Source organism: Lichenostomus cassidix, chromosome 1Aa, assembly GCF_008360975.1.
Source record: "Lichenostomus cassidix isolate B80296 chromosome 1Aa, HeHo_3.0, whole genome shotgun sequence".
Classification (NCBI taxonomy): Eukaryota; Metazoa; Chordata; class Aves; order Passeriformes; family Meliphagidae; genus Lichenostomus; species Lichenostomus cassidix.
This window is the reverse complement of record NC_139480.1, coordinates 2,271,144-2,847,859: the sequence shown is the minus strand read 5'-3', so window position 1 is coordinate 2,847,859 and position 576,716 is coordinate 2,271,144. Positions and strand designations below refer to the sequence as shown.

The 576,716-nt window shown below is 46.8% G+C and overlaps 1 protein-coding gene, 1 long non-coding RNA gene and 1 other non-coding gene across 4 annotated transcripts; 1 reads left to right on the top strand and 2 right to left on the bottom strand.

Moving 5' to 3' along the window:
- Positions 1-49,686: 49,686 nt before the first annotated feature.
- On the bottom strand, positions 49,687-49,800 carry LOC146443064 (U5 spliceosomal RNA). The gene has a single exon (XR_014849396.1). It is a non-coding gene; the product is annotated as a U5 spliceosomal RNA (small nuclear RNA).
- A 55,667-nt stretch (positions 49,801-105,467) lies between these two features.
- PLXNA4 (plexin A4) lies at positions 105,468-520,494 on the bottom strand. 2 transcript variants are annotated; one of them, XM_085082004.1, is made up of 32 exons: positions 520,349-520,494; positions 492,739-494,002; positions 474,725-474,907; positions 310,214-310,345; positions 244,847-244,947; positions 209,424-209,547; positions 206,087-206,240; positions 203,454-203,553; positions 200,209-200,323; positions 184,917-185,117; positions 176,658-176,754; positions 173,783-173,973; positions 169,083-169,234; positions 168,298-168,415; positions 162,570-162,706; positions 160,795-160,962; positions 154,867-154,960; positions 153,925-154,164; positions 152,827-152,973; positions 148,750-148,984; positions 148,234-148,376; positions 144,938-145,206; positions 142,552-142,618; positions 140,479-140,625; positions 135,408-135,567; positions 129,565-129,668; positions 127,053-127,152; positions 125,047-125,237; positions 122,264-122,433; positions 118,888-119,100; positions 108,548-108,698; positions 105,468-107,455 (listed from the first exon to the last, which is right to left on the bottom strand). In XM_085082004.1, exons 2-32 carry the CDS (start codon positions 493,915-493,917, stop codon positions 107,360-107,362), a joined length of 5,679 nt encoding a protein of 1,892 aa, XP_084938130.1. In that variant the 5' UTR covers positions 493,918-494,002; positions 520,349-520,494; the 3' UTR covers positions 105,468-107,359. The 2 variants fall into 2 exon arrangements, with proteins under 2 accessions (XP_084938130.1, XP_084938138.1); XM_085082012.1 differs by lacking the exon at positions 520,349-520,494 and adding an exon at positions 518,995-519,129.
- LOC146443063 (uncharacterized) lies at positions 418,704-424,637 on the top strand. Its single transcript, XR_014856432.1, has 2 exons — positions 418,704-424,020; positions 424,492-424,637. It is a non-coding gene; the product is annotated as an uncharacterized LOC146443063 (long non-coding RNA).
- Positions 520,495-576,716: the final 56,222 nt, after the last annotated feature.

Genomic DNA, 576,716 nt, shown 5'->3' with positions numbered 1-576,716 from the left:
TGACCAAGAGACATTTCTGGTTTTCAGTGCCTTTCCTGGGGATCCTGGGATCATCAGGATCGTGGCCTCCACGTCAAAGAAACACATCAGTGGGAGGAATCATGCCCTGTGTATGCAGAGAGGCAGCTTAGTGCAACTCTTAACCACCTGCCTGGAACACTGATAACCCAGCACTGTAAGCCTGGGACCTGCTGTGCCAGAACAGGAACAAAAGGAGGAAACAGGATAAAAATGAAAAATAAGGAGCAGCAGCATCATTCAGTGTGCATAGACCTGAATTGTCTTGTCATGGGCAGTTTGTTGGGTGTAAAAAAAACAATAATTACTATTGGAGTAAATTATATAAACTCTTGCCCATTTTATTAGTGTTTAATGAGCTGGTTTTTAGCTGTATATAGAGTTACTCAGGCTGCCTTCCTGCTGCTGTCCAGTCACGACAGCAGAAACATTTAAATCTGTTTATTTCCCTCTCCCTCCATCCTGCCTCCCTCCTCTGACGACACATGAACAATACACAAGATCCCAAGTTAATCCCACCCTGTCACTCTGCTTTTCCAGTCTGCAGAAGCAGAGCTGGACTTGTTTCCTTTGAGTTGCTTTTTTTTTTTTTCCACCCAGTGTGGCTCAGCAGGAGAAAAAAAGCATCCTCCAGTTACAGAGTGATTTGAAGGTTAACACAACGACCTTCATCGGGCTCCTAAGAGGGATAATGATCTCTCACTCTAATCAACAATGCAGACTCCTTTTGATACCAAAATAGCAACTGTTAAGCAAAGCCGCTTTTTCCCCTCTGTGTTTTTTTTTCTTCCTTCTTCTTCTTTTCTTTTTTTTTTTTTTTTTTTGATTCTTTGCCTTTCCCCTAAATCTGAGCAGAAGCTCGGAAAGCAAATTGGGAAATCCTGTGAACTTGAAATGGATGCTAGGCAGTCTTCAATTAGACTGTTGATCATGCTCCAATTCAATTAGTTAGGAGCTGATGCTAAGTTCGTTACGAGGTCCTGGGGAGGAAAGGTGCTGACCCTGTTAAGATGATCACTTGTTGGAGAGGTTCCTAAGTGGTGTTGGATATGGATATGCACACAGTGCAGGATGGAGATAATGGCAAAGCTTTCCTTTCTGGAAGGGAGCCGGCCAGCTCTGGGATCTGAAGATATTGGTGCTTAATTGCCATTTATCTGTGCATATCACACACGATCTGCAATGTCAACCACCAATGGCAAACGCAGATTAACTGCCTGTGAGTGATGTGTTTGCTGGCATGGTGCACCTGGATGGTTCAGTGCTGTTTATCTTTATTCTGTGAGGGTACCTGATGTGTGACAGCCAATAAAGCAGCAAACAGAAATGCACAGGGTGATTCCGTGGTGCTGTGGTGTCTTTCCATATAATTATGGGGTGTTTTTCTTTGCATGATCCGCGTGGAGCTGTTGTTTCTCAAAACCTTGCATTTGGAGGCTCTGCCTATGTGAGCATTATCCTCAGCGGGTGTGGATATTCCAGCTGACCTCTGTCACACCATGGAAGTGTCCAAGGTCAGGTTGGATGGGGCTCTGAGGAGCCTGGAAGATGTCCCTGTGCATGGCAGGGCTGGCACAAGATGATCTTTGAGGTCCATTCCCACCCAAACCATTCTGGGATTCTTTATCACTTCCAAATGATCTTTATCACTTCATTTTGCTACACAGAGTAATGTGAATTCATAGAATATCCTGGGTTAGAAGGAACCCACAGGGATCATCGAGTCCAACTCCTTAACTGACAGCTCAGCTGTGAGAGTCTTGTTCTTTGTCTTTTATTTCCACTTCCATAATTTGCCAAAAAATGCAGGAAAAGTAAAATTCAGCACCGCCAGGGCCAGACTGCATCCTGTAAGGATCCAAAATTCTGGTGCAGGCAGGGCATGACCCCAATGCCTCATCAGCTTGAGGTGAAATCTTCTGCTCAGTCTGCTGACCGTTCAGATTTTCCTGACTCCCTGAGATCCCTCAGAGCCTTTTCCCCAAAGTGTCTCTGCTCCTGGGTCACTGCTCTGTCTGATCAGAGGGGCAGTGCTGGGAGCACTGATGTCTGTCTGATGTGCTTTGTCCCTCAGAAAATGTATGGAAAAATGTGTCAGAATTACTTGGGGGGAAATGTCACAGAATCCACAGGGTTTGTTTTCTGCCTGGGCAATTCCTGGTCTGGACTGCTGGGGTGAAGGACAGCTGGAGTGAGGGTTTTGGCAGCCTTGCTCCCCACGGGTCACCACAGAATATCCAAAACTCTAGCAAGAATATAGGATGTTCTCAGTCAGAGCTGCAATTCACAGAGTTGTGTCCAAAAATCAGTTGTCTCCAAAAATAACTGATGGACAGTGGAAGAAAAATAAGGCTGGTATGTGGTGGCATTTTTACATCTTGTTGCCTTCTGGGAGTAAGAGGCCTCCTCACTGAGCCAGAAATTATGTTTTCATGTTTAATGCACCTTCCATATCTCTGTTTCATCAGTTTTCCTAAGTTTTGAACCATTTATACGTTCAGCAACCACAGTATCCTAAGACAAGGAATTTCACAGCTGAACTTCCATTTGTGAAGTTTCTCCATCCAGTTATGCTGCATCCACCACCTGATGATTCTTCCTTCTTTTGGGAGCAATCAGGCCCTGATTCCCTTTCCTTGCACCTCACACTGTTCAGCAACCAGTGTCAAGGTGAACAGGTCTGTAAATCTCATCCACTTCACTCAGGAAATTATATTTGCTGGGATGATGTGAACCCAACACACCATAGTTTGCATTACAGGAGGTTATATAGGAGAAATGTGGAGAGCAGCACTGTGGATCCTCTGCAGGGATGAATTTGTGAAGCTCCAGGGGAATCTGAGTTGCAAACACAGCTTTACACCCCTGGAGTTGTCCAGTGTGGAAATCTGGCTGGAGGATGCTGGTGCCCTGAGCCAGGGGATGACCTGGGAGAAAAGGCAGAGCTCCCTGTGCAGTGTGTGAGGAATGTGTGGTCACCATCAGAGCAGAGCCTGAATGATAGACGGTGATTTGAAATGTTTAATATTCCTTCCCTGTTGAAGGATGTTTTACATTCGGATAAAAGGAGCCATAAATCTTTTCTGGCAATTGAAGCTCTGCTCTACCACTCCTCCTTCTTTTTTTTTTTTTTTCCTTTTTTCTTTCTTTTTATTGAGAACTCACCTGGAAAAGGAAAAAAAAACAGATGAAGAAATGATGATGAATCATAGCAGCCATGGAGCAGCCCAGATAAGGCACGATTTGCATTTTCATGTGATAATTTCCCTCTCTTGACACTTTCAAATTGCCTTTAGAACCACATTAATTCTGTCACCACAAACTCCAGCATGGGGAGAAACCAACCATGAGAATGGCAACTCAAGGGGCTCTGGCTTTTCTGGGCCCTGAATGACATCTGGCACACAGCACCTTGGATCTGGGAGGACACTTGGGTGGCTTTGTCACACAGCCCTTGTCCCTTCCAAGGGATAAAACCATTGGTCTGAATGGGCTGATTTGCTCAGCCTGGTCCAGATTAAATTCTGGAATAACATCTTTCTTGTGATGCTCCAGCTGTGACATGTGCCAGGAGAGAACTGTTGTCCCATAAGAGCAGAGTCACCACAGTCAATCAGTGTGAAGGAAAATCAGTATCCCTGGCTCTTATACTCCATCCCTGGAGGATCCAAGGGCAGGTTGGACAGGGCTTGGAGCAACCTGGGACAGTGGAAGGTGTCCCTGCCCATGGCAGGGGGTGGAATGACATGATCTTTAAGATCCTTTCCAACCTAAACCATTCCATGATTCCACAATTCCATGATCCCATTATTCTTACTACAACCACTGGAATGATTACATACTTTAATTTTTTTAAACAATGACATGGATGTGCTACAGGAGGGAGCTGGTTAAACAGCCCTGCACTGTTTAATCCTCTCTGCCTGGAATGAGCATCCCTCTGAGGGGTCTGAAGGGAGCCCTGCCTCTGCCATGCTCTCAGCTGGAGGTTGTCATCACCTCATCCATATCCTGGCTGCACCCAGCTGTCTGTGATCCTCCTCCCCAGCCTGTCACAGCCAAAGGGAGCCAGGTTGCTTTTAAAACACTTCCAAAAGTACATTTCTGCTCCTCCAGTTCATATCAAATGCAGAGTTGGGAAGGAGCAGCAGCAGCGCTTGGGCTGATCAGCTGGAGGAAGGTGATAAAGAGCTGCAGGTGTTTTTGGGAGCTGAAATCACTTCAGGAAGCACAGCTGGAAGTGTATGCTGAGCATTCCTCTCCATCCAGCATTGCACAGCTGTGACGAGGCCACAGTCAGGCAGGTTTTAACTTGAAAAGGAGCTGCTGGGGTTGGTGGATGAAGAAAAAGTTTTTGAGAGTAGGTTATGGATTTCAGCATGTTTGATGCCAGTTCTACAACAATATTGCTCCAGTGCAAAAGTGTTTGTTATGGGAGAAAAAAATTAATAATAAAAAAGTTCTTATTGCATTAGCATTAAGCTGTTTATGCTGTGGACAGGAGATTTGGGTAGTCAAAACAATGTCTTTCTGACCTTTCCTGTGTTCTGGACAGGTGATTTTGGAAGTAAAAATAACCTTTTTTCTGTCTCCTCCTATGCTCTGGACAGGAGATTCTGGAAGTCAAAACATGCTGTTTCTGTTCTCTCCAGGCCACAGGAAAAAAATATTCATTCTCTATTTCCCTCCTCATCTTAATAAAGTGCTGTGAATGCTCCAGGTAAGAGGCTTCATGAGATAACTGAGTGCTCCTTAAGCAGTCTTGACCCTCATAAAAACCATCCCCACCATGGTCATCTTTCTTCCTGAATAATACATTAGCCATCTGGACTTGCTGATGATTACACAGGCTGGCCAAGCTCATCTTTTTTATGTGCTTATCACTCACAGGGCTATTGATTAAGTGCCTTCTCCTTTTCCCTTCAAAGCTGAAGGCACATCTCGACATGCTCTGAAACAAGGTAGGATCAAACTCCAGCGTAATTCTTTCTAAAATCCCTTGTCCATGAAATGCAATTCCGTGTGCTGGGGGAATAGGAGGCTTCCCATCAACGCTGGTGACAGATAAGTGGAGCTAACTCTGGATTCTGACCTCTCTTTTGTGCCAGGAGATAAATGCTCACGGCGCCTGAAACCTCTCCTTGTAACAGCCGCTGAGTGGAAAGGCTTGAGAAACAACTTTAGAAATGGAACAGATATTTCTTATTTCAACATCAGGAGCGAGCAGGGGTTTTCAACAAAAATGCTTCTCTTACAGAGTGACTTCATCTAACTCTGATAGGAGAACTTTCTCTGTTGACCCTGATGGGGTTGGAGCAAAGGTTGCCGTGGGTGGCTTGAAACCTGATTTATTGCATGACTCTGTGAAAAAAAAAAAGGAGAAAAAAATGTCTGAGGCACCTTTTAGGCTGGAGATGCTGTGGAGAGAATGGAACAGTGGCCATGAACAAGGAGAGGTCAGTGATTAATGCCACTGGGAATAACACTGGATACACATCCAGGGTAAACAGGACACCAGAGGTGGGAAATGGATACTGGGAATGCAGGAATGTCTCTGTACAGCAGTTTTAACAGCATCATTGCATCATTAATGAAACTTTATTGTCCTAATCAGATAACTTGAACTGTTAAGACTGCTAAAACACTTATTGGTTTATGAATAAATTTTTAGCTCGGATAGATGGTGTTCCCTTTGTCCCATAACAGGATTTTGACAGCATTGCTAAGCCCTTTGATCACTCTGGGAGAGAAACGTGTCCTGCTGGTGTTCAGTGCATCTCATGTCGAGACAGAGCTGTCGAAAGCAGGGCAGACAAATCTCATTCTGGAAGTGCCCATCTCTCCCCTGATTATAAAGAGCATCCAGACAGCTGGCTCAGAGGGTGATGTTTGCACTGAAATAGGAGAGGGTAGGTGAGATAAATCCCTGGCTGGGTGAATACATTTTCAATCTGACTTCAGGAGAGATGTGAGGAACGCTCAGGGGAAGCTTCCCTGATGGAAGTGTCATTAAATCCAGCACGTTGGAGTGCAGATAGTCCCTGCACCACATTGTTCCCCTGACCTCAAACACCACAGAAAATATCTCTGTTCACCTTGGGGGACTCTGATGATGGCAGCTTAAAAATGGCCACCCATGTTTTTAGGAAAGAGAAACAAGCTGGAGAGAGATTTTAAGATTAGGTTTCCTCTAGTGAAGAAATAAATCCAGATCCATCTGCCACACCCCTGATGGAACAATTTAATAACACGATTTTCCTGCTTTTTGGGGGATCCCTCACCTGAGAGTCTTTTGAGTGAGAAAGGTCTAAAACCTGGTTTTCTTTTTCCTTTTCATTTTCCTGGAGATTCCTGTGGAATGAGTATATCATTTGTGAAAAGGAGCCATCCCTCCTCAAAAGATACACCCTGTCCTCATGCTCACAACCAGACAGAGACCCTGGAAACCATCAGCAAAGGTGTTTCAGAGAGTAAAAATGGTATCTAAACTAACAGATGATAAAGTGAATCATAGATCTTATTCTGAGTATTACAGAGAAGGTGAAGCCCCTTCCCAACTCAGCAAAGCAATGGTAAAGTGAAGAACTAAACGCTGAGTTTGGTTTCTCCATAACTAAAAATGTGGGAGATGCTGTTCCAGGATGTCCAAAATACAACGAATTTAGGTCTCAGAGGAGAACTAAATGGTGAAGGAGAAAAAGAGTGGGAATTTCTGCAGGTTGGATAGGCATTAGGGGCAGAACACATCACTGCTCCAACTGGGTTGAGGGAAAAACCTTTTGGTTGGGAAATTCTTCCTCCTTGAGACTTCTCGTGCTGCCTTTGAAAGCAGCTGGAGGGTGTAGCTATTGGATGTAGATATAATTCCAAAATCAACCACCCTGAGAAGCCCCCTGGCCTGGCAAATTTCACATCCCTCCAATATTCCCAATAGCTGTTATTTTAAAGGGTGAGCAAGAAAAGGAGGCACGTTCACAAATCGATTCCGTGGAAAGAAATCCTGCAGAATTAGCAGAAAAAGGGAGTTTCCATGACAACCACCTTCACCCACCACCACCAGCACCACCAGAGAGTGTGAAAATACAGGGAAATGGGGTAGTTTGGGGTGCAACTCCCTGGGTGTGTTTGGGGGAGTTTGGGGGAGTTTCCCTAGGGAAAGGACCAGGAGAGCTCCCAGAGGATAAAATAGTCTGACAAGGGAAGGGCTGAGCAACTCCTGGGAGCTGAGGAGAGGTAGAGAAGGTGGATTTGTGTCTGGTGAGGTGTGGGGTGGCTGTCCATGGGCTCAGCATGGGGCTGTGGTGGTTTGGTCCAAAGATATGGAGAAATCCATGGGCAAAGCTCTAAATTCTGCACCATGTTGGGTGATCCAGTGCTCATCTCCACATTTACCACCCCAGGGAACACATCCCAGCACTCATCCTGCACCCAGCACAGGGATCCCAGCTAGATTCAGCACTAAAAATGCCCAAACTGCTTCCAAGTGGCCACTCAGTGACCACCCCAAGAGGGGCTGATGTTGAACTCCTGCCTTTTCTCTGGGAAGTGCACAGCCTCAGCCTCTTGATGAGCATCATCCAAAGGGACTTCCATCAAAATAATTCCCAGGGGTTAATAAATAGACAGCGATACCTGCAGGGTTGGAGTAAATAATTTTCAGTGTGTTGTTCCAATGTCATTGTTTTACTGCCACATAAACACATATATTAGAAGGGGGGGAGAATAGGCAGCTGTAAGTAATACAGAAAGGTTTGTATAAAAATGAATTATGCAAATATGATCTCCCTTTCCTTGTGAGCGCAATAATAAAAATGTAAAATAAATCTTAATAGCATGTCTCGGACTTAAAATGCTAAGGGGTAAAAGGGGACGGGGGGAGGGTCAACGCTTGTTGTTTATTATTGAATTCAGTGCTGAATCCAACATGCCTAATGTTCTTGGAGAAATTGAAACATCTAATGTCAAATAAGATCTCCATGGTCTAATTCTTCATTCAGAGCCCTGGGGATAATGTATCCGACGTGACAATCCAATAAGCTTTCACATCTTCATCCATTTGTTTTCAGGGAGCCCTCACACCTCTGCATAAAAAGTAAAAAATATCTTTAAAAAGTCATTATTTCTTACATTGTAATAAATTTCACCGGAGCAATAGGCGTAATTTAAGGAAGGGGAGGGATAAAAAAGGGAAGAGAGCCTGGGTGACAGATTGTCCACAATTTTAATATACAGGATTCAGGCTATCATTTATCTATCTGTCTATCTCCATATCTGTCCGTCTGTCTATCCACCTATCCATCTTTATTATCCTGGTGACTTCCATTCCATCTCGAGTGAAGGTTGCAGAGCTGCATCTTTGCTGGCGAAATTTCCCCTGATCAATCACTGCCTCTCCTCAGCTCTGAGGTTTTGCAGGGAGGGCCTGAGCCAAAATGAAAAGACAGATGAGCAAAGGCAGCAATTCCTGCTGTGGGCAGTGCAATCCCACCACGGAGTCAGCAGGAGAGGATTGTCCAGGTATCACTCAGTTTTCCAGAGGGAATTATTCATGGAGGGAGCAATCCCAGAGCGGCAGGAGAGCAACAGCCTGGGGTAAAAGGGAGGCAGCAGGGAAATTGGGAGGGTCTGGGCTGAATATCCAGCAGTTGGTGAATATCCACCAGTTTGGTGTTAAATGGTCCAGATGGAGCAAGGATTCGATGGGAGGGACTGGGAACAGGATGCTGGTGTGGAGTGGGATGCAGGATGTCGGTGCAGAGACATCTGCTGACCCTGATCTGGGATCTGCCCCAAGCATTAGACTCCTTTCAACTCTCCCAGCCACACACAGGATGCAGAGCACGAAGGCAGAAATAGTTTTGAGAGACTTGCAAAAACTCCTTTATTCTCTGATGAGGTATTGTGTCACATTTGGTGACAGCAGCATCGCAGGGCTCCGGTGGCAGCCTGCAATCCCAGATGGGAATGAATGTTAATGACTGGAGAAAGCAGCAGAGATCTGAGCACAACCTGAGCCTCCCTTGGGGGTGGCATTTGGTGCTGTCCCACCGAGCCCAGATCAGCCCCATTCATCTGCTTTCCTGCCACGCATTTTTTTGCCATTTTTGTTGCCGTAATTTGCATTATTATCTGCCAGGTAGGAGTCGGGACTGCAGAGTTGTGCTGCTGGCTTTATCTGCATTCCCTGCTAATGGAGAGGACGGGAAATTAGAGGAGGACCTCTCATCTGTCATTGTGCTTTAAAGCTGAGAATGAGCTCTGCTATCAGAGCTGCTCCACAGAAGCTCAGGCACATCAAGGTAAACAGCAGTGGCTCTGTTGCCTTTGGCCAGCGAGCAGATCAGTCTGCTCCTTGGCACATTAACAAAGTGTTGATTGTTCTTTTCAGATGTGTTTTCCCTGCCAAACGCAGGAGTAATCCTGACACCGCCTTGCATCCCAGGCTTTGGGGTTTAGGTCAGGCTGGAGCAGGGGCTGTGGAACAATGAACCAGCGTTAGGCTTTCATTTGGCAACCCAAAGCTGTGCAAAGCCCCAGGGATGCTGTAGGGATGCTGTAGACAGCTTTGAAACAGAGGTGAGGCTTACTGGGAAGTTTATTAAAAAATGAAGAAGTTGAGAATGAACCCGTGGCCTCTGGTCTGGAGTGGATCTGGCCAGGGATTTCAAATGGAGGCTTTGGATAAATTGAAAAGAAAAGATAGCTTGTATAAAATGAGGTAGAATAGGATTGTGTTTTCAGTCAACTCCACTTGCAGCAGCAACTAGGGCAAATTCCAGACTGTCTGAGGAGTCCTGGGGCTCAGTCCAGGACAAATCTGTGGCCAAAGTCCAGGAAGGCATCATGGGCTAAAGGTCAACTTTCTCAAGGAAGCCAAGATTGCTTTCTCAGGCCTTAAATTGGGTTTCAAACATGTACAGAACATCATGTGCTCCATGCAGCACCCCGAGTTAGTGGTTATTCACATTTAGAGACGAGTTCTGTAGGTTGCAGACAACTAAATAGAGAATTATTACTGTGGAATGTTATCACTGTGTGATTTTCCCAAACAAAGCTGTGTATCTCTCCTGCTGAGCCATGGATTGTATGGGCTGAAGGTGTTCCTTCAGCTCCTGGGGGTAAATGCAGGGCTCACCTCTGATGTGGGGCTGCTCTGTTCTGCTGTCAGCAAAGGATGTGTGTTCCACATTCCCTGTCCTCCAAAACCACATGGAAACCACAGCAGGAAAAGGTAACCAAAGCCCACAAACCAGATGAAAGGGAGATCTAGTGAAGAGGGAAACATTTCCTTGTCCCAACAGAATAAACCAAAGTGATTTCCCTGAGAAAGACTTTGCCATGAGATTTTCTGGGTTTGACTTGGTTTTGTTTTGCTTTTCCTGGGAGAAGGGGAAATCCCAGCTTGGACTCTTCTATTTTATCTCTCCACAATGCCTTGTGTTTTTGAGCAGCTCCACAGATACTCATGTTTTTACAGAAACAACCACAGACATCACTGAGGTGTCTGTCTCAGCAGTTCTCCTTTAGATCAGGTGCTGTCAGAGTGTTTTTCTGAAGCAGGAAAGGTGGGAATTACCTTTGGCTTTGGCTGCCCACTCTCAGAAGATTTTGCCAGGTCCCTGATGTGATGTGCACAAGCTGAGCCCATCCATAAAACCAGAATAACTCCCCCTAAGGCTCTTCATCAAGAGTCCAAAACAACTTACAATTTTCTCTTTACACCTGTTGTTTTTGCTGCTTCACTGTGTATTTTGCAGGTGAGCGAGAACCTGGAGGACAACAGGAAAATATAGACTGAAAACAAACCAAAGCTTTTCTAGACCAGAATGACAACCCCATGATTCAGAAAAGAACAACTGATAGAGTTCAAGTGAGTGATGTTGCTATTTTCCAATCTCAATAAAAAACCCAATGCAATGAGACCTGGACTTTTGGGATTATTCTTCTGTAGTCCAGGAATTTCTGCTGATGTCCCTCCAGACAGGCCACTGAGTCATGAAATTAATTCTTTGTCCCAGTTAACCAAGACCAGAACTTGGAAGAAAGAGGAATTTCCCCTTATCTGCACTGCATGGACAGAAAGGGAACAGGAGAAAGATCCAAGATAGAGAGCAACTGAAAAAGGAAATAATTTCCAGGCAAAGAAAACATTTCAACTTTGCAAGGCACATTCATATGTATATATGGACTTCCATCATTTGCACATAATTCAGCAAAACCAGGAGTGAAATACAGTGGAAAGTTTCAAACATGTAACAGAGCCATAATTTTCCTCTGAATTATGACTGAGTAGTTATTATTTGCTCAGGAAGACTTTCTTTTTTTCTTCCTTTTTTTCTTTTTTTCCCTTCTCCTTTAACATCTCATTAATGTTAATGCAAGCCCCAGCTCGATAAAAATGGAAATATAGGACAATAGCAGTTTAGCAAATTTATTTTGTGAGAGAAGTATCTTTGGTTTGTGTAAATGATTTTACTCCTCAGCTGTGGAAAACGAGCATCTCTGGGTCCCATTAACCCAAAGTGAAAGGAGCTGGGCAGGGATAATCAATGGAAATTCAAACAGGTTTTTCACTTTGTTTCTTGCTTCCACATGGAAGACTGAAGGCAAATTCCAACCTGGTGGAACCATCAGAGGGGAAATGGATCTGGAAACAGGAGGGCAATGCTGCTGTGGGGGATACAGGGTAAAAGTGACTCTAGGGCTTCATGGGAAGAGCTCTGCTTTTTGCCTCTATGTTTAAACATAATTTTTGTGCCATGTCTGTGGTTGGTCCACTCTGTCCTAGAGCCAGGTGAGGCCTGGCTGCTCCCATGGTCACAGAACAAATTCCATGCCCTCTCAGGAGACTGAATTGTTGAGTCTTGGTCCTCATGGGATGAGAATCAGTGCAAAGAGCTTCATGGCCCCTGTTTGAATCACTTTCTTCTGCTGCTTTCCATGGAAATCCGAAGTGGGGTGAAGAAGATCAGGATGTGGAGTGGGACAAGACATGGATGCAACTAAGCCTGAGCAGTCAGACTTGTTCCCAGTGTGCTAAACAGGAATTGGATGGTCCCCTGGAGGAATTTTTATCCTTCAAACAAAATCCTTCAAACTCATCATGACAAAATTCTCTAGAGTTACAAAGATGGTGGATGGATTATGTATTAGTTTGATAACAAACCAGTGGGAGAGCACAAGTCAGGATTAAAATTTAATAATAAAATTAAAAATAAGAGCAATAATACAAGGTAAAACACTGACAGAGCCAGATACAACCTGACACCCCGTTAGGATGGTAGTAGCAGTCCAGGTGAAGTATTTAGGTTGAAGCAGTGATCCTGTGGAAGGTCTGGTCTCCAGCTGAAGGTCCAGTGGTAGCTCATGTCCTCTGGGAACCCAGCAGACAGAGCTACCTTGGGCAGTTCAAAGCCAGGTTATATCCAGGTGGGAATGCTTGGCTCCTCCCTCCTGGGTGGAACATCTCACAATAGGATGAGATAAATCCATGAGTCATGCAGTTGGTTCTTGATTGCTCATTAACAGTTATCAGGGGTGAGTCACAGCAGGTGATAACAACTAATGCCCCACAGCTGGTGGTAATAGAATACTAAATACATCTATATTGCAACCTAGGACAGATTATTTTCCTTCCTTTTCTCCATGCAAAAATAGGAGTTTATTCCATCTATCCAAACTCTACCCACACTGGATGGAAAAAGACCTCCCGAGGGTGATTCAACCATCACTGGCAGCAAGCCCTGCTCTCCTCTCTCCCAGTTACAAACCTGCCTTGATGTTCAGCTGTAAAAAGGCATTCAGACTTGGTTGCATGATAATTAACCACTTCACACGTCTCTGGCAGATCCCTCTGTCTGAATCAGCCTCTCCCTGCACAGCCAACAGGAAGGGATGGATACCCAGAGGTCCTATTTGTCTTCCCAAGCTAAGAATTACAGAATAATTAAAGATGTAAAAGACCTTAAGAGGTCTGTAGTCCACCACTGTCCATTCTCCAAAACTCAGTGCCAGTTAGATTTTGTACCCTAAAGGTCTCACCCAGCCAAGCTCAGAAACATCCATGGATGCAGAGCCCATAGAATTTTTGGGCACCTGCCCTGACTTTTATCTGTCTGCCTGAGGAACAAAGGAACTGTTGCTTGTTCCCCCCATCCTGTTTTTCTCATTTCTTTCCATTCTTAGTGTTTTCCATCAGGGCTGCACCATCATCTCTTGTGTCAGTAGCACATCCAGCTTTTCCTTTCTACCTCTCAAGGAAACCTCTCTTTGATAAAAATTTTTAAAACATTTTTTAAAAAAAGGAATGAAAGGCAGAAAGGTAACAATTATCTTTTTCAATCAACATTCATATGAAAGGTCTCTAATAATAATAGCACTTAACACTCTTGAGCTCCAAAGTGCTTTTCAGACATTAAGTAATAAATCAAGGAATCAGGGAGGAAAGGCAAGCAGCTCATCCATCTTGAGCTTTCCAGCTGTCGTGGGACTCAGACTGGGCTACTGCAACTGCAGGGGCAAGAGAAGCTGGAGATTTCTATAGCTGAAGGCAGAGGAGAGCCTTGAAGAGCCCTGGGATCTTTGAACACTGGATTTTGAGTCCAGATTGGGGATCAGGAGATCTCCATTTTCCTCTAAGGGAAAAGACAGGTGGACTCCAGGAGGCACAGCTGTCAAATGTCCATCCCAGGGCACATCTGGCCATGCTGACAGAACTGTTTGTCAGGGTCTCCTGCAGCTATCTGGAACTGGAACTGGGTCTGGGTGATCCTGAGACACTCCTGAGCTGAGGCTCAGCCTCCTTGAGAGGATTTACAATCAACACAGACAAGGTTTAATAGAGGGAGACTTAACCCAGCAAGGGACTTCCTCAGTCATTGGAAATTAGGGCTGTAAAGAGGTTGAAAGACAGCAAGGCAGGGTCATTTCCACCTAATTAGTTCCTGACAAATGCATTTCTTCAGCCTCACGAGGATGGCAGTCCTGCCACTGCCATCACCTCCTCACCAACCTCTCTAAACACACCAATGCCACCCAGACAGTTTCTCCTCCTGAACCATCTTTGCTGTTCTTGAAAAAAACAGTTTCTTGCTTTAACCACTGATGAGATTCTTTCCCTTCAAGTATGAATTATCCTCCTCTAGAGCAGCACACTTTTACCAAATCCCACCCTCACCCCATCTCCCTTCTTAAGGAGCACTTTTCCTCGATATATTTCCCAAAGCTGTGTTTTTAATAAAAATCTGTGGCAGAAACAGGAAAAAAATAATTCTCCTGCCTTTAAGTTCTCTGTCCTGATGAGGCTTTAGTCCTTCTGTTTTAAAGTCGTGGAAAGAGAGGAGTTTGACATACCATAAACACAGAATTTCCATACTTAGGGAGTTACATTATTTATTGTTAAGAGAGAAGGAAATAGAAAAGGGAAAGGGAAAGGAAAAAGGAAGTAAGAAAGGAAAGGAAAGGAAAGGAAAGGAAAGGAAAGGAAAGGAAAGGAAAGGAAAGGAAAGGAAAGGAAAGGAAAGGAAAGGAAAGGAAAGGAAAAAGGAAAGGAAAGGAAAGGAAAGGAAAGGAAAGGAAAGGAAAGGAAAGGAAAGGAAAGGAAAGGAAAGGAAAGGAAAGGAAAGGAAAGGAAAGGAAAGACCACATTTTTTAATGATTGCTTCAGGAAAGTATTTCCCCATGGATGGATATTTCGCAGGGACTGGATCCAAAGTTTAGCCACAAAGTCTGTTCAAGAGGATGAAACAGGCAGAAAGCCCCAGTTTCAACACTCCCATGGTTTTGTATTTCATGTTCAGTGGAAAACAATTAAACCAGATCAGGGCTTATAGGTTTGCCTTGATTTTTGGGGGGAAATATTGAAGGTGAGAGGCAAAATCCCAAGCAAAGTTCAGCTGTTAACTCTGCCATAGAGAAGGGAAATTTGGCACTCAGGGAAGATGGAAATGGGAAAAGAAGGGACAAAGCCCTTTTAAAAGTGAAGGAAAGAAGGGAAGAAAACCCACTTTCTCAGCTGATGAGGATAAAGCTGAGAAATTATAAACCCTTTAAAACAGCCTTTGGTTCACAGCATAATTGGATTTCATGTTTTGGCAGCAAGATGTGATTATTCCTTCCCAAATAAAACATTCTTCCTGTGAATGATGACCGTGCAGAATTACCATGGCTAAGGAGTTTAGTGAGGGAGATGCTTCGCTCATCTTCCATTTCTTTCACACCAGGATCTCAAAGGAACTTTGCACGTGGTGAGAGCAAATATTTCTGCTCAGTCTCTGCTCCCACTTTGCCGATGAAAGAGGGAGCATCATTTAAGGATATCCTGAAGTTTGCATGACATTTCAGAGAGCCACAATCACAGGTGTCCCTGCCTCCAAAAGAACTTCAATATTCTCTAACTGACGAGAAATCCAACTGTACTGGAACAATTTGTTTCATTAAGTTTCTTTTACTGAGCTCATTTCTGGTGCTCTGTGTTTGGGAAGAGGACACAGCAGGACAAAGAGATTTCCCATTATGTACCAGTGCAGACAGGCCATTTTTGTGTGATTTAGGTTCTTTCTGGACCCCATAATTCAGTGTGGCTAGCACAGGTCTTTCTCGTGAGAACATTCCATTGTGTTTTATAAACAAAGATAAAGTTTGGATGTTTTTTAAACAGCGTCTCGAGATTTGGACAGTTCAGGCCTGGCCAATTAGGCCTAGGGGGAGGTTTCTGGCTGACCCATCTGGGTGACCTCTGAAAAGTCTATATATATTGAAATCAAAATAATAAATGCCCCTTTTCTTGCCACACTGAGAACTGGGGTCTTTTCTCTGCTAGCGGCTCAACAGCAACAATTCAGAGCTTCCAATGCCTGGGATTTATCAAACGTGGTGCATCTGTAGAAGAAATTTCACATTCTCGCCATCGCCATCACATTTTCCCTTTTCATATTCTCTTGCTGGCTTGTCTCTGACAAATCATCCTGGGATTCTGCTGGATTGACTCCAAAAACTGGCATTCATAGACATGTGGAAAGATAAGGAAATGCACAACTCACTGAACTCAGTCATAAACATTATCTCAAACAACAATAACTCCAGGCAAGGGGCCAAGATGTGCTATGGTCAGAGTTCTGCTCCAAAACAGAGCAGAGATTGTTAAGCACCACAATAATTAGAACAAATTGATTTCTGGGCAAAAATAATGGTGGCTTGGTTTTGGTTTTGTTTTAATTTTCAAAATCCGCGTGGAAACCATGCAAAAATGGGTGTGGAGAGCCCTGATGGCAGAAGCTCTGTAAAATGCTAAAAGGCCCAAGGAAGAGAAAGCAACACTTAGGTACCAATCAGGCTGGGCTTGGACATGGAATTATAGCATATTCCGAGCTGGAAGGGACCAACAAGGTTTATCAAATCCAGCTGTAGAGTGAATGGTCCATACAGGGATCTGACCCACAATCTTGGTATTATCAGCACCAAGCTCCAGCCAGCTGAGCTGATCTCAGGGTCCACATCAGGCATGTTAAATTCCTGATTTTACAGCTGATTTGACTGAGATGACTGTTAAGCTTGCTCAGCCAGGAGAAGGATGTTGTTTTACAAGCTGGGAAACTGATAAAAGGATTAATCTGTTTCCCATGGATTCTGCACCAGTCCTAGTGAACAGGAAGAGATTTGCCAACATTTTCCTGTTGGGATTTGGGTCTGCATCAGCCCTTTGCTCTGTCAGCCTCTGCAGCTAAGTCCCCACAGTGTAACCAAGCCATTCCTCCAGTAGTGCACACCAAACTTGAACTTCCATGTCAGTGTTCTCCCTTAAAATACTCTTTTCCAGCCCTGACTACATTTCCCAGCCGGGGTGGAATGTGGGAGTTCAGGTCAGAAAGTGATGCATCGTGGAGGGGAAAGAGCTGCAACCTTTCATGAAGCTCACAGTTCCACTCCTGAACCCAAATAACCTGACCTAGAGCTGCAGCAGCAACTTCATCAAGAGCAAGATGCTATAAAATAGCTCAAGGCAGAAAATGGGAATACAGAGAGAGAAATACACCCAGGCAGAGCATAAAGCACCCAGGCAAAATGAGGGTCATATAAAACCTTTAAGACACACAGGAACAAACTTGAACTGTGGTGCTCATTGTCTAAATGAGAAAAACATACAGGAAAGCGAGAAATAAAAGAATCGTTTCAGTAATTGAAATTTCAGGAGAACACAAAGAAGCAGGCTGTGATTTACCATAGGTAAACATCCTCTCTCATACAAATCACCCCTGTGACAAACATCTTGTAAACTTTACTGGTAGAAGCCCAGCAGTGAGAAAATATGGCTGTGAGAGAGGGAGAAATTGCAATATTTGTTTTTCCCTCCCAGTCCTAACAGTTTTTATAGGGTGGATGGGGAGGAGGGGTGGAGCTGCCCTTTGGATTTCAGCTCCCTGGAGTGCTGAGCAGCAGAGGAGAGGTGAGGGGTTTTCCTGGGGGTCAGTAGGTGAGTGGGATGCTCAGGAAGGGAGGATTTTCTGCCCACTTGTAGCACAACTTTTGTCAGTCTTGGCGCTGATTTATGTGGCTGTTTGATGTGTGCCAGGTAAGAGATAGAGGAGAAAGGAGAACAGAGTCCCTTTCCATGGAATAGAATCATGGAATGTTTTAGTTTGGAAGGGACCCTAAAGACCTGCTTGTTCCAACCCCTCTGCCATGGGCAGGGATTTTAACCAAGCTGCTCAGAGCCCCATCCAGCTCAGCCTTGAACATTTAACATTTAACTCACTTTTCCAGTAAGTCTGAACAGGTGAACCTCAGAAAAAGAACTTCAAGGGAAGGTGATCCAGGCCAACTAGATTCTGAGCTTTGCAGGACACTCAGCTCCTCCCTGCTCCGCTCTCAGCACAGGGAATGCAAGGAGTTCTCCTCTTTTCCAAGGTCATCTCCACACAGAGTCATGCAGTTTTCTTCCCAGGGACTCGAAGACTGCCAGTGACTCCTATTTTTCTGCGGCAAACACAGAAAAATATTTTTCTGCAGCCATCACAACTGGACCTGGAGAACCCCAACCAGCTGAGCAATTTCACCACAGGCTGTGAGTTTTCGGGGTGTTTTGGTTCCACCCATTTCTAAAGAAATTTTCTTTATATGGTTTTTAGAACTCTGGGAAAAGGAATTTTTAGGAGAGCTGAAATGATGAGGTGAACTTCTTTGGGTGAACTTTCTTCCTGTGCCCTGAGAGATGTTGTACAGAAGGCACAGTGTGAGAGTTGGGTATGGGATGGGAACCCACTGGATGTTTACATGCCAAGTGCTTTGGTGAGAATTCCTAGAGATGGGAGCTGAAATGACCAGGAGTGTTGTGTGTGGCTGGGGAAAAAGCTTTCCCTGCAGCTTCTTCAGGGAGGAAGGCTGTCTGGAGAATTGGGTGCTGAGTAGAATCAAGAGCTTGAAAAATCAAAGAAAAATATCAAAATCAAGAGTTTGAGACAGACCAATCTGGAAAGTAAATCTTGCTTTTTCCTTTTCACAGTCAAACCTGTCTTTGACCTGGATAAAACTCAGTTTTCAAGGGTCAGGAGTGCCACAGGTTTAACTCACTTTTTGGGTTTGGTCCCAGAACTCAACATTTCCCAGAGAATTCCCAGTCTCGTGCACCATCTGATGTTCCTGTTTGTTTTTCCAAGAGGTGCATAACACCAAGCTCTGGAGTGGCCCTGAGTCTCCTCACTGCTGCTGTGCACCTCCCTCACATTTCCTCACAGCACGGAAAAATCTTTGCCTCTTCTCTCTCCTCTGTCCAGCAAGGTCGTGCAGAGACACTGCAGATTTCCCCCTCTGCAGATTTCCCACATCACCAGCTCTTTATCCTCTGCTCCGAGAGGACAGATGATTTGATCAGGAAAGCTATTTTCCCGCAATGTAGATTATAATGGAAATCTGGAGAACAGCCCTGACTCCGAGTCGCCGCAGCTTTATCCTTTTAAAAGCACAAGCCAATTAACCTCAGCCTGCAGGGAAAGAGCCCCCCTGTTAGCGGCTGGCTCGTGGAAAATGAGACGCAGGGGATTTAAAATCACGAGGCTCTGGAACTCCAGACCAACACAGAGCACTCCCCAGGCTTGCACAAACCTCCCCAGTGATGCCACACACGTGGACATGAGGCTTTACACTCTTCATGGACATGGTGTTGTCACTGAAACTGCAGGAAAAACAAAAACCCTCCAACAACATTTTTAGTGTTAGAGAGTGAAGGCATTACTTTATTATCTGGCCAGGATGTTGTTCTGGCCAGGATGTACCATAGAAATCATCTCATCTACACATTGCCTGAGTGTGCAGAGAGAAACATTCCATGACACATAGCTTTTACTCAATTCCTCAGATATTTTACGCAGTAAAGATACATAGAAATGTATTGGGTCAGTGTTCATTGGGCCAGAGTTGAACAAACCCCCAGTATTCAGTTTCCCATTGGATCTGAATCTCCTCACCTCTGATGTTAACTAGATTTTTCACTCTTCAATTTTCCTATCAGTCCTTTCCTGACCAGATGTCTTCACCCCTGCTGGAGGTGCTCTGGGGTAGATGTTTGTAGATAAACACTGATGTCTGCTGATGTTCTGCTGATAGCTCTTGATCTTTGGGTTAATTTATCTTTATCTTTGGGTTACTCTTAGTCTGTTGATATGTTGAGTTCATCAGACCTCACCTGGTAGAACAATGTCCTGGAAAGAAACCTAAAATTCCTTTTCCTGGGGTTAAAGCCAAAGAAAACCTTTTGACTAAAGTTATACAAAATTTTTAAACTATTATAATTTCCAACAGTGGGGTCCATGCCAGGCTCTCTGAAGCTCCCCAGGATGTTGCTTCACTTCCCTCAATCTGCTGTGGGGCTTGAAGGGTCAGGGTTAAGGACTGGAATTCCTGGGGACAGGGATATAATTTGTGTCCAGGTACTTTGTGAAGGATGGTGCTGAGAGCTGTGTCACCTGGAGATGTTCGTGGAGGAGAAAACACAGCCCGAGGCTCAGGCTTGATAAAAAAATCACAAGAGTGGTGTTCTCACCATGGGAACTGAAGGGCACAAAGACTAATTAGCTCCTAAGGGTTACACCACGAGGAAAGAGCTCAGCTCATCCTGAAATAGCGAAGATGCTGGCTCCTGGAAACATCTGTTTCTCCCCCATTTCAGGAGCTGTGATCGGCACCTGAACGCTGACTGGGTGAGCCAAACCTGAGTGTCACTGATGCTTTGCAGGATCACAGAATCATTGGCTGGCAAAGCCCTCTAAGATCACTGAGTCTCACCATTATCCAGCACTGCCAAGGCCACCACTAATCCACGTCCTCAAGGGCCACATCCACATGTTTTCTGAACACTTCCAGGCCTGGTGGTTTCACCACCTCCCTGGGCAGCCTGTTCCAGTGCCTGACCACCCTTTCAGCAATGAAATATTCCCCAATATCAATCTCAACCTTACCTGGTGCAACTTGAGGCTTTTTCCTCTCATCCTGTTGCAAGTTACCTGGGAGAAGAGACTTATCCCATCTGCCTACAGCCTCCTGTCAAGTCCTTTTTTTCATTAAAGAAAATGAATGACAGATACAGGGAATTTTCCACATCTCTGCTGGTCTTCCACATCTGAATGTTCTCTGCTTATCCCACAAAACTCCTCTGCCATCTGATGTGCTACCCTGGCACCAACTGTTTCCCCAGGAGCTGGAGGGAAATCAGGCACACACAAAACACCCTCTCACCAGACACCTCTCCCCAAAATCATGCTAACTACCTGTCTTTGTGCTCCTTTCATGACAACAGCTCTTGTTTGAGATGTTCACATCTCCAGACATTTGACAGGCAGCTGAGCAAATGTCAACACCCTTCCAGAGGAAGTGTGGGATTTAAGGGAAATTAGCACTGACTGGGAAATTGCAGTTGGTTCTGGGGTGAGACTTTGTGGTTCCTGCAGCTGAGGCAATGCCAGCATTTGAGGGCAGGCAGCAAACACTGCTGAACCCAAGGAGATGAGGGATGGACACAGAAATATCCCTGCTCCTTCTAAGTCACAGCCAATGAAGGTTTTTAACAATGGGGGAAATAATTTAAGGTTAGTGCACTATTTCAGAACACTGGAGAAATACAGGAAATACTCCCTGAACAGCCTTGGATGTTCTTCTAGTGTGTGGCACCCCTGTCCATTGTGGAACTAGGTGGTCTTTAAGATCCTTTCTGACCCAAGTTCAGTAATTTTTTAATTCTACGATTTAGTGGCTGTTGGCCTTAGACCCCCCCCACCCAAAAACTCCTTGCCAAGGTTTCCTGGACCTGTTCTCCCCAGGAACACATTGCTCTGGCACTGAGAGTAGTCCCCCAAAGAGAACAACAAAAAATTGTTCCAGCACAGCCACAGTGGAAACAAATCCTCCCTGTTGATTGTAGCATTTCCCAAAATACAGCATTTTCCATTGGCTCCAAGTACTTTTTCAGGCCTTGTGATCTCCTGCAGCTTCCAGGCCCACAGTGCTGTGGTCACTTCCCCAGTTGGGATACACAGACTGGTACTGGTTTTCCTAAAGTTTTTTTGGAAATCAACACTGCAGGCACCTTTCTCCTTCTTCATCACTTTCTAGGGAGGAAAAAGCACTGTTATGGAGCAATCCATCTCACCTGGGAATAGATACATGGAAAGGAGGTGAACAGCTCCTGGACAATGCCTGTTTCTCTCCTTCAATAGGTCCTACAAGGAAATAGCTCTGGCAAATCTCAGCAGTGGCATCCATACAGGAAAGATGTCCATGATCACAGGGCGTTGGGCAAGGTTCACCAAACCACAGAGCTCTGTTCCTGCTTATTAGAGATATTTAGGATGAGATGGACTTGAGTGATGATTTCTCCATGAAAGTTTCAGGGGTTGAGCAGACAAGGAGAATCCCTTCCCTCTTGGCCTGTTGGATTCTCCATTAAGAGCCATTATTAATTTTAATTCAGAGCTCAGCAGGCTGGTGGAACCCAGTGCTGCAGGGTGTTAGAGTTTGCTGTGCCTTTAAATGGTGGCTGCATTGAAGATTTGTGTTATTAAGCAGTGAGTTCAAGCCAGTGGGTTTAAAGTTTGCCAAAGCTCATTTAGACAAGATTAACTTTGGGAAACATTTTCTAACAGCACAGATAGGAACAGACTGTCTGTGGGGGATGTGGAGTCTCCCTCCCTGCAAGAAAAGCCCCAATACAGAGGTGACAGGACAGTTTTGGATGTCCCTACACCAGTCAGGAGCAGGGGGAGGCTTCAGTGATTCCTCAGGACTCTTCTAATTTCTAATTTCTGGCAGAATTGAAGTCAGTCTTCAACATCTTTAATTTAAAAAAAAGAGACAGTGGATGGCATTGTGGAATAGCACAGGTTGAAAGGGACCTCTAGAGGTGTCTGGTTCAACCTCCACCTCAAAGCAGGGCCACCTTCAAAGCTGGGCCACACCTCACCCACAGGAGTTGCAAAGATTTCTCAGGCAGACTTTGCATCACCTGTGTGGCCCCAGTGCTGGGGCTGGGCCAGAATGTGAAGATTTTGTCCTTATTTCCAGCTGGAACTGGAATTTTCAGCCTGTGGCTGCCAACTTGTGCCATTTCCCTGCTCCTCTGGGGACAGTCCAGCTCTGCCTTTTCCATCACCTGCTGCAGGTGGTGGTGACAAAAAAACAGCTCCCCTTGCAAGCTGCCAGCCTTCTCCAGGCTGAGCAAACCCAGGATCCCCAATGTTCCCCTGACAAGTCACACCCCCATCTCACTAATGGGTCATTTCTTTTGTCATCCCAGGGGCAAGAACTGTCCCAAAATCCAGATCCTTCACTGCTGTGTTTGCTGAGGCCTCCATCCCTCTCTGCCTCCAGTTGCTAAGCGATATCTCTGCTCTCCAAAGTCACTGACACAGACCCTTGGCTGCTGCATTTCACTATTCAATTTGCAATTTAAATTCCCTGACAGGCAGAAGCAACCAAGCTGTTCACTTAAGATTGCAAGAAGTTATATTGAAATCCAGGAAATCGCCAATGCCTCGAGCTCTTCATAAATTTCACTTTGATAATAATAAAGACAGAGGTTGGAAGAGGGGAGGAGAGAGAGATAGGTGCTCGTGTAGGGGAGAAAAGATGGAGCAGAGACAGAGGGGAGCAACCTCAGGGGTGGAGTTTCCCCTTTATTTGTGTTGGTTATTCCATGTTCTGACCTCTGAGGCCTGGTGCTTCTGCTTGGGCTGGTTAAATACCTTTCAGTAAAATTAAAACTCTCAATTTATCTCTTTTTCACTCCTTTATTAGCATTCCCTGGAGATGGAGCTGGGTTCCCTTTGCATCATCTTTTCCTTTCCCAAAACACCCACACAGGGATTTTGGCATGAAGGACAGGAGGGAAATGTCCCTCATCCCAGGCAGGATGCTCAGGTCCCCAATATCCACTGCCTGTGGCCCTCCTGGCCATCATGTTGGGTCCCCAGCTGCCTCCAGGGATGTCCAGACCTGAATTTTGGCCACACACAGAGGGTGTTGTGTTTTGTTTCTGGTCACTTGTGTCCTCCTTGCACCAGTGGGGTTTGTGCTGCGTGAGGATGAGAGTGGCACTGCTAAATCAGAGAGAAACAGGCAGGAATTGTTTGGAATGTGCAGCTCAGGAGAGCCATGGGAAAGGGGACAGGAGCTTCATTGCTGGGGGAATGGGAAGCTGCCCCGGGCAGGAGAGGGATCCTGGCACAGAGGGAAGGTCAGGGACCCTCTGCAGCCAAGCCTCCCCTTAAATTCTCCTAAACAGACATTTCCCTGCGCTGAAATCCTCGGTAGGCTCGGAGCCGTGGGGTTTTCAGGCCAGCAGAGGGAACCCTCCACCGCAGTTATCCCAAATCCCACAGCTGCAGGGAATGGGGAGCAGCAGGGCTGGGAGGCGTTGGGGATTTACAGCTCCCTGCTTGCGGGACAGCAGAGGAAAACGGGCTGATCCTCCTCTTTCTGTCCAGGCTGAAAGCGCCAGATTGAAGGAATTCCACTTTTTAACCGGGAGCAGCTCCACAGTTCCCTTAAAATTCCTGATGGACATCAGCTATCCTTGGGTAATGCAGGAGAGTGGCAGGACAGGGCTCAACCTGTGCCTCATCCACAGGATGACTGCCAACCCCCCTGCCCTGCTACGGGGCACAGAGGGGTAGAGACCTTCCCTAAAATCCACCAGCAGCAGAAACCAGGCAGCCAAATCCCTTTCCTCAGCTGGGAGTGAGGAAGGATTTGTTCGGTGCAAGGATTCTCCCTGCAGGGACAGGAGTGTGGCACAGGTGACATCCAGCATGACCAGGGCAGGTATTGTCCAGGAGGCTGGGGGGGGCAGTGGAAAATATTTTCTAACAGCACAGATAGGAATAGACTGTCCATGGGGGTGTGGAGTCTCCCTCCCTGCAAGAAAAGCCCCAAAAAAAAGGTGACAGCACAATTTTGGATGTCCCTCAACCAGTCAGGAGCAGAGAGATGCTTGAGTGATTCCTCAGGACTCTTCTAATTTCCGGCAGAATTGAAGTTAGTTTTTAACATCTTTAATTTACAAAAAATTAAAGGCATCCCCTTTTCCTCTTTCACTTTGTGTTTTCCCAGCCCCATGCCCTTTGTCTGAAGCACAGGACAGAGTTTGCCCAACCAGGTCACTACAAGAAGGTCTCAGAAGTCTCTCATTTCTCATTGTCCCCTTGGCAAAGACCACCAGGTGCCCTCAGGGGAAGGAGAAAGCTCTGAAAGAGCTTGGTAAAGCTTTATTTTTTACCTTCAGCTTCCCGAAGTTCACCATTCTGGGAAGCTTTTCCCCACAGTTTCCACCTAAAATCCCAGAGGATCTGCTCTCTGTGACAAAAAGGGACAACCCTGGAGTGCAGGTTGCTTTATACCCACAGATCCTGCACCAGAGAATGTTTGTAAAGCATTTCAGGAGACAAATTACCTTTTTTTTTCTTGGGACTGGGTGATATCAAGCTACAGACTGAATCTGATGGGCAACCAACAGCTCACCCTCTTGCATCCTTGTTTTTTTAAGAATATCTCTGGATTTTTCCATCCTGAACATCCTGTGCCAGCGAGTTGCTCCAGTGCCCTCAGGCTATGTTAAACACACAGCAAGATTAAACTGAAAGCAGCAGGATGGTCAACAATCTGCCCCTGCAAAGCTGAAGATTCCATTCTTAACTGCAATGTTTGAATACTGAGGGCTCCAAAATCATAAGAAAAGGTGTTTGGTCAAAGGAAGTTCATTTCTGCTTCCTCTTCTAGGACTTTTCTGGGATTAAAACTGATTTTGTTTTCAAAAGCACGCTCAGAATGAAGATTTTGTGTTGCAGGTAGGCAGGTGGGATTCTGGGCCAAGATCCTCAGGGATCCTCCTTCCCACAGTTCAGAGATTTTGACTTTCTGCTGAATCCCCACCTGTACCTGAAGGACCCACTTTCTTTTTCTTTTTCTTTTTCTTTTTCTTTTTCTTTTTCTTTTTCTTTTTCTTTTTCTTTTTCTTTTTCTTTTTCTTTTTCTTTTTCTTATTCTTTTTCTTTTTCTTATTCTTTTTCTTTTTCTTTTTCTTTTTCTTTTCCTTTTCCTTTTCCTTTTCCTTTTCCTTTTCCTTTTCCTTTTCCTTTTCCTTTTTCTTTCCTTTCTCTTTTTCTTTTCCTTTTTTTATTCTTTCTTTTTCTTTTTCTTTTTCTTTTTGCCTTAATCCCCTGTGCTGCTCCTTCTCCACAGACCAGCAATGCTGGATAACTCCAGGCCTTGGACAAGTCCAAGCTCTTCCCAGGATGGCAGCTCTGCCCCCAGAGCCCTGCAGCCCTGAGCAGTTTAGGAGTTCTTCACATACCTAGGGTTGTCTCCCAGTGCCAGGAATGCCACCAGTTTCACATGGAAATTCCTTAGGAATGTTTTGGGTAGCTTTTGAGAGCTAATGGAGTTTGGGTGCAATTCTGGGTTGGTGGCCAGGTCTGGTCACACACGAGAAAGACATCAAGTGCTCACCTAACTCTTGGAAGGACAGGGACAACCCACCCTCTGCCCCACATTTCCCCCCCATTTTTCTCTCTCTCTGCTCTGTTGTACATTTCTGGATCAACTTTGAGCCTGGATTCAGTAATTTTTCTCAGGTGCCTGAAGCAAACAGAGTGCCACATCCCTTCAGCTCAGCCACCAGCATTACCATTCAGCTTCTCCCTCATCCAGGCCATCAAAAAGGCTGTTTCAGGTGGCCAGGATCCCCAAGAGGCTGTTGCTCCCTTTTCAGCCAGAGAAAACCTTGATGAAATCATATTTTTTCCCCGTTTTTTCCCAGTTTTTTTCCCAGATGCAGACCAGCTGCCGTATTCCCCCTTCCTTAACCCCACCTGACCTGTGTGCAGGACGCACCAGGCTGGATTTGAGCCAACACCTCAGCAAATGCTGGCCTGGCATCCTCCTGCCTTTGGGATCAGGCAGCAGGCTCATCACACCACCCTTGTTGGGCTCATTCCTCTGTTCCTGCAAAAACAAACAGGCCCTGAGCTGCAGCGAATTGATTCTCTGTGCTGTAACTGAATTACAAGCCTGAAATGCTCCCTCTCTCTCCCCCTTTCATCTTCTCCCTTCTGTTCCTGCCTTGCTGAGACAAGGAGCTTTCCTTCCCGTGAATCCAGGGATGGACAGAAGAGCTGGGCTGTGACCAGGATAGCTCAGGATAACTGAGGATAGCTCAGCATCACTCCGTTTCTTCCTTCTGGATTGCATCTGGAAGGAAATTCAACATGTGTTGATGGGGAAATGTCGCTGTTGAGCCGCTAGCAGAGAAAAGACCCCGATTCTCAGTGTGGCAAGAAAAGAGAGCTGTATTATTTTGATTCCAACCTATATAGACTTTTCAGAGGTCACTCGGATTGGTCAGTCAGAAACCTCCCCCTAGGCCTGATTGGCCAGGCCTGAACTGTCCAAAGCTCGAGACACTGTTTTCAATAACATCCAAACTTTATCTTTGTTTATAAAACACAGGAGAAAGTTCTCATGGGAAAGACCTGTGCTAGCCACAGGGAAAGGTCAGGAGAAGAGGCAGTGCAAGGACGTGGATGTGGAAGGAGATCCTTCAGCCTGCAGGTTGTCTCAGGAGGAAGTCACCAAACCCTTTGCTCTGCCCCTGAGAGATGCAGCAATTCACCTAGGCTTCCATGAAGGAATATCTCTGGGGAAAAGGTGGTTTAGGGGATAAAACTCAGATTTTTCTGTCTTGGAGATGGAGATAAGGACCTGCTTTCCCAGAGCTTTCCTTTCTGTCTTGTGTATCTCAGAGCTGTGACCACGTGGAGAGGCAGAAATCACCCCTGGCACAGACATGGGAGGAACAACACTCAAAACCCCTGGGATGTGGGATCTGCACCTCCTCTGGCAACATGCACTGGCCATGGTGCAGGATGCTCCTTTTCCTGTTGCTCTGTGCCCTGTCCAAGTCTTGGCAAGTTGATTAACTCCTGGAAATTGTCAATGCAAGGTTGGCCTTGCTGAGGATCCAAGAGAAAGGTGTTTTTCCCTCCTGCACACTCATGGCATTTGGAAAGCCACCGGTTTCCTACTCAGGGAGTAAGAGAAAAAGAAAATCTGAGTGTTCTCCCATGGAAAAATGTCCTGAGTTCAGAGCAAGTTTACCTCGTGCCTTGGGGGAACACAGGGAACTGGCAATCAAACTTTCAGAAATCAATTTATGGCTCCCAGAGAAAAGGTAGGAAAAATCCTGAGTGCCCAGCGTGGGGGCAGAGGAGCTGTGGCTGCAGCTTGGATTCAGAACTGCTCTGCAGCTCTTGTCTGCTCTAAGGCTGTCATCAAATTCCCTCCGTAATCAGCGGAGAGAAATCAGAGCTGCTTTAGGGTGATTCACATCCACTTATCTCAGACACCTCTCTCAGGAGGCCTGAAATTTCCCTATCTCCTTCCACAGTGTGGAGATGGGGGCGAGGCCAAGGGCTTGGGAAAGAAGCTGAACTTGCAGGCAGGAAGAGTTCCCAGGAATAGGAAGAGTTCCCAGGAATAGGAAGAGTTCCCAGGAATAGGAAGAGTTCCCAGGAATGCATCCAAGGCTGGGAGCTCTGCTCCAGACTTCTGCAGCCTCCAGAGAAGTTTCAGGGGTTTTGTCACACACTGTGGGCAAGCCCAGCCCTTCAAGAGCAGAGACAGTCCCCACTTTGCTGCCACAGTTCACCTCTGCCTGCTTCCAGAAGGTTCCATGCTCCCAGGGACCCTCAGCATCCACAACACCACCCTTGTTGTGGAATACAGAGCTCCCTCTGCCTTCTTTTCCACCTGATTTTTCCAGACTCTCCCCTTCTCACACAATCACTCGTATCCACAGCCAGAAACCCCCATTTTTCTTTCCCCACATGTCACCGAAACTGCGGGAAAAACAAAAACCCTCCAACAACATTTTTAATGTCAGAGAGTCAAGGCATTACTTTATTATCTGGCCAGGATGTTGTTCTGGCCAGGATGTTCCACAGAAATCATCTCATCCACACAAAGCCTGGCTGTGCAGGGAGAATCATTCCATGACACATGACTTTTACAAAATTTTTTAGATATTTTATACAGTAAAAATACATAGAAATGTATTGGGTCAGTGTTCATTGGTCCAGAGTTGAGCAAACCCCCAGTATTCAGTTTCCCATTGGATCTGAATCTCCTCACCTCTGATATTAATTAGATTTTTCATTCTCCAGTTTTGCTATCAGTCCTTTCCTGACCAGGTGTCTTCAGCCCTGCTGGAGGTGCTCTGGGGTAGATGTTTGTAGATAAACACTGATGTCTGCTGATGTTCTGCTGAGAGCTCTTTATCTTTGGGTTCCTCTTAGTCTGTTGATACGTTGAGTCTACCAGACCTCACCTGGTAGAACAATGCCCTGGAAAGAAACCTAAAATTCCTTTTCCCAGTGTAAAGACAAACAAAACCCTTTGGCTAAAGTTATACAAAATTTTTAAACTGGTATATTTTCCAACACACACACAACTTCCAACCTCCCAGCCCTGCTTCTCAGCCACAGCGAGGTTTCACCTTCAGTGGGTGAGACAAAGCTGTCCAGAGGAAATGAGAAGCAGCCTTGTCCTGCTCTCCACGCCCAAGGGGATGCCAGAGCTCAGAACTCAGCTCCTGCACACTGGTGATAAATGGGATCCACCCAAAATAAATAAATAAACCCGGAGGCACCAGCAAAGGGGAGCAAAATCCCCAGGTTATTCCTGCATTACTCAGTCATCTCAAGGAGAGAGCAGCTATCTGCTGGCAGCTGGCTGAATCATCAGCTACCTAATGCTGCCTGGAATGAATACAGATGCTTCGGAATTGCCTCGTGCGAGCGAAAGCCACAATAAAGGCGGTGAAAGCAGCTTTGCCATCTCCAGAATGGTGGCTGACAAATTCAATCAGCAAAGCGGCTCTGAAAGCACTCCTGGCAAAATATGAAAGGGGAATTGCAGGCACTGCAAGGCCCTGTGCCTGTTGTCTTCGTGGCTTTGCTGGGGGAAGAGGGCTGGCAGTGCCCTGTCTGCTCTGCGCATTTAACACCTCCTAATTCATCACAGCCACTTGCTCTTTGGGTGATTTATTTCATTTATTTCATTGCTTTCATTGTTCCCAGAGTCTCCTCGGCACGGGAGTGTGCCTGTGTAGGGGCAGGAGCCCTCTCCATCATATTCAATGGCAAGAGCCTGTCACTAGGGGCCTGGAGGGATGGAAACAATGGGAAAGGCACGTTGGGATGGATGGACCACCAGGAGCATTCATCTCAGCTGTGTGCAGGAGTCAGCGAACCTGGCTTGCAAGATTGACATTTAAAGATGGGATTGTTAAGGGTGTTGGAAAATATACCAGTTAAAAAATTTTGTATAACTTTAGTCAAAGGGTTCTGTTTGTCTTTACCCCCAGGAAAATGAAATTTTAGGTTTCTTTCCAGGGCAATTGTTCTACCAGGTGAGGTCTGGTAGACTCAGCATATCAACAGACTGGAGTAACCCAAAAGATCAAGAGCTCTCAGCAGAACATCAGCAGACATCAGTGTTTATCTACAAACATCTACCCCAGAGCACCTCCAGCAGGGGTGAAGACATCTGGGTAGGAAAGGACTGAGAGGAAAATTGGAGAATGAAAAATCTAATTAACATCAGAGGTGAGGAGATTCAGATCCAATGGGAAACTGAATACTGAGGGTTTGCTCAACTCTGGACCAATGAACACTGACCCAATACATTTCTATGTGTTTTGACTGTATAAAATACCTGAAAAATCCAGTAAAATCATGTATCATGGAATGATTCTCTCTGCACAGCCAGGCTGTGTGTGGATGAGATGATTTCCGTGGTACATCCTGGCCAGAACAACATCCTGGCCAGATAATAAAGTAATGCCTTGACTCTCTGACATTAAAAATGTTGTTGGAGGGTTTTTGTTTTCCCGCAGTTTCGGTGGCAAGGGGCTCACCCAGAACCTCACATCCATGGCCCGTTTTGCCCCAGAAGAGACTGGGTGTCTCCAGCTGTGCCGTGGGAGCTGAGCAGGGCTTTGCCCTCAGGGCTGGGCAGTGCCACTGTAGCCCCTGGCATGTAGAAGTTTCCAGACCATCTATTTTCTCTTCTCTGTGCCCAGGCAAACAGGACCTGGCTGGTGCTCAGCCTGCAGTGGCTGAGGTTTTATTGATGGATGGCACCAGATTGAACCACAAATTAATGACCACAATACATCCTCATGGTCTCCTTGTGCTTATGTTTAACAATTTCCAGCCCAGAGGAGTCCATGTGCAAGGAAAATCAGCAACCTGCAAGGAAAACATTCACAATTGACTTCTCCCCTACCTCTTCCCACAGTATCTGCTCTCTTGTTCACCCTTTTTTGACACTCTTTGTTCATCCCAGACCCACATTTCACCATGCTCTGTCCTCCTTTAGCTCCTCAGGGTGGTGAAACCTTGCTTTGCCACCCTCTGGGTGAGATCCTCTCTGAGCAGGGCTGTGAAGTGGAAAGAAGCCTCCAACTCCATGAATTGCAAAACTGGCAGCCACCAGAGATGTCCTGGCTGGCCAGAGATTTGTTTGAAGCTGGAACTGAAGTGTGTTTGTCCCCAGCATGAGAACAAGCAGGACCTGGGCTCTGGAGCAGCTTTGGGTGTGTTGCCTTTTGCAACTTAGAAATGGAACTCGACATAATTTTAGTATAGGAGGTAATATAAAAGTGGATCTTTCCTGGAGCTCCAGGGGCACTCATGGAAGAATATCCATAAAAGCCCAGGCCCAGAGGGTTTAATACAGTTTTGCAGGTTTTAGGAAATTCTTATAGTTGATAAAAAGCACCAACTACGAGGACAAGTAGTGATGCAATTTCCTGCAGGTCAAGCTTTTTTTTTGTAGCCTCCTACCCTTGGTACTAGCTGTACTTCTTTATGAAAATGTGTCTTGAAGATTCTGTTCTCAACCTTGGTTGCCAGGAAGAATCAAGACAGGAGAGAAGCCTTTTGCCCCCCAGAGCTTGGAGCTCTGCAATGTGTTTGGTTTTCCTAGCTGGGGAAAAGGGTAGGGAAAAGTACTGGGAAGGCTACAAATATATAAATGGAAAAAAAGGCAAAAATCATCCGGTGTCAGGTGGGAGGGAGCCCAGGACTTTGGCACAGAGCAAGAGAGTTTTGGGTGCTTGTCTTCAGCTGCAGGAGGAGGAGGAGGAGGTTTGAGAGGGGAAGGTCTGGCAGCAGGAGGGAGGGAGAGATTCCTCCTCTTGAAGACTGGGAAAGAGGCCTCAAGCATCAGGTTGCCTGGCAATGGGTTTGGAGGGTTCATAAATTGCTCTGAGCTGCTCACATCGGGAGCTGGCTCCCAATAAAATCCTTTCTCTGGTCCTTTAGAGGTGGGGAGGAGAGGCAGGGGGGATGCAGCAATGGGATGCTGCCTTTCCTCTGCCTCTAAATAAAGCTGCTCTGGGGATGCTCCAGCCAAACACTGGGATTCAGTCTGGGGGATGTGAGGGTCAGGAAAAGCCAGAAGGAGGGGAGTTGGAGAGGAGGGAGGTGATGCCTAAACCGGGGTTTACGTGACACAGAGGCCAGACAAAGTTAGGAGAATAAAAAGCAGATTAATTTATTAAAGGCCTTTAGGTAGATTTAGGGCAGACAGAGCCTACTTGAGAGGCTACACCCAAAATGGAAAATGAGTCACAAGTTCTTCACATTTTATAAGCTCTGTCTTAGACTGACAGGAAAATTGAAGAATAAAAAATCTAATTAACATCAGAGACAAGGAGATTCAGATCCAATGGGAAGCTGAATACTGGGGGTTTGCTCAACTCTGGACCAATGACCACTGACCCAATACTTTTCTATGTATTTTGACTGTATAAAATACCTGAAAAATCTAGTAAAATCATGTGTCATGGAATGATTCTCCCTGCACACCCAGGACGTTGTTCCTCTAGGTGAGGCCTGACGAGTTTAACATTTCAACAGACTGGGAGTAGCCCAGAAGTTACCAAAAAGATAACAACCATGGCAGAATATTAATGGCCTTTAGCAAATCTACCCAGACAGGTAGGGCTGGAGACACCTGGTCTGAAAAAGGCTGATAAAGAAATCAAGGAGTGAAGACTAATTAGCATCAGAGGTGAAGAAATCGGAATCCAATAATAAACTAAATATTAAAGACTACACAACTTTGGACCAATGAACATTGAACCAATGAAGTTCTGTGGGTTTTGACTGTATAAAGTGTGGGAAAATCTTGTAAAATTCATGTGCCATGGAATGATCTCTGCACACCTGGGCTATGTGTGGATGAGATGATTTCTGTGGTACATCCTGGCCAGAAATCAAGTAATGCCTCAACTGTCTAACATTAAAAACGCTGTTGGAGGGTTTTTGTTTTTCCTGCAGTTTTGGTGACAATTTCCCCCTTCATCCCTTCCAGGACGAGTCAAACACCTTGGAAAAGCACTCTGGAGGTGGGCTGGCAGGTGCTGGGGCTGCTGCTCCTCCCGGGGAGCGGTGATGGGAAGCGATGCAAAAACGATGAGCTGATTTTCGCGGCGCGGAGGCCCCGAGGAGGTGTTAATCCGCACCTGGGAAATGTCAGCTCCACTCAGCGAAGCCCTAATGGATTGTTTGATTTTCTGAGTGGGAAACGCGTGGCTGGATGAGTCAGGAAAGGGACGGCTATTCCCTCGTGCCAGCTGGGACTGGCAGGATTTGGTGGCTGCGCGGAGACCGAGGGACACGTCCAGACACTTGATATTTGGGACGCTCTGCCTCGTCTCTCCAGGGAGCCGAAGTCTGGCAGCAGGATGTCTGAAATGCCTTCTCCTTGCTCGAGCTTGGATGTCCTTGGAGCTGCAAGGAAATAAGTTCCACCCGATCCTGAACAGACAATTCCTTCTGTCTCTGTCTCCCTCTGAATCTTTCTCCGCAGCTCGAAATTGAATCACGTTTCACACATAGATATTTATACACACTCACATATATATAAACAGAGCGTAGTAAATACCCTTAAAAAATAAAACTGAGCAGTTTGCAAATGAGTCTGAATTCGCATCGAATTTAATGAGTCATTTAAAACAAGGAGATGAAAGGGAAATTGCAGGAAAATTAAAAAAAAAACCAAACCAAACCCCTTGTGCTTGGACAATTTCAAGAAGAGTGTTTCAGGTGTTTCAAAGTAGGATTTTAATTCAAAGAAATGACCCAATTTTCTAAGAGGACAAGGACCAAAATTGTAAACATGAATATGGAGGAAAATTATTTTTCCCATGCTGGCTGAAATGTTTTGTTTTTAAAACCCAAAATGCAAACAAAACTGCCTGGTTTCAGGTCAGTGAGTCACAAACATGCCTTCAGACTTTATATGTTTGTTTCCCTTTTAAATAATTATTCTGGGTCGAAAGCAATAAACTTGCCCTTCTCACTTGTGGGTTCTTTTTCAGCTTTGATGTACAGAAAATCCATTTCTGGCCATTTTTAAAGTCAACAATAGAGCTCCTTTCCTCTTATGCTTAATTTTTTCTTATTTCCAGCACTGGGGGTATCCCACATCATCCCAGCATTTTGGTCTGGAGCTTTTGAGCTTCTCAGCTTGCACCTGTGGGTTTGAATAAGCAAAGAGGAATTTTCTTTTGGAAGTTGAGATCCAACATGAAACATTTCCCCCTAAAGCTGCAACAAACCCAGATTCCCTCTCCAATCTCTCTGCTGATGTAAACTGGCCATTCTTAGCAAAGATGTCATTTACTGGTGCTTGAAGGATTAAAAGCTTACAGAGCTGCCTGAATAGGGGAATTTGAAAGGAGAACTTTTTTGTTAATGAGAATGTTTTTTTGCGATTATGATGCTTTTGGTTAAGTGACATTTTTAATCACAACACCATTGTTTAAAGGACTTAGGGAGCAGTCAGCAAAGCAAGTTCAGCAGAGCAGGAATATCTGTCAAATTCCTTGCTTAGAGAAATGTCCACCACAAATCCTTTCTGACTCCATGGTGTTTCAGACTCCTGGCAAGGAAAATGATGTCAGGGAGTTCACTCCAAACATTATCCTTTTCCACAGCTCAGGTAGACCCATTTATCAGCCTGGTGACTTTTCCCTGGCAAATGTTGGGTGTGCATCTTCTTTTACTGGAATCCCCTGATTTACAGTGGATACTCTAGCTTGGACACCCTGTGTAAAGCAAGTGATGCAAAACTGAAGGTAAAAAGTGGGAAAAAAAGCAGTTTTGTGAAATTTTCCTCTTCTTTGTGAGCTGATTCTGGTGTCTCATCACCCAGTGAAAAAAAATTAGGCATTGTTTTTCCTTTCTCTTATGCAATGTCAGTGGTGCTTCTCTGAATTAAGGTCCTCCAGGGCTGCTGAGAATTTGCCTCTTGCCTATCGAATTCTTCTGACTCCTTATTTCTGAGCTTCTCTAATTATTTGCTGAAAATTTCTGGAGAGCTTCGACAGCATCTGTCAACAGTTCTTGTTTAATTACAGAGAAGGTGGAGAGGGGAGGTCCTGGGAGACTTTGGGGGACACAAGCTCACCAAAATCTGTATGACAGGGGAAAAATAAGAAAAACAGGACTTAGTGAGCTTGGCACAAAGCTGGGCAGCAGTTATCCTGGCAGAGAGGTGCCCAAACAGAGCAAAGAAGAGCTGTTAGACTGTCAGCATGCATTTCTGGGATCCAGGGGGATAGGAAACATTTCCTTGCAGCCTGGGATGGGAGAGAAAGGAACATTTACAGCGCTGATCCTTAGAAAGATAAGATTTGCCACCCATTGTGTTGGCTGAAGTCACTGCCATTGTCCCTCCTGAAGAAGAGACCTCACCAAGAGGAACCTGAGTGTCTTTCATTCTGGACTCTGCCTGGATCCAGGATCTGGGAAATCACATCCCTGCCTTCTCACCCTGCCACTCCCCAGGATCTCTCCTGCTGATTGTTAAGCTGCTCTTTTCCCTCAGCAGGACCCAGACTGTTCCTGTCACCTCCTCCAGCCTTGCTCCATCCCCAAATGCTATCCCAGCACAGAACTCACCTCTCCTGGGGTGTCTCCTGGGGTGACCTAGAGCTCTCCAGAGTCCTGAAGGTGGCCTGGGAGCTCCTTCATGGGCAGAATTTTGTTGTTCCAACACCTTTTCCATCTCTGCTGGCTTCTCTGATCCCTGAGGATCTCCCTTGGAGTGAGGGAGAACATCCCACTTGGCTTTCCCGTGAAGCCTGGATGGGCTTACCTAAACCAGAGGTTAGAAAAAGTTAGGAGAATAAAAAGCAGTTAGGTTTATTGAAGGCCTTCAAGGTGCATTTAGGGCAGACAGAGCCCACCCAAGGGGCTACACCCAAAATGGACAGCAGGTCATGAGTTTTTCATACTTTATAAGTTCTATCCATTTGCATATTGAGCTTTAATCCTCCAATTACAGTTTCATGTAATGATGTCAATTACTCCAAGTTTGCTCCCCAATTCACTGTTGTTTACATATTTTGGGGCTCTGAGACAACAAAGTGTTCTTGGATTTAGAGGAATTGTTTTGTCTAAAAATGCTGGGAACAGGAGCTTTAGTACCCTGTATGGAGTCCGAGGTTATACACTAAAATTAGAGATAGAGGAAAAATATAGAAGCTAAAATCCTAGGGCATCACCCACATCTCTGAAAGGGGGAAAAACATAACTGCCAAGGGGAAATTGGAGGAAAGAACCTTCCCAGGGAGATCCTGGCAGCTCAGAGAGCCTGAGCCCCAAAGCAGAGAATTCCCATGTCACACCCCCTGCTACCAGGAACACATCCCAGGCACAAGAGGGATTTTTCTCTGTGGTGTGATCTGTCCCCAGGCCCCTCTGCTGTCCCCTGACCACGGGGAGCATTCCCAGCATAAAAAAATGTAGAAAATGAGGCATCTCTGGAAAATGTGGGAGCTTAGGCTGCCTTGTCTCTCCAGGCCACGAGTTCTCTTGGACCCACACCTCACTCTGTGCTTGCACAGCACCTTCCACAGGCTCTGTGTTTGGCAGGGAGTGATCCCATACCGCTAAAAAATAATAATTAATAATAATAATAATATGGGGCTGAGCACATCATCCCACCAGAGCATTGACTGCAGAGCCAGCCACGCAGCCAAGAATGAAGATTAAAAGTGGGGAAGAAATGTGGCAGAGAATTACTTAATTTAGTTACATTTGAAACTCAATAATTATTTCTTTAAAAATAGAATTTGCTGAAGCAACTTCTAGCTTTTAATTCTTTTCTTTTAGTTTTTTTTTTAATCACTGCATAATAAAGTAATTAGTAATTTGTGTCACTTCTGTGATTTTTTTCCCCCCCCTTAGTATAATCACAAGGGGTGACACATTTTCGCAGAACTTTTTAAAAAAAGTGTAATGGAGAGAGGCAAAAATCAGAGCTGGTGTTTGAACCCCATCAAAGTCTGTAAAACACTTTACATCTCCTCAAAATGATGATTACATCACTGAAGATAACTTATTAATTAGAAAAACCCGTGGTGGAGGAGCAGAGCAAATATTCTGGGGCAGATTCTGGTCTTAATTGACCCCGAGGAATCTGCAGGATTCCGAGCAATAGGCAGAAAGTGATTCACAGAAAGTTCCACCTGAATATGAGGCTTGGAAAGATGCTGTGAATGTCTCAGAGGGATTTTGTAGAAGTTCAGGAAGAACTTCTCTCTTTGGTTGTTCAGGGAACTCGTGGCTGTCCCATCCCTGGAAGTGTTCCAGCAGTGCCTGGAGCAAGGGGGAGACGTCTGGATTTATCCTTTGCCCCAAAAAATGGATGTGAGAGAAACTTCTGAGCACTTTGGAGCCAAAATAATGCCAAAATAATCCTCTCTCTGAGCATCACTTGACCAAGGCTAGACCAGCACTGCCAGACTGAGCCAGAAAACAACAATTGCATTAATCTGGCTCCCTCCTTCCAGCAAAGCCCCACCACACACACCTTTAGCTGTGGTTTCCTCAGGTTTTGGACTGCTTTTTTTCCAGTTTAGAGCTCCCTGAGCCCTCTTAGCCCTGACAGCTCAAGGGCTGGGCTGAGAACCCCTTGCTGCCAACCAGTTATTCCCAGTTTCTCTCCACAAAGGTCAATGTCTTCCCTTTCCTCCTGCCCTGACATGATCTCATAAGTCAGGGCAATGATCCCAATAAGCAGACAAACCCTGAGAGGCAGGTTTTTCTCTTCAGCAACCCAAATTTTCTAAAAATATCGGAGTTGGGAGATCACTGAGGAGCAGCACACTGCTGCATACATATTAATGCTGCCTTTAATCCCCCTCCATGAATTTTAGGAGCTAAATGGGAACTTTGATATCCTCAGGCTGAAGGGTTGTTCACTTCTGTCCCTGCCTGCTGACACTCTGTGTTCCTGCTGTTGCCTGCAGTTTCTTCCTGCTGCCAGACATCTTCAGATCACCTTCTTGTCCCTCCCCTGGCCTGATTTCCTCCCTAACATCTCACAGAAGCCACATTTCCCTTTGATCAGGATCTCACAAGTCAGAGACATCATTTACAAACACAAGTTAAGCCCCATCTTCATTTTTAGGGAAAAAAAAGAAAAAGAAGTCCATTGTGAAGCCTCTTTCCCCCAACCTTCTGCATTTCTGGTGTTTCCAGAGGTTGGTTCTGAAGTCCTTAGGGTCAATAAAATCTCCATCTTCAGTATTTGTGTCTTATCTAATTCAGATCCATGCAAATTAGGTAAAAACAGACAAACAAAGTGCAATTCTTTGGATTGATGGTGATATTGCTGCCTGAGGTGGCTGCCCATGTCCACAGCCAAGCCCCAAATCATGCCTGAGAATTGCATCAGGGCATGCAAGCTGAAACTAAAACTATTTCAGAACCTCTCCTAACACCAAAGCACTGCAAGGACTTCTGTTCCTATTCCCAGGAACATTCCTGCACTGCTGATTTCCCACCAAAAGCACCTCCAGGGTGACATATCAGTGACATATCCCAGTCAGGCTGGGTTTGGTGGATAGAGATTCAAGTCTGGATCTACTCAGTTTTCCTGGCTGGAATTAATTGAGTTTATTTGCCTGTCAGAGCTGGGCATGTGCAGCTCTAATTCATGGCAAAGGAAGAGATGGCTACTCCCAGATTCTGATTAATCTGGCCTGTCCTGAGAGCAGCTCTCCCCCACAGAGGTGATTTTTCAGGAATATACAGGGTGCACAGTGTAGAAGTAGCTGCAGGCACCAGGCTTTAATGAAATGTGTGAATCTTCCTTTTTCTTGGTTTCCCTGGACAAGTCACTACGTTTCCCAGCAGAGAAGTGAAACATTTTTCTTTTCCCACCTCCTCAGAGCAGAGAAGGATGTGGCACAGAGGCAGGCTGGATGGGTGACCCTCTGATCCTGCGAAGCAAATATCAAATCAAATTTAGTTTCATTCCCGGTGGCTTTCACACACAGGCACAGGGATCTAGTCATGCTCCTTGGCAGGAGAACTGATGGCCTCCCTCTCTCCAGGCACTTTGCACCCTGCAGATGCCGTGGGTGGACTGGGGGTGGCTGAGTTCTCCAAAAAGATCTTGATCTTCCTTTCCCTGGTGGATGTGCCTGGTGGGTTTAGGAGAGATGTGACTTCTCTTCATCCCCACCACCCTCCTCCCCCTGACCACACTGGGGACACACAGCTGGGACAGATGTGACAACCACATGTCCTTGACCCTACGTGTTGTGGAGAGCAAGAGAAGAATTATTCTCACCCTCCCTTCTGCCGGAGTTGAGCACTTAAGGGGTTGTTTTTTTGGGTTGGGGTGGGTGCTGCCATTCCTAACTGAATAATTTAATAATCCAATGTAGGAATGCTTGTTCTGAGTGTCACGGATTATTTCTGCCTTGTGGGAAAAGGTATCAAAGGCGGATGGAAGTGGATTGGAGAGGGAGTGAGACATTGGAATGAGGAACTACAGAAAAGTAATTTTGTCTTTTTTTCCCATCAAAATTGTTGGAGGCAACTGGCTTTGTCCCAAGCCATGAGTTGCCATCACCAGAATATCCCTGTTCTTTAGGAGAGCTTGGGTAGATCTGCACAGAGGCAGGTGAATCTCTAGGTTGGAGTTTCAAGTTTCTTCTGAGGATAAACACCATTCACTCCAACTGGAAGGAAATCCCACAGCCAAACCCTTTTGGTGTTATCCCTGCAGTGTTTCCTGAGAACATTTTTTCTGTGTGAGTGATCTCAGAATCCTTTGCATTGCAATGGCCTGGATTTCTTTCTCACTCAGCTGAATCAACATTCCAACAACTCCTTGTGCCCTGGAAGGAGCTGTGAGAGGCAAAGGCACAGATCATCCATCCCCACCACTGGGCAATACTTCAGCGGCTCTGTCACTGAAAATCGGGAAGAAAATAAAAACCCTCTGACACTATATTTGAAATTATAGAAAATCCAGCATTATTTATTTTCTGGCCAGGATGTGCCCAGGAAAATATTCCAAGAACACATGCCTTTTACTAGATTCTTTAGATATTTTACACAGTAAAAATACATAGAAATGTGTTGGGTCAGTGGTCATTGGTCCAGAGTTGAGCAAACCCCCAGTATTCAGTTTCCCATTGGATCTGAATCTCCTCGCCTCTGATGTTAATTAGATTTTTCATTCTTCAATTTTCCTATCAGTCCTTTCCTGAGCAGATGTCTTCACCCCTGCTGGAGGTGCTCTGGGGTAGATGTTTGTAGATAAACACTGCTGTCTGCTGATGTTCTGCTGAGAGCTCTTGATCTTCGGGTTACTCTCAGTCTGTTGATATGCTGAGTTCATCAGACCTCACCTGGTAGAACAATACCCTGGAAAGAAACCTAAAATTCCTTTTCCTGGGGTAAAGACAAACAGAACCCTTTGACTAAAGTTATACAAAATTTTTTAACTGGTATATTTTCCAACAGCTGGACATGTCACTAATGACTGGATGTTGCACTCAGTGCTCTGGTTTAGCTGACATGGTGTTGTTTGGTCAAAGGTTAGGCTCGATGACATTGTAAGTCTTTTCCAGCCTGAATGATTCTGTGATTCTGTATAAATCCAAGGCAGTTCTGGAATCCAGATGTGTGCAGGCACAGGCTCCCCAGCCTGACCAACCTGGCTGTGGTCAGGGCTGTCTGTGCCACATCCAAATTCCATCAGGAAATCCTGATGGAGCTCCTGCTCCATCCTCAGGTGGGAACTAAGTGCCAACAGCAACAAGCACTGAACAGGATCTGCAGACAGACAGCTCGACTGAAAGCATCCAACATCTGGAATCCCTTCCCTAAAACCTCTGTGTGAATTTCAGACCCCAAAGGCAGACCACAAATGGATAATTCAGTCTGGGGAGCTGCTGAGGGGGATGGGGGACACTTTGTGCAGCTAACGAAGGAATCTGATGAATGTTCCCGTGCTGTGTGAACTTTGTGGCAGGAATCTGAACCATTTCAAACGGAATATTTACTTTCTTCCTACAAGCTCCAGCGCCGACAGTTGCCATGGGAACTCAGCCCACTCACCAGCCAATCACGTGAACAGATTTGTTTTGTTAGGAGTAGTAATATTCACATTATTTTTGGTGCGAGGGACTGATCATTGCCACCGCTTATGTTCCAATAACCCTTTACTGTAATATCTTTTATAGGATTGTGCCCAGTGCTGTCCCAATAAAGAACTGCTGGCAAATTTGCCAGAGTGGCTCAGAGGAACCTTCCCTTCGTTAGGAGATGATCTATTTGCCTGTTGCTGTTGGGTCCTGAGAGGGAGGGGAGTGAGCCATGAATCTCAGATTGTCATCAGAGCAAATCAGAGCCACAGGGAAGGGAAAAACGAGAGTGGTGGGGAGGTGAGAGTGGGAGTGAGCATTGGAACAGCCACAGAGCTGATGGGGACAGTCAGGGGACTGAGGAGAAGAAGATTAATACTGGAGGGAAGGAGCCTGCCCTGAAGTGCAGTTTGTCAGGCCTTTTGTAGATCTGGCCATGCAATTTGCAGATCTGCTGGTTGGCTGTAATAAATGGAGCATGGAATACTTCATATCTGCAGGAGCAGATCCCTTGGCAAGTGACAGCCACAGAGACCCCTGGGTGGCACAGGAAGGCTGGAATAAAAAGGCAAGTTGAGGCAAAGGGTGATAAATATTGTCTGAGCAGCAGATGAAGGTTTGTGCCGTGTTGGATTGGTGCTTCCTGCAGAGACAGAGAACAGGGGGTGATGGACAAGAGCAGAGAGTGACAGGACACGAGGGAATGGTTTCAACTGACAGAGGACAGGGTTGGATTAGATATTAGGGAGAAATTCCTGGCTGTGAGGGTGGGGAGACCCTGGCACAGGGTGCCCAGAGAAGCTGAGGTTGCCCCTGGATCCCTGGAAGTGTCCAAGGCCAGGCTGGACAGGGCTTGGAGCAACCTGGGATAGTGGAAGGTGTCCCTGCCCATGGCAGGGAGTTGGAACTAAATGATATTTAAAGTACCTTCCAGCTCAAATTATTCCTTGATTCTATGATTCCATGATCTTAGCACTCTCTAACTACACTGATTTGTTGTCAGGGAGGTCACTTCTGTGCATAAAAACAGGGGTAGAGTCAACACTTACAGGAATATTAGAGAAAGAGCAGCATTCAGGATGAATTCAGCTCACACAGAAGTGCAAATTATTCCACTTTCGCAAGTTGTGCCACTTCCAAAACGTTCAGAGGTCTTGAGCAACACAGCAGGGAAGAAGGTTCGGGGATGAGAATTCTGAAATTTAGGGGTCTTCTGCATTTTGCAGCCATCAGGATCTGATGTGACAGACTTGTCATCCATCCTGTGCCTCCCAGGTGGCTTTGGAACACTTCCTATTCTCATGAGGGAAAATCCTCTCCAGCTGTGAGGATCATCTCTGTGTGTGGATGTGAGTGAATGGTATATCAGCATGTATGGGATGAGATGGAGGGAGAGCAGCGGAGAATTGGCACAGAATTCCCCATCCCTCCTGCCACTTAAAAAGTGGGAGACTTATCATTTTACTCCAAAGACCCAAAACTTTGGTAACAACACAGCTGAGAAAAGCTGTCCTTAGTCCTTGCCAGTCATTCCTGAGCTCAGGCACAACAGCAGCGTTGTTGGGACATGGGATGTGTTTTCAGGCTTCATCAAACCAGTGATGAGCCTCTTACCCTGCAACAAGTGTTCCTGTTGTTTGCAAACCGTTCCTGGTGTCGTCAGCAGCATCGCCATGAAAATAGCTCCACTCACGAAATGTGCCTTCCTGCTTTGCCAAAGTTTTCCCAAGGAGAAATCCAGGATTTCTTGAGAAGTTTGTCAGGGGATTAAACCCTGAAAAGGCCACAGGTAGATCCCAAATGTGCTCTGCTTTTGTAGGGAGATAGTCTGTGGTAGTGAAGCGTTGATTCAAAAATTCTGGTGCCATCAGTTTTATGGGCTACACGGGCTGGTGATTTACCTCCTTTGGATATTTCCCCGCATTTGTCAGCCATCACAGCATCCTGTTTGCTGTTCCCATGCTTGGTAGAGTTCCCAGTGTTGTCAGCTTTCCCAGCTGGGATGGAAGCAGTGCTGTGCACATTCTGCCATCCAGAACGACGTGAAGAGCCTCCAGAAGAGCTTCCATTCCAGAAAGACCAGCTGAACCTCTGCACTCTCTGGGGGAACCAGCTGTGAATCCAGAGTTACCAGCTGCACTCGGGCCTGGGAAGGAGTTCTTGCCAGTGGATGTTTACCAGGAGAGCAGAAGGGATCAAAGACTTGACCATCAGCAGCTCAAATCCTGTTCTGGATCATGAATCCTGCAATGAGATCATCTGGTTATTCCGTGTATTAAACTCCTATTAGAGCTTCTCAGGGTTTTGCCATAGTTACTGATCAATAGCAGCACTAACAAACATCTCCTCTGTCTGACTACAGAATAGACTGGCTTTGTTTTCCTTTTTTTTAACCCACAAATCAGATTATTATTTTTTTTCCTGCAACAAGAGAGCTTTTATCCGTAATTATACCCCCCATTCAATTTGTGTCAAGTGATATTCCCGGGTATAAATCTCCCTGTAACTGTTCCTGCAAAATAAAAAAAGGAAACCTCAGCAGGATCAATGCGGTGGGGAGCTGTAAAATTCAAAATGCTTTGGTTTCCTGGAGGAGCCACTTGCCAAGTTTGATGCTGTTGTATTGCTGCTCTCTTCCCAACAGTGTTCTTTGGTGCAGATTTTACCTTTAGTAGGAATTCACAAATAGGGAAATGCAGGGAACTGGGTTAGCAGAGACCTTTTGCAGTGCACTGGTGAGCAGAGATGTTTTTAACCAGGTTCCCAAAGCCACAGGCTGTGTGATCAGCCTGAGTGGAAGGATGGAGCTCATCCCAGCAGCAGAATGAGTCTACAGGTGGACATCACCATCTGAAATTCTCATCCAACCTTCTCCTCCCAAAGGGGAAAATCTGCTTCAAGGGAATCAATAGTCTGAGTTATTCCAGCCAAGATCATGCCTGAAGCACCTCTTTCTTTTTTCCATAAAGCAATCTAGATGGCTCAGGAGGAAAGGTCTACTCTGCAGGCACAGAACAGCAGGTGGAGTAGCTATTCCAAGAGCTCAGGGGATCATTAAGGATCTCACTTACTAATAACTATCTCACTAACAACTGTCTCACTTGATCACAGTTTCATCCAATTTGACCTTGATCATCTCTGCTGCAAGTCTCAACATTTCATCAGATGCTGGCTGCAGTCACACTGGATAAACTTGGACGTGGTGTGGTCATGTTCTTGGGTAGAAGTTATTTGAAAATGCTTACAGGAAGAAAATTTTAACTGAAAAAAAAAAAAGGGAAAAAAAAAAGAGCATTGTTTAAGAATGACTGCTGCCTGCATGGCTCTTCCAAGTGTTCCTGTAGCCAAGTGATGTGGATAATTATTGGCACATGTCAGCCTATGGAATGATGAACAGCTGGAAGTGTTACCCATGGACATGGCCCTGAAGAAACCATAACTCTTCAACGGGCTGAAAGACAAATAATTACCATTCAGTAAGTCTGACTGGAACCTTCCTTAGGGCAAGGGTGGAGGAGGTTATAGAAACTCACTCAATTAATCAGTTGGCCCACGTTATAATTAAACCCAAAGCAGGAAAACAATTATCTGGGTAAGTGCTGGTTAGAGGACATTTATTTCAATGACTTTGCTCCCTGCCTTTTTTAGTTGTGATGCACTCGATGAGATGAGGTAGAAATGAGGCTTTTCTGTGTAATTCCAAGCTAAAGAGAGTTGGATTCTCTCCCCTTCGTGGTGAGAATTCCTGAGATGTGTGTGCAACGCTCTGTTCTCACATCCACACCCTTTTCTTTCCCCATGCCCCACATGCACCGCTAAAACAAAGCGCTCTGAGTGTGGAACAGTGGAGCATTAAAAAGCCATTAATCATGGCTTTGTACTCCTTGCTGCTGGATGTTAATTTTAATTTACAGTCACTTAGTTCCCCTTCAGCGGAGTGGCTGGCTCTGCTCCTCAGGGCCAGGACAATGAGGGAAGGGGACAAAGTCACCTCAGGCAGGGACTGGGGGGATGCAGAGGGTCTCCGTGGGGACACCACTCTCCTGGTCCCTCCTTTCCCTGTATTTACATCGGGAATTTGATTGTCCAGATGGAGGAGCGTTCAAACTATTGAAGCAGAGAATGATGTTTCCCAGCTGCTCTTAAAAAAGGAAAGAAAAAAAAAGGAAGGAAGAAGAAAATTGCTGATTAATCATGTCTGGCTCAGGGGATAACGATTATCATGTTAATTGGGGAAGAGTCAATGGTGAGGAGAGCAGGACAAGATCACCTGGTCTCCTGCCAGCCAGTTTCCACCTTCTGTGGAGATATCTCCTGCCAGTTTTGGGGACACAGGCATGTGCCACCTCTGTAAGGAGGGTCAGGACCCCATTAGAACTGCAGGTAAGGGAATGGGGAGCTTTGGTGGGTTGTGCTTTCTGTTGGGGTCCACATGGTCCTTATTGGGCTACTGGGAAAGCTGGAAGGGACAATGTTCCTGGTGGGAATATCTCCCTGCAGTGCTTGGAAGGAGCTGAGAGGGTGGATCAGCCTGAGGCGATAAATGAGGTGAGGAGTTAACAGATATTTCAGCCTGGTTGTTCCCAATATTTGGCATCACGGATATTAAGTCATGGAGAAAGGGTTTGTAATCATAGAATCATGGAATGGTTTGGGTTGGAAGGGGTTTTAAAGATCATCTCATTCCAACCCCCAGCCATGGGCAGGGACACCTTCCACCGTCCCAGGCTGCTCCAAGCCCTGTCCAGCCTGGCCTTGGACACTTCCAGGGATCCAGGGGCAGTCACAGCTTCTCTGGACATGAATGGAGCTGTGACGTTGGGCTGCAACAGGAAGAAGAAAACACCACCAGGTTGTATTTCTTTAATACCAAAGCCCAGTTTTGGTTATTCTTAGGGCATCTACAAGTTCCATTGGCTGTCCCTACTGTCTCTCATTCCCTTGGGGATGCTCTTTCCAGAGGATTCACTGCTCCTTGGAGGGTCCTGTGATGGGGTTCAGGGTTACCCCAGTTTTCCCTAAACAAGCAGCCTGGTTTTCCTCACACAGCAGGATGAACTCCATGGTTACAAGCCTGCAGGAAAACATGGAATCCTATCAGAGCTCCTCTTCACACTGCTGGTCTGGGATCCTTAAATACACAGGATCCCATATTTTTTTAGATATATAAACCTACCCAGCACAAAGGAGTGAGGAGGGGAGCAGCAGTGAGAGGCGTTGAGTGTCCTGAGCCTCTTCAGCTTCAGCTGGATTGTTTGGCCTCATTTCACAAGTGACAGTGACAGGCAGACCGAGGAGGACAAGATCTGTTTGTTAAGGTAATATGAACAAAATTCTGAGGGCACATTCCTTCCAGAGGAAAACAACTTCCCTGTCATCCATCTCTGGCTTCTGCTGGACTCCATGTGGGAGTAGCCAGTGAAGTGGTCAAAATATTGAGTCCTGGTAAGGTTGAGTCCTGTGCTGGTTGGCAGTAAGGAATGCCATGCCCCTGCAATGTGTTATTTTCCATGCTTGATGCCAGGAAATGAGTTTTAGGACCTGGTAAGTGACAAAAGCTTGTCAGAGTGAGCGTTGTCCCTGTTGGGACAGCACTGGGATCAATTAGTGCAGCAGATTCCTGCCTGCAGAGAGCCACTGGATTTATGCCCAGGAGCCCAGGAAGAAAGAGCTGAAGCAAGTCCCCATCTCCTGTAGCTCCTCCTGTGAGCAGCCCTTCAGATGCAGCAGATGGGTCCAGCATGGCACAAACACAATCAGAAACAGCTCTGGCTCAGCTCCCCGAGTGATTTCAGACTCTCTCTTCCCTGGCCATGTGGCCAAGCTGGAAGAACTGCTGGAAAAAGTCAACTCCGAGCTTGCAGAGCCAGGATCTCATTAGGCATGGCAGGGAGGAGCATGGGAAACAAACACCTGGCACCACGATTTCCCTTTAGCAGGAAGGATTGTGGTCTAAGAGGCAAAGATTGCTGGTCTAAGAGGAAAACAAAGCTTTTAAAACACATCCTCCCACCTGCCATGGCCTGGTGCTGACTGAAGTCATCATTACAGTCATCAGCTGTGGGGATTGTTGTCTTTCTGCTGGTAGAAATATGAGGCAGACACAGCAGTAAAGGGGGAAAAAGGTATTTATCTCAGTGTTTAATAGGATCCTAAGCTATTCACAGCTCTTCAAAGGTGGAGCATGCCAAGATGCCTGCCTTGTACAACATATACACAATTTTATGGACATTGCAAATTAGTATATCTACCTAAAATTCCCCAATAAGAAAGGTAATAAATGAATTCTCCCCCTATTCTAATTACACCCCTCCCCAAATGAGACTACAGCCCAGTTTACAAAACATGTTCCAGAGAAAAAGCTCCATCCAAAGTTGGAGCCTCTAATTCTGAGAAAGTATAGAGCTCTTGCCTCCTGCTGTGAATGTTTGGTCTTCTTGCCTTGCAAAACCCCCAAACTAAGCTAAATATCAGACTACAAAAATTACAAATATGTGGGGCTAAGGGACAAAGAGTGTATAAAGGGTACAAAAAGTGTTTAAAAGGGTATATAAAAGGCAAAAATCATCAGGCATCAGGATGAGTCTATTTGTGCTCCTGGCTTGGGCTCTGCATTGGTTTCAGGGTCTCTGAGACAGGCAGGGATGCTGCAGTGTGCATGAGAAATAAGAAGGGTCTCCTATTAGCACCGACCTTTGAGCATGTGAAAGTGAAAAGAGCAGAGAAGAAATGAAAAAAAAAAAATTAAAAAATCAAGTCCAAGCCGGTGGAATGTCTCTGGTTTATTCATGGCTGCCTGCTTTGTTATTTACTATTTATTTATTTACTTGAAGGCGAGGTGACCTTCAAAGCTGCTGCTTGTCACTGGCAGCCTCTTGGCTGCAGGTTGCATGTTAATTTTGGCTGGGGTGCTGGCACTGAGCATCCCAGGCATCCTGGGGGGGAATCTGTGCCGCTGAATTTTCGTGTTTAAAAGCAGGGGTCTGCTTTGGGGAGCCAGGCTGGGTTTGGAAGCCTAAATCATAAAAAGCTGTTGGGAAAATGTGAGCCTGATGATGTAAATTGCCCTCATTTTTCATTCCATCCACCTCATCCCGCTTGTAGGAGGGCTGAGTGGCTCTGACTCTGTGCCATGGAGGGACTGTTTGCAGGTCCTACAGCAGATGTGGGAATATTCTCTCCCTCCAAACTCTAGAGAACAATCATCCACCTCCCACAGATTCCATGCAACAGTTTATTTCCCTTTTCAACAGCCTGTAAACCCAAGCATCTTTCCCTCCAGCCTTTTCCACCCACCAGGGATGGCCAGAGAGACCTTCAAGGTGATTTCACAGCCTCCAGACCATCAGGGTCGCCACAACCACAGCCACAAATGCATCCAAATCGTCTCTGTGGAGAATGATCAAGAGATGATGACAGGAGGGACTTGCAGGGCAGGAGCCAAAGGAAAAGATCAGATGTCTGTGGTATTTGCAGCACTGCCAAGATGCCAGCAATGATTTGTTGGCAGCCAAACCCTTCAAGCCAGGCATCTTGTGGCAGGGGCTGTGCTGTGCTCTGGACACTTCCCACTCGGGACACTTCCCTTTATTACTCCAAATAAATTCAGGGCTCTGCTTAGTGTCCCAGTTAATGCAGCAGGACCTGACTCTGGGCTGCTCTGAACAAATAAAAACATTTCCCTGTGCTCTCAGAGAAGAGACAGAGGGGTTTTCTGGGAGGGGAAACTTGTCACCCTGCGGCTCGCTTGTGCAAACAGAAAATTTTGCTCCTTTGAAAAGCAGGGGAAATGAAGGCAGGAAATAAAAACAGGCAGAAAATAAAGGCAGGAAACTCGTTTATTGAAGGAGAGGGGTGGGAATGGTCTGAAGTCTTCCTTTTCTAACCTTAAAAATTAATTGTGGTGAAAATGGTCCCAAGGAGTGGATATACCGAATTCAAGATAAAGGTGCCACTTGAGTGAACACAGCGCCTTAACTTGGCAAATCTTACCCATAATTTTGGATGTACATCCCTTCAGGAGGAGCTGTTTCTTTCCCTCAGCAGCAAGAGGCTGCTTCAGAGATAACAGAGCCATAGAATGGTTGGGGTTTGAAAGGACCTTAAACCCCATTCAGTGCCACCCTCTGCCATGGGCAGGGACATCTCCCACTGTCCCAGGGTGTTCCAAGCTCTGTCCAGCCTGGTCTTGGACACTTCCAGGGATGCAGGGGCAGCCACAGCTTCTCTGGGCAACTTGTGTCACGGCCTCAGCACTCCCTGAGCAAAGAATTTCTTCTTAATATCTAATCTAAGCCTCCTCCGCTAGCTTAAAACCATTACCCCTTGTCCTCGCAGTACCTGTGAGGGTAAAAATTCACACACCTTTTCTATCAGCCCCCTTTGGGCCCTGGAAGGAGCTCTAAGTTCTCTATAGGAGTTTTTCTACTCCAGGTGAACTCCCCCAGCTCTCCCAGCCTGAGAGCAGAGAGGCTCCTGCTCTGGGAGCTCCTTGGTGGTCACCTCTGGAACCACTCCTGCAGCTTCAGTGGGGAGAACCCCAGAGCTGGACACACACATTTGTATATTTTTTTCTGAGGAAGAGCACAAACTTAGTGCTTTTAATGCCTCAAGCAACTTCTTTCCTGTTGTACACTTTTCTCTGTTTTTTAACCAGCATAGGAGCAGCCCCACCTAAGTAGAGCCACAAAAAATTACTGATATCCCATAAATGTTCCTCTCCACGGAAATCTTTAGTAAAAGGCGAAAGATTTATGCGTGATGAAGAGAAACCTGAGAATGCCAAACTCCTGTCCCACACACATACCCATTCTCAAGGCTGTTCACTGCAGGACATGGCGACCTCTTTCGCATTTCAGTGTGACCCTGTGGTGGCCCAGCCCGGTCCCTCAGCAGGGACACAGCCCAGCCCCATGTCCTCACCCAAGTGTTCCCACGGGAGAGGTGGGAATTTTGACCAGGATTGTGCCACCGGCCCGTGGTGCATCCTGGGTATGCAAATTAACCTGAATACTAATGAGACATCGGAAACGAGCTCTCCAGGAACATCAGGAAAACGCCTTTCATCAGCTGGACAGCGACACAGGCACGGCAGGCTCAGCCCGTTCCTGACCAACACAGAATCCCAGGATGGCTTGGGCTGGAAGGGATCTTAAACCCCATCCACTGCCACCCCTGACTGGGCAGGGACACCTTCCACTGCCCCAGGCTGCTCCAAGCCTCATCCATCCTGGCCTTGGACACTTCCAGGGATCTCAATGTCTTGAGACCCTGCTGCTGATGCAGAAAATCAGATTATTTTGGGTGTCTGTGCTGCCTACAGGGCAATTTTTGTGACTGGGCTCCTGACAGAAGCACATCAGCTCCGTGCCTTGAGTTAGATGATCCCAAGGCATGGACTCTCTGCAAAGGTTTGCTTTGATAAACAAAAAGTATCTTGGAGCTTGGGCAGGAAGAAGAGAGCCTGTGCTGGAAGGCAGGAACTCCAAGGCAGCCAGAACAATTCAATGATTTGAAAAGAAAGTCTTAGAGCAATGCCCTAAATTCCTCAGAAGGGCTGACTCAGCCTGGATGCAGAAGCAGAGAGATGTTGAATGAGATGAGGAAAGTCACTTCTCATCTGGGCATGGAAGAAGTGGGGGAACCCAGCTCTGATGTCTGTGCCTGCAAGGGAGCATCCAGTGCTTGGAGAGACATGAGAAGAGAGCAGCAAAAATGACTCAGAAGTCTGGAGGACAAACTGTGGGGAGATGTGTCAAATTAACCCTGTTCAGCTCCTGGGAATGGCACTGGAGAGGCATCTCCTTGTGGAGATGTTTGGCTGGCTCCATAGGAGAGCCTCAGAGAGGAAATTAAATCAATGATAACTCAAGTCAGGATGGAAGAAATGGACTAAGATGAATCAGGGAGAAGATTTACCATGTTGGAACATCCCAGGAATCTGGTGGATTTTCAGTCTCTTCAGAACAATGTGTGGAAATCAGGCTTTAGCTCAACACAAAGCACTGAACCCCTAACCAGAGCAGGTGGGAAAAACAAGTGGGTTATGATATAAAGATGTGTAATGTTTATTATGCTATACAATATTTTATTTATTACATTTTTAAAAAATTACATTTCTTATATAATGAATGTAAAGTCCATAGTTAATTATAAGCATAAAAATCTGTGAAATCAAGCCAAAGTCCAAGCTAACAGAAAGATGGTGTAGCTCAGTCAACCTTCCAGGTCTGGAGAAAGATGCAAACCCTCTGAGCACATTTAAGGCTCCATCACTCTGCAGAGTTTAATTTTGCAGCCCTGCTCTGATCCAACAGGGGATAAATGTCTCCATTTACACAAAGGGAATAGGATGGAGCAGCAGCAGATGCAGAAGTGCAGGACAGTCCTGAGATCACAATGTGCTGCTACTGCTGTTGGGAAGAAGCACAACAGTTGTTTTTTTGTTTTCCCAGGAATATTTACACTGATTCCATGAGTTACTGATGCCCAAAACTGGATGAAGATTTGGGCAGGGGTCTGCTTTTCTCTGCTATATCCATTCCTAGGGATGGTCCTGGCAGTCCAATGAGCTTTATTTTCACCCCCTGCCTTTCCCAGATTTCAACTCAGGGCTTTTAAATTCCAACCTGGGCTTCTCTATATATTTCTGTCCCACATCACCATCTCCTCTCCCTTTCTCACAGATGCACATTCTCCTCCCACTCCCACCGGCCTGCAAAGATCTTGTCCTGCCAGGCTTATCTAGGTCCTCATGATCTGCTGTCAGAAATTATAAAGACGTTCCCAATTCCCAGGCTGAGCAGCCAGGATCACATTTGCAATCAGTTTTAATCACAAGTGTAACTGAGTGGATTGCAAGTGATAAGCCCTGTCTGCAGGCAGCTGTGATGTAATGAAGATGACAGTTCAGAATTGGGTCTGAGGGTTATTTTTGGGGGAGGCAGAGAACCACAAAATTAGACTCGGTGCAGGGGAAAAAGAGAAAGATATAAAGAGAGTGAATGCTTCAAGCTCACATGACTAAGAGTTCCCTCCCTGCCAGGCAAGACAATAATCAAAATTAATTTGTGGAGGAAGGCAGCCACTTAAAGAGAAATCAAACAGGTGACCACAGCTGGCAGGAAATTTCTCAGGATGGGAAAGGAAGAGGGCTGGAAGGAAACAACTACCAGCTGTCCCTGCCTTCCTGAGCCTGGAGGAACAGAGAAACCTTTTCTCTAAAAAAATATTTGGATGCTGAATGCATGAGAAACAGCCCTTTGGAGAAAAGGCCAAGAAAAATCACCTGAGAGCAAACCTGGTGTCTTTAACTGCATGTTCTACCAAAACCAAGTCACAGGTTAGTCAAGCAGCACTTGTCAAGTGATGGATGTCACAGGCTGCTGCTGCTGCCTCTCTTTTCCATGGCCACAGCTCTGCAGAGCAGAGTCCCTGCTGCTACTTCTCCCCTGCTCTGATGGATCCACATTGTGGATCCAACCTGGACTGCTGTGCTCTCTATCTTAAGAGACAGAATTAATGGCTTTATACTGAAATAGGCAGGTTTAGATGGGATGTCAGGAAGAAATGTCCTCCTGTGAGGGTGGGGAGGCCCTGGTGGAGCTTGCCCAGAGAAGCTGTGGCTGCCCCTGGATCCCTGGAAGTGTCCAAGGCCAGGTTGGACAGGGTTTGGACCAACCTGGGATAGTGGAAGGTGTCCCTGCCATGGCAGGGGGGGTGGGATGAGATGATCTTTAAGGGAAGAACCTGGTTCATGATGTCACAGAATCTCACACAATAAATCTGTGTGAGATCCCATCATCACCTAAGGAAGATCACCTTGGCTTTGTCCTGTTGAATTGGAAATGGACACAAACCAAAGGTTTTTTTGCCTCTCTCCATCCTGCCCTTGCTGGGTCACTTCAGGCCGCTGGACCATCCATCCTCAGCTCTCCCCTTGTCACAATGGATCACTGCATGGCCCATTCCTGCATCCTGTGTCCTGCTGTGCTGCTGGTGTGCTCCCTCCTGCCCTGTCACATCAAATCACCGCCCTCAGCCGCCTCCAGCCATCCCTGATATTCAATGAGTCAGAAAGGAGCTGAGGCCAACCTGACCTTCATCAACAGGATGATGTCACCTGCTGGAAGGAAGACTTGATAAAGGTAAGAGCAGGAAACCTGATATCCTTCCTGATTTCTGTGTCCAGGATGGTAAACCACGATAAAAGGATCTGTTCCTAATGAAAATTCAGCTACCTGTGCTGACCTCAGCCTGCTGTGTGCCTGGAGACAGGGATGTGCCCAGGGAAGAGCAACCTGCTGCATATTCACTCCCCAAATAAATTCTTCTCTACAGCCGAACTGGGTGAAGGTCAGTCTGAGTGGAGGAGAGGAGAAGGGTGGCCAGCAGATTTCACTTTAATCATCTTTTGTTAAAAATGTACCTGGTGCATTTTTGCCCTAAAATCCCATGAGTTTGTGCTCTTGTTGTCACGGGAAAGTAAATCCGAGTGAACTGCTAATGTGGATTAGTTGAACTGCAGGAAAGCAGAGGCATTTTTATTCAATTGCAGCATCCTTAGCCTGACTCATCCCAATCCCTTTGGGCAGAGTTATTTTCCCCACAGATGATAACTCTGTGTGACTGCTCCACCTGTCCACTGTGTTCACCACAGCTTGTCACTTCCAAATTCCTGTGTCCAGCTCGTGCTGCTCTCCAGCCAGGGGCTGCCAGCAGCAAAGACAAGTTTAGGGGTTGAATCTCCACTGGGTGCATGACCTTGAAGTTCTTGACTCCTCCTGCACCTCCCTGTCTCATGTGTTTAAACACAGCCCTGACAACCGTCTGTTCTGCCTTCACACCCAGCCCACGTGTTCCCAGGATGATTTTGGCTCCAGCCTGGCTCTCAAGAGTGTGTGTGGCCCCTCATCACTTCCCCAGGGCTGAAGATTTCCAGCACTTTGGCTTGCAAATGGACAACGAGAATCCATCACAAAAACCAACCTCTGCCTCAGCTAAGCCTTCATGTGAGATGGAGAGAGAGGGAACAAGCCAGGGGACTTGTAGGGCTGTAATACAGATCTGTCCACAGTCATTCCATGACCTCAGAACTTGAGCTCTGGCATTTCTCCTCTTTCAGAAGGGCTCTGCCTTCTTCAAACTCTTTTCTTCCTCACCAGTGGAAATGTCCAGCTCTGTCCATAGCAGACAAGATTCCCACTGATTGTTTTTGCTGCTGGAGGACAGTGAAATATTGCTGAATCATCTGCCTGCCTACATTTCTTTAGATAAGCTCACTAATATCCCCAAACAGAGTGGGGTTTTTTCCCTAGATGAAAAGGGAGAGGGGAGGGGAGGGAGGGAGGGGAGGGAGGGGAGGGGAGGGGGAGGGAGGGGAGGGAGGGAGGGGAGGGAGGGGAGGAGGGGAGGGGAGGGGAGGGGGAGGGGAGGGGAGGGGGAGGGGAGGGAGGGGAGGGGGAGGGGAGGGGAGGGAGGGGAGGGGAGGGGGAGGGGAGGGGAGGGGAGGGGAGGGAGGGGAGGGGGAGGGAGGGGGAGGGAGGGGAGGAGGGAGGAGGGAGGGAGGGGAGGGAGGGAGGGAGGGAGGGGAGGGGAGGGAGGGGAGGGAGGGGAGGGAGGGAGGGAGGGAGGGAGGGGAGGGGAGGGAGGAGGGGAGGGAGGGGAGGGGAGGGGAGGAGAGGAGAGGGGAGAGAGAGGAGAGGAGAGGAGAGGAGAGGAGAGGAGAGGAGAGGAGAGGAGAGGAGAGGAGAGGAGAGGAGAGGAGAGGAGAGGAGAGGAGAGGAGAGGAGAGGAGAGGAGAGGAGAGGAGAGGAGAGGAGAGATAAAGGAGGTGCTGTGCCATGGATGAGGTCATACAGGAAGGGCAGCAGTGCAGATCTCATTCCCTTTGCACTGTGACTGCTTCTGGGGCCTTACATGGTCCTGTAGAATTAAATTCTGGCAGAGAAAATACTCTTTTGTAGAGTTAAATCCTTTTCCTCTCCTGATCTGCCCCTAATTCTGAGAGGCAATATCATCTTCATAGCACAACTACAGAGCAGTGAGGTTTGATTTGTCCTCAAACCTCTAAGAACTTGGAAAAAAAAATTCTAGGACTTCAAATCCTGTATAACATAATTCAAGAAATGTGAAGAATTAGTGTGCAAAAATTTCAGGAGCCTTGAAGCTGATGCAGAGAAGATTCTAGAGAGCTTCCCTCCTGAAAGGCCTCCACAAAGTGCCAAGTCCTTCACCATTTATTCATAGAATAATTGGTATTGTAAATTACTCCCAAGATCACTAAGTCCAACTATTAACCCACTATTACCAATTCCATCACTAAACCAGGTCCCTAAACACATTTTCTGAACATTTCCCAGAATGGTGATTCCCCCAGTGCCCTCTCCATCCTTTGGAGGAGATAGGAAATCAAGCACTGATAAAATCACCCTCACTCTGCATCTACCTAAGCCAGTGCAGGGGAAAGTATAAGACCAAGCACAGAGTAGTGCAGGTATTTTTATACATCCTCTAGAGAATATATTCATATTTGTTCCTGAAGTATCCTTGCATTTACTAGTAATTCCATGAGTATTTTCCCATTCAGTTGTTTAACATTTTTCCATCGAGTAAACTTCCAGCATTTGCAGTATCCCTTGGCAAGGGGGGAATTATCTCTTGATTAACTGCACCTCGTGTGAAGCAAGTCCTTTGTTCTGACCTGCTATCATCTCAAGCACCCTCCTTTGTCTTTTCAAAGACAAAAAAAAAAAAAAAATAATAGTTGCTCTCTTTCATCCTTTTCATGCCACTCATAATCTGATAGACTATTATCATACTCTGCTTCTGTCATCTCTTATTCAGCTGAAATATTCCTGGAGTACTTCATTGTTCTGTACCTTTGATCACTCTATTGCCCTTCCACACATCTTTCCCTGTTCTGCTGCATCCTTTCTGTGGGGGGAACACCAGAGCTGCTCAAAACATTCCAGAGGCAGACATGCACTGAATTTAGGTAGGGATGTAATAATGGCTCCTATTTTGATCTCCGTTCCTTCGCTATTAATTCTTAACATTCAATTTGCTTTTTGTCACCGCCGTTGAGCACGGAGGTGACATTTTCATGGAGCTGCTCATTATAAACACCAACTCGTTCCTGAGTAAGTAATGGTCCACTCAAAGCTCATCACTGCAGGTAAAGTTGGGGTTGCTTTCTTTTTTCCCCTTGTGTATCGCCCTGCACTTATTTCCTCTGAATTTCAGCTGCTCTTTAGTCACAGAATCACTCGGCAGTGTGACGTCCCTCTGCAAGCTGCCACATCATCCCTCATCGCTCCTGCATCAGCAGAGGATTTCTGTCACCTCATTACATCACTCAGCACCAGCACACCTGACTTATGTCCCCCCTGGAGCTCTTGCTCGCCTTCCCACTGATGCCTGGTGATTTTTGTCCTTTTTTTTTATAGCCTTTTTATAAATTTTTATTCCCATTTTATACATTTTTATACCCTTTCCCTCACCTTGTGCCCTTCACAAACACTCCTTGTACCTCAGCCCCACATGTTTATAACTCTTGTAGCCTGATATTTAGCTTAGTTTGGATGTTCTGCAGAGTGGGAAGACTAATTATTCACACAATCTCAGAACTAGAGGCTCCAACCTTGGATGAGCCTCCTCTCTGGAACTATTTTTGTAAACTGGGCTGTAGTCTCATTTGGGGAGGGTTGTAATTAGAATAGGGGGACAATTACTTCATTTATTAAGCTTCTCATTGGGGGATTTTAAGTAAATAGACTAATTTGTGAGGTCCATAAATTTCTATATGTGTTGTGCTTCTCGGTGTGTTTCCACCTTTGACAAGTTGAGCACCTAGGATCCTGTTAAACCAAGCTAACACCCTTTTTGCCTTCACTGCTGTGCCTGTTCATATTTTTAGGCATCACCACACTGGCCAGGCTCTGCTGAGAGCCGCAGGACAGCAAACCCCTGCAGACAGAACTCTCCTGTGCTGTTTTTCTCCAAGCCCTTGGGCACAGGCAGGTAGCCCTGGCATGAGTGATGGCTCTGCCTTTATCTGGGAGTGGGGAGAGCATGTGCTGCATTCAGAGCAAGCTGTGGAACAGAAACCTCTGAGTGCCTTGGCCTCTGGAGCTTCTCATCTGCTGCTTTTTGCGCGTGACTCCGCGCGCGGCCTCCCTCGGAATTTATTCCCTTGTCTTTTTGATCACAATACTAATCCCACTGCTAAAAAGGAGCCTTCCCCTTTAAATTCCCCAGCGCTGAGAAGTGAACTTTGAAATGTGAAGGTTAGCAAAGACTTTGGGAACAACTTTGAAAGCAGCTAAGCTGTGAGCGATCTCCTCGCGCTTTAATCAGATGCTTGGCTTTGCAGCTCCAGCCATCTTCACGGATTAACTCCCATGAACTTTCTGAACTGCTTCTATGGAAAAGCACATCAAACAGATGACTCTGCTGAGAAGGAATTAATCAATTAAGCAGAAGCAGGGAGGCCTAGTCTTTGCTGAGAAACTGGTCCGTGGACACCTTCCCCTTGCCCACCTCCTTCCTTCTTTCCACCTTGCCCCAAAACTGGTTTTATTTATATTCGGTGGAGATTGAATTGTAGATGTGGATTCACACACAGAGCTTCCCCTCCTGCTGTATTTTTGTGACATAAATATGTTTTTTCTAGTCTGCAGTGGTGAGATCTGTAGGGTCCAGCAGCCTCCAGCTGTGGCAATATTCCTGGTGTGCATTTCCCAGTGAGCCAGGCTGAACCATCTTGCACCACCCTAGATGATGAGAATTGTGATGGAGGGGCTCAAGTTTTTCCTCTGCATCTCCAAGAGGAGATATTTGTGATCTGGCATTTCCAGAGCTATTCCAGAGGCAGGCTGAGTTCTCCTGTAAATCAGTTCTCCTCTTCTGCCTGGTCTTGGGTGAGTTGTGCAGGCTTGGATTCAGCGTAAAGCTTTAGCCACATGACAGACTCCAAGCTGCTTTTCCAAGGGTTTTCCAAGGGCTTTCTAGTGTCCATGGAGAGAGAAAGAGGAGTTTCCAAGGAGAAAACTAGCCTTTCCTAAAATAGGTGTGAATCAGGTGGAATGGAGTGGTCACTGGAGGAGTGAAGGAAGGAACCCAAAGGTCTTGGGGCCATCATGATCCTTCAGGTCATCATAAATATCTGTACCTGTTCAGGGCACCCTGAAATTGGAAATCTCCTAAAATTGGATTCATGGTGTTTGCCTCCTCTTTGTGTGCCATCACAGGGAAACAAGGCATGCAGGCTCAGATTTCCCTTCTTCTCCTCCAGATCAGGCTTCTTTTGACATAAAAAGGGATCTTTCTTGACAGTGAGAGTTCTGAAATTGTGGTGGTGCTGCAGATGGCATTTAAGGGTGGTTCCTCCCATCTGCTCGCTCCTGAGAGTGGAAATTTCCTGGTGTTATAGATTTTTGCAAAGGGCAAAGAATCTGAATTTTTGTTTCTAAGAACATGAATTCTGAGCTGCCATATCAGCCTTTGCAGCCACGTGGACAACAAGCATGGAGATGGTCTGAAGAAACTTGGGTTTGTGGCCCCTGTGAAAGCAATTCTGCATTTCTCCTGCTGTTTGCAGTGACTCTCTCCCAGGAAATATCCATCCCCAGCTTCAGGAATCCTTGGAGCCCAAGTCACAGCTTTTATTAACAGGAGAGCTGGAGTTTCTCTTGCAGAAGTGAGATAATTTCTACATTTCCTCTCAGAGACAATCCTTGTAACCACGTCTAGGATAGGCTGTGGTAAAAGGTCATCCTCTCCCCTGTCACATTCATTCCATCACATCAGGTGAGTAGGAGGCAAATTAACACTTCTGTTTCTGGTCCTGAAGGGAGGCTGATCTACAGGAGAGGGTGAGTTTTAATTCTAATTCCCACCCTAAACCAATTTCTGGTCTATTTATCCTCATTTTCACTGATGTTAAGCACTGTCATTTTTATGAAGTGCCTCTTCATCCTCCCTGGTGCTTACCCCAGGTTTATTTAGGAAAGTGCTTTAATACATGAAAATATCTACTATTTTTCAGTTTATTTCCAGCTGGGAAGGTGTTTGAAGTGTGGCTGTGCAGGGCTCAGGTGGCAGGGAGACAGAAATGTGTCAAAGCACCAGTGAACATCAAAACAACTCCCTCACACTGAGATCTCTCCTTTCCAGCTTCTGTGGGATTCCTCTTATTTCTGGATACCACAAGAACACCAATGGTCTAATAATTCCTGCACAGCTCCTTTCCTGCTGTCACCCATCTGGCTCCAGGGATGATTCATGCTTTTGGTTACAGTTTGGGATAAAACTCCAGTTTTTCACAGAAACATCAAATCATACATTGGTTTGAGTTGGAAGGGACCTTCAAGATCATTCAGTTCCAACTCCCTGCCCTGGGCAGGGAATTTTCCACTATCCCAGGGTGCTCCAAGCCCTGTCCAACCTGGCCTTGGACACAACCTCTCAGTATTCAACCATCTTCACAAAAAAAAAAAAAAAAAATTATGACTTTAAACAGATTTTCCTTATATATATTTATATTTCCAGTATGCCCATGCCTCTCTTGTGCTGGGAAGCACCCAGATGTGGCCTCAGCAGAGGGGAAGGATCATCCCCCTCAACAAGCTGTCAATCCTCTTCCTTAAAAAAAAAAAAGTCCTTCTGCTTTCAAAAACCCAAAACCTGAAAGCAAATCTGTGCTGTCTGTTTGAGAGCTGCAGCACACAGCTGAGCACTTTCAGTGCCCAGCACACTCAGTCCTCAGCAAAGATATTTTTGTAACAGGGAATTCCAATAAAGTCAGAGGATCTGCAGCATTTCTAAAGTTTATCAAGATCACTTTTGCTGCAGTAAGCAGGGTTGAAATGGCTTGGGAAGAAATAAAAGGGAGAGGAAAAGGCGTTTTTATTTTTGGACTGAGAGTTAAGACCTTTCAGATTGTGCCATTTCCTGACTTTAATGAGCAAGGTATCTTGATCCAATCTTTTTTCACTGCATTTTTGTCCCCCAGTCGCAGGATTTTTTTATTTTAAAGGACAGAAACCTGCAAACGTTTTACCCAGCTCTGCTTGAGCCTTCCGGAAAATGATAAGCCAGTTTTGGAGAGGATTACAATGAGCAAATGGCAAAAAGACTGGGCCTGTGGTTTGTATTTGCATGTTCATTTAGATAAAAAAAGAGAAAGTGGCTGATCACAGAGAGGCAGCTCTGCAGGTTCAGTGCCCCTTCATTTCCTGACCCTCAAAATCTTGTTAACAGAACACACTCTGTCTGTGGGAAAAAAACCCTCTAATTTTAGCTTAATTACAGTATTAACAGTGGGATCAAAATATAATACTTATTATTAGCCCAGTTATACTAACACTCAGCCCACAGCAGCACGGAAAAGCAGCATTATTAATGAAAGCAAAACCATTATGTGAAATACCTGTCAGGGCAGATTTCACCACCCTGTTCCCACAGGTGCTGGTGGTGCCCAAAACTGATCCCATCACTGCCAGCAAAACACAGGAGACCACCCTGCAATTAAGTGTCTGTGCTGGACCAGCCGTGGCACTGAAATTGAGCAGGGAAGTGTCTCAAAAGCAGTGTTTTCCTGGCAAAATCCTCTCCCCCCTCTGAGCAGTGCATCATCACCATTCCTTCCATGCTCCGCTGTGTTTGAGAGAAGCTCAGCTCTCCCATCAGTGGGACTGCAGGAAGCAGATAGCAGAGGAAGGTGATGAAGGTTTCCATGAGACCACCAGCTGCACTTTGTCGTGGCTGGAATGCCCTGAGTGGGATCCAGCTGCCTGCAGAGCCATCAAATGCCACCTGAGATGCCCCAGGGTGTCCTACCTGGCCTCCACTTCCAGCTCTCCAGCTGGTCCTGTGCCATGTCCTCCGTCCTCTGACACCTCAGGTCCTCTCAGGTGGCACTTGGTGACACATTTAGAAAAGTGCTTCGCCACTCCTCTGACCTCCAGGCCAGGTGAGCTGTCTGACATCCACTGTTTTGCTAAAAATAAGCAGGAAACAGAGGAGATGTCTGGGGCTGTTGTCTCCAAGCTGTTCCAAAGTCAGAAACAATAAAAAAAAAGAATATTTCTTGATAACTACAGGGCTCGGGGACCTGTTTGTCTGGGTTTCATGAGAACACAACTGAAAGCCAGGCTGTTTTCCTCTTCATTCTGTGTTTGGGTTAACCCCTCAGCCATAACTTCCCACAGCCCCTTGTCACAATGAGCACAAAAGTCTGTTTTCAAGGAACAACTTTTCCTGTGGTTTTGGTCCTGATCCTAAAGAGAGAAGGCTTGGAGTGGTGCAAAACAAGCACATCATGTTTTGCCACGTGGGAACAGCCTCCTCCTGATCCCTTCCTTACTTTAACAATTTCTCAAGCCTCTTTTCACTCCCAGAGGTTTCATGGAAGAGCAGAGCTCGGGGTCAGCGCTTCTTCCCTGCTCTAGAACCCAGAGGATGCCCTGTGGAGCTCCATAACCAACGAGATGTCTCACCAGAATGTGTGGTGGAGGTCTTCTGCTAAAGCACAACCTGCAGATATTTATCTGTGGGGATTTTAGCTCTTAGTGATACCTTCCAGCACTCATTCTGGGCTGGTGGATGCTATAAGGCTCTCCACAGCATCCCTTCCCTGATCCAGGGGATTGCTACCAGTTTTATTTTGGTGTTTTCAAACAGTTTGACTCCTTCAGATAGCTGTACGGCAGTTCTCATTTTCAGATGTTGGTTTTTTTGGTCCTGATTTTACCCCTGACAGAGTCACAGCTTCCCTCCAGCCAGGAAAACAGGAAAGTCCACCTTGTTCCAAGTGTTTGGGAAAAACTTGGTGTCAAAAATAAAACTACACCAAGAGCACAGTCACAGGCTCTCTGTGTCTGTCCCTAGAGTGAAATACAGTTTTTGTGACTCCACAAATGCCTTGCAAATAAATCTGAGAGTGAGGCTTCCTTCATGTCTCAAATCTGATGGCAGCTGCTGGGCTGGCTGCTGCTGAAACAGTCACCTGCTTTCTCTACCACAGCCTGTTTCAAGCTGAGATGATGAATCCTTCCTACATTTGCAAGGTTTAGGTTTTATTTGGATGAGAGAAGTCTGATTTTAGCACATTTTCCTCCTCAAAGCCTGCAGAAGGGGTTGGTGATGGTGTTACTGCTCAGAGCACTTGCAAGCATAGTGGAGGAGAAGTTGAGAAGAGGGGAGAAGTGGAGATAAAATCCCACCAACTCTTCTCTGCAGATGGATCCTCTGCCCTGCTGGTTTCTCCAGTCCAGGTGTGGAGGTGTTGGGACATTTGGTCTCCATCAGGAAGGAAAGGGTGTGAAAGAAAGAGAGAAAGAGCCTGCAGTGCAAAAAATTAGGAACAAAGTGGTGCTGAGGATGAGGGTTGTGGGACCTCAGCTCCCTCCCTAGCCTGAGGAGATGGGATGTGACTGCAGCTTGGTGAGGCATCATTTTAGGAACAAAAAGCACCACTTTTAACACTTTTTTGTTTTTGGTCTCATTTTGAAACTTAGAGAAAACATTCTGGTTTTCACCTGCAGGATATTGCTCCAGGTCTGGTCTCATGTACCTCTTCCTGCCTAACCTTCCTGCTGATTCAGAGGTCTCCTCCAGACCCAAATCCCTTTCCTGCCTCTTTAGATCCCAAATTTCACCTCAGCAGTGGTGGGGTCTGCTGGGGAGATTTGATGTGGATGGGTTAGGGACTGATGGATTTTATTCCATGATAGATGAACATCTTTATACCCTTAATTATCAGAGAAAATAAGACCCACAGACAGCCCTGGAGAAAGGACTGGTGGATTTGGTTAATTTTTGCTTTCTCCCTTGCTTGTTCCTTATTCTGACAAGAAAAAAGAAGGGAACAGCAGAAGGGTTGCTCGATTCCTCATCTGACAGCACCCCTGGAAGGTCAAAGGAACTTCAGATGGTGATGAGACTGGCACATTTTTAATTCTCTCTCATTACAGCCTCTGTTAAACTACATTACAATAATTGCTTTAGTTCTGCTATGGTATTTTCAGGTCTCTTAATGTAGCTGTCAGCTCAGTGTGCCGGGAACTAACACCAGCAAAAAAAAAAAAAGAAGAAGAAAGAAAAAAAACCCCAAAAAAACAGAATTAAAAAAAGATTAAAAAAAAAAAAAAGGGAAAGGAGAGAAAACACACAAATGAAAGCCTGGTAGACTGGCAGAGGGGGGCCAGGGACAAATCTGGGATGAGAGAAGGAGATGGTGAAGTCCAAGTTTGCTCAGATACTGCTGCTGAGGGACCTCTGTGAGCTGGAGACGAGGTTTGGATTCTCACATCTCACCCCAGAGTTTGCACAAACCCATCTCTGGTCACAGAAATGGTGGAGTTCTGCACTCTGCAGGGTCTGGCATGATGGGAAGAGGATGCTGAGGAGGCATTTTGTGTTTTGGATCTGTTTGAGAAGTTTTGAAGCACCCCTCTGTGTGGGGCTCTCATTCTAGCAGCTGCTCCTTGGGGCACCAGTCTGTGACTAACTCAGCTCTGTGGATTGATTGTGGGATTGACATTTACCCACAACACATGGACCATGGAAAAGGAGGGTTCATCATTCCCACTGAGGTGTTTGCTCAGCTCAGGAGCTCTCCCAGGAGCTGTGCTCTCCGTGAGTTCAGCTTTCATGGAATTACAGAATCACAGGTTTTGAAAGTGACCCACAAGGACGTTGAGTCCACCTCCTGGCCCTGCACAGGACAACCCCAAAAATCCCACCATGAGCCTGGGAGCATTGTGCAAACTCTTGATCTCTGTCAGGCTTGGGGAGCCTGTTGGAGGGGAAGAACCTTTTCCTGATCTCCAATTTAAATGCTCCCTGGCACAGCTCCATTCCATGGTCCTTTCTCCAGCCACTCCTGGCTGGTTTGTTGTCATTCTCAGCCAAGTGAACCAGCTCTGGCTGAGCTCTCCAGGCTGCACTTTCTTGGCCACCCCAAAGTTCCTCTCCTTGCCACCACCCCAAATCCTCATGTTCTAGACATCCCAGCCCTACAGCTCAGCAGCTCCTCGTGCAAACCCTCCTTCCCACCACAATGGAAACCTCCCCACCCTCAAAAACGCTGCCCTGAACCCCTGCCTGCTTCAGAAAGCCATAAACACACATCAATCCACCCTTTAAAGAGCAGATACTCCTTCCCTCCTTTCTCATCCCCCTTTGTTCCTAAATCTGCTTCCCTCCCCACATGTGCTGTGCACTCCAAAACAATCCCACGACGAAAACATCCCCTTTCTCAACCCCACACCACACTTTCTCCATTCCCACAGCCATCCCACGTTCATTAATATCTCCATAGGAGTTTTCAGCCGCGTGAAGAATTGTTCGTAATTAGTTAACAAGAAAGAAAAATAAAGTCTCCTAAGCTGTCAGCAATCCTCCAGAAAACCAGCAACAGATCTGAGCACCATTTGGTCTAATTAGTCTTGATATTTCACACAACATATTTCTCAATTTTTGGTGGAGAAGAGGATAAAAAAAATCCCTCAGAGGAGAACAACAGGAGTATTTTTGTAGAGGGATTCAGTGGCAAAGCCAAAGGCAACTCTTGATCAACAAATGTGCATTTCTATTCCTTTGCTGAATCTTTCACAACAGTTGCTTCATCTCCTGCTTCTCTGGGCATGTGCAGGCCTGGGGTGGGGCCAATCTGCAGCTGACATGGATCAAAATAGTTCTTTTGTCAGTATATCCTTAATTTTCTCTGCTGTGGTGAGGCTGAAAGCCATTGGTACTGCAGGAAGGTGGGGTCTGTGGGTAGAAGGATGGTGAGATTTGCAGGACAAGATCCAACAGCATCATTCCCACCTCAACACCTTCATGGACATCTACAGACTACAGCAAGAGCTGGGCTCTGCTCTCCCGTCCCTGGAAGTGTCCATGGCCAAGCTGGACAGAGCTTGGAGTAAAACCTGGTCTGGTGTCCCTGCATGGGTTTGGAACAAGATGGTCTTTAAGGTCCTTTCCACCTCAAGCCTTTCTATGATTCCATGATTTTATGTCTCTGAACAAAATCACCCAGAGCCAGTGAAATCTACCTCCACGGTCAGGAGCTTTTCAACCCACATGTGGTGTCTCCAGGGTTCCTCCCATTCTTGCAGGAGTCATGGGTTGACAACCAGATTCTGTGGGTGAAGCCCTCAAACTGACCATGGTGCTGCTGTCCCGTGGCTGGGAGCAAATTACTGATTGTGTGTGAGGTGTGAAGGAATGGAGTCTCCATGTTAGGAGCAAATTATGGATTTTGTGTGTGAGGTATGCAGGAGTGGAGTCTCCATTTCCAGGCACAAATTACAGATTTTGTGTATGAGAAGTGCAGGAGTGGAGTCTCCATTTTCAGCAGGAAGTTAGAGATTTTGTTTATGAGAAGTGCAGGAGTGGAGTCTCCATGTTAGGGGCAAATTACAGATTTTGTGTATGAGATGTGCAGTAATGGAGTCTCCATCTCCAGGAGTAAATTAAGGATTGTGTATGAGAAGTGCAGGAGTGGAGTCTCCATTTCCAGCAGGAAATTACAGATTTTGTATGTGAGGTGTGCAGGAGTGGAGTCTCCATGTTAGGAGCAAATTATGGATTGTGTGTGAGATGTCCAAATTACAGATTTTCTGTGAGATGTGCAGTAATGGAGTCTCCATCTCCAGGAGTAAATTAAGGATTGTGTATGAGATGTGCAGGAATGGAATCTCCATTTCCAGGAGCAAATTATCAATTGTGTGTGAGATGTGCAGGAATGGAGTCTCCATGTTAGGAGCAAATTACAGATTTTGTGTGTGAGGTGTGCAGGAGTGGAGTCTCCATTTCCAGGAGCAAATTAAGGATTTTGTGTGTGAGGTATGCAGGAGTGGAGTCTCCATTTCCAGGAGCAAATTACGGATTTTGTGTGTGAGGTGTGCAGGAGTTGAGTCTCCATTTCCAGGAGCAAATTATGGATTTTGTGTGTGAGGTGTGCAGGAATGGAGTCTCCACGTCCCCTGTGCAGTCAGGAGGAAGAAGATGGATGCTGTCACCCTGTGAGGCATCCAAGAGAAAGGCAGCAGTGTAGGTGCCAATCTCAGCAGTGACTATGGAAAGAGTCTGGACAATTATCCATGGATACGACAGAGAATCAGTCTCTGAGCATGTCACCCTCAGTGATCTTTATCAGGAGAGACAGTTGGTGTGGGCAGTGAAATTTCGTGTGATTCATCTCTCCCAGAGACAGCATCCACTTCTCACGGGATGAACGGCAGCTTGAGCTGCTCTGATGATCTCAGCTCAATCTCAGCTGCCTGGGGAGCCAGGACACTCAGCTCAGGTGCAGATCTGTAGATTAAAAATACCCCAGAGGGGAGGGGAGTTTAGCTGTGTAAACAAAGCTGTTTGATGGCATTTGGAGTTAAGGATGGATTTACAAAAAGGCCAACATGTGAGTTTGTGAAGATCTCATCATCAATGTCAGCGATCAATCCAGGGCTCACAAAACCTACTACTTCAGGGTGAGATAAAGCACTCTTTAGTGGGTTTGAGTTTTTGTTGCATTTGGCAGGAGGATGGACACCCAAATCATATTTGCTCCTCACAGACCCCAAAGCACAGGGGTTTTTATAGCCAGGTTGACAAGATGGTCTTAGGTCATAGGTTGAACTTGATGATCTCAAAGGTCTTTTCCAACCTGGTTGGTTCTGTGTTTCTCTGATAGGAAACACTACATTTTAGGTGGACATATTAATCTGAGATGATCCCAGGACTCTCTGCAAGACACAGCACAGGGGAAGGCGAGAGCCCAGTGAGCTGCAGATCCCAGTTTGTATAAACCTTGGCCATAGGAATGTGAGGAATGGCATGGGAAATTAATTCCCAGGGGTATGTGGGCATCCCAGGTGTCCTGCTGATAAATTTCCTTGGATAAATGACAATTCTGATGAACTTGAAGCCAAAAAGCTGAATAAATATACCCCCCCTCCCAAAAAAACCCCCCAAACAAACAAACAAAAAAAAACCCTGCAGGAAGCCAAACAGCTCCCACTCTAAGGACTTGAAAGTATTTCTATTATATTCCCAAAATGTTTTAATTGATTTTGCATCATTTTTGTTGTTGTTGTTCAGAAAAAAAAATCAAACTGTGTTGTTAATTGATCTCTCTGCAGCTCCAGAAAAATGGTGGCATTGTTTATTCAGAACGTTGTCAACCTTGGGAGAAAATCAAGGGATTTTGAAATGAGCTGCAACTTTTACCTCTGCATTGTTAGGACTGAAAGAAGCAATAGTCACTGAGTAAAGGATGGACTTCTTTGACATAAATATTGAAAAATAAAGCTTTTCCACCCTAGAGGGATGGGAGGGCACAAAGGACTTTGGAAACAGAGCAAACATGAATTTCTTTCTCCAGACAGCCCAACTGAAGCCCAGCTGCTCATTTCCCAGCAGTGAAGGGCAATGCTGAGGTGTTGTCCTGGGACATCTCCTGTGTTCAGGATTTAGAATGATTGCTGGTGGAAGCAGTCTGCTCCCCAGCCTGGGAATATTCATTTTCCAAAGTGCTTTTGATCCTATTATTGAGCTTATTTCAATAGTTAGGAGTAAAGGTGATCACTTAAAAGTATTTTCGAGGTGTTCAGTTTTAAAAATCTCAGCCTTAAGCTCTTAAGACTTATTATAACCTTAGGAATTCAGTCTCCTGGTAGACTAATAATCATTAGTTCAAGAAGCAGGGTCACAGAGCATGTGATGGGGGCAAATTTAAATATTTCCCCATTCAGCCATAAATACAAGAGAGCAAAAGCTGGTTTTATTCATTTATTTAACTTGGAACTGAGGAAGGAGGAGAGGGGTTTTGTGGAACAAAACAGGGGAAGATATTCAGCATCTGGATTGGAACCTGTCTCTAAGTTTAACAGCTGCTTTTACCAAATGGGAGCAAACCTCCCCCAGAACAAATGAGCCTTGGTGTGCACAATGCTAAATCATTAAGGAAAAAAGGAAAAGAAGACAGGGGAGATCTAAAACTGGCCTGCTCTCTCCATCAGTGATCCTGCAGGGAATTTTGCAGTTGGTGAGAGGTTAATGTGGGTCCTGACTGGCCACCTGACTGAGCCTCCCTGCTCCTCCGTGCTGGATATGGAAATCTTTTCCATTTGCTGTCCTCAACTAGGGTACAGCTCAGCCAGGGAGTGGTAATGGAGCTCAGCAGGGAGCAGCTGTGTTCATCTGTTGCTTTGTGGATGAAAAATGTTGCCTGAAATACACGGAAGAAACCAAATCCCTGCTCACTGCAAACCTTTTGTGAACCCCAGTGTTTGGTAACTGTGAGGAAACTTTTCATTCTCCAGAGGGGAAGAGCCTGAGGCTGTAAGAGGAGAGATGGAGCAGGAGAAAATAAACAATTCTTATCCCTGGCTGGAGGTCACACCCAGAAATCCAACACCATGGGTCTCCTCACTCCCTCCTCTGCCACAAAAGCCAAAGGATGTCCCTAAACATGATCTGATGTTTAACACCAGAGCTGTAAATGACACCAGGAGGGGCAATGATGTTTGGGATGCTCTAGGGATAGGTTTTGGCTTTGCTGCATTTGGTCCTGAATGGTTTAGGGACATGAAAGGATTGATGGAATAAAGGCAGATAGTGGTGCCCCATTTTGCACAGATTTTTGGAACAGTCCTCTCCTCATAAAGCCCAAACTGCTTCCCAGGGCTCCACGAAACTTTAGAGCATCTTCCTTCATCATCAGCTCTGAATCCTGATTTTCAGCACATGCTCCCCCATGAAATGGAGTTGGGCAGTCAGTAGCTGGGCTGCACCACCTTGGAATTCCTCCTTTGCAGCCTGACAAGCAACAGGTGTTTGGGAAAACCCTCAGGGGTTTTGATCTGTTTGTTTGGGATCTTATGTGGAGAACTCTGGGTGTGAGAGAGAGTGTGACCAGACACAGAAAAGTTCTTCACTTGGTTTGCACACCTGATCTAGGATCCCTTCCCTTCCCTTCCCTTCCCTTCCCTTCCCTTCCCTTCCCTTCCCTTCCCTTCCCTTCCCTTCCCTTCCCTTCCCTTTCTGAATTTCTTAATTTTCCTTCCTTCCCCTTTATCCCCAATCACAGAAGATTCCAAGTTGGAAGGAACCCACTGGGGATCATAGAGTCCAACTCCTGGCCATCCCAACAGTCCCACCTCATGACTGAGGATTTTGTGTTTTATTTACCCTTTTCCAATCACCAATCCCCTCTTTTCCCTTTTCCCCTGCCATGTTCCACATGTGAACACTCAGGACACACCAGCCTTGTTCTCACCCAAGGATTTATCTGCTGCCAGAGCTCCCTGCCTCCAGCACAGCTTCCCACATTCCTGCCAGGACCTGTGCTTTATGTGTCCTTGTCAGCAGCAGATTAATGCAGGCTGGAAGGACTGAGGGGTCACAGCACTTGAACCATGACCAGATCCCACCAGCAGCCACCCCTCAGCACAGCCATGATTTCTGGCTCAATCTCCCACCCTGACAAGGTACAGGACAAACGGTGACAAAAGGGACTCTGTTCATTAAACACAGGGCTGGGGTGAGATGGATTATGTCCCTGGGACGTTCCCTGGGATGATGCTGGAGTTCTGAGAGGGCTGGATATGATTTTGGGCTTTCCACACCTCGTTGTTTAGTCTAGCACAGCCTGGCTTTGTTTTGCAGCTCTCTTTGACATAATCTCAGAAAATACATCTGAATTTCTTTCTTAGACAAGTATCATACATTTCCTTTCGCTGTGCCATAATCTTAGCAAATACATCTGAGTTTCCTTCCTAGACAAGTATCATACATTTCCTTTCCCTGTGCCATCTGAGATGCTCCAGGCTAGCAGATGTGACACAGACTGAGACTCCCAAACCCTTTGGAAGTTGTGCTGGGGCCAGGTAGGGGATGGGATGTCTAAAATGACACCTATTTGCAGACAACCCAAGGGCCTGGCTTCTCCCAGGCTCAGCAGCAGCCAAGCAAATTCTTCCTCGTGCTGGAAACTTTCCCACCATTTGATTTGCACAATATTCCTTCAAATTTCACAGTTCCTGGCAGGAGGGAGGACTGAAGTCACCCCCAAAGTCATGACAGGTTTATTCAATGAAAAAGTGCCACCACCATGGGTTTCTTCAAGATTTTCTGGCGGTAAGCAAATAAAAATGTCAGGGAGGAAGAAATTATTTTAAATATCTGAGGTCCTTAGCGAGATGAAAATCGATATTATTAATATGGGATGAAGTCACATTTTTCCAGGATCCCAATCCTCATTGCGTGCACCCTGTCATGACATTTTTAGACTTAACCAAAATTTACCCCCGCCAATAAAAATTAAAAAACAAAAAAATCAGTCTGTGCTGTGACTTAGTGGAAAAGTGGAGAAAAAGTAGGAAAAAGTTTAACATTTGGGGATTTGTTTTGGTCAAATTATGCGTGTTTGCCTTTCCCTCAGAAATGTGCAATTTATTATCTCTGTCCCAGCTGTTGGCTGTCTGGAAAGCCGAGGAGGAATTTGGATGTCTCGCACCTGGGGAGCAGGTGGATTTTGGAGAGGACATTGATTTGCCTGAGGTGCTCCTGAGCTGCAGCCCAGTCTCCCAGGAGCAGCTGATCACACACTCCAGGACTGAATTTTCACCAGAGATGGGAGCAGGAGAGGGAATGAAGAATGAGGAATTGCAGGAGAGATAAGAGGAGGAGGAGGGTAAAAAAAACAATCCCCAAAGACGTCTCCAAAAGGAACATCTGTTAGGAGAGAGTGTGGAAAATAAAATAATAATAATAACAACAACAGCAGCAGCATAAACAACTCAACTCTCCTACCTGCCTCTGAATCCTTTCCTCCCTTTTTCAGGAATAACTTGGCTGATCTGCTCCCTGCCACATCCCGAGCTTTCTGTCAGGAAGGGAAGGAATCCTGGCGGCTCAGATGTTTGCAGAGCACATCCAAGGTGTCAGACGCAGGAGAAAAATTAAAAGAGAGAAACAAATTTGTTCAGCAGAGCATCAAAAGCAAATATTCCTTTGCCACCGTCATTGATTCCACACCTTCGCCAGAAGTTCCTCACCGTTATTTAAATCACTTTATCCCGTTAATCCACAAAAGGCAGGTGAGATTAGGCTGGGTTAGCACAGAATTGCAAATATATTACTGGGATACTTTCTGTGGAGACAAATAGGCCTTAAAGCGCCCTAATGCCTGATGGCAGAATGCTGGGCTTAATTAAGCAGCTACAGGGGCCATTTACAAATGTGATTTCTGCATTGATTACCTATAACTCTCTCTGCAGCCCCTATTAACAGCCTCCTATGGAGAGGATTGTTTCCCATAAGTGGCTCATCCAGGAAGATGGGGTGGCTGCCTTTGCCACGAGTCTTCTTCCAAACGATCAACCTGAAAATATTGACTAATCAGCAGCAAATGTTGATGGGGCAGAGGAGGAGGGATAAATCTCCTCGGGGGCTGGTGGGGGGAGGACAACAGTGATGAATCTGCAGATTAAAAGGCTGTTGCATTACCATTAAGAAAGGATATAATGGGTAAATGTGAGTGTTTTAGGCCAGATTGCAAAGCTTGTGCTGTGTGTTTGTGTAGAAGGATGAATAAAAATCTTTCACAGAATAGGAGAGAGGTTTTTGGGTGTCCTGTTGAAGTGGTCACTCATTAAAGTGTCCAGAGGGAACTGTCAGAGGCAGGACAGGCTGGTTGTAAAACACTTCCTGGGAGGATCTCAGAACAATATGCAACATTTTCTACCGTAACTCCCCATTGATTTCTGTGGAGATGTTCTGCTGTAAATCACCTGTTTTCTGCCCTTAAATAACCAAGTTTTACAGCCTCCCTGCGAAGAGGGATAGGCAGGAGCAGAGCTTGTTCTTTGTCTTCCCATCAGGAGCTGCTGGCTGCCTTATGCGCAATTTGAAAAACAAGATTTGGACAAAACTGGGAAAAAGCACAAGAGAATCCCACCAAATGGAGAATCCAGCAGGAAGGGCACTCAAACACCTGTCCAAAGGACACTCCCAGGGATGAGGCATCCAAAACTCCTCTTGGCAGGAGAGAGGGATGGCCAGCATCTCTTGCAATGAAAATAACATGACTCAGTGCAGAGAAAAGCCTCCAGATTTCCAAAGGCAGGGTTTTTTGGGGGGAACAAAGGGACATATTCTGGTCTGAAAGGATCAGCCTTGTGCCCACTTGGGTCAGTGAAGCAAAGGCTTCATCCCTCAGCTGAAGGATGGAGCCAGGCCTGTCTCTGGGATTTTTCCTGAGTGAAATCTGCCTCTTCCCAAGCTCCTGCAAGCCCTGGGAGAAGGGGAGAAAGCAGCACACACAGAAGAAGAAAGAAAAGGGGGGGAAAAAAGAAAAAAAAAGAGGAAAAATATGTCAATAATTTAAGAGACAAAGCTCCTGCCACGGAACCCAATCTCCTCCAGGCGCCCGCAGCAGCTTTTGGACACCTTGATTAATCATAACTGGCTACACATTATTTCCCTATAAGCAAACTACAATGTTACTCATACAAACAGCTTAATCTTGACAGCTGCAAAATGCCAGGATTTAATGTGGGATGGAGGGATTTTTGCCATATGGTGCCACTCCGGGCCTGAGACGTTCTAATCCGCAGCATATTGCCTTCCGGAAACAGCCATTTCAGGGAATGCCTCCCTTCCCTTTTAATTGCATTTGTTGTCTCCAGTTCACGTCGTCTCCTCTTCTTCCTGCCAGCACAGAATAAATCAGCCTCTCAGGGGAAGCTCGGGTTGGGTTGTTTTCTTTTCATCCGTTTCTGGTTTTGGGAAAAGAGGGTTGGAAAGGCGCTGAGGGTCCTTGTAGGGTTTGGGGTTGGACATCCATCCTGGCTGATCCCACTGCCAGCCTGTGATCCTACAGGCTGTGGGGTCAGGAAAGGCTTCCTGATTGTGTCTACGTTGCCTGGGATTGCCAGATGGCTCGTGCAGGGGAGACTTTTCATCTCCTGCCTGCTAATCCCCTTTTTCTTTGATAAAATGACCTGGCCTGGCAGTGTGAACTTTGTTTTTTTCCTGCTTTCTGTCTGAAATTTGAGGAGGTGATCAAGGTCTTCACTCCTGTTTGGGTTTTTTCTGTAAGGAGATGTGAGCAGAAGGCAATGCTTGGGTGAAAGAGGAATGATTTGGGTTCAGGAGAGAAGAAATTGGATGTTTTATGTGTGTCCCCACCTTGTTAAAGGATGTTAAAACTTGTGCCTTGGCTTTTCCAGACTTGTTCTCTCTCAAGACCTATCCCTGTTTATGGAATGTGTGGAAAATGCATCAGAGCTGCTTGGTCTTGGGCAGGAATCAGGAGATTTGGGCACTTTCTGGTGGGATGGTGAACAACAAATAAGGGAAATTCTCTGTATCCTTGATTTTCCAGCACCAGGTAAGACAAGTTTGGGATTTTACACCAACTTTAATTGAAACAGAATGCAGGAAACACAAAATTATGCTAAAATGACCCAGAATAAGTGGAAATCAGCCAGGTCACCACCTTCCATACAAGATTTCTGCTTTGTCTCTGACCCAGAACAAGTTAGGTTGGAAAAGACATCTAACATCATCAATCCCAACAGTTAACCCAGCACTGCCAAACCCATCACTGGTCCAAATCCTAAACACTGTACATCTATACATCTGTGTTTGCCATCCCTTGGTTTTCTGCAGGTCCTTTCTGACCGAGGAGGGGAGTTTTTTGTACTTTTCCTTTTTTTTTTTCACAAAGGTTTGGTTTGTTTGGATCTGTGATTGTCATTTGCAGCTGCTGAAAAAGGAGAAAGTGTTGGCAACTAAGCTATTACAGCTCCTCTAGGCTCTCTGAAGGCTTGGATGCAGTTTCCAGCTCTGTTGCAGAATTCCTGTGTGACCCAGCTCATGCAAGTTTTATAAGTTTCATTTTTTCCCCCCTCTTGTGAAAAAGGAAAATAAACAAGATGCCTGCTTCCCTCTCTGTTCTTCCTGCTGGTTCCTCTGAGTTTCTCTGGCAACAGCACTGTTTCATCCCTATGGGGTGGATAAACCCCACATTTAAGTCCCTTTCTCTGACAGTGGTGTCCATCCTTTTTATACCATACAGGATTCCCCATGGACATGGCAGGCAGGACAGGAAAGCCATGGGGTCAAACTGCAGCAGAATAAACTTGATATTAAAAACCAGTGAAAAGGATGGGAAAATGGAGAAGATTGTTCTGATCTTTGGGGTGATGCTGATCATTCCCTTGTCAGGGGGCAAAACCATTGTCCAGTTGCTTCTTGCCTTTCCCTGTTCCAGCATCCTGATGCTCTTGTCCTGAAGTTCTTTCCTCATGGGCTAAACCTCCCCTGTCACAGTAAAGCCCCAGACTTTGCTCTCTCGTGCCCAATCTCCATGGAAAGAGCCCCCATTTCTCCCAGGAAGGTGCCTGAGGGCAGACTGATGCATGATGCATTTTGTTAATCAGATCTGTGCCATGACTCAAATGATGGAAAGGCACATGGTAATTCTTTGGGCTAAATAATTCACGTTAAAGCACTTCTTTGTTGCCCCTTTTACCACATAAATCCATAACTCAGCGTGGAAAGGGGAGAGAAAGGTTAATTGCCCACTTGCCCAAGTGGAATCATCAGGGATAAGATTCATCTTTCCCTGTTTCAGATGTCCAATGACAGCACCCACAACTCAAATTCATGTCCTTTATGCAAAGCAATCACTGCACAGCTCAGTTTAGGAGCACAATATCAACAGAAAGAGCTGGAAAATCACTGGAACAATTTTTCTGGCTAAGAGGCCGTGACATCTTGTGATCCTCCTGCCTCTGGATGTGGTGCAAGGGCTTTATCTGTGCCCAGTGTGGAGCTGCTGGGGTGGGAGCAGGGATAAATCATGGCTGCTCATAATGAACTGTCTAATCATGGAATCATGGCATGGTTTGGGTTGGAAGGGAACTTACAGATCATGTTGTTGCAATTCCTGCCATGCAGGGACACCTTCCACCATCCCAAGCTGCTCCAAGCCCTGTCCAGCCTGGCCTTGGCCATCCCAGGGATCCAGGGGCAGCCACAGCTTCTCTGGGAATTCCATCCCAGCCAGGAATTCCTTCCCAAGATCCCATCCATCCCTGCCCTCTGGCACTGGGAAGCCATTCCCTGTGTCCTGTCCCTCCATGCCTTGTCCAAAGTCATTTTCCAGCTCTCCTATAGCTCCTTTCAGTTCTGGAAGGTTCTGCAGGTTCTCCCTGGAGCTTCTTCTTCTCCAGGTTGCTGATCTGCTTGGGGAGTTTCCATTGTTGCCTTTTGGCTGCTCTTAGAATTGTGAGGCAGACATGGTTAAAGGGATAAAAGGGTTTTACTTTGGTGTTTAATAGGCTCCGAGGTGCACAGCTCTTCAAAGGTGGAACACACCGAGATGCACACACACTGTAAAGTGTATACAATTTTTATAGACTTGGCAAATTAGCATATCTATATAGAATTCCCAATCAGAAACTTAATAAATGAAGTAATTGTTCCCTTATTCTGAAGAGCCTCCCTCCAAATGAGGCTAGAGCTCAGTTTACAAAATATGTTATCTAGAGAAAATTTCAACCAAGGTTGAAACCTTGAGTATTTTGATAGCACAGAGCTCTCTGGCCTCTTACTGTGAATGTTTGGTTTTTCTGCCTTGCAGAACCCCAAAACTGAGCTAGAATATCAGACTACAAAAATTACAAGCATGTAGGCTAAGGGTATAGAGGACACAGAAGATATATAAAAGGTATAAAAAATGTATAAAAGAGTACATAAAATATAAAATAGTACATAAAAAGAAGAGGCAAAAAATCACCAGGCATCACCATCAGTCCTGGTTTGAGGGGGTTTTTTTTGGTTTGTTTTTTTTTTTGCCAACTCTTCCCAGTCACTTGGACAAACCCAGCAAGCAGTAGGAGAAAGGAGAACTTCCAGACACCTCATCCTGCAGCCACAGCCTCCAGGGGAAAATGATGGATTGTGCCTTGGGTACTGGGATGGTTTGGGGGTGTCTGGTCCAGAGACAAACTCTGCTCTGTGGCCAGGTGATGTCTGAGGCTAAACCAAAGGAATTCCAGCTGGAATTCCACCCTGGGCTCCATCCAGCCTCGGCTGCACTCAGCTCTGGAGATGCTGCCCAGCCCTCCCAAACAGGTCATGGATAATTGTCCAGACTCTTCCTGACAATTTTTCTGCAATTTCCTCTCTTCCTGGCAGTAGATAAAGTTTTTATCTTGACCATAACACATCTGCACACCAGCAGGGTCCATGATATGAGCAACAAATAATTTCTGGGCTTAATGAGAGTGAATATCCACACACCTTGTACCTGCTGTCCCTGGGGCACCCCAAACCCACAGCTGCCAGCTCTGCAAAAGGGTCTGCATTGGAGCACACTCGGGGAAAATTCTGCCTGTGACCCTCATGAGGCAATTTTTGTTCAAAAGCATCAAAAAATGTTAAATAAAGTTCACTCTCCCCTCTTTTCAAGCAATATATTTCACCATTACCGAGAATATTAAGAACTACACAAGCACACAACCTGTTAAGCCTTAATTAAAATTGAAAAAAAAAAAAAAATTCGTTTTTAGATCTGTAAACTGTGATTGCAGAATCCACAGAAGCCATAAATTACACAAAGTATTCTGCATCTCCCTATGTATATTTAATGGAATCATTATTATCCCCAATTACATCACAAATCTCTTAAAATTTCATGAAACAGGTAAACTATTTATACTTTTTATGCATAATACAACAGTAACTCAGCCCCAGCTCAGCCCTGCACACACGCCTTCGGATTTGCTCTCATTTGCATATTGCTGAATTTACACAGTAAGTTTTGCTAATTAATTTTTATCTGGAAGCCTCTAAAGCGGCGCCGTTATTTTCCCTCCTCCAAGGATGACTTGTGTGGTTGTCTCTTGCCAGGGGATGATTTAATAAGAGAGAGAGGGACTTTTCCTGGGGAAGTTAATGGGGTTCATAAATTCAGAGTTAAGAGTCTTCTTTATGGCTCGGGTGGTTTAAACAACACAAAAGATGTTCTCTGGCCTTGACTTAAAATATCCCCGTGAAGAGCTCCTTGTGAAGAGCAGGAACTCACCTGATTTCAGAACCACCAGCACAAAGCCTGAATTTTTTATTTTGGGGGTGTTTGGACACAATAGCAGCCCAGCCAGAACCATCTGGAAACTCTTTATGTGACCACAGACTCTCAGCCTCTCAAGGCTGAGCTGATTGTGTGTTAACTTGTAGAGGTCAATGTTGTAATCCTGTGGCTTTCAGCTTCCAAATCATCACAAAGTGGGCAGGAAAAAATTGCTTTAGCCACCAGAAGAGTTCCCATTATTCTTTCCATAAGCAGTTATAACACAGTTATGCAAGCACCTTGCACTTTAATGGGAGTTTTTTGATAGTAATTTCACCCCTTAAAACTTAGACTCGTTTAGGTTGGAAATGACCTTTCAGATGGAGTCCAAAATCGGCTTCAGCAAAAATCAGCTGAAATCCTTGTAAATCAGAGGAGCTCAGCTTTTGGAGAAGCTTTTTCCTCCCTTTATGATTGCAGCTAATTAACATAATGCTCTTTCTGCCTTCCAAAACGTTCACTTCATCCACCCCCCTGACTTTTGCAACAATTCAGCGAAGATTAATCACTAAAAGTGGCATTTCCCTGTAAAACTAAATTAGTCAGTGTTATTAAAATTCCCCAACTGGACTGGTAATAGTGTGAACTGGTGGGTCCTGAGCTGGGTCCAGCATGGGGCTGAATTTAGAGGTGAATTTAGAGGTGCTTATGTGGGATTAACTTGAGCCAAACCCTATTGCCACAGCCTCAGCTGGGCTGAGCTCTCCTCTGACAGGCACTGGAGTGAAATCAGCACCTGCCTTAATCCTGACTCTGCATTTGGGTGAGGTGAATAATTCCCTGGAGGTGTCAGGATCTCTCAAAAATCTACAGAGAGACACCCATGCGAGCAGCTATTGCACAGATTTTACATTCAGCCAAAGGAATCCCACCCAGGTCTTCAAAGGGCCATTTGTCCTCATTTTTCTCACTCTGAAATCATGGTGGGATTCCACCAACCTTGCCAGGTTTTGTCTGAAGATGATGGGACACCCTGGGTGACAACATTGGAGCACCACAGTAATGCCCTGGTGATGATAGATGCACAACCTCCAGGCTGTCAGAGCGGCACTGAACAACTCAGAATAAAAAGGGAAACCTAAAGCTGACCTGTCTCAACCCCTGATCCACACAGAGCAACGTCAGGTTGTGAAACATCAGGGCTTTTGTTAAAAGCAACCTCTGTAGTTGTCAAGCAGCATGAGATAGACACCCTGATGCCTCCTCCTCCTCTTTCCCATGCTCCTGCTTCCCAACTTTATTATTTTCCATGCTTTCTGACAGGAATTTCTCCCAGGTGGGAATTCTGGATTGGAGCTTTTCTAACTATGGAGCACAGCAGCAAGTGACCCATTTGGGGAAACTGTGGAGAGATGAAACTGGAATTGAACCTGGGCCAGGAACTGGGAAGTGAAGGTTATTTCTTTAGATGTCAGCAAGGAGAATGAATCAGTCACAACTACTTAAGGAACCTCAGGGAACAGTTCAAGCATATGTGATGCATGGAGGCAGATCTAATTGGGGTGATTTTTTGGGGAAGAGGTTCATAAAAAAAAAAAGCAAATGTGCCTGTCTCCATGGCAACTGAACATCTAGGAGTGCACTTGGTCTGGCTGATCACCAGAGTCCTCAGTTTGTGACTGCCCAGCTCTTAAATAAAGCCTAATTCATTGTTTCCCATCTCTTTTCTTAGGCAGGAGCCTGACTCTCTTCTCCCAGTGAGGGTTTTTTTCCCTCAAAACCCAAAAATCTGTGCCTTCCTGAACAGATCCACTCTGCTGGAAATGCAGGAGGGTAGCCCTGGACATCCCACCCCTGGGTCTCCAAAGAAAACTTTCTCTCACACGTGTTTATTGTGTGCTAAATCTGGCCCAGATGGGGCACATTTTCGAAAAATCACTGGGCCAGGGGGTGAATCAAGCAAAGCAATCATGACCTCATGTCAAATCTGAGGACTCTGTCCACGGTTTTTGCTAGTTAATTGAATTATATCCCCATCTGGATCAGTCCTTCTCAATCAGGAGGTCCAAACACAGCCAGAATCCTCTGCTCCTTCCCAAAAAATGGGAATGGCTCAATAGGGAGAGCAAAAGACCTTGTCCAGCAGAAATATTGTTTCCAAGTTGCTTGACGTGGACTGGCAAATACAGGAAAGCATGGATTCCCATAAAAGATGATAAAAATAGATGATAGATGATAAAAATAGATGATAAAAATACTGCACCTCCTAAAAACAAAACTCTTGAATGTTTTTTGTTCTGAGGTGTATTGCAGAGTTATTATTGTAGCTCTCTTTGTGCAGATCACTGGATTGGGGCAGTTAATTATTTTTCAGGATTAGCCCATGGATAAAATCATGCAGGTTTGGAGGACAATGCTTTGTGTATTGCCAGCAATATATTAGATCCTCTTTCAATTGATAAAATAATTAAGGGTTTGGTTGAAAGGGTATATTTCTCTCTGTGGCCATCGGTGCCTGAAAGCATGAAATTTCAGAATGTTTCCAGTAGTTGTTCATTGAAAGAGGAATAATCCATTTTCTGCCTAATTATTTTCAAGAGAGCAATAAAACCTGAATTAGGAATATTTAAAAATGTAAAAAGTGCTCTACATCCAAATGGCTTGAACTTTGGTGATGTACCATCGTTTGCAGATGATAATGAAAATGTTAACCTTGGGAGAAACCATTTTGTCCACAAATTAATGACAAATAAGAGGAATATTAGCTCCAGATTAATTGCTAAGTTCGCATACTGCAGAGTGTGCTATATTTAAGTTGTCATTTGGTTCTGCAGGTTATATAACTAACTTTTAATTCACTTTTCCTCATCTAGCGAAAGGTTTCAGAATGACAGAAGAGACTTAATAGCTTTCACTGCAGAATATATGAAAACACTAAGGAATGGCACCAATAAATGGATGGCTGAATAACCTGAGTGAGTCTTAAGACATTTCCCAGTTATTAGAAATTAACTATTATGGCAGAAGAAAATTGATCAGCTACAATTTTCATGTTCCTGAAGGGTGATGAAAATGGAGATGATACTTTTAGGAACTCTAACTGATTTAATTTTTTTTTTCCACAGAAAGTTAAAAGCTGATCTAGGCTGTGGGGTTTCTTGATTTTCTTTTTTTTTTTTTTTTCCCCTTTAATGGCACAGTCATAAAAGTAAAACACTCTGATGTTGCATGAGAAGGAATTTATGATATAATGAGTTCACTCAAGAGCGAAGTTAAAACAAAAAAAATGATAAATCCTTTGGTCACACTGGTAACTCCTATCAGAAAACAAACCGTGACAAAATAGAAAATACAGAAAAGGATTTTAGTCCTCTAATGCTTGACTTCACAATTTGATTTCGGCGAGGAAAATCCCATTCATCAAGAACCTATCTCTGAAACACATTTACTCTGGAGCTATTTTCAATCCTCCGTTCTCTCATTTCCTTAAAAACTCACGGAAATGATGCTGATCAGTTTTATCCTAACGCAGCACAGAAGGAGTATTTTCTGGGGGGGGAAAAAAAACCCCACTTTGGGCTTGCTGTGCCCTGGGCTAGGTGTGCCTGGGGTCACAAATGTCCTGAGGACAAGGGCACTGCCCAGCAGGCACAAGGGACAGGGAAATCAGTGTTTGGTTGTCTTTTATTTATGAGCATGGATTTAAAAAGGGTCTGGATAAATTCCTGGGTGCAGTGGGGTCTACACTTTTGTCCTCCTGCAGCATTTCTCCTTTACTCAGGTCTAATCCATGGTGAAGACCTGCCTGGCCAGGGAAATAATCTCCTCTTGCCTTATGGGGTAAACAAGTGGATTCCAAGCACAGACTGCAGCAAAGGAATACCCAAAACTACTGGAATTATTCTGCAGTGAATGATTGACCCAGGTACTGCAAGAAAAGCCACCAGATGTTGAAACGGGCCCTGCTGGGATGTGAACTCAACTCCATTTGGGAAACCAGAACAGTTTTACTCCTCTGCATTGCCCATGGCAGCTCGAGAACCATCCAGGAGTGGATTCTCTGGTGTTCTGGTTGGGCCACCACTTGCTCCATCCTTCATGTGGATTATTCTTGGAGATCTCACCCAGACCCAGTGGATATTGCTGTCACAAGGTCTCTCCTGCCTGTGCAACGTTCCCACAAAGGTATAATTGATTCAAGGTATACATTGAATTCCATTCGAGTTATAATTCCAGCAGAGCCTGAATGTTTGACACCAGGATCCCCAGAGAGACACAATGGTGAGAAGATTCATTGCTTCAGCTGATGGATAAAAGTTGGAATTTTGATCACAGAATCCTAAATGGGTTTGGGATGGAATGGTTTGGTTCAAGATCATCCAGTGCCATGGGCAGGGACACCTTCCACTAGCCCAGGCTGCTCCAAGCCCTGTCCAGCCTGGCCTTGGACATTCCAGGGATCCAGGGGCAGCCACAGCTTCTCTGGGCAACCTCTGCCAGGATCTCATCACCCTCACCGCAAGAATTTTTTCACAATATCCCATCTAACCCTGCCCTCTATCAGTTTCAAGCCATTACTTTCTATCACTTCATTCCCTGGTAAATAGTTGCTCTCCATAACATCCCCAAAAATGGATATGGGCTCCTCCAAGGAGTAAGAATTGTGTGGGAAGCCAGGGAAATGTCTGTGCTCTTGCTAGCTGAACCATTCAGAGAAAACGACGGTTTTTCACATCATTTAAATTCTAGGTATATTTGTAGTTGGTTTGTTTCTTTGTTGTTTTGGGTTTTTTTTTTCCCTATTCATTTCTCCCCAGCTGTATCATCTCATTCAGATTTCATAAATAAATATTTTTATCGGCCTCCTTCTGATTGTTGGGATGATTTCCAGATAACACCCCATTACTTTCCCCTTAGAGGTAGTGTGATCCTAAAATTGGGTACAAACTCTGAAGGGCCCAAAGCTTTAACATAAGCTATAAAACACTTCAAGGGATAATAGGATATGCATCCACTTTCTCTGCATGGATGAGCCAGCACTGCAGAGGTCAGGAGAAGGAGAACTGTCTTTAATACCCAGCAATAAGCAGGAAAACTCATGTTGCAGGGGAGACAGGAACACTCCTGAAGTGCTGTGGTGCTGAGGAAAGGCTTGACAAGGAGGTGTGGAAGCTCTGGAAGCAGGAAAGGGCAGTGGGATGGGGCTGTGGGCTGGGCTGGACCGTGAATCCAACAGCACAGCCAGAGAGGAGATGACTCATAAAGTTAATTGATGGCCACTCTGGAGCTCACATTTTTCAGCCAGAACCCCTCGTGGAGAAAGAAGGATTCGTCCTCTCCTGTGTGTTAAACGATGGTGAGATTGGTGGCTGTGGAGTTATGAAGTCCTCCCTTTGACTCCCTCTGGCTCCCAGCATTAATCAGGTAATTGTCTGGGATGTGAGGCACTTCCAGCTGCTCCTTCCTCCCAAGCCATGGTGCTAAATCTCAGCCCTGCTCTGGGCTGACTTCACCAAAGTCTGCTGAGGAGTTTCTGGCTCCTTTTTTGTGCATTTCTGCATGGAAACAGAAGATGGAGGGAGGAAAGGTTTTAGAGACACAAGACCAGGTGAGATGCCTTGGTCGGTCCTCTGCTGTTATGATATCTATGTTATAAAATCCTTTAAATAAAGGCATTAAGAGCCATTTGAGTAGCTTGGTTTCTTACCCTATCTCCTCTGATGGCTCCTCTAAACCTTCTGGTTCTGATGATTTAACTAATTTTTCTCAATTATCAGCCCACATTTATTCAGAGAGATTTCTGCTCTCTCTCTTTATGTGTTCCTGGTGGCAGTCCTGCCCTTCCTGTCACTTCTCTGAAGAGGTTTTACCACCTTCCTTTGTTTTTATGCAGCCCAGTGGAATTTTTCTGCATGATAACTTGCTTCAGGGAATGAAATGTGGTGAGTCTCTTCTCCTCAAACAAGCTCCCTCCATCACCTGGCCAGCCCTTCCCCATGCTTGTTCCAGGATAAACTAATTTATAGAACATGGATGATCCCAAATTGCACGCTGCATTTACCTCCTGAACAACACAAGCTGAGATTGTGCTGGCCTGCGAAGAAACTCAATTTCACACCAGTTACAGAGGCACTTATCAGGGAATATATGGCAGTGGGAGACAGATGGGAGAGGCTGGATATTATCCCCAAGATCATGCACGAGACAGGATCCATCACATCTCGTACCACAAGGAAGCAATGCCAGCACAACTTTGGCTCTCAGGGGTTCCTTTCATGCATTTTTTAATCAGCATCAAAGCAACTGGCAATCATGACTTGTATCAGAGCTTGGAGATAACAACCCCCTGAGAGGAGTGGAGACAGCTGTGCCTCGGAGATGTGGGATCCTGCCCTCTGCAGATGCTGCTGGCTCTGTTTTCATCTGCTGCACCACCGAGGGATTTCTCTGCAAAGACAGAACCTGCCTGGAATTTCTCTGGCTGGAATCATGGAATCAGAGAATTTTGGAATCAGAAAATCATGGAATCAGAGAATCACAGGATGGTTTGGATTGGAAGGGACCTTAAAGATCACCTGATTACAACTCCCCTGCCATGGCAGGGACACCTTCCACTATCCCAGGTTGCTCCAAGCCTCATCCAACCTGGCTTTGGACATTTCCAGGGATGTGGCAGTCACAGCTTCTCTGGGCAGCCTGTGCCAGGGCCTCACCACCCTCACAGTGAGCAATTTCTTCCTAAAACCCAATCTAAACCCTTTTCTTCTTTCAATTTAAAACATAGGATGAGCACCTCTCTTTGGGCTAATCACCCTCAACTGCCTTTACAGCCTGGGGAGTGAATGAAGCTTCTTGATTTAAAACCCAAAATTGTGACCTTAAAGAGTGCCAAGGATGATGCAGCCACATTTCCTGAACTGGCTAAAGACAATTTGGATGAGCCCTGTGGATATTTCCCCCTTTGAGAGCTCAGAGGGAGCTGAAAGGCAGCAACATCCACAGAAAAGGACTGTCCTGCAGAGCCTCAGGACCTGCTGGCATCCTTGTGCTTCACAGCTGCCTCTCTCCACATCAGGATTTTACCCACAGAGTCCAGAAATATTTTATATGCACATGACATTTAGCACATTTCAGGCTTGCATGGCCAGGACAGTGTGGGGAGTAATTTTTCTCATGGTTGCTGCTAAGATTTCATCTCTGACAGTGGGATACACCTTGCTGGATATAATACGAGGAGCAGGAAGAATTTTGAGTGACTTTTTGTCTGCCGAGCAGGGGTTGCAGCTCTGTAATGCTACACAAATAAGTTCATTGCTGATTTGTAAACAGGGTGTACTTGGGGAGGAGGAGCTGAAGGGTTTTTCCTTTGAAGGCTCTTGTCAGCACTGTCTGAACACAGCTGGCAGGCAAATGCAAAACGAGATTTGATGGCATGAAGGGGAAGGTGGAAAATGAATGAAGGTGGAAAATTTAAAATGAATACGTGAAACAAACTTGTCATGTTGGTTTTTTTTTGATTGTTGTTTTTCTGTGGGGTTTTTTTGGGTTGTTTTTTTTTTTGTGAGATGGATCATCAGCAAAAATGATATATCTTGGGTGAGGAGGGAGGTAAGTTCTGCCCTTGAGATCTTTAAAGGATGAGCTAAAACCTTTGCCTGCCTCATGTACCAGGCTGAGACAGAGCAGCCAGATTTCCCTGGAGGTCGGAGAAGATCATGATCCTTCTGGTTTTAGTACCAAGGAATCTCACCTTGCAGGGCAGGATATGTGTTTGTAAGCAGCAAAAGCAAACCTGAGGGCAGTCAGGGGCATCCTGAGAACTTACTGGGCAGTAAGGGGCAGAAGTTCCAGGCTGGGATGATCAGAAAAGAGGATATTTTCCCCAGATATCTGATCTAACTGTGGGAAAGAGCAGACATGTGATTCAAACCCATCACAACTCATAAAGAAACTTCCCAGAAAATACGCAGAACTTTCCAGACGGGGGGAAAAAACCCATAAAATCCAGCTGACACAGCCCTGGGAATCTGTGGCTGTTGTCATTACTTGCCTGGTAAGGAGTCAGGACCACGCAGGGATCTGTCACTGCCAGGAGGCTCTTGAACATCTGTGGCAACTGCAGCAGCATCCGAATGAGGAGGGAGAGATTAATCATGCTCTGGACGTTCCTGGCTAATGCATCTTCCCTGGCAGTGACAGGGATGTCCTGAACTGATTTGCAGTGGGCTCAGCAGGGACACCCAGACAGCTGGGAGGATCTGGCCTTAAATGGCTTCATTTAAAAGTTGCTCGCTGGTTAAATTGCTTTCAATTGTTGCTAAGTTCTGCCTTGTTTTTTCCCCTTAATGCCAGCTTTGAGAGCAGTGAATGAGGCTGGGAGTGGAAGCAAACAGAATTTGGAGCTGGAATAAATGTTGGTTTCATTTGAGCAAAGCAATCGGCACAGCCAGCGGAGTTCTGTTGAGTTTTGGGATCAGAGAATGGGGATGCAGGTAGGGCTGTGACACATGGAAAAGGTGAAAAGAGAGAGCAGTTTGAGGCCCTGAAAACCCTGCCATGGCTGGGTCAATCAGTGAGGGTCTGCCTTCCCCACACATCCCAGCTTTTGTCCCAATATCAGCGAAGGAAAAGGGAGGGGAATGAAAAAAAATTGGGTCCATCAATGTTCTGTACAGAATCATAAAATCATTCAGGTTGGAGAAGACCTCCAAGGTCACCAAGTCCAACCTTTGACTGAACACCACCCTGCCCACTAAACCATATCACAAAATGCCATGTCTGCTCATTTTTTGAGCACTTCCATGGCAGAGACCTGTATGAAATCTCTTCACAGAAAAATATTTACAGATTTTACAGGTTTTAATCTCAGCTGAAGGTACTGGGGAGCCTTCTGTGCCTCATGGAGGGTGAAATAAGGGGTGGTTTTCGGGAGCCTTCTGTTGACTGTCTGCTGGACACTGGCAGTGGTGGTTCCATCTCCATCACACCTACTCACATACAGATAATTTTTATACTGGATCACAACAATTTGGCTTCAGTAGAGATGTTCATCCTGGAAGATCGAGGTGATCTCTGTGGTTTCACCTCACACAAATCAGATTCTCCCAATTCTTGGCATCCCTTAAAGTCTTCTCCTTTGGGAACCCTCTGAAAAGGATGGAACTGCAAGGGATTCATCCCAGCCCCAGATGAGGAACAACCAATCTGTCCATGCAAGTGAGGAGCAGCAAATCCATCTGTGAGCACATCAGGGGAAGTGCCAGCAATGATGATCAGATAAACTCCCAGGGGCTGAGATGATGGAAAGCAGAGTCCTTGAGCTGAGTGCAGGAAGAGGCTGTGGAAGAAGCACTTTTTGGTACTGTGGCATTTCCCAGTTCCCTGACATTTTCTTACCTCACAGATTCATGGAGAAAGTGGGGTTTTATTCACTTTTGACGAGATCATCTCTCCCTCTGCAAGACAGGCAATTTAAGGAGTAAAGGTTGTATAATGGTATTTATCTGAAGGCTGTGGAAGAGGGAAATAAAATAGGGAACAAAAGAAACTGTTTCTTCATCTCTGGGAAGGCAATGCCACAGGAGAAAAAAACAAACCCAGATTCAGACAGTCTCCTCTTGGTTCCATTGGTGTTTCCTGCTGCCTTCAGAGGGAACAGACATCCAGGACCAGACAGAAATACTGTGGGATAATCAGTGGAAGAACACATGGGAAATACCATGGGATAATCAGTGGAAGAACAGTGACACACGACCTCAGGGAGAAGAGATATTCCCAGATCTAGAACACCATTTCTAGGTAGTTTTACTCCAAACCTTTATGCCATGGTTTTGCCATCTCCTCTGATGAAGCAGAGCAGAGCTGTGGCCATTCCATGCTGGAGGAGCAGTGGTCACCCATGAGAAGAGCTGGGCTGTGGCTCTGGCATGACCACAAACCACAGCTCTGCTGGGCTCACAGGAAGGGTTTAAAGTCACTGAGTCTTGGTTCTGGTGCGACCAAAGAGCTGCTGGCAGGTTTTATTCCCAACTTCCACCTTTACAAGTCTCCCCCTGCCTTGAACAACCTCATCCTTCCTTCAGGGGGGCACAAGGAGCTGGAATTGGCCCCTGGGAGTGCTCTGTGAGGCAGCTGGGAGGGAAGGCGAGCAGTGTCTCGGGCCATTAGCCCTGGCTCTGTGCCACCAAGCCCTTCCACAGGTCTGTCACCGTGATGGATGATGGCACAGCTCAGCTTGTCCCCAGCCAGGGACTCACAGAAACCTTCTCTGGGGGTTGAGGGCAGAGGAGGAATAAGTAGGGCATGAAACATCCGTGGGGGAAGGAGGGAACATCCATCCCTGACCACCCATGGACATCATCTACAGCATCTTGTGGAGCTGGGGCAAGGATAGCTGGGGGTGGTGACCAGAGGAAGGGTCATTCTCTGGAGAATGGACATCCAGGGGGCTGCTGGAGGGGCAGGGGATGGGGCTGGCAGGGGGAAAAACTGCTGGAGGTGCTGGGATGAGCTGGAGCAGGGGAGGTGCTGCAGGCAGGGATGCCACAAGGAATGAAAGGAGGTACCAACATCACTCATTAAATCAGGAAATGATGGGTCTGACCCTATCCCAGCCTCAGGATATCACAGATAAAAGCCAATTGCTGCAAGTTGCCAACACCTTGCTGAGCCAGAATCCCAAATAAATCCAGCTGTGTTTGCTATGCTGAAGGTACCACAGTGCACAAAGGTCATGTCCACTCATTTTGGGGAAGCTCTTTCCCTAACAGAGCACTTGGCTACGTCACTTCATGGCCTTGAGGTAAAATTATTATTTTTACCATGCTTTTTGCAGTTCAAAATACCTGGCACACCCCTGAAAGTGTGTGTGAGGCTTTTGTGGGATCAAGAGCTGTGGGGAGAGTTTAGGACCATGTGGTGAAGGGAGAAACACCTCGGGAAATTCTGGGGTAAGGTAAGGAGTTTCCCAAGAACAGCCCTTGGACTGATCATTTATAAAAGCAGTGGGACTGACCTGACACATACAGACTGCAGAGGGTTTGGAGAACCAGGAGCTGGAGATGATCTTAGCAAGCACAAAACCACAAAAATTTGGAAGTTCCTGATGTCACAGTAGTTTGCTTAAATCTGGTTGGGAAAATCCAGTGTTTCCCCAATTTCTTAAACAGAGGATAGCAAAGTCCTTGCGGTGAGATGAGTTTGCATCATTTGTGAAGCATTTTTCATTGAATCTCAGAACAGCTTGGGTTTAAAGGGACCTCAAAGATCACCCAGTGCCACCCCTGAAAAAAGCAGAAAGTTGCTTCTTGGTATTTTCCCCAGTCTTACTCTCCCAATTTTTTCCTTTCCCGAACAATATTTAAAATTCACCCTTTATTTTCTGTATTTTTTCTGACCACCAAAATGCTGCTCCTCCTTTGAACTACTACTAATATTGCCCTGAAAGGAGAAATCTTGGTTTTGTCGACTTTCATAAATCACTACCCAAATATCTCAGCACCTGTTTGATTTGTGTAATCCTATTAATTTCATTCAGGTTTAAGCCCTGTCAGTCATCCAAGCCAGGCCTGTGATGTGCTGTACATTTGAAAGCACATGAAACACTCGTGCCCAATTTAAGAGCACGATAAAAAATCAGAACACTTTGCTGTGCTGGAAAACCTTGAAAGCTGTGCAAAAACCACTCAGTTAAGGAAATAGTAGATGGAGAAATTCCATGTATGTTGTAAATCTGAATAAATGTGGGGAGGCATCGTTCAGAGGTAAAGAAAGCACCTTGTAAAATTGTCAGTGGCAGCAAAAGGAAAACACTCTGGAGTGCATTGAATATCAAACACCTTGCAGTGAGTTGTGTTCTGATCCTGACACCCAAAAAACCCAGGCTGGGGCACCCAAAAAATTATGTTTGCCCAGCTGGTGCCAACCAAGTGTCACCCCATGACCTGAGCTGTGATTTCACCTCCTTCCCACCCAGCAGGTCTCACTCTGCTGGCTTGGAGGACTCCAAGGCCACGAGCTCTGCTGCTGCCAGCTGCTGTCCCCAAGAGAAAATGAACATATTTCAGGCAATCAGTCATTAGGAGCCTGTTTTCTTCCACTTGTGCCACAGCTGAGTCTGGGGTCCTTTGGGAAACCCTCTTGCTTGATTGCTCAGGTCTTAGGTGACCTTGCAAATATTGTGGATCTCCCTAAAAAGTATAAAATCATTCTGCAGGCAAACTTCATAGGCAATTTATTAGCAAACCCTGCATAGGTGTTGATCCAAATCGCTTCACCCCCTTTTCCTCTCTGGGAAATAAACAGATTTTTCTGTTTACCAAGGTAAAGCAGACTCGGGGCTGAAGTGGGAAGCCAAACATCTTCTCTTCAATATTGCTGCTGTCATCTTCGTTGTCCCCACGGGGTTTCTCTCAGCCATCACCCATCCCAGGCAATTTTCCTGGGCTGTGAGCACTGAGCTAGGAGAGATCCCCTGGTGTGAGTGCAGGAGGAGTTTCCAATATACAAAGCACTGCAGAGGGAGGGAGGGAGGGAGGGAGGGAGGGAGGGAAGGAGGGAAGGAGGGAGGGAGGGAAGGAAGGAAGGAAGGAAGGAAGGAAGGAAGGAAGGAAGGAAGGAAGGAAGGAAGGAAGGAAGGAAGGAAGGAAGGAAGGAAGGAAGGAAGGAAGGAAGGAAGGAAGGAAGGAAGGAAGGAAGGAAGGAAGGAAGGAAGGAAGAACTCTGCTGCTCTGCTCCTTCCCTGGGCAGAGGGAAGCTGGTGGGCAGCTAAAGAGAGAACCTGGCCAAGTCTGAAGCAGAACTTTTTATTACAAAATATAATGCTCCATAGCCCTCTGGGCCCGATATTATTTTGGGTTTTGTCCTGCTTCCAAAAGGTATTGCTCCTCCCTATCACTTTCTCCATGCTGGATATTGTGAACTGTATTTGCCTTCTCCTTTTCCTTGTTATTTCTCATTGTGAAGCCATCCGTGGCAGAGGAAGAGAGGGGGAGGGATAATTTTTGGGTTTCACTTCTTAAACCATTTCTAACACCCTGAATTATCTGCCCAAATTCCAGAACCACAGCTTTCTGCATCATGTGTATCCCACATGACCTCGTGTTCCCCCTGTCTCCTCCACCAGCATTTCTATCCCTCTAGAATCCAGCTGATGGATGAGCCTTGTTGGTGAACTAAGCTGTGCAGGTTCCTCTGAGCCCAATGCAGGATGAAAACACAGTGAATAAACAAGACGTGCAACGAGGAGTAAGAATTTCCTTTTTCTCTCTTGCTGACACAAATCTGGTGTGGCTCAGGTGCACCTGGGAACCAGGAGAAGGCAGGTGATCTGTCCTACCTGGCTCTGGGACTAGCCCAGCCCAGCCAAGGAGGGATATTTTCAATTATTTCCCACCACCTCAGGTAAAGGGAGAGAAAAGGGATCAGTTTACAAGCCAAGCAAGTGAAGAAAACCTGCATTCCCCAGCTTGCCCTGGACTTGAAAGCTTTAGCACAAGACTATTCTCCATTCTTCTGTCTTTTCCTAATTTTCTCCCCTTTTGATCTTGCCTTGCTGCCTCTGAGACTTGCATAATTTCACCCTTGGGCAAGAGGAACAGCTGCAAACCTTCCCTTTCCTTCCTTGGACTCAACCTGCAGGCAGTTTCCTGGTTTGGGTGCCTGTGGGTTAGATCTGCCTTCCTTCACCAGGTCACCTTGATTTGGGTCTTTCCAGGGTGAACCAGGGACATTTTTGGCTTCAGAGGGATTCTTCTCCAGAACCAACTTCACATGGAATATTTCTGATGCTGATGGTTGGCAAGTTTGGAGTTTGGCCAAACTGGAGGAGATTTGGCACCTGAGGATGGCTCAGCTCCTTTCCCACATCCCCAAAACTATTTGCTGGTGTCTTAGAGCACATTAATCCATGCAGGTTACTTGTGCTTGAAATAAATTGAGTTTGAGAGGTGCTTCCATGCATTGCTGAGCTCACAGCAGCAAGAAGAGGAGATGAGCTGAGATATTTCAGTCCTGCAAGGCTCAAACTGCAGATGACACATAGAGATGCCCATTGGGCATTCCTGGGAAGCATTAGTACAGGTGGATAAAGGAAGAAACAGGAATTCTTTCCCAGGATCGTGCTGTGACTAGAAAAGGAATTGTTGCTTCATTAACACTTATTGGCCTCACGGTTTTAGAAAGATTTTTGGGGTTTTGCATCTCTTCTTGTCACTGAGAAAGGGAAAAATGGGAGATTTTTCTCAGCACAGGGAGGTCAGAAGCAGATTCAGGGAGCAATGATGGTTAAGCTGGGCTCTGCTTTCAGTGCTTGAAGGGTTAATATGGGCTTAAGCCAACCCAGAGATCCCAAAAATCTGCTCAGCAGTTCTGTGGGTAACTCCAAATCCTCCTTGTCTTCAATCTTCTGCCAACAGCATTTCTCCAGATGAGAACTTTCTGCTTGCAGACAGTGGTTTCCTCCCCTTTGATGCCACTATTTTTAGTTACACTTTGTCCTCACTCCTCTGAGATGAAGATGTAGAGGGATTCCCACCCCATCACAAGGAAATTCCTGCTGTTCCTAAAGAAGCCAAAAATTTCACTCTGAGAAAAGTCTCAGGGAAGAGTTCATCCTCCAAAAACTGCTGCTGGCCCCATGCAGGTTCGAACTGTGTGCCTGGGCAGATTATTCTGGAGGTTTAACTCATCCCCCAGACTGAGAATTTGCCATTCTGCCTGTGAATTATGTCACATTCCTAATCAAATCTGTGTTAGTCACATTTTCCAGCATTTCTGGAAAAATAAAATCCAAACCAGGATTTTTAGGGTCCGAATCGCTGCAAAAAGCAGTGATGGTTTAATTTGCATGTTATGTTTTAATTATGATTTTTGTTTCTGCTTCCCAACTGGACAGACTGGGGTTTTTTTTTTCCTCTTTTCTCTTTGCTGGTTTTGAATACTCAACGACACTGGCCAGGTGCCTGGAGCTGTGCACACTTGTGTGTTGTGGGTATTTATCCTGAAAATATTGAAAGCAGATATTGGCAATAGTACAAACACTCACCTTAATGCAGAAATCCCACTCTCAAGCAAGTTGACTAATTTGAAAAAGAGAGCGGGAGTTGAAAGGCAATGTTTTCAATGTCAGAATGCCCATGTATTGTAACAGTGGCTAAAGAAATACGATTTTCAAGTCCAGGTCTGTCATCAACTGGTCATGTAAAATATCTAAGGATCAGCCTGTACTTCAAAAACAAATATTTTATTTTCTCCATCCCTTTTGTCTAGATTCAGATTGCTGAAAGGAATTGCTGGTGGAGAACAGACAGAGCATGATGTCCTGCAGAGCTGGAGTGCAGACCTCAAGTTCTACCCTCTGATGACTTCTGAGGTCACAGAACATGACCATAAATAGAACGTGTCCATAAATATGGGGTTGTGTGTTGGTTGTGGGTGGTGGTTGTGTGGGTGAGAAGCTTTTATTATTTAATCCCAACTTATATAGACTTTTTAAAGGTCACCCAGATTGGTCAGTTCAAAGCCTCCCCCTAGGCCTGATTGGCCAGGCCTGAACTGTCCATATTTTGAGAAATTGTTTCAACAAACATCCAAACTTTATCTTTGTTTATAAAACACGGGAAGAAGAGAGAAAAGAATTCTCACGGGAAAAGTCTGTGCTAGCCACAAAGGTCTGCAGTGGTTCCATGGGTGATATCAGAATATTTGCTTCCTGCTTCCAGCTGTCCCTGCCCATGGCAGGGGGTGGAACTGGATGATCTTTAAAGTCCCTTCCAACCCAAACCATTCAGTGACCCTGTGGCCATTTGGGCTGGGTGATGACATCTTTTACTTTTCACAGCCCCAGCTGATCTAAAATCATCACCAAGGAGCATCCATGACTCTGGAATAGATCAGATGTGCCTTTCTCAGCATGTCTCTGACCCCAGCTCTGCTCAGCCACTCCTCAGCTGTGCTGAAGTAAACTGATTGCACTGCAGATAACCAGATGTGAGCAGATAAAGGGGCTCAGTGCAATTTGGGCCATGTGTGTCTCATCTCTGAGAGCCTTCAAGAGCTCCTCCAGCCCCCAGTTCAGGCAGGAAGTGTCTCAGGGCATTGCTGGTGGTTTGAGGCAGGTGAGTGGGAAAGGTGGTGGGGAAAGGTCAGCAGTGGGGAGGAGAAGGCAGAGATGAGTCAGATCATCCTGGTCACAGGATCATAAAAACACCAGAAGAATGGTTTGGGGTGGAAGGGATCTTAAAGGTCATCTCATTCCAACCCCCTGCCATGGCAAGGACACCTTCCACTATCCCAGGTTGCTCCAAGCCCTGTCTAGCCTGACCTTGGACACTTCCAGGGATCCATGGGCAGCCACAGCTTCTCTGGGTAACCTGTGCCAGAGCCTCCCCACCCTCACAGGGAAGAGTTTCTGCTTAATATCTAATCCAAACCTGCCCTTGGTCATTTTAAAGACATTCCTCATGGTCCTGTCACTCCATCTCCTTATAAAGTTTCCTTTTTGTAGCTTCTTCAGGCACTGGAAGGTTTTATGGATCCCTCTGGAGTTTTATCTTCTCCAGGCTGAACAATCCCACATCTCCCAGAGGAAAGGTTTCCTTACCTTGGAACTCTTATTTTTTAAGGATAAGGAAACACCAAATGAACACTCTGATGTGCTCAGGGGTGCTCTAGAACTGCCCCAGTGTCCTCCACTCCACGTGGGCTCCTGCAGCTTTCAAGGGTCTCTTTCAACTCTCTCACAAGGGAAGATTCAGCAATAAACTTTCAGCTGTCTGATAATCCACCAGGCTTAAAGGTGGTTATAGGATGTGCTTAGAAGTTTATTTGGACGTTTTCTCAGTCAGATGCAGCAGTTTGGGTGTCCCTAATATACTCTTTTTTTTTCCTTTTTCATCCTCTTTTGTTGAATGTAGCAATTCAAAAAAAAAAACCTCCTTCCCACCCCTTTCATTCCCTCTCTTCAAGGCCAACTGAATGTTTTGGGGTTTTTAAAATGTTATTTTTAAGAGTAATCTAAGCTTTACAGGACTTCTCCTGTCAGGCTGCTTCAGATATTGCATTGACAACTCCCAGCTAGATTTATCTCCAAGGATATTCAGTGCCTCCTGATAGCATTATCCTTCTGCTAATTGAAATTCTGTCCTAAGGAAGAAAAATGAAAGATTTTCAAAGGGGGGGCAAGAAATAGCAAGGCAAAAAAAAAATAAACTAAAGCAAGCCTCTGAGACAATTCCCCAGGCTAGAAATCTGGAACTGTGTTTTGTTCCTTTCCCTCACAGTCAACTCCCCAAAGGGGCTGAATTATCAAATATTACATGGGGTAATCTTGGTAATTAAAAAATTTATACATACATATGAAACCCCACGATGTGATCACAGGGCACAATCCAGTTTACAAAGCACTTTTCTGCTGGGATTCACCAAGGCTCTTGCTGGTTTCTTATCAGTTGGCTTTTAAAAAGAGTTTGGAGTGGTTTTAATCCATTTTTTTCCCCCAGATGTTTTGCCCTGTAACATTTCAAGGTTTGTTATATGGCTTAAAGACCTCACCTGAATTTTTGACTGGTGAAAAACCTTCTCAGTGTGCTGCTTTCAGAGCCAGGAGGACAAGAAACCCTCAAAATTTGCATCATTTGTCAGGAAAAACCATTCCAAGATGCTGCCCAAATCAGAGCACCACAAACCCTTTGGCCTTTCAGCTTTGAACTCACAAGAGCATTTCAGCTCAAACAAACATGACAAATTCACTGCTGGTTCGTGGTTTGACATGAGTACAATTCCCTCCTGTCTTCAAGGGAGTTTGTGATCATTTATATCATAAAATATAGAAAGGGTCACAAAAATGGCAGGGAAGGCATGGAAATCTCTGAGCCACTGGGAAATGATGCTCTGTCATTTCTCACAGGGGGATGTCCAGCACTTCCAGGTGGTGCTTCTTGACTTATGACACCAAATTCCTAAATTCAGGAAGTTCTGGTGGAAGGAGAAAAGGGGATATTGATATTATGTAAAGGGCTCAAACCCAGTTTTATATCATTTATGCAGACTGACCAGGTGGTTTGGTAGAAGAGATGGTGTGACCAGCATCTTCTAGTCCCAGCTTTGTACCTGACCCTAGAAAATCCTTCCTTTCTGGATTTCTCTTTCCCTTCACTGAGCTGGTGCTGAGGGGATTTTATGATGTCTGCCAGCTTCAGCTTCCAAGAGATTCACAGTCTGATTTGTCAACTATCAAAGGGAATCTTTGGGAAACATGGATCACCTCTGAAGTCCAGGGTGCCCAAAACATCCCACAAACAGAACAAAGTTGGAATTACTTAGTTTTATCTAACTTGCAATGCTGAAACATTCCAGACTGGCTTTCTGCTTGTAAATACCTCCATGTAAATGCCAGCAAAAATATAAAGGGGTGTCCCCAGCCCTCTCCTTATCCCCTAAACCATTGAAAAAATGTAATTAAGGAACAATACCTAGTTTGGCCCAACTTGAAAAGAACCAGGGGATGTTTTAGATGTTTGCATTCTGGCTCAGGCCAGGAATGGGTTGTGGATAAAAAGGATTGAGGAGCAGAGTGAATGTTGCTCTCAGTCTCTGGGGTGAAGGGAAGGGGATTGGGTGTGAGTGTTGAGCTGTGGTCTCTGTGAGACACTCACTGCTTTTACGTCCCTGTTGAGCAGGGAAGGAAGGAGAAAAGAGATGAAAGAAAGAAGATTGGATGGGTGGGGAAAGTGAAGAGCCCTGGATGAAGCCTGGAATCACCATCCTGTAAAGATGGAAGAATGGCAGGAAAAAGGATGAATTTACAGCCTGATACCCCCCAAACGGCTCCTTGAGTTTGTCCTCCTGCAGACAAACAGACCCCCTCTGAATTATGGGGCTGTAATTCTGTTTGGGGACGGTGGGCAGGGAGATGGGGGGGAGGCTGTGAGAGCTGTTGGGTGGTTTATGATTTCCCCAGAAGCCCTTGATGGAATTCCAGCCCCATAACTCACAGCTGCCTCTTCTGGATCCAATTCACCACAGGTCTCTGATGTGGAAGCTGAGATGGAGTTGGGAGCTGTGCTCTGCCCCTGCTGGGGAGTTAACCAGATTGCCTCTGCTAATGCAAAGCAGGGCAGCTTTTTGAGCCAGATTCCCTGGATTCTGGCTCAGCTGGGGGACTGGGAAAGCACAGAGCAAACCTGGGTGCTGTTGATGGAATCGGATCAGTGTCTGCACTTCTTTCTTTCATGCTCATCCATACAAAGGAAGAGCACAGGACCAGAGCTGTGGCATGGCCTCTGAGGGGACCCTGATGAGTCCTGGAGATTTTCCATGTGGTTCTTCCCGAGGGTTGAAAGCTGCCTGCAGGTTCGTCCCAAACTGCAGATGAGTGAGATCAACTCAGGGCCAGCAGACCTAACCCAGCAGGTGAGATCTGGCTCAACTCCATGCCCCATAACATTCCAGAGAAGAACAGGTCCTGATGCCACCTCAGGCTCTGTATTTTGGCACCCCAGTGCTCCTCCAGAAAAGGTTCATCCAACTTGACAGAACAGCATGTACAGGACAAACACCAGTCAGTGGTGTCTGAGACAAAGCTGGGATATCCTGGGATATATCATTTTTTCCAGTGGATAGATTTCCCTCTGGCATCCTCACTCTGCCCCCAAATCCTGCGTTTCAAAACTTAAATCCAACTTCAGACCATTTCAGGCTCATTCTCTTCCCCCCACCAGCCCTGGACAGGTAAACATCACACTCTCAGTCATAATACTGAACTTTTATAGCAGCTCCTTTTCCAATATTTTATTACAAACACCTCCTGACCCAGCAGAACCTTTTCCCCGTATTTTTTCAGTCTAGCTCTGTATATCTGTCCCTGTGAAGCCACTGTGCCTTAGAGTTTACAGGGCAGAGAGAGCCAGACTGGTTGCATTTTTATCCATGCAAGTTAAAAAATCCATGGTAGATGCTCATCCCAAGCTGTGCCTGACCATTCTCTGGGAGAAAATTACCCAAAATTGTGCTGAGGGGCTGCTAGCAGCTAAACACCACAGACAATTCAACACAGAGCCTCCGCCTTGGCCTTCTTTTATTTACTAGCACAGATGTAGCCAGGAAAAACACGATGCCTGCTGGTGTTATCTGCTTGTCATGCTCCTGCCCACACCATGTTTTGGTGTCATGAGCTGTGACTCAGTGCTGACCTGCCTGCCTGTGCTGTAGGAATGAGGGCTGCATCCCATATGGCAAACTGAAGGAAAGCTGGCCTGTGGAGAAGTCTTGGCATTGTGTTTGGTTTTGGGAGTTATGGGGTCAGGGAGTGCATTTCCCATTAGGCTTTATGAGAAGGCAGGAAATTCAAAGGGGTAAACAATAATAATAAAAATAAAACAGTTGTTCTCTCTTTTTTTTTCCTTGAATGTCTTAGCTGAAGGCAAAAGACCAAAGTGATTCCTGCTTTCCTCCCAAATGCTGGCTGGATTGTGGGAATGCACAGCACATGGCAGAGAAGTTCAGGGCTCTGCTGTGTGTATAACAGGAGACTTTTCCTAAAACAATTACAGCAAAAAAGGTCAGAGAAGAGCCATGCTGGGATTCATCCCACCTGGCTTTGGAAAGGCACAGTGCAATCCTCTGCAGCTGGGTGAGCTCTCCCTGGGGCCAGCCTGAGGAAACAGCATTTCCCTCTGTCAGTCACTGATCTATCTGAGCCAGCAGGGCTGTAATGAGGTAAATTGGATCCTGAATAATCCAAATTTTCACTGGTGGCTGCACAGAGAAACAGGACAACCCCCACAGGAGAAAAACTCCTCATCAGAAGAGGTGATTTTGCAGAGATCCTGCTCTGAGCAACCTGGTCTAGTGGAAGGTGTCCCTGCCCAAGGCAGGGTTTGGAACTGGGTGGTCTTTAAGGTTCTTTCCAACCCAAACCACTCTGTGATCCTATGAATAAAACCTCATTGATCCCAGGATGATTTTCTTGCCATTCAACAAGCTGGAACACCTTGATACTGGGGCTGGCAGGGCTTTGCAGGGCAAGGGACTCAGAGTTATTGTCACTGTCACTGTCACCACCTGGGGCTGAACTGAGGGAAGGGATCCCTGATAAGTGACATCCAGTGGCCATGAGAGAGCTGATGCTGGAGTTATTCTCTGCTGAACCAGAAAAAACCCAGGATGGGGACTGGTGAGGAGAACATCTTAATCCAATCCAGGCAGCTGAACCTGGGAAGTGTCAGAAAGAGGGAAACAGGAAATAATAAAGGCAAATTGGATCCTCCCCAGGGAGCTGGAAATGGTCCTGCTCAGCTGACATCTGGGATTGCTTTGGGCAGCTGAGCTGCAGGAGAATTCCCAGCTTTTACCTGGGAGATAAGGATCATCTCTGAGCTTTGCAATGCCTTTTCCCCTCCCAGGTTTCCATGGGACACTGGGGGGATATTATTTTACACCAGGGATCTTCCAGACCTAAAGCAAATGGTCACCATTTCCTCAGTGGAGGAGCTCAGAAAAAGGAAGGATTTAGGGGCAGGAAATGGCCAGCATTTCTCATGGACCATAAAAGCAGGAAAACTTTGAAAATACCTCTTTTCTGGCATGTGGGAGGGAGAATCCAGCACGGACCAAGGAACACCAGTGACTTTAGGCAAAGAATGTGGCACTTGGGGACATGGCTAAGTGGTGGCAGTGCTGGGTTAACGATTGGCTTTGGTGATTTTAGAGGGGTTTTCCAACCTTAATGATGGGAAGGTGGCTCCTGCCTGCTTTGTAAATTCCCACTTGGCCTTGAACATCATTTGAATCTCATTTGGGAGCTGGACAGAGGCAATTTAGAGGCTGGAGATGGGAGAAGTGGCTGCTGCATCCAGCAGCTTGGTGCTGTCTCTGTCCCACACAGGTGACCACAGCCAAGAGGACCTGAGCCAAGGTCTCAGGCTGTCCAGAGTGTCCCAGTGACCATCAGAGTGACGTCCTGTCCTGCTGCAGACACATCCATGCCAGAGGTTTTCCTCCTCACTCCTACTCCTGCAGGTTTCATTAAATCCACAGGGAAATTCTCTGCTGAGCAGCAGCAAAACCACACATGTAATCCCCCCGAAAACAAACATTTTACAGCTGACAACAGGGAGTTACCACAAGCCTGGAGTCTGTTTGTTTGGCTGTGCTCAGTAACTGCAGCTCCATTTAATATTTGGAAGAGTGTTCTGCTACTCTTTTGCAAGTGTTAAATACAACCACTTTGTCTGGAAGGAAGTTTTTAGGGAGATATTTAAATTTTGGTTTAAAAAATGCCCTGAAAAAACAAAACCCTTCATAACTCTTTATTTAGAGGTGGTTTTGGGTTTTACCCTAAATTTTTGCTGCTCCACTCTCACCAGAGTGACTTTCCTTTCAATATCCACAGACTGTGGTTCCTTTAGCAGCATCCCTGAATTCATGAGCTTGTCAGCCTTTTTTTTTTTTTCCTGAGCTGCTGAGATCCCAAAAGTAGATGGAAAGGAATGAACTGTCTGGATCCCACCTCTCCAAAAATAAATTCAGTCCAATGTGTTTTTGTGTTATAGGGAGAGGTAGGGAGAGAGGGAGGGAGGGAGGGAGGGAGGGAGGGAGGAAGGAAGGAAGGAAGGAAGGAAGGAAGGAAGGAAGGAAGGAAGGAAGGAAGGAAGGAAGGAAGGAAGGAAGGAAGGAAGGAAATCATGGCATTGCTGTTCAACAGTTGGACTCTATGATCTTTAAGGTCTTTTCCAGCCTTTCCTTCACTTGAATTCCCTCCCTCTTTTGGCTCCATTTGACACAGGAAGCAGCAATCACAGCCTGGCACATTTTTAGTTCTTTATTTTTTTTTTTAATAAACTTTATTCTATATTACAAATAGGTTTTTTTTTCTTTTTTTTTTGTTCTGGACTGCAAAATAGGAATGCCTTATATTTACATACACAGGTATACAATTAATTATAACAAAGGTACAGAAGCTTTGCCTTTACCAAGTAACAACGGGATTCCAATTTAAATAGTATAGACTTTATTTATTTCCTTTTTAACTAGGATCAATTCAAAAGAAAATCAAACCAACAACAACAACAACCTAAGAAAAAGGATCCCAACCTCCTTTCTAATGCTGTCTTGACATCTCTTTGAGGCTGTGAGTAACACTGTGGTGAAAAGAAACGTGGTTTTGATTTTAAGGTGGAAGCTTTAGCAAAACAGAGAATGAGACTTCTGGGCTCATGTGTATGTCCAAGACACGGGGTCAGACACAAGGAAGGGCCTGTCTTGTGACCTTAAATATTCCAGTTGCCTCTCGATTCCTTGGGGAAAACATTGGGAGCATTTAGTTAGCACCTAATCTCTCTGCTTCCTTACCCCAGCCTGGGCTGGAAAGTGGAATTTCTCCAGGGAATGGAGAAAGAGCAGCATAGAAATTTTAAATAACACCAAGTTTCTCTTAAGATACTTCAGAAAGGACTTCAAGCTTGGACATGTGCCTTGATTTCTCCACCTGGCTCTGAAAGTGAACAGCAGCCTCTCCACTGGGGAATGCCAGACCACACCAGCAAGAGAGGGGAATGCTGAAAAGAGCCTGAATGTCCTGGTTTTCCCTCTGTTTTCCACACCCAGGTTTGCTTTACTGAGCTTCCCTGCACGCTGCTCTCTGCTGCGAGCATCTTTGAGGTGATCTGTTTCCAAGCAGAAAGAATTTCTTGAGGTAAACTCTCCATTTTTAGAACAGATTTAAAAAAAAAAAAAAAAAAAAAAACCAAGAAACAAACCAAAACCACCCAAACAATGAACAAACAACGACAACAGAAATCACACACGTGACAGGTTGATTAGACTAAGCAGCTTTATAACTTCAGTGGGGTTTTTGGCGGGTTTATTTTTCCAAGTGTAAATCCTGTTTGGTTCTTTTTTTTATTAATTTTTTTGACATCTTTCCTACAATTTTTTTTTTTTGCTGTAAGCCTGTGTCCCTTTGGGTGCTTCTCCAAGTGTAGAGAACTGAGCCATCCCAAACGAAGCACGGTTAACAAGCTCCATTTTCCAAACATTCTCCACAAAATCATTATTTCCAGTAAGACAACATGATTTTTTTTTTTGTTTGTTTTTTTTGGAGAAAGGGGCATTGCACAGTCACAGAGGTGAAGGAAAACTGCAGGATTCCATGGACCAAACAGTGCTCTGAAATGGGAGCTGCACCAGGTGCAAAGCAGGAAAATTCAGGCTGGGAATGGGCAGGAGGCTGAGTTTCACCCCATGACATTGAGGTTCACATGTTTCACCAGTTTCCTGTTCCACAGCACACAAGATTTGGATGGCAAGAGTTAGGACATCCCAAAACCTCCACCTGCCCTGGAGGACAACTCTGACTGCTCATCAAATGTGCAGAGCAAATTGTCCTGGAATCACCCAGGCTGTGGTGACACCCTGGCAGTGTCCAAGGCCAGGTTGGACAGGGCTTGGAGCAACCTGGGATAGTGGAAGGTGTCCCTGCCCATGGCAGGGGATAGAACTGGATGATTTTTAAGGTCCCTTCCAACCCAAACCATTTTGGGATTCTGATTCTACACCAGTATTTCTTCACCCAACAGCTGCCCTGGTGAGTCACCTGCCAATATAAAAACACACAATTCACTGTGATCCTATAAATGATCATAACTCCCTAGTTTGGGGAAAGAGACCCATTCCTGGGGTCCCTTGGTCATCCCAAGGGGGGATGTATCAGAATCTCAGAGGTTACAAAATACTGATTTGTGAGTTGGATTTTTATATCAAATTCCTCATTCAAGGGTTGGGAATAAGCAAACTGGGTTCCTGGGTGCAATTTTTGGTGAGCTACCCAAAGCCAACACAAACCTGGTCAAACCACAACCACATTTCCATGCAGTGCTCTCTGTCTGGCTTCCACAGCTAAGTGCTGAAGCAGGGAGAAGAAAGAGACTAAAGCCACCTCGTTGGGACTGGTGGGGTTCCAGTAAAGTGCTTATCTGGTCACATCACATCAGCCACCACAGAAAGCAACAGATGCCTGTGGAGGAGCAAAGCTCTCCCACACTAGAGACTACCTCAGGAACTGGGGAAGGAGAATCAGAATTCTTCCTGTCTCTCATTCCTTCTACAGCACCAAGAAATGTCCACACTGTCAGCTGGAGCTGCTTTCGGAGTAATACAATCAGGCTGCTGGGAAGGGGTAGCAGGACTTGTTTGACTGAAGCCTTGGTGATGTGAGAGAATAGTCATGGTCATCTCCAGCAGCCCAGCCATTTGTTTGGGTTTTTTATTTTTTTTTGGTGTGAGGTGATCCTTGGACTTAAGGACTTCCATCCCTGGAAGTGTTCAAGGCCAGGTTGGACAGGGCTTGGAGCAACCTGGGATGGTGGGAGGTGTCTCTGCCTGTGACAGGGGTGTTGGAATGAAATGATCTTTAAGGTCTCTTCCAACCCAAACCATTTTTGGGATTCCTTGGTTCTGAGTGTCCTTTGTGCAGACAAAAATGTGTGTCTCACTTAGCAGAGCTCTGGGACTAAGTCCTTCCAGGTTTCCAATCTTCCTTTGGAAGAGTCTTCCACACAGCAGTGTCTCTTCCCAAAGCACTTCATTAAAACCTTGGGGAAGGACAGATCTACATTTCATGTTTTGACTTAGTTCTAGACAATTCTCTTGGCATTGGCTGTTAAGGGCTTGGGGTTTTTACCTCACAGGCATCTCAGACTCCAGGAAATTCAAAGGGAACTCAACAGTGAGATTGACCACTAGACTCTTCAAATTTGATCTATCAGTTTTCAACAGCATTATTTAAAATAATGACAATTATCTGATTTGCTTGGTCTTTTTCCCTTCATGGCAAACAGTTCCATGTGGGTGAATGCACAAGATCTGGAAACTTTGGTAATCTCTTTTCAACCCAACCAATTACCAAACAAAATTCTGCAGGTAAATCTGCTTCATGACCCAATAATTCCTATGATCTTCAGTGTCAAAGAGGCAAGAGAAGATGACTGCTGTGGTAAAACTGCAGGGGAGAAGATTGGCATAGTCCTCTTACCTAATGGAGCAAGGCTGGCGTGTGCTGGGTTGGATCAAACCTTTGGATATGGTGAGGACAGGATGAAGAGTGGGAAAAGAAGGACTGGGGCATGTTTTAACAGCTGGACTCTGTGATCTCAGAGGTCTTTTCCAACCTAAATGATTCTCTGATTTTGAGTTGGGAGAGGAAGGTGACCTTGGGTAGCCGAATTTCTCCTCCATCGTTCTCCTGTGCTGTCTGTGGAGAGCAAACAATCTCCAACACCTCATTCCAAACACACAATTTTCCCCACACTGCTGTTCCCTGGAAGGCTCAGTCATCACAGGCACATGATGTGATGGATTAGGTCTCAGATCACCATCACTGGCAGGTGAGTCCAACTCACAGGGAGGACACGAGGTGTTTGCAGAGGGGTTGTTCACCCTCTGTTCCTCCAAAGCCCCAAAGCAGACCCTGCAGTGAAGAAATCATCTTGACTCTCTCCATAGAACCTCAGAGAGTCCTCATAAATTCCCTTTCCCTGTTTCTGATGGTGATGAAAATGTCAGCATTAATTATTTGATTGCAGTGTTGTTTGAGAAATGCCCATAAATATCAGCCTATCATCTGGCATATTTTGGATATTAGGAACCTGTCCATGGACTTTGTGGAACTTTGGCTCCAGTTCTCTCCTTGTGGCTCGAAAAACAGTGTGGGACACTACTTATTTATCATGAATTTTTGGTCAAGTGTGGAAAGGGAGGTGGGGGAAAAAAAATCTAAGGGAAAAAAAAGCATCCGTGTTGTAGTAGGGCTCATTTTTCTGCTCGCGTCTTTGTTTTTAGTTGTATTTTACATGCACTTAAAAAATAGTTAGCTCAACAGGTGAGGCTGGGAAGAAAGATGCCAAGACTTCTCATAGACTGGGGGATTCTGGGACAGTGGTTGGAAATGGGAAGGGCACTGAAGGGGACAGGGGAGGAAGCCCACGCATTTACAGCACGATTCTGGCACATTTTCCAAGCGAAAAAGCAAAACCAGATCAAACACCAAAAAAAAAAAAAAAGAGAGAGAGAGGAACAGAAAGACAAAACAAATAAAGAGGAGATGAAAGAGAAGCAAAGCACAGATTTTCTTTCAAATCCTGGGCATGGGGGAAAGAAGAGGGTGGAGAGAAAGCAGAAATGCCTAAATGGGAAGTTGGAAAGGTTTAAGACACCAATCTCCTGGTGCTTCCCATTTCCCCTAAGTGTTTCATTCTCAGTGTCTCTGAGGTGTTCAAGTTTTTTCTCGAAAAATATATATATATATAATATACAGATGAAAAACTCCGTACCAGCAAGAAGAAATAAAATAACAACCATGGAAAACAACCATAACAAACCAAAAACACAGCCCTGAAAACATCGAAAAGAAACAGGGTGAGTCTCAGATTTCCCCTGTGGTGTTCCTCTGACTTCAGTAACAGTGCAGGATCACACCAGTTCATTTTGATACTTTTTTTTTTTTTTTGTTAAACAGCTTCTTCTTCATCTCATGTGCGCATGTCCAGGCAGGATCGCCCATCACTCATAACCACTTCCCTCCAAGCCAGCTCTTTGTCCTTAGACTCCTACCATCCAGCTGTGAGTACAAGGCATGACAATAGGGTCCATATTTATCTTTTGTGGCACTTTGTTTGTCAAAACCTTTGGTTTCTTCCTTTTTTTTTTTTTTTAATTTTTTTCCCCTTTTTTTTTAATTTTTTTTTTTTTTTAATTTACGTACTTATAAAAAATACTGCGTTTGTGTTGTTTGTTGTCGTTTTCTTACCACTGGCTCTGGTGGGACTTCCCACTTTCACAGCCATAATCAATGGATCTGGAACATGCGCCGACATTACTTAAAATGGATCAACAAAACCATGGCAGAACCAACCGAACCCAAACCATCCCCAATGCGCAGGCCTCTTAAAACTGCTGAGATGTCCATAAGGTGCATGATGAGTCCATCAGCTCAGCAATCCAACAGAAAGCAAGCAGAACCAAAAAAAAAAGAAGGGAGGAACGCACACGCGCACACAGATACACACGCACACGCACAAAATAATCAGAACTGTAATCAACAGAGAAATGTCTGGGGGTTTCAAACCAAGACGTGTCCCTAAGTTTGTTGTTTCAACGAGAATCTGGTGATTTTCTCCCCACAGACACGCCCAGTTTGGGACTGCTGTTCTTTGAGTGGTTTTGGATTTGCCTACGTGTGTATCTGCTTGGCTGAAGGAAACCCTCCTGCTGACTGAATCCTGCTTCACAATCCCCCCTCACACACACTCAGGATCTGTCACTCCTGAGAGGTTCTGGTTTGATAGCAAGAGACAGGAATAAACCCAAATGAGCTCGCTCTGGAATCAATTTACACACACAATTTACACACCCTGCCTTCACCCCTTCCTCCCTCCAGGTGCAAAGCAGATCCAGGCTGTGGCTCTGAGGATGGGGTGAGGTGGGTGTGGGTTGATTCTCCAGCCACTCCTCCATCTGCCAGGGAGCTCTGCTCATTGCTGAGGAGATGAATGACCCAGCTCTTGCCTCCATGGTGTACAAGGAAGGTTCTCCCCACCCCGAGGGTCTCTAAGCATGGCGTTATCCAGGCTGGCAGCCATGTGAATGGAACAGCTGAAGGCAGAAGAGATGCAGGAGCTCACTCCCCTTTGGTTAGCCATGAAACAAGTTGAGATGTTGTCCTGGAGAAGCTGAGCAGAGGATGGGACAGGGACAGGGTGATCCCTCACAATCGTCCCACGGTGACAGTGATCTCTGAAGGGATAAGAAGTGCAAAGAGAGATAAAATCCTTCCCAGGCAGCAGCTGTGCCTTCAGCAAGGCCTGTTGGCTCCAGAAATGGAGAAGGGGAAAGAAAGGCCAGGAGTTGGCACCAAAAGGCAGATGGGCTCACAGCAGTTCAGAGACCTCCAGGAGACAGGCAGTTCAGCTGGGGAGATCTAGGCAGAAGAATTTTTTTGCAGTGTTTCATTTGGATTTCCTCCAAGGTTTCCTTCCAAAATGTGGTGATATTTCCTCTTAGGAGTGGCTTGGAAGGAAGGCTTTACCATCAGCCTCATGCATCACCTCACTTCACAGCAAGCCCTTCAGAATCCCCCTGATATTCCATTGTGGCAAAACAACAGCTGTGTTCCAGTTGAGGAAACAAAATGGAAAGAACAAAGAACTTTTTTTTTAAAAAAAGGTCCCTCTGGTTCTTCTTTCAAGGCTGAGCTCCTTGCCTGGAACTAAATGAGGCCTGTGGCTCCTGCTTTCCAAGCCGAGGTGGGAACAAGGGGGATGCTGTGCTGTCCATTGCCAGAAGGAGCAGAACCACCACCACCACCACTGACGGGATGCCACCGAGCAGAGAGAGCATTTTTCTGCAGTGCTACGACCAACAGGACACGACAGGAACGAAGGAGGGGAACACGCGGCTCTTGGAAAAATAAGAAGAACCATATGAAACACATGGGCAGGGGAGTGTCGGTCTCCTCGTCCCCTCTTGACCCTTTCCCTGCCCAAGGAGAGCAGCTGTTTGCCCAGGCAGGATAAGCCACAGAGGTCCAGCTCTGGACGGGGCTGTGGCATTTTTCAGGGAGGCTTGGGGTTCCTCTCCCAGTGGGTCGCTATCAAGAGACAGAGTTGCAATGGCTCTTCAGGAGAGGAGCTGGATTGGCTCTGCCCTCCAGGAGCCCTGCAGGCAGGCTGCCTTCCCCTTCCCCTTGGGGACACTTGAGTAATACTGAGTTCATTTCCATGTCCACTCCAGAGGCTACAGCCCTTGGAGGGCAGTTAAAGCAGCATGACAGAAGTTACCTCCCAATTTCACCTCTGCAGAGTGAGGATGTGATGTTGGGGGAGGGTTGGTGGGGTTTTTGTGAATGTGTTCAATAGTTTTTCTCTAGGGCAAAAGGCAGAGGGCAAGCTGTGAAAAGGAGAGCTCCACCCGAATGTCTTCACAGCCCCAGAGTCAAGATTCCTCTGCAGTCTTTTCTTTTAACCCCTGGGGCTCTGTCGCTTTGTCCGTAGATTTGGAAAGAGAAGGGAAAGAGAGAAAGAGAGAGGGAGAGAGAGAGAGAGAGAGAGAGAAAGAGAGAGAGAGAAAGAGAGGAGCATTTTTCGGGTGACTCTGCTTACAGCCCATCAAAACTTGCACTTGGTAAAGATGATGATCTTGAGTGAGGCACGACTTGGTTTATCCCTCCCAGGGTGTCCCTGGCAGGACAGTTCTCAGCTGTCTATGCTCATGAGGGTTATGACTTGTTCAAGTTTGTAGGCAAGTTTCTGTTTCCCAGCCTGGTCGTCTTGATCAAGGGCTCCGAGAATCTGGAAAAGGAGAGAGGAAGAAGTTATAGGGATTTTTTTTTTCCTAAAATGACTGAGTCCAGCATCTTACAGCAACAGAGGAGGGTTAGGTTTCTCTAAGGTAGGTCCCAATCTTGGATAATGCGAAACAGGTCAGTCAGCCAGGAGGGAACCAGGCAGGCAGTTTGGGATTGATCTGACTCAATGTAGACCTCTGGATTGCAACCAATCAAATTGAATCTTATCTTGGAGATCAGTTATTTATCAGCTTTATCCATCACCTGGCCATGCCACTTGAGATGCCCTAAGGGATCTCACATGGCCTGCAATACATAGAACCATGCTGGACACCTTAAATTCTGTGTTGGATCATTGTTGGGTGTTTTAGAGTATCTGGAATAACACTGGGCACAGTCCTTGAACAACTTTTAGCCACATTGGATGTAGAGCTCATGTAGGGCTCCTCTGCAGTGATTTCACATCTGGCCATCAACTACTGCAAAGCAGCTGAACCTGACTGAACAACAGTGGGTGAAAGGAATAAGGGGGTGTTTTTACAAACAAATGACTGGTAAGAGTCTGCTGGTAAGATAACATTGATAATGAGAGACAGAAGAAACAATGGGTAGGATTTCCATAGGAATTTCCCTGATTTGACTTAACCAAAACGGTGTTAATGAACTACAAGAACAGAGATGCAACAAGAAGAAAATATATTGGGGTGTCTGTATTAGGGGGGGATGTATACTAATTAGGTGTTCTGGGAAGTCTGTACCTCTCGATTATCTCAGCCAATGGGGAAAGAGAGAACCTATGGAAAATACCCATGACCTCTCCCTTTATTCATTAATAAAGTTACAGGAGTGCCCTGTCTCCTTTTTGGACATAAACCTCTGGCGTTTGTGGATTAATTTTCCTGACAGTGGGAGACAAAAATAACAGGGATCCAGATAAAGGAGTACTAGGGAGACCCAAAATCCCAGACCTTCCCTTTCCAGACCCTAATTCATTCCTTAGACCTATTTCCCCTCCAGCCAGGATGCAGACAGGATGACACACCCTGGCAATGTGTGGGTTGCCCCAGGGCCCCCAGAGCTGCCCCCAGGCTCTCACCTCCTCGCTGTACTTGCCCACGTAGGAGTAGATCTCGGAGAGCGCGCTCATGGTGTTGAACTCGTTCATGTGCATGCGGGATTGCTCGGCCAGGTAAGCGTTCATGTCCTGATCACTGATGGCTGGCATCTTGGCGATGTCTGAGTAGTACCTGAGGGGCAGAAACACGGGGGTTTCTTGAGGGGAGAGAGCAGGAGCTCAAGAGATGGAATTCACAAACAATAAGGAGAAAAAAAACGCAGTGTTGGGCTCTTCTGGCGCATCAGTGAAATACCTGCTCATGCTCTTCTTTTTTACAGCAAGAGAGGTGGAAATGCCTGAAGCACTAATCCTGAGCACCAGATGTGTGTTTTGTTCACCCTAATCTGAGACTGAAGCCCCAAAGGGCATCCTGTAAACTTTCCCTGTGCCATCAGAAAAGCAGGAGCTGGCTTGAAGCTGGATGCCTTTGTCAGGCCTTCTGCCTCTATTCCCAGAGAGATCTTGCTGCCTGCTAAGAGCTCAGGATTTCACTTCCTTGCACAGAAAAACCCCAAATATTTGTATTCTTGCTCGCACCATTGTCACCAGCACATCTGCCCCCATTGCTAACATCATCCACCTTCCCCACTCAATCCATTCTATCCCAACAACTCTCCTGCTCAGCGTCTCCTTTTTGCCCCATATTTTAATCTGGCCTGATATTTGTGGCAACAGCCTTCAACTCCAGCCTGACTGGGAAAAATCTGCTTTTCCTAGGAGTCAACACCATTCCCCTGGAGCTCAGGAGGACTAGGGGTTTATCCATGGATCCCCCAGAACTATTGCCCAGCAGGCTTCAGCTGCAGAGTGATGTCTCTTTAAGGAAGTTGCTATTTTTGATGTCCTTCGTCCCCTGGGTAAGGCAGGTCTTGGAGGACAAGGTTTGCAGAAGGTAATCAGTCACTGTCATTCGCAGCTGTGCTCTGCTGTCAACTGGTTAATTAGACGCCATCATTTACATTTTTAATTTCTGCAATTTGACATTTTGTGCACGAGGAGAGAAAAAAAAAAAAAAGAAGAAGAAGAAGGGAAAAAAAAAAGCCCATAGCTGCAGCAATCCACAATTTTATAATTAGGAGGCAGAGGGGACGGGGAGCCAAAAGAGCTGACAGGTGTCCTGTAAACAGCGTGGAGACACCTGCTGAGATGGAGGCTGTTTGCCACTGCAGAGAAATTGGACATTGAAGTGCTGTGTGATGAGGATGCTTGAGGTGGATGAGTGGGAAAACCCTCCCTGTGACAGAGCGGGATGAGCAGCTGCTGGAGGCTCCTGTGGAAGACAGAGCAGTGCAAGAGCACAGGGAAAATCCTTCCACATCAGGAGGCTCCATTTGTGCTCAGGCTGGTTCTGTGCCCTTCGCTCCCACCCTGGTTTCCTGCAATGGGTCAGTCTCTGTTGATATCCTGGATTTGAGGCTGGGATGTTGATGTAATCCTTGGGAGAGGGAGGCATATGAGGCAGAGGTCCTTCTTGCCTGGCTTTTTCCAGAGCTGAACTCTGTTTCACCAGAAAAACTCAAGCAAACCTCATTAATTTTACTGCAACTTCCAGCAGGCACAAAAACATCACTCTCCCTGGAGTCCTGGCATTTTGTCTTTTGGGTTTAGGACAAGTCAAAAATCCTAAGTCTAACTCAGTCCCATGGTGTAAACATTTCTCATTCCCAGTGCACCAGTGAAGAGTGGTGTGGGTTTGTTTGTCTTCACACTCTGCCTAACCCTCTGTCCCCAGGTGGACCTGGACCACTGTGAGAAAAGTGAGCATCTAGAAATCCCACGAGGACCTGTCCTGCAGAACTACCTCCAGAAGAAAATTCTGAGCAGGATGAATAAATATTTCGGAAAAACTTAAACAGGTCTAGGCATCACCTGCTGGAGGAAATCAGATCTGTGCTACATGAACAAGAGAAAGTGTCAGGAGCTGGTGGCATTCATGACATTGCTGAGAAAACAAGGAATGTTAAGGTCAGAAAGAAAGGAATCTTAGGGTCAAAAAGCAAAGTGTGCCTTGGCACCAGAAAAAAACCCTTAAATCCGTGTGCAACCAGGACAGTTCAGAGATTTGTGGGGAAAACAGGTTGCAAAGCAGTGAAATGCTTTGATTTATGGTGCATGAGAAGAGCCCAGCTCTTCATAAATGTTGGATAGGCACCCTCCCGATGGGTGAAACGAGAAGGGGATTCATCACAGCAAAAATAAATGGGGTTGGTGGAGGAAATCAGAGGTGCCAGTCTGGCTCTGACAAGCAGTTAAAATGCTCCTCTTCCCCTCTGGTTCAGCTGTCACCAAGTGGTGGTAGGATAGTGGGTGTAGGGACTGGGTGCTCCCAAAAAATGGGACATAGACACACTTGTCAACTCCTGCTCCGAGTTTGTCCTCTTTCCTTTCCACCTGGTAGCAACAAACGCTTGAGTCTGTGACTCACAAGGGTTTGAAGCTCTCCATCCCCTTCCAGCCCTGCAGAGATCATTTCCCAGCAGCACAACACTCCCATGACTCATCCAAACAAGGAAAAGCAGCATGAAATGCTCCCTGGAGCCAAGGATGGGATGCACAGATCTGAGTTTCAAGAGTCAGAGTTTCGGGGCTCAGAGGTTTCTCTGGCCATGACAAACCCCAGGCTGTGATCTCAGTGTTCTGGGGTCACCAAAATATCCTGGCCTCCTCCAGGCTCAATTCCCTGGCACCACACATCTGAGCAGCCATTAAACCAAGGTATTGCAGGAGTGTGTTTTGTGGTAAAAAAAGAGAAAAATAAGGGAAAAAACCATGTACCAATAGCCCAACCTAGATGAGCGAGAAGACATAATATCCCTCCATCCAAATTCTGCCATGGCCCAGTGACTTATTTATGCAGAAGAGTTTCTAATGAAGCCATCACTGTGCTCTCTAAAGAAATGATGAATGTGTGTATTAAAGCATCCTAGCAGGGAGATGACAACATCCCTGCTGAGTCTCTATTTACCTTCGATTGCAGCTCAGATCCTCAGAGGCACTTAGGGCCTCTCTGCCATTTGCATACCCCTAATGCAAAAACCACTGAGATGCTGTCACCAAACCCCAGAGGCCCTTACATTTCCACTGCTGGAATTTGCAAGGCTGCCTGAGTGCTGCTCCCATCACTCCTGCAGCTGGCAGCTCCCACACCAGAGCTGGGCTGGCAGGCAGTGCCAGGGGCAGCAAGGTGCTCTGTCACCTGTGCAGGGTCACCAGATCTCACCTGGGACAGGGACAGGTCTTTGACTCTCACTGCTACAGCCAGCAGGAGGTTGGGAGCACAAGACTGAGCCAGATTGCCTCTGAATGAGACACTAAGGTAGCAGTGTAAAGCAGAAAATTTAGCTTAATCTGCCTCCAAAGGGTCAAGAGTGAGAGTGTTGAGCAGATTTGATGCTACTTCTGTATTTATCTCCAGTGGATCCTTCCCCAGCTGTTTCCAGAAGGTCCTTAGATGAACACCAAAAGATCCAGCCTTATGTGTCTGAGTTTCTCCTGAATCACAGCAGCAGCCTCCATTCTTACCTCGAGGCTCTTCGTCCTCCGATGTGATGGGAAATTGGTTCATTAGACTTCATAAGCAATTAAAATTATAAGAAGTTGGGGTAAACCCATCATTGCAGCACTTCAGCTCAGATGGAGGATGTGAGGATGACTGAGCCATGGGATGTGTCCTCACAGGCACCACGAGCACAGCAATTCACCCCAGCCTGCCCTGAAATGGACAGGAGACCACTCATTGCCATTGATGGATGGTGAAGGATTTGGGATGTACCAGGATATAATGGTCCCTCTCATCCTGAAAAAATAATTACTCTTGTTCTTTTCACAACCTCATCTTTCCCTGGGTTGCCTTGGTTTTGTTTTGTTTCATTTTGATTTGTTTTGTTTCATTTCGTTTTGTTTTGTTTCATTTCGTTTTGTTTTCCCAAGGAAACCAACACAACAGCGACCTGGGAATACATCACAGTGACCTGGGAATACATTTTGCCCTCTGTTTATCCACGGATAAATGTTCTTTCCCTCGGTGCCCTCCTTAGTGGAGCTGTTTCACCAGAATGACTGTGCCTGCTGCCACTCAGTAACTCATTAACTCATCAAAAGAGAACAGAAAAGCCACGTTGCCAGTGCTTCCTCCCCAGCCTGAAATTTCCCAGCACAGCCCATGGTTTAGGCAGCTTAGCATGGAGCTAATTGCCTTCCAAAAGATCTTTTTGTCATGGCTGTTGTTTGTCGCTGGGATGGGACTGCACTCATTAATAATCATTTTAGCATATGAAAAGCTTGTAACGAATCCATGTGCTGCAGACGGCAGACGCAATTACAGCAATAACATAATTAGGGTTATGCAATAGCCGGCTGTATCCACACCACTGAAGGAGGGAGAGGTGCGTGAAAGGGATATGGGGGGATTGTTCCAGCAGGGAAGGGCTGATGGAAAGCTTGGGAATGACCAGCTCGCTGATGGGATGCAGTGAAGCAGGGCAAGGACATGCTGTTGGTTCTTGCACTGCCACAGAATGGCAGTTTGGGTTTCCTGGGAAGCATCTGAGGTGCTGGTGAGGCACTGGAATAGATTGCCCAGGGAAATTGTGGATGTCTCATCCCTGGAGTTGTTAAAGGACAGGTTGGATGGACCTTGGAGCAACCTGGGATAGTGGAAGGTGTCCCTGCCCATGGCAGGGGATGGAATGGGATGACCTTTAAGGTCCTTTCCAACCCAAACTGTCTGAGGGAAATATTCTGTCTGTGTGTGCAAGCGCTAAAAAGGCCAATGCTTTCATTTTACCTGCTCATGGCTTTTCCCTGCTGCTTCTCCTCTCAGAATAAACTGGAGGATTGATGGACAGCACTGATTCAATGGCTGAGGAGTGAATTGGGGCACAGGTACTTTCTGTGGGGGAGGAAATCACCCAGCATCACCTCAGTGCAGAGGATGTGTGGGGCTGTACCCTCCACATTTGGACACATTTTCATCCTGCCTGCTGAAAGCTGCTCTGTGTAGGAACAGCTCATTACCGTGATGAGAAAACATTGAGATTTTTTTGGAGATGAAAAGTGAAGAAAGACAAGTGAGCAGTCCTCAGTTACACCAAAAGCTGCCCCAGAAAGGCAGGGAATGAGCTGTAACCCCTGCCCTGGGGATGCCTGAGCTTTAATTACAGCCAGGGAGCTTTTGGCTGCCCAGCAGGGAAAACACTCTGATGGGAAGGACAGGGAAGCACGGGAATGGATTGCCTGAGGACAGCAGAGGCTCTGTTGTTGGAGGCCTTTAAGAAAAGGATAGACAAGCATCTGTCAGGAAGGCTTTAGACAGAGCTGATCCTGCCCTGAGGCAGGAGATGGTCGGGTTGACCTCCCGAGGCTCCTTCCAGCACTGTTTTTTATTATCTCTACTGACAACACCCTCTGCCTTGACCCTTGGTATGCTACTTCTTGAGCCTTTTTTCTGGCAGAGACAGAGAGGACACAGAAAACTCATTTTTTAAAGTAGAGCCAGGATTTGCACCTGCCATGTGCCGCTCTTTTTTAAAGCCCCCAGAGTTTCTCCTTAAAACCTGAGTAACTTGCAATGTTAGGGGACGTGCAGCTTTTTATTGTATTAAACTGGTCCAGTTTGTCTTTCTTTCTAAAGTTAGCTGTGAAGTGGTCGATACACACCACAAGCACTGCACAGGCAGAGATTTCTGAGTGACTTCAGAGCCCTGGAAGCCCAAGCTGACACCCTGGGTAGGTGAAATCCCAAATGGGTACAGACTGTCTGTTTTGTGCACTCCAAACACTCTCTAAGCTCTTCCTAACAGGCTTAACCTCCATATCTAAAGGCTAATGGGATGTAAATTATAGTTCCTTCATGAATCATCAAATCAGAATGGTTTGGGTTGGAAAGGAGCTTAAACTCATCCTGTTCCACCCCATGTCATGGGCAGGGACACCTTCCATTATCCCAGGCTGCTCCAAGACCTGTCCAGCCTGGCCTTGGACACTTCCAGGGATCCAGGGACAGCCACAGCTTCTCTGGGAATTCCATCCCATCCCCTCCCCACCCTCTGAATAAAGAATGTCTTCCCGGCTTCTCACCTAAATCTCTTCCTTTTAGTTTAAATTTGTTCCCCCTCATCCTATAACTTTCTGACCGTGTATGGAAAGGAAAGTAGGTGAGATCACAGGCCGAGGATTTGGGTAGCACCAGCTGTGTTTGCACCCAGGTTAACCCAATAAAATGCAGATGTTATAACTCCATATCCCACGTATCAGATTCCTTTTAATCCTGAACCTGGCAAGCCTATTTTGAATGGTCTTCATTGGATGACTCTTAAGTTAAGAACACTTGTGATGTCTCCTTTGGCTTTAAGTTTTCCTCACAGGGCTATTTTCAACGCACAATAAGCAGCCAAAAGGAGACTGAGTCCCTGCAGGGATGAGAAAAAAAAATCCCACCAGATCCTCTCCTTGCAGCCCTGCAGGTATTTTGGGCACCAGTGTGAAATGGAAAAACTCTTTGGCTTCTGCTTTTTGTGCTCTGCCCCTTTTCAGTCTCCCACATCCCTGCCTCTGTGCCAGGCTTCGGCAGGGAAACATCATATTGATTGTGATGCAGGCAATTAAATGGTGTTAATGAAGTTCAAACAAGTGTTATCATAAGCTTGGCAGCATGGAGAGAAATGAAAGGTCAGCCACAGCCCTTTGTCATCTTTTCAGTGTGGCGTTGAATGCTAATGAGACAGTCCCAATTAGAACAGGCTCCCCTTTGTATTGCTTAGGGATTGCATCAAATGCTCCCAAGTTCTCCAGATTTCCAGGCTCAAAGGGGACATTTGAAGTAAACTTGAAAAGATGCAGATCTGAAGCTGCTCTAATGTAAATTCAGCAGAGCCTATGGAGTTTTACCAACTGAAGTCAGATGAGATTCTGCTCTACCGTTCCCATTCTTTCCTTCTTTCCTTTTTTTTTTTTTCCCTCAATAGACTCATATAATCATAATTGAAAAGCCTCCACTTTGTTTTAGAACTACAGCCTGACTCTTCGTGGCTTCAACAAAAGCCAAATAGCTCGTCCCAATTTCCTGGGTTAATTCTTCTGCCTCATCAGGCCTCGAGTTCTGCAGCAGGAAATCCAAGACGTGGCTGCACCAGGACACTTTTTAACCACGTGTTTCCAGCTCTGGGGGTATTATTTGAACAGTGAACCTGATTTTCCCCAAAAGACAGAATTTCTCAGCTGGATTGTTTCAGCAGGCAGAGTCCACATCTGCTCCCAATAATGTCATAAAAGGACTATCATAAAATCACAGAATAGTTTGGGTTGGAAGGGACATTTAAAGGTCATCTAGTCTGGCCCCCCTGCAATGAGCAGAGAACATCTTCAACTAAATTTAAGTGATGCAAAATAACTTTTTGTTGCTGTTGTCAGCAAATCCATTATCTTGAGTAATTATAGAAATGGGCACTAAAACAACCAGCCTCTCAAAACGTCAAGGAAGATCTCCATTTCTTATCTAGTTTTCCATTAAGTCGACAGGAAATTGCAAAAATTGGTAAATTGGTAAATTTTAACATTTTTTCATTAGTCACTGTCATGCATCCTAATTCTGAAGGCACCACTTGACTCATCACACACAAGTAACTGAAAACATGAGAAAATACTGCTCGAAAATATGAGCCAAACAAATAAATAAAACCAGTGAATATTCCTGACAGTCTTGCTGTTGGAATCTTTTGGAATCAAATTTCCAATTGACCCCTCTCTGGAGGTAGACCACTGGTCAGGCCAGAAGATGGAACTATTTCCTTCCCAATGCACATTCCCAGGTGGAAAACAAATGTCTGAAGGATTGGAGGGAAGTCCTTCCCTCCCTGCCTGCTCCTCATGCCAAGGTCATTCCCTGCTCTGTGTTTTTTGAGTCCTAAAAGCCACACACACCAAGAAACCAAAGGTTTCCAAGGGATGGATTGGAGTAAAACCCAGCTCAGCTCCTTTTCCAGACCTATCAAAAGCCAGGCATGTGTTAATCCAGAGTGCCTCAAGTTGGGAACAATCCACCACTGCCTAATTACCCTCTCAGAGTTTCCTCTTCGTCAAAGAAGTTCGTTTGATTTCAGGTTCTTCTGATTTACTCAACCACTTCTTAAACTCCCCGACTTTTTTATCTCCTGATTCACTCTTTGAAGAAGTCCAGTGGTCTTGAAGGATGCCATCTCCAGCTGATGCTGACTACTGAAACTGCTCCAGCCAGTCCTGGAAGCCTTTGGATTTGGAATAACTCCCTCAAAGCACAATTGCAGAACGGAGAGAAGGAATTCATTAGCTCGGGGTAGAACTCAAATTATATTTTATTCATCCCTGATAGGTTTTTTTCTTTCATCTCCCACAGCATCCAGGTGCCACTGCCTTGAGTCAGTGGAACTGACACATAAAAACAGAAGCAGGGAAGAAGCTCTAACCATATTCCAAAACCTGCAGCTTCCCCTTGGGCTTCAGTTCAAGTTGTCAGACATCAGTGGAGATAACAACCCAGCACATGCTGGGGACAGGAATCCAGGGCTGTTTACAAGCAGCAGGAGGTGTTATGTACCTCGTTTGCAAACCCAGTTGTTTGGGAAAACTTCCAAGGAAATGCAGCACCTATTGCTGAAGATCACTGGGCACCAGGATTTAACTCCAAAAAGTTGTAAAGTGAAATCAATACTGCAAAAAACCCAAAATGGAATCTGCAGCCTTTTGTTTATCCAGAGATTAAAAAAAAAAGGTGTTGCATTAGGAAATATTCCATTCTTCACTAGAGTACCTCAGTTTTTCACTCAAATGTAGCATCTCCCAGGACAAAATCAACCAGGCTGAGATGTAAAACAAATTATTTGTCCACAGAAACCACCCACCCACACAGAGTGCTGCTAAAGCATCACCAGAGAATGACATCTTTGGGTCACTGTTGGAAGAAACTTGATTTCTAAATGAACCTCAAGCACTTCCTTCCCATTATCCAGGTCAATCCAGCAATCAGCCTCAATACATACTAAGAAACTTGGACACGGTACCAAAAGTAGGTCATAATTAAGCAAGGTAGCTGGTAAGAGCCTTGCAGGTTGCCTAGAAACGACATTTGCTGAAGTGTTTAACCACATCTAAAAATAATTGTCCAGACAAATCACAGACCAATGGGAGAATTGTTGGAAAAAATGTTGCTTCGTGCCGAGTAGGGGACGGAGCTCTTTGATCAGCCACACTCCTTTCACGAAATGAGAGAAAATCATCCTCAGCAAAGGCAGTACAGGGATTGATAGAGCAGTGTGAGGTGTCTGCAGCAGCAGAGGCCTTGTACAACCTGCAGGACATGGTATCAATTTTGGGCCATGCCTGGGAAGCCATCCAGAGAAATCATTGCTGAAAACTGGATGCAGTGCCCAGGAATGATCCGCAGGATAAACCCGCCTTTGTATTTACAGAGCAGCAACAGTTCCCCATCTGTGCAGCTCCCAAACCTGTCAATAGCGCCAGGCAAGTGCAGCATATCGGAAAACAAAGCACAGCTCCTGCTGGATGAAGTGCAGGATGTGCTGTTTGCTTCTCCTGGGGGAATCCTACAGCAACTGAAGCCCCAACATGCTGCTGGAATGGTTGTTTTGGTTGTATTCCCTGTGGAGCAGCTTTGCCAGGCACTGACCTGTGGTGCAGTAGATTGAAGTATAGCCACAGGTCTTGGAGGTGTGGACAAAACGCTTGGAAAGAATTCTGAGCTGACAGAAAATACCTGCAGAGCTTCAGTCAGCAGCCTGTCAGTCATCTGGAATCTCATTTAAAGCACAGAAGAGCTTCCAAGAGAAGGTACTGGGATTTAATTGTAGATCCCTTGTGACTTAGGCAGTGTGGGGCTGTCATTGCTGAGAGCAGCAAACCACTGACCTTTTCTCAGTGTGGAAAGACTGAGAAACCCCTGTGCTTCCCAGGGCTCAAACACATCATCTCCTCTCCTCTCCTCTCTTCTCCTCTCCTCTCCTCTCCTCTCCTCTCCTCTCCTCTCCTCTCCTCTCCTCTCCTCTCCTCTCCTCTCCTCTCCTCTCCTCTCCTTCCTTCCTCTGCTGCTTCTCAACAGCTTCTCCCAAAGGCAAGCAATGATGGCAAACACCTTCACTTCCCACCATTAATTAAATTTCCACCTCTCCTTGAAGGCACAAGGGAATAAAAGGTTAACATGGAGATTTCCACTTTGCAAAAGCCACAGAGGCCCCAAGGGCAGTTTCCAAAAGCATCAGTGATGCTGCCTCCTACCTCCACCCACACCTCCTTGTGTCACTTTATGCCACCCCACGGCTAAAACTCACCTTTCCACCCAGTTCTTGTAGCTGGGGATGTCCTTGGCGTAGAGCAGCTTGTTGGAAGGGGAATCTTTGCCCAGCCGGTGCTCTGAGGTGGAGCAGGAGTCCATGAAGGTCTGAGCCACCACAGACAGACAGGCGTCTGTGATGCTGTTTTTGTGGATGTCAAACACAAACTGCGGGTTCTTGATCATGTTCACCCAGAACCGCAAGGGGAGGCTGCAGGAGGGGTGGGAGAGAGGACACAGTCAGTGCACAGCTCACAGGTTTGCTGTGGGACATGAGAAAGGAGTAGTCAAATAGAAAATCCAAATCTATTTGGACTTTAACCATCCTTCAACCATCCAGGCACCCGTCAGTTCTGGTCTTGTGGACTCCCTTAATCTTATCAAGATAAAAGGGGGCAAAAGGAATCCTTTTGCCATTGAGCACAAGAAATCGCTAGTAATATTAATGACTTATGAGGAGTAATTTGTAGAACCACTCCTATCCTGGGGAATGTAATGAATATTCATGAATTTTACCTATAACACTGTGTTTTGGAGGTACTGGTGTGTGTGTTTGGTGGAAACAATTCCCACACATCTGGTGCACCGAATAAAGCAAATACCCACTGCTCTGACTTTGTCTCTGAAGCATCTCTGAGCTCGACTGGGGTGAATCAGACATCACAGCAGCAAATGGTGGGTGAAAATCAAAGATCACACTGTGGGTATGAAGATTCTGGGATAAACTTTGGTGTGCAATGAATTCCTCCCCAACAAAATCAAGTGAGGTCACCTTTTGTCCCTGTTACTCTTTACGAGGCAGACTTTGTGAGTCTTAAAGTCAACACAACCTCGTTGAAGGTGCACATAAATTAATGGGAGTATAATTTAGGTGATGACAAAGACTCTGAATTTCTCTGTGTTAAGCTGCAATGAAAAGTCGAGCTTGCTGGTTCATCCATCAGATGAGAACAGGCATTGAACCCACAAAAATTAAGGTAAGGGTAATAAGGCCCTGGCACAGGTTGTCCAGAGAAGCTGTGGCTGTCCCTGGAAGTGTCCAAGGCCAGGTTGGACAGGGCTTGGAGCAACCTGGGATAGTGGAAGGTGTCCCTGCCCTGGCAGAGGGTGGAACTGGATGAGTTTAAGGCCCCTTCCCACCCAAACTATTTCGTGTTTCTAAAATTCGTCGTTGAGGGATTGGCTTTGAGCCCTCACAGCAATCCCATGGGAAGAGAAGTAGGTAAAGCTCCCAGGTGGACACTGGGAATGCTCATGGCACACCCTGGGTGTTTGGACACCATGTCCTGTCAGTCTCCATTGCTCCAAGCCTGCACATGATCCCAATACCCCGGGCAGGAAGCAGTTTGTACATGACAGGGAAAGCCCTGTTGCCTCAAGGAAAAAAAATGGAACTGGGAAAAAAAAGTATCACAGCCTTTGATATGAAAATATATCTGCCCTAACCAAGGAAATGTTATTCCAGTTGCAATCCAAAGCCCTTTTCCCCCTTTTTCTCCACAGAGCAGCTCATTTGTATGAGATGCCCTGAGGTACCTTGTGTGAGATACCTCCAGCCTTTGCCTCAAGCCTTTTTGTCAGGGCAAATGCATTCCAGTGATCATGGCCCAGGAGCTGGGATGTGTCACTGAGCACAGAGCCCAGCTCTTGTCTCTCTCTCAGGCAGGTTGTTAAGTCTACCTTCACCCTCTGCACCTTTCAGCTTAGCAAATTCTCCTGATATTCAGGATAAGCTCCCCAGTTCCTCCCATGTGCTCATTGTGTTCATAACACTGTAAAAAATTCATCTGCAGCTGTGATAGATTTTGGGTAACAACCTTCCTGACAGAGCATGTGTTTCTCTTTCTTTGTGCTCTCCTGAGCCAGCAAAATCACAGAAGAAATGTAAGGAAGAAATCCTGTCAGCCACATTCAGGAGATGCTGGAAATCATAGAATTATAGAGTGGTTTGGGTGGGAAGAGACCCTGAAGATCATCCAGTTCCAACACCTTTGGTGTATGGACACCTTCCACTATCCCAGGTTGCTCCAAGCCCTGTCCAACCTGGACTTGAACAGTCCAGGGATGGGACAGCCACAGCTTATCTGGACAGCCTGTGCAAAATATGGCAATGAGACATGATGGAGTTGTGGGATTTTAGGCTGGGAATGGAGAATCATCACTTGGGGGATGAGGTGGATGAGTGAAGCTTGCAGAAGTCCTTGTGCAGGTGTTTGGATGAGACACACAGCCACGGTGAGGAGAGCAGAGTGTGTTTGTGTGCCTGGCTGTGGGGAGGGGACAGGGGACGATGTCCCTGGCTGGGAATAACGAAGCCCCGTGATGTGACTTGGAGTTAATTTGATCTGATTGAACAGATTTCTTCACACTGCCCCTTTTCCCACATCCACACACACCCTGCCTTCCCCCCTCCCCCCTTAAATAAACCTCCTGCTCATTTAGGCTGAGCGGCTGCAATCAGCCTTAGATTAGCGCCGCAGATAATGTTAATAATATGCTAATGTTTCATTAGTTGAAAGCCTCTTTGGTGCATGGGGTTTCTTTTTTTATGTCACCGGCGCTGTGACGATCTGCCATCAGCATGGCTGGGAAAAGGAAAAAATGCATGAGCTGGGAGCCCCATGGCTCTCCTCTGCTGTTCCTTTCATAGTCCCTGTGTTTGCACAGGAGAAGGGGAGGGAGACATTCCCCAGGGAGCTTTTTCCAGGGGGGAGACTCAGCAGAGAGGAGCTTTTTCTCCACTGATCCTGGATTTTCCCACTGTCCCACTGCAGGTATGAAGAGAGGCTGCTGCTTGGCAGCTGGAGTCACACTGATGTCACACTCTGTCACTCCAAAGGAGACTCACACCCAGCTCCAGACTCTTTAAACACCTCATACCATTGGAGATGCTCTCCTGGCTTGCAGCTACCACTCAGGAGGGTACAAGTCTCCTGTGGGTGCTGAACATCCTCTGAGGATGTCTGGGACACCTTAAAATATCTCAGCTGGCATCAGGTACCTCTGTGGGGGCAAACAATCCCACTCTAGCTATCCTGGGAATTCAAACACCCAGTGGTGTTGAATCGTCTCCCATGCCTCCCTAGATATTCCTATGTGATCCTGGGCACTTCAGCAATTAAAACCTTCATTTTTCCTCATCAGATCCCTCAAAAATCCTGCTACTCCCATGCAATACAGGGGAAACTGGGACCTGTTTAGCCAAAGTGCTCTGTCCCTGAAAAAATCCTTTATTTTGGGATCTTCTGACTTCCCCATCAGCTTGGAAAGACTGAGCCTCATCCTCTGAGCCCCACACCAAGATCCTCAGCTTCCCCAGCAGCCAGAGCCCAAAATACACATCCCTCTGCTCTCCTTCCAGCCCAGCAACTCACCAGTTGCTCTTCCAGGTGTGTCGCACGTGGGGGTCGTGGATGTTGTGCTTGTCTGCCTGCTCATCCAGGAAATCAAACATGTACTTGATGGCCAGGGGGAGGGCACTGCCACGGTGAGCAGTGCTGAAGATGGTCTCAAACAGGTCATCCACGAATTTCTGGAGGGTGCCCTGGTGGGAGAAGGAAGGAAGGAAAGAAAGAACGTGAGGTAACCGGTGGGGAGAGGACATTGATTTTTGGTATTTCACTGAAAACAGGGCATATGTGTGGATCAGAATTTGAAGGGGTGATCAAAAAGTGGGAGCAATCTGATTTTGGTTAAATGTCACATAAGCTGGGAATTTCAGCACAGGTATCTTTAAGGAGGAATGTGCATTGTGACAGGGATCACTACTCCTCATTTTTGCACAGAATCTTCTCTCTGCATCCCATCCTCAAGGCCTTAGTGCATCCATGAGACAAAACACAGTCATTTTCTAGGCTGGCTTTTACCCAGGGGTGTTTTTTAAGCTGGGAAGAGGAGTTAGCTTGCTGTAGAGCACAGCAAAAGGTGTCGTGGAGACAAATAGGACAAGAGAACCTAGAGAGGGGCAGCTGCTTTAAATGTGTGACCAGAATCATAAATATCACAAACTTCATTCCCAAGAGGCCTCCTCATTTTTTATTCCCGCTGGCCTGGGACTGAGGCAAATCCTACAAGAATCCATGGATGTGTTGTGCATTGCTCTGCTGGAATGTCCACTGCAGAGCTCTCCTCATGCTCCTCTGGGAGGAGAATCCCAAATCCTGGACTTGGAGAACCACCCTTGTGGGGACAGTTGACTTTGAGCTGGAATATCTGAGGGTCACCAGGCTTGGAGAAGGGGGCAGCTGAGGAGTTCCAGGCTGGGTTTGGGGTGCAACCAGGCAGACCACATTTTCTCTGTCACCAGAGCTTCACAGGCATTTATGAGTGAACAAACCATACAGCTGTTAAAATAACCAAAAATCAACTGAATCTCCAACAAACATTCCCTGATATGAAAAGTTTCCCTTTCTGAAAGACAAAACTCCCCCATTTCTCTGAAGATCTAGGGAGGAAATGTCTCCTTTCTAGAAACAAAGCCCCAGGTTCCACCAGAGTGGCTCAAGTTTACCTGGAGCTAACAAACATTTAATTATAAAGCTGTGTCTCTGGCTGATTCACCACTTGATTTATTCTTTGGGAAACAAACAGAGGCACCTTTTGCTTGTGTTCACCCCTGCAGGTGAACACAGCCCTGCAGCACAGGTCTGACTCAGAAAGGGCTCCGGAGGGGAAATCCTCTTGGTCTGACATGGAAGAGCTGCCCTCAGGTTCAGTTTCTGGAGGGAATTTATTCTCTATATGTTTGCCCTCAACAACGCAAAGAAAAACCTCTGAGGCTTTTAGGCAAGAGGCTCTTAGGTATCAGAGGTCAGGGATTTAACAGAATAAAAATCACTGTCAATTTAACGAAGTATTCCTGGGGATTGTATTACCAGCAACTGCTCTCTATCTTTCCCTCCCTCAAATGGTCACAGTGAGAAAAGAAAATTGCTCAGCCCAAGAAGGAAAACAATAAAACCCCAACCTTTCTACTCTCTCTGTTGCTGTGCAGGTTTTGCAGCTGCTTTCCTGTCATCTCCACAATAAAATAAAAAAAAAAAACCAACAAACCAACAAAAAAACCAACCCAAGTGTTGGGTTTGTGACCCAGAACACAAAGCAAAAGCAGTTCAGTGGTGAGGTAGGGGCCATATCCCCAGACAACATAAATCAGCACCAGTCCAATGCTTGCTGGTCTACACCAGCTGTGCCCTGAGCCCTGGGGAGCAACATTTCCTTTGCACATTGTGTGATCCATAAAAGCATCCTGATGCCAGGGAATGGGGCATGGAGCAGGGGCTAAACACAAAGCCACTTTACCTCCAAATCCCTCTGCACCTCAGACAGCCTGAATGAGGCTGCAGGGAGAGGCAGACATCAGAGGCAACATGAGCTGAGGAATAAATGTGCAGGCGAATCTGGAAGGTAGGACTTAAACAAGTGATGGAAATGTGTCTGATGGGCAAAATCTGCCTGCATTTGCATGAACACATCGAATTGTGTTTGTGCCTATTAACAATCTGACAAAAAGTGGTAACAGTCAGAACTCTGGATGTGTCTGGAGAGTCAGGTCAGGATGTCCCTGCTCTGCCCCCACCTGATTTAATCTGTATTTTCTCTTTGGAGTTTTCATGTCTCAGTGGGGATGGGCATCTAACTCCTTCCTTAGAGATGGCCATCCCTTTCCTACCTCCCAGTCAATGTAACCTCCTCCAAATCATCACCACAAGAGCCTTTACTGGCCCAGGGGAAAGGTGGAGAAGGATTTGTACCACAAAGCTCAGGATTTTGTGGCATAGGAGCCCATTTCAGACTGTGAGGCCCAACATATCCTTGGAACCTGCTCTGAACACCTGCCCTGGCTCTTCATTTACTCAACATTCGCACAAACCAAAAACCAGCACAATCTACAACCCCAGGATCTCCCCCTGCGCTGACTTTCTCCACCAACCTCATGGATTGTTCCTCCCCATTGCTTTCCCAGTGTCCCTTTTCTGACTGCTTTCAAAGCTCAAGCTCATTCCCCCCATGCTTGGCGCTTTCCTCTTGCTCTGTTTTTCCTTCTCCTCTTCTCTCTTTACCCACCTTTGGCATCCTTTGAGCAGCCTCTCATTTACCGCCAGCAAGAAATCCCACCGCAGCCCCGAACCACCCTCTTCCCCACCCCACCACGTACCTTGGTGGCCAATAACCTGGTCAGGTAGATCTCAGACACCATCTTGCTGCCCCGGTCACCCTCTTTCTGGTCACCATGCTCGTGGTTCTTCACCAGGTGCCACATCTTGACGCCGCTCTCCAGGTCGGGGGTGATCATGGGCGTGCGCGAGCGGAGGCTGTCGGGGCTGCCCGTGTAGCGGATCATGTTTTCTGCAGAGACAGACATCCAGGGCTCTCCACGTGTCTCAGGAGGTCTTGGGTTTGGGGTTTTCAGGAAATGTGCTGGTGACGTGCCACCCAAATGCGTTTTTCAAAGTTTTGTGTGAGTGATTGGCTCAGCAAAGGCAAACGGTGTCACCAAGGTAGGTGTGATGTCAGTGTCTATGTTGTTAAATTAAATGAGGTTCAAATATTGGTTTTTGGTTGTCCATACTCTTTAGCTCTTATCATGTTCCCTGGCAAGTGGCACTGTCAGTGTCAGACACTTCCCAGGACTGGTTCAGGGGATAGCACCAGTTCCTTATGGTAACCAGTTCCTTATGTGACTGGTTTTCCCCATATTTTTATCCATCCTCTGCCATGCTCTTTGACATAAAAATACTGATGTCTCTAATGTGATTTCTCATCTAGCTCCCCATCCCCAGATTTAGAAGTAGCTGCCTCCCCTCCCTCCCTTGGCATCGAAGCAAACAAACAATTCCTGCTCAGCCATCCTCCTCACTCCCTGCTCCAAAATCTTGTTTTGACAGAAATAAGCCAGAACACCAGGAGGACCCCCACAAATTTCCTCTCCAAGAATGCTTTCAGCCTCCAAATGTTACCTTTCTTTGCCTCTGAGTGATGACACAAGGCATTCCCCTCTCCCTGACCTTCCAGCAATGTTGCCTTTTCCAACCATAATTATCAGAAGTGTTGCACCTTTCTGTAGCAAGATCTGAATCAGCCTCATTAATGCATTACCAATCTCTACATATTAATTATCAGATGGAATATCCTTTTTCTCTCTGGATGCTGTTTTCTTAATTGCAATTAACAATCACTTTTGACCCACCACATCTTCTCCTCCCCCTGCCTCCTTCCCCATCCCCTCCTCCTGAAAAATCAAATGGCAAAAGAATTAAAGAAATCCAACAGAAATTAACCCCCCTCAAGTCTTCCTTTCCAAAGGTCACCGTGTCTTTCAGTAATTGCAACAACTGGCAAAGAGGATGAATATTAATAAGGCCTCATGGATCATTTATGTCCTTGGAGAAAGTGGAAGGGGGCACCTCTGGACATTGAGTAACTGCACTTTCCCTTAAGACAAAGGGAGTGAGAAGGATTGGAGATGCTTTCATAAATTAAAAATATGAATAAAGTGATATGACAGCAGCATTCAGGTTGCAGGGGGGGTTTGCAGCACTCTGGTTGTGTATTAGGGATGTTTTGCTCTGCTGTCCAACATCACCTCAGTGACACACAGCCTGGATGAAATTTTAATGCAGGGGAGGAAGGTGTGGGAGGGATGGGTGAGACTCAGGAGGTCCCTGTTGGGCTCTCCAGAGGAGTTCCCACCTGGTTTCCCTTTCACAGCTGTGTCCCTCTCCGCTGTCTCATGGTTACAGTGGGAACAACAACCCACTGCTTTGAGATCCACTGAGAAAGATCTCAAACTCTGAGAGTGACATTTGGTGATCTAAGAGGGAGGAAGCCAATCATACAGACTCCTCCTTTCATTAATGAGGGAGGAGAACTTCCCAAGAGCAATCCAACCACTTGGCTCAACCTTGAACCAGACGCCAAAGTTTTAGGTGGCAAAATCCTCCCCTCCTACCTCATTTCATCAACTGTTCATCTGCCCTTCAGTCTCCCTGCTGGTGCTCAGAGTCCTGTGACCACTGTGACATTTGGGATCTCTTCCCAGTGCTCTCCCAGTCCATCCCAGCACATTTGGGATCCCTTCCCAGTGCTCTCCCAGTCCATCCCAGCACATCTGGGATCTCTTCCCAGTGCTCTCCCAGTCCATCCCAGCACACAAACCCTTACCATACTTGCTGGCTGACGTCCTGGACACTGTGGAGTTGTTGACTGCGTTGTAGGCAGTGACTTGCTTGGAGACTAAAGCTACCACAGATCCATCTGGGACCTGCAGAAATAAAGGGACTTGGTCAATAAACTCCTGAAAACTGGCTGAAGACCAAGCCCAGGGCAGCAGGAGCTGCAAATCACTGTCTCTGAAGGCAGGGCAGCAGTCTGGCCTCAAAGGTTCCATTTCTTTCTTTGGAGAGCTGGTCTAGTAATAAAAAGGGACAAAATCTGTTGTTGCACAGCCAGAATCCTGCACTTGGACAAAGGGACAAGTGGTGACAAACAGGTTCTGCTCCATTCAGGCCCTGATTCAAAGCCCAGTGACGACAATGTGAGTCAGAGAGTCATTTGGGTTGGAAAAGGCCTTTAAGATCATGGAGTTCAACCATTAACTCAGCACCACCACATTCACCACTAAACCATGTCTCCAGGGGCCACATCCAGAGGCCTTTTAAGCACTTCCAGGGATGGTTTTTGCATCAACCTCAGTAAATCTGACAATAGGTTCATCCCAGGGAAGCTCTTAGGCAGAACAGGAGCATGAGAATAATAAAATCGTCTGAGCTACTTCAAACAGGCTCAGCTGTCCCATTAGGATGATAAAACTGATGTGAAAGTTCCTTCCTCCTGGATTGCAGGTGATATCTGGGTGCCAGGTCAAAAATTCCTGTCTGCATTTTCCACTTTGATCCTGTCCACCTCTCACCCTTCCACGTGACAAATGCACTGCCAGACTGAAGTGATTTCTACAACTTTCCCCTTCGTGGTGTCTGAGGGTCTCAGATGGGGAAAAGCAGCAGGTTTGGAGTGGCTGTTCCCCAGGATGTCATGGGACAGCGTTTTGAGGGCCCACAGGGCTTTTTTAGAAGAGCCAGACTTCCCATTTCTACAAGAAGACAAATCATGTGGGTCCCATCTCAGAAATGCTAACAAGCCAGCGGCTCAAAAGAGCCATATCAGAACATCTGTGATAAATAAGACATCACAAAAAGAAGATGGGTGGAAAAAAAAAAACCCTGCTAACGACATCTAACTCTTGTCTGTGTAATAATAATAATAATAATTAGCACTTGCATGGAGTTTTTCATCTTCAAAGCACTGCGGAGGCTAATTAAATAGCCCCTCAGCTATCACGGAAGGCAATTATTGGCTCTTTGTAGTTTTAGCCCCACACCACAGATGGGGAAACTGAGGCAAAAAGAATCTCAGTGTCTGTCCCAGCATGCTCTGTGTTAGCCTTCAGAACAGTCAGGAAAATGATGTATCCTGAGGATCTGGCCCAGCTCATCATACAGCTGGGAGCTTGTTGCCTGAAGCAAAAAAAAACGATGGAAAAAGCACAGAGAGGAAAGAAAATTATGCCTGGTTTGTTGATGAAATAAAGTAGGAAATGTCCTTGCTCTGCCTGGAAAAAAAAAATCAAGATCAGCCAGCAATGCTTCAATCAATCTGAAGCAAAAAGTTTTGTTTCCTTTTCATATTATTGCTTGCTGTCTCCTCAGCTCAGTTTTTAAGTGAAAAGAGAAAATAATGTTGTTGTGAAACAGAGATTGCTGAGGTGTGATGGAGGAAATGACAAAATTGTCAACATCACATTAAACTTAATGAGATCTTTTTTTTGTTGATTTTTTTTTTTTCAAGAGAGAAGTTTTTGACCAAAACTCCATTATTTTCATTAAATCTACTACTTGTGTAAGATATTTTCAGACATCTTTAGCCCTCTCTTATGGATTTCCAGGTCATGCAGAGATGAAGGGAAGCAGAGCAGGTCACCTGGACCAGGAGAGGGACTGAAAACAAGAGTTCCTTGCAATGACAACTCCACTGCACCCTGGTCTCCAGCCATGCTGGTTTTCCACCTCCATTTTCCAGTCACTAAGCCTCCCTCTTTCCATTTTTCTCTCTTCCATCCTTCTGAACTCTGTTTGCATTAAAAGGCCATGGATGCACTAGAAAAAGAGGCACAGAAGGCCTTGGATTTGTTTGTCTACATGAGAGATGTTAATTCTTGCTGTCCTCATCTCCTCTTCACCACCTTCACTCACCTGGGATGTCCTTTGGGAGACAAATTTTTTTTCTATTCTTGGCTTAATCTCTAGTATTGATATATAACACATCAATATTATAATATTAATATTGGATAATTGGGCAGGATGATTGGGACAAGGACAGTGGATATGCTCAACATGGGGGTTCTGCCCAGTTATCACCCAATCTTTGCATCTTAGAATGATAAAAATCACAGATTTATTACAGTTGGAAAAGACCTTCAAGATCCTTCAAGATCATCAAGCCAAACTGTTCACCCAGCACAGCCAAGGCCACCACTAACCCATGTCCCCAAGTGCCACATCCACAAGTTTCCTGAGGAGTGCTGATTCCACCACCTCCCCGGGCAAGACGATAACAATTTCCTTTTTATTTTATCAGAAAGAAGATCCAGCTCCTCCCCACCCTCTGCCACAGTCACCTGGTAGTGTGCCAGCGTGTTGAGTCTCTTCCAGTCGTTCTCTATCTTGGTGGTGATGTCCTCATCCTGCAGGATCATTCTTGCTCCGCTCGCCTGACGCCACTCTGCGAGGAGAATGGTGACAAATGACTCAGGGACAGAGCCCTGGAAATCTCTGTGCCCAGAATCCACGTGGGCACCTGTGTGGGGCTAAAGATTTTGGGGTTTATATATTTTTCATATCTCCGTAGCTCTGTGGATTACTGTTATGTAGTTATATAGCTCTTAGCATTTTTTCTAGCCTTTCTCTTAGATTTTAGAATAATAAGCTAAACTCTAACGCTTCCCTGAAATATCATTTAGTCTTATTTTCAAGAGGATCTACAAGAAGAACAGTTTGTTTTCCAAGCAGAATCTGAGAAGACACAACAAGAAACGGGGCAAAGAAGCCCTGGAGCAACTCCAAAAGGGCAAAAATTACCTAACCAACTGCTCTTCTAATTGGCCAATGTTCGTTAGATATGGTGATTTGTTTCTGGCCACTTCTCCAGCCTCTACCCTGGAATGATGAACTCCTGCAGAATTGGAGCAACCCTGTACTTCCACGGGTACCAATTTTTTGGCTAAAATCTTGAAGGATTCTCTACAGAATCTTTAAGGTTGGAAAAGACTTGGAAAAACATGGAATGTTGAGGAGGATTGTCACAGGTTACCCCACAGAGGACTCACAGACTTGCCTAAAGCAAGGAAAACACAACCATGGCCAAAAGGAGAGAAATTCTCTGTCAGGGAAAGCTGTGCCTTCATCACAGGCAACCTGGACCATTCAGAGCTCTCCTCTTGGTTGTCACATTTCAGTCACAACCAAACACAGCCCAGCCAGAGCCAAAGCAAAAAAAAAGTCCATTCATTTGCAGGAGTTAATTAAAATGAACTCTTGGATATGGAGACATCACCTGCCACCCTTTGCTTGTTTTTCCTAATATAAAAATGCAAGGACCGTTGCAAATTTCTTTTGGTTTCAGCACTTTTCTTATCACATAATTAAAATGCAATGGGAAAGCTGCACTTGCCTTTATTATTCATTTAAATTAGCAGGAAGAGGTCAGCAACTGTGTTTATTGCTGGGTGCTCCTTTGGCTGGAGACACTCAGGGTAAGCAAAGGTTGTGTTGGCTGAGCACTGATCCTGAACTGCCCTTCATCTACTCCAGCTCCTCAAATTCTCATCTACATCCTCCTTGTGGTGCCTGAGGATGATGCTGCCTGCTCATTCCCACCTGGACAGGATTCCTGGGAGCTAAATGATCCCAGAAAGAGCACAAAATGCTGAAGTTTGGGCTGGGATGGGAAATGGTGCCCTTAGAAAGTGCCCTGCTCGATGCCAAAGCCAATTCTGCTGTCACAGAGTGGCTCTGGTTGCCTTCCTCACGGTCTCATGGGGACAGTGTCACTTTGGTCTCTCTCCTTCAGGGCTCTGCATGTTCCTTTGGTCCTTTCCTCCTGACTACTTTTTGGAGAGACACCCACTGGTGTTTTAGGAGGGGTCTTGGTGTTGAGCTGGGCTCTGATTTGAGGGTGGACACAGCTTCCCTCATTCTGGGCTTTATTTGTACCCAAGGATGCTCAGAGGAGATTTCCCTCTGCTCCAGGGACATCCAGAATTATTCCCTCAAGCCTTTGGTGCTCCTGCAGAGACTCAGAGAATTCCCAAGCCCTTTCCCCTGGCCTTCCTTGGCCATTTGAGGAAGAGTCAAGGCCAATCTGACTGCACAGGACAAGGAAGAAAACAAACTCCTGTGATAAATCCAAATCACTTCACTGCTCATCTGAGCACTGAAATGGCTCAGACCCTCCGTTTCAGTTGTCCCCAGCTCCTCCTGGTCTCACTGCTCCCCTTCTCCAGGAGCTCAGGGGGTCACAGAATGATCCACAAGGAAAAGCAAAGGGAAGGGGAAGCGAAAAGGTGACACTGCTATGCATCTTCACAGCACTAAGTGAACTCTGGTGGCTTTGTCCTCGCTGGCAGCACCCTGGCCTCGGATCTGAGTGCTCCTCTGAGCCAGCACAAAGGACAGACACACTCCAATCCAATTTGTTACACTTCCACCTTCCAGAGAGAGGGAGGAGAGGGGGAGGGAGGTAAAAATCCCATTAACTTTATCAAGCCTTCCAATCAGGAGCAGTGGTAAATGCAAACTCAGGAGACAGCTGCTGTGAAGCCTTTATATTTCATTCAGCAGATAGTGTATCTTTTTATTGCACGCAGGAATTACTTCTTCTTTTCTTTTTTTTTTTTTTCTTTCTTTTTTTTTTTTTAAGAAACAACCTTTCTGTTCAACTTGACTGGGAAAAGAGGAAATTCCAGGGGCCTTTGACAAAGAGGTGCTTCTTTGAGCTGCAGCAATGAGTGACTGTATGGGGAGATGGAAGGTGGGGAGATGTCATCCTGCACCTCAAATCCTATGGAAAATATTACATCTCCCCCATGCCTTCCCTCTGATCCAGGTCTAGGAAGCAAGGAGAAACTCAGCTCTGTTGCTGGGGTGGAGAAAGGGTCACCATGGCTGGGAATAAAAGTTCATCTCAGAACATGGAGCTGAAAGATGCCTGGGAAATATTTCATCCTGTATGGAGTGAATCACAGAATCCCAGAATGGTTTGGGCTGGAAAGGATTTTAAAGATCATCCAGTTCTACCCCCTGCCTTGGGCAGGGACACCTTCCACTATCCCAGGCTGCTCCAAGCTCTGTCCAGCCCGGCCTTGGACACTTCCAGGGATCCAGGGCCTGCCCACCCTCACAGGGAAGAATTTCTTCTTAAAATCTAAACCAAAACTCCCCCCTTTTTAGTTTAAAACAATTTTTCCTTCCCCTGGCACTCCAGACCCTTGCCCAAAGTGCCTCTCCAGCTCTCTTGGAGCCTCTTCAAGCCCTGGAACGTGCTTTAAAGTCCCTCTGGAGTCTTCTCCAGGCTGGGCAGCCGGAGCTCTCCCAGTCTGTCTTCAGGAGAGATACACACAAACTGTCTGCTTTACTCCTGATATACTAAAGTCAGACCCAGTTTAAATGTTTCCAGCTTAAATAAACCCCACATCCCAGTTCTGCAGGGCGGCAGAGGTGGTGAAATCTCCCTGATGAACCTGAGACAGCATCCCTGGGTGAGTCAAGGCAGCCAAGCCAGCAGCTCCCACCATCTCAGCACTCCCTTCCAAAAAAATCCGAAACCCAGTGAAGAGCAAGTGCCTCAGCATGAAGCCACATTCCTGTTTTGTGATCCTCACACCTTAACGTTTTCCCAAAGATGGGAATGTTCCGTGTGTGGAGATATCTTTAAAAAAATGATAATAACAAAAATCGCCACAGTGGAAAGAAGTCTTCACTCAGAGGGCTGCAATTCGGGGGTTTGGACTTAAAACGTAACCTCAGGGCGTCCAAAATTAGTGCTTTCAGCTGACAACCCCCTCCAGGAGTTGCCTGGGCAACTGCCAAACATTGTGACATTTGCGACACACACAAGTCCCTCTGCCTGCAGCTACCCTGCATTTAACAGCTCCAAACAACTCATTAGCTTGTTTGCTTTCTGCCATGTGAGCAATCTGGCCTGAGCGTGGACAGAAAGCCCAGGAAATGGGGATGGCAGCAGCCAACGATGCTGCTGGTTGAAAGCCACAGGTTTCAAGGGCAGATTAGAGCCATCTGCTCTGCCCTGCTCTGCTCCAGCTCCTCTGCAGCTTTCAGCATCCATCCCGGGCCAGGCTGGTGCTGAGAGCTCTCTGGTGGTTCCTGAGGGTCACCACTGCTTTCTGCTCTCCTCCAGCATCTCTGAAGGATGCCAGGTGCCAAGGAGCATCTTTTCCTTGTGGAAAAGCTGGGATGGAGCTGTGGCTGGGTGTGTGGATTGTTGTCTTTTTGGATGGTTTTAGAATTAGGAGGCAGACACGGTTATAGGGGTAAAAGGGTTTTACCTAGGTATTTAAATAGGATCCTAGGTGAACAGCTTTTTAAAGGTGGAACACACCAAGGTGTACAGTTTTTCAAAGGTGGAACATGTATACGATTTTATGGACTTTGTAAATTAACATATTTGTCTAGAATTTTCCAGTAAGAAACTTCATGTATGAAGTAATGTCATCTTATTCTAAGAATTCTCCCCTAAATGAGGCTAGAGCTCAGTTTACAAAATATGTTCCAGAGAGGAGGTTTCAACCAAGGTTAAAACTTTGAGTTTTGAGATAGTATAGATCTTTCTAGCCTTTACTGTGAACGTTTGGTCTTTCTGCCTTGCAGAACTTTAAAACTAAGCTAGAATATTAGACTACTAAAATTACAAGTGTGTAGGCTAAGGGTACAAAGAATGCATAAAGAGTACAGAAAATATATAAAAAAGTGATGTAAAAAAGAAAAGGTAGAAATCATCAGACATCAGGATCCTCTTGTTCCTGCTTCACCCATGCCAGCCCTGTTCCTGCCACTTTGTTATCTGCATTGCTGCTGGGGGGACTCTTGTTTTTTGTGTTTTGATTTGTTTTGTTGTTTTTTTCCCAACTGCACCATCAGTGCCACTGGCCAGAGCTGCTCATTAGCCAATCTCTCATCACTGTGGACAAGCCTGTCCTCTGAGGGGTGGCACATGCTCATACCAACTTTCTGGAACTTTCTGGGGCTCAGCACAGCTCAGGAGGTCATAGAACCACAGCCTGGTTTGGGTGGGAAGGGATCTTAAATCCCATCCAGTTCCAACCCCCACCATGGGCAGGAAAACCTTCCTCTAGACCAGGAGGCTCCAAGTCCTGTCCAGTCTGGTCTTGAGGACATCAATATTTACTACAAGTCCAATTTATCCCTGGTATTTGCAGCAGGCAGGTAAAACTCCTGCATCTCATTATGGGTTCATCATCCATCATTCAGCAGGACAATCACTCCCCAGTCACACCCAGCCTGAGATCTGAAGGTGTTGGGCTCTGTGGCCACCATGGAGCCCCAGAGAGGTGAGGAGATGTGGCTGTGAACCCCATTCCTCTGTTCCCTGCCTTCCCTCACGCTCAGCCCACCACCCACAGCTCCCCTCCCAGCTCACAGCATCTCCAGAATCCTTGTGGGTCTTTTCTGGATGATGTAGATGATCTGTTCTTTCCTGCTGCTGGTTTTGGCAGCTTGCTCCGTTATTCTAGCTGCCTTTCATGAGCAATTTCTGTCAGGAATCCCTCCCTCCCCTACACAGACACACACTCAGACACTTAACTTTAATCCCTGACCTCTCATTCCTGCCTCCATTATTGCTGTGAATTGTTTCTTGGCCTCGGTCCATTCCTTCTCCTTTTGGTTCCTCTACAGCTTAGCTGGTTTTATAGACTCCATCATTTCCCAGCCCAGTCTCTTTCTGTGAAGGTCACTGAGAGTAAATCCAGCTACAGTGGAGTCCCCAGCCCTCCACCAGACACCTCAGCAGTGCCCTGAGCACATTTTTCTACATTTTTTCATAGCATACTCCAGGTGTTTTACCATACCTGCCTGTGGACCCCAAATTCAGACATCCCACTCCTCCCAACATCCTTGCTCCAGGTACTCTTTTTCTGGGGGTTTTTGGCAAGAGAGCAAGAATAGTCCCACTCATGCTTTTTCCAAAGCCTTGTCCAAGATTAATTTTGTGGGCAGAAAAGTAGAATATTGGTATTTTTAAGTTCTCAAGGGGCAATGATTTCCTAAGCAGGGAATATAAACATCAACATAATGTCCCCTCTGCCTTGTCACTGTCCTTGCTCTGCCTTGCAGAGGGTCTGCAGAGGAACCAGCAAAGTGTCTGGATGGAGTTTGGCCATCTCCCACCTCCCCTGTGCCCCCGCAGCCAGCAGCAATCTCCTACCCAGGTCCATGTCAGCAGCTTTGGGCCGGTGGGAGCAGGGCACGTTCTTGAAGATGGCATCCAGGATCTTCTCCTTGACCTGTGTGATGGTGTCACAGTTGAGGATCTTCACTGGGATTTCAGGGCTGTTCACGTTGTCGGGGTTCACACAGCTCAGCACCTGAGAGAGAGAGGCACCACCAATTTCACAGCAGCACAGGAACCACCTCTGGTTGTCCCTCTGGTTCTCCCTCTGGTTGTGGCTGCAGCTACAAACCAGAGGGATCTAGGGGGCAAGAGTGGGAAAAAATGAGAATTCCCTCCCTCAAGGGGGCACAGAGAGGTGGGGTGTCTTCATTAGACTTAATCATGGAGTCACAGAAGGGTTTGGGTTGGAAGAAGCTTCAAAGATCACTTCATTCCACCCCAGCCATGGGCAGGGACACCTTCCACTATCCCAGGCTGCTCCAAGCTTCACCCAACCTGGCTTTGGACACTTCCAGGGATGGGACATCCACAGCTTCTCCAAGCAACCTGGGCCAAGGTCTCCCCACCCTCACAGGGAAGAATTTATTTCTTAATAACAGAAATCCCATGAACACCAGCTCAGGTTCTGGTGCTTTCAGTAAAAATGGTCATTGAGGTGGCAAGGTGACCTAATTCAGTAGTGGCCTCCTTGTATTGCCACCTGGTTTGGATAATTTCAGTGAAAAGCCTTAAGTTTGTCTGTCTGCACAGCCGTGGAACTGAGCAGACCTTCCCAGAAGAAAGTTATTAATCTGAAATGCAGGATTTCTTAAAAAATTAAACACAAAATGATATCAACAACCTCTGCATTCACACACGCAAGAGAAGAATCAACCCAGCTGGAGAGGCCTCTCCTTTCTCAGAAGGAAAATTTAATTATCTCCACTCTGTCAAACAGTAAATACCTTAAACACAGATTATTCAACAGCAATCTCCTAGTTAACCCTTGGCTGTGTCTATGTTGACTATTCTGCTCATTTCTGGTTGCACAAGTGTGAAGTCTATAAAGTTTTACAAACTTTGCACTTGAAAGGGTGTTCAGTGGTGCTCCAGGCTGTACATGGTCATCAAATGTTCCTGTGGCACTTTTACAAGTGCAGACATGTTGGTTTTGGTCCCTTAGACTAATTTTAAGTTGCCATAAATTCCCTTCTGTAGCATGGAAGAGGTGCTGGACTTTCCATCACTTTCCATCTTCACTTTCCATCTTCACTTTCCATTTTCACCTCCTAAAATGCAGTGGGAACTCAAAAATGGGGTGAAATCCTATCAGTCTAATTACACACTGCCTCACCAGGCTCCCTTTGGTGATGTTCTGCTCAGCTAAGAGGGACTTGTGAAGATATTGCTTACAAAGAGCTCTGTGATCTTGCTGGATGAAAGGGGAGATGTAAATAGGAGATATTGATTAGATCATAATGCTATTATTTATATGTCACTTCCAGAAGTATTGAAAAAGCATCAATTCAGATCGTAATAACGGCACAGATTTACAGTTCTGGGGCATCTTTCATCTCAAAGGATCACAGCATTGTACAGAGAAAGCACTGCTGAAATGACTTCAACTTTGAGGTTATGAGTTGTTGTAGCCTTCTGGAACCCTCCTGGGTTGTGCCCATTCCCTGCCCACAGAAACCTCTTCCTCTGCCAATTCCTAGGGTACATTCAGAAGTTCAACACATGATGGTGTTAAGTTTGTGGTTGGACTCGACCTTAGAGGTGTTTTCCAGCCTAAATTATTCTATCACAGGGAAATGGAGCAGTGATGGCAGCCTGGGACAGCTCTTTGGGGTCACACGTGGTTCTGGGGACCAAGTTACTCTTCAGGTTCCTCTCTGAGTGGTCTGAGCCCAGCTGAGGTGAAATGAGCTGGTGCTGTTCAGGGCAAGTTCTGTGCTGTGATAAATCTCTGATTCAAACAGCTGGATTTTGGGTCAGACACAAAAGGCATTTGGTGCTCTTTAAAATGATCTGAGCTGCCCTGCCAGGCCAACATCCACTCCAGAAGATTCAACATCTCCTGCAGGTGCTGACCAGTGTCCCCCACAGCAGCACCCACCATGCAGCTGGAAGGTGACAATGGTGATTCTGCTCTTGGTTGTCCTTGAATTTTACAGGATTAATTTGTTGGTTATCCTTGAAGTGCCAACTTCAGAAGGTGCCAGGAAAACTGCCTGAGTGAACCACATCCATTCACACCCTGACAACATTAATTCTTGCTTTCCTCTCCTCCAGCTCAGATGGAAGAAGAAGGAGCAGGGAAGGCAGTTTTTCAAAAGGCTGTGCTTGTGTTTCAAGCATAGAGAGGGAAGTTGGTTATCCCTGAAAACCCCTAAACTCCCGTGGGGTCATTACAATGACTGTCAAGGGTTTACCTCCAACATTTTAGGGAATTCTAACACTTATAGAGGCCAACACCATTCCCAGAGCACAGTGGCTTAGGCATATATTCCAAAGCCTTTGCATCATCTTTTCTGTGGAGTTTTCCGCTGTTGTCTCATGGAGAATGAAACTTTTCTCCATGCTCATAAAAACCAAGCCACAGAAAAAATCCCACTGCTCCTGCAGTGCTGCTCAGAGACTTCAGCACAATCTTTGATGTCAGCAGTTGGGGAAGACACCCCATGATGGCCTGGGTTGTATTCCTGCAGGATTGGTCACTCTGAGGGAAGTTTTGTGATGATGATCTCCTAAATGGATCAGTGTTGCTGATCCATCGCCCACCACTTTCCTCTGTGCTTCGGTGTCACTCAAGGATGTGATGTTTCATCACCTGGCAACCCTGTTGTGTCACTCAGTGAGGTCTGTGTCACATGGGGATGTGCCAGCTGCAGGATCAACATGGAAAGGAATGGGAGCACACGAAGAAGTAATCTCCAAGCCCCACTCTCCCACTGACTCTGTGTGACCTTGGGACATCTCATTTCACTGGGCTTGTGTTTATTGACCTTTTTCTACATCCTTGGGGGTTTTTTTATCTGCCAGCCCTCCCAGCCATGAGCTGTCTCTAAGTGTCTGTATCCATGCAAAGCTTAGCTCAGCTAAGCCCTGATCTCCACCACAGATTAGTGGCATTTAAATAATGAAGGCACAGTTTGCAATTACTCACATGGTGACCCTGGCTCTGAGTTTGAGTGGTTTTTCCCTTATTTCAGGACATCTCTATAGTTTCTGTCCTGGGGACAGAAATCCTTCTCTCCCTTCCAGACTGGGCTGGAAGGTTCCATGGGGTTTGCATACAGTGAGGTTTGGTGGAGAAAAAGGAGAAAGACCCCAAAAAGAGCCAAGTGTAGGAAAGCCTTCTGAGAATTACAGAATTGTAGAATGGTTTGGGTTGGAAGGAACCTTAAAAATCATCTCATTCCAACTCCCTGCCATGTGCAGGGATACCTTTCACTATCCCAAGCTGCTCCAAGCCCTGTCCAACCTGGCCTTGAACACTTCCAGGGATCCAGGGGCAGCCACAGCTTCCATCCTCACAGGGATGATTTTTCTTCTAATTTCCAATCTAAACCTACTGTCTGTCAGTTTGAAGTCATTCCCTCTTGTCCTGTCATTTCAGATCTCTGTAAATAGTCTCTCTCCATCTCTTCCCTGGGAATTTCCTTATTACAACCACTGAATCAGTTCTGGCTTTATTTCATTACTATATATTTTTAATAAAAGATGTCAGGCAGCTCAAGGAAGGCAGAGGAAGGACAAAATAAAACAGAAACACGGAGAAACAGAAATGAAGAACAATCCTATTCTTATTCTGCTTCTTAATCTCCTTCACCAGAGTTGATCTCTGTAAATCTGCTGAGATTCCTATCGGGATATATTTGTCTGCTCTTGAGATGTAAGAGGGAGAGCTGATTATCATCAAACAGCACAAAGCCAGCGGAGGAGAGCTTTGTTCAGCCTGATGTATAATTACTACCCTTTGCTGGCTGCTTTAGATCAAGCCTAAAAGGATCGAGGGGGATTTCCTTTGGTGAAAGTGATCGCTCTGTGGCTGCATGTTTTTCTCCCTTCTGCTCATTTTCTCCATGTGTGATCACTCCTCTGAATTTTCAGACAGCCACACGTAACAGCAGAGAAGCACCACTCTGCTAGTGTAACAGGAAAGTCACGTTTTTAATATGCAAAATAGAACTGTGGCTTTATTGAAGTCCACCCCCTCATCAGACTTGGATTCAGTCGAGGCTCAGCTCCAGAATTGGGAATTTCTATTATCAGCCCACCTGAGCTAAGGTCTGAGATGGTTCAAGGAGTTAACACTGACTGGGGTTAGAGTTAGATGATCTTTAAGGTCCCTCCCAACCCTAAGCATCCCATGATTCTGTGACTAGACACAGCTCCCAGAGGTATCTGGAGCTAAGTGAGATCAATGCCCCTCATTTGAAAGTGGAAATAAAATAATCTAATCAGATTAAAGCATCTTCTGACTGTCCTTACTTTTGGGGTTGGGGTTTTCTGAGAATGAAGACGTGGGAAATAGAAAAAATTACAAGGATCACTGAAGGCTTAGAAAGAGTTCTTCATCCAGCAGAGACTTAGAAGCTCAGTGGATTTAATGCATCCAGGAAAGAATGAAGGCCCACAAACACACTAAGAAGAGATATTTAATGCTCTTTAATTGATGCTCTTTAATCAAGTGGGAAGAGGGTATAATCTCAGAGCAGAAGCTAAAGCTGCACATATGCAATGTGTATCTTGCACCATGCAGACAACTCCATTTTGAAGCAAATGGCTCAGTGACAGGGATTAGTTTTCTTTCCCTTGAAATCTTTAAATCAAGCTCCTTTTCCTTTGACTTGTGCTTTCTCAGGAGGGATGGCTGCACCAGCTCTAGAGCTAACCTAGTAGGTCCCTGCACTCTGTACCTCTGACTATTTCTTGATGCTGAAATCCTCATTGGAGAAACACATTTTTAATTTTAATAGTCAGCCTTCAGCAGCATTACCCTGCTGGAATACAGGAATAAATCATCCCAGAGGGTCAGTCACTGGCTTCTGCTCTCTAAATCCCCTTTAGCCAGAAGATTCTGGACCAGCCCACAGGAAGGTGTGCCCAGAGCACTCACCAGGGTCTTGTAATCGATCTGCTGTCGGATGAGTTTGTCCTCACTCAGCGAGTAGCGAGCCTCCCCAGTGATGGAGTCGATGGGACCCTTCTCCATCTGCTGCTTGATGGCACAGAAAAGGGAGAAGAGAGGTTCTCCAGCACACTCCTGCAGGGGTGAAAGGCAACCATGAGGTGAAACTGGATGGCAGAATTGAGAATCCAACCCACACAGCATCCTGGCGACTGCCTCGGTTTGCCATCCCAAATCACTCATGACAGATCCAGCATTTGGAACAAGCCTGTTCCAACAGTACAGAAAGAGAGGTGACTCTCCACTTCCACAGAGTGCAACCAGCCCTTGGGGACATGGTGTAACCCTTGGGGACAGTCCTGTGCAGGGCCAGGAGTTGGACTGGATCCCTGTGGGTCCCTTCCAGCTCAGGATATTCTGTGATTCTGTGAGTGTCCTGCCATGGGACAAAGGTGTCAGTGTTCCCTGGCACTGCTGGGGCTGTTCAAGTGATTGCCACCAGAGCCTGGTGGAACAGGTGGTGGGAATGGTCCCAGATGACCCAGAAGCAAGTTTTAAAGGGAGATGATGGCTGCTGCCTCATGGGCAGAGCCCACAGACTCCCTGAGCATTCTCATGCTGGAGGCAAACAGGGATGCTCAGGCCCAGATGTGGGAGCTGAGGTGTGATGACACTGTGATGTGGAGCTGTGAGGTGATGACAAATGTGTGGGGTGCAGCAACAAGCAGTCCCAGGGACAGCAAAACTCATCTCTCCCTAATTTCTCCTCATCATTCCCACTCGCTGCACTCCTCTTCCCACACTTTTCCTCCCTCGCTGCCCTCCCTCAGTGCCATGCACCCCGAGCTTTCTGCTCTTGCCTCTCTCCCCCTTCATCCCTCCCCTCTTCCTCCTCTCCTCTCGTGTCCCAACTCAACGAGCGAGGTCATTTTCTCCTGGTGTAAATCCCAGCAAAAACAAGTTAATAATCGGAAGCAAAGTGGTCCCTTTTTCAGTCCCTACACCTGTCTCCCACTTAATTAGCTTATCTGCCAGCAGCATATTGCTTCTCTGTGCCTGTCTGCTGCCCTTATCAGGCCTCTGTTCAGGCTAAGGCAAGAAGACAAGTAGCTGAGTGGGGTGAAAAAAGCCTATTATAAAAGCAGCTCTTTAGAGAGTCACCTCCTTATATCCTTTCCTTTCAGCTGAAAGCAGGGATCTGATACTGAAGTCACTGAAATTACCTTCCAGGGACCTTCAAAACTTTCCCATGTGCTCATCCTTGAACTGGTCGTGCCTGGGGAAGGCTCAGGGGGATTGGGGTTGGTTTGTAAAGCCTTGAATTGCCAGGCAGAGGTGGTTATTGTGTCCAAATGAGGTTGTGAGGTGGGAGGATATCTAGCAGCTGCAGGGGGAGAGGTGCAGAGCTCAGCTCCTTCCAAAAAAAGGTTGGCTCTGAACTTGGTTCCTTGGCAATTGTGATTCTTGGGGCTCAATGTGTGTCCCCAAGGGGAAAATTGGAACCCCCAGCAGTCACTGGCAGGTCTCAAATACTGAAATGCCTTTTTTTTTTACAGCACAAACCCCAAGGAGACCCTCCAGGAGGAATGAGAGAGGTCAGGGGGTGCATCAAATTCTTCCACTCAAGTTCTTTCACACAGCTTTTGTCCCTCCACCCCTCCTGGGGCTGAGCCTCAGTGCTGCCTCTGGGCTGGGGTGGAAGGAGATCTCCATCCACCCTGCACTGAAAATATGGGTCACCACATGATGGAGAGCTCAGTCTGCTCATAAAATGGCAGCATTTTCCATATAGGTCTCAGTCAGGCTGTGAAATCCTCCCCGTTTCTGCACTGACCCTTTGATCCCACCTGTGTACCAGAGAAAAACCAACAGGCTGCCTCTCCAACACAGTGTCCTCTCTGTTCTCCCTGCATCAGAAAACAGCCCATCTCCTGTTAGGCACTGACCTCCTTCCAGAGGCAAAAAAACCCCTTTATATCTGGAAATTTTCACCCCAACTGAGCCTCACCAAGGAGAAATGCATTAAAACAGCTGTTTTTCCTGGCATGCTGCCCCTCTTACCTTGAGGAACTTGTAGAGGAGGAAGGTGAACCAGTTGGTGAGCATTTTCTCAGCCACAGACTCTGTCCTGAAATCAACCAGGGAGAAAAAAGCAAATTGGAAATGAGTTAGTCATGCTGGTCCTATCAAAATACTGTCCTTGTCCATCTTACTGCCCAGTGGGAAATCTGGCATGGCACCATCAGGATTTAGCCTGTCCTAGGTTCCCTGGTTCAGTTTTGGATTTAGGAAACCTGCAGGAAAATCCTTGCTGCCCTGCTGATTCTCCTGTGACTCCAAGTCCCTGTTTTTCAGCTTCTCCAACAACGAAAAGGAGTTGACAACATTTGAGGGAATCTTCTCCGAAGAGCTCAGGGAGGATAAATCCATCAAATCTGAGGAGCTCGGAGCGAGGCCATATGTCAAGCAGGCTATATAAATACTCAGGAGAGACAGATCTAAGTCTCTGGGGAGCAGTTATCTGGCACTGCCTATCTCCCTGGCATTTGGGAGTGATTATACTCTAAATGTGTCAATGTGGTTCATACACCAAGCTCATCCTTCTGCCCTTGAGCACTCTCGAACAAAAATCAGACAAAAATCCATCTCCAGGCTTCAGGGTGAGCTTTTCCCACACAAGGACCTGTAAATGTGGTGTGGACATCAGGAGTGCTGGGTAAACCTGTTTTGGCTCTGCTGGTGGTCAAGAAAAAAGAAGAGTCCCTGGCTGGGTGAATTAAAGTGGATCCTCCTCGTCCTGGCTTTCACCAAAGCCACGCAGAGGTTCTTGCCTCTTGCTGGTGTTCTTTGCCCTGAAAATCTCTTTGAGGCCATAGATGTCATGTGGAATAAGCACTGGACACAGGTGAGGTGAGAAAATAATTTTGGCCAGCTCATTTCTTCTGTCAAACACCTCCAAAACTGCAAAATATTCCCTTTCACAGACTCGTGGGGAGGGAAGGGAAGCATCAGATTGAATCCAGCTGCTCAAAGAGCTGTCTGAGGATCTCACACCAACATCTGACCCAAGGCTCTGAGATATTCACATGTTCTGTTCTGGTGCTGCTCAGTGCAAAACTTCCATCTCAGAGCACAAATCTGATTTCTCTTGGTGTTTCCAGGGTTTGGAACAGTGGATGTGCATTCTTTGTTCACTGGCTGTCCTTCCAAAGGCCACAATTAATTTCCATCAAAGAGGATCAGAGTTAGAAAAGAGCTGGAAGAAGGAGAAAGATGAAAGACAGGATTGCTCAGTAGGAGACAGGAGTGAGCAACAAGGGAAGACATAGAGATGGAGAAAGGGGGAGAAAAAAGAAGGAAATTAAGGGGGGAAGGCAGTTGGAAGGAGGCAGTGCCATCCAGCATCAGAGGAGAAGCACAGCCAGGAAGCCTGGGGACAGCTGGACGGTGGTCACCAGCCAGGCTGTAGGGCTGGAATCACATCAGGAAGTCAACTGACACCAAAGCAAAGTCCAGTCTCTGCCCCTGGCGTTGCTGCCCTGAATGCCAGGAAGTGCCTTCTGCTCCTTTTTTGCTGGTTCTCCACAGTGGGCTGTGTGCCAGATGAAAAACCTCCCAGCCCAGCAGGCACCAGAGACCTCATCCCTGTCCAAGCCGTCCATGGTAATCAGCTAAGGGCTCATCAGAGTCAGCTCTGAGCAATGGCAAAGGCCACTCATCTCCAGAACACTCCCCCTGGTTTTATTTAGGGTCCTTGAGTCAGGAGGGTTGGTGCAGTATGTGAAAAGGAGATGGATCTGATCCTAAAGGGAGAAGAGGCAGCACTTCCCTAGGAATGGAACATTAATTACAGAGCAGTGGATTCCTTATTTGAGGTTTTGCACAGAATTGCGAAGGTTAGACTTTAGACCAGGCCAAGAAGCACCAATCTCAGCTTGTTCCCTGTATGAAACCAGTTCTGTTGTCCCACTCTTCTGCTGATTTCCACAAACTCCTAGCTCTGAGAGAGAAATGAGATCCACAATGCAGCTGAAGACTCTCCATGTTTCCATAGTTAACTCAGGAGCAAGAAACAAAGCTGGAAATTCCGTGTCCCAGGCAGGAGATGGAAGAAGTTGGCATCCTCTCACTAGGGATTTTATACACCACATATGTGATATCTTTTAGGTCCTACACAGCATGATTGGAGTTTTCAGGTTAAAAGGAAGCAAAAGCATACATCAACATCTTAAGCATGCAAAGAGTCCAAAATAAGGTCTGACTTTTTTCTGTCCTTATGAAACCTTCTGGAGGATCCATGCGAAAATCCAGAGGTGGATTAATTCTGTAATTTTTAATCTCTGACTACTTTTTGGATATGGAAGAGATGAACCAAGATCTACATCTCCAAAGATGATTACAATGTTTACATGGGCACAAAGCTCCCTCCATGCCCAGACACCTTTACCTGCGGAGCAGCAGCTTGGGGTGGTTCTTGCTCTCCAGGTTTTTGTCGATGAGGTCAGCCAGGAGCTGTTTGAGGACGTCAGTGGCGTACTCCAGCTTGCTCTGCAGCACCGTCATGATCAGCGAGGCCACGTTGCCGCGGTCGCGCATGGAGAAGCTGCGCTGCGACTCCAGCGTGCGGATGAAGGACAGCAGGAAAACCTTGTTGTTGATGAGCTGGGCAAAGAGCTTCAGGCCCTTCTCCACCCTCTCCTGCCGGTAGCCAGGGACCTGCACAAGAAAAAAGGGGGTTTGTCCCCTTCCCTTGTTTTCCCACTGTGAGATCTCCTGTTGTCACCTCTCTGCTCTCATCCCTCCAGCTAAGGAAACACAGGAAGATAATCCATAAATCATCTAATGATCAGGAAGTCTGAGAAGACTCCCAGCCACATCACAGATGATTTTTCCAATCCTGTATTTCCCTCTCTGAACAGTACATCCAAAAGGGATTGCTAGTGCCTAACTGTGTCACCAAGCCATGTTATATTTTTATTTTAGCTAGACTGAAGTCCTAGGATAATTTAATCCAAAACTTCTTTCTCATCCCTGCTAGAAACCTGCTCACAGAGGTTTGGGGTTCAGCTTCAGGGAGCTGGGAGAGGCAGCAAGAGAGTGAAAGGGAAAGAGAGGTTGGGGTGAGGCTTTGAGGAGATGAAGAGATGCAGTGAGGCAGTGGCTGAGATGGTGACCACAGAACTGGGCCTTGGTTTGAAGAGCAAGGCAGGCAAAGGTGTGAGAGGACAACCTAAGCTAGGACCTTTCTTGGAGGTCCCACTGAAGTAGAACCCCTGGGTTTGGGAGGTGGTGTGGTTTGGAGACAGAGAGGTTGATAAGTCTCTTATTTCTCAGCTGTGAGAGGCTGCTGAACTCATTTTTATATGGAAGAATTTAGGACCTCAGTGCTGGAGCCTGAGCTCCACAGTGGCCTTTTTGGTCCTTCTGGCTCTAGGCATGAATGGAATCTAAACTGAGAACCCCAAACTCATCCCTCCCTGTGGCTGAAGCTGTTCCAGCCCTTGAAATAGCTTTGCTGGAAGCTGGAGGGTCTCACCACAGAGCAACACATGTCACCAAGGCATATATAAATTAATAACTACCCAAAGTTGGCACTTTAATGCAAAATACGTTGGCATGCTTAAACAACCAAGCTATGCAAGGCCCCTTATAGAGACATTACTTTTTCATTCTGGAAATTAGAGTTCTCAACTCTTTTTGCATCCAGCAAATAAATTACTTCCTAAATAGCTTGAGACGACCAACCAGCCAACACACCACCACCACCCATCCCGCCAATAATTATTTTTAACTCACTCGCTTGAACATTTAATATTGCCTATCCCTGGGTTATTATGGAGAATTAAAACAAAATAACAAGGAAAGTGTTTTGTGCTGCATCTGGAAGCAGTTAATTAGCAAATGAACTGGAAATAAGTAAGACCTTCTCGCTGTGGGATCTGTGCTGGGGCCTTTTGCAATAAATAGCAATTCCTTCTGGGTGCTACAGAGAAAGGAGCAGAATGGGAGCTGCCTTCACATTGGTAGCCAAAGATGTTGACACTGAGAGAGCTGGTGAAGCTTTACAAAGGATTAAGGAAAAAAAAATGAATGGAATGAAAGAGAGAAGAGATCAAAGGTGTTGGATTGAAACATGAGCTCAGTAGTCTGTCTACATAGGGGAGCGTCCTTGCTAAGGCCTCTGCAGGGGTCAGATGCTGTTCTGTGATCAGCTGGCCAGGGTTAATGAATGCAGGGATTGCAGTTGGCTGTGGGGATGATGGAAGTGTTTTTGTTGCACACACATGTGACAGGGACATCCAGCACCCCTGGTTTCTGCTGCTCGTTTGCTGGAGCTGCTGAGCTGCTCATCCTGAGGGAAAGCAGCTGGAGGCCACTCGACCTGCACCCCAAATCTGTGCTGTAATTATGTGTAACTCAGCCTCCTACCCAGTCCCACAAGCCCTCCTTGCTGACAGATCAGGTTTTGGAATGGCTCTCTCCACACAGTCGGGTGAATTTTGGCTTTTCCGAACGGCAGGAGCAAAGCTGAGCAGGCCTCTCTGATTACACAGCCAGCCAAGCGTGCTCCTGCCTGTGCCAGCTCCTGCTCCTCCTTCCTGCCAACCAAGCCCAGTCCTGGCCTCCAGCGATCTCCCAGGCCCATGCCAGAGCCTCTCTGAAGCTCAGACCCTGCCAAAGGCTTTGCAGAGAGCTCAGCCAACACCTTGGCTGTGGTGTAGCTCCTGATTCTCCAGCCCAGGTATTCCTAGAGCAGAGCCTGTCCATCTGCCAGAGCCTGGAGCAGATTTTAGCTTGGCAGACCTCACCTGAGCTCCCATCAAACTCTTGTCACCCCTCAGGTAACACAGTGTAGACCCCAAGATTTGTGGACAGTGTGTCACTGTCTTTCCACTCTCCCTCCTTGGAGTTGGGGTGGAGGAGGAAGATGTGGGCAGGGCATGGCCAGACTGACACTGTGGTTTTCTGATCTCCCAGCAAACCAGAGTGCAGCAAAGGTGAGTTTCCCTCAGTGACAGGAGCTTATTTTTATAGGGGTTGCCACCAAAAAAAACTGGACTCTTGGTAGTATGAGGGTCATGCAAAGCTGGAGTGACACAGGCAAACATACTCCTCTGTCACAACTGTTTTTCCTTTACCCTGCATGGCAGAAAATATTAAATCCAGTCTAAAAATCAAGCCCCAGAGGGGTTAAGACCAAAGAGAAGCTTAACTGAGTAGGCCTAATGCATATGGATTTATGAGAGTCTTCCAAATAAGTGAGCGATCAAACAGAATTTAACTGGTAACAAGTGACAGGATGAGAGGAAACGGCCTTAAAGTTGTGCCAGGGGAGGTTTAGATTGGCTATTATGAAAAGTTTTTTCACTGAAAGGGTGATCAGGAGCTGGAACAAGCTGCCCAGGGGAGTGGTGGGATCACAGTCCCTAGAAGTGTTCAAAAAGTGTGTGGATGTGGCACTTGGGGACATGATTTAGTGATGGAATTGGCAGCATTGGGTTGATGATTGGAATTGATGACCTTAGAGGCCTTTTACAACCAAAATGATTTTATGATCTAATATGATCTAACAGCAAACATTTCCCCTTTCAACCCAGATTTTTAATGAGGACCTGTTTCACCCGAGTAGGACACAGAATGATCAAGTCATCATTTCCCCACCACTGACACAGAATCCCTGGAATTCAGGACTGAACAGGCAGGCATGAGAGGAGCCAGAAGCAGGAAACGTTGTTGTTTTACCTCCAAATCCCTCAGGACTGGATGATCTTCAATGCCAGGGAAAAGCACCCTCATCGTGTAGGTTCGGTAGTCCAGGAAAGGGATCCCAGCTCCATCCAGGTCACTCGTCAGCTCATGGATATCTGTCTGCAGCTCTGCAAAGGCTGGTGCAAAAACAGAACAACTCCTGGAGCGGTGAAAATCCAGATCACCCTCACCAGGATGAGAATGACCCCCAGACCCAAATGCATGAGAATAACAAGGAGCAACATTTGGGGAGGACGAAGGTGGGCAAGAGCAGCATCACCTTTCCCACAACACAGCCTTTCCCCAGGGACATGTGCCAAGGCTTCCTGTGGACTTTGAATTATCAAATCCAGTTAGGACAGAGCGGAGAAACTCAGGGAAAACAGGCAAAGCCAGATTAGATCCAGGCTTGAGCCACACAGGGCTCAACACTGTGGTATTTTGGCTCAAAGCTTTGTGCCTGGATGGCTCTCTCCTACCAACAGTATCATCCTGCCTTCCTCATCCTACCTTCTTTGCACTCCAGTGCCACCCTGGACTCCAGGTTGTCCATCTGCATCTGCAGGCGCTTGAGGGTGAGGTCACTCTCCCTGGACTTGCGCTTGTAGGCGATCAGCACGGCCACGATGAAGATGATGAGGAGCCCGCCGGCCACCGCGATGCTGACGATGGCTGGCAGGCTGAGAGGGCTGTCTGGGGAGATGTAGACCATCCCTGGGGAGAATTCCATTCCTCCCACACGAGCCTGGAGGGAAAGCAGCAAAGAGCTGCATTGAAGCTGTCAAGCAAGCAGGAGCACAGAGGAACTCCACTGTGTCCCTGGCTGAGGGTGAATGGTGACATCTCCTTGTCTCCCAAGACAAAAAGGGAAATATCTGGATATGGAACAGCATAAAAACACCTGAGATGCCAGCTAGAATCACCTCACAGAGTGACCATGAGCCAAACAAAAAAAGGACTTGTGGTGAGATAAGTCACCAGTCACAATCTCTCAGTATCACTTTGGATTTCATTCTGGACTTTTCATTCCTCATCCTAATGTGTTGTATAGGGCACTGATGGCACTTAGTCCCAAAAAAACCACATAATGCAGAGCTCATGGTTTGAGGGGTCCTAACCCCACAGTGGGGCAGTGGACACCTGGCCCAGTCAGTACAGTGGGACTGCAGGAATCAGAGTCAGTATTTTCTTTTGACCCTTCCACCAGAAGAAACTGTACTTGGAAGTCTCTGGGACAGAAAAAAAAAAAAAACAAACCCAAAGGAAACAAACCACCATGAAAGGTGAATGTCTAAAAATAGCAAATTTCCATCCACAAGATCCTCTCATGCCATTTTGGGAAGGGGTCTAGAGAGATAAAATGCCCATAATGAAAAACAAAACCAATCCTAAACTCTTCTGATCAGGTAACACATTTTCAAGATGACCATTTGGTACCACGACACTGATGGCTTGTAGAGCATTTTCAGTGCCCAAGGAACCTCAGATCCTCAGCTGGATATGCAGTAATAAAAACGTTTCCCACCTATTTCAAAATACAAGGTCTAACTCACTTATAAATTTTGAGGTTTGGTGTTGGAATGTGGCTTGCTCAACGGAACCAAAAAACTGCCAAACTCACATCCTAATCCATGCACTGGAAGTTGTTCCCCTTTGCCCAAGGCCACTGCCCCAAATCCTCCCAGGAGAATTTGCTCAGCAACTCACACACTTTCCTTCCTGTCAATGGATCAATAAATAGATTCATTCTGTTTTATTTTCTCCTTCTCCAAGCCCTCAGTCAGGTGACTCCATTCAAGGAATATCAGACTATATTCAAACAAGCCGATCCCAAATCCCAGTGCAGGTCCATCATCAAAGCTGGAAGAACATCTTGTCTCCATGGGTGGGATTTCTCTTACCAAATATTCCACATGAACATCCAAGCTAGACACTGCAGCATGATTCCAGAGTCAACAAAGAGAAAAAACACTTTCAGGATGTGATTTATGTGAGCTGCTTCTGACACCTCTGACATTGGGATGAGACGTTTTGTTCTGCGGAAGTTCCCATTTCTCTCCATTAATAAGGGGATCTAAGCTCCAAAAGGCAGGTGTTCAAAGTCAGGCCCAGTGTGTTCCCCTTTAAAGGTGGTTTCATCACTGGGAAGGTCTCACAATCCACAAGTGAAACTGCCGTGATCTGAGGGAATCTGTCTCTTGAAGAAGGAAGTCTACGAGGCTTCAGTGTTATTGTGAAAATTTAAAAGAAACATAAGAAAATATGTAGATATATCCCTACTTTATTTCTTGGGCCACCAAGTCGTTCTGGAGGAAGCTATTTTTACCTCCCAGAAGAATAAATACGGACTCACCATATTACTAAACAACAATTTGGTCACTTGTTGAGACTATTGATCACGAATTTGTTCTAAATTACACTAAATATTCTAAATGGGCTCTATGTCAGAGCCCAGTTTTCTCCAACACAGTCTTAGTGGCCACATGTAGGAGTTCAGGAGTTCTGAAGAAATGTCTTTTATGGTGCAAGTTTGTCTTGGCCAAATGAAATTATCTCTTGGGATGAGATGAATCACACCCTGAACTTCAGCTGCTCCGTTTGACCATCTCTCCATTTGTTATGCAGAGTCTGATGTGACTTTCCAGACTGCATCAGATACCAGCAACCCTTCAAATGTGTTCCACATCTTCCCTGCAGACCTTCTCTGGCATAGCCACTCATGGATCTTCCTCACATCCCTTTCTTTTCCTTGGAAAAAACTTTGCCTCTGAGTTTTAGTCAATCTTCTTTCTAACCATTGCCCAGGCCTTTCATTTCTTTGCTTTTTTTTTTTCAAATACTTAACTCTGTCATTGTGTAAAAGACAGCTGAACCAGATCAAAAGCATGTTGACATCAATGTGTGTCATTTCCACTTCTCCTTCCCTTAGAAATAATCTCTGTTGCGATGGTTGATTCACTCCCATGACCCCCTCTCAGATCGTGGCCACCTCACTTTGCAAGAAAAGGTTTGTTCAACAATTTCCTCAAGGTCACACAGCAAATCTGGCAGAATCAGGAGGAGGATGAACTACCTGTCAATTATCCTGGCCATCAAAGAGGTGTTTGTGTGAAACGTGGGGATGCATTTTGTCCCAGCCTGAGCAGCAGAGATGCTGTGCCACGCTGGAGGAGATATTTTCCAGCCCTGGTTCCTGATGCAAAGTCCATCCTTGAGCAGCTCCATCACCTTCCCAGTTTCCCAGCAGTATCCCTCGTTTGACCAGCATCCTCAAAAAGGAATTGTTTTTTAATCTTTGGCTTCACTTAAGCTGTTCCAAGCTGCAGGAGCAGCGGAGTTTTCCCAATTAGTACAACCTGGCCTGATGTCCATCGTTTTGGATCCCCAGGGGTTGATTATTGCTCACCTGGCTTTGCATTTTCTCTCCTCAGAATTGGCTTTGTCAGTCTCTGACTAACCATATGTTTAATTATATCCATGAAAATGACAGGGAACATTTATTGGCGTGCTCAAAAGCTTCGGTTTTCACACAGAGAAAATCTCTCACTTCATTATTGCTCCTCTTGGAGTGTCTTAATGTGCTTTGCAATGAATCGAGAGTCACGGTGTATTTGCATGGCTGGAAAGGATTATTACCTCTATTTTCCAGATGACAAAGTCTGGCACAGAGAAGTTAAGTAGCCACTACAAGGGATCCCAGCAGCAGCCACAAACAAGACCCAAAATGGTCATCACAAACTCTGCTTCCTGAAAGTTCCCAGAAAAATCTTTTTAAAGAGCAGTGTGTGTCTCCATCAACTTCTCTGAGTCTCATTGCACTCAAATAAATAGATAAATATGTGACAGATATAGCTTTGGGGTAGGGGGGAGATGAGAGAGAGCTGGGAAAAAAAAAGTTGTTCACAAGGAGTGAGAAACATTGATGTCAGTTGTCAGCTTTTGTTGTTCCCACCCACAGCTTGCTACAACTGCAGGGTGTTTGCTGATATGCTGTTTATCAAGCAACAGCATCAAGGAATTCAAATTATTGAGAGGAAAGTAAAAAAAGGAGTAAATAAATAAACGCTGAGAGGAGGAGAAGCTCCCTCTGATGCAATCAGGTCCATTCTTCACAGGTTCCAGGAAGGATATGGAGGAGCACACTAAATTTTATAGATGGCAAAACCTCAAAGTCCAGTCACACTATTGTCCACATCCTGCATTTTTTTTTCCCTACTACATAAAGGCAAATTTGAGTCACCAGCATGTCAGTAAGTGATGGGGACTGTGCTGAATTTAACAATGTCATGTAGGAACATGTTACATATATGATTTCACATGAGCATCATACTGTACATACAAAAACAGAGGAGAGGCCAACTCTCCTACTGGTGTTGGATCATGAAAGGTTTGTCACTGTCCACAAAGATCTCCAGGTCACTTTTCCACTGTCCTAGTTCTCCCTTGATGAGGATATTATACCAAAAAGGGGCCCTGAAGTTCCTGGGAAGGCAAATGGTGATGCAAACCCCTTGGAGCTCTCTGCCAGCTGCTCAGTACTGCTGTGCCCTCCCAAGCCACCCAGGGAGCCACCCAGGTCCCACTTACCATCACCTTGTGCCTTCCAATGAGGTTTGGGGACTCACAGAGGAGCTGCACGTCTGACACTGTCACTGCACAGGGTTTCTCACCAACCAGAACGGTGTAGTTCAGTTTGGCATTCCCTCCTGCCACCGGTGGGATCAGATTCTTGCCCTGCACAGAGAGGAATATCACACCCCAAAATAACCAAATAAATATCAGGAGAGAGTTTTCTTTTCCCCTCTGGTTGATTGCTGGGATACAAGTGTTGATTTTGCATTTGGTAGGTGTGAATGGCTGATCCCTGACACTCTTCCAGGTTGGATGGATGGGGCTTGGAGCAACCTTGGCTAATGGAAGGTGTCCCTGCCCCTGGCAGGGGGTTGGAATGAGATGGTCTTTAAGGTCCCTTCCAACCTAAACATGATTCTATTATGACATTTGTAGCTCACCATTTGCTAACACAGAGAGGAAAAGCCAATTTAGAAAGTCATGCAGAGAACAGCATGAGTGGCTGCAGACTCAAATCAGCCACAACAGCCTGTCCTACTCCTCCCTCTCTGGAACTGAATGAGAAATGTTCCATCTCAGTCCTGCACAGTAAAGCCCTCACTAAACACAGTCAGGCAAGTAAGTCATACCCTTTTCCAAAAACTATTCTTCAGGCACCATCATTTCTTTGAATATCCACCATGTAAAAATACTGATACAGAAATGCTCCATCATAAAATTCCTTCTCTGTATTGCTGTGCAGTTTACAGAAATGGCAAAGAACTGGTTTGGGTTTAAACAGGGGTGAGGGGAAGGTCTTGAACATGCAAGAAAGGAAACAGAGATGGATATTTAACTGTCAGCCCCATTGCAAGAGTAGAAAAAGTTCTCTGGTCAGCAGCATTGGGTACAAATTTAGGCTGCACACAGGAATCTGCATCAGGAGTTTATATTTTTTAGTTATGGGTATGGGCAGTGCTTGGTGTTTGCTGTTAGTGACTCTAATATGGTTCCATATGGGGCAAGGAATGGAGGAAAGTTCTGGGATGCAATCAGGATGATTTATGAGGGTGCTGGCAGACACAGAGGGACAGAATTTGTCCTTCCTCATCCAGTCCTTGGTCCCCTTCTCACCTTCAAGATGATGGGACTTCCTGGCTTCAACTCCAGGATCCCCGAGGGATTGAAAACCTCGAAGATTGGGTTGGGGTAGTAGGTGAAGTTGGTTTTGTTGAGGATCAGCAGGGACTGCACGTTGTCAAGGATGAAGCCAAACTCCTCCGGGCGCTCGGCGAGCTCAGACTGGTGATTGGGGTCCACAGCCAGTGCTGGGGCCTGGCAGGTCATCTCTGTGCTGTTCTGAACCTCGCAGTTCTGGGGAAAGAGACCAAATAAAACAAAATTTTAATGGAAATATGGAGCCTGGCAGGTCATCTCTGTGCTGTTCTGCACCTCACAGTTCTGGGGAAAGAGACCAAATAAAACAAATTTTAATGGAAATATGGAGCCTGGCAGGTCATCTCTGTGCTGTTCACCTCACAGTTCTGGGGAAAGAGACCCAACACAAGGAATGTTTATGGGAATATGGAGCCTGGCAGGTCATCTCTGCTGTTCTGTACCTCTGGAGTTGACAGTGTAAGGATCTTTCCCTGACTTGATTTCCTTCTGGAAATAGAAGTTTCTTGCCTTATTTTTTTCACAGCACAGATTAGTCAAAGCCTCGCTACCACCCAGCAATTGGATCTCACACTCTGGGTGTTTCTCCAAAAGCATCGTGCAGTGCATTCTCAGTTGTGCTCAGGATTCCATTCTGGATATCAGGTTACCTGATAGGAGTCCCAGCAAGCTGCAGAGTCAAAGACAAAGCTGTAGGTCTCAGCAGACCCTGAAGTTTTGTTCCAGCCCTGCCAAAAACCTTTTTATTTTTTTGTGTCCTTCAGGAACGAGATAATGTTTCTGGAAACAAGTCACACCCTCTTTTTGGGATGCAACAGGAGATTTCAAGCTCCAGAGCTGCCAGCCAGCCCCTGTCCCCAGCATGGCATGTTCCCTCCCCAGCTCTGCACTCATACTCACGTTGACATGCTCCTTCCCGCCGTGCTTTGCCCGGATCTGAGGGTTTTGGATGAGGTCCAGGTGAGTTCCCCACACGGCAATGGGAGTGTTGCCACTGGAGAATAAGAAATGGAATTAAAGCATGGACCCAGTTCATAGATGTCAGAACCCATCACACCAGCAATAGGTGGTCTGTGTTCCTAAATGTTGCTTGCAAAATATCTGACCACGTCTCACAGTCCCATAGGGAAGGAAGGAAGAACAAAACAAATAATTTTTCATTCATTCATAAGGGGAGAAATAAGTAAAGACAAATGCTTGCTAGAGCAGCCACATCAAGCAGCCTCTGGGTGGTTTTCTTCGTCAAGGCTCAGCAATCACAAACTTTGGTGATGAGAAAAACAGTGGAGATTTAACATGGGATTTAACATTTTAATTCCTGATGTCCCATGGAAGCAGCTCTTGAGGATTCAGGGCTACCCTGGTTGAGGTTTACAGCCCCATATCAAACCTGTGCCCTAGGTTACAATATAGATGTATTTAGTATTCTATTACCACCAGCTGTGGGGCATTAGCTGTTATCTCCTGCTATGACTGACCCCTGATAACAGTTAATGAGCAATCAAGAAGCCACCACATGACTCATGGATTTATCTCATCTATTGTGAGATGCTCCATCCAAGAGGGAGGAGCCAAGCATTCCCACCTGGATATAACCTGGCTTTGAACTCCCCAAGTCAGCCCTGTCTGCTGAGTTCCTAGAGGACAAGAGCTACCACTGGACCTTCAGCTGGAGACCAGACCTTCCCCAGGATCACTGCTTCAACCTAACTACTTCACCTGGACTGCTACCACCACCCTAACAGGGTGTCAGGTTGTGTTGGACTTTTTCAGTGCTTTTCCTTGTATTATTACATTTTTTTAAATTTTCCTATCAAATTTTAATCCTGACTTGTGATCTCCCACTTCTTTGTTTTCAAACTGTTACCACCTGCTACCAAACCTTACCCTGAATACAATAACAACACCTCAGTGAACTCTTTGGTGCCACCAAAGGGAGCTCAGTCCTGCAGCAATGAGGAGAAACCAAGCCAAAGTCTTCAGCTTTGGTGTACTTAAGGCACTGTGGTTTCCATGGGGTGGCCCAGGCAGATGAGCTCTGCCACCTGTAGTGGATCCAATGTGAACAGATTCCCAATCTCTCTGTCCCCCTGCTCAAAGACCAATTTCCTGAGAAAGCCAGCTCCTGCAAGCCACAAACCCTGAGTATCTAGTGGATTCTCTCACTTTTATGGGGAGCTGGAGCTGTCCTCACTACCTGCAGTCACTGTCACCACAAGGAAACAGCTCTCAAACATACCCTTCTCTCCTTTCCCAGCCTCTTCCAGCTGCAGCCAGCGATGCTGATTGTGGGACTTCTGGGAATGAGGAAGGAAACTGCACAGGACCATTGCCAGGCTTCATCAGGGCTGGCTCTGAACCCCACATTGAAGAGAAGAGCTCACCACTGGCAGCTTTGGCCATCCCAAATTAAAGCAGCTCTGATCTACCAGGGTGAGCTCTGCTGCTGCAGCACAAGGTGGGGCAAAGTGATCCAGGGCTGACGGGAGAAGACTTATCCAAAAAAAAAATGAAACCTGTTAGGGCTCACAGAGCTAGGGCAGGATGAGGAAATGTCATCAGCAGACAGCCCCATCTCTGAGGGTTTCCTGGGGTGAGGAGTGCTCTCAGCAGTCTCAGCACCTGCCTCTATAACTCCCTTTAGAAACTGTCCAGGATGCAATTTATTTCCTGCTGGGAATGGGAGGCCATGTGGAAATCGATGGGATTGTGAAAAGAAAGCTCAGAATTCTCTTTCCTGCCTCCAGGTAAATCTGCACATACAGGAAAGGTGAAGCATGTGCATTATACATGAGAAAACACCTGAGAATAAACACTCCATGAGGAAGAAGGCAACAAATCTCCCCCATTTCTGACCTTTGTTTTCAGCGTTCCTCATTTATCTTCCATTATTAATCAGCTGGGGAGGCAGGGATGAATGCAAAATAGCAAGAATAGCTGTCAGGTTTGGGTGACCTGTGCTCCACCCTCTCCAGCTGCACCCACACTGATGAACCAAACAGTTTTGGTTTATCCAAAGAGAATTGGCACAATCCCATCTTTAGCAGATACTCCTGGGACACTTCTCTGGGAGGCTCCTCATGGTCTTTCATTCAAGGACTGGACTAGTCCATGGTTAGGGCAATATTTGGCCTTGAGTTTTGTAGAATATCTCAAATTTTTTCCCTCTGAAATCAACTGTGATGGGAAATTTCTAAGGGGAAGTTTTATGGGGCAAACCCACATTTTGCTGTTTGCATAAGATCTGCTTGGATGAGTTTTCTTGAATGCACAGGGGATCCTTCTGAAGTCACACATCTGCTTACAAGAGACCTTCCCTTTCCTGCCTCACAGGAAAAAAATACCTTCTTCCCAAAATTCAGCTATAAGTGTTCCTGACATCATCATCCAGGGAGAGCTCATTCACCAAGAATCAGAAATATTTGTTCTTTCTCTACTGTTCTGGATTTTGGCCTTTATAATAATTTTAAAATTAATGTTTTTAATGCTAGTATTATATAATTTAATAATAATATAATCACTAAGAAAATTAATCTCTGCTGATTCAAACTAGAAGGGATTTTGTATCTTTACTCCGTTGTAAATTTTTCATCTTCCAGACATATCCAATGTGTGAGCACACCTACAGGTATGTGAGTGTGTCTATATAAACAAAAATCCTTTTATTTAATCAACCAAGGCTGTGCACACAGTTTTAAACCCACATGTTAAAAATCCTGTGTTTGATTTGGAATCTGAACTTGCAGGCTCAGACCACAGGTATTAAACACAGCCACAGCACCTGCTCAGAGAGAGGGAAAGAAAAAAGGACAAAAGCAAAAGCAGTTTTGTTTGCTGAAGACATAAAATCACCTCCAAACCCTCTCTGGCTTGAAAATAAAGTAAATAAAACTGTTCCTTGCCTTGAAAATCACCAGCCATTGGCATTTTTGCCTGCAGCTGGATGCTCAGTCAGGTGGGAGCAGAGCCTGCAGACCTGCTGCTGCCCAGCAAAATAACAGAGGTGCCAACAGCTCTCTGAATTTAACTCCTTATTGCCATTTTCTGCCTTCAGACTCAGGTAATTGCTGGACATAAATCAATCCCAGATCAAAAATATTAATGGAGCCTCATAAAATTTTATTTACTTGCCAGCTCAGCGTGACTCTCTTTTTTTTGGCTATGGAAGTAAATTAGCAGTAATCTTTTCTTTATTGTCTTGAAAAATGGAACCCTTGGAAAGGTTTTAAGTTTTCATTCATTCACTGGTTTGTAAAGCTGGTTTGGTAGCAATCAGCTATGCCTGGGAACAGCTCAGCCCCACAGTTATAGGAACCCTGAACCCCTGTGGTAATCCTGGATATTCCATCTTCTCTCTCCAAGGTTGTGCTCCTTTGGAATGCCTTGAAAGGGCATCAGAAAAAGGATGAAATTGGGTAGGTCTGGTTAAAATGAGGAGTCTGTTAATGCTCAAGGTGATGATTTCTGATTTCACGTGAAGGAAGCAAAGGGGAGAAGTTGTACCCAAAAGTGCTCCATCCCTTGAAATGTTCAAAAGGGGTTTGGGTGTTTCACTTGGGGACACATTTTAGGGGTGGACATGGCAGCGCTGGGGTAACTATTGGACTCAGTGAGCTTAGAGGTCTTTTCCAACCTTCATGATTCCATGAGTGATGAGACAGCTGGAATCCCAGCCATCCATCCTAACACAGAGACAAGCTGGTGAGCACCTCACCTTAATTCCCATTATTCTGGGAGCTGGGAGGGGAGATTCATCCATCAAGCCATGGGACACAGACTCCCTGCACCTCCAAGCTGGGAAAAACTTTGCCAAAACATCTGCAGCATCTCCTTGGCTGCTTCTTCACCTCTGGAAGCTTCAGCAGAGAAACCAAGGAGCAAAAAGGCTCTGGAGAACTCTTCACCTCCCAGCCAGACCTGAGGCCAGACAGGAAGGTCCCTGTGCTGCAGCTTTCCTGGGATATTTGGGAATTCACTCTCCTAGGCTGTCAGTCTTGCACCTTTTAAGCGGCACTGAACTCACTTTATGAGGGAATAAAGTGATTTCTCCTTTCACTGATAACCTGGACTCTGAGTGAAAAGAAAAGCCCCAAATGGAAAATCTCGACACTAAAGCTTCAAGCCCAGTGTGCAAAGACTCACTCTGGCTAAATCAGTAAATTCCCTCATGGTAGTTAAAGTCACTAATTGATTTGTGAATACATCTTTGGGATGGGAGCTGAACTGGGGGGATTTACAAGCCCCACTCCTAATCCCCAGAGACTCCAATCCGTCCAGTTTGACAGGGAAGCAGAGAGCTGCCGTGGATGAATGAGGGGAGACTAAGATTCCTTATTTTGTATTTTTTCAAGGAAATACCAGTGCATTTAATGACCAGTTTCTCCCTTCCCGGGGCCATTTCTGCAGGTTTCTGAGAGTTTGGGCATCACTTTGATGCATTCCACAACCAGGGCAAATGCTGCTCTCAGGCAGCTTGGTGTGAACCCTGTGAATTCAGCAGAGCAGCATCAAGGGGTGAAGAGAAAAAGGGATCCCTAATGAGGAGAAAGTCTCTTGGGTAGTTCAGGGAGCAGGGATCCCATTGTGTTTCATCTCAGGACAGAGCTCTGGGGCTTTCAGGCACCATGGCCAAGCAGGCAGTGCTTAGTCCTGAGGCATCAAGTCCACAAAGGCTGTGAGAAATGTAGGAGTTGCAGAAACACTGAAATGGTTCATGGCTTAAACATTGCTAAAATCATCTCAGGGCTTTTGCCCACTGTGGCAAACTGCAGAGAAGCAGCTGCTCATCTGCAACCACCAAAGGCAGCCCTCCCCAAATACACCTAATAATGGAATTTGGAGTGTGGAGGGAACTTGGGATGAAATAAAAGGGATGCTTCTGTCCAGTTCTCACAGGTCTAGGGAGAAGAATGTCATACTGGAAGAGACACTGGGATGCTGGTGGCTCAAACATTCCAGGGAAGCTGCTGATGCACAAAGCACCTGCCCAGGTGAGCACAGCCCAGCTCAGGCTGCAGATGGTGTTGGATGAGATAGGAAAGAGGATAACCCTGGGAACTTTGTCTCTCTGTCCTTATCAAGTGAACTCAGCTGTGATAATTTCCCTGCCAGGGCAGTGCTGGGACATTCCCACAGAGCCTGAAGGTGTTCACTCTCTGATGGGACACAATGGGCTCAGCTGGGCTGGTGTGAGAGGCACCTGTGCTGTTTTAGAAGGTGTCAAAAACTCCTGATCCATAACACTCCATCATCCAGTGGGAAACTCCCAACCCCAGGGGAGGTACCTGGGCATTCCCACCTGAACCTGAGAGACAGGGCTGTGTTCTGGGGATTTTTTTATCATCTGATGAGTCTAATCTGTGACCATCACTTCAACCAACAGACATCAAAACTGCAGCAACCAAGTCTTGTTGCAAAGACTGCATGTGGTGAGATCTTTCTACTCTTATCCTTTCCTTCTCTTTCTTATGCATTTTCTTAAGTGATAATTTTAGGCTTTTATATTTTCATATTACTGTAGATAATAACAACCAAAATGGCTACATACCTGCTTTCCTCTGCAACCAAATGGTTCTATAATAAACCCATACATACATACATACATATATATATATACATATATATTTAAATTTTTATATAAACATTGATCATTCAGTGTTGTTTCATTCTAATCCACCCCACGGGATCCATTTGGCTCTAGGAAGTATCTCTGCACGAATTCCTGGTGGACACAATGTTTGGAAAACAGTTTTCTGCACCAAGGACCAGAGTTATCACAGCAGGGCTGCATTAGGAAATTTTGGGAGAGGATTCCCATGGGATGCTCACCTGAAGATGCTCCACTCAGGCTCGATCCTCAGGATGGTGGGATCCTCTACATATTCATAGTGCAATTCCTGATGGATTTTGGCCTTGTCCACTCTCACAGACACCTTCACCTTCTCAAAGCCTTCATAGGAGGCTGTGGTGTTACAGACAATGTGCTTGGTGGATCTCCTGGGAGGAGGAGAAAGCAGATGTGAACCAGGTGCTACCGGCAGCAAAATGGTGCCAAAAAGAGCCCAATGATTTATTCTTGTGTCCTGTGATCTAAACCTATGCACTGAAGTGGTGAAACTGAGCATGAACCTTTTATGTTCCCATAGCAGTGACTGAGGAAGTGGCATTGCCTTTTCACTGGTTTAAATAAAACCACAAGGAGCCTCATCTCTCAGGTCTGAGAGTAAAATCTGAACCCCAAGGGCAATCCAAACCAGGCCTCTCTGCAGAAGTATTTCTCTGTGATTAAATATTTGATGGATGTTTCCTTCCTGCCTGCAGACATGTGCAGCAGCAGCTCATAAAAGGGGTGTTTGCACCTCAGCTTTGCAGTCTGGGATCATAAAGTTTATTTTGCATTAGGACTGTAAGCCTTGTTTAAGTGAAGTTTGCAGCATGCCTGGGACCTTTGGAAGTGCTAATACAGTGGGAAGCATTTTATGATTGTATTTAAAGAGGATTCTGCATAAACCTCTCCTTTTTGGCAGGGCTCAAAACCAGCTCCAGGTCTGCATTCCTTTCAAAATGAGTCAAAAATCCAAGCATCGAACACCCTCAGCCCCTCCAGATCCATAATTTGTGATGCAGCCACATTTTATAACCCTAAAATGGGGGTGTAAGTCACCTTCACTGACTGCACCCCCAGATGCCCTCTAAATTCCCCCAAAAGACAATGCTCAATCCCTCCTAAAACCCCCCCAGTCTCTCCAGTGAGCATCTCCAAGCAGCTGTGGCTCCCACTTGGCACATCAAATCACAAGCTGTGACTTCACCCTGCTGAATTTTGGATGCTGGATCACTCCAGAGTCATGACAGGCAGCTAAAAAAGGATCCCCACAGCCAGGAGAGGGAAGGGCATTGCCCCAGGGCAGTGGTCCCAGGTCCCCTGTGGATGAGCCAGCTGTGAATTTCTCCATATTTGGGAGAAATGTGCCAACTTCATCTTCAGCCCCCATCAATACTGGCAGCAAAATGTGTTTCCCTGGGTAGTTTTGAGCTGCAGGAGCCCCTGGGAATGGGATTCAGGCTCATTCTCACAGGGATCAGGGAACATCCAGCAGGTAACACTGACATTAAGCCTCTCTGAAGCGCAATTGAACAGGAGCCAACCCGGAGCTAAAATGTTGCAAATCATCCATTTCTTAGCGCTACAGGACTGTTCTGGGATAAAAGGGAGGTGGTTTAGTACTTAGAACTGATGTTGTCAGATTTTCTTTGTCACCTCTACTAAAGCAGGGACATGAAAATGAATCTTTTAAACGACGCACTCCCAGAGCAAGTAGCAGAGCGCAGGACCGTGGAGAATTGTACTGAAATTTGACAAGAGGCCACGGGAAAAAGCACATCAAATACCAGTCAAAACAATGAAATAAATCCTATTCTCTCTCCCCAAAACATGCCCAGCAAGGCTGTGCATGGTGCAGAATGCTCAAGTCCCATTGCTGCATAGATATGGCTGCGGAAAAGGAGGCGCTTGAGGCACAGGGTGACAGTGCTGCAGGAGACTCTTGACTTTAATTATTGACATCTTTGAGGCATGAGCAGCAGGAAGGACTCATCTGTACCTGTAGAAGAGGCAGGGTTGTCGCCCAAAGGTCACGATGACATTGCTGCCGGCGTTGAGGTTGTTGCCTGTGATTGTCACCTGGGTGCCACCCGACACTGGTCCTCGCTTGGGCTTCAGGTCAGAGAGGGTCAGAGTCTGTGGAGGCAAAGGGTGGGGTTGGAAACACAGCAGAGGAGCAGAGGGAGGGACCTTCCCTCTCCTGTTTAGTGGTGGAGAGAGGGAGGCACCCCCAGGGGTTAATAATGTACCTAATACAGGACTTCTGAAGGTGGCCAATGTCTTCTGGCTGATAAAGGAACCTGGGGTGACACCAGGCTTGTCAGAGACACTTTGCTTGAATGACAAGTTTGGTGAGATGAGTTCAGACCCAACCTCAGTCTGTTCTCACTCCTCCAAAATCAGAGAGCTGCCCTTGTACCCACTGAGAAATACTCCTACGAGGAGAGTTCCATGCCTGGAGCACCTGGAGTCACAATCTCCCATCTCCATGGCTTGTTTGGCACAGCTCAGGAATCTTTTTGCTGTTGTACAACACCAGCTCTGCAGATAACTCGGGTCTTGAACTGGTTTGATTGGCTCTTAATGGGGAATCTCCACCTCCAAACTGTGGAACTCACAAATGATGAAATTTGTTTGGTCTTGAAAACGTCAGTTGACCTTATTGATTCTCAGAATCTCAGAATGGTTCGGGTTGGAAGGGCCTTAAAGATCATCCCATCCCACCCCTGCCATGGCAGGGACACCTTCCACTGTCCCAGGTTGCTCCAAGCCCTGTCCAACCTGGCCTTGGACATTCCAGGGATCCAGGGGCAGCCACAGCTTCTCTGGGCACCCTGTGCCAGGGCCTCACCACCTCACAGGGAAGAATTCCTGCCCAATATCCCATCTAACCCTGCCCTCTGGCACTGGGAAGCCATTCCCCCATTGGATGGAGGAGAGCTGTGGCTCAGCAGAACATCTGAGTTCATTCTTGCTTCTCCCACACAGGATCCCAGAATCACTGAGGTTGGAAAAGACCTCCAAGATCATCGAGTCCAACCTGTGACCAATCCCCACCTTGCCAACCAGGACAGAGCACATCCAGTTGTTCTTTGAACACCTCCAGGGGTGGGAACTCCACCACCTCCTGCTGCAATTCCGATGTTCAACAACCTTTTCCATGAAGAAATTCCTCCTGATGTTCCTCCTGCCCTGGTGCAAAATGCCCCCACATGACCCTGAATCTTTCTCTTCTCATCAGACTTGGATGCTGAAAGAGCCTCATCCTGCACAGACACATGGTGGTGGTGCTGCTGTCGAGGTGTCCTCTGAAATCCCACAGCCACAAAGGCAGCACTGCCCACTTGAACACCTTTTCCCTTTTCCTGCTGATTTTCTGAGCCTCTTTTCCAAGCCTAGCACAGCGCTGTGTTAATATATCAAAAAGGGCCACAATTCCTTTAGAGGCCCCAAATCTCAAAACTCTTTTTCTTACCCTGCTACCCTCCCTTCTTCTCCAAATCAAGATAAAATACTCGCACTCTGAAGGCACAGATCACCCTGTTACCACAATGCAGAGAGGAGACATCAATATGCAGGGAGAAATTTGGAGTTACAGTTTATTCTTTCATTTGCATTTTAATAGAAAAACTTTCCATTCAGTCCCAAGTGAAAAGCTACTATATGCATTTAAATGAAGATTATTTCTTTCCCCCTCTCTTTAAGAATGATGACACAAGTGCTTGAAGCTCTCAGCTCCTCTGAACGAGCAGGTACATCACGCAGTCACCTTATTGAGCTTTGGAGACCATTAATCCATGTTTATAAAACCACCTGACACACACCACAGCTCCCACTCTCACACACACAGAGCCACCTCTGTTCCTGGGCCCCTCTGGTTTAATAATTTTGAAAAACAGCGGCAAGATTTCCATTTTTCCATTTTGCTCCTATTCAAAATGCAGCTCTTGGAGGAAGGGCAGAACATGAAAATCAGACCTACAGCTCTGTAGAAGGGTGTGTTGTCAGAGCTGGGCACTTGTGTGTTTAAACCTGACTGGTTTTCACCATGATGCTTTGGAAGATGGTTTTACACTTAGAATCATGGAATTTTTTTAGGTTGGAAAAGATCCCTAAGATCAGCAAGTCCAAGCATTAATCCAGCACTGCCAAGGCCACAACTAAAACACCTCTCTAAGCACCCTGAACACTTCCAGGGACAATGATTCCACCACTGCCCCGGGCAGCCTTTGCCAGTGCTTGACAACATTTCCATCAAGACATTTTCCCAATATCCAGCCTGACCTCCCCCTGGCCCAGCCTGAGGCTGTTCCCTCTCCTGCTGTCCCTGTTCCCTGGAGCACAGCCTGACCCCCTGGCTGTCCCCTCCTGGCAGCAGCTGTGCAGAGCCTCAAGGTCCCCCTGATCCCCTTTGCTCCAGGCTGAGCTCTTTCCCAGCTCCCTCAGCTGCTCCTGGTGCTCCAGTCCCTTCCCAGTTCCATTCCCTTCTCTGAGGAGCCCAAAAGTGAATCCAGGATATGAGGTGGGGCCTCAGAAGTGCCCAGCACAGGGGGATGGCACTGCCCTGGTCCTGCTGGCCACACCATTCCTGACACAATCCAGGTGCTGTTGGCTTCTTGCCCACCTGGACACACCTGGCCTCATGTTCAGCCTCTGTTGACCATCACCCCCAGGTCCTTTTCCATTGGGCAGATTTCCAGCCACCCTGCCCCAAGACTAGAGTGCAATTTTCTGGGAATATTCTCTACATTCTCTTTTAATGTGATAAAAAAAAAGCAGGAAGAGTACGGAAATGCAGAAGATGCACTTCAGTACCTCTCCTTTGTATTTTGGGTACTACCTCAAGCTCTGATGGCAACTCTCTTTTTGATGGACACCCCTACCAGTGCAAACTCTTGCTGCCCATGGTGGCTGATGCTGGAAGGTCACCTCCCACCTGGGAGAAAATGGGTTGAGAATGGCCAACTTGGTGCCCAAAACCTACCCAACAGCACTGCAGCAGTGTCTGATTCACAAATCATAAAAAAAACATTTGAGTTAATGACCTCAAAGACCTTTTCCCCAGCCCTGGATGGGTTCCTTGCCCTTTCCTTGAGGTAGATAAAGCAACCATGGCCTTTTGAGGATCCTCAACTACACCAGGAGCCCTCCTTGGCAAAGCCTTGCTGTGTCTCATGCCAATCTTACAAATGGGTTTGTGGCTCAGCTTTCAAAGTTGTGATCAACCATTAATTATTCACAGTGGCCTTCATAAATATTGCACAGCCTGTTCACAGCAAAACTCCAGATTATTCAGCATTTCCTTGCTGGTGGAAGGTGGTGGAAAATGCAAAGAGGGTCTTGTGGATCGGTGATAGGCTGGAGAGTGACAATGAGGGAAAGAGGACAGGGAATTTGCTGCATCTTTCTAGGATTTTGCCAACTTTCCTCAGCTCCCCAGCCCTTTATTTCCACCCACATTTCCTGCACAGAGATTTTCCACAGAGAACAACCATCAGAGCTGGGTCTAAACTGACCCTATGTCATGACCTTGGTTCCCATTTCATTCCTTCTGGGAACAGGGGAAGAGTAAGATGTGACTCACACAGAGTTTGTGCACCTGAGTTTTCTTTCTAGATGTTCAACTGTAGCAGCAAGAGGGGAAAAATGAAAGGGATGGATAGGAAATTCTCTTCTAGGACAAGGATTTTAGGAGCAGACCCAGAAGAAATGTAGAGTAGCCCACAGCACCTGCATTGAAACACAATATTTTCATCTAAAGCCAGAATAAAAATAAACTTTCTTCAGCACCTGAATTGAGAAGTGAAGGTAATACTTTTTTCATTTAAAGACTGGGGCAATAATCACCACAAGAAAATGAGTAACTGTAAAAAAAAAAAATTTCATTTAGATCATCATAAATTTCATTTCAGCTTTGTTTCCCCTCTCGGCTTATTGTACTTTCTAATGCAATTTGCAGTTTTTGATCACAGATGAGTTTAAAACAAACGAGCAGCTATTTGAATTTATAAGTTCTGGTTAGAAAGGTGGAGAAGAACTGTTCTGGCAACTCTAAACCAAGCCACCTCTTTCTTAAAACACTGAAATTAAATACTCCTTCGAGTCCAAACCATCATCTCTTCCAATTCTTGCAGGACAGAAGGCTGAGCCTACTGGCCAACTTTGACCAAGTTTTCCTTCAAACCTTTCGAAAAGCAATTTTCCAGAAGATTTGCTATGAGTCAGGAAGCGACATTTATCTCCCAGGTGATGCCCTTCCTTGGTTTTCAAACATCTTCTTTCCCTTCAAGCTGCCTCGCACCGCTGCAGGATGCCAGGGCACGTCGAGATTCCTGCAACAGCATCTCTGCCTTCCTGGCAGAAAAATCAAAAAAAACACAACTCCCACTGTGAAAGCACCGGACACAGGAGAGGGAATATGATGGGCAGGCTGGAGAGTGTCTGTATTTTTGGGGTTTTTTTGTCTAGCACAAAGGTATCGAGGCATTCAGCAGAGAAAACCCTGTTGACTTCTCGCTCGCGCCCTGGCAGCCGGGAAGGCGGCAAGCGGAGGGAAAAGCTGTCACAGATGGACACGGATGATCAAAACCAGACAGTAATTCCACGAGTAGCAAAGGTGACACGTTGAAGTGTAATGTCCTGGAAAGAGCCCTTCTGGCTGCCTGGTAGGGGCTTTTTCTCAAGGTGTTTCTCTGCCCCTGCCACTGCAACACCTGAGTGGCATCGGAAAATGGAGAGAATAGAGAAATTTCTGTAGCTCGAGGGGGGAAATCCAAGACATTTGCATTCATTACAAGTTCCCTTTACCATAAAGAAATGCTCAGGCATGTGAATAATTTCAGAAGAGACCCATTGCCTTGCAGGAGTCGAGAGCTTTTGATGGGAACAAAGGGACCTCTCATCTCAAACCTGCACAGATCTGCACAGATCAAGGCCAGACAATGCTTGCATGTCCCCAGCAAGGGGCCTTAGAGGAATAATCAGGTCTCTTGGACAGGGAACATCATCAGAAAGGAGGAAAAAAGCCCAAGTCAAGTGTACAACATGTGTTTGCACTTGAACTGAAGCTGAAGCTTGCAGGTGTCTCTCGTTTCATCATGGAGCATCGAAAACAATTGCCCTGAGCCCCAGTCACATCCTACAGCTCATCCTGAGCTGGATCTGTCCTGATTCCAGTGCTCCTGGTGTGGATGGGATGAAGAAACACCTGGGGGAATCCAAGAGTGAGGAGAAAGAAACCCCACCAAGAGCAGCACACTGCTGCTGCTGAAGATCTCGAAGTAGTAAGGAGTAGTGGCAACACCCAAGTTTCTTCTGGAGGACACTGGTGGCTCTCCAACCATAGGGGTGATGGCGGCAGGAGCATCACATCCAAGAAAAATAAGATACTAGGGAAGTTTTTCCCTTTTTTAGCTCTTTTTTTTTTCTTTCCTGCAAAGCATTTTTAACTATTAATGAGAATTTTCTGTACTAATTTGGACCGCGGCTGCATGGGAACTGTAACTGGACTAATAATCTGGACTATTATTAGATTGTTAAAACTTTAATTAGACTGGCTATTTTTGCTGGGAACAAGATGTTGAAAGGAAATGGAATGAACAATTTGGTGCTCTCGAAATGGCAGTGAAGAGCTCGGAGGCTCAATGTGGTAAAGGACAATGGACAGAGGCAAAAGGGACCACAACCAAGGAGTTCAGGGCCATGGAGAACTTTTTTCAGGAACTTACCATGAAGTAGTAGAGCTGTGAAGATCTGGCCATGAACTCTGGCTTGCACTCGGCCACGCAGATTTCCACAAATCCAGCATGCTGGCTGGGCTTGGCTTCCCCCATCTCACACACGATCCTGGGGGAAAAATCAAGCAGGAGCAGAGTTGGAGAGGTAGTTTGGTGGTGCTGGTAAAATGGAGTTGGAGCAAAGAGCCCACAGTCCTGGGGGACGGACTGTTGAATTAACCCACCTTCTTCTGTCCCATCCAGAATCTAAAGTGTGGACTAAATTATTCTTAAGAAAGTGGTGGCTTCTGGCTGGGACAAATGCTGAGGTGGTGTGAATCTACATAGTGTCACTGAAATACATAGAGAAATGTTGAGCTGAGGTCTGCCTACCCCTCTGTTCTCCTGCCTGGCATGGTGGAGGCAGCTTTGAGGTTTAATGATTACTCCTGCACTTAGCAAGAGGCTTTTCAGGATTGCTCCCTTCCAAATTGGGATTGAACACCTCGGGGTGACTGCTTGGTGAAAAACAGGATAACTTCAGGGCATATTGCCATGAGGATCACCTAAAAACAGGATAACTTCAGGGCATATTGCCATGAGGATCACCTAAACACAGTATCCAAATACAGTAATAAACGGATTACTAAATAAATGGATTATCCTGAGCTGTACGTGAGGAATGGCATCTTCCGTTCCTCAATTCCCAGGTTGGAATGGATTCCTTGGAAAGCCCTCCAGGTAGGAATGTCATTAGGTGTGCTGTGGCCTTTGGTGTGCCACACACCCCAACTTACTGCTCTGCTGGGATGTACCCTTCCACCAGCGGCTTGCACTCCACGCCGGCCACTTTGACGTGGGACGCGATGTCCCGGAATTCCAGCCCCAGGTTCTCCCCACGGATGGTCACTTTGGTCCCTCCCTCACGAGGGCCAGTCACGGGGTTGATCTGGGGAAGGAAGCCAAGAGAAAGGAGAACAATCAAAGCAGGCACCAGAATTCTCTCAGCTGAAGGAGCAGACAATGTTTGGGGATCACTAGAGACACTCGTAATTATAAACGCTGAACAAGTGAGGGAACAAACCTACTCCAGATATTCAGAGTATGCAAAATTCTGCCCTAGGCCTCATTTACTGCCTTTTCACTATTTGCAAAACATCCAGAGATGGGTAGAAGATGTTTTCTAGGCAGCAGCATGGATTTCTGGTGCTGCAGCTGAGCTCTGAGCTCTGCGTTTGTAGACATGAGCCATAGAAAGGCAGGAAAGGGACACAGTGGAAGGAAATGGGAGAAGGAACAGGAAAAGGACACAAGGGGTTGAGCCAGTCACTTGAAATCCTAAATTCCTAGCCCAAAGCACATGGAGGTTTTGATCTCTTCTGCAGGTAGGTGATGGCCATGCATCAGAAACTCAGCTGAAAATATCCACCTGAAATCAAACTGGCCAAGCCTCAGCAGGAACAGGGTGTCAGGTTAGGTGAGGAGCAGCTGGATGGTGCCTGAGACAGCAGCATCAGCTTTCTGTGGCAACACCTCTTCCTGAAAGAGCTCCAGCTTCCCTCACAGGAGAGCTGGGGTGGTTGGAAGGGCAGGCAGGGAGCATGGACAGATTATTTGTGAAGCCTCTGAACCCCAGCATGAGATAAATTACCATCCCACCCATCCTGGAAGCTGCTGGAATGTTTGTATCCCAGCCTGGCTCTGCACCAGACTTTCTCAGAGTCTTTCTCCATGACCCTTATCCAGAGCCAGGGGGGAATCAGCACTGGAACTGTGTCCTCAGCACTGGAGCAAGAGTAAAATCCCAGGGCTGGCCCTCAATTATCTCCATTCTGCCCTTCCAGTTCCTCACCATGCCCACTTTGCCTGCTGGAAAGGTGTTCAAACCCCTCCCTCACAGGGCATTCCCTGCTGCCCTCTCAGGATGCCACGGCTGCCATCTGCCAGGCTGGCAAGGCTCTGTCTGTGTGAGGAGAGGGGAATTCCCTGTCTCAGGTCCTTTCCTACCGACCCACAGCTCTGCCAAGTGGGAATTTGGGGCTGGCAGTGATGCCCTGGAGGAGCAGTTGGGCTGGCAGGGGAAGGTGAGGCACTGGTGGGAGCAGAGCTGCTCCTGAGCACCTCCCAGCACCGAGTCTGGCACCAGGGTTGGGGTAATTCCCACCCAAAGGGGAATTTTTAGAAGGCTCATCTTTAATAAAAGGAGGGAAAGCCAGGCATCACTAGGGGATATTTAATTTAAGGATATTTAATTTCAGAATATTAATTTTAGGTGTTGTGAATCAGCTCCTCAATGAGTGTGTTTTCTCTGACTCTACAGGGATCCAAGAGGTGTTTGTGGTGATTTTCAAGGAAGGAAAGAAAAAAGGGAAAAGGGAAAAGGGAAAAGGGAGAAGGAAGGAAGGAAGGAAGGAAGGAAGGAAGGAAGGAAGGAAGGAAGGAAGGAAGGAAGGAAGGAAGGAAGGAAGGAAGGAAGGAAGGAAGGAAGGAGGGAAGGAAGGAAGGAAGGAAGGAAGGAAGGAAGGAAGGAAGGAAGGAAGGAAGGAAGGAAGGAAGGAAGGAAGGAAGGAGGGAAGGAAGGAAGGAAGGAAGATATGTAGTTATTTTCCAGGAAATGAGGAAGATGTCCTGAAAAATGAGAAGGAAAATGAAATTTCTATTCTAGGAGAAACTAATACTGATTATTTCATTTGGATTCGACATTGAAAACTTGAACTGTTTTCCAAAAATGGCATTTCCCAAATATTTCCATTCCAAGTCATCAATGAATATCTACTCAAGCAAAGTTCCCTTTTTGAAACACTTATTTAGCTGATATCAGTTAATCCTTTCCTGATAAAACATCACATTAAATGATACCAGCATGCTGGAATTTATCACCACACCAAATGCAATTTAACATGTTCTCAAAAGGAAAAAAGAAAGATAAACTAAAAATCCCACGTTTTATTTTGATTTCTGTGTACTAGACACGCTTTGTAAAATAACTGAGCTCCCTGAGGAATATTTTGCTCCTGTTTTGCTGTATTAAATTTACCATCAGTTGGTTTTCATGTGTTGTGGGAAGGTGGGTGTCAGGTAAGGTAGGTCTGTGGTTTATTAGAGTTGTCATTTATAACTCAAAGAGATCACTAACATGGGCACTACATCTCATAGTCAGCCAAAAGAGGATTTTTTTCCTCATATGACTGTTTTTTTTTACCTCAAATAAAAGGTGGTGTGGTGGTGGAAACACCTTGCTAGAAAAGCCCTTTTTTTCAGAACTAGGGGTGAGCTTGAGACCAAATTTTCACCACAGAAGTCACAAAAACCTCAGTGAAAACATGATCCGCCTCCTTCCACATCTGTCTAAAGCATGAGATTAAAAAAAAAAAATTTGCTATGACTCAAAAAGCATCAACAGGAAACTTCCCAGAATGAAGACAGCACAGCACCACTGAAAGGCTCCCTGGGTGATATTTAATTTGTAAAGGCCAGCTTCAAATCCCACTTATTTCCTTACAAATGAGTGCCTGGGATTCTCCCAGGAACACATGGAAGATTTTTTCCTTTCCACAGCAGGAGAGTAGTCTGTTCCTATCACAGGTGAAAAACATGGAAGGAAACCTGTCAGTTTTAGAGAGGAAAATCCAGGCAACAAAACAAAAGCTGCCAGGAAGCCTCATCTTCCTCTGGAAGACCCAGAGCTGCATCCCACTTTCCACTGTCTGCTCGTATCAGCTGCTGCTTGTCACTCCTAAAGGAGGTTTTTGTGGCTCAGTGAGTCTCTAAGCCCTTTAATTTCCCTGAGTGGCTCTGCAAATGCCAGAGTTGGTACAGAAATGGGGAGATCTGTGCTGGGGGGTTTTTAGTGCCCCTACAAGTGTGAGTACAAGTGTTGTTCCTCCTCTTCCCTGCACTGATCCAGCCCTGGCTCCTCTCCAGGCTCTGGATGCTCTTACCCCACAGCTCCAGACCTACCATTAGCTGCAATATATATCCAGTCACTTGAGATTACTTCCATGCTAATGGCTCAGAAAAAGGCCTTCCAAGAGCTACTTAGGATTGCAGCAGACAGCTGGAATATTTCGTGAGCGAGCGTTGCAGTGATCTGAGTGAGCTCTGGGAGTTGTTGGAGGAAGTGCCAGCAGAATTTGAAGCACAGGAGCTGCAGGGTGGAGAATGAGGGGTTTGCTCTTCAAAAAGAGGCTGGAGATGCAGGGTTGGGGTCAAAGTGTGGCAGGGAAGTGTGGGTGGGCCTTCAGAACCTCTGCATGGTCTTGTCCTTGTGTTTTGGATTTCTTTGGATTTCTGCATTGGATTTCTGCTTGGATTTCTGATCACTTCCCCATACCAAGTTCTATCACAAGGTCTGAGAACCTGAAAATATTTTTAAAATGTTTCTCCCAGCTCCAAGTGATTTCCAAGGCCTCACAGTTGAATTTTCAGGTATAGCTGTCCTTTCTGGCTGTCTGGCTTTGGTTTCACAGCTTCAGGTGGTTCAGGTGGGGTCAGAATTTCCAGTCTCAGATAAATCCAAGTGAAGTAGAGACCTTCACCTTGGAAACACCAGAATAAGCCATAAACATCAGAATAAGCTGAACTCCAAGAGTTCAACTGAATGAGTACTTTGAGAACTGGTGAATGATAGGGAGATGGATCAAAATTCAGTGGAAAGGGTTATTTTCAGTAACATCTGGGAAAAATAGATTCAGCCCAGCCTTTGCTCTCCCAAAATGTTCAAGCTTAGACATTGGTTCAGGATTTGTGAATAACACTCACACTTTTTGAATCTTAATCATATACAACTTTAAAAAGCCTTTCTTGCTTTTTAGGATAAAAACCCACGTAATTATTCCTATTAAACCACCACTGTGGTGGCTGAATTTTCTTCCTTTGCATTTCTCCTTATCTTCCCTGTTTCATTTTCCTCCTGACTTTTCCCATTTGCAAAATGAGGCCTTGGCCACGTTGAAAGGCTGCTCATGTTGAGCAGGAGACTGAGAAATGCTCGAGGCAGGAGGCAGCTGGAAAGGGTGGAGCTCTCATTTTCAAGGCTCAGGTCTGTCCTGCTGCTCCTTTGATTTACCCTCACCCCGACCATTTGAGATGTCCCAGAGCATCTTGTCTCACCTTCAGCTGCTCCTCTAGAAGGTAAAGGTCTCCTCAAGGCTTGATGTCACACCTTTGACATCATCAAAGCTGATGACCAGCCTTTTTTGGGCAGGTCGGGTGCTCTGGGGTTGCTCAGGTTGCACCAGCAGACTGTGTTTGGGGATTATTTTGAGAATTCTGACACCCTTGGGTGTTAACCCAAGGTGACCCCTGGGTTGTAGATATGTGAAGTTGTTGTGAAATTGTGTTCTTGCCTTTGAAGTCACCATGGTCTTGCATCCCCAAGAGCCCCCTGGGTTTTCCCTGACCCAGCAGAACTCAGCCCTGACCCTCCCATCACCAACCCAACCCCAACTCAGGAAAACAAAGGAAAGACAACACTTCTTGCAGATCTGTGACTTACATCCGTGATCTTGGGGTTGGTGCACTTGCCCTTGGTGCTGGACAGCTCCAGCCACTGGCTGTCCTGGGCTGGGCAGTGCTGCCTCAGCGTGCACTGGTTCTGTCCCTGGCACCAGCCGCACTCGAAATCAGGGTCAGCTTTCAGGCAGAGTCCACAGCTGTCCCGCATGGCCCCACACTTGTACAGGTGAACTGCAGGGAAGAACACACAGAGAGAGGTGGGATGGCAGAGGGAGCAAGAGGGGAAGGTGTTCTGGGCTGCTCGTGCCAGAGGCAGGATGGGAGCTCTCCAGGAGGGTGATAATGGGGGGAAAATGTGCAGAGCCTTCTGGAAATAAAGTGTACTTGTTAGTTTGCTCTTTGGGAAAGGTGTTTGTATGAGCTGAGAGCAGGAGGGAGGATGCTGCTCTCAGGGTGGTGAGGAGCTACAAGCAGGAGGTTGGAGGAAATGCTGCCTGGGCAGTGATTTGGCCTCAACCCCTTCCTTTTTGACAGACTGGATGTCATAAAGTGTCACCAATAACCACCTTCTGGCTCAGCACTTCATCCCAAAAGGATTTTCTAGACCTGGTCAACCCACGGCTTAAAGTTGGGGGTGAAAGTGCCCAGAATTGTGTTTTAAGGTGATGCCACTCAGGTTTCCAACCTGACAGAAATCCCAAGAGGTAACAGTAAATACACAATGATTCATTATGAGGCTAAATTCAGGGATTCACAACCAGCTTTACCCCTTCTTCCGCTCCAGAAATTCAGTCTGCTTCCCACTTTGAAGCACTGAGTTGATCCCACTGTAATACAGACAGCAATGATTAATGCTGAGCTCCATTTTGGGCTGTTAAGTGATTAGAAGCACTCAGAGCTTTTTTTAAAAAAAAAAGCCTAAAAATATTGAAGTCCTCCTACGAAATGAGATCATGTTATTTATCCTTATTTTACAGATGTAGAAACTGAGGCCTGGCTTGCACTGGGAACTGATAGCAGAATTCTTCTCCCAGAAGATGAAGATAACAGAATCAAGGCTCTCAGACTTCCTTTTTTTTCCTGTATTTGTGGGCATGTTGGGAGATTTTCCCTCTGTGCTTCTGTTTTGCTGTGTCCATAGGTGACTAAAGTAATTGTTATTATTATACACAATCCCAAAGGTTAAAGGCTTTGAATATATTTGTGCTGAAATGCTCTGATTCTCCATACCTTCCTCCTAGAAGACAGCAAATATTGGCCAATGCAAGGAAAACTCAGAAACTCTTTATTTCTCCAGTCTGGGTGCAAGAGAAGTACCCAAAAATACCTCAAAAATCTTTGCAAAATATCTGTCAAACATAGTGTTTTCCAGACCTTGTGGAATACAGCCTTTTCCTTAATTTTCTGTTGGATTTCCTCGAATTTACTGATTAGTTCTGCCTGAGCTGCTACCAGTGGGCATCTCTGTAGGGAATTCAGTAGGTTTGGTTTAGTTTAGCACTCCCAGCCCAGCCCAGGTGATGGTTGTGAAAGCAGTGGCATCTTGGTCACCTCTCATGAGCTGGATTTTACTGCAACATTCCCTAGGATAGCTCAGTACTGCCAAAAAAAAGGGGTTTATACTCTTAGTGTGGACCATGTTGTGTCAGTGGTGCTCATTTTGTAATGGTAGCACAAAACTAAGCAGCACTGGGGCAAATGTCCAAATTCTGACCTCCATCCTACATATTTAAAGGTTCTCACAGTCCGTGGCACTGTTTGGGGCCAGGAAATAAATACTGTCCTTGTCACAGCTGGGAGGGCAGGAGACAACTCCAGCATGGAGGGAGGATGGTAGTTTCAACACAGGCTGTACCAGGGATGGGCAGGAATCTCCAGCCTGTGTTGTTTGCTGAGTGAATTTATCCCTCAAGAGCCACAGTTCTGGGATTTTGGTGCAGGATCTCTGCCATTCAGAGGGGGAGAAGGTCAGGATGGGGCTGTGCTGTGAAGAGAAGATTTGCCCTCTGTTTTCTCTCCAGCATCAAGGTGGTGTTGGTGGGAACCTCACCCACCAGCCCTCAGCACGAGGGTGGGTGTGGAATGGTGTGCCAGGAATATGGGAGTACCTGGTGGGGACAGATGGAGTGGTAGAAGATGTGGGAAGTGTCCAAGACAAGGTGAAGAGAGGGAGGGAGAAATTTCTGAGAGGTGGCGATGTGAGAAGAAGAGAATCTGCAGGTGTGAGCTGCAAATGCAGAGCAGGGAAGGGAGGGGTTGCCTGGGGAAAACATTCCAGGGTGGAAGGACAACAAGGAAGAAGATGTGAATGGACCATCCATCCCCAGGAACACCCAGCCTGCCTCGGGATCGTGGCTGGATGTGCATGAGGGGCACATCAAACCTGTGCCACCAGTGGTGGTTAAACAGAGGTGCTTTGCAGACCTTTTCCTTCATTATCATTTCATTTCGCTCAGAATTCTCCCAGTGGTGACGCTGCAGCCTTTCTGCTCCCCCTCTCCCTTCCCCTGTTCATTACTAAATTGCCTCTGAGCAGAGAGCTCGCTCTCCTGGCATGTTAACTTGAAGAGCATCACTGCAGGAGGAATAAAGAGGGGGAGAAAAAGCGGGAGAAGGAGGGGCGTGAAAAAAACCAGACGCGGGAAATGTGGGGAGAAGCGGCGGGCAGAGACGATGGAGGGAGAGGGAGAGCAACACAAGTGGGAGGGAGAGTCGCATTTCTCAGGTGGAATGCGAGAATTGGAGGGCTGGGGGGAGGCGCACAAAGCACTCAAAAAATTGGTAATTTGCAGAGTGCAGAGAACAAGTGTGTAGCAGGCAGCACGGGGAGATGGTGGCGGCTTTGTTAAGTGTAGGGAGCGAGGGCCCGTTGCTAAGGTTACTGCTTCCAAGGACAAGTTGAAATAACTCTTTACCTTTGTTCTGTGCTGGGTTGTCAATGTTGAAATTCCCGTTCCACACGACTGTCAGCTCCACTGGCAGGCTGTTAATCTCCATCCCTTCGTACGAGTACTAGAAGTGAGAGAGGAAAAACAAAAAAAAAAAAAACCCAAACCCAGACTTACAGAGTGCCTGGAGGTGGGGAGGGGATGGGATGAGGCAAGAGGTGGTGCTGCAGCTGGGAAGAGAAATGGAGCTGTCCAACACCTCCCTAGTCAGCAGCAGCTGATGGAATGCCATGGGATGATCCCACAGATGTGGATCCAAACCATCCCCTCTCAACATTCATAGAAGCACAGAATCACAGGTTGGGGGTGAAAAGGACATTAAAGATCATTCCATTCCACCTTCTGACACAGCCAGGGACACCTTCCACTATCCCAGGTTGCTCCAAGCCCTGTCCAGCCTGGCCTTGGACACTGGAGGGATCCAGGGGCAGCCACAGCTTCTCTGGGCAACCTGTGCCAGAGCCTCACCACCCTCACAGCCAATAATTTCTTCCAAATATCTGATCTAAACCTTTCTTCAACATAAAGCCATTCCCTCTTGTCCTACCACTCGGAAAAATTTTCCATGATCTAAGTGCATTTGCATGTGCTGAGCTCTAACTTGGATATCCACCTTCCAGGTGCTGAGCACAGCTTTGAGAAGTATTTTGCCAAGCTGGGTGGAACTTTTAAGGTGTAAATGATACATTCTGGGTCTTCCATCCAGCTGTGCCTCTGCTGTGTGTTCCACAGGTGAGGTTATCTACCCCAGGGATGTTTTGAACAACTCTTGGAAGCTCAGTGAGGTCTCAAAATCAAGGAAACCCCTTGAAACAGGGGAAAACAGAGAAACTGTGTAATTATAGACCTGCCAGCCTAACTTGGCTTCCCAGAAAGAAAGCACATCAAATTATTAAACAATCAATTTAAAAGCACCTGCGAGATGATAAGGTGATAAAAATCAGCCAGCATAGATTTGTCAAGAACAAATTGTGTCAACCCAATCTAATTTCCTTTTTGACAGGCTTAATGACTTTGTGGATAAAGGGGAAGCAGCAGATGTGATTTATCTTGATTTCAGGAGAGTGTTTGCTGCTATCCTCCAGGAGATCCCCATAAACAAACCAGGAAAATATGACCTAAGAAAGGCCACCATAAGGTTTATGCAAAAATTATTTTTAAAAAGTCAGATAATTCTGTGTCAGGCTGGGAGGATGTTTCAAAAGATATCCTGAGTCTGGCATTACTTAGTATTTTCATTACTGGCTTGGATGATTTCATGATTTCTGGAAGAGAGTGTAAGAACCTCCAACAGCAGGGTTAAGAATTCAAAACAAACTCGACAAACTGTAGAACTGGGCCAAAATCAACCAAATGAAATTCAATGCTGGCAAATGGGGACTACTTTTCAGCAGGAGGAATCAATGCAAACAGCTCTGAAATTGGAGTGACTGGGCAGTGCTGCAGGAGAGGGTCTGGGGACTACTGGAGATCATGAACAGACTGTAAATCAACCATGCCATATTGCTGCCAAAAACCAAACAATTCTCATTTGGGGATGGAGCAGACAGAGTTTGTTACAGATGTAAACCCCAGGAGGCAATCACTTTTCCCTGCTCAGAACCAGAAAGGTTTCAGCTGGAGTAAGGAGTATCCAGTTTCCAGCAAATGCATCTTAAAAAGCTGCAAAAAACTTCTGAAGAGAGTTGGACAGATTTAAACAAACACTTGTCAGGGACAGTAAGGCACACAGAGGTGACCCTAAGGAAGGAAATGGAAGCTGGCCCTGGAGAACCTCTCCACATGGTGCTGAGTGCTTTTTTCCACCTGGATTTTGATTTATCCCAAGCCAGCTCACCCAGGGTTCACCCCACTGCCCATCAGGTCCCACTGCCCACCTCCAGCAGCAGCTTCCAACACTTCACCAAGAGGCAAAAAATCTCATGGTGAGAGAGGAAATTGTTGATTAAAGGACAGAAGGCAACAAGAAAGAAGGGGAGGAGCATTTCATGTCTGCTGCTGTTAGTGATCACAGTGCACAGAAGTTTTTACCCTCCTGAGAGCTGGAATCTCACACAGTACTGGGATCTACAGCAGGACAAAATCCCACTTCGAAAGGAAAATATTTTCCCCACTACAAGGTTAAATATAACTCAGCAAGCTGGTTTGGTTGGGCACATCTTAGAGACCACTAAAGGGCTCCCCATCACTGCTGTGGTTATCCACAGAGATGCCAAAGCTCTGAGTTTTACAGGAAGGTTTTCCTGTATCAAATAATTTCCGTATCATTGTGGAGTAAATGGCAACTGGTGATTTCTGTCCATTACAGCAGAGTGGGTAGTGCTTGCACAGTGATTTCTATTTGCACAAACCAAACCAAATTAGCCATTAATCTGCAAAATGCTGTGATTATGATCCAGTTGCAGGGTATTTCAGGGTATTTATGGGTATCTGTGGTTTCCATGGAGGTAAAGGGCAGCCCAGGTGAGCCAGGTCCTTTGCAGTAGGGCTGTACCTGCAGTCTCATTCAGGATTTGCATTTCTGTGACACTTTTGGTGTCACTGCCAGCCAGGTTGAGGGTGATGCAGAGCTCTTTGGACTCACACCACTGGCTGTCCCCAACTCCTTGGAGCTGGGAGCAAGGATGGGGAGGCAGGAGGAGGAAGGAGAGAACCTGGAAACTGGTGAATAATTAAACTTCTGCCATGCAGGAGCACTGCTTTGCACAGCACTTTGAAAACACCAGTTGGGAATGGAAAATGGGATATATACTGAATTACTGGTCATCCTGAAGCTGGAAGATGAGTCTTAGAAATGCTTTGCCTCACCAGAATCTCGTGTGTGTTTTGGGGTTTAGCTGGAAGCAGAACCTAGGCAGGGGACAGGCTGGAGGAGCCTTTCTTCCCACAGAGCATCCCAGCTGGGATTTAATATCTCTGCCTGCAGCACCAGGGACAAACACATATTAAACTTTTTAACTCAGTAGGCTTGATGGAAAACTGGAAAAGGATGTGAGGGGATAAATCCCATGGAAGAGCTCTGAGGATGAAGCCAGCTGGGATGAGGTTGCTCACACTGCCCATGCCCAACCCCACCTGATGCTTCGTGGGCTGCACGGCAGCGAAACAGCAATTTGCAGAGGAGCAGGGAGGAAATTCTCCATCTTCCTCAGACCACAGGAGCTGCTCACTCATTGTGACCTCTCTTCAAAGCCCACTGAACTCAACAGGGGTCTTTGAAAAGGACTCATTCAGCTGTGACAATAAGATGGAAATGTGTTTGAGGGAAGAAAAAAGGGATGGAGCATCGATCTGCAGGAGAGCAGAGCTTCTTGGACACTCCTGAGAAGTGTTCATCCCATCAGGGCTTGTCTCTCCACCTTTCCTTGCACAACTGCCTCCAACACAGGCAAAACATCCCAGGAGATGTAAGTCTGACCCCCTAAGCCTGACCAATCTGGATTCTAATCACAGTAATCTGATCAAAGCAGAAAATTATGGGCAATTTGGGGACCCAGCTGAGGAGGAAAGTCTGTGCTGCCTGGAGCACAGACTGGCTCTGCTCAGGAAATGCCAAAAAGCTGCTAGAAGGAGCTGTTGTAATTCACAGGAGCAATATTTTGAACTCCCAAGTGTCCTTTTTTTTGCCTCTTAAACTCTTCACTAGTATCAGATACTCCTGCAGTTTGTGCAAAGCCATATCCATGCCTGACCACTTGCAGCATCCTGCCCTGTGGTAATTCGGCTTGAGCACATTTAGGATGATAAATCCAGAGTGATTTCATGGTATTTCCCCTTTGTACCTCAAACATGTCCAATAGTGGGAAACTTTTGAATTTTAGCAGAATTTTAGCAGAATTTTAGCAGAATTTTAGCAGAATTTTAGCAGAATTTTAGCAGAATTTTAGTGTCAGTCTGTTTTCTCTGACACCAATTTTGTGATTAGAGCTCAGATCCAGGGATTGATTCCTGCACCTGGCTCTGCCACCAAACTCCTTGCATGATCCTGTGCAAAGCATTTCATCTTTCCTTGCATCAATTTTTCAGCCATAAAAAGGCAGAACACTTCTTGCTCTCAGTCATTCTTTTTCCTTGGATTCTTTGCTTCCCAGAGCTGGGACTGAATTTTTACACCTGGACATCACCCAGGCCAACAGAGTCCACACGACTGTTGGGGTTTCTCTTTCATTTAAATGTGGATAAATAACAATATTTAAATAATTGAGAAGTGGATGTACAAGGGTGACATTCCTGGTGGGAAATTTGGAACTAGATGATCTTTTAAGATCCCTTCCAACCCAAACCATTCCCTGATTCTACAACTCACAGCCCTGCACTTGTCTTTTGGCCACCCATAACTGTGTTTTCCCATGATTTCTGTGAACAGCTCATTTTTTTTCTCAGTTCTGCTTTTTACTGGATTTTTTTTTAGCACTCCCTTCACCGTGAGCCACACCACGGAGTCAAATGCCACCGAGATCTCTTGCTAAAGTGCAATAATGTGACAAATAAAACAGCCTAGCTCTCCTGTCCCTATGTCACACAGTGCTTTCAGCTGCACCACCTCGGGTCTCACAGCACACAGACCTGAGAAGGATTTGAGACAAAACTATCAGCAGGGATTTTGCTGCTGGGAAGAAGGATGTGCCAAGGCCAGGGGTGGGCAGGAAGCAAGCAAGGGTGTGGGATCAGCCCCTGGAGGAGGTAATGGCACTGATCATGGCATGCTCAGGTGGGTCATCCCTCACCATCTCCCTCTCCCTCGTGCCAAACGCTGATAGTTTTGGGCTGATTGCAAGTGCTGGGGCTCCCACTGTTTCCCACTGGGAAGATTGCTCTCTGCCCTGATACATCCAGCAATTTCAGCCATTCCTGCTGACATTTTTACTTACTTATTTATCCGTCTGCTTAGCTCCCCCGCTTCTCATTCCCTCCCATCGCTCCGTGTCCGGGCTGTTGGCAGAGCTATCACAAGTGCAATAAGGGATGGCAGGAAGGGTCTCTCTGAGTGATAATTGTGTGCCTTGGGTGGTGTGACAGAGGACAAAGCCCAGAGCTGAGAGTCTCAAACCACTTGACAAGAGCAATAATTGTCCCGAATGGTGCTGCCTGCAGTGACTTATTGCTGTTATCAAATGAAATATCTCCGGGAAAGGCAGGGAGGGAGGCAGATCTGCCTCCTGACTGGGATGAGCAGCCAGGGACCATCAGTGCAGGATGTGACATTACTGACAGACAGACTGGTCCCACCTGGGTGTCCTAAGAGCATCTTTAAGTGGAGTTGGAGCCACTTAGAAAAGGTGTTTAAGCTGGTTCTGACCCCTGGTGCAAATCTTGAGGGATCAGGAAATGGAGAGAGAGAGTTGAAGCTCTTTTCCTGATTCTATCCTGTGTGAAAGTAGGAAAAACCCAGCGTTTTGCAGCAGTTTTTCTGCAAGAGGCAAATTGGAGCTCCTGGATGCTTCATTTGAGATGAGATGGGGTAAATCTTGGGAATGCTGATGGAAAACAAGGCAGGACTGATTGCTTAGCCTAGCATGCAGCACCACCAGAAAGATCTGCTGGCAGGACAGCATCCCTTCAGGGACACAGCATCGCTGCACATCCTCCCACCCTGCCTTGGACCTTCTCCAAGCCTGCAATGCAGGTGCTACATTCTGTGCCTCCTCCAACAACTCTGCCGAGTGAAAAAGCTCTGTCAGAGGGGGTTGGTTCAATTTGCAAACAGCCTCAGACAGCTCTTTCCAAAGCCAGGTGACCCCCGGAGCAGAAGCTCATTGTATCGCAGCAGCTCCAGCCTGAATGCTAATTCTGGCAGGGAAGGAAATAATCATGATGGAGACAGATCTCCAGCACTCCTTCCCCATTGTCTGTGTCCTCTGCCACCTGCTCAAACAGCCAGGGCTCCTCTGCTGCCTTTTTGTACCTCTGTGAGTGTTGCTTTCTTTTGTCTGCCTCTCCTTTCCACATCTCTTTCTCTCAGTGTCTGGCAAATTCCAAGCAACAATGAAATAACATTTCTCAGGGAGAAAAAAAATGAAGAGGAAGGAGAAGAAAGAACTCAAATCAGAGAGTCAAAGCGCCTTCAAAAGGAAAAGGAAGAAAAGGGGAGGAAAGGAAAGACAAGGGAAGCAAAGAGAGGGAAAGGGGAGGGCAGAGGGAGAGAAGAGGTAGAAAACAGGATAGAAAAGAGTTGATTTTATTCCCAAATGAGCCTCTCTCCCTGGAGAAGAAAGAGATCCACTTGAGCCACCACCAAACACAGCACAAGCATCCTGCAGACAACACTCAGCAGGGAGGCCATGGAGTGCCTTGGCACGAGCCTGAGGCTCAGCCCTGTCACCCTCTGCAGCTCTGGCAGAACCTTGAGTGCTCTGGCTTAGGAAAACAGGCATTAAATCCAAAATGGTGCTGTCACAGCACTCAGGCATCCTATGAGCAAATCCATCTGGGGACTCATCAAACCCCATTTCTCCTGTCCCAGGCACTGGTGAATTCCTGGAGCATGCAGGTAGTGTGGGAATAATCGCCACTGCCTGTCAAAACCAGTCTTTTATTGGGTACTGCAAAGTCAGATGCTGAGGATGGCTGAAGTTACTCTCCTGCTCAACCCAACTGTGCTTAAAACCATCCTGAGATAATTCATGCTAATGCCCATGTGTGCCAGAGATTTTGTGACACTAAAGGGTCATTAGAGGTCTCTCTGCCCTGCTAAAACTCTTTGGACAGATATAATCTCTGCCCACGTCCATATAATTTCCTTTTAGCTTCCACCATTGTAAAAGAAAATACATTTTTTAAAAAGTGCGATATCTCCTTAACTTCCCAGTCCATCCATTTCTAACCTCAAACCTGAATGCTCACAGGTCATTAACCAGTAATGAAAACCAGGGAGAGAGGAGAGGGAGGGAGACAAAAGAAAGAAATAAAAGAGCATCATTGGGAAGTTGCTTGTTTGCAACAGATGTAAAATGTGCGAACTGCCTGTAATCTTCATCTCTGCTTAATGCAGCAGAATATGTTGTGACAAGCACTGCCCAGCATGGAGTGGCAGAGCTGCAGTGAAGTGGCTAAAGCCTGTAATTAGCTCTTTGACTAATAAATCATCTCATAGCAGCAGCAATGAACATGACCCAATGCATATCCTGCAGACATGAATCTCATGGAGAAACCTCTGGGGAAGCAGAGAGTTCCACTGCATGTGGGCAGAACTCCTGCCTGCTGGCAGATGACTGTGTTTGTCCCCCAAAGTGACATTGCTGTGGTGACAGCACTGTTGGGACTCACACAGGATCCTGGCAGGAAAGGGTGCAGGAAAGGAGAAAATGAGCAATTTCAAGCTACCAGCCAAGCTTTCTCTGAGTATGGTTGGAACCAGACAATCATTTTGGCTGGAAAAGACCTCCAAGATCATCAAGCCCAACATTCAGCTGAATCCCCTGTGCCCACTAAACCATACTGTGAAGTGCCATGTCTACACCTCCTCTGAACACTTCCAGGGATGGTGACTCCACCACTGCCCCAGCCTGTTCTGATGCTTAACCACTCTTGTTTTCCCTAATATCCATCCTGAACCTCCCCAGTGTCACTTGAGGCCATTTCCCTTTGTCCATCTCTGGTTGCCTGGGAGAAGAGCCCGACCCCAACCTCACCACAACCTGCAGGTGGTTCTAGAGAATTTGGTTCAGAATTTGGGGAACTTTTGGGATGGCGGGAAGTATTTTCGGGGTCGTGTGGGAAGTTTTCAGAATTAGCGGGATTTTTGGCATCGTGGGGATGATTTACGGTATTTTTGGGCAGATTTTCAGGATTTTTGGGTGGATTTTTGGGGTTTTTGGTTGGATTTTTGGGTAGATTTTCAAGGTTTTTGGTCAGATTTTTGGTCAGGTTTTTGGTCAGGTTTTTGGTCAGGTTTTTGGTCAGGTTTTTGAGATTTTTGGGTGGATTTTCAGGATTTTTGGGCAGATTTTCAGGATTTTTGGGCAGATTTTCAGGCGGATTTTCAGGATTTTTGGGTGGAATTTTGGGACTTTTGGGCGGATTTTTGGGTGGATTTTTGGGATTTTTTTGGGCAGATTTTCGGTGGTTCCTCCAAGTGGTTCTAGAGAGCACTAAGGTCTCCCTTCAGCCTCCTTTTCTCCATATTAACAACTCCAGCACCCTCAATCGGGTAAGAAAGACGGTGACACCACCCTCGATGGTGACACCACCCCCTTGGGGACAGTGCTGGGGGTGGCCCTGGCTCACCGAGGTGTTCTGGCACTGCACGCTGGAGCTGTTGAACCTCAAGGCTGGCACCCTCTGCTCGCTGCCCTGGATGTTCAGGATGCACTCGTAGCCCCGCTGGCCTGACTGGGGCTGGGGAAGGTTCTTGGCCTTCAGCGTGATGGGTTTGATGACCTCCACGGGCACCAGGATCTTCTCAGCCTGCAGCAGCTGGGGACAGTCCTGGGGAGAGAGCAGACAGAGCACTGAGTCAGCACAGGGGTTTTCCAGCCTCAGGAAGGGTTCCTCTGGTGCTTCCCAACCTTCTCACTTTGCCTGATTATGAAGCAACTCCCTGGGCTTTGGTTTATTACAGAGCTATTCAAGGAGAATTCCTGGGAAGGTTCAGATAAACAGGTGAGGAAGGATTTCTTTCCCAGACTGTCCTTTCCTATCTCCCTGGCTTACACTGCTTTATTTCAGCCTCCAGGACCCAGGGAGCCACCTCTGGTGTTTTTTAATACCTGCTCTGTTTCCTCAGGTAATGGAAAAGCAATCAGGTTCCTTCCACAGATTTAACCCAGACACAATAAAAGTGAGTAAAGCAAAAATCTGAGCCTGATTCCTCACTTCCCAACAGCCAACACACCACTGTGGGAAAGGCACAGCTCAAGAAAAAACCTGGTGGAATCTACAGAGTCAGGGATGTCAAAAAGAGAGTTTGTTTTAGCTTAGAAGGGGACAAAATATTTATTACAGATCTCTGGACTCACCTCCCAAGAAACAACTGTCACACAAAGCATGGAGATCCCTTGGCAAAGCTTTCCAGTGGCTCACAAAAGGAGCAGTGACAAAAGGATGTTGATAATATGGCAACTCTTCATGGATCCCTTGCACAGGTGAGCTCTGGGTACCCAGAGCTGCCTCACAGGTGGTTGCATTCAAAGTCTCATTAATCAGCACGGCTTAATTAGTCAGAGTGGCCATGCTCTGCTTCTTCACAGCACGGTCAGACAACTGCAAGATGTCCCTTTCATGGATTCTAGTGAGATACCAGTTCTTTAGGAAACTACTGCAGCTTTTTTCTGTCCTGCCCAATGTTAAAGCCAGGTGCACTTGGTGGCAGCAGAGAAAGGGAACTTACTTAAAGAGGAGTAAGCCTAATCTGTAGGTATGTACAAGAGGAAAATTACTGATTAGGGGCAGAAGAGTAGGGAAAGGGTTCAAAAGTGGAATTTTGTGGCTCACTTAGAGCCTGGGATCTTGTTAGAGCAGATGGTGGGAGCATTTTACTGAAGGAAATAGCTTAGGGAGATAAAGAAACGGATTAGATGTGTAACATCTGTAGTTACACCAAGCAGGGATAGAATTACGAGAGCCAGCAGACATCACATGGAGGATGTGAGCTCATCCCTGGCCAGGGGCAGGGAAAACATCCAGTAACCACCCAGTGAAGTCCAGAAGCCTTCCCAGTCCCAAAGAGGGTCTGAGGGTTTGTCCTAAGGGGCTGCCAGACTGAAGAATCTGAGAGATGATTTTTCAGGGTGATACTCATGGTATAAGTAACTCAGAGCCACTGATGGGCTTCAACTGGCCTTGCCCAGGCTGGCACCAGAACCAGCACAGCCACTGGAGCTGGGTGGAGCTGAACCACCTTGGATCCAGTGGCTCTTTGCCTGAGCTAATCTGGCACAAAACTTGACTAGATCCGTGCTGCCGAGGCTTATTCTGCCATCCCATTAACCTGGCTGGGAGGTGGAAGGGTTGGAGGTGGAAAGCCCATGGGTACTGCAATCTCCAGGGAGCCACCAATGCTGAAACACAATGGGTAAAGTGTCACAAAGGTGTTTTTCTTGATAAAAGAGCAAGGCTTGACTATCTGGAAAGTCTTCCCCACCTTGGGTTCAATGGTTCTACCATACCAGAGCACAGCAGAGTTAAGGCTTGCTGCAGCTACTCAGCATGAGAAAGTGAGGCATAATTTATACTCTGGCTGATTTAAGACCTATAAAAACCCCAAATGGCAGGGAGGGAGATGGTTTAGGCTATATTAAAGTAAGATAATTTCCAGTGCTGATCACACCAGCAGATATCAGGTGCAAGCACCATTTGTGACCATATGGCTCCAACACCCCCTGACCCTTCCTCATCACCTCTGCCTCAGCTCCTTCTCATCTCCTGGCACAAGAAAAGACCTTGGCAACAGCCTCTCCATGGTTTTTTCCTCCCCAGCTCCAGGAGCTGGGACAGAGATGCACTGGCAGAGTGAATCAGTGGGGCAGGAGGATGAGAAAGCCCTATCTGCCGCCGAGCAGCCATCTCCCAGGAGTGGGAATTTCACTCGATGTCTGTCAAAGAGAAAAGCCTCTGATGGGGGCTGCAGGATGGAGGTTGGAGATAGTCCACTCAGTTACCTGCAGGCCAATCCCAGCTCTTCAGCCTGGTCTTTCTTGTGTGGCTTTATCCAGTCCCCCTCCACCACTGGTGCTGTAACCTTTCCGATAACACTTGTTTCAAGTTCATTAACAAGCCGTGATTGAGGCAGCCCCAAAACAGGATTCGTTTGCATATAAAAAGCTTTGCAGTGCTGTGAGGAAGTTCATTATAGATAATTGAAGAGGCAAGCGCCATAAAGAGGAAATCCTCCCAATGTGGCTTTATCTGATTGACCTAATGTTCTTTCTAATTGAAACGGGGAGGGGAAAAAGCAATTTCATTGGGTGATGTACTGCATAAAACCTCAGAGCTTGGACCAGGCTCTGGGTTCAGATTCAAACACAGAACGCATTTTGCTGCCCGTGTCAAGCTTTGGGTTCCTGGCCAGGTTTGTATTTTTGAGGGGAAAACATCAGCCTGCCCAGAGCAGACCCGAGCAGAAGGCTCTGTAAAAAAGAGTTATCTTGGACATTTTACAGCAGAGGCACTTTCTCTTCACCCTTCTCATTTGCTATGGACATCAGCTAGGTTGGAAAAATACAGTTTTCACATTTTTTAGGGGAAATAAAATCATAGAATGCCAACAACTGCACCAAGGAAGGGAACAATCCCACCTTTTTTGCCTTTGCTATATAATAAATCAAACCTTTTGCCTGACTCTGAGGGGAGCTGGTTCCCAATCCAGAGAATCATTGTTGATTCATTTTGTGTCTGCAGCTTCATTCTATCTCTTGAATGCTTTCAAATGAGTCAGTCCATTTAAAATAATATCCTCCACCCTTGCCAATTACTGGTATCAGCAGCGATGCACACCTCACATCACCAAAATTTTGCCAATTACCAAGTCAGGGAGGTTTTGCAGTGAAAACCCTGCATGAAATGGGCTGTACTCATCGGGTCGATGGTAGTTTAATTTTCTTTATTTATAACTCCTCGTAGAGCGCCTGCAAAATGTGTTTTTTGTTGTAGCTTGCAGGAATAATAAAGCCTCAGAAATATGAGGAGCTTTTCTCTCACATGTGTGTTATGGCCTTCATCAGGACTGAGCCCAAGCCAGTCTCCAGTGAGAGCCATCGTGAGGATGCTGCTGAAGAGAATGAGGAGACCTCTCTGAGGCTGTGTGGTCTTAGCCCTGAACTAATTAGTTTGGTTTCTTTATGGTGCTTCAGACATGCAGAGTTATGATTTCATGGAGGGTTTCACCGTGCTGTTTCCCAGGATAAGCTGCAGACTGATCAAACACTCTGAGTTTCTCTCCTAGGAAGAGGCATGATAGGGAATTTCACAGCCTTGTGGTACTGCAAAGGTTTTCTTCCGACCTTATTTTGCACAGTTTCCCTCTCTATTACTGTTTTTGGCCAGGATTATGATCCAAAGGGTCATCAAAGTGTTTTCCACTTTCCAATAGAAAATGGGTTTTATTTACTCTGGACGGTAAGCATCCCACATGGGAACAGATAAAACATCCATGAAGGTTTAATACAATGATTATTAATACAATAATCCCCACCCATCAACAGCCTCCACCTTGTACTGATGTCCCAATTCACTCATCTTCACCTGGGCATCTCTTATCAACCACAGCATTCCAGGGAGGGAATATTTACAGCTTTTCCTTCACACTCCTCCCTCACGATCCCTGGTAGAACTGGCTGGATCTCCACTTTCTACAGAAGGAAAGTAAATCTCACCTAATGCTGAGGGCACTGGAGGCACCACTGGTCAGATAAACTCAGCCTTTGGCCATGGATTTTCACCCTTCCTTTCCCAGAAGAGTAGGAGTCACCTCCACTCAGGAACACATCACTAATTCCTTCATTACTCCTGCATTACTTCATTCCACCACTAATTCCCTCATTACTCAAAACTCCCAGCTCCTGTTTTCTTCTGCCATTAAAATCCTTTTCTTCCGCCTCAATTTTAGGGGTTTTTTTTAAGACTTTCCTTTCAATATCCCTCATCCAGCCACAGTCTTTGTGCCTTATCCAGACCATCTTGCCTGAAAAAAAAATGACCATAAAGTGAATCTAAGCAGGGACCAAGATTTACTCATTCAGGCCCTTTGGGAGCCCATAAGAAATGAAACTCAGAATGTTATTTACTCAGATATTACGTAAATAAATACATCTTTTGTTCATCTGCTCTGCTGAGCTGCAATGTTCTGTTTTCTCTGTGTTCCCTCTGGCTTTGTCACCCGCCCACTCTGCTGTAATCAAGTCAAGAGGGTAAGAGTTGGGAGACAGGGATTGAGTCTTTATCTAGACCACAGCATCTGGATGCTCTGTAAATTAAACTAGATTAAAAAAAACCATCAAAACAAAAACAGACCAAGGAAATAAAAAGAAAAGGAAAGGAAGGAATGAGAAAAAGGAGAAGGAAAACAGGCAAAAAACAGGCAAAACCCCCCTAACCTTTCATTGACTTTGGAGAAATCAGATTTCACCTGGATAAAAAGCAGGGATTTGTTGCCTGAAGTTGTCTCTCACACCTCTGCAGGTCACAAGGGGTCACCACCCGAGGCTTGTTCATCAACCACCCTGTACTGCCACAAACCCAGGGCTCCAGGGCTGACAAGCTGATTCCTTTTAAACTCCTGCACAGCTTCCCAGACCCTGGATAATCTGGAGAAGGAAGCAGCAAGGAGCTCTCCATGCCCAGTGAGGGAGGGGAAAGGGTGAGTTATAGTCCACGTTGTGTTTACATTATTATACCACTAATTCTTAGCGTCGTAAAAATTATATTTAAAATTTACACAAACGGTGCTGGGGAACGTTATTATGTTATAAAGTGGAATCAGGTCAATGCCTTGTAGGCAGGAATCCAAGCTCCATAAATTTCTGGATATACTTCCCCCAAATTTACATCGGCACCAGCAGCAATCAAACCAGCTCCGAAAAAAGCTCACCCGGTCAAAGAATTTTTTAATGCACCATATATTTTATCTGCACTTCCTAAGTTTACAGTGTTGTTAGTTTGATGGATGGTGTGCTTATTTATTGGCACAGCAAAAGTAATAATACATGAGGAAAATGCTCCGAACTTTAAAGGCAGCTGATGAGGAGAAAGCAACAGGATTTATGGGAAGTGTAAACATCTGCAGAGACAACAAAGGAATAATTGAGTCCTTGCATCTCTGTCACTTCTGGTGGTTCCTTTCTAGTTAAGAGTATTCCATGCACTCAGGAGCAAATTCCAGCTCTCTTTTGTCCTCTTTGCAAGGGGTTCTGGTGCCTGGCAAAAGGTGGTTGGTCTGGAGGCTGATGACCAGGTTTGGGCCGTTTTAGCTGGTGACCTGGAGGAGTTTTGGTCCTGTTTTAGCTCTGTGCACTCAGACAGCTGCACATTTCTGTGGTGGTTTGCACAAATTAGGGCACAGATACCACAGCTGGAGGGAGACCAGCAGATCATCAAATGGGTTGGGATGGAAGGGACCTCAAAAATCATTTTGTTCCACCCACTGTCAAAGGCAGGGACACTTTCCACTAGACTAGGTTGCTTCAACCTGGCCTTGAACACTTCCAGGGATGAGCCATCCAACATTTACCTGGACAGACTGTGCCATGGCCTCACCCTGATGGACAGGAGATCATCAGCTCAGCTGCCCTGGGTCCCTGGCCTCAGTGTTGGGAAGGCTGGGGAGTGATGAGTGATGCTGATCACCAGAGTGGCTGCTCAGAAAGCAGATCTGAATGAAGATAACCACCCTCCCCTCCCACGGCTCACTGCCCACTCCTGGTGGTTGGGAGCAAAGTGATTCCCCCAAGGCCATGCAGGCAGTGCTGGGAAATGACCCAGGTCTGCTGAGAGCTTGATCCTAACCCAGGGCTATTCTGCCTCTGAAGTCACTCCACACATCACTGCTGATGAACATTAATGATTTTACCCTCCTTTAAATCTTTATTAATAGAGTCTTCCTTAGCTGGTCCATTATTTCACGAGGATCAAGGTCAGGCTGCCATAATTATCCAAGCACCACATTTATCCTTTTTAAATAGAGACACAACATTAGCTTCCTTTCAGCCCTTTGCTGCTTTGACACACTCTGAGAAGGAGAAGTAATGATCCAGAGAGCAGGAGCCTTCTGGTCACTGGATTAGGGGAGTGGACTAGTGACAAAAATAGTTGATGGTTTTGTCATGAGGTCCATCTGCTCACTGGAAAGAAACTACTGATAACATAACCTGTGAGGAGCCTCAGTTGTGGTGCTCCCCAGGCTTGGAAATCATTAGAAATATGAATTTGTGTACTGAGGAAGGTGATTATTTATGTTTTTACTGGGATAATGTCTATCATTTGTTGAAGGAAAACCATGGTTAGATAAGAGAGTTCTTCCGAGTAACTCACACAGGAAAAGTGGATTGTGCAAAGCTGAGGAAGGCACAGAGCAGAGCACAGGCAGCTTATAAAACACTAATTAATTCCTTCTCTAATTATGGCTGTACAAATCTGCACCCTTCCCAGCCAGCCTTCTGTCCTTCTATAAGGACTTCCATCTGAAGTTCACAAGAACTTCCATATTATGTCCCAGCCCTTGGCAGAGGGATTGGAATTAGATGATTTTTAAGGTCCCTTCCAACCCAAATCATACTGATTCTATGATAATGACATCAACCTGTCACTCCTCAACAAAGTTCACTATTAACCAGTGCCAAGAAATGGGTCATTTCTTGAAAAAATTGAAAATTCTTGAAACATTTCTCAAAAAGGGACATTGTCCAAGAAAGAATTCCTCAGAAGTGGGAGGCTTTCCCATAAACAGCCTCACATGGGGATTTCTGGGGTTTATCAAGGGTTGAGCCCAAGCTGTAGCATTTTCTTCCTCAGGCAGGAGTGAAAGCCTATTTCTTTTCTAAAGCTGTCCATTTTTACAAAGTCAGTAGGAACTTGGCACGTTTGAGAGCTCCAGACTTTGGCCCAACAAGGCCAAGAATGGTCAATGAATTTAGAAATGAATGGAGGAGACGGAGGGACAGATGGGAACAGAGAGGTTGCACAGAGGCCACGTTGATGCAAAAACCCACTTCCTTCAGAAACCAGGACAGAACCCCAGGGAATCACCAGAGTTTGGCTTCCACGGTGGGAAGGTCAGGACTGTGATATCACAGCTCTTATCATCCTCCTCAGGATCCATGACAGCAGGAGAAAACACCCAGGCCAAAGACAAGGCAGGGAAGGAGGTCTGGGCTCAGCCTCCTGGAGATGCCCCAGGCAAGGCAGGAGACACATTCCAGCCTCACCTCTTATCTGCAGCCTCAACATCTTGAGAATGTTTCTCCTTGGCTCCAAAGCAGAGAATGCAGCTGATGCTACAATGGAGAAAAGCAAAATCTTTTGGCTTCCGAGCCAAGACATCACTCTGGACTGTCTGGATGTGGAATTGTCCTTCCTCCCTCAGACTGCAGGGTGCCACATGGATCCCAGAAGTCCTGACAGACGTCTAGAGAGCCAGAAAACCCTGTAGCCACTTGAGGCACTACAATGGCAGTGCACTGAGCTAGGCTTTCAGAACAACATAAGCCCTTTCTGATGTTTTTTCAAGGACGCTGTGTTGGCGGGGACAGATGAACATTAGCCTGCTGCATTCTGAGATCACTCTGACCTGTGGGACAGATAATCCTGCATGACAAAGATGAGCAGCCCGACTGTTATGAAAAACACTTAACAGGGACACAGTGCTGCGCGTCAGATATTTCTTGTATCACTTATTCCAACAAATCTCCCTGAGCTGCTCCTAGGAATTGCACAAGCAGGTCTTTGATTAGTCGCTCACAAGGTGAGGCTGAGCTCTAAGAAAACAGGATGTGCATTAAGGTAGGATATACTACTCTCAGAAAGGCCTTTTTCCATCATTTCTCTGTTCTTGTGGTGGGCTTGGTTGGAGGTGTCAATGAGAACAGACAGGACAGAGCTGTTGTGCACCAGGAAAGATTTGCTGCAGATCCACCACCAGAATGAACAGAAATAAATTAGGTATTAGATAGATAAGATAGATAGGTTGTATATTAGGAAGAAATTATGTACTATGAGGCTGGTGAGGCTCTGAAACAGATTGCCCAGAGGAGCTGTGGCTGCCCCTGGATCCCTGGCAGCGTCCAAGGCCAGGTTGGACAGGGCTTGGAGCAGCCTGGGACAGTGGAAGGTGTCCCTGCCCATGTCAGGGAGTTGGAATGAGATTATCTTTAAGGTCCTTTCCAACCCAAACCAGTCTATGATTCTGTGAATCAATAAACCTATGAAATCCTGCTAAAAGTTGCTGCAGAAATTGAATGAGTTACCAGCCTTTTCCCCCGCCAGCTGGATGACTTCAGGGCAGAAAGGCTCAGAGATGGCAAGAGATACCCAAAAATAACAAAAACAGCCACTTCACACACATCTTCTCCTTCACCTCAGTGCAAGTCACTGTGACTTGCAAAGAGCAAGTTATCCAATTTGTTTTTACATGCTCAAAGGCCTCTCATGAGCAGCTCCCACTGCGAGATCACAGCTCCAGGAACTAAGGATTGTCCAAGCACCTATTAACTGGAAGTGTTTACCGAATCAGAAGGTGTGAGGCAATCAGGGGCACAGAGAGGTGAACATGTCCAAACCAACTCCGAGTCAGAAACACAACTCTCATCTGCTGAAATAAAACCTGTGGCTCATGCACTGCCTGGCATCGGCTCTGAGCAGCATTTTCATGCCCTAACAAAACTCCCTGAACAAGGGGGAAGCTTTTTTTCCAGCATCCAATTTCTGTGTTTAATTTCCTCTCGTTATTATCTGAAGCACCCCCTCTGAAGAGGATGTACCCACTACAGGACACATCTCCTTTTCTGGGAAAAGGCTGTAATGAGAGATGGAGGCTGAAATGCCACAGCCTGAAATGCCAAACCACCTGGAGTCCCAAGGCACAGCTGGATCCAAACCATCAGCTGCAGCCTCCTCCTGGGTTACCCCTGCCTCCCCTGGACAGGATGCAGAGCAGACTGAACTCCTTCACACGTGCTTGGAAACCCTTCTAAGAGTGAAAACCAACCCCCTGTGCTGTTTAAAAGCACAAAATGTGTGCAGACCCCACCTGCATGGCGTGCCTGCCTGTCCCCCTGCCTGCTCACAGCACTGGAAGGCAGCAAGTTGCCTGCAGTTGCCATAGAAACTCCACCTCACACCCTCCCCTTAATGACAGACAGGTGCCAGGATAAATGAGGGGATAATTGACAAGCCAGGAAGGGTGTGGAGCTCTGGTGTTGGCCTCACTGGAGCTGTCACTGCAGAAAGGAGAAAGGAGAGGTGCATTCATCTGAGCAGAGATGGGTTTTCTCCTCTCCCCGTGCTGCTCCTCCCAGCAGTCGCCTCTCTAGATGGGTTAAGTGAAGCTGGAAGCAGGAGAGGGATGGAAACCGAGCAGTTGCCACAGCAACAGCTGAAGATGCATCACCAGAAGGGTTTTTGATGCAAGGGAACAAGGAGTTGGCCACACTCGATGGCCCAGCAGGTCCTCTGTCCCCTCCCAGTGCAGCCACTCAGTTCACTGGGGTGCCTTTTGGGAGGAGGTGGGTGTTGTGACTTCCTTCTGCACCTCGAAAAGAGGACAAAACGGGACATTTGCAGGGCCTGGAAACCTGTCTGGGTTTTGGAGACCTTGGGGCAAAGTCCTCCCTGAGTCACATTGGGATGTAGCAATGTAGGAAAGGAAGGCACTGCTGAGTTTACTAAAAACAAAGTCCATAATGAGGAGACATAAGCATTAATACAAATATATTAGGATAGGATAGGATAGGATGGAATGGAATAGAATAGAATAGAATATTTTCAATTCAAAGGGACCTAATAGAGTAGAATAGAATAAAACATTAAGTTTTCAGTTCAAAGGGACCTACAACCACCATCCTGCCCACCTTCCTGACCACTCCAGGGCAGACCAAAATTTAAAGCCTGCCATCAAGGACATTATCCAAATGCCTCTTAGATGCCTCTCAGTTCAGCTTGAGCTGTCATCACCACTCTCCACCTTTTTTTTCCCCTTCCTTCCACCCCACTTCCCAAAAATCACCTTCCCAAGAAGGACTGGTGGTGGAGGCCACCAGTGCAGCTCTGGGTTTGGCACGAGGCAGGAGCAAACCCTGGCAAAGCCATGCTCTGCTCCTCGGCAGCTGCTCGCCAGCCTGCAGCTCGCAGGGCTCCCTATCGCTCCTGACAAATGAATATTTGAAGCAGTTGTTCCTTTTATGTGGGCTTTGCTGTCATTAGCACGTACAACTCGACATAAAACACCTCAGTGCGAGATCTTTTCTTCTCTTCCCTTTTTAGGCAGCAGATGAAAATCCTTTTAATGAAAGGCTTGTTTGGGGGAGGCAGAAAAACACACGCAAGCACATGTCGGCTGAGCAGGGAAAGATGAAAACCTCCTTCAAGGTAATTAAATGATTATGTATCTGTTAAACCTGGTGAATAATAGATTTGTTATCTAGGTTTGCTTTTGGCTTTTGCCATTTTTCCCCCTCTTTTTCCCCTACACAAAGCTAAAATCCTTGCGAGGCCTGGAACAAGATAATGTTCGTCTTAGAGAAAAAGGCACAAATAAAAGATTTATTTCTTTATCCCATCAACTCAAGCAGGCTATCCCTGCATCCCATCCTTGTACAGAAACGTTGACATTGAAACTACTGCCTGGATCAGAGCAGATCTGCATGGAGACAAGACAGATGATGCAATCAGCATTGGGTAATTGATACCAGGAGACAGGCATTGCTTCTACAGACCCCCAGATCTATAGCTTTACCCCTCGTGCCTCAGTTTCCCCCCAGTTCTTGTTGACTGTTCTGCCCATTAAGAGAAGAAAATGGCTGAGTTCTCTTGCTTGGGGATTGTGTCAGGTAAGGATTGATTTCAGTGTGTGAATCTGCAATGCTTTGTGCTCAGACTCTGAGCATGCACTCTGACTTTAACTGGTCAGCAGCAAATGTCAAAAGCAGAGAGTGGATGGCAAAGAAAAAAAACAACAAAAAGTCCACTCCCTTCTATCTCTGAGATTTGTTCTCTCCGCTTTTGCCATCAGCTCTTTGGGAAAAACAACAACAGCAGCAGCAACAACTCACTTCAGTATTAAAATGTCCTTTTTTCCCTCATGCTTTCCCTTCCTGCCCAGTAACAATAATATCAGCTCCCCTTTCTACAGCAAGAAGTCCCTCAGTATATTTCAAGTGAGTGGACCTGGCTTTCAAAAACCTGCTGTAAAGGGAAATTACACGCCAAGGTGAAGTATTTCTTCCACAAATCACCCAGGGACATCATGAATCCTCTGTGATTAAGATCAGTGCTGTAATCATAAATACTCTTGCTTTATGCCTGTGCTGGAGCTCTTCACTGGGGCAAACATGGGTTTTCCCAAGGCTCCCAGAGTGGTTAATCCAGATCTGTTCCAGGCAGAACTGATTCACCTGACAAGTGGCAGGGAAGAAAGTCCTAGATCAGTGTTGACAGTGAGGCATTTTCTGTCCTTTCTCCATCTCTGGATGTTTTGCCATTCTCAGGCTGGAGCTGGCTGATCCCAGCTATCCATGAGGAAATCCAAAGGCTCCCCTTAGGTGGCAGGAAATAGCATTTTCTGGACAGTGTGGGTCACAGCCAAAGCCTTTCTGCTGTCCCTCTGGACCAGCCTCAAATTCATCCAACATCCTTGCACTAGTCAGCAACTCATACTACAAGGAAATACAGGCAAAAACCTCATGAACCTCTCAGAGAACATGAATAAAACCTAAATGAAAGGCTGAGCCTGTGGGAGTCCAGAATCATGTGAGATATCCTAAGGAAAGGATGGAGTCAGGAGGGCACAAGGGCACAAACCTCCCTTCAGAGGACTCCAGACTAGCCCAGGGGTGAGGGGTGCTAGCCCAGGGGTGAGGGTGCTAGCCCACCTAGCCCATTTGCAGCCCAGGCCATCTGGAGAGTGGGAAGCTCTTCCCACATGATGGCAAGATGGTGTACAGGCAAACAGAGGGAAAATAAAACCACTTGAGGGTGGGCATAGCAAGAGAAGGTGAAGGCTTGGCGGTGATGACACCAGAGGGAGGGAGTTTCTGGCACAGCTCCATGTGACAGAGTAACACCAGGATTTGTTTTCCTGGCAAGCAGTGCAATCAGACCACACAATCCTGGAAGATTCCCAAGTTAATCTGCTCAGCAAACTCATGGGGAGACAAATGGGATGATCCAACCACCCCACGCTTCCCATCAGCTCCTCCTCGAGATTTACCAACTTAGCAGATACTCATGGCTGGGTGGTGGCAAAGCCTTCCCTCTCCTCATCCTCCAGGGCTCTCAATGCTCTAGAGGAAAGGATTGAAAGGAGAATGGAGATGAGAGATCTGTAAAAATAGAGCCACTCGAGGAGAGGGTGCATTTTGAGCTCTGCTGAAGATGGGAACAGACCTGGGAACAGACCTGGGTCCTGCCAGCCTCGTGAGTCACGTTGCATCACCAGGAACAGGGTGAAGGTCTGGGTTGGCAATGAGGAGCCAGGCTTGGCTTCTTCAAAGTACTGAATGGTTTCTATTGTTCAGAGAACCCACTCAACACACAGGCAAGTGTACAGGACAGAAAATGAGAGAATTATAGGTGAAAGTGAAAAATAGGCAGTGGAAGTTTCAGTGAGAGCAGTGAGTCAGTGAGAAGATGGCTTTTCAAGAGAAGCGTGGGAGATAGACGTTTGTTCAAAGTGCCATTTGACAAAAAAAAACAAAAAAAAACCTTTTATGGCCACAGAATGATTGTAAATCAGAGTTTGTCAGAGTGCACTTGTGATGCCATCATTCCCCAGCCCTCCAGAGCCACAAACACACCGACAGAATGAGAAGGACCCTGGAGCTGCAGGGCATTTCTCACATTGCCAGGCACAAAGCAAGCTCTGAAACTTTTGGGGTTTGCATGGCTTTTATCCTTCCAGGTTTTGTCATCCCATTTCTTCCTCTGTGCAGCAGACAGCAAAACCAGCTCCTGAGCTTAGCAGCTGATTCCAAAGGTTGTATCCCAGGGTAATGAGATCCCATTTGTGCCCAGAGATGGAAAAAAGATGCTGCAGCCCCCGCTAGCAATGACCAGAATAACATCCATGTGTTGCATGATGCTGTCATTGCCTTGCAGATCAGTTGTGGTTTTCCAAGGTCAGCTTTGTGCCTTTTCCTGCTGCCATGGAAATCTCACAGGGCACTTTTGCAAGGTCAGAAAGAGAGTACAAAGAGAGAAATTTAGCAGGAAATTCTCTGTTAAAGGGAGGAAAAGCGAACTCTACTGACAGACAAAACCCTCCAGAATGGAACTGTCCAGAGAAGGGACATCTTTCAGTTTCACCCTTCAGAAACAGAACTAGAAAAGAGAGGTGATAAAGCTAAAACACGCAGAGGTTGATGAGTTTCTGCCTCCTCCCCAGTTCTGCAGAGCAACACCTTGGAGAGGACAAAGTAATGACCTGGGGCTGTGCCATCCCCTGTCCCTTCCCTAAAAAACCGGGATAATTCTCATGATCTCCTTTCTGATGGATCAGGAGATACACTGAGGTTTGTAGGCATCTCACTTTGGGCAGGAGACTGGAGGAGAGAAGAGGTGGGAACTGGGAAGGTGAGTGCTGTGCTTGGAACATGAGACACACCAGAGCAGATTGGTGGTGCTGGTGGTGACATTGCACAGCAGAAAACTGAGACAAAGTGTCCCAGGGGATTCCACTCAGCAAGAAGATGAGGTTCTTGTGTGCCAAAGCTCCATGAGAGGGAGTAGAGCCTCTCTGGCTGGGATAACCTCCCAGAAGGGTGAACCCTGGGCTGTCTTTCCTCACCCTTTCACCACCAGGCACAGGGCATCAAACCCTCCAGCTCCTCAGCACATTTCCCAGTAGTTTCACAGAAAATTCTGAACCCTGGTAGATGGTGAACTCATGAGGATTTATGGCTTTTCCCAGTGCCACAGCAGGTCAGGACATCTGATGCAGGACGTGTCAAGCAGCACAAATGTGACACCTCAACCAGCACTTACAGAAGGGGTGGGAGGGAATGGGGATGTCACAGGAGCATGAAGACACCACTTGTGGGATTGGGAAGGAATTGAGAGGCTTCCTATTTGTATTCTCCTGAGCTCCACTTGGTTCCACCACCAACCAGGCAGCATTTGCAGCTCAGAATTAAGCCCCAAGCTCCAGGTCAGGCAGTGAATGGCACTGAGGCCTCCCCTGGCCTCATCTGGAGCAGTTTGATACATTTGCCATCAGGCACCAAACCCACAAAGCCAGAAAGGTGTTCAAAACACAGCTGGCATCTACTGACCCCATGGCCAAAGCCCTAAATCCTGCCCAGATCTCGGCAGCCTGGGGTAGCTGACCTCCTTCTCTCCTGGAGGAGATGCGCTGTGGCTAGCACAGGCTTTTCCCATGAGAATTTTCTTGTGTTTTATAAATAAAGTTTGGATGTTGTTGGAACAGTGTCCCAGAACTTGGACGGTGCAGGCCTGGCCAATCAGGCCTGGGGGAAGGCTTCTGACCGACCAATCTGGGTGACTTTTGAAAACTCTATATATATGATGAAATCAAAACAATAAAGGTCATTCCTTCTTGACACTGAGAACTGGTGCCTTCATTACTCTGCTAGCTGCTCAACAACGCCAATGCACGAGCAGTGTTTCCATCCCTCCCAGACCTTTGGTGCCAGGAGTTTGTAAGGACTTTCCAAGGTCACACATTCCCTGTGGTGTGCAGGAGGGAATGAACAGTTTCCTGGGAGTCTGGCAGAGCAGAGGGGAGAGGAAATCCCTGCAGAGAGAGCAGGGAAGGGAGAAATTTGGACTAGAGGTGGAGAAAGCTTCCAGGACCGACCAGGTGACATCAACCCTGAGCATCCCAGACGAGTGGCACATTCCCTGTGCCCCTGCCTACCTCGGGCATCTTGACTCGTCCCTCCTGGAAGGAGCAGGAGCTGGGGTCGTGGGTGCACACGTGGCGGTACTTGCACCAGTGACAGCGGTAAGGGCTCTCCACACACGACAGACACCTGCAAACACAGACACAGAGCAGTCACTCGGGGTGCTGGCAGCCAACAGGAGGCTGACAATGATGCCTGATGATTTGTGCCTTTTATTTTTTATATACCCTTTCGTATTTTTATATTTATTCAATTTATTTTTCATATATTATAATATAATTTTTATTTTTTGTTATATTATTTTATTATATATTGTGGCTAGCACAGGTCTTTCCTATGAGAATTTTCTCCTGTGTTTTATAAACAAAGATAAAGTTCGGATGTTATTAAAAACAGTGTCTCGAGATTTGGACAGTTCAGGCCTGGCCAATCAGGCCTAGGGGGAGGTTTCTGACTGACCAATCTGAGTGACCTCTGAAAAGTCTATATAAGTTAAAATCAAAATAATAAAGCTCTCTTTTCTATGCCATGCTGAGAATCCAAGTCTTTTCTCTGCTAGCGGCTCAACAGTGACAATATATTATTTATTTTTATAATTATATTATTTTATTTATTTTTCATTTTTATTGTATTATTTTAACATTTATATTTTATTGCATATTTATATTTGTTTTTATATTTCTATAATATATATTTATTATATATTATTATATTATATTTATTTATTATATGTATTTTAAATGCTTTTATACATTTTCATACCTTTCATATATCTTCTGTGTCCTCTATACCTTTAAGCTATATGGTTGTAATTTTTGTAGTCTGATATTCTAGCTCAGTTTTGGGGTTCTGCCAGGCAGAAAGACCAAACATTCACAGTAGGAGGCCAGAGAGCTCTGTGCTATCAGAACTCAAGGTTTCAACCTTGGTTGAAACTTTCTCTAGAGAACATATTTTATAAACTGAGCTCTAGCCTCATTTTGGGGGGAGAGGGGGAATTCTTTAAAATAATGGGGCATTACTTAATTTATTACATTTCTTATTGGGGAATTTCTTATTTCTCAGAGGGAAATACAGCCTGGGAAACATTGCTTTTGCAGGAGGACAGAGGCTTTGCACTGATGTGACACCAGCAGGGTGGTGCTGGACTTGCCCTGGTCCGAGCTGGTTGTCACTGGCATCTCAAGTGTCTCCTGATTAAATAATTTAGGTTGCATTCATATCACTGCAACTAGAGGAATAATAAATATTTATTGTATTTTGGTTGCCCTGGGCACCAGCAGTTCCATCTGGTTAATTCTCCCACAGTACGCAGAGGCCAGACACAAACTGGGATGCACTTAAGACAGAAAACCAAAGATGAAGCAGGGAATTTTCTCCCCTTGTGTCCCACAGCTTTATCAGTGTGAGTTCTGATCAGGATGATGAGTCTCCTGCAAGTACTTTAACTGTATTCTCATTTTTTTTCACCTCAGCAGAGAAGTAAAGACTATTGGAGCAGCTACCTGGCAAGCAGAGGGCAAATTTGGGGCATCACCTGCCCTGGGTGTAGGAAAGAGCAGTTCCCTCAATTTTACAAGGTTTTGTTGTCCTGTGCCCCAAGGGCTGTGCAGAGACAGAGCTGCAAACACTTCCCCTGGCTGTGTTCCAGCACTGCCTTGGACCTACAGCACACTTCTTTTTAAATTTAATATCATGTCTGCTCAGCAGCAACCAAACCCAGCTCCCTGCAATCCTGGTCATCCACACTCTGGAGACCTTCATGTCAAAGACATGGAGAAGCTGGAGAGTGTCCAGGGAAGGGAATGGAGCTGGGAAGGGTCTGGAGAGGCTGAGGGAGCCGGGAAAGGAGCTGAGCCTGGAGCAAAGGGGATCAGGGGGACCTTGTGGCTCTGCACAGCTGTGACAGGAGGGGACAGCCGGGGGGTCAGGCTGTGCTCCAGGGAACAGGGACAGCAGAAGAGGGAACAGCCTCAGGCTGGGCCAGGGGAGGTTTAGATTGGATATTAGGATTTTTTTTTCATGGAAAGGGTTGTAAAGCATTGGAACAGTGCTGCCCAGGGCAGTGATGGGGTCACCATTCCTGGAAGTGTTAAAAAAACACTCAGAGAAAAGGTTTAATGGTGACCATGGCTGGGGTGCTGGTTGGCTTGGACTTGGTGATGTTAGAAGGCTTTTCCAACCTTAACTATTCCTTGGTTCTGCAGTACCTGGAGTACCTGGAGGGGCCTTCAAGCAGTAAATTTTCCTGGTCCTTATGTGCCACTGGGTTTTTAAAGGGCAGGAGAGAAAAACATCTCCAGAGCACTTGTGTGAGCCCAACAGGCAGACACAGCCCCTCTCCCCTCTCTCTGTGAAATCCTGCTCAGCTCCAATCCACTCTCAGCTCTGGTAACAGCAACTTATTCTTCAAATTGGTAACAAGTGCTCGCTCTGATCCATCGAATTAAAAATGGATAGCGTATTATAGTTTGTCAAGTAAGAAACCAAAACATGCCATAAATATTTAACAGCACCATCTCTCCTGCCCTCCCCCCCAACACTTGCTTTCTGACACTGTTTGTCAAAGCAGCAGGAACATGGAAATAGGATTTGCCTTTCCTTGTGAGTTGCTGAGCCGCGGTAATTATCTGCTTTTGGCACTTCTGATGGCTCAGTGGTGAGGACAGAGCCGCTCAGCCTCGCTCAGGGGTGGATCAGCCTGCTAAAGGGCATCTTCCTGCAGGGATTTGTGGATCTGCTCCACTGGGGTAGGTCCTGAGCAGCCCTGGGTGGCAGCTAAACCCCAGGAAAATGGGGTGTGAGGCAGGAAAGGAGCTCACATCATGGAAAAAGCGGTCTTGAGGGAATCAGCTGGGTTCACATCATGTCCTGTGGGAACTATAAGCTTTATTTTTCCACATTGGAGGGTCCAAGGCCATATTAACCACCTGGGGCAGGCTGGTGGTGGGACTGGCAGCATGGATGAGAGTTGGAGGTGCATATGAGGATCCAAAAATCCTCAAAAAAAATATTAATAGGAAGATAAGGGAAGATGTGCTGAGGTCACAGTTTGGTTTTGATTCAATTCCGTGGCAAACTGCCCCAAATTTGATATTCTGCCTGCAGAACGAGTGCTCTCCACACTCTGAGTCATCTCAGGAGGGACCTCACCATTCTGGCCACCACACAGGTGACCCCACTGGTCACCTCCACACTTCAACACCTTCCTGAGGGACACATGTCCACAAAAAACTGGTACCAAAGGAAATGAACATACGAGTTGTGGACGCTGCAGTTGTAGAAGACGAAGCTGGTGCTGGCAAAGGTCATCCCCGTTTCCTTGGACTTGAGCTGAAGCTGGACAATGTGATGGTCACCTGGGGAAAAACAGACACATCAGTGTGGGACTGCTTTGGTAGCCCTGCTGGCCATGGCACCAGCCTGAACCTGGAGCTGTCCCACAGCACCTTGGCTTGTTTGCCCTCAGTTGATGTAAAAAATAATATAAAATCCTTCTAGAGCCAAATTCTCCCAGAGGTACAGCTCCACCCCCCATGGGATGATGGAGTATATCTTCAGAACTGGAAATTACTGTACCTGGAAGCAGAATCTGGGCTGGAGGATAATAACAGGTCTAGATCATACCTTACTAATTTCAAAAATGTGGCGACTGAATTCATCAAGTAGGAAAGCTAAGCTCAAAGAATGAGTGCAGATGTCTGGAATTCAGAGGCAATTAAAATCTGGTGTTGTCCTGAAAGTTCTTCCATGCTGCTGGTTCATCAAAAGTTCCCATAAAAAAGAGGTCTGTGGACATCCCTTCCATGTTCACTCACCCCATCCACCCCAAAGTCCATCCCCTCACCCTGTGGCTGCAAAAAACCATCTCAGTGTGAGAAATGAGCAAACCATTGCACTTCCAGAAGGATCCAACCATTTCTGCAGCAGACCCATCCACACCTCAGCTCCTCCACACCATCTCCTCATCCCTTTTCCCACTGTTCCCAAACTGGGAAATCAGCTGCTGCCTCTTCCCACAACACCAAATCCACAATTCAGGGAGGACAATCAGTGGGTGCAGCAATTGCAGTGGTTTGGTGGGGAAGTGACCCAGCTTTAATTCAAGACTTGTCTGGGTGGCTCTTTCCCTGCAAAAGGGCATGGAGTGATAGGACAAGGGGAAATGGCCTTAAGCTGAAGGATGGCAGGTTTAGATTAGATATTAGGAAGAAATTATTGGCTGTGAGGCTGGTGAGGCCCTGGCAAACGTGCCCAGAGAAGCTGTGGCTGCCCCTGTATCCCTGGAAGTGTCCAAGGCCAGGCTGGACAGGGCTTGGAGCAGCCTGGGACAGTGGACGGTGTCCCTCCCATGGCAAGGGAGTGGAATGAGAGAATTTTTCAGCTCACTTCCAACCCAAAAAAAAAAAAAAATTGTATTATTTTCTGCCTCACCTGGAAGATTCATTAATCAATCAGGCCAAAGCAAGCTTGACAATTGGTCACAACAAGCACCTCATGCAGCCTCACCCATTTGGGGCACACAGACCCCACACACCACTGAACACATTTCACTGCCAGTGCTCAGCTCTGCTACCCATCTGCTCTGCTGTATTTAACAACTTTTCCAGTGCCTTGCATGTATTTTAAACCAGGATGTGAGGACTGGATGGCCCCAGGGATCAGACGTGTGATAGTCACACATCCTTTGGTTCAAATCCAGCCTCTGGCACACTGCAGGGAGGGCTTGGTCTTTGCAGAGGTGCAGAGCAGCAGCTGCTGGAGCTGACAAAAGCTGCAGGTGCCCTGAAAGCCACACTGCAGATAAATCTCTCTCTCTTGTCCTGTCTCCAGCTTCTACTGCTGTTTTTGTTTGCTGGTTGATGATAGCCTGGCCTGGGACAGATATCCAACCAAGGAAAGAGTTTCTGGCACCTGTCTTGGTAAGCAAACATGACTGATAACTCAGTGGGACTTGAAAGTGTGGTAACAACCTCCTGGGAGCTTGTTTTGGGATTGCAGTGGAGAGCACAGGCAGCTGTGTGCAGCTCAGGGAGAGCACAGATGATGGTGACAGCTCATGTCACCTCATTTTCTGCAGTCTGAGGATCCCCAGAGGCTAATTTTACAGTAAATTTTCACAGGAAGCCAAGGACAAAAATTGGCAGCATCCTCTCTGTGTCTCATGGGTTGAGAGCAGGGTCAAGGTTTTTATAGCAAGTCCCTGCAAAGAGCCACAGGTGTTCTTGAAATTACCTAGAAAGTTTGTTATAAAAAAGAAGGGGGAAATGAAGTTGTGGATGGGGAGAGCACCCTTGGAGACAAGGTATTTTTCTCAGCTGGGTCACTTTAGGAGGAGCCAGAAGCAAACCTGGAACAGCTGAAGGCAGTAAAGTCCAGGAGTTGAGACAAGGAGCTGAGCATGCAGACCTAAAATTTGGAGGATCAGGGTGAAATTACAGAAAATACAAGATTGTGCAGATCTGCAGGAATTTCTGGCTGTTACACAGGACTGGATGTGTTGAGAGCAGGTACCCTTGGCATTTAATACCAACCTGGGCAAAAGGCACAGGAATATTCCACATCCACATCTTGTCCTTGCTGGATATGTGCAACTGCCACTCGGTGGCAGCCTGCAATCACCTCTTGTCACCAGATGAGCACCTCAGTGCAGGTGCTGCAGCTCAATCCTTGCACAGGTGTGCCCCAGAAATGCTCTCACATTCACACAGCTCATGCTGCACCGTGCTGCTATGCAGCTCCAGCGTCCCTCCTGCTCCCAGGGCTTTCCAGACCTTTGTCCTCAGGCTCTGAGGAGCCAAATCCTGCTTTGTGAGGAAGCAGGAGAGGCACAGGGGTGCGGAGTGAGGATGGCAGGGAGAGGTGCAGGTGGAGGAGCTGTGGGATGCTCACCATTCTCTGTGATGATCTGAGGTACCTCCTTGGCAGCTGGGGAGATGCACTGGATCTGGCTGCCCACCACCAACCCATCCATCTCTGAGAGGTCCTCGAAGGTGCAGTTGACTCCTGCTGACAGCTCGGGGACGTTGTAGGTCTCCAAGACCAGCTGCAAGCAAAGACGGAGGGAGAGGAGGAAAAACAGGGAGAAGAGAAAAGAGACAACACTCAGCCAAACACCAGAGCTGGGCCAGCAGGAGAGAATTACACTGGAGAGGTCGGACAAAGAGCCTCTTGCTAGAGAGAGCATCCTCCTTCAGCAGAAAGCAGCGACTGGGGACAGGGACATGTGAGGAGGGGAGGGACGAGATGCTGACGCTGACACAGGTGGTGGTGGCTGTGCAGGGACATGTGTCCCAGTGCTGGCTGGGTCAGTGAGGGCAGGGGGTGCTCGCTGTCTGTCATGCAGGTGGCGGGTTAGGCGGGGAGTTTCTGGAGCCGTGCCGGGGCTGGGTGACCCCAAGGCCCGCGGTTTCTGAGGAAGGTGACTGCTACTCACAAGAGGCACTCTGCAGACTCCAGAGAAACTGGAGCGCTCCAGTCTAACTCTCTACGGCCTGCTCTGCCAGCACCAGCAAGGGGGAGCACTCTGGCCCCAAGTTCCTGTGTGAGGAGAGTCTAGTTACAGCCTTCAGTCCACCACAAAAAGAAAAATTCCTGTCTCTACAGGCACAGAAACTTCTCCTGACCATCCCAACAAAGAGCCAGTTGGCTCCTCGTGCTATCCTGGAGCTCCATGTGTGAGGAAAAGCCATGAAGGAGGAATTGCCCTTGGTTTTGGAGTTCACAACAGCCTCTGGTATTACTCATGGTCATGGGAAAAGGAATTTCCGGGCTGTTTCTACCATGTCTGTTTTGGAGAAGCACAGCCATGCCACCAGCTTTCCAGAAAAACAAAGTCCTCCCCACAGTTCTCCATCACTGAGGGCACTGCTCAACTCACCAGGTCATGCCCAAACACAGAGAGGTGCCCCAGGGACCCCTGGCACCTGGGAATTGGTGTAAATTTAGCATTTCCGTGACCAAACACTGGAGCAAACCACTCAGCACAGACACAAATGCAGATGTTCTCTGCACTTGCCTCCTCCACGAGCTGGCTGAGGCCCCTCTGAGGTGACAGCCACTGAAAGGAGTCACAGGTGCATGCTGAGTGTTGTTTCTACCAGCACAGAGCAGAGGTCAGCCCAGGTGACAAAGCAGGACAGGATGAGAACATGACAGCACTCAGTGCTCTCACACTCTGTGTTTTCCTCACTTAGAGAAAGGTTGGAGCTGTTTCTCCACACTTAGCACCATCAGGGAGAAAAGCTGAGCAGACAGGCCTTAGCCCTGGCTGACATTAAGCCTTTGGGAGAGGAGGATCACTTCTGGGCCATGGGAATGGCAATGGGAAAGGTGATTTTTTTTTGTCTTGGGTGGGAGTAGGAAAAAGCTTTCGCTATTTGGATGGACTTAGCATTCAGGCTGAATCCATTCTCCCTGCTAGCGATGGAGAAGGGGAATCTGTTCTCCTTACCAAATCTCCTTCTGGGCAGGGATGAAGCAGGAGGAAGGTGTGCCATGCAGGAGATGACACCAGTGGGCAGAGCTGTGCTTGGCCACAAACACCACAAGCACACCCTGAGCAGACAAGAATTCCTACATCCCACATGCCTGGGAAAGCATGGAAAGCATGGAGATTTCCTCCAGCAAGCAGCTCTTCTCAGAGAGCCCAGAGCAGCAGCTCTGGACTGAAACAGACTCAGGTAACATTTTCCAAAACCCTCTTAGTGGCCAAAATTTAAAAGCATGGCTGACCACACAAACACCTTCTCTGCCTCCATGGAGTTCCATGGACAAGAACTCACTATCACTGACCCTTTGTCAGAGCTCAAGTGAGGTTTTCTAAGGACACCATCAATGCTCTGCTCCCCTCCTGGTTTGCCTCTGTGGTGGCTGCATGAGCTGGGTCACCACTTTTTCTGGGATTGGGCTGAGATTCCCATCAAAATGCCCATGCAGATTCCTGGGTAACAGATGATGGAACTTCTGATCCCAGCAGCTCTGGGCTGACTCACCCTGGGAGTAACCCAAAGGTAAAGGTCTCTTATTCTGTTATCATTTCCAGTCGCCCCGAGCCAGCCAGTCCCATAGGATTTATTCCAACATGAAAGAACTCAACAGCTACTGAGAGAACGCGAAAAAGAAACCTTGAACTCCCAGAAGAACAAAGAACTTAAGATGTCTCAGATCAGTTTTGTTTGAAGCCTGGGAAAGTAAAGTCACAGCAAAGTTAAGAGGCTGAAACAAAGCAGCAATGATTGGACATGCAGGCTTTGAAAGGCTGATTTCATTATCCCTGGAGAAATCCTGGCACTCCAAAACCTGTCACCTGCAAGGTGTCTGGCAGCTACACCCTGAGCAATTCCATTTAGGCCTTTTAGGGTCTGGGGCCAATGACCAGCTTGTCTGGAGATGGAGCTTTTAGAGGCTGGGCTGCCAACTTAATTGCAACCCAAATTAGCATGGTCAAAAAGACACAGCATTGGTAGTCTGAAAGAAATGAGTGTTTGCCTCCTTCCTGGAGCATGTTGGGATCTCCCCACATCAGGTGCTGCTGCCACGAGTCAGGAGAGAAACCACAACCTGCTCAGATCTTCAGCAGAGATTTCCTGCCTCAAGCCCAGCAATGATCAGAATCATCTGCTGCTCTGCCAGCACTCACTGTGTGGTTTCCTTGGCTACTGACTGAGTAGCTCAAAGCCATAAAGGTTAAACCTTGTGCTCTGGAAGGTCACAAGAGACAGCAGGAAGCCTAGAAGCCTTGGTTTCCCCTGCACAGCATCCTGCCTCTCTGCTCTGCATGCCTAGTGCTGGAGCTGGGGCAGCATGGAGCTCCTGGGGGCTCAGAAGGAGATATTTCCATCCAAGATGATGGGAACTTGGAGCTCACTGAAATAATTCCCATTATCCTTCACTTGGCTTTCTTCTAGAATGCAATTTCTAACCATGAAAATGTCCCTTGGCTAAAGTTATTAATGAATTCCTCTCCCAGGGCAGCACAGGGCACAGAGTCAACAAGGAAGACAACAAGGAAGGTTCTTCCTAGTCCATTTCTAGCCTTCTAAACATTGGAATAACCAATGCTAAAGTGTCCTCCTGAGGCAGATCTTTCCCTGTGCTGGGGGGAAGTTAATGGAGTCTGGAGAACCTCTTGCTGTCACTCCTTCCCACTGGTGCTGAACCCCTGGATCTGTCACCTTGCACAGGCAGGTTAAACCCGAGGAGAGGGACAGGGGTTGGCATTCCTCACCAGAACGTTGTACTGGGAGACGGAGATGTTGTTGGGATGCACGGTGAGGCGAACGCACTGCTTCATCTCCGAGGCGAATCTCCGCGGCTCGCTGGAGCGCTCGCACCGCTCCTTCCTCGTGCAGCTGGGGAAACAAGGACAGACAGGGACACAGTGAGCACAGAGCCAGCCTGGCACCGTGGGGACAGCTCTGGGGTGTGGGGGCAGTAGTTATTGTGGAGAGAAAGTCAGCTCTGTGCTTTTTGGGATGGCGCAAGTGGGAAACCATGCTCGCGCCCTGGAGTTTGCAGTCTTGTGGGATCAGAGAGAATATCCTGGGTTGGGAGGAACCCACAAGGATCATCAAGTCCAGCTCCTGGCCCTGCACAGGACATTCCCAAGAGTTCCACCGTGTGCCTGAGAGCATTAACTCTGGTGCTGGCAGCCGTGGCACTGCTCAGACAGGCTGGGGAGTTGCAAGGACACCATGAGAGGAGGGGGGTGATGTGTGAAAATGCCATCCCAGCTGGGGGGATTCTCTGTCTCTCCAACCACACAGCTGCTCCAGCACAACCTTCCCTTGGCCAAACCCCCAGCCCTGAAAACTCTCCTGTCTGAGGGCTGGGGGACACCTCAGGCAGGGCTGTCCCTGTAGAAAAGCTGTGCACAGCTCATGGTTTTTGTCCCTCCTGAGAGTGCAGGACATCTCTGGTGCCTCTGGGCTGCTGGTACCTCTCCACTGTGATGGGGCCACCTCCTCAAGCAGCTGTCCCTGCAGGATAAGGACCTTTTCCATCTGGTTTGAAAGTACCTGGCTAGAAGTGCTGAGGGTTGAATCTCGAAAATTCAAGGTGCTCTAAATAAGTGACAGTTCAGTGACAGCGGTGGGGACACACCTGGGCTGTGCAAATGCACAAAGTTCACACCACCCACTGACTGTTGATGCTTTCAGTCCTGTCACTACCCCTCCTCTCACCTGTGTGGTGCAAACACCACCCAGAAAAGTGGATTGGTGGCTGTTTCCCCCCAGATTCCCACTTGTTTAACACAAACCACATCTGCACTTCACTCCACAAGGCCACTGCTTCGAGGAAAGTGTCTGCCTGGAAATCCACAGGGTTAATCCAGAAGGACAGCTCCAGCTGCATGCCAATTACCTTTTGCCATTAAGCTAATGTTATGGACTTGCACAGGGTGTCTTCGATGGATTTTGTTATTAGCAGTGCTATTACCCCCCATTAAAGCCAGCTATAAAGACTAAGTGTGGATGTTAAATTATTCACCCACTCCCGGATTTCTGAGTCTCCCTTGTGAGAGCACAGGGGGGCTGCTGGAGCTCCAAGATCACCCCTCAGTGTCTCCACTCTTCAGAGCAGAGATTGCACCCATGTGCATGGGGATTTGCAGATGAGGAACCATGGAAACACAGCCCAAAAACTCAATATATGGTTAATCCTAAAGTGACAAAGCTTGGGGAGGCCTAAAACTTCAGGGCTTAGCTTCTCTCTAGTGACTGACACTACATAAAGTGAAAACCTCAACTTCAAACTCCAGTTTCTCCATCTTTTTGGCAGAGGAAAGTTTTGTATTTCCGGAGAGGGAGATCTCAGCCATTCTCAGCACACTCTTGGGTTGCTTTGCAGGTTTGAGAGAGCAAAAGCAGCATTGCAGCTCCTGCTCTCTGTTCCCCAGGAGCCTTCATCCCATTAAGTCTCCTCTGGCACTGCTGCATGCTGGATCAGGAATTTTAAACAGCCATTCTCCAGAGGATTGGAGCAATAGCCCATTAAATACCCCCAAAAATGTAAGTCCCCTAAGGTGGCACGAAAGCCAAAAGGCAAAATGCTGACCTGAGATTTTTTTCCAAGCACTTCCATAAAATAAACAGCCACAGCAATGACATTAAAGCTCTGCAGGGTGTGGGAACTCCTCTCCTGGGAATGGGTTGGAAGGGAAACCTTTTGGGCTCAGTATCAAAACACAAGTGCCCAAATTCTTCAAGATGTTCTGTTACCTCCCATTCATTTTCTTCAGCTGTAGCACAACAGAAATATCTGGATTTTCTGAAATTAAGAAGGCAGATATCCAGGCTCTGTTCAAATCTATGGATATGGATTAAGCATCCAGGAGTGTGGTTTGTATTCCCAATCCCACCACTGAGCAGGAATATAATAATCCACATTTTCCCTTGCTGTTTACAGGTCATACACATTTAAAACACGTAACTTTTCAGACCAAAACCCCACTCTGTATTAGATTGATGTGCCTAGCAGCATTAATATCTGCCCTAAGGTGAAAATAACGTCATCCAAATAATGAATTTATGAAAAACCAAACCAAACTAAGCCTGGGTTTAATATAATGTTGAGGCTGCTGTGTCAGGGTCTCAGGAATTAGGGACTGCCAGACTGAAAGCAGCTTCTGCACTTCCAAATCTGCTCCCTGCACTCACACCCTGCCAGCCGGACTTTAATTACAGGATCACAGGTTATTATTCCTTTTTTCCACCGTGACCTCAGTTCTGCCACTTCCTAACTTTTGGCTTTGACTGACTGACTTTTTCAAGGCAATTCCTCAGTTGGAAAAGCCCTGAATACCTGTGCCTGGAGCTTGAGGGATGATGGGGGAGTTCTGCTGAGCTGGACTGAACTGAGCTGGGCTCTGGGTCAGGAGTTCAGGGTTCAGGCTCTAAAATCAACATCACAGCAGCAAAATTCACCCCAGGTTAGTGATCACAGCTGCTTCAGGAGTCAAGTCTGGAGGCCCTGGCACAGAGTGCCCAGAGAAGCTGTGGCTGCCTCTGAATCCCTGGAAGTGTCCAAAGACAGGCTGGACAGGGCTTGGAGCAGCCTGGGACAGAGGAAGGTGTCCCTGCCATGGCAGGAGGGTGGCACTGGATGATCTTTAATGTCCCTTCCAACCCAAATCCTTCTGTTTTCCTACAATTCAAGTGAGCAGAAAGAGATACCTGACATAAAGCAACCTTCTCCCACCAGCCTTCCTCTGCACCACCAAAAATGTTCTTCCTTCCCCAAAGAGAAGGAGAAACAGCAGAGAAAATTGTTCCAACATGTGTAAAGTGTTTCCCTCCAGCACTAGTGTCCAGTCCCTGGGTGGTGGAGGCTGAGATGCAGAAACAAAAGTGACAAAGGATGTGGCCACAGAAGGCCTCTGCCCAGAGGGGACATTGCAGCCCCAAAAGTCCAGCAAACTGTAAATAAAGGCAAAAGGGACTTTTAATAAATGAGTACTTCCAGACACAAGCGGTCACCTGGCAGGCAGCTGCTGGACTGAGGGAGGGAAAATGAAATATCCCAAACTCAACTCATCATTTCTGTTATCTCTGGTGACATTCAGTGTCTACTTTGGGCATTGTGGCTCTCACCTGGTGTGTCTATTATGCTTTATACAGAAAAAAAAAAACCTTTAACTGCCAATTTTGCTTTAATATCTGTACCTCCAACCTTCTGAGTGTGTCAATATGCCGAGATCACTTTCCACTGCAATATTCTCTAATTCCCTGCTATCCATGCCATAATTAGTTGATGTGTAGCTCCCACCCAGTGACACCACAATCCACCTCAGGCACCTAAAAGAATATCTTAACAGCTGCAATTTCATTCTCAGCAGTGTCTTTAACAATTCCAAGCGTCCTGCTTTGCCCAAAACCATCAGCACAAGCACTGAGCTCCTCCTACCACCTGAGGAATGGTATTTCCTCCTCATGTCCCATTAAGAATAAGTACCACTGGTGCTCACCTTCTGCTCACCAGCCACCAACCAATTATTTTAATAAAGTTAAATTAATGCTTTCCTCTTCTCTTGCGTCTCTCCTCCAAGAATCTCAGAGGGCTTTGCCTGGAGCTAATTAAACTTCAGGATGCCTCCATGAGGTTGGGATTAGCAGGCAGAGACAGAGAAGTGAGGCACAGACAGAGAGCAGAGCAAAAGCCCTCCTGAGGATGAGGTGGACGTCCTGATTTGGGGTACAGGAGATGTTGGTTAAATCCCTAAATGGGGAACTTAAATCCTACAAACACAGGCTGCAGAAAGGCCAGGCTGTTCTACCTCTGGAGGAATGGAAAAGGTTCTTCTGCCTTGCTGGGGTTTGGACAAACCAAGCCCAGCCTCTCATTGAAGACACATCTCCACCATCCTGTTGCAGACAAAAAACCCCAAAACCCCCTCCCCAGGCCCCCAGAAAATTCCCTTTATTTTTCACCTGATTGAGCGTTGCTTGCTCATAACCATAGCTGTTGAAAACGGAGAAGATTTGGATTCTGTATCATTTTTTCCCATAATTTTCCAAGAAGCAGATTAAAATATCCAACTTTTTTAATGTGAGACCCAAAAAAGTCAGTTTTCTGGCAATGGAAAAGGTCTTATCTGCAATTCTGTTAATTAATAACAAATTTCAAGACAAAAGAGTGGTGATTGGATCTGATCAGAAATTGCTACTCAGAACAGAGCATTTGGGGGCTTTTTACAAGTGGCAATTAGCACACTGTAATTTTTTTTTATTCAGGGAAAAAAATACCATTAATATTTTTTAATTCCCAGAAATAAATTATAAAGAAATGAATCCTTTTTGGAGAAGCCTCAGCGTTTGATGCATAGCAATTTTTTTATTCAGGGAAAAAAAACACCATTAAAAAAATTTAATTCCCAGAAAAAAAACATCCCAAATAAACGAATCCTTTTTGGTGAAGCTCCACCATTTGATACACAGCAATTTTCTTTTGACTCTGAGTGCTCAGGCAGATTCTCCTGAAAGGAGAGGGATGTGAAAAAATCTGTGTTTGATGGCAAAGCTCAGAGACAGCTCAATGGTTTGGGTCATCTCAACAACCCCAAATGACACCTTTCCACCACCTCCAAACAGGTAATTTGCTAGAATCACTGTTTTGCAAAAGGTTTTGACATTTCAGCTTTCCTTTCGGATTCCAAGCGGTGACATTTCCCGCAGGGGATGAATTCTCTCACCTTCTGACTGAATCATTCCAGCCCCTCTTTCCTCACACCTTCCCTCCAGTGCTGGGGGTGGCAGGTGGGAATTAGGGCACCCCAGAAAGGAGAGGTCACCGGGGCAGGGTGGGATGTTTGGTTGGCATCCCCATTTTCATGCCCAACCGGCTCATTCCTGAGCATTTTGTGGTGTAAGGTGACTCCCACGGGGATCCTCCACTGGTGCAAGATGAAGATGTTTCCCCATCCCACTCCTCACCTCTTCCCACTGGTGTGTTTTCAGCTCAGACACAGTTCCCATTCTTTTTTTCTCGTCTCTCTTTAGTTCTTCCCCTTAAAATCCAATTTGTTCCTTTTTTTTTCCCCCATCTGCCTCCTTCATTCTCATCACCTCATCCAGTGGTTTCATTTCCAGGTATGTTGGATAGATACATGCAAGAAGAAAATTCAGGAAGAGACTACAGAGGATGCAGGGAAACTTTCAGGGAAATCTGCTTTAGGTGTCACTTTGAAAACCCTGAGTAGCCCAGATGGTCCCATCTGTCCTGGATCAGGACAGGGTAAGAGACAATGATTTTTCTTTTCTCTCATCTCTTCATCTCCAAGGGAAAATCTGAGAATTCCCAGCGCAGCCCTGGCAAGGCAGGCAAGAGTCAATCTGAACAAACTGAACAGATCAACGAATTGGGAAAATGAAATCTGACAGGGGGTGCAGACATGGCCCAGGAGCAGCTCTCCTTGTCCCTGAGGGGAAGGGTGACTTAGGGATGCCCCATTCCTGGAATTGTTCCATTGGATGGGGCTGGGATATCCCAAGCTGGAACTGTCCCTGCCCATGGCAGAGGGTGGAAATGGATGGGTTTTAAGGTCCGTTCCAACCCAAATATTTCTGTGATTCTGTGATTCCTACAAAGTGAAATAACGGAAACAGTGGCAGAAAACTGTGGTCTTGTAACACAGCAGCATTTTTGTCCTGGGCAAGGCTAGAGCAAGCCCAGAGCCCGGGTAGTGAGAGGGAGATTTCTGCATCGCTGCAGCCCTTAGGTTCCTCTCTATCTCCAAAAAGCTCCTGGCAGAGGGTCACGGTCCCCAAACGAGCACGGGCTGATACCCCACAGGATCTCCAGAGCATCCTCCCCTCATCACCCGGGATCCCTGTCCTTGCTCCGCCACAGGAAGGAAGGTTTGAGCTCCCTCGAAGCACAGGCAGCTCTGAGATGCCTTTTGGAAGGCGATCAGCAGAGGGAGCTCGGCGGAAGGCAAGTGCAAACCCTCGGGATGGCATTTTCAGCCAGGACTGGGGACAGGAATCCGGGAAAGGGACTGCAGGGAGGAGATGCTTGGCTCTGGGAGGCTCTGGAGATCCGAGACTGATTCACTCAGTCTCCTTAGTCAGGTCCTTCTTTCAGGATGCGATGCAATGTGACAGCTTCGCTCCTTACTGGGGAAAAGTTTCTTGATTTCCCAGTTGGAAAGAAGGGTGAGACAAGAACGGTGAGACACGAACAGAGCAATTAAAGGCGTCTGGGGATGGATTAAGAGGTTTGTTTTAGCCAAATTCTGACCGACGAGCAGAGCCAGCTTTGTGTCTCCCGAGGTGGCTTAATCACCAGGGGGGAGCAAGGCTGGGGAAGGAGGGAGCAGCTGAAATTTGCCTTTCCCTCTGCTGAGCCAAAGCAATTTTCTGGCTGGAGCCAGGAAAAGGGAGAAGATTCAGTCCCACTCGCATGTAAAGTTTAAGGTCAGTTTTAGCAATGTTTTGACATTTCCAGGTTCCCTCGGGGTCCTAAGAACAGGAATGTCATAAATGTCGAGACTCAGACATAATTGACCTTAAACTTTACATGGCCATGTGGTGAATACTCCACTCCCTCCCTGCCCTCTCCCTTTGGCCTCCAGGCTGCCCAGGGCATGGCTGAAATTTAGTTCTCCCTGGCATCAAGGAGTTAAATTTGACCCACTGCCCAGGATACTCCATTTTTGGATAGAAAGGCTGGAGATGCTACAGGAAAAGTAATAAATCTGAGCTGGGAAAATGCACAGGATTATTCCTGGGAGACCTGCCCAGGTAACGAGGAGTTTTCTCAGCAAATTCATGTGTACCTGAGGAAAGAGTTGGATCCTTGTTTTCATCTTTGGCTCTCTAACCACAAACAGCTTCAACACCACAAAAAGCTGCTCTTTGGGCATCAAAGATGAGCTGGACAAAGGGGGAAAAGTCATTGGGGGAAGTAAAAGCAGTGGGAACTTTAATGGGTGGTATTTGGGGACCAAGAGGTCTGCAGATTCTTCCAACGAGACATGGAAGAAGCAACTCAAGAAAGCTGAAATTCACTCTTTAGATCTTTGCATCTCCCCAGGGCAATTTTTAAGAGACCACAAGCCCCAAAAAGTTTCAGAACACCATCCAAATCTTGCCACCACCGCTGCTCCTCTCAGTGTCACAGCGGGGAAAGACCAAAACCCCATCCCTGTCCTTGGGCTACAGTTTGGGGAGGGAAAAGCCTCCCTGCCAAAGCTGCCTCTTCCCACCGCCCCTGTCACTTCGCCAAACACAGTGAGGCTGCTAATTGCTCTGCCTGCTAATCTATTCTAATGCATGGTAATAGAAGCCGAGTTTCTGCCCTGATAACTCCGCCGGTTTATGCTGCAGAACGGCAATCCCCCCCGCCCGCCCCTTATCTCTGTCCCCAGGTGGGTTTCTCCCTCCGTCCCGGCAATTGTGCGAGCCCAACCCCGGAGCCCCACGGGGCGTGGGTGCAAGGGATTTACTCCTCCATCCCCCGCCCTACAAAGCCAAGCACTCCATAAGCAGCATCCCTCCCCCCGGCTTTGGGGGATTTCATGCCCCTTCTCGTTTCCCATCGCCCCCCTCCCCGAGTTTGCGGAGCTGCGGATTGTCTTGGCCCGGCTAATCTTGCCTGGGGGAGGATGGGTTGGGCCATCAAGTGCAACCTGCTCCCGAGCCCCAGGCGCTGAACAAAGGTTCGGAGGTGGCCCCAAGGACCACCCCAGCTCACGCATGGCTGGGGTGCAGCCAGGAACGAGCGATTTGTGTGTACACATGTGTGAGCCTCTGCAGGCGCATCCCCGAGGAGCGCTCGGCTGGCTCGTTCGAGCCTGAGATGAACAGAAGCATTTCACATGCAAATCCCTGGAAAGTTGAAGCCTTTGTCCGATGAAGAATTGGAAATGGCTTGCTGGCACGGGGGGGAGGAGGAGGGTGTGGAAATGAGGGAGGGGGTCTGTGGAAGGTGATGCTGAAATCCACTCCTCAGCTGGTTGTTATAGGGAGGATGAGTTCCTCCACGAATCACAGGGTCGTGGAAAGGTTTGGGTTGGAAAGGACATTAAAGATCATCCAGTTTCACTCCCTGACATGGGCAGGGACACCTTCCACTGTCCCAGGGGTGCTCCAAGCCTCACCGACCCTTGGACACTTCCAGGGATCCAGGGGCAGCCACAGCTTCTCTGGGCACCTGTGCCAGGGCCTGACCACCCTCACTGCCAAGAATTCCTTCCTAATATCCAATCCTAAATCGTTGTCTGCTTTGGAAGCAGCCTGAAAACAGCCAGCACCTGTGTTTGACATCTGGGAGGATGGGGATTTCCTGCCTCCATCCACTGACCCTTTCCAACCTCCTGCAAGGGTCAAAGGTACAAGGAAAGGACATCTCTGAAGCTGCAGGGTCTCTGCTTTGCTGCCCCTTCAATCACAACCCTCCAGGTGCTTTTGCTGCTGAACTTTGCAGGCACAACACGAGCCTGCTAGCTCAAAGCAGGAGGAGAATCTCAGAGCACAAAAATCACAAGCAGGAGGCAGAACTCGAGCCAAAGGCATGAGAGTTGCAGCCACTCCACAGCACTGGGGTGGTCCACAAGAAAGGAATCACAGGAATCTGCCTGGAATCTGTCTTTTGCCATCTGCCCATGAAAGACTGAGCTTCAAATGAAGCTGGAAAAACCCCTAAAGGCTCAGCTGAAGGCTACTGAGTAATACAAGCTCCTGTCTCTGAGGAGGCAGGAAAATAACTTTCCTCACACTGAATTCACTTAGAGTAATTTTAAAGAAAATTAGAAAAAAAAAAAGAAGAAAGCGAGAGAAAGGGAACAAGGTTGCTAGATAAGGCAAGTAATTAATGAACAAAATTACTTTTCCCAGAGAGCATCCTATCATGGCGCTTCCTATTCATGCTAATAATATTTGTGAGTGTCTTCCCCAGAACCTGGGTAGATAACACCTACACTCCCCCATGCTCCTACATGCTCTCCTCTGCAAGGGCTGATGCAAATAATTTGTTCAAAGGGGCTGAAGTTCTTTGTTCGTGGTCTGATTCAGAGCATCATCCTTGAGTTCTTCGTGGGAGCTTCTCTCGAGTAACTCCGAGGGAATTAATTTGGTGTTTTCCCTGTCACTGTGGTCCAAATAGCTGTTGGTGAAGATGATGGGAGGTGCCCACGCCTTCTGAAAGGTAAAATTTGGAGTGTGCTGCTCAGAGATTGGAGCTAATCAGTGGTCCTGGAAGTACTATGAAAAGGATGGGAGGGTTTGGTGCCACTTCAGCCTTGTTTCTTGATGAGGATCTGTGTTCAAGGAAGTTTCCAAGGAGGTCAGGGAGCCATGGACAGTGCATTGTAAGGAGTCTCAACTCACACAAACACCAAATCCCTGCCAGCTCAGCCAGCACATCCTTTGACTGCTTCTTGCTGTCAGCATCTGCTGTCCTGACTTGGGGGAGCATAGCAAGAAGAGAGAAAACATTCCCACAGGATAGACTGATCAGGCCTGGACACTTTGATCCAAATTCCTCACCCCTGGAAACTCCTTGCCCTGATTTTATCCAGAAAGGTTCAGGGCATTGGGGTTCCCACAGAGTTTCTCAAACCAGATTCTCCCAACCCACTGCTCCTTTTGACCTTTATCAATATCTCCATTTTCACATCACTGATGAGCTCCTTTCCTCCATCCATCCTTCCTTCCATCCATCCATCCATCCATCCTTCCATCCATCCATCCATCCCTCCATCCATCTCCCCCCAGCAGCAGAGCCAAGAGTGACATATTCTGTAGCTCTGGAATTTTCTCCTGGCAGAGACAATTCCTCCCTCCAGGCCAAAACTTTTCTGCAAGAGCACAATTAGCAACCAGAAAAACCACAGAGAGTTACAGCAAATCCCCATTACCACACAGACCTGGAAAGGGAGTCTCCAGCAGTTCCATGGCTCCAGTGGAAGAGGAGACTGTGCAGGGAATTGAGCCTCACTGGGGAAAAATAAGCCAAGGAACCTCTCAGCCCAGGCTTGGCTTTCCCTGTCCTTGGAGCAAGGAAAAATCATGGGCTGAGCTGGATGCACAGCCTTTCACAGGTGAACAGTCTCAGAGATCAGGAATAAAGGAGAAACTGTGTTTCCATGGCAGTTTTCAGACCTTCACATGACTGAAACACAGGCTTGGGATCAGAGCTGGAGCTTCCCAGCTACTTAAATCAGCATTGCACCCCAACTCTGACAAAAACAGAAATAAAAATTCTGACTTTCACAGCTCAGCTCCTTCTAGGAAAGGGAATTTGGGAGACAGAATAACAAGAGGAAAAATAGAGCAAGAAGGATTTTCATTTTAGCCTCACTGCCTTTCTCTGCCCAAGGCTGCTCCAGCCAAAAAGTCAGGGAACAAGCTGAGTTTCTCTCTTCAAAGCCTCCTCTCAAGATAGCTATGCTGAGAGGTTTGGAGTGGAGGGAAGATCCATCCAGAGCTAAGCCGTAAGAAACAGGAGGACCAGGACTTTAGAACACCCTAAAAACAATCCTTGCTTCATCTTTCTGGTAGTTTAAATATACAGCCAAGGGGGAATTATTATTATTATTATTATTATTTTAGGAATTATTCTCCTAAAACAATCAGGTCTGGCACACCCCACCTCTCACTGTGAGGCTCTGGGAAGCACTCCCTGACCCGAAGCTACACCAGGAATCCCAGCTAACGCTCCAGCTGCAAGGAAAACGCTGTCAGCAGGTGATGTATGGATTTCCCCTCATCCGTGCCCGGCTGGAAGGGGTGGGTTAAACACTGAGAAATGGCCGTGGTGCTGTGGATGACCTCCAGCAGGCTGGGCTGTCGGATGCAGGGCAATAGAGCCATCCTTTACACATTCCAGGTGTCCATCTCCCAGGCTCATTTCCTAGTTCCCTGCCCTTTAAAGCACATAATTTCTGGACAACTTGCATGGTGCTGCTCTCTGGGCATGTCTGGGAATGCTGGGTGGGCTGGATAGCCAGGATTCACTGGGGGCTGTGATGGGAGTGACCATGGCAGTGTTAAAAGACAGGATAGTAGGGATCCAGTGTGGTTGGAAAAGGCTGGGAATGCTGAAGGAGGTAGGAATTCAAGTGCAGTTTCATGATGTTGCCTTTCATCCACATATACAAGACATCTTCTCCCAACATGATAATTTGTGATGGACAAGAGTTCATTGTGCACTTGAAGGGTAAAAATGTCCTCCTTGAAGTCCTTCAGGATCAACATCCAATCCAGAATCTTGGATTCAAACTGTCCATCTTACGGGTCGGTGACAGAACTCAAGATTTTAGTTATATCTCCCAGGTAATAAGTGATAGGACAAGAAGCAATGGCCTCAAGATGCACCAGGGGAGGTTCAGGTTGGATATTAGTAAAAATTTCCCTGAAAGAGTGGTTAAGCCTTGGAACAAGCTTCCCAGGAAAGTGGTGGAGCCACCATCCTTGGAAGTGTTCAAAAAATGAGTGGATGTGTCACTTGGATTTATGGCTTAGTGGGCATGGGGGTATTTGGTAAATATAAATTTGAGTCTGATGATCTTGGAGGTCTTCCCAACATCATGATTCTGCGATGTCCCGGCACTGGAGAAGGCTTTTATCTCACCCTGCACGAGAGTCCTGGTGGATTGGCAGATCCAGGAGACAAAGGGTGCTCAGTGCAGCCTCTGCCCCAGCCCTGCCCCTTCCCTTCTCTTGTGAATCCATCCCTACAGCCCCAGGGTGTTAAGTGTCATTGGAATCAGGTGCTGAGCATGAGGTGAAGGTGTTATTATTCAAACCACTGGTTCCAATGAGATTATCCAGCCTAATGGAGCAGCTTGCGTGGACCTCCTCTAAGCCTGAATTTTCACTGTCAGAGAATCCCCAGTCAAGTGGAAAATTAGAAGGCAAAGGGAAGAGGGGGTTGTGGAGGGGAAAAGGGAGGGGATGATTAAGTTCTCTAGAAATTAATTCATAACTAGAGAAATGGAAATAATAACTCCCCAAGCCGATGGACAATCCCCAGCAAACACATTTCAATTTGGAAGTCGGCTCCGCTGCCGTTGCATCGTTTGCTTTCTGGCTCCTGCTGCTTCACTGATTTAATTTTCCACCCAAGGTGTTGACTTTGTCCTGGGATTGTGGCTCCTGCCAAGGTTCGAGCAGCTCAGAGCCTCCTCACTACCCCTGGTTGCCCAACCTGCAATGCCTGGTGTTGGGTGAGTCCAGTGGGGAGCATTGGCTTGAAGGGAAAAACCTCACTTTTTAATTTTCTTGGGTTTGGTTGGGTTTTTTTCCCCACAGGAATCTAACAGGTTTTGAAGCTCTTGTGCAAAACATGAGTGCTTGGTGGAGTTCACAGTCAACACCAGCCTGTTCCATCCTGGCAGCAAAATGTCCATGTCCCTTTGGTGGGTTGTGATCCCACACATTGTCCAAGGGAAGGACAGGACTTGGTCAAAGCCTCTGGACTGTCAAAGCTGATGGGTGAAGAAGCTTCTAAGCACAGTTGGATATTTAATTCAAAGCCAGCAAGGCTTTATTTAAGAGCAGTGGTAGAATCAGTAAATTTGTCCCCAGATGTCAGAGATATCACAGCACAGGTTCATAAATGGTTTCTTATGACCTGACTCTCCAGAAACCACATCCTCAGCCATCAAATCTCTTTCCCAACAACTGTGTGGACCTTGGAATTGGCAAAATAACAACGCAGAGCTTTTGGTCCCAACCTGGGATAGTGGGAGGTGTCCTGCCCATGGCATGAGGTAGGAACTGGATGATCTAAGGTCCCTTCCAACCCAAACCATTCTGGGATTCCATAATTCTGTGCCAGGACTGTGGGTTCAGCTAAATACCCAAGAAAAGTTGGGACTTCAGGCTGAGTCAGGGACAGAGGATCTCCAGCTGACCCTTCCATCTCAGGGGTTCCTGAGCTCAGAGACCTCCTCAGCCTGGCAGGCTTTGCTCAAGCAGCTGCCCCGAAAAGGCCTCGAAATGAGGCTGGAGAGAGTTAACAATTGTTTACCTGATTCCCCAGTGCGGTTCTGTGAAATGTTACTGCTTCCCAGAGGCACAAAATATAATTTTGCCTTAAAGGTTAATAGTATTCGACTCACTGAGGGAAGAGAGGAGTGCTTAGGAAGCTCTTTCATTCACATCCCAGCCTGCTGCACTTCAGGTGGTACCCAGGGCTCTGGCCATCAGGTTCTGGCCTCTCCTGGCCAAATCCTGCTGTCCCTCTCCTCCTGCTCTTTGGCAAGAAAGATCTCTTTCCAGGGATTCAGAAGTTTCCAGCATTGGGTTTAAATTAAAGGCACTACTCCTGACCTCAGGCAAGAGTCAGCCCCTTACTCATGACATGCAAGAGATACCTCTGTGCTTTGTGGGGATTTATCAACCTTTTTAATGACAAATTCTCCCAAACAGAGCAGGGGAAAAAAGCCCAGTCCTTATGGCGGGGAGAAAGCTGAGTCCTCACATCCAGAGGGTGCCCAGGGAGAGCTGCCCTGAGCCAGCCCAGCCCTCCCTGGGTCACAGCCCCTCACCAAAAACACCCTCAGTAGAATTTGGGAGCACAGGTGCAGGTCAGAGGATGCTGCACCCAGGTCAGGAGACTGGGAAGATGCTTCCATGGGGAAGCTGTGACCTTCATGTGCTTTATTCCCCTCTCAGAATACAAGGATGCTGGAAAACCAAGCTGCTCCCAGTTCATGTGTAACTGTGCCAGGTGCTATGGTCTATTTGCTTCCTGAAGCCCCAGAGGGTTTAGCTCAGCTCCAGAGTGTCTGATCACAGAATCACAGAGTGTCTCATCAGGCAGACACAGTCTGGGTCCTCCTGGGCTGTGAGTGGCATCTCACAGTGTTTGCTGTCCCTGAAGCCTGTTCCAGGGTGGTTGTTGAGGTCCCTGCGTGGATCACACCATGTCTGCTCACACTCAACCCTCCCAGGTCACCTCTGCACTCAGATCCTGAGGGATGGCAAACTCCTGCTGGGTTTCTCCTCACATTTCCTCCCACAGCCTGGCAGGTCAGCTGTGTGAACACCAGGCTGGCCTGGCTGGATTCAGGACTGTGTTTAATCACCAGCATGTGAGTCTGCAGCACACACAACGCTCAGAGACCTTCTGCTCCAGTTTTGCTCCTGCTCTGTGCTTCCTGCTGCCCCCCAAGCCCAGCTCAGGGCTCAGCATCACTCACAGAACAGGCTGAGAATTGCCCTTTGCCCAGTTGGTAGCCACAGACAGAAGGGCAGAATAATCACTGGGACAAATCCAAACTCTCCCCAAGCTCCATGAGGCTCCCAACAGATCCATCACCTCCCCCAGCAGCTCAGGAGAGGACGTGAGCCACAAAAGGCAGCAGCAAGTTAATCCTTGTGCTGTATAAACCAGCCAATAATATGCAGGACATTTCCTATTAACCACCACACATCCAGACAATTACTCTGATTGATTCCAATCAGGTTTTACACCGGGCTTTATCCATCAGCACAAAGCTTCGCTGCCTGTTAATATCATGGGAAAAACCATTCCTAATGGAGGCTGCCAAACTGTACAGCATCAGCATTAAGCAGCCACAAGAATTGATGAAGCAAAAGCAGCCTTGGGATGGCTGGGGGTTTGCAATCTCCCTGGCAAGAGCAATAAAAAATCTACTGGAGCATCCACACAACACCAATAACTCTCCCTGTGTTCAGAATGAATTTCTGTTGTGATGAAGGAGTGGAGAGATACCTGCAGATAGATGTCTGCTGCAATCAGGATTATTACACATGTGTGGTATACTAGTGGAATAGAGGGATGGATGGATGGATGGATGGATGGATGGATGGATGGATGGACAGAAGATCTGGTTCACTCCCTGCCACCTTTAAGCTGGGTCTGGAACTTTCCCGTCTCTCCATTCCAGCAGAAATTCTCTTATCTTTGTGTTTGCTCTTTTTAACACGTTTGCAGCAGGCACAGAGGTCAAAATGAGGCTGTTCAATGTAAGAAACAGAGATATCCATGAACTTCTGAGATATTACTCAACTATGACTTTCTCAAGGTGGAGATGAGAATTATTTTTGTCCTCTATCTCCTGTCCTGATGCAAAAAAAAAGTCACTGTGCAGCAGAGGATAAGGTGCACAGGGAGGATGCTCTGCCTTGAACTGTTCAACCTTGAACTGTTGCTGCCAGAAGCAGCATAAAATCATAGAATCATAAAATATCCTGAGATGGGAGGAACCCTTAAGCATCACTGAATCCAAAAGGAAAGTCCCCATGGGATTCTCTGCAGGGTGAGAGCAACAGGATCTTCCTCCAAAGAGAAGAGCTGGCCAACCATTCCAAAAAACCCACACTGAACACACCAGAGCCTTCCAACCCCAACCAACTCAGCCATAAAATCTGTCCCCAAAATCAGCAAATTAGTGACACAGTAGGCCCAGCCCAACAGCTCTGCCTGTGGCAGCTCCTTGGGACCCTCTTAGTCATTCACCCCAAAAATCTGAACCTGGGACTGACATCCCAAGTCACTCCCTCTGCTCTGTGTTTTCCAGGCATCTCCTCCAGGATGTTTTCCAGTCCCCTCCTGGATGCCTTATTGATGTGTTGCTGCCTCTTCTATTAGGAAAAGTACTCCACAAGCAAATGAAAGCCCATGTCAGGGATTTCCCTGGTGGCAGTCTCAGGTGACAGGTTGTTGCCAGTTCATTTCCAGTGAGCCACTCTGCACAATCCCTGTCCCACACTGATATTTCCTCCTCTAATCTGGTAATTCCTTCACCTCCCAGCATGGGGATTTGGCTGTTTTGGCCATAATGATGAGGTGTTCCTCAGCCTGCTAGTAAATAGGGTTTTATTCAGACTCCTGGACAGCAGCTGGGGAGTTGTCCTTGCTCATCCCTCGGCTGAATGGGTGCCAGTATGGATTAAAATCCTTCCAGCACTACATCTCCTTGTATTTTCAGTTCACCTGAATTACAAATTAACAGCACCAGGCCTCCAGTAGATGTTTTTGATCACCTTTACACACTCTGCTCCCCCAACATCAACTTTCTGACTATGATTTCCATGATTTGATCAGTTTTTCCCTGCTTTTTTCACTTCCTTACCCAGTAAGAAAAATACCCACCACTTCCAAAGTGCTATCAATATCACAAAACACTTTTGACCAAAGCCCTGGGTTATTTCATCAGATGTTGAGGAGAAAAAGGAATGGCAAACAGCCCAGAGCACTGATCAGAAAACCTGGTTCAGCTTATTAATTTAACACCTGGCATTGGCTGCCTTGTGCAGCAAGGTCCATAATATGGATTCCAAATAATTAGAGGAAGGTCAGGGGCAGGTAGAGACCTTCTGCCTGCATGGACTCAGCCAGCTCAGGCCCAGCAGGTGGGAGATGCTGACCTCAGATATACGTTGGGCCTCATTTCTAGGCAGTGATTCAATATCTAATTAAAGCATGTGCAGCACCCATGGAGTGATTTGTTTGGGCTGCTCTGGGGAAGCAGCAGTCAGACCAGCACTTTGTGACAAGAAAATCCCTATTCCCACCCAGGAATGTCCCTCTCTCTGCTCTTAAACGGCCCCCGAAAAATGAATTTTACTTCTTGCGTTTCTGTAATAACCTTGAATTGTTCCCTCTGATTTCACAGGTGTGTAAAGGAGAGAATTAGGGATTTCTACACAAACTCAAATGCTCAGCCAGTCCCAGGCAGCCCCAATTCCTTCCCTAGGCCCAAGACACAAAATTCAGAGAATTCCTGACACCTGATGAGTGACAGTGCCAGTTTGCAGTGACACATACACAGACCTGGGTGGAGGCAGGAGAGAGACTCAGTGAGCTCTAAAGATATTTAATAACTTAATTCCTCTGGAGCAAGAATCGTGATCCATCCTGAGAAAATCACCCCAGCTAAGGAGCTTTTCTTGTAACAGAGGCAGAAAATCTTTGCTACCACTTGGAGGGTCTGTGGGATGCTGGGTGATTCAGGTGGTCCCTGACTATTTCCATCTTGCTGGTTGGTTTTTTTTTCCCTTGCAGCTTCTCTCCATCCCTTCAAACACAGTTTGTGTTTTCTTTATAGATTTCTTTCCTTACTTTCCCCCTCAGATCATTGGCAATTACCACACGCAAGGAAAGGAGATCCTCAGCATCGAGGAGTTGATGTCTGGAGGTAGCTGGGAAAGAGAAGCCAGCAGCAAGTCAGATCCCTCTTTGGCACAAGAATCTTATCCTGTTAAAATAACTCCTTCTCTCTTCCCAGTCTGACCAGAATCTCACCCACCAACCCATCCCAGAGCTCTCACATGACATCCATAATCAGGTTTTTCTCAAACCTGTGAGCAATCTCAGGTCCAGAAAGATCCATACAGCAATTCCCTGAAGACTGCTTGCAGCTCAGCTCAGGGATTTCTCCACCCTCCTATCTCTCACGACCTTGTCACCGTGACTGGCAGGTTGAATTTTAGACCAGCTGGTGGCTGTGACATTGACACACCTCACGCTGGAATCGTTTAGATGAGCGGATAAAGTTGTCATTCAAAATCCATCCTTAAAGCAATGCCCCCCTCACACATCCAAAGGAAATCCATAAATCCAACACATGTCCTCCCTGTGTGCCTGGTGGGGAGCAAAACTTTGGAGTCACCTTTTTTTTTTCAGGATGCAGAACCTGAGATCCACAGGAGAAACACTGCTTGCCCATTGAGGTTGGAGTTTTAAATGGAATCCAGGAATCCTAATGCCTGGGGAGCCAAACTGAGGAGCAAAACTTTTGAGTCACTTTTTTTTAGGATGCAGAACCTGAGATGCACAGGAGAAACATCACTTGCCCATTGAGGCTGGAGTTTTAAATGGAAACCAGGAATCCTAATGCCTGGGGAGCCAAAGTGGGGAGCAAAACTTTTGAGTCACTTTTTTTTAGGATGCAGAACCTGAGATCCACAGGAGAAACATTGCTTGCCCATTGAGGCTGGAGTTTTGAATGGAAACCAGGAATCCTGATGCCTGGTCTGCAGGGAAAAGACCACTTCATAATAAACCCAGCATGACAACACTGATCCAAACTTCATCAGCTGAAATCAAAGGCAGGGAAACAAAGGAGGGGATGGAGGGAGACAGCAAAAATGAGTGAGTGGAGATGAGCTGAACACACATTTTAATGGGGATTTGGACTCCCTGCTGTTGCTGCTGAAAGGCTTCTGCAACAATCTTGGCTTCCCCTTCCTGGATTTACTGAGCTAATCAAACACAATTCAGTGTGGACTGTGATCCAACAAAATCCACAGCTGGTGAGGGGGAATTTGGGAGCAGAGCTGTGGGGTGGCTGAATGGGACAGAAACTCTGCTCTGGGCAGCACAGGGAAATGGCCAAACACCACCCCAAGGAGCAGAACAGCCAATCCTGCCAAAATCTGAGCCAGAGTCACCTCCAAGGTGTGCTGGGCAGGGGGAAGAGCAGTTTGGTGGCTCTTTGTGTCTGCAAAGGTTCATTGTGGCTGGATGGGCTAAGCCAAGGTGGTCACCATGCTCTACATGAGCTGCAATGGGCAGTGCTGGGAGCTGGAATGACAAGGACACAGATCAGGTTTTGAGTGCAAACTGGTGCTGGAGAGGCTCTTGAAAATGCAGAAACATAGAAATGGCTGCACCAGCTCAGCCCAAACATCCATAGAGCCATTCTTTCATTTTCCAGCTCCAAGAGCAGAAAAAAAAAATAACAAAACAAAGATAATAAAGTGAAAATTCTCTTTGTTTAAGCTCCCAGCTCCCAGCCAGCACTGGCAAGGGACTGCCTGCCCTGGAGCCTGCACTGATGTCATTGTATTGAGCAGCTCTCAACAGATCTTTCTTTCATTAATTTGTCTAATTGCTTTCCAGCCAGTTGTGTTCCTGGCCTCCATAATGTGCCTCTCAGTGCTGCACAGATGAATGATACACTATATGAAAATGTCCTTTCTTCTGTTTGTTTTAATATTCCACTCGATAATCTCATCTAAGGTTCCCCAGATCTTGTGTTATGAGAAATGGGCAGTAATCATCCCCCTCTTCTCTTTCTTCATTGCACTCCTGATTGTCTGGATCTATTGTGGTGCTCTCAGTCATCTCTCTTTTAAGATGAAAATTGCCAAGTCACACAATCTCTCCTTGTGTGCTTCTGACAACCCTGAAAACCTCTCCCCAGCACCAATTACCTTTTCTGCTTCATTCTTCACCCATTTTTAGCTCATTTATGAACACCCTCAGCAGACATTCCCATGGGACCCTCCTAGATATTCCCTCCCTCCATCATAACCCTTTATTCATGGTCTTTATTTCCCACCTTTGAACTGGTTGCTAATCTATCAAAGGACTCATCTTCCTGTCCCATGACAGCATAGCTGAGATTCCTGGGTATGGGAAAAGTAGAAATTCCTTTGTCTTAACCACATCATCCCTATCACATGGACTTGGATTTATTTAAAGAGCATTAATTGACTCGTGACACCCACCGCCCTCCCCCAGCGTGTCATGTGCTTTTTTATTAATCTATTCTTAATCACGGCTCAACCAAATTAAGGGGAGAAAAAATATTCCATAGAATCATAGAATCCCGGAATGGTGGCTTGGAAAGGATCTTGAAGATGATCTAATTCCAATCCCTCTGCCATGGGCACCTTTCACTGTCCCAGTTTGCTCCAAGCCCTGTCCAACCTGGCCTTGGATACATCCAGGGGCAGCCACAACCTGAATTCAAATTTTATGGTTTAATCTCCAGTTCTTGGGCCCTTCAGGAGTCTGATTTTTAAAAAAACAAAAAGTTTTCCACCTTTCATTCTTCCATCAAGGCCAGCAGAAGCAATGAGGTGTAGAGCAGATTTAACAACGTGGCAATTTCACACCAGAGCTTCCCAAGATCTTGCAGGGAACATCACTTTTTTGCTTTAAAAGCATTTTTTGCTGAGCCTTCAGCAGCAGCCACTTCACACAGCTTGTGCCCTTTGGAAAGTAAACTTCCGGGGGAACCTCGTTAAATTTTAATCATTTATTTTTATGAGGTTAGCAATGTGTTTCCTATGTGGGCTGCCTGATGATTGTTTTGCAATTCACACCCCAGAGTCAGTGATCTTTTGATTCTTTTTTTTCTTCCATTGAGTGCAACTTACACTTTTAAATAGCGTCTCTTGACTTTGCTGTTTAAGTAGGTATTTTAATTTTTTTTTTCCATTCACTTTTACTATCTTTAGGTCTTTTTTTCACAGGTCATATAATTTCACAAGCCTCCTATATGATGTTTTTATGCAGGATACTTGGAGGCACTGTACCTTTTTTTTCACTCTGTCTGCTCCTTTTAACAAGGTACCTCCATTTTATTTTGTTTCCGCTTTGAAACTTTACCGTAATTTTTATTTATTTCTTTTATTCAGCTTCTCCAGGACACTGAATTGAGCACCACGTGGTCAGGACAATGCACTGATATCTGTGTCCTGCAGCACATCCAGGGAGTAAATCAAGGATAAATCCAGATTTGTGTCTCTTCTCCTGGCGTTACAGGTATGAGCTCCAAGCGTGGTGACATTTGCTCGGCGCACACGAGGCCACTTGAAGCCTCTCATTACCACATTCTCTGCCCTCCCAACCTTTTGTATTTCTCTCAGCGTGTCACTGTCACTGTCACTGCCTTCAAGTGGTCAATAAAGCAGCCTTAACACCGTGCCTTTCCCCGGGGACACCTTGTCACTTGTGCACAGATTGACCTTATTTTCTTCCTTTGATTTTACATTTTCTTTAACATGAAAGCCCTTCCTTTATCGTTTTGGCCTCCTCTATTGTTCCTGGGTGATTTATGCCATAAATGAGCTTCTCTTTATCGAGGTTTCAGGCTGTGTATCCCATTAGCATCTTCATTTAAAGCTGACTGTGCACAGGAGCAAGTATATCTTTAATTCTGTCTGATTGCCTATTTCCATGCGCCTTGATTAAAAGGGACATTCATTGGGATTGATTTTTGATGCTTTAACCTGAATTTTATCAAGTTCCAATCCAATCGCCTCCCAAGGATAAAGGCATGTTATGACTTCACCTTTAGACAATGAGTTTCAACCTTTAAAACCTCTTCCTTGTCTAATTTTTATTTAACTGGCAGCAAATATCTTCCTTCCTGTGTCTGCTCCCACTCTTTGAAAAGGTTTCCTTATTCCTCACCAACTTTTCACACTCTGTTTTCTTAACTAATGCACTGAAACAGTTTCTCTGCTCCTGGCTTTGCATTTGAGAAAATTCCTCCATAAAAATGTTGATTTTTAGGCTGTTATCTTAACAGCCTGTGTCTTTCCTCCAGGATTTTCCTCCCACTGTCTCCCTGCAACTGGGAGCTGTGGCAACATCCCATTAGTGCCTTGAACAATACCAGGAAATATTCCCTAATCCCAGGGCTAAATGACATGGTCTGATCACAGCCTCGTAATTAAACTCTATTAACTTCCAAAACACCTTGTGGAAACCCTCCTTGACCTGTTTAATTCCCAAACATGTCCAGGAATTGTGTGAAGGAGCAATAGCTGGCCTAAACCAAATTATAACCTAATAAATTTGCAGCACAAGTAGTTGTCTTCCAGTGCCTAATTACGTAATAAACACGGAGTTGTTTTAATTTCTGTTATAAATATATCATATATGGCCCAGGATCACTGGATTTCTCCCATTGGAGTCTCTCCAGTTGTCCTCAGAAACACACAGAGATGTTCACCTGCCACCAAATTTGAATATTAGGAAGAAATTCCTCCCTGTGAGGGTGGTGAGGCCAAATAATGAATTCCCAGAGAAGCTGTGGCTGCCCCTGGATCCCTGGAATGTCCAAGGCCAGGCTGGACAGGGCTTGGAGCAGCCTGGGCTAGTGGAAGGTGTCCCTGCCATGGCTGGGGTAGAATGAGATGAGCTTTAAACTCCCTTCCAACCCAAACCATTTTATGATCCTGGCAGATCCACGCCAGTCTCTTCCAGCCCTTTCAGCCCTTCTGAAATCCTCTCCTATCTCTATTTATGTTTTTTTCTCAGTGTAAAAATAAGAGTTGCAGTGTCCTAACCTGGAAACCCAGGGAAAAGAACCTCCACAACATCAACACTGCAAAATGCAAATCAAGTCAGCAGGAGAAGACACTTGGTCCACATTCCCATGCTACAGAGATTTGTCACCCTGTCCACCAGGGCAGTGACCCTGGGCCTGCTCTGGAGTCCCTCCAGGGTTATGCCAGAGTAACCCTGATCAGATTTTCTGCTCCGTTTGGGTTGGAAAAAGTGAGATAACTTCATGCAAAATATCCCAAAGGGGCAGCTGCAGGAGTGACATGCAGGCCAACAAATTCTCATCTACTTTGGGAGAGATGTTTCATCTGCAAATGGGTTGTACATGACAGAGACAAGTTGCTATTTCAGATGTTTAAAGATATGCTATAACACTGCTTGGCCTTAATTTTGGGCTTCAGCAAGCTATTGATTTTTTGATTCTTTATATTATGTTAATGATGTCATGATCATATCAGAGCAGCAATGTACTCCTGCAAAGCTCCAGAGTGCAATATTTAATAGATACTGTTAGTATTAATTGATTTTGCTATAATTCATTCTATGCATGTTTTCACGCTTAAGGGTTGGGTTTTTCTTTTTTTTTTTTTTATTAGCAGTAAATTCCCTAAACATCCAGGCAGAATGAAAAAGTCAAAGCATTTACTTCTCCTCTTATTTTTTAATTTGGGAATGGGGGAAGTGGGGAATGCTATCCTCTCCAGTTCACCCCAATCAATAGCAGATTAAGTATAACACTCAATAACGGGACTGATGTGCTCCTGAACAGCTCAAGAGGCCATCAAATGATATTTTGTCAATTGGACAGATGAGCTTATGCTGTAGGTCCACTCTCCTCCCTTTCTCACCGTCCCTGTTGGATCCTAATCCAGATTCCCCATTCCTGGAAATGCTCAAGGCCAGGTTGGACAGGGCTTGGAGCATCCTGGGATAGTGCAAGGTGTTCCTGCCATGGCAGGGGGTGGCACTGGATGATCTTTAAGGTCTCTTCCAACCCAAACTATTTTAGGATTGTATAATTCTATGATCTCCCATGGGATAAAGCCAGGAGGGAATTCTTCAGGTCATTTTTTTTTCTTTGGTCCCTGAGAGCAGAAAGAGGAACAGAGACTCACTGTTTCCCTATAATCCTGGTAAGAATTAACTCTCCACCACACAGAAAATCTCTTTCATGTCCAGGTACCCTGAGACCCTGCCCAGAGATACTGCAAAATTCAGAACAATTCCTTGAAATAAATTTTACAATAGCCTCAAGATGGAAAAATCATTCTGCTTTCTGGGTTGTTTGTACACTGAAGGTTATTTGTGACCTTGTTTGCAGGCCTGGGGCTGGGTGAGGATGAGGAAGGGATCAGGTTGATTTGCTTGTATCCATGTTTTCATTTTCTCTTCTCCCTGAGAAAAGCACAGAGCTAAAGCTCTTGGCAAGCATCCCAACATCCTCCTCCTCCTGTTATTAACTGGCTGCCTGTATAGGGCTGCTGGGTGGAAAAAGGCCAGGGCAACCTGCAGAAAAGCCACCTCTGGCCCTGCCACAGCTCAGAGATGCTCTGCTGTGATAACAACTTATCAGGCCAGGCAAGCTGAGGGGGCTGGACGCAGACAAACCAGGCAAATGTTATCTGAACTGAAATCCTGCCCTCTCACCCTGTGCAAAATCACCCAGTGCTCCTTGGCAGGGCTGGCTGGCAGCCCTTGGTGCTGGGGACAGGAGGTGTTTGCTGCCTGTTTTCAGCTCCTGGGGAGCCAAGGGGAAGGACAGGTCAGGGGGGTTTCTGTCCTTCAGCTGCAGCTGAGAAAGTCTGCAGAAAAAACACATCTTTGTGGGGAAGGTTTGGGTGTGAAAGATAAAAAGGGTTTGGTTTTGTTGTGGTCATCTCCTCACCTCAGCTCTGAGCCACACAAGTGAGGCTTCATTAATACATGGAACTCAATAAAACTGGTCTTAAACTGAAGGAGGGTAAATTTAGATTGGATTTAAGAAGTTTTTTTACAGTGAGGTTGATAAAATACTGGCACAGGCTGCCCAGAGAAGCTGTGGCTGCTCCATCCACAGAAACATCCAAGGTCAGGTTGGACACCTCACCCCAAAACGTGCACTTAGAATCTCACCAAGCTAACAAGGGAGAAGCCTTCCAGGCATGGGAAGTTAGATTGAGTTAGATTGAGATTATTTTCTTCACATGTCTCAATTAAAATGTAGATCTCCCACACTGCCTAGGGCAGAGGGGCAGGAGGCATTGGGAATGAGATATGGGAGGGAGAAGCAAGACATGGAGGGTTTTTGCTTCATTCCTGTCTGCCTTAACCCTTCTGGTGCCACCCTGCTCTAACAGAAGGGTGTTCATTGGGATAATCGAGGAATTACATATGTGTTTGCACCTTGTCATGTCTGCCCAGCCTCCTTCTGCTCTAATTAAACAAACCCAAAACCACTCAGCCATTGGTGAGATGAAATTATTATTTTCGGGCTTCATATCTGCTATATATATATAAATAGATATAAATATATATATTTATATTACAGTCTGGGAGCCTGCAGTCATCACATCCAGCTCCCTACAGGACTTCTGCAATCCATTCATTACCCAAAGTGCTTAAAGTCTTAGGATTTCACACCCACCCATGAGATGAGGAACTGTAACTCCTGTCCTACAAACAAAAGGGATTAAAACACAGGGAAGTTGAGAGTTGGAGTAATTTGAAGCTGGGCATTGTTTGATATCACCATTTAAGGTCCCTCAATAGCTGCTGGAAGAAACTGGCACTTCCAGAGGGCAATTCATTCCACTGCCTTAAACACCTCAGGGTTAGGAGGAATGTTCAGGAAAAGTCCTTTTCTTCACTGTCTGCAGAGATGAGAAACCAAGCAGCAGATGAGATAAATCCCATCCTAAGTAATTTGTCCTAAATCATGCAAAGTACTACGGCAGAGCAAGGAAATTAATTCTGCTCTCTCTTGACTAAAGAAAATTCTGTAATGACTGGATCATGCTGACATTCCTTTCTAGATGTACCAAGGGGTCCAGGAATTGTTTTCTCCAGCCAGAAGAAACTGTCCCAGATCTTGTCATACAGCAGTCACTCAGTCCTTCAGCCCACACCAATTCCCACTTCCTTGACTTCTCAATTCCCTTCATCCAGGTTAGGCAGAATCATCTTCCAGCTCCTCCACTCTGTCCCAGCAGAGCCTTCAGCATTTCTCCTCCTCCTCCTCCTCAGAAAATTTGTCTCAACTTTTCCTCAACTTTCTCTTTATTTTCTGCCTCAAGATAACAAACAAAAAGACACACAAATTGCTGGTGCAGCTTCCCAGGCAGGGAAGCAAATTTTGGAGGGAAATAAAAAGAAACTTTCCCCTCCTTCCATTAACAGGGGCTAATTATGAGACACAGCCAAGCTGTTTGCTGTGACATGTTTGCCCCATGTCCCTACAGCACCCAAAAAAAGCCCATAGCTGGGACAGGAGAAATTCAGAGCCATCACTTCCATTCTTCACCAGGAATTTGGCCTCCCCTGCAGAGGATGGCAAGAAAACATGTTTTCTTTGAATATCCTGGTTTCTTGCACCCATGGAAAATGATGGAAGACAAGATGTTCAGGAAAACAGGGCAATGAGTAGTTCAGATGCACTCCCCAAACAAAAGAAATGCAGATGTTCTGGGGTTAGGGTGAAGAGACTCTGCTCAGAGCAAAGCAAGGAGGATCCCCCACAAAATAAAGCTCCAAAGCAGGATGAGAGAATCAGCTTCAAGCTCAGAGGCTCCTGTGAACTCTCAGAACCTCCTTCCAGGACCACACTTCTGCTGGGAAGGGAATTCTGAGTTGGAAGGGATCTACAGGATCATTCAGTCCAGCTCCTAGCCCTGCAGAGGTCACCCCAAAAATCTTACCCTGTGCCTGAGACCATTGGCCAAACCCTTCCTGAACTCTGGCAGGTTTTGTGCTGCGACGACCTCCTTGTGGAGACTGTTCCAAAAATACCCAATTCTTGTATCCAAAAGCATCCAAAAATTTCAAAAGAAAAGAGAAAATCTATGTGGTACAGGAGCCAAAGGGGAAAGGATCTGCCCCTGCACCTCTGGGGTGGAGGGCAGGGTGATGTAAGAACAACAGGGAGAGTTAAGGGCTGAAGGCAGATGTGCTGGTGGCACAAGGAGAGATTTGGTGGCAGCTCACTGAATGTGGCAATGTGCAACTGAAGATATTGGGAAGGAATTCTTGGCTGTGAGGGTGATGAAGCCCTGACACAGGTTGTCCAGAGAAGCTGTGGCTGCCCCTGGATCCCTGGAATGTCCAAGGCCAGGCTGGACAGGGCTTGGAGCAACCTGGGATAGTGGAAGGTGTGCAAATCCACGGAGAGATCGACTCTGGATAAACACAAACCTTAAAGGTTTGCTGCACTTTCCTTTAGGAGGAATTCTTCCCAGATCCTCCCCTGCTGCATTCCCTTCGGACCCTTGTCAGGGGTGGAGGATGATGAAATGCCCCAGCAGCAGCAGTGGCAGTGCAAGGCCGATGTTCCCCACCCTGGGGAAGGCTCGTTTGATGTGCCATTTTCCCTCATTGGCAGCTCGTTGGCTGCAGAGGCACCGGGGAGCTCCTGACAGCAAGACAGATTCCCTAAAAGAGAGCGATAGATTCCCTACAAACAGCCTAGAGACCGAGACATTTCCCTGACCCATCCATATTCCCTGACAATCACCGTGTCACACTAAAGCCTAGCCCTGCTTTATTGCAAATTAGGGCATTGGAAGACTTTAAAATTTGTGGGAGGAGTGAGATTGGTCACATTGCAAAACCTATGGAGTTTTGTCCATTCTGAGACTCTGTGGGAGAAGGACATCCCAAACTGGGGTTAGGCTTTTATTGCCAGCATATAGAGGTCTAAACACACTTGAGATGTCCTCAGACCCCCATTTTATCCTTTAGAGGAAAGGTCTCCAGCAGGCTCTGTGTCATATTTGCAGCCCCAGGTGAAAATCTCACACCTGAGGTGCCCCAATTGCAGCACACAGCAAGGATGGACCACTGAATCGAATTCTTTGTGTAAATAAAAACACCTATAATTCAAAGTCTCCTTATATTCTTGATATATTTGTGTTTAGACACCTGAATCGAACTCCTTGCGTAAACAAACACTTATATTTCAAAGTCTCTTTATATTCTCGGTATGTCTGTGTTTAAGCACCTGAATTATTCCTTATTTTGCTGCTTCTTGAGGACTGAATCTCCCTGCTGTCTCTGTCAACATCCACGCTGCAATTCAAGTCAGTGAATTCTCCTTCATGTCACAATCCCTGTAATTCTGCATCTCAGCTCCAGTGCACACCTGATTTTTAAGATTTTTAAGGCTGCTCAGGGTGGCCACACAGCTGTCCCTGTTCCCTCCTCAGATATCTCCAGTGGGATATATAGAAATTCCACGCAGAGATCTTCCCCTGAAGAGGCTGAACTTCCTGCAGCACTAAACCTGAGCTGCCGATGTTCCTGTGATGGAGACAAATCCCAAGTAGGACACCAAACTCACAGGGCTGCACGAGGAGAAAGCTGCTACTGGAACCCACTGCACAAACTAATTATCTTCCCACCCCTCCCCACTGCCCTCCGGCAAAATAAGCTAATCAAAGCGCAAGGTTGTTATCAAAACACATTTACCACACGCCTGCGTCTTATGGCCCACAGTGCCCAGTGCTGTCCCCGAGTTGCCTCAGGCAGGTACAGCCAAAGAGATAATCAACCTGTGAAGGGCACAGCTCTGCCCTGCAGAGCGGGGAGAGTGATCCCAAAAGGGACACGATGGCATTTAGGGGATGGATGCAGTGAGGGTCAGTTCCGCAGGACGAGGGGTTGTCTGCTCCTCTCAGAGGGGTTTATTCGATGTTAACTGTAGAGAGAAAGGATTCCCAGGAGCCTCGGATTCACTCAGGGCTTTATCACCATCAATAGCCATGCTCTCCCAGTCCCAAGAATTCCCTCCTCCTCGCTGGGCTCAGAGCCCCGATCCCATTTCAAAAGGCCATTGCAGAGCTGTCACATTCGGGGCTATTTCCTCAGCTCCAAAGGTGTGAAAGGATGGGCACTTAGCTGTACCTCAGCAGGCAGATTAGACATTCCCTGGGCTCAGGGCAGGAGGCTTTGAGGCCAATGTCACTCCCCAGATCCCCCCTGCTGCTACCGGCTCCAGTTTCCATAACTGCCTGGGAAGAAGTGGGACTCACTCTGTGCCAAGGCCAATTTTGGGAAGATGACTCCACTTTCCTTTGCCATCAGGTGGGAAGAATTCTCAGGCCAGCTGTGAGCCCGGAGGAGTCCAAACCAAGACATCCTGGCAGCTGGTTCACTCCTGCCTTTGCCACTCCTGACTGCCAAACGAATGATTGGAGACTTTCACACCAAATAAAAGAGTTCTCATTTCCTGGAATTACTTCCCCTCCTAGCATTGCTGCCCATCATGCAGCAGCACAGAACTGGAAATCTCCATGGCAGTGAGAAATGTCCACAAATACCTCAGACACAAAAGGTTGTTCACCTTAAGAACTGAAGTAGCTATGAGCCTCCCTTCTGATGGGGAGGCACAGCACAGCTGGCTACAGAATTCCAAGGAAAAACAAGATTTGAGCTGGAAATTGTTTGTTTTCAATGTGGCTGCTCCATCTCCAGGAAGATTTAGACAATTATGATGTACCTTGGACAAATCTCCAGGTATCTGAAGGCTTCAAGAGTTGACCCATGGCAGGAAAATGTTAAGACAGGAAAGGATATAGAAAAATTTTCCTCTAAAAAGTGGTCCTAACTATGATTATGAGACCCAGAGGGTGGTCAGGCACTGGAAAAAGCTCCCCAGGAATGTGGTGACAGCACCAAACCTGCCAAAGTTCCAGAAGTGTTTGGACAAGACTCTCGGGCAGCTGGTGTGATTTTTGGGGCTGCTCTGTGCAGGGCCAGGAGCTGGACTTTGATGATCCATGTGGGTCCCTTCCTACTCAGAATATTCCCTGATTTTGTGACTTTTTCATCATTCCTGGCAAGTGCATCTGTAAATTGCTGGCTTATTGGAGGGATTCCAGTTTGCATCTTGGGACAAAACAGCATGGGGAGCAGAAGGCAGGGACAGCTGAGGATACCTGCAAGAGTCAGGAAATCTCTTTTTCTGACTGATTATTAAAACTCAGGACTGGGTGTGATCTTCCAACCTCCTGCCCTGCTGTCCCTGAAGCCTGACCCACACAGCCCTTCCCAGTGCCTCTTCCAGGAGCAGCACCAGAGCAAGAGACTGGGAAGGAAAAGTGAAGAGGTGAAGGGGAAAAGAAAGAAAAAAATCCCTCAGTCTGAAAGACAGTCTCAGGCTTTCAGACAGCAGAAAGTCAAGCAAGAGAGAGACCCTTCAAAAAAGGTCTGATTGCAGCATGGGGAGGCAGCTTAGGTTACCCGAGACTCTCTGGTGGTTCAGAAGACTTTGACCAAGAAAGTTAAAGCCAGGGCTGATCAATGAGCTCTGCCAGAGGCAGCGCATCAGGTTACCTGCTGAGCCCAGACACTGTGAGCTGCACTTTGGAACTTCTCCCTGTTTTTTTCTCTTGGTCTGGCAGTGAGTCGGAGGATGGATAACAAACCTCCCTCCCCCTGCACAGTAATCACTAGAAAAAAGCTTGTTTTGATGTTTGATGCTGTCTGCCTTTCTCGCATTATATACCCTTTTATACATTTTCATACCCTTTATATTTTCTGTACCCTTTTCACAATCTTTGTTCCCTTAGCCTATGTGTTTGTAACTTTTGTAGTCTGATATTCTAGCTTAGTTTTGGGGTTCTGCAAGGCAGAAAGACCAAATATTCACAGTAGGAGGCAAGAGAGCTCTACACTATCTCAAAACTCGAGGCTTCAACCTTGGTTGAAACCTGCTCTCTGGAACAAATTTTGTAAACTGGGCTCTAGCCTCATTTAAAAGGGGGTGATTAGAATAGGGGGACAATTACTTCATTTATTAAATTTCTTACTGGGGGATTTTAGACAGGTATGCTAATTTGCAAGGTCCATAAAATTGTATTCATGTTATACAGTGTGTGTGCAACTCAGTGTGTTCCACCTTTAAAGAGCTGTGCACTAACAATCCTATTCAAACACCGAGCTAAAACCCTTTTACCCCTTTTTTTACTGCGTCTGCATCATATTTTACCAGCCAAAAGGCAACAGTTTAGTGCCTTTTTTCCTCCATATTGTGTTAGAAAAGGAGAGTTGTAATTTCGGGGTGTGCAAGTTGTCCACACAAGAGGCTGTGGTGGATGGGAAGGTGTGGAGAGCAGGAGGATGAGGAGGATCACTGCCCAGACTTTGGGGTGGCTGTCTGCTGACAGAGGATGCCATAAAACCCCTCTGACCAGGGCTGGCCTTTTGTGGGGAAACCAAAAAAATCTCTCCTAAGGCTTTTCATCTAGTTCATCCAGGCCAGCTCCACCTGAGGAATTGTGTGCTGCAGATTTTGGCCATCCTTTGGCTAACCCAGAGCCACAGGGATCCAGGAAGAGAACTGATCCGGTCCAGATCTGAGAGTTTTATATCACTGCTTCTTCCATGGGGTGAGGATGCCTACAGGAAGCCAAACCTTCCATTCCCAAGGTTGAGGAGCAGCAGATCTGCTGGCATTTGTTCAGCAGAGCCAGCTTGGGTGCCCTGGGGAGGCTCTGGGTGCCAGAAGGACACACAGAGGACACAAACAGCTCCTCAGAGATGAGCAGAGGAGCGCAGGGAGCACAGCCAGCTCCTGGCTCTGAGATCTCCAAGCAGGACAGACTGGAGCTGCTAAAACAATCCCTCTTCCCTTCCCCAGCAAATGTCAGCTCCTCTAAACCAACAGTGCTTGTTGACTGCTTTGCTCAGTCCCTAGAGCTGCTAAAGACTTCTGGGGAAGAAGGAAATCACAGATGCCCGCGTGTTTCATTCTAACGAAAAAATAAAAATAAAAAATTAATGCTTCCTGTCGAAATGACTTTTTATTTTGAAATCTTAAGCAATTTGCTAAAAACTGAAATCAAACCCCCAACATGAGAACTTCCGAAGTCTAAATGAATCATTCTCCAATTACTAAATGGAATCAGTCCCTTCCAGAACAGCTTTCAAGAACATTTCTTATTAAGAAAATAATTGGCCGCTGCAAGCTGGAGGAAAAAAAAGTTTTGAAATATCACAAGATCTCCCAGAAAATGAGACTGTTTTCCTCCCTGATTGCAATTAATGACCTGCCAGCCAAGGAGTCCCCAGACCAGCAAGGGCAGATTCCAGAGCAGAAGGAGGTTGGTGCCTGGGGGTGAATCCTCCCTTAAGGACAGCTTGTGTGTGTTCAGCTATCCCTCTTGGAGTTAGATGGATGTTGCATGAGGATGAAATGAGGCAGCACAGCCAAATTTAGGAATGTGGCACTAACAAATTTAGGAGTGGCACTAACAGAGCAGAGCCTGGGGTGGATCACTTTGCACCCTGCAGGGGATTTCCCTGCAGTAAAATGTTGCCTGTTCCTACAGGGACTCTGTTTTTCCACTCTAAATTCCCATTCTTATGGCAGCTGGGGGGTTAAACACAACCCAGGGACACTGTGTGGGACTGAAAACTTGTGTGGTGATCACATGCACAATGACCACAATGTGCATGGAATCATGGAATGGTTTGGTTGGAAGGGACGCTAAAAATCACCCAATTTCAACCCCCAGCCATGGGCAGGGACACCTTCCACTATCCCAGGTTGCTCCAAGCCCTGTACAACCTGGCCTTGGACACTTCCAGGGATCCAGGGGCAGCCACAGCTTCTCTGTGCCAGGGCCTCCCCACCCTCACAGGGAAGAATTCCTTCCCAATATCCAATCTAGAATTAGGGAAGGCTCTTTCAGTTGCTGAAGGGTTTATCCCTCCTCTGGGGGTAGAGAGCCTGAGCTATTTCTGCCCTTCTGCAGGTGAGTGGGAGGAAGAGGAGGGTCACAGTTTGGATATGGATGAGACAGGAGTAACTTTCCGAGGGGATTAGAGGGGTGGTCAGATATTGGATGGAATCTTTGACCAGTGCTGCATCTGACACAGAAGGAAGCTGCTGAATTCATTCCAGGGCTGCAGAAAACTTTGCTCTCACTCCTCTCTGCAGCCCCTGTTTGGGCTGGTGATATTGCTGTGACCTTGCAGCAGCCACCAGTGCCAGCTCGTGGCTGTGCAGCCTGGTCCCTCCCCAGCCCCTCACCCTCCCCGGGAGAACCCCCAGCCCCCGAGAGCCACATTTACAATTTACACCAAGTAAATGATTCATTGCTGCCTAAAGAGGCCTGAGCAGAGCCCGGGAGGGAGCAGAGCTGGGAAAGGGAGGAGGGACAAGATCGGGGTAAAGATAGGGAGGTGGAAAGCTCCGGTGACCTGCTCTGCATCAGCTCCTCTTCTCGGGGCAGAAGCCAATCAATCCTCCCCCCCTCTCTCCTGCAGCCGTCTGTGGGTCTGTCTGTCTCTCTCTCTTAGAGGACTCGAGTTTCTCGGTGTAAGGTTAGGACAGCAGAGCTGTGGAAATCGATTCCTGAGCCCTGGCACGCTGCCCTCGGTGCAGACAGCCCAGCTCTGCTGGGAAAAGATGGATGGGGAGCCTTGCCCAGATCTCTGGGGTGGTGGGAGATGAGGGTGGTTGGAAATAGGGTCTGGGGAAGGGGTTGCATCAGGCCTTGGAGGGAAAATCCCCAAATAAGAGAGATGGGCGTGGGAGAAACAAAAAAATGCTGCAACCCACTGGGGAGTTTTCATCCAGCCCAGTCCACCACTGCTCCTCTTGATGGTTTATACTGGAGGAGGAGGAGTGAACAGCATACAAATCTGATTCTCCTGCACAGCCCAGCTGCCTCCTCCATCCCTTCCACATCACTGGATCCAGCCCTGCACTGGGAATCCCCTGGGAATCCTGACTGGGAGAGAAAGCAGCCAGGAGGGGAGATGTTTATGGCATGTTTCCCCAGGGATCCTCCTGCAGGAGCTGTTGATGACGTATCTCACTTGAGGAAAACTCTGTTAATGAATCTTAAGGGGTTGTGATGTGCAAAAATTTCTGATAAGAGACTCAATATTCTGTTATCCTTACACTAAATATCCTGTGCAGCCAAAACCTCAGTGGGATGTAGCTGGCTCCTTTGCTCTCAGGGCTGCCCAAAAGGGTGAGGAAACTGAGACCCAGAGAGGAACACCTGAGGCTGCACTGAAAAGCCCTTCCAAACTAGGACTCAAAATCAGATTTCTTACCTGCAAGGAAAACTAGAGGGAAGGAACTGATTTGAAGTGGGATTTGATAACATTTGCCTTCAAAGTGCTTAAAAAAAAACCCACAGGGAATTAATCTCAGTGACCCTGCCGAAAGGTGCATAAATAAGAGGTGTTTTTCTTTTGCAGATAAGGAAACAGAGGTTAAACGGCCAGAGGGAGGAGGGCACAGGGATGCTGCCATCAGCCAGACTCCAGCCAAACTTCTCCCTGAAGCATCAACCCTGCACAGGGATTTTTGTTTTAACCAAGTCAGTGCTGCTAACTCCACCTATCACCCTCCATTTAATTTCCAATACTCCTCAGAATGCACTCTCTGCAGTTGTCTCTGCCCCTTCTCTCCCCTTTTGGGGATTTATTGCTGCATGTATTGATTGCCTGTTGCCACTGGCCCTGGATGGAAGGAGATGAAATATCCAGCATTGCTGTGGTGCAATCAATGAACAAATTCATGCTTTCCTGTGCTGCTTGCACGTATCTGTGCTGTCCCTTCAGAGACAGCAAAACACAAGGTGTCCTGTAGGATGGCTGCAGGGTGAGATGGGATGGGAACACAACATAAAGCTCTGTATCAAATGGAAATATCCTCAGGTCAGCAGCATCAAAGTTTTCTGGGCTCTTACCCACCAGACCACAATCCAGGACTGGTTTGCCAAGGCTCTCTTGAACAATTCCAGAGCATGAGTCACATTTTTGGACGTGTTTTGGGATGGATCCCCCAGATCTGATTTGAAATTAAGCAGACTGTCGTGGTTTTGGATGAGGGTCACACAAGCTGACAGAAGCAGAGCATTCAGAGCACCAACAGAAGGTTGGAATATGGTCCAGGTTTGCTCCCTTCTGTTCCAGCAAGGAGAGGTAGCAAAGTCTATCACTTCTACTGGATCCCTGTCTCCACCTAGAGAGTGTTCAACGCAGCAAGAACTCAGAGGTGAACTCAGAGTGAGAAGACCAACACACTGCAAGGACAGAGCCCCTCAGAAAAACCCTGCCAAGGACACTGCAAGGCTCGGAGTGACAACACCCTGCAGAGCCACTCTCAGCTGGAGACCTGGGTTAGACAGATCCCCTGCACTTCCCAGCCACTGTGTCTGCTGAGAAGTTCTTGGCAAATGAGACCTCGCTGCCACTCACAGCCAGGAGCTCAGCCAAGCTGACACCTCCCTCTCCATGATTTTGGCAGAGGGCTCTCTGCAGGAGATCACTCAGGGAAAGGCTGCAGAGAGGCAACTTCATGATCAATGCCATCATTAAAAAGGAAAAACAAGCCAATGGACTGATATCCCAGTCCTGGGGACACCTGGATCCAGTAATCTTTGTGAGGTGGTGGATAAACCAGTACAACAAAATCATGGAAGAGTGAAATGAGGTCCCTTCTGCTAAACCATAAGGTCCCAATTAAAACAACCTGGAGTGGATCCCATGTTGCTTACAGGGATCTGATTCCTCTCCAAGGGTGATGGAGATCATGACAAGTCCAGAAGAGGAGAGGTTCAGGTCAGCACTGGAAAGCTGGAAGTGCTGAGACAAGGGCTATTGGTCAAATTCCCCTAAGGAATGGAAACCACCAGGTAAATGTCACTCAGAGAAGAGCTGCTGGAGGGTTGGATTCAAAGCCCATTAGGCTTTCCTGGTCAGTCAGCAAACAAGATCCAGTGGTGGAGCAGCTCTGTCCAGCCTCTACCACCCTTCTTTCCCCTTGTCTTCCAAAAACCTCTTCTTACTTAAATCAAGTCCCCCCCAGCAAGTCCCAGACACCTTTTCAGAGATACCTGGCTCAGCCAGGGACTGAGACAGCATTTTGCACCCCTGTCTGTGTCACTATGAGGGAAGGTTTTGGGGGAAGGGACAGTGACAAGGCCAGCAGGTACTCACGTGTTGTGAAGGACACACCATCCGCAGTGGGGATCTCCCGAGCCCAGGCACTCGCTGCAGGTCTCGTGTTGGCTGCACGACTCCACAGGCACCCTGGTGAGCTGCAGGAGGAAAGGGGACAACCTGTCAGGCTTCTCAAAACGGCTTGATGGAGGTGCCACCTCCCCTGTCCCCTTCCCCTGGGGCCTGTGCTCCCACAGGGACATCCATGCCAGGGGGATGTGGATGCAGTTTGCTCCAGAGCTCAGCTTGGTGCAATCTCTGTCCAGATCCTGCTCCACATCTCCTGTGGCCTCTCCCTCTTCCCCATGGCCCTTCATCCATTCCCAAATGACTTCACACGCTGGATTTCCCAGGAATCAGCAAATCGGGCAGGCTGTGGGGATGTGGTACCTTGAAATTCAATTCATTCATTTCAACTGAACAACAGGAGATCTGCAGCAAGTTGAACTCCCTGGATCTCACTGATATCTCCAGTGACCCATTGTTTTCTGGCTTCCTGTGAGAACTGAGGTCTTGTGATGTCTTTGCCTCCCTCCTGTGACCTCCTGCGCTGCCAATCCTCACTGCCACCACCACTGGGATGTGTTAGCCCCACTCCCCATTGCCTCTGCACCTTTCCAACCATCGCTCATCCCATCCCTGGAGAGGTTGCTCCCAGCAGGAAAAGGACAAAGGCTACCAGTCTGGTTATTTTCCTGCTGTAGTCTCCTTTTGCAGCTCAGAAGGAATCAGAGTAGGACCTGAAACACCCATCTACTGCCAAAACACAGCATTTTATCATCCATTTTTCTTTTATTTTTCCTTTTTAATTAAAGTATTTCAGCGAGAGGTTTCAAAGGCAGGAGGGACTGCCCAGCCTGACCTCCTGTCTCACAGACCAGCGCTTTTGATTCCTCTTAGGTTTTGTAAGCCCCTCAGAGCTTTTGAAGCCAAACACACAATTTGGGCCCAATGACCTGATAGTCTCTTTTCCATTGAATAAGCTTCAGAGAGCCTCTATAATATCCAGTCAATTGCTGCTGTCTTCACCCCAGTTGCTGTCAGCAGGGAGAGTTTATTCCCTCAGATGATAGAGTGTGGTATTATCCTGATGAAACACCACTGAGAACTGCCAGCTCTAAACTGCACAACAGTTACTCCTGACAAATGATGAGGGAACACACCTGGATCCCAGGGACAATTTTTTACTTGGCGCAATATTCAGGAGAGTTTGAGCTGTGAAGTGACAGACTAAGATCTATCTTGATTTCGTCTGTAAATGAACCAAAAACTGGCTTCCTTTTTTTTTTAATTTATTTTATTTTAATATAAATATATATCAGGCAAAATTCCAGCTCTATAGGAAGACCTTTTCTACTTGTATCAGAAATTGTTTTTCTCACCCCTGTCCACAAATCCCACGTGGTAGTTGTTAGTCTGTAAGCAAAAGCTGCAAATGCACAGTTTTGCCTCTGGCAAGTGGCAGAAGCTTTAGAAAACTTCAGGTAGAAAGACGGTGGGGTTTATTTACCATTGCACCCTGCCTGTGCCAAGTCACCCAGAGAAACCAACTGCAGCTACTGAAAGCCTTTAATGAAGAAGTGAGAAAGTGAGGAGAAAACCTCAAAAAAAAAATCATCACAAACTCACTTTTCTCAACTGAATCTTTTGCCGTGAGCATAAAAACATAATCAGGACAAACCACAGAGCAATAAAAGTTATAAGAATAAACGAGGGAGAGAGTAATTCAGATTTCTCTCATTATGGTGGCCTTGGCAGTGATGAGTTAATGGTTGGATTTTATGACCTCAAAGGTATTTTCCAATCTATGTGATTCTATGATTCTCTCAAAAAGTTTCAAAATTAAGATGATTTGGCCATGAATGAGGTTTTTCCACCTTCTTTAAGCTTCTGATCAAGAAGGTATCACCTGTTCCTGAAGTATAAATTTTATACCTCAGGGTTTCACCCAATTAGACTTGTTGAACCCGATAATCTGTGTTGCATCCAAATTCCAAAAACAGAGGTTTATTTACAAAAAGACACCAAAAGGTGGAAATATTATAATTCATTATGTCAGCCATTCCCAACTCTTATTTCCACCTGAGAAGAATATATTATGAGTTATTTAATCTCAATCACATCAAGCTTGGCCATGTCAGCACTGTGGCCACCAGAGGACTTGAAGAAGAGGCAGATAATTCACTTTTGAAAGACTGTAAATCTGCCATTCCTCAATCCAGACACAATTCCCACCTGGCAATTAGAATTTTGTGAGAACAGTTGGGTTTGGCTCTGCAGTTCCCACCCAAACTACCCTGAGTTTGACATATGGTGCTGCTTGATTTATCCTCATTAGCTCTAGATAGATTCATCCAACCTCATTTCTGAGCCAGTTTACACCTGGCTGATAGAAATGAGCCTTGGTTAAGAAGTTTAGATCAGAACATGAACTTTTCCAACACCTGGTGATCCCAGACTTGAATGTTCAGAGTCAAAATCCACTTGTGGCTCTGATATATGCACAAGAAAGAGGTCCTAGAGGACTGAAATATGCTATTTCTTTTGCAAATTGCTATGAAAGGAGTAGATAAAAGGTGATCTCTGTAGGTTTTATTATTATTATTAGTTAATTAGCCATCAAAGGATATTCAAGCTCATTCCAGTGGCAGGAGGAACCTACTGGGAACCCAGATCTTCATCTTTGCAGAAATGTTTTCTTTTCAGTGTGTTTGGGTCTATTTTGTGGGACACACAAAATATTTTAGGAGCACAGCTGGCTTGTGCTGCTGTCCCAGAGACCACAGAGATGTGCAGTGAGCTCCCCACATCCCAAATCCCACATCCCACACCCTGTCAAGCCCACCAGAATGTCTCCCGTGTCACCATGTGCATTATTCCTGCCCTGCAAGTCCTTTTACAAGTTCACCTCAAGCAGCTTTATTGTGAGATTAATTAAAACTGTACCACGCTGATAAATGTCTTGGGCTGGAAGTGTCAGACCTTCCAATTAATGCAGAAAGAAACCACAAAAAAACAAAGGAGCAGCGACTGAAAGAAAAGCCACCTAAGGGTCGTCTGCTGAAAAGAGGAAGAACATCAAGCAAATAAGGTACGTCAGAGGTCTTATTTTCCTTTTCGGAGCATAAACTGTAATTAATTCAGCTCAGCTTTCCAAGTTGAAGGGTTTGAGAGCTGACTGTGTCCCTCCAGGGAACAGCCAGCTTTTTGTGCTGCCACTAAAATATCAGGAAAAGGGAAGTTCTTGCAGCCTCCCAATTACAGAGCCTGGCCATTATCCACTGGGGTGAAGGGACCAGGCAGTGCTGAAGGTTGAAATCTCCACGACAAACCAGGCTGTGATTGCTCCTTCCACTCCTTCTCCATCCTTGGGAAGTCTGACAAAATCTTCAAGGTTATTTCCCAACCTTGCTGAGGGTCCCTACCTCTGGTTCTTCGTGGGAGTGGAACCTGGATTCAACATTTTGCAGCAAATATCATCAAATCCTGGAATATCCTGAGTTTGAATTGATCCACAAGGATCATTGAAGTTCAATCCTTAGCCCTGCACAGGACAATCCAAGAATTCTCAGGCACTCTCATGTGCCTGAGAGTGTTGTCCAGATATAACAGGGATTCAGAAGGATTAGAAAAGCAAAGTATCCTTCATTTTGGGGCACTAGGAGCCAGTTTGGATTTATATTCCAATTTATTTTCCTGCAGCTGTCACAGCTTCACTGACATTTTGGCCTCACTGTGCCAGAGCAATATATGGATTTAAGAGGAGACTGCTGTTGTTCTCAGGGCTTTTATCCCATATGTTATAAAAATATAGGAATATTAGGAAAAGGTTCTTCCCCCAGAGGGTGCTGGGCACTGAACAGCTCCCCAGGGAATGGGCACAGCCTGAGGCTGCTAGAGCTCCAGGAGTGTTTGGACAGCTCTCCCAGGGATGCACAGGGTGGGATTGTTAGGGATAGGAGTTGGACTCAGTGATCCTGATCCGACTCAGGATATTCTGTGATTCTATCCCCTCATATCCCCATTTTATCAAGGAGAGCTGAAGCTGAAAATGAGGTCTCATGCAGCAGAAGGAAGAGCAGTCTCAGTGTCTTTGAAGTTGTGGGGTTTTGGCATCTCAGCAAGTTGAAGGAGGAAGTTCAGATAACACCTGGTCAGTGAACACTGAGTTATTAAGTACAACATATTTAGGCTTTGGGTTCATTGAAATATTGAAGACATGAAGGTAAAATCCTTACAGATGCCTGTCCACACACCTGGTGGGCATCCAGGAGCTGTTCTGCTTCCCAAACTCTCTGTCCATAGCAGAGCAGAGGGACAGATGATCTCTGATCCAGAGTGACATCCAATCCCAGAGCCAGGGGCAGAAAAGGGTAGGTGAATCCCATGTCCATCTCAAGGGCAGAAAGGAAACCATGAGCAAGCCCAGCTGCCATGGCTGCAGCAGGATTTGAGGAGATATTTCACTTCATCAACACATTCACTCACTGGTCCCCAAAGAAATCGCCCAAGAGTTCCTGGCTCACAAGGACATCTTGAAAAGTCTGGCAAAACCTGCAAACTGCTGGATGGTTCAGAGCTCAACTGCTCCTCCAGGGTGTTTCACACAACACCTCACCTCTGATCCTGCCTAAATTCCAGACTGTAGATTTTCCAGCTCTCAGCCTCCCTTCCCCTCCCTATTTCTAGTATGAATGAGTTACAAAAAGTCATTTAAAACAAAATGATTGAGTTTTTTGGATCTGATAGACAGTAACAGCTAATCCTGTTAGAAATTTGGCTCCTGCTTCTGCCATTATATATTCACAAAAGCTCCTGCTATGTGCTCAGTCATAATTTTCTGGCTCCCATTTTTGACTTTTCTATTTCAATATACATTACTTCTTTTCCCCCTTAAACTGCCAACATTCTGGTCAAAACCTGAATCGTTGCTCAATCTCTGTTGTTATAATTGGATGTTAATACAGCGGCAGGATTTATTCAGTCTGATGGACTAAGTTAATTTAAATGTACAAAAAGGCATCTTAAGTAGCCAATTTCCTTCCCAACAGTCAAAAGATACATTTCCAACACACTGAACAGTGGCTCTGTCAAGCCATGTGGGTTCTGTGAATGCTGCTATCTTTCGAGGCTCAGCCAGCCCCCAGAAAAACTGCAGAAAGATTAAGAGTGGAGCTGATTTGATTTCAAAGCCCTGAATAGAGTGTTCATGATAATACAGTTTATTAAACAGAGGAAGGCAAAAAAAAAAAAAAAACACCTGAAAGAGCCACAGGTTGAAGCATTTCTGCACCTTTAATGGAGTCAGTGAGGGGGTTCAGTCACCTGCACAGCATCCCAAGATGCTGATTTTATTTTGGCCTGAATTGTGGACAAAGGGGCTTAGATTTCCTCTGTCATGTTTGATATCCTGTGCCTTATTATGTGACCTACAGACTCAGAAAAAAACAGCAACAGGGAGAAGCAAAGCCCAGGGAGATGAAGAACATTATTTACACTGGTGAGAAGCAGGAGTTACACACATGGAGATGTCAAACTGGTGGGAGAGGAGCTGCTCCTGTGGGGATAGAGATGAGGATCTGGCTTGGATTCCAGCCTGCCACTCCTGCATGAGAAGCAAATAACTTGCCAGTCCCACTGGGACAGGGAATGTCATTTCTCATCAGACACCCCCAAGCTCTGCCTCTTCATTGTGTCCCTCTTCCCAGTAAATCCATGCTTACATCCTTGGAAAACTGGGGGCTTTAATTAAGAGCGTTAATTGGAAGCAGCAGTAGCTGTCAAGGACAAATGACACAATAATTAAAGTGGGGGTCAGTGTCCTGCTGCGTGGCAGGATAAATTACCTGATCAAATATCCTTGTTCACCGAGGGCTCCCTACCTCCAGTTGTGTGTTTGCTGCTCCTCCTCCTCTCCTCTCTCTGTTCTGAGCTGTTCTGAGCTGTTCTGAGCACCTTTGCTGAGAGATGTCTCCACTCTGGCATTGCCAGAGCAAATCCACAGCCACACAAAATTCACACCAACAGAGGTACAGCAAGAAGAGGCATAGAAATATTTGATGCCCACAGCCTCTGTGGCAACAGCTCCAGGAAACTTTGGGGTCAGGCTGAGCGATGGCAGTTCCCATCAGATGCTCTCATTGCTGCTCCAACAGCAGCGAAATTTCCTTTGCACACCTTGCAATGCATTCTTCTCTTCACACATCCCTTGGCATGACCCTGCCCTGCAGCTGGCTCAGAAAACCTCCCCAAATCAGGGGTTTTCTATGTAGACCATGCTGGGATTAATTTCTGATCCATCAAGGCTGTCAGTCTTGCAGCTTGCAGGGAACAGCTCTGTCATGGCAGGTATGAAAAGGGAGGGCTTTGCCTTCTCACTAAACTCTGTCTGCAACATCAGAGTCTAATTCTAAGCTAGAAACCCAGGCTCTGTTGAAGGACAGACCTTTTGCAGGGCAGGATTTGTCTGCTCTCTGTTTTAGATGTCAACCAGGGATGAGATAAATCACACCCTGGATGTGCCTGTGTCTGTTCACTGAATATAAAGGAGTCTGGACAGCCAGGTCAGATGGAACATTTAAAATACACACCACAGTCACTGGGTGAGGTGACTCCCACATCAATGCCACACTTAATTTTCTGCTCTTTCTCAAATTTTGCCACTGAGAACAATCCTCTGATATGTTCGGGCTTCCCCTCTTCCTAATTGCAGCACCAGAATAACCAGTCACAATACAAAATACATTTTCTTCAATGCCTGGGGGAGTGGTGTGGAAAATCCCATGTTCCATAGCTAGAAAAGCATTCCAGAACCCCAAAGCCCTTGTGGGCTGACAGGGGCTGTGTTTGAACAAGAGCCTTTCCCCATCTTTCTCCCTTTTCCCCACAGAGACTCACTCCAAGCTCATCCCTGCTCTCCATTCTGGCTGTATTTACAAAGGAACAGACAGATAACAAAGATTATCTCAGTCCTTTTCCTGGAGATTTGGCAGGTTCCCAGTTCTCCCTCCACAACTGCTCTGTGCTGTCCCTTTTTCAGAGAACTTCTCCACGCCTTAGCGACTCTCCTCCCAAAAACATCATTCCAGGAGGAGCAAGGGACACAACCATCCTGCTGGGAGTTTGGTTGGCAGCCTGGAGGTTGAAAAGTGTTTCACACACTCAGAGGTTTCAGTTCAGATTTCCTCTGAATTCACTCCTTTTTCCCCTTACCAAGATTGCCAAACCCTTCTTCAGCTGGGATAGCAAGGGTGCATCCCATCAGCACAAGGTGGGAAAATTTTTAGAAATGTCTTGTAAAAATCAGAATCCCCCAGCCCAGAGGTGTGGAAGGAGAGACAAATTATTTTACTCAAACCTGATGAAACCAATAATCTTCTTCCTCACCCAGCAAACCATCAGCTCTGGCCAACTTCCTCTGCCTTGCACCATTCCATCCAGCATTCTATCCATGTTTCTGCCTGCTGGACCCAGGTAGCTTCATACCCCCATGCCTTGTTTACACTAAATCCTGATCCTGTGGTCAAGTGTTTCCGTCTGTAAACTGTGAAACAAATGAGGTTTGGCTAAACATTTGTGTTCAAAAGCCTTCAAAAGAAGAGCCTCGTGTCACAATTAATGCAGGGCCAGCCCAGGCTTAATGAGAGCCAGTGCCTGTGTGGGCATTGGAGCGTGGCTGCTGAGCAAGGGAGAGATTGTTAGCCATGCTCCACAAAGGCTATATATAGATTTAATTGGGGCCTGGGAAGGAATTCATGCCACTGCAGTGGTCTTTCTCCAAGTCCAGCATCCCTTGAAGGACCCTGGTGGAGGCTTGAACAAGTAAAACATACAGGAAGAAGTTAAGAGTTGTTTCTGCTGGTGATGGTGCTTTACAGGTCGTGCTGTTCCACTGTCTTTCCAGATGTTCCCATCATGGAATCGAAGACTTGGATTGGAAGGGACCTTAAAGATCATCTGATTCCAACACCCCCATCATGGGAAGGGATCCTTATCCTCAGTTATTAAGGAACTCATTTCTGTAGGTTAATTCTCCTCAGCAGCCATCTCAGGTATCCTATTGTTCCTCCTTGTCTATTCCCATCAACTCAATCCTATCACCACCACAAATTCCATTTTTACTCATTTAATATCTCCCTGGACTATGAAGTTTCATCTTCATCCTCATTCAATTGCCTGCAGGAATTCTGCTTCCTCTCTCTCCCAGGTTTTTAGCTCCACCACTTCTGACCTGGGCAGTTCATGAAGGACTGGGTTGATCAAACTTCCTTGTATAGGTTTTTCCCCCTTTTTTTTTAGGAAGCCCTTTTTTTAGGTAGCCTAGCCTTGCAAGCACTATCAGGAATAGTGGCAGCTTGATAAATTCCCATTTTTGCAGTTGCAATCAGACTTCTAATTCCCCACAATACCACACAGGAGCAGCTGTACTGGCTGGGACCAACATTCCACATATCCCAGTTCCTGATTTTCAGCCATGGACTATAAGAAAAACATAAGACCAGGCTAAACACATAAATGTGCCCAACCTTTGGCTATTTTCATTCAGGGGAACTTCTGCATCTTCTCTGTTTCTCCATCATAACCCCAAAAGCTCTTTCTTTAGTTTTTTTTTGTTTATGCTTGAAATCACATTGATTTTTGCATCCACAGCATGCTTTGCCAGGGATTTTCACAGATCCAGAGCCCACTGCTTGAAGGAATCACCTCCTTTCATTTGTTCAGGACTTGATTTTTCAACAGTTTAATTTCATGCCCTGTAATTCTTGTATTTGCAGAGGTGTTGAACAGTCAGTTCCTATCCATCCCCTCCTGCCATTCCTAAGTTTGCCAATCCCTCCATATACCCCAGGTCACCTCCTTCAAGGCTGAGGAATTCCTGCTTCTTCAGTCACCTCCCACACGGAAACCACTCCATTCCTCTGATCACAGAATCATTAAAGGTGGAAAAGCCCCTGAGATCATCAAGTCCAACTCAGCACCGCCAAGGCCACCACTAAACCATGTCCTCCCTTGCCATATCCACACGGCTTTTGAAAACTTCTAGGGATGGTTGTTCCAGCCTGTTCCAATGCCTGACCACCCTTTCCATGAAGAAATTTTCCCTAATATCCAATCTAAACCTCCCCTGCCCAGCCTGAGCCTGTTCCCTCTCCTGCTGTCCCTGTTCCCTGGAGCACAGCCTGACCCCCCGGCTGTCCCCTCCTGTCAGCAGCTGTGCAGAGCCACAAGGTCCCCCTGATCCATTTTGCTCCAGGCTCAGCTCCTTTCCCAGCTCCATCAGCCTCTCTTCATCAGACTTGCACTCATCCTTTCTCTTTTAACCATTTATTTGCCCTTTTTAGACAAATGTTGAGCAAAGGGAGAAGCTAGGTGATGGCCAAGGTCACCTTGTGATGGCTTCACCACCTTGTACCCTCCCTGGGCTCTCAGGCTCTCATCTCACCAAAAACTCCCAAGCCACTGCCTTTAGCAGGGTGTCACCTCTCAGCTGGAGGCACAGGACTGTGACATCCCTCAGGTGACAAAGACAACACATCAGACTGACCTGTGATTGAGATTGTTTTATCACAGGCAGGTAACTCGTAAAACTTGATTGCTTTCAGTGGAGTGGCACCAATTTTCACACAGCTCCCCAGAGGCCACGCTTCTGACCACAAAAAGTGACATTTAGGTTGCTCCCAGACATCCTCACACACACCCCACTCCAAATTTCCTCCTCTCCTCGCTGCCTCCTCTCCTTTTGCACATCATTCGCCATGCAGTGCTCTCAAATCTCTCTGACAGGAGCTCCACAGGCAGCATCAATCAGAGTGATAACATCAGCTGGAGAGTCCTGAGGTCACACCGGTTAATCTGCAGCTCAAAATCTTCACATCTGTGGCAGGCAGGGCCGTGATAACATTGGCTTGCAGCTGTTCCTGAGCAAACACACACTAACCCAACCCACAGCCCCAAAACTGGGGCTTTCAGGGTTATTGCAGCACCTCTGCCTCTCCAGAGCGCTCACCACCAGCAGCTTTCCTGAGGGTTTCAGTAAGAGTTAAGCAAGATCTAGGGAGAAAATGTGAAGCAGGCTCTTCCCAAGCCTTTAAATTTGTCTCAGTTTGTTAAAGGAGAGAAAAGCAGACAGCACTCCCTGCTCAGCAGGCTCCTGTGGAGCCCTCAAGGTTTGGGGGGTAATTAGTGCTGCCAGAAGAGACAAGGACCAGGCAGAGATCAGGCCACTGTTTTGGGGCACAGCTATTTATTTGTCTTTGGATATCTCTGCTGTTTGTTTTGGTGTGGAATTAGAGGGGAAAAGCGCCCAGCAAAGCTCAGCTCCCTCCCTGCAGGGTTTTAATTCACAAAGAGGGTTTGAAATGCAGCATTCCTACTGAGTGCAGGGAGGGTTGCTCCATCCCAGGGCCCATATTTCAGTGGATGAGGTGCATAACCTCGTGCAGCAAACACTACATGTGTTTTCCCAGCTTTCCCAGACATTCATCTTGCCATAAAATGGAAGTTTGAGGATATTTAATTCAGAGATCATATAAATGCATAACATTCAGGTCAGAAGGGATCACTACATCATCTGTTCTCACCTCCTGTAGATCACATACCATCTTAGAGTGAACCAGATAATCTGAGTTCAGCTAAAGCATCTTGCCCAGAAAGAACCCCAGTTTTGATGTGAAGATACCAATAAGGGGAGAATCCTCCAAATGGCAGTTTGTTCCAGCAGTTAATCACTCACACCCATAAAAACCTTGCACAAGTTCTTTTTTTTTATGTGAATTATCAGGCTTTGGCTTCTAACCACTGATCTTTAGTTTGGTTTTATTTTCTAGGTGGTAAAACCCTTTAATCTGCTGCTTTCACCCCATGAAGATGATCAGACATCCTAACTAAGTTATTCCTCAATCTTGATAAATCAACACTGAGGTGCTTTCAAGCTCTGTGAGGACATTCTCACCCCCTGCAATTTTTTTTTTTTTGGTGGGACTTTATTCCTTCTTTTTCCTATCTGGCCACAGAGCATGACCACCACTAATACCAGATGAGGAAAAACCCTTTGGAAGAAATGAGCCACTCATCCATTTCAGTCATTGCTTTCTAGGACAAGTCTCCCACTTCCCAGCCTGACCTAAATTCCTTCCTGTGAGGCAGCAAAGTTTGCATTTGTTTTGTCTGAGGGAGCCAAAGTCACCCAACCACCATGCCCTGGTCGTGGTTAATGCTGAGCTAATCACTGTTCCACTGAATATTTTATCTGTGGGATTTAATATCAATCTCCCCATTCATTCAGGAAAGTTTTTAATAGATTTGGGCCCAATATTGATCCCTGGAGAATACTACTAGGAAAACCCTCGGGCTCTTTGAGAGCTGCCAAGTGTTAAGCCGTTTCAGAGTTCTCTTTATGTTATTTTTAGGGTTTGGGGCTTTTTAAAATATGAACAGGCTGTGGTGTTGTCTCAAGCGCTCTGTGAAAATGTAAAAACAGGACATCCACACAGAAAAAGTCATTATTTCCTTCAAGAATGGATCACTTATTTCCTCAAAGATTGAAAAATGTCTTATTTTTCATTAAAAAACATGCTGCCTAGATGCCATTTGGCCCAATTCAAGAGCTTCAGATTTATTCAACATTCCTTAATATTATCCTTCTAACCCTCAGGAATTACTGGAGTGGGTGGCTGGATGCTCCTAAATGATGAATATATTCCCCAGCATACCAGATATAGGATAACTCAGGTCTCAGGTGTGCAAAGTCATGCCCAGAAGAGCCTTGCAATTAACCAGTGCCTGTTTCTTGTGGCTTTACACCTAAAAGTCCTTGGTGAAGAGCCCAAAGCTAGACAGGACCAACCTGGGCACTGGAAAACCTGTGGAGTTGCTATGATCTCCTGACTCCTGGTAATAAACCCAAATTCAGGCCTTTGCATGATCCCTAAGCTTGTGCAGCAGCACACAAGGTTCCTATTTCTCCAATTAGTTTCATTTGTACTCTGGTGATTTTTTTTCCCCATTTCTCTCCAGCCAAAGCAGAAAGACGAAACTCCCACTGCACCTTTCTTTTTATGGAAAGACAGAGCCGGCGCCCAGATTTCTTGGGGAAAAACAGCTGGCATGAGGCTCTGGAGAGAAACAGAACTTTTGTCCCTGCGGGGAACTATTCAAATTTGATTTAAGGTACAGCTTTGGTGCTGTATGAAACAGGGAGATCCCGTTTCAGCTCCTCGCTGCCAAGCCCTGAGTTCACAAAAGCTGCTGCTGAGGGGGGCAGGGGTGGGCTGGGAATGATGTTCTTGGATGGCTACAAGGTCAGCGCTGCCAGCTGGCCTGGGCACAAAGCACAGAGACCCAGGAGACCCCACAAAGCCCTTGCCAGCTCCATCCAGGTGGTTCCCAAACTGGCACCCGGAAAGAGAGCGGGATTAGGCACCTTAGAGAGAGGAGCCCTCACCTCAGAGATCAAAGGCACGCTGGCTGCAGGGCTCTGGTTTCACCTGCCTCCCTCGTGGGCAGCCTTTACAAAAGGATTTGGGCTGGGGGATTTGCTCAGGTGCATTTCACAGTGGTCACCAAAAAAAAAAACCCCAAATAATACAACCCCAAAATACCCTTTTGTCCCTGGTCACAAAGGAGGGAGCCGTGTTTGGCATGTAGAGCAAGGGGACAGAAATGAGAGCAAGGAGCAGTGCCAGGTGCTCAGAGAGAACACAAGAAACGCTGTGCAGCTCAAAGGATTCTGTCCTGCTCTCCACCTCCAGCAGCTGGGAGAGTGAAGTTTCCTCACTGCTGGGGCAGCCCCAGCACCTCCCAGCAGGGCTGCCTCACAAAAAGGTGACGCTGCTGACCCTCCTGAACCCCTTCATCCATGTCTCACCCTCATCCCAAAAAGAAGCCAGTGGCTTCAAAGAGTTTGGAGTCTCCTCAGGGCACTCGATTTTGCCATCTCAGCAGCAGTGGTGACCTTCTCACTGCTCCTCTTTGCTCCTCCTTTACTCCAGTATTTGCAAACACACTCACAGCAGGGCCAGTGCTTCTCCCTCTCAGTCCTCAGAGCCTTTTAGGAAGGGGACAGGGAATAAAATCCATCAGGGATGAGAAGAAAGTCAGGCCTAGCACTGATGGGGCTGCCTGAAGGTCAAACACACTCATCCTTTTACTGGAACCAAAATTGGCACTGGTTTTGTTAAAGCAATCTGGCTACTGTCTAAATACTGCTGTGGCCGTGATGCCTGATGATGTTTTGCCTTTTCTTTTTATATACCCTTCTATGCATTCTTATACCCTTTTTATATTTTCTGTACCATTTATACACTCTTTGTACACTTAGCCTACATGCTTGTAACTTTTGTAGTCTGATATTTTATCTTAGTTTTGGGGTCCTGCAAGGTGGAAAATTCACAGTAGAAACAAGAGAGCTCTATGCTATCAAAACTCAAGGTTTCAACTTTGGTTGAAACCTCTTCTCCGGAACATATTTTGTAAACTGAGCTCTAGCCTCTTTTAAGAGGGGGGTGATTAGACTAGGGGGACAATTACTTCATTTATTAAGTTTCTTACTGGAGGATTTTAGACAGATATGCTAATTTGCTAAGTTCATAAAGTTGTGTACAGCATGTGCATCTCGGTGTGTTCCACCTTTAAAGAGCTGTGTACCTTGGATCCTATTAAAATACCGAGATCATTAAAATTTAATTTTTTAAATTTAAAATTATATATTTTTTAATTTTAAATTTTAAATATTTTATTTTAAATTAAAATTATTAAAGTACCTTTCACCCCTTTTAACCCTGTCTGTGTCGCATTTCTACCAGCCGAAAGGCAACAGCCTCACATGGCTTGGGTAAAAAATCTTTGTTGCACTGATCAAAGTGCAGGGAAGCTGAGGCAGCTGATATTTCTTTTTCCTAGGTCTGGGCACTGGGTCTGCCCTCCTTCCAGCATCCAGAATCCACTTCTCCTCAGACATTCCCACGTGTGCAGAACCCCAGCTCACAGCATTTGTAAGCCCTGTCAGGTTTCTGCAGCACAGCAAAGGGGCTGTGGGGAACATTTCTTTTATTTATCAGATTCCATTTCACACCGGTGAACCATAAAATTATAACCACAGCTTTTCCCGGATCTGTGACATCTGTCTGTCTGTCTCTCTCCCACCCACACGGGTGCAGCCTGGTGGCAATAATGGATGTCCTGAAGGAGCAATTTCACCTCTGCTTCCCGAGGATTACAGGCTGCCTCTTTCCAAAGCAGCAATCCCTGCCCCTGCTTTATTAACCCAACAGCAGGCGTGGAAACAAACCCTCCACCTGCACAATCAGGAGAATGGTGCTCTCAGCATTTATGGAGAGCAGGAAATTAGGAATGTGTTATCAAGCCAGCTGAGGATCAGGTTCAAACCTCACCAAAATAATAGGTGAGGAGGAGAGTTTCCCTCCAGTTGCCTGGGATCTTACCTAAGGAGAGCTGTCCTGCTTTAATGGCCTGAGTTACAATATCACCTTTTTGGCTCATGTTTGAGGAAAACACAAGAGTTCATGCTCCTGTTCCTTCACCTTCTCCAGAGGACACACAGATTTTATGGTGTTTGTCCCAAAAAGAGGTGAAGGGAAAGTGAGGTTTTATACTTGTTTTATTTCTTGTTTCAGCCATCACTCCCTGAATAAGCAACTCCAAACATCCTTCCCTGTCTGAAGATCTGATTTATACCTTTGGATACAGAAATAGTCAGGGAAGAAGGGAATACAGGCCAGGTAGGATCCCAGCTGAAATCCATCCCTGGCCAGAGACCCACATCCTCACCATTTATTGAATCTCCAATTCCCTCCATGCAGCCAAAGCATCTCTGAAATGGACAAAAACCCACCCAGGACTATTTCTGCCCATTCCTTATGGAGAGGGGTGGGATAAACCTGGAACAGGATTTCTTTCCCCCTGTGCACAGCAAGAGTTAGATCCTATTTGCAGCTCCCAAGGATGCTGCGAAGCTCCAGGACTGGTGGCATCGCCTGGCGCTAATGGGGGATGTTTAGAAAAGCATGTTCTGAATCCCTGGAAACATTTAGCTCAGCCAGTTTGTTTTTCCTAAAAGATATGAAATATTGCTGAGCTGAGGGCTCAGAGCAGACATCTCCCCGAGGAGCTCTGTGACCTGAGTTATGCAGATCGCATTAGACAATCACACCAGCCTCTTTTAGCTTTCAATTCCATGAATTTGTAAGTAGTCACCAAATAGTTCCAACAATAATTGTCAGCCTGGGCTGAAAAGAGCTTAGCTAGGCACACAGGCCTTATGTGAAGTGAAAAGTTTTTATTATTATTGTTATTGTTATTATTTTTATTTTTATTGCAGATGGGTTTCGTCTGGCTCAGCTTTAAACTCCATTTTCTCCATCAGGATGCAGATTGCACAAGACAAGTTGCCTGACCCAGTGACCAGGCCTGTAATGGGACTGGGACAGTAATTGCCATATTTGCCAGACAAGGATGAATTGCCTCTTCCAGATGAGCCACACAGACAGCAGAGATGAAGTTTATCATCGCCCTAAATGTGTTTTGTTTTCTGCTGATGCATAAACCTCCCAGCAATTAGTTTGCTGTGTTAAGGTTCCCTTTTCCACATCATGTTCCTGAGGGTTTCTATCACTTTTTCTGGGCTACTGACAGCATAGGCTTACAAGAAAATTCACAGGGAAATAACGACTTAAAGGGTGGTCAGGCATTGGAAAAAGCTGCCCATAGGGTGGAATCACATCCCTGGAAGTGTTCAAAAAACTTCTGGATGTGGCACTTGCCTTAGTGTTGGCCTTGGCATTGCTGGGTTAATGGTTGGACTCAATGATCTTGGAGGGTTTTTTCCAACCAAAATGATTCTGTGATTCTATGGCAATTCCAGCACCCTCAAATTGTAGTGCATGAATTGGAATTCTTTGCTGGTTTGGATGTATTTTGGATTTAGAGCATTTGTGATGCTGGAAGTCCTGGGAAAGAGGAGGATGTTGATTGGTAGTGTACTTACCAAGTTGAGAGTAGCTAAATTAATTCCCATCTAATTAGACCAGATAGCAAGGCTTCAAAAATCACTCAGTCCTCTACTACTGATTTCATAGAATCACAGAATGGTTTGGGTTGAAGGGACCTTCAAGATCATCAAATTCCAACTCCCTGCCATGGGCAGGGACATCTTCCACTGTCCCAGGTTGCTCCAAGCCCTGTCCACCCTGGCCTTGGACTCTTCCAGGGATACAGGGGCAGCCACAGCTTCTCATTTCTTCCAAGATATTTGTCTGTAGCATCAGTAAGACCAGCACTGGTAGTTCCTACAGCTTGACCTCATCTGAATTCCTAACTTCAGATTCAGAGTAGTCCATTAAATATCATCAAAATTGGCTTTTTGTATATTGACTGAACAGCTCCCCCCAGATCATGCCTGTTTTCTGCAGAAATCATAATCCTTTCATAAAATAATCTAATGAATTAACTTTCCAGTGTCTCAAGACAGGTCAGATCTCAGTAAAAATCCATTTCACCCGAACGTTCAGACATAGTTTAGTATTAACTTCTCAATTTCCTCGCCTCTGTTTGTGATTCTTTCTTAATTTATTTTTCCATACTGTTTGTCAAGCAGAGGTTGATGCATGGCTCTTCTTAAAAAAGGATAGCTCAGAGACCAATTAGTCAACCCAGGGACTGGCAAACTCCTCCTAACAGAACCGCGGGACTGCCACAAAATGGCAGCTAAATAAAGATCTATCTCGCTTTTAAAAATATTAACCTTTTTATTGACACTGCCATCTATCAGAAGGTTTATTCTCTGGGTGATGAGATGGGAGCAGCCAAAAAGCAGAGCTAAAGGCCACCAGCTCCCCCAGTGTCACACAGATGGGGAGCAAATGCCCAGGGGTGCTTTTAGGCATAAAGACTCACTAAGAAACCATTTTGGCAAAATAACGGAGATTAAAGCATGATTTAGAAGTTCAGTTTATATCAAATGCTCCCTTAATTATTTAGAAATTGACAGACTTAATAAAACCTCATATCCAGCCCTCTCTATCTCCTATTTTTGCTGTCAGCTCCAGCCAGATGCTTCCTAAAAGGTGGAAGTGTCCCACAAAATCCAGGGCCTTTTATTAGATATCTGTATTTTCTAACACCTAGAGAATGGGTTATAATCTGAATAACTCCACTTAAGACTTCTAAATATCTAGGCAGTTTTTTTTTTTAATTAAAAATCACATTAAAGCATTAAGCTGCAAAATGTTTCATTTTTTAAAGGTTTTTTTTCCTGCCTTTGCTTGCAAATGCATCTCCAGGAGTGTTGTTTAGTATGAAAGCTTGAGGATTAAAAAATAAATAACCACCTTAGTCGTTGTCCTGGGGAAATTCTCTCCACCAATGGAGAGAATCATTGCCAGGACCCACTGCAAGGGCTGAAATTAAACTTCCATGGGGAGATGTTGGTTCACAGAATTCAGTCCATTGAGCCCTGACAGAAGTGCAAGGAGCTGTTGTCAGGCTCAGCACATGAGAGAGGAGGTTAAAAACTTGTAATTTGCAAGTTGTGCACCTGAATTTAGAAATGCTGAGCTGGTTTCGGAGCAATAAGAATAATCTTTTTCCAAATAAACCTTTCCTCCAGAAAGGAATTAAAGGTGTTATGCTGGAAATACCTGTGGTAGCAGTTTATCTGGGGCAGTTGGAGGGGTGGGAGGTGAGAAGGAATTCAAACCCAAATCACTGAAGATGAAGGGTCTGAGGCAGAATAATCCTCAAGAAATTATAATTTGGATAAATATATGTGGATCAACATTGATAAGCCATTAATGAGCAGAAGTCTGGGATATTTCTCTGCAGCACCTGTCCCTGCTTGGGAAATCATTGTTCCTGTTATAAAAGACCACCAAAATCCTGAATTTCACATTTTGAGAGGCAGAAATGGTGAGTGAGGACGACTAATTTTCACCCTTCATGAGAGAAAAGGTGAGATCAAGGGATGCTCTTCAGATTGTCCACCAAAGGGAAGGAAATTAAAGCATCTCCTGGTTGTTAGGCAAGCATTCCCAGGCTTGTTAAACAAAGCTGAGTTCCCAGAGCATCCTTGAGTTCCTCTCGCTGCCAGATGTTGATAAACTTAGGACAAACCCCACTGATTATTGGGAAAGGAGAGGGGTCAGAGTGCAGCTCCACCTTTAACAAACTAATTTTCAGTTTTTACCTTTTTTGCTTTGTTTTCTCCAGGTCCCTGCAACCACTAGTTCTTCAAGCAGCAGGACTGGAAATTTGAGCCTCCACAGTGGTGTTTGTGGCAGGATCTCACCTGTCTGTGGGAGCTCAGCCTCGGGGAGTTGTCCTTTCATCCTTTTTAGAGGTTAAAAACGTGGGCCTCAAAAGAGGGATTTGCTGGAGGAGCTGCTCTGCTCTTTTCTCCTTTCTCTTTTTTTCCCAGTTAAACTTTAGGGAAAGGCTGAGGATTGCAAATGTGATATTTGGCTAGGAAGGATTCCAGCACGAGGAGCCACCACTCTCTTCCTCTTGGTTTGAAAAGACCAGTCTATTTAAGGTTCAAAACCATATGTTGCTCCCCCCACTGCAACTCCATCCCTTTTGTTGCCTGGCTGCCAGCGAGAGGAGAGGATGCTACTTTCCTTCATCTGGCTCAAACCCGTGGTGTTGCTGATTGTACATCACGGATTATTCCCTAAATCTCGGTTGTGTGACGATGTGACATCTCAACAGAGCTCCCTGCCAATGCTGTGTAAAAAATACTCCCAGCTGATGCCACCGTCACAGACAGAGACATTTGCCTGGGAAATCACTGCTGTCTTTGAAAACAGAAAAAGGGCAAGCAAATAAACCTCCACCTACACAGCTCCCTCCTCTCATATTGCCTGTTACCTGCTGGTGACCTCAAAGTGTGAACCCACCTTCCCTCATCAGGGATATCATGTCTTGGACCTGCTGAATCCAAAAGAATCCCAGATTTGAGTGGGAAAACCTTCAGATCTGGGGTGCTGCAGACCCACTTCATTGTCCCTCACCATGGTTAAGGTTGGAAAATATTGCCAACAACATCAAGTCCAACCTCCAATCAAAAGGTGTCCATAAAACCATAGGGTGAAGTGCCAGATCTGCTCAGTTTTTGAGCACTTCCAGGCATGGTGATTCCACCACCTCCCTGGTCAGCCTGTTCCTATGCTTAATCACTCTTAGAGTGAAGAAATTTTGTGTAATATTCAACGTGAACCTCCCCTGGCACAACTTGAGGCTGTTTCCTCTTGTGCTGTCACTTGTCTGGGAGAAGAGCCACTGACCCCAACCTCTCCACAACCTCCTTCCAGTTGTGGGGTGTAATAAAGTCTCCCCTGAGTAGAGATGAAGTTTATCTCCAGAAAAAAACAGGAATTCTTCTTTCTGCCAGCAGGATCCTCAGCACAAAGCTCTACATCCTTTGCTGAAAGTTCCTCATGCCTGAAGGTAGAGACTGAATTAAGTCCCACCAGAAACAGATCTACTACTGTGAGGAGGACTTCTACTGCTTCATTTCTCACCCATTCCTTATCAAAAAGAGGTTCAGTTGGCAAATGGACATTAATGACAACCAAAGCCATCAGTACAGACATGGTTCAAATACATGAACTCCACCAGTTTTGGAGGAAACGTGCACACACACACGTGAGTGAAGTCTTGAGTAATAACATTTCAGCAGCTCTCAGATGACACAGGAGAGCCGCAGAAATGTCCAACCTAACCCCATTATTCAAAAATAGGAGCACGCGATTAGACAAGCAATTATACACCGAGGAGCTTAACATAAATTGTGGGTAAAAATACCAGAAACAATTTTTCAGGATTTAGTGAGGGAAGCACCTTGTAAAGCGTAATTGGATTAGAGGAGACAGCCAGCATGGATTTACAAGCAGGAGGTCTTTTGCTTAACTAACTTGTGGGGAGTTCTTTGAAGCTGCAGCATTACTGCCAAGGTAGGCGAGGGAAATGGAATAGATGTTATGCACTGAGATTTCCCAAAAGCAATTGGAGAAGTTGTACAGTGAGATTATCAGCTAATGGAAGCAGTCGTGCTACAAAAGTGGGCTGGCTTAGAAAAATGGCTCAGAAGCAGAAAACAGCCACTGTGTGGGCTGGCTTGCCGTGTTCACTCTCAACCTCAAAGGAGTTATTTAAGTGCTTGGCCTGGGGAAGAAGGAGGTGGAGGGCTTCAGGCTTAGGGAGCTCTTCTGCTTGAATTTCAGAGTGCAAATCTCCCAGCAGGGCTGAGTTTATCAGTCCCCAGTTTACCAGGATGGGGACAGCCCAGGGAGAGCATTTCTCCTCCAGACAGAGGGACAGTTCAAAGGCAGCCTGGCTGCACAGGCTGCTCACAGAAGGAAAACCAAACTTTGCTTTGATTAAATGAGGGAGGAAACTGAGGAATAAGCAGGAAAATGTGCTTGATCTCACCCAAATCAGTGTCCAGTGTAGCACAGATCCCTCTGGCTGGTGTTGCCACACAGAATGCTCAAAGCAGAGGATTTTTGTGCAAGTGAGCACAGCCTGTCCTTGTCACAGGAGAGGCCGCCTCACAGGGAAAGAGAGAAGATTTTGGGAAAGATGAATGCAGGGAGTGGGCAGAGAGGGTGGTGGCAGCAGGCACAGAGCCCTGCAGCAGGAGAGGCTCTGCTCTCAGCCCTTCATTTGCAGCCAAGAGATGAATTTCATGGAATCCCAGAATGGTTTGGGTTGGAAGGGATATTAAAGCCCATCCAGCCCCACCCCCTGCCACGGCAGGAACACCTTCCACTGCCCCAGGTTGCTCCAAGCCCTGTTCAACCTGGCCATGGGCACTTCCAGGGATCCAGGGGCAGCCACAGCTTCTCTGGGAATTCCATTCCAGGCCCTCACCACCCTCACAGGGAAGAATTCCCTCCTGGTATCAAATGTAAATCTCTCCTCTTTTAGTTTCAAACCATTTCCGCTTGTCCTATCAGGATGTGTCCTGTAAAAAGCCACTCTCCCTATTTCTTATAAGCTCTCTTTAGGTACCTGAAGGCCACAACCAGATCTGCCCAGAGCCTTCTCTTCTCCAGGCTGGACACACCCTGCTCTCCCAGTCTGTAGAGGAAAGGGAAAATCTTTGTGGCCTCCTCTGGACCTGCTCTGAGATCTGTGGATTTCCATCAAGAAGAGGCTAAGGAGAAGACCTGAGTGACCAGATTTGTATCACAGTCCCCAAAACCCCTCCCAGGAGCCAGCTCTTCCCTGTATTTCTTTTCCACCCCACAATCTCAGTAGCAAGCAACATTTTGCTCCCAGCTCCAGCTGCTTTTCTTGGCTGCCCTTGGAGCCTCCAGAGCTGACATCATTGGAATTCAGGTTCAGGGCAGCCCTGCTGCCATCCAACAACAACGGCCACTGGATCAGGGATCAGCACATTCCCAGGGACTCTGCAAGGCTTTTTTGGGATGTCCTGCAGACCCCACTGCAGCTCACAGACCTCACCCTCCAGCACTGTTGCTGTCATCCACATCACTCCTCCTGCCATCCTCATTCCCTTATTCCCTCTTCCCACCCCGCTCCAAGAACATGACCCACGTTTGTTATGGATCATTGTATTTACAAAGCTTCAGCTGAAAATCAATTTTAATTACCAAAATCAGATTGCCATATCAATAAATCACTGGGGGCCTCCTGGAGACACGGACAGAAGGTTGCACCTGGATGTGCAGGGAAGGAGAGATAATGGCTCATTTTCCCATCAGACTCCTCCCTGCATTCACTGGACAATATTCATCAGTGTCACTATCTTTTGTATCAATATGCAAAGGGTATAAAAGGGACATGAATAAAACTGAAGCCAGTTTTAAGCAAATAATGTTGGCTGAAACTTGAATTACCAGTGACCTCCTGACTAGAGCTTTTTTTAAAAGACATATTTAGATAGTTGTGATTATCCATCACTATTTCTTCCAGAATCACTCTTACTTAGACACGTGCTGCTTCAAGAGATTTTCTTCTTTCTATTCCAACATTTTTCAAAGTTGGAAGAGGAAAGAGGCTCCAACCCAGAAGGTGGTTGAGATGTAGGTTATCCCAAAAGGTACTTGGCTCCTGCACCATGATGGATAAATGTTTCTTCAGAAGGAATCCAAGGCCCACCTACTGCCAAACTTCAGGCACCCTTGGAGAAGCCACCATGACCAAATGGAGACTAATCTGACAAATATTTAAGCACCTTCATGTCCAGATCCACCAAGGGATTTTTGGGTTGTAATCACTGACATCAGAGAGAAGAAATACTTAAATAATCAGAGATCGGGCCACTGCAAAAAAACCATGATCACACCAACTATTAATGTGAGACACAAACATCTCACTGCTCTTGTCAAACCTAAACCCTTCCTCTGGACACTTCTCAGCACTTGGGACTGAGCCCTTTGGGAATCTACATTATCAGAGCCAAACCCTGGAGATTATATAAAGTTATATAAATTTGCCTCTCCTGAGAAAATTCTAATTAAAATAAAAGCTTGAGTTTTGTCTTTTTTTTCTTTCTTTTTCTTTTTTTTTTTTCTGGTGCATAATTTCCAAGGACTTTCTGCACCTTTCTTTGCAAAATTAGACAAAGTCTGGCAAGGCCAAATGTGAGGAACAAGTGAAAAATTGTCTTCAGAGAGGTGTCCAGAAGCACCTGGGAACAGACACACATTGTCTCATCCACCAAAGTTCTTCCTTGGCTGTCATTCCCCTCTGATGGATACATCAGGCAGGATACCAGGGAACAAATAATAATAAATTGGAATATTAGGGAATAAATTGTAACCCAAATCTGGGCTCCCATCAGGGGAAAAACCCAGAAGAAATGTATAAAGCAGTTCCAAAAAGATAGAGGGGAGAGGTGATGACTCTGAGAAAAGCCCAGAGACTTCCTCCATCCTCCCTCCTGCATCCTGGATGTGGGAAATGCATCCAAACCAGAGAGAGTCAGACAAAATCAGACTCAGATGGAGAAAACAAAGCTCCTGTGAGGAAAAAGAGCTTCCTTAGCAGCCAACAGAGACATTTCTTGCAAAGATAGCTCTTTTATCTCCGTGATACATGATGAGCACCCAGATGATGCTGCCAGAGAAACAGGGTCAGCAAGGGACGAGCCAGACCTTCCCACCGGAGGTGATAACAGCTCCTGGCTGGATCTCTGGCAGTTTCCTCTGGTGCTAAACCCTCAGGAGTTATTAGAGGTGATAAGTTCCCCCTCACAGTCCAGCTCTTCATGCTGCATCTCCCCCTGTTCACCTAGCATGGATGACACACAGCTGAACCCTTGCTGGGTGCACCTTCCAGGACCTTTTTCTGCAACCCCACACGGCCATTTTAGTTCTCTACCATATAAAGCACAAGATGTTCAACCAACTGAGCCCCATTTGGGGCAGGAGCACTCCCTGAGTGAATCAGGGTGCAGGAAGACAGGGAAAACCCTAATCCTGTGTCAATAAACCCCGCTGGAGCCAAGCTGGACTGCGGGAACAAGGCAGATTTTTGGCGTGACGCAGTCTCTGCCGGGCCTGGTGTTTTTCCACACACAGTTCTGCCCTTTTTCCGCTGTGGGTGGCAGCAGGAGTGCCAGCTGTTGGAATTCTGTGTGCTTTTCACCCACCCACAGCCCCACGTGTCCTCTCACAGCGCTTGGTGCACAAGGAGGAATTTTCCGAGACTCCGCTGAGCGATTGCAAGGGAGGATGACACTGCGCTTCCACAGATAGTCCCTACAGCCATGGTCTGCTTTCCAGAGTGGGTTTCTGTGCTCAGCACCCTTCCAGGATGCTCATATTAGCTGGGCACTCCTTTCCCATGCTTATTTTATTGGAGGCACCTGCAGGAAAGAGGCCAAGGGTTTGCTGGGTGGTGGAAAAGAGCTTTGGGCCTGAAAGAGTTTTCAAATGCTCCTCCCACACACTCAAACTCAGGAGGGAGGGGAATTTTCTCTTTGGTCATCCTAACAACTCTAAAGCCTAGCAAAGGAAGGTGAAATTCCTAGCAGGTGGGATAATGGCTCTTCTGCTCCGTGTTTGAGGACTTATAGGCATAGCACTTGGGGACATTGGTTAGTATGGCCTTGGCAATGCTGTGTTAATGGTTGGACTTGATGACTTTGGAGGTCATTTCTAGCCTAAACAGTTCTTTGATTGTTCAAAAAAAAAAATCTAAGGAGTTTCTGGGTTTGGTTGTTTTGGTTTGGTTTTTTTCTGGTTTGTTTTTGGGGTTTTTTTTCATTTTAATAAATTCACACAGAGACACGGAATTTTTTCTTAGTGGAAAAACAGAGAACAAGAGTAAGAACTGACACAAATTTGGTCTCATTGTCTTCCCTGAACAATGACAGTCAATTTTTGTCTATAAATAAAATACTGATATTAAGAGGGAGATGAATGCATTCATGAAAATTTTTGAATGAGGTTAAAAAAAAGCACAATTGTCTCTGTGACCAAAAATATATGTCTTTGTTGGTGCCTCCAGAGCCTCCTTTTGCATTTGGATTCTGGTTTTTTGCGTATGTAACTCATCACCCAGAACTGCCTCCACAGCACATCCATATGTTTTACTTTACATATTTTTTTAAGAGGCTGAACATTTGACCCAAAAATTCTTCATGAAGGCAGGGCAGTGGTTTGTTGGTTAGTTTTGTTGTTGTTTTTGTTGTTTTGGTTTGTTTTTTTTAATGATAATGATGCAAAAATGAAAAAAAGAAAGAGAAAAATGGGAAAAAGTTGGACTATTCCATATTTCTGTGTGAGGTTGTCATGACATGTGGACAGGTCAGAACAGTCATCCTTGCAGGAATGGCATCCAAATAATGAGATTCCAATTAATTGCTTCTTTCCTCTTTGCTTTTGCCAAAGTTTCAATAGTTCAGTTCTCATTTTGGTTTCCTGCATCAGCTGAAGGATATATCCTTGCTATTTGGCAGGACAAAATTTACTTATAGGTGGCATTTTTTACCATTTTTTGACGTTTTTCTAGTTATCAGCATGGGGACTGTGTTTTATTATCCAAACAGCCCTGACATGCGGTGGTGTCAGCAAAGCTCCCTCTGCAGAAACATTAAAACTCCTTTAGGGTGCCTTCATGCAAGATGTCATAATCCCCTAGATGTTGACAATCCTGTTCAGGATGGTTTTGAATTTGGACTTTTAACCTCCCTTGATCTGGCTCTTGAGGCAAAAATTGTGCTGGTGGCCTTCAGGTAGGTGTTTTCTAGCCCAGAATGGACACCTTGATGTGGCACCTTGGTGGGGACATTAAAAAGACCTCAAGCTCTCTTACCCTTTGCTCGGTTTAAAAGTGGAGCTCATTCAGGGAAGTGCCTGGTTTGATTTGGGGCTTCTTTTTTGGTTAGGAGATTACCACAGTTCTCTCCCACCTTGCAGTATTGAAGTGTTACCAGATACTGTGAATCTGCTTGGAAAACAGGGATGACCAGGCTGAACATTCTCATCTCATACCCAAAAAGAAGATCCTTTCAAACATCTTCCTCTGGTCCATTGCACATCCAAACCTGGGTGGGATGCACCAGGAAATTAATTCTCCAGAACCCCATAAATGCAATGCCCACTCACTTCTGCTTTCACTGACAAGAAGGGGAAAACAACTGGGCTGGAATCTCTTGTGCAGGGACAGAGGGGAGATCTACAAGATGTGACACTGCAGTCCCAGCCAGAAAACCACATCCAGGGTCATATTGCACACAACTCCCACTCATTCCAGCCATCTCCTCCTAATCCCAGCTCCATTTCAGAGATGGCTCAGTTAATTTTTCCTCCTGGCCATGATCAAAAGCAAGGCACAGGCATGGCTGGGCTACAGATCTGATTTGGCAAAGTCTTCTTAAAAGAAACAACCCCCGGAGCAGTCTGAGCTCCTGGAGAAACACGAGGGCTGTCTGACAGCTGATGCTGTTTTATGCACTCAGCTATCCTTTCATTCACCAGAAATGTATTGCATTAAGATTTATTAAATTACATTTATTAAATTAAGAAATAAACTTGAAGCGAGCTGCCTGCATTTGCATAATGGGAGGCTGTGCAGCAGATGGGGAATGGGGACCGTAGGCAGGCAGCACCACACAGGAGCCTGCATGTTTTGGGAGATGGATATCCTCCAGAACACTCTCCCAGTTGTCTCTGAATGGAAAATAACCACAATTTCCATGGACTAGGTGGTGAAAGAGGGGTCAGTGGCAAGGGACAATGAGCAAACTCCTGGACCCCAGCTGGCTGGGACAACCTTATCTATTCAGCTTGTTCATCTGGAGCTGGCTTGTATTCCCAAACAAACCTTTGGAGGACTTCTGGAAAAGCATAGCAAATGCAAACAAATGTAATTTTCCCAAGAGGGCAAATGCTGCCCAGATACTCACGCAACTCTGCATAAATAAAGCTGGCAGTGATTTCAGTTCCAATTCAGCAAAGTGGAGAACTGCTGGCCAAAGGAAGTCCTAGGTCTCCTTTTAATTAATTGATTTGTTAATTGTGATACCTAGAAATTATCTCATCGTCACCTGATCAGTGTCTGGTTAAATAACAAAGTCTGGAAGATAAAAAAGAGTGCACTAAGGAAAAGCTCCTAGGGCAGCAGAGAAAGCTGATGAAATTAGGAGCAATTTATGCTTCATAATCCTGTCCTGCTTCAATAAACAGTTTCATGCCAGGTCAGGAATCTGTTGGTGGCATGAATTGCTCTGTCCCAACACAGAGGCAATCCCAGCAAGACTTCCCAGCATCCTAGGCATTAGTCAATTATTTACCTGATTAACAGATTCCCTGTTAAGCTGCATATCAGGTATTTATCACTGAAATTAACTTAGAGAAATGAGTGCACAAATGCAAGGAATTTCTCAAAGCCAGCTGGAGAGACATGGAATGAGAGGCTGCTTGGAAAAAACCATCTGTAACCCAGTTTGTCCTGGATCCACTTCCTTGTAATTGATCCCATCCCACAACTTAAGAAGACCAAGCTTAGAGGATTACTTGCCCTGAGACAGATGTGGATTATCACAGAATGGCCTGGAAGGAACCCTAGAGATCATCCAGTTCCACCCCCTGCCATGGGCAGGGAAACAAGGAACCTTTGGATACAAGATCCAGGAGGATGGGAAGAAAGGACAGAGCAGGCAGAGGGGGAAAAAAGAAAGATGAGCATCAGGTGAGGGTAAACAGCTCAAGACAGCAACAGCAAGTCCTGAAGGCCAGGAGGTCAATGAGGCAGTGAGGTCCAAGGATGGAAATTACCATTGACCTGATTTTCTGCATTTCCACAGAGGTCGTTCAGCACACAGAGAAATTGGGCCACGTCTGTTCCACTGACAGAAGGGGGTTTGTACTTTTGATTTTGTGGTGCATTTTTTCTGGTCTAAGTGAAACCAAAGACTTCCTTCTCCCAAGGGAGAGTTTTTAACTGTCTCCTACTCACTGCTGAATTCCAGAGCTCACTGATCATCAAACAAACCTTCCCCCACAAAATGCTCTCCATTAATGATCTCCAGGAGAAACAAACCAGATCTTGCTCATTGATTTGAATTTAAACTGGCCACAAAGCTAGAATTAAGACCAGCTGTGGAGAAGTGGTCAGACCTACATCAGTAAAACCTTAGTCAGGGGTAGTTGAGTCCTGGACTGGTTAAACCACAGATCCACAGTGGTGAGAGGTGGCAGAGAACTTCTCCTGACACCTCTGTGCCACACTGGGTGGACTTTGGAGTTAAAACTCCCAACCCTGGACTGTGGAGCATCTGGTGTGCAGATCTCCCCAGTGCTAATTCCTCACAGATCAGCCTTCATTAGAGAAAATACCTGACAAGTTACAGCTCCTGCATTCCTTCCTTGGAGTTATATTTAGATCCCTGGTTTAGCTGTATCCTTTATGTGTTTATTCCCCCAGGCACGTCTTACAGCCAACTCCAAAATGCTGAGATGCTCTAGGTGTTGGTGACAAGATGTAAAATCTGAGAGGCTGCTTTTGCAAATGCTGTTTGCACAAGTTGTGCTGTCCCCACCCCAGGAAAAGGTTTGCTTGCATTGCTTTCCTTTAATTTCCATTTATTCAGTTTAGTAAAAAAATAAAGCCAGTAAAAGCAATGGAAAACTGTGTTCTTCCATGAACTAAGCTTCAAACCTCAGTTTTAATTGGTTTGTCCCCTTAAAATACAGTAAAAATGTGATTTTCATCACCAGAGCTCACACACTGTGGTGCAAAACATTAGCACTTTAAATTGTATATTCCAGATCACTGCTCACCCAAAACCACAGGTTTATGTATCCACAGCAGTCAAGTTACACTTTGGACCTGTCGACACACAAGCTTCACATGAATTTAATTTAAACTAGTATATTTCAACCCGAATTTAATTTCAACTAGCATATTTCAACTTGCTTGTTGACTTTTATTTCAGTTTAAAACTTAATTATGTTTGGGGTTTTTTTTTAGCTGAGCTACTACTCTGCATCATCCTGCATCAACTAAACAGACATAGAAACTATGAATAAATAAATAGAATAGCACCACAAAAATGCTGAGCCCGTCTAAACACACCGGTTTAAAAATGGGCTGGAATAAATCTTATATGTCTGAGGATGTCCAAACTTCAGTGTAGCACCTAGGAGGGGCCTTGAACATCTCTTGCTCTACTTTCTCTTGAGAAAAATGATGGAAGATTCCATTCAACTCTTAGCCAGATCTGCTTGACACTGATTCCCTGGAGAGAAGGATTTGGGAGCCCAAGTTCAGCATTGCAGTGTGTGATTACACTATTTTCAAATGGATATTGGGCATCGACAGAGGAAGCCAGTTCTCTTCTGCTGAAAGGATCAGAAGAGAATCAGAAGAGACAACAGAACAAGATTCTTTGGGCAAATCAGGCATTTCTGGCCAGACTGGAAGCACTGGCATGCGCATGTTGTCCCATAGCATTAAAATGAAATCCCCGACTCCCAGCATATTTTAATGCATGATTCACCATTTCCCCTGTGGTTTTCTTTTTCTGTGCTCCCCTTCAGGCTTAAAATCTCCGCTTCTGCGTGAAAACACCTCCAAGACAAACAATTTTTCAGGGGCAGCAATTTAAGAAACAACAAGGAACATGCCCCACAACATGAGCTGACATCTGTAACGCACGGCCCTTCCCAGAAAACTCATCCAAGAGATCCAAGCTGATGTCAGGAAGGAAAAGGAGGAAAGGAGCCAGCGCTTCCCTTCTGCCCAAGGCTGAGGCGCTCGTTCCATGCGTTGTGCTTGGGATGTGGATCCATATGCAGCGGGCATCTGTTCCGGGAAAACACGTTCTGGGAAGAGCTGTGCAGGAGTAGGGATGCGGGAGACGGGGGTGCTGTGAGGAGTTTGTGCCATCACGTCACAGAGCACGCGGCACTCTGTGTACAAACAGTGTCACAGCCGTGGCACCACGCAGAGCACGTGACGCCATGTGTAAAGAGTGTTACACTTGTGGCACAGCACAGAGCACACGGCACTGTGTGTACAAACAGTGTCACACCCGTGGCATGGCACGGAGCACGCGACACTGTGTGTACAAAGAGTGTCACACCTGTGGCACTGCGTGGAGCATGTGGCACTGTGTGTACAGTGTCACACTCATGGCATGGCATGGAGCACATGGCGCCATATGTACAAAGAGTGTCACACCCGTGGCACATCACAGAGCATACAGCGCCACATGTACAAACAGTGTCACACTCGTGGCATGTCACAGAGCACACGGCACTGTGTGTACAAACAGTGTCACACTCGTGGCATGTCACAGAGCATGTGGCACCGTGTGTACAAACAGTGTCACACTCGTAGCATGGCACGGAGCACACGGCACCGTGTGTATAAAGAGTGTCACACCTGTGGCACATCACAGAGCACGTGGCACTGTGTTTACAAACAGTGTCACACCCATGGCACATCACAGAGCACACGGCACCATGTGTACAAACAGTGTCACACCCGTGGCACTGCGGAGTTCCACAGGGATGTGTGGGAAGGAGGCTGGAGCAGGGGGTGGGTGGGCAGCTGTGGATGTAGGGGGTCAGTGGGATGAGGTCCTCGTGCTGCCTGGGGAGACACAGCCCCATCAATGGTTTGCTTGTATTTCACCTGTTTTGCAGCCTTTTTGTGCTCTGCCTTCTGTGGAGCCTCAGCCTGGTGTGTTTTATGAGTGTGCCCCAGGTCATGCACTGATGGAATCATGGAATGGTTTGGGTTGAAAGAGAATTTACTGATCATCTTTTTCCACCCCCTGCCATGGTAGGGATACCTTCCACTATCCCAGGTTGCTCCAAGCCCTGTCCAGCCTGGCTTTGGACACTTCCAGGGATCGAGGGGCAGCCACAGCTTCTCTGGGAAATTTGTTCCAGGGCCTCATCACCCTCACCATAGAGAATTCCTTCCAAATATCCAAACTAATCCTTCTCTCCATCAATATAAAGCCATTCCTCTTTGTCCTATCACTCCATGCCTTGTCCCTAGTCCCTCTCCAGCTCTCCTGGAGCTCCTTTAGGCACTGGAAGAGCTCTAAGGTCTCCCCAAACCCTTCTCTTCTCCAGGTGAACAACCCAACCCTCTCTGCCTGCCTTCATGGGAGAGTCAGTTAGTAATCTAGATTGAGGTGTGTGCTTCAATCACATAAATTCTGTAATAATAATGTTCAAATACACATTAGAGATAGTGCTGCATCACCCCATGTGTGTGCAGTGGGCTCCAAATCCCATGCAGTGTCCCACACTGGGGGATATTTGACAGAACAAAGTCCCCTAAAGTGCTGTCTGGTAAGAAAAACCCTATTTAAATACGCCCATGTCACCAACAGAGACACAGCGTGACATTTCCACTGCCTGGAGGGAAAATATTTTATGCAGCTGCACATTAAGTTTGTCAAACAAGTCAAGAGAAAAGAAGATCCATCTTGCATCTCATCTCCAGGATAGGGATGGCAAAAGCAGCAGCCTGGAAAGCTCTGCATGCATGAGACATTCTGAACCTTCACTTTCTGTCTCACTCCTTCCAAAAAAATGTGGAAGGAGGCAGGAGGACATGGAAAAAAAGAAAAAAAAAACAGGTAAAAGACAAAGTTATGAATGTAAATGTAAGTAATGAAAAGGGAATAACAAAAAGACAAAGCTGTGAATGTGATCAGAGCAGCTGGGTGGTCATCCTACCCTGGCAGTGTTGGTTGCCTCACTCCCACCTCATCCCTCACCTCCTGAGTGTCTTTTTTTCCTACAATGACTGAAGGATTGATGCTCTACTGGTAGAAATTACCTTTTCTAGCACAGCCTAAAGGGATGTCGATAGGAACTCAGACTATGTAGGTCCAACTCCCATCTCAATCTCAGCAACTATTTCCAACCCACCTCTTGCTCCTCTCTATCTGTGTCTTTGTGTATAAAATGTTAATGGAAAGGAGCAGAATGGATTGAATTGCCACCTTTAATTGGATCAACTCAAAATTGAATAAATCAGGCACAGTTTTGGGTTAGACTTGAATATCCACAATGTTTTTTTCCATTTCTTTTGCAGACATTTAAGCTGATTATTAGATCTGCTACGGGGTGATATTTCTATTTAACTAATTTTCTCTAAACACATTATCTGACTTGTAGATGTAGGAAAATCTCCCCACATTTTCCTGTGGCATACAGGCTATATTTTTCCTGGTTTTCCTAATTATTATTCACTGTAAGCACTTGCTGCATTGCATTTTGGCATGAGCTGCTAGGATGGACTTGTCCAGTGAGAGCAGAATTAAAACCCTTCCATAATTGCAGCATCAATATATTCAAGACCCCATCTTGGCTGAGGTAACCCACAGGAAAATTATGAAATTTAGTAGCAGATGAAGTCTGGAATATCCCAAAGCTACTGGGCAAGATCAGAGGTTTCTTCTGTAGGATCCACCACTGCACATTCCAGTGTGTCAGCAGGATCCCCAGGAGAGGGGAAAATAGTTGAAGGTTGAAAATGATGGCTGAGAGTTGTTTAATTTACCTTGTTTGACAAACAGAGACAGCAGAGCAAGGGAGGTTAAGTCATGGATAAAGCCAGGCACAGCATGGACGGGAATTTAAAATTCACAAAAATAAAATCATCTTATGGTCTGTGGAGTATCTTAGAGGGGGTTAGGATATCAGCCCCCAAAATGTGTTCCCTGGGTCACAATCAGACACCCAACATCCAGTCCAGTGACCCTGATGATCCTTTCAGATGGACAATTAGCCAAGAATGCCAGACTTTGGCCCATGGTACGGTGAATACAGAGAAACAGTCCTGATACATGTGGCTGGTTTGAAGTGAATTCTGATATTTCTCTGCTGGTTGTTGCAGGGTCTGGCAGCACTGAGGAGCAGCAGGCTGGGCTGTTGACTGTCCCTTCACGTCATCACAGTTGGTGTGTCAAATATGGTTTGGGACTACAGAGGGATTTGAGGAATTCCTGCAGGGTTTGATCAAGAAACCCGTCTGCCAGGCTGGCCAGGTCTGTGTGTCCATCCAGGACACAGCAGGATGTTCTCTCTGGGACAGCTGTCCTGCAAAGGCTTCTGGAGTTTGTTGGAAAGTGAACCAGGACTGCTCAGCTCTGTGTGAAATCCTTGGCATTAAATGACATGGGCAGCACAATCCCTGCCTGTGCAACAGATGGAGTTAATTCCAGGCCAGCCTCTGCTTTGCAAATATTCCCAGGAACAGCCTCCCCATCAGCAGTGCTGCTGCTGCTGCCGCCACTGACTCACCACAGCATCCCAAACTCCACAGCATGGCCGAGCACAGACCACGGGGAATGTCCTTGTCCCCATCTCAACTGGCTCAGGCTGCGTCCCAAAGGTCAAAGAGATGAGTCTGTGGGTGTGAGAGATAAAAGCAGCCCTGGTGCTGCCAAAAAGTGGTCTGGGAGGGCGGTGGGGAAATGGTGGATTTGAAAGCTCCTGGTTGTTTACAGCTCTTGGCTCTGCCTAATAGTTCACATGCTGGATGAATCCCTCAGAATTGTGGGGTCAGAGAATCCTCCCTCCACACAATCCTGCAGGATTTCCCTGTAGATCCATCACCAGATCCATCACCAGGCACATACAAAGTGCTTCCAGCCCTCTCATTCCATCCTTCCTTTCCCCACCATGTGAGGAATCCCTGAGCCATGGGATGGACTGGTCAGTGAAGACGCACCATGGGGAAGTCCCCATCACTGAAAGTTGTCACTGTCACCTGAGGACGCCTTCCTCCACCTCTTTGCTGCAAGATCAGAGCTTGTCTTCCTTTCTGAAGTGTTTTCTAAAGGTAAAAGACACAACTCTTGACAACTTCATCACTGCCCATCCCTCCCTAAAACTGGACCTTCATGATGATGACAAAAACAGGGAAACAAACACTTTGGCTACAGGAACAAAATCTCATCCTGAAATAGTGCCAGAGTGAGGACAGTGCTTCGCCCACATCACACAGGGCAGCCAAGGAGCTGAGATTGAAGTAGGCTCAGAATTGGACACCAGAGCTTCCCAAAACAACCACGAAAGTTGGGGTTTTTTAGCTTCATTCTGTGGTATAATCTGACATCTGCTGCTGAAAACATCCTCCCATGAACACCATCATTTATTTTTACTTATGGGTTTGCACTGATGAATTTATGGAGACAGGTAAATCGGGAAACACTTTTGCACTACTGTAGCTTTTTAACAAATTCTCATATTTTCTGTTTAAATAATAACTTCCATATATTTTCAAGAAAGTTCAAAGAAAAAAGTAAAAGTAATTCTCCAAGTTTGCAGGTGGCCAATGCAGCATTCCAAGACCTTTCTTCCCATTCTTTAATTTGACTAAGTTTCTCAAATCTGGAGTTTTCCCTGTCTGGGTCTGACCATTTGGCTATACAGACAAAGCTCTAAAAATTCAGTTTCATACCACACAAAATTCTATGCTTAGAGTTTCTCTTGCAGGATATATATTTTTTTTTTCTCCCCCAAATGAAATAAAACAGCAGAAGAAATTAAATTACCAATTCCAACCTCGAAATAACTCTTGTAACAACTTGCTGCTGAACCAGGTGTCTGAACACACACCCCAACCCCCCAACATGTGCTTGCACAGAGAACCAAACTCCCATCCCCTCCAGGTCTCCTTCTGTGCCAGTTTTCTGATCAAACTCACTTCAGGAATCATCCGTTTCATCTTCCCTCACCTACATCAACGTTTTTCTCCGTGTTCATGGTCATTACAGGCTTTTGTGCCTTTCTGCTCCCTCTGGTTTCCTCTTCAAAGCCAATCCTTTCATTCCCACTCCATTGTCATAGAAGGACTCAGGACTTTTGACAAAGAAACGACAAATTTTATTACAATTCATCTCATCCTCCTCCTTTTCCCTCCCCATCCGCTGGTCCACAATCTGGCAGGGCTGTGATGCTGCAGGTCAGCACTGAAGGCTGCCTGCCCTCCAGTTTACCTGAGCATTGCATGGAATTAATGGATATCACAGGAAGAACAAAGTACATCCCCACTTCAAGGGAACTCTGTCAAAATCACACAGTTCTTATCAGGAAAATCTCCTTTTTTTTTTGTGGGAAGATCAGTAGAGCTTACAAATGATCCAACCATCCATATAGATATATTTGGAAACTACTATTCACCCCAAAATAAATCTCTTTGCTGAGCATAAAACCACCTGAGGACACACAGTGGTTTGCAATTTTCTCATAAATATTAGGTGTCTTTGCCTCCTTATCATTATTCATCTCCTGGTGCCATGAAAGCACATAATAAAAATAATCTTTTTAAAAACATAGTGAGGTCTTTATTTGGAAGAGCAGGGATCATTTAAAAGCATGACCTGTCAAGCCAAGGGTGCAGCCAATGGAAATTGGGTCAAAAATATGGAACAAAAGCGTTCAGTGGGCAGAGGAAATAATGCCAAAAACTGCAAGAAAGTTGCAGCTATGCAAGGGTAGAAGTTAGGGAAAAAAGGTTATAGTAAACAAATTTTCCCTTGTTATGTCTGCCAGTCCTCAGGATAAATCTATGAACTGGGATCAAACTGGAATTTGGATATTTCTGGGGTATTTTTTCTCTCCCTTTACCAAAAGGACATTAAAGAAAAACAATGAGAATGGTTTGAATGGTCTGTAAAGGGAAAAAATAGTTTCATTTTAGTCTCCTGCAAGGAAGGGAAAGAAATGAAATGCTATATATAAGAGAGGAGAAAGTCAGTATGTCTTTAAACAATAGTTTGCAGGACTAAATATGCATTCAAGATGCAAAAAAAATTGTGTTTAGGGGGTGGTTGTTCTCCAAAGTGGTTGAACTCCACAAAAACATAGACTCTTCCTTTCCACACTAACAGACCCCTTCAAACAGACCAACTTTTTTCGTCCAGGGTTTTCTCTTTCCAGAGTACAATGAAGATCTCCCAGGGAGAGCAGAAATACAGATTTTCTGCAGAGGGGAAAAATCCCTTTCCACCCAAAAACCAGAACCGATGATTTGCATGCTGGAAGCAAAGCCTTGCAAACCCAGGCAGGGTTTCTGCTCTGTTTTTCCCAAAGTCAGCTCTTTTCCATGCCCAGCAGTCCCACAGGACACGAGCAGCAGCAGCAAAGCAAGGCTGAGCCCACACAGACCTGAAATCCATCTAATTAGTCCACCTTTCCAAGCTGCTAATGGTGAATCCAAGCTGAATCCTGACTGGATTTTCCAGTAGCTTGGCTGTGTGAGGAGATTGCTCCCTGTTCCTTCTGTCCTTGAACAGGAGAAAGCCTGGACAGACACTTAAAGAGTGACAAACTGTGTCTGGGCAGATTTGTCCTGCTTACCTAAGTTGAGTCCAGACAGAGGACAAATTAAATCACATTTATCTGCTCCTGCTGCTTGTCAGACCATCATTCCCACTCTGCTTAGCTGGAGAGTGTCACCCTGTCCTCTACAAAACCACACCAAATGAAGAGTCATGGGTGGAATGAACCCCGTCAGGATGAGGAGAAATCTGAAAATAATGAATCTTAGAATTATGGGGCTTGCCTGGAAAAATCTGAAGCATCAACAGCTCCAAGAATTCATCCAGCTGCCCTTGTTCCAGAAATAGTTATGCAATGACTTTTTTTGTCCTGGAGCTGGGCACTCAGCACCAAAGCCCACCTGGATTTGTCTGGATTTCTGCATCCTACAAACAGGTACAGCCACAAACGCATCCCACTCACTCACAGGTACAGGGAGTTGCAAATGGGGATAAAATTGAATGTGTGAAATGCCCGTGGCTATGTGTAAACAAGCTGTCCATGCTCTCCCTTCTTGGAAAGCACAGAGACATGGCAAGGATGGGGGGAAGTATCCTGGGAAGGATCTGAGGAAGGATTAATGGAATCTTGGTACAGACACCTAAGGAAGTGAGAGGGGTCACAGCATAAAAATAACTCTGCATCTCCATCAACTGCCAGTGGAGTCTCAGGTAATAAATCAGATGAAAATCATCATCACAGAATCATCCCAGAATGGTTTGGGTTGGAAGGGATCTTAAAGCTCATCCAGTGCCACCCCAGCCATGGGCAAGGACACCTTCCACCATCCCAGGCTGCTCCAAGACCTGTCCAGCCTGGCCTTGGACACTTCCAGGGATCCAGGGGCATCCAAAATTTCTCTGGGCAACAAGAGATGTTTCCACAGACAAAGATTAGTTGAGCTTTCCTCAGTGTATCTCAGTTTCCTGGGAGCTCTTTCCATTCCAGCACAGGACACCAGAAGAATACCAAAGCCTGAGCTTTGCTGCCAAAATTCCAGATGAATTTGAAGGACCATGACAGGTTTAAGTGCATTTCTATTCTACCTATAGAGCCTGGGGATCCAGTTAAAGAGGTGAAGCCATTAAATTTACAGGCATTTTAATTCTAAGCAATTATATAAACCCTATCTGCTTGTAGAGAAAGCCTCCCTGTGTCAGAGCTAATATTAATTTTAAATCTCCAACCTTTTCAAATTAATGTGAAACTGTAAGTTTCCACATTCTTTGATTAAACATTCTGCTGTGTAATGACTACTTTATTATTTCCCCCCTCCAAATTACTGATTGTTGTCTTACATTACAGCCTCATCGGTACTTATTAAATTAACAAGACTTTGAAACACTTAATGAATCAAAACTCATCAAGTGTTTCCAAAGTTAATAACTAATCTAAAGATTCTTTTTTTTTCTCCCCACTCTATATCTGCATGTGAAATTTATACATTCCTCACACAATCGCTGAAGTTCAGATGGTCCTAATCTCATGAAAGATTTATTACCCCATAGCTCAGCGATTTATTCAACGTTTGCCGGAGCAACACGTAGCATGTGTGAGGAAGGGAAGGAGTGTCTCTATTTATTATTTCATTTCCAAGGCTTATTCCAAGTTCTTGGGACCCCTCCATGTGTGTGTGTGTCTGCAGACTGGCGCTGAATGACAAATTTGCGGTTGCAATTTGCAAGTGGAAGCTGGGGGTGCACAAAGGATGGCCAAAATCCAGGGAAAAGTGACTGCATGCGACAGGACATAATGGAGAAGCTGCTATTCTGTTTTCTAAAACATAAAACCAAAAGGAAAAGGTTTTTTTCAGGACCGTGAAAAAGCAAACAAGCCTTCCCATCAGATGTTAAGAGGAAAATTAATAGATATGGGGAGATGTGCTCTGTAGATTTTTGGGAAGGGTATCAAGATATAGCATGAAACCCAGCAAGAACCAGTATGACAGCATCCTAATTGCCAGGGGTTCACCTGGAGAAGGGAAGGATGCAGGGAGAGCTCAGAGCTCCTGCCAGGGCCTGAAGGAGCTCCAGGAGAGCTGCAGAGGGACTGGGGACAAGGCATGGAGGGACAGGACACAGGGAATGGCTTCCCACTGCCAGAGGGCAGGGATGGATGGGATCTTGGGAATTAGGAATTCCTGGCTGGGATGGAATTCCCAGAGAAGCTGTGGCTGCCCCTGGATCCCTGGAAGTGTCCAAGGCCAGGCTGGACAGGGCTTGGAGCAAACTGGGATGGTGGAAGGTGTCCCTGCCCATGGTTGGGGTTGGAACTGGATGAACTTTAAGGTCCTTCCAACCCAACCCATTCTGTGATTCTATGAAGTCTCCATGGAAATACCTTGTTGAGGAGAAAGCAGAGGTTTTCCAACAATCCAGCAACTCCAATTATTTCCAATAATTCAGTAACTCCAGCAGAGATGTCTCACAGTGAGCAGGGCACAGGGCAATTCCCTTCCTGCTCACCTGCACACCCTGCACAGAGCCTGGCAGAGGGGCTTTTGGGTAGGTGAAGGATGGGGCTTAGTAAGATGTTAAATGGAGGAGGAAATGCAGGAGAGGGAAGGGGAACAGGCAGAGAGCTGGCAGGATGACCACAGCAGCACATTTCCCCCTCCAGCACCAGAGCACACCCAGGTGCTCAGCTGCCCATATGGAGCCTCCTGCAACTCGAACAGGATTTATGCTCCGTCCATATAAATTGCATCTCTCTGCCAACAGTGTGATAAATGTACCCTACAAAGCTCCCTCAGGCCCCACTACCCTTTTCCCCCTGCCCTGCACCATCTCCGTTCTCAGCTACCTCGGGGCAGCTGGATTTGTGATTATCCACTCCAACACCCCATTAATCTCAGGCTCCCTTTTACACGTGTAGGAAGAGAAATCTTTGTGTAATGACACTGCTGTAAAACAGGGAGCCTGAAGTGCAGCCCTGCTCAGAAAGAGCTCACGAGGAGATACAGAGGCTGTGACGAGAGACCAACGACCGAGCTGAGAGAAGAAATCCAACCCAGCCATATGGGGCTGGGTGACAAAACCCATCAGGCGCATACGGGAGAGGGGAAATTCATCCGCAATTTGTGCTGCAGCAGCTGAGACCCGAGAGTGGCCTTTTAACTGGATTTTACACCAATTCTCTCTGATGCATTGTGAGGAGAGAGGCGGGCGCAGAAGGGCCGTGGTTCAGCCCTGGAGGCGATTGTGGAGGGAAATGCAATTACATCTGGCTGCTGAACTTGCCCTTGCCTTCCCCTGGCTGTATGAGCTGAGCTCTCGCCTGGGAAAACATATATGCAAAAGGAAGGGATTGGAATAGATGGCCCTGCCATTCCTATCAGTGACCCCCTGCCCGGGCTCCCTATTCCCTGGAAAAATTTTCACGCCATTCCAACCACGGAGTAATTGCAATTGGGGCAGGTGGACCTTGGCTCAACCCTCACTGCCCACCACGTCTCACAGAAGACTCTTGTGCCATGCTTTGGAGATATTCAAGATATTCAAGACCAGTTTCTCCACAGATTGCACTGGAATTCCATCCTTCCACTCCTCAATTCTCCTGCTGTGTGCTCATCAAGGTGTGGGAAGAAGAACATCCCACGGTGATGGAGGACAAGGCAGAGGGGAGATGAATCCTCTCTGACAATCCACCCAGGCAGATTTCCTTCCATATGAGTTGGGATTTACCTTAGGAGGTGACTGGAAATAAATTCACCCCCAGGATCTCAACCACATCTGCAGCACACACTCCCCTTTTTTTGGGCAGGAAAATTCTCACTGCCTCTTTTCCCTCTTCCTCACAACAGTGATGGTGTTACTTCCCTCTTAGTGGGGGGTGAGTTAATTAATTAATTAATTAATTAATGTGATATGAATTACCACTATCACCTTCCCTACTCCAGTTATCCCTATTAATCCAGAGCATTCATTTTTCCTGAAACACCAAGATCTGGAACGAAACACGGACAAACCAGAACAAAGCTACATCTCCATAATTTCCTTACAGATTTCCAAACAAGACCCAAGTCCTCACATGTCTGGTGCTGAGTATTTTTATCAAACCATGACATGTGGTGACTTTCTCAAGGTCAGAGATGAAGTGACTCATCTGCCTTTCTGGCACGGTGTCCTCCCACTGCTGGTGAGATGTAAAACCAGATGTCCTGACCTCCACACTGGTGTCTCACCCCAGAGATTAAACCCCTTCAAACCCAAAGCTGTCTTTACTGAGGGATGAGGAGGAATTTGGATGTGGAGCTCGCCAAAGAGCCAATTTTGAGCCAGAGACCACACAGAGCCCTCCAAAATACCCCAACCTGCCAGCAGTGTCAAGTAGTCCATAAATTATCCTTGAAGCCTTCTGGTTTTAATCAGTCCCAGTCCCTGATTACTCTTGGAACGTGACTCCAGGCCCCTGCATGGAGTATTTATCTTGCATTAATTAGATTAGAAAAGCAGGGGTATTCAATACACCAACTAATCAAGTCAAGGGATCAATACAGCGTGTGGCAGAGCCTTCCAACGTCCTCACTCTGCAAGATGACAATGAATCACTTCTAGAAGGTACCCAAAATAACACTTGGTGACTTGACAGAGGGGAAATGTGAACTGGAATGGAATTTATACACTATTTCCCCGCTTGGTGCCAGTGTATAAATACCATTCCTGCAAGGCAGAACTGGTGGGGCTGAGCAGTAAAACACAACTCCAGGTCTTTGGCCAATATGGAAGGGTGGCCAGGACTTCAGGAGCATTAATCTCATTCAGCCAAGGTGCCAGGTGAGCCTGAGGCAGCAGCTCTAGGTGTTGTTGTCAGGGGGGATTTCTCATGAATTTTGGTGCTCTGTGGTTTAGACATTGGGCCGTGACAATACTGAGTTATTTGATGAGTAGTGCAAAAATAAATTAAGGGGGAAAAAAATACTTAGCAGCAGCCATCAGCAGATGATGGAAGTGCAGACTGCCCTGTTCCAGGCAATGATGACTTACCCATGGAGGAATGGGCTTACTGAGCATTTCGGGGCATTGTTTATTATGTTACAGGGCTGAAGGGGGGAGGAAGTCCTGCCTGAAAGACAGAAACACAAAGAAAGGTGACCCTGAGTTCACAGCAGCATTGAACTGGGGCTGAGAGCCTGTCTGGTGAAGCCCTGTGGGCTCCTCAGGACTTACAAGAACAGTCTGCAGAGCTGTTTCCAAACACAAGCCATCCTCCGACAAGGACAAGTAGAGAGAATCCCCTGAGCTGCACCACAGATTTAATGTGAAAGGCTGTCCAAGCAACCTTTTAACCTCCTGCTTTCCTCTCACCCCCTCCAGAGCCTTCTTCAGTGATAGAAAATAAGTTATTAGAAGAAAGCGAGTTGTTGTTAAATCAGTAGCTGCTCTCTGATATTCCATATCCTGTTAGATAGTCCTGTTGGGTAGAGGGATGCTGGTTCCATGTTTATAACAATAATAAGGTGAGGATGGAGAGTCCTCATTCGAGGCTGTTGTGTGTTTCTGCCCATCTTTTCCAACCCTTGTAATTTGCCCAGCATGACTTCTTAACCCAAACCACTCATTTCCATGGAACTGTGGAATGGTTTGAGCTGGATCATCAGGATCATCTCTTTCCAGCCCCACTGCCATGGGCAGGGACACCTTCCATTAAGGTATGGAAATAATGCTTCTAATCCAACTCAGATATTATCCTTCAAAGTGAAATTCATGCAAGGGTGAAGACTCTGCCACCTGCCTCAAAAACATGGGGAAATTGTTCCCATCACTCACTGTCTGGAGAGAAGCGGAATTTCTGCGTAAGTAGCAGATTTGCAAAATAATTAATTTTGCTCCTCCTCTTCTGAGCATTTGCCTCCCATGAATCCTGACCAAAGGGGCTGCATTAAGGGAAGTCTGACAGCCCCATCCCTCAGGCTGGAGTTCCATCCAGCCAGCCCTGCAGAGTCGGAGTTGCTCCCTTCTCCCGCTCGTCTGTCGCACGCAGAAGTTGTGCAGAGTCTCTGCAGATTGAGCTCCCACTCCAGTTAATTTTCTCTCTCCCTGTGCAGCCCGGAGCAGTTGGAGCTTGCACTGAGATGTAATGATCTCCTGTTTTTTTGTTCTTGTGAGTCAGACTCTGCTCAGCACAAACCTCTGAGCTAATCCCAGCGTGAACAGCTGTTTCTGGCAAAATGAGGGACAACAGGCTGACAAAGCTGCTCTGGCTGTTTGTTTCCTTCTTCTTTGGAACTAAATCTTCCCAGTTAAAGTTCTTGAGGATGTCCATTAAGTTTATTGAGCTTGCAGGAGGTCTCAACTACAGCTCAGTGTTTTGTGCTGGGCTGTTTAGAGCAACGATGCAAACATTTAACAACCTGGTGGGAGGGGAGAGGAGGGGAACTCGATTGCAATTAAAGGGCAAAGTTTTTTTTTCCAGGAATTATCATTAAAAAGGAAATGCTGTGCAACTGGAAACATGGTGAATGTCGGAGAGGAGATTGCAGTAGCCACAGTCACTGCAGGCTCTGCTTGCTTTGGCTTCCATGAGAAAATCTTGTCAGAAAAGGCTGGATTAACAAGATTTGGTGTGCCTAGATGTTTATAGGCATTGGGAATGAGAGTGCTCCTTTACAAACTCCATTTTCCTTTACCAACTGTGTGGATCACATGAATACACAGGGCTAGGGATGAAATGAAAATCCCAGATCTGATGTCCTCCTAGCACTGTCAATGGAAGACTTCTCCTGGTCTGTTCTCAGCCTCCAGCCTGGGGAGGAGATGGAGAAGAGCTGATGATGTGCCCCAAATTCCATAGCAAGGATACACCTAAGGCAGAAATCTCCAGTGCCTTGGTTCCCTCTGCTCTCTGCCTTCCCTGTCAAACCTCAAAAAAAGCAGGAAAAAACAGAGATGTTGAGAGAAAAGGGATGAGGGACGTGCACATGCCAGGGTCACTTCATGGCGTATCCTTCTAACTCACTCTGTTCTTACTTCATCTTTCCTTCCTGCGAGCAGCTGATTTATCTTTATTATCCTCCTCTGTTGTCACTGTCATTAAATTTTGTTGAGCCAAGAGACTCCACTGTGTGCTTTAGTAATTCAATCAGAAAGGAGGGGAAGCAGAGCTGAGGTAATAGGCAGCATGGAAGAGGTCAGGAGAAGCAGCCAGTGGCACATTAAGGGAAATACAGATCCGGGTTTGCTTGGAAATGGTGATCCTGGAGCGTGCCTGAGCAATGGGCAGCAATAATCTGGAACAACAGTGACCCTGTGCCCCTCTGCTTTGGCTGTCTCATCTCCCTAAGACCTGATCTTGCAGGGATGTCACATCACAGGTTTTAGTCTGTCTTTACCGATGCAAACCAGCTCCTGGAATCAGCAAGGGAAGAGCTCAGGCATTGCTTTTCCCAGCTCCCTGCTTTCCACGCGCCTCTGAGTGAATCTGTGGGTTGTTTCATTTTAAGCATCAGCCATTAAATGAGCCCAGTGGCAAAGCAGTCGTTTATCTCTGCTATTTTATTTATGTGGCAAGATTTCCCCGCTGAGGGAAGAATCCCACTGTGTTGTGCCCTCGAGTTGGGTCTGGCTGGGATGGAGTTAATTTTCCCAGATCCCTCACAGTGCTGGGGACTGGCAGATGGGAAGGTGTTGGAAACACACCAGTGTTTTGGCCACAATATCAAGGCTGTCTCTCCAACATTCCCCCCTCACCAGCAGGCTGGGGGTGGGCAGGATCCTGGGAGGGGACACAGCCAGGACAGCTGTCCCAAACTGACCAAAGGGATGTTCCAGACCATATGGTGTCTGCTGCTCAGCAGTAGAAGCTAAGAAAAAGGAGGAAGAGGGGATGTATTTGTTAGTAAAATATCTGTCTTACAAACTGAAGTCCTACTTCCTGGGAAGTGTCTGGATATCACTTGCTGATGGAAAGCAGAGAAAGAATCTTTTGTTTTCCTTTGCTTCAGTGCACAATTCTCATTTCTGCTTTATTAAACTGCCTTTATGCTGACTCACAAGTTTTGTTTTACATCTCATTTTCTGTCCTGCTGAGGAGGGATGGGCTGGTTTGGTGGTGGACACCTGGTGTCCGGCCAAGGCCAGCCCACCACAGCCCTGCTGCAGACATGGAGTAAAAGACATTCTGGTCCACATCTAAATGGATGAGAGTGGCAGAAATTTGGGGGAGAAAGGAGCTTCAAGGGATTAGAAATTGAACTCATTGATCTCCTACAGATTAGAATAACAAAGAGAGAAAATAGAAATTATTTACCTTGGAGGTCAGTGGCAAAGCCCTGTTTCTTGAAGGCCAGGAGCTGGTTGCTAATGAAGGTTGGATGATATCCTGACCCTGTCTGGTGGGAGATGTCCCTGCCCATGGCAGGGCTTGGACTGGATGAGCTTTAAGGTCCTTCCAGCCCAAACTATTCTAGGATTCTATAACTCTATAGGTAACCTTAACTCCTCAACAGCTACAAGACGGGAAGATAACCCTGAATGGCACTTTTTTGGTGCTCCTAAGGCAGACCCTTGAAAAACCCACACAGATTGGTTCTTTTTGTCCTTTCCTACTGTTTTTTTTTTGGCTTTTTATTTTTGCCCTAGTGTCTCATTACACTGTGCAATGTTATGCCAGTGTAGTTAAATGTCTTGTGGTCAGAGGCATCTGTACCTGCATCACCCCCACCTCGTGTACTCACCTGTATGGGCATGACAAGAAAACTGCAATTTTTTAATTACACAGCCACATAAAATCATAATATTATGGTCCACTGCAAAAACCCCACACTTGTTTACCCATATGTGTACATACAAAGAAGCCACAGTTCATCTGGAGTATTTTAAATGGCTGTTTAGAATGAAAAAAAAATTATATATAATTTTTGGATTATATTATATATTTTATATATATATTACATTTGTGTTGGAGCCTGCACATCCAAAACAGAGGGATGGATCTCTTTTCTTACAAATATTCAACTGGATGATCTTTAAGGTCCCTTCCAACCCTAACCACTCTATGATTCTCGTAAAGATAGAAAGAAACCACATCTCTTTCTCCCTATTTCTTGCCTTTACATGCACATTCTCTCCCAAATATGCAAATACACACAGAGACTGTATGGACTCCTTGAAAAAATATAGATATAATGAGAAAAAATATAGAAAATATGTCCACATGCACTCTGGGTTGGCTAAAGTTTAACATAATAAACTGCAATTTCATTGGAATAAATTATTTATTAGTTTTTGAGGGTTTGGGGGTTGGTTTTTTTCCTTGAAGCTCATAAAGGCAACAATGAAAAATTACTCCAGAATTTATTCATTCTGCATGCTGGGAGAAACATTGTGTGTCTCTGTGTATATGCAGATATAAAGCAGACCACGCTGTGATCTTAAGTTGTTACGAGCAGACTGCAAGTTCCTGCATGCCACAGAAAAGAGCAAAATGCCATAAAAATTAAAGGAGCAGTGCAGAATTCCAATATCTCTTTGGGCACATAAAAAGGAAGAGTCCTAGTTTGCTTTAGATACTAGAGATGGCTGTTCACTTTTAGCTGATCTAGGCTGGAGCTGAATTTTGCCAGGTGATCTCCTCTGCATGTTCAGGCACTGAGATGCTGTGCTAGGCTTGGGACACTGCCCTGGAGTGTGGCAGCAAACGCACATTTGTTGTGATTAGGATATGCTGTGATTAGGGCTGCCCTAAAAGGTCTCTGTGCACAAAACTCCAGTGAAGACCCAAATATTCTCCTAATTTTTTACTGCAGTTCCCTCTCTGGCCACAATACTAATCTTGCCCAAAGGCTCCCAGTGGTCCCAGGCTGGTTGGTAGCAACACCACACTGGATGTGCCAAAATCTCCACAGTTTTGAAGTTATTTTTCAATTTTACTGCTCTCTTGAAGCTTTTTGTTATTCCATTCACAGGCCATGCCCAGCCTTCCACTGCACCTCTTCCAAGACTTGACAGCACCTTTGAGGTTCCAGTTATGAAGATAAATGGAGATAATTTGCATTTTTCTTTTTCTTCAGTGTGGTTCAAACTTGAAATCCATCTTTAGTTGTTTCTAAATCCTTAACACTTGATCTGAGGCTTTTAGTTTATCTTCCTGTTACACAGAAGCCTGGAAGTATTCCAAAAAATACATAGATGTGGCATTTAGGGACGTGGTTTTGTGGTGGGATTGGCAGTGCTGGGTTAATGCTTGGAGTCAATGATCTTAGAGGGCTTTTCCAAACTTAATGATTCCGAGATTCAAAGAAAACTTTCTATATTGAAGTACAACTCCAAGGTTTAACAGAACATTATCCTCCAACATCTAAGGACTGGCTGCCAAATCAGTGCAGTGCCCAGAAGGTTAGAGGAGAATGGAAACAGCCCAGGAGATAACAAAACTTTTGGAGGAGTGTCCTGATCCCTACTGTAATTTGTCCATAAGAACCAAGCCAAGGAGCTTCCACACCTCAGCTCACCTGGGGAGCAATTCCCACAATTTCCCTGTGTCTCTCTGTGCTGGATGAACTCTGAGAAACAACCCCTCAAATGTCCTTGAAGGACTTTACCATGGATCACTGATTTCCCTAATTTCTCTGGAGTTCTTTGTCAGCACTTTCACGTCTGGGATCCCCAGACACATTTCCTACAGCAGCGATGAAGGTTTGGTTTGGTTCTTTAAAGGCTTGGAACTGAGGGCTAAAACACTTTAATTACTGCAGGATTAGCAGCAGTCATCCTGACACCCCTTGATGTCTGAGCCACGCTGCTAATTCCAGGTGGGTCATCTCATGGTGTGGGATCTGTGTCCCTGGAGTGTCATCTCTCCTTTACAGAGTGGCACAGAGCCAGAATAGAAGGTGACAAGAAAATCTCGATGGCTGTAAAGCAAAGCACAGCTTGAGTTTGCCAGAATGGTCAGTCCAAGTGCTCAGACTTAAAAGTGAAGTTATGTAATGATGGAATCCCTCAGAATCCATTTCTGGTCATTCTTTGGGTAGCAGACCCCAAAATCAGCACTGTTCAGAACCACTTCAGATGCACAGAGCAATGACCTGGACAAGCTGGGGACAGAGAGAAATGGAGAGCAGAGGGATCTGCTGCTCCCTCCCAAAGGGATGAGAACTAATTCCCTGGGGGGAAAGTATTCATTGCCAAATGAATAAAATCCATGTGAGACAAAGCCATGTGCTGACACTGTGGCAGAATGATTGGAATAATTGCCAACAGCCTGGTCTCTGCTTTGGGTGTGAGCCTTGGACAAAAATCTGAGCAGCTCCTTGGTGGCAGAACCAGAATCTTCAGCATTTCTGTAAGGATCACAGGGAATTCTGAGAAAATAGAGCATGGACACTGGACACAAGCCAAGATCCCTTAGCTGTGGTATAGAGGGGACCTAAAGTAAAAATAATTTTTCACAGACATTGCAAATAACTCCCTAAAATGAGCTGCTTTGGCTCTCTGTGCAAGCACTGCAGCGATGCAGCTACTGCTGAGGGTACCTCATGTTATCCTAGAGTTCAACTTGCAGGAAGTCAAGTGTATTTCACTCTAAAAGGGCAAATTTCCCCCTCCCACCAGCAGCAGGTGTCCGGATGCTTTCTCAGGATGCTTTATCTGCTTTACCTGCTCAGCAGGGAGCCGCACTCGGAAGGATGGATGTCCCTACCTTCCTCCCTCTTGGACAGTTTGGATGGTGCAGCTCCAGGCAGAGGTTGAAAATGCTGCCTGCAGCCCTTTTTGGCAGGGAATTCACAGCTGCTGCTCTGCTGTGCTCCTCTCTCGTTGATAAAAGGTGGCCCTTCTCAGAGGGCTCACAGAGATAAGTGCTTGAGGGATGCCCTTGGTGCTTTTGCAGCTTTGCCCCAGTAGTTTTATGGTTATTGGCTGCTGCTCCAGCTTTCTCAAAGGAAGCCAGAATTAAAATAGCTTTCTATATTCCTTGAGTACCTTCCATCATCCCTTGGCAGCAGCCATCCCTTCACATCCTCCTCTCAATGATGTTACTGGCATCAAGCAAGAGGCCTCACCATTCCCAGCTCTCTGATGCACTTAATTAAAGCAGAATCACTCAATAATTCTGTTGTGCTTTCCTGGGCATCTGCTTGTTCACCTCTCGTGTGCACAGGCAATTAATTTTTAGGTTTTCCCCGACAAAGGGACTGAAAAAGGAATATTAATTCCAGCCCAGCAGGAGGGAAGGAGGACATTTTGCTGGGGGGTGAGTCCACCTGCAGGGCTCTGCCCCTGGATTGTGAATGCAAAGATGCCCAAAGGCTTCCCAGAGTGCTGGAAGTTGGAAGCGAGGGAAGGTTTGGGAGATAAAAGAGTTCTCCTCTCCTGCCCAATTCCATTAATTCTGAGGATAAATTAATAAGCATGTTCCTGCCTGGAAACCTCATCAAAATCAGTGGCCCTGGGTGCTACATAAAAATAAATGCCAGACCCTGCTGCAAGGAGCTGTTGGTGGCCATGAGTGACTTCTGCAGGATCACAGAGAGACCATGGAGAAATCTCAGCCCCAAAACTCCTGATTCATGGGCTGGGGCGTTTTCATGAGTTCATCCCCTCTCCCTCAAGCTTAAAAAAGCAGTAGAGAATCCTCATTTTCCCCTGGCATTTATTGAAATGTCATTTGAATGAGAGCAAACAATGCTTTCTGCTCCTTTGGGTAACTGATATGGACAAAAGTCCAAAAAGAACATGAAAACTGCAGCTCTGATCTACTTAATGGATACTAGAGGCACAAAACGCTTTCAAATGCACACAATTATTTTTTTCCTCTGAGGGGGTGAAAGCTTCTTTCTAGGAAATATGGTAATACATATTGATCAGAAAAATTAAGCTTCTATCCCAAACGCTGAGCACGACGCAAGGTTAAGGGACTTTAATTAATGAAAAAGCTTTTTTATGAAATGATGCCACCACTCAAGGAGAGTGTACACTGTGACCTCCAGTTAAGTGGAGACACCTTTTAAATATGACACTGCTCACACAAGCATCACTCACTCCATTTCTTGGCCAGATAAATATTGAACAGACCTGCTGCCAGCCCAGGCTGTCCAGTTCTGCCCTGCTGAGGTGACCACCCTGAAAATGTCAATCCCAGCTATGGATGTCTTTCAGATCTGTGAAGGTATCAACCAGCAGTTGGTGGGTTGGATAAAATCAGCAGAAAAGAGTGAAATTTGGGCTGTCCCTGAATCCCTGGAAGTGTCCAAGGCCAGGCTGGACAGGACTTGGAGCCACCTGGGATAATGGAAGGTGTCCCTGACCGTGGCTGGGGGGTGGCACTGGATGATTTTTAAGTCCCCTGAAACAAAAAACACTCTGGGATTCTGTGAATCAATTTAAAACAGCAAAGAAGATGCACCCACAAATCCTGCACACTTTGCTCCTGAAAACTGTTCCTCTGCATTTATTTTAAATCCAGACTCCCACAGTTATCAGACGCCCAAGCTGCCATTGAAATTAAAGTCTCCCGACTCCTCTTGTGCACCTGGATTTATTTACTAGCTGCTACAAGCACAAACAGAAATATAAATTAGCTCCTTTTTTTCACTTATTTTGAAATCCGCCCAGCTCGCCTTGCAAATGGAAATATAATGAATTTCACTTCAATCAGAAACAAGCCCTTTAATTGTTCAGTATATTAGAACTCTATTATTTACAGGATTATTCTTTCTTAGGAGGCACAGCCAACATAGACTGAGTCCCTAATGGGCAGAAATCTAACCTGCAGCAGCAATTTTGCTACTTGGAAGGCAATATATTTACTTTCACCCCTCTGGGATTCTTCTGCAGCTCAGATTTGTAGGGGACAGATGCTAAATTGCCCAAGGAGGCAGAATGACCATGTCCAAGGGCAGAATGGAGCCTTTGCTACAGAATTGAACTGAGGAGCTGGAGCAAAGCAGGGAAATAGACACACATTTGTCTTCTATTACCAATATATGGCTACAGCCCTACCTAAAATCCAACCTGGAACTTCTCTTTTTTAGCAGGACAAACAAGACCCACTCAAGTCCACTCAGGATGGAGTGAGAAGATTATCCTGCACTGATCTCCAGTGGAAAGAGGAATGTTTCTCATGGAAAATTCCCAATGCGTTTGCATTTATCGCAATGTTTCCGCTGCATCCATGGTAAATTTTGGCTGTCCAAATTCCACAGAGAGCGAGGGAGAGCCAAATGGGAAAGGATTGCTGTGTGCTGGAAGTGATTACACCAGCCTCAGGTGGTGAGCTGGGAGAGGGGCAGCCAGGAAAGAGTCTCATTAAGGCAGGGAGAAGTGGACAACACACAAAACCCTCCAAAGGGAGCACTCCCTCCTCCTCCTCCCATGTTTTTATCTTGCTCCTGACACTGTGCAGCCAGTTTGGGAGAGGCCAGCAGAGTCCAGAGGAAATTCAGAGAAAAGCAACATTATCCATTGAAACATCAGACAAATATCGACTTCTGCACTAAAGGCTTACTCAGACGCCCTCGGAGAGTCAATATTTGGTGGGGAGCATTAAAATTTCAGAGCTCCTTGGCCAAGGTGACTTTCCACAAGTAGGAGTGATGTCTCTCACAGCAAACCTGCCCACCAAAGCCTGCCAGGTGTGGGCAGGGGTGGTCCAGCTTCTCCCAGCCCCAGGTCTGCCCCTGACTGACAGCAAAGCAACATTCACCTGGTTTTTACTCTGCTAGAGATGAAAATCCTCCTGTGTGGGGGAGGTGTTGGAGTAAAAAGTCCCAATAAATCCGTTGGGAAGGGGAAGTCTGGACATTTCATGGATAGAGCTGATGGCTCAGACAGTGAAAAGTAGATTTTTGGCATTTTAGCCCATGAGCACACGCTCTGTAAAGGCTGGACTCGCTTCCAGCTGCAGGGAAAAGGGAGATTTTGTGCTCTGTGGGAATTGTCAGTCCCCAAAAGCTTTCAGAAGCTCGTGACTGCATTTCCTGTGCATTATATCCCATTATGCAGATGCCTTAAAGTAAATGTAAATCACATCAAGAGCAATTGTGAAGGGCTTTTGGCTGTGAGAAGCAAAGTGCTTTGAGCTGCCTCCTGATGCTCCATCGCCCTCGTGTCTTCGCCCTCTTCCCCTCTCCCTCCTCTCCCTGCCTCCACTCATCCACATCCTGCTGTCCTGAGCTCTTGCAGACAAGGCCAGCAGGGCTCCCTGGGTTAATTAAATCAGCCTCGTTTGCTGTCTGGAGCTCGAGTGACAAATGTATTTCCAACCTTGCCCCTTTGGAGGGAAGGGTGGCCGGCAGAGTGTGACGGTGGCTCAGGGCTCCCGGAGTCTGTGCTCACATTGTCACCGAGAGGAGCCATCGCAGCCCAGGATTTGGTTTTCCAGAAATCCCCAGCACTGCATCAGTGCAGGAATACATTTTCATTCTGCTGGGAGGCTCCTCCTCGCCTGCTTCCCTTCCTGGGCTGGAGTGAGATGTCAGGGGATGATTGGGAAGACTGAAAGGGACAGTTCCCCTCCTCCCCACTCAGGCTGTGAATGCCAGGCTAATTTTATTAGCCCAGCCACTCCATTATCCCAAGAGCCCCTCGCCAGCCTCCCATTTGCAGACGCATTACTGTAATGGTGCTGTGCACTGCCAGGCACAGGCTGCCTTCCAGCCCAGCTGTGCTTCCCTGGCAGATAAGGTGATCCTGCAGGGTTTGGATATATAAATGTATAAAAGTGCCAGGTAGCACCTCTGTGACATGGCTTTCTCCTTGCCCTCTGACCTGGCATGAACACGAGAGCATCTCCACATTTGCAGTAGGTCCAGGTACTCTGTGTGTTCTATTTCTGATTATCTCATCCATCATCTTCCCTCATCATCTCACAACAAACCTGTTGCATGGTGAAGGAAAGAACCTCATTCACCCTCAGCCTGCTCCAAATCCCACACAAAGGAGAGGGCAGTTTGTTAGGAAAACGCTGTAGCCTTTCATGAAATCTTTGAAGAAATCACTGTTTACATATCATAGAATGGTTTGGGTTGGAAGGGACCTCAAAGATTGTCTCAAAAATCACCTCAAAGATCATCTCAAAGATCATCTCAAAGAGGGACCTCAAAGAGCGAATCACAGAGCCAAAACAAAAAATTTTCTCCCCACAAATGGACCACTAAATTCAGAAAGACTTTTCACTTGGCAAAATTTAAAAAAAAAAAAAGTTAATTTCTTGAAGAGGCAGGATGGCAGAAAATAAATAACAAATGCAAGCAGAAGAAGAATAGAATTGTCCCAGTGAAATTCACAGGGTATTTCCAAAGACCTGACACAGATGAGCAAGAAAATTTCATCTGCCCAGTAAATATGCTTTTTCTCTTTTTCCAGGACCCTGGGGTAAAACTGTCAATGCTTCAAGCTACAAATAGTCCCTCTGCTTTGAGAAAAAAAAAATTCCAAACTGCAGTTCTTTGTCATGTGTGAATCCCCCTTCCTTCTAAACAGTGAGGAAGCAAACAAAAAGCCCCAAACTCAAACATACCCATCAAACACAAAAACTTCAGTATTTAAAATACCTTTTTGCATCTCCACCATTACCACTGCTCCTCTAAGTAGACAGAATAACATCCCAAAGGTGTCAGAGCACTGAAGACTTGGGCCAGGAGTCCCTGCAAGTTTTGAGCTGTGCAAACTTTGTGCCACAAAAATGTAGTGGATGGTTTGGTTGTCAGCTCAAAAAAAAAGTCTGGAAAAGAGGGAGGGGGGAATGCTCAGATGTGTGGGAGCAGGGAGAGTCTACGATGTTTGCCATGAGCACTTTTATCTGTTTAGCTATGAAAATTAATGAAAATAAATCATCAGGAAGGCAATAAGTGAGGCTGCACTGAAGGACTGCGGATCCACTGTTTACACATCTAATGTTTGTTTGGAGACTCCACAATCTCCACAGGATGCTTCAGTGCATATGGTGTTGTCACTGTAGTGCCTTTTCCCTTTTAATTTATTGATCCAGGATATGAAAGTGTTCCCAAAGCCCAGAGTTGATTTCCAGAGATTCCTGTTGATGGGAGGAGGGTGCACCTCAGGAAAACCAGCTCTTGAAGAAAGAAACCTTAGCAAATGGCGAGTTCTCATGGTGTAACAGCTGCAACAGGTTGTAACCTCTGAGGCTGTGTCCACATTATGAGATAAAAGAGGCCAATGACCCCCACATTTTATTTTCTTCCCTTTTTCCAGAAGATATGGTTGATACATCCCCCTCAAGAGGTTGCTGCCAACTCCCCCAACTGGCTGCTTCAGCTTTCCCCAAACATGTACCCACTCTTCTCTTCTACTCCTGTTTATAGAGAGCTCTTCATCAAGATTGTAAATGTTTAATTAGCACAACAAGCAAAAAACACTAAATGCTTGACAGCTTCCAGTGGCTTCTGTCCTGTAAAGTATCACAGAATAATGGAATGGTTTGGGTTGGAAGGGACCTTAAAGCCCATCCAGTGCCACCCCCTGCCATGGGCAGGGACATCTTCCACTATCCCAGGTTGCTCCAAGCCCTGTCCAGCCTGGCCTTGGACACTTCCAGGGATGCAGGGATAGCCACAGCTTCTCTTGGCACCCTGTGCCAGGGCCTCATCACCCTCACAGGGAAGAATTTCTTCTTAATATCAACTCAAAATCTCTCCTCTTTTAGTTTAAAACTATCCCCCCTTGTCCTATCACTATCTGTCCATGTAAATAGTCATTCTGCCTCTTTTCTATAAACCCCTTCAAGTACTGGGAGGCCATAATGAGTAGTGGAAACTCTGAACTCACCTACACAAATCACACAGCCCTGTGCCTCTAAAGCTGTGTGTGCACTGAGAAATTTCATGCACCAGCCCCACACTCTGGTCCTGAGGCCAGTGAGCACAGAATGGCAGAATTGCACCTCATTTGGCTCCCTTGGTCTGCAGACGGAGCAGCTGCAGCCAAACTGCCTCTCAGAAACTGTTACTGGCTCTGGTCATCCCTGAACCACGTCCAAGGCTGTCTGGGAGACACTCCCAGGCCATTCCTGGTCCCTTGCCATAGGGTACTTTGCTCCAAGGTGTGCACACACATAATACTGAGGTCCTGCCATGAACCACAGCAGTAAAACGCCCAATTTTAAGCACAAATCTAAAAGAGAAATTATTTAAATATTTTCTTTGTCAACCATCATCAATCTAGAAGCACAGAGCCTGGCAAGGGATATCACAGATGTGTGACATGGGAGATAAGATATCATCAATCCACGACCTGAAATAAATTATATTCTCCCAAACAGAGCCCATTCTTGCCTCCTTGGTGGGGCACAAAGTGCTGGATTTTCAGATGAGGATCACAGCAGGCGTTTTTCTCTTTGCAAGCACTCGGTTAAGATGGACTGTGCAGAGACTGAGGTGGATTTTCCCAGAGGTGTGAGCTCAACCTTGGGAAAGTGCTGAGTGGAGGGATCAGTAATTAGTGATGGATAGCATATTCACCAAGGCCATTAGCTGGAAAGAAAAGCAAACCTGCAGCATTCTCAGCTGCAAAGAAAAGCAAACCTACAGCAGGCTCCACATTCCTTCCCTGCATTTTCCTGCCTCCTGACAGCATCCCGACGACCCCTTCACGGCAGAGCCCTCACCACAGCTCTGCTCTCATCAGGGACTGGCATTTCCAATCAATTAGATGTGTCACCACTGAATTTCTCTGCTAATTACTCCAGTTTATTATGTCTCCAGCCAGGTTAAATGCAGAATTCCCCAGGTCAAACGGGGTCGCCCAGACAATCAGTTCCACATTTTCCGCAGCAAAAGAGATCCCCACAATCAGTCACTGCCAAGTGGGTCCTAATGACCAAACTGCCAGTTCATGGCCTGAGGTAGAAGTCTCAGGGGGAGATAATGCTCTTGGAGGGGAAGGGATGTCCAGGAATGGTTTGGGTTTATTCCCTATTAATTTGAAAGGAGCCACTCATTTTTGGGGGGAGGAAGAAAGCTGAGATTTCCAGGCACAAGGCAGCATTTGGTTTCTGTGCCAGAAACTGTTCCCTGTTTTATTGCATTTAACCAATAAATGGAATAAAACAAGGATATAGTGGGAATAAAGGAAGCTTTGTCCTGATGAAGCCCAGGTCAGTGCAAACATCTCCTTTTTTCCAGTGCTCCATGAATCCAACATTAATTATGTGAATCACCCTGGAGTTCATACTCCATCAAAACACATTCCTGGTGTGAGGCTTGGAGGAAACACATGGGTTACCTTCACTCTTAGGGGCAGAAACTACTGACACGTGAACTCAGAAGGGCTTGGAAGGCTCCTTCCAGAGAAAAATTCCCAAATTCTATCGTGAGAGCAGGGATCTTGTGCAAACACTATCTTTCATCCTTGAGAAATCCAAAGGGCTTTGCAAGTTATAAATACATCACGAAGGCATCCGTGGATCCAGAGTCTCAGAGGAGGGACACAAGAGCAAGTATTTATGTAGGAGCTCAGGACTAGGGGAAAAGAAATGAATTCAGGAGGTGAATTAAAGGAAAGGATTCCTAGGAATGATGTGAGAAGTGCTGCCATTAGGATGAGACAGTAAAACTAAAAGTTTAAAGACCATTATATCAAAAAATCCTATTATTTCAAAAAATCTTAACGGGGTCTTTATCCAGGCAATGACACATGGGACAGTTGACAGAGGAATTGTCGTATCCATGTGTAATATCCACAGAGTGGGCAAACAAATACCCACTGATTTATCCACACAACTTTCTGCATGGATTTTTCTGTCCCCTCAAACCTTCCCAAGCACCCAAACACAACTGTCTGTGCAGACCAAGCTTACACTACAAACAAAAATACAACAGAGTATTGACCAAGTTGCTCAGATTGCTGGTTCAGAATATCTTTCTAAAGGAAAAGAAAACAAAAACAAGCAACAAAGCAAGATAGACTAATTTAGGTCTCAAGGATTCCCATTACTTCTTCATCCAGTTAGGAAATAAAACAAGAAAATAATTTTCAGGGTAGCTGAGTACTCTTGTCTCCAATCACAAACTGGAAAATCACAAGAACTGGAAGAAAACCCAAACCCTGAAAAAAAATGGGGAAAAATAACTTTACAGTATGACTTTAAAGGGGTTTTTTTAATAGGAAAGAACATAAAAGTCAGTTTGCCTTTCAAGGGCAGGTTCTGGAATGGATTTCATTTTCCAGCTCCTACTATATATGATGATAATGACTGTATCAAGTAATATAAAGTGATGAAAGATATTTAGCAGGGGCCTTACAGCAAGAAAGACTCAAAGCCATGAGTGCAAAAGACACAGCAAACTCTGGAGCACTGAAAAAAAGTTCTCCCTGAGTCTGAAAATGAAATTCCTATTAATCCACTAACAAGGAGTGTGCTTAGGAGTTCAGGGATATCACATGATAAATAGAAAATGCATTAGAAAATGCATTAGAAAATGATAACTCTGTGCACTTACAGTGCAGGAAAAAGCCCCAAGTGAGCAAATACTTGCCTCAAAGAAAATAGTAAGACACATGAGCCTGTAATGGAAACAACTTTGGAGGCATGTTTAAAATGCAATAATTAAGAGAACAGCCCCAGACAGGCACTGGGCACTGATCCGGGAAAGCACTCAAGGATGTGTTAGATTGAAAAGCTCCAACCCAGGAGGTGTGGATGTGCCTGGAGCTCTGAGCCATGGCACTGTCCTGCCCAAATCCCCTCTCCCTGGGAGTGCTGCTGCCCAGAGCTGGCTGTGGAACACCGAGGCAGGGGATGATGATTAACAACCAGAGCCTTGGAGTGACCTGCAAATGCAGGATCTGTGCGAGGCAGCGAGAGGAGGAGACCTGGCTGTCAGGGAGATTGGAGCAGACAGATGTTTAATGGAGTCCAGGATTACAGATCTGCCAGGCTTCACATGTAATCACCAGCTTCTTAGGTTTCCTCTTTCTTCTCCCCTTCTTCTGGGTCTGTTACAGGGTCAGGGGCTGGGGGAAGGGAGGAGGGAGATTTTCAGATTTCCAGCTAAATTCCTTGAGCTGCCCTTAATACTCTGACCTATTCCTAGCTGAAAGCACAACCTAGCAGTCTGACAGAACTCAGGGAGACAGGAGTGGGTTTTTTTTGTTTAAAACATGAGAGAGATGCATTTTACTCCGCACATCCACCTCTTTTCCCCAGAACAGCACAGCAGCTGTACTGAGCAGCCTGTGTTTGGCTCCACAGAGGAACAGGACTGTGATCAATAGTGCCAGGTGACCCTCAGGCCACGAGCTGGGCAGCGCTGTGCCCCAGGGGACAAATGTCCATGGCTTCCCACCCGTCACCCGCTCCCCAGGATCGATGCTCCCTGCCTCTCCTCACCCAGGGAATGACTCTGGAAATGCTTTCTGCATTTTTGGGCATTGCTCACTCCTTCCTCCACTCTTTCTTATTTTCTGTCCCCTGTGCAAGGTGGGGGGCGGCTGTCAGCAAAGCTCTATGAATTAGAAGGAATAATTAAAAATGTGGTAGAGGAGGAAAGAGACCTGGTTAGGCTGAATTCCTCATTCCTCCCATTACTCCCATTCCTCATGTCCTGATGCCAAGAAAAGCCCGTCAATTGGTTCCCCACATGAATACCTTAAGGCAAGGAATCCCAAAGGTGAATTAAACCATCCTCTAGAGAACCCTCTGAGAATCCTCCAGCTCCTGTGCTACTTCTTTGAGCAGCCTGTGGAGGAAGAGTCCTGGCATGGGGATGTGGCTTTTTGGCAAGCTAAGAGATGAATGCTGACATTAGTTCAGGCTGCAGTTCAAGCCAAATGTGGATCCACAGATGGCACCGTGAAAGCTGTGGTTCTACCCTCAAATATTGAACACATAGAAGAGGGCACAAGCGGGGAGTTCAGGCACAAATCTGCCACCATTGTGTCTGAACATGGGCCTTCTGGTGGGAAGGGCACTGAATTGTGGTAATGTGGACTAAGTGCACCCCAAATCCTGGCCCAGGGGGGATCCAGAGACTCAGCCCTGATGCTCTGCTCTGTCACAAGAATGACCAAGGATGTGTCACTCGGCCCCTCTGCTCATCAGCTGCAAAATTTCACCAGCAGTGCTCTAACCCAGAGTTACAGCAACTCATGTCCTGCCATCAGGCAGGGTTTAGATTCTGTCCTCAACTAAGATACATGAACTCAGAGTACTGGAGCAGCTACAGATCCTCCTCCACAGCTGGACCCAGTGATTAATGCAATGTGCTTGCAGGGAAGTCATTTCTCTGGGATGGGGCAGGCCTGGAAGAGACAGGGGTCTGGCATGGATCAGCCAGGCCAAGCACAAAGCAAAGGCATCCTGACCTGCATTTTGTACGAAATCCTTCCCTCCAGTGAACAACTGTCAAACTGCTCCCTCTCCACACAGCTTGGGCTTGTCAAGGCTCCTCTAGATGGGATCAGGGAAGCTTTAACTCATGTCATTTACAGGGTGGCTGCAAAGAGGACAGGGGGGTTACAAATTATTCTCTGAAGGAGCATTTCCCTCTCTGATACACTCAGACTGGACATCTGATGGTGACAAAGCAAAAGTCTCTCTGAACTTTGGGATCCAACAGAGCTTTCCAGCTCTCATCAAGAGTCAGGAGGAGAGCTGAGTTTTCAATAGTCAGTGGCAGATATTAGAGAGTTCCAAAAGAGATCTTGATCTTGGAAATATCTTCTGCACCCTCAGGACACCTAGAGTTACAGTGGTTTGCCTACATCTGATGTCACTGAATCATAAATTCCTAGAATACCCTGGGGTGGAAGGATCATCAAGTCCAAATCCTGGCCCTGCACAGGACCACCCCAAGAATCACACTGTGAGCAAGGCAGGGTGACTCCAGGTCTCCCAAATCCTACACTGTTTCCAAGCCTTTCCTCCTTTCCAGTGCACTTTACATAGTCCTGATTTGAGGGCAAAATGGAGCTTTTGAATACAGTATCAACTGGCTCATGAAAGCATTTCCAAAGCATAAAAAGAGCTTTAATTCAAGTGTGAAAAGACCAAGGCTGAGGGACAGTGGGAGCTGAAATTCCAGCTTCCCATGTATCTCAAGGGATGGAGACAGCTCCAAGTGGAATTTCTTCCCTCACCATGAATGACTCATTTGGGACACCTCCAAGACCTTGAATTGGTTCCTCTCCTGCTCAGCTCAGCTTTCTCAGTTATTCACATCCCTTCTGGAACACACAACCAACCCAGCAGGAGGTTAAGGAACTCCCTGCACCCTGAATTATCCCATCTTACTGCCAAATACCCACGTGAAAGCAGCAAATGAGTTAAAATGAAGCTAAATTATGACTTTTTGCGATAATTTGCCTTTTGCTGATAAAGAATTATTTCGAAAGAGTCAGCAGCACAATGCACTGCAGTTTTGCCACTGGGCCAAATCACTTTCATCATTCTTGGCTGGGAAGCACAGGCATTCCCACAGTATCTTTTCCATCCTTAGCTGAGCATCCATGCGGGATTTTCCATCTATTCAGACATTCCTCAGAGGGCATCTGACCTTATTTAACAGGCCCTTAATTAGGTGAAAGCAAATGCGAGGGAGAGCGGAGTTCAGCCTCTGATGTTGCTGAGGGTAATGAGGGGTATTTTAGGGGCAGGACAGAACAATCAAAGAGAACAAAAGTTGCCTTTGCTGCCAATTGGGATTACACTCATTGCTTGATAGGGATGGAGTGAACTCTAGGAACTGCTCTTCCCTCTCAATTTTGTGCCCAAGAGCAGGACAGCTGGCAAGGAAATGGGTGGTTTGGAGTCCTCTTCTTTTGAGGATTTAGAGGGAGATGAATGTGACGCGTTTTTGCAAAGACAGGGTGAATTTCAACCTGTGTTTCGGGCCTCTTGGAAGCTCTGATGGCCCTGATCTTACACAGGATGTCAGTCTGGTTTAGGAACACCGATTTTGGAATCATAGAATGGTTTGGGTTGGAAGAGACCCAGAAGATCATCTCATTCCACCCCCGTGCCATGGGCAGGGACACCTTCCACTATCCCAGATTGCTCCAAGCCCCATCCAGCCTGACCTTGGACACTTCCAGGGATCCAGGGGCAGCCACAGCTTCTCTGGGCAACCCGTGCCAGGGCCTCACCACCCTCTCAGCCAAAATTTTTTCCTAACTGCACTATAATTAATCCAAGGAAGAGGTGATGCTGCCAACCCAGAAGCTAAGAAGTGAAGTCCTGCAGAAGACCTGAGCACCTCCAGAGTGGATGTGCACAGTGGTCATCTTTCACAGCCCCTTCTAAATCAATACTCCAAGACAGCAGAATGATAGAAATCTGCAAAAACAGCACCAAAATTTACAGTTTCTGGGTGTCTCTGCTGCTTTTAAATCCACAGGTCAAAAAGTCACATCTATTAAACAATCTCAGCTTTCTCTTTCCAAGCAAGATCATTTCTGCCTTTTCTGGTTCTGGCCCAATGATGAAAACCATGTCTGCTCACAACCTGATGGCTCACAAACAAACAAATGCAAATTAAAAGGGAAAAAAAAAGAAGGAACCTCTTGAGTTATTTTTAAAACTTGTGATCTTGAGCCAGTGTTTCTGGGGACAGCCTCAAATTGACAATCCCCTGGAAACAGCCACTCCAAACCTAGGAGTTAATGCCGCTTGATATCTTGTGCAAAGACCACATTTGAAGAAATTAAGCCATAATTAAGCAAAGTTATTAATGATTGCTTTAACTAATTGATACGATAACATAAGCAGCAGACAAGATTTTAATCAGTGGTCATGAAATCAGAAGTAAACTGGCCAGACACCACCTCCTCTTCGGCAGTTAATTTGCAAACAATAATTCTGCTGCTGATAGTGACTCAGCGGCCGAGGGGAGAAGAATAAATCTCAGGAGACAAATAGGTAAAAGCCTTCCCCATTTTAATGAGAAACAGACACAGAAAGGCCAAAAAGACCCTGTCAACATGATTTGCAGTACTGTTACTTAATTTTTACCAAATGTGCTTTCTGCCACGCTTTAGTTGAAGTACATATTTATTTGATATTTCGCTGGCAAAGTTTAAAAGAGCCTCCAAAATACCCATCTGCTTCTGCTACGCATGACCCTACCAGTCTCACCTCCGACACACTGTAATGGTTTTAGGGAATGATAGCACTGCACAGATGTGATTTATTCGCAGATTGTGGGTGACTTTCCGCTAATTTACAGGGGAAAAGCACAACTTTCCACTGGAGCGTGAAGCTGACCCACAGAACAAACCTGCCTGCTCAGAGAGGGACAGCAAATCTCCTTCCTTGAGGCAAACACAGAATCACAGGATGGTTTGGGAAGGGACATTAAAGACCATCTGATTTCACCCCCTGCCACGGGCAGGGACAATTTCCACTATCCCAGGTTGCTCCAAGCCTTGTCTAGACTGGTCTTGGACAATTCCAGGAATGGGTTAAGTTGCTCATAAGTAACGTAAGGTTACTCAAAAAGTGGTTGCAGAACAGTCTTCCCGAACCATTAGTAAACCAAAAGTAAGAGGAAGCTCAAAACCTTGAGATTTAAATAATATGAAGTTGATGCCTCTTGCCCTTTGCCTTCTGGATTTTGAGCCTTTAAGGTTATTTTCTCCAGCTCTCCCCTTTGATCCCTCTATATCAAAGGGAAGAGCTGAAATTCCTGTGTCTTGGAGTTACTTCCATGTGTTTGCAAAACACTGGGAGACATCCAGGCATCCAACATGCTGAAACAGAGTTATTTAGGGGGTGATGGAGGTGACCTTCCAAATGTTAGTCCAAAGGCAGGACAGGGGAATGAGCATCCTGCACCTCCTGGCATGCAGAGATGGGCTCTGGGTGTGTGTCAACACCTGAGCAGTGAGGAAACACAGAAAAATGGTCAGTCAGCAGTGTGGAGACAGCTGGGAGAGGACAGAGCAAAGGAACAGAGATGCCAGGAGTGCAGGAGTGATGGAAAAGCAAGGGCAAGCCTGAAAATGAGAGGGAAGGGCTGAAAAGGATCAGAGGGAGATGCAGAGAGTGAGAAAGAGGTGAAAGAATCATCTCAATCTCTGCAAAGAGTTCTCAGCTGGGATGAGAAAGAAATTTGGAGAGGATTAGGTGAGGAAGAGGGGCCCAAGGAAGCACAGGCACATGTGATGAGGAGCAGGAAATATGCAGAGATGCTGCAGCAGAGACCCTCCTGTTCCTCCAGCATTTCCCATCTGCTCCTCATCCTCTGAGATCAGCATGTGAGGCACAGAGCTCCTCTGTCTGCACACCAGAAACAGGAGAAGAAGAAAGAAATAGTCCCAAACTCCAATCACTGATATAAGAAATCTGGAGAAGGGTTATTTACAAGAGCATGTAGTGACAGGACAGGGAATGGTTTCAGGTAAAGTGAGTAGGTTTAGATTGGATATTAGGTAGAAATTTTTGGCTGTGAGGGTGATGAGCACTGGCACAGGTTGACTAGGGAGGCTGTGGCTGCCCCTGGATCCCTGGAAGGTCCAAGATCAGGCTGGATGGGGCTTGGAGCAATCTGGGCTAGTGACTGTAGCTCCCTCAGAGTGTTTGTGAAGGCTGGAGTTAAAGGGATGATCTCTTGATAAATCCTGACAGATCCCATGTGTGCACCAACCCTTCCCTGCGCTGTCAACAGGGACTTGAAGCACATTCACACCTAAACACAGATATGTCCACACCTCTGGGAAATGATGGGACCCTTGTATGCTCTGTCTCTGGGTTTCAGTGACAAATTCCCCCTCTCCCTCTTTCAGTCACTCTCCCTATAAAATATATATTTCTATATAATGGTGAAAAGCTGTTGCATCCTGCTCCTGAGAGCATTGCACGTCTGACTGAGTGGATAAGTGCTGCTTGTCACCTCTCAGTGCCCAGAGGAGCTGCAAGGCAGGACTTGTTTCAGCCACAGACCCCAAGGCTGAGCTGGGTTCCATCTCCCTTGGAGCCCAGGGAGTTCAGCTCCAGAGAAAAACCCCATGTGCAACCCAAAGGCCCCCAAGTTCACTGGGGAAAATGCTTCCATGCAGAAGTTGACCTTAAAACAGCCAGGGGATTATTTTGGCAGCATGAGAAAGCTGCTTCTTCTATCCAAATTGATAGTGACAGGTCTTTCAGGTGTTCCAGGTTAAAGGGTGCCTTGCTGGAATGTCCAGAGCTGTGATAAAACTGGGACAAGCTGGAGAAATTGGCTTTATCACTGGGGTTTTCATTCTTGTGGGGGCTGGTGAGAGATGGGGCAGAATCTGGCAAAACCATAAGGTCTGGAGCACAAATCCTATGAGGAGTGGAGCTGTTTAGCCAGGAGAAAAGAAGGATCAGTGGGAACCTCCTTCACAACTCCCTCAGGCTCAGGTTGGATATTAGGAAAAAAATTTATCAGTGAAAGACTGGTTAAGCATTGGAAGAAGCTGCTCAGGGCAGTGGTGGAGTCACCATCCCTGGAAGTGTTCAAAAAACAAGTACAAGTGACACTTCATGATATGGTTTAGTGAGCACATGGATATTTGGTCAAAGGTTGGACTTGATGATCTTAGAGGCCTTTTGCAACCTTAATGATTTCATGATTCTATGAAAACAGCTCTTAATAACTACACAGGTAATAACAGAACCACTCTTATCTCTGGGGCACAGACAGGGCTGAGCCCAGCAGGCAGAGGGAGGAGAAACCTTCTCCTTCCCCAGGGATGGGACAAGCTGTGGTGCCTGTTTATCTTTGAAAAGGTCAGGTCAAGCCATCACCCTCCTGTCCCCCAACTCCACAGAGCTCCCAATACCACTGTGGGCAGTGAAAACCTCTGATAAGTCAGACCTTCACCCTTTTATGAAAGATCTGTACATGGCTTCTAGAGTGGGTGGGATATTTGTTCCCTAAGGGCAGCCTGTTCATAATCCTGCCCCCAGCAAAGGCAAACCCCTGCACCCACTCACTGAGGCTCTACAAATGTTAATTCATTCAAGCACTCAAAATGTGTTCTATCACGAGCACACGGGTAGTGACTGCACTGCTGTCATTCACATTCAGATAAAATCAGATTTGGGCAAAGGCTGATGTAGTGCTGAGTGTTTCACAGGCTCACATCAGATTTTAAATTACAACAGTCCCTGACTTTTTCACCAGCCTCCCCCACAGAGACACCCATGGGTGTCAAGGATGGGTGGGAGGAGATGATTGAATAAATCACACAGGGCTCAGGGCTCCTGAGTTCTCTGCAGGGCTTGGGGTCCTAAAAACACCAGCTTAAACTTGTGCTTTGGAACAGCCAAGCACAAAATTAATCTGCTCGTGCTGTAATGGTCAGGGAAGTGCAGGTAGGCAATGGACCAGCAAGAATAAGTTTTTGGAAGTCTCTGGAGGAAAAAGTAATTATTTCTCTTGTTCTAAATTTCATTTTTTAAGGGTGTGAGTGAATGAACATTGCTGTCCCACTGCCATTTCCCACTGAGGTTTGAGACAGGTGCTGGGTGTCTCTGTGAATCTGAAGGGCTGTGCAAAGCCAGCAGTGGTGTCTGAGGTGACCTCAAATGGGCCTGCACAAAAAGGACACTGAGCAAACCTGAAAGCAGTGGGTTTGTTATTGGTGCATTGCTCTGTCCTAGGGCTTTGACTCTCAAAGAGTTCCATTCTATGCAGAAGGAAATAGAAAGGACCCACAAAAAAGGACGAGGAAAAGGAATGGGCTCACAACCAAAGTCCTGCAGGAACTCCAGCTTTCAGCTTGCAGCAGTTTCCATCTTCCCACCCCATCCCAACATGTGACTGGGACTGTTTTCACTTCAGCACTGGAAGTGACATCCCATCCTTGCCCAGCACGGAGCAGATGAGAAGGAATCCCAGCTCTGCCATGTCCTTTCTCCTGAGATATGACATCTCTCCTGAGATACGACATCTCTCAGCTTCCTTAATCAGGATGAATGTACAGAGTTGCTCCCCTCCCCATGTCAAATTTTAGGTACAAATATCCACTGTAGAGGGAAATGGTTGGAAACATCACAAAACACTTAAAATAAAGTGGTTCAGCAGAAAAAAATGGCACTCATAGATTAGAAAATACAACCAGTAACACTTGTTTAATAAATCATTGAACATCTGTATGGGTGAATGTGTCCCACTCAGACAGGTGGCCTCTCCTCCCCTGAAGTGTCGCTGTAGGGCAACTGCCATCACCCTACCAGAATCCCTCATTGCTCCCTTTTTTTTTTTTTTTGTGGATCTCAAGCTCCTCATGAGCATCTGTGAATCAACCAGCTATGATAGCTCAAGTAATCCTGCACACCCACAGGACTAATTATAAACAGTGGATTTTTCATGTAAAAGTAGTTCCTCCTCCCCCCACCCTCCCCAAGCAGCAAACTTCCCAAGGCCAAGAATTGTACTGAAATCAGTCAGGCTCCCATGATGAACTCATATTCCCTGGAATCTGGCTGTTAGCAACTCAGGGGGTGGTTGCTGCCCTCTTTTCTGTGCCCCTGGCTCCTCAATATTACAAAAGTGTATAAATACCATGGTTTATGAACATAAAAAATCCTGAGGTCGACAACAGAGCACATCCTTGTAGGAAATGTGGTTGCTACCAGAACTTCATGAGCAGCCCTGATGTCCACAGCATGATCGAGCTAAAGGGTTTTTAAAGCACCATGGATTGATGGAGCTCCTTACCTGCTTCTCAGACATGATGTAGAGGTGTTCATGATCCATGGAGAAGGCCATGTCCCGGAGGATGGGGCCATTGTCCACCACCTGCACGATTTCATACTCCTGAGTGTTCTTGGTGGTGCCATCCACACGGATCTGTGCAGCAAGAACAGAAGCAGAGTGAGAACGTGAGGACTTTTCCTCCTTCCACTGAGAATAAATCATCATAGAATCACAGAATGATTTGGATTGAAAAGGGCCCTAAAGATCATCTCATTCCAGCCCTTATTCCATGGGCAGGGACACCTTCCACAATCCCAGGGTCCTCCAAGGCCCATCCAATCTGGCCTGGGACACTTCCAGAGATGAGGCAGCCACAGCTTCTCTGGGCAACCTTTTCTCTCACCACCCTCATAGTAATATATCTCTATTTATAATATATATACATAATAATCATTGGACAAATCTATTGTGGTCCAGGTCTTTCGAACAACAACTGTCATCACAAAGTGAACTTTTCCCTGCCTCTCACCAAAAGGATAAAGCAGATTTCATCACTTTTGCTGGTCCCATCAACACGAGAGCACTGTAAGAACAATGCAGAGCCTGCTCGCTCTTATCTGGCATTGTCACTGCACTCCTGTCACTGCCTGGACAAATCTACCACGCTCAAAATGATGGCACAAGGGAAGAATTTGTGGTGGCGATGAGCAGAAGATAAAAAAGCACACAAGTCTGCAGGACTGACTCACTCGAACGCTACTCAGATAATATTATTGCTCTTATTGCTAATGTTCCACGGGGCAATATATTATTGCAGTGTTCATTGCAACACAGACAATTTCTCTTGCTGATTGCATATATCAGGTATTGAAATCACTCCTGCACGAATGTGGCACCTTATGATTCCAGACACATCTCATAACAGGGTGTCATTTAGGGACATCAATAACTGGGATTATGAGAAGGAACCAGACACACAGTTCCAGTCTATCCCTGACAATGATCCAGTGATACAGAAGAAAATGCGAAAAACAACAGACTTTTCTTCACCTGCCTAAAAATGATTTTTAGAGTTTGGGCTCAAAACCAGCTGGAGAAGGTTTGCAACCCCTTTCAATATAGAACAAATCAGAATAAATTAACTATTCTCAGGAGTTCTTCTGGATCATATGAGGCTCTATACAGCAGCAAACCCCACAATCATTTGTTTCCTTATCTCCCTTGCTATGTTTTCCATGTGTTGCCTTTCACTTTCTGAAAATGTTTTATCCTGCAGCAAAACAGCCACCACAGTACCCTTCCCTAAAAGAAAAAAATGTCATGGGAGATCTTCATCGTGCTACACATCAGGATCTCCATTCCTTCCTGACCAAAGATTCCCAGTCTGCAGTTTGATAGCTGAGCAAAAAGCACCCTTCCCATCCAAAGGAAATAACAAGCTGTGGAGAACTTATGGTGTCAAGACCTGTTCCCACTGTTCCCTGGCAGAGTCCTTGAGCTTGTTCCTTCTGTATCAACCTCTCAGCCAAGAAACTGAGCCTGAATCATCTTCTGTATCAGAAAGTCAAAGAGAAAGGAAGAGAGAGAATGATAGAGTGTCTGGAGAGTCTGTATGAGTAAAGGGCAGCAATCATAAACAGATTGTTATCTTGGTCCTTACTTCATGCACTCACCTGCTGTGGGACAACAAAGGAATATGATTTCCCCATGAAAGATAAGGAAAATGAAGCAGAAAGGAGTTAGAGGGGCTCTCTGTGCCAGCAAAGGGCGTGGAGGGTGCTCAGGGATGCTCAGATCCTGTGTTATCCACCAGCCTCCACACAAGTGGGAGCACGTGCAGGCCTTGGCTGCTGGGCTGGCCAGATGACACGGGAGGATTTGCAGTTAATTCGTCATCTTGATGGATCTGCTGATGACAGCAACACACGTCCAACATCAACACACAGAGAGGTCAGGGCCTGAAGCCCAGCACTGAAGATCCCTGACGCACAAAGAATTTGGGGCCTGAAGCCCAGCACTGAAGATCCCTGACACACAAAGAATTCGGGGCCTGAAGTCCAGCACTGACACACCAAGGGGTGTGAGCATCCCTGACACATCAAGGGGTCAGGGCCTAAAGCCCAGCACTGAGCATCCCTTGACACACCAAGAATTCAGGGCCTAAAGCCCAGCACTGAAGATCCCTGACACACAAAGAATTCAGGGCCTGAAGCTAGCACTGAACATCCCTGACACACAAAGATTTCAGGGCCTAAAGCCCAGCACTGAGCATCCCTGAATCCCATCAGCTCTGGCTGCCTGGGAGCACAGGGCTCACTCATGTCCACAGTCCCTCACCAGGGAATTCAGCTCCTCTGAGTCTTTCTTCTTAAAAGTGGACACTGATGTGAATCACCCAGGAGGTCAAGGGCAAAGATGCCTACAGGCTTGGGATGAGTCATTCCCCTTAGGAGAGTCAGTGGAAAGGAAGGAGACAGGAAGGCTGAGGAGCACAGGAGTCTCCCTGTTGGGGCTCTGCCCCAAGTAGATCAAATATTCCCACAGTAGGAGCCTTTCCTCTTTCCCAGTGAGGCTTTCCAGCTCCAAGTTCTCCCTCTCAGGGAGCAGTCAGGGAGCTTTGTCTGCCATCTCCACTCTGCCTCCCCCCAGTCCCTCATGGCTGCTCATCCCTGTCAGAGCATCCTCACTCTCCGCTGATCCCTCTGCTAAACAAACCTCACATCTTTGCTGCTTTGACCTTGATTTTTCAGCACCACCAGGGTCAGATCTGCAGGCTGCCAGATATGTAAGCAGCCAATTATCACCCCAGGGCTCTGTCACTGTCCTCAGCCTTTGCCAGGCCCCATTAGAAGGGAAAGAGCTCAGAGATGGAAGAGGCAGGCTGGAGAAGCAGCCGGCTGGAGTTAACAAACCAGGAGACAGGAGGCACAGACCCCAGGGATCTCCCCTGTGCATTTGGTGCAGGTAAAAGATTGCAGAGGCTTCACGCCAGGAATACAGAGCTACTCGGAAGTGATTTAACAGCTATTGCTGGCCTAATTGCCTGAAAAGTCATTATTTTGCAGAGGGGGAGGAAGGGACAGGGCTTGTTGCACTGTACATGTGCAAACACACACACGTGTGCTCACACACCCACAGCCCAACAGCTCCAAGTGCAGAAACCCCTCTCTCTAGTTAAATCTAGTAGATAAGAAGAAGGAAAATTCAGAAAAAGGCCAGAAAATCTGAAAGACATCAACCCACACTGCACAGCCTGTGCAAGCGCCGCACCAGCAGTGAGGTGATTATCGGAGACTGCAGCCAGAAGTCTGGCACTTAACTTCAGCCATCCCTTTACCTGTCTTAAACTCTGTCTTTCTTATGTTGGGCCCCAGAGGATCTCCACCTTCCCTGCACATTCTTCACAGTCCTGAGCATCAGACAACACAACTGCACTTTCTCTTAGAGAGAGATTTATTCCTGGCTTCAAGGCTCCTACTAGAACCAGGGCACTTGGGTTGGTGAAAAAAATCAAAGAGCATGTGAAGAAAAAATGAGGAGATTCTCATCAAAGTCTGCAGGTGATCACCACTAAAGTTAGGGACACAGAAACAATCTGTTCTCAGAAAGCTCCCCAAGTTTCCAACTGCAGGGTATTTGAAGCAGGCACCACCCGTTCCCTCTGTTCTGCTCTTCTCTGCTGGCATCAGCCACAAGCCCCACCTGGAGCTGGGGTGCTGGCATGGGTAGAGTTTTCTTCTGACTGAATGATGGGCATTCTTATATTCAAGATGTTCCCTTTGGGCTGGGGGATGAGAGTCTGACAGTACAGCTGGGATTGCTCCTGAGAGCTGCCTGTGAGCCATGAGCTCATCTGCATGGCAAGAGGGAGGGGAGCAACAAGTGAGGGGTCCAGGACCACATGTGGGTGTCCAAACGCTCAGTCCACCACAACCTACACTCCACAAGCATACCCATCACCTCCACCATGGGATCATCTACCAGCTCCCACTGCCTAAATTCCTGTCCTGGACATTCCCGGGACCCCCAAATGCTCAGCTCAGCACCCCATGTTCCTTGTCCTCCTTTAACCCCACACACATGGGAGCTCCCAGGGCTCAGCACTCTCAGGCTGCACATTAATCCTCCTTCTTCCTGGAAGGCTTCACTCACTGGGCTCAGCTCTGCAGAGCCGGCTGCTATTAAAACATCAGCATGATGCTTCCCGAAGGTCAACTACCAAGGGACCTATTCTGGCAGCTGTTTGTTTGTTTGTCTGAACATTATCTAGGGCTGGCTGTTTATTTACATCCATTGAAGTATCAGACAATAAATATCCTCTCCCAGTAGCAAACAGATGCTTGCACTCGAATGTTCTGGCTAGCGCTGACTTCAAAACGATCTCCTTAATGAGCAAACAACACTATTAATCTTTAAAGACACAGGCTCTGGCCTTCTCTGAGCTTCCACCCTGGCCATGGCTAGACCCACAGGCATCCTGGCAAGCAGCCCATGGGTCTGATAGATGAAAGAAGGTAAAAGATACCTTCCATCACTCAGTTGATGCTTTTCAGCGTTATCTGGGCCTCCCCAGCTGCTGAGGGATCCACGGGAGGCTGATGCTGGAGGACAGTTTCCCCAGCAAGTTGCTGGCAGATGCCTCACACACTTCTGAGAGGGACATAGAGGTTGGTATCACATCATTATCAAAGAGAGGGACATAATAACCCTCTCCAAATCATGGGGATGGACTTAAAATGGTCAAAGAAAGAGCAGTGGGGCTGCAGGACAAAGAAGGAATTGGTGGTGGCAACCATTTGGTGCCTTTTGCTGGAAGACAGTGATTATGACAAAGAAGAAAGTATCTTTAAGCTCACCAGAGCAACAGAAACACCTGCCTTCCAGTGAGGACCACATACCTCTGTTAGCATGTTATTCCTTCCTGTAAAGGGACACTTCCTACTAAAATCATCCACACCATCCACATGGATACACTTCAGGAGCTTTACTCCAGACCATCAGAGCCTGATCCTGTAGACTAAATCAGTGTTTGGAGCATGTTAAAATCGTCCAGTTTTGTTTTATTCAAGGAAAATCACTGGTGAAGGTTGGTCAGAGAGGTTTTTTACGCCCCATCCTCGGAAGTGTTCAAGGCCAGGTTGGATGGATGGGGCTTGGAGCAACCTGGTCTAGTGGAAGGTGTCCCTTCAAAATTGTCTTCAGACTCACTTCAGAAACACATTCATTAACCCAATCTCCTGCTACAACCTCACTTCTATTTTATTTGTCCCAGTATTTGTCCCAACCTCACTTCTATTTTATTTGTCCAGTAGCTTGGACTGGCCTCTGGCAGGAAAAAAAAAAAAAAATTCGACTATGCCAAATGGGCTCAGCTGTTTCCTACTCCTCTAAAACCATCACCTCCTGCCCAGAACACCATTCCTGGCCCACCAGAGTTAAAATAACACTGCCTTCAATTAATATCTCTGTATAAATCACTTGAAAACTATCCAGGGCTGCTGGAAGTGTGGTCAGGAGCAGGATCCCGATGACCGGCCAGGCGGGCAGCAGGAACAGACGCTGGGTGGATGAGAGTCATTACAAATAATTAAATGAATAACTAAGCAGAAGAGGAGCTTGGTGAACCATGGCACGCTCGGCCAAGCCATCCCTCCCCACCATTCTGCTTTTGTGCAGCGTCAGCAGCCTCTGGGCTGATGGAGTTCGAGGGAATTCATCATCTCCTGCTCCAGCAGCTCTCGCTCAAGTCACGCTGGTGGTTTATTTTGGCCATGAAATTGCCCCAGCTCCCAGGGGAGGGGATTAAATGGCTGCCAGAAAGATTGCAAGGGTGGAATTCAAAGGTAAATCCTTCAGGTCATGGGATCAGGCCCTGCTGCCTCTGCCTGGGTGTGAGGGAGCAACCATGACTGTGGTATTGCCTCGGAAAGTAGAGGAAATATTTTGGGCAGGGAAAGTAAGATGTGGGAGGACAAGTTTTGTCATCCCCATCCCCTGAGGCATCTCTCCATTGCTGTCCCCACCTCTCCTTCTTGCAGGGCATCTCACAGAAATCACCATCATCATTTCTCACTATTGGATTAAGGATCTGCAAACCCCATTTCCAGCAGATCCAAGCAGTCCTGGAGCCCAGCACATCAATCCAGGCTGCTCTGAGAAGGGCCGAGCCACAGCCTTACGACTGCACAGGGGCCACTAATACTTCATTGCTTTTCCAATAGCAGTTCCTCCCCGTTTTATGAACCTAATGTTCCCCAAAGGATGCCGGGGCTCCTGGCTGCTGTTCCTGGCATGGAGAGGGAGAAAGGACACAGCAGGCAGTGTATGATCTAATGTCAGGCCCTTCTGATGATCATCTATTCCTCCTTTTTCATTGATTTGGGTTGCATGATGGAGCTCTATTGATCTCAGCAGAGACAGGGAAGGGCCGGTGACATTCCATGTTCCTCCCATTTCCCTCCGTTTTCCAGTAAAATAATCCGTTCTAATTTGCCTAAAGCCTATTAACAGGAGATCAATTCCTAATAAAACATGGCATTTCAATAGCCCTGTCTATCCACCGATCCTAAAGGCCTTTAGAAACGCTAATTGAAAAAGCAAGGGATGAGGTATCCGTAACTCGTGCCTAAGTCAGCAGCCAGCAGCTTTCTCTCTTCTCTTGTGCACATGTTTTAAAGTGCTGCTGCCATGGACGATGCCAGCACATCCAAACACAGATCTCAGAGCACCTCCAGCCACATGGAGAGCAGAAACCTGGAAAACCAGGTGTTTACAGTGTTCTTAATATTCCTGCTGTCAGTGCTGTCCAGAACACAGAGTGTCATGACAGGAGCCTCTCTGAGCAGAGGTGAGAGAGATATGGACAGGAGAGTCATGAAATCACAGAATGGTCTGGGTTGGAAGGGACCTTCAAAATCCCTTGCCATGGCAGGGACACCTTCACTAGCCCAGGTTGCTCCAAGCCCTGTCCAACCCGACCTTGGACACTTCCAGGGATCCAGGGGCAGCCACAGCTTCTCTGGACAACCTGTGTCAGGGCCTCAGCACCCTCACAGCCAAGAATTCTTCCTAATATCTAACCTAAATCTCTCCTCTTTTAGTTTAAAGGGTTTTCTTTTTGTCCTATCTCTATCACCCATGTAAAAGTTGCCCTCCCAAGGTGTAGATACACCTAAGTGCACACCACCACACAGAAGGGAAAACAAAGCAGGTCAGCCTTGCAATCCCATCAGGTTCCTGGTTTGAATTTATTTTGTCCTATGAGACAAAATATTTGTTTCTATAGGAGATCTGTATGACAGAATCATAGAATCATTAAGGCTGGGAAAGTCCTCCATGATCATCAAGTCCAATCTTGTCATTTACAAGCAAGACTTATTTGCTCCACCTAAAGCATTGCAACTGCCAGGGAGAATAGTTTTTCCTCATTTCTCCATCCATACAATTCCCAGGGCCTTTTCTCCCAGCAGCAACACAGGGTTTTCTCGAAGACAGCTTTCCTGGAATAACTGCTGGCTAATCCTGATCATCTGCAGGCACTGCACTGTAATCCCCACACTGCACACCCTTGGCTGGGGGCTGCCAGGGGCACGGGGGCTACACTGGGCAGGGCCACAGGGTTTAATCCCTGCACAGGAGTCACCCACTGACCTCTCGTGTAATCCTGGAAAATTGGGTCAAACAGAGCTGTGCCTGACTGCTGGAGATCACCCCTGCAGAGCCAGCACAGCATAGCGGGACAGAGCAGAGTCCTCCTGCTTCAGGAGGTCCAACAGAAACATGGGACAAGATGTTGATGGGCATCTGCTTTGTTTTCCAGAGACATGGGGGTCACCGTGACTTCACAGAGCTGCTGCTGGGTGCTCTGGTGTCATAGTGGGTCACTGTCTCACAGCAGATCAAGCATTCTGGGATGCACTGGAATTATGGAATCATGGAGTGGTTTGGGTTGGGAGGGACCTTAAAGCTCATCTCATTGCCAGCCCCTGCCATGGGCAGGGACACCTTCCACTGTCCCAGGTTGCTCCAAGCCCCATCCAACCTGGCTTTGGACACTCCCAGGGATCCAGGGGCAGCCACAATTTCTCTGGGCAGCCTGTGCCAGGGCCTCTCCACCATCACAGCCATGAATTTTTCCCTAATTATCTAAATCTACCCTCTGTCAGCTTAAAGCCACTGAAACTCCTCCTTTGAGGAGTTTCAAAGAAGACAAATTCCTTGCTGACAGAAACCCGTTTTTTCCACAGTCTGCAACACAGGACTACTGTGCCATCCCACTCTGGTTCCCCACTAACAAGAGATACTCCTGGCTGCAATGGAATTATGAATTAAATCAGACAGAAGTGAAAGAGCAACCTTTCATTCTGGGCTTGGACATCACCTAACACAGTGGGTTTCTGACTGCTGTTCCCAGCACCACAAAAATTAGTAATTACAGCTTGAAGTGTGTCCAGACAGGCTGTACCTCAACTGCAGGGCTCACCCCAAAGTGAAACAGCTCCAGAGCTGGAAACAGAGGAAAAGGGAAGGAGATGACCAGGTCCTTTTCCCTCAGCAGGGAGAGCATGTCAGGTATGTGCAGCTCTCACATCCAAGAGCCCATTGACAGATGACATCATTTTTTGAGAGCACGGTTTACACACGCTCCCCTGGCGCTCCCTGATTGATAAATTAGACACTCATGAGCCATGTGCTAATCAATGCAAATCATTAGTTTGTAACAACACAAGGCAAGCTCGGCAGAGCTCATTTTTCAAGGTAATGGCCTGCCAAGCATCCGTGTTCAGCTGCAACCCTGCCAGGCAATCCATTAAGGGGCTGCTGGCACTCACCTATGGCATGGGGTTGAGGCTTTTGCAGTCCAGTCCCTACCAAAGACTGGGCTGTGCTGATCACTACAAGAGCTCCAAACCTGCTCTTCCTCCTCCTTCTTCTCCAGAGAGGCCACCCTACACCCAGACATTTGGAGTTCCTGTGCTCCCACAGACTCTGGGCATTTGTTCTCCACTTCCCCCAATGCTGCAACCTAATATAAAATATATTTGAGGCTGAAAAATTGTTATCTGTTGTCTATCCGTGGAAAATGAAGGCTGATACTCAAGGCATTGACCTGCAGGTATGTCATAGAAAGCTCCATGCTGGCAGCAATGGTATGTCTAAGGGACAATGTCTGCATCAAGTTGTGCTTGGCCAAATAAAGGGGCAATTTGAATGTTCTAGCCACCAGATTTAACATCCAAATTTCTGGCTTCTGGCTCTTACAAGTGCTGTCTGGCTGCATGGGTGCTTTGGGGGAATGAAACTCCATCAGGGAGGGATGTGCCACCACTGACCATTGTGTCAGAATACAGGGAGGGCACAAGGGTGAGACAACTCTGCTCCTCCACCACAGGAAATTCTGTCTGCTTCCCAAGTTCTGCAGGATTTCAATCCCACTGGCAACAGAGCAGTCTCTTCATCCATGGGTCACTCTATCAGGCACATATCCTGCCACAGGTGCTCTCCAGAGCCACTCCAGCTCCTTCATGGAGAATAAAAATTCTCTATTTGACATTCCCAGAGGTAAAGTTCAGTGCTCACAGACAGGGTCCTGCTGCTGGATGTTCGTGTTTATCATCCCAGTGGATAATCTCAAAGGTCATCCTAGTGCCACTCAGGTGCTTCTGTTTCTCCCAAAATGGTGGAATTTCTTTTACACAGCCAACATTTTGGGAACTTGCTAACTTTAAAATATTTATGGCTGTTTTTGCCATCACACCTGGTTCTTCATAAAGAGACTGTGAAGGGATGTTTTGAGGCACAGTGATTCTGATTGAGATCAAGAGAACAGTAATGTGAAAAATAATGTATGAAAATGAAATTTTTACATGTGAGAGCATGTGTGTCAGCTCATGAGCTGCAGAACCCCAAACGCCCCTCAAACTCTGGTCAGCTCTTCAGCAGGGGTTGGACTGTAGATAAAAATAATTCAGACAAACTGCAACACCAGAAAGACTCAGAGTTTTGGCTCAGAAACACCCAGGAGTGCAGCGCGTGTGTGAATGGGGCTGACCAGACGCAAAGATCCCAACGCACTTGGCCTGGAGCACAAAACCTTCTGTGAGACAGCTCAAAAACCGAGGCAGGGAGTAATATGGGATGGAATGAAGACAGATGCACCACAACATGGGCTGGATGATGAATACAAGTCCTTTATAAGTGTCTGTTCACGGGGCTGAAGGACCAGATTCCCTCAGAGATGAGCTCATCCCGCCGGGAACGCGGTGACCCCGAGGGTTGGGAGCCGTGGGGCGGAGGGTGCAGGGCAGCACCACAAAGGGCCCTTTGACAGTGGCCAGACGGGGAGAGCTTTGAGCCACCCACAGATCCTCACCACACTGTGGCACTTGAGAGGGAGCCAGAGGCCCTTCAGCACCGGGAGGCACGAGTGGAGAGCTGGGAATTGGCATGGATACGCGGGCAGTGGAGAGCACATCAGCACAGCAGTGTGAAGGAGGGTGGGAATATCTGAGCAGGTGAAACAGGGGCTGTGGAGGCACCCACCAACACCTGGACACTCCAGGATCATCCTCCTGGCTTGAGGATGTGCTCACCAATGCACCCAGAGGGTGATGTAAAGATGAGCACACACATGCAGTGACTCAAAATCATGGAAAAATAGAATCATGGAATGCTTGGGTTAAAGGGACCTCTGAAGGTCATCTAGTTCAACATCCAGGGACATCTTCAACTGGATCAGCTTGCTCAGAGTCACGTCCAACCTGGCCTTGAATGATTCCAGGCAAGGTGCATCCACCACCTCTCTGGGCAACCTGTGCCTGTTGTAAAAACTTTAGATCTCATCTAAACCAACCCTCCTTCAGGATAAAACCATCACCCCTTGTCCTATCACACCCAGCAGATTCTGCAGAGACCACAGGCATTCTCTCCAAAGGAGCTGCTCCCTGCAGCAGAGAACTCAGGGAATCTGATCTGAAGGGGGGCATTTCCACACCTCGGGTGGTGCAGTGCCCTGGGCAGCTCCAGGCATCAGCAAGGGCAGCGAACTCAATCACAGCCTGTCACATTCAATCTTGGAGACAGAAAGACACATTTGAAATTTCCCTTTAGAGCTTAGGAGAGGCAGAGCAAAGCTCGTGCTTTGCTGAGGATTTGGGCAGTTTCACCACTTTCTCTAAAAAAAAACAAAAAACCAAATCAAAAATCGTATTCCAGAGATGATATCACTGGTCAAGTGAGATTGGCTGTCCTTGCACTGATATTTGTGTCAGATGCTGGTGCTAAATGACTTCAGAAGTGCAGAGAGTGATGGGTTGTGAGCACATCACTGAAAACAGATATATCTGGGACCCAGAGCTCTTTCCTCACTCACTCACTGGTAGCTCTGGGCTTGGATGGGTGAGTGGAGCAGTGACTTGGGAACAATTCCTGTCAGCAAAGTGAGGCCAGGTTATCTCCAAGGCCAGGGGAAATGGGATCCTGAAAGAAAAGCTGTCCCCTGTCCCTTTTGTGAGCTGACACCCCTGGGGCTAAGGTTGAGATAATGAGGTCCCACATATCTCTGGGCTCCAGCCCCACTGACAGGGCTGTGCTCTGCAAAGGTTATTGTGATTCAATTGCTGACTCTTTCAGCTCCTGGGCTTCTCAATGCCAAGGTGACCTATTAAGAACTTAATATCAGATAAAAAACAGCCCTCGAAGCTTTTTTAACCTTCATAATCTATGTTTATCTGCAGAAAATAAAAGGAGGAGAGAAAAAGAGAAAGTGAATGCTTATCTTCCAATATTGCCTCAGATAAAAGGGAAGCACCATCTGGGGACAAAACTTCACATTTGACCTTTCTCCCCTTTCATGAAAGCAGCCAGAAAACTGATCCAGCACTGAAACAGTGGATGAGGCCTTTTCCATTCACCTCCCATAGACTGAAGGATGCTCCCAATCTACCAAAGGTTCCTCTGCTTTGTCTGTGATGCCTGACCAAGGACATGACTTTCTGCAGCCCAGCCCCAGCACAGAGCACCCTTCTCCCCAGCTAGTCCCAAATGAGCAGCACAGATCCCATCAAGTCCCAGCTCTTCCTTCAGCCAACCTCCATCCAGACCAAACCCCTCAGCAGCCATCTCTGCTCACTGAGGCCTTTCTGTTCCCAAGAATTCCTCTCATCTCCCACTGGTCCCTCATTAGTGACAATTTGTTGGTCCTCTCCATTCATAGAATCACAGAATGGTTTGTGTTGGAAGTGACCTTAAAGATCATCTTGTTCCAATGATCTCTGTCTTGGGTAGAGACACCATCCCTGGAGGGGTTTAAAAGCCATGTGGATGTGGCCCTTGGGGACATGATTTAGTGGTGGTCTCAGCAATGCTAGGTTAATCATTGGCTTGATGATCTTAGAGGTCTTTTCCAACCTTAACAACTCTATCATTCTATGATTTTAATTATTACCTCCAACAGTGCAAGAGTGGCACATATCCCCAGACCCTTAATCACAGGGATGCCTGGCACATCAATCAGAATTAACCAGATGTGTATTCAAACCCCTTGATTGAATTATCCTAAAGTAATCCAAGTGAATTTAAAAATAACAGCGTGGCAGGCACATTTTTAATGTCAGTAAATCACCAGCCAGCACCATCAGTGTGAAGTCCCTATTCAGAGGGAAACAAAAGGTGGGAATGCAGCGAGTGAAGGTGGCAGGGAGTGATTTCCTCTCAGCCAAGCACACCCAGCACCAACCCAGCTCTGTGGGAGAGAAGCTGGTGACCCCAGGGAGGAAACAGAGCCCTCCATGTGCACTCCAAAGGATTAGGAGGTCTGCTGGGAACTGCCCTAAGGAGCTGTGTGGCACAGAGGGCAAGGTGCAATGCATGTTCAGGAGAGAATTAACAGAGCCAGAGGGATTTAGGAGGGGAGTGCTGGCATATTATTCCACTTAGGCAGAGGCAGGGGACTCCTGGGAGGGGAGAAAAGCTGCCTGAGCCATGCAGTTTGGGGTTTGGCTGCTGAGCTGGGAATCAGACCCAGGGTGAGGCTGTTGGGGAGCTTAAGTTGCCCCATAAATGGGTTAGAATGGTGGTCATGTACTTAACACAACCTTAGAGCATTGATCCAGCCCAAAACCTCTTGTTCATAGGAACTGCAGGTGAAATAGGAATGTAGGGAAATTCAGAGAGTCTGGAAAAGCTGAGCACAAAAGGGCCCTGACAGACCATGTGTAGGGATTCTCCAGCTGAGCCAAGTGATGCACAAGGACCACAGTCCAGCAGAGGAGAGCTGAGAAGTCACTGTCCTGCCAACAGGGCCAGCTTACAGGTCTGCAGCTCCCTTTGTGCCTCAGATCTTTCCCCAAACTTGTGCAAGTACCAGAGCAACGTCCTGTCTGAGGCCAAACAGCCAGGTACTTTTGTAATGTCAGAGATTGAGATGTCTGAGCTCCAAAAGAAGCATACCATGAGCTGCAGGACTCCCCCATCCTCTGAAGGTGTGGGTTTGCTGTTTACCTGGGACACATCCCTGGAAACCAACAGGTTCTGCCTGAAAACCAGTGGGGACAAAGTGCAAACATTCCTGGGGTGGTCACTGCCATACCCCAGACACCACTGCTGAGTTGTGTGTTTGGACAGCAGAATTTGGGAAAAACTGTTTCCCTAAGACAATTGTGGCAGTGCTGTTTGAGGTCCCTGGAGTTCTCAAACTGGGTATTTTCTCACTATTTTCAATCTGTCAGTCAAGGAGAGATCAGCCACAGCTTTGGTGATGGGAAGGTGATGGAAGAACAGCCTGGGCAGCACCTCCAGTCTCCACAGCCATGCCCTGTCTCCTGTGGCCAGGGAGGGACAGCAGGATCATGTCCCTCATACAAGCAGAGGGATCACTTTCCTCTGGGACCTCAGGGTAACCCGGGCCACGAAACCTGACCCAAAGCCACTCTGACATCAGGTCGTGGCTGGAGACAAAGCAAGGTCAGGAGTTCAGCGTCAATACAGCAAGTGCCAGTCAGGACACAAAAGCTCTGGGATCAGATGTACCTGCTGAGGGCTGCTGGGGAGGGAGGGCATTGAGATGCAGAATTACTGCTCCTTTCATCCCTGCTGCTCTTTCCCTCGGTTCACACGGCTCTCCTGGCTTTGTCCTTGCACAGCTTGTGTCCCAGCAGGGTCCCTCCCACTGCCACACGGAAAGGTGCTGGCACAGGAGCTGAAAGGTGAGGGGTGTCAGAGCTGAATCCCCCCTTCACTGAAGGTTTCAGCAGAGTCACTCCTAAGAGCAGCCACTTATTCCTGTGATCAGCTCCAGCCTTGTGGTGGAGTAAATCAGAGAATCACAGGATGGTTTGGGTTGGAAGGGACATTAAAGTTCATCCACTTCCACCCTCCTTTTACTGTCCCAGGCTGCTCCAAGCCCTGTCAGTCTGGCCTTGGACACTTCCAGGGATGGGGCAGCCACAGCTTCTCTGGGCAACCTGTGCCTCAAAGCCAAGAATTCCTTCCCAATATCCAATTTAAATCTCCTCTCCTTCAGCTTAAAGCCATTCCCCCTTGTCCTGACACTCCATGTCCTTGTCCCTAGTCCCTCTCCAGCTCTCCTGGTGCCCCTTTAGGCACTGGAAAGGACTCCAGGTCTCCCTGGACCTTTTTTCTAGGCTGAACAGCCCCAGATCTCTCAGTCTGTCAGTAAGGTTACTCCAGACTTACACACCAGTAGCAGAAGGGACTCCAGTCCACCAGCATTAACATGTGCTGGTAACTGCAGCTAAAATAAAAAGGACCTCAATCCTCCAAAGAAGAAGCAACTCCTTTTCCTTGAAGTCCTGCCAGAGTGGGACAGTGCAGGTGTTTTATATTCCCAACGTTTGGGGTATTATTTAGTGAAATCCTGAGTCAAGGAGACATAATATGCAAAACCCTGAGCGTTTTGAGGTACACAGTGACCTTACCCAAACAACAGCTTGAAACATCTGCAATATTGAGGCTTCTCTGGAAAACAGGCTTTTTCCTGGAATTGCCATTTGCTCCCTCTTTCTCAAACCCTGATCTCCTTTTTAGGGAAAGCCTTCCATGTTTCTGGCATTCTGTTGTGGTGAAATTAGATCAGATCCATGAAACTGAAACAAAACGCAGCAACCCCAGGTTTGGAGGTTCACAATCCTTTGAGGATGCTCCAGAGAGCCCTGGGGAAAACTGACTGACAAATGCCTGGAGCTCCTTTGTTTTATTCTCTCTCTCTAGATCTGCCTCATAGGACAGAAAATGAGGGGGGAAAAGGCTTTTTAATAGTTATTGGACCAACTCTTACCAAGTTGCATCAAAAGTTTTCCTGGTCCATGGGAGATGGCAAAACAAAGTGGAAGAGGTGAGGGGCTCTGTGCAAAAGGAGGGGAAAGAGAAGGGGCTGGGGCTGGACTGTCGATTATTTTTGGAAACTACAAACCCAAAACGCTCCTTTTTGGCCAGAGCTTCTCCACGTGTGCAGTAGATGGCGCAGCTGCAGTAGCTGTCCCACTGCCACCTCTGTCCCCACTGTCCCCATGCTATCCCAAAGGCTGTCCCTCTCTGTCTGGGGGTCTCATCCTGCCCTTTTTTGGCTGAGCCCTGCACCGTGCAGCCCCCAGCACTGGGTTTTAACACTCTCCAAGAAGCTGACAGGGATGAAAGGAGGCCACCAGCTGTCCCAAAGAAGGGGACACATCCACGAGGGATGCAGGAGGCACAACTCCATCACGCAGAGATAGATGTGCCATAAAACCCCACCTCGGTGCCTCCAGGGGCACTGGCATCATTCACAGCGCTGAACTCAGCCTGAGCCCTCCAGGATGTTTAAAGCAGGGTGAGACAAAGGACAAGCTCCAAAAGGGACCACGGGGAGCAATCCTGCGCTGGCTCAGGTGCTTCATTTCCATAGCAGGGGGGAAGAGCCACGTCCCTGGTGCAGGGCAGTGCCAGTCTGGGTGATGGAGGGCAGACCCCAACCAGCTGCCCCAGGAGCCAGGAGCCAACCCCCTCCCACTGCCTGCACCCTTCTGGGCCCGGCTGCATTCATGGGAGAAGACTGGAGCTTCTCATCGTGGCCCTAATGGTTCCCACTGGGCTACTATTTCTGTCGGGGAGTGACAGAGGAAGGCAGTGTGAAGCCTTTATTTTTGGGACTCGGGGCTATCTTTGCAGGCTTTGTTGTTTAAAGGGCCAAGCCTGCTCCCTCTGTGACAATCGGCTGCTTCTTCTCTCATCTTCAAAGGCTGCAGCTAAAACTCATTACACTGCCAATTTTATCCCGGGCCAACAACTCCCCCCATCCCTTTTGTGTCGAGGAGCAGAGCATGATCCTGACTCTCCTTTGCCTTATTTTTTAATTCTTTCTCTCCTTTTGTTACTCTTTCTTGGAGGAGGAGGAGATGGTCGCTAATAAAAGGGAGAAATTGGTGTTTGCACACAGATCCCTTGGAAGTTGTTTAAGAAAACACTACGAGGAAAATATTATTCTGTGTGGAAACATCTCAGCTGTGACAAACCATGAGAAGAGGGACACGGGGTGGGAAGGAGAAAGAGTTCAAGAAGTTATTTTGGTGAGGAAGTAGCCATGTCTCATATCTCTGTTGGCAGTGGCCTTTCCCCACCCCGTCCTCCAAACTGGGAGCTCTTCAAAGCTTCCTGCCCTCGGCCCATGGCCTTGGGAGAGGAGCAGGGACAGCCCAAGCAGGCTGCCAGCCAGCCAGCTGCCACCTTTGTCCCTGTGGGTAGCACTGAAAGCACAGCTGGGAAATTTCTGGAGGATTTCTCTCTCTCTCTCTCTCTTTTTTTTTTTTTTTTTTTTTTTTAAATTCCTAGAACAGTCACTTTTTTCTTTTTCCTGGAAGCACATTTTTCAAGCCCAAATTTGCCCAACCCTCCCGCGAAAAGGCGCTGCGTTTCTTCCCGGCAGCCACAGGGTGTCAGCAGCTCTATGGAGTGGGTTCCTAAAGGGATTCCCGATTCCTGGAGATGTCCCAGAGCTGGAGCAACGCTTTGGGAAAGGTCTCATCCCACCCTGTCCTCCCATCAGGGATTCCAGTGGGCAAAGGAGAGCTTTGTCCCACAGGCTGCGGCCAGGATTTGCATCCAAGAGCCCCACACAGAAGATTTAGGGGATTTTAGGGCAATGCAAGTTCTTCCCCAGTGGAGGAATTATCCAAAATGATCCATGAGTTGGTGGCATGTCCTGGCACAGAAGGGCCTTGAGAGGAGATGGGGGTTTGGAAAGGAAAAAAAACCCAGAGGTGACAAGGTTGAGAACAAGATGGATTAAACTTCCAAATTCCTGTGTTTCTGAAGGTTTGAAGCCAACTCTGAGGAAATATTCCCAGGGGAATATTGGTGGGATTGGGGACAAATGGGGACAGCCAATTCACACATCAAACACCACCTGTATGGCCTCATTAATGCAGAGATTGGGTATTTCTAACCTGCACTACAGAGTTCCACCCCTGAATTAAAAACTGCTCTAGACCTTTCCAGCTTCACCTGGGCAGGGAAGCAGCAGGGAAAAATCCATGAGCACACCCAGCCATAATCCCTGCTGTCTGAGGAGCAGCTGGAGGCACAGGAATTCAATTCCTGTTGCCCTTCCTTGTCACTCCTCCCATTTTGTGTTCCCGTCTGTAAAACGGGAGCAGTGAAATCTCCCTCCCTTTCCAAAGCCTGGGCAGCAGGAGAAGGAGCTGCCTCAAGTATGGAGAAACATGGCAGAAACCCTTCAAATTCCATATTTCTCACAACCCTGCTCCACCCACTCCCCAGACTGTGACAAAACGAGGTGCCACTTGTGGTAAAAAAGCTCAAAGCAGGATATTTCGGGTGCAAAAAGGGGCAAAATAAACCAACCTGAGAACAAACAGATGAGGAGTGAGCAGCCAGGCTCTGTCTGGCTCCTGAGACATTTTGCTGTCACCAGTCACCTGCCTGCCCTCCAGGCATGCACTAAATGTGGGATTCATCTTGTTTAACATGGTCTTCCCGAAAATTAGACATCTCTCCTAATGAGTCAGGCGGGTTTCCCCTGGAGTGAATGGGAAGAGACAGGTTTCACCAAGGGGCGATTTGTGCCATCCTAAATAGGTGTCTCAGGCAGATGGAGTGAATTGCTTTCTGGAGATGCCAGTCTCTCTCCATTATCTATAAGCAGCAGCTCATTTCGATTCAGTGCTGATGACCAGCATTAGGTGAGACAAATTTCAGCCTGAGTGACTGTCTGGCATCTCTCACAGATGGGCCATGCAGCCTGTGGTGAAAGGTGTGTGGATGGGTTAGTATAAAAAAATCTTATTTGAGGGCAGCGTTTGTTTGCTCAACATGTCCTGTTGCAATGAGAGAGTTGGAACTGCACTTTAATCTCTGTTTTACTTGTCATACTCAAGTGGCACAGGGTGGGATTGTTGGGGTATTTTGTGCAGGGCCAGGAGTTGGGCTTGATGATCCTTGGGGATCCCTTCCAACTCAGGATATTCTGATTCCACAATGGGGTCAGTTTTAACATAATTCAGCCAATTTTCAGCCCTCCATAACCCCGATTCCTGCATTTTATGGTTGGAAATCAGACAACTCTAAGCATAGATTCAGGTGCAAAATCACACTGATCAGCTGTGAAGGAATCTGGAAGAAATTAGAATCATAAAATCATTAAGGTTGGAAAAGACCTCCAAGGTCATCAAGTCCAGCTTTCAACCAAATACCACCACTTGCACTAAGCCACATCACAAATTCTAATGGATTTTTGAACACTTCCAGGCATCATGACTCCACAACTTCCATGGGGAAACTTGGCTGTGGCCAAGCTCCTTTCTGCCTCATTCAACACCAAGTGTTTGGTTCGAAGGGAGTTTGGGCATCACCTCTTAAAAAATCCATCATTTCCCACAATCTAAGCTCCATGTCCACCCAAGTGCCTCATTCAGGGGAGCTTTGTCAGTTCCCTTCTCCCCACACTTATCCATGTTTTCCTCACCGTCAGCACACACTCAATCCCAGTCCAAATCCCAGTTCAAATCCACAATGGAGCACTTTTTGCACCTGGACAACACTGGGCTCCCTTGTATTTCTGCAGCAATTCAAAAAAATCCCACAAAAGCTTCCTCTGCCTCCTGCTGTCCCATCCAATTCTTCCCAATGGGGATTATTTCCAGCACCACTGGCACAAATGGAGCTTACCAGGCTCCCAACATCTGCCAGGCACATTTTCCATCCCCTGCAAGGGGCTCTCAAAGCAACCCTCAGCTGGGATGTTTGTACAAACACGTGTATTTACTGTGTCAACACACATTAGAGAGCAAACACATTAAAAGGAAAAGGAAACACACTACGAGATGAGGCCTCTCCAAACCTCTCAGGTCGATGGGGAAAGCTCTCATTCCCAAAATCTCACCCCAAGACATCCACAGGGATCAAATCTCTCTGGCCAGCAGATATCTCTGTGCGGGACACGTGCCTGAAGATGGAAAATTTAAATGTCTTTGTGACAGAAGGATATTTTTGGTTCAAAATCAGGAAATAGCAGCTGGGACAGGGCAGGGAGAGTAAAGGAGAGTGAGAAGCAGAGGAATTCTGCACAAACACAATTCTGGTTCAATCCCAGCCATCTCCAGTGCCTGTCATGAAATTTAACCCAAAGGCATCCTCCTCAGAAGAGTCCCAGGAGCTCAATCCCTTGGGAACTCTCCTTGATCCACAGTCCCCAGGCAGGAGCCAAGTTCACACAGGCAGAACCAATATTTAGCAAACCTCCATTTTTATTTTTTTTTCCCAAACAGGCTGAGGATTTCCAGGGTTTTTCATTCAGAAGGAATGAAAAACCGGGAAGAGCAGCACTGAGATGGAGATAAAAAGATGTTTAAAGAAAAACAATTCCTCCTGACGTGTCACATACTGGATCCAGCTGTTCCTTGCATTCACTGCTTCCTCTTGAGCACAACTGCACGTGTGAGTGTGCGTGAACACACAGGCAAGACAGACAGAGGTAATTATAAAGCTGGAGCCACCTAGAACTTCCCAGCTGTCAGTCCCAAGGAAAAAAAAAATCATGATTTAAATGCAGAGACATCCACCACTTCAAGTAGAAATAGAATCCCTGCTGCAAGATGTGAAAAGCGATTTGAATATGTCCTGGAGAGGACAGGGATCTGGAGGCTTGATGTGAGTCCAGCAAAAAAGAAAAGATATTGAAACAAAAATCGTAAAATCACAGAGGGGTTTGGGTTGGAAAGGACATTAAGGATCATCCAGTTCCATGGACAGGGACATCTCCCACTAGACACGTTGCTCCAAACCCCATCTAACCTAACCTTGAATGGGATGGAGCAGCCACAACTCCCACCCTCACACTCACACTGAAAAATTTCTTCTCAATATCAAACCTAAACCTATTCTCTTCCTGCTTAATATCATGCAAGGCCATGGAGAAAATCCCACTCTTGCACCGTGTGAAAGACTTCTGGGTTTATCCCACAGCATCAATAGCAAAATTATCCCTTAAATTCCATTCCCTGCCAAGAAAAGCCCCCAGGACCACACAGCCAATCCCACACTGGTGCAGCACCCAGTTCACAGCCAGTACAGCAGCAGGATATGGGAACACTCACAGGGGAGCATGTGGGGAGAAGGGATTTGCATTTGGGTTCCCATTTGCAGGAACCCAAATCCAAGGCAGGTTGTTGAAGTTTTCTACTGCACACCCTCAAAATTCCCACGCCAGACTGCCTGTCAGCAGAAAGCCTGGCTCTTGGGAGGACAGCAGCAGGGAGATCCATGAAGAAAAATCAATGCCAAATGATGTGATTGACACTTCAAAGGGTGTTTGGCACCGTGCTGAGGAAAACTCTCCATTGTTTTCAGGACCAAGTGTACAGGAGGATTCCCTGACCCAGATCCACTTGCCTGCCTCAAAACCATCCTTCTGTGCTTTTGCACCACTGGGAGATCCTGGGCATGAGGATCCAGAGTCCATGGGATGCTGCTGGTGAGGGAAGGAATCTTTCCCATGCAGGGATGCAGGGGAAAGCAAATGAAGGTGAGCAATGGCTAAAAGATCTCATCCATCTGCTGCCTCTGGAAATTCAATCCCTCATTTTCAGAGCACCAGCCTAAGGCAGCCTGAGCTTTTGGAGGGTGCATCGAACTCCTGGGAGATGTGGGAATGACATGAATGAAGACACATGCAAGGCTTTTGCCTGGCTGATATTCCCTGAATGACCAGGATGAGGGAAGAGGGTTGTTAAATCAGGAAAGGCTGTGAGCCCACTGGAGAGCCTAGGAGACAAAATGAGCTGGATGAACTGAAGGAATGGTTCAGGAAAAGGAAAAAGAAACAGGACTGAACTCAGGGAGGGCAAAAACTCTCAAGCAACAACAACTGAGATCTCAGAGTCAGCGCAGGACTTGGTGGCACTGTGGGATTGAGGCAGAAGGGGGATAAATGTGCTTAAATCAGCAGTGCTGCAGGATATCCAGACCCAGAATCCAGGGATAACAGCCACATGAGCACATGGCACAGCCCAACTGCCCTGATGGTGCTGCCAGGACCACGGGTGAAGCACTCCAGGACATCAAACTCAAGGGGAACCTGGAGAGCCTGAAATTCCATGGCAACGCAGGAGGAACCAGGGGGGAAGCAGAATAATCAGCTTCAAGTGTGGAGCAGAAAAAATGAAGAAAATAAATCTTTCCCCCTGTCTGGGGTGGGTAGGATAACAGTAGGGAGGCTGGTTTTAAACACTGAAGAAGCTTCCTACTGGTTTGGGGAGCCTGGAAGTTGATGAACAGGCTGAAGAAGCTTCTCTCAGGTGGGATACAGGAAAGAATTGCTCCTGCCTTCAGTGGGATGGGCTAGAAAAGCTCTCAGGTGCCTCCCAACCCAATTATCCAGTGTTTATGGAGAGGCTCCCCATGCACAGGGGAGGTTCTGGCTGGGGCTGACTCTGCAGCTGCCGCTTTGGATGAGAGGAGCTTCCCAACCCCGCTGAGCTGGCAGGGACCCAAAGCCACCTCCTAGAAATGACAAATCCCTGTTCCTCACCCCTGCTGGCTTCATTCAAAGAGTGGATACTGTTCAAATTAGCAGCCACCTGCACTTGCAGGGAGCCATGGATCTCCCGAGGACATTTATCCTGGGGCACAGGGCTGCATCCTGCTGCACCCTGGTGTTCTTAGTGCTGCAGGAAAACGAGGCATTTGCTAATTGCTTTTTTCCTTGGACACCGTGGGTCACAATGGATGTGCTTTCCTGAGTGTATAGGGGCAAAATATTGCGAATTTTGGGGGGATAATGTTGTCACAGGTTTCTGCTTCAGCCTGTTCCATCTGCATCCCACCTGGCATGGTTCAACAGCAGCAGCACACCGAGGGATCTTTGTACCTGGCAGGGAATGAGAGGCAATGGAGACCCCAGAATCCATCAAAAATACAACCACAGGCCCTTTTCCCAGCACAATCCCTGGAAAAGGTAACAATACCTGCAAAAACACCCTTTAGGATTTCTCTTACACTGTGCAACAACACCTTGGAGACAGTTCAACATCTCCTGGTCCCCAAAAAACACATGGCAGCCACACAGGAGCCCTCCCAGGTCAGGCTGAAGACAGAGTGAATCTATTTAAGTGGAATTTCACTTCAGGTGCTGGATTTAGGGATGGCTACCCAGGTTGGCCATACAAGAACCTCCATCCCAACACACAGATGGAGAAGGAATGTTGATATCCATCCCCATCCTGCACCTCCCAAACCTCCCTGGTGATGGATCATGTTCAGTCAGGTTTGTTGGTAATAAATGCACAGTTTACCTGACAAATTCAGAGCCTGTTGTGCAACTTCATTAATACATTTAATTGATTGTTATATTTCCTTTCAGTTAATGGTTTGAGGGTCCAGTAGAGTTTAATCCCTACAGTTGTTATGAAGTGCTTGCTCCTTGTTAAAATGCAAAATGGAGCCAGCCAAGGAGATTTGGAGATGAAAATCCAACCAGAACAAATCTCCCACCCAGGTGGGCTGACTGGGTGTGGAAGGGGTGGTGGTCACATCTTAAATGCTACAGGCAATAATAAAATCAAAAATGAGCAGAACTTCTCAGTCTATCTTCCATTGGTAATGAGAAAAACAGGAAAAAATAGACAAATGTGCCCCAAAATCCCATCCTGAAGAGAGCAGGCCCAAGCTCCAAGACTTCAAACAAGTGAATAACACACTCCAAATCAAGATATTCACAAGTTCTTATCAGAGCAGATCATGGAATCATGGAATGGTTTGGGTTAGAAGTGACCTTAAAACCTATTCAGTTCCCCCATGGCAGGGGGACACCTTTTACTATCCCAGCTCACTCAAAACCCCTGGAAGTGTTCAAAGCCAGGTTGGACAGGGCTTGGAGCAACCTGGTCTAAAGTGTGGCATCCTGTTGGAATGAGATGATCTTTAAGGTCCCTTCCAAGCCAAACCATTCTGTGATTTGATGATTTTAAAGCACTTCACATGTTATAAAAGCTTAATTTCCCAATTCTTTCCCCAAAGGAAACTTGAGGGAGAATTTTATTTGTTTCAGGCAAGACAATCCTTAGACTAGATGTTGGGAAGGTGGGACAGGCAGCCTGAGAGTTATGCTGCTCTAAATATCTGTGTCAAGTGTTCAAGGCCAGGTTGGATGGGGCTTGGAGCAACCTGGTCTGGTGGAAGTTGTCTCTGATGATCTCTAAAGTCCCTTTCAACCCAAGCCTTTCTATGATTCTACAGTACACCCAAATCCCAGGTTGGATCATGGGGTGGAGAAGAGCAGTGATCTTATTTAACCCCTGGTAAATTTAATCCAAAGCAGAAAGTTGGTTGCAGCCTTGCATGAGCTTAAAGCTGTGGGGTAATAACAGATGTGGAATCCCCAAATTAGGGCCCCAAACAGGGCAAAGAGCCGAACAGGCTGTTTGAGTTAAGCCTGCACATGTCCCACTGCCATGAGTCACGTTCAGCCATGTGTCCAACCTCTTTGCCAAGGAGAGCTTTCCAGCCAGGCTGGAATAGGTCAAGTTTGGCACCGCTGGGAGCACAAGGGACACGAACCAGATGGCACAGACTGAGGGCATCTTTGGGTTTGGGACAGGGTTGGGGTAAAGGAAAAGGTGATTTTTTTTTGGGTCATGCAGAGGGTAGATGCCTTAGCTCAAAGCATTTAAAGAAAAGGTGCTTCATAATTTCTCTGCACCATAAGTTGCTTCCAAACCAATGCAAACCCCCTCAGCCCTGACCTATCCAAGGATTTTCTGGCTGAAGTTTTCCATTTTAAGGACACAAACTTGCAGTTTGGAGCATTATCCCCGGGGAGGAAGGTCAAGGAAGCTCCTGTAACGCTCTTTGCTCAGCACAGTCAGGATTCTTGCTGTGTGACACGCTTCAGCCCAAAGCCTCCTGCAGCACATGCTGAATATTTATGAGTGCAAGACAAGGATCAGCACGACTACAAGACACAGGTTGCAACTTGGCAAAAGGAAAGATAAAAAAAAAAAAAACCTGGTTGGAGGAGGGGTGGAATATCAGCTCTGGATTTGCCAGCCTGTGGAGAGGAGGGAGAGCCAGGGTGCTGCGAGGCCATTTATCTGCTGGCTGTTCTCAAAGAGGAGAGCAGTAAATACATTTATAGGCTATAAAGTGTCCCTGCTGCCACAGCTGGGTGCCCAGGAGGGGCCTCACCCTCCAAGGGACATCTCCTCAGCTCAGACACCACGAGATGTGCTGGTGTTGACTTCACACCTCTCAAAACTGGCATTAATAAAGTGAGATGGCAGCTCTTGAAGGTGTTCTGTCCACTCAGCTCCAGGCGCCTATTTTTGAACAGGATGAACCACCTGCTAACCAACAGCTTCCCACCACACCTGGTATTTGCTGTGGGAGGGGAAGATGGACAGGATTTGAAGCACCCTGATAGAGATGATGGGCTGGGTGAGCTCTGGAGTGACCATTTGGGGTAGCAAATTGACCCTTGGAGCTCTCCAGAGAAGTGCTGCACCCTGCTAGGAAACCAGCTGTGATCCACTCTGATTTCCAGGGACCTCCCCTGGGGCAGGACAGGGCTTCAAATCCTACCTCCAACTTTTTGAAGCTGTGATGTGGCTTTCCCAGTTCACTCCTTTGCCCAGCCTCTCCCTAAAAAGCCAGAATAAGCACAGTGCTGCTTCCTCCACATAATTCCCAGCACATGAAAGCACAAACCCTCACAACTGCCCATCCACAGAGCCCTCACTGTGGTGGCCACTTTCCCTGCTTGAATAGCCACCTCGTTTATCCCTGCAGCCTCCAATTTGATATCTGCAGGGACTTGGCCAAACCAAACACCGCCGAGTCAGTGCCTTTGCCATGTCAGTGATGCCACAGGAGGAACAGGAATGTGGGATGGGGACTTGGCTCCAGAAGGAACCCAGCCACCAGTCAGGAAGGGGTTGGCCCCTTTCCTCCACCAGGATGCCACTTGGATTCTGTTCCCTTCTCCCAGCCGGCTGGAAACCTCCCGCTGCACAGGAAGGTCTGCATAATCCAAGAGGCACCAGATTCCTCTTCCCCTCTGGGATTTTCCCCTCGGGAAGAGGCAGAGCACTGACAGGCACAGTCCAGCCTCCCTCGGAAAGTTGTCAATGTGGCAGGCGGAGCTCTGTCCCCGCCGCACTCCCCTCCCTCCGCCTCACATGGAGAGCTATTTTAAGTCCCACTTGTGGCTGCCTTTGTGATTTCCCTGGCAAAGCTGCCTCCCTGACATCAGAGCAGAACAACAGGCTGCTGGAAGCCCTGCGAGCAGGGAGGCACCGTCCCCCTCCTCTGTCTGCTGCCTGATTCCAGACCATGATCCTTGCTGCGGGATCCAAAATCCCCTTCAAGGACCCAGGAGTGAGTCCCCAAGGGATCAGGGGATCCAAAAGTCTCTCCTTGGTGCAGATACCTCCAGTACATGGTGGTCTCACCTGGCTGATGTAGAGCTCAAACCTATGGCTGGCATTCTGGTGACAGCTAGTTTGGGATGCTTTCAGCATCCAAAGAGCCTCAGACAGTGACATTTAAATACACCATTTATTGAGATATTTTGTGCTTTTAAGTAGCCTAAAAAGCACCTTGACTGCTGCATTTGAAAGCCCCAAGGGAGAACATTGCTGGGAGGAGCTTCTGGCTCAGCTGCTCCATGGTTTTTTCTGACCCCAGGGAACATGGACCCACCGAGGCAATCTGTGCCAGTGGGACACAGCCCTGACTTCTTCCACTTTGCAGATTTAGGCTGAGGCTGCAGAGCTTTGAGCACAACGTGGTGCCCCAAGTGACATCAGCCACTGCTAGCTGGCGGCTCCCAGACACCACCGACTCCTGCCGCTGCCTTGGATCGTGGGAGCAGAGTGGAGAGCCAAATCCCTTCCCCGTGGGGCATTCTGCAGAGAAACAGCTCTGCTGATTCCTTTGTCACTGTCAAAATGGTCTGGAAAATGTCTGGGTGATGTCCATGCCCCTTCCAAAGATCCTGCTCTGAGTGGTAGCAGGGAAGGGGTAGAAGATGGGCTGGAAGGAGCACTAAATTCACCCCAAGGGATGATGCCAGCTGGCAGATTTGGTATCCCAGGTTTTGGGGGAGCCATGGGACAGCTGCTCCATGACAGCCTCCTGACTGTAGCTCCCTCAGAAGGTCCTATATGAAACAAATGCAGTAAAAGTGTGGGAATTAAGGCAAAGAAGGAAAGAGCTGATGGAACAGCAAAGATCTGGTGTTGTCACTTGACTTCTCATCCCAAATGGTCTTGGAACCAGCATTTCCAGAACTCAATGGCTCACCTTCCAAAGCAGAGAACTGCAGATACAGACAGACTTTGGGGTTCTGAGACAGGAGGGACCTGAAGTGCTCCTGGTTACACTGCAAGGACCTTGACTCCTCTTTGTCTTTTTCCCACAGAAAAAAATTTGGTGCTGATCCTGTGAGGGTCTGTCCTGAGGCTCCAGCACCACAGCCTGTCCCAAATCACCCCAGCATCCCACAAGCAAACAGCCTTAAATAACCCCTGTTCTCTTCCCAGCCAAGTCTGAATCCCCTGAGAAACAGCACCTGGGAGAGAAGGGGACTGCAGCCAGCTTTTGGCACCTGATACTTCTTTTTCTGGAAGGTACTGAAGTGTCTCAAGGACACGGATGGGAACAGTACAGCACATCCGTGAATGTTTTAGGATCCTCTACCTTTGTTTTGACACTGTGCCTTGTGCGTAATTATTCTGAGGCACAGCCTGAACTCTCCTGCTGCTTAACAGGGGGAGTCAGAGCATCTTGGCAGGATCGTTTTGAGAGAGCCTGATGTTGGGAATAACTTCTCAAAGCAGCAGAACCGCCGAGCTCGAGAGTCAGCAATGAGTGATTGGGTGCAGGGAGCTGGACTTGGACAGCACAGAAAGCAAATGGAGACATCAGACAGAGGTTTTGGGCAGAAACACTTGCCCAGCACCAAGGTTATCCAACACCAAGGAATTACCAGACCCTGGGGTTCATTTCTTGGGTCCTACTTTGGGACTTTGGTGCCCATCTGGTTACCAGTGAACACAGAACTTCATAGTGGGATTTTAGGGTGCCTGCCAACCCTAACCATTCCGTGACTCTGGGATGTCTGGGACCACTCCTTTGTTTGACACCAACTGCTCCAATGTGACAGCCCTCAGTACCTTTGAAGAAATCACTCCATTCCCAGTGGGATAGAGATGCCCAGTGCCAAATGGAAAGGTCAGAACTGCCAGCTTGGGAATGCAATGAGTTCTGCACTTATTCACTGGTGGGTTTCTGGTTTAATACACAAATATCCTGGTCTAATTAATTCTGGTTTAACACACAAAGCTGGAGACAACCAGCTCAGGACCATCTGGGCCTCCATCAAGGCACCCAACACAAACGTTTCTACCTGTGGAGAACCAGCTCTGTGATAAAGCCCTACACTGAATAATAGCTTGGTAAAAAAATAGGTTTATTGCACCCTGACTGCAACATTTACATCTTCCTGTCTCTGGTGGGTCAAATATCACTGCTGGAGGGCTGGATAATTGCACAGATGGTGAGGCTCAGGTCTCTCACATCGCTGTGATTAACACCTCATGCTTCACAGTATCGACTATTATTACAGGTGACAGCAAGATTTGCATGGAGGTGCAGCATGTGAGCACCACACCACATCTGGGCTCAGCACCTGGGCTCACTCTAAGTGGGTTTTGTTTGTTTCTCCCAAACCCCAGAGATTTTGGTTGTGCTCCTGACAGGAATTCGGGTTTTCCTAAATTGTAGAAAAAAAGGTTCAGCCTTCACAAACCAACAGTGGCATGAACCTGGAGTAGCTGTGCTCTGTTTTCCTTATCCATAGGGATATCCAAAATGCAAGCATTCATTTCCATGAACCTTGTGACCCCAAGAACTGAGGTTGTGTCCAACACTGGTGATATAACTTCGTGAGATGAACCCAGCAGGGCTGCAGAAGGGACCCCAGACACACAAAGCTGTTTCTCCCCTCTGGGCACAACTCGTTTCCATCCTGCTTTGCCTCCCCACACCCTCAGGAGGGGCAAGGGGCTGCTCTGTCCATCAGGCTGATGAGAATTTCATGCCTGCCACTGCCCTTCAGGCTCGAGGGCAGGAGGACATAAAGGAGCTGCTGTTGATGTGTTTTCTCCTTCCCCCCAACCAGGCAGGTCTGACCTCTCCTCCCCTTCGTTGTTCAGCTCTGGCAAGAGAGCAGAACCTCCACTCCTCCCTTTTTGTCTCAGCCTTACTCACAGACACCAAGGCTCACCTGGAAAGGGTCTGGAGAAGCCCAGCCTGGCTGAGCATCACACCAGACTGCAGGGGGGTGGAGGATTGCAGGCAACGAGTGGCTGGAGCTGCAGGAATTCGGGGATGGGAATGAGGGAAACTCTGACAGGGAAAGGAACAAGGTGATAAGCAGGAGGCCACCACACCTTCTTTGCCCTCAGAGCTCAAAATACCTCCAGCCCTTGTCTCCACCTGGATGCAGCCTCAGCCTCTTTGGTTTTGATGATGTGGTAAAGCCAGAGAATCACAGCAATCACAAATCATGTGGCTCCTGGTCTCATGCCCCAGCAGGAGCTGATCCCTCCCAGACCTAGTCCTGGCTTCTCCTAGGGTTAATCACTATTTTGGCAGCTGTCAATCTGAGCAGCTAAATCCAGCTAAAATCCAGCCAGTGATGGATCTGTTCCACTCTGTGCTGTCTCTGCAAGAAGGGAACCAAGACAGCAAAGCTCAACAGCTCAGAGCCCACCCCACCTTGCTCTCACCTGCCCTGTTCTCTTCCCCTCAACCAGCAGAGCTTTCTGGTCTTTCAGCTCTGGGTCTCTCTTCCCACTTCCCACCCTCCTGTCCCTTCTCCTGTTTTATTCCTGCCCCTCTCCACATGTAAACAGGTCTTCTCCAACTTGTACCAGTCCCTTTTGCCAGGCTGTGAGAAGGGCTGACCACAGAGAAGATCCCAACAAGTTCATTTAGGGCAGGAGACCTGTCCCACACACATTTTATCCTGGGGCAGGGGGGACAAAGTGCCAATCTCCATAACCCCTCCATGGGGGATGCCTGAGCCTTGGGGGTTTCCTTCTGGAGGGAATGTCCAGGCCTTTGCCCAGCTGGCAGTGGCATGGGCTGAGTCCCTTCCTAGGAGCATCCATGGCTCCTCCATGTGTTAATCAGCAGCTTTGTTCTGCATCACCTCACTGCAGAACGGCAGCAGGAATTTATACAGCCACAAATTCAATCAGCACAGAAACCAGACACGTCCTGGTGCACTCCCTGGGAGGGGACAGGGACACGGATGCTGGGGACACTCTGCTTGCCACGGCCTCTCCACCCTGCCAGCTGGGCTGTGCTGCCACCACTAACAAGTTGCTTCCCTCTGCCAAGGATAACGGAGCCACTGGCACCCAACCCCGCACTCTGCTCTTGGCTGCCTCAGGAACCCGAGTCAGGAAGGATGGGTTTTTTTGCACTTGTCATTTCTCAAGGAGGGAGGAACATCTCTCCCAGCTGCTTGGGCTGAAATCCAGTTTTTATGTAATCAAATGTGACCTCTAGCTGTCTGTGTTTAAGGCTGCCATCGCTGAGATATCATTCAGACTGTTAGGACTAAGTCATCCATCTCCTCAACTATAAATACCTTATAATCATCCCCAAGGACCTGCAGTGCTTCACAGATGAAGATGCCTGGAGAAAAGGGGGGTTCGGCTCTCTGAGTGTCACTCCACTCCTGAAATGCAGCTGCCTCTCCGTGTGGAATGTACAGCAGATTTTTAACAGCTTCTGGTCAAAGTTACCAGCAGAAAACCCACGGAAATTGCCAAAAGGATGGAGAGCCACCCACGCCCAATCTGCAGCCAGATAATAGGCTGTGTTCATATGGGCACTTTTGCAGGAATTATGTCCAGACCAGTTCTGCATGTTCATCCCACATCGAATCCTGCTTTGCAGCGCAAGACGGGTGAAAAACCATCCAGGCTATTTCAGACACCACCAGCCGCTCCTGCCAGGCTCTGTAACGTGAGGTGCAAGAGAGATCAGAGCGCACACAAAGCCCTTGGAGCGAAGGTTTCCGCGAGAAACCCAAACTGCCGGCTCTTATTTACTCGTGTTACACAGTGTGATGTTAATTCGACAATTAACGCTCGGGTTGATAATTGCCGGTCCCACCTCCTCCAAAGCGTGCACCTGCTCTTCCTTCCAACCCTGCACTCCCCGGGAATCCACAATGAGGTGACACCGCGGCAGCAGCGTTGTGCAGCGGCTCTGCTTTCACAGGATTCGGGACAGAAATCGCCGAGTTTGGGTGAGATGTGTGCATTAACGCGAGCGCAGCAGCCTCATCTGCAGCGTGTGGCAGCAGCTTCGCAAATTCCCTTCATTCATAGACATCCCCGCAGGCGCCAGACAGCTCTGCTAACCGGGATCCACTGGCACAACTTGCCTTGGAAGTCTTTTCCTCCTTCTCTTCCTCCTCCTCCTCCTCCACCACCATCGCAATGGGACACTGATTTATTTATTTATTTGTTTCTTGCCTCGTAATTTGGGGTTTTCTTTTTGTTTTGTTTTGTTGGAGGGGACAAAAAAATTGTGTTATGGTGAAGAAGTCACATCCCCCTTTTCCCGTGCATTTGCTTTGGGTTGGAAAGGATCTTAAAGACCATCAAATTCCGATCCCCTGCCTGTCAGGATGGACAGCCAAGACACCGTGTTCTCCCCAGGCTTCCAAACGGATGCAGACAGAGGTGGTGGGAGCTGTCCCAGTGGAAGGATGGGTGAGATTTGCCCACCAGCAGGGTCAGGGCAGGAGGAAACCACCGACAGTAAAGGAAAATTCATCCCCACTGATGCTGGACCAAAGTCTTTCCAGAGAGGATGAGTCCTGTTCACATCCTCCCCTAAAAACTTTTATTTCTCCAACCTGTTGCAGCTGTAGCACATCCCACAGAACCCTGGATGAGCTGTGTTTTTCCTGTCAGCCCCTTCCCTTCACGCTGTTTAAGGATAAAAGGTCCTGTCTAAAGAGGGAAACCGCAAAAATCAAGTTCTGTAGAAATCATGCTTTGCTCTCCATGCCTTCCAACCTCTCTCTCTTTGCATGCAGCTTAATTACCTTCATTAACAGCACAAAGGAGAATTCTAACGGCTTTGTTTTGTTGAGAATTGTAGTTATTTGCCTCCCCGGGTGTTTGTAGGTTGGGGTATAAAAGCAGGAGCTGCTCAATTTTGCCAAGATTGATGCAGCTCTGCCCAGAATCTGCCCTGGACAGCCTGACCTCTGATCCAGCAGCAAAGGCAGGCGATTCCAGAGTCCAAGGACCAAATCAGGAATGAAATTAGTCGATCTGCAGCCAGGGACGTGGAGAATACCTGCATGTAGACACAAGGAAATCTGCCTCTTATCCTCCGCTTTTATACTCCAATGAGAAGCCACAGCATTCCCAGCACTGCAGTGCTGGATAAAATGCCATGGAAAAACCACACCAACGTGGCTGCAGGGCACATGGCATTAGTGTTCCTGTCAGGTGGATCCACCAGGATTTGCAGTTAAATGGCAAAATATGGAAAACAAACAGGGAGAATAAAGCTTATTCCCTGCCTGGACCAAGAGATTCACTGCCGGGCTATGGGAGAATTCCTGCCTACACAAACACACAAATTCCTACTCTCTGTGTTCTTCCAGACTTGAAAACACCCAGAGCAGCAAGGGAGGCAGCCCAGCCACGCAGAGTGCACAGACCTTGGCAAGACGGGAGAAATAAGTGCTTTTTCTTTCGGTGTTTCCTTTTATTCCGCACGGTCAACAGGACGAAACACCTTTTAGCACCTAGTGCGGATGCAGTTTAACACCTCCAAGGTGGATTAGCGGGTCACAGTGCACCCCAGGAGGGAGCAGTGAGCCTCTCTGCAGAGAAAGTGCAGAGAAAGAAATCTCCATTTAAGGGGGAATTAAGGGCATTTATTTCACACCGTCTTAATCGTTGTGTTTCCATGCCATCCTGAAGACAGGAGGATATCCTGGAGATGCTCTGAGGATGAGCTCACACCGGCATCCCCCAGTTGTCACCAAGTGCTGCAGACCAGGTCACACCACAGAAACCAAATCCCCACTGGGCAAAACCCAACCAGAAGATGGGAACACACAAAATGGGCTCCACCCCACAGCAGGAATTGCTCCTCCTTCGCTCAGGGCCACTACATTTCCATCAAAGTAAAATGCCTACAAAATATAGGGCGGCCTAGAGGCAGGGATGGGGCGTGAAACAACAATTGGTGTCTGCATCTCTTCTCCTGCAGCCCTGCCCCTTGCCAAGGGGCACATCTGTCCCCTGGCTGTGCATCTGTGGGCGCATCTGTCACTCCAGCCCTGTCACTCCTCACCATGTGGCACCAGACTGGAGAAGTTTGCTCTGGCAGCCTTTGAAGTTCAATGCCACACGGCATTTATCACCACTAAGGGGACCCTCCACGCTGAAAAAAATAAGGGTTAGGGCCGTGCCTGTGCCTTGAGGGACTGAACAAAGTGTTGTCAGCCCTCCAGGCTCACAAATCCCCTCGGAGGGGTGGTGTTGATTCTCCTGTTGGAGGGCAAGTGCTCGGAGGGAGCACTGGAGCACTGTGATGCTGCCGAGCAAAAAGTCAAACTGCAAATCCTGGCTCCTCTGTTCATTGTCATCTGGCATAAAAAACGAGCCACAGTCATTTCTGCTGTCCCCAAGTGACATGGCACAGCTTGGGTTTGTGCTTTCATATCCTTTTGCTATCAAACCAGGGGGATTACCCCAGCTCTGCTCACTGAGGATGATTTTTGGGAGGTGTTAACCCTTGAAGAAAGTCTGGGCTTCATCTTGAGACAAAACAGATTGACTCCTTCCAAAACCCAAATTGGCAAATGTGCTGGTAATTAACCAAAGTGGGCATTCAAGGGGAGAGATGGTGTTTAGCATCTTCCCAGAGACAAAACCTGCAAACTGCCTGCAGCAGCAGACAGAGGAGGCATGGCAGCCAGCAGCAGTGCCAGGAGACAAACTCCACAATTCCAGCTCTCTGGCATGGCCAACAGCCCAGAAGATAATGCAGCCCCTCTCTGGAAGCTGGCTGAGGAGTGGGGAAAGCACAGCTAAGGTTTGACAATCTGCCACCTTCATTGTGCACAAAATGCTCCTGTGGGCTGGCGACAGGTCTGGGGACACAGCCCCTGTGTCACCAGCCTGGCTGGGATGCAGGAAATTAATGATTTTCTTGAACCAACTTTTGAGGAGAAACATTCACTCTCCATCCTCCACAACCATCACAGCCAGGAAACAGCCAAGTTTTTGCCATGAGTACATACCCCATGTCATTGTCCCCCTCTCCTGCCAAGAGGGGATCCCCTCGATCCATGAAACCCTGTCTGTTCCCAGCAGCCATCTCCAGGTGGGGATCCCCTAGATCCATCAAACCCTGTCTGTCCCCAGCAGCCATCCCCGCTCGGTGACTTTGCTGTTTGAGCTCATTCCGCACGATTTTGGTTTCCATCTGTCAGGCCACTGCCTGGAACGCCTGCGAGCGTTTAGGAGAGCAGAGCACAACATTTGGCTCCGGGATCTGGAAGTGGCACTGATCACAAACTCGGCGCTGTCAACGTGATGTGGGCAACATCTGCTAATCCAGCCCTTCACCCAGCCGTTCTCCACAGCGCTCTTCCGACTGCATACTAAAGCGTGCTGAAGGACAAACAGGATTTTCCCATATTTTGAGGCTGTCTGGATGTACCAGGGCTTTGATCTCGGCTGCTGGGTCAAATTAAAAGAAAGTCAGAAAACACCCGACGTAAAGGTCAGGCTTTACCTCTAACTAACTACTCACAGACCACGCTGGCATATGGTAAAGAAACAGAAAACATGGATGTGCTGGGGCTTGAGGGTTGCATTCTTGCACAATTTGAGTGATATTAAGGGCATTACATGTGGTTTGTTGCTGTTATGTCCTGCGGCCATCGAATGGTGTTGGTTGGGGTTTTTTTTTAAGTTTCCTCACAGGCCTTTGCAAGGAGCTCCAAGAACCAACTGTTGCTGAGCGAACTTTTGAACCTCTGCGAAAGCACAATGTGTTAAATTGCTAGAAAAAGGGAAAACAAATGTATGATGTTCTGTGACATCCACAATCTGCACAGCTTCACTCCTTTGGACTTCCCAAGGAGAAGAAAGGGATAACTGAGACATTTTATGTTTTAAACAATGACGAGCACAGTAATACATCAAGGCTTTAAGGCAACCCGAAAGCATTCAATACTTCAATTATGAGTTGTTTAATAAAACAGCCAATTAATTTGACCAACTAAGGAAATTGGGCTAGGGCCACCCTTGCATGGAAAGGCACCAGCCGCAAGGGTGGGTGGAGAAAAATCCCAACGTAAAGCTAAAAATGCCCCCAAGCCCCGCAGCCCGTTGGGTGGAGATGTTCACCACGGAGTGAAGCAGCCTGAGGAAGCTTTTGTGCTCTGCTTTCAATAGACTTGAATAACCCCATCGTTCCCCTATTTCACGGGGCAAGGAAAAAAACCCTCTTAGCTTCAGAAGAAAAGCCACCCTACCCTCGAGAGGGGGAGGCTGTCTGCTCCCCCTCCCAGCCTCTCACCCCCGCGTCCCGCTTTGCAAACAAACCCAAACTCCCTGACTTCCCGACAGCTGCTCCCAGTCTGCCCGAATCCCACATGGCAAAGCCCCCCAGCCTTCTGTGCAGCCCCGGCATCCTGCCAGCTCCCACCACCATCGGCATTCCCGGCGCTCCAGCCTGCCTGAGCAGGACGAGGAGGGGGAGATGCTTCAGTATTTGACTGCTGGTGGATTTGTTCCATCGTCAGGATGGCCCTCTCCAAGATTTTGGAAGGAAAAGATTTTCGCGCCGCTCCCCCCGGACCCTTCAAAGCATCCTCTGCAGCTCATAAACTGAGCGTTTGATCCCGCAAGGTGCTGCTGGCTTTCATCTCCCACGGAATTCAGTGCAGCACCACAAGAGGGGTCCCGGGTGGGAGAAGAATTTGACAGATGCTTTGCAAAGGATTAAGAGTTTCCAGGCGCTCGGAGTGGTGCCTGCGCTGACACGATCAGAGGGAGAAGCTGGATTCAAACTCCAGTGAGGAACTACCTCAGTAAGTGGATTAGGGGAGTGTTGTCATCCAGCAGAGCCTCCCTCTGCAGCTCCTGGCAGGGAATGTGGCACTATCCGAATAATCTGTGCACCTGGTGCAGCAGCAGCAGCTCTGCAATGACATTAATGGACTTGCTGACGGCGAGGAAAACTTTGGGGAACAATTTGCCCTGGATGCTTCTTTCAATTCCCCCAGCCGTGGCAGAAAGGGAAGAATAGGTCTGAGTTTCAGAGGAATTTAGGGTTGTGCAGTGGTATTTCCCGTGCAAAGTAGGAGAGGCTGGGAATCTGCTCAGAAGGACTTCACTCCAGGATTTAACCTCCCTGCCTTGATGGAGTGTGATGAGGAGTGGCCAAGCACAGGTTTGATGCCATGGTCATTCTTAGGATCAAATGTCCTGATTGCAAGCCAGGAAAACGTCTCTTGTTGGTATTAATTTTGGTCAGGGTTAATCCACACCACTTGTTTCCTGCACTTTTCTTACTTAAATGAAAGATTAGTGAAGGAGAATGGGTCAGGTAAAACAAAGCAGCTTGCTTGACCTGAAACAAAACATTTTACTTCCCTCTTCTTGTATTAGTCTTTTATTATTATCATCAAAACCAATGTCACCACCTTGCTGATATTAATCAATAATATTACAGTTGGCTGTTTTGTTTCAGTGAATTTTGAAGATAAGCTCAGCTCCCAGAGGAATAATTCACAAGTTTCATTTCAAAACCCTAAACCCACAACATTTTCCAAATTCCTATCCAAGCCTTGCTTGCAGATTGCTTTCATTGAAAAAAAAAAAAAAATCACCATGAATTTGATACAAGTTTTCAGTCAGCATCACCCTGCACTTTTGGGTGATTAAAATAACGAGGGAAAAGAGCTTGCAGCAGCATTTCCACACTCCATGAAATGAAGTGGGATCTCCCAGCCTGCTCCAACGGGGGTTGTGCAGAGCACAGCCCTTCCAGGATGTGTTGGATTTACAGCTGATCCCCACACGTGCCTGGGAGGTGCCCAGGGGTTCTGGGTGGATGGCAGCCAGACCAGAGAGGCTTCCCGTGGTTCTGCTCCTTCCCCGAGGAGAGAAACCCACTGAACATGTATATGGAGGGGAAAAATAAACCAAGAAACCACACATGAAAACCACAGACCTCAAACACCACCTGGACAAGGGCTCTAGGTAGGAAAATGAATATATACACCCAGAAATCCAGATGCAGCAGGACTTTAACCTGAAGACAACTCTCTTAATTCACCACAGCAAATTCCTGCGTGCAGCAATTGTGACAACTCATGCTGTTACCCACCCGAGGACACACTGAGAGACAAGTGCTGGCATTTTGGAAGGTGGCACTGTTTTTCCCTAGCCATGACCATCTGGGCTGTTGGATACACTTTTTTTTTGTGATTATCCATGTATTATCTAAACCCCAAGCAGGTAAATCAGTCAAAGAGGGATGTCTGTAGTGGATGTCCTCCCTTCTCAGTCTGGTTTCGAGCATCACTGACTGGGGTGGGACGAGCTCTGAAGGGCAAATCAGTTTTAGTTTGGACGATGAATGACACCAGGACACTGCTGTGTAATTAGAAGTGTCTCAAGCAGATGCAAGTGAAGCTAATCAAACTCTGCTTCATAAGAGTGATCATCAGCCTCGTAATTATTATTATTCAATTCCCAGGAGGCAGAGACAAGGGGACTTCTCCTTCACATGACGTGTCACACAAAGGCAAATCAAAAATCACAGTCCCTGCTCAAAACTGCTTGTGGCTCTGGTCGTCTGCAACTCCCACCCACCAGCCCAGACCATCCCAAGCCAGTTCATCCCTGTCTGGAGTGTAAAATCCAAGGAAAGCACCTGGGAATCCTTTCAAATGGCAGGATGGCATGGAGGTAAGGTGTTAATCAAGTGGCAGTGGCAGCCCAGCGTGGCTGTGATGTCAAAAGCAGATGGCTGTGTCGTCAGGGGGAGGTGGGGCTGCACAGCAGATGGGCACTTCACTGACAAAGATCCCTCTCATGCAAATTGCCCCCGATGATAATTTAAAAAAGAAAAAAAAATTACAGAGAGAGAGAGAGAGAGAGAGAGAGAGAGAGAGAGGGAGAACTGGAGAAAACATCTGATGTGTGAGCAGTAGAGTCTCTAAATAGAATATTTCCCCATTTTTGCATGAAGCATCAGGAGGTTCTTAAGCTCCTAAGTGTTCATTTTACTCCTCAAGGCTCTGGTCTCACATTTGCCCTGCAGTTTGCTGCCCTAATACACAACACACCCAGAACTGCTGCCTATGAGTTGATTTCTGGAAAGCCAAACATTCTGCACCTGTTTACACACAAAAATTAATATAGAACCAATTATTTTGTTAAAGGAACTTCCATCCCAAGTTCCTCCAGGGGATTTACAGCCAATGCACATCCAGTGTTAGAATCAACCAGTATGGGAGGTTTTTACTTCAGATGGACACACTGAGATTTTAAACAGCATTATCAGAGTGGTTTCCTCCTCTTGGAGCACCAGAGACAGACAGGTAGATGGGAAAGTTCATAAAATCATAGAATATTTTGGGTTGGAAGGGATTTTAAATATCATCAAGTGCCACCCCTTCCCATGGACAGGGGCACTTTCCACTGTCCCAGGTTGCTCCAAGCCCTGTCCAGTCTGGCTTTGGACAATTCCAGGGATCCAGGGGCAGCCACAGCTTCTCTGGGCACCCTGTGCCAGGGCCTCACAAGAATTTCTAATTAATATCTAATCTAAATCTCTCCTCTCTTAATTTAAAGCACTCAACCCTTGTCTTGTCAGTCCCTGCTCATGTAAAACTTTCAGTCCATATAGGGATGACTCCTCTTTTGTCCCAAATTTCACACCCATCTTACAGCAGTGTTGAGTGAGGAGAGAACCAAGCACATATATGAAAATACCAAGATTGCTATGAATTAGAAAGCACAGAAAATCACTTAACCCACTGAAGAAATGCAGCTAATTCTGAGGTGAGACACAACAGCAACTGAAGGTTTTATTCATCCTCTGAAATTCCCACAGATGTTCCCAGGGTGCCTAAATGAGCAGGGAACAGGGGGGAAGTAAAGATGCAAACAAAGCCATGGCTTCAAACCAAGCCTGACACAACCACAGAAACACCATCAAAGCCACAGAATCAAGGAATCATTAAAGCTGGAAAAGATCACTGAGTTCAACCATCAATCTGACACTAAAATCAGCACTAAAATGTATCCCTAAGCACCACATCTACACATTTTGGAACATTTCCAGGGGCAGTGATTCTGTCACTTCCCTGGGCAGCCTGTTCCAATGTTTGACAACCTTTTCCACAAATTTTTTCCGAATATCCAATCCAAACATCACCTGGCTCAATGGAGCCATTTCCTCCTGTCCTATCACTTGTTACCTGGGAGAAAAGATCTACCCCCAGCTGTCTACAACCTCAGGGAGCTGTGGAGATCAAAATATCAGGAAGAACAGGTGTATTTCAACACACACCGAGTAAACAAAATGTGTTCAACAGACATAAAACAGACTTCTCCATGCCCAGGCATGGGGAGATGTAAATAATGGATGGGAGATCCATTTCTCCTGAACTAGAGCAGGTCCCAAGTGCTTGGTCCATCTTCAGTCTGGTGATGCAAACAGGAATTTTTTGGGGATATCAGAGGAATCCACCTGCAGCTGGTGGAAGTGGGGATTCAACAAGCACTGGAGCATGGTCTGCTTGGGCAGCCCTGCTCTCCAGAGGTGGTGGCAATTGAAAAGCAGGGATGGGACAACCTCTCACTGTCAAAAGTACCAAGGTGGACAACAAATCACCCTGACAATGATAAATGCAGGCATTTACTTTGGGCAAGGTGCTCCAGCTCTCTCTGGCATGTCTGCTGTGGAAATTGGAGCAATCCATGGATGCTTCCAGCTCCTTTATCCCTGAGCACACCCAGCTCCTTCATCCCTGAGTGCTTCCAGCTCCTTCATCCCTGAGCACACCCAGATCCTTCATCCCTGAGCACACCCAGCTCCTTTATCCCTGAGCACACCCAGCTCCTTCATCCCTGAGCACACCCAGCTCCTTCATCCCTGAGCACACCCACCTCCTTCATCCCTGAGCACACCCACCTCCTTCATCCCTGAGCACACCCAGCTCCTTCATCCCTGAGCACACCCAGCTCCTTCATCCCTGAGCACACCCAGCTCCTTCATCCCTGAGCACACCCAGCTCCTTCATCCCTGAGCACACCCAGCTCCTTCATCCCTGAGCACACCCAGCTCCCGTTCCTCTGCTCTCCTCCTGTGCCATGTGTGATGAGCACGCAGGGTTGCTGCCATTCACCTCCTGCCCAGGGCATCCTGTCAGCTGCCCAGCTGGCCTGGCTTCCCCTGGGATCCTGGAAACCACCATCCCAGTGGGGGTGGAGCTAATGAACCCTCAGCAATGAGTAAATAAATCCCATTTTATTTTATTTACATTTTAGTGCATGTCCAGCTGCACCCAGGACCCTTGTGACAGCTCTCTGACAAGAGACACAATGTTTTTTGATCCTTTGCCTGCAAGGGACAGCACTGTCCAGCTCCAAGCAGTGGGGAGTCAAGGCTAGGAGCGCCAGGGAGCAGCCTGTGTTCCAAGATCCCTTAATTCCCCTGGACATGAGATTGCTGCCCACATGGCAGTCTGCAGTCCTGCTCTGCCAGCACCAAGGAGGAGGAAAGGACAGGAGACTGGGAAGAGGTAGGAAGTGAGGTGGATAAAATCCATCAGGTGATGCTGGGATTTTGGATGCTTCGCTGGCTGAATTGCTCGAGCTACTGAATGCAGAGGAAAGATCAGCCCTGGGTAAATCCTTGCTGGCAAAGAGCCTGGATGATACCAAATATTACTGGCCTGATTCACTACTCATTTCTTTTCCTGCCATCTCTGTGCCGATGCAGCCAAACTGGTGACACGAGAGGTTGTGGCCAGCAGTGGTGCAGGGACATCCCTCCCAGATGTCATCCCTGGTCACTGGTCAGGGGTTAATGTAGGTTCAGTTCAGCTTCCTGTCCCAGATGAATGAACAAGTGGGCATAGAAACACACAGAGATTGATTTAGGATATCACCCCAGTCCCCTCCCAGCCCCTGCTGTCACCACCATCCATGCTTTGGGCTTGCAGTGGCATCAATAGCCACGGGATCAAAATGAAACCAGCACTGCTCTGTGGCTTCCAGTTTGTGGCAGGCTGATGTGCAGCTGGCCTGGAGCATGAAGAGGGTGAGACCAGAGGTGTTGAACCTTCATCTGACTGGAGAAGGTCAAAGCAGTTGTCACCAAGCCTGGGTTGACCAACCTCCAGGGCACAGACTGAGTCCCTGCAAGTCACCAGCCTAGGCAGAGTTTATGTCCCCTTTCACTGTAGCCAAATTCAACTTTTCACCACAACAATCACACAGAATCACAGAATATTCTGAGCTGGAAGAGACCCACCAGGATCATCGAGTCCAGCTTTTAAATGACTGATCCATATGGGGATCAAACCTTCAATCTTGGCATTATGAGCACCTTGCTCCAACCAAGCAACCTGAGCTGATCTCAGGGTGTCCTTCAACTGTGACTCAGCCTGAAGCCATCTCCAGGGTTGTCTTCTCAGAAGAAAATAATAATAAGGACTAACCCTGAGAAGTTCAGATCACGGCGGCAGATAGGCAGTTTGGATGGTGGATTTGGGTGGAGAAATCAACTCTGCAGTGATAGTCAAGTTCATCATTGAGAGCTCCTCTAAACTGAAGGATTGAAGATTTTGGGGCTCTGCTTTGAATGCATTGTAGTCAATATCAGAGATAATATTTGGTTCAAAAACAAGTTGGTTCAAACACAAATTGGTTCAAAGAGGAGACCCCGAAAGGTGTCTAAATTACTAATTTTTACTTTTCTACACTTTTCAACACTCCGCTTTTTTTTTCTTTCTGAGATTTGACAATGCCTTTCATAAAAAATGATGCTAACACAGAAAAATGAAGTAAAAACCAGAGTTTTTACTGGTTAGCTTTTACTCCACTGGGCTTTAGTCAGCTTACTACAATGCTGAGCTGGGAATTAAGTCATCTCAGGCTTCCCATCTAGCCAACAGGAAAAAGACAGATGCTTTCCCAGAGCAATTGAGACCTGAATTACCTTCTGGAGGTTGTAACCACAGAGTAATTGATGCATTGACTTAACTGGTTATTTTTAAGGCATTTCTAGCAGCTGGACAAAGAGGGAATAATTTCACCTCCATGGGATCCAGCTGTACAGCCTCTTGTTCCTTCTAAAGTGAGAATCTGACTGTGGGCAGCTGCTTTGGAAGAGGTCATTTTGGGAGAGGTCATCTCTGTTGTTTCCTCAGTATCCCAGGATCTCTAATTAGAGATGTGTCAGCCCTGTGCTGGCCACCTTTGAAAATCCTGCCATGACATTTTACCCAGCATGTTAACAGTAACCTCACATTTAAAACAAAAAAATCCACGGAAATGCCCACTCAGCAGCCTTGTGGCAAGGAGTGTACAGAAAGCCTGTCCAGGCAGCGAGGACATTCAAATCTGATCTCTCCAAAATTAACCCTTGAAGCGTGGAGCTAAAAATCACCCACAAACAACTAATTTTCCCCTCCTCAGGATTATTCAACAAACACATTTTGGCTTTGCCTGCAGTCCTGTCCATCTCATGCCTGGCGTCAACCACCAGACTTTATTAAGAATTTATTTTCATTTCTATGAGAATGCATCCAAGATGCTTCACACAAAGCCAACTTCACCTGCACGTCTGCAAAAAGCTGCCCCTATAGAAATGTGATCCCAAGAGTTGCCTTTATCCAGTTGCTAATGGATGTTTAGCGTGTGAGAATCCGTATCTGCCGAATTTTGAACATAATAAGCTTTCTGTGAGCTTTTCATATAAGAGATATCGACTGGAAGTAATTCAGAGAAGTTATTCAGCAATTGCTTGGCACAACAAAAGAGCTTGAAACAGATTTACTGCCAGTTGACAGTCTGCATGCCACACTGGTGCAGCTGCCCACTCCTCCAGGAGAATTCCTGACGTGCTGTCAGATCTGGGCTAGCCTACCCAACAAGAAACCTTCAGAGAGGTGACACAACTGGATTTTAAACAGAAAAACTGGCCCAGTTGAACCAGCAAACCCCAGCGATCACCTCTGGAGCCAATAACCTGATTGATTTATTAATTCATTTGTAGGATCCACAGGCTGTGGGTGTTGGAAGGAGAAATTCACAGTGAAGATGGTCTCGGAATCCAGGCAGGGAAGCCAGAAACACTCACACAGGGACAGACACACTGCAGGATAATTTATTTCTTTCCCCATCATCTGTCATTTGGATACACACATATTATCCTCCAGGCTTGCTCCCTACGTCAAGCAGCACTCCGGCTGCCTCAGTGCAAGATTTGGCTACTTTTACACCCTGACAGGGGTGTCTTATTCCAGTATCTCATTCCCTGGCAGCTTTGAAGTGTCACAGTGTACTGGCTGCAGCCGTTTGGAGCAGGTGCAGCCTCACTATGGCTTTACAAGGATGCATTTTTTGCCTCTTTGCTCTGTGACTTGGTGCTTCACATCTGAAGTGTTTGTGGGCTTCTTGCCAGGGCGTTGCTTTCAGGCTGGATGCCGGTTGAACGTCCCTTGTTTTCCTGCCTCCTGCCAGCAAAGTGCCGTTTTTTCCTTTTGAAAGTCTTCACTGCAGCAGGTGGGAAGAGGGCGTAGATTCAGAAAACTATGCACGGGAAAAGGCAGAGGGGGGGGGAAAAAGGTAGCAGAGGCCAGTTCCAGTCTCAGCACCTACTTTTTGTGTGAGTTAGAGATCAAAGGAAATAAACCCAACGGAGTGGTTTGATTACCACGGGGGCAGAGGGTAAGGATGGGGGAGATGAGAGCTTGGAGATCTCCCTTCCTTCACCTCCTGCAGGGCATCTCTGTTCCCTAGCTCCTCATCTCATGTGGAAAACCCACCTGGTTTGGAGCAGAAGAAAAAGATTCCGTAATGATGGTGTGGCAGAGCAAAGGACCTACACAAAGCCAAGGAAGGGAAAGAAAGGGAAAAACAGCATCAAAGAGAGAAGGGAAGAATAAAAGCACTTCTTTGCTGATCCACAGCTGAGCTGGGCAAAGTTATACACGATAAATAATGCTGACATTACAAAGCTCTGGTTAATTCATTTTTCTACTTGTCACCCCTTCGGATAATTGGCCTCTACAACAAATGGTGAGGGGAAGAAGGTTGGGGTTTTTTTGTCTCTTTCTTTTTATTTTTTCCCTTCCTGAGAGAGGTACAACTAGGATTAGGCGGTGTGCTACAGCACTGATAAAATAAAGAGAATGATCCAAAACACTCCAACTTTAATCCGGAGGGGTCACCGGTGAATAGAGAGAGTGCTGGCGGATGAAGTGAGACCTGGTTGTCTCTATGGCAACTAAACCATCACAGAGCAAGGATTGACCTGGAGCCTTCCAGTTTTGTCCAAGGCACTGTGTGGTGTGAACTATTCCCTGTCCATTCCCCTGATTTCAGGGAGGTTTTCACAGCAGCGCAGGGTTTATTTGGAATTCATGGAATCGTTGAACTGTTTGGGTTGGAAGGGATATTTAAAGGTCATTTAGACCAAGTGCTTGCAGTCAGCAGGGATGTCTTCAACTAGACCAGGTTGCTCAGGGCCATGTCCAACCTGACTCAAATATTTCCAGGCTTCTGGATTCTCCAGCTTCTGGATTCGAGTGATTAATTTGGAATCCCAATGTTCGCTTCTTTGTGTAAAAGGAAATTCTGAGTTCTTGGGTGGGCGAGGGAAAGCTGAAAATGTGAGTTCAAACTGAGGAAGGCCAGTCTTGAAGCAGCTCCCATTTTATGTAGACCATCCAACAAAAAACACTGCCTTGGGGGGTTCAGAATATAAGGAGAAACCAGGATAAAGGAAGGACGCTGGAAATCAGCACAAACACAGACAAAATATGACAATCAAAAAAGTTCAAATGTACAAATCTGATGGATCCTGATGCCTGAATCACGATTTCAGACCCTGAGGGGTTGTAAATCAGATGGCCCCAGATGGCCACTGGCTTTCAGTGCTGCTTTATCCTTCCATGAAGGGTTTATGGGGCCAACCATGGCTTTGAACATCTTCCTTCCTGTCAACCAGAAAATTGTCTCCTAACACCTAGTCTAACTCTGCCCTCTGTCAGTCTGAATCTATTCCCTCTTGTCCTGCCACTCCAGACCTTTGTTCAAAGTCCCTCTCCAGCTCTCCTGGAGCCACAGGCAGGTCAGTCTTTGCTGCTGGGCTGCATTCACAAGCCTTGGGGAAAGACAGGTCAATAAGGGATAGAAGAAATACCCAGCAGCAGGGCTGGGAAAGGGAAGGTAAAGTGGAATGGAGGTTTGCCAAATCATGTCTGGGTCCATATCCCATGGAAGAGCATCCCAAAGCCCATTCCTGGATGGAGCAGGGCAGGGAAGGTGCACAGGACACACCAAACTGAGTTTTGGTGCTGCTTTAACAAGGATGGGAGTGCAATTTCCTAAAACATGAGGCTCTCAGTGCACAGCCTTTGCAAATAAATCCATTTGCCCCTTGCTTCTCCCCTACCTCTATCTTGCCTCTATAAGCCAGAGCCATTTAGGAAACTTTAGAAACCTAAACCTTTCAAGAGGTTTGTAAAGCAATTTATTGGGACTAGGATTCTTGTCCTCTATGAAACCGGATGACGGAGTCACCCTGGGCTTAAATGTGCAGAGCGCAGAAGGAGCCATAAAAACCTCAAAAAGAATCCTGAACAGCTTCAGTATGCATAAAAAATAGAAAAAATCACATTTTTATATCTAGCATTTAAATGCTTCTAGGATTAGAAATAAATATGACACTTCCTAATGCAGACCCAGTCCCTTGGATCAGAGAACTTCCACTTCTCCATCTTGTATATAAAAACTTCTAGGCCCAAGAAATTTTGGAAACTTGCCTGTCCTGAGCTATGGAAAGGATTAGGCAAGGAACTGAAACTGCAAACTTAGGGACAGAGATGGGAAGTACAAAGCTTGGCAGATTAATTTCATTTTCCTGTGTCCTTGGCCACTGAGGATGCACAAGAGTTTCGGGGGTCAGAATGAATTCAGGGATGTGGATGAAGAGGAAAGGGTCAGCTGAGCATCCAATGGCCATGAGGAGAGGTGCAATTAAATACCTCTTGCTCCATGAGATCTGTCTTGGGTTCACCATCACCAGGGAAGGCTTTGGGATGAAGAAGATGCCAAATCTGTGCCCATCACTATCTCCTGCCCCACTCCAATCTTTCCCTCCCTTGCTGCCCTGCAATCCCAACTGCCCAATCCCAAACATCCATCCCCCAACCCCTTCTCCTTCTGCCCCATCCCTGAAGAAGGGATGAAAATGAATTCAGGAATATGGATGATGAGGAAAGGGTCAGCTTTCCTCATCAAAGACCTGGCTTGGGATCACCATCACCAGGAAAGGCTTTGGGATGAAGAAGATGCCAACTCTATGCCCATCACCATCTCCTGCCCCACTCCAACCTTTCCCTCCCTCACTGCTGTGCAACCCCAACTGCCCAATCCGAAGCATCCATCCCCCAACCCCTCCTCCTCCTGCCCCCATCCCTGAAGGAGGGATGAGCTCTGAGCAATCTGGCCCTGGCTGGAGAAGCTGCCGAGAGCCGTCAGCCGGAGCGAGCGCGGCAATCGATTGGACACGCGACATTACGGATGTGGCAGCTTTGTCAGGCTGAGCACACGTGAGGATTAGGGCATTAACAAAGCTCCCCTAACCCACCAGCCTGCCCCTAGGTGGATGGGGGACAGGGCTGGGCTGGCCAGCGATGAGGATAAAGAAGTGGCAGCGTGAAGTCGCCTTCCGTACAAAGGAGCGGCAGGAATAAGAGGTCCTGGAGACACAAAACTGCCACCTGGGACTGCGGAGCCACCACGCTGCTCATCGGGGCTCTGGGCCAAATTTCCTACCGGGGTAAATCTGTTTGATGCCAGGAGAGTAACCCAGAGATGAATTGGACCCGATGGGGAGGGTTTGTGGACTTTGGTTGAGGCAGGAGAGCGGAGCTGTGCCAGCTGGGGTGTCAGACTGCCTGACTCAAAGGGGCTTAGGCACCTAAATCTATTAGGTACTCCCAAAAATATGTTATCTCTTATTTTAAGATTGAATCATTCTTTTTTACCCCTTTTTTTCCGCCCTGAAGGCAGCTTTGAGGGCCTCTGTTTACTATTGTTCTTAATCGAAAAATAACAGTAACAACTTGCGAGTACAAAGGGCCTTTTATGTTTCTGCCGAGGCTTTTATCTCCACGCATTTTAGTAAGTGCTATATCAAAATCACCCCGCCCACCCCCAAAATCCAGTCATCTGTGGACTGCAGAGCAGCAGCTGGGTGACAGTGAGCAGGAAAGCTGAGCAGGGAGCAGGGTGTGAGGCTGAAGCTGACAGCCCCCCAATAAATCAAATGTTACCTCAGAGCAGATGGGCTGAGCAAGGGTTTGACAGCCAGAAGCAGGTCCAAGCATTTATAGATTAAATATTAACAAGAAATTCTTCCCTATGAGGGTGAAGAGGCCCTGGCACAGGGTGTCCAGAGAAGCTGTGGCTGCCCCTGGATCCCTGGAAGTATCCAAGGCCAGGTTGGACAGGGCTTGGAGCGACCTGGGATAGTGGAATGTGTCCCTGACCATGGGAAGGGGTGGAATGAGATAATCTTTAAGGTCCCATCCACCCCAAACCATTCTGTGATTCTATGATTCTAATAATCATCTTGGAAAGATCAGATCCTCACCCAAACAAGCGCCTTCAAAGCATCCCTAGCTGAGTATTGCTTAAGCATTGCAGACTTCACCTCCTGAGAACACCATTTGGGGAAAGGAAATCTCACCAAGCCTGTCAGATTTCAAGGAGCACCTGGACGATGCTGGTTTAGTTTCAGGCAGACCTGTGAGGAGGAGGGAGTTGGACTTGATCTTCATTTTCCCTTCCAACTTGAGATATTCTATGATTCTATGATTCTATGAAATGTTAATGCTGAAGGCTGTAGTCTAGCAAGCCTAAAAGAATCAGGGATTTATGTATTTTATCCCAGAGAATAATTTGTGGGACAATAGTGAGGTTGCTGGAGAGAAGTTTTCTGAAATATCCTACATTTATAGAAAAGAATAAACATCTCCCAAACAAACAAGGGAAGAAGGCTACTAATGGATAGAGGGAGAGAACAGGGAGATTTAGCAATGGAAACCCTGAAAAAAGATGGGGCCAGGGAAGGTTTTAGGGGTGTGGATAGATAGGAAGGGCTGTGTCTCTGAAACTGCCACTGAAAGTCACCTGCAAAAAGCTGTTTCTGTATCTACAGCTGCAGGAGAAGGTCAAATCCTGAGTTGGAGCTCAGTGATGGTCAAGGTAATGCTTTTGACCACAGTGCCTAAGAAAAGTAAGGCAGAGAAAACCTGAAAGTGAAAGCAGAGCCTTTGCAGGCTGATATTCGCTGCTTTTCATTACAGAGCCCAACCTGGGATGCCTTTGGAGAGACTTCCCACAGCCAACAAATGAAGCAAGTGGAAAAGAGGCAACCTGCTGAGGTGAGCTGTCTCCTGTCCCCACTTTGGAGAGAACTTTTTCATTCCTAAAAAGGGAGCAGGCATGTGGAGCCCCGTTAGAAAAGAAAAAGGGGCCAGTTCCTTCATATTAAGCCTGTTATTAGGCTCAGAATCAAATTAAACCACAGGACTTTTCACTAGCAAAGTGCTATTTTAAGGCTTATTAGACTATATTAGGATTGGCATAAATTTCCACTGACATAATATAGGCCTTTAATTGGATTTAAGGGCGAGGAGGCTGCATTAAACCAAAATCAGTCCTCACAGAGGGAAATTGGGTATTCTCCTCACAACTCCTCCACTTTGCCTTGGCGTGGATCCCAAGCAGCCGAGCAGGCTGGGTAACCCATTGAAATCCAGATGCAATTGCTTATAGGCTCCTATATCAATTTGATAAGCAAGCTGGCTGCCAAAACTGAGTACTCACTGCTGTTTGTTAGCCAAAGCCTGGCTGCCATGGCCAGAGCTCTGGTTCTCCAGCAGCTCGGGCAAAAATGCCATTTTTCTCGGCCACAGCCTGCCTGCCAGACTTCATATGAAGTATTTGCCCGTGAAAGGTTATAACAACAAAAATCTCAAAGCCAAGACCTTGACTTAACCTCCAAAGAGCTGAGAGCATCAGAGCCACAGGCAGTAATGAAAACATAACCCCGCTGGTCCCCCCGTGCTGGGAATGTGAGTCAGGAGTCACTGCCGTGACCTGGGTTGTTTCATGTGTCCCCTGATTAGACACGGGAGGGTCTCAGGAGCTCGGAGGTCAGGGGCTCTCTGTGACACATCCCTCCCTCTCCCAAAAAGCTGAGACCAGCCCTGAGACGTGCACAGACAGGTCTGACACTCCTGGCATGTGAAACGTGGTGAGTTTTACACTCAGCAATTCCCAGGCCACTCTCCAGTGAAGAAGTTGTCGCAGGAATTAGTAACTTTTTTATTTTCTGTCTGTTCCTGAATCACCCACCCCACGTGAAATATGGACAGAAATGTGGAAAATAGGCAAGGAGAAAATAAAACTCAAACACTGAGTGGTGCACCTCAAACACTGAGTGGTTTAACGGGCAGAGGCTGAGTGATCATTCATCCTAAACCTCGAGAGATGTCCCTTATTTGACACCTAAATGGACCAAAACTGGCTCTGCCAAAGGCATCTGAGCCCTTCTGAAGCCTCAGACACCGAAGAATCTTCCACCATGAAAACCTACTTTGTACATCGATACTTGATATTAGGAACTTATCCACACCCTGGTGACATCTTGTGACAATTTTGTCCAACAAATACAACTCTTTTTTTACAACACCAACCACTCCAGGTCTGGCTGTGTCAGGGATGGAGGTCCTATAAAGTAGATCCTGCAAGGGGAATGGAGTTTAAGTCCAGGTTCAGCCAAACTTAGGTTTTCCTGACAGGATGTTTCGAGATCCATTCTTCCAAGGTCATGGAGTTTCTAGATAAGCTTCAGAGTCTTTCCTCTCCCAACCCATGACCTCTTTAATTTTTGGGGGATGCTACCAAACCTTCCCTTCTGAGTTTTTCCAGTCCCACAATCACTGGACGCACATGTTCATCACTAGTGGAATATTAAGAAAAGGAATAAATTTGGTGCTACTCTTTGAAGAAATTCCAAAGGATGCGCCCAGGTGGGGATGAACATTTTTGTAAAGTCGATTTGAGGAGAAATTCTGTTATTTCACATTCCAGATGCGTTTTTATCCATGCATGGGGCGTGTGTGTGTTTGTGTGTGTGGGGTGAGATCTGACATGTCACAGCTCTGCAGCTGCAGCCCATTAGCACAAACATCGAGCTGCCCAAGAAGATTACGGTTTTCATCCGATGAAACAAACCTTATTCCCTTTCTAGCAGTCTGGGATTGCTTCAGCATGGATCTGGGGAGCTCAGACGGGCCAAATGGGGCTGATGGATCCAGGATGGCAACACAGCCCAGCAGTGCTCTGTGGCTTCCAAACAGCCACAAACCTTTTGCTGTCACATCCCTCCCTGGTGGCCTGAATGGACTTGGTTTTATCCATGCTGTCCTGGCTCTCTGACACTCACTCAGCCCAGTTTGTGGGACCTTCTTGCCCCTCAGGGATGCCTCAATGGTCAGTAAAAGCTAATAAATGAGAGTAGCTGGAGCTGGACAAAAACCTTTGATTACACTGAAATCTCAATCTTTGTGCTTGGCTTTAACCACAATCACTAGAAAAGCCCACATAACTTCATTTTGCAGTGCCCAGGGAAGCCAAAGGAAAGAAAAGCAAAGCTGGGAAGCCCAACCTGCTACTGAACATCAGGAATAAAGGCGGATTTGCTGGTTGAAAGTCACAACTGTGAACTTGAGACTAAAAGACTCTCTGAGCAACCTCCCTTATTTGTTTACCTCGCCTGCAACCAACGGAGCAATTTTGTAGTGCAGACATCATGGAAAACATGCCCTTGCTTTGGGGAGATATTTCTCAGTGGATGTAGGGATCTTTTTCCTTCAGTTTGGGCTGAGAAAAGCTAGTTTGGGAGGTTTAGGAGTTTTTGGTGATCTGTGCAACTCTGCAGAGGAGCCACTGACAGGCCAAGGAATGGACCTGCAATGCTTTAAAGCAGTTTCTGCACTGAGTGCCTCTGGCATTGGCTCCTCTGGCAAAACAGCATCCTGAAAGGGCTGCTCTGGCTCTGCTCTCAGCCCTAGCTGCTCCCACACCCATTTACCCAGTGAGAAACAGGTGACTGAATAGGCAGAAAGAGCAGAAACTTGAGGCAAGCAGGAGCTGCCTCCTCAGGGCATTCCTATTTTAAACACTCCATGTGATTCTGCACTTTCTGGCTCCAGATGGGACCCAAATACCAACAGATCAGGAAAAATGCTGAACTCCTGATATTCCTGAAGTAGCCAAAGTCAGGGAAATTCTAGACAGAAGATGGATTTTCCAGCTGTAGAGAAACTGGGTCGAACATTTAAACTTTTGGGGGCTCTGCTGCTGCCTTTGGCCAGTTCTTGCCAGGACTAGCCCAGTGCTGCCAGAAATCCAAACCAGGAGGAGGGAGATGATTTTCAAGCCCTGCTGCACTAACAGACAGCTTCAGAGGTGCCTCACAAATGCCTTTCTCTTCTCCTCTGCCCTTGGATGTGATCTCAAGATCTCCCTCAAGAGCCGAGAAGAGATTTTCTCTGTTTTGCAGCTGAATTCTGGCTCAGCAAGAAAGCAGAAATGTGAATAGTGAGTCACATTTCTGTCAGTCTGCAGGCAGCTCCCTCCTGAGACCCAGGAGAAGTCCCATAGCTTGGGGCACTTAGAGTTAGACTGGCCAAAGCCCCTGGGAGTCTCCATGGGGAGACAATCTCTCCCCTGCCCCTGGAGAATGGAACAGACCTAATAAGCCTTCCCTGTGTCTGATTTCTCTGATCCTCTGATTAAAGTATGTTCATATCATTTGCATTTGAATTTGCTTTCATCCACCACCCCCCCCTCCCATGCCAAAACATGTAGGCAGGCAGTGCAGCAGATGATGTGTTTATGTAACTGCAAACTAGGTTTAGAGCAGTTTAATTAGTTATATTAATAACGTCACCTAAGCTTAATGATACCAATTAGAACACAGTAAATATTTCTTGTTGGATTACAAGTTGCAATATTGAAGGATGAACTCTCATGCTCGGTCAAACTTTCTAAACATGTTATTTAAAAAGAGAGATAAGACAGTTTGCTTTTCACGTGTGAATAGCTCTTTTAATCTCAAAAAACGGATAATTATTGTACATAAATATTTGCAGATGGGAAACACTGTCCCATTTGATGGCACCTCTCCCTCTCCCTGCTTTTGCTTCTAAAAACTGGAAGGGGAAAGTGGGGTTGCCCAAGTGCACCAAGTGAAAACACCTTTTTAATTCCCCAAAAGGTGATTACGAGCTGCTGGGATGCACAGAGGGGGAGAAAGGATCAGAGATCTGCAAGAGAGGAAGATCAAGATTACATTAATCTGCTTAAGATGTGCTGTATTCTTTTAGGAACTGCGGATGCAGAGGAGTTAGGAAAGACCCTCCGGGTCATTTGGGGTGGCTCTTTGATAGGACTTCCACTTTGGCCCCAAGGCAGCTTTGGAAGGTGGCAGATGGAAACAGTTAAGGCAACTGAGAGCTGTTTAAAATCCTATAAATAACCCAGCCCATCTCTCCCTGACCATGTAGGATTATCCTTGGCACTGTCTTGCCTCTCAGGGCTGCCCAGGTCCTGCTCACTGTTTCCTGACCCTGGTGAATTTGTCCCACTTCTCATTCCTATACCCAGATACACTCCGGGTTGCCTTTGTTCAGGCCTTGGCAATGATCAAAATTGAAATCTTTGGGATAAGAGTTCTCTTTAATACCTTAATATCTTTATCAATTATCTGGATGAGGAGATTGGGGGCATCGTCAGTCAGTTTGTAGATCACACCAAGTTGGGTGGGAAGGCTCTGCAGAGGGAACTGGGCAGGCTGGATCCATGGGCTGGGAATGATTGGATAAAGTTTAATGATGCCAAGTGCTGTGTCCTTGGTCAAAACAACCCCATGGAGTTCTCCAGGCTGGAGCAGAGGAGCTGGAAAGCTGGAAAAGGCCTTGGGAATGCTGGTGACAGCAGCTGGACGTGAATCCAGGTGTGCCCAGGTGGGCAAGAGGCCGATGGCACCTGGATTTTAGCAGGAATAGTGTGGCCAGCAGGCCCAGGGCAATGCCCACCCCCTGTGCAGGTCCTGCTGAGTGACCACTTCAAATCCTGGGGCAGCTCTGGGCTCCTCATGACAAGAAAGGCATGGAGGGGCTGGAGAGTGTCCAGGGAAGGGAATGGAGCTTGGAAGGGTCTGGAGAATTCCTGAGGGAGCTGGGAAAGGAGCTGAGCCTGGAGCAAAGGGGATCAGGGGGACCTTGTGGCTCTGCACAGCTGTGACAGGAGGGGACAGCCGGGGGGTCAGGCTGTGCTCCAGGGAACAGGGACAGGACATGGGGAAATGGTCTCAAGCTGTGCCAAGGGAGGTTTAGGTTGGATATTGGGAACATTTCTTCACTGAAGGAGTGGTCAGGAGTCAGAACAGGCTGCCTGGGGCGGTGGGGGAATCACCACCCCTGGAATGTTCAAAAGCCATGTGGATGTGGCACCTGGGGACCTTGTTTAGTGCTGGGTTTGGCAGTGCTGGGAGAATAGTTGGACTCAAAGTTCTTCCCCAGTCTAAATGATTTTATGATTGTTATAAAAAATAAGAAGCAGATTGGCTTCATCCTGACTGTGCTTCCTCGATTTTCCCTTCCTAAACTTAGATTTACTGGAACTGCCTCAAGAAGCAGAAGACCATTCCAGTTTCCAGCATGGAGTTTCCAGCTGCTCCAGAAGCAGTTCCAGAATATCATTTTCCTGCTGTTTTCCTTTGGTTCTTTCCACATCCCTTTTCTTCCCTGGGAACTTTCTCATCTCACTTCTCCTGCCTCGATCAACACTTTCCACGTGACCTTGGTAATCAACAGGAGGAAACCTCATTTCCATTTATCTTATGGAAAATAGGTTTTTTCCAGCAGAGATTCAATGGAACCATGGAGTGAGGAGGGAAGGGCAGTCCTACGTGAGGATTTTGTTGCCAGGGAAATTATTTGAGCTCTGGAGAACACACAGCTCATGGGCTTGGCTGGAAAGCACATCCCCAGGTCAGAACTTCAGGCAACATCCTACATCACCCTCAGGAAGTGCCATTGATCACTGAGCTGACTGCTGTACAAAAAAAATGACATTTTTAAACAGCTAAAATGCAGATATGGGAATCCCAGCCTTAATACCACCACTAGGAAAGCCACCAAGTTCTGCAAAGAAACCAAGGGATGAGCAGAGCTCCCAGATCTGACTTCTCATGGTGATGTCCCCACTATGGATGTGACATTTTTCTCTCCCTGATTGCTGGATTTTTGGGGTTGCCATCAAAAAAATGTGCAATGAGGGAACAAGAAGGGTCTGTGGAGGAGAAGGAAGGGGTGAGGGAGCAGAGAGAGGGAATCTGTCTCCATCCACAGCCTCACCACGTAATTTACAAAAGGGGGCAACTCATCATAAATAAGCTGCAGCTCCTGGGAACAGTGACCTAATCAAGATGTATAATTGCATGCCTTATCTAAATGAAAGCATCATTTCAGAAATGATAATGTGCATCACCGTGGATTCAACTGCTGGAGAGTTCAGCACTGAAGGGTAATTATAATGTTTAACAAATACATTCCCTTTGGGGGACTGCAGTTAGAGATATCATGTCCTGGTTTCCCCTCATGGTGCACATCTACCACCACATTCTGAGGGTTTCCTCTCCCTTCTGGAATTTTTATTTGGTCTTCCAAAACTGGTTGGATCTTGTGCTGCCCTGGAAGGTGAGAGGCAGAGATTACAGGGAAAAAAATAAATTAGCTAACTAAGAAATTAACCAAGGAAAAAGGTAGTTTAGAGAAAAAGAGAAACCAAGCGCAGCAAACACCACAGAGATCTGACAACTTTGGGTTAAAAACCGTGACCAGACTCTTCCCACCCCACAAGGAAAGATGTTCTCCCCTCTAGCAGCCCCTGCTGCCTGGATATTTGATACGATTCCTCAAAAACCTCTTTGTTCATTTTCTCCCCTGCCTTCTCCTCACATCCCTGCGGATAATTCCTGTCCCTCCGAGGGGAAAACACGCCTCAGATCGCTCCAGGTTGGTACCATGCAGAATTGATCTGCTACACCCAGCATGAGAGAAGGCCTGACACAAACAGGTACTTTTATATCTCTGCCTTATATTTACTCTTTTTTTTTTATATTTATGCAGAAGAATGGCATAAAATAAGCAAAAGCACAAAACGGCTTCAGAAAGGGAGATATTGGACCAGTGGCTTTTAGCCTGGAGAAGAGAGAAGTGATGAGGTGTCTGTGAAATCCCAGATCAGAGCCAGGGAAGAGCAAACATATTTTCCTTTTCTAGCACACAGGAGCAAATGATCTGGCAGAGGCAGCAGCAGGCAGCAGGTTGAAGACAAAAGAAGGGGAAGCACTTTTTCATCCAGTGTGTAATTAAATTACAGAACTGGTCTGGGCAGGATGTCAGGCAGGCCAACAAAATGTGAATGAATTAAAGAAAAAAATAAATTAAAAATCAGATGATTGAAGGAGGATGAGTCCATTAAGGGCTATTAAACACTGCTCAGGATATAACCTTCACCTCAGGAAGTCCTTACACCACTATCTGCTGGAGGTTCACAGGATATCCAGGACAAGGATAATTAAGATGAGTTTCCATGTTTATTTTCCATGTTTATTATTCCAAGTGCCCCATGGTGCAGTTTAAACACATCAGTGCTCACCAGCAGCATTTTTTGGCCTCTCCAGGATAAGGTACAAGTGCCACCAAAGGTGCAGAGTGACAGAACCACCCAAAGATGTTCCAGTTGTCTCTCAGAGGCACAAGTTGTCCCATGGAGATACCTTAGAAAATCTACTATAAACAGGCTGCTCAATGAGCCCCCCCTCTGCCCTGGGAGCATCAGAACCACCCCAAAAAATGTGTGGTTTTGCAATGGTATTCTGGTTATCCCATGGTTTTTCTAGGATATTCAAGGCATGGATGAGCTCAGGTCATTGCTACTCTAGGGAGGGATGAGCCTGGGGAAAATAAAAATTTTCTTATTACTCTTTCTTTCTTTTCTTCTTTTTTTTTTTTTTTTTTTACTTCATACATGATGGATGAACTCAGCAAGAAAGACTATCTAGTTTAGAGACAGATCTGTCAGCTGCAAAATAGCTGATCCTGCTTTGGGTTATTAGTTGGGAAAACAAAATTGAGCCAGCACTGTAGTTTGAGAATCTTTTTAAACCCACATTAATAAAAAAAGAGAGACAGAAAAGCAGGGAGAAAGAGAGTGAGAGGGGAACTTGGTTAGATGAATAATTTTTGTGTCGTCTCCAACACTCTGATTAAAGCTTTGGTGCCTAAATCAAAGATACCAACAGCAACCTTAAAGGAAGACTGAAAACAATTTTGTGCTCTGCCATCTTTCCCTCTGCCTGTGTTTCATTATATAGAAAGTTTTATTTTGTCCTCTTTTGATCTCTGAAAGCAAAGAAGCGAGAGGGAGGTAGGGAAACGGAAAAAAAAAAGCCACAAAAAAAATGTGACACCAATCTTGTTTGCCTCCTTCTCCCTGCCTGCATCGATAACTCAATTGGATCAGAAGTGAAGCGCCAGCAGAAATGAGCTGAGCTCAGGCACCAAATGAAAACCAAATGCTGGGCTGCAAAAGCAATATTCCCAATAACACGAAATTACTGGGCTGATTCCCCTCCCTGCCCCCATCCCGTCACAGCCAGGCTGTTGTGGCCACCAGAGGGGACAGGGACACTCTGCAGTGCTGCAGTTCTTGGCGTGAGACTGGCAGTTCTGTGGGAAATCAATATATAAATATGTAAATGTAAATATAAACTGTGGATCCCAGGCTGCCTGGTGTGCATGGGGAAAAAATGGGTGCATGAATTCTCTTCCACCCCAAGCTCTGCTGCCACACGTGTGGGACAAGCCAGAGAGTCCCAGAGAATGGTTTGGGTTGGAAGAGACCTTAAAACTCATCTCATTCCAACCTCCTGGCACAAGCAGAGGTATTTTTCACTATCCCAGGTTGCTCCAAGCTCCATCCAGTCTGGCCTGGGACACTTCCAGGGTCACAGCACCACTGTCCACAGAGAATCATTGAATAGTTTGGGGTGGAAGGAACCCCAAAGATCATGTCATTCTAACCCTTTTGCCTTGATCAGGGACACCCTCCACTCGACCAGGGTCACAACACCTCTATATTTGCAAATCAGGAATTATGACACCTCTTCCCCTTTATTAAACCTTTCGAAACAAATGTGCAAACTCCTCAACGGTGGGAATTTTGAAAGTGTTCAGCTCTAATCTTAAAAAATAAAAATAAAAACCCAACAGGGAAGATTTCTGCTTTCAAAAGCTCTCTCTTTGCTCCCTGTAGCATTGCAATTCATCTGTCATTGCTGCTACAGAGGTCACTGATGAGACACACGAGAGGATGAGGCTGATCCTTCATCCCAATCCCATTCTCCCATGGCTGCTGCCATTTCTTCTCCCTCCTCTTCCCAGATGTTCCCCTCCCAAGTTATGTGGTAGCTGCCTTGTCTCTCCCAGCCAACCAGCACCCCTAATTCTAGGGAAATATGGTCCATCAGCTTGTCCACCTCTTGTCCAAATGACAAATTAAATGTTAAAATCCAAAAGGAAGGACCTTCTTACACACTCAACCTGCCTGTCCAGGAGCTGTGAGAATGAGGGCTAATGCCTTCCTGAATTTGGGATTCCCTTTTCAGGAAAAGTAAAAACATAGATGTAAAGCCAAGCATCACAATGAAAGTATCATTTCAGAAATGATAATGTGCATCACCATGGATTGAACTGCTATAGAATTCAGCTCTGAAGGGTAATTATAATTAATAAGAAAAAATACCTCTATTTCCCCAAATATGCACTTTTTTCACCAATGAGCACTGCATTTATAATCCACAGAGTGGACAGAAAGTGCAGAAGATTATTCCAAATCTTTCATATCACCTATCCCAGGATCCTCCAGGGACACAAGCCCTTCATGATCCATCAATGCTCAGCAGAAGAACCACAATCTTCAGACACATTTTTCTTCATGTGACCCGAGGTCTGAAACAGCAGCCACCAGTTCCACGTAAAAAGAAATGGGATGGGTTTTTTACTCCAGCACGTGGATTATCCCACCCAAAACCTGCCCCACAGTGGTCACAGCAGCCCCACAGCTCGCCACAACCATGCCCTGTGTCAGCAGAGCCTGGATGATAGTCAGGGTCAGAACTGGAAGGACTGGAGTGATTCAAAGTTGAGTGATTACAAGGCAGTGATTTCTCCCTCCGAGAGGCACCAGGCGATCTGTCTGCATGCAGGCTGGGAATTGTTTGGCCATGCTCTTGTGGAGGGAGGGACACCAGTGGGAGGAGTCCTTTAGCATTTTGGTTGTTGCATATTTATGCTCCAAACCACGTGGAACAAAGAGGAGACACATCGGGGAGCCCTGCTTTGCCAAAAGCCCTCTGACACCCACAGCTGCTCCACGTGCTGGTGGCCAAAGCCAGCCCAAGTCACCTGTCCTCCTGTCCTCCTATCCATGCTGGAAAACCCATGGGGTTTTCCCACTGCTTGAGCACCTTGGCTGCAAATCAGTTCTGTCATTTATCTGGTTTATCATCCCACCCAAAGTAGGCACGGAGAGTAGATGAATCCCTTCTTCCATGAGTGGTGTGATGTCTCATCCCTTGACATTTCTGAGCAGCCCAGGTTCCTCCAAGCTGCCCTCAGGAGGTCCCATTTTGAGGAAGAGCCAGCCAAGTTCCACAGGGAAGAGGATGCAAACAGGAAAACACACCAGAACACAACATCCATCTCCAACACCAGCAGCTCATCCAACCCAGGGATAGAAGGACTGAGATAACAGCCTGGGAATCTGATACAGGAGGCGTGCTCAGAATAGCACAGACCCCTTAAAAACACCTCCTTCTCCCCACCTTCTCCTCTCTGGAAGTTCATTAGGAAGGAAAAGGAAATGACCTTACACCCTGAGAAGGTCTTGTGGACCTTGCCAGGGAGCAGCGAGGTCTCCACAGGAGCTCTGGCATAGGAAGAGGCAATTGTCTCATTAGTTTGAGCTGTATGTTTGTTTTTCTGACCACTGCTGCTCCTTTCAACTCTCCTCGTCCCCTCAGGCAAAAATCACTTGCACAGGCTGTATTAAGCTTTCCACTAAGCCTCCTCTTTGATTACAATTCCCAGCAAACCACCAGGGTGCAAGAAACATAATTAAATACCTTGCTTGCTCTGTAAACAGCCAATCCCCAGAGAAGGCAACCCAGGACTCCCCAGATGGGCTACCCAGAAAAAGTCTCCCCAACTTCAAGGTGAGACTGGAGAAGCCATAAGAGTTGCATTTTTGTCCCTGAGACACGATCCCACAGGGCCATGCAAAATGCCAGGAGTGGAATAACCCAGAAAGGATAAAAGAAATCGTTTAAGTGATAAGTGTCTCGAACTGATAAAAAGTAATAACTGTGCAAAGTGTGGAGCCAACGCTCCTTCCCTGCCCTGAATGCATTGCTTTGAACATGAAACTCATCAAAAGCATTTCGTTTTCATACAATTTCTCCAGAATGCCAAATCTAATATCTAATCTATCCCCAACAAAGCCCTGGGAATGGCCTGAGAAGGAGCACGGATGTAATCCAGCAGTGCCACAAAACCCTTCCTCACTAGAAGAAATAAAGAACTATGTAAAAAAAATTTTCCTCAGGCTTCACCTATCTGGAATGCTGCCTGGGAATGCCAGAGGTTTCCCTGCTGCTGTCTCTGGAGAGCCTTCCCACAGCTCCCAGCCACTGAATGGATCTCAGGAGGATAATTAAAACAACAAACTCGAGGCAGAGTGATGTGTGGATCAGAGCACCTATGGGAAGTGCTGGAGGGATGTTCCCTGGAGAAGGCTGAGGTGAGTCTCAGAAGACTGGGGTGATCAAGCACACAGTTTTTAGTGAATTTTTGTGACTTCTGCAATTATTTGAATGAAGGAGATAAAAGCAACGGGGAGAAAAACCCAGAAGAATCCTCAGGCTTTGCGGAGGAAGTTCACAAGTTCACCAGGGAAGATGAATTATGGAGTTTTTTCACTTCCATCAGCCACTTCCAACAGTCAGTGCCAGTCTGGATTTTTCCCCCTTTCTGATAATTCCACCACATCATCAGCTAAAGAAAATCTGCTGGAGTCCAACCAGAGCCCTTTATGGAGAAGAGCCAAGGCTATCAGAGGTCCCTTGATGTCCCAGCAATGTCTCAGGATGGGCACAGGCAGTGTGGCCAGGGCAGAACAGGATACCAGCTGTGAGCATGACCTGCATGGAGTCACCAAAGAGTGGAACCCCAAAGTCCCCCACAGGAAGGGGATGTCACCTTCAGCTCCAGCAGATTTGAATAAGGAGATCCCTTCAGCCCTCAAAAATAGACCTGTGGTGCTTTCAGAGCAAACCGTGGCTGAGCATCAAGTCCAGATGTTCTCCAGAACCTGGGAAAACCTCACTGAACAACATCTTGTGAGTGTGAAAGCAGAAGGAATTCAAGCACAACACTCAAGACGTTCTCCTGGACAGAAAAACCCACTTTGTTCTCCCCCGTGTCATCTGCCTCCCTCTGAGAATGTGGATTGCATGACCCACCAGTGCTTGGGATGCCGATGGGAATCTTTGATGTCATCATGCTAATTTAAAACTTCTTTGGGGCCTTCCTTACACAACCAAACATTTTGGGTGATATGGTTATTAATTGCCTTTTCAGCTGTTGAGTTAAATAACTAGACACCCATGTGGGATTGGGGGAGGGGGAAGCCACAGTAGCATAAAGGAAAGGAAACCAGGGAAATGTGAAACTTTCATGTGAGATAAGAACCTCATAACACTGTTATTATATCCCTCTGCAGTCAGGCGGTCTCCTGGTTTTAATAAAATCTCATTTTCCTTAAATTTTCCCATGTGGCCAACGTATTATGTGTGGAGTTTAATGTAGCAGGATATGATCTAAACTCAGACTCAGGTGGTCCAAGCCCTCTGGAACAGACAGGCTGGATTTTCAAGCCCTGATGGGGAATATAAACAGCAGTAAAAAGCTCTTCCCTTTTTTTTCTTTTCTTTCTCTTTTCCAAGATTTGAAAAGACCTTACTATATTCAATTAATGATCCAGCCAGCCAGCCCAAATCAAAGAGACATGTATGCAGCCATGAAGGGAGGGAGTACAATCAAAGCTCACTTTTCCTTCTTGGAAGCAACAAAGAAATGAAAATTTTTTTTTAAAAAAAGTTCCAAGATTTTTGCAAATGATTGATTTGTGCATTTTGGTTGGATTTTGAACTTTTTTTTTCCAAGGATGTCTGTTTTCATGAACCTCTCCAGTTCTATTCCTTGCAGAACTCCTTTAGGTTTTCATTAGGATAGGGACATCACGTTCATTAGGATCACTGGTCCTGATGAATTCATTTTTGTTGTCACTTATGATTCCATAAGTGGATTTCATTTCCAGTTCCAAGGGTGATCCTCTGTCACACAGCATCACTCAGATCCTTAAGAAATATTCCTGAAATGGGATGCATTTCAGTACAGAGAAAAATCCTTTGCAACAGCTCCACTCGAGAGCATCAGGGCATTTTCCTTTTTTGTTTTTCTTGGTTTGTTATCAAGGATATATTCCATTAAATTCCATGTTCCTAAGAGCAGCTCACCAAGAGGAATTTCCAGAGCTGATGCAGCACCGAAGGAAATTCTTTGTTCCGGTTGTAAAGCTTAAGTCCAGCCAACTTCTTATTTTATTTGCAGCATTTCCTACCTTGTGCTGTTCCTCCACACATTTCCAGGAGGCACAGCCAGGTTGTTGCTGCAGAAGGGAGAACATTGGGGGGCAGCTAAACAAGAAATAATGGATCTGTGGTGCCCTGCTGAGCATCGATTTAGCAATTTCTGTCCCTGGCTGCAAACTTCCAAATATAGGATCTCACAGTCAGAGATGCCTGGGATTAGCTGGCATGACTTCCTGGATCTGCACTGAGTGGTCATCCCAGCCAAGGTCAAAACAGGTCCCTTCAGACCTGTTTTTTCAGGACAGAGTGGAAAAGGAGACCTCTCAGAGCCCAGACTGTGTGGTGGGGATGTTTAAGGTGCAATAATTGGGATCAGGTTGGTGAATATGGGCACAATGACCAAGCAAGGAAAGGTGACAAATCCTGAGCACCAAACTGTGCCCCATCTGCTCTGACCACAAAGTTTCTGACAACTTGAAGGAACTTCAATGTCCTCTATGAAGCCAGCAAGACACCATCCTGCATGGGAGGGTGGGGAACTTCAGGGCACTGGAATGGGATGCCCAGAGAGGTTGTGGAGTTTCCTGCTCTGGAGATAATCAGAACCTGCCTGGATGTGACTCTGCAATCTGCTCCAGGTGATCCTGCTTTAGGAGCAGGGTTGGACTGGATGAAGAGGCAGCTTGGATTTTTCAGCCTGGAGCAGACTGAAGGGAAACTCACTGGGGGTTGCAGGTCCTCCCAAGGGTCAGTGGAGTGGCAGCTCCAATCTCTGCTCTCTGTGACCAGGGAAAGGACCCAGGGAAGGGCTGGAGCAGATATCAGGTTGGATATCAGGAAAGGTTCTTCCCCCAGAGGGTGCTGGGCACTGCCCAGGCTCCCCAGGGAATGGGCACATTCCCAAAGCTCCCAGAGCTCCAGGAGCATTTGGACAACACTCTCAGGGGATGCACAGCATGGGATTGTTGGGGTGTCCTGGACAGGGCCAGGAGTTGGACCAGATAGTCCTTGTGGTTCCCTTCCAGTTCAGGATATTCCATGATCCTATGAAACTGTGGCTGCCATATATGATTCAGTGTTTTGAAGACACCAAGTGGGCAAAGGTGCAAAGAGGGAAGGACATTCTCATGTCACAGGTAGGGGACAACAGTCTTCAGAGTGAAATGCCATCCTGCTCCTTGCAGAGCTGCAATAATTACTGCAAACCAGAAACCCTCTGGTCTGTGTGGTTTATCCCCACGTTGTGCTTCTGTAAATGGGGCTGGTCAGCAACAGATGGGACCTTTGGGGACTCATCAAAAGCTACAGATATTTTACATCAGAGCTGGGAATTGCACCTTGAACTCCTAAATTGCAGCCCAAAGCATTAACCAGGGGCTCATCCACTTATATTAAAACAGTGGAAACATTGCCTCCCCGAGGACTTGTCTTCTGGAAAAACTCACTGCCTTTAAATTCACACTCTGTTACGTTTTGGAAGAACGTTCATATGTCAACAGCTAAGCAAAAATGATTAAAGATAACTGTTTTCTATTCCCCTGATTGTAAAAAAAAGAAAAAAAAAAAAGTCAGACAAAGACAACCTTACAATCCCTTTTTCCATTTCCTACATGAATAGACACAATGGGGTATCCCAAGCCTGCAGCATTCCCCATCAACCTCCTGAAACAACTCATTCAGGGTTCTTGCAAAATACGTCTGGAAGGAAGAAAATCTTTTTTTGAATGAGCACCTTTCAAGCCGTGTCAAGTGAACACAGGCTTTGTAACCGAAGGGGCGTTGAGCAAGATGCAACTCATCAGGACTCAGAATTGCAGGGCTTAGATCTGAGGCCCGGGAGGCCATTGCCTTCCAGATAAAATGCTCCAAGGGTTTTTGATCAATCTCAGATAACGCTGAACCCCAAGAGGGAAAATTAGTAAAAACTGGTCAACTGATCTCCCAGTCTAGCAGCAGCACAAGAGCTAATCTCCCTTAATCTGATTCAATGGACTCGATTTAACATCTCCTGCCCTTTTATTCTTGGTGGGGGAACAGCAAGGGATGAAATCAGCTCCTTTCCGCTCTCTGGTTGTGCAGAACTCACATCACCCCTCCTCTCCCACCCACAAAGTGCCACCCCAAGACTATTCTTCCCCTGCCATCTAAGATTTCACCCCACCTGGTAAATAGGGAACTCTCCCCTCCATCCCCCTGCTGTTGTCCCCCACGCTTTGAAGTCTCCGGGAGCTAATTAGATCACTTGATTGGAGCAGGAAAAGCAGAATACAGCCCGGAGCAGTGTTTGCTTACGGAGGAACTCGTCCTGCCTGCGTGCTTGCTCTTCATCAAACATGAATGTCAACAAAACCTCACTTTCCTCTTTCATGAATTTTGAAAGAGCTCTTTCTGATTTCTATTTTTCTTCTAATTTTTTTTTTGGTTGTTATTTCTTCCTCCTCTCCCCCTGGAATTCTCAGAAGGGAAATGACAGAGTTTTATTACAGAGGTCACTTTGTCAGGCCTGTGAGTTTGATGGTCCACAGCCTTCCTCATTGCCTCTTGACCCCCTATAAAATTATTATTAAAACCTTCCATGTGACACCAATCAGGCAACAGCCCCCCAGGAGAGAGGATGAGCAGAGGATGCTTACAGACCTCAAATGCAGCAAAGAAAAGGAGTTACAGAGATCCCTGGGAAGGAAAAAAAGGCACATTTCCCTTCCAGAGGCCAGGAACACCCCTGGGTGTTTAACACTGTTTAGAGCCATGGATGAGGACATCACCTGGACGAGGCAATATCTGAATCACATCCTAATGAGCCATAAATGATGAGAAAGTTGTAAACAATCAGGCTGTGAAATTGCAAGTTTGGCATCTGAATTCGCCCTCTCTGCAGTGCTGGGATTGAGTTACTTTGGGCACTTTCTTCTGCAGGGATGAAGAGATGAGCCTGACTGATTTCAGTTGTTTCAAGGTCTCGTTCTAACAGATCTGAGCTGTACTATTGAGAGAGTTCCCCAGACCTGTGAGGAAAATTTTAATTCAAAAAAAAACCCAAAAAAGTGGAAGACTGGGGGGGCTTTTAAAAATTGTGACTTTTCTTTAAGTCACACCAAAGTACATTTTTACCTTTATCTGACAGCACAGAGATAGCATTTTTACTGCACACAAAGCCCTCATTAGGAGAACTTTTCCACTTAAAAATTAGGCTTTTGCTTTTTATGGCTTCTTAATATTTTTTTTACCGAAAACTATCTCATCTTTATTCTCCATTTATCACCCTCTTTTGTTACAAATACCAGTAGAGTGGCTCCCCCTACACACACTTCTCCCATTACCACTTCGTTTCTATTGCCCTTTCTCTGTTTATTGATTACAGCAAGAGCAATCTATTTTTTCCCTTTTTTTCCCCTCTTTTTTTTTTAATGGATATATATCACCGAGCCTTACAGCCACAAAGAACAGGCATTTTGAAACTGGTCTGAGCTCCACATGCTGAGTGGGCCAACAAGGATTTAATTCAAAGGCTCCTAGAATCAATACTAGCCTTTGACTTGTCCTTATTTTATCCTTGTTGATGGTTGATGTCTGTTGTCAAAACTCCTGGAAGGCGTCTGCTGTGATTTGCTGTAGTGGCTGTGGAGACTTTAATGAGCAGAGTTGTTCTTATATTTGAGATCACCTTCAAAATCCATTACCTGCTCTCACTAGAGAGATCTTGGAAATCTTCCACATGGAGGAGCAACCAAACACCTCCTGTTGCACTGTTTTCTCTTTTGCGGTTGGATTTATCCTTCCTTAAATTGGCCACTTTGCAGCCCACAGCTCTTGTGACACATTTTACCAGCCCAAAGCTCTCTGGCCACTGCTGTGCAGAGGGTTTGGGGACACCCAGCCTCCTGCACCCCTCAGGTTCCCCAGACAAGACCCACATTTCTCATTTTTTCTGGTAGTTTTTCACAGGAATATTTCAAAGAGCATCCCAAGCGGACAAGGAGCCATTATCCTCATCACTCTACCCAGGAGACAATCAAAGGGAAAGATTTGCCCCAGGAAACATTCACTGGTGAGTCACACACCAAACCCCATTCCCAGCTCCTGGTCGAGCACTGACATCAGCTCCACAAGCCAGAAAATCTAAAATCATCCTTTAAAGAGCTCGTTAAACCCATTCCCAACTCTGCCTTTATTCAGCCTGACTTCTGATAAAAGCCCAAGATCAGACTGGATCTTTATCACCCTGTTTTGGTCTGCAGCTCCGAGCAAGCTGAGAAATATCTTTTCTGGCCCTTGTTTCAGCTAAACCATAAAAACTCTCACACCAGCCCCGACCACGAGCCCTCCTGTTTGTTGAATGGGTGCATTCCGTGTAATTTACCTTCTGCTTAATCGTTCTCATGCACACGTTAATTGTTCTCCCACACGAGCGGGATACTAATCGGGGCTCAGATAACCCCTCCATCCTACTTTACATGCCGGTTCACGCTTTCCCTTATTTTAACTGGAGCCGTTTTTAATTCCAGTTAGGAAATTGATTATTCACACTTTTATTTGCCTTCTTTAAGAAGAAAGCGCGAGGAGCGCGAGAGGAATTGTAAACGCCTGGGTTAAGAGCAGGGATGGAAACCCTGCATGTCAATGTGAGCGTGTTGTGTGCAGGAAGGGACAGGCAGGGAATTGTCCCCATCGTGCTCCTGATCAATATTTGGGATGCTTTCTGCAGCAAAGGTGCTGAGGCCGGGTCAGCAGGGCACGGGGGATGTAAGGCTCTTTAGGCTGGCAGAAGGGCTGCAGGCAAACAGAGAAAAAAGTCTCGACACAGTGTTTGAACTGCTTTGTTTTGGCATGCAAAGCCTGTGCAGGCCTCGGGGGTTCTGAAATTTAGGGGATCCAAGCTTAGGAACATGGGGAATGGAAGTGGAGCTGTGCGTCAGGTGACTCAATGGAAGTGCTCACAGAACCATAAAATGGTTTGGGGTGGAAAGGATCTTAAAGATCATCTAATTCCAACCTCCCTGTCATGGAAGAGCATCTTCCACCAGACCAGGTTGCTCAGAGCCCTGTCCAGCCTGGCTTTGGACACCTCCAAGGTCCCCTGGTCTTGGTCACCAGAAGGGAATTGTGGGGTTGGTTTGTTCTCAGCTCTTGCTGGGGTTTGTTTATGAGTAAGTGGGTGTTAAAGTAAATATTCCAGTCCCAAAGCCCTCAGTGACCCCTCAGACCTCATAGCTTTGTCTAGAAACACTAAACTCAGGTTCTACTGTGCTTTTCTTCATCCTGAGCTGGTCACTCACCTCCCTTAGCCAACAGAGAAATGGGCAACTCTGAGCCTCATCCACCTGAGCTCTTTGAGATTGGGTTGACATTATTTCTGTTCACAAATTCCCATTCCTCACCATACAAAAGAATGGGATAACTGCACCCTGCAGAGACATCACAAGGCTTTTAGAGACAACCTAAGCTTCACGAGATTTCCCCCAGGAACTTTTCCAAGGGGGTTACAGAAAGGAGAGGGAGACAAAAGGATGTGCTGAGAAATGCACAGCAAGAACAGATCTCAGCTATGGAAAACAGAAATGTGTCCAGAGAAATCCCCCCAAAAAAATGTTTCTCTATTATCCAGGTGGTTCATAAATTTAAGTTTATCCTCACATTCCATGCTCCCATGCAGCCTAAGGTTTCCAGATGAACACCATCCCTCATTATATGACACAGTGAGTTGTAGGAAATATGGCATCATGTCATTCTCTGGCAAATGGGGAAAACTGGCAAATTGTCTCTCAAATAAGGAAAATTGAAATTCTCTGGCAAATTCTAGGCCTGTTGTTCCTGGAGCAAAGGAGGACAAGCAACCAAATCACAGCAATCACTGATCTCAGCTGGTATATTTTCTTTTCCAGTATTCTTCTCCTCCTTCTTTATTTCCACTCTGGTTTTTTCTTTTTTTTTTTCTTTTGATAGAAATACCAGAAATCTCTCCATAGTCCACATTCATCTGAAAATAAAACCTGCTCAGTAAAAACAGCTGGCTTTGTGCTGAAAACTATAATAATAATAATAAGGAATGAAGCTATTTTAGGTAGATAATGCTTGGCTGGCTGATATAAATTCCTAGAGGAAGGATCCAGATCCTGATTCTGTGTTCACATGCATGGACAGCCTTGGCTTCCTCTTGCACACTTGAATCCACTGAGGTCAAATCGTCAGCCTGGTTACATGATGCAGACAAACTCCACCCTTGGGATAAGAAAACACACAAAAAACCAGAACTTTTCTTTCCTTTTGACCTGCTTAAGTCTCAAACCCAGGAGTCAGAAGCCAGCATGATGCATTCATCAGTATCCAGCTATTTCATCTCTGGCCGGACATGCTCCGATGAAGTAACAACAGCAGCAGAGTCCTGATGCATCTGAGATAGGCTGGGTGTCCCTGTGCAGAATGCAGCAAAAACCCACTCCCCGAGCCTGGCAGGGGCAGTAGCATCTTTATTTCAATCTGGTTTCTACTTTTCTGGTTGAATGCACCAGGAAGTTCCATTATCAGACGTGGAATGTTTGGTGCCGCTGAGCTGGAACTGCGTTTCTGATATCATCGACCATTAGGAACCAGGCTTTGCTTGTGATTTCCCAGGCACCTTCAGGTTTCTATTAAACAAGAGAGGACTAAAACTCCTGGAAGCTGTGGGGATTTGAGAGCTCCTGCATTGCCTGCACAGCCAGGCAAGTGATGCCCTTAGTATTTACAATATGCTTTAAGCTCCTCGTTTTAGTAACTCGATTTTTCAAGCAAAGAGTTGAGGACCCAACTAGATGCTCTTTCCTGCTCTCAGCAAGCAACACTGCCAGGACCTATCCTGTCCTTTCACTCTGTTCACCCCAGGCAGTGTATTGCTCAATCCTAGTGGGATACAATTGCTGGGATGTGAGCTGAAATCCCAAAAATCAAACCTTTTTCCTCCAAATGGCTGCAGTTTGGAAACACCAAATTCTGACTGTGTTTTCCTCCTCTTCCCAGACTGGAAGCTGACCAGCAGGCAAGGAGTTACTTTGATCAAGGTGGAGGTGACAGGATTTGGTCCATAAAAATACAACATCTGCCCTGAAATTTCCCTCCATGTAACAGACATTTTAGGTATTCTCTGCATACACCAACCCTCTCCAAAAAACATCTGCTCTGGTGAACACCAGTTATGAGCTCTCCTCCTGGAAGCCTCTATAAATAACAATGCACTGAGGGCTGGGTAAAACCTCCTTAAATTAGGAAAGCCTGAGGACTTCTCTTTGCTCAGCACTCAGGAAAGGGAGGAGAAGAGAAGCAGTAGAAGGCAATGCCCAAAATTAAGTTCACATGCAATGTCAGAAGAGGAACCCCAGAGGCCAAGCCCTTTTGGAAGGCACAGGGATTCAGATACAGGGGATCTGATGAAGTGCCAGAGACATAAAGAAATCAGGCTGGGCTCCCCATAGATAGCTGGAAGGCTGGAGGGAAAGTTTTTAGGCAAAGTGCTAACTAGAAAAAGGAACCACAAGCAACTTTACCCCCATTGTTTGATTGCCAGACGCATTCAGGGAACAGAACTTTATGCATCCTTTATACGAGAGTGGGATTTCATCAAAGGGATAATAACTGCATCATCAATTTCTCCTTTGAAATGAAACCCAAACATTGCCTGAATGCAGAAGCCAACAGCAGTAGCAATAACAGTGCTGGAAAGAAGTCTGTAATTGCAATGCCATAAACCATAATCTTTGTTTTAGAAATAACACCTGCTCTCCAAGTGACTTGCTCTCCGTGGTACAACCTCTAGAAACTCCCTGCTAGCGGTGGCAGCCGGCTTAGGAGCTCATATAAAACGCTCAAGCACCCCCGCCTCGTGAAAACATATTAACTAAATGGAGCTGCAGGCTTCATTCCTCTTTCCTAGAAGATGATTCCTGCCTCCAGCTCCACTCCTCGTAATTTATTTTCCCTTTTTAAGTGCTGATATGCACGCTGCTACGGGAAAAAAAGAAATGCCTTGCTGATTATAGTGGCAGAGAGAAGGCTGCAGAGCTGCTTTGCTGCTCTGCATGGGAAACTTTAGTTCACTTCTCTCCAATGAAGATTTTCTTTTTTATCTCCTTCGGGTGTTTTCGTTTTCGGTTGGGTTGTTTTTCAGTTGGTTTGGGTTTTTAGTTGAAAGCTCAGACATACTTATTATCCTCTCCATCAAGCAACCTCACAGCTGCAAAAATGAGGGGAAAGTTATTAGCCCAGAGAGCAACAGGGACTTATTTAGAGCAGGCAAGGAAGAGGGTTTGTGCAGCTCGCTGGGAGAGGATGGGAATGGAGCAAATTGACTGCTCTGAAGGGGGGCAGATGCAGTTCAAGCCACTCCAGAGTTCAGGACAAAGTGAACTGAGGATTTGTGGAAGGTACTGGCTCGGTTTGCTGCAAAGCTGCTTTTCCTGCTCCTCGTTCATCTCCCTGAGTCCAGGACAGAATATGCTGAGCTGGAAGGACCCACAAGGACCATCAAATCCAACTCTGGCTCTGCAAAGGACACCCCCAAGAGTCCCACCTGGTGCCTGACATGAAAATCCCAAAAATGGGATTGCCTTTTTAATCAGGAATATGATAAATCAAGAGCCTCGTGTGAATTTGCACTACAAAGGGGCACAACCCTCTTCAATCCTTGGTGATTTTCTATTCCCATCCCTTTTCCCCGAGTTGCAAACCCTTCACCAAGAAAACTTGGGTGTAAGAGCTGAATTTCGTTCTTGCCTCAGTAGGGTCTGCCGATGAATTTCTCATCGACCACAAGGCTTCAAATTGTATGTTTGGAAACTCATCCTGTGATTTGTGAGATTTAAATGGGACTCACATGGCCAATTTGAAAGAGAGAGCAAAAGGCACCATGGAAAAAAAAAAAAAAGAGGGAGTGACAGGTACATGCTGCCTTTGCAAAAGAAGGGGAGGATTTTTTGGGATTAAAAAAAATCACCCGATGTTGCTGTGAGAAAATTACTCTGCACATTGCCTGGAGCCTCCCAAAGTAACAGGAGTTTCCCACTGACTTCAAAGGGCTGTAGACAGAGCCCACAGAGAGTTTTTCACTTCCCTGTGCTGACAGAAAACCGAAAATTGTAGGAATTGAAGCAAATCTTTTCTCCTCCATTTGTGATATGCAGGGATTGCCCAGATGGGTTGCTCCTGCATAGTACAATTTCATCCTTAGGAGAGGCACCAGGAAAATAGACTTGAAAGGAAACTTGGAGTTCATCCACAGAGTGTGTAAAGAAAAGTAAAGGTGACTCTGGAGCACTGCAGGATCTGGGTTTAAAATTTAAGGTAAATCTGGACCTCCTCCTTACCTGAGTTATTCTATGCTTGCCTTTGAGTAGGATCAGCAATTCAGGACTGAGTCAACCCAACAGTGAAAAGCAGGATGTAAAACAGGCATGGGAAGCCTTTTCCCTTGTGAGGTTGGAATACCAGCTATGGCAAACCTCATGTTCACATCTAACCCAGTAGCATCCACTGACACAAACCCTGACATGAGCTGTGCTGGGTCCTACAAATCATGGAATCACAAAACCATTAGGGTTGGAAAAGCCCTCAAAGACCATCGAGTCCAGCACCGCCAAGCCCTCCACTAAACCACCTCCCATGAACCAAAACCACCCAACTCTGCTCTCAAGGCAGGTGTTTTCCTGCCCTGGTGCAAAGGATGAACCCCAAGAGTGTACCCTGATGCTCTCATTCCCCATGGGGTCACACCTCCCACCCCAAAGTCTCATCTCCAGCTTCCTCCTCCTCCTCCTCCTCCCGCAGAGCTGACAGAACCGACATGGCCTTTCTTTGCCTCCAGCCCTGGTGCTCTTTTCCCAGCTCTGTCTGTGGGACTTTTGTTCCTCCCAACAAAGGGAGACGCTCTGTTCCCCAGCCAGGGAGCTCCTTTTCCCGTCTGGGTCCTGATGAAAGGAGCGACACTTGAAACCAGCCCGGATGGCTCTGGCCCTGTTTCTAATTAGCACATCATCTGCTCGCTTCTAAAAACAGCCGCCCGCATGTGTGCCTGGAAGGAGAGCTGCTTGCAGCAGCATCTTCCTCTCCAAGCCGCCTGGAATCAGCCTGGCTGGGCCACCTGGACAGGCACCAGGGCATCTGACGTGGTTTTGTAGCCCAAATCCAACCACGGGGAATTCAGCAAAGCAAAGCAGGGTGATTTCCCCCCAAGGGGAAGCAACTGAACGGGCAGATTCCTTGTCCTCTCCACCCAGGGAACTCTCCAGGCCACCATATCTCTTTGGGGTTTCTCTCCATGCTTCAAGTCTTGTGTTGGGATGACCAGACTGTGTCTGGACACTTCAGATTGACACCTAAACTGCTTTTATACAGATCACAAAGAAGCAAACTGGAATGGAGATTTATGGTGTTTATTTTAGCTGGGAACAACTGTTTGGTCATGGAATCATTAAGGCTGGAAGAGACCTTTAAAATTAAGTCAAACTGTTATCCTAAGGTGTGTGTTCTCTCCCATTTTGATTAATTTCTTGTCTTTACAGTGATACCTTGAACTTTCCTCTTCCTCTTCCATCTTTTTCTCCTTCCTTCCTTCCTTCCTTCCTTCCTTCCTTCCTTCCTTCCTTCCTTCCTTCCTTCCTTCCTTCCTTCCTTCCTTCCTTCCTTCCTTCCTTCCTTCCTTCCTTCCTTCTTCCTTTTTTGTTATTTTTTCCCTTTTCCCTTTTTTCCCTTTTTTTTCTTTCCCCCTCTTTTTCCCCTCTAATTCATTAGGCACCACAGCAGGAGTTTAGCCATAGAGAAACTTTCTGCGACACTAAAATATCATGTGAAGTCTCAGGGAACAGATATGTGTGGGAGAGAGGTAATTACTGCTCTCCGTATCTGTCTTTGGCTCTGGAATTAATCCACAGAGAGCACTGAATTAACTTAAGACCGGGGAGATCTGAGGATTGTTGCTGGCAGTTTGTCCCAGTGATGCTGGACCTGGTGTGAGCCTTTGGGCAGCAGCCAGGGCTGACTGAGAGCCAAAGGCAGGGCTGCAGACACGGCAGGTCCTGCTGGAACAGACAGGCTCTGGGAGGGATGCACTCGAGAAATTTGGGGAGTTTCATTGTCCCATCCACCCTTCCAGGTCATAAAGAGCCCGACAATCAGTGACTCTGCATGGTAAAGGTCTGTCCTTAAGTCTGTCATAGGAAGAGAGATGAGGGTGAGTGGGAAAACATCAGAAGAGAAGGAAGAATCAGGTCCAGATCAGCAAGGCAGCATGGAGAACCAGGAAAAGGATTATTTTCTCTCCATCCTGTCTCCTGTTTCAGATCTGAGCCCAATCTAATCCAGCCTCTCCTGAGCTTTATTTCTACAACAGCAATGAAGCAAGGGTTTTTTTATTTTTTACTGTGAAATCTCTGTTTCTGGAGTGCAGCAGGAAGGGCACCACAGATAGCAAACATCCAGTGGGAGGTGTCCCTGCCCACGGCATGGGGATGGAATGAGATGGTCTTTAAGGCTCTTTCCAACTCAAACTGCTTTAGGATTCTATGAAAAAGAAGCAAAGGTTCAAAGAAAGGACAGAAGGTGGATGGCAAAATTGAGGTGTTTGGAGCCTGCTGTCTTGAATACTCAAGCTTGTCAAAGCTTGAGTATTCTTTAAACTGAGGAATCAGAGATAGATTTGTATCCATGTTATAACTTTCATTTTAGTCTTGAATTAATAATTGAGTCAATCCCAGACTTTAGGGCTGTCAGGTAAATATTAGATGTGCTCCAGCCTGGCTGCAGCTTTCTACAGAGAGCAGGGGCAGCCTTTGAGCTTAGGCAAGGCTCCCCATTTTGCTTATGACTCCTCCAAAGTTCACGTTCTAAATCCGAGTTCAGCTCACAACAGAAGACACATAATCCTGGTCCATCCCTGATCCCAGAATTCATCCCTCCTGCTCATCAGCTTTCGGATTCATTTGGTCTCCCCCTGCTCAAATGTCCCTGCTCCTCTGCCAACATGGGATGCTCCACATGCCTGGAGAGGTTGGCTGGGCATCTCCAAGGCCAGCTCTGCCAGCTTTGCCCACATGACATGGCTGTGGCTCTCCAAAGATATCGAGGTTTTGCAAGCTCTGGGATTTCCTTTCTGAGCACAGCTCGTCACAGACCGAGATGTGATTTCTCTGAAGCTTTGCCCAACCAATCTCCAGCTCGCCGTAAAGCCCTGGGGATGTTGAGCTAAACGTGGTCCAGATGGCACTGGAAGACTCGAGACATCAGCAAGCCACATCCAGCCTAAGACTGAAAGTGATGTCTTTCCAGGAGCTGCCCATGCCCAGACGATGACAAGGAAAATCAGAGCTGCCCTGAAAAGGAAATGGAACTTTCCCTCCCCTCAGTGCTGCCTCTGCTTCACGAGACTGTTTCCAAACCTATCCATTCCCTTGCTTTTCCTTTCACAGTTTCTTCACAGCTCCATCTCAGCCAGAAGTTGAGCCATCTGAGCTCACATGAGAAAGACTTTTCAGATGTGAAATCTGGTTCAGTGGCAAACCTGAAAAATCTCAGAGGCAAATTGGGCACATGGGGTTCACCACCAAATATCCCGAAGATTCACATGTGTCACTGGGAAAGAACTGAGTCTTGAACACTTAAATTAACCCCCTGAGATTTGTCCATTGTGGCACAAATCTTTTAAAATCTGTTTTAAAAATCTCTCCCTTCTAAACCACATTTCCTGTTCTCCCTGTCACAATTCACCTGGCAGTACCAGCTCGGGAGGATTCAGTCCACACTGAAGGATATCATGGCATTTTTTAGACATCCACGAGCACCCTGGAGAAACAGGGATACAGCAAACAGATTCCCTCCTATCTCTGGAGAATTCATGCAGAATAAACCACACCAAGCGACCTTCCCCACATCCCAAGAGACCGTGACAGCATCTTGTGCTCAAACTCCCTGTGCCTGATAGAGATGCAGAACAGCTCTGTCCCCATGTGACACTACAGTAGGCACTGATTGAAAAACCCCTGGCATGGAATGCCCTCACATCACCTCCGAGCACTGCTGACATCCCTCAGCCTGCTGCACGCTGGAAAGAATCTGCTGTATCAGTTTGCAGCCATTAGTCATGGGGAGAACTGGGAGTCACCTTTGGAATATTTCCCTCCAAGCATCCCAGTCCCCTGCCCTGAATGTAAACACAGCCCAGAGGCACAGCTTGGTTTCCACAACTGTATCTGCTGGGTTATTTATATCCCTGCTCCTCTCTGCATAAAATAAATCAGTATTTTATCCTTTGCCCACGATTATTGATGGGAGAGCTCGGCATGTGAGGCCTCAGCGGGAAAATTGGGGATATACTGAGAATTCCCATCTGTGCCCTGCCAGATCTGGACCTCAGCTCTCCCTTCCCTAACAAGGGTGATCGCTCTCCACTGGGGATTGTGAGCAGAGGGATTTGGGAAAGGCTTATGTGTGGAAGGGAGATTAACACAGACTTGAGCCGTCTGGCTGGAAAATGTGGGAAGCATGACAGTGATATTCACTGGATCCAACCTTTCAGTGAGGTTGCCTTTCCTCTCACCTTGTCCATGGAAAGCTAAGCAAAAATTTCCTTAATATTTAGTCTTTTGTGGTTTTTAATTTTTTTTTATTATTATTCTCAGCTGGCCCACAAGTGGCTGATGATTTCCATGGGGTGAATGGCCCTGCAGAGTGCTGGGAGGAGAGTGGTTATGGTTCCTCCTCTCTGGAAAAAGTCTGCTCTGAGGGATTACCTGTTCCCTGAGGCAGGTGAGTGGAGGATGCTGCATGGTTGGAGCCCCACAGATCTGGGTTAGCACCCCCCTTGTGCCAGGCTCCCCATCTGACCTTGAACATGTTGCTTAGAGGTTCCTCTCAGAGCCGATTAGGGGATTTAAAATAATTTTCCTTCAAACTAGCAGGAAGGGTTTACTTATGGGCTTGTTTGTTGTTTGGTTTGGTTGGGGTTTTTTTTTTCATTTCTCTTAAATCTGTTAGGTGGCTTCAAATATCTCAGCCCTAATCTGCCTGGGTTGCAGGTGCAGCCATCCAGCAGATTCAACTGCTCTACATGATAATTAATGAATTCCAAGTTCTTTGGGCTGAGGGCATGGTTCCCATATTCTCACTTCTCAGTCTGACCAGATAAACTGACTTTTCAGAGTCCAGTTTCATTGCAAAAATGAACATAAACTGTGGAACCTGAAAAAAAAAATCATCTGTAGGAGTGCTAAAAATACCCTTTGTGAGAGTGTCCAAACAGAGCAAACAGAAATGACCTGAAACACTGAAGCAGCTCATCTTTTCATACACATTCACACCAATCACCTGCTTGGCAGGACTCAGAGACCTCAGATGACCTGGAATTGGACATGATTTACAAGTTCTCTTTGGTTTTCCCATGTGGCAAGAGCTCAACCCACTGTGAGATCTCTTGTGGGTTCCTCCAAAGGGAGCAATGCAAGTGCAGGGAGGAACAGAAGCCACTCAATCAGCTGGCCAAGAGCTGTATTTAATCTTGTCTTTTAATGGCTTTTCTGAGGCCAAATTAAAGCTCAGGATTTTGTGATACTGGGGTGTGAGTTGCTATCTGATCCTGAGATAAACGGGAACAGAGCTGTGTGAGATCTCAGCAGATACATTTCTGCCTTATCCCCGATCACTCTGACTGTGACATTTTTGCCCTCCAGCTACAGGGACTGGGTGATCACAGACTTTATTTCAGCACTGCCAGAACGGGGTTTAGATCTCCTGTTGTATTGTGGATGCTTGTTTTGCTCTCATGTTGAGAGGAATGCTCCAGACAGAGGAATCATCAATGATCCTGGAGAAAAAAGATGCCACTTTCTGTGAACTTTTCTGTGTGACCTCCCCAGAGAAAGTTGTGCTCTCAAGTTCAGATGCTGCTAATATCCTCTGTCAGTGGAGGAAAACACAGCAGCTGGTCTTGTGAGACTGACTACAGAGAGAAAACTCCCAGCCATGGCTTCAGTGCCGTGGGAGAAGGAAATATTAGTCCAAACCACCTCGAGTTTTTGGTGGAGATGGATGAATTTCATCCTGCTTCTCCTAAGTTCTGCACACACAGGGATATAAAAGCACTGGGACAGAGATGAGCAAAGCAGCTCTCAAAGCCAGTATTCAACACCAAGATGCCTCTGATGCAACTGTTTGGGGGGTTGAGATGGTTTGGAAACTGCAGTTTGCTTTCAAAGACCCCCCAGAAAAACAGGGAGGAGAACAGAGACAAGGAGATGTGGGAGGTGAGGGAGGTTTGGGAAGGGCATGGAGCTCTGATGAGCTCTGTTTCAATTATATTCCTACACACCCCACATTTTCAGTGGGGATGGTAGGCAATGCTGGCCTGGAGAATGGGCTGATAATATAGATAATGTATAGATAATATAGATAATATAGATAATATAGATAATATAGATAACACTGCCATAAAGACAGAATAAGAGAGGATAACCCATTTTGGAAAATACAGAACCCACCACCAATGCCTTTGAAAACACCCAGGATTCCCTTTCTGCTGAATGCAGCACACCATCCCCGTCATCTTCTATAAGACCTCTCTAGTGCACCTAAATTTGGCAGCTGTCATCCACAGGAGTTACATGATCTGGAGCTAATGCAATTAGCTGTGACTTTGAAGGCACACAGCAGCTTCTCATCATTCTCAGAAGAGCCTTAGACAACTTGGGGACAGCAGCCAAGCTCAGAACGACTGCCAGGAGTGTCATGTGCTGTTCCAGAGCTGAGAGAGTCTGCAAGAGGAACGGAGCCTTGAACAGATTGGGGAAAGGATGGAGCAGGGAGGGAAGGCAAGAATGGATGGAGACAAAGAGGGATCAGCATCAGAGAAGGGATGGCCACAGGTTATGGGGTCAGAGCACAAAGGGAAGTGAAGGGAAAAGGGAAGGATGGAGGAAGATGGGATATAATAGATAGAAGGGGTGAGGAGAAGAAAAAATAATCAACTGGATTAAACAGGGCTGGCTGGGGGAAAGATTTTGCATTGGAAGGGGGAAAGCAGTGCAGTGATATTGGGAAGCTGGGCTTCGTTTAGTTTGCACTAATTGTAAGAAGCTTTTCAAGTGCTGTCATTGATGGGTTATGATTAAACTTGGCCTGGCAAAAAAAGGTGATATCATTAAAGTGCCATCAAATGCAGAAAAGGGACACTTGTCTGCGGCAGATCAAGTAAATAAATCAAGAAATATTCCCCAGTGGCCTGTAAATCTGCTCCTGTTCATGTGGCTGGGTCTTTTATTAGATTTGACATATTGCAAAAAGTTATAATAACTCCTTCCAAGGATTGGGGCTTTTGCCAGAGGCTCTTAAAGGGTCCATTATCTTCTTTTGTCTGATTTCCAGAGAGGCACCATTGGTGGCACACCTTTACCAAGGAGTTCCCAGCAGTGCTGTTGGGACAGCAGGGTCCCAGCTGGATCATGGCAGTAGTTTGTGAATTTGGGGGTGTTCTCTCTGAGCACTGGGGAGGGAGGGAATATTCAGGCACAGCTACACAGGCAGGAGCTCTTCAAATTAGATGTTAAGGAAGAAATATTTTACAGCGGGGATGGTGAAGCACAAATGGCTCAGAGAGGGGCAGATGCCTCATCCCCCGAAAAATTCAAGTTGGACAGGGCTCTGAACCACCTGGTCTAGTGGAAAGTGTACCTGCCATGGCAGGGCAGGACTGAACTACACCTTGGAAGGTCCCTTTATCCCAAATTATGCTATGGCTCCACAGATGAAAGGGGTCAAAAAAACCCCATGACATTACAGCAAGCCACGGTAGTATTTCTTAGGATTTCCAATTCTCACCAAGCCAGCAGGACTCCCAGATCCCCATTTTGCCCCCGAGGCGCACAGACGTTTCCCAGGCTGATCTGCGTCACTCCGGTGTGCTCAGGGTGGCTGTGGCTGATGTCACACACGGAGCTGTGACTCGCTGTGCCTGCCAGGGGCACCCAGACTGGGGACAGCTGGGCTTCTTGGCCACGCAGGATCCCTCTGTGGGATGTCTGTGCTTGCAGACAGTGTGTGGCACCTGCAAAGGAGACACAGGCAGAGCCCTTCGGAGTGGGGAAGGCTGCCAGGAGCCAGGAGCCACGGAAAAATGCAGGATTGTCTCCAGCTCTGCGTAGGGAAGAACATGCCTTCGGATGTTCCCTGTGTGTGAAAGTTGTACGCAGATTTCTGAACATATTTCTGCCCTGGGAGTTGGGTTTTAGAGGCTGCAGATCTTGTTTTGAAGGGAAAACAAGAATAGCCTGGTGAACTGTGCGCAGACAAAGTGCCTGGTGATATTTTGAGCTCTGTAAGAAGGTGTGTGTGAATCCATGTGTCTGTTTTCGGGGATATAATGTTCATAAAATCAGTGCAAGGACAAACAGCCTGGGAACAGGTGACAATACAGCCAGTATCACCTGTTTTCTGTGGCTTGGAGAGGAGCACACACCTATCCCTGGGCAGTGGCACAGCCCCACTATCTGGACATATTCCATGTTAAGGTCTGCCTGATTTTACAGCTCAAAAGAAAAGCCCAGCCTAGACGTTCACACCTTCGAGGAAAAGGAATCACAGAATCAGAGCAGTTTGGTTTGAAAGAGATCTTAAAGCTCATCCAATTCCAGCTCCCTGCCATGGGCAGGAACACCTTCCACTGTCCCAGGTTTCTCCAAGCCCCATCCAACCTGGCAATGAATGCATTCATATGAGGAGCTCCTTCAGGCCTAGAGGGTTTGTGGGAGGAGATTAGAGTAACTATGAATCACTCCAGCATCACACTTAGACCTCATAAGCCTAAATTCCAACATCCCACACCCCTCAATGCACACCATGGTAAACAAGAGCAGAGCAGAGATCATGTTGCAGATGCTGATCTAGTCAATGTGTCGAGGTTGGGACAAGAAGGCACGGAAAGATAAGTAGATGTCAGCATCCCATTGTTGGAAAATATACCAGTTTAAAAATTTTGCATAACTTTAGTCAAAGGGTTCTGTTTGTCTTTATCCCAAGAAAAGGAATTTTAGGTTTCTTTCCAGGGCATTGTTCTACCAGCTGAGGTGTGATGAACTCAGCATATCAACAGACTAAGAGTAACCCAAAGATAAAGAGCTATCAGCAGAACATCAGCAGACATCAGTGGCTATCTACAAACATCTACTCCAGACCGCCTCCAGCAGGGGTGAAGACATCTGGTCAGGAAAATTGAAAAATGAAAAATCTAATTAACATCAGAGGCAAGGAGATTCAGATCCAATGGGAAACTGAATACTGGGGGTTTGCTCAACTCTGGACCAATGAACACTGACCCAATACATTTCTATGTATTAAGACTGTATGAAAGATCTGAAAAATCCAAATGGTGTCATGGAATGATTCTCCCTGCACAGCCAGGCTGTGTGTGGATGAGATGATTTCTGTGGTCCATCCTGGCCAGAACAACATCCTGGCCAGATAATAAAGTAATGCCTTGACTCTCTAACATTAAAAATGTTGCTGGAGGGTTTTTGTTTTTCCCATAGTTTCGGTGACACCATCACCTATGTCACCATCCCTCCCTGTGCCAGGCTGTCTCCACATGGCATCTAATCCAGGCTGCTGCACCACAGAAGGGCTGGGTTGACATACACCGTGGTGCTGCCAGCCATGAAAGGACTGATGGGGTAGGGAAAATAACCACCTTCCTGTGGTTTGCAAGAGGAGTCTGCCTCTCTTCCTGCAGCTCCAGGAGGCAGTGGGGATGAGGATGAAAGATGTGTGGCTGCTCGAGACGCTCCGGAGAGACGTGTGGTTCACCCACGGCACAGAACTTCCTCTGCCAGAGCAGCTCAGGTAATAAAAGCTGCACAAACACTGTCTGCAGTGCGAGGAGACTGGGAGGTTAATCATTTAGCAGTTTAGGAAGTGAAACAAAACTTGGGAGTAAACAGAATTTTCTCCCCAGAGCAGCATCCTGTATCTTGATGGAAGACGACGACAGCTCTGAGCCCAACCCTGTGCTGCATCAGGGAGAGATCACAGCTGGGGCATCTCTGAGTTGTACCTACCCTGGTATAAATTAGATGGAAAAGGACAGGAAAACTGAAGCTAATATTCCCAGAACAGCCAGGACTTGAAGGTTATTAACCCCTATTTTCTCATTAAATTCTAGCTTAGACAAACACTTTTCTCTCGTCTAATGTAACCCAGAGAGATGAGTCACTTCTCCCCCTCCACAGCTGTCAAAAGCACTGCTGGGTTGTTCCCCCATTGCAGGGAGAGCAGTTTTTCTCTCCTGGGTGCAGCAGTGTGGGACAGACCAGAGCCTTCCCTGTGCCCTTTCCTAGATTTGGTTGTTCACAGCGAGTTGGACTCCATGATCCTTGTGTGTCCATTCCAACTTGAGATATTCTATGAACAAAACCTCCCATTTTAAGCCTAAAAACCTCACAAAGGATCATACTGGCTACATCCAGCTCCACATGTACCTTTAATGCAGTGGCTCTGCAGAGCATCCACTCCACTCACCATGACACACACAGGCACCAAAGTGTTTCCCAAGACTGACAGCACGAAGATAAAAGCTGGGAAATTCAAATGCCACAGGAGGAGGGAGAGAAGGATACTGCCAACACAGGCTCCTTGCAGCAGCTGCTTAATTTGTCAGGTAGTAATTCATTAGGTCTTAATACACAGGGTGGATTTAGAACAATGAGAACTTAGCAGCACTCAATGTACACATCCTGTGACGTGCCAGCAACATGGAACTCTCTAGACAGCCACAGATTTGTTATGTTAATACCCCCTCGTCTCCTTCTGAGATTATCAAAAGGCAAGTGCTGTCACGCAGGAAAAAAAATTACAGTTGGGGATGGATGGATGTGACTGGTGCTTATTGCTCATTCACTACTGGGAAGGCACTCAAAAGAACACTGAAAAAATTGAGGGGGGAAAAAAAAATGATTTTACCATTTTTCTTCTGATTTATGAAATATCCCCCAGTTGGGACTCTCAGGAGCAGGCTCTGCCTCCGAGAATTCACTGGAGCAATGGCATGGATTCCTACAGAGTGCTGCTCCAGCCCAGGATGGAGTAAAGATGATGAGAATCCAACCTTCTCTCTGGAAGAGAAGCTGCCCTCAAAAGCTGCAAGCCCCAGGGAACGGGGCAGAGTGGGAGTGCTTGGAGCCTGCAGGCAGAGCCCACGGTCCTAGATGGTGTTGAGGAAGAGCTGCTTTAGTTATCAAGCTCCTAATTGAACTAATTGAGCTCCTGCAATTTGCTGGAGTTAACCCTCCCCTCGCCCACCGCGGGAGGCCAGAATTTGAATCCGGTTTGGTTGTGCAGAGCACTCTTGCCTGCGTTTTCCACAACAAAGGGGAGATGGAAAATGTTGCTCCTGGACCTCATAGGATCTCCCTTTGATTGTTGCATTTCCTCCCAGTGTCAGCACTTGTGATATTAATGATGTAGGCAAGGGGTCATTAAAAACCATTCGGGAGGGGGGATGCAGCCACCTAACGAAGGATTAGAGCCACGGTGTTATTAAAGAGTGAATATTCACTCGGTCCAATTAAAGGGATCTTTGCCTAATAGCTGAACACTGCTCCTCCAACTCCCCTCTGGCAGCAAAGCTATGGAATAATTTTATCACCCTCCCGAATAAAGCTGAGGAGATGTGGAACAAAGGAGCTGTTTTGCTGCATCTGAGATCTGCCCACTCCAAAACATGAAAGTGGTGCCGCTCGGGGGATCAGGGGCTCCAGTCTGAGGAGGTTCACAGAGATATTGAAACCAAGGGAGACTGGTGGTTACAACAAGGGGGACCTTCAATTTCAGTGTCCTTTCATTTTCTTCTAATGTTAATTGGATTAACATTTCAATTGGTTTGAGGTGTGTTTTTGCATGTGTGAGATAAAGGAGCACAAACATGAATGCTGTCGATGGGAAATGGGAAAAGAGGAGGATGGAGAGGCCGTGGTGGCTCAAAGAGGAGCAACATCCATGGCTTCTTCCCTGGGCTTGGGGAAAGCAAGATCTTTTTATTCAGAGCTGTGAACTTGATCTTACCCCCAGTCTGGAGTGGTGGGAAATCCTTTCTTTTGTTTTTCTTTTTTTTTTTTTTATTTTGTCAAGAAGTACCATTAATACAAAGAAAAAACAACGAGCTGCGAAGCCCGAGCAGCCGAGGAGTTTGGTGAAATAAATCCTGTGCAAGTCCATGTTACCTTAGGGGTGAAGGAAAAAAAGCTACAAAACCAGAGTCCCCAATGCCCCCTCAGCACAGCCTTCACCAGAGCTGTTCCCAATTTACAGCATCTCCCAGTATCACCAGTCCAAGAGGTCAGCAAGAACCAGTCTCCCTTGGGAGGAGCCACATAAAGAAAATAAATTCCAGCTCCTTCTCTCACATCCTTTCCTCTCCTGGCCCCCAAAATGACCCTGCTTCACTTAATTGGACCCCACCTGACCTCCAAACCCACCTCCACCTGCAGAGCTCCGAGCAACCTGCCTTCCCCAAATGAAATCCCTGCCAATGGGGGTCCCAAAATCTGCTGCCAGCTCACGTATCGCTCTGCTGTTCTCCGAGCTCCCGAAAATCACCTTGCCCAAGCATGAAAAGAGAGCCCCTCTCCCTGCCCTCTCCAGGTTATCGGCTGTAATCTCCTTGAATGAAAAGCACAATGAGAAAATGCGATATTATTACGGCTGCTTTCCCCTCCGGAGCTGAATTTAAGGCAGGTAAATAATTGGCATAAAAGAGGCTTTTGAAAAGCAGGTCTCTGTACCCATTTGTTGTGGATTTCTGGCAAATGCATCACCCAGCTTTCTCCGTCACCACCTCATGGAGGGAGGGAGATTAAAAAAATAAAAAGCCTCTATTTATTATAAAACTTTAATTGGCTTTAAAGAGTGACTGTCGTGCTGTCTGACACTTGAAAGTGTTCTGTACAGTAGGAGACATAAAACATGAATCATTGCACTTGTTTTTCATCGTCTTTCCTGCCACATTTGCTAATTATTTAATCTCCGGTGTCAGAAGTGGGTCTTTTGCTCCTTTTTCTGCCCAATTTTTTTCCCTTCCAATTCTCTCCCGCACTAGAATATGGAGCAGGGGTTGCACTGGTGTAGTTTGGGAGATAATAGCATGAGATTTGGATGGGTCAGGATAGGGAGGGGTTCAGAAAATGAGTTAAACACACTCATCCTGTTTTTAACTCCACCTGGGAGATCATCCCCAGCAACTCAACATGACCATTCAAATGCAACTTTTTGTATGAATTCCTCATCATCTTGATGCAAACCAAGGGTTAGGCATCAGGTCCACTCTCTGCTCTGATCCCGTTCCCACAGGGATATCCATGGCCACCATTCCTGGAGGGATTTCAAAGCCGTGTGGAGGTGACACTTGGGGACATGGGGCAGTGGTGGCCTCAGCACTGCTGGGGAAGGGTTGGACTTGATCTTGGAGGTCTTTTCCAGCCTAAATGACTCTGTGATTCTATTCCATGATTCTGAAAGACTTTTCCAACTGAAGCACCACTATAATTCCATGTTGGATGTGGGCTACTTGCCCCAGGCTGGCAGAGCCTCTCTTCACTCTCTTTGCCTGTTAAATTCTTGTCAACTCCAGGCTCACAGATCATGATGTTTACATGGGTTTTGTTCACAAGAGATATTTGTGAAACAACTTCCTGAAGCAGCAGAGAAGCTCTTCTTTATTGGGACAGAGCAGCTGCTTCTCCCCAATCAGAAAAAAAGGGTTTTCCCTGCAGAATAAGGGGAGCAAAACCTTCATGCAGCATTTCCTACCATATCCATCACCATCTGAAGACACACTCTGCTCTTCATCCCTGTGACAGTGTCCTCCCCATGGAGAAAAAACATCATTAAATCACAGATCGGTTTGGGTTGGAAGAGACCTTAAAGACCATCTAGTTCCAACTTCTCTGCCATTGGAGATGAAAATCCTGATGGAAATCCAGCATCCATTAGAAATGATGCGAAGATTTCAGAGAGAAGAAATGTAATCTTTGTAATTTTTCTAGTTTGCAGTGCTGAAACAGAAGTCCTAGAATAAAGCAAGATATTCCAGGATAAGACGCAGAGAAAACCCCAGACCTATGGATGGATGGAAGTCACAGACATGTCTTTATACACTGTAAAAATTGCTAACAAAATCCTTCAAAAGCCAAAAAAAAAAAAAAAAATCAAAAAAATCCCAGATTTCCAGCTAGAAGCTACCGATGCTGATGTCTGATCTGCTTTTCGGAGGTTCCATCAGTTCCCTCTGAAGGAAAATGTGGCTCAGCAGTGTCTCTGCAACAGTTCCTGCTCCCAACAGGGAAGTGTCCTCCTTGGCAAAGCCTTAAATAACGAAAATGAGGGTGAAGGACCACAGCAAGCCAGCATCTGGCTTCCCACACTTCAGGGCAGGGTCTGCAGGGTACAGACCTCTTTCCAGTTGGAAAAAGGTTTCCAAGTTGTCACTTCCCCATCCTGGAAGTGTCCCTGGAAATTCCACTGTCCCAGGCCAGGCTGGATGGGGCTTGGAGCAACCTGGGACAGTGGAAGCCTGTGCATGGTGGGGGTTGGAACCAAATGATCTTTAAGTTCCCTCCCAGCCCAAACCATTCTGCAATTCTGTGATTTCCACTGAAAACTGGGCTTTCTCCTCTGTCTCTACCAACCAATTCCCAAGGGCTGCCATCCCAGGAGGACACCCCCCTCGGCCAGGCTGAATGCCCACGCTGGGATTTATCTCCTGGTAGCAGAGCTACGTGGCACAGCAGCTCCTGAGGCACACAGTGCCCTCCTGGAGAGATGAATCCGAGAAGAAGACAAGAATTCACCCCCTGGGATCCCCACGTGCAGTTTGGGGCTGCTGAGTGGTGCCTCTGATTGCAGATTCTTGAAAGCTGCTGCCGATTTCAAGCACAGGAGTTGGGAGCAGGGGGGGATGAAGAAGAGTCTCAGATGTTTGCAGAGAACAAATAATAACACCGCTAATAAGGCTGCATAATTTTATGGCTCCTGCTTCCCCATCTTCAAAGGGCATCCCACAGCTTTTGGCAAGGCCCTGTGAAGCAGGAGGGAGGTGCCAGCCTGGTGCCAGCCCAGGGTTCAGCTTTAGCAGGATTTAAGGTGACTGTTGATATCTTTAACACAAACACTGGAACACAGACAGCCACCAGGGAGAGCACGGGCCTGGGGGGAGAAACCCTAATTCTGGGTGCTGTGGAGGCAGAGAAAAGGATTTTACTGTTTCAGGTAATAAGTGAGCACTTTGAAATGAGAGTGAGAGAAGAAAACTGCTCGGCTTGGTATCGGGTGGTGACAGAGCATCGCTCATGCCCTGCTCCCCAGGATGGGACAGGAGCTTTGTCACCCCAATTCCCTCCACCCTGTGCCTCCCTTGGAGCCATCAGAGGGTGCAGCCCAGGGAAAAGCTTCACACTGCCTGAGCAGAAAGCCCCACCTGGGCTGAGGTTCCCCAGTCTCCCCATCACCCCCTCCAGGTGATGGAGAAGCTCCTGTGCTGCAGGGATCAGACCCTGACCATGCACAGCACCTTTGCCAGGTGATCTCTCGCAGTCACAGCCCCAAGCTGTGTTCAACTTGACATTCAAAGGCATCTGAAGAAAGGATTTCTGCACCCATGGAGCTCTCTCGATATCACAACCCTTCCCAGATTCCTCGTGCACTATGAAAACAACATGTAAAGCATTATCAGTGCAGGGCTGCTGGCACAACTTACTGACCCATCCAGGCAATCAGCTTATGATATGAGGGATGGGATCACGCTGGCTGAGCAGGCACAGCTGCTAATGTTATTCTTGTTCATCAGAATACTTAATCCGACTTTTTTTTTTTTTAATAAAAATAAATCCTCAATGACTATTTGCCCGAGGCTTTAGTTGGAGCAGCTAATGGTGGGGGGGTCACGTGAACTGAACCCTCTTTATGGAGTAGGGAACAGTAGCAAGATTGCTGAGCTCGAGTTGGGAGAGCAGGAGGAGCTCAAATGAGGGAGAAAAAAAATCCATTCACGTGCAAGCCTGTGTAGGGAGAGGTCAGAATTGCTACAGCTGGAAAAAATCCCAAACAAACAGTGCCACAAGCCCTGGGGATGGCAAATGTGTCAGGATGGAGTAAGACAGAGCAAAGCCAAAAGGAGGAAGATGCTGGGCAAGAAATGAGGCACAGATCTCCTCTCAGGCTGCTCCACCAGTCCCAAGCCCTTCTTTTTATTTCTGTTTGCAGCCCAAATTCTCCTCCTGCCAGAGCAGCTCACACCTGCTTTGCTCTGGGCATTGCATCCCTCTGGGCCAAGTTCAAGCTCAGCCCCCAGTACCACACGAGTCCTGAAGCCAACAAGTTTCCAAGGCACGCTTGGCGTACAAAGGGAAGAAAAGAAATGCCGGAAGATTAGACCCCGAGCTGAAACTAATTGTTCAATAAGCCATGAACAATCTAGCCTTGGTGCAGTTTGCTTCTCTGCCTTTCATCTGTGGGAAGGAAAAATAAACAGCACGGGGAGAAGGGCAAGAGGTGCCAAGAGGCAGGATGGGGTTGGAAAAGCAGTGTGGAGTGGGATGCTCCCTCCTCATCCTCGCCAGCGAGATATTTCACCAAGGCTGGCAGGTTTTTAGGCCAAAGAGGGCTTGATTTAGCTCTGAGTAATTGAACAGAACGATTCCAGGCCCAGCAACATCAGAGTGTAGTCCACAAAGCAGATGAGAAATAAGACTTTACATTCAAAGCTATTATCCCACGAGCATCAGCGACTCATTCAGATCAGATTAATTGACAGGAATATAAAAGAATACGTTGATAACTCCGGCCATACAGAACGTTTTTATTCATGCTGGAAAGAAGCCCAGATGTAATAGACTTGCACAGACACCTCCCCCCTCTCTGTGGAGTGGGCATCATCAGCAATTTTTTCCCTGATCCTTAATAAACTACAGGCAGGACAGGATCTGAGGCACCCAGCGTCGACACAAGGCAGATTTGCTGGTCTTTGCCCTACTGCAAAAATTAACCATCCACCCAACATATGGGTCCCAGAGAGTCTCCTGCAGAGCCCACTCCTCCCTCCAATTCCCACCCCCCCAAGCAGGATAATCCCCTTATTGTTATTTAGAGACACAGAGGTGGATCTGATCCGTAACCCCAAAATCCCCGTGTCTGGAAAGAGCTGAGGAAGAGATTAGAGATTCACTTCCCATGAAGGGAAAGAACTGAAGAGTCACATCCAGACTGCCCCGAAATCTGTGAACGTCTGAAATTTGGCCTCAGACCCAAATTTCTCAGACACAGCCCGGCTCCATCAGCACTTTGGGGCTTGCTGCAGCCTAGCAACCAACAGCTGATTTCCTCACGAGCTCGGAGCTTAAGGAAGAAAAAAGAGGATCAACTTCAAAACAAGGACAACCTCTGAGCAAACAAAGAGTTCAGGCTTGTGGAACATTGATAGGAGGAAAAATGTATTGATGATGATGGTGGTGAAATATTGGCACAGGCTGCCCTGAGAGGTGGTGGTGTCCCATCCCTGGAAATATTCAAGGACAGGTTTGACAGGGCTCTGAGCAGCCTTTTCTGGTTGAAGAACATGGCAGGGGCAGTTGGACCTGGTGATCTCTAAAAGTCCAACCCAAACCACTGATGGAGCAAATTACAGCAAGGAAAAGGTGCAGCATCTGTAAGCCAAGACTGCCAGATGTTTTCTTTCCAAATACAATCCCAACCCCACTGCCTGCTCACGTGGCAAGGAGGAGGCAAAACCCTTGAGCACAGGACCCAAAGATTGGTTACATCAGCCTGGTGAAATCCTCCTCTCTCTCCTGTTCCATGGCTAGGTGTGTTGGAGCATTGAAAATCCCAGCTCAGACTGACCAGCTGAGCCTGGCAAGGAGGTAGGAGAAATACAGATATTTAATCACCTGAAGAGAAACCCAGAGGCAACTTGATCTGCTCCAAGAAGGAGTGAGATGACCATGATATGCTGAGGCTGGATGGGGCACCAGCTCACCTTCCCAAGGTCCCATCGTTTGGGATGTTTTCCTGCAGGACAGAGTCTCTCCAATGCTGCCTCCCACATAACAAATCTCTGTTCTTTTCAGATGGTGGACTCAGTGCCACCACAAAGGGTCAGGTAGAGAAAAACACCTTTTATTCCTTCTCAGAGCCTGTCATGCCTGACAAACAAGAAATTCTGGATTGCTTTGCTCACACTCCAAAACCAGTGCAAGGTCAGATCTGGAGGGAACAGAAATCCAGTGAAAATTTCCTTCCGTCTACCAACCTGGAAAAGATCAGAAAGCCTGTCAATGTGCCCCAAAGCAGCCAGGAATAGAAGGGAGGGAGACAGGAGGATGGAGCTGTGGGGCCTTGGGGGAATATCTTCCCAGCATTTGGGAGTGGGATGTGCTGCCATGTGCTGTCCCTGATTCAGTGCCCAGACCTATTCTAGAGAGCACACACTCCCTGCTGGAGCTAAATTCCCACCTTTCTTCCAACACTGCTGAGGCAAACCCAACCCTTGTCTTCCCAGAAGCCTCGCTGTATCCCTAAATCCTTCCAGGAATCAGCAGGGAGCCTTATTGACGGGCTTGTTGTGGCAGCAGAATTAACTGCTGGGGTGGTTTTACCAGCCCAACACATCAATCCCATTTCCCATTATTAGGCACCTGTGTGTTATGTTCATTGATTCTGGGCACTAAATTTCCTCAGGGGTTAACAATATTTTTAACACACAGGCGAAAATCCATGGAAGCTTTAAGAATACTCAAGCCCCAAGATTCCCAGAGGTCTCCAAGCCCTGTGTTTTCTTCAGTTTTCTACAGACACATCAATATATCTCCTTAATTCCATCTCATTGTTCCTCCTGTGTAGTGTGTGTTCCCCCTAGATGGAATTGAGGGAGTTTTTGATGGCAAACAGGGGATTCACTGCTCCACTCATAGGGGCACCTTGTTTTTTGACAGCTTGGTCACCAGGCTTCAAGAACAGAGTGCAAACATGTCCAATTTCTTTGGTTCCCACAAAAAAAAAAAAAAAAAATATGTACAAGCATTATCTATATCTCTTGTGGATGCAACGTGCGATTCCAAGGGGATCCCATTAGAAAAGTCTAATTAACTTAAAATGAGATCCAGTGAATATCCCCATTAGCTAAGCAAAGATGGGCAGGGATTTTAACGTGCAAAATCAACAGTGAATAGGTAAATGGAGTCTAAATGAACAGTCCAGGGCTGAGGAGAAGAGCAGAGGGATGCCAAGCAGAGGAATGGGAGAGGCAGGAATAGGAAGAGGCACAGAGTAGCTTGGCAGGATGATGGCTGGATGGATGGATGGATGAACAGATGGCAAATTTTGGCAACTCCACTACATTCAACCTAGACCTGTCCTGGCTTTTCACCCCTCAGCACTTCCCTGCACCAGGTCAGGTTCTCAAGAGCAGAATGGAAAAAAAAAAAAAGGAAAGAAACAGCTACAAGAGGGAAGATGCTTCCCCAGATATAAACACAATCCCAATCATGATCCCAATGTCTGAAAACCTGGGATCTCACTCATCAGCCAACATCTCCTGTAGAGAAGGTTTGAAGAGGTGCATCACTGGTGAGAGACCAATTTTGCTGCCACGGTGCTACTCTGAATGCTGAAGAGTTCCTTTAACTTCTGCAAAGTTACATTACAACATTCAAACCCCAAATCTGGCCCGCTAGAGCTCCCGTTTACCTTCTGTGCAGAATGCAATTTCCTTACATCTGTCCTAGCCAACAAGCAGACAGAAAGGGTGAGACACCGAAGACAGAAGAGACAAGAACAGGAACTAAACGATGGCTAATGGGCAACTGATGGAGTAGAAGGACAGATGCAGAGAGAGATTAATAGAATAGATAAACAGGCATCAGACCCCAATCTCCCAGCAATTACAGTCTGCTCTGGATACCCTAATCTTCTGCAGTGTCGCTCTCCAATAAGTCCAGTTAAATTAGTTATTATCCCTGATTTGTGTTTGTCCCTGGAATTATTTTGGTGGCGTGGATCAAAGAAACACCACGGGCTTTAATGCGGCGTGTGCTGCCGGAGAGTCAAAGCATTAGAAAGTGCTCCCTGCTCTAATGCATTCCCGTCTCGTGCCAGAATGTGGATCTTTAACTTCTAATTAGCGCATCCCAGGATCTGTCCAAACAACCCTGCCGTGTCTTTCCTCACAAACACAAACAGATGAGCTTCCCCAGGGAATCAGAGCCAGCTCGACACCTAGGAGGGGCAGCAGAGCTCTCACAATTAATAAAGCGTGAGCAGGCACTAAGCAGAGCTGAGTCGAGCTCTGTGTCTACAGCCCATTTGTTGTATTTTATTTTCCCCTTTCCCACTCGACTCGCTGAAAAAAATAAATAAATAATTCCTCCTGCAACCGTAGCGAAAAAAAATTTTGAAAGGATAAAAAGGATCTCATTACACATTTAATTTAAAACTCTATCAGCAATTAGGATATTTATGGACTGATCACTTGCCAAATGTTATGGTTTAAATCAAAGCTGCTCTGGAGTGCTGCAGTTAACAACCTGGTCTAGGGGAAGGTGTGCCTGACCACAGCAGGGGCTTGGAATGAGATGGACTGAAAGGTCCTTTCCAACCCAAACCATGCCATGATTCTATGAACCATAAAGGAGACACAGAGTTTGGGGACTTTTTTTTTTCCCTGCCAAAGATTCTTTTATTTTCAAAGTTTAATTTAGGAGATCAAACAAAATTAAGGTCTTCGAGTATAGCGAGAAGGTCTAATTGGAAAAGTGAAGTCACACATTCTACAATTCCCATGTCACCCGAGTTTGAGACCAGAGCTGGAGGAACGTCTACATGCAAGGACAGCTTGGATTCCCAGATCTATGACAGAGTTTCCACTTTAAAGACGCAAAAATAATTAAAATCAGTCTTGAACAAACAGCCTCTTCTCATTCAGAGCAAGTTTGCATGGAGTTCAGCAGCTCCAGCAAACCCAGAGGCCCCAGTGGAACTGGCCAGGCTATCAGGAATCGCCCAGGGGACGCCCTAATCTGCTTTCTGACATGCACAACGCCCATAAACAAATGATTACGCTTCTGTGCCTGAGTCTCCCTAATTTGCAAAATGTTGATAATGATCGGGGCTAATTGAAAATTTCCCATCAAGCATTATTAGGATGGGGAATGGGGATTTTGAATGAACCACTTGCAAAAAGCCCAATTTCCCCTGTATATCTGATTTTTGACAGTAAAACAAGCAAACAAACAAACAAAAAACCCAAAACGGCCTTAAGTCTTTGGATAAATTTTCCATGGAAAACATTTACTATTTTCTGGATAACTCAATGAGTTCCCAGGGTTCATAAGGCTTCTGAGGGTTCTTTTATTGCTCTTTTAAATAAATACAGATGCTTTAATGGGAGGCTCAGTAGAGCAAGCTTGATTTGCAATCATCATGCTCAGGCCTCTGGCCAAGTGTGAGTTAAGTCTCAACGATGTGGGGAGTAAGCACTTCATTCCCTAATGAGAGAAAGGGATGTCCAGATGATGAAGAAAACACAGGGATGGCCAAGCCTTGTGGTTTTTACACCTGATCCCAGCGGGTTTTTGAGCAGCAGTCACTGGCAGGGAGAAGAGCAGGTCTAGACCCTTCTTTCATTGTTTTTTCTGAAGGATTGGGTGGCTGCATTTGCAGATAAGCCAATTAATCAGATCAGAGCTTCTATTCCCTTGACAGTTGATATCCACACTCCTACCAGCCCATCTTAACTGCTGGCTGGGGGTGAACTCCAGCCCAAACTACCCCTAACCTTGTCAGGGTGTTAGCTGGGAGTTGGGAATTAAACTCTGGGGACAGCCATGGGCCACAGCAGTGCCTGGAGGACTTTCTATCCCTGACACAGCCTGGAAAGCCAAGCCAGGCTGGTGGCTGGGACATCTCTTCAGGCATCAGCAGGGTGGGAGATCTCACCAAACCATCAGCAGCCTCAAATGGGGAGGTCAGTGCTCCTACACCCCTGCTAAAATTGACTCCATCCACTGCACCTGCCTTGATCTCCTGCCCAGCCAGGTTGGGGTTTAATTGCAGAGGTGACCACAGTGTCACCTCCATTAAGCAGATTGTCCCCGTTTAGCCTGTGCTTTTCTGGGAGAGCAGAGCCAGGGGAAGCACACAGGGCAGGAGGACACAGCAGTTGCTGCATCACTGGGCTAACAAACACACAGCACGCAGCAACATTACCAAGCAATTAATCAAGGAGGATAATTAGCAGAGCCCTGACTGAATGCACACACTGAAGGCAGGGGAAGACTTCTGCCAGCATGAGGGGACATTTGGGATCAGACACCAGAATACACATCCATGAGCAGTGAATTTTAGGCACCTACACCCTTCCCTGCAGTGTGCCTTCAAGCCTGGCCTCTGGTCTTTTTTGCAGCCAAAAAGGAGCAGAGAAGGTGGAAAATCCAAGACGAGAAATATCACTGACAAGGGTTGAGGTTTCAAAGAAAATTGATTCCAGCAGGACTGGATTTGCTGCTGCCTGAGAGCTCAGCATCCTCCTATCCAATCAGGAAACTGGGATCTGAAATCCCAGCTCCCACCTAAGTCACAGGAAAATTTAGGTCTGAAACCCCAAGTTTGTGTTCTCTGAGGCTGGAAAACCACAGAGTTATGTGGGACCCCAACTTCTGATTCACAGCAAATTCCACAAGTTTGGGCTTCTGTTTGTATTTGCTCAAGTGGATAAAATGTGATATTTGGATATTTCTGTGAGTGAGACTGGGAGGCTTCTTGGTTGTCAGTGGGGAGGCTTCGCTTTGGGTTTCTTTGTATATGAACGTGGCAGAAAAAAATCCTCCTTGCAAGGCAAAAATTCATTAAAAAAGACAAACTCCATGATTTTACCACCTGACAGAAGACAAAGCAGCTGCTCTTTAGCACAAAAGGCCCCATTAAAATCAATAAGCCCTCACAGAAAGTTTCATAGAATCCTGCAATGGTTTAGGTTGGAGGAAACCTTAAAGATCATCTCATTCCACCCACTGCCATCGGCAGGGACACCTTCCACTATCCCAGGCTGCTCCAAGTCCTGTCCAGCCTGGCCTTGGACACTCACAGGGATCCAGGGGCAGCCACAGCTTCTCTGGACACCCTGTGCCAGGGCCTCCCCACCCTCACAGGGAAGAATTTCTTCCCAATATCCCATCTAACCCTGCCCTCTGTCAGTTTGGAATAATTACCCTTTGTCCTGTCACTACGTGCTCTTGTCAAAAATCCCTGTTTTGTGTGGCCTTGCTTCAAAACCCAATGCCCTGGAAATATAAACCCAAATCCCCCTCCTCCAAAAAGTCCACAGCATCCCAGTGCTCCTCACGATGCTGCAGGGACTGGAAAGGGGTGTCCCCCATCTCTGCTGGTTCCTGTTCATTATTTTATTGTGTTTAACACAACAACCCAAGTGTCCCAGCAGGATTTGTCCCCCAGCACAGGTCACCTGCAAACCCAGAGAATCACAGGATAGCCTGCAGAAGGAATCACCAGGCAAACGTAAAAGATGTGCAGAAGGGAGAGGAGGGCGTGGAAATCAGTCGCTGAGGAGAAAGGAGAGGGGAGGAGGAGAGCGGAGAGGTGAGCTGCGCTCAGAAAAGGGATTAGCCACAGTGCCTGATCCCCTGCACCTTCCCAAATCAATTTGGTGCTCCTGCTCTGCCTGCCTGCAGGAGAAAACACACTTCCTCCACTGCCCACCCTGCCTGCACCCCCAGCTGCACGTCACACCAGCTGGGTGACATTGCTGACAGCTGTAAGGGACCCTCTTTTCTGCAGGAGAGCAGGGAAAGATTCCAATCACGGCCAAGCAGTAAGTGCAAGGTTATCCTTGGCAGTGCATTTGTCACGGATATGGAGCCCTGCAGGAACAGAGGCACAGGGTACAGGGATTCCAAGGGGTTGGCAGTGTTTTGGGAGGTTCCCATGGGTGTTTATGAAGAAGCCAAATGGGAAATTGGATGGGGAAGATGGGATGAGTGCTCCTCTTACTGGCCAGACCCCATAGGCTGGGGCAGAACAGGGGTCCCCAAACTCAACAGTTTCATCCTTTAAAAAGGGAAAAAAACTACTTAAAACCAGTTTTTCTGAGCCTCTGGAGAAGGACTCATAAACTCTCACCGTAATTCAAGGGCCTTGCAGGCTTCATCTGCTCCTGCTGCACGTGCAAAGGGAATTTCTGCCTTCCCAAGCACGAACATCTGGCCACAGGTTTTTTAAATAAATACCTCAGTGCAAAGCTCAGCTTGTAAAGGCCCACTCCTCATGCCATTCCCTCAGAACAGGTTTTCCTGCCAGCCCCACATCGAGGAATCTCTGGTGCCCTGTAACAGGGTTGTGCTGACTGAGCTTTGCTCCAAGTGACAGCTCTGATTTTTTTCCCTCTCCTGTATCCAAACACCTGCTTCCATAAAGCTCCTGTGAGCTGAAAATCTTGCAGTCCCTTCCCTCCTCACAGACCTGGTGGAAATAGAGATGATTTCCTTCATTCATCCATTAACTGATCACTGGAAACTTTGCTGGCAGAGATGCTGGAAGCCAGGGTGGTCCAAAACTCCCTCCAGCCTCAATGTGACCTCTGGCAGAGCTTCATGCTGATGTTTTAGGAAAAAGCAGCTCAACCAAAGCATCCCACACCTGTCCATGTTTGCAGTAATGTGGGAGAGGATGGGATTGCAGCTGATGAGCAGCTGAGGATGAGCAGCTGAGGTTGGGCAGCCTTGTCATCCAAGGAGGAGACAACACGAGGGTCTTGAGTCAGGCCTCAGTGTGATCCAGAATGGTTTGAGTGCAAAGGGACATTAAAGATCATCTCATTCCAACCCCCTGCCATGGGCAGGGACACTTTCCACTAGATCAGGTTGCTCAGAGCCCCATCAGGGCTGGAGGAAGGGTGGGAAAAGCTTCATTGCTCCACTGGATCTCACATAACAATGCTACAAAGTCTGATAAAAAGGGAATTTTTTTTGAAGGCCCTTAATGAGACTGAAATTAAGTTGATCCACACAGAAAACCCAACAGAAGAGCACCAGGAATGCAGTGGGATGGCACCACCATTCCAATAAATCCAGCAGAATTTAGCCCATGCTGATCTCACCAACTGAAGGCTCTCAGGGTGCTCAGGAGGGAGGGACAGCAAAATGATCCTCATTGCCCAAAAATAAGGAAATTGAGAGAGAGAAGGTCCTTCCCACAGCACCCAGCAAGGCAGGGGATTCCCCCAGTGCTCATTCATTAGGTGATCACTTCCTTCCTACCAAGCCACTGCAACCCTTGGATTCATAATCCCTGGGAGTAGATCATGGATCCCTTAATTACTCAGATCAGGTGGGATTTGCAAATTACCTCTTGCAGACTCAACCCAGGCACTCATTGCTCTGTTAGTCCATGAGCTCTGTGCTCAGTAGAAAAGATCTGACCTTCAAGAACTCTTAACCATACAAGATTAGACAGCATCTAAACCCCAGATGCAAAAACAATCATTATTGAAAATAATTATAATCGCCTTATTTTAAAATAAACCTCGGCGTTTTCTAGGCAAAAAAAAAAAAAAAGCTGCTTATCAGAAATCTCTGTATGCTTTAACTCCAAGACTGGAAATCTCATCTAAAGAGCACATTGTCATTCTTGCAGCTGAAGTGTAGGCCAATTTCTCTTTAATAGAATAAGATCTTCCTTGGAGGAGATTGTGTGTTGCCGATAATTATCTGATGACATGTTGGGGTTTAGCAGATGGATTAATTTCGTTTTACATTATGTTATTAGTGCCACTGGAGGGGTGTGTGGCTGCATCCTTTTGGGCATTAAGCTGAGGAGTTTGTAGTGTACTTTGTAGGCAGCAAGAACAGCTGGGCTAAAAACAAGGCTTTTCCCAAAAAGGATCATATCCTGTCATGCCAATCACAGGGAAAAGTCACACTCAGCCCATTAACTGAGGATAAAGGATGCCCCAGGTGTCCAGGTCCCTGTTTGAGTCTCAGCAGACCAGGGTGTGATCCCAAACTGTGCACCAAACACGACACAAAACCGAATATGATGAGATGAGATGTCCTTGAAGGCTCCCTCCCACCTCCAGCACCTCAGAGCTGCGAAACTTTCTGCCCTCCACAGCTCTTGCTGCCAAACAACTCAGACCTCTTGATCCTGCCAGAGCAATTTTCTGTGCACTCTGCTGCAGCCTGGACGTTCAGCAAATCAAATTACTCCACACACCACGGGCTCATTTTAAAGATACTTCCCCATCTATCCACCCCAGCTTCCCAGAAGATTTATTATACACAGGCACATGCAACGGAGGAAACAAGAGGCTGCTGCTCTCAGAATATTAAACAAATAAATTGGTTGCCCTCTAACACACCTTTTTTCCCCCCCTCACAATGTGGCCCAGGCTACTGAAAAGCTAATCCAGCTTTCTACAGACTGGGAAAGGAGGGTGTGGAGTTCAAGAGGGCTCAGCTATGGAGCTCAGCTGAATAAACAGCAAAGGTGCAAAGCGGGAGAATCAAATGGCTCTGAAGAAAGATATTGACTGATTATCATGAGGGATGTCTGGAAGAAGCTTGAGTGGTATCTACAGAAAATATACTGAGAGGAGTATCTATCAGACCCTGAAACACTCTCCAAGGGGGGGGAAAGAGGGGAAACTGCATTACCCTCAGCAGGAATATACAGGTTGGACAAAATAACCTGGTAGTGAAGAAATCAGCTGGTTTTGACTTACATTACCATCCCCTAAAGCCTTGTCTTGCTGTCATGGGATTCCAGGGAGCTAAGTGGAGATTGCTGCCTCTCTGAGAGGCTGAGCCTCCACAGGGGCTTTAGGGGAGAGGCAAAGTTGGGTTTTATATGATTTCATAGCCTCCCCAAACCAGTCTGATCCAACACAAACACCAGAGGCTGCAGGAACATTCCCAGGTTTTATTGCCTCTCTTCAAGGCCAGGTTTGGAGCAACCTGGTCTCGTGGAAAGTGTCCCTGCTCATGGCAGGACGTGGAACTGGATGATCCTGAAGGCCTTCCAGCCCCAACCATTCAACAATTCGATGAGGAAAACAGCCTCTGATCCAATAGTGGGTATTCCCATTTGTTTGGATGCATTTTGGGGGCCATGCTGACACATCCAACAGGGCTGGAAGAAGGAAATCTGCTGGGGTTGCAACTCCCAGAGCTTCAGGGCACGCTGGGTGTCTCTTCTGGTCCCTCACAGCCACAGTGGCTGAGCAGCAGCAGCAGCATCACTGATAACTGGCACTATCTCACCCCTGGGTTGTACCCTTAGACCCCATTTTGGGCAGCTCTGGTTAAAAACATCCATATTTTTAATTTCCTTCTCAATAGTCTCAAGCTGGCTGGGACAGGACAGAAAAATCCAGCAGGTTACTGAACCAAATTTCAAAGGCAAGGACAAGCTGCTTGGCCTTGCTGAGGGCAGCAGCTCTCCATATGGAGAGCTTTTTTTTTTCTCTGTCCTGCTTCATCCCAAAGCTCCCAGGAGCTCAGCTGGACTTGCTCTCCAGCCTCTCTCAGCACATGGAGTCTGGTAGGTGTTTAAGCATTTCTCTTGAAAAAAATGACAGAGCCTGGGGCCTGGGCTGGCGATGAGAAATGGTTCTCATTTTTGCGAGTGCCGTGGGTTCAGCCAAGGTCGATGGCAGCGGCGCCGAGGGAAAGCCACTGGAAAATATAACTAACTTTCCCATCACTCACTCCCTTCCTTCCTCAGCAGCCTGTGGGTTTTGTGGAGATGGTGAGTGGACAGGCTCAGAGCAGCCTGGGTTTGGGATGAGGGGTTTGAGCTCCTTTTCATCCAAGGATGAAAAGGGCACATGATGCCAAAGGTACTGATAGCCACAACACACCTCAGCAAGGAGTGATCCCTCCAAACCCAATTCATTAAAAAAAAAAAAAAACCACCACCTGCAAGTCACCACACAAATATTATAGATGCAACAAAACATATATTCATGTAAAAACACACATGGTGCAGGCTGCAGCCTCTGATTGCACATACACTCTCATGGAGTTCATGCTCCTTGTCCCATTTGCTAATCCACAAAAAAGATCAAACATTTGGAGCACAGTGAGAAACCTGAGCTGTTCCCCAAAAAGAGTCTAGAAACCTGTGCTGTTCCCCAAAAAGAGTCCCCACTGTTATAGATGGCAAGCATTAGAGCAACTCACCTGTCTCAGGTACCACTGGGATGAATCTGTGGAATTAGAGCTAAGCAGAACCTGCTGATTTTAATTAAACACATCCCCACCCCACCTTCAAACAAAGCTCTCCTGCCATTGTGTGTTTTTACATCGGTAATAGAGGGGAGTTGATGAGCATGATGACCAAAGAGAGAGGTTAATTGGATCAGCCAGGGTTTTTTAATGCCACACAGCCCCTGGTTAAAGCTGATCCCTGAGCTGCTCTCACTCTGGTTTGAAGGTCTTGGCAAGGTGCAGGTCTGGGCAAGGCAGCCCTGCTCGCCTGGGGTGGGATGTCCTGGCAGCCTGAATTGGAATGCTACAGGGAAAGACTGAAAGAGGAGCAGGGATTGTTGCCAAAGGAAGCATGACACAAGCCAGCCCCAGAAATTCAGTCCCATGTTGAAGGCAAAACTTGATTCTGTGAACAAGTAATTCAGGCTCTGCATTTCCTTTGATTTTTCTGTGCAATCCATTTGCTACAATAAGGAAAACCATCACTAACACACTGCTGCAGGTTGGATTTGTAACTGGGGGATCCCCACTCAGCACAGAGATTTCCCTTTTGCACCCATGATCTCTGCACCAGGACTTGGGATTACATCCTTCACTTGTGTTTGGCTCTGAGTAAAGATGAATATCCCATTTTTTAAGGCTGCTGGGGTCACATTTTAACTCAGGAGATGGGATTTTAGTGGCTTGAGGGTGCTTTGTTCCTCCAAGGTAGTCACTAGACTCACCCCTAGCACTAATCCAAACCACGTGTGGGGGTTGTCTTGCACATGTGGAGACCACATTTATTACATTTTATAGGCGCTATATATTAAACTTTAGTCCCCAAACTCCTATCATTTTCCTAACGAGTTACCACCCTGCCCACATGCACTGCAGCAGGCCTTTTGAAAGGATTATTCTGGGCTTTAACACAAAACTGCAGCTGCTCGACAAGAACAGCACATCCTTTGCTGCCCAGAATTTCCCCCCAGAGAGGACACCCCTCTATTAACACTAATCATAAAATCATATAATAGAATCATGGAAGGATTTGGGCCAGGAGGAACTTTCCAGCTCATCCAGTTCCAATCCCCTGCCATAGTCAGGGACACCTCCTGCTAGACCAGTTTGCTCAAAGCCCCATCCAACCTGGCCTTGAACACTTCCAGGGATGTGGAATCCTTCAGTGACATTTTACCTGGCTGCATAAACCTCCTGCCACATTTCTGGCCAGCCCTTGTCGCCCTGTCTCATCATCAGCTGCTCTCTCATGACACAATTCAGGAGGAGCAGTTCTGGGTCCTGGCCAGGCAGACTTGGCACTCAGTGCCTGGCAGGGATGTGGGATGTGCTGCCTACAGCCCTCCCGGGCTCCAGGCTCGCTGCAAATGGAAATAAAAACCAATCCAGCTTCTGCCTGCATGTTATACCCATCACAGCTGCATCTGCGTGGATATTGTGTTGTTTGGAGTCATGTCACTGTTTAAAGGTTGACAGATTTGGTCCCAGGAGGAGCTGCAATTAAGTGCCACATTTCTCTGTTTTGTTCATCTCGTTTCAGTGTGCTGGAAACCCAGCAGTCAACTCCCAGCTCTGCTGAGGTTAACACTGAAACTCTGACCAGGAGCAAGCAAAACTTCCCTCAAGATGGCAAGGAACAGAGTCCAACCCCAGTTTCCCTTCCAGCCATCCATCTCCCTGGATATTTATTGGATCTTCTGTCACTGCAATATCCGAGTGCTCAAAGCACCCTGCCAAAGCTGAATGAAAATCCTTTGCAGTGTTTTTATGTTGTGATGCCCCAGTGGCACCTAAAGCCACCTCCAGTGCTCAGGAATGAAAAAGAGAGATCCTCCCATCCCTTCCATCCCTCACACGGGGACTGAGGTTTGCTGAGGGCTGCCTGGGTGCAGGTTTGAGACCTTGGATGAATAATGGTTTAGTTTATTGGAAATTCGCTTTTCATTTTGCTTCAATTAAGTGACCGGCGGAATCAATCACACACCTTCTGCAAACGCTAAATCTTCCACAGGGAAAATATTTATCAAGTCCCAAGCCACCAGCTTTAGTCACCTTATCCCTCTCTTGCTCTCTAGAATTGCTTAGAAATGTAGAGGGGTGAAAAAAAGAGAAAGAAAATAACAAATGGACTCGACAAACTGGAATTTCTGAGGATAAAAAGCAGGTTTTGAAGCAGCAATGAGGGTGCTCAACAGAGAAACATCCTCTGGACTTTAGCAGAGACAAACCCTGGTGTGCATCCAAGTGTCACTGAAATGACAAAACCCGAGAGAATGGCATAAAACTGTGTTGAGGGAGGTTTAGGGTGGATTTTAGGAATAGATTCTTCCCCCAGAGGGTGCAGGGAATGAACACAGCCCCAAGGCTGCCAGAGCTCCAGGAGCATTGAACAACACTCACAGGGATGCACAGGGTGGAATTTTGGGGTGTCTGTGCAGGGGTTGGACTGGATGATCCTTGTAGCTCCCATGCAATTTAGGATATTCTGTGATTCTATGGCACAGCTGAGGATGAGCCTTTCTGCACAGTTACTCTATTTAGCTAGTTTTTAACATTCTTTGAGACCTCTAATGTAGGTAAAGAACTGCTCAGACCAGAAGTTGGTCAAAATGAAAAGTTTGTTGCTTAATTCTGCGAGACTCCTCCGTATGGCACCAGCAGGAATCTGCCGTCGGGGAGCTGAGGCGGAGCTGCAACAGCTTTGGCAGACTGGAAATAAAAGTGGGTTTGTCTCGAGCACCAGGTCAGGGGAAAGTCTCATCTCATTAAAGCTCGCTGAGCCTGGCTCACAGCACGGCCAGCAGGGATGGACAGGTTGTCTCTGGCAATAACCACATCAATATGACTGAGGATTTACACGTCTGATGCCTTTTCATCCCAAAGGTATCCAGGGATCCAGTTCCCATTCTGCTCCCAGTTGTCATTTTCTGAGTACTGGGACACTGCAGGACTTTCCTCCACCACACAGTTTCAGCTAAGAGGGGAATTTGCAGTTGCATTCTTGCCCACATCCAGATTTCCCTAAAGTGGGATTAGTAGAGACCTGGCTTTCCTCTCTTCCTTGCTCACAGTTTGGGATTTTCTGCTGGATTTAGAAATGCCACTCATGAAACTGGAACTTGGGAAAGGGCAGTAACTGCAGTCTGCTGGCAGAGGACAGGAGACTTCAGCCATCCTTGAACTCAGCCCTGCAGGGAGCTCTGAGGTCTCTAAGGGTCAGAGGAAAACCCTCAAAATCCCTAGAACAGTGGGGCTTAGCTCCTCTCTACTAACACCCAGGGAAGGAGCTGATTTATGACATTCCAGGCACTGGAGATCCTTTTAAAGAGCTGCTGCTTCACCAGATGCTTTTGCACCCTCCTCCCAAAGGTGCACAGGAGACACTGTTGTGGCAAAGGACAAAAACCTGAGCTGGAGACCTTGACCTAAACGAGGTCAGTGCTTTACCCTGGGCTTTCAGAGGTGGCACTGCAAGGTGAAGGCAAGAGCAGAAAGCTCAGCAGAATCAGTGTCCTTCCTAGGACCACCAGGACTAGGGCACAAAGCAGAGATCTCCAGTGTTAAATCCTTCAAAGAAAGCTTTTGAGAACAGGAGCATTGTGGTGAGGGAGGCCTTTCCTGGCAGCTACATGAAAGCCTCTGATCAAATACATCTGAGAGAAAAGGGGGAAAATGGGGATTTCTATGTGGACAAAGCAGAAGCATTGAAAAAAATTTGTCTGAGGAAACACCACTTGCAAACAACACAGTTCTACTGACCAACCCACAGGAGAGCTGAGGGCAAACACAGCTCCCATCCCAGGCACAGAGATTCCTGAAGGAATCCTCTGCTTGGGGCTTGACCTGAGGCATGGCAAGTCAGACAGAAGTTGTCCCTTCAGTTCTAGTTGGCCTTAGGTTGGTCACTGTGAGGTCACTGTGGGCACTCACTGCCCACCAGGAGCTGGGGAGCACAGACCTGACCTGGGGTACCCATGAATGACCCATTCCTGGGATGGAAATGGTCCAAAAAGATCAGAGCCCTGGGAGAGACCAGCAGCCACCACCAAACAATCAGGCATCAAAGAGATTTGAACATTTGGGATGGAGGATGAATAAATCAATCCAAAACCTATGGGAAGGTTGAGGGCAAGGGACATGAGTTCCAAATGTTGCTCAGTGATCAGACAGGGATTTCAGACAGGCAGAATCAGCAGCACAGCACCAGAGACAGCTGAAATGTTTTGTTACACATGAGGAGACAACAGACCCCGGTGCTAGCAGAGCTCCTGACCAAAGGATTCAGCCTCCTGCAGCCCCACATTCCCACAGGATCCAAGTGGATCTCCTCTTGCTTGCTTTGTCCTAAGTTTAATGTCCCACTGCCATCCCTTTGCTTCCCACAACAAAGCACTGTCAGGATGTTTCCTCGCTTCTCATGCCAGTGTGAAACAACCGAATTCCCCATCCCATAACACTCCTGCACCTACTTTCCTGATCCTAATACACAGCTTTTTTCCCTCTGAAACTGCACGAGCCATCCAGCATTCCTTAACCTTTACTGCCTTCCCAACCCTCTGCCTATCCATGCAACCTCCACCTGGGAAACAGGGATGAATTAGATATTTGCAAGAAATTTTTCCCTGCGAGGGTTGCCCAGAGAAGCTGTGGCTGCCCCTGCATCCCTGGAAATGTCCAAGGCCAGGCTGGACAGGGCTTGGAGCAGCCTGGGATGGTGGAAGATGTCCCTGCCATGGCTGGGGTGGAATGAGATGGGATTTGAGGTCTTTTCCAACCTAAACCATTCCATGATTCTAAAGTCAACTGTGCACTTTACTTTTGCCTCCATTCTTTCCACCTCTCCCTTCCTACAGCTTTGTCCTAACTCTTCTCAGGCAAGGATAGAAAATTTCAGGAAAAGAGAAAAGGAGGCATTTAGTGATGATCTTAGGCTAAGTATCCCAGAAGGATTCTGAATCTCAGCCCTGGTTCACATGAAGACAAATCTAAATTCTCCCAGGGAATCACCTCTAGATGCTCCACTTAATACTCCTTCATACTCAACACCTGAAGCTCTGGAGAATATTAGGATTCAGTGGTTTTTTGTCTCTGGTCCACAGGCAATTTCTCTAGCCACACAAAAAGGTGAGGAAAAAGTAAAGTAATGAATAGATGCTACGAGCAAAACTTTGTGTATAACATTCCTAATAAGAAAATAGTTGAGAGTCCATAAATCCAAGAATTTTGAAATTGCCCACAGAACAGTGAATCCCACTGAAGTTGTATGGAAAGCCTGGACTTGGTCAGGATGCTGAGGTCCATAACCCCAATTTGCTGGTTTGGGCTGTGGGGAACTGTTCATTTAAAACAACCACAAGGCAGTCAGGACTAAAACTTTAACAACTCTAACTCAACATCCTGCCAAAACATCAGCACAATCCAGAAAATACCATTGGGTATTGGCACTCCATTGTTCCACAGCTCCAACTTCTGCCACTCTGGGGTTTTAGGGCTCCTGTCCAAATTCTAACCCAATCCAAACACTCTGAGCTCTTAGGTTGGAGCAAAATTAATGCTTTGGGATCTTTAACTTCAGCTAAGTGCACTGCTTCCAGCAAAACTGCCTGACCGAGGAGCAAATAAATTCCTTGCACTACTCCGATAAAGCAATTCCAACGGGTGGGAAGACTTTAGAGATTTATCTGGTTTCAGGACAAGGTCATCTTTTCATGCAAAAATCAGCAACTTTCCCGTGAATCTCATTTAAGTAGCAAGAGAATAACAATTCATTTCAGTCCTTTATGGATCTTCACTCATCGCTTCCTGCGGACAGAGATTCCGCCAGGCGTGTCCAGTCCTGTGTTTTTATCAATGCTTATTGATGTTTTTCAATTACTTCTCTGACACTCTCTGAAATACATTTGTATGTGGAAAGCACTCGATATAATCCCATCCCAGCGCTTTCCAGGCTGGGATCTTCTTACTGCTGAGCTGGGCTCACATTTTGGCGGTTTTTACAGCAGTTTTTCACTGCTTGGCCAACACATTTCTCAGTGTCATCCCATGGATCCTCTCTGTGCTAGGAGAACTCCACATCTCTCTGTGGAAGCAACTAATATGGATTTGGGTCAGATCTCTCAAAAGCATCCCTATGCAGTAGTATTTTCGCAAAACACCTTTGGAATCACTCTATTCATGTCCTGGAATTAAGACCCTTGCAAGACCCTTAAGAGATTTCTTGCCATAACATTCCCAAGTGGGGTTATCCTGCCTCTCAACACCTCCCTCCAATCTTTTTCCTCTCCTACTCTCAACTGCTTATTCTCTTCACTATTTTCTGAGTCTCCAATTGTATTTTCCTTCAACTACCACACTTTAAAAAAAAAAAACCTCCCAACATCTCTACACTTCTACTACCAAATATTGTCCTACTCTGGATTTTCTGCAGAGATTATTAAATAATTAAAAGCTGTGCTGAGGGAAGACCTTGCCTTGGTGGCAGCATTCCCCCAATCCGTGCCCCCAGCTCCCAAGCAGTCTCTCCAACGTGATCACTTCTTCCATCAAACTTTCCACACACCAACAAATCACAAACGAAACCAGACCTTGGCACTTTCCATTCTCGCCTTGTTTCTCTGGGAAGGAACTCAAACTCTGCTGTAACTGCTCTACAAGATATCCGTGCAAACCCCTGGATCATTCCATGCAGGATCATTCCAAAACGCAGTTGCGTTTCGTCCAAGGAACCAAACGTCCTCATGGAAACTACAGAGTTAGCACAAAACCACGACTCTACCACAAAAATGAACTGAAAAAGATCACCAGCTGAACTGATGGGAGGAACATTTTTTCACCAAAAAAAAAAAAATTAATCCTTCTCAGACTTTTTTTCATTCCTGGCTTTTATCGCAAATTTACAAAGTATCTTCAATCAATCAGGGGAACTAAAATTACTGTTTTCACTGAAATTAAAGACCAGGGGCTGCACAGAGCCATTGGTTTTATGGCCATTTACAGTGATGGCATCTCCCTTCTGCACTGGTACTGAGAGCATTTTTTTCTCTCTCCCACTGAGTGGGACCTGCCTCCTCCACTGTTCCTACCACCCCTCTCGGCTTTTCAGATGCTAATTGCTTTTCTCACTAAATTGAAGGCTTAATTAGATTAAAGGAAGAACAATAATTGTGTCTAACTAGTATTTAACTGGGATTTTGCTGTTCCTTTTCAGATCTCGTGAAGAGATTTCTATAGAAAACCGGGGGCCCATTTGTTTTGGGTTCTATCTGGAGATGCAGGAGATTTTTTTACATTTTCCTGCAGATTTGACACAGTCATTCCGTCAGTCTGGAATCACCATGGCTAAACCCACGTTAGTCATTTAGAAGATCATATATTTATTGTTATTTAACCCACCACATGTGTCTTTAGGCTGTTTTTATACAGTGGAAACGGACACAGCTAAATAATAAATTAGATACATAATTATCATGCTTGCATTTAATATTTCATAGTGCCTGTCAATGGTGGACACCAAAAGAGATTTCTTTAGCATTATCAGGTGGTTTTCCAGTAAACTGAACACAAACACTTGGCAGGAGGGTGGAATCTTCCAGTCAAACCTGAAGGTTGGGACCTTCATGCACCTGAGCAGAGAAATCCAAATATCTTCACCCCCCAGCTCCACTTTCTGGATGCAGCATTATTTTAACATTTTCACAGTTAAAATCCATGCTGGCTGCAGGAGTTTTTCCAGGTAAGCCACAGCAGCAGAGACTGGCAGGATCCATCAGAAACGAGAAGCAATTTTCTGTCTCAGACAGGCAACCACATCCCTCTTTGATGCTGCCTCAAACTTTAATTGTTAATAAGGAAACCAGCAACTGGCTCAGGTCCTTCCTGACTCTCATTTCCCATCCCACTTCTTCACTGCCCACTTAGGGCTGCACTGAGCTTGGCAAGAGCCCCTCAAGGGAGGAATATTTAGGATCTTCCTTTAAGCAATCTGTAGGAATTAAAGGTGGCACCCTGAATAATGCAGTACATCAGCAAGATAAAGTGCTTTCCCCCCAGAAAAAGAAGCCATGGGCAGCTTTTTCTTTGAGGAAGAAGTTATCCAGACCTCTGTGTTTGGTTTGTTGCATCCTGCACAACATTCTGGAATAGCTCTGGAAATGGGGTACAATAAATAAACCCTCCTGCCAGGAGGGTTTGCTGGGGAATGTGAGTGAAGGGAGATAGGAGTTTTATTTATGCAAGTCAAAACAGGAGCTGAAGAGGTTTAAATCCTCTGGATAATCAAAATTAGATTAAATTCTTGGTGTAAGACCCGATTCAAAATAAATTGTAATTACAATGAAATGCTCTACAGTAAAAGCATTTTCTTACAGGGCTCTTCTATCTTGAAAGATCCCCCAAGTCACAAGTGGTTTTCTCCAGGATGAGACACAGCCAATGCATGATAAACCTTGTACATTAGAGATTCATTTCTAGCTGGAAAGAGGGGAAGCAGAATAAGCAAAATAAGACTGGAATTTGGCTGTGACATTCCAACTTATCCTTCCCTGCCCTCAGTGCCTGCAAACCAAATCACCAGGTAGCTCGAGTGTCACAGAATTGTCAAATTTGGGAAATATCTCTAAGTATTCCCAACAACTGTATGAGAGTCTGAGAAGAAATTATGAAGTATCATCATAATCAAAAATAAACAGAGCAATGCAAGCACAGAGCAGTGTGACCTGCCTGGCAAATTCAACCTCTGCCTACCCTCTGGAGAGTTTTTCAGGGAGTCAAACAATGTGTCAAGCACACCTGGTTTTGGTCAGACGGGGAAAACAGGGACTCCAATTCACACTAAATCCTCCTTACTCTGCCAAGTGCTGTAAAATAGATATTAAAAAGATGTAAATACGATGAGCAGCCATCCCAGGTAATCTCTGTCCTGTTATCCAGAACAGGGTAAGGTGTCCTCATTGCAACAAAGGATGGAACACTCAAAATAATTCCCTGGACAAAACTCTCATCAACTCTTCCTCTGCTTGTTTTCTACCTGTACATCTCATCAGCTTCTTGTTCAACTCCCAGTGAGGTCCCTGCTCCTCACACTGGCCCAGAGGACACTAGGGAATCACAGAATGGTTTGGGTTAGTGTCCTAGGTGACAATATAGATGTATTTAGTATTTATTACCACCAGCTGTGGGGCATTAGCTGTTATCTCCTGCTGTGACTCACCCCTGATAACTGTTAATAAGCCATCAAGAACCAACTGCATGACTCATGGATTTATCTCATCCTATTGTGAGATGCTCCACCCAGGAGGGAGGAGCCAAGCATTCCCACCTGGATATAACCTGGCTTTGAACTGCCCAAGTCAGCCCTGTCTGCTGGGTTCCCAGAGGACAAGAGCTACCACTGGACCTTCAGCTGGAGACCAGACCTTCCACAGGATCACTGCTTCAACCTAACTACTTCACCTGGACTGCTACCACCATCCTAACAGGGTGTCAGGTTGTACCTGACTCTGTCAGTGGTTTGTTTGGCGGGTTTTTTTTTTATTATTATTATTGCACTTACTTATCATTTTCCTGTTAAATTTATAATCCTGACTTGAGATCTCCCACTGGTTTGTTTTCAAGCTAACACAGTTAGAAGGAACCTTAATGATCATCTCATTCCAGCTCCTCTTCCACAGGCAGGGACACCTTCCACTCAACCAGGCTGCTCAAAGCTCAGCCCAGCTTGGTCTTGAACACTTCCAGAGCTGGAGCATCTGCTTTTCCAACACACTGGGAGATCCATGGGACACTGACATGATGCAGATCTCAGCAGAGCCATTTCAGAGGGCTCTGCTCCACACTGGTTTCCTCCATGGCTCAAACCAGCCCTGTCACCTCTCCCTCCTGTGGCCTGGAGCCGTCAGCGCTTGTTTATGAAGTTTCTGCAGTTTTGCCTAATTTAGAGCAGTTCTTCTGGTGAGTGTCACCAGTTCCACTCGGCTGGCTTTGACGAGAGCAATGTGACTGCTGGGAACTGAGACAACCCTTCCAGAGCTTTCACTCTGTTTCTCTGTGTCTTTCTCTCCCTGAAGCATCTTTTGGGTGGAAGGAGGAGAGAGGAATGAGCACTGTCGGATCGAACAGCACAGAGTCATTTGCAAACTGGCCTCAGGAATGGGTCACAGCCTGAGGCCTGAGCAATCTGAGGCATTCAAGCCCTTGCTTGACAGCAAATAGTTTAAAGAAAAGAACATTTTCATCTTCAGAGAAATAAGCAATCACCCAAAGCCAGATGCTTGCAGATACAGCAATACTCCCTGTTCCTAAGACAGTCAAAATTAAGGTTTCATCTTCCCTGTTTAAAAACCTTTTAAACCAAGGCATAGAAAATAAATGGATTTTTCCTTAAATTCGACAAACTTGGCAACCAGCACTTAAACAGAGCCTCCATCTTCTCCTCTCTGCCTCATCCCTGATAGTTTCACATCTCTTTTTACAGTCTTTGCAAAAGCACCAATGTCTGCTGTGCTGGCACTGGAAAGGTCAGCAGCATTTGGGATCCACAAATGGGTTTCTCAACCCATCTTCCCCCACAGGATCTCAGGCACCACCTCACCACAGACCATGCTCAGTGCCATGGTCTGAAAGAAGAAATTCCAGAGGTTTGCAGGAGTGGACAGCTGGAAACTCTGTGACAGGAGCCAACTTAGGAGTAGCTGAATGAAGCAGTGGTGTGGAAAGGAAGGATGGAAGTGGAAGGGAAGGATGCAGGCAGGATGTTCCAGCAGCCCCTGAAGATCGAGGGAGCACTAATAAAGAGAAGAAATGCGTCAAGAGCCAAAGCTGAAAAGCACCAGAGCCCACAGCTGCAGGCTGGGGACCTGTTTTGTTTTGAAAAGCTGTCCACCTCCGCTGGCTTGATTAAGAAGTATTAATTAGCTAAGTGGAGAGCAGCAGAGAACACACTGACCAAGGTTTGGCCATTATCTACAGGTGAGGAAAAAATTATGTGAATGTTTGAGGAAAGAGGAGATAGAGCTGGAAATCAATGCAGGTCTGCCCTGTGGCACTTGTCTCTCCCTCCTCTTCCTCTCATCAAATACTCAAGGAAACCTCAGAAAACTGTTCTCCTTTTCTCCTCTCTGGCAGACTGCGTTTCCTCATTATTCACAATGACTGTAATTGTATTATTTCCATAACAACAGACTGTGAGATCAGAGAGCTGCACATGAGGGTTTGGAAAAGGAAATCAGCCACGTAGGAGGACTTAATTTCTCCATGTTTCTTGTTTGTTGAATGGGACTTGGGGAGAAGCAACACCTAATTTACCTCATGAAACATCACTGGGGCTACAGCAGTTACTCCAGCTGAGACTCCAGCTCATGTCCACAAAGACCAGAGGAAGGAGCAGGACAATGTGGAGCCTCTCTGCAGCTGGTGCCAGGGCTGGAGGAGATGGGCTCTTCCATGAACAAACCCTGTTGTTCATCAGTCCCTAAAAAAACCCCACATGCGTTGATTTGTGTCACAGTGACGTCCTTTGTCCTTATGGAAGAGGTGGAGCAGGTCAACACCTCCCCAAAAAGCAGGAAAGAGGCTCTTTCCTGGTGTGGCAGGGCAGGGTTTGTGGTGTGAGCAGATGGGGACAGCGACAGCCCCTGAGCAGGAGTGGCCACCCCAGCTCTGTGGGTTGCACATCACTGCTCTTGAAGGGAATGGCAAGTGACAGGAGAGGATGTCACCTCACAAAGAAAAAGCAGCCTCAGTCTTCTCAGACTAACATTTTATCACTCAGAAACCACTTTACATGGGGATAGAAGGGGAGAGGGAGGAGAACAATCCTGAGAAGAGGCAAGGAGCACTAGGGAGAACACACCAAGAGCTGAGCTAAAAAGCATCAGAGTTCACAGCCAGAGGGTGTGGAGCTATTTTGCTCTGAAAAGCTGTCCACCTCCGCTGGAGAGAGCAGGAGCAGTTGTCAGTGTCTCCACGAGCACAGACGGGAGGCACCGAGGGCGATTTCCTGCCTTGTCCGCAGTCACGCAGGACAGGCATGTGGGAAGCACAGACCACGCTGGCTGTGTCCTCCCTTCACCTCAACACTCAACGTGCTCAGAAAACATCACAGAATTGGGTTGGAAAGGATCTTAAAGATCATCTTGTTCCAGAATCTGCAGGGACGCCTTCAACAAGACCAGGTTGCTCCAAGCCCTGTCCAGCCTGGCCTTGGACAATTCCAGGGATCCAGGGGCAGCCACAGCTTCTCTGGGAATCTGTGCCAGGGGCTCCCCACCCTCACAGCCAAGAATTTCTCCCTCAAATCCAAAGAGAACACCCCAAGGAAGGCCTGGCTGACAAGGTGTCACTACACCAAGTATGGATGTGGCTCTAAAAACCAGCGGTAGTGGCAGCAAACGCTCCTAACCCTGGTGCAACCACATCAGCATCCATGTGGCAGGAATTTGGCTCACAGGGCACATTTGGACTTCTACAAGCCAGCAGAGAGTCGTGGATTGCTCAGGAGTGAGTCAGCAGCAGTGTTAAGTTAGTAGTTAATGTTGGCAGTAGTGTTAGATTAATGGTTGAACTCAACGATCTTAAGGGCATTTTCCAACCTGAAGGATTCTGTCATTCCTGCACCAGGCTGGGGCTGAACTTCACACTTCTGGGGAAGCAGAACAGACCATTTTTTCATCCTGTTGCATTCCCAGTTGGAGTTTTCCCCAGAAAATACCAAACAGCCACAATTAGCTCGGAAAGAAAAATATCTTTAAGATGCATCCGGTCAGAGAGATGACCGACTGTTTTGTGGCTTTCATTTGGGGACTGGGGAAGGGGGAGGGGGTGAGGAGTGTTTTTAATAGCTCATTAGCCAGCTTTCTCAAGCAGTCATTAAAATCTGCTAATTATCCCATGGTCTGAGAAAGAAGAAGAAAATCTCTCCCTCTGGATTATTCCGGCGCCGGTGAAAAATCTTCAAGGCCAACAAGTTGTCATTTTCAAACTTGGAAATTAAACTCGAGGAATTCAACTTTATATTGGTATTTTCACTGCAGCATTTGTGCCTTGTAGAAATGACACCTCTAAGGTGTCAGAGGTGAGTGGGCTTCCCAATAAGCTGCACCCAAAACAGGGTTTTGAGTGGCAAGGTGAGGAAAGTTTAGGGGTTCCTGATTTTTGTGTTAGAGTTTAATGTGGGTGTGGAAGAGCAGATGAAAAAACAGGAGTTGTGATGGACCTTGGCAATGATTTTTATGGCACCAGCAGTGTCCCAGCCCATTTGAGCTGTGCTTCAGGAGATCCTCCACCCCATGGTTTGGTTCAGGGGATGATGTTGTCCAAAGAGGATCCAAAAAGATGGATACCTTGCACTCTTGTAGGCAGCACTTGGCCACAGAGAGCTCGACAATCTTGAATAATCTATAATTCTGTGTTGGTGCTTCACATCCCACAGCCTGGATATATCTCAGAGTATCGACTTGTGCAGAGCAGTTAGAGACAAAAATTGGGGCTCCTTGGAAATATTGGCACAGAGCCTCTTGAAGGATGGCTCTGAGGCCTCGTTTGAAATCCAATTAGTCACTCAATGGATCTTCATGGCATGAAGGATTTCCCTTTGAGCTCTGTGTTGTTTGTACAAGTCCATACCTTAATGCTTAAGGCACTTTTGTAGGATGAGATGAGCATCAGGAAGCTCATTCCAACAAGAGCCTCACGGATTTTGGATCATCAGGAGGCCCAGTGAGGAGCAGGAGTAAATGACAGCCCCTGGTGAATGTTTTGCCTCATTATCTTACACCTACAGACAGCTCTGAATGCTCATTTTTGAAGTTTAAAACCTATTTTCCAGCAGTTTCAGTGCCATGGTAGGAGAGACACAGAAAATAGGAGTCACTGCTGGCTAAGGAATTCCCATATGGATTTGCAGGATGGAGCTGAGAGAAACCTCTGAGGGCTGCAGGACCATGAGAAACCAGACTGGAGCCACAGAAGCAAAGTAGAGTGTTTGGCAGGTTGTTAAAATCTTTCACAAGGATAAACTGAGCCAGCAAAGCTTATTCATCACCAAAAAAATAGTGTATTGACTCAGACTCCCCAAAGAGAAAGGCATTAAAAACAGCGAGCAAAGAAAAACATTGCTCCTGAAAAAAAGAACTAACTTAGGATTTGTACTGAGTAAAATGAGTTGCAAATCCATAGACAGCTGGGGAATTCAGGTAAACAGAACCAAAGCAAGGTCCTACTGAGGAACTTGGCTGGAAGAGAGAGGTTGGGATTTCCCAGTTCAGCTCTGAAGAAAATTCCTCTGGATTTTTTATGACCAGAAGTCAAAACACTGATCATTCTCACAACCAAGGACTGACTCCCCATGTCCTCCACAGCCTCCCTGGGCTGCACTGAAGCAGAGAAGGAACAAGAATCATCTCAAACACCTTTCTGCAGCACCTATGCGTTCCATTGAATAGTCCAAAGCAGGAAACCTGAGACAATGACAGGGTGTGGATCCAGAAATCATCACCTGAGCATTCCCTCCCAGACAGTGAATCCAGACAAAATTAATTACAAAACCATTTAGATTGGGAAAACCCTCTAAGACCATCATGTCCAACCATTAATCCATGTCCCCAAATCCCTTCACAGATGGGGACTCCACCACTGCCCTGCAGCTTGTTCCAGTGCTTCACAACCCCTTTGGTGAAGAAATTCTTCCAAACATCCAACCTCAATTTCCCCTGGCACAACATGAGGCCAGGAGGAGAAAACAGCTTTGGTGCTGCTGCCTTTGTGCAGAAGGAAATAAGGTCTGCAGGCATGGGGGACCTGGAGGAGATTGAACTAGAAAACAGAATATCCCAGGGAAAAAATACCTGGAGGGACAACAGGAGTGCCTAGACATGGGTAGTGATGCAGGTGAGTCTGGTTTCTGTGTAAATATTTTTATCCAAGACTTAGCCTGGAGGATAATTCCATCTCCCTCATTAATGTCTGTGACCAATTCAGCAGACTTCTGAAATATGGATAACTCAGAAGAGTTCTTGTAGGTTCATGGACTTTCTAAAAAGGGCTGGTAAGAGGAGGAAGGGAGAAGGCTTGTTGAATTGTCTCTCTCTTGTATTAAATACTCAAACAACCTCCAGGCTGAGAAAACAATAAAAAAAGTACAGACTCCATTAAGATACTTAGAAAAAAATCACTGCCTCTGGATTGCTGAAGCTTGCCAATTTTCTGCCAGTCTCACTGTGTTTGTTCTAGTCTGGGAAAGAAATGAAGAGAAAGGGAGGGAAAAAAGACTAAAAAAAAACCCGAGTAATAGTAGAAGAAAAACAACTGTGTGAAACACACTGAAATAACATGAGTTGCTCTGATTATATTTCCCAACAGACATTCCTGGGATCGTGTTCTGCAGAAGAGAGAAGAAAGTAATGCAAATGTGTGGTGAAAGCGAGGCAAATGCACACCTCACACCCACATGAATTAATAAATAAATAAATCCTGGGATTGGAGGGAGATAATTTCCCTCTTCCTGAGCTCTGTGTGGCTGGAGGAAATGTTGGCACCTGGGAAGGAGCTGGGATTTCCTCCCCATCCACACCTCTCCTTCCAAAGTCCTCATCCCAACACCAGTGCCAGGTATTGTTGAGGTCCTGGCTTAGTGGTTGGTGTGACAGGAAAAAAAAAATCTCCCTCAACATCACATTTTCTGGTAGAACATCCACCAATCACTTCCTTGAGGATGCTTTTCTGCAACCCAGTGTTAGTGGGTCTCCCCTGTTTGTCTGAGGTGGGACATCCTGTCCCAAATACCACTGCCTAGGGAACTGCCAGCCATCCCAAAAGGCACTGATTTACCCTAAATAGAGTCCAGGGAGCTGTGACAGGGCTGATCAAGGTCATGGCAAACCTCTGCTCGTGAAGAGGGATTAGCAGGAGCTCTCAGACTGTGCATTTCAGAGAGGAGATGAATGTGAAGTGGGATGATAAAGGTATATTAGAAAATGATAGAAGGATCTTTTGTTCTTTCTGCCTCATAACACAAGAAAAAGGACAATTCCATGAGAAAAAATGGAATTTAAAGTGTCCAAATACAAAGCTGATAGAAGGAACTGGTTTTTTTTTTTCCCTGTGCTGTATCATCATGGGAACTTTTGAGGCAGAAAGTCTACTGAGCAAAAAGGAAGAAGTTCACATATCTATGCAGTCAAACACTAGAAGCACTGCTGGGGAAAAGATCTGCCAACCATCTACATCTGTCAGCACAGAGCAAGCCCAGGACACACTCAGGAGAGAACAAAGGGAGCTTCTTCAGCCTTTGACAAGACTGAGTTGTCCTCCCCAGGGTCATGCAAAAGCAAATCTGCTGTCCAAACCCACAGGAGCACCTGCTGGTGGCACCCAGGGATTCCCCTGTTTGCCATTCCCTGCTGGTTATTCCTCTTCCACTCCAGCCCAGGGCTGGCTGGAGATCACCAAACCTCAAACCCTTCCAGTTCCAGCACAAGCCAGAGCTGAAGCACCTCACCTGCAGCCTCCAGCTCCTTCCAGCCCCTTCTCCTGGCCCCACTGATCCCACAGCAGTGAGGAAACCTCCAACCCAACACTGAGGACAAACCTCAGGCAGGATTTCCCCTCTCCATCCTGGAGATGGAAGTCAGAGAGGCTGGGACAGTGCAGGAACACAGAGATGTCAGCTGTGATGGAAAAGCAGCAGAACAGCTCTGGGTCTGGAGGAGGAGAGGAAAACTTTGATAAATTCAGTTTTCCCCCTCAACTGTCCCTGCTCAGTCAGCAGCTCACTCAGCTCCCAGTGCTGAGACTGAAATTCAGTATTGGAGGCTGGGATGAGGAAGGTAAATCAGCATCCAGGGGTGGCTCAGAGCCTCCTCCAGCCTGCTGCTGATCCCATGTGGGTGAGCAGAGTCAGTTTTCTGTAGGGACACCACCTTAAACGAGCCCTGATCATCGCAGGGGTGGTGAGGATGCCACTCTGGGATGCCACATCACCCCACAGCCATCTGTCCTCTACTCCTGCCATGGAAATTGGGGCTCAGGCATGATTCCCGGGCTTGTTCTGGCTTCCTCCACACAAAAATAACAGCAGCAGAGTGTGCTGCCCCTTCCCACAGGGCAGGAAGAGAAGAGCAGGGGCTCTGCTGGATCCCCAAACACCTCTGGGATGCCATCAAACCTCACCCACGCGGGGAGAGGGCAGGGGGGATGAGCAGCAGAGAAAATGAGAGTCAACATGACAATAATGGGCTCCTGGGGAGCTGCACCCCGCAGTTCCCCTGAAACCTGTGCCAAATATGAAGAAATCTCACTGCAATAGCTCCCCCAGGCCCCTCCTTCTGCCCTGCAGTCACCTCAGACACAACAAGCCAAATTTCCTTCCTTTTCCTTTTATTCCTCCCGCATTCCAGCAAACAAACAACTCAGTGCCAGGGGGAGAAAACCACAGATTCTCCTGGCAAAGCCCCTCCCAGGGAGAGTTCAACCTGCGTCAGTGGAGTACTAGGGAAAGAGGAAAACAGCAAAGCTCTGGGGGAGCAGAGGTGTGCCAGGGATGGGGAAAGGCTTGGAATTTCTTGAATGCAACACAGAAAATTGCATATGCATGAGCCTGGATGAGCCATCCCCAGGCAGCACCTCCCAGCCTGGCAGAGGTTCAGGTGTCCCCTCGATTCAGGTCCTGCCATCCAAGTCTCCACCGTGGATATTTTATTTTTTTTTCCTTTTTTTTCCTTTCCTTTCCTCTCTCCCTTTCTGGAGAGCGTTGTACTACACTGGCAGCCTGCCATGCTCACGTCTGCCTCCCACTTCACCCCCATCTGCCATTGTTTCCAATCAGTTTAGGAAACAGCACTGAGAACAATTAGAAAAGATAACGAGGAAGAATTACATAATTACAGGCCACCGCATCCAAAGCGTTTTCCCAGTCTGAGCTCTGCCTCAGGGAGGGAGAAGGACTTAATGACACTCTGTCTTTGCCTTGACTTGACTGTCTCACCATCATCACCATTATGAGGTATTTGGAGAGAAGTCCCTTCTGCAGCTGGACACCACACAAGAGAGTTTCTCCCAAAAAGCTAGCTGGGCTTGGAAAAAAAGGATATTTTTCTTCCTCCCATGCCTTATCTGTCTGGGGGAGGTTTCAGCCCTGCCCAGCTGCAGGAGATCTCCCTGGATCTCGTCGGAGCAGCAAAATTCACCAGCGGCAAGAAGATGTTCAAGGATCAATCTGCTCTCGAGGTCCCCAGTGAGGCTCATGCAATATTCCCCAGCTAAGCCAGGCTCTGATACCAGCAGGAAGATCATGAACGGCCAGTGAGACACCCAGGGCAGCTCCTCACACTGGGATGAGGCTGTGCCCACATTAGCAGCACCATCCCAAACCCACATCCATCCCAAACCTATTCCTCCAGGGAGATTTTGCTCAAGGAAATCTGGTTGTGTGGCTGCAGCTAACCCAGGTTACACACCTGAGCTCCCCTCCACCACTCCCACCCAAATCCTGCCTGGCATTTCCCCCGTGTGACCCAGGCTGTGATCCTTTTATCCGTATTTTTCCCAATTCCCTGAGCCCAGGTTCCTCCAGGTGGCTCGGAGGTGAAGCCAGGAATGCCAGCGCTGAATAGCTGCTGTTTGCCTTGCTAAACACCTGCCTAATTCCCCTTCTCAGGTTCCCTCACCCCTCCCAACACAACAGGTTCACCACCTGCCACCTCCTGCATTCGAGCTAGCAGGGAATAGAATGCCAGGAAAGGAGAGGTTTTCCCAGGAGAGCACCGTCTTGGATGCTTTTCTTCGGAGGATTTCAAAGCAATTCTCCTGTCATCATGCTCGTGCAGATGGAGGCAGGGGCTGCTATGTGAACTGATATTTGATCTGGCTTCAGAGCAGCTCTGAGCTCACTGCATCCTCCTCACCTCACTGGGGTTGATTTGCTGCTCAGCCGTTATTTCTGGGAGCAAAAAAAAAGAAGCATCTTCGAGTTTAAGAATCGACTTCTTCGGCCGTGACTCTTAACGAACATCAGGGTAATTAAAAACCTCCCAAAAGCATGGGAGCTGGGAAGTGGCTTTGATAGCTGCTCTGAGGATGGAGGTTCTCTCATCCTGCCTCAGTGTGTCACAGATGTTAACTGCGAATTCCTCTTCATTCTTTAACCTCCTGAGCTCAGCAATTCCACCATTACCACGTCCTTCCTGATCTAGGTGTAATTCGGAGCTTTTGAAATTAAACCCCTTTCATGACACCTTTGATTGAGACGTTCCTGCAGAAGGACTCCAGGGCTTCTCTGGTCCCTTTTAAGATGCCATGAAAGCAAGAAACTGTCCAAGCTCCGTGGGAGGGCTTGAAATTTGAAAATCGGGGAAATAACACACAACTTGGGGATGTACAGGAGTTCCTACAAGCTTGGAGTGAAAGGGATGGAATTTTTGGAGGTTTCTTCTAAAATTTTGGCTGCTGGGTGTTTCCCACTTGTCATCAGGTTTAGCTGGGCAGGCAAAGCATTAAGAGATCCTTGTCCAAAAATTCCCAGTGTCCAGAAATTCTCAGTGTCACTAACTGGGAGGGATCCAGTCCTGCTGAGGAAGTCTGGACAGCGATGCAATACTGAGTAAAATTTTAAGTGTTTCCACATATTTTAGCAAGTCCATAGAAGGTTACCTTGGATTTCATAACTCCTGAAATCATTTAGGTTGGAAAAGACCATCTTTTCTCCATCTTGGACTTCTGAGATCATCAAGTCCTACCATTCCCAGCACTGCCAAGGTCACCACTAACACATATCCCCAAGTGCCACATCCAAATGGCTTTTAAATCCCTCCAGGGATGGTGACTCCAGCAATTCCCTGGGCTGGACAACCCCTTCAGTGATGAAATTTTCCCTAAAATCCAATCTAAACCTCCCCTGGCACAACTTGAGGTCATTTCCTCTTGCTCCCTGGGAGCAGAGCCTGATGCCCACCTGGCTCCATTCCCCAGGGAGTTGTAGAGGAAAATCTTTGGAACTTTTAGGACAATACTGAAAAGCCACCTTAGCTTTCCTAGTCCTGCTCTGGATCTCAATGCACTCAAACAACTCCTGTATATTATATAGTAAAATAACATAACATTATATAGCATCATATCCTCAATAGCTCCTGCAGGGAGGAGTTTCATGCAGAATTTAAAGAGCTCTGGATGGACTTGGAAAGAGCCAGAGGAATTCCCAGGGAAGGGACAAAAGAAGCAATGCACAAGGAGGAGGAGCCTGTGTTCATGCAGATGCTTCTGTGTTTTTAGAAGAAAGCACAAAAACAAAGCAGGAGGTTGGTAAAAATAAAAAAAAAATCCATGTCTGAGAGGAGGGCTGAACGATCTACAAGGAGAATTCTCCTCAAAGCTTCGCAGGGGTCGTCAATGGCTCTTCACCACAGCTGCATAATGACAGCCACCCCAGGGGAGGGGCTGCTTTCCAGCCACTTGAGCGAAATGAAAGCTCCTCTCCCCAGGTGGGGAGCCCGGGAGGGGTGGAGAAGGAGGAGGGAGTCTTCTTTTGTCTCTCAGAACCACTCCTGACAGCACTGGCTCGATTTCCCGTTGTCCAAAAGGTGTCTTCCCATCACTGCCACCATTCCCAAGGGGAGTGAGGTGATGGAGATGAACACCCTAGGGTTGGTGAATCCCAGTGGTGCAGAGCCCTTCGGAGGCTCAGAGCATCCCAGCTGGGTGCCTTTGGGAAGAGGATTTCCTGGGATATTCTCCCCTACTCCCACAATATTGTGACCTTCCAGGGCCCACCCAGACTCTGCAGGATCCCAACAAGCTCTGCCCTACTGCTGGATCACCACAGAGGACCTCCCACCCTCCCTGGGGTGAGCAGCTCCTCTTGGAACCTCCTGGTCCCAACGGCCCACCTGCACCACCTCACCCCAGGAGAGCAAATCTCCAACAAAACAACTGCAAAAAAAAAAAAAAAAAAGAAGCGTTGAGGGCGGGAGAGGAGGGAAAAGTGGTTTCAAAACCTGGACACATCAAGAGACTGTTTCCATGGCAACCTCTTGTTCCTACAGCAGCTCAAGCCTGTTTTAATCAGCGGTAGCATTTACCAATAAACTCTGCTGGGGTCTGCACTCCCTTCCCAAGTGTCTGCACCGGGATGGGTGGGGCTGTGCGTTGCCAGGGCAGGGAACACCTTTGGGAAATGATGGGGATTGTTTTTTTCCATGGGTTTGGGTAGCTGGAGCCAAACTGCCCTAATACCCACCCATGCCAGGGTTGGGGTGCCAGGGATGCTCAAGGGTCACACACTTTGCAGACATCCTTACTCTCACTTCTCCTTCTGGAAAATCTCAATCCTGGAATCTTCACAGCCTCCTCACCCTGCTGCCAGCACGTTTAGCCCTCAGTGGTTTGCAAAGCTGCCCCAAAAAGCCTCGAGGTGCCAGTGGTGCCTGCAGGGATCAAACCAGGCTGGAGGCAGGAGGGGTGGGAATGATCCAGAGTGCTCATGGAGGAGGTGAACAGCTCAGTCCTCAGCACTGGACACTGATAATCTTGATTTTGGTCATTCCCAATGGTCTGCTTCAAGTACAATTTGTTCTTTCTGACCTGGAGCCTGCGAGATGCCACATCCCAAGGTGACACCTCACAGTGGTGGAAAATATACCAGTTTAAAAATTTTGTATAACTTTAGTCAAAGGGTTTTGTTTGTCTTTACCCCAAGAAAATGAATTTTAGGTTTCTTTCCAGGGCATTGTTCTACCAGGTGAGGTCTGATGAACTCAACATATCAACAGACTAAGAGTAACCCAGAGATAAAGATAAATTAACCCAAAGCTAAAGAGCTATCAGCAGAACATCAGCAGACATCAGTGTTTATCTACAAACAGCTACCCCAGAGCACCTCCAGCAGGGGTGAAGACATCTGGTCAGGAAAGGACTGATAGGAAAATTGAAGAGTGAAAAATCTAATTAACATCAGAGGTGAGGAGATTCAGATCCAATGGGAAACTGAATACTGGGGGTTTGCTCAGCTCTGGCCCAATGAACACTGACCCAATACATTTCTATGTGTTTTTACTGTATAAAATACCTGGAAAATCTAATAAAATCATGTGTCATGGAATGATTCTCTGTGCACAGCCAGGCTATGTGTGGATGAGATGATTTCTATGGTCCATCCTGGCCAGAACAACATCCTGGCCAGATAATAAAGTAATGCCTTGACTCTCTAACATTAAAATGTTGTTGGAGGGTTTTTGTTTTTCTCACAGTTTTGTGACAACGGTAGTTTCCATGGTTGTGATGGTGTCATTCCCATGGAGTCCAAGAAGAAAAGGTTGAAATTCAGCTCTGCTTCAACTCCAGGTCTGGGTTAGAGGGTTCAAATCAACTTCCAGCCCAAGTTTACCTCGATTCCCCCTAAGGATTTCACAGCACAAATTTAAACAGTAAAACCCAAGTGATCAAAACTCCCTAATGCCCTTGGCCTCTGCAAAAAAAAAAAAATGCCTCAAGCAGAAAATGTGACAAACCTCAGATAAAAATCTTCATGCTCACTCTTTATACAGCATTTCTCACATTGGGGTCTGAGTTAAAACTGGACAGAGAAGTTCACTTGTTATCAATCAACTCAGGGCAAGCATTACCCACAGAAAAATACTTCTCAACAGCTCTGAGAAGTTTGAGAACTTTTTCTGTAAAAATTCAGCATTAAAGGTGTTGATATTTTATTTTGGAAGGAATTTTTAATTGGTTTTTATTAAGTGGCAAAAATTAGAAAATATCAAAGTGAGGAGGAAGATATCTCATGGAGCTTCAAACATTTAACAGGGTCCTGTGTTAAAGCAGTGCATTCTCTTGCTGCTTTTTAAATGCCTTTATTTTAACAGAAAACTGGAAAAAAAATGGTTTAGGTCAACCAGAAGATTTTCCATGTGTTTGTGCTTTGAGCCACTGAACTTGAAATCAATTATTTGTACATGTTTAGCCCTGATCCATGACTAGGACTTATCCAGTAATTCAAATAAACACAAATTGACAGTAATCTCATTTTGTTTGGGTTTGCTTTCTGCAGACATTCTAATGGACCAGTTTGCTTCCTGCAGATGGACCAGTTTAGCACCAGGGAATTTTGCAAGCATAAATGTGGAGCTATTTTCAGGGCATTTGAAACCAAAAAAACCTCTGGAGAGTGAATTTTGAACACATTTACCTGCATTTCTGCCTATGACAGAGCACAGAAACAAGGGGTCTGTGGCATCACACCACCAAATTTCATGGGATTGAGGGAAGTGCCTGAAAAATCTCCTTTTTTTTCCAGCAGGGATCATTTTGTGGACCTAAAGCATGGTGGGCTTGGAATGCTGAGCAAATTCTTTGCACACCACCTGTCAAACCATGAATCTCCTGCCTCAGGGCATCCCAGGTGCTCCAGATCTGCACAAAACAAAATTCGGGTGGAGAAAAAAAATCCACCAGGGGCACTAAATACAGGAGCAGCAGGTAAACCACCCCAGGAATGTCTCTCTCTCCCTGATGCCTCTGTGCACCTTCCCTGCAGCTTGTGCTCGCTGTAAATATTTCAAAAGCTGGAATATCTCTGGGGATCTCCTCTGCTGAGCAGCTGAACAGCAGCCAAGGTTAACAAATCAGAGTGAAATGTCACGGCTTAGCCCTTCCTTCCCTTCCCTGGCACCCTCCAGAGTGTGGATTCAAGCTCCACGAGCCACAGGGTGTTGTTGTATTTGTTTTTTCTTGCGGGGAGCTATTCCCATCCAATGCTTTGCCTGACAGCTGCTGTGATTAATAGGTGATGTGCCAAAAGCCACAGACTATTATTATTATTATTATGGCAACATTTCGAGGTCACAACCAAGAGCACAGTCCCATTGTGCCAGGCTCTGCACGCTGCTGGAAGTGGTCCCTGACTGAGAAAAACTTTCATCTAAATGGGAATTCTTGAGAACAAGGGGGAAAAACATACAAAATTCGAAGTGTTGTGGGTTTTGTCTACAGTTCCATGCAAAAGGCAAGCAGAGGAAGAGAATAATTGTCCCCAACAGCCTGACACCCAACATGCTCCACCATGCTGGGGATTAATTAATGTTCATGCATAATCATGCCAGCATTGCACAGGGTACATGCATGGCTAGAAGGTTATTGGGTTAGATTACATCTGCAAGGTTAGGCTAGCACATCTATGAGGAAAAAAAAAAACAGAAAAAAAAACAGAAAAAGAAAGCCAAAACCAAGTAAAAAACCCCAAAATATTGTTAGTCAGTGTCATAAAGCCATGCTTTCAGTTCAGATTTCCTGTTGCATCCCAGAAAGCTCAGCATTCCCTCTTTTCTTTTTTTTTTTTTGACATGCATGTTAAGAGAACTGCCTCATTTTCTAAAAGGATGGACCTAAACACCAAGTCAAGGGGTTTGGCCAAGGTTTTGCAGCAATTCGGTGGCAATGAATGGCACAGAGAAATCAGAACAGCTCATCCAGAGTGTTGTTAACTGGATCCCACACCCAGCCCTGGAGGATTCTGCATCCCTCATTTCCCTACACTGAGGACTTTATTGGAAACCTTCTGGCCTCCCAGGTGGAGAATACAAATTCTGCTTGATTTTTGTCAGCTGGTGGGAAATGGAGGTGCAGGCACTCAGAGGAAATATTCTGTGTCCTACAGTCACACAGATGAATTCCCAAATTCAGTCAGGTGTAAAACAGGGGTGAGCAATATTCTATCTCCAGTTATCTGCCTGCCTTTGAGCTCAGGTTTCATTCCATCCCCAGTAAGACACTGATATTTAGAGGGAAATAGCAACTAAAAGGATAAAAAATAGAGGAGTAAAAACACAGATATAAATTATTATATAAAAGCTGCATTTACCTACAAGCTGTAAGTTCCTTATCACCCTGAAGTATTTAATTTTCAGGCTTTGTACAGGTTTGTGTCCAGGGGCTGAAATCTGAACCCTGCCTACACCTACATCCTCTTTTCAGCATTATTCCAGAATTGATGGATTTTTCAAGCCTTCATGGACACCTGTGTTGTCAGCACTGGGAAATGAAAAGGAGACACAAACCAGACACCCTTTTTAGCTGGATTGGGCAGAAAGAGTCCTGGACACCTGAGGATATGGCAGATCAGTTTTAGGATGGATCTTGCTTTCCTCTTGAAGGAAACCACATGGTGGGAATGGGCACAGGGATGTTTTCCCCTCTGGATTCATGGATCATTCATGACAAAAATATGCTCCTTTTTCTGCTTGCTCAGCCTTGAGTCTCCACAGGCAAGGTAGGGACAAGTGACCTCCTGTTTTCTGTCCCCATCCTCTGCCCTTCCCAGCTCCTGGCTCTGGATTTCAGCATGATCCAAGTGAAGCTCTGAGATTTCACACAATCCTCTCATGTCATCTCCTCTGCTCCCAGGAGCAAGGTGGGAGCACAATCAGATCCAGAGTGAATTTTATTCCAGCCTCACACAAAGGAAAAATAACTGAAAAGAGTGAAAGAGAGAAGTATTTCTGGAAATGTATCATGCAACAGATGAATTTCTGGGATGTTGCTGTGGACTTCCTACGCCCAGCAGGAATAAATCTTCTGTTATCAAACAGCACAGTGTGGTTGTTTTAGTAAGTAAGAGCCACCTCCACTTCAAAATAGAATAAATAAGTAAATAAGAGTAAATAATACAGGAAAGCTGCTTTGGGTCCTGGTGGGAGATTACATTTGTCCAGCCTGTCAAACCACACACGCTCCACTCCGCATCAGAAATTACATTATGACACACAAGAGCCAACTTGGGATAGAAAGGAAGTTGTCCCCCAATAAAACCCAATTTGCCTTCTTTTTGCAGTGCTGTCTCTGAACTAACCAGCCTGAAACTGCCTAAAAACAGTCTGACGTGTAATTTATCCTATGCTGGAGGATAATAATTTTCCTTAAAAATGAGAGGTCATCAGCTGAATCAGAAAACAGTTTCACCTGTGGAAGACGAGTTTAATGTAACTGTTCTGGGAGAATGAAATCAGTCATTCTCTCTTATATACTTCCACTTTAAGGGGTAAAAAAAAGCCAAAATAAACCCCAAATCCACCACAACTCCCTGCAATGTTGCTGATGCAATCAATCAAACCTCTCCTCCATGGACAGTTATGAACTGTCCCTTGTTTGTGGTAAGGACAAATCAAACAAGAGCTGGGGCTTTGCAAGTGCAGCTGAGCTTTTCCACGCTCATGAAAAAGTCATCATGTTTATCTCTACAGGAAAAAAAAAAAAAAAACCTCTTCTAAGGAGAAAAAAATGAATTAAAAAAGGAGGTTTGAAGGCAAGAGCCACACGGCACACCAGAGGAGAGGGGGAATGGCATGAGGAGCACAAAGCCATCCCCAGCAGAACCTTAGCCAGAAACAGCCCCTGGAAATCCTTTCCCTTTATTACAGAGCCTTAAAAGAAAATGAAAACCAACAAGAAGCAGGGATGGTTTTATCAAACCTCCACAAAAGTTGAACTGCTTCTGGGAGCCTCTTTTTTCCCCCATCTTTCTAAGGAATTCAGCAGCGAGAGAAAAGATGATTTCTCCTGTGTACACCACCCGTAATTCCATCGCCGGATTTGATGTTTCAAAAGGAAGCTTCAATCCCCATGAATAAAAGCAAGTGTTTGAAAGAGATTATTCACCTGCCGTGTCACCTAGACAGGAGGGAGCTGCTGGCTCACAGCAGGGCTGTGATAGGACAGACTTTACCCCTCCAAGTCTAGATCCAAGCAGAGACATCAGCAAGGAATTTTCCTCAAGTGCTGATAGGAGAGAAGTTATCTGCAGCTCTTCCTTCTCTTTGTGTCCTCCTCCCATCTGGAGCATTAACCACAGCCTGGAATGTCCCTTTCTCCCAGGGCTGATATGTTTTTGCTTTTTCTGAAAGAGCAAAAAGATTTTACTTGAGAGGGAGCTTTCTTTATTCATTCCAAAGGCAAGGCTGCATCTCATGGTTGTTGGAGACCTCGGAATTCTTCTCCCTCTTAAATCCCAGGCTGTTTGTTGTCTGTTTTGAGCTTCCTTCACATTCTCCCTGCTGCTTGACTTTCCCCCAATTACCTGTGCTACAGACCTTGGGAAGAGACAGGCGGTGATAACCTTGGAGATAACTCTAGGTTTTCCATCTACTGGGAGGAGAGAAAATAGCTTTAAATAAAAATGTAAATTCAAAGGAGAAGGAGGACAAGAGGTGATAACAACAGCCAGGTCCTGCTGTCAAATAGCTCAGTGTCAGGTTTACCCTTCGTATAAAGCCATGAAATAGTCAAGGGCTTTTTTATCTTGAAAAGAGCCAGCAATGAATCCAGTTTAGTTTCTCTGTTTTGCAGGTGCTCTCCGAAACATGAGTGATGGAAACATTTAATTAAAAGCATATTCCTGCCTTTCCAGCTTCCCTCCAAACAGTCCTACAGTCCCTCACTCTCCTCCTCTCTGGGCCAGCAGGTCTCCTTTATGTTCCCAGGGATCATAAAAGGATCATCTGTCCTAAAGCATGGAGGAAGGAAGAGGAAGAGGAAGAGGAAGAGGAAGAGGAAGAGGAAGAGGAAGAGGAAGAGGAAGAGGAAGAGGAAGAGGGAAGAAGGAAGAGGAAAAAGGAAGAGGAAAAAGGAAGAGGAAAAAGGAAAAGGAAAAAGGAAAAGGAAAAAAGGAAAATGAAAAGGAAAAAGGAAAAGGAAAAGGAAAAGGAAAAGGAAAAGGAAAAGGAAAAGGAAAAGGAAAAGGAAAAGGAGGAAAAGGGAAAAAGGAAAGGGCAATTCCCTCTTCCATCCTCCCAGGAGACAGCAGCCACCTCCATGCTCCAGAGGATGCTGAGAGACCTCAGCTGCCTCCCATGAAAAATTGAGGCAAATCCCAAAGACTTTTTTTTAAAATTCCCTCAGAACTATTCCTTTACAACACCCACACTACTGGAAGCTGGGAAAATTCAATTTTCATGCTCTTCCTCAGGGTTCTGCTCACTTTTTGGGTACACAGGAGGTTGGACTGGTCCTAAAACTGACCCTCCCAGACAGCAATTGTGACAGACAACTCTACTTCTTATTGAACCTTTCTCAGTCCAGATAAAGAAAGATCACCTGGAATAGCACAAATTTCAGTGTAGGCAATAAAAGCTGTGTTTTACCATAAGTTCATCTTATTTTGTTTTGTGTCTTCAGGGAAGCATTAGGAAAAAGAGAAAATGGAAGAAAGCAGAAAGCTGTGGGAGAAGGAGATAGAGGCAAAAAAAAACCAAACCACCAAACACAAAAAAACATTAATAAAGAGGAAAGAGGAAAAAATCTACATTTGAAAAAATATAATTAGCAGAAATCTGCCCGGACACAAATCAGTCCTGATCTTTTAAGCATCATCCCAGGGAGGGAAAAAGGGTCAGGAAACCAAATTTCCTTCCCTTCTTCGATGGAGCTCCTCAGTGCCAAAGAAGCAGAGTATTCCCATCATTCCAGCCTATATTTAATGTCACAATACACATATTTGCACGTTGGAGGAAAGAAAAATACAGATGGTCTGGGCCAATCCTACAAGGAATTGTTGTGCTGCTGCCCAATGGTGCTTTAAGGAAGAAAGCAATGGATCCTCCTGGATCTGAAGTCAACACAAACAGATAATATCATGAATTCCAGAATTCCAGACCTGGCATTATTTTTCAATGGATGTTATCTGGTATTTTTTACAGACAGTTTGTGGGATAAGTGGACTGCACAGCAGGAATTCTGTCCTATTGCACTGTTGCTTTGTTCTGACTGGGATGGGGATCTAAGTTTTGCTTCTCCTTGGTATTACTGAAAAAAAAATAATAATTTGAAAATAATTAAAACTTGCCATTCTTCATCCTGAGGTGACTCGTTCCCTCCAAAAGTCCCTAGTAATTCCTCCCTCCACCTCCAAAAAGAACCCACCAAAACCCAACAACAATAAAAAACAGTGGTTTTATCCAGTGCTAACAGCTGGATTTCTCAGCTTTTAATAGAATAATGTCTGTTACAAGACCTGTCTCAGTTTCCAGGTGATTTTTAATCCATTCAGACTTTTAATCATATTTGCTTTTTACTAAACACTTGACCACTCCTTAACAACAACTCCTTTGGTTTTCTTTACCAAAACCTCCTTTTCCTTGGCAAAAAAAAAAGAATTTTTTTTTTTCCCTTCCAGCCTCTCCCAGGACTATCTGGATGTCAGATCCATCTCACCTCGACCAAACCAACTCCCAAATTTCAGCAGCAAAGCCTGGATCCGGATGCCCCCTCTCCTCTCTCCCTCTCCCTGAGCACATCCATTATGCACATTTTCATTAGGAGCATTTTGCAAGTGATCTGTTGATTCGTTGTATTAGAATTGCAAACAAATGGCATCATTTTCTCCCCCGAACGCCCTTCCCGGAGAATTCAGCGCTGATTTCCCAGCATTGTCGGGCTACTTGACTGACACTTCTGCTTGATGTGAACCCTTTTGAGATTTCTCTCTGCAGCCACTTCTGCTCATCAGTTCTTCTGCAAGGACTCGAGAGCTTGCAGGAGCTCAGGCACCTGGTAGTTGATACAGACTCCACATTTCACTATTCTGTACATGGTTTGTGATGTTTTGCCTCGGAATCAGGATGTGGCAGAGCAAAGTGGGGATTGAGGGGGTAAATTCGTCTCTACTTTTCATATAATTCCACTGATTTCAATATTTGCTGTGTGTCAGATGGGCCACGTGCGTTTTTATCCCACCCAGACCTCCAGTGCTCTAGGCAGTCAATGCACTATTTAATCCATCAAGTGCTGGGATTTTTCTCTTCTTCCTATGTGGGTTTTTTTTTTTTCCCTTTTTAACAGACAAATGTGAATTCGCCATGGCTGCTGTTAGATCTGAAACCACAGCAAAATATTTTCAAATGCTGTCAACATTCTTCACTCTCATAGAGACCCCTATTAATGGTTCTCAAATATTCACAAATATTCCTGGATCCTGATGTGTCAGACTTGCACTGAGAGGTTGAGGATCTTGCAGAGGAAAGCAGAGGGACAAGCAGCAGTAAATGATTTGATCCCAGTTTTGCAAAGCTGGGTCTTTCTGGAAGATCGATGCCAACAGAACGACCTGTGTAAACGTGGTCCTTTGAAAAGTATTTCTTCTCGTCAGAGAAGAAAACAGGATATAAAAAGTCCATTCAGGTTCTGTGCAGCTCCCAGGGAAATCAGCAGGAATTTTTGCACTGCTGTCACTGGGAGCTGCCTCCTGATGGATAGTTTTTATGATATTTCAGCATATTCTGCACCTTCAGGATTAAAGTCTCTTCATACCCCTGTGAATTATGGAATCTCAGAATGGTTTGGGTTGGAAGAGACCTTCAAGATCATCTCATTCCAGCCTCTGCCATGGGCAGGGACACCTTCCACCATCCCAGGTTGCTCCAAGCCCTGTCCAACCTGGCCTTGGACACTGCCAGGGATCCAGGGACATCCACAGCTTCTCTGGGAATTCCATCCCAGAGCCTCCTCACCCTCCTCCTAACAGCTGATCTCAACCTCTCCTCTTAGTTTAGAACTGTTCCCCTTGCCCTAACACTGTGGATATGTGACTTTATATCACTGTGGATATCTGCCTGTGGATAAAGTCATTTCATCTCTTTTTTCTAAGCCCTCTGAGTGCTGCAAGGCCACAATGAATCTGGACTACAAAGTCAGAGATCAGCCCTCCCTGCAAATGACCAATTAGGGATGCCAAGATCCAATCCAGCTACTAATTTAAGACTTTAAAACAAAAGCACCAGAGCATCAAAGCCACCTTCATCCAGCACCAGTGCAGAACCCCCAGCCCATGAGGAAAAGAGGTTTGCCCAGAGTTCAGGGTGTTAAGCAGGAAGCACAGCGAAAGATCTTTTACTGCAGGAAACAATCAATTCAAGACAAGCGAAATTATTTGAGACCTTTAAAACCAAATTGTGCAAAGCTCTGGCTAACACGCTGGGTTGATGTTAACTACGAGGAGATAATTGACAAACCCTTCCAAAGGCTCTCCCTGTGCTGAGCGGATAACTGAGCCCTCATTCAGCTGGATTCAAAGTGATCCCGTGCAGAGACCTGAGGGCATCTCAGTGCAGGAATGAGCTCCTCCCTGCCTCCCACACAGCTCACGGAAAGCCTGGCCCAGTGCCATTAATAATGATATCTCCTGGGTGTGTTTCCCTTCCGACTGGCTGACTGATTTTATTACTGTGGCAGAGAATCGCAAAATATGAAGTGCTCGGCGTAGCAAAATGACATTTGTGTAAGTTATATTGTAAATAGTTACTGACACGCTGATGTTGTTGGTAATGTAAGGATGGTAAGAGGCTATTAATTACATTAGTGCTTAATCAGCAGCGAGCACTGCTGTTCTCCTCTCCAGTCCAGCTGCTTGGCTGCTGAGGTGTCCTCTGGAGAGGAGGCTGGGGATGCAGGAGAGTGCTGCTGATGCCAAATGGTGGAGCACGGCAGGGCAAAGCTCCGTTCAACATCTGTGCACATCTGGAGCCAAGATGGAACAGCTGCCTTGATGAGCCTTAAATGGATGGGGTGTCTGGAAGATTTCAGTGGTGTCCCAGCCCTGAACTGACTCTAGGAGGAAGGAAAAAAGGCCTTCAGCCTTTTTCTGGTTCCTCAGATGAGCATCAAAAATGATCTTTCTTATGTTGTTTTTTTTCCCCTGCCTTCTCTTCCCTGTTTCTTCACATCCTTGGAAAACCCTGCTGCAAATCTGAGAAACATCATCTCAGTGCTGGAATAACTCAGTCTTTCCCTATGCCCCCAAAAATAATGTACATCCAGGACAGAAAAGACTATTTCATCCCTCTGTGGATACAATTCTCATATTTATGTGAATAGCTAAACACGTGGGATTTATGAACTCTGATATCTTCATTGCTTACTTGAGGAAATGGCCCCAGGTTGCACCAGGGAAGGTTGAGGTTGGATATTAGGAAAAAAATTTTCATGGAAAGGGTTGTCAAGTATTGGAACAGGCTGCCCAGGGCAGTGATGGAGTTCCCATCCCTTGAGGGATTTATAAGCCCTGTGGATGTGGCACTTGGGGACATTGCTTAGTGGTGGCCTCAGCAGCGCTGGGTTAATGGTTGGGCTTGATAGTCTTAGAGGTTTTTTGCAACTTAAAGGATTCCATGATTCTGTTTCATAAAATCCATTCTTTTGTACATTCTGCCAGAGCTCATTGCAGGTCAGATCCAGAATCTTTGAGACTCCAAGAAATCAGAGCATGAGGGCAGAAAAAGACCTGTAAAGCCATCAAGCCTGACCCTCTTTCAGTGCAAGAAGAGACTCCCCTGGGGAAACCAGGGCAAAAGGACACCGAGAGACAGCTCTTGCACTGGGAAAACTATTAGCCCAATGAGTTGAAAAAGTGACAGACTGATAAGAAGTAGCCTGAGCATGAGGGATAACTTCCTGACAGCAAGAACCACCAGACTGCAGGGGAGAAACCCGGGGGAAATGTCAGGAGGAGCAGCAGCACTCGAGCCACTTAGAACAAAACAGATTTGGAAAAAAACCTGCAGCGACCACGAGACTAAACTAAGCCCAGTATCTCAGCAATAAGTCTTTTCCATAGCTGATAATTCACGAGGAGATATCTGGAGACACAAACAATGTCCACGGAGGAATGCAGCTGACTTAGTCGACTTCGACCCCTACAAGTTTATGTGTCCCCTGGGAGTTGGTGTAGCTGAGCTTGGCTCAACAGAGAGGTTTGCAAAAAGGCCAGAATGCAAATCCTTGGCCAGCAGCAATGCAAGAGTCACCACTTCACGTGTTCTTCCAGGCAGCAGTGTCACAGCACCGCAAGGCTGCAGGATTTCCAATCTCCAGGTGATCCCAGGAAGGGCTGTGAGTATCATCCAGGGGGGATTTGAAATTAAGGACGAGGCTTTTATCAGTAGAAAGCCATGCAGGAAATCCTCTGTCTGATCCCTTTCCACGACTTCCAGCTTGGGTATTGAGCAACAGCACAGCCAGTTAGAGTCACAGAATGGTTTGGGTTGGAAGGAACCTTAAAGATGATCAATTTTCACCTCCTGCCATGGGCAGGAACACCTTCTGCAATCCCAGCTTGCTCCAAACCCTGTCCAACCTGGCCTTAGACACTTCCAGGGATGTGACATCCACAACTTCTCTGAGAAACTTATTCCAGGGCCTCCCCACCCTCTGAAAAAAGAATTTCTTCCTAACATCTAATCCAAACCTGCCCTGTGCCAGCATAAAACCATTCCCCTCTGTCCCATCACCATCTGCCCATGTGAAAAGTCCCTCTCCCCTTTTTTATAAATCCCCTTTAAATGCTGGGAGGCCACTGAAGCAGCCATTCATTATCACAGCAATCCCCTGTGAGTTCACCCACCAATGAACACAAACTCATCAATAGCCTCATGCCGGTCATGCTGATTCCAAAGACAAATCAAAAAATTGTTGGAATTATCCACTTGCAGGGTTGAAATCCTCCTAACTGGGAGAGGAGATGGTTGGGACATCAGACTCAGAAAGATTGAGAGCATCCAGCCCTGGAGGTTTGAGTGAGGACTACTTGAGAAAGTGCCTGAATCAAAACTCGCCTTGATTCCCTGGTTCTGCCTCTGACTCACTGCCTGACCTTGAGAAAGTCATTTAATCTCTCTGTGCCTCAGGATCTGCATAAAAATAATTATTATGGCTGATGTTTTATGGGAAAAGACTACTACAATATAAAACATCATTCCAAAACGCCCTTTTCAAATCCTTCATCAGAAAAAAAAATCTACAGGGGGTCAGAATTTTAGAATCTTATTAAGCCTTTCCCAGCGCCTCAGTGCATTTGACTAACTCTCAATACACACTATGCTACATTTAAATCAGAATTTGAGGCTATGAATTGTTCATAAAACCTTCTATCTTACACCAGTGGCAGCTTTAAGTTCTGATGATGAATTGTATCTAATTAGTTATTTTGTCATTTGCAAAGATAGCTGGATAATAAATCACTATTTCTAGCAAGAAAACTTTGACTTAGCATCTCCCCTCCTTCTTAATCAACTTTTGAGCCATTCATTAGGTTTTCATCCAGAAATCCTTTTTCAAACCATTGTCAAGTAACCAACATTTTTCAGGATAAAATGAAGCTGGAGATTGGGCAGCTATTTTCTTATTTTAGGGGCAAAAATATCCTGATTGCCGTCAGCCAAAACACCATAATACATTCAGCTTAAATCTTATCTTCTGGAAAATAAATATTACTACAGTTTTTCACCCTTTTCCAAGCCAGAAAGCCAAGGCAGAGGTTTGTTGACAGCACTGTTGGCCAGAACAGCTTTCCTCCCTCTGTTTCAGGTGATGATTTCTGGGGAAGATGGTCAGAAAAAAGAGGAGGTGCTGAATATTTTTCATGCCAGCATCATCCTCAGTTGGCCATGCATGGTTCTTCCAAGAGGAACATTCCTCATCATCCCAACACAGTGCAGGAGAAAATGAATGAAGAGATTGATCTGTTCAGAGGACTCAGTTCTTCCTTCCCATATCATTTCTCCTTCTCTCATGGCACAAATTATGCAGCAGATCTTTATCTGCCACTCATCCTGAGTGCAGAGACAAAAGTCTTCTGAGTGGAGCCACCACAGCTCAATCAGTGTCACAATTACTCCTGTCACTCACACATTCCATGATTCCTTCAGATTAAAGATCTCCCTGGAGCTGAGACTCTACAACACCTCGGCATCACCTTCTTCTCACTCAGAACAAAAGAAAGAGAGGGCTCTGTTCATTCAGTAGCTCTGGAAGCTGCAGTGGTGGTTGTTGGTGTTGTTTAATGGACAAAAAAACTGCCACAGGGCCAAAAAAAGAGGTGTCTGAGGTTTTTTTTGGCATGAGTTATACCTCCACTTATTTCAAATCAAAATACTGATGTAACAGCTTTCTGATCACAGCTTGGATTTTCTTCACCGAGTTTCCAGCCAGCAAGATCTTCCTTCCTGCAGCACTGGAGGGTTTTGGAATTCCACCGTTGCCTCCAAGCAAGGACCTGTGAGGTGCAGCAGCCACCCAGGCTGCAGGGAAGGTCAGGATGAGCAGATTAGATAAGAAAACTGATTAGAAACTCGGTTTCAGAAGCAGAATCAGGGGAGGTCTGGATGCACTGACCCTTGCAGTGAGCTCCATCACCCCATGACAGGAGAATGTTCCTTTTCAACCCAACATCTGCCCAGTAAGGCCACAGGGAGTGTCAGAGGGAGCATGAAGGTATCCAGCAGCACTGTCCAGAGAGTGCTGATGAATCCTAAAATCCTGATGGGGAGGGAAAGTCATGGCCAGGGTCACCCTCGGTGATTACAGGAGGTCCCAGAGCACTCAGCAGGGAGGGAAATTTCACGCAGAGGGCAGGAGGTTTGATGGACATTGTGCTCTGCATGCTGAGCTGGTTTTGTGCTGGTGCTGAGCTCAACCATGGTAAAATCACAGAATCATTGAGGTTGGAAGAGACATTTGAGATCAGCAAGTCCAACCATTGAGATCACAGAATGGTTTGGGTTAGAAATGACTTTAAAGACCATCAGGTTCCAACCTGATGACCAGAGCCACCTCCCACTATCCCAGGTTGCTCAGGGCCAAATCCAACCTGGCCTTGGACACCTTTAGGAACAGACCATCCACAGTTTCTCTGGGAAACCTGTGCCAAAACCCTCCAAATAAAGAATTCTTCCTCATATCTAATCTGAACCTACTCTTTTTCCAGTTTAAAGCCGTTCCCCCTTGTTCTGCTACTCCATCACAGCATGCTGAGGCAACGAGATCGCAGCAAGCCAACCCTGTTTCTCCAAGTTCAAAATGAGCCCTGGATTCATTCACATGCACTTAAATCCTGGCATCTTTCACATGCCTGAAGGTTTTACCATCTTCTGAGATTTCCACTTGAATTACAGCAGCAGTGGGAAAAGACTGAATGAGTCACAGCCTGGAACTCTGCCCTCCTGCCATCCCCTTGAATCGCACACAGATAACCTGAGGAGAGGTTGTGCATCACAGACATCCAATCCCAACAACTCAGCACTCAGAGCCGTGGGAGGAACAGTCAGATCCAGCTCAGGCACAAATCCAGCCCTGCTTTCTGCTCTCTTGGGCTCAGAGTTCATGCCAAGCTTGAAGCAGAAGAGGACTTTGCACGTGAGGGAGATGCCAGTGGGTCCAGGACATGAAGGCCAGGGTTATGCGGGGGGTAAAAGAACTCAGGAAGTCTTGGATGGTCCTAAATCCCACTGAAACATCCCATGGGCTACCTTACACTCATTCCATGGACACTATTATTCATCCTTCATAGCCCTTAGGGCATCAGCTGTTGGAAAGAAAAGCTCTGATACCAAACTGGAGGTCTACAAGGAACACAGAGATTTATCATGGAGTCACAGGATGGTTTGGGTTGGAAGGATCTTCAAGATCACCCAGTCCCACCCCCTGCCATGGGCAGAGACAACTTCCACTGTCCCAGGTTGCTCCAAACCCCATCCAGCCTGGCCTGGAACAATTCCAGGGATGGAGCAGCCACAACTTTAAGGCTTATGCTTGAAACTTTATATTTAAATGCATAAGCCAATCCTATGGGTTCACCCCTACATGGACAGGTGAAGGTCAAATATTCCCATTGGTTGGAATATCATATCCAATCATAAAATCATTACAGTTGGAAAAGACCTCTGAGATCATCCAGTCCAACCATCAACAAACACCACCATGCTCCTTCCTGACAGCTTTCCTGCTCCTTGTCCTGAAACCAAGGGCAGAAAACCCCCAGAGGATCTAGACTTCACATCCACTCTGATTCTCTCTTTGGTCAGCGACGCTTTCTGCCCTGTGAAGCACTCAGGTGTCATCTTTGTAATGGGAATTTTGGTCAGGGAGATGGGGAGAGGAGAGGAAGCAAGAAGCTGACACCTCTACATGCACCACATTCTAATTGGGGTCAAGGGATGCAACAGTTGGAGAGCAGCAAGTTATTTTCTGCATCACTGGCCTGTCAAAATTATGTTTTTACTCAGATATAAGGAAGGAAAAGGACAGAGTCGAGGAACAGCTCCCTGTCAAGTCACTTCTAGGAAATGTGGAGAGCCAGCAGCTGCCACCCTGAGCTGGGTACAGCAAGCTGCTCCATCCTCATCATCCTGGAGATGGCATGGAACTGTGATGGTGATTGGAGAACCTCAACCAGACACAATAAAAGGAGGAAAGGCAATTTGAGACAAAAATCACACAGAAATCATTCCCACGGGTTGCTTTGCCCATGATGTGACACAGTCCTGTTGACATTTGGTGGACTTTGATTTACCAGGAATGTTTATCAGGCTCCCAAGGGCATCAGGGGTGAAGGTTCACCCTTGCACTGTCAGGCAAATTTCCAAAACCCAAAAAAATCCAACCTTATCTGAGTGCAAAAGAGCAGCTCCCTCCTTACCCAGCTCACCCCAGGAGAAAGATTGTGAGCCAGAATGTTCACCAAGTCTGGAAAGCCAAAGATCCATATTCCAGCTGATCAATGGGATGAGCCCAAATCCTCAGCTGGAAAAGTCTCTCCCTGGTGACAGGACTGCCACAGACTGGATGTAGAAGAAGAGAGAGAAGAGCTCCTGTGATGATGATCTCCAGCTTTGGCTGGAGAGGACAGAGGGTCTGAAGGGCAGGAGGCAAGTGAGGACAGGGAGAGAGAGCTAAAATCTGTGAGAGGCAGGATATAGTCCTGTGAGAAAATAAAAAAAAGCTTTTTCATCACCTAGCTGGAGTAAAAAACAAATTTAGGGTTATTATGAAAGTTAGAAGGGCTGAACTGGGGATTCCAGAAACAGCCACACCTGTGCACCCCCAGGAGGGATCCTGCACTGCACTTCCCCAACAAAATGGTTTAGATTTGATCCAGGAACACCACAAATCATGCAAAAGCACAGCTCAGTGTCTGGTCAGGCTCATCACTGCACAAGCACCCAGTGGGATTCCCTCCCCACCCCAGAAGATGCTCAGTCAGTCCCCCAGCACAGACCAGGAGACACCACAAGAACTGCACCCAGTGAGAAACAACTCCATCCTCAGCACACAGAGAGTTCTTCCTGTGTTCAGCCCTTTATAAGCCTCCTTTCCTCATAAATGAATGATGAGGCCCCTTTAATTGAATTAATTCTGAATGCTGATCCTTGGATGAACTATCAATGGAAAACAGCAGTGCAAGCATGGGGTGTTCATTCTGCACTGCCTGTCACTCCTGCTTGCTGGTGTTTCCAAAAAGAAGGAAGGAAGGAAGGAAGGAAGGAAGGAAGGAAGGAAGGAAGGAAGGAAGGAAGGAAGGAAGGAAGGAAGGAAGGAAGGAAGGAAGGAAGGAAGGAAGGAAGGAAGGAAGGAAGGAAGGAAGGAAGGAAGGAAGGAAGGAAGAAGGAAGGAAGGAAGGAAGGAAGGAGAGAAGGAAAGAAGGAAGGAAGGAAGGAAGGAAGGAAGGAAGGAAGGAAGGAAGGAAGGAAGGAAGGAAGGAAGGAAGGAAGGAAGGAAGGAAGGAAGGAAGGAAGTCCCCAGCACATCTGGAAGATTCTCTGGATGCAAAAAATCCCTTCAGACAACATGTGAAGGTATTTCTTGTGTGAGGTTGGAATAAAACCAGAGGTGTGTGAGACAGAAGATGCTGCTGTTGCCCAAAGAGACATCCAGCTGATGCCTTAAGCAAGGTTACCTGAAACAGAGGCCAGGCAGAGTTAGGAGAATGAAAAGCAGATTAATTTATTAAAGGCCTTAGGTACATTCAGGGCAGACAAAGCCCCCTCATGAGGCTACACCCAAAAATGGATGGCAGGTCACAGCTCTTCACATTTTATAAGTTCTGTCTTATTAGCATTTTGGGCCTTAATTCTCAAATCACACCCTTAGGTGATGATGTCAGCCACCCCAAGCTTGTTCCCCCCAAGTCACTTTATATATTTTGGGGCTCTGAGGCAACGAATTGTCCTTGGATTTCCATTCAGAGGGATTGTTTAGGCTAAAGGTGCTGGGAACAGAGGTTTTAGCATTTTATATGAAGCCTAGAACTACACACCAACCCTACAGCTACACAAAGAATAGAAGCTAGAAATCCTTAAGGCACCACAACCACCCCAAATCCACCCCATCACCCCAGCCAGGTGAGGGAATAGAAACAAAGGTCATGGAATGCTTTGGGTTGGGAGGGATAATGCAGGATCAAGTGTGGCCAAGAGTTTCATCCCGGAGGTTTGAGGCAGGACAAGCTCAGAGCTTCCCTGTCTTGGTCCAATATCTGCAGAAACATTCACCCTGGATAGACCAGCACCTTAACATGGTGTTCAAGCAGCCAGTTCAACCAGCAGCCCCCAAACATTAAGTCAAGGCTTTTCCTGCCTCAACACAAAGGATGTTCCCTGTCTGACATCAACATTCCACCTCGGAGGGCTCAGAGGGGATTGCATGGCAGGAGCCAAGCAGCCAGCAAAGCTGTTCCCACGTCTGCTCCTCCCAGCAGGCAGGTGTGAGAAGCCCAGCCATGCAGGAGAGAGCTGCAGACTGACACAGAAATGTGTCAGGCGCTGCTTTATCTCCTCCAGAGCTGGCACAGTCGGTGGAGAGGAGTTGGAAAGGGGGGGAAAAACAACACCGTGGTGGAGATAACTGAGATGGGAGCAGTGGTGCAGGAAGCAGGATGGAAGCAGGTGAGGAGGATCCATACCCCTCCTCCCACAAACAGTGGGATAAAAACACTTTTTCCCACTGCCACAACCTGCAGACATCCCCAGGGCTCTTCATTCCAACAGCAATTTCAGCAGGACCAGGATTTTACCCATTCAGCTAAAAAAAACCCTCACGACTGCTTCACAGAGCCCAGACACACATCCAGAATGAACTGCTCTGTGGGGAGGTATTGGCACCTCAGCAGCTCAGTCCCTAGCTCTGAGATGGACTCCCTGTCCTGCAAATTCAGCATATCCAACCTGGGATTACCTGGGATTAATTACCTTCCCTCTCCAGCTAATCCTTGGCACAGCCAGCAGCTCATCCTCCTGCACAAACTCCATCCCTGGCAGTGTTGGTCAAAGACTGTTCCTGAATTTCCTGAGCAGGTTGCCCAGAGAAGCTGTGGCTATCCCTGGAAGTGTCCAAGGTCAGGTTGGACAGGGCTTGGAGACACCTGGGATAGTGGGAGCTGTCCCTGCCCATGGCAGGGGATGGAACAAGATGACCTTTAATATCCCTTCCAACCCAAACCATTCTGAGATTCTCTGATAATTTCCTAAAACTAAGCAGCCACTCAGCCCCAGCCCTCTGTGACCCATTAGATTTTCTTCAAACAAGAGTCTAAACAAATAAAACCAAAGCAGCTGCCTCAGTCACAAATTTCAGGGTAAGATTTTGGTGATACTGAGTCTATCCAAAGTTTGTCTTTCATCTCCAGAAACAATCAGAGCTGGGCTTTTAGGGCACAGGGAGCAGATTGATTTTTTCCTCCAGAGCATCCCAAGTGCAGGAAATAAGCTCAGGAAAATCTCAGAAGACAAATAACACCCAAACACAGCAGTAAGGAGGATGAGAACAGGTGAAGCTAAAGGCACTGGTGGAGGTGTAACCAGTGAGTAACTATGTCTTGTAAAAAGGGTCCTGCAGTTACTCTCCACTTACTAGGAGTTTAACTCCCCACATCAAAGACACTTCAATCAATTCCCACAGCCTGATCTTTCATTACACCACTGCCATTAATAGAACCAGAAAATTAGAGGCAAGGCTGTTTTCCCAGTCTTTACACTCTTACTGTGCTCAGTACCACTGCTGCTGGGGAGTGGATTTATTTACTACAACCAGTTTACGATGTGTTTATTCTCATCTGCGCCGTGACCTTTGTGGTTGGGAAATTAGCAGTTATTAGAGGCAGCTAAAATAATACAAGATAAAATAAAATAGCCGCAGCATCATTAAGCTGTAATTATTATTGAAATGTGACCTGAAAGAGATTCCATCTGTGTAAAACCCTCTCTCTTTAGATGCACAGATATAGATAATATTTAAAAATAAACAGGGACAGATCTCTCTCTTCCTCTGTAGGTGTAATTATACAGAGACATCATCTATACACAGCCATCCTGGGTGTAAATTCCACCATGCAGATACAGTAGGCGGTGTGTGCACGAGAAGAAAGTTATAAACTATATTTAAAACATGATCATTACTCAGAGTATTTGACACCTCGAGTATCAAGAGCTACATTTGCAACGAAATCATGTTCTGGTTGCTAATCACTCCAACACCATTTTCCCATGAGCTTCCCCTCTCTCCTCCAAGCAATGGACTCAGCTATCCGAGAAGTCCAAGAAATATTTCCTGCTTGTCAATTAAAGGCAAAGCAGAACTGGCTGTACTCAAAATAATAAACAAAACCAGTGCAAATTCCTCTGAGCAGAGGCTGGGTGCAACATGCTGACTCAGCTTCCCCAGAACACAGAGCAGAACATAAAGCAGCCATCAGAGAAGCACTTAAAACCCAAAATGAAACAAAAAGGCAAAACTAACCCTTGTCCTGCATCACGAAATCAGAGGAGGCAGCAGACAGAGCACATTTCATATTGTCTGCTAATAAATCCCTTCATCAAATTTGGCTGCTCTGTGTGTGTGAGGTGAGCACATGACTCTATCAAATATTCCTGGTGGAAGTACTTATAGAAAAGACATGCTTGATGCTCAGTTTTTGCTGTTCTTTATGGAAAACCCACAGGAGAGGCAATTTTTCAGCATCACCCCAAGGCTGGAGTCACTTCCCATCACGGCAAACAGGGGAGGCTCAGGTTGGACATCAGGAGGAATTTCTTCATGGAAAGGTTGTCAAACACTGGAATGAGGTGCACAAGGAGGTGTTGGAGTCCCCATCCCTGGAGGTGCTCAAGGAACAGCTGGATGTGGCACTCAGTGCTCTGCTTTAGTTGAAAATGTAGTCACAGGCTGGACTTGATGGTCTTGGAGGTCTCTTCCAACCCAAATAACCTTCTGACATATCTCAACCTTCTGAGATAAGGATTCTGTAACACCACCTGTGGCTTTGGGGATGATATTTGCACTCATTAGGCAGCTGCATCCCACAGACATTTTGTCCAAAGCAGCTTTTGGGGTTCCTGATCTCCCCAACCTTGTGCAGACAAATTTAACACCCTCTGCTTGCTTGGGGGAACCTGCTCTCCCCACACCAAGTAGAAAAGTGCCTTTGGATACCACAAAAGTCCTCCCAATGTGCATCAGGGGCACATTTTGGAGAGGACATTGATCTACCTTCTTCCTTGACCTGCTGGGATTTGAAACGAAGCCAAGGAAGAAATCGGGAACTAATCCAGCAGCTCTGGGAATGAAGCAGATCGAGAGTTTTGTTTTTCATTACAAAACCCCAACTGTGCAGAAATAACTGCAAGAGAGGTGACTGGCAATGACCCTCTGGGGACAGCATGAATGAAATCATGGTGACAAGGGGCTCAAAGATGGAGGGAGAATGGGATAAACTGCAAAAAAGGATGAAAAATATCCAATGATACATCAGAGGCTGAGAGCAGAGCAAAGCGTGGCTGTCCATGCTGGCACAGAGACATCCCTGAGACTGAGAACTCTTGGCCTTCAGGAATCAAAAAGCATCAGCACTTGAGTAGAAGGGGAGCAGAGATGTTCCCAGAAAGAGAAAGGTGCTCCTTGTTAGGCAATTCTTCTGCAAAGGTGGTTTTAGGAAGAGCAAAGAGGGAAATTTCACCTCAACCTCACAGATTTTGCATCTCCTGGGAAAATCACTTAAGAAATTAAAATATTCACAGGGCCACGTGCATTTGGTGGCAATGGATGACCACACTGTCCCCTCTACCCTTTTAAGTGTTTCTCTCTTGTAGTGGGAAAACCAGAGAGTCCAGGAGGAGCCTTGGGCAATGGGATGCTGCAGTGGCAGAGGTGTTGAGGAAACACAAAATTGTGTCACGAACTCTGTGGGCTGAGGATGTTTTGTTTGAGGCAAGAAATCTCTTAAGACATTGGAATATCAGGATAGGACACAAAATTTACAGACCTTCTGTGCAGCCAGCCATGGCTGGGGAAACACAACACCAGAGAAGATTCATGAAGAAATCTGGGATTAAGGGAGGTATAAACGTAAAGAAGGTATAAAATGCAGTAACAAGGCACTCTGGAGGCTGTTTGAGCACCAAGCCTGCTTTCCCTGCCTGTGTACACCCCGAGCACAGCTTCCCTCCTAACTTATTCATGATGTTCTGTCAGCCTCGCCAAGTTCACCCCAACACAGCTCATGCAAAAAACAAAAGTTCCGAGTTTACAAAGGACATTTCCCCAGCGAGGGGAGGGAGGGAGGAGGAGCTCACAGCGCTTTTCCAGGGAGTGGTGCAGCTCCAGAAGCTGCAAGGGGCAGGGAGGGAAGGTTGGGAACTCAGGCCAGCATGGAAATTACTCTTCTGGGAAGTCACAGCCTCCCAGTGGGATGCAGAATCAGCTCCAAGGAGGGTTTGAAGCGAAGCCACTGCGGGGAGCTGTTTCCAATTGGGATTCCAAAAACAGGGAATGGGATCCTATAATCGAGCTGCAGCCCTTCCACCTCTGTTACCCCTCCTCACGGGCACACTCAGGCTGGAAAAATAGAAATGTGCTCTCAGCAGCCTCCCTAGCAAAAAAAAATTATTTTTCCATACTACTCTGGCCACTGTCTCCTGGTTTTTGCCAGCATGTGGTTGGAGTTTGCATCTTCTTCTTGCACCACAGAGTTGGTGTTCATGCTGGGAAGGAAAGAGTCAGAGATCCATGCATCCAGGCTTTGCTAATTCCCCACTTTTTTATCCTGTTGTCGACCCTGGGAGATGTCCTCTCATGTCAGCACTGTGAGGAGGAGATATAACAAATGTGATAATGCCAGATGCTGCTGATAATGGAGGGAAAAGAGGCAGGTAGGGCTGATTGCTCCCCCCAGGGAGGAGAAATGAGATAAAACTGCAGCCCAGTAGCTTCCCTGTGAGGATCCTGATCCCATTTAGCTGAGATTCGCTCCTCCTACCATCCAGGAGTGCTCAACACTGCCTTGCAGCACCCCAAAATCATCTGCTGGACCTTCAAGAGGGCAGCACATTGCCCAATCCAAAGAGGCCCTGCACAGAAATCATGCTTATTTTTAATATTATTAACAACAGGTTTGCTCAAGGCAAACACACAAAGTGTAGAGGTATAAAACCACCGTGAAGAATATTCCCTTTAGTCCTTACTAAGGGCATCCTATGGGATATAATTCAGGCCCTTGCTGTGTTTCATTCCCTGCAGGCTCTGCCCTGAGGAGAAGATGAGAAACAGAGCCCAAGGACAGCGATGGGTCAGGGTCAGCATCCCAGCCAGGGCTGAAATCCATTCCTGCTGCACCCTCGGATGCAGGGAAGGGCAGCAGGTGATGGAAACCCAAGCCGAGCTGCAGCTGCCCAGCTGCTATAAATAACACCCCATGGCTCTCAGGGAGAGCCAAGGGAACAAACACAGCATGGCTCTGCAAGCAGGGCAGGAGTGCACTGACACTGACACGGCTCAGGGCACAGCAAGGCCAACCCAAACCTCGTGAAATTCATCCCAGCTCTTGGAAAGGCTGATGAGAATAATAATCCTTGGGGTTTGGGGTTTTTTTTTTTCAGGGAATTTCTGAGAGATGTAGGCTCTACTCAGTCTACCTTGTGAGACTTCACCTGGAGATCTCCATCCAGCTCTGGAGTCCTCAGCATAAGACATGGAGCTGCTGGAGAGAGTCCAGAGGAAGCCATGGAGATGCTCCAAGGGCTGGAGATCCTCTGGAGCCAGGCTGGGAGAGCTGGGAATGTTCCCCTGGAGAAGGGAAGGATGCAGGGAGAGCTCAGAGCTCCTGCCAGGGCCTGAAGGAAGCTTTCAACAAAGAGGAAGAATAACTTTTTACACAAGTGGGTGGGGAAACCCTGGCACAGATTGTCCAGAGAAGCTGTGGCTGCCCCTGGATCCATGGAAGTGTCCAAGGCCAGGCTAGACAGGGCTTGGAGCAAACTGGGGTAGCAACCTCTCCCTGCCCATGGCAAGGTGGAACTGGATGATCTTTAAGGTCTCTTCCAACCCAAACCATTCTGTGTTTCTATGCTCTTAACATGGCTCTATAAATTATTTAACTCCTTTGCATCCCCAGCCAAGGGAATGGACATGTTATTTCGTGGCAAATTCCTGAGAAATCCAAGGAGAAAGGTACCCTGAAACAGGCAGTGTGTGGGCCAGGCCACCCTCACATCCACCTGCTCACAGCAGCCATGGAAAACTCTGACCAAGCTACAAATCAGGGAAGGAAGAGTGTGAATTTTACAGCTTCAAACTTCCCCTGTGCCTCCTGCCCAGCCTATCCCAACATGCCAGCGAGGTTCAGCATTGCTCCCGTTGGAAATAAGTCTCCCCACGTAATTTAAAAATACCCCACGCTCATGCCAACAATAACTTTCTGCCATGCCACGCTGGCTGTGTATTTATAGCCATGATTTCTTCATGCCACACATCCCTGTATTGCCCCCACCAGGATATCCAATCCCATAAAAAGGGATTTTGTTATTTTAACCCCATTTCTGCCCAGCAGTGAGTTCCAGCCCCACGAGCACACATCCACATCAGCACAGGAGTTCTCCCTCCTCACCAGCGATGACAAGGCAAAGTCTCCCGAGGGTAAACACAAAGCTACAACCACTTCCATTTGAGGCATAATTGAAAATCAATAGGATTGGTGGTTGGAATGCTCTGTGCTTAAAGCAGGGGTCTGGGAGCCAGGAGCAGGAGCAATTTCTTCTCCCAGCCATGATCATAAAGAGATATTTTTATTTTTTTTTAAGTTGTCCCAGCTTGTGATCCAGCACCAATAAAATGGAGATAATTCAGAGTTGGGTTGGAATTCATGAGAGCTTCAAAAGTGCTGAGGCAGAGAGGTGCTGGGACACACTCACTGAGAACGAGTTATTTTTAAATATATTGAAGTGAGAGGCAGCGAGGGATGCCGAGCCTTCCCCTTTTCATTTTTTTAGAGCCATCAAAGAAAACTCTGCATCAGCAATCCCTGCTCCACCTGACTGATGCCAAGGAGCAGCAGTGCCAGGACACCCTGGCTGAGATCAGCATCCCAGTGCTGCCTGAGGTGGAATCATGGATAAAATATCCTCCTTTGGAAGGGAACCACAAGGATCATCCAGTCCAGTTCCTGCCCACAAAAAGGACCACATGAAAAATCCCACCCTGTGCCTGAGAGCATTGCCCAAATGTTCCTGGAGCTCTGGCAGCCTTGGGGCTGTGACCATCCCATGAGGAGCCTGTTCAGTGCCCCAAACATCCTCTGGGGGAAGAATATTTTCTTAATATCCATCCCAACCCTCTCCTGTCACCCATCCTTGCTATCAAAATAATGGACTTTGTTCCATTCCCTGACCTCTGCCCTCTGAACCCCAGGAACAGCACTTCCTCTTTATGGATATTGCCAGCAGGTTCTGGAAAGAAGGGATTCATTTCACTAACAGGGTGAAAGACCACGGTGAAGGTGAAAGGGGAAGAAGGTGTAATTACTGATTTACCCTAAATCAGGACCTGTGACAAGAGGAGAGGATAAAGGTGCCACCAGCTACATCATCTTTAAGTCAATCAATCAATCAATCAATCAAAAATCAGTCTATTTCCATCCCATCTCTCTCTTTTCCTCCTCAGCTGCAGAGAATTCAGCTCATCATTCAGAGATGGTGATATGCTGCTCCACATCACCCGCCAAGAAGAACAGGTTTTTAACCAAACCAAGCTGCAGTGTGAGCAGAGTTATCCCAGATTAGGAGGATTTGCTGCAACACAACACGTTGTCCCTCTGCCACGGGAACTGCTGCCCTGATAAAAGCCCTTTAATAAAACAGCAGGCAGAACATCTTATTTCTTTATTACAGTCCAAGCAGCACAACTCGTGTGGCACTCCAGCTTCGTGCCGTGCTGCCTGAGCTGCTTCACATCTGTCCTGCAGCTCCAAAGCAGCTGCCCAGCTCCTTCCCAGGTCCAAACTTCTGCCAGCCTGGATCAGGAACACAAACCTTGTGCTGCTCCAGCCTCGGTGGAAATCCTCCTTTTCCCCAGCACGGCTCGGAGGTGTCATTAAGAATCCAATCAATGTGACGTCATGGGTGTAATTGAATTATGTGTATGCTCAGCAGAGCTTTTTCCACTTGGTATCCCCATTGGCTAGTGTTGAATTATGATGGATCATACACAGGGATGTATGAAACATGCATGAATAACCCAAGCATGCATTTTTAATGAAACAATCCTGATAACTTCCCCCTCCTAACAAAATCAAAATGAATTAAACACAAGTAGCTGTCAGTGGCATTAAAGAAAAAAAAAGGGGGAAAAAAACCCTCATCATTTAAATGGCAACACGAAATGTTCCCTGAATTGCAGGGTGACTGGGACCGTTTGTTGTAATGATACCAATTAACATATCTATCCATTTAAAGTTTCCAGTGCAAGAAGAAAGAGCAGCTTGGGTGATATTCAGGGTAGGGAAGAAAGGTGAGGATAATGGATCGCTGGGAGTGAATAGGGCTGAGATGAATGGGGTAATTCAGATGAATTGTCTGACAATGGCTGGATAATCCCCCAGAAGAGCATGTCCCCAGATATAGGACAGAGCTTGCAGGCTTGTGACATTCATTAAAATAAAATCAGGGCAAAACCTGCAAATCCAGCAGTCAGAAATGATCCAAGTCAGGCAGAGGCCACTGGACTCCAGGGGTCTAACTTGAGACACCACAATGGCCAAGTTAATGGGAACATCCCAGAGGCTTTTCTTTGGGGATCAGGTGATCAAAGGATTTCTTGAGGTCACTTCCACACCTGTATCCTCTGATTTAGCTGATTGTGATCAAAGGAGAAGGAATCACTTGCAGGAAAACTCTGGCATCTTGGATTTGTGTTCTGAATTATGGCTGAGCTCTTCCAGCTCCAGTCAAGAGTCATCTTCTCCACCCCTGGAAGTGTCCAAGGCCAGGCTGGATGAGGCTTGGAGCAACCTGGGATGGTGGAAGATGTCTCTGGCCACAGCAGGGGATTGGAACTGATTGATGATTTGGATTGGATGATTTTAACATCCCTTCCAACCCAAACCACTCCATGATTCCATGATAAGGAGGCAACATGGCCCCAAGTCTGTGTATCTCCATCCAGATAATCTTATTTTACCTTCTACCACATCAATTTATCAATATCGATTGATATTGCACTTTGCACATAATATATATGTTATTATATATTATAATATTATATATTATGCACATAATATATAATATTGCATGTGGCACATAAGCACTCTGCCCAGAGTTACAGCTCCAAATACCTGGGCTAACACCATTCTGGTTTCTAAATCCCTGGGAAAAATGGGCAGCAGTTCTAAAAAAACAAACAAAAAAATTCCAATTTTTTAAGGTAAGTCCTTGGAGACTTCTAGACTTCTAAAGATTTTGAATCATAAAGAAGAAAAATTTGTTCACACTCTGCGGAGCAGGAGTTTCTGTGTGTTCAGTGAAAAGCAGACATTTCTGTCTCGTTGCAGATTTTGGATAAAGCTCAGTGTCACAGCCCTTGTTCCTAATTGCAGACAGGCTGGCCGCGGTGGCAGAGGATGGAGCCACCAGAGATCCCAGGATATGGCTCATAACAAGCTCATTAGCTCCAACATCAGAAACCCTGCTCCCCAAAAACTGACCCAGGGCTCTCTCAGGGTTTGTGCTGGAGCAGCAAATCTCTCAGAACCTGCGGAGTGGAAGTCAATACACTTCATAACAGGTGAGTGAAGGGCTGTTCTTTGCAATTAATAATGAGTGAAATAAATAAATGACTGATTGTTTGTCTCCTCTGAGTGTGTGGCTGCCATGCTTTACTTGCCTTTTTACAAAAATTCAGAACATCAAGCACTATCAGTACATTTTGAAGATGTTGGGACTGAGGGTAAAACACAATTCAGGGTGGAAATGGGGTCAGGGAAAAACCCCTCTTTTCCCAAGTGCAGCAGAATAACTCATTAAGGACAACTTCTGTGATTAAGGGAATAATTTTGCTGTCAGCCTAAGGACCTTGAGGTTTATTCCTGTCGTGTAGCTCATGCAAGTCCAGACTTTTCCTGTGATTTCCCCCCTGGAGTGACCCCTCCAGAACACCAGGAAGGGAATTTCATTACTCCCCCTTAAGGATTTGAGTTATTTACACAGAAATAGGTAGATGTCTCCAAGGGGTGGCATAAATGATTATTGTAACTCCTCTGACTGTACACACAAGGACATCCTGGCCAGGAGGTGATGTGAACCACTCTCAGAATTAAATATCTACCTCTTTTCCAGGTAAATCCACTTGAGCTCAGAGCCTGAATAGTTTTGCTCTCTCTGCAGCTCTGAGACAGTCCCACTTCCACACCTGTCAGCAGAGCTGGGAGGATAAATACATTTATTGATTTGATCTGCTGGGCAGCCAAATCCTACAGCTGGAGAATTTGAGTGGAACATTTAGCAGCATCCCCAACACCCAGCAGAGACAACCACAGCTTGGTTGGAGCATCAAAACTCCACTGCCCTTCAAAAAAATAGCAGAGATTTTTTTGGGAGACTGGTATTCATCGGGAGAGGAGGATGGGGAGAAGACACCTTGGTTCCTAAGGATCCACACATCCTAAAAATGTCAGAATTTCTGATGCAGCAAGAGCTCAGTGTCCAAAGTCACATCCCAGTTTTCCTGACCACAACCCACAGGATTTTGTGAAAGTGGAAGCACCATCCCTTGAAGGGATAGTTTGTGACCAGAGCTGGGAACTGCTCTTCATACACAAATCATCTCTTAAAAGAGCATTACACTGAAAAATTCCAAGTTAACTGAGGTGGGTTTTTCCCTTTCCCTTTTTTCTTTCCACCAATTTCTCTGTCGTATGTAAATGTTAAACCATGGCATAATTTAGAGACAGGGTTTCTTTCATTTTAAAGAGAGTCAATTCATCTTTTGTGAAGGAAAATCTGAAAGAAAAGATGCTTCAGCTCTGTTAAGTTTCAAAAATAAATTCCCTTCACAAAAAGCTGCTCACAGACTGCACATCACTGGGAGATATTTAAATGCAGACAGCAGGTTTTTAACTGTTCCAGGGAAACCCTCCTGTTGAGCAGAACGAGGGCCACGGGGTTAAAACACAGCCATCATAACCTTTATTGCTTCATTTTTGTGAAGCCATTAACCACAGGAGGACCCCAGATGTGCCACAGCTCCGACAGCTGGAGAGAAATCCAATCCCCCACATCAGAACCTAATTTATGATCAACCTGTTGGGAGGGGGAAGGGAAATCAGGGATTTCAGGGAGTTCAGGAAAGCCCTGTGTTGACAGAGCTCAGCCCAAGCCCTTGCACAAACACACGGGGAAGGAGCCCCAACCAGCAGGGAATTCATCAGGGAATTCACCATCAGGGAATTTTTGCACGCGGAAATTTTGGCATCTGAAAGCAGCTGAACCCCAACACCATCCAGCTTTGAATTCTGGGTTCAGCTACCTGGGAAGCATGGAGATGAAATCAAAAAGTGGCTGTGCTCAGGGCAGGACAGCTCATGGCAAGTGACAATCAGTGCCCTGAACAACCCAGGGAAGAGCAGAGGAGGAGGGATGGAGAGAGGGAAGGGATTTGCCTGAGCTGTGCTGCAATCAGCAACAGAACCAGGCACAGATCAAGGTGCACAGATCAAGGTGATCCTGCTCTGCCATGATGTCACATCCAGTTTTTCTGACCACCCCTCCTGATCTCCACATCACTCCCAACCCAAGCTGGCCTTTCCTGAAAATCCACAGCTGCTCTGCTCCATTCAGCTCATTCTACAGAATTTGCTCCTCACCACTCTTTCTCCTTTCAGGGTCTGCCTTCTCCAGTTCCTTTTGCCCTCTTAATTGTGATTTCCTGGGTGTCAGGGCCTCCTGCAACAGGAACCACACACCTGGGTACTGCTGAAATTATCTTGATTTCATCTTTGCATGCCTAAATTCTTCCTCCCTCCTTTAATTCACCCCATCCTGCTAAAATTGAGTCTCCAAATTACGTTGGGCATTCCAAAATATCCCCGAGTGTGCCACATCACCCAAAGCACCCTGTAGTGCTGGTGCAGCAAAACCCAGCCGGCTGTGACTGTCAGAATTGTGATCCCAAGGAGATCTCAGCCTCCTCAGCCCCTCCTAACTCCCTGAATTCGCTGGCAGAGCCCCTGGTCACTGCAGATGCCATAAATTCTGCAGGCTTTCTTTCCCTTTTGAGCGAGGCTAAAGGTTTTTCCCTCAGTTTTTCGCAGTTTAGGGAGAGTTTGTAACCACATTGGAAAGAATCCATGGATTAGGGGGTGCTGATGCTTTTCCAGCCCCTTTTTTCCCCTAAACCACCTGGGCTGATGTTGCAGCCCAATGTTCTCACTCTCAAGCCACCTCCTCTATATTCTTTGCCAACTTCAGGTGCCTGAATAGTTTACCTGGCCCAGGTGAGAACCTCTGACCTTCACAGAAGAGGTTGGATAAATCACTTGCAGTAGAATGAAGAAAATACCAAGGACCAAAAGAAATGGCCCCATCTGAGTGTGTTAATCAAATTTCCAGCAGGAAAATCATGCATAAAATGACAACTCATGCACTGAGCTGTTCTATTATCATCATGCTGGAGCAACTCACGACCACTAATTGTTGGTGAGACCTCTGACAAAGCAGAGAAACCATTGCTGTCACTCCGAAAACAGAGAAATAAGGGATGCTCACACCTGAACAAGTTGCCCTCAGTTCCCCTTAGCTCTAATGGAGAGGGAAAAAAAATTTTGGATATAATTCGCCTGCCCTGGTTTAGGGCAGCTTCATTCTCTTGCAGGATGAGATGAGTTGTGTCCTAAAAGATCTGATTTATCTCTCTGGAGTGGGAAGGAAGTTGACAAAACCTCATGGGGATGGAGATATTTAATGAGATGAATCCCTACTCTCCAAGAGGTGAGTCCATAACAGTCAGAAGCAAAGCAGGAACTGAATTCAGGTTGCTCCATAAAATTCTTATATTTTAGTCTGATCAAACTGTAAATGGACATCAAAGGTGAACAAAGCCAAAGGGTCACCCCATGAGTCACAAAATTGTGGTGGCTAGAAGGAAGCTACTTATAGGTGAGGAACAAGGGAGATGGAGGAGGGAAAACTGAAATATCCTAAAAAGCAAGTTAAAAGGACATTCAGGCAAGGTGATTAGTGGAAGGAAGGGGACAGATGACAAGGCAGATGTGGTCACACTGTTCATAAAATGTTGCAGAGGTGAGGAAGATCCAGAAGAGCCCACACTGACCATCCCAGTGAATATATATGGCAAAAACCTTGCCAAGACACCATCCCCAGTCCAGAAACTGTAAAGGAGGAACTCAGTCCTTTCCCAAACATCATCTTCCCATCCCCTCTTCATTTTAATAACTGCAGGATAAATAGGGAGAGCAGACAGACAAGTCTGAGATCACCCAGGGAACACAACTGGGAGCAGATCCCATCGTAGCCTGAAACCCTGAGAGTGAACTTTCTGGGAGTTGGACTCCCATTCCAAATTTTGCAGCTTGTTTTTATGGAAAAAATAAAAATACAGAGGTAGATTTGAGAACCAGGTGGCAAGGCTGACCTGTGCATCTGGGAGGGAGAAACTGCAAGGTGGCCACCTTTCCACCAGGAGAGGGAAACCCAAACCCCCCCACAAAAAAAAAAAAAAAAGAAGCAAGAGATCAGCTCTCTGCGAGCAATCAAAGTGCAGTTAATGAAATCACCTGCCAGAGAATTGACAAAACATAGAAAATAAGTCACTTCAGAGTCTGCCAGAGCATCCCTGGCATGGACAAGGGGCCTGGGGTATATTTAGTGCCAGTGAGATCATCTTTCCTAGCAGCCAGGAGAAGGGCAGCACTTCCACAGCAGTGTCAGTGGGGGCTTGGAGAGAAAAGAGATTTCCTTAACAGGGAAGGAAGCAGCAGAGAGGCTACAGCACAGGGCAGGAGCTGCAAAATGAGCACCCAGACGGGATCAAACCCCACAGAATATCCATATTGGTCTATTAAACAGCAGCAGAATCAACATCATGAGTTTGGGGTTATTCAGATCCTGTTGTCACATCCCAGCCTGGACTGCTCAGAGCCTTTGAGGAAGGGTAGAGCTCAGATCCCACTTGCCAGGTACTCTGGTTCAAGCTAAAGATTAATATTTTTTTAACAGAAGGCCACAAAACGCCTTGGTGAACAGTCCTGCACCTGCACTTCCACCCCCTGTGCTGACAGTTTGTTAAAGCACAGCGTTGGAATATTAATTACAACAGATCTTTCAATCTCCTGCCCTCCCTCTCTGCTTTACAGCACTGCCAGTCCCTGAAGAAGAACCAGATTCCTCTAAAAACTGAGAGGTTGGCTTTAAAAAATCATGAATTAGCAATCAATGCTCAGCTTCAGCTTCTATTATAGTTGCTATCAGCGTCAGGATGGATTTGGGACTGTCAGTATTTATGTGTTACGTTTACCTGCATCCCCTCCCCTCAAATGAGGATATCCCAGTCTTGTGCCCCAAAGCCAAAGCCACGTTTTACATCTCTAAATGAACAGATGTAATACACCAGGGTAGTCCTGCACTGCTCACTATCCTAAAATATATTCTTTTCCTGCTATATTATGGTAATTTATTTCACTACCGGTGCTCCCAGGTGAGTTCAATCCTCCAGCTTCCAAGCAGACAAAAATGCTAACCTGGCAGAAGAAGTTGAACAAAGAGACTAAAGGCAGAAATCTCCTAAGATCTCCCACCTCTCCACATATTGCAGGCTAAGACAGACGTGTGAGGAAAACAGAGACATACAAATTTGGAAACGTTTTCTTTTTTTTTTTCCTATCTCTCCGTGAATAGAAAATGAGCTAAAAATTCAGAATTTAGGTGGGATTTGGGGAATTAATTTACATCATCGCAGGGGGAGAAGGGGCTTGAAAGCATCAAAAGATTTTGACTTTTCCATCTCGCGGTAGAAATATCTGTAAGAAGAGAACTAATTAAACAAAAGGAAAAAAATAAAGGAGGGGAAAGGGAGGGGAGGAGGTCAAATAACCATAAGTGGTTGTTTCGTAGACCATACAACTTTCACAGCTTGTTTGTTGTATTGAAAAAGAGAGGAGGGAGAAGCAATCAGTTTTGATTTGGCACGGAGCTGAGTTGGGGTTGGGTTGAATTATTTCTTTTATTTGTAAAATTTTCCTCCGTTCTGTAAGAAAACAACAAAATGAATTTGTAAGAGACACTCCAACCTAACAGGATGCCGAGGTCCCATCTCTTCCCAGCACACAGGTGCTGTGTGAAGGGCAGGAGAAACGTCCTTATCACTCAGGTTCTCTCCATCCTCAATATCTTCCCTTAGACCCCAAGGAGATAAATCAGTGAAATCCGAGAGAAACCCACAGAAATTTGTAAGCAGTGAGGAAAAGATCAAAGTGCCTGCGGTGTGTGAAACCACATCCACCCCAGCAGATCTCACAAGCCATAAAATCCCCCTAAAAACCCAGCCCAGATCAACCACATGACAAACGAGGCAAATATGGGGAGATTTGCACAGTGCCAGTCGTGGTGTTTAATTAGATTTCATCAGAAGGGGTCCTGAAAAATTCATATGATGAAGTCTCCGCCAGTCTCAGCGATAACCTTTTTCCCTGACACCACTGGAATTTATTGCCAGCTTCAGTTTAAAAAAAAATAAAAAATTACAAGGAGTCAAAAGGATGACTCCAGAGCTGATCCATGAGGATCTCAGCAGGGTGGGATAGCAGCAGAGCTGGCAGGAGAAGCAGTGGTTTGCATTGCCAGCATGCTACAGACACAAATGTGCTGAAGTTCTTTGCCAACGCACCACATCAGCTGGAAAAAACCCTCAGAAAAACTTCTCAAAGCCACCAAAAACCCCTCAGGAGCTGCTGTTTTGTTATCCAGAGCGACCCAGACCTGTGAATCACCAGCAGAACATGTTCAGCACGAGGGAGTGTAACCAGAGCTGAAACCCACAGAGGGTTTGCTCCAAACTTTCCAGACTTTGCTTCTCTTGGCACCTCCAGGGTCCCAAACCATCTCTCTTTAAAGCCTTGGAGTGTTTCCCTGGATTTCAGCACACTTTTCCAGGCTCAGCCACCATGGGGATCCCAGTTTGGTGCCTACTGGATACACAAGGAAAACTCCTAGGATGGTAGATGTTCCATGGGATTGAGGGATATCTCCATTAACACAGTCCTGCTGTCTCTAGTCAAATATGGACACCAACCCAGCTGGAAAATCTGGTTTTTTGGGGGGTTTGCATTGAAATATCACTCCAATTCTTTATAATTCGATGCCTCTTTTGGTTTAGAGAATGAAGGACCATCCTTGGTGTCAGTGTGACGTTGGGCAGGATGAAGAAATCCAAGCAATGAGAGTCAAGATCATGAAAAAAACATCATTGGCATCAAGCTAGCTTTGACACCACCAGGTTACAGCCAAGTCTGTAGGTTAACTGCTGCTGTCACAGTCGGGAAGATGCTTTTTGGTCACCCTGGGCACAGCAAGGGGGACTTGGCAAATCTCATCTTTGATTTATTGCCCTGGTTTGGTCTTCAGTTCATATTTCTACACCCCTCACCCAGCAATCAAAGCTTTTCTAACTCCAAAACGGGCCAGGAACCTGCAGCTCTTCCATATGGTTCCCTTTAGGAGAGGTGAGAGGCCACTGAAAGGGTTTTGGGGGGTTAAGGAAAAAAAATCCCAAACCAAAACAAAAAGATAAGTGTCAGAACAAGCAGGAACAGATCCCCAAATCCCACACGGCAAAACACATCTTCCCTCCCGCAGACACCAGATGGGCTGTGGCTACAAAAACCAGCACAACTCCTCACACACGAGTCCAAAAACCAGAAATCCATCAAAGCTTGAGAGCTCTCCAGCCAGGCTGCCACTGTGGAATGGGAGATGATGAAGCCAAAAAGTCCTTTTAAACCAAAATGAAAGAAGCACAGTGCCAGTCGTGGAAAAGGGAAAAAGCTCAAGTTGGAAAGGAGCAATGGGAGTTTTATTTCTGCTTTTATTTCTCAAGCCCCACCAGCAGCATTCCCAACTCCTGGATATGTTGGTAGCACTGAAATTCCCTCACAGAGGTTCACAACCTCTGCACTGACCAGAGGAGCTGCCACCCCTCAGGACATTGGGTGTTTGCAGGGAAGACAGAGAGACCTTCAAAGCATCTCCAGCTAAAAATTACTTATCCTAACAAAGGCTTCACATTCCTTTTTGCCTTTTAATTAAAACCTGGCTCGTAAATCAAACCTCTGGTTCCTACACTTCGTTGGCATTTGAGGGAAAAAGCTCTTTTTCCAAAATTCCCTCCTGCAAGCTGCGGTCCTTTCTCCAGCTCCAGTAACAACTAATTACACCACTTTTGTTTGCTATGAACTCACCCTGCCTTTGCCAGGCCAGGAATTGGACTCTGATCACTGCCACAAATGCCTAATTATGGGTCACAAACCAAACAAAGCCAAACATCAGCAGTGGGGAGGAGAAAATTACTGTTAAATAAGCATTCCCCTCTATTTCCTCAGGGGTGTCCCACAGCTGGTTCCAAATTAGAGGGTTCCTAGAGGTGGGCTGGGGAAACTGCTCGAGGCAAATTGTTTTCACAGAGCAATAGGCAGAGAACAAAGCCTGTAAGGCATGTGTTTATTTAAGAGATTTTTTGCATTGACACACATTTGGACAAAATACATTTCAAAATTATGCATCCGTGGCTATTCTGTCTGCAGCCCCTCCAACCTTATTCTGCACAGCAGTGAATTCCAGCAGCTGGGAGATGAGCTGAAGGTGTCAGGCAAACTCCTGTAGAAACAGCCCAGCTAAGACTCTGAGTCAACTTAAAGAGGGAACAGCAGGGACAAGAAACTTTTGTTTTGTGTGAAACATCCCCCATGGGCACAGTGGGATCTGATAAGGAGCTTCAGAGAATCACAGAATATGCTGAGGTGGAAGGAACCCACAAGGATCATCAGTCCAGCTCCTGGCCCTGCACAGACACCCCAAAAATCCCATGTTGTGCATCCCTGGGAGCATTGTCCAAATGCTCCTGGAGCTCTGGGGGTTTTGGGAATGTGCCCATTCCCTGGGGAGCTGTTCAGTGCCCCAGCACACCCTGGGAGAAGAACCTTTCCCTGATACCCAGCCTCAGCCTCCCCTGACACAGCTCCAGCCATTCCCTCAGGTCCTGTCCCTGGTCACAGAGAGAAGAGATCCTTGTCTGCCCCTCAGGAGGAAGCTGCAGACTCTGGCAGCTCAGATTCTCCCAGGCTGAACAAACCAAATTACCTCAGCCACTCCTCATATGGCTCTTCCCCATCTTCATTGTCCTCCTTCAGACACTCTAATAGCTTCATATTCATCTTTTTTCAGCTGTGGTGCCCAAAATTGCACACAGGACTCAGGGTGGGAGCAGAGCAGGACAATCCTCTCCTCAACCACCCAGCAAGGCTGTGCCTGATGCCCCCCAGGACACAGTTGGCCCATATTCCACTTACCATTGAGCAGAGAGCAGGAAACTGAACCTGCATCTCCCTGCCATGGTTCACATCCCAAACAGCTCCTCTCCTCTGCCCATTCCTTGCTGAGGACAGGAGCTGTCAAACTGTGATGTCTCCATTCCCCCTATCAGCAGCTGAAGCACAGATCAGTCATCTGGCCAAAGGGAGAGGGAGGAGGTGAGAGACTGAGGAGGTGATTTTGGGCACAGATACAGCAGCAGGATGGTGAGGGGGATAGCGTGGAGGACGCTGAAAGGAGGAGATGGATGCTCAGTGCCTTATCAGGGACTTGCTGTTCTTTCAACTGGCTCCCTGATAACATATGGAGCTTAATCAAATATGCAAATGATGGCCTATCTAGAGACAAGGGAAATAGAGAAATAAACCCAGAGACCCATGCATGAAAACAAGCCGATAAAAAATGAGGGAGTGGGGAGAAGGTTTAGTCTTTTTGATAAAATTATTTCAAAAGATCAAATTAAAGCAAAACTAATTAGGAGAACCACACTTAAGCCGACTTCCCGTAAGAAGGGTCAGCAGGCAAGAGGCATTCAAATCAAAGGCAGATGCAAGAGGCACTTCAAGGGCTCCCTGAAAAGTCATTATCCCAGTCAAAAAGGAAGGGGATAGAGAGGAGGAAGGCATCACAAGAGCCTTTTTGGCTGGGCATCCATCCGGGCATTAAATGGAGCGTATGGGGAGTCAAACAGCCTCTCTTTGTCAGCCTGGAGAGCAGAAGGAGCAGGTGAAGACCAAAGCTGATCACCTGATGTTCCATACACAGCATTTCTCCGAGAACAAAGGGACAGACAGAACTAAATGGACTAGAGGGATATGAGAATTTATTTGCTTTTCCTTGTTTCCCAGCCCTGCACCATTTCCATCGGCAGCACAGCCATGCCAAGCTCTGCAGCCTGAATATTCCACAGATACCATGCAGGAAATCACCTGCCAACAAAGGGCAGGTGACAACCAGCAGCACAGCCAGCTGTCCCCCAGAGGCTACAGGACCCACAGATTTCAGAGAGGAACAGGCAGCAGGACATGGTTAGCTGTCTCCTCGTGTCTGGTTTTGTCGCTAACATCCCCCTGCCTGCACAACACACATCCTCAGCCCTCTGTGGGGAAATCCAGCTCAGCTGTTTGCCACTGCAGAGCTGTCAAATGCAGGCTGCATTGAAAGGAAGGGTGTGAAGAGATGAAGGTACAACCTGCTACCTTTTCCTGCTGCACTGGGTTCACTGGAGTCTGATATTTCTGCTGGAGCTGGCAGTGAAAACACACAGTGCAGCAAGGCTGGTGTAGAATTTGGAGGGATTAGACAGTTATTTGCAAATCTCACTGCATGATCACAAGATTCCATCTCTGACAAGGCTCTGAGTCACGGCTAAACCAGAATATCCAAAAAAAAAAAAAATAAAAGAGCAGCACTCAACACATGTAGGAAAACAGAGCTCAGCCAAACCCTGCACACCAGCATGGAGATTGCTGAGTAGTCAGAAAGGAGAGAGGGGTACTTGAAGGAGAGACATGGAAAATTAATTGCTCTCTGCCAAAAAGCAAGCTCCAGTTCTTCCTAGGAACAGCAGCCTTCCTATTAGGAGATTAAAAAAGGGAGTTTTCCCACTGCAGTTAGACACTGCAACAAGCTGCAGTGTGAGACATGGACAAGTTGTAGCTGGAAGTCCCAGAGCAAGGGAAATTAGGGAAATGAGGGATGTGAGAAGCAAAGCAGCCACCTGCAGTGATGGAACCCTCAGTGGATATTTCAGGCAAGTGTTAGCTGCACCAGCTCAGCAGCAGAGGCTGGACAGAGCCCTCTGATGTGGTTTAGGGCAGAGGATGGATCTCAGGGTAATCCAGGTTGGATTAGAAACCACAGGGTTTCTAATCAAACCTCCTGTTCAAAGCAGGGTCTGCTGTGAGGTCACACCAGGCTGTTCTGTCCCTTCTGGCCTTCAAAGTCTCCAAGGATGGAAACTGCACAGCCTCCATGGGCAACCTTCTTCAATATCCTCACGGGAAAAAAATTCCAACTGGAAATAAGAAAATTTTAAGTGCCAATTTACACCTGCTGTTCCTCATCCTCTCCTCACCCACCAACATGAAGAACTTGTCTCCAACTCCTCAATAACCTCCCTGTTGACATGGCAATGCTGTTACCAGGTCTCTCCACATTTTGTCATCTCCAGCCTGAATAAGCTGATTTCTCTCACACCCTCTCCTTTCAGGGCAGGTTCTCCAGCTCCTGGCCAAACTCTTCACCCTTTCCTGTACTTGTTCTGATTGATCAACAAAACTTTTGTTCTGAGGAGCCTGGAACTGGGTGTAGTCTCTGGATATGGCCTGGCAATTGAGTCCAAGATCATCACCTTCCCCTCCAGCTACTGCCAGTGCCCTTATTTGAAAATCCTACATCTTTGATTTCACCCATGGAGACAGAATACATTCAGTTTTACATCATGTTTTAGGAGTTTATTATCACCAGCCGATGATTTTTACAAGACCCAGGAGAAATCAATGTCCACATTGATTCCAACCACCACCACTCCTTTCACCCGACACTAGCATCACATGCTGAGCTCACCACAGATACCAAAACCATAAATTTCTCAATGCTACAGCCAGCAAAATGAACTAATTTCCAGGCATCCAAGCTGGAAACAACCTCTCCAAGAGGGGCTGCACATCAAGGTAGGACACAGACAACTGCAGACATCAAACTCCGACAGGAACCAGCATTGCTCCATCTCAAGGCAGTGAAGCACCAGGACTCCTGCTGGCTCAGGAAGCTGTGAAGGGGTGAAGAAGCCCCTCTTGCAGCAACCATCTTCCCAGCAGGAGCCAGAGCCTCTAGAGTGTGTTTTCAGAGCAGTCAAGTCCACTTGCCAAACAGTGAGGGGAAAAAAAATAAAATTCAAAAGAACCCCGACTCTTTCAAGGCGGCAGATGGAAGGAGAAGGGAGCTGAGTTTCCCTGCTGCCATTCACACAGGGCTGTCAGCTGCAGAATTCCCTCCAGGGAGTATCAAAACTGAGCAGAGCTTCTTGTTTTGTGAGTATTGAGGAACCTCCTGGCCTGGAGGAGCAGTGGGGATGTCTGTCAGTGCCTGCAGGTACAACCAGGCTGATATTCCATGTTGTGACAATCCCAGTGCTGTGACATCAGCTGGAGCTCCTTGGATGGGGGGAAAATTCCAACCCCCTGGTTGGGATTGAGACACCAATTCCATGGGCAGGAAGGGTCAGGGACACATTCCACTCCACCAGGCTGCTCCAAGCCCCATCCAGCCTGGCCTTGGACACTTCCAAGGGCCAAAAGGAGAACTGCAAATCCCAGACTTTCAATCCCAATCTCAGATTTTAAATTCTCCTTGTTGTCTCTGGATCCAAGGAAAGCACAGTCTCAAGGGTTTGGGGCTATCCAGAGAGTTGTTTGTGGAACTGGCCAATACTGAGAGTTTTCTCCTAAATAGAGTTGATTCCTGGTGGGAAGTGCTGGCCAGATTTCAGAGCTGTCTGATCTGAATGAAAACCTTCACCCCTACATGACATTCCACATCTAAAAACCCTTCAAAGACCACAAACTGATAGGATTTGATGAAAAATGAAGTACAACCCACAGAGCGAAAGTGTTGGTTTTTAAGCTAAAGTTCTCTCTCTGCAAGGAATTCAGCATAGAAAAGGCTTGGAGTGAAATATTTGGATGGAATAAAAAGAAACCAAACAATTTCTTACGGGGAAGTTTCAAACAAATGAAAATTTCTACTACTCCACTTTCAAATAAACATTTCAAAATAGACCAGAGCTTTGTTTTGTGAGAAATACAACTCCTAGGGCTTTTCCCAGGCTGACATTTGTAAGCTCAACTCACCCTTTACCTGCACCTACACACGGAATAATTGCAGGTAAGTTGTATTTCTTTGACTGGAAATGATCTGCACAAAAGCAATGACCCATAAATTAAACGCCTGGGGAAGGAATAGAAGGAATACAAGGAATATGGAATACTGCAAAGCTCCCTTAGTGATGCCAGGTATTAGTGGCACAGAAACACCAGGAAAAAAAATCCAAACCAAGCCCACAGAACATCCCCATGGGTACATCTCTGGTTTTCTCCTGCCACTGGAGTGAAGAGCCAAGCAAGTAATGAGAGAGTGAGCAAGAGAAAAATAAAAATCCAGGGAATTTGGGCACCTGGCTGTTTCACAGCAAAGTGGTTTTCAGGGAATACTCCTGTGCTGTTTGCAGGGAGACAAAACAGATATTTGTTAAAGTTAGGTGAGGTTTTTTTGCATCTCTTGCAAGAAATCACTAATTCCCAGGGGTGCCAACTGAATTTCAGCCACAGGTTTTGCCTGCAGCATTCCCATGGTACAGAGGAGTTCACTGCCAAGGAAACCCACCAGACTGTATGGATTACTCCAAAACTGTGGCAACACTCGCCAGAGTCGTTGGGGACACTCAGGGGACACCATGGGACAGCCAGCACAGGGGGAAATTCCAGATACTGAGTTCTAACCAAAGCATAGTGAGATTCAATATTTCTCATTAAACAATACCACAAGTGGTCAGGAACTCGTTTTCCATCCCACCTGATTTGTTGAGTTAAGCTGTTTGAGGTGATCACAGAAATCACAGCACTTAACACATTTATTTTGTCCAGCACTCTTTGAGCAAGGAAAATATTCCCTACCATTTGTAGGAGAGAAAACAAGGCATGGAGACACAGCAGAAGATTTGGCAGAGCAAAGGACTAAATCTACTCCTCCCTGGGTCACCCTGCTCCATCCCCAAGATGCCACAAACCCCCATTGAACCTTTAATCCAAGGGCAGTGGGTTTTGTGCATTAGACATGGACAAGGGGAATTTTCCCTTTCTGTAGCTCTTCATTTTTATCCTATTTATTTCTTCATTCTGCAGGGCCAGGCTGCGCCGTGGACAAGGCAGCAGAATTGGAAGGAATATTTCTCCAGCACATTATTCAGAGCCTTCCTGATGGACTGCACATGGAGCTTTGTGAATGAGCAAGGGTTGCAAAATGTATTTTGCCCGGGGCAGTGAAATAGCTGGGGCCAAGCGTGTCATTCGGTTTCACTCACACTTTCCCTACCCTATCTCTATCTTGGTTTTTCCTTTTCTTTCTCTCTTTGTTGTCTTGGTTACATGGGCAGACTCCTGATATGCTGCTAGTGTTCATTTTAATGATATGTTCCTGTAAAGCACAATATTTTGCTTCAGTTGTGTGTGCCACTGGATAAATTCCTTTGACACATGTGACATTTGTATATCAACTAACAGATATTGCTTTATGACTGTGGGTATTTTGCAGAGTATTCATGGATGGCATAAATCAAAATCTGATGCACAGTCTGCCACTTCCATAGTAAAAAGAAAAGCCACACAGAGAGAAAAATACTGAAACTGCAGCAAAAAAAAAGCAGCAAAGTTTCCCCAAAACCATCTTGTAACGACTTGCAGCGAGTCTTCCAAGCACAGAACAAATCCTGCTATCTTGGAGATAATCTCAGAACTCCTCTTTCATGCCATCCAAAATATTCCACTGCAGCTTGACCGAGGAGCTGCACTGCACCAGGAGAAGCAGCAGAGTGTGACACGCCTGGTAGAACCCAACAGCACTAAAAAAAATCCCCATTCCTGGGATTGGTCCAGGAGTTTCATCTAATCCTACAAGGTTTATTCCAATTTACCACTGTTTTTAAACGGAAGGAAAAGCTTCGTGCTAACACCATGGATTATGCTGGAGCTGCAATCCCCGTGCAGCTTTTTCCTTGTTTTCCTTGCTCCCTGCTCTGCAGCACCTGATGGATGAGCCAAGGTGGAAAACCAAGCATCAAAAGGACCATGGCAAGGGTTGAGGAGCATCAAGTGAAAATCCTGAGTGCCAAAGCACCCAGGGCAGGTGACAGGCTGGTGTCCCAAGGTCAGACACCCTCAGGGGCACTGGAGGAGGACAGTGAATGGAGGAGAGTCAAGGATTGCAGAACTCACAGCAAGGATGTGGCTGAACCTACAAGGACTAAAGGTTTCCAGAAGTCTGAATAAACTGGTCCAAAATAATCACACATGTTCAGGGGAACCCCATTTTGCCTTGTGTTCTGCTGCTTTGGGGGAAATTTATTCACCTGAGGAAAATCTCAGCCCAGCTCTGCTCCAAAGTGGGAGCTACCACAGGCAGAATATTCAGCCCATTAGGAAAAAGCTTCATTTTATTCCCTTTCTCAAATTACATCAGCCACTTCAGCTCTCCTCTCCTCATTCTTTACCCTATAAGGCTGTCCCTGCTCCCTTACACACTCTGTAAAGCACAGACAACTTTCTCTCCTATTTTCCCCTATTAAAAAGGAGTCAGATCTTGGATTCTGCAACGTGACCTGCAAAGGCAAAGACAGAGCTGTGGCTGAGTTTTCTTCTCCTGAAGCCAAAAAAAAAGAAAAAAAAAAATCCAACCAAAAGCTTCTGAGTGCAGGGAGAACAGTCATTAAATGTTTAGGTATTTTGGATTTTACCATTCAAATCTCAACTACCCCATTTCCCTCCCTCCAAGAGACAGACTGGAGAACTGAACAGTTTATTATGATATCACACATGACAGGGAAGCAAAAGCTAATTAGTCAGGGGAGGAGATTATTTTTATTATGACCATTTAAAACAATTTGGCTCCTTTTCCACATGCCTGAATAATAGTAAAAAACCACCATATTTTCTTTTCAAAAGCATGAGCAGCCTTTCCTCTGTTTTGAACAAAGCCAGAGACATTTGCCAGTGGGCAGAATCCCATTCCCCTCCCTCAGCACAGGGGAAATGCCATCTGAATTTACAACCCAGATTTTCTTTTCAAGTGAAGAAACAGGTAGAGGAATAAAATCAGAGGTTTCAGACTTTCCTTAAGCACCCATGAACAAACAACTCCCTTCACTCCCCACAAGCCACAGTGAGGCACCTTTTCACAGCACCTTATTTGACCCAACTTGGAAGTCTTGGCTTGCAAAAGGGATTTCAAGAGGAAATGACATCCCAAAACATCCCAAGGCTCTGCCCAACCTCCCTTCCCAGCTTCTCCCCACCTCCAACATCATGGCAAAGCCACCATCTCCTTGCACATCCAATATTGTCCAACACTCCTGGGCTGAGCATTCAGGCCAACATTGTCAGAGTGACAATGAACTGGAGGCAATGTCCATCATTCCATGAGAAGGTCATTCCAACACTTCTTCTTCCCTTGGGAAAGCCACGGGTGGATGATTCCACCCCTCCAGCCTCTCTGAGTGCTCCACAAGGCAAACCCCAGCCATCCAATGGGCACACTTCCACTGAGAACGCCCAGAGAGGAACACAAACGCTCTCTATTGTATTTTTGTGGCACCAACCATAAACATAAAGCTCATTATAGCTCAGGACACAGCTTTCTTTTGATACAAACTCTTCCTTCACCACAAACCCCAACCTGATGTCAGCAGAGCAGCTGCTAATCCCGTGCTGGGCTCGTGGTGAAATCACAGCCTGGTCACACTGCTCTGAAGAAAGATCTCCAGAACATCAATCCTGTTTCCCAAACTTCAGCCCCAGTCGGTTTTTTCTCCAGCACGCACAGACACCCTGTGATCAACGACTCAATTAGAGACGGTCTGAACACAGAAAATTCTGTTGGATGCAAATTACATCACGTCCATCTGCGACTGGGGCTGCGGTTTGACTTCTGAAGCATTAATTTCCTGATGAATAACCATTTGGAAGAAGGATTTTATCCTTTCTCAGATCATCTCTATCCCCCGAGGGCGAAACACAATTTTTTTGCCAACCAAACAATTTTTTAATCCTCAAAATAGGAGCACCTCAGGACAAGGATTGTGTCCACACTCAACGCAACACTTAAATCTCCATAAAACCATGAAAATCTGAGCGAGAGGACCACGTAGGTCTTACCTTCTTGAGCTTCCCACTCTTGGTGCCCACAAAAGCCAGGGAGTGGTTCTTGTAGACGTAGGCGATCACCGACGTCATCCTGTCCCCATCCTCGGTGAAAATGGGGAGCCCTCGCACCATGGATGATACTCCCAAGGGGGCATTCATATCCAGGCCACAGAAATTGTCATCAATTGTTAACAGCTGCAAAGAGAGAAAGAAAAAGGGTGTAATCAGCTGAAGTCACCGGTTTTTTTACCATTTGGGAAGTATCCATCCGTTGCATAACGTGCCTGTGATTTATGCAGGCTGACAAAAATCAGGGGGAGATGGAGAAAGAGGTGGAAAAAAAAGAATTGTCCAAAGTTTGCGTGATGAGTTAGAGCCAGGAGGAGAGCTGGAAAGTTGGTTCTTTTGAATGACAGCCCAGCAGGATACATTGCATTAAGCCTTTTTCCTTGCTGCTTTACCAGTCAGTTTTTACCAGCCAAGACTCACCAATCAAATGAAAGTCTGCTGAAAATGGTTTAAACATACTTAGTTCTGTCAAAAAAAAAAAAAAAAAATTCACATCATTCCCATAGAACCAGAGTAAGAACCACAGAGTTAAATCTGCCCTGGCAAAGGAAACAGACCCTGACCTGCGCTCTGATCCAACGCTAATGATCACATCTGTGAAACCTAAATAAATACTCCTCTCCTAATTCTAAATTCAGTGGGATTGTTCATGCTACATCTTGGAAATTACCATTCTCCAAGGAGTGTCCAGGCAGTGTCTCAGAGAGACATGATTAACCCAGGCGAAATCTGCAGTAGGGAATCAGGGTAAAAATTAAACACCATAAACTTGAAGCCCTTTCCAGTGCCTAGAGGAGTTCCAAGAGAGCTGAGAGGGACTTTGGACAAGAAGCAATTGCTTCCCACTGCCAGAGGGCAGGGTTAGATGTGGAGAAATTTCTGCCTGTGAAGGTGCTGAGGCCCAGGCAGAGGTTGCCCCGAGAAGCTGTGGCTGCCCCTGGATCCCTGGAAGTGTCCAAGGCCAGGCTGGACAGGGCTTGGAGCAACCTGGGATAGTGGAAAGTGTCCCTGCTCATGGCAAGGGGTGGCACTGGATGGTGTGAGGAAAAAACATGCCATGAAAACCCAGTGTCCACAAGAGAGACAGAAGAGTCCTGCAACTTTATTCCAATAAAGTGAGAGAGTCCACTGGGGCGTACCCCATAGGGTTTCTCTCTCAAGGTTTTGGAGGACAGAGCCTCCTTTTATGCTAAACCCCTGGTCACATGTTGACCTCTTCCTTTCCCCATTGGCTGAGGTACCAGGAAAGTACAGCCTTCCCAAACCACCTGTCTCATATTCCCTCTTAAATATGTCATTGTCCCCCAAAGTTCAGACTGTCAGGCTCTGCAACAGACTTTGCCCAGACCCATTTGTCCTTTGCATTAAAATCCAAGAATTCAAACCATGGTCAAACTTTTTGAGTTCTGTAACAAACCTGTGCAGCTTGAGGTTGGTAGAGACATCAAGGCCCCTTTCAAAGACATTAACACCCATTTCTCCTGAAGACCCTCATCCATCCAGTTGTTTGTAGAGACATTTGCACCAATCTTTCTCATCAATGATCTTTAAAGTCCATTCCAACCCAAACCATGCAGTGATTATCCATCTTACTGGGATACTGTAATTACCAAAGTTCTTTGGAGAGGGGAGAAGCTTCCACAGGGAATTTCCAGCCTTTGTTGGAGATACCCATGAACTCCCAACAACCAGAGAAAAACCCTTAATCATCGATGCTCCTGCCTAAGCTCCAACACCCATTGCAGTTGGACTCAACAGGATTTTCACCAGACAAATGCTGTATTGGGATCCTTTCACATAAATTAATGTAGTGCCCAGTTATGTTTCTTTGGGCTTCAGGGAGTTCCAGAACCACAGCAGGAACATAGCACAGGCAGCTCCTCTACCTTCAGGCACCATCGAGGCAGGTGAAGCTAACAGAGGTCACAGAGCTCCACAGAATAAGTCAAATAAAAGTTCCAAATATCCCAAAGCAGTTGGACTTTATTAACTTCTCTAGGCCACTCACAGATTTCAAGTTAAACATCCACTTAAAATGTTTTGCTGGGCTAAAGCCTAGAAAAGCAATAATTAAGTGCACAGGAAGGTTGCCTCGTTTTGATATATCATAATAAAGGGCTATGACGATTTTCTTTGTCTGAACTCACATCTTCCTGGAAACGCAGCTAAAAAAAGTGATGCTCCCTGCTTGAGTTCACGAACAGTAAAAGCCTGATAGTTGATTCATTTTATCCTCACCCAGCAATTACGGGCAATAATTACAGATGGTTTTGCTGAATGGAAGAATAATGCGTCCTAAATGTGTTTATAAATACATAAAACCTAGGAGGAATTCAAAGAGCCATTAGTAGGGATCAGCTAGCCTGAGCTCTGGCCTGCAGGAGTCATTAGTGTTTGTGGACTGCCCTTTTTAGCAGAGCTAAAACAGCGGCTCAAAGAGCAATTAGGGAGCAGATCAGCAGCCTCCAGACCTGCTGGTCCAAAAGGCAGGGAAAAAGTCCGAGATAAATCTGCAGTCCAGCTCTGGTGCGTGGAAATCCATAATGGGCAGGGGAAAGGAGGTGTGTCAGAGAAGGAGCAGAGGGTCACAAAAGGACTGCAGAGGATCCACTCAGCCTAACTGTGATCCCCTCAGCCCAACTTTATGGCCCCCGATGTCCTTCCAACCTGAATCATCCTGTGGATGGAAGATGTGGGAAGAATCCAGGTGCTCAAGTCAGGCTCGGTTTGACCAGAAAGTCTTAAACTCTCAGATTAGCAGGAGTTGTACTCCAAGGGTATAATCAAACTGCCTAAGCGCTCACTCTAATGGCCTGAGAAGCTGAAAAGAATCACTTCAGACTGAAAGGAGGAAACTCCCCAACGGCAGAAAGAGAAAGGGAGGAAAGTTTTTAAGGAAAACAAGACAGCTTCCTTCACCATCGAGAGAACGAAATGCTTAATAGTGCCGGCAGGCTTCTTACCTAAGGTGCAGGGGGCAAATCTCCATCCCAAACAAAGGGAAATGACTCTGACAGGCGGTGAAATGAGAGGAATCCAGCAGAGCTGGCACAGTCGGAGGCATCCTCCTCAGAAGAGCACAGAGTCCAACACAATTCCATCCCTGCAGCACAGCCAAAACCAACCACTCCAGCTGAAGCACTTGAGACCAGAAAGGATCCACACAATCCTCTGGGTGGTTCTCCTACACGATCCAGAACCTTCCAGCCCAAGCAGCAGCCTGGGAGGATAGAGCCCCAAAAATCACAGCATTAAGTACAAACACCTGTGGCTGATTTGGAGCCCAACTCCAACTGTTGAGACTTAATTAGTCTAATTGCCACAAGGTGGTTCCTCCTCCAATTGGGCTCCAGCTGGACTCAGACCTACCCTTAAAGGGGCTGACATCCCATACAGACACAAAATTAAATTTATGCCTCTGTATTTCACCTTATTTCCGTGACACTATTTTCAGAAGGACACATCCTTATAAGAAGGATTTACACAGAAATATAGGGACAGATTTTTAAAAGAGAGTCACGGTGGATTTAAAGAAGAAATTGTTTATGATGAGAGTGGGGAGGGACTGGGCTGGAATTCCCAGAGAAGCTCCATCCCTGGCAGTGTCCAAGGCCAGGTTGGACAGAGCTTGGAGCACCCTGGAACAGTGGAAAGTGTCCCTGCCCAGCAGGGAGTGGCACTGGATGATTTTTAAGGTCACTTTCAAAAACTATTTTCAAATTCCAAGTCCACTCACGTGCTGCTGGTTGGGCGCCAGAGAAGCAATCCCGGAGCTGTGGTTTGCCATGTGGACAACCCTCCCCCAGGAAAACAGGAGCAAGGCCAGCGAGCCACACGCCACACGAAAACTATTTTCATTTAACATATTTGGGTTATTTCCTCTGGGGATCATCTGCCAAAAAAACGCCAGCAAGCAAAACCCTGCAAATAAACACCACCCGGTTTCTGCACAGCTGTGGCTCTCAGCTGCACACAGGCCTTTGTAGAGACAGAAATACAGTCATCTTCTGCGGCGGAGAGAGACACGTAAGGAAGTTTGGATTTATGATGAAAGGGTCAGGAGTTGCAAGCACAGGTTTATTTTCAATTCCAGACACTCCTAGCAGCAATATAAAGTAGCCACGTTAAACTCTCTGGAGCTTCTCTGCTTGGCAATTTCGTGTTAACGACTTTCCAGAGTGAAAGAGGAGGTGAGGGCATGAATTCACTTCTAACGCTGCTGCCACACCGGCTGGGGTAGGAGGGAGAGGCGAAGGGAAGGTCTGAAGAGGTGGGAAGAATATCAGCAATTCTCACATCCCGAGCAGTTAAAATACAGCCCAGAAAGCCAGCAGGTAACTTGGAAGGAAATGGGGGCTGCAGTTGGAGTGCTGGGCTGGAATCAATCCCTTCATCATCCCACCCCAAATTCCCACTTGCAAATGAGGGAATATTTCCCACCACCCCTCTGCCCCAGAGAAACTGAGCAACACAGGTTTATAAGGTGCTTTGTGCATCTAAAATATCTTCCTCTGAGGCTGACTGGCAGCTCCCAGGGTGGAAATGCCCTCCTGAGTCCCACCAGGTGCCTCTCCACCTCGGGCTGCTGTGCAAGCTGGCTGTGCTCTGCTCTTGCCACCACTCCCTGTGTCACCAACCAGGGTTCATCTGCAGCCATGACACGGTGGCCAAGTGTCACATTCACCACTGAAATGGGAAGGATGTGCAGAAGAGTGTCCCTGATTTACAGGAGGATTCTGGCAAGAGCTTTTCTCCTCCAGGATTAAGCCTATCAAATAAACAATTAACACATCCAAGCCCTCCTGGAGAGGATGGGTTTACAAGGCTGGTGCTGGCTCAGTCCCTGAGGGATCGCTGAGCCCCCAAAACCCCCAAATTCAGCAGAAGGGTTAGAGATTGGATTACATCACCTCCTTCCCTGTCCTCATCTGATTCCTCAGCAGGAATGTTGGCATTGCAGGAGTGGCAGAAGCACCAAATACCAGGGGATTGGTGCAAACAGTGCTCATAACACACCGATTGTCCCTTAAACATCTGCTTTCACTATTTGCCTCTCAAACAGCCCCTGATAATCAAACACAGCCTAATCCACACTTGGGGAACAGCCTCGATAAAGGATTAGCCACCCCTCATGTCTCCTCGCTTTCACTCCGGCGGAATCTTCCTCCCCAATCAAAGCTTTTTTTCCCAGATATCTCAGCAGGCTCCAAAGCAATTCCACAGACTCACCGGGGATAAAGGCTGTCCCAATGGCCAAGTCTTGCCTTTGATTTACAGCTAATACCTAACAGCCCTGTCTTCCTATGGTGGCAGGTACTTGGCTCCTCTCTCCTGTTATCTCAGGCTTGGCTGCAGCACAGGATGGAGAGAACACATTAATGGATGTCTGTGCTGCCAGCAGGGCCAGGGAGCCAACAGCAATAAGAAATCAACAGGAACAGGCATTTGAGTCTTTGCAAGGAGATATCCAAGGTCTTTTCCATCAAGATCTCCTTTCCTTCCTGACTGCAAGGACTGAGTGAGGGTGAAGGTGGGCATGTGTCCACTCAATAAGATATTTTATAATATATTTAAAAATCTAGAGAGATGGAAGACGTAGAAAAACCTCTCAGCAGGAACATCAGGGCATCTGAAGAGACACAAGCTAGGAAATTTAGGGTCTAGATCACCTGGTGCAGGGGTGAACCATAAATCCCCACACATAGTGGAGCTGGAAATAATGGAAACCATCTCCCCACAAACCACAGGTCTTTAAATTCCAACAGCAGCAGGATGTGCTTCCCAAAGTCTGTGCTTCTCCTGTTTGCCTGTGCATATCTTCCTGGTGGTTTGAACTTGGTTTCAGTGCAGGGTGAACTCCTGGTTAGGAGGATTTGCCCTGCCCATGGCATTAGTGCTTGGCATTCCTGGAGCTGGACTGACTCTCCTTCTGACCTCTGCAGTATCTCTGCTTCTGGCCACGCTGAAATTTGGGTTCATCTGCCCTTCTCCCCTCAGAACTTCGGCAGAACCATCCCATCTCATCCTGCTGCTGCACCAAGCTGTGAAATCCTAGAGCAGGATGGACACAGCCCCTCCACCTTTCCCCTCCTGCCACATCATTCCCATAATTTGCCGCCTCTAACTGTCCTCCTCATCCCCTGCATTCCTGACAGTGGGTCAGGAAAAGGCTGCAGGTTTACCCAGCTGGAGATCTTTGTCATCTGCAGCTCACAATTTTGTGGACAAAGAGATGGGCAGCGACCAAAGATAGCTCAGACCACCAACCAACCCCCTCTTCAGCGGTCGGTCTGCAGTCTAATGACATCCAAAAATAGCCAGTCCTGTTCCCCCAGGGTGCTCTGTGATATAATAGAAGTTGGAAAAAGAGTCAGCATTTGGAAACACATTATAATTGCACGCTGCTTTTCACTTGTGCACCCACAGCAGTGGTTACTGTGCAATTACATGTCACCATATACAAATGACAGTGCAGTTACAGTAACTTTACCAATTACAGGGAAATTGCACCCACTATGCTGAGAGGTTTTCATTCAGACACAATCCAGGAGCGCAAGAACAAGGGGGAAAAGTTACTCAAATTGACTAGAACTGGTACAGGCATTTGGTTTTTAGGTCTGCAGTTTAAGCATCAGTTCAAGGGCTGGTGTCAAGTTTCCAGAGTGCTGCAGAATCTTAATGGAGTACAGATTTTTATGCCTGCATTTATGTTCCTGCTCTGCTGTGAGTGTAAGGCTTCCCAACAGTCTACACCATGTTCCTCCACGTCGTAAAATTTGCAATTTCCTGAAAGAGGAGGCTGACTTTCTTGCAGAGAGCAACAGGTTCCTTCAGTCTGCAGGCCTTTTGCTCAGCAGAGCTGGGTGATTATCAGTAATTGTGGATAAAAGGAATTGTGCTATAAATTTAGCATCCTCTAAGTCTCGGTTGTCTGAGGGATTGCAGTGCCCAAAGATGTGCTCAAGGTAAATCCATTAGTGAACCCCTACAAATTTTCAAAATAAATTTGAAGTATTACAAAACTTTTTATATCTTAAATATTTAATCTTCAATATTTAATATATAAAATTTTGTATTATTAAATTAAATATTCTTAAGATTAATTAATTATTATATTAAGATTAAATATTCTTAATATTTAATCTTAATATAATAAATTTAAGAAATTCTGGCACTAAGGTTGCTTTTCTTACTTCTTGCTTCAGACCTCAGAGATGCAGAGCCCAACTTTCAGCATCTGCTGACCCTGTCAAAGCCCTGGTGACAAAATTGCAAAGATTTTTCCTTTTTTTTTTTTTTTGCTGGTTCTCCAACTCTGGTTCCCACTTTTGCTGGGCACTTTGCCTAGGACTGCTCTGGAAGCAGAATTGAGCTATTATGGGGATCTGAGCAACCTGGGATAGTGGGAGATGTCTCTGTCCATGGCAGAGGGTGGAACTGAATGAGCATTAGGTCATTTCCAACCCAAACCATTCGATGATTCTGTGATCAGAAGGAAATGTGTGGTCACTGAGGTTCACCCTACAAACCACAAGTGTGACCTGAAGAGCAGCAAGTGTGACTGTGAAAGGTGTAAAAGGAAGAAGCAGAGCTCTTCTGTGGTCCCATAAACTTCCCCTTGCTGGCTCAGAGGATCATATATGGATGAGGCACTGAAGGATAAACAGAGGAAAATAATCTCTGTGGCTCTCAGATCAGGGCTTTGAAAAATTCACTTAAAATTTTTCACACCCCAAAAAAAAAAGAGATTATTGTGTGTGGAGACTCTGCCTTTGAAACTGCCATGGACTGTTGGGTAAATAAGTATTCAGGGATTTTTCAAAAGGGAAGTATTGATCAAATAAGCTGCTCGAGCTGTTCTGTAAGAACTTATTCCAGCAGCAAAGCTCTGTTACACACCTGAAACACAGCAGCACTGATATGGTCTGGTGCTGCTGTGGCTGAGGTGGGAGAGAGTCCCAGTGAGAGGAAATCTTAGGTGAAAAGGGTCTTTTGTGTAAGCAAAAAGACACCTTTGAGAGAAGGTGCTGTATTTCACCCTAAAGGAAATTTTTACACATTTCCCTGATCAGCCCTCTCACTCCTATTGAGTGCACACCAGCACCTGCTCAGCTAAAGTCCAGCTGCCTCCCTTTGCTGGCACCACCACCAATCCTCCACAGAATCACAATTGCTATAATTACTATTTAGTTACACAGAAAGAAAAAAAAAAATCCTCATTTGGGCTGCAAAGTGCCACCCGCGCCAACAGAAATGAAACAACAAGGCTGCTTTGCATGCAGGCAACACCTTCACCCCGAGAGCCCAGAGCCTCTTAAAAGCATTAATTAAGCCTCGCCACGGTCCTGCAAAGGTGAGTTAAGTGCTGTAATGAGGGAGATGTATGTGCTGCTGCTCTCCAGCGCGGGGAAATGGGGAGAGCTTGGTTTGCTCAATGAATGACGCAGAGTGGAGATCCAGGGCTGAGCATCTGTATCGGGGAGGATCGAGATGTGTCTGTCTGGTGCCATCATCTCACAGAAGATGGATTTAAAGAAGCCTGGTTATCAGTTTAAACAACAAACTAAAGCACTCGAGCGCTGCTGAAAGGGAGAAGCTCCTGCTTATCTGTGCAGATCTCGGTGCTGGAGGAATTCAGAGTGTTTGTACCAAGCACTGAATTCAGAGTGTTTGTACCAAATTCACTGAAGCTCTGACTCCTCCTGAATCTGAGAGCAGGACTGAGCGACTGGGAGGCTGCAGCCAGCCCTGGAAGCAATGACACCATCACAGCCCCAGCCCCAGAGTGCTGGGTCATTCCCTCATTAGGAGGAGTGAATTTTTATTATTCCCTTCTGCTCCCTCGCTCTGCCTCTCCCACTCTCTCTCCATGCCTAAATACGTGCCTGGCTAATATTGCTTGTTTACAGGATAACTCAGCTGTACAAATCCTATTATATTTTGGATCACTGACAACGACGGGGTAAATGACATTGAAACGGGGAAATACAGTGTTGTTCCTACTGATCTAATGTCACCCACATGTTCCATCAGCTCCACCAGCTCCCAGTCCTGCATGGAGGAAGCAGAGGCTTCTCTGTCTTTGCCATTTATTTCCATCTCTATCTTTCCTTTCCTAGCTTCTTTAATTATATGTATTTATTAAAGTACTTCTTTAATATAAAATCATAGGATGGTTTGGGTTGAAAGGGACCTTAAAGACCAGCCAGTCCCACCCCCTGCCATGGGCAAGGACACTTTTCAGTGGATCAGATTGTTCAAAGCCTTATCCAAACTGGCCTTGAACCTGAGCTCCATGCTGAACCTGGATATATCTGCACAGCCAGGTCCGTGCTGGCTCTGCAAACACTGAATTTTGTCCCTAAATTGTCGCCATGTTACCCAAAGGTTGTCCCAGTGCTAATAAAATGTCAAACAAACTTAGAGCAAAAGTTATATCCTATAATAGCAGAGTCATGCATATGCCAGGCTGGGAGTGCCTGGGGCAGAAATGTGGTCAGATGTGATTTGGGCATCTCTCTGCGAGTAAAATCAGCTTTTCCCATCTCCATTTTCACACTATCTGTGTGAAAATATCTGTGGTCTGATATCTTCCAATATCTGTGTTATCCTACCAGGTACAGTGAGGACTCATCCATGCAATTTGGATAAATAGAGAAACATGCGTATTTCAGGGAGGGAAAAATAAATATGTCTTATGTTATCTGTTTCCTGGAACATAAATAAATAGACATGCACATCGGATCATTCCCAGAGGCTGAATATCTTCACTGATCCTCCAAGTCCTAAGACAGATCCTGCCCTGTGTTTCACCCCGACAGCCACATTGGCATGAGGCGAGGGAGGAAGGGTCTGTGCAGGATTTATCCCAGAGAGAAAAGCTGAATCCTCGACCCCCTCCTCAACAGAACAGGCATTGTCCAACCTCCCCTGCTCCAGATGCTTTAAATAGCATCAGCCTCACCAAGGGAGCTGGAGTCACTTTGCTTCTGGCTCTTCCAGGACATCTGGGGTTTGATTTCTGCCTCTTTTTTTCCTTTTTTTTAAATAAAAAACCCCTCTTGCACAAGCATTCCCCTTGGCCTGCCAGGCGACCTCCTGGCGAGGCAAGGCGAGGTCAGGTTTGCGAAGCCGCCTGAGATCTCCTGGCGTGGAAGAGAATGTGAGGAGATCGTGTGGAGCTCTCCAAAAATGCAGGGCTGAGCCACAGGCAACCGCAGGGCTCGACCACAGAAGAAAACAGCCTGGGTTTCTGGCAGGGGAAGCAGCAGAGAGCAGTTCCCAGAAATAAATCTAATTGTCCGTGCGGCGAGGAGCGCGGGGAGGGACGGAGAGCGTGGCGCTTGGCTCACCTGCACAAGGGGGACCAGCAGGACCTGGGGGTGATGCTGAGCTGCTCAGGCAGAGCCAAGTGGGGCAGAGATGGGGTGGGTGGTGGGGGAGGGAGCTGTGCCTGGAATATCTCAGACACAACAGCGGCTCTGCAGCCCTTGGGTCCTGCTCTGCCCTCAATGAGCATTTTGTGTGAGCAGGGTCACCCAGACGTGAGAGAACAGCTCTGTCAGAGGGTTTGGCACCCAGCCACTTAAAGGCAGAGGGTTTCCTCCTGTTTTGTGCTTTGGGAGGAAATAAACGGGTTTGAGAAGGTTTTTTTCCAATGCATGTTTGGGGTTTTTCCCCCCAGGACAATGGGGATTTTGGAAGGAGAGGTTTCAGGGTGGGGTGTTATGAGAAGGTAATTAATTACTGCCAGTATTATTTCTGCCTCCACTGATCTGGCAGTATCCTTTCAAGGACAGGTGTTTAATACTGAGAAACCTACTTAATTCCTCAAATGCAATCATCCTCTCCATGCAATTAGGCCCTGGTTTACAGCCCTTAAGTGCAAGCTTCTGTTGATGCAGGGGATTAAGAGTTTTTGTTTTGCTCTCCCTCAGAGCATCCAAAGGCACTTTTTTTTCCCTGCCTGGAGCACAGAGCACTTTACAGAGGCAGGGAAGTGTCCTCATCCCTGCTGGCTGAAAGCAGAGAGCTGCACATGGGAGAGAGAACCACCCAGGGAAAAGAGAAGATGAACCCAGCAGCAGAATCGTCAGGGAGAATTTCCTAGTCCCAGTTCAGAGGGGCCAGGACCCTGCTGGGAGCACTGGAAACATGAACACAGTTGCTCTCCATTAGCCTGAGGAGCACAGCCCCAGACATCCCTGGCCACTTCCACCGACCACAATCATGAGAAATAGCAGCTGTGTCCCTGTGGAGAGCTCACGTGGGGAGATAACATGGAATTCCTCCCTGTGGAAGTGTTTCTCACCCCGGAGCAGAGCCAGCTTTGCAGGGGAGATGATGCTCAGGCCTGCTGTGGGAGAGATCTGCAAACCACAGAGTTCAGCTGGAGAATCTGAAAGCCAGCACTCTACCCTGTGTCCCTCTTCCTCCCCAGCTCAGCCTCCACCCTCTGCAGCCCGCAGCAGCAGCAGGAGGACATTGTCACCTCTTATCACCAGGGCACTGGGCTCTGCGCTCACGCCACGCGCTCCATCCAACACAAACTGATGGCACCGAGTGCACAAACACTGATCTGGCAGCAGGAAGGCTGTTTGCTGCAGCTCCCAGGCTCCAGTGAGCATTCCCAGAGAGACATTACAGCATTGCTGAGGGTACTGCCCTTCCCAAAGTGAATTTCGTCATTTTTGCGGGGGTTTCCTGCTTTTATTTGCATTTTCAGAGGAAGAAAGTGCTGTTAAAAATTGACCAAGAGCTGACCTCAGCTGTCCATAACCCTGTTGGATCAGCAGCACCAGCCTGTCTAGTCTGCAGTAAAAACACGTACACAAAATTTGTGCATGATCTGTCCAGCTGGGATGGGCAAAAAGTCCTGTTTGGCAATCACAAGTGGCACTGAGACACACAGGGATTGACTTAGCATGGCCCAGCTGGCAAACAGGGAGGTTGTGGATTCTGATGAAACTGAAAACTCATCCCTGTGATTGATCCATTCCCCTGGGAAAGCATCAGCCTCACGTATTCTCCAGCCCAGCCAGGAGAAATGGGCAGAGGCTGGGTGTACAAAATGCCAAAGCACCAGGATTGCAGGGCTGTCCTTCCACACATTCCTCTTCCCAAGGACTAAGCAAAAGGTAACATTCTGTTTTCCCCAGCCTTTCCCTTTTAAGGGAAAATGGGAGAAATGACAGATAGGGATGACAGTTCCTGCCTTTTTTGCTTGTAAAGTGACTTTTTGCCTCAAAATATCCCTTCTTTGCAGCAGCTCCAGCCAATATTCTTCTTTTTAAATGACCTTGTCCTGTCCAGCATGCCAGAGAGGAATGAAACAGCAAGGAACATATTCCTTCTTCCTGCAACAGAGAGGCACAGGACTAAGATCCTGGAGTCCCTGGGGTACAAATTGTGGGGTTTTGTGCCTTAGCTGACCCTCCTGTAAAACAACCTCCTGCTGCTCCCCACCTTGGTGTCTCAGAGGTTCTCTGTGTCCTGTTAACACCACTGATGATCACCACAAGGTCTGGAAGGTAGAGGAATTATGAAATAGGCTGAGAAATCTCAAGAAATATCACAAATCCCAGGAGTCAAGCTGACTGTCCCTTACCATACATGAGGCCTTTCTACCACCTGAGCTGGAAATGGTCCTTCCCAGCCTGGTGGAATGGAGCAGGAGGGAGCCCACAGATCAGCCCCAAGGACCAAGCAGTGCTCATCCCTGTGCTGACAAAGGAAAAATCCCTGTGCACCCAACTGGCATCCAAACATGCCTTCCACAGCCTACTCCTATGGTCAACAGTGATGCTTTAGGATTTTAGCTTCTCTGTTTTCCATGTATCTGTAATGCTGTAATTCTCTAGTGTATAATTCTAGACTCCATCCAGGGTGCTAAGCTACTTTCTCTCCTTATTAGACAAAACAATTTCTCTCTAAGCCCCCAACTCAAGGACACCTTACTGTCTCAGAGCCCTGAGATATGTAAACAACAGTGAACTGGGGGGAGAAAATTTGGAGTAATTGAGTTCATTACCTGAAGCTGTAATTGGAGGATTAACCCCCAACATGCAAATGGACAAAGCTTATGAAGTATGAAAAACTCATGACCCATTGTCCATTTTGGGTGTAGCTCCTGGGTGGGCTGTGAGTGCCCTAAATGCACTTGAAGGCCCTTCAATAAATATAACTTTGTTTTATTCTCTTAACTTTGTTTCAGGCAAGCCTGTCAAGGCATCAACAGCAGGGCTTGCTTGGTTGGCATCAGGGGTGGGCTGGGGGATGCAGGGAAAGCAGAAAGGAGCAGGAGAAAAGTGTCCACTTGAGGAATAAATGCATGGAGATGCTGCAGAACTCTCTGAGATCTCACCAGCAAAGAGGTTTTGGGGAGTTACCAACAGCCACCAGAAGCACAGGAAGCCTTTACAGCCAAGTCACTTGTCAGACAATGACTTGGGACCCAAACATCCACTTCTGGTAGCAAAGTGTTGGGAAAACATTGCCCAGCTCTTCACACAAGGCCTTTTGTTGGCCAGTCAGCTTTGAAAACATTTCTGTTCTCCCCCAAGTGACAGTGCTGCCATGAAAAACAGGAAGAGTTTGAATACAGCAATTTAAACAGTCAAACCCCATTTCCTGCCAAAAGGAAAAGAAAATACCAGCAAAAGGCAGAAGCCAGGCGAGAGCTGGGGAGGGACACTTTGATTATCTTGGACAGATATTGGTGCTGCATGTCTGGCAGAAGCTGCAGTGGTGGAGGTGACAACTTTTCAGGGCAGGGAGTGGAGTTTGCTGGGCTGAGAGGCAGATCAGGCTGAGGAGGAGGCCAGGATCTCCCAGGAGAGCAGCCCTGGGATGCAAGCATCTCCTAAACTGACAGGCAGGGTCCCAGGGCAGCAGCACCCATGGTTTGGGACTTCATTGCCACCAAAATCCCAGCAGGATCCCTGCTGCTCTCTGTTTCCCCACAGCCCTGACACCCTCAGGCTGCTTTGGGGTCAGTCTGCAATACCCTCCTCATCTTCTTCCCTGCTTTTTGTCTCACAGCAGCTCACCTGCCTGCTCCCCGAGGGAGAGGGGAAAGCTCCCCTGCCTCAGCTGCTGAGGATCCCAGCAGTGCAGTTCTCACTGGGCTTCAAAATACACCCATTAATCTGATTTCATTGTAATGACAACCAGCAAATCTCCCAATGATCAATTCCAAGAAATGGCACATTTACATCTTCATCCTCCTCTCAAACTGCCTTTTATTTCCTTTTTTATTTTTTTTTTAAAGAAATCCAGCATTTCCCAACAGTGTCACAGAACCACTGACTGCTTGGAAAGGACCTTAAAAGTTCATTTAGTCCAACTCCCTGCCATGGGATGGGACAGCCTTAACCAGATCAAGCTGCTCAGTTACAAAGTTTATGAAGGACATTTAAACCACAGCTTTCTTTACCCACCATGAAGCTGGTTGTCTGCTTTAAGAAGGCTATTTTTTCCCCTCCAGAACAGCCCTGCCTCCTGCCAACACCCTGCATGTCCAGAGAGCCGAAGGGTTTGAAGGTGCCCTCTGACTGTATAAGCAGGAATGGCTTCAGCATCCAGAGAGGAGATTTAGGTTTGACATGAGGGAAAGCTTCCTAACAGCACAGACAGATTTTAGGGAGAGAGAGGAATCTCCATAGCCAGAGGTTAAGAACAGGTGAGACAAACATCTGTCAGAAGCGTTATAAGTAGGGCAGAAGGGCAAATCAGATGACCTCATAAGAATCCTTTTTTTCCAGCCTCATTTTTCTCTGATTATATGAATTTCTAAGCGTCTGGGGTCAAGTGTGCTGCTTAAATATCAGCTATTATCCTGCTTTTGCAGAGAGGTATTACCTGAGACCATTCATCACCTGAGTGAACATCACCAATTTGCAAATCAACGGCCTGGACATAAAAATCTATCATTTTTTTCCAATTTATGCTGAAGATGAATAGGAGGACAGCTGTAACACTGGGATGGGAGAGGAATGGACATTGAGGATTCTCCATTTGTCTCTGGACTTTCACCTTTCCCAGCGCAGGAATTCTGCTATCACACTGCTGACATCTACAACAGGCACTTGGCACGGGAGAATCACAGGAACATCACAGAGAATTCTTTTTGTCTTTGCCTTGACCTTTGGAAACTGGACCAGGGAAAGACTCCAGGACATCTGGGCACCCAATGCCTCCCACTGAATATTGGCCATGAGATGCCATTTGTCCGGCTCAGGTCCTTCCTGTCCTCAACTCTCCCAGCTCCATCTGCAGCCAGACTAGAGAGGATACAGACTCTGCTACTGGGGGAAAGAACAGTTCCCCTAAATCCCTGTAATTATTTGTGTGCACAGTGCAAGTTAGGAGAGTTGTGCTGGGAATGCTCCCCAGGAGATTTCTCTTGCCCTGAAATGACTTTGAGTATTACACCAAGGCAGGAGCAGAAATATCCTATCATGTGGATCCTCTTTGAGTCAGTTATTGCTCTGTTAGAAATCTTAGAAAAATTAGAGGAATATTTGTTACTAAAAGCCAGACCTGAACACACACCAATAGGCAAGAGCAGTGCAGTGAACCCAGCTCCTCAATGCTACGATAAATACCACAAAGAATCACAGAATGGCTTGGGTTGAAAAGGATCTTAAACCCATCCAGTTGCAAACCCCAGCCATGGGCCAGGACACCTTTCACTTTCCCAGGCTGCTCCAAACCCCGTCCAGCCTGGGATGGGGATCCATGGGCAGCCACAGCTTCTCTGGGCAACTTGTTCCAATGTCTCACTACCCTCTCTGTGTGAAGAATTCCTTCCTAACATCTAATCCAAATCTCTCCTCTGACACTTTGAAACACTCCGTGCCCTGCAGATCAGCTGGATTCCTCTCAAAAAGGATTTCAGCCACCAAAGGTCAATTCCAGCCTGGACAGTAGGCAGGTTAAGCCTCTGTCTGCAGTAGCAGAGAAACATTTGACATCCACACAAAACCAGGGAGAGGCTCACTGATGGCTTTGTAATTGGTTTTCTAACACACGAGCTCAGTGGCAGAGCAGCAGAGCTGGGGCTTGGCTGGCAAGTAGGACATCAGCAGAGGAGACCAGGCTCTCACAGACACACATCCAGGCTCCAAAATACTTCACCAACCATCAAATATTTTCCAAGCTTAGTGGCTGGACTCTGCAACCCCTTTCAGCAGCCAAGTCACTAATGCCTCTTCCCTAGGGCAGCACAGCTGATCTCAGGCAGGGCTTGCCAGCAGCTCTAAGCAGGCTCATTTAAGGAGAGGACAGCCTACTCAGGCTCTTCAGACTTCCTGCTTTTAATTCAAGCATCTCCAGGTTCTTTTGCAGCATCTCTGATTCACAGTGAAGAAGTACACTCATAAATATGCTCTAACACTTTTGCCCACCGTGTCCTCTCTCCAACCCCTGAAGTTCTGTCCCTACAAATTCAGTCTGACATCAGTTTTCTAGGTTTGGGACTCAGCCCACAGGACACAAGAAAGCTGTTAGCCTTTTTTTTTTGTTTCTGTCTAAAGCCACAGAAAAGAAACTGAGAAGTTTCAAACCTCCTAATTGGAGAGGTCCAGCATTGCAAACGTTAGTTGGGAGCACAAGCAGAGCAAATATGCAAATGCACAGAGAGGCTTAAGAGCCCAGGAAAGAAACTCCAGTGGGAAGCTCCCAGCTTAAATCTAAAGGCAGCTCTTTGAATGTGCACAGGCCTTGCGGCTAAACAAAAAAATCAAAGCCAGATTTGGGCACAGCCTTTCTCCCAGTGCAACGCTCCGCAGGGAGCTTTGCGGGTTGAGGCAGAAGAGATCCCAACTAAAATCAAGGACTTGTCCCTGTGGTGAGGCAGGATGAGAGCAGGGCAAGGTCAGGCAAGGACAGTGAGGGGTGTAAAGGGGAATTAGGGCAGAGTAAGGCAGGATCAGAGTCCCTGCATTGAAATTCCCATCCACATTTCTCTCGGTCTGTCCTTGTCCTGCCAGGGAGCAGCAGAAAGAATCCCCCAGCAAACGAGGCTTGAGCACAAAGAAGAGCCAAAGCAATCCCATATCCCGAGCCCTGCCTGCCTGGAGATTACGGGGCAGGAAAGCACTCTGGCGTTTCTCCCTATTCCCTTTGCTCAGACTTGAACTCGCCTCTCACTTGAAAGAGCTAATTAAGGGTGGGAATCAAAGCCTGGGGAAGCAGCTCGTGCAGCCCCGGGTGCTGTGCTGGCTGTAATGCCCCTGTCTGTGCCTGCTATCAAAGCCAGCCCATCCTGCAATGGCACTCCAGCCAGCCGACGGAATAAACCAAGGCAATTTCTCCAGACCATTTGTAGGTCAGACAGACCAGCCTCTTCCCCAATCCTGCCCTTAAATCTTGCAGTGTTTAATCCTTGATCTGCAGCCAGGCCTTAATTTCTCAGCGCAGAGCTGGCTGGAGACCGGAAGGCGAGGGGCTTTGATGGTTAATGGCCAGTGCTTCTCAGCCCTGGAAGAAATGAAGCTCTGGCTTCACAAAGTTCCCTGAATAAATCCTGCTCCAAGTCCAGCCCAGGGAGACAAAATTACACCAGCACACACAGAAACTGGCACAAGCTGTTGACACCTCTAGGCCCTCTTTTGGTTTAAGTTTGAGCCAAGACTGCACTTAGATCTAAGTGTCTCTATGTTTCCCTGCTGTGATTTGCACCATGAAGTAACTATAGCAGGCAAATTCCTCCTAAAGATCCCAAGGCTCCTTGGCTTAGCTCATCAGCAAACACAGCATGTCTGCTGCTACCTCCATCAGCTTGTCCATGAGCAAACTGGGGCATGAAGTGATTCAACTGGGTGGTGTGGTGAGCTGGAGGCAGAGCCAGGAGTGAGACAAAACAGTCCCAGTGCCACCAGAAGGTTGGTTATCTGAAGACAAGAGCTGCTAACACAAGAGGAGGGCAAGGCTGGGTGCTCAGGGGCTTCACTTACCGCACTGCTACAGGGAATATCCTTGACCTTGAGCCAGGCCAGATCTAACGTCCCCTCTCCCCTGTAGCAGGACTGAAGCCTGTCCTTGATGCGGTCGTTGATCTTTTTCAGGACAAAGATGCAAAGAGCAGACTCATCCAAGGACTTCATCTTCCTTTTCTGCCCCTTGGAGAAGACTGTGAAGAGGATATCATCCTCAGGGCCTACCCCCAGAGACTTGGCCAGGATGGCTCCAGCCTTGGACAAGTAGGCTGCCTGGAGCAATCGATATTCCACCCCATTCTTCTCACAGCCAATGGGCACCTCCACGTAGGAGTTAAAGGCCGTGTCCTCCTTACAAAGCCGGACCAGCTTGGAGGTATAAACCTGCTCCTTTGTGGTGGAGCCAGGTGGGGAGATCATCTCGGGCTGCAGGGTCAGGAAGTAGACAAAGTTCCCACTGCTGAAGCCGTAGATGTAGTAGATATCGAAGTCAGGGATGATGGTAAAGGTGTCCGAGGGGATTTTGATCATAGAAGCCACAAACTCATCGTGAAAGACATACGCAAACATCCCATCGGCCTCAGAATTCTTGGTGAGCTTCCTGCTGGAAATGGTGGGGAAATACTCCGGTTTGCCATCCACGGCCGTGGCGATGAACAGCTTGTCGTCCATGTTGCTGTAAGAAACAATGACTCCAAAAACAGAGCCACTCTCGTTCACCCCAGAGAGGTAATGCTCCTTCTTGTGGAAGGGCTCTCCGAGCTTGAAGAGGTCATCCAGCCTCAGGAGCTTGCAGATGCCCTGGTAGAGACTCCCACAGGCTATCAACCGATTCTCCTTGTAGTCTATGAGGAGCATTTTGTTTATGTTGTTGGTGGGTGTCAGGGGCTCGTTGCAGGTTTGGACTATCCTGGGAGGATAACACTTGGGGTTGTCATCGTCAGGACCAGTCTCGTGGGTCACCAGGACCTTCAGGTCGCTGGAGAGTTTGTAGATCCTGTTGACAGCCCCCAAGTAAATGTGCCCAGTTCTTTCGTCCACCACCAAGTGGTTGAAGTTTCCCTCTGCTTGTTCTCCGGTGAAGGTGATGAAGGGCCTCTTTGGATGGGGTGGCTGCTGTCTGCCCAGAGGTGACACCGTGGTGGACAGCAGGAGGTGAGAAACCAGGCAAGTCCATTTCCACATGGCTGGTGACATGATTAGAGAGGTTTGTATTCCCAAGGCAACGAGGATTAGAGGCTGTAAAACTCTTCAAAACACCAATTCCCTGGCAGATTCTGTCCTACAAGCAAAGCAAAAAGAAAACAAAAGTACATTACTATGGAGTATTCCTTCCTCCTCCCTCCTTCACAACCATGCCATCATCAGAGCGTATTTAATTGCTAATCCTCCCTTTCTCCACTCTGAGCTCTCTACTTAAAACCAGCACAAAGGGAGCCCTCCTGACAGAAAAGATGCTGGGAGAAAAAGCAGAAATCACACAGCAGAGCAATAAATCAGCACCCTTTCCCTCTCCATTCCGCACACACACGAGCCCCGTGGTGCAGCACAAACATTGGCTGGAAGTGCAGGAGGGCAATGGCAAAAACATCCATCCAGAAACAGCTCCAGCCCAGCTGTGTATTTGCTATCTGAGACGCCAGAACTGGAGAAGGATTATTACCCTGCTCTTCTGGATGAGGGACTGAAGGCTAGAGAAGGTCAGGGATCTGCCTACAGGGACAGGGCCAGAAGGATGCTGAGCTCTCCTGCAGCCCTTGAAGTTTTCTGGGAAGGAGGTAGCTCTGGCCTGGCATTAACATCCTTTCAGGGAGTCCTCAGTCCAGAGCAGGCCTGTTGGAGCAGGAGCTCTGTGGTTTCCAGATCAAAGCTGCCTCACGCTGGCCCAGCCCAGAGTACAGACCCAGGGGTTGTGGTGTGCCAGCTGTCACAGGCACAGCTGTAAAGGGTTTGTGGCCAAACAGGGAGCAAACAGAGCATTGGGTGTCCTCCCTCCCCTGGGCTCTCACCTCAGACCACTCTGCACCCACTTCACACTCCCCACCCACTTCACAGCCAAGAAAACATCCCAGCTCCCCTGGGAATCTCAGGTGACTGAGGAGAAAGGGGTTTCTTATCTATTAGCGGTGATAAAGCCTAAAGGACCATGAAGTAGGAAAACTAATGAGCCAAGGACCAGCTTGGTGCCTTTCCAAACAGAGGGAAGAGGGTTTCCTTGCACCATTCAGTCTCTTAAAATCTCCCAGGTTTTAACCAGGGCGGTGGGAGCAGTATGGGGTTCAAACATTTGGTGGGCACATCACCAAACCCCACGGAAACACATCTTCCTACTCAACACATCCATCTGCTCCTTTTTCCTTCACTTTTTTGGTTGCTTCTGTACCAAAAACAGCTCTGTGCCTTTATGGCTCCACAGAACAGGTGGGAGACGAAGACCTACCAGCTCAGATCTCACAAGCCAAGCTCCTCAACGAGTGCTGACCACACAAACCTGGTGGTCAGGCCCTTCATCCCTCTTTATCATCCAGATCAGAACTTCACAAAGCTGTTTTGATTTTTAAAAGGACGCAAGACAAACACAGCTCCCCTCCTTCGGTGTCCCATCCCCTCTGCCACAGAGTGACTTTGCTGAAGTCAGGGGTGTAACCAGTGATGACAGCCAGGCTAGCACAAGTAGGAGGTAAGGAAAAAAGTCCATGTTTGCAGATCCCAGCAGGGAGGAAGATGTGACAGTGACACAGGTCCGGATGTGAAGCTTTCTCAAATCTGTGCTGCTCTGCTAATGCCGGCGGAACTGAAAAATTTACTTCAAAAAATACCAGGGAGGATAAATCCCACATTCTTTTGACCCATAGACTGATTAGATATGCTAGTGGAAAGGGTAAGTCTGGGCTTGTAGGGCAGCCATCACTTTTACACCACCCCAAATATTTCCAAATTCTGCATTTCCAAGCTGTTGTAGGATCACCTTCACCTCCCGCTGCCCTCCCTGCCGCTGCAGCCGCAGGCGTTGGAAGGATGGCGGACAAAGGTCATCCCACATTTACTTTAGGCATGTTTACCCTGTTCTGCTTTGCCTCTCTGGTCAAGCAAATATTTAATAAAAGCAAGCTTATAGTGCAGAGTTTGCAGGACTGCCTCGCGAGCTCTGCAGGGATAGGCAGGCTGGTCACGTAGGCTTTTAATAACCTTTATTATGATGGATGGAGCAGTGATGGGATGAGCTCTCCCCACACAACCATTCCTCTTTCAAAAGAGCCCATCCTTGAGAGAGCAGCAGAAGAGGGAAGCTGTCCCTGTTTGAGTCCTGTGTTCAGAAACGTCACGTGGTGACCCTGAACATCAGCTCCTGTCACTGATGAGTTATGATCCAGATTTCTGACAGGCGCTGCTTTGGTCGGGAACTAGGCAGATCTAGGGGAGAAACGATTCTTTTCAAGTACTAAAAAGAGATCTCTTTTACCCCTGCATTTTACTATATTTTGCTCTGCAGAGTCAGCAGAGCTGCAGGGCAGGGAAATGGGAACTGCTGCAAGCCAGAGACTGAAGAGGTACAGAACAACCCCTCTCTGCCCAAAAGTCATCACACCACCTGCAACAAGGGGATGAAATCTGCCCATTAAAACAAACAGCCAACACCAAATAGGAAAAAACAGACTCCAGACATAAATTCTTTGAGGTCCATGCAGGTGAGAACTGGTTTGAGGTCAGACTATCACTCATAGAGGATAGAGTGAGGAGAACCTTCCTAGATCCCTTCCAACCCAAGCTTTTCTGTGATTTCTCCAGGCAAAGACAGCAGATTTGATCTGGAAACCACAGAGACTCCAGTGAGAAACTCCAGGGAGGCTTTTGCAGCAGGCAGGGGTGATCTCCAAAATACTGAAGATAATGGGGAAGAAGTTCACCTGCAGGGTAAAGAGCACCAGCAATGCACAGAGCAGCCTTTTGGGACAAAGCAGGGAGAGCAGGAGCCTGGGGCTATTTCACCATCTTCCAGCAGCCATCTGAGTGACCCTAGGAGCAGGATTTTCTCTCTGTCTGCTGCTGGCCCTCTCTCCTCTCCCATCTGCTCTCTACCCTCTGTCCTGGAGCCCAAATCAGTCCTGGAGCCTCTGAGGGCTATAATTTATAATTTGGCTTAATTAATAAATAACAGCAGAGGTCAGGGGCAAGGAGGCCTGGATGTTTAGCCTGCAGAACAGAGCAGGGTTTGTACAGCTCATGAGAGGATGCAGCAGGGAGAAGGGGGTTATGGATGGCTTTTTATTCCCTGTGTCAGGATGGCAGGAATCACAGCAGCTGGGGGGACAATGACACAGTGCCACGGACATGCACAGTCTGCAAGAGAATAATTCTGTTCCAAAAACAAAGCAGATAAACAAAAGGCCCCAGCCAGCAGGCAGCAAGGGCTGGGCTTAGGCTCTGAGCTGGGTATTTCCAAAATAAACCCAAATTGCCTTTTCCTCTGGGGATGTGGCCAGCAGTGGTGCCATGGCCAACCCCACAGGGCTCCTGGGTGAGGCCAGACCATCCCTCGACGTGGCTCCTGCCACAACAGCCACTCCAGCAGCACATTCAAGGTCCCTGGGAAGGTCACACAGCAATTCCAGCTGTTTCTGACAGGGTTTCATCCATGCTCAGAGGAAGGACTCAGAGTCAGCACCCACACTGACAAACAAAATTCAGTTTGAATTCCCAGAGTTTGGTTTAAAAACTGGTTCCCTCCTGGAGGACACCAAGTTATGGTGCCACCACACAGTGTGGTTAGTTTTTTACTGTTATTGACCATTTCCAGTAAAGGTTTGAGACCACTGAGGAAAGGATGCAGCTTAGTTCTGCCCAGGCATCTCCAGGACACAATCCCAAGATTCCAGAACATGCAACTCTGTGGTAAATAGATGGCATCCTGGACAGGAAAAGTTTGGATGTGAAAGAATCTAAGAGGAAGAAACATTCCAAACGTCTTTTAACTCTGATTATTAGATGGGAAAGTTAGGGAATGATGAATACATCCTCAAAACGCAGCAGCTTTCAAGGGGACAAAGTCAAGGATGCATTATGCCTGAGGAAGTAGGAATAAATCAGGAATAAAGAGGACACAAAGGACTGATCTGTCAATTGAGAGAGAGGGAAGGACTTGGGAGGAAGTGTACAGGGAGAGGAGAAAGAGAGAGCCGGGAGAGCTGGGGTTTGAGTGACAATCTCACAAAATCCATGGTTGTGTCACTGTACCAGAGCCTGGGACAAAGCCACCCCATTTCAGTGACAGCTCCTGAAAGGAACTCAGTCCTGGGTGAAGATGTGAGACAGCAGCACCTCCCCATTCCCCTCACAGCCACACAGCCCTCCTGCCACCAGAGGTGTTAGATCCATGTCACCAGGTCCCCTGTGTGGCAGCAGGGACACTGCGAGGTCAGCAGGAAGAGGAGCCCATGGGAGAGCCTGGATACAGAAAACCATGGAAGCAATCCCGCTCTGAGTCCAACTCAGAGCAAAAATCCACATGAAAGCCTTAAATGTGACCAAAATGAGCTGCAGAACAGCTCAGGGAGGGAGGCAAACCCAGCCCATCCTCACGGACAGTGGGTCTGGCAGCATCCCAGAGCCCAGCAGGATGGACACGGTGAGTTCTCACCCGGCCAAGAGGAGGCCAGGAGCACCCAGGAGTGCTGGGCAGTGCCAGGGTGGTTCATGAAGCCCAGCTCATCAGGCAGCACACTCCTGTGTTTACTTTCCCTGCACTCAGGCTGTTCAGGATGAGGGAGGCTGGGCAGAGATGCTGACGAGGCAGACGCCCAGCGCCGGAGCCAGCGCAGAGCGATTCAGCACCAAGTGCCGCTACACAATCCCTTTAATCTCATCTAAAGACTTTTTTTTTTTTTTTTTCATGGTTTCCTTTAATAAACCCTGATTACCATGGATAGAAGCTTTTCTTTTGGGAGCCAACATGGCAAGAAAACCCACACAGAGACATTGTCAACAGCTCCCCTGACAAAAACCTGATTCTAACTTTGCCTAAATCCTTTCCCCCTGAATTTACAACCTGTCCCAGCTGAAGGCAAGTCTCACTTTTGGGACACCCCACACCAGAGCAGCTTTGGAGCTCACCACAAAGAGCAGATCCCAGCACAAGCTGCAGCTTGTCCCAAATAAAGAGATTAATTTCGGGAGTGGTTTGTTCATAAGGGAATTAAACTGCAGAGGGACAACACAGCCTTCCCTCATCACACAGATTATTCCACTCAGATGCTGCCCATCACCTTGTTACCTGTGTGTGTGCCAGGGGAGTATTAAATTACAGGATTAACACATTTCATGAGTGGGACTTTCTTCCCTTTTTTCCCCCCCAGCATTTCCCATGTGATAAAACTGCATGTGGATGTTGTTTCTGCCTGCATTTCTGACTTGGTTTTCCACCAGCAAAAGCAGGTCAGAGCTGTGCTCCTCTGTGCTGGGAAGGGAGTGCAGAGAGGTTTGTAACAATTTCTCAGCTCCTCCAGGAATTTGCTACAGAGACTCGAATGAAAGAACACAAATATTCAGTCACAGAAAATGAGAATGGAGTTTTGAGGTCATGGGAATAACCTACAAATCCAGAGACCAGAGTTAAACTCTCTTTTCTGGAGCAGACAGGAGTGTGAGTCCCCAAGGCTGGGTGTTATGAAATTGTGGAACATCCCAAATTGGGAGGAAACCAACCTTCCAACGACGTGACATCCTCCACAACACAGGTAACAGTATTCCCCAGCCTCCTGAAAGTATCCTGAGGCTAAATCTATTAAAATTATTCCTTATCACAATAACTGGAGAAATATAACCCCCCAGACAAACAAACTGTTGTAGCAAGGTCACTGATTTTAAGCAAACCACATCACAGCAGTGCCCAACTTGGCTGATCACACCTTGTGTGTGTGTGTGAGATCATAGTGATCCAGAGCACTGAAAAAAGGGGAAATATTGCCAAAATCCAGAGTGTCAGGTTGAATTCTGTCTCAAAGTCTCATTCCTGTCCCCAGCAAAGCCATCATGCACTCCTGACACACTGCTCTCCCCAGCACAAAGGGTTTCTCTGCTGTATTTCACTGAGGTGCAGCTCTCATGGGGTTGACAGTTGGCCAAAAAATTAAAATTTTATGGAATATTCCTTTGGCCAGTTTGGGTCAAGTGTGTCCTTTCCCAATTCCTGGTGGATCTCCAGGCTTTTCCCCAGCAGGGCATGAGAAGCTGAAAAGCCCTGGAGTTAGTTTAAACACTACTTAGCAACAACTAAAACCATCAGTGTGTTGTCACCACAATTCTCATGTCAAATCCAAAGGAAAATCCCAGCTACAAGGAATGAAATTAACTTTATTCCAGAGGAAACCAGGAGAGCAATTCACTGGGAAAGAGACCCTGATGAGCTCTAGACACAAAGAGGAATAAACACAGCCTCTGCCCCTAAAGGAATGATGAATATTGAAGAGAAAATGAACTGGGTTTCATCCCAGCAGGTCTCCCCAGCTCGTGTATCCATTCCAGAATTTTAGCACAGCCTTGAGGAAAGCAGAGTTTCCTTCCTCAGAAGCTCAGCTTATGCTCACCTTCCCTCCAAGGCTTTGTGGGCTCTGAGAAAGACCAAATGAAATCTGAATTTTCTGGGTCTGGTTCAGATGGGAGCCCTAAGACAGCAAGGAAGGGTGTGTGAGCTCAGCTTTCCCCGTGATCACCAGACAGCTGTTTTGTTTCCTTGCTGGCTGAAGCTGTTGAGCAGAGTTTCTGTTGCTCTGGGTGCCAGTGGGTGGATATTTCCCCCTGCCTGGCAATCCTGGGAAGATCTGTGGGACACAAGTCCTCTCTCTCAGGCTGGAGCCTCACAATTAGCACTGTGTAAATCCACCAAGAGCCAAATCTCGCTGTGCTTCAGCTGTAAGACTGGGCAGGGAGAGCAACTCTGCATCCACAGGGATTTCGTGACCACTGCCTGCTTCACTCTCCAGAGTCTCCATGAGATAAAACATGGGACACTTCAAGGAAAAAACCAAAACTTTGATCTACTGGTTGTGGCAGCACTGAGATCTGTGCTTGGAGGTGGGGAAAGCACTGGGCAAAGAAGCCAGCAGAGAATCCCCAGCCTTCAAAGTCTGAGATTTTGCTATATATTCAAAAGACAGCTGGAGCAGAGTGGGCTGAGGGACACAGGGTGAAAGCAACAGGACTGGGAAAATCAGAGATGAAACTGAGATCAGAGAATCCCAGAATGGTTTGGGTTAGAAGGGACCTTAAAGATCATCTCATTCCAATTCCCCTGCCCAGAATGGTTTGGGTTGGAAGTGACCTCAGAGACTCTGATTCCCCTGCCATGGGCAGAGCCACCTTGCACTAGACCAGGTTGCTCAATGCCTGGATGGGGAATAAAGTTTGGAAATAAAGCTTCAGAAGGATGTAGAGGCAGTGGATGTGCTGCCCAGGACCAGGCACTCTGCACTTTGCTGCTTCACAGCAAAAATGGGAATTTCTCCCAAATGAAGAGTTTACCACTGGCCAGGCCAATGTGATTAATGCAAGGCAGAGCTCTCTAGCCAGGATCCCCGAGGGAAAAACCATCAATCCTGCAGCCACACCAAACCTCACAGGAAACAGGCTGGACACGCAGCAGGAGTGAGACCATAAAGAAAATGCTGGTAGCAATGCTGTATTGCTGGGAGGGAAGAGTCAGAGGTGTGATAATTTCTCCTCAGTGATGCAGGGATTGCAGCAGAAGCAAGAACAGAGTCTCTCTTTGTGCTTTACTCAGCATAAAATTTCCTCCTTTCATTGATGGCAGGTATCCAGCCCCTTTTGGAGCAGCAGCCACCAGCTATGGATGGGGCCAGGAAAAGATCTGACACAGCAAATTCTTCATCCTCAGCTCCTCGCGTGAGCAGCTAAAGGGAGCAGATGAGTGAATCCCATAAAACAGGGATGGCTGGACCATCCCAAATCCCAGCCAGAGCTCCAGTCCAACACACATATTCCACTCCTGGGAAGCAGCAATGCTGACTGGCATTTGCTCTCCCAACCCTAAAATAAAAAATAAAAAAAAAGCTGCATTTTACTGCAACGTTAGCAGCATTTTTATAGTGACTGGAGATTCTGAAAAAGAAATTATTAGAAACCGCCTTGTTTTATTTTCTCTGCACTTCCTAACTCTGACCAAATTCCTGAGTGCTTCTGGGTGGGTTTTTAGGCACCCACGAACCTCCTGGGCAGACATGTGCTGTTCATTTTATCACTCTGCCTCCTTCATGACAGCTCTTCCCCCAACTGCTCGCTGTCTTTCAGCCCCTGAGCAGGTCAGATGAGGTCAGGTGAATTTTTTTTCCATCTTTCTGTAGCACCCAGGGCAATTAGGTCCCAGTCTGGTAGTTCAAAACGTGGACGTGTCAGCTGAAGTAATCTATTCCTGCTGCCTCCAAGGGCTTGGAAAGAGCTCATGAAGGGGTGTCAGAGGCTAAAAAGTCCATATTTCTGCCCCAAAGCTCACCAGCCCCAAATTCCAGGCATCTTTTGCAGATATGAGATTGCTACAGAAAGTAATGCAGCACCAAACAGACATTTTTAAACTACTACTAACCTCCTGCATGCTTTTCTTGGTTTGCCCTTACAAATGTCATAAAAACTGCATTACAATTGTTTGCAATTTTTAACCATTCTGGCATAACAGCACTTGCTGTGAAGTTGAAAATGAAGCAGGGCTCAGTGCAGCTGCTGTGTACAGAGCAAGATGCTCCCTGAGAAGAAACACCCAAGATCACACCAAACAAGAGACGTCCTCTTCAGAGACTTCCCCTATTAGGGGGAAGCATTTCGGTTAAAAACTTCCATCCCCACTTGACTTGGATGTTCTGAGCAGGCTGAAGGGCAGCTGAGCTGCCCCTGATCCAAAAGGCAGAGGCAGGGACAGGACTGATGGAGAGCCTCACGTTTCCCCAAGCAGAGACTTCCAGCTGAGACACAATTTCCAGCCCAGCAGCAGCACTGGGGAAGGACTGTCTGTGCTGAGAGCTGTAATGAGGCAGTGTGGACACAGCCCCGATAAGCTGCAGCTTTGTGAGCGTTTCAGGGGAAAAGAAAAAAATAAAAAGCAGTCTGACATCTATCCCAGCACAGTCCCGTGATGTCCCAATTTACAGGTGACACAGGAAAGAGCACAACAGGCAGAGAATCAGCAGCAAAACTCAACCTCCCCTTTCTTCCAAAAATAAAAACCTGGATCAACTATTATTAATTTGCTGTTAATTTTCTCTTCCAGTGACTTTGTCACCACAAGCCCAGCTGCTGCCATCCAACACATCCAAAGGCCAATGGGAAGTTATTCTTAGAGCCCAGCTCGGCTGTTGCTGCAGGATAATTAATCCCAAATCATGCCTGAGAGTCTCGAGCTGCTGCTGAGCTGGACAGGACACCTATGGCCAGGATCAGAGGCAGGCAGGAGGCAGAGCAGTGCTCACATGGGTGAGGAGATAATCACATGCTCTGTTTGTTCACAAGCAGATCAGAAGGGAGCTGATGTACTCACACACACACAGACTGTGTTTGCAGGGAGATACACAACTCCATCCTGTACAGACACATTTATTTTTGCACCAGAATTATGCAATTCCTGTGCAGGGCACTGTGTGCATGCATAATTCCAGTGAGCATCAGCAGCAACACCTTTAGCTCAGGTTGTCTGACATGTTCTGTGCCAAGGCTCACTTTTAAGGTCCTCATTACTTTGACAGACCTGAGCCACTCAGGGGACAATTTCCTGAGCTCAGTGTCTGCCTCAGGCTACCAGTGCTGTGGAAAGTTGCATTCAGAATGACTTGGGCAATGCTGAGAACTAAATTAGGGGAAAAGTTTTTGCAAGTTTCTGGTTTTAATTTTTTTTTCCCTATATTTGACCTCGGTTACGTCCTTCCTGCTGCCTCACTGAAAAGGTTCCATGTTTTGGAGCAGGGAGTAAAAACTGGGATGCTCCTTCCCTTTTGGCTAAAAATCTGTCTAAATTTGACCAAGTTGAAAACAAATAGCACAAATGTTGCAAAGAAAGGTTTTGCTTTTTCCACTGTTCCTAGGATGGTTCAGACAACACTTGGGCTTGTCAGCACAGGAGGAGAACTTGGTCCTGATGAGCAACCTGGGCAGGTGGGAAGTGTCCCTGCCCACAACCAGGGGTGGGAATGAGATGAGCTTTCATTTCCCTTCAACCCAAACCAATCTGTGGTTCCATGACTTGTCCAAGGTCACACAGTCAGCAAAGCAGAGACTGAGCTTCACCCCACGTGTTTAATTCCCAGCTCAGTGCCACAGCAACAACTGTTTTGCAGAGCCACACGTGCAGCACCAGGGGAACCCCCTTAACCTCTGATTTGCTCCATTCTCATCTCCTTTGGTGCATGTTTGAGGGACACACACCCGAATGTCCTCACAGTGACAAATTCCCTTCAGTCCTAAACCCATCCCCTGCTCCAGCGCTTTGCCAGCATCAGCAGAATTGGTGCATTACACGCCCGAGTGTCAGCACTGGAGCGACTTTAAATAGTTGAGTGGTCACCCTGCTCAGCTGTGGGATGCATGGCTGCATCCAGGGTGTCCTGAAATGATACAGCTGCTGGCACCCAGCCTGGGAGGCCGAGGGGAGGAGGTGTCTGCTCCTGCTATTCTGCTGCTAAAGCTTTCTTATCCCTGTGCTCCTCCAAAACTGACCCCGAGAGGAGACACTGCCAGGCTGCCATCAGCAGTGGCACTTTGTGGCCAGCTTGCTGCTGCTGCAGAACACAGCTTAAAAAGGCAAAAATCTCCATTTTTCCTCCCATAAATATCTCCCCATGTCCACTCAGCCACAGATGGAAGCTGCAGGTGCCCTGCACTTCACAGACCTGACCCTTCATTTGCACGAACCATGCCCAGCGCTATCAGCAGCTCCACAAATCACCCCAGAGCGGCCACAGGGAGGGTGATGCAATTGTTTGAGCTGTTTGCACAGCCTCATAATTGCAGATCCATCATCACCAAGCATTAGCTGTGCTAGGACAGGTGTTCCACAGAAACCCAGCAGCAGAAAGGGCCACAGGAGCTGGGCAGTCTGCAAAGGTTATTTGGATGATTTTAGAATAAGCAGTGGTTTCAGATCTGGGTTGTGCTACCCGGAGCAAAGTTACTTGTTTGCTAAGCCAGCTGCAGGCAAAACTCTAATTTAATCCAGATCCAAGCACCATCTGCTTTGTTCATCTCTGCTCACGCAGGCTGAAGGCACCTGTGGCTGAGACAAGAGGTGTTTTTAACGTGAGGGGCGTGCAAAGGTCACCTCTGTTCATAAAATCCTGCTCCTAGGAAATGGAGGCCTCGATAACACAGCTTTTCAGAGCTGAAGAAACACCCTGGAGCAGATTGCCAGGTGCTGAAGGACCCACAAGGACTGGACCCGTGGGCACTGCAGCCCCCCAAGCCTCCCCTGCTCCCACTGCCTCCACCTCTCCATTCCTCCCTCCCTCCAAAACAGGACTTGCTGCTCTCTTCCCTCACCTCACAGGACCCCACAGCTGCACTCTGAACACCACACAAGCCCCCGGTACTGTGAAAAGCTGCAAACCTGTCCTGGGGGATGCAGTCCAAGCTGCTGGGATGTGAGGCAGGAGCATCCTTCCTGCTCCACCTCCCAGGGGCCTCAGGTGAAGGGTGGAGGACACAGGGCCTTGTCCTGGCTCTGGTGTGACATATCTTGAGATTAGCTTAATAACAAGGCTCTGTGACTTTGATAATTTCTAGTTTTTATTGCTCGTGTATCTGTAACTTGGTGTAGTTCTGTGCTTCTTAGAAAAGGCTAAAAACCTCTGTTCCCAGCTCCTTTAGCCAAAACAATTCTTCTGAACTGAAATCAGAATAGAAAGGACACATTTGTTGCCTCAGAGCCCCAAAATGTGTCAACAACAGTGACTTGGGGGGAGCAGGCCTGAGGTTGTTAACATCATCACCTGAGGGTGTGATTGGAGAATTAAGGCCCAAAATGCTAATAGGACAGAACTTACAAAAGGTGAAGAGCTCAGGACCCAGAGTCCATTTTGGGTGTAGCCCAAGAGGGCTTTGCTTGCCCAAATGTGTCCTAAATAAATTTGAAGGCCTAAATAAATTTGAAGGCCTAAATAAATTTGTCCACTTTTTATTCTCCTAACTTTGTCTAGTTTTCTGGTTTAGGTAGCCTGTTTTAGGCATCAGCTGCAGGTGGATTTTAATGACATGAGGCCTCCACTCAGCCAGGAGGCTGGGCTGAAATGTGCTCTTGATTGAAAGGTTAGAGCCTCTAACTCTTTTGCTTGGATTGGAGAAAAAAGGCAGAGGGGAGGAGGAAGTGAAATGAAGTTTGGGCTGTGAGTGGTGGCATTAGGCTGAAAACAGCAGTGTTTTGTAGTGGGTACTGCTGTGCTTTTTAGGACAGCCTGGGGAGTGCATCAGGGGCCACTTCTGGGCTTGTTTGTATTTTTTGCTTAGTGAAACAAAAATATAGTGGTAAATAGAAAAAAAAATAGGGATTTTTTGCAAAAAAGAGAGCTAGGACAGGGCAGAATGGCTTTAAATGGAAAGAGGGTGGGTTTACATTAGATGTTAGGAGGAAATTGTTCCCTTTGAGGGCAGTGAGGCTCTGGCACACGTTGCCCAGAGAAGCTGTGGCTGCCCCTGGATCCCTGGCAGTGCCCAAGGCCAGGCTGGATGGGTCTTGGAGCACCCTGGGATAGTGGAAAGTGTCCCAGGAGAAGCCTGGAGCTGGAATTTTAAGATCCTTTCTAGTCCAAACCATTCTCTGGTTCTCTGCAAAAGCAGCAATCCACACAGCAGCTCCCAGGCCAGCCTGACCCTTGCCAGCTCAGTGTCACCAAACACCCTCAGGAGCTCAGCACCAAACCCCTGCAGCCAATCCATGGGCACAGCTCAGCACCCCAAACCCCAACCTGCCCTCTGCCTCTGCAGGAATTAGGAAATCCCCATCTGTGCTCCTGCAGGAGGGAGCTCCCAGCTCCCAGCTGTGCTCCTGCCGGAGCGCCGAGATAAAAACTGCAGCACAGGTGTAAAATTGCTATCGCAATCCAGCGGGTTATTAATAACGAGATATTTCTCCTCTGTGGCCATCTGCATCCCACACACCCCCACAAATCCGGCACTTCCAGCTACAACACTCAGTCAGGTTGGATAATTCCCTTTTTTTCCTTGGCTTTCAAGCCACAGAGGTAGAGCTCAACAGGCAGTTTCCTGCCCCAGACCATGCAGACAAACATCGTGCCAAGCCCCACGAACTCAGAACAGAGGGTTTTTTTCTACCAAGGTGCCAGAAATAATACAAATAAACTCTTCTTCTATCCCTGGCTTTATATCTACGGCTCCCACACATCACTACCAGCAGGGCTTTAAAACTAAAACAGACTGGGCCTACGTGGCTTGAATTTATTCTGGAAATTTATCTCTTCTCGCTGAAAGCTCAATGTTTGCTTGATCTTCCTGCCTTCCAAGTCCTACGAGTGCCACATGTTGCACAGCTGGATTTTTGACAGAGAAAGAAAGCAGGAGGGAAGAGAGAACAGATATTTTTTTATATATATATATATATACATGGATGCAATGGCCAAGGTTTTCAAAAGTCGCCTGTGAACTTCAGCAAAGTGGCTTCAAATATCTCCAAGGGACCTGTGTGCAGGAAAGACAGAGCTCTTGAGCTGCCAAAAAACTGCTCTCCATGGGTAAAAGAGGAAGGAAAAGGAAATGAGGCTCCAAAGGACTTCTGCTCTGAAGATGCTCAAGACCAGGCCTTGCAGGAAAGGATTTGCATGTCAGGGAAGGTTGGAGATAAGGCAGCCAGGAGGAAGAAGGACAGATCCATGTGGCAGTAAGGGAAATGAGGAGAATTTTTAATTCTCAAACTTGCTGGGCTCTGACTACTGAAATAATAATGTGTTTTCCCAACTCCAGGAGAATTTGTTCACCCTCAGCAGCTGTAACAGGGGAATATCCCTGGGCTCCAGCACAGCTAATTGTCCCCCAAAAACACAGGGAGCAGCATCCACTTCCAGTGTGACAAGCCAAGGATAAAACATGGAAAGCCAAGGGGAAGAAATCTTGTTCATCCTGAGCAGCATTTTTCAAAAAAATCACAGCAAAGGAGAAAATGAAGAAAATGTTATTTCCTTTGAAATGGAGTATTGCACTCTGTAACAGGAGGAGGGGGGAAAAAATCAAACCCAAAGCCAACCAGAGATTCAGTTCATAAACACAGGAGAAGGTCAGCTTCCTCCTCACCAATAACTTGGTCCCAGAGGAATCCAGCATGGCATTTGACAGAGGGCAGATATTTGATTCCTTCCTCTGCGTGGGGAGCCTGACACACTCATCCTCCATCCCCACCTCATCCCAGCACTGCCCCGGGCTGGGTTGGGTCTCTCCTGCAGCCTCCCTGCCTCAGCAGCAGCAGAATCCAGTCTGAAATCTGCTCCCTGAGCTGAGGAAGGGATTATTTCTTCCTGTGTTTGAGAGGAGGCAGTGGCTGTAAAAGCTTCTGCCTGAGCCCAGCAACAGCGAGACCTTGGGAGAGGCTAATTATGGGTGGTGAAATAAGTCACCCACTGGCAGAGAGGTGGAGGAGAGACAGGAGAGCACAAACCTGCACCTGGAAAGACCTTGCTTGTTATAAAATAAAGCTGATTCTGCTGCCCGTGTTCCCAGGGAAGGAGAGCAGGGCAGGAGGGAAGACAATGAGCAAATGAAACCAAGAGGCAAATCACAGAGTGAAAACACTTCAACCATCACACTGTAACTTTTCCATCTTGAGTCTTTCTCCAGGTATGGAAAAGACTCAAAATTATGCTCCCCACACACAGAAATACCCAGAAGGAGGGGAAGCAGAGCAGGGAAGCAGCCTGTGTGGCCAGCAAGGCTGTTAGTGGGGGAAATGTGGCTCAAAGCTCCCTGTGCATCAACCAGCAGGAGGCACAGACTGGATGGAGCTCCAATCTGCTTGGGATCTCCTCCAGCCTCGTGGCACCTTGTGCTGTCCCTCTCGAGTGCTCATGGCCAGGGACCAGCTGAGCCACTGGGAAGGATGAGGATTTTTGCACAATCCTTCCCCTCAGAGCCCCTTTGCCATCAGCACAGCCTGGAGCAGCACCTACTGAAAAGCATTAAAGCAGCCAAACTCGACTGGAGAAACATTCCCAGACACCAAGGTTTGTCCAAGTTTACTCTATTTATTCCCATTTCTGCGGTGGAGGAAAACCTCAAATACTTTTCTTTCTTCCATCTCCTCCTTACAAGCTGGAAAACATCCCTCTCCCACCAGCATCTGATCGAGGGATGCTGGAAGAAAAAAAGGAAAACTGGGTTTTGCCTAAATCCCTCCTAACTCCAGCTATTGCAGCAAGGCTGCTCTTCCTTCTCCAAAAATCTGGACCTGCAGAACCTTTCCTGAACTGTGAGGGGAAATTGGCAGTGATCTGTGGAAAGTGCAGGGTGAACAGATTGGCATTTCCGAAGCATGTGTAGTTTGCATTTGTGTGTAGCAATGTGCATATAAATGTGTATTTTTATGTATATGTATAAAACATACACACATATCTATATATATATGGATGCATGTAGCTGTATTTAGGGAAAAAGGGATCACAACTTCCACCACGAGATAATGAGAGAGCTGGGAACGTGCAGGCAGCACGATGCAACTCAAATATCTTCCTTACACTGCAGGACAATCAAGACTTCTTCTCTGAAATGAATGCAGAAAAGGGCCCAAACAGCTGGGGAGAAGGGTGATGCTTGTGAGAAATTGGCTTTTTTTGTGGCTCATGCATTGCAAAGTGTGTGTGTGTGATGAGTCAAAGTCTGAGGGCTGCCTTGTGTCAGCCATTGACTGTGCCAATGACAGCAGTTCCCGACAGCCTTTAATAACACCACTTACAGACTCTGGAGCAGGGGGAGGCAGGAAAGGGGGGAGGAGAGTGCTTCCCTCGCAGGCTGGTGCACAAAGCATCCCCAGGCTCGCCAAAATGTGTCACAAGAACCCGTTGATGGCTCCATAATTGCAGCCCACGCTGCAATGTGTTGTTCGGAGAGGCGAAGGAGAGCACAGCCAGGAGAGCAACTTTGGGTACACTGGGGTAAAACGTGGCCAGGAGGACATGGGGACATGCTGGGCTGGGGTAGGGGTGGACAAGGTGGTGGTTTAGGGGCTCTTCCAAATCACATTTCCCAGGTTTATACCGGGAAGCAGCCAGGAGACAAGAAATTGTCTCTACTTGCAGGCAGAATAGGTGAGACAGGGAGAAATATGTTCAGGAGACACCTGGAATATGCAAGTCCTGCTGCCCACCTGTGCCTCAGTTCTCCAGCATGAAGGGGGGAAAAAATCAATCCCTACCAGGTCTCATGGATGCTGGGAAGTTCTTGGAAGGGTTTGTGAAGATGCTAAAAATCCTCAGCTTAGTCCAGATTTGGAAAGCTTCGGGAAGAGCTTCGGGAGCGCGTCGTGTTCTGATTATTTACTTCTCCAAGCTAAGGAGAGACCTACTTCACACACCGCCTCCTGGAGAGGCGGAAAAATCAGGCATGTAAAATAAGAAGGAAATGGAAATCGACTTGATAGCTCCTTCCCCTTCCTAATGGGGAATACTTACCTAATTAGGCCCGCTTGCCGTTTCCTCTCCTCACTTTCTTTGAGACATTATGCAGAGAGAAATTTGTCCTAAAAGTTGTTGCTTTCATTCCGAGGCATCCCCTTGAGCTGTTTGCCTTGCTAAGGCAGGCAAGGGCAGCAGCTCCATCATAAAGGAGGGGAAAAAAATCCCTCCTGGATGGCTCTGAGGGGTGCTGGTTTAAGCATCCAACTCCTGCTGCACGTAGCTCAGCTGCCTCACCTTCCTTCTCCATCCCTCACCCAGGAGAGGTGCAGCTCCTGATCTCTGGGGGTGACCTGGGAGGCCAGGAAGCGCAAGGCAGAGGATGCAAAGGTGCTCTGAGTCCAGAGAATGGCTGAAATGACTCTGCCCTCAACAGGATTTTGGAGAGAAACCTGAGACTGGATGATCTCAGGGCTGGCGGGATCCATGGGGACCCTTAATCAGCCCCAAGTCCATGGCACCACTTGGATGATTTCCCTCCAAACCACATATCCAAGCAGCTGGTGCAGCTCAGAGTGGAGGAAAAGGGATGGCAGAGGCAAAACCCAAACCCTCCAGACCCACACAGACCCAAGCAGGACTCAGCAAATTCTCCTTTCCCACAGGCAGCTTTAGGAGAGGCCCCAGTCTGGTGGCTTCACCTCCCCAGAGAAGGGCGTGGCACATGCAGGAGGAGCAGGAGCATCTCCCACCCCACAGGATGCTCCCAACCATCAATGCAACAGGGACAGGCTGGGTGTGACCCTACACTGAGGGTTCTGGGGGTCTCTGGCACACTGAGGGCTCAGCATTCACCCCTAGAGCCCCACACTGGACCCCTTCATCCATCCCTCCATCTCCATCCTACACTTTCCAGGAAGGCTCCCCATCCCCCTCAGCCCTGCTCTTGCACCCCAGGAGTTTTTTCTGTTCCCTGCAGGGAGCAGAGCTTCCAAGAAGGAAAACGCAAAGCCTGGAGGGAATGACTTCAAGCAAGGAGACAGACTGTGCAAAGGAAGGTGTTTTATTCCTGCCCGAGGGGGTGCTTTAAAGAACCTCCTTTTGTTTCCTCAAAGGCTGCTGAAGGTGGAGACCTGGAGGAATTCAGGGAAGTTACTCTGCAAGCTGACAGCAGAGATTTCCCCACGCCCAGCTCTCTCCATACCCAGCATCCTGCACTGGTCCAGCCATTCCTGCATCCCTGCTCGCCCCAGGGCTGCAGGGAGAGAGCCCAGCGCTGCACCTGCAGCACCTGTGCAGGGTGTGGGAGGAGGGGCTGAGCCACCCCTGCAGCTGCTCCAACCAGCCCTGAAACTTCACCTCCCTCTTGTTAATTCTGCATCCAGAAAAGCTGTGATGTTTTCTTTTTTTTTTTTCTTTCATGGGTTGGTTTTTTTCCCCAACTAGGCAATTCCCAGGGAACGAGAAAGAACTGCTCAGCTAATCCCTGCTGCAAGCCAAGCCAAGCTCTCCCCTGCCCCAGTCAGAGAGGGAAAGCAGCCCCACTCATCCCAGTGCCCCTGTACATCTCTCCTTCCTCCTGTCCCCACCGAGCCACCTCTCTGTAGCCACTGCAGCATCCTCAGGGCTGTGGAGGACAGCAGGGAGGTTCCCTTGCAGAGCCACCCCTGCAGCACTGCCAGCTTCCAGGGGAAGCTGAGAACCCAAGTGGCTGCAGGCAGGAGACCTCTCTGCCTCCCACCTGCACCTCTTGAGCATTCCCAAACTGATGGATGTGCTGGATAAATGGACTACAGGCAGGAGACCTTTCTGCATCCCTCCTGAACTCCTGAGCATTCCCAAAACTGATGGATGTGTTGGATAAATGGACCACAGGCAGGAGACCCCTCTGCATCCCTCCTGCACCTCCTGAGCATTCCCAAAACCAATGGATGTGCTGGATAAATGAGGTCCAGGCAGGAAACCCCTCTGCATCTCTCCTGCACTTCCTGAGCATTCCCAAACTGATGGATGTGTTGGATAAATGGGGTCCAGGCAGGAGACCTTTCTGCATCCCTCCTGAACTCCTGAGCATTCCCAAAACTGATCGATGTGCTGGATAAATGAGGTCCAGGCAGGAAACCCCTCTGCATCCCTCCTGCTTCTCCTGAGCATTCCCAAAACTGATGGATGTGCTGGATATATGAGGTCCAGACAGGAGACCTTTCTGCATCCCTCCTGCACCTCCTGAGCATTCCCAAAACCAATGGATGTGCTGGATAAATGGGCTACAGGCAGAACCCCCTGCTGCAGCTCCCAGCCAGCGTCTTGTTCAGCACCACCTGCACCCATTCCTGAGAGCAAGACCCTCCACAGGAGGATTTATCCCACCCATGGCCACTGGAAAGGGATGGTGAGGACAGGCAGAGCAGCACCCTGAGCAGGGCTTGCTCTGCTGGGCCTCCTGCAGCCCCGGAGGGGTGCTCAGCTCCCGGGGGGCTCAGCAGAGCAGGACCCTGGGATGGAATCATCCGAGGAGCTTCCCTGCCTCCCAGCGCAGAGGGCTGGGCTTGCAGACAGGGAGGGACTTGAGCACACTACGAGGAGCAGCAGAGGCAGAGATAAGAGAAGGTATTTACCAGGCAATCCCTACAAGGTCCTGTGAATGCAGTATTTGTGCTGGATGAACAGACATATTATTGCAGAACTTAATGCCAGCCCCTCGCCCCAAATGGTGACACGCGATTACCAGTTTGGAAATAACTAAGCTCATTATCACGAAACGCTTCGCCCAAATCCCCCTCCAAAGGAGGGATGTGACGAGGGAAGGGACCTGTGACAGGAGCATACTGGGGGGATTTGTTTAACCACATCACACCGGGCCAGCACAGCACGGCTCTCTGCCTCCAGCATGGCTAAAGCCTGGATTCCCGAGAAGCTTCATCCCCATCCCACACGGACAGGGATCCCACAGTGTCCCACACCTGCCACGGGGGTCTTCTGGGCACTACCCTGCTTTTAAGGGATGGAAAGAAGCACCTTTCAGTAATAAATAATAATGCTATGTGTTTCTATAGCAACTCATCACCATAGCAGCTCAGCGCGGGAGGAAAACTCAGAGCTCATCCCGCCGTCTTCAGGGTGAGGAGGCAACTGCCCTCCCAGAGGTGGCTGCAGCTGTGGCAGAGATGGGACTTCAAGCAAAAAGTCACCCTCCAGGTTGTCCCTGAGTGCTGCCCTCCCTGGGGAAGCTGTCTGGATGACCTGGAGATGTGTAATGAGGGTATGAAGCCTCAAAAACACCAGGTACTGAGATCATTCCAAATCCCAAATCACTCCTGTGGTCCCAGGAGGGATGGGGATATGAAGCCTCAAAAGCACCAGGTACTGAGGTCATTGCAAACCCCAAATCAGTGCTGGGATCCAGGATGATTGGAAGGAAAGGAGACTGTGACAGGGGACAGCCCCACTGTCCAGCCAGGAGGACAACATGAAGGGGAGAGTGACAAGGTGAGGCACAATCAAAGAGAGGAAATGCCCAAAATTATCCACGCAGATACCAACCCCCCAACACTTACACAGCTCAGGATAACAGCTTACAAAAGTCCATGTGTGGCTCTGCTTTGAGCAAGACCCAGAAATTTGCACCAAAACCCTGATGAATAAACAGAGTTTCCCAAAACAGACCAAAAACTCACTTTTTCCAAGGCACACATGCCCACACTAATTTGGGTGGAGTTTGGGTGGAGTTTTTTTCCCCTAGATTATCCATTAAAGAAAAATCGAAGCCTTTGATTAGCTCCACACCTGGTGTGGTCATATTCCCATCTCACCTCCTCTCCCTGGCAGGGCTGCGGTGACAGAGCCTTGTCCTCAGCACCTCAGAAAGTCCCTTCCCAGCCAGCAGAAGAAGGTGGCACTGCCCAGGGGTGGGACAGTGGCCATTAGTGACTTTTATCCATGCTATTCCTCAGGCTGCTGAATGAGCTCCCAACCAGGGCCCCCCTAGTTTTATCATCTCGCTTACAAAAACTGAATTATTTTTAAAAGCTATCAGAGCAAAACAACAATTAGGTGATGGCTGAGGAAACAGTCACTGCTAGGAGACCACCCCCATTTGATAGATGGGGAAACAAGAAGCCAAGGAACCCCCTGAGGGCCGTGGGACAGCTCTCCATCAAATCCAAGCCTCCCTTTGGCAGCCCAGGATAAGTTTCCCTAAAGTAAAATGAAGCTGTGTAGCACACCAAGCACTCGCTATTCCATCAATAGGCAATTGTAACAGGATACACCTCCTTAGTCTCTAAATGAGTTTTCTTTCCAGCACTACATTATAGACAAATCCCCTGTCACAAAAAACAAATAAATCCCTTTTCACAATCAAATATGCTCTAACCAAGTCAAACAGGGCCACACGCACGTGCAGCGAATCCGCAAAGCTTCTCCCAACTTCCCAGCCTGACCATCCTCCCTTCAGGTGGGGGAAGAGGCGAAAAGGAAAGGAAAGAAAGAACATTTAACAGCAGAGATGAAGTGGTGATTTCCCAGTTCAGCTGGGAATCAACACGTGGGGTCCTCGTGGTTTTTGTCTCCCAGGGGCTGAGCTCTCGCTGCTGGGTCCTGGTTGAACCCAGCCCAGCACAACGTTTGACTTACAACTGCTCCATGCCGGCAAGAGATTTTTAATTTGAACCTTGTCACAGTTGAGGACGAAGCCATCCAGGCTGTGATTTACTGCTAATTCCTCCCGCTGATCCCTATAACTCTAAACTCGAGTCACCAAGCAGTGGAACGCCCAGACGCTCCGCAGTGAGGCTCTGCATGAATGAGCGTCAGGGGGCTGCTGGCGTCAAGGCAAGCTCCTCATTCAGAAAAAAAACAACAAGTAAATAAATATTAACCCTCTCCACGTGGTCACCAGCCCAGCATCACCTCACTGTTTCCCAGGAAAGCATTAGTGGGAATTAAACACCTCCACCAGCTTCACCTTGCCTCCCTCGTGGAGTGTTTTAAGCTCCAGGAGAAATAACACCGAGGTCGTGGAGCCTCATTTCACAAACATTTACGTGCATTTGGCTGTAAAAGGTTCACCCAGGATCAAGATTGATCCCTCTGGCCCTTGCAGGAGAGCAGAGGAGGGGGAAATGTGTGGGTATAGATCATGCAAATGCCTGTAATGGAAAACTAGCCCATATTATCTGCATTAAAGTCACACATTTGTCCTGTCAAAAGGACACCAAAAATTCAAGTGCCAGTCAAATCCCATAAATTTATTGTCAGTGGCTGGGTGGGAAACCCCAGCAGATCAGTGTATGGGTAATTTAGCTGGAAGGAAGCTCAGAGATCAGGCATGAGTCTCCCTTTCAGGTCACAAGTGCAAATCCAGGCACACTTAGTGGGACTTTCTATTTATCCCTATGAAAAAGAAGCCTGGGAATCTCAGCCACTCAGCTTTTGGGTCTGGATTTCTGTTTTCACACTTTTTAGGGGGGAAAACCCTCTTGGCAGCAAAGCCTGGAGTAAAAGCAAGTCACAGAGCCTGCAAATGACCTCTCTCTGGTGATCCCTCTCCAGGTGAGGTCAAAGCCACCTGCTGAATGGCAGCATAGTGGGACAGAGATTCTACCTGGTCACTGCTCTACCTCAGGTCTTCAGGCTCTGAGAAATTGGTGTTTTCTCCAAACATTAGTATTTGAGGTAGGGACATCTGGGAATATCATATTTCAGCAAGTTTGGCTTCCTCCATGGCTCCAGGAATCACCTTGGAAGGGCACCTGACCCCATCAAGGTTCACATCAGCTGGAGCTGAAGGGCTACAGGTGGCTAAAATGAAGTGGCCATTGGGTTTTCAAAGCACAGGTTGTCTGTTCAAAGCCTTCAGAGCTTCTCTAAGGGCTCACAGAGGAGGTTTTACCAAGAAAAGGGTGCAGGGCAGATGCCACACCACACTGGGTCCTGTGGCAGGGGACAGATTTGGCACCTCTTACCTGGATGGCTGCTCAGCCCCTGACAAGGTGCAACAACCTGTGCACCAACAAAGAGCAAGAAATCCCAGACAGTTCCTTGGGATGAGTCAAAAAAACCCTAAGGAAGAGTGCCAGTTCCAGAAAATCACCACACAGGCTGCAGGGATCTCAACACGTCATTTTTGCAATGATCTCTCCATTCCCAGAGGTGATTAAAAGCATTTTGCAGCAATTTTTAAAGGCACTGAGACTGAGGTCTGTGAGAGCACAGCTGCCCCCAGGCCAATGCACAAACCCAAAATGTTTGGTTGTCCCTGCCCATGGCAAGGGGTTGGAACTGGATGATTTTTGAGGTCACTTCCTACCCAAACTGTTCTGTAATTCCATGATTCTATGATATTTTCTCATTTCAAAGCACCCATTTACCATTTTAACTGGAAAAAAATCAGTCCTGAAAGTGTCCTGTTCTGTCCAAGGGCTGTTGAAGACTGGAGGGAAGGGGAGAACTCACTTCTCTCATCACCAAATCCCTCTTGGGGCTCAGTTTGCATTTCATTCTACTGAGGGACAACTCTCATCAGAATAAACGTGGACTGAGTTTTTTGCCTCTCCATGCCTCAGTTTCCCACTCTACACCACGAGAACAGAGTAGATGACTATGTTTTAAAACCCTTCAGAGTCTGAGTGAAAACCGTGTGGGCAGCACTACGTAATTTTTTTTCTCTTTTTCTTTCTCTCTTTTTTTTTTTTTCTCCTTTTTGTCACAGGCTCCTTGAGAGCTCAAAGCTGAGGGATATAAAGCACTTTTCAGAGGAAGACAGTCACGCAGGGAAGCACGCTCATCACTGATGCCCTGCAGAAAGGCAGTGGGTTGCCCAGACTCTCTGCACAGACGGGAAGTCTCGTTGCCTTGGGCGCCTGGAGCGCTGCTGTCCCTTCGCTGAGTCTTGCAAGCCAGAAGGGAGGAGTAAGAAAGAGCCCTCTGAAGCCTTTCAGAGAACCAGGAAGGTTCCCCTGATGGTTTTTTTTGTTAGAGCATCAAGCAGTTTGAGGGCTTTGCTGGGGGGAACAGTCACAACCCAAAACTGGGATTGATGGGCAGGGCATGGGACTTTGGAGTCTCAGCTATGTGGGTTTGGAGTCTCACTTTAAAAGGGTTTTGTGAATAACGAATCCAGAGGAGGCAAGTGATTCCCAGGACACCGTGGCATCCTGCTCCAAAACACGAGTAGGCAGTGCCAAGCCCCAAACTCTGGCACTGCTAACTCCAAAACTCAGCAGCCCTACCTCTACCACCCTCCCCAGGTCAGATCCCAACGTGGAACACGAACCTACGGTGCCAGCAACCTTCTCAGCTTTGCAGGGAGCTTCTCAGAGTCCCTTTCCAAACGAGAAATCAATTCCCACACGGTGTTAACCCTCAGCACACCCCGAGTATCGTAAGCCCTTGCCAGGCTCGTCACACGAATCCAAGCCCTGCGCTGCGAGAGGGAGGTTGGTTTTACTGCAACCGCCCAGCACCGAGGACATCGGGAGGCAGAGACAAAGCGATTCGGTAAAAGGAGTAGGATGCAACACAAAAGGGGCGCCGGCGGCCCTCTTCCCCCTCCTCAGCCTGCAAAAGTAGAGGAATCGACATGAAATCGGCTCCCGCAAGCCGGTGCCCCCCGGGATGGGGCTGGCAGAGACGGCTCCTGCCTTCCCGGCAGCGCAGCTCAGCCCCTTGCTCCGCCACATCCCCAGGCTGCCGAGCTCGCTGCGCTGCAGGGAGAGATGCTGGCAGGTGAATCCGTGAGCGAAGGCTCAGATATTCCCTCTCCCTGCGGAGAAGTTGAGCATCTCCCTTTGGGTTTGCAGCATCTCTCCCCAGCCGGGTTGAAGGCTGAGCGTACCGAACGCCAGCCCGCAGTGCCTGCTAGGCAGCTCCGATCATCGAGCCGATGCTTCCCTACAGCACCGTGATTGATCATCAGCCTGGATCCTAAAACCCCCGTCTTGGACATAAACAACACTTAGATCATGCGGCTGTCATTTATTTGGCGTGGCATCGATAGCGCCGAGCGCCACACATTTAAGATGGGACAGAGAGAAAAAAGGCTCGGGCTGGTGCTGTCGGGAAGGAGACACCCCCGCGGAGGGTGGGTCTGGGCAGAGGAGGGGAGAAAATCCCAGGTTTTCGTGCCGGGGCTGGGGCTGCGTGTTTAAACCTGGCTGCACACGCGAAGCGAACACACATCTGTTGCACCGCTTGAAGCTCGGCTCTAGCGAAGGATCCCACACACCCACCAACAAACAAACAAACAGACGCGCGCTTCCCCCGGCAAATAAACCACCGACAAAACGCTGCTCGCATCCCCTGGACCTCCAGCCCGTGGCTTAGGCAGGGGGAGGAAGCATCTAATCCCACACTGCGAGGCACACGGAGTAATTAAAATCGCAGAGCCGGCAAAGCCGGTGCCCCCCGTGCCCCGCCGGTCCTGCCCGCTCACGGGTTTCACAAACAAGACCCGGGTGAAACAGAGGGCAGATAAAGAAAATAAGTTAGCACGCTTTCCGCCTTCCAAAATATTTGTGCAGGAGTGGCGCACGCTCGGCATAAGTCCCTAGAAGGCTGCGAGCAGTTGCAACGGCTGTAAAAATCCCCTGGCAGCATCATTGTTCCCGCGGAATGACAGCATCCCCCGGCAGTTTCGGGGTCCCGCTCCGAACCTCCCCTCTGCACCACTCACCCCCACGACCTGGGAAGCGTCAGACCCCCGTCGCTTTTCCCAAAACCTCTCATCCCAGGCATCGCGTCCCGGTAGCGGAGGGAAGCCGCGGACAATCAGGTGCGTTCCCAGCGAGCTCTCCGGCGCGGCTGCCCGGCGGCAGGGCTGGGAAGCAGCGCGGGGTGTGGAAGTTTTGCGGGAGAGGAGCAGAGCCACACGCCTTCCACCTGGTCCTTCCCACCAAGGCGAGCCCTGCGGGTCCTAACCCCGCATCCAGCACCGCAAATACCGCATCCCTTCCCGGCACGGGGAGCAGATGGAGCCCCGGGAGGAGGATTTCCTCCGGGCTGGGGATGGAGCAGCCACACGCAGCCTCTACCAACCCAAACAGCACTCAGCCCTGCTGGGGCTGAGCAAGTGGGTTTGTTTATCTGCGAGGAACTCATCTGCTGCCGGAGTATTAGATTTCCAGCGAAACAATGTGCGGCTCGGTGTTTAGATCACTTCTCCCCGTCTACATAATTTAAGGGCATATGTCTGATAAACGCAGAGCACCAACACGCAGGTTTCGGTTGCAGCACACACATGCACCGAGGGAGAGGAGGGAGGTTTAGCAGCGCTGACTCCGCAGCCGGGATTTGGGCAGGAAAACTCTCCGGCACCTTGCAGGAAGGGAAGCGAAGGGGGTCTGCCCTTCTTAGGCGCTCACCACCGGCGGTGGCCCCTGTCCCCATCCATCGGTCACCCGGGAGGTGTTATCCTCCCCGGGAACAGGGCTCTGCCTCCAGCCCCTTCCAGCTGCAACCTCACCGGGAGCAGGAAAAGTTTGCAAATGCCTCCAGCCCCTCGCCCGAGAAAAGCTCTGGAGCATCGAAGGGGGGAAGTACCCGCCGAGGGGAGGAAAATCCGCAGCCGGGGGATGCCGGGGGTGACGAGGGACGGGCTGCGCCGCTGGAGCAGCTACCTCCGGGGAGAAAAGTTGAGCCTTGTGCATGGGGAAAAGCCATCGGGGAGCCGGGAAAGGGGGACAGCGGGCACCGCGTCCCCTCGGCGCTGCCGATGTGCAGAAGGGGGGCTCCCCGCCGCGCCCCCCCGCCCAGCATCCTCCCCAAGCGGGCCGGGAGGGGAGGAGTGGCCGTGCCCGAAGCCCCCGGCTCAGCCCGCTGTCCTCGGAGGTCTCTGCCCTCCATCCCCGACCCCCTTCCCAGCACCCGGGGGTGGCGAGCAGCGGCGGGGACACCTCCCAGAGCCCCCCCTCCACTGCCGCCAGGTGTGCAGGGCAGGTACCGCTGCAGCCCCGCCGGCCCTCCCGGGGCATCCTCCGGGGCATCCTCCCGCAGCCCCCGCTGCCCGGGCGGGGCGGGGGGCTCCTTACCTGGGAATGCTCCTCGCTTGCTTTGGGTGGCTTTTGGTGTATATATATATATATATATATTTATATATATATTATTTTTCTCTCCTCTCCTTTCCCCCCACTTCAGTCTTCAGAGAAGGCGCCGCATTGACACTGCAGATGGTCTCTGTGCGTGTGTGTGTGTGCGCGTGTGTGTGTGTGTGTGTCTCTCCAATCCCAAATACTCCACGGAGGCGGAACACCGAGCCCCTCTCTCTGCACTGGGCAAACCGTGTCTGGCTCGCCCAGAGCCGGGGGGGGACTGGGGGGGGGGAAACGCAGCTCCAGTTTTCACTCCCCCCCTCCAAATCACCCCTTCCCTCCCTCCCCTCCCTCCCTTCCCCAGCCCTTCCCCCCCCCGCGCTTCTAGATCAGCCAGGAGTGGGGGGAGCCGGGCAGCGGAGCAGGCAGGGGATGCAGGCAGGGGATGCAGGCAGGGGATGCGCTACGGGGCCATGCCCGGCTCCGCGCCCGGCTCCGCGGCCTCCCGCCCGCCGCGGAGGGCTCGCACTGCGGCTGTCTCGCCAGCCAGCCCTTCCTCCCCAGCCCTGCTCGCCAATGGTGGCTGCGGAGCCGGCTTGGACACCCAGGCTCTTTTGCAAACACAGGCACACGCGCAGGCACACACCCCTTTCCCCCACCAAAAAAAAAAAAAAAAAAATTTGAAAAAAAAAATAGCCGGAGAGGTGTGGAAGTGCGGTGGCAACGGCAGCCCAATGCAGCGGGGAGGAATAATTTAAAAAAAATTATTAAAAAATTAAAGCCATAATAAAAATTCCTTTCTATCCTTTTTTTTTCCCTCTTTCTTTCCCCCCCTTTTTTTTTTTTTTTATCTTTGCAGAGAGAGTGGCCGGTTGCTCCTCCTTTTCTCCAGCCCACCCACCTCTGGGAGAGGGGAGAAGGCGGAGGAGCGCAGGTTGTCTCTGGAGGGGCTCCCCCAAGGCGCTTTTCGTCGTCCTAAAGTTTGCAGGGGCTGGGGAAAGGGATGGGCACGGGGAGGGGAGCGGGGCAGCCTCCCGGGGCTGCCAGCGCCGCCGCCGCCGCTCTCCCACGGCTGGAACTCCGGCTGCCTGGATTCCTCCTCCTCCGGTGCCTTCCCTCGCTCCTACTCACTACTGACACCTAGGATCTCCAGCCTGATTGGGCTAATTGGGAAACGTCTCTGCCCAAAAAAAAAAAAAAAAAAAAAGGAATAAAAACCAAAACCCACTCGCGGAACCAACCGCATCTCTCTGCCTCCCCCCATCTGCTCCTCAGAAAAGCCCTTCCCGGCTTTGGCTGACATCTCCTTTCCCTTTTTCCTGCTTTCCTTTCCCTCTCCGGGCTGTGCTGGACCCAGCGAGGAGGGGAGCGGATCAGAGGGGCGTGGGGAGGCTCAGGGCAAGATCAATCTCTCAGCTCGGCTGAGCAGTAATCCTGGAGAGCGGCTGCAAGCTGCTCCCCTCGCCGGGGCTCCCTTTAATTCCCGGCAGCCGCAGGAATCGGAGTGCTTTTTAAAAGCTTCTTGGTGCTTCCTGCCTGAGTTTGGTGTCCCCCGGGCTGCCCCAGGGAGCAGATCCCGCTCCACGAGTTCATTCCCTCGTGCAGAAATCAGCTCTCCTCCCTGCAGGTGATGCCAGAGCCACCAGCAGGGCAGGCAGCAGACGGTGGGAAGGGAAGGGATGCTCTCGGGGCGTTGATAGCAACAGGGCTGCTCCCAGGGAGCCCCAGTTCCCTGAGGATTGGGACCTCGTAAAGGTCTGGAGAAGAGGAGAAGCAGCTGAGGGAGACCTCCTCTGCTTCTGGGGTGTTGGCTGTGCTCACATCAGGGACAAAACTCTGCAAGTGACCCTGCAGCTTCCCTTCCCCAGCAGGAGGCAAAGGCATCCAGCAGGGGCGGCTGGGAAAGGGGGTCCCAGCGCCCACGGCAATCGATATCTGAGATCAGAGGCAGGAATTGCCTCTCCAGGGGTTGTGCAGCACCAAACACAGCGGGTCTCCCCCTCCTCCCCACAGCCTCCACCACTGACAGAAAATCAGGCTTAATCCAAGCTTTGTATTTTTAATTATCTCAAATTTATGCCACCAAGCACGGGGGCCGGGGGCTGTCTATTTGCATCCTCCGAGATATTTATTTGGAAACAATATCATGTTTTCCTTAAAACAAGTTTTATCTCCCCGGCGCGTGCCTGTGTGAGCGCCTGTGTGTTTTGCCTGAGCTCTGGTTTACATTTCCTGATGGATGGATGGGGATTCAGAGCCCTTTTCTTTTTTTTAAGGTGGTGCATAAAATGTATTTATTATTCTTTATCTCCTACCTCTCGCAAGGAGTCATTTGTTTTCATTCAGAGAAATGAATACGATGTGAAGCCTGAAGAGTAATAACACAGCGAAATGACAACGGAGCAGCGAGACGGGAATCTGAGAGATACAATGGCAGGTTAGTAACCTCTAAAGATCACTGCTGCTCTGAGTGGTACAGTATTATTTAGTGTCCAGTCTGCCTCGCAGCTCCATTTAATAAAAACATATGAAAATCTCGAGGAAATTCAGTCTGGCATTTAAAACCGGGCTGTTCCGCTAAACACGGATAATCTGGATATGCACAGATTACTTCCCGCTATCTGGTGGGGAGGAAGAAATTAATACCAGTTCTTTCAGCTTCTTAAGACAATGGCACGAGTCAATATATGCCTGTGCTGTTTGGGTTCTTGAAGGAGTGAGTGACAAATGAGACTTTATTTATAGGCCTTTTCATGAACCGGGCAGAGGGGGTGGGAAAGGGTTAGGGCTGCAAAACCCAAATGACCTCCCCTGACCTGTGAATTGCTGCACTAAAAGGGCCCAAGGACAAGGAGGGTTCAGGCTCACCCTGCTGTCATCGAGGGGATATTTTTCCCCCCAGGTCACAGCGACAGCAGAGCTGGTGGGAAGCTGAAAACCCCTGAAAAGCCACCAAAAAGCACCCAAGCTGCCTCAGTGTCATCTGGGTTGAGACCAAATCATGTTGTCTCCATCCAAACCACCTCACACGCCTCATTTCCCTGCTGCTGCCCCAAAAGATCCCCCATTGCCCCTGAAGTCCTGGGTGCCAACAGCATCCCTGAATCCCTCGGTGGTCCCTCTGTAATAAATGCAGATGTGATTCCTTCCCTCACTGATGCATCCTTTCATTTCTTGCTTTGCTCCCCGAGCCACGCACAGGAATCAATTCCATCAACGCCCCAAGAACAGAAAACACGAGCAGAAAACCTATTTTTCCGAGGACATCCACCTGTACGCTTCCAGACTCCAACAACAAAGAGGAGGAGCCAATTTAAAGGAAGAAGAAAACAACAAACAAAAAGAGAGAGAGAGAGAGGAGGAAAATCTAAGTTCTATTATTCGGGGGTTTTCCTCTCGTTCTTTTCCCCCGCCATTTTACAAGTTAGTTAAAGCAGCGCGGTGTTTAAGTTGCTCAAAGCCGGAGCTGTCACAGCTCGGGGCTCTGGCGAGAGCAGGCAGAGCTCAAACCCAACATCGCAGCGCCACCTGCAGCGACCGCGCTTGGTGGCAGCTGCGAAATGCCTCGAACTGGGCGAATCTTCCAAAAAAAAAACCAGCCCGGGGAGAGGGCTGCTAACTTAAAATCTTGTTCTTCAGGTCTCTTTTTCAGCCCCTTCTGCCCTCCCGTCTTTCAGGTCCTTCCAGCTCGCCCCTCTCTGCTGAGACAGGAAAGAAAATTGGCCTCTCCTGGGTTGCTGTCACCATCCCTGCTGCTGACAAAGGATGTCTTTATCGGGCTTGTGGAGGGTGGAAAATTCATTGCAGGCTGGTTTAAAGCTGGGCCAGGACCCTGTGTTGTCGCTGTGACACCCCGGGAGGGACAGGGTGAGCTCTGTCCCTAAGGGCAGCTCTCGGTGTGACTTCAGGGGTGTCACACTGTCAGATTTTGGCAGTGCTGGCAGCTTCAGGAAGGGTTGTGATGATAGAAAATGAGATGAAAGTGCTTCCCAAAAAACTGTCAGAGAAGAAGTTTGAAGGGAAGAGCAAGATTGTGTCACTTGGTCACTTGGCCACTGCCTTCCCCTTCTCCTGCAGCATCTTTGCAACAAATTTCTAATGATGGGAGGAGAAAAAGCCCTTGAGAGGCTCCATCTCAGCCATCCTGTTGGAGCTTTGTCCAGCATTTCCTTGGAGTCTTGGGGGTTGCCCACTGGATTCTCTGAGAAGCCCAGGGTGTCCTGGCATGGAGCAGAGAGGTGCCATGTGCTGTTTCTCCTCTGTCACTGATTTGCTGAACAGCCTTCATTCCCTGCTAGTCCTTGTAGGGGTATTTTTCTGGCAATTTTTTTAGTAGGACGTGTATTAAATAACTTTTTTTCCAGTTATCAAGCATCTCCTCCTTCCCACCCAATCTAGTGTTAAACAGAGGTGAGGTTTGCCTTAATTTTTTTTTTTTACCATTTGTTTTTTGAGGGAAGGAAAATCTCCTTTCACCTTGTCCCAGGGTCAAATCCAACAACTCTCAGGAGCCACAGACCTGCAGGGTCTGTCTGTCCCCTCCCTCCCTCGAGCTCCTTCCCATCACTTTGTGCTCCAATTCATGTTATCATCCGGATTCAGACACCAGCTCAAGCCACAGGAAGATTTCCAGAAGTTTCCAGCCCAAATTTCCCATTTTTGCTGTAATTTCATTCCCCTTTCCTCCCTTCCCATTCCCTCTCAAACCCATTCCAACTCAAATCTCCCCAGCCAAGTGCCACTTCCACATAGAATCTGCCCTTCCAAGCAGACCCAGGGAGGAGAGAGATGCTCCTTCCTCATCCCCACCCACCCGGAGGGGATTTATGATCAACTCAGGCCGACAGCATCATCTGCACATCTCCCCACCCCATCCCTCCCCCTGCAAACTCCCCCAGGGACCATTTTTTTTCTCCTTCCCCCTTCAAATATTTGCCCACCATTTATCGCCTCTGGTCACACCCGGGCTGTCGTTTGTCCAAACAAAAAGCAGCAGGAGGATGGACAGGGGAGAGGGGCAGATGGACCGAGGCGGGGTGAGATGGGAGCCAGGGGAGCAGTCAAGCCACGATGATAAGGGGAGGATAAAACCCGGGCTGGGGATGTCCGATTAAATCAGGGGACGCCTGGGAGGAGCCACTTTAACCCGCAGGAGACGAGAGAAAGGGAATAATGTGGGGAGCAGGCAGGTGGAGTGATAAGATACAACCAGAGAAAGTCAGACAAATCCATTGGTTTTGGTTTGGTTTGTTTTTTAATTTTTCAATTTTGGAGGACAACACCTGGAGGAAGAGGGTTGGAGAGCACTGGGGGATGATCAGGAGTGGGGATGGAGGGATGAGATGGAGAAATGGGTAGAGTCAGAGGAAAACTGTCCAGGGACATGCAGGAGGAGCTGGAGACTGTCTGGAAGGAGAGGAAAGGCTGGATGATGCCCCTGGGGCTGCTGGATTCATCTGAGGAGCAGCAGCCCTTAAATCAGAAGAAATCCAAAGGGAAATAGGATATCCTAAAGAGGGCAAGGGCCTAATCCAGAGATTAGGGTTTTATTTGGGATCTCAGCCCCTGGGTCAGACTTGCTGCTGTGATGCAGCTCCAGGGTGATGCTCCAGTGGGGACCAGGAGGGAGATGAGGAGCCAGAAGTTGCAGGGGTTTTCCCAGGAAAACACAGAATTCCCCAGCCCTTGCAGTTGGTAGCACTCTGGAAAAGTCTTTTGGGAAGTTCACCTCCCTCAGATAGTGGGGAAAGGATACATAAAATACTCTTTACAGCCTACCAAATCTGGCAGCTAATCGTGGATGTCACTGGAGGCTAATCCTGAATTCGGGTGTATTTATTTATAAAGCCTCTTCCCACTCTGGCGTTTATCTCACTCAGGGAACATCCACCCAGCCACCTCCTTCCAAAAACTTGTAGGAATAAACCTCCTGCTGCCTGTCAACCATTCCTCAAACTGCCCCAAATCGGCAGGGGGGTGAAAGGTTTGTTTTGTGGAACACCAAGCTCCAAGAAAAAAAACCAGAAAAAGACACAAACCAAGCCAAACATTTGTGATTTTTTTTTGGTCGCTGCAATTCATGCTTTTTCAAGCCAATTGGAGTCAGGGAAGAGGGGGAAGGTGAGCCCATCTTTTTTAGCATGTGGGATTGGCAGCACACGGATTTACCCACTTAGGGAACGTGGGAGACGAGAGGGGGAGAGAGGCAGAAGCTCATCTCGGGATGCTGCGGGAACCCCGGGGAAGAATAGCTATTCTTACATGTCAGCTCCATCACCATGGCATCAGAGAGGAGGAACAGAGGGAGAAATGACAGAAAACAGGGCGGAGTGGGGCAGGGAGGCTGAGGAGACAAACAGGAAGGGGAGGAGAAGGATATTTCCCTGATGGGCAGTGGTGCTTGTTAAAGAGTTGGTGCTCAGACAGAAAAAGATGCTGCTGGGCCCTTTAGACAGCACCTTTTAACGTGTTCCCAAATTCACATGGTCCTCTCTGGAATGCTGGAGTGGGGTTTGGTCAGTCAGATCTTCCTAAAAACTTAAAAAAAAAAAAATTAAAAAAAAATATATATATATACATACAGGTGTATCAACAGGCCAGCTCCTTTCTCCACTTTCTTCACTGGTTCAAAACCAAATCCTGCACAAAACACACAGATTTGCTCTCCTGTTATTCTGGGCTGGGTGGATTCACCTGTGGTGAAAACAGACTGTGCTAGAAAACCCCTCTGAAGACCAGTGAGCCCTTTGCAGTGCTGCAAACGGATGGTGCAGCGCCTCAAGTGTACAAATTCCAACTTTTTTCCTTCTAAATCCATTTTCTTTTTACCATCTGCACTGTTTATTCTGTTTCTGGATCATGCTGAGATCTCCTCCTTTCTGCTTTCCCCACTTCCCAGCCTCATGGAAAGATCTCCTTAATTCAGGGACAGCAAAAAGGCCAAAAGCGCCAAAAAGGTGAGATCTTTCTCTCACCCTGCATTACTCTGGTTATTTTCCACCATTCCCCAAAACCATCATGTGTCCCTTTTGGGAATCTGCTTGTCCCAAATCCCTCCCATGTTTTGGATCATCTCCCCCATTCCCCTTTCCAAACTCTCCAGGTACAGGAGTTATCTCACATCACAAAGTTGCTCAGCACTTGGGTCAAAGCCTTGGAATAAAACCATCCAGCATCATCTCCTTCAAGCCAGGCAGCTTTTTGCACCCATATTTCCATCAAAACCTTTGAATTAAGTTGCTCCACTCCATCTCTTCAAAGCCATTTGACTTCCCACCCGACCAATGGGGCAGAAACCTCCTCCCCCTTCCCTCCCAACACCTCCTGCACAAATCCTCTCGGAAGGAATAAAAACTGCAGGAGGTGTGAGTTGGCCACGCATGTTGTAGCCTTTTATTATCTGGGGACCCCCACTCAAATGTACAGAGAGATAATGTTAATGGAATGATGCATTTGCTCTGATCTGGAGCTGTCGCCGAAAGATAAATGCCGAGGCAAAGCAGAAGCGTTTAATCAAAAAATAAACCACCTCAATATGTTGTGTATTATTATTTTTTTTTTTTTTCTCTCCTCAAGAAGCAAAGCTTGGTCCTGTCACAGCATGTTATTTTTGCCAGCATTATCTCTGTTATTTCTAAATAATTCCATTTAGTGCTGGTGATGGGTAGGAGGGCTGAGATACAAAATCAAATTAATTAGAGTGACCCAACAAACTCGTGTTTGCATTGCGAGATGCAACGTGGCAGCGAATCTCGCTGAGGACAAATTGCATTCAAATTAATTTAAGAAAAAAATAGTTTGGGGTAGATCAGGTTTATTTAGGATCAATTTTAATAAGCTAAAATAAAGTCCAGGCAGTGGGTGATAGCATCAGCCAGTCAAAAGCCAAATTTGATAGAGGTTTATACAGCTGAGTGACAGTTACCTTTCAAGCCATTATTGGAAAATGTGGGTTTTTTTGGAGTGACTTGGACAATTAAAAGAGCACCTCAATTACAGCCGCTGGAGATATTAGTAATGAATAAATTATCCACTAGGTTTGACCCTCCCTTCATTCGCATCATTTCCAAATAATTAATTTCCTTGCAATGTTTTGAGACAACTGCATTAAATTCAACAGGAGAAGCAGCAGTGGGGAGTCCTTCTTCATCCCCCGGGCTGGTGATAGACCAGGCCATGAGGGTTTTGGGGGGTTTGGGGTTTTGGGGGGTTCCAAACCAGGGTTTGGTTTTGCAAATATTTTCCTAACACATCCCTGACCCAGCGCTCCTGCTCAGGTCTTTTCCAGTCTTAGTGATTCCAGGATTCCATGCATAGAGCAGCCTCAGGTGTGCTCCTCATCATGGATCCATCCAGGATATTCGTCATCCATGTTCTGCTCCAGTCCAGGGCTGGCTGTGCTCACAGAACACTCTGATACAGGAGCTCTTTCCTGCATCACAGAGGGAATTTAGTGAGGATCTTCTCCAGGTGAGCAGGTCTGGAAATGCTGGAGTTCCAGGAGCTCATTCCTGCAGCACAGCAGAGGGAATTTGGTGAGGATCTTCTCCAGAACAGCTGGTCTGGACCTGCTGGAGTTGCAGCTCATTCCTGTAGGGAATTTGGTGAGGATCCTGTCTGGACCTGCTGGAGTTCCAGGAGTTCATTCCTGTATCACAGAGGGAATTTGGTGAGGATCTTCTCCAGGGCAGCAGGTCTGGACCTGCTGGCATTACAGGAGTTCATTCCTGCATCACAGCAAAGGGAATTTGGTGAGCATCTTTTTCAGGGCAGCTGGTCTGGAACTGTTGGAGTTACAGAAACTCATTCCTGCAGCACAGCAAAGGGAATTTGGTGAGGATCTTCTCCAGAGCAGCAGGTCTGGACCTGCTGGAGTTCCAGGAGCTCATTCCTGTGGAACAGCAGAGGGAATTTGGTGAGGATCTTCTCCAGGGCAGCTGGTCTGGAGCACACAGGTCTACAGAGAGAATCCCCAGCCCTGCAGACACCACAGCCCTGCTGTCATCCTGCCCAGGAGCCATTGGACAGAGCAGGACAAAGCCACAGATAAAAAACATTGAATCACAGAACAATTTGGGTTGGGAAAGACCTTAAAATCCCATTCCACTCTCCCCATGGGCAGAGCCACCTTCCCCCACACCAGGAGACATCAATCTTACAGTTTTCCCCCACGCCACACTCGCTGCACCAGAAATGCCATTTCCAGGACACAAGCCTCAGTTCTCAGGGGTTGTCCTGCCACGATATTTTTATTAAATGTTGCTTTCACTTCTTCCCCATTATCCTTTACCTCGTGGACATCAACTTGGCCAATATTTGGAGGTTCCTGTCTTTCACCGCTGCAAAATGAGCATGAGATTGCAATCAGTACATGCCAGGCCATGAGACATTACAGAAATTTAAAGGCCTTTCAGTGATTTACGGCCCTTTAATCAAAGGCTTTTAATATTTAATTGCAAAGCTACAGGAGTTGTCTTTATCTCTGAAAAATCTGTTTTGGGGGGAATTAGACAACGTGAAACTCGACATATTCTGCACGTCCTGGGACCACAGCCCTCAGTGGAGCAGGAGGAGAGAGGGTGGGCAGGAGGAGAGATAATTACAGCTTCTTCCTGATGGCTTTAAGATGCTGCAGTAATTTAAGGTGATGGATTAACCTCCATTGTTTTCAAGGAGCTTGAGAAGCCATGAAAGGCTCATCAGAGGATCACGTTGATGGTACAACAGGCAACATATTGCAGAGGAAATGTCCCAGGCAGCAGAGCTGGGGGACAAATGCAGGAGGTGGTGACCAAGGCCAAGTCCATCCTACTCCCCATCCCTCCTGTGATGTTCCTCTGGCAGGGGGGAGAGCATTGTCCAAAATTCCTGCTGTGGCTGGGAAGGGAGAGTGTTTGGATTTGGGGATTTGGGACACCTCCACCACCATGGTCACTGCTGAAGGATCACCCTGCTGCAGATACCCTCAGCTGACCCTCAGGAGCTGCCAGGCCTTGATAAATATCCAAACATTCCCTAAAAAGCTAAAAAGGGTTGATTTTGTTTGGGGTTTTGGGGGGTTTCTTTGTCTGGTTGGTTTGTTTGGTTGTTTGGTTTTGGGTTTTTTTTCTGCTGAGCATTGAGGGAGGTTTGGAGCTGAGCCTCTTAAATATAAACATCTCCAGTGAAATGAGATTTCTCCTGCCCTGTGAGTGGTGTACAGAAGAAAAACGACCCCGTGAGCTCCTTGCTGGGACAGAGTGACTGGATTTCCTGCTCTGTGAACATTTTGGGATGTCTAAAGAGCAGGAAAGCAGCAAAGGAAAGGCAGAGAGTCTCTGCCTTTGCTCCATGAACTCAAGTCCTCCACAGTCAGCAGCTGAAAAAATGTTTCCACCCCTGCCAAAGCAGCCTGGGAAGAAATCGCATTATTTTTCCTGACAATTTTATTTTATGCCTGAAATAAAAGCAATTGCCAGTTGAATCTCATTTGTATGCTCCGTGGTGGAAGAGGATCTGGGCATCAGGAGGACTCAGCTCTGCCCTGCCAGTCTGGTGACCTTCAGATGGGAGAAAATCCCTCCTTCCCCTGCTCCTCTTCTTGAATTTGGACTCGATTTTGGAGCTGGTTGCATCCAGGGCTGCCTCTCATTATGCATGTGGGTGCTGCCTGCCACAGCTGAGATGTGATCTTGCTTGTGGCCTCTGCAGCTCCTCTAGTACAAATAATAATTTCCATCCCATCTATTCTTTTGTTTGCTACTGATCTATATTAAACAGTTGGTGATGACTACATTTATGGGTGATTATTGCACTTACGCTGTGTTAAATCTGAATGTTTGTTTATCTTTATGTGGTCTCTGTGTATATGTTTGCACGGCTTTTAACTTTATGCATTGCAGAGTTCCTTAATTATGAAATCAATAAATTTTTTAAACTTATGGCTCTTGCACAGAGAGAAGCTCACACACCGTCCATGGCTGGGTGCGACAATGATTCTTGCCTCGAGCTTGTGGCAGAACACAAACCTCAGCAATTGGCAGATTTTTTTTTAGTTTGTTTGGGGTTTTTTTGCTGTCCTAGTAGCGATTAGCTCTTTGTTAATTCGGCTCATCCTCCAGGTCTCAGCAAAGCCTTCCTCCTGCAGGCTCTCTGGTTGGCTCTCATCTCCCTTTAGGTTTTTGGCTTTGATGGGAGATGTGACCAGCAAAGGTCACTGCCCAGTGGTGCCTCTAGAGCCAAGGTTTGGAGGGAAAGGTTCAGTCCCCAGCTCTGCCTTGGGCATTTCTTGAGTCCCTTCTGCATTGTGGAGAAGTTCTGGATGGAGTTAGAGCTGGATTGGCTCTTCCACAGCCTCACTGCACTGCCAGGGATTGATTCCATCCATGAGCATCTCCAGGCTCTTCCAACATCCCATCCATCCCTGCCCTCTGGCACTGGGAAGCCATTCCCTGTGTCCTGTCCCTCCATGCCTTGTCCCCAGTCCCTCTGCAGCTCTCCTGGAGCTCCTTCAGGCCCTGGCAGGAGCTCTGAGCTCTCCCTGCATCCTTCCCTTCTCCAGGGCAACATTCCCAGCTCTCCCAGCCTGCCTCCAGAGCAGCTCCAGAGCCTCCTCTGGACTCTTTCAGCAGCTCTGCAGGTGAGGTCTCACCTGAGGGGACAGAGGGACAGAATCCTCCCGTCCCTGCTGCCCATACTGAGGCTCAGCCCAGCACTGGGGGTGTTTTGGGCTGCTGGAGCCCAAAACCAGCCCAACTCAGCCAAGCCATGCTGAGTTGTATGAAGGAATGAGGCAGAGCTGAGCTCCAGAACACCTCTCCATCATTTGGGGACAATTCACAGCACCCAAAACACCCTTTTGCTTGATTTAAGCTCTTTTCTTATTCCTGCTTCACCCTGGCCAGGCCTCAGTTTCTCATTTACACTAACATGACAGCACATTACAACCACCAACATTTCTCCCACTCCCCATAATCCTGCAGCTCCCAACCAACATCTCTCCCTCTCCCCAGAATCCCAAAGCTCCCAACCATCATTTCTCCCACCCCCCAGAATCCTGAACCCCCACCATCATTTCTCCCACTCCCCAGAGCCTTGCAGCTCCCAACCATCATTTCTCCCACTCCCCAGAGCCCTGCAGCTCCCAACCATCATTTCTCCTACTCCCCATAATCCTGAAGTTCCCAACCATCATTTCTTTCACTCCCCAGAATCCTGAAGCTCCCAATCATCCTTTCTCCTACTTCCCAGTGTCCTGAAGCTCCCAACCACCATTTCTCCCTCTCCCCACAATCCTGCAGCTCCCAACCACCATCATTTCTCCCCTTCCCCAGAATCCTGCAGCTCCCAACCATCATTTCTTCCACTCCCCAGAGTCCTGCAGCTCCCAACCATCCTTTATCCCACTCCCCAGAATCCCGAATCTCCCAACCATCATTTATCCCACTCCCCAGAATCCCGAATCTCCCAACCATCATTTCTCCTACTCCCCAGTGTCCTGAAGCTCCCAACCACCATTTCTCCCACTCCCCAGAATCCTGCAGCTCCCAAACCATCATTTCTCCCACTCCCCAGAGCCCTGCAGCTCCTCCAGCCAATTAAACCCCTAGAGCTGACAAATCCATCAGTGCCCACCGCCCAGCTCTCTCTGTCACTGCTGAGGAGCTTCCCACGGCCACTCATGTAAACACGAGTTAATCAGCAGCCAGCATTAGAGAAGTGTAGTCAGGTGCTGACCCCAATTTCTTTTATTTCAGGCTGTGTTTCTCCAGCAGCAGCTCGGATCGGCTCCTTCTTTGCTGCTCGTGTCTAATTAGGATCTGTGCCCACAACGAGCAGCTGTAATTAAACCAAACCAGGCAGCTCTGGGGGGAGTTCAATCAGGGTGGTAATTTTTGGCACAGAGGTTGAGGAAATGACCGCCAGGACCCTCACTGTGGCCAAAGTGTGCTGTTAACTGCCCCTAAAAATGAGATATTTACCCCAATACTGATGTATCCTATGTCGGCACAGGTGAATTTGGCAGAATACAGTTAATAAATACAATATGTTATTTATATATATGTGCACATGTGAGCTCAACCTGAACTATCTTAATTTGGAAGATCCCACCTTGTCACATTTCAGTCCCTCACACATCTTTACTCACATTAATTCTACCCACAGAAATATCAACATGTGTTAAACGTCGTTTCTCTCCTGAAATTAGGCAGGCGATTCACAAAATTGGTAAAGGAGGAAAAAGAATAGCCTAACTTAGCTAATTTTTTTAGGATCAGTACAACTCACTCTACCCAGCTCCAACTCAGAGTTACCTTTTTCATGCCAAATCAGGAACAGTGAGAGGTTAGAATTTTGACACTCGGACGAGATGAAAACCAGAGAAAAAGAATCCCAAAGAACTGCAGTTCTGAGGGAAACGTAGGAGCATAATTGATGTTGGAAAGCAGCCTGTGGATGCATGTGAGTCCCTGGCTGGAGCTGGAGGCACAAGTCAGGTGTTTCCAGGTCCCTTTGGTCCCACGTGGTCAGAAATGTAATATCACAACTCATTGGAAAAGCTCATTTTTGTTACGGCATTAAAACACTCCGGTGGCAGAGGCATCCCAGGGACTGTGTAATTTGAAAAAGACACATTCCAGCAATTACCTTCTTTTTTTTTTTCTCTCCCCTCCTTTGAAATAAAAGCTGATCTTAATGGTTTCAATTATTTTTCATCCAGTTGCTGCCCTAGGATGATGCGGAGCTTTAAGTATGGGCAGGAAATAATTTCCAAGGGGACATTAAATGTATGTTTATGGAGTAAAATATGTATAAATGCAGACCACAAGAAATGGACTGCAAAGCATTTTATGGAGCTAATTCCATCAGGGGAGGGAAGGAGCCCACAAGTTCACTTGCACAGTTTATAAGGTCAGTATAATCCCTCACTGGGAATTATTTCCTTCTGAATAACTATTGCCTGACTATTTTCCTGAAACAAATCCTGCATCTTCCAGGTGGAAACTGATCCTAGGCTAAAAGCTTCCATGGATGGAGCTACTTTCCCTTATCCAGAGACAAAACGTGGCCTCCTGAACATGAAACCAGAATCCAGGAGAACCAAAATTCTCACTGCTGGAAGAAGTCAGGAGCTCCAAGTCTGCTGGGTGATTTTGGAGAAGACTTTTCCAGCTCCAGCCTGCCCTAGCTGGAAGGAAATGTTTCACATAACTCAACCCACACTGTTGTAAGAAGTCAATCCAGGAAGATATTTGAGGGTTTGAGATTTTTCCAAAGGCAAGGCAGGATTTTTTAATTTTTTTATTTTTTTTTTAATCTGGAAGATGTCTCCTGGGACACAAAGATGACTTCCCAGCTGGCTCTTGAACCAATTATGCTTCATGTGCTTTCTGATGATTTTCTCCTGAATTTTGAGGCTGCAAGCACTTGGCCAGAAGGAGCTGTGCTACCTGCAACCCACAGGTCTGCCTGAGCTCCTCGTGGCCCAAAGCACCACATCCCACCAGTTCAGCCATCCTGGGGAAACTGGGGCATGTCTGATGCTGGAATTGGGGTAAATCTGCCAATGGAATTGGGATAAATCTGCCAATGGAATTGGGGTAAATCTGCCAATGGAATTGGGGTAAATCTGGCAATGGAATTGGGATAAATCTGCCAATGGAATTGGGCTGTGATCTCACCTGAGCAGCAAAACCCCTGATCTCTTACTGGGACAAGACATGAGAACACCATTCCTGGAGAGCTGCTTCTGCTGTCAGATTGGCCAAATTAAGAGATTCTTCTGAAGAAGTTTCTGCCCTGTGAAGATCTCATGGACAGAGTGAGTTAGAGGAACAGGGAATGCTGCTCCAGTAAAGCCAAAGCTTCCCTATAACTGAAATCCATGGTAATTTCAAACAACAGGCAGCTATTTTGGATTCTCATCCCATTTAAATCCCTAATTCCCTTTACCACCCCAGTGAGGATGTGCACTGCACTTAGCCAGGACAGAGAAATGTTGCCAAACTCAGCTGAGGTTCTCAGTGGTCATTCAGTTGTCCCCAAATTCCAGTCATTATCCTTCTGAGAGTTCCAGGGGGATCCATCAGCCACACTCCCTGAGCAATCATTCCAGATCCTCGGAGACTGGAAGAAGCACAGCAAGGAGAGATGGCCTTGTGGTTAAAACATGGATTTATATCACCAGGAAGAGCAATTCCTGCCATGTCCTCCACTGCTGATCAAATCACAGGATTTGGGCACTCGGAGTGGGAATTGCTGGAGAGCAGGAGGACAATCCTGTCTGCACTTCCCAAAAGGATGGAATTCTGCTTGGCATATGTAAAATTTACTGTGATGTGATAAATGATAACAATTATTGTCTTTGTTCAGCCTTTCTGGTGTTGGTAAAATGAGTAAAACTCTGAAATTGGAGGTTTGCACGCAGAGAACACAGGGAACTGATTCAGCCAGGATGCTGCAGGAGCTTTGGAATACAGGGAATATTTTGGAATACATGATGGAGGTGAAGCCACAGTCCCTTTAGTCTGTCTGGGATTTGCTGAATGCAAGAAAACAGGAAATAATAATAAATAATAATTAAAAAAAAAACAAAAAACCAAAAAAACCCCAGAGCCCTTTGGGCCTGGAAGTGGTCTTTTCCTTGATTTTAGCCTGGTGATAACCAAAATTTCTGCTTTGTATTATACCAGCAAATGAAACAATCCTCTTTCAGGGCAGAGGTACTGAGAGGAGACAAAGTGTGGGGTGCAGTTTCCCCAGGTGAGAGGGTTGGGATGTCACAAAAGGCTTTGAGTTCACTGCATCCCCTATTTCCACTTGTGGGTTCAGGCTTGTGTGAGTTCATACAAAAGGAAATCACATCCCAGAATTTTTTTGTCTGCCCTACAGCAACATTTTCAGACCCCCTTTCCATCCAGAGGCTTTGCAATGTCCCCACAGTATTTGCATCCCCACAGCACTGTTTCCCCAACCCTTTCCATCCTGCAGGAGCAAAAAAAAAAACCAAACTGGAGCAGGATGAAAAAAAATCCTCAGGCTTTGAAAGGGCAAGGATGATTTCTGGCCAGGTTCCATCCATCCAGCTCTCTGTGTCATCAGGTGGGATGTGTAAATCTGCACGAGTTGTCTGGATGACTTTTAGAGTCTTTTAGAGAAAGAGGAACTTCCCAGGTGCAATTCAGCCCAGCTGGGAGAGATGAATTGTGCTCTGGAAGGAGCCATCCTCTTTCCCAACCATCAGAAATCACCACCCACCCCTCAGCAAGCTGCAGGCAGCTGCAGAAAATCCCCAAAAAGCCCCAAAGAACCGCCAACTCCCCAAAACAGAAATTAGAGTGGGAGCAATGTGCTTCCCGCAGACCACAAACCAGCAAAGCCCCAGCCCTGAGTGAGCTTATCCAGCTGTTTGGATGAGCTGGAGCAGAATTGAGGAGCAGAATTTGGGGCTGTGCCATGGCAGGAGCAGCATCTGATTCCCTGAGATACGAGGAGAAACCACTGGATTGCAAAAGGATGGGAATATTGAGGAGATTTCCCTGACAAAAGCAACTCCACCTTCCCCTCCTTTCCAAAGATGGGGAAAATTCTGAGAATATCAGAATGGGGAAATTCTGAGAATATCAAACACACACACCCTGGGTACACAGCCGTTCCCCAGGTTTGCTTTTCAGATTTGCCTGTTGACATTTCCCCTCCCTCCTTCCCTCCATCTCCCCATCCTCACTTCCCCCACTCCATCCCTTCTATCCTTCACCATCACTGGGAGACCCGGGGCTGCTTTGAAAAATTATAATAAAGCAAAATTAGAAAAAAAGAATGGAAAAAAAGAAAAAAAAAACCCAAGAAACAGGGAAAATGAGCAGAGGAAAAGAGAGAGATGAGGAGAAAAAAGAAAGCATGTCAGCTCCAAGGCGCTGCCGCGCACACCGCCCGCCTTTTGCTCGGCGCACATCAATGCCTCTTGTCCTCCGAAGTTATTTCCCCTGGAGTGAACCTATCAAAGATTTCCAGCCTCTCTGGAGAGAGCAGTTCCAGATAACACTGGATTCCCTTGTCAATTTTTGCCTGCCGTGCTCTGGCAGCGTTTTCTACCTGACACTCTGATCTTGACACAGGCGGGCTGCAGGAGAGAGTGTGTGTTGTGTGTTTCTGGAGCTCTTTCCCCCTCTTTCCAAGCACTGCAGATGCTTCCAGACTGCAGAGAGGAAGGGAAAACCCGCTAACATTTGGCATCTGCATACACCCTACTCATCTGTAATTCCTGTAGTGTCTTGCCCTACTTGTAATTACAGTAATTAATATAATTACGCTAATAATAATGATTATTATTTAGGGTGTGCCAGATTTTTCCTAACACAGCTCCTTCCCTGGAAATCCTGGGCCTGTATTTGTGAAAGAAGTCACGGTAAGATTTCCAAATAAATGCTCCCCTGCAGAAATCCCGCTGCTGCGACAGCTGGGAATTCAGAAATATCCATTCCCTCTCCTCTCTTGGCTGTGACAGCAGTGCTGGAAGGCCCAGCCACTCCAAAAGCTCCCCAGCAAGTCTGTGGTGGTTCAGAGAGGTATTTTGCGGTGATTTTTGGTTGGAGGAGAGAGGTTGGCATCCCAGGGTGACTCTGGTGTGTCACCCAGCCTTCATCCTCCCTTTGAGGTAGATTTATTCTGGGATTGGGTGGAATTCACTGCTCCGTGGTTGGTTGTTTGCACTGTTCATGATCTTCCAGCTCTCTGGAGATCATGATCTTCTGGAGGATCTGAGGACCTCCTGAAGGTCTCAGAGGTGTGGGAATGTGCGAAGAGGATCCTTGATTGCAATTTACAGTCGCTGTTACCAACACTGAATCATTGAATCACTGAATCCCAGAACGGTTTGGGTTGGAAGGAACCTTAAAACCAATCCAGTTCCAACCCCTGGGACACCTTCCATAGACCAGGATGTTACTGGGGGAAGTATTGACAGCAAATGATTCCTGAAGGAATGTTTGACACTCAGCTGCACAATGCAGCTCCTCAAGAGCAAATCCAGCCCGGTTTTAATTGCAAGCTTCGCTCCAGGACTCACCTGTGCTGCTCCAGCCCTGTAAACACACATTGGAGTCCTGAGCTTCTGCCTGGTTCCTGCTGTTCCCCTCCTGGGAGATTCAACGTCTGTGAATTCCAGGAAGATCCAATAACATTTTAAAGGCAGGATGTGAAACTGGATTACGTGGGACTCAGCCTCTGAGCAGAGAGAGGTAGCTGTCCTAAAAGGCCAGCAGCAATCTCTCCTTTTTCCCTGCCTGGGACCTTCAGTGAACCTTGAACGGTGCAGCACATGGTTATTCCATCTCACCTCGCAGCATTCCTGCTACAATTGATTATATTTGTCAGCCCATTTTTATTTTTGAAAGCCGTGAAGGGATGGATTCTGCACGGCCGTGTAAAGCAGAGTCGCCGCCCTGCAACAATTGCTCCCCGTTATTCACAACGGGAGAGAAGCATCCAAATAGGACAGAAAAGCATCACTCTGTGAGCCTGGAGTAGGTGTGCGGCATCTAATCCAGCCATCCATCATCTCTCTGCTCTAATCTGCCTAAAGTCAATGGGAGGGAGAGGGGAGAAGAGGCGACAATCACAGTATCATGGTAACGGGGAGAGCAGAGCTGCCGGAGGGGATTGGCGGCTCCGGGAGCTCAGGGAGGGCTCCGTGCCCCGGGGAAGCATTAATCAGCCTCCAAAGGGCACGTGCCACACCGGAATAGCTCTGCTATTATTATTATTATCATTGTTATTTACTCCGTGTGATGCTTTAGCTCCTCAGGCAGGGCAGAGCCGCGGTGTGTTCCTTGAAAGCCCCAAGTAGCCGGAGGCTTGCGGGGAAAAGAGGGAATTCTGCAGCTCAGGGATGGAGTTTGGGGTCAGACAGCTCCTGGGGCGGGCAGGAGGTCACTGTGCCCCTGGACATGGTGTGGAGCAAGAGAGCAGCTCGGTGTGAAGATTCCTTCCCTCTCAGAGCCACAGGGAATTCCCGTGGGAATAATGGCATCTTTTATCCTGGAAATGCTCAGTGGGATGGGATGAGGTGAAATGTGGGCAAGGTTGAAAGTACAAATTGTCTCTGACAGTTTCAGCTTCGCAAAACTTGCAGTTTCCCTCCAAATCTCGTTTCACAGAATCGTGGAATGGGTTGGAAGGGACCTCAAAGATCATCCAGTTCTTATGGGCAGGGACACCTTCCACCAGACCAGGTCTCAAGGGGAAGTCTGGAATGAACCCTGCTCAGCTCTGGAACTCATTCCTGGGGTCATCACAGGCTGCAACCACAGCAAGACACTGCTGCTGCCTCCTTCCATCCCAGGATGTGCCTGGTGATGTCTCAGGGAAGTGCTGGCACAGGAGTTGCAGCTCAGACCTTCTGCAAATGACACCACCTAATGTGGACTCAGAAATAAAAACCATCTGGGGCTTTGCTGCCGTGGAAAGCAGGCAGGAAAGGCACCATTTAGAGAGCTGCTGAACTCCTCTAGTCCTCTCTGATGCTCAGGTACCCAGGAAGAAACAAAGGGAATCTGCAGTAGGAATTAATAGGATGCAGAGTAATTCCCCAAGGGAAGGGATCTTTAGAAATAATTCCAATAAAAACCCAAAGAAATGAACAGAACAACCCCCAAATGACAAACCAGGAGCTCTTTGGGGCTGAATCCTTCTCTCTGCTGCCATGTCAGTCTCACAGTCCAGGATCTGACAGCACCAGGAGTCATGGATGGATGGATGGATGGGATAGGGATGGATGGAGGGATGGATGGATGGATGGAGAGATGGAGGGATGGATGGATGGATGGATGGATGGATGGATGGATGGATGGGATAGGGATGGATGTTGGATGGATGGATGGATGGATGGGGGATGGATGGATAGAAGGATGGATAGAAGGATGGATAGATGGATGAGGGATGGATGGATGGGATAGAGATGGATGGATAGATGGATGGATGGATGGATGGATGGATGGAAGGATGGATGGATGGATGGGATAGGGATGGATGGATGGATGGAAGGATGGATGGATGGATGGATGGGATAGGGATGGATGGATGGATGGATGGAAGGATGGATGGATGGATGGGATAGGGATGGATGGATGGATGGGAGAGGGATGGATGGATGGATAGATGGATGGATGGACACATAGCAGGATGGAAGGATGCTGATGTTACCCAGCATTCACCACCACCTAAACCCCAGAATTACCCTGTCAAGCTTCCACCCAGAAGGATCCCCACTACAGATGCCTGGGAAAGGAACCTCTATATTTAGGATGCATTCAGAATTTGGGGTTTTTCTTCTTTCATGAAATTTGTCCAATAAGTTTTTGGCCCTGTGCAAATACCTGCCGTGAGGATGCAGCCAGCAGAACATCCCCCAGCTGGAGGATGCCCTGATGTTTGTTTTCAGCTTTTACAAAGCTCTGCCTGCCTGGCAGAGTGGATGCCCCCTGGTTATTGTATTTCTCAGCGGTATTTGTGGTTTTACAGACATCTCCAGGATGTCATTTCTGGCTCTAAGCCACAAACCGAGCAAGATTTGCAAGGAAACATGAAACTTTGTGATGCCTGTGCTCCTGGCTTGCTGCAGCTCACTCTTGCCTCCAACACAAATTTATTTTCCAGTCCTGTACAAACTATTTGAAGTTGGATTCGCCTCCCCAAACTCTGGCTTTTTACAAGCCGAACACAGATATTTGCTTTAAGGGAAGATAAATCCTTCTGTAGAGCGTCAAAGGACTTCAACCTCCAGCTCCTGCAGAGTCACCTTTATCTGAGCTGGCTGAGTCCCACCTGTGGGGTTTGGGGAGGGAAATTCAGCCTCCTCCTTCCCACACATCTCCTACAAACACAGGCAGCTTTCCCCCCTCTCGGCACTATTTAGAAGCTCAATTAATTAATGGCCTCAAAGTGCTGGCAAGATGGATGGCACCATAGGATCAGAAGTACTTCCTTGGCTTTTTTAATAAAAAAAAAAAAAGCCACCTGACAAATCTGTGGCTAGAAGGGCCTAAGGTGTCAAAGGAGATGGGCAGTGAATAACTGAGAAGGGGATGGGATTCCAATTCATCTTCCAGCTGGCATTTGTTTCATTTTTATCTCCACTTCAGCTCGAGGGCCTGAGAACAAGGTAGGAGAAAGAAATTTTGTTGTTGACTTACAAATGTCTCTGATAAAGGACAAAAAACCCTCCAGTGCATGACAGTGACCCTCCTGTGTCTTTGCTGGTTTTGCTGATTCTAAGGTAAAAAGCAGGCAGGAAAGGGGAAAAAACCAGCTGAAAAAGACTTTTTCAGATTAAATTTTAGAGTTCTAAGGCTGTTATTGTTCTTTCTCATAGAATTATAGAGTCATAGATTGGTTTGGGTTGGAAGGGACTTTAAAATTCATCCAGTGGCACCCCTGCCATGGGCAGGGACACCTTCCCCTGTCCCAGGGTGCTCCAAACCCCATCCAGCCTGGCCTTGGACACTTCCAGGGATGAGACATCCACTTCCAGCCAAGTCAGGAAGGTGCAAACACATTTTTTCCAGTGCTTTGAACCCAGTGCCCTTTTCCTTGCCAGCATCACTCCCCAGCGCTGAATCCATGCAGCACTCCAGGCTCCTCTGAGCCTTTCCTGCCACTGTAATACCTGAGCAGGGCAAATCCCCCCCAGCTGCCAGGAAATCCAATTTCATGGACACAGCTAAACGTGTGGCTGGATTAATTCCTGAAGATCACTGCCTCCTCGCTGCTGTAATTCCAGCTCTTTTCTCCCAGGGCACGGAGGCAGCGCTCGGGTATTTTCCCATCATGGGGCCACTCAAGAGGACCACAGTGGGATGCAGGAGCAGCGTGGGGGATTGAGGTGGTCAACAGAGGTCAACAGGGCTATTATTGTGCTGCTGGGAGTGGGGAAAGGGAGGAAGTGAGCAGCCCAGATGGGTTAATTCTGATTTTACGGATGCTGATAGGTCAAAAGGCTTCAGGCCACTCCAAGGGCTTCACGTGTGTTGCATCCATTCTGGGATTTTTTTGCTGAATGGATGTGAACCGGCCTAAATCAATAAATTACAACTCATTTTTGGGTCAAGATGGAGAGGAAAACCTTTTTTTGGGAAGGAACACTTCTTACCCTGTGATTATGCCTTGTGTCTTTCTGCTCTTTGCATTTCTGCAGAGTTTTTTCCCTCCATGCCCCAGAAAAGCTGCAGGTTTTTGCTGTGCCTTGCTGGTGCCCCTGGCCAGCACCACTCCAAAACCCTTTATCCAGGTAAAATGGATACCATTTTTACATTAACGGGTAAAACCAGTGCATCCCCTTGGCATTTCTTCCCAAAAGAGAATCATTTAGGCTGCAAAAGATCCTTCAGGCCATCAAGTCCAACATTCATCCAGCAGCACCAATTCCAGCACTAATTCTTTTCTCTAATATCACAATTCCTGCACTGCTGGAGTTCCTTCCTTTGCAGGGAAAGCCAGAAAACTTCCCTTTTCCCATTAAGAGCAGCACCACTCCCAGAGACAGGGAGATCCCTGATATTTTCACCCTCCTCTGAGGAGGAACCTGAGGCTCAGCCCAGCTGTGAGTTGTGCACAAAGCGGAGTTTCCCCACAGCCAGCATGTAGGATTAGAGCCTGCAGGATTAGAGGGTCTGTTTGTTGGTTTTGGATGGTTGGGACAGAGAGGAGAGATCTCTGAGGTCAGATAATAAGAGCATGGGGTTTGTTGTGAAATAAATAAATAAACCCCATGGGTGGGTGTAGGAGAGCTGCCAGGGGCTGCCAGACACAGCCCAGAGCAGGGCAGGGAAACAAGAGAGAGAAAGAGAGTGCTAGAGAGAAAAAAATATGCCAGTTGCCATTTACAATACAATGAATCATCTTCTGTGTTGAATATTCTAATTCTCATTAACCAATCTAGAACAAGCTACAAACCCTACAACATTTACATACAACCTATAAGAATCATCCCATTACCATACAGGGTTATATTTTAAACCCCAAAAACTGCTTTCTGGACCCTCTGCAATCAGGCAGGGTCTGCTCTGACCCTTGGCCTGTCTGCAGGCAGAGGGGATTGTTCCATCCAGAGGGGATTCCCTCCAGTTGGCCAAACCATTGTTTTCTAGTTGTTCAGTAACTGGGGTTTGGTAATTCAAAGCTTGTCTTCATTTCAATCTCACTTATATTTTCCATATTCTTGACATCTCTTGCCAGGTAATCATATTTATAAGGCTTTCCTATTTCATCTTGCCCAACACCAGCGTCCTTTCATCCCATATTTTTCCATCTTCCCAAGGGTTTTTCTGCTTGGATTGCAGTGGCAGGAGCCACCAAGGCCAGCACTGTCCCCAGCAATGTCACTCCAGCCTTCACCTGGCAGCATCTGTGGGATTCACTGGAGCTCTCTGAGGCTGGTGGGACCCTGGGAATGGCAGAAGTTGGAGCCTAAAGAAGGTTTGAGCTGAGGGAGGATCATCTTGGATGAGGAAAGGAAAAAATGTGCATTAAAAGATGGGGAAAATAAATTTATATCACCCTAAAAGACACCTCAGACATCCCACAGACTGAAACACCCACAGGAGTGTGGTGTGTTCTTCCTGCTCCCAGTTGATGCCCAATTTCTCCTCACTCATCTCTCTTATTTTTTTTTCTCCTAAAATCGAATTTGTCAGACTTTCTGGAAGCAGCCAGATGAGAATGACCCCTTCCATTAAAGCCTCCCTCTCCTCACATACCTGTTTATATCCATTTCAGATGGATGGAAAATGTTCACTCAAAGTGGTTTTTTTTCCAGGATTTTTTTCCCCACAAATTGGACCATTAAACCTAATGTATTATATTAGCAGAGTGTGTGGCATTAAACAAAGCAGTGTTTAGCACGTAAAATAAATCTAGAATATTAGAGGTTGTCGTAATTTGCTCTTTACAATGCTTGAAATGTTTTGCAAAGGGAGGGAGAAGCACATTAGCAGAAGAATTGGAAGCTGAGGGGTTGAAGTTCCCTGGACCAGAGTGATTGTGACCCTTTCTCCAAATCATTTTTCTGGGACATGGAGACTTTCAGTACTTGAGAGAATTGGGCTCTGGGAACTTTAACTCTGCATTTTCTGGCTCTTGTGGCTTTAAATAATAATTTAATGTTGCATTAAAACTGCTTTTTTTTCTTTTATTTTTTTTCCATTGAAATAGTTCTTTTTATTGTTTTTTATCCCAATGAATTAACAGAGGGTTTAATGGATAAAATGCTTTGAGAGTGACATTTAAAATGTGGGGAAACCAGAGAAATTGACTCAATTCCTACACAAAACCCCCCACATTTTGGGGTTATTTAAGGCAGGGTGAACACACCATAAAACCACTTTCTTCAGGGTGAATGAAGCAATGAGACCTTTGTAGGGACAAGGATCAAATCCAGCCTGTCCATAAGATCAGAGCAATAAACCCACCAGAGGAGCTTTCCTCACTTTGTTGCATGTGAAAGCATTTCCTTAAAATATGTAAAAATCACAGCTCTGTGTTCTTCATAAAGAGGATTCTTCCACCTTTCTGTCCTTCCTCTGAGCTTCACCTCTCCTCAAATCCTCTCTTTGTTCTTTTTCTGAGCAGTGGCTGTGGCTCCCTCTGCTCCCCTCTGCTCCTGCATGGAGTGTTTGCCCCATTTCTCCAGTCCCTGAAGATTTGGGGTTTTTATTTCATGATCTTTGAGAGAGAAAATGAGTTTTTTACTCGTTTGCAGAGCACTGGACAAGTTTGCAGTGGTTATTATTCATTTTCCTGCCTCGTGAGCAGGGTTGGGGGTTTACAGCTGTTGAATAATTTTACAAGGCCACCGTTTTAGATTTTTTTTTTTATCCATATTTACATTATCAGAGAGAGACAATTAAACAATGTCCTGGCCTTGGATGGGGTTGTGGGCAAGGGATGTGCCACAGATCACTTAAAAAATTTCTTTTTTACCTGCTTGGACATCGAGACTCCTCCTGATTGATCCAGGTTAAAATGCTCCCAATTTACAACATCACAACAATTATCAGCAGAGGTAGATGGTTGCAGAGGATTTAATGGCTAAAATGGTTATAAAAATTAAAAAAAAAGGAGTAACAAAGTGGATCAGAGGACACAGAGATTCCACATCCACAAAGCTCTTGCATTGCCACACATATTGCAATAATGTCTTTTCCTTCCAGTGCAAGTGCATCCCAAAAAATACAACTTTCTCAGCAGGGAAAAGAAAAATACAAAGAGTTGGAGGGGAAAACAGCATGGCAAGGAAGCAGCAGGAAGGGAGAGAAGATTTCATGGATTATCTAGGAGCACATCTGGGTATGTAGAATAATCCAGCAAGGAGCTGTAATCATCACCTGAGACATTTTGTTATTATTATTGGAATTGATCATTAACTATTGACATTAATTCCTCTTCTACCAGCATGGCCTCAAATCCTGCTGGACATCAGAAGCTCCTGTTGTTTCCAGCAGCTTTTAGACCAGGATATTTTACCTGTTGCATTGCAGAGCTGTAAGCAGCAAGAAAAAAAAACAGAGCAGAGAGAGTTAATAAAGTCTGGGGGAAAAAAAACAAAAAAAAAAGAAAATACTTCTGTGAAATAAATGGCGACAAATGCTGAGCCCAGGTTTGCAAAAATGGCAACCGTTGGCCAACGTTTCCTTTCTCATTACTCCTCATTTGTGGAACAAAATCAGGCATTATCTCCGGGGAGGTTTGCAGAGGTAAATAGATGAGGAGGCATGTCCAGCTGATTTTTGCCATCCTCAGTGTTTATGTTTCATTTCGTTTCCTGGGCACACTTCAATCAGATTGCATCAAAACTCCTGCTCGGATCAGGGGGGTTTGGGGTGGAAATGAAGATGAAATGTTGCTCCAGACGATTTGCAGCTGCCCAAAACTCGATCTGGGAGGGAGCTGAGCCATTTGTTGGGCACTTTCAGAGCCTCAGGGGGAGGAAGTTTTGTGCAGATTTGTGGTTTTTTCCCTTTGTGTTCTCACCACACTCCCTAATAAGAATGATTTCTCAAGCCCTCGGGGTGTGTGGGGCACCAGCACTGCAGCCTTGAAACCACAGGGTTAAATGTGAGCAAATTTCCAGCTGGGCACATCCAGTGGAGCTGATGGAGACACAGATTTGGGATCAGCCCCTCTGCAGGGTCACCTGCCAGCTCTGTCCTCCCCTTTGTCACCCAGGAGATTTGTGCTGGACTCGAATCGTATCCAGACCTAACCCAGCTATGGAAAACTTCACCTCTCAAATCAAGTTTTTAAATTTCATTTCATTTTTTACCATATTTTTTTTCTTCAGTCTCTTGAGTTACAGCAGGACTTCAGGTGAGGCACAACATTTCAACAGGGCTTTGATACTTGAAAAGGAGGGGATAGTTTGGGATGAGAATTTTCCAAAAATATTTAGTTGTGGGGGAGTTTTGCCAGGGGAGGAGTTGCTGCTGGTCCCCAGGTGAGCTGGGTGTTTTGGAGACAGCAGGAATAGCAGGAATACACCATTCCCATGCTCTCCTTGATCCATCCATCTTTGGACCAGGCTGGATATCATTCCCTGGATCAGATGGAAGTGATTCATTGGGAAATTCCTTTTTTTTTGCATGGTGCATGAGGTGACAGCTGGATGAGGGGTAAAGAAATCCATGGATTTCCTATGGATTTGATATCCTGGGGCAAAAATGTAAAGTTATTTTTCTCACTGCTGAGCCTGGTGGTACAGGGAACAGGAAAGTCAAGGACTCATCCTGCCAAAGGAAAAGGATCTTCTTAATTTGCTGCAAGTTTGCAGCCCCTGCCTGGTGCCATGGGAAAGATTTGGGACTTTTACAGCTCCTCCACATGACGGGTTGGAGCTCTCCTCACTCTGTAACCAGGAAAACAACATCACAAGGGGATGCCTCGGTGCACTGTGTGCCTGAACCTGAATTAGATTATATTTTTATTGGTTTATGTTATGCTGTTGAGTCACATCTCTGAGCCCTTGGCTGTTCCTGGCTCTCTGGACCAGGGTTGTGCATCTGCCTCTCAGAGCTGCCACACCAAGCAGCACACAGATGAGATTTGGCTCCATCCTGCACGGCAGCCAGAAGGAAATCCACAGGAATCACAGCTCCCCAGGTGTAAAAAGGAAAAAAAAAATGAAATAACAGGCTGGCAGTTTGCAGAGAGCTGGTGGAAGGCACTGATGTTGTTCTGCCAGCGTTTGTGATTTCCCCACCAGCCTCACAACATCTCGGGGTGTCTTGAGCAGTGAAAGGATTTTGTGAGGAGGAACAGCAAATGTTGTGTGGATGTGGCTGAGCAGCAAAGCCAGGAACGTGAGCCCTCCAGGCTGTGAAAGCAGAGGGCTGCAGAAGCACCCCAGGTGTCAGTGCTTTTCAAACCCTGAACTGTTTTCCTTTTTGCACTCTGGATTGGTGATGGTGAGATTAATGGCTGGATGGTGCCTGTGCTCTCCAAAGTTTCTTGCTACAACCACTGATCCCTGAAGATTATCCCCACATCTTCTTCAAGCTCTTTCTATTTAAACATTTCCTTTACAAAGGCAGCTTTCAAGCCTGCATTTGAGGGGAAAAAAAAAAAAATTAAGCTGTTTTGACAGAGAAGAGACTTGTATCAGAAAGGGTTTCTCTCTGCAGCCTCAGACCTCCCCAGCTCCTATTTATGCTGCTTTTGAGCATAAGGAGAGTTCACTTTCATCTGTCCAACGGATTGCTGTTGCTGTGATCATTTCTCCTCTGGGAAAGGTGTCTGTGGCTCTTTCCACCACCACAGAAACACAAAAGACCCTTTTCCCTTTTTTGTCAGGGAGCCAATGTCGAGAATTTCCTGCTCTCTCGCTTGGGGGTGGTGACTGGCTGGGAAAGAACATCTCGATTTGAGGATCAGTTTCCCCAGATGAAACACCACTTACCCTCCTCTTCCCAGTGCCCTGAACACCAACGCTCTCCAAACACTGCATTTTCTTCCTGGTGATGCCTAGGTGTTTAGCTTCTGTATTTTTTGTGTATCTGTAGTTTTGGTGTGTGGCTCTGGACTCCATACAGAGTGCTAAAACTCCTGTTCCCAGCATTTGTTAGACAAAACAATTCCTCTAAGTTGGAGATCCAAGGACACTTTGCTGCCTCAGAGCCCCAAAATGTGGAAATAATAGTGAATTGGGGGAGCAAACTTGGGGTAATTGACATTATCACCTAAAGGTGTAATTGGAGAATTAAGGCTTGACACGGTAATGGGCAGAACTTATAAAATATGAAAAACTTATGGTTTGTCATCCATTTTGGGTGTAGCCTCTCCAGTAGGCTCTGTGTGCCCTGAATGCACCTTGAGGGCCTTTAATGGATCTAACTGCTTCTTGGGCTCCTAAATTTGTCTGGACTCTGTTTTAGGTAAGTTTGTTCAGGCATCAGTAGTGGATTGTCAAAAGAAGAAAAAAAAAAAGTAAGGACAGAAAAGAAAAGAAAAGGGGGGAAGGGGAAAGGGGAAAGGGGAAAGGGGAAAGGGGAAAGGGGAAAGGGGAAAGGGGAAAGGGGAAAGGAAAGGGGAAAGGGGAAAGGGGAAAGGGGAAAGGGGAAAGGGGAAAGGAAAGGGGAAATGGGAAAGGGGAAAGGGGAAAGGGGAAAGGGGAAAGGGGAAAGGGGAAAGGGGAAAGGGGGAAGGGGAAAGGGGAAAGGGAAGGGAAGGGAAGAGCTTTGGTGATTTGTGGTTCAGAAGAATGTCCAATCCCCATGTCTGCAGCAAATATTAAAGGTGACAGATGTCCAAGACGTGCCCTGCAGCTGACAAATCAACCTCCAGCTCCGAGCAGAGTTGGGTGGTGTCTCAAAGTGCAGGGCAAGGAGGCCAAGAGAAGGCAGCAGAGCAGAGCCCAATCCTCATGATGAGTGGGAGGATCCATCCTGCATCTGCAGAGTGCTTTCCACTCTTTCCACAGGGGTGTAAGTGAATTATGGTGCTGCGGGCTGAGAGCCCCACTCGATAGCCTGCTCGCCTTTAATGGCTTGATAAAAGGACGGTGACAAGAAGATAAATAGAGATAATACTCCAGGCTTCTTGCAGGAGGACCATTATCATTAACAGCGTTAATTAGCCCATAATACACTGTACAAAGCCAGCAGATCCAGCCAGTCCGAAGGGAAGCAACCTGACAATTGTCAGTAATGTGATAGCTCGGCATTAGCATACGCTGAGCTTTGAATATCTTCATCATCCCAACCTGGCCGCTGGAAAAGGGAAGAATTCCCAAGGCTGCCTTGCAGGCAGGATCTCCAGCCAAGTCATTAAAAAGATACATGATTATGGAAGTGGGAGCTGCAAGGATGGGAGCAAACTCCAGAACCTTTCGCTTTCCAGCCAGCCCATGCAGGAACAGCCCAGTTGTACCCTCTGGAAAGCCTTTGCACATAAATGCACATTAAGGTGGACTGAATTCTCCCTAAAACTGACAGCATTTCCCAGCAGAGGCTGGCAGTGCCTTTGGAGAGACACTCAGAGAGACCTGGGGAAGAGAAGTGGAGAGATTAACCCATAGGAAGTAACATGTAGAGATGGAATTGGAATTAGAATAAAATTAGAATTTGAATAAAAATTGGAATTAATTGGAATCAGAATTAGAATTAGAATCAGAATTAGAATTAGAATTAAAATTAGAATTATCTATTTCTCTACAGAGATATAGATAGAATTAAGAGTATAGCCATAGACAGGGGGTTCCAACAAAGTTGATTTTAAAGTTGATTTTAATCAACTTTATCATCCAGCAGCCTGGATGTGCAGAGATGATAAATTGCATTAAGGCAGAGAGAAGTATTTAATTGTTACCTTTGGGCCAAATCCCAAGGCTCATACCAAGGAGAGAAATAAGCTGTGGAATCAGTTTTGGTTTAAGGGGATCATCCTTCTTTACAAAGCACAAAGTCACAGGTGAGTCCCTTGGATCAAAGCTGAACATCTGGATCACACCCAACAGGAGTTGATCCCAGCTGTGAAAACCTGGAATCAGGGAATTTCACAGCCACCCCTGTTAAACTATTTTAGTATTTTATTGTGAACATGAATTCCAGTCTCTCCTGGTATCCAAACTGAACCCTTTTTGCTGAAAATTAAGTTCACTTCTCCTTATTTTTCTCCTAGAAAAACGACAAGAATTGCTCTCATCACTTTTTTCAAGTATCTTCAGTCTCCTGGAAGATTATTATTCCATCTCCACTTGGCTCCTGTTTCCTTGGCTGAAGAAACACAATTCCTTCAGCCTGTTTTGCTGATTACAAAAGTAATCAAACTACCAGAGAAGATTCCCTCTGAGCACAAACCCCTCTCAGCGAGGAACCCTGAGACTTCCTTTCATGGAGCTTTTTGCTGCTTTTTTCCCTACCAGCATAAAAGTCATTGAAAGGAATCTGAAATTTTAATCCAGCTGTTCCCAGTGTCTCAGCAGCTCTGGGAAGGTTCTGGGGAGGTGCTGGGGGGTTAGGCTGATATCTGAGCTGATTTCTATTTTTGATTATTTGATTATTTCTGTTGCCTGACCCTGGAGGTTAGCACAGGACTTGAGACAACTTTCCCAGGGAGGTCCCAGAAAAAGGCTGAGAGGATTTTAAACTCAGATTAATCAACTCAAAGATGACATCTCCAGGAGATGTTTAGTCCCAGATGTTGAACTTAGGCTGGAATGAAATTCTGGTTTTGTGGAGAGAGACCTGAGTTTGGCTCAGCCTGGATGTCCAACCTTTAGGTGGCCTTTGCTTGGTAAGATGGGTTTATGTGTCTCTGATTTTAATGTTCCTGTCTCACAAACAACTCCAGTCCAAATAGAAGGAAAGATTTATTTATTATTCATTTATTTGGTGATAGAGACAATCTTTATATTCCCTATTCCTTGGGTTGCAGCCCTTGTATATCTAAAAGGATTTATTTTGCTTTCTCACAAAGATCTCCAGTCCAAACAGAAGAAAAGGATGATTGATTGATTGATTGATTGATTGATTTTGTGATACAGGCAATGTTTCTGTTCCAAATTCCTTGGATTTCAGCACTTTTATATCTATAAGCATTTCTTTGGCTATTGAAGTGAGTTTTTTTACCAAATAAATCCTTCCAAGAAGGACCAGTGAGACCAGCCTGTCCTGCTGTGATGAGAAGACACTCCTCAGCAAGGTCTTTGCATCTCCATTTTCCAGTTCTGCTGTTCCCACACTGTCCTTCCAAGAGGGAATTGACTTGGCAATGGCAGGGAAGAGCTGTGCTTATCCATAAAATTAGTTTTTTTGGGGACACAACTTAGTTGTGGGCTTGGAAGCGCTGGTTTGAAGATAGGAATTCCATGATCTGAAGGGTTTTTCCAACCTGAATGATTCTCTGATGTCAGGAATTATTCATGGAGGCTTTTCTAGCTAGACCAAACCCTGCAAAAAGCCCATTCTGCTTGGGCTGGACTGGGAGGAAGGGAGGGGAAGAATGAAATCTTCCTTGGGGGGATGAAAACTGTGGAAAATGAAACAGAGCAGGCAGGAGGAAGGCTGACAGGCAGAGCCTGCTGGATCTATGTCTATCGACTACAAGCTTGGTTAAGGTGGCAGTTCCCAGTCACAGCATCATCCCACCTAAAAGCAGATGGGGAATATCAATAAAGAAATGGAAAAGGCACAAAAAGAAAAAAAAAAAAAAGAGCAGAGCAGAGAGAGACTGTGAAATAACAGGACTGCAGTGATTAAGACAGACAGAAAGCGATGGTGCTGCAACAACTCTTGGCAGCGCTGGGAATGAAAGTCTACATTTCATTGTGGAAAAAAACATAAAAGGAGATGAATTTGCTCTCGTGCTGCCTGCAGGTTTTGGTAGGCTGTAAAACAGATCTCCTGGTTTTCTCTGAAGGAATTGCTTGGAGGAAATATCCAAGTCAGGAGGGTTATTTTTTTTTTCCTTGCAGGAGATACCTGGATGTAGCACCTACACCTCCAGTTCTGGAGCAGAGGGATGGATCCACACCTCTCCATGTATTTGATGAGGTCTGAAATGGCTTGAGGCCAGTGGTTCCTGGGGGAAAAAAAATGAAGCAATTGGTTCTTGGTGCATATTTCCCTTTGCTTGAGGAGAAAATTGGCCCTGGAACGGTGAGCATGCATCAGTGTGTGAGTGAGCAGGGGTCAGGCAGGCACAGCTTTGTTATAAATAAAAGGAAAATGTGTCCCTTTGCATGGTGCTGGGAACCAGGGCTCATTTCCCCAGAGCTCCACACATGTCCCATTTTATTTATGATCTCTAATGGCCTCAATCCCAAATGCTGGCTGCTCCACAGATGAGCCTGGTTCCCCCAAAGGGGATTGTCCCACCAGTTTTGGGCAGCACCAGCCACCTCCTCCTCACTCTGTCATTGTCCCTGGACACCCTGGAGGAGCACCTTGGTTTGGGATAAATTCATTTTTTTTTACTGCCTTGAAGAAATGCTGGGAATGCACCAAACTTGGGAATTATTTTATGACAAGGCAAAGTCATAAAATACTCTTTGTGCAAAGAGTTTCCTTGCAACGGAAGGTTTGAAGCTTACATATTTCCACAGCTTTCCTCTACTCAGGATCAGAACCAGAAATCCATGGATGTCCTTCCCTGTGGCATCTCTGGCTTTGTGCATCTTGCTCACAGAAAAATCTCACAAAATCTCTTTTCCTGCTGAAAAATCAGCTTAGGGAATCTCAGCCTCACTGTTCAGCTCCTTTTTCCCACATCCAAAAAAGTGGTGCAGGAGAGTTGCTTGTGGGAAAACACCAAAAATCATGTCCTTGAAACATCTGGGCAAAAAAGAACCTCCAGAGGCTTGTTGGTGATCTTTTGGAAGAAGGGTTTAAGGCATTTAAGGGTTATTTTCAACCAAATTTATTTAAAATCAAAACCATCCCTACTCAAAACATCAAGTTTGTAATGGAGCAATATCTGTCCTTCCCTCCTAAGGTGGAGACAGCTGCTCTCCCTTATGTTTTACCTCCCAGACCAGCCCCTGCAGTCCCAGGTTCAGGTTGGATATTAGGGAAAATTTCTTCCCTGAAAGGGTTTTCAAGCCCTGGCACAGGCTGCCCGGGGAAGTGGTGGAATCACCATCCTTGGAAATGTTAAAAAATGTGTAGCTGTGGCACTTGGGCTGTGGTTTAGAGGTTGGGCTTGGCAATGCTGAGTTAACAACCTGACTTAATGATCTTAGACGTCTTTGGCAGATTTAATCATTCTCTAGGTAGCCTGTAAAAGAGAAAAAAATCTGTTTTACCAGGGGAAGTGGTGGAATTACCATCCCTGGAAATGTTAAAAAATGTGTAGCTGTGGCACTTGGGCTGTGGCTTGGCAGTGCTGGGTTAACAACCTGATTTAATGATCTTAGAGGTCTTTGGCAGATTTAATAATTCCATGGGTAGCCTGTAACAGAGAGAAAAAAATCTGTTTTACCAGGGGAAGTGGTGATATTACCATCCCTGGAAATGTTAAAAAAATGTGTAGCTGTGGCACTTGGGCTGTGGTTTAGAGGTTGGGCTTGGCAGTGCTGAGCTAACAACCTGATTTAATGATCTTAAAGGTCTTTGGCAGACTTAATCATTCTCTAGGTAGCCTGTAAAAGAGAGAAAAAAAATCTGTTTTACAGATTTTTTTGAGGGAAATATTTTTTTTTGAGGGAAATATTTCCCCAGCTGGTTTAAACCATTGCAGCAACGCATTTCCAAAGGCTGGATGACGGCAGCACGAGGATTTCCCACAAAGCTCCCCAGATTCCGGATGAAATCAGCACAATTCATCGCGAGTCCTTAGCAAAACAAGCACACAGCTTGCTGCTTAAATTCCCCCAACGATCACAGCTATTTTTATGTACAGCCAGCCGGGGCTGTGTTTATTTTCCCAGCATCATCCCCTGCTTGTTTTACAGGAGCAGGGCTTGACACGCAGGGTGTCAGGCAAATAATTCGCCCGGTGCTCGAAAAAGGCAGGGAGAGAGGCAGGGATTGCAGCCTGGCACTGTGCAAATAAACACATCTGTCCTCTGGCTGCCTGCAAAACTGGGATTTAGGGCGAGGTGGGGAATTGGGAGCAGGGAAAAGGTGTAAGGACAGGAGCTGAGGGTGGTGTTCAGTGAGTGTGGGTGAGTGGGAGGCAGTTAGGGGTGGTTTGTGCATCTCACATCCACATTCATCTCTCCCGAAAACAGCTCGAGTTTCCTTTACTCACCACCGAGGCAACAAATTCCTGCAGGGAGCAGGGTGACACAGTTGAAAGGGGTAAAAGGGTTTTACCTCAGTATTTTAATAGGATTTTAGGTGCACAGCTCCTCAAAGGTGGAATATGCTGAAATGCACACACACTGTATAACATGAATACAATTTTATGGACCTAACAAATTATCATATCTGTCTAAAATCCCCCAATAAGAAACTTAATTAATGAAATCATTGTCCCCCTATTCCAATCCCACCCCCCCAAATGAGGCTAGAGCCTCATATTACATTACAAAATTACAAAATATGTAATTACACGTTACATATATACATTACAAAATATGTTCCAGAGAGAAGGCCCAAGTTTTGAGATGGTATAGAGCTCTCTTGCTTTTTACTGTGGATATTTGGTTTTTCTGCCTTGCAGGACCCCAAAACTAAGCTAAAATATCAGGTTACAAAAATTACAAGCATGCAGAGCTAAGGGTACAAAGAGTGTGCAAAGGGTATAAAAATGTACAAAAGGGTATATGAAAGAAAAGGCAAAAATCACCAGGCATCATGGTGAACTGTGCTGATGGTGCTGGCAGTTTGCCTTCTCCCATCTGACCCCAAAGTCCTCTCCCCAGCTCAGCTGCTCTGGAAACTGAGCGAGGAGAGGTGGTTTTGCAGGAGGTGGGAGCAGAGTGAGCTCTGCAAGGCATCCTGTTGATGTGACGTCTTTTTGGCTAGTAGAAATATGAACAGACACAGCAGTAAAGGGAAAAAAAGAGGGTTTTACTTGGTTTTATAGGATCCTAGTGCACAACTCATCAAAGGTGGGAACTCTGAGAAGCAGCCCCGTGTACAATGCATATGCAACTTTTATGGACCTTGCAAATTAGCATATCTACCTAAAATCCCCCAATAAGAAACTGAATAAATGAAGCAATTGTTCCCCTATTCTAATTACCCCCCTCCCAATTGAGACTACAGCCTGGTTTACAAAAAAACACGTTCCAGAGAACTCCAGGCTCATCCAAGGTTGGAGCCTCTAGCTCTGAGATTGTGTGAATAATTAGTCTTCCCACTCTGCAGAACACCCAAACTAAGCTAAATATCAGACTACAAGAGTTATAAACATGTGGGGCTGAGGTACAAGGAGGGTTTGTTAAAGGTACAAGGGAAGAGAAGGGGTATAAAAATGTATAAAAAGGGTATAAAAAGAAAAGAAAAAAAATCATCAGGCATCAAATTATGTTGACCTGACTTATGGGCACTGCAGGTGTCAGAGCCTGGGCTTGACCCTCAGCATCCCCCTCTGGGGCAGGACTGTCCCCACACAGCCCTGAGCCCAGCCTGAGCGCTGTGACACGCCGAGGAGAGGGGCAGAGTCGCTGTCACCTCTCCCAGCCTCAGGGGGAGAAGGGCTGGAGCTCAGCTGGTGGAGCCTTGGCTCAGTTACAGCACCGCTGGTGACCCGGTGGCCTTTGTGACACAGCGTGCTCAGCCCTGGGGCTGGGAAGGTTGGACACTGATGGCTCCAGAGGCAGAGCCACAGCCCAGCGAGGTCCCAGCCCCGGGAAGTTTGGGGAAGATGGATAACACAGCAGGGATATTAATGGGCCATTAAAAAATGGGAGGAAGGTCTGTACCTGACGCTTCCCTTTCAAATTGTCCCTTGTCTGGCTGATGGAAGGATTTGAACCTGGAAGCACAAATCTCCAGGGGCTGGATGAAGAGTGAGGACACGGCTGCACTGCTGACCCACCCACGGAGAGGTTTGAACCCTGAATCTGCAGCCAGACATTCCCAATTAACAACAGGAACAGAGGAGAACATCTCCATCCCCATTTGAACCCAGAATCTGCAGCTAGACATTCCCAATTAATAACAGGAACAGAGGAGGACATCTCCATCCCCATTTGAACCCAGAATCTGCAGCTAGACATTCCCAATTAACAACAGGAATAGAGGAGAGCATCTCCATCCCCATTTGAACCCAGAATCTGCAGCCAGATATTCACAATTACCAACAGGAATAGAGGAGAACATCTCCATCCCCATTTGAACCCAGAATCTGCAGCCAGACATTCCCAATTAACAACAGCAACAGAGGAGAACATCTCCATCCCCATTTGAACCCAGAATCTGCAGCTAGACATTCCCAATTAACAACAGCAACAGAGGAGAGCAGCTCCATCCTCATCCTCATTGTCTGTCCTCAGGGAATTGTCCTCGTTGTCCTAAAAACAGCAGAGAATTTCCCCACACAGCACCATCCTCCCCAATGGCCAGGCAAGTTTGGGGTCACCATTGGCACAGCCCCTGGTTTGACCCCTCTGTGCTGCAATCCTTGGATGCCAAGGGTGGATTTCTATCCCACAAAAATCCGAATTGATCACCTGGTGCTTCCTCAGGACAAATAATCACAGGTAATGCAACCCAAATTAAAATAGAGATGATAAACACATTGGTCAGCCTCAGCCTTGGAACACTGCTGCTGTGAGGATTGGGATTGCTCAGCCTGGAAAAGGCTCCAGGAAAACCTTATTGTGACCTTTTGGTACCTAAAGGAGCTCCAGGAGAGCTGCAGAGGGACTGGGGACAAGGCATGGAGGGACAGGACACAGGGAATGGCTTCCCACTGCCAGAGGGCAGGGATGGATGGGATCCTGGGAAGGAATTCCTGGCTGGGATGGAATTCCCAGAGCAGCTGTGGATCCCTGGAAGTGTCCAAACCGTTCAACAATTACAATGTGAAATCTCCAGCCAAGTGGAGACAGGTGGGAATTTATGACTCTGCTGGGCAGGACAATAAAATGCATCCCAACTTTGACCTTTCTTGGACAAAAATCCCCCAATTATCAAAATCAACCAGAGATTTTTGGATGCTTTTCTTCACAGGGCCAGTTTGATGAGCCTCAAAGAGGATGGAGCTCCAGGAAACCCAAGTGAATGGCAAATCCCTCTGAAGTGTTTCCCACAGGCCACCTAAACATTAACCCTCCAAATTCCCTCCCAAACTGATTCCCAGTCTCTGTACTCCAGTCTGCACTTGATTTTTCCATGTCCCATCATCTGTAAGGCTTTTTTTTTTCCAAGGTGTGTCCACAGTGCTTCAGCTGAGGGTTTTGAAGCAGATTAAGGACAAATGGGGGTTTGGAGTGCTCCTCCCACCCCATTTTCTGCTGGCACCGTGATTTGTCTTTCCCCAGACACACAGTATTACATGATTTGGATCTCCAGATGAACAATGATAATCAAGAAGACAAGAGGAAAGAGATTCGTTTAATTTTTCACTGTTAATGTGATGCATTTTCTGCTCCTGCCTCCCTCCCCCTGTTTACTCCGAGCTTTCACTGATTCCAGGATCTATTACTGGGTATTCCTTGGAAACAACTCATCTCTGTTTACTGTCTCTGCAGGAGGTACTATTGCTTCTCATAGCTTAAATTCATTTTTTTTTTCTCTCTCTGTTTGTTTTTTTCCATCTCCAGCCTTCATTCTTGCCTCCATTTTCAGATCATGAGGATATTCAAACTGCTTTGGAGACAAATTTCAGTGTGAAAGGATTTTAAAGGTGTCCAAGAAAAGGGGTCATGGTCAGAGGGCTCCTCTGGGTGTTCTGGTTTGGTACCTCAGGGTTACTCAGGGATTCTCCTCCATTGTGACCCGTGGGGTGAAAGGGAGAAAAAGGATGAACCCCAAATTCAACCATTTACAGGCTGAATAACCTAAATATGAGACATTATTTGTCTCCCAGGACAGGAGGGATTGATTTTAATAAGACCAGGATGGTCTTCTGGCAGAGAGGAAATGGCAACTGCCCTGGACAGACCTCACAGTGACTTCATGACCTAGGACATCAGCAGGAATTTCCTCAAGGAAAGGGTTGATAGGAATTGGAAAAGGCTGCCCAGGGAGGTTTGGAGTTCCTAGGAATTCCTGGCTGTGGCACTCAGTGCTCTAGGCTGGGGACAAGGTGGGGATTTGGGCACAGCTTGGCCTCGATGACCTTGGATGGCTTTTCCAACCTCAGGGATCCTGGAATTCTGTGACCTTCATTTCCATGGGCACCAATGTGCCTTTGCTGGTTTTCCAGAAGGAGGGACACAGTGCCAGGAGACCAGGCTGGGAGATCAAATGGCTCCATGGACTATTTTGAAATGACAGGTAAACTGTAGCTCTCATCCTGATCACTGATTATACAGGAGCATTTTAAAAAGAGGAGAATTCCTTTTTTTTTTTTTTCTTTTTTAAGGAAGCACTCCTCATCTGGCTGTGCATCATCCTGGGGTCAGTTCTAGGGTCTGGATTCTTGGCCAAGATCATTAGGATGAGCCCCAGCCTCATCTCCTCCTCCTCCTCCAGCATCCAGCTGTGCCAGAAGCAGCTCACCCTGATTCCAGCAGGGATGATCCTGCAGTGTGAGGATGCTGGGTGAGGCTGGTGTGGAGCAGCCTCAGTTTCTGGTGTTTGCCACCCCCCTGGTGACCCCATTTGGGTCACTCCTGTTGTCCCTAAAGAGCTTTCCTGCAGTGGTGTCAGGAGAGGCACAGCTGACCCAACTCCTTGCAGGGTCCCAAAGCCCAGAGAGCAGAGGGACAGAAATGGGAAAGCTCAGCAGACACACTGTTGCCTTTCAGCTGGTAGAAATATGACACCGAGATGGTTAAAAAGGGGTAAAAGGGTTTTACTTTGGTGTTTTAATAGGATTTTAGGTGCACAGCTCTTCACAGGTGGAACATGCTGAGATGCACACACCGTAGAACACATAATTTTATGGACCTTGCAAATTAGCATACCTGTCTAAAAGCCCCCAATAAGAAACGTAATAAATGAAGTAATTGTCCCCCTATTCTAATCACCCCCTCTTAAATGAGGCTAGAGCTCAAAATATGTTCCAGACAGGAGGTTTCAACCAAGGTTGAAGCCTCAAGTTTTGAGATAGCATAGAGCTCTCATGATTTCTACCGTGAATATTTGGTTTTTCCACCTTGCAGAACTCCAAAACTGAGCTAAAATATCAGACTACAAAAGTTACAACCATGTAGGCTAAGGGTACAAAGAGTGTGCAGAGGGTACAGAAAATATAAAAAAGGTATAAAAATGTATAGAAGGGTATATAAAAAGGGAAAAATCATCAGGCATCAACACAGAGAATGAGCTGGGAATGCTCAGCAGAGACACAGCCTGTGGAGAATGGGCTGGGAGAATGGGATGGGAAAATGGGATGGGAAAATGGGATGGGAAAATGGGCTGGGAAAATGGGATGGGAAAATGGGATGGGAAAATGGGATGGGAAAATGGGCTGGGAAAATGGGCTGGGAAAATGGGCTGGGAAAATGGGCTGGGAATATAAGTTGGGAAAATGGGCTGTCCTTGCCTGCTCTGACCCTTCCCCGAGCAGAGCCAACGCTGCAGTTCCCATTTCCAGGCAGCAAGCTGGAAACCTTTCCTCCCCTGCCTGCAGATGCCAAAGGTGCCTGAGCAGAGACAGAAGCTCTCATCAGGAAATGCAGCACCACAAACCCTGCCAGGCTGGAGCTGAGCTTTTTTTGAGCTCTGTTGGTGTGGAAGCTGAGCTTTGCTCCACGGCCCAGCAGAGCAGCCTGGCAGGAGTGGGACAGGCACAGCCTTTCTGTCATTCTGGGGGATTTTTCTCTCTCTGTCTCGGTGCCTTTGGTGCAATGCAGTATTTTCTGCTCTGGCTGCTTTGCTCACTGGAGCCCTGCAAGAGCTGGAGGGAATGAGGAGCTGCTGTGCAGAGCTGCTGGATGAAGCTACCATTCCCATCTCCAGCAGATCTGTGCTCAGCCCAGGGATGGAGCAGAAACCTGAAAAAGGGTTTTACACCCTGGCTCTGCTGCTCTTAGTCAAGAGAGGACAGAGAAAGGAAAATCAGCAAAGGTATCCAGTGGGGCAGTTCAGTTTCTGAGGGTTCTGTGTCTGGAGCAGCTCGGAAAACATCTCAAGATGTTTCTTCTTCCATCAGCTGGTGTGGAGAGGGATTAGGGGAGGCATCAGTAATGCATCACTTGTCACATCTAGGATGGAAAAAAAGCCAGTTGGGTAAATCCAGAGTTTTTTGGCCAGTGATAGGGAAAGTAATAGGGAAACCATGGACCTTTGTGGTGTCCATGTCCACACCAGAGAGCACCTGACCCACAGCTTGTCCATCCCACTAAAACAGAAAAATTGTGGTTGATGGTTTCTTTTATCTCCAAAATGCCTGAAATGTAAAAGCTGTCTCCCAAAAAATAATGTGTTTGGGCTTTGTCCTAAAAGGGATTTGAACACAACTGTGGAATTCAGGGAGGGGGAGGAAGGAAGGAAGGAAGGAAGGAAGGAAGGAAGGAAGGAAGGAAGGAAGGAAGGAAGGAAGGAAGGAAGGAAGGAAGGAAGGAAAAGGACACAAATGGCCTAGAGTTCCCATTTCCCTCCTCACTCCTGTCCTCTCTAATGAGAATCAGGCAGAATTCCTCATTCCTCAGCAGCCTTGGAGCCTTTTTGAAGCAATTTGGAGGCAATTGAATGAAAAGGAATAAACGAGTGGATATTGCAGTTTATGGATGGCTGAGTCAAACCCACAGGCAGTGATTAGAGGCCCACAGTCCCTTTCATGCCCACAGGAAGAAAATGACTTAAATTTGTTCCATTTTAGCTCCAAACAGGAGGTGAAGTTGTAGTGGGCTGGAATGTCAGTTCTGCCACCTTTTAATATTCATCTGGAGGGAAAACAAAACCAAACAGATTTTTTATTTTAATTTAAATAAAGTGTCAGTCGATCCAAAGCTAATTTCTCTGGCTTTGATCCTCTCCTACTAGCTGAGATGCAAAGAAATGATGGTGGGGAAAGCAGAGAATAAATAATTACAACTTCTCCACTCTTTCTCCCACCTTCATTTGCCCTACAAACAATTTTCAAGGCAGCTTTTTACCCACCTGGCCCCTTCTTATCACCATCTATGGTGTTTCCTCACCTTCTTCCTCACCTGTTTGCTGTTTGCAGTCCTGATGTTCTTAAGCCACCTTCTCTCATCAGTGTCACTGTCACGATTTTCAGCTGTTTATTTATTAATACGGAAAAGACACAATCAGATTTTAAATGCATTTGTCAACTTACAACTCTTGCAGCCTCGTTTTTTTTCAGGTCTCCTGGGATTTAGCCACCATGGAGAGTCTGAATGTGGAGATCGAACTTCCTCCTCTGCAAACTGATGGAAATCTGACATTTTTTTCAAGGTTTTCAGAGAAATTACAAACAACAGCAATGTCGCTGTTGAGCCGCTAGCAGAGAAAGAAGACCCGGATTCTCAGTGTGGCATAAAAAAGAGAGTTTTTATTATTTGATTCTAACTTATATAGACTTTTCAGAGGTCACCCAGATTGGTCAGTCAGAAACCTCCCCCTAGGCCTGATTGGCCAGGCCTGAACTGTCCAAATCTCGAGACACTGTTTTTAATAACATCCAAACTTTATCTTTGTTTATAAAACACAGGAGAAAATTCTCGTGGGAAAGACCTGTGCTAGCCACAGAGCAAGAAGAAAAGAAGATTAAAAAAAAAAATCCAAAAAGCCACAGACACTTAAAGCATCAACTGAAGACATGTCAAGTTTTCAATGGGTAAAAAAAGAGAAAAATCAAACAAACCCCTGAATTTCCATGCTGCTGGTGGTGACTCTCTGGTCCTGAGCGCTGCAGTGTTTGTTTGTTGTTTTGCCAACTCGGCTGGGATGGGTTTTTACAGCTCGTGTTTGGCAAAGACAAAAATGTGATGGCAACAGGAGGATCCAGAAGAGCCATGGATGTTCCAGAGATGAAGGCAGAGCATCAGGAACAAGCCCAGCTCTGCAGGCAGCTGCAGAGCAGTTTGGGTTATCTGTCACTCTGTCACATGCTGAGGGTTTGTTAAACACATGGACACTTGGAAAGAGCATTGGATCCGTTTTTAAGGAAACTCACGCTTTTTTTGAAATTATTTCTGATGACAAATGTGTCCATTCAGAGAATCCTTTTCTTTTTTTCTTCTTTATTTGTCTTTATTCTTTTCCTTCCTTCTTTTTTCTTTCCCTTTTTCCTTTTCTTATTTTCTTTTTTCCTTTTTAAAATTTTCATCTTTTTTCTCTTTTTCATCTTTTTCATATTTTTTGTTTTCTTTTTCTTTTTTATTTTTTCTTTCCTCTCTTTCTGCTTTTTTCTTTTTTCTTTTCTTAATTTTTCTCTTTTTTCTTTTTCCTTTTTTCTTTATTCTACTTTCTTTTTTCTTTCTTTTTTCTTCTTTCTTTTTTCTTTTTTTCTCTCTTTATTCTTTTTATCTTTTTTAAACCTTTTTCTTTTTCTCTTCTATTTTTTCCTCTCATTTTTTCTATTTCCTTTTCATTTTCTTTTTTCTTTTTCTTTTCTTTTTTCTTTTTCTTTTTCTTTTTCTTTTTCTTTTTCTTTTTCTTTTTCTTTTTCTTTTTCTTTTTCGTTTTCTTTTTTTCTTTTTCTTTTTTCTTTTTTTCTTTTTTCTTTATCTTTCTTTCTTCTCCTTTTCTTTTTTCTTTTTTTTTCTTTTCTCTTTTTTTCTTTTGTTCCTCTTCTCCATTTTCCTTTTTTTCCCTGTTTCTTTGTTTGTTTTCCAAACACACCAACAGCAGCAGAAATCAAGCACACAAATCCAAGAACCTGCTATGGAAAAATCCTCCAGACTCCTGACCAAGCACCCTTGAGAGGAGATCAGATTTCCCAAAGAACCTGCAGGATTCCCCACTTTTATCAGGAATTCTGCATCCATCAGAAACTATTCCTGGCTTTTTACAGGAACTCAGTCAAAACTGAGATTTGGTCCTCTCCTTGGGATGAGGAGTTTGTTTTGGTGGCCAAGTAGGGATTCCATCCACAGGAACAACTGAAGAGCTTTATAGAGTAACCCAATCATGGAATCATGGAATAATTCAGCTTGGAAAAGCCTTGCAGATCATCAGGTCAAACCATTCCCAGCACTGCCACTGACCAATGTCCCCAAGTGCCACATCCACATGGCTTTGGAATCCTTCCAGGGGACTCCACCCTGCCCAGGGCAGCTGTGCCAATCCTACAGCTGGGGACAGAGAGGATGGACATTGTCCCTGTCCTGTTCCCGTCCCTGTGTTGGAAACTATACCAGTTAAAAAATTTTGTATAACTTTAGTCAAAGGGTTCTGTTTGTCTTTACCCCAAGAAAATGAATTTTAGGTTTCTTTCCAGGGCATTGTTCTACCAGGTGAGGTCTGATGAACTCAACATATCAACAGACTAAGAGTAACCCAAAGATAAAGATAAATTAACCCAAAGATCAAGAGCTCTCAGCAGAACATCAGCAGACATCAGTGTTTATCTACAAACATCTACCCCAGAGCACCTCCAGCAGGGGTGAAGACATCTGGTCAGGAAAGGACTGAGAAGAAAATTGGAGAATGAAAATTGTAATTAACATCAGAGGTGAGGAGATTCAGATCCAATGGGAAACTGAATACTGGGGGTTTGCTCAACTTTGGACCAATGAACACTGACCCAACACATTTCTATGTATTTTGACTGTATAAGATATCTAAAGAATCTAGTAAAATGGTGTCATGGAATGATTCTCTCTGCACAGCCAGGCTGTGTGTGGATGAGATGATTTCTGTGGTACATCCTGGCCAGAACAACATCCTGGCCAGATAATAAAGTAATGCCTTGACTCTCTAACACTAAAGACGTTGTTGGAGGGTTTTTGTTTGTTGTTTTACCTGCAGTTTCTGTGACACTTGTCCCTGTCCTGTCCCTGTCCCTGTCCCTATCCCTGTCCCTGCACTGCAGCAAACACCAGCCCTTCCAACCACACAGCCCTGGGAGCCACTTTCCCACCTCCTCCTTCCTCACCAACGATTTGGAGCTCAGCCACAGCCCTGGAAGAGAGCCCAGATATTTATGTTCCTGGACCTTGGCTCATGGCAGCCAGTGCTTGGTTTTGCAAACAACTGCTGATTAAACAGAAATCCCCTGCCGGGCAAACAAAAAGAATCTTTTCTTCCCCAGTTTTGCCCATCCATTTCCATGCCTGGGCTGGACCAGGAGTGTTTTGCCAGACAAACTCTTCTTGGCAAAGTCCAAGCTTTGGCTCACACCTGTGTTGATGTTCCCAGAGATTCAGAGCCTGAAGAAACTGGGAGTTTTGGATGAGGGGAAAGTTAAACTAACACTTAGGTGAAATTCCAAATCGTTTTCGGTGCTCTCCATCAGCCCTGCAGGATTTGATTTTGTTTTCACTGGTGACAGCCAGTCCACCAACAGCATCCTTCACAGCCCTTCAAAATGCCCTCAGTTCACCAAAAAGTTGATTTGACAAATCTGCAGCTGCCATTCTGGCCCCAAAACATCTCCAATTTGGCCTCCGAGTGACCACAACCATTCTGTCCATCCCAGCTAGGGTTTGTTATCCCTTTTTCCCTCTAAGATCCTAGAGGGAGATGCTTATCAAGAAATATATCCAGAAAAAAATGGAGCAATTCTCTTTAGGCAGCAGCGAGTGATACATTGGAATCAATTTTTCTCATTTTCCAGCCTTTGTCTTCCCGAGTTAATATTTTCACTGACACTTGTAAGAATGTGGAGATAGAAATGTCTTCACCCAGCTGTAACTGCAATGGAATTCCACGGAATGAAAATAAAACCCAGGGTTTCCAAATGTCTTTCACACTTCCATTAAAGTTAGTTCTTCTGGATGGAGCTTGACATCGTTTTGAATTATAGAAAAGATGCTGAACAATTCCAGTGATGTCATTTCTGGTTTTGTTCTGCCGTTGCTGCTCATCTCTGCTCAAGAAACTGAAAAGTCATCCAATTTCCTTTGGGCAAGTGACCCTCTGGCCCAGACAGCAGTGCCTGTCAGTGGAAATATCCTTTAGTTGGATTGGTGTGGTCTGGGTTGACTTTTGAGGCAGTGAGGAGCTGAAGGACTCTGGTGTTCCCTTCCCAATCGTGGGCAAGCCAAAGGAATTTGTGGGATATGGTTATAGGAAAAATAGCAAAACACCTGCATGAGTATTTTGAGTCCCAAACATCAAGGAGCCACTAAATCCATGGAGAATAGCTCTGAAAAAAACATGTTTGGATGGAACTAATGGAAGGAAAAAGAGTTTTATCCTGAATTATTCCTGATTCACAGCAGCCTAGAAAATCTGGAGGTAACTGATGGCAATGGCTTAATGAAATTAGGAAATTCTTAGAAAAAGGGGAAATTATTCAAATTGAGGGAATGTCTTGGGCTGAACCCATAATTTAGAGAGCTCAATCACCTACAGACCCTGAACTGAGTAACCTAGAGGAGGCTCAAGGGCTTATAGGGAGAAAAGCTTCTCTTAAATGCTTGAATCTGATGACTCTGAGCTCACAGGAGAATCTTTCCTGTCCTCACTTCCACTTGGATGGAAAATGGAAACAGAAGTGCTGTGCTGCATTTGGTTCCAGAACCAGGAAGTTCAAAGCTATCATTAAAGTCAGACATCAAAGAGAGGAAAAGAGGAGTTAAAAAACGCCAAAACCAGCTTGATGAAGAGCTTTGGGGCAAGACTTGCTCTGTTTAAAATCCACATCCCCAGCCCCAGTGGTTTGGCTGTGGGAACAGCTGGACCTCAGGAGTCATCAATAAATGGGATACAACCCAGGTAGCTCCTGAATGCTTCATTTTCTTTCCCCAAAACCAGGAAAATTCAGATGACTTCTCTTGTCTTAGACTGGGGTGAAACTGTAAGTCATTCCCAGGGGCACATCTCAGTGGTGGAGAAGTCTCCTGCATTAAAAATTGCATAAAAGCAATTTTACACACTCTGAACCCAGCGGACCCAGCTGGAAGAAGAGTTCCAGAGAATTTTCCCTCTGAAATTTTCCCATGTGGGTGAACCCCAGGGACTGGTGCAGAGTCACCCTTTTCCTTCTGCTTCCTTCACCACATAAACAATCCAAAACACCAGATCCAAATGATCCAAAACTCTGGATCCAAATGATCCAAAACACTGGATCCAAATTATTCAAATCACTTAATCCAAACAATCCAAAACACTGGATAAAAATTATCCAAAACACTGGATCCAAATGATCAAAAATATTGGATCCAAATGATCCAAAACACTGAATCCAAACAATCCAAAACATGAGATCCAAATGATCTAAAATATTGGCTCCAAATGATCCAAAACTCTGGATCCAAATGATCCGAAACATTAGATCCGAACGATTTAAAACATGGGATCCAAACAATCCAAAACACTGAATCTAAACAATCCCAAACACTAGATCCAAATGATCCAAAACACTGAATCCAAATGATCCAAAACATTGGGTCCAAATGATGCAAAACACTGGATCCAAACAATTTAAAACACTGAATCCAAATGATCCAAAACACTGAATCCAAATGATACAAAACACTGGATCTAAACAATCCAAAACTCTGGATCCAAACAGTCCAAAACTCTGGATCCAAACAATCCAAAAACACTGGATCCAAAAGATCCAAACAATCCAAAACACTGGATTCAAATGATCCAAAACACTGGATTCAAATGATCCAAAACACCGAATCCAAACAATCCAAAACATGATCCTAACAACCCAAAACAGGGCCCAAAGCATCCCCATCCACTTTAAACCCAAGTTCTAGGCCAAAGAAAAGCAGCTGCCTCAAAAAGCAGGCCCAGGATGATGTCGCCCTCATTGAAGTGCCTCGCCAGCGTTTTTTACGGCAGTTTAAAACACCATCAAGGCGTCATCAAACTGCCTTTTCCTTCCAAACCCAAATGGCCATGGAATGGAGCCCAGAGTGAAACGCTAAATTGGATCCTATCAAGGCAGCATCAGATCACACAGGCTGAGTGGGAATGAATGGCTCCTAACGACGGAGTTCATCATTATAAAGCAATGACAAAGGATACAGAACCACCGAGGTCTCCAACAGAGCAACCAACCCTTCCCTCCCCCGCTGATTTTCTCCTATTAGGGTGAAACTTTTTTTTTTTTTTCCTGGGGTGTGTTTTTCTCCCTTTAACTGCCAAAGGGTTTCAGGGCTCATTCAGGATAAATTATTCAGTCTGAACGGAGATGCCATAAATCTTAAAAGGCAAACAATGGATGATTCTCCCTTTAGACGCACGGAGCCTGCAAAACTAATCTCCTGCTAAGCAATGGTGTGTCCCACTCCAGCTGCTGATGGCAAAATTTACTGGGGGTAGCATTTGTTTCCTTGTGTGCATCTATATTTAGGTTGCCACGGGGCTTCTCCTGCCCACAATAACTGTGAACTGGTCACCATGGCAGAGGGAGACAGAAACAGCTCACCTAGTATGGGAAAGGCTCGGCCCTGCAAATTTTCAGATATTTTGCTTGTTAAATAAGGACACTTCAAAGTGCGGGAAAGGGTGGAGCAGCTTGTGTCGGTGAATTAGGATTAGCAGCCCCATGTGTTGTTTTGCTGATTTAAGCCTTTCACGTAGCTGGACTTGTGCTCCTCTCTTTGGAAAGCTTGGCATGAAATCCATACTGTTTAAAGTAATTTTATGCACTCTGAACCCGGCAGACCCAGCTGGAGGGAGGTGAAGCTTCAAACCCACCTGCAGCACTCAAATCCCTGCTCCACCACGCAAGCCAGCTCCTCCTTTTTCCTCCTCCAGCATCCAAAAGCACAGCCTCAAGTTTGCAGCATCTGTAGGGTGTTGCTGCTCCTTAAGGAGGAGAACCAGCTCCAAACACAGCAAATTCCCAACACACCTCCAGTGCCAGGAACCAGTTGAGATCACACTGTGGGCTAGCACCAGCTCCGGCCACCGCGCGGGAATGGCTGCCAGCGGATCCTCGGGAAAGCACATTTCCCCTGGCTGGGTGAGGAGTTGGCCTTGTGTGTTTAAATCTTTCCTCACGTCGCACACCCACTCCTCCCCGCCATCTGCCAGGCGCGCCGTGCCCCGGGCCAAGTCTGGAGCCTGCTGCTGCTCCTGCCGGCGCAAAACCCTCCTTCCCCAGCCTGGATCTGCCCAGGCTCTTCCTCACACTCCAACTGCTCCTCTCCACCCCGAGAGGAGCCAACTCGGGAGCTCTGCTGCCATCCCCCTACCCCCACCTCAGCTGTAGCAGCAGTGAGTGCTGCTTTGGCTTCTCTCTACCTTCCAGGGCCATCTGGACAAGCTCAGCCCTCGTGCCGAGGGGGATGGAGGAAGGCCAGCAGCACCTTGGTGTTGTCAGCCGGGAGGAAAGTTATGGTCTGGAAGCAGGAGGTTTATGTACATCCATGAAATGCTCACGGCTTCCTTGAGCTCCTTTATGTCTGCCGAGTCCTCTGGGGATGGCCTGGACTCCTAATGGATGCTGCATTAGCTAATCCAGTGATTCAATTACTTCTAAATACTCTCCGGTGGCCTGGGCTGGTCTTCCTGCTCACTTACTGGAAATAGTTGCTCTTCCAGGGGGAGGGCAGCAGAGCTTCCATTATAAGGAGCATCCTCCTCTCTTTTCTTTGTGTTGTCTTTCCACAGGGAGTGCTCAGCTTCCAAGGGCAGGGATGGAGGCAGGCAGACCTGGGATGCAGTGCCTCCCACCCCACGGGAAAGGCACAGATCCCTCCTGGCTCCATGCCTGCTGGGTCACACCAGCCCAGCACAGTGATAGCCCAGTAGCCACCTGGCTCGGGTGAAGCCAGAGGTGCTGAGTCTTGGTGACACTCAGATCCCTGTCAGTCTGAGGACAGAATCCAGGTGGTGTCAGGGGTTGCCTCATGGTCATCCTTCAGCTGGACAGCCCTATGTCCACTCTTGGGCTCCTCATGAGGGGCTGGAGAGTGTCCAGGGAAGGGAATGGAGCTGGGAAGGGAATGGAAAACTTCTGAGGGAGCTGGGAAAGGAGCTGAGCCTGGAGCAAAGGGGATCAGGGGGACCTTGTGGCTCTGCACAGCTGCTGCCAGGAGGGGACAGCTGGGGTGTCAGGCTGTGCTCCAGGGAACAGGGACAGCAGGAGAGGGAACAGCCTCACATTGCACCAATGAGGGTTTGTATTGGAGATTAGGGAAAAGGTTTTCTCTGAAAGGTTTGCCAAGCCCTGGCAGAGCTGCCCAGGTAGAAGAACCACCATCCCTGGAGGGATTTAACAGCCATGTGGATGTGGCACTTGGGGACATGGGGCAGTGGTGGGCTTGGCAATGCTGGGAATGGTTGGATTTGGTGATCTCAGAGGGTTTTCCCAACCCAAATGATTCTGTGATCCTGAGAACACCAAAGGGGATAGCAGAAGAATGGATACCAGGCTGGACAGATGCCTATCCAAGAAATCACTACATATCCCACTGCCCAGATTCTCATTTCAGCTTTAATGGGACATTTCTTGATTTCCTACACACTCTGCCTCAGGATGGACACACCTCAGCAGTGCCTCTCGTCATCATCTTGTGTCACCATGGGTATCACCTGAGTGTCCTACAGAAAATCTCAGTGCTTTGCTTCATGGACAGAGATTTATCAGCCTAAGATCATCATCAGTCTTAGTTCTTGAAAGTACAGATGAGATGGAAGGCAAATTTGTCACTCAGAGGAGTAAGAATTTCATGCCAGAGCAGAGCAGGTTTGATCCTGGAATGTAGGATGGATATGAACATGGAAAATAGTGCTGCCCTCTGGAAAGGGCTCAGCCAGCCCATGGAAGGGGCTGCATCAGTCTCAAGTGGGTTTTATACAATAAAACCCTTCCTTGGAAAAACAATTTCTCAGTAACAGACAGAAAAATGAGGGAAAATTTGCCAGAAATGGGAGTGGCAGGCACACTTGCCTTTGATTTGTCAGGGATGAGCCATCAAAGAAGATCCACTTTTGGCTTAACTTTTACATTAGGATTTCTATATTCGCTTTTGACCAGGGAAGAGCTAAAGGATGTACAAAAGACATTTGTGTGCATAGCCCTGAAAGGGAAAGATAAAATCTTAAAGCTTCTGCCAGAAACTCCATATGGCCAGAAACCACAAGGCAGACATTCTTACATTGGGTCTTAGCCCTAAAGAGCAGAAGAGATCAAATGGAGATATGAAATAATGCATGAAAAATTAAAGCACATTAAGAATAAAAATATAAAATATTCAAAAGTATATATAATATATATCTGTACACACACAAATACATATCTTCCCTTCAGAGCTGGTCCAGTATTTTCAGAAAACTCAAGCATAGAGTCAGGTTTTGAGGGAACGAAAGATGTCCTTTGTGTGAGGACAACACCCAGGCTCATTTTTGGGGGAAAGTTAGTGCCAAAGGATGTTTCCAGCAAATTGTTTGGATGAAGCCACCCTGTTTCGCAGGAGAACAATTTAGGAATGGGGATATGATACTGAGAGGACAAGAGAAATTGGCCTCACATTGTGCCAGGGGAGGTTTAGATTGGATATTAGGAAAGATTTCTTCACTGCAAGGGTGGTCAAGCCCTGGAACAGATTTCCCAGGGAATTAGCATCCCTGGAAGTGCTCAAAAGATATTTGGATATGGCACTGCCAGTGTGTCCACACTGGTTTGCTCAGGAGCTGGTGGTGCTCAAGGATAGCAAACAAAGCTGTGAAAAGTCCTTATTTAAGATTAACAAAACCATCATTCCTTCTCCATTATCTTTAGGGAAGCCCTTTGGCTAAATCCTTCACTCACAGGTGGGACACATAACATGGAGAGGGTGGAAAAGGAGTTATAAAGAGAAAACCTGCAACACAGGACAGGCAGAAGGTACCACAAATTCAAGGAAAAAGAATCAGACAGCCACAGCCTGAAATTCAGATGTAACAGTACATTTTCTTTGCATTGCAGAACTAATTTAGAGAAGAAATTACGGGTGAGGAGGGATTGGGATTGCAGTCACCTTGGGAGGTGAAAAAAGGTATGAAATTACTTTGTTTCTGTAACCCAGGAGGTGCAAAAGTCCTGATGGTGTTGGCCTTGGTGGGTCTGGAGACAACCACGAGGTTGTGGGGACAACTCTGATCCCTAAAATCCTTCCCAACCCTTCAGAGCAAACCTCAGGCGTTTGGGAAGAGCCAGAGCACAGCAGGAGGAGCACAGACATTTCCAAGCCCTGCCTTGGTGGCAGCAATGGGGTTAACTCAGCTCCATCCCCATGTGGAGCAGGCAGCTTGCCAGAGGCTCCAGGTCTGGGAAACCAGCAGGCACATCTTGGCTCCCTGGGAACTGATTGTCACCTTGGCTGAGCTCTGGGTGAGCAGAGAGGATTCCGTGGTCACAGCTCAGTGTCCCTGCCCCTGCCCCTGCCCCTGTCTCTGTCCCTGTCCCAGCAGGGGACTGGGGACCTGCAAAGAGGAAATGGCTTTGGATCTGCACCAGCCACTCCACCAGTACCCCCAATCCCTGTCCTGGTGTAACCTGCTGGTCCCTGGGTGCTTTGTGTTCCTGCCCTGGCAGCCCCAAGCTTTCCACGCTGCTCTCAAGGGGTGAAAGTTCCCCCAAGCAGCTCTGAATCTTTCCCTCCGTGCTGATCCCACTGCAAGGAACACCAGGCTGCTGGTCTGAGCTGCAGAAAAAACAGTTTATTTGGGTTGCAGGGCACTGGCAGGCACTGGAATCTTGTGAGAGTCTGGATGGGGGTGAGATGGGCACAGCATCATCCCGCTCCTGTCAGCCACCTCGCCCTAAAGGCTGTGGCTGTGCAGCTGAGCATCTCTGTCTACCTTCCCAAGACAACAGACAAGATCCACGAGGGAACTGCCTTTTCTGGATTATTTTAGGGGCAGAACCACCAATTGAGCTTCAGGGAGTGGAGCCACCCCATCAAACCCCCTCCTAAACCTTTCCAAATCAGAAAACACAGCTAGCCTGGGTAAATTCTGGACCACCATCCATTTAGGGGGGGAAAAACCAGCAAATCCACAGCTCACCCCGTGCTGCTCCCTCGAGCTGGAGCTCAGACACAGAGTTATGGGTCTGTTATTTGGGCTAGAGGGAAAATCCATCACAGGGATCGGCGCAGGGCACGCAGTGCGCATTGGAGCAGTTTCAGCTCAGGCCAGCGCAAGCCAGGGGGACTCCATCTGCTCCAGCCAGCTTGTCACAGTGCCACAATTGCATTTTATTGTGAATCCTCGGTGCAATTACCAGGATCTGCATGGGAACCTCCTCTCCAGCCCCCGTTTGCTCTCAGCATGCAGCGAATTCAAAGCTGCACTCTGACAGCACGAGGAGTTAGAGCAGAATTGGCTGCAGAGTCCCCAGATCAGCTGGAAAGTTTGCAGAGCTGCAGCGAGGCAGGCAGGCTCATTTTTCTCAGCTGATGGAAAGCCTGAAGAGCATTTTTATTAAATCCATTGAGGGGAAACCCCAGGGTTGGTGGCAGAAGGGGACAAGGGGTTGTTATGGAGAAAAATCCTCTCTTAAAGCACACAGAATTCTTGGAGAGAGGCTCAGCGGAGGCGCGATGAATTATGAAAAATTATCAACAACTCCTACAAATGAAATGGCCGCAGCGCTGTGACAAATCAGCTCTGAAAAATACACACTCAAAGCCCACTGGGAGGTGGAATCCAGCCTGTGTGACGATATGGCTTTATCACAGCCCACACAGCAATCAGGGCACCACAGAGCTGGAGAGGCACAGAGTTGCTGGTTTTGCCCGCTGAACCCACAGCAAACCCCACCAGCCAGACACCAATAGGTGCTTGTGGGAGACATCTCTGGGATGTGCAGCTTTGAATCCCTGTCCTGCACTTTGAATCCTTGCTCTGAACCCACCCCAGTCCATATTCCTTCTTTACTGAAGCCTTCTGCTCCTTGCTGTCTGTCCCTGCCCAGGAATTCAGCTGTGCCTGCTGCTTTTCCCTGACCTAGTGCCTGATGCCAACTTCTGCCCCCTCCCTGCGCCTTGATTTTGTTTCCTGCTCTCCCCACTGGTTTTTTGCTTTCCATCCAACTCTAACCACTTCCCTGCTGATGCTTTGAGCAGCAACACTCATGATTTGGGGGCTGCCAGCACTGGAGAGCTGGCTTGGCTTCCAGTCATAGAATCCTGGGATGGTTTGGGTTGGAAGGGACATTAATGATCATCTAATTCCAACCCCCAGCCATGGGTAGGGACACTTTCCACCATCCCAGGTTGCTCCAAGCCTCATCAACCTGGCCTTGGACACTTCCAGGGACAGAGCAGCCTCAGCTCCTCTGGGCAACCTGTTCCCATCATAACCCACATCACAACATAGAGAATATCCAGGTGTCCTCTCTCCTCAGGATTTGCATCTGCAACCTCACTTTTACACAGAATTCAGGATTTGAAAGCAGCCTGACAGAAGAATGGGGGTTTTACCATCAAAGAAGCCAACTCCAAGTTGACCAAGTGCCTTACCCTTAGGGAGTCTCTGCGAGGGAATCCCTCACCACCGTGGAGGATTTCTGTGGCAGATGCTCAGTGGAGTTGATTAGAGAGAAATAATCTCACTGCCAGACCACCCCTGGCTCTCCTTCTCAATTCAGGTGGAGAAAGGGACTGAAGAGAGAAATCTCTCTCCTTTTCAAGTGCTTCCTCCTCCATGCTACAAAGTGTTGTTCCCACCCTCCAAGGGTCTGTGCAGAGCAGGAACATGCAGCACATCAACCTTTCCCTGGGAAGCAGACTCCGGAGGAACAAGTCCTACTATTTTCTGCGAGTGAACTTTAAAGAGGAGGAAGCCTTTGTTTCTGGGCTCCTTTCAGGTGCTGATCAATACCGGAGCTTCAAACCTCCACAAACACGCCTTTCCCTGCAGTCCAGCCAAGCCTGGAGGCTGCTTGTGCTCTTTCTGACGATGCTGGGCAGCTTTTCTTCCAGCCCTGCTCTCCACCCCCTGCTCTCTGCTGTCAGAGCAGCACCCAGGGCAGCCACGTTCCAAATTCCTCATCCACGGAGCCAATTAGCGGGAAGGGATGGCTGCCATGGGATCGGTGACCGATGCCACAACAGCAGAGAGGGTGACATCTGGGTGACACAGGGCAGCCCATCTCCATCCCAGCCGCCTGTCCAGCTCATCCATAATGCAGCTGGGCTGCTCACGGCTTCTCCCTGTTGCTCTCAATAGCGGATGAGCAGGAAAATCACTGATCATTAGCAGCAACAGACAGAAGGATCCCAAGGGCAAACTCGATGTTGTATTCATGAAACCAAGCCTCCTCTCAGGCAGTCTGGCTGCCGCTCAGAGCGTCTTGGAAAACACAGGTTTGGTTTCAGCAGTGCCAAAAAATCAAGGCCACTTTATGCGAGGCATAACATGGTTTAAGGAAATCGTCTCTGCCCTGGAGAGTTTAAAATTCAAATAGTCAGGACAGTGTGGGAAGGGAACAAGAGGTTTGGGAAGGTGAGTCGGCTTTCCAAAATCAGATTGGAAATTAGTTCCAGGCTGGGAATGCCACCGTGGTGGCAGAATCACAGCAGCATGGTGAGACTGTCCCCTTGGGAATATATTTAAATATTCCAGGTGCTGGAGAGTTTCTCATTTTTTCAGTCTGTTCTGCACCTTGGGCATCAGAAAGTGATATCTCTGATATTTAGCCTGAAGTGCTACTCTCTCCAGTCATAATCCAGTTTACTGCCCATCATCATTTTCTCTCCTTCTCTGATTTTTACACACTTCAGAGGTCTTTAGTGTTTTAGGATGTGCTCCTACCTGTCATTGCCTGGTGGAATTACACACCTGCTCCCTGATCCTCTAGCTGCTCTTTCCCTGAATAACTTGGGTTTGTCAAAATAATACAGGTTATACTGTGCCAAATTACCAATACTGGGTCCTTTAGAGGTAGCTGCACAAGAGAAAATTGCTTTTGTTTGAAGATCATCCCAGAAAACAATGTTTTCTACCCAAAATATGTGCCACCACCATGTGCAGACACCTTGTGGGTACACAACAGGATGGCACCAGGGTGTCACATGTCTAGCCCAAGCCTTGGCAAAGTCAGGCCAATTTAAAGCAAGGCAGTGGCCTGGCAAATTCTTCCCATCATATCAGCTGGGAACAGCAGGGCCTGTCTTTGGGATACAGCTGATCCCTCAGTCTGGAATTACAGGGGTTGAAGAAAAACCTCTGACCTCATTTGGGACCCATAAACAGAAACCACAACACCTGATACCAGCCCAACCCCATGAACGGCTGGGGCCAAAATTATATGTCTTTGCTAGACAAAAATTCACATTTTACACAACCCTCCATGGCTGCAACATCCTGTGAGGAGAAGACAATTCCTTTGGAAAGCAGGGAAAGATGTTTATAGCAGCATTATCCATATAGATAGATACAGATATAGGTATAGATATATAGATATAGATATAGATAAATAAAAATATAGATATAGAAAGGAAGCAATGCAGGCATGACTGCTTGGAGCAACCTGGTCTAGTGGAAGGTGTCCCTGACCATGGCAGAAGGGAACAAGATGCTCTTTAAGGTCCCTTCAAACTCAAACCATCCCGTGATTCTGTAATTTTAATTCTTTTTAATCTTGGCTCATACAAAGGTCATTTGGAATGGTGTGTTTTGCAGAGCTGCAAAAGCATCAAATCTCACAAGGATCTTAATTTGAGGCTTACACTCTGTAATGTTTTTTTTTATTACTGATTCAGACATGGGAGACCATTGAATTTCCTGGAGTTAATGAAATGAGGGCAGTGGTTGGGATTCAGGAGGACACAACCATTTTGCAGGCTGTTCTTCCCAGAGAAGGTGAAGAGGCACAGAGGCAGAATCTGAAATTTAATGTGACTGAGCGTGAAGTGACTCACGGTCTCAAGTCCAGCGCAATTTAAACCACGCTGAATTAGCAACACAAAGGAGCAAAATTCAGACTTCCCCAGCAGAATCAACACTGCACAGTGATGTAACATAATGTCTGGGGGGTCAGGAGGTCAACAGGGGAAGCAGGTGAGGGCAGCAGCAGGCTCAGCTAACGACCACGAAGGTAGTTAGAAGGAGACTCATTTGCTTCCCTTTCTGATGCCAAACTCCATCCTCAGCTGCTCCTTAAAGCTGTCAGGCACCTCGGGCTGCTCACACCCCCTCTCCTGATCTTTATTACTTTGCCAAAGTTTAATTGGCCCAGCTGATGCTCCCCAGGCTGGGTGTCTGCTGCAGGCTGGGCAGTTGGGTTGGTTGTGTTGTTGTTTGTGTGGTTTGCCAGAGGAGGTGGAAGCAGG

Coding starts and splice junctions, on each gene's coding strand:
- PLXNA4 (XM_085082004.1), bottom strand. CDS start 493,917: ATGTCACCAGCCATGTGGAAATGGACTTGCCTGGTTTCTCACCTCCTG. Junction 145,207..148,233: donor CAGTCCTGAGGGATTTGGAG/GTAAAACAACAA, acceptor TTTCTTGTGCAG/GTCCCTGGCTACCGGCAGGA. Junction 122,434..125,046: donor CCAGGTTATTGGCCACCAAG/GTACGTGGTGGG, acceptor TTCTCCCACCAG/GGCACCCTCCAGAAATTCGT.